General features: G+C 48.2%; 6 protein-coding genes and 3 long non-coding RNA genes across 33 annotated transcripts in view; 5 read left to right on the plus strand and 4 right to left on the minus strand.

The window, feature by feature from the left end:
- Nucleotides 1-3,273: 3,273 nt before the first annotated feature.
- LOC135315529 (uncharacterized) lies at nt 3,274-209,810 on the minus strand. Its single transcript, XR_010375023.1, has 18 exons — nt 209,680-209,810; nt 206,205-206,288; nt 197,418-197,550; nt 155,377-155,551; nt 151,343-151,457; nt 91,403-91,595; nt 79,908-80,096; nt 73,200-79,609; nt 63,014-63,121; nt 62,476-62,560; nt 59,731-60,057; nt 59,133-59,290; nt 37,069-37,333; nt 36,109-36,432; nt 26,026-29,986; nt 16,442-16,583; nt 4,905-4,933; nt 3,274-4,810 (listed from the first exon to the last, which is right to left on the minus strand). It is a non-coding gene; the product is annotated as an uncharacterized LOC135315529 (long non-coding RNA).
- On the minus strand, nt 38,774-49,621 carry LOC135315530 (uncharacterized). The gene is made up of 4 exons (XR_010375024.1): nt 49,559-49,621; nt 48,038-48,204; nt 47,059-47,195; nt 38,774-43,486 (listed from the first exon to the last, which is right to left on the minus strand). It is a non-coding gene; the product is annotated as an uncharacterized LOC135315530 (long non-coding RNA).
- Nucleotides 209,725-239,270, plus strand: PPP2R2D (protein phosphatase 2 regulatory subunit Bdelta). Its single transcript, XM_064464427.1, has 10 exons — nt 209,725-209,858; nt 210,195-210,281; nt 224,052-224,149; nt 227,307-227,472; nt 229,177-229,289; nt 231,976-232,153; nt 233,021-233,185; nt 234,638-234,807; nt 234,897-234,988; nt 237,102-239,270. The coding sequence occupies exons 1-10, from the start codon at nt 209,852-209,854 to the stop codon at nt 237,379-237,381; spliced, it is 1,356 nt and encodes a 451-aa protein (XP_064320497.1). The 5' UTR covers nt 209,725-209,851; the 3' UTR covers nt 237,382-239,270.
- Nucleotides 239,271-244,455: 5,185 nt separating this feature from the next.
- BNIP3 (BCL2 interacting protein 3) lies at nt 244,456-254,074 on the minus strand. The gene is made up of 6 exons (XM_064464428.1): nt 253,907-254,074; nt 251,059-251,242; nt 249,811-249,895; nt 247,367-247,473; nt 247,110-247,259; nt 244,456-245,441 (listed from the first exon to the last, which is right to left on the minus strand). The coding sequence occupies exons 1-6, from the start codon at nt 253,941-253,943 to the stop codon at nt 245,390-245,392; spliced, it is 615 nt and encodes a 204-aa protein (XP_064320498.1). The 5' UTR covers nt 253,944-254,074; the 3' UTR covers nt 244,456-245,389.
- Nucleotides 254,075-254,078: 4 nt separating this feature from the next.
- On the plus strand, nt 254,079-361,205 carry JAKMIP3 (Janus kinase and microtubule interacting protein 3). 20 transcript variants are annotated; one of them, XM_064464408.1, is made up of 28 exons: nt 254,079-254,521; nt 255,527-256,355; nt 260,010-260,064; nt 288,982-289,127; nt 297,927-298,074; nt 300,588-300,829; nt 304,099-304,596; nt 316,000-316,215; nt 317,825-317,944; nt 319,165-319,311; nt 320,169-320,300; nt 320,818-320,853; nt 322,202-322,261; nt 323,764-323,892; nt 325,408-325,536; nt 327,420-327,503; nt 329,966-330,028; nt 330,424-330,522; nt 331,517-331,615; nt 331,705-331,764; nt 334,486-334,551; nt 335,011-335,079; nt 335,183-335,260; nt 338,463-338,666; nt 339,020-339,085; nt 340,055-340,096; nt 340,694-341,938; nt 361,054-361,205. In XM_064464408.1, the coding sequence occupies exons 6-27, from the start codon at nt 300,695-300,697 to the stop codon at nt 340,838-340,840; spliced, it is 2,679 nt and encodes an 892-aa protein (XP_064320478.1). In that variant the 5' UTR covers nt 254,079-254,521; nt 255,527-256,355; nt 260,010-260,064; nt 288,982-289,127; nt 297,927-298,074; nt 300,588-300,694; the 3' UTR covers nt 340,841-341,938; nt 361,054-361,205. The 20 variants fall into 20 exon arrangements, with proteins under 20 accessions (XP_064320478.1, XP_064320475.1, XP_064320480.1 ...); XM_064464405.1 differs by lacking the exon at nt 361,054-361,205 and adding an exon at nt 358,617-360,934; XM_064464410.1 differs by lacking the exon at nt 361,054-361,205 and adding an exon at nt 358,617-360,934 and having other exon boundaries at nt 331,705-331,758.
- Nucleotides 361,206-361,403: 198 nt separating this feature from the next.
- DPYSL4 (dihydropyrimidinase like 4) lies at nt 361,404-381,355 on the plus strand. 2 transcript variants are annotated; one of them, XM_064464429.1, is made up of 14 exons: nt 361,404-361,675; nt 364,016-364,104; nt 364,771-364,955; nt 365,824-365,988; nt 367,383-367,444; nt 367,539-367,619; nt 369,877-369,945; nt 370,046-370,166; nt 370,883-371,039; nt 373,079-373,220; nt 374,310-374,480; nt 375,719-375,898; nt 377,997-378,168; nt 379,083-381,355. In XM_064464429.1, exons 1-14 carry the CDS (start codon nt 361,436-361,438, stop codon nt 379,172-379,174), a joined length of 1,926 nt encoding a protein of 641 aa, XP_064320499.1. In that variant the 5' UTR covers nt 361,404-361,435; the 3' UTR covers nt 379,175-381,355. The 2 variants fall into 2 exon arrangements, with proteins under 2 accessions (XP_064320499.1, XP_064320501.1); XM_064464431.1 differs by lacking the exon at nt 361,404-361,675 and adding an exon at nt 361,803-362,110 and having other exon boundaries at nt 379,083-381,352.
- Nucleotides 381,356-388,771: 7,416 nt separating this feature from the next.
- Nucleotides 388,772-479,828, minus strand: STK32C (serine/threonine kinase 32C). 2 transcript variants are annotated; one of them, XM_064464432.1, is made up of 12 exons: nt 479,465-479,826; nt 427,588-427,643; nt 401,731-401,882; nt 398,439-398,612; nt 397,874-397,911; nt 396,382-396,471; nt 395,695-395,798; nt 395,479-395,595; nt 392,961-393,086; nt 392,663-392,794; nt 390,703-390,770; nt 388,772-389,900 (listed from the first exon to the last, which is right to left on the minus strand). In XM_064464432.1, the coding sequence occupies exons 1-12, from the start codon at nt 479,547-479,549 to the stop codon at nt 389,762-389,764; spliced, it is 1,281 nt and encodes a 426-aa protein (XP_064320502.1). In that variant the 5' UTR covers nt 479,550-479,826; the 3' UTR covers nt 388,772-389,761. The 2 variants fall into 2 exon arrangements, with proteins under 2 accessions (XP_064320502.1, XP_064320503.1); XM_064464433.1 differs by lacking the exon at nt 396,382-396,471 and having other exon boundaries at nt 479,465-479,828.
- Nucleotides 479,829-513,140: 33,312 nt separating this feature from the next.
- LOC135315448 (uncharacterized) lies at nt 513,141-523,507 on the plus strand. The gene is made up of 3 exons (XR_010374907.1): nt 513,141-513,220; nt 519,688-519,814; nt 522,960-523,507. It is a non-coding gene; the product is annotated as an uncharacterized LOC135315448 (long non-coding RNA).
- Nucleotides 523,508-530,849: 7,342 nt separating this feature from the next.
- Nucleotides 530,850-537,253, plus strand: part of PWWP2B (PWWP domain containing 2B) — a 106,531-nt gene continuing 100,127 nt past the window's right edge. For 3 of the 4 annotated variants that reach the window (XR_010375028.1, XM_064464436.1, XM_064464435.1), the window contains exon 1: nt 530,850-531,072. Coding sequence is in view for 3 of the 4 variants with exons in the window: in XM_064464436.1 (XP_064320506.1) it covers nt 530,906-531,072 (167 nt within the window). In the remaining variant the exon portion in view is untranslated. The remainder of the gene's footprint in view (nt 531,073-537,253) is intronic. The other variant, XM_064464434.1, reaches the window with a different exon arrangement.

A 537,253-nucleotide genomic window follows, 5' to 3' on the forward strand; every position in this document is an offset into this window, starting at 1 on the left:
TCGCCCTCTGGACTTCAACCACAGGAGCAGCTTTTCGTAGCGAAGGCTGGGGCGCTCGGGGCGGGCTGGTCCCGCGAAGCCCCTCCACGCAGGTCGAGCGCTGGCTGCTGGAGCGGCGCGTTCCCACGCAGCCGCACCGGGGCGAAGGGCTGCTGAGCCACCCGTCCTCATTCTTCATTCTTTCCCATCACTAACAAGTCAGAAGACAATTTTTGGTTTTGTTTTTGTTTTTTTTTCTCTTTTATGAAATAAAATCAGTAGCTTTCATCTGAATTTTGCACACGAGTAGTAAATCCAATTACTCCCCATTGTTGCAAGCAGGGCTGACACCTTCTCGGTTATTTTCTTTCCTGCCCTCCCCTCTCTTAGTAGCCCCGTGCCTGTGTATTTCTGCAAAATTAGTAATTTGTATAAAAATGCATTTCCTCTAGCAAATACTTTGGCTTTACGGTTTCTGGTTTTGCAATGCAACGAATATCCTCACTGCAGACCTGTTGTTTCCTTTGTAATTCTTAAAAGGGAGGAAAACAGTTAAGTATTTGTAAAGCCTTATCCTTTCTTTTCAGAAGGGGGAAATAAATGAAGTGGGTTTCATTTCGCAAGGTTTTTTTTCAGTTATTCCCCGCGGCAAAATCTTGAAGCAGCAGCAGCAGAGTCAGGTTGTATCAAGCATGAACAGTATCATACATAGCGCTCCCTCTCTCTCTTTTTCTTACGTTTCGACATTTGAAATCATCCCAGCAAAAGTCCTCTTAATTTTATATGTTGCATTAATTTCAAGTCAAACGCCTGCATTATGGCGAGAGTCTGCTGAGTCAGGCGTATGTACATTTTTTTTCTACTTTTATCATTATTCCTTTATGGTTTCACAAAAATTGGGTCTTATTATAATTCAACCGCCCTGACTGATACCGTGCAATTTGGCACCGAGTCCTTCTTTATAGTTCTCTCCAAATTCACCTCTTCGTACAAGTGGGTGTCTTTCATTATGGCTGACATTAATACTGAATGAACTAACAGCTGCTTCTTGCTAATGAGCCAGAGCAAAAAGAAATCTCTCTCGGTGGCTGCAGTTTCAAGCTTGGCAGCTTGCCTGCCGAAATCTCTTAGAAGGAATCTGGCTCACTAGAAGCAGGGGGTCTGAAATGCACTTAGCTTTGTGTCGAGCTGCAGTAACATTCCATGCACCGACAGTACGTTTCCAGGTGGGAAAAGCAGGAATACGTGTTCATTTCGTGTACTTTCTACAGTAGAAGTTAGCTGTAGTACTGCAGCTCTGCGTGGTCACGGCATAAGCATCCCAGTGCCTGAAGGTTCCTAATATTCTCCCCGTATCCTATGTGCGATGTCGTAACACAATCAAGAACCAGCAGATGAAGGAAAAAAATTAATTTACGTATGAAAGAAGACCCTCACCACATGGACCTGAGCAGAAAGACCGGCCGGACAGTGCTGCCGACGGCATCCGTGTGCCTCAGACCAGGGCCAGGTACCCGGGGCAGACCCGGCCCGGGAGTCCATGGGCAGTGTGCCACCGGGGCAAGCGCTGGGGGCTGAATTCTGCCCGCCACCTCGGAGGGGGACCCCATGCAAGCACAGCCCATGGCCAGAGGCACCTGGGGATAACGGTGAGCTGAGGAATTGCACAGGGTAGATTTTAGGCTTCTGTTAAATCCCGCTGAGATCCGTACCAATAGCCCGTGGCCCTCAGGTGAGCACATACTAATTTACACTGACGTCGGCTGACGTATTTAAGTGCGCCATGTCAAAACCCCCTTTGCTCTCCTTGAAATGCCATTTTCAGGAGGGTGAGGGGACACTGAACGTGACGGTAACCCCAGAAGGTCACCGTCAGATCAAAGACGTGGAATTGTTAACCAGCTCAGGATACTCTACCACATATAATGGTAGAGATCAATATAATTAATTAACATAAAAATAGCTAGCAATTACAGCTTTATGTGTGCTTATATATATATGCATACACACAAGGCTTTACTGCGAGTGATATTTTTTCGAGGGTTTGGGGTTTTTGTTCCCAAACAATACATTTGGAAGAGCCCCTAATTTGCAGAGCTTTTATTACAGTTGAACCACCAAAGCATAGACTTCCCCACTTAAATGAAACACGTCTACATCCTTTCCCCATTTTTTGTGCACTTCGCTTTATCTTACCCAAAGTTTGGCCAGCCTTTTTGGGAAACATCACGTGGAATGACCATTTTGAGCTAGAACAGTGACGCGGAGCGAGTCCAGGTGCTGAGGGTAGAGCATGGCCAACCTCCCTTTCCCAGGGGACACAGAGCGATGCCAGGCAAGGGCAGAGCAGGCGGCACTGCAGCTCCCGGGAGCTTTACCTTTACTCTGCCAATCATAAGAAGCTTTCTTGACTGGAGATGGGTAGTTTTTTAATAATTTCACTAAGATAAACTGTGCATGTATTGACGGTCTCTCCAGCCTTTGAAATTCCGATTACCAGCAGCAGCGCGTTCCAATACAGCTCTATATTAGAGGTCAGATTTAACGTTAAGGTTAGAGCTAACCAGGTTTATATGGACAACCGAAACTAAACCCAGATGAAACACCGACTCGGCTATTTTAAATAAATGAACGCGTTGAAAGAGGGTCCCATCCCATAGTTGACAGCGTTCGGCTGAACCCCAGCGATACCATTTGTAGGACATCCAAAATAAAAGCAAGGGGCTGCAGCCCTGAAGCCTGAGGGGACCTGAGCAGCGAGCGGTTGCGAGGCAGGCTCACCACCATGAAATAGCACTTTCTGACATTGATCTGAAAAATATGAGAAAAACCCAGTCAACGCTTTCTTTTTCAAGAGCATAACTGCAAAGTTTCTGACAAGTTCGGTGTTTTTTGCAGCATTACAATTTTCCTTTAACTAGAGAAACATGTCCCCAGGAACATTTTCCTGTCTAAAGCAAACTAAAGATGTCAAGTGAAGCTTAGAATATTCTTCTGGAGCACAGTGGTTTAATTTCTGACTCGTTTTCATGACTTACATTGACTATTCAACAACTAAGAGATACACGGCTTGAGTTTATTGTTGCTTCAAATCAATTTGGTGACATCACTTAATGAGAGATTCCAGCGAGGAGGTTTTTAGGGACAGTGGAAGAGTTTGGTGAAATATTTTTTTCCTACAAAAAATGGAATTATAAATTAGAATGGCTTAGTTACTGTGTCGCAAAGGACCTTTGAAATATTGTTTCTTTTTAAAGCTCAGAAGTTTATAAAATTTGTCAGATAACTTTGAAATGCAAAGTGTAGCAGGTTTTATTTTTCCATTTTGGTGAAATAAAGCATCATGGAATCAGTTTTTCTTATTTAAATACCATGGGGCAATGTGAGCCGGTGCACCCTGAATGCAAAGTGGAGAAACACTTAGAACAATTAGCACAAAAAACATCTGCATCTCTTGTTAACCACAGGGACTGTCTGGCAAACATGATTTTTTTTTTTAAAAAAAAAGTTAATTGGAATTCATTAAAATAACTTTGCCTCAAAGTAAACATAAAAGACATTTCTGAGGTTCCTATTTTCATGTTTACCTAGTCAGAGTCCATCTGGTTTAGGCTATTCTGAGCAATCGCTATTCTGAGTAAGAGGCTGGACTTTTAGAGAAATCCTTGCTGGAAGCCGCCGGCTGTCCGGAAAGGCAGACCTTGCCTGATCCCAGGTCGTTGCTACGATCCAAGGCGACACCGCTGCGTCACATGAGAAATTCCCCATTTTGAGACCACATGAGCACATTTCTTCGGGAAAAAGCACTTCGATGTTCATCCAAATCAGTCACGCATCAAAGATGCTTTTATAATAGGAGGATTATTAATGTTTGAGGCAGCCGATAACCCCCCCACAGAAACGCCTGAATCATTTACAAGTTCGTTTTGGCTGGAGATATTTGAGGTACGTTAATTGTCAATGGGCACGTAAGGAGCAAATGGGCAGAAACGGTGAGTTACAGCGTGTAACGTATTTAGGAAACCCCTTCCAGCTTATTGCAGTGAATCTCTGGCAGCTCTGGCAGACCCTGATGACTTCTTACAGGGACTGGAATTAGTCACCGCATGGAGAACTAGATGGAATCAAACATAGCGCTTAATACTCGATGATCACGGTTACAAAGGCCATTAAGGAGGTACCGCCTATGACTATAAAATAAAAAAATTAATCCCCTTCCTTTAGAGATGTAAGATGAAGAGGTCCCTTCTCCTACGTGGCATTTCAGCGTAACACCTTCCCGGGGGCGACTGCCTTGCCCTCTCCAGGCTTTGGAAAGCACGGAGAATCGCGCACGCGGGAGGATGAGGCTGGAGGAACTGCTGGTGATGTGAACAAGGTATTGCCAGCGAGGCTCCCGCTGAGGGCGCCCGCCCGATGTCCCGGCGGGAAGCTGGGCTGGGGCAGCCAGGGCGGTGCTGGAGCGGTCCCCGAAGCGCGGTGGTTCACCCGTCTCACGTCAGGGCTGCACCGGGACGGGGCCCCGCATTCGCCGCTGCTTCCACCTGGCTGCCCTGGTCTTCGCTGTGCGTCCTTCAAAACCCCAGCGAGGGCCACGCCAACGCACAAATAACGCAGGTGGGATGGCTCCGTCCCAGCGAGCGCTGGCGAATGAGCCCCCCGAGCCTGCTGTTCCCCTGCCTCCGAATGTTAGGACAAAATTAGCCAAAGAGGCCTGCTTTGAGAGGTGAGCCAGCAGCACGGATAGCCAACGTGGAGCCTTGTATTTTAATCGCTCAGTTACAACGTGCTTTGGGAAGGCATACCCGTACAGTAATTCTGAATCCCGCACCTGAAGGATGACAGAGCAAGGGAAAGATAAAAGTATTAAACTTACATTCTGCATCCCTGCGAAAGCATCTTGTCCCCGTGCCCTGAAGAATAACCTCAATGGGGTCACTTGGTCGTCGTGTCCCTGGAAGGGTTAAAAGAAAAGAACAGTGTAAGAAAACATTGAAGCAAAAAAAAATAATTCATAGTTTAATGTCAATGTACCAAAGCCCGGAGTTTACCCTGTGTTGGTACTAATAGCACAGCGCCGCTTCCCCAGGTAACGTCCCGTGGGAGCCGTAGCGAAATGGCCTCATTTCAACGGGTCACGCCGCAGCTCCCGTTTTGCTGCGGGCTTTCCACCCCCCCGGCACGAAGCGGCCCCGCGGCAGTCAGCGCACCCTCCCGGCACGCTCTGCTCCGGCTCTGCCTCCATCCACCGTGCAAAATGCCTCTCACGCCGCCTGCAAGCACCGCGGCTTCCCACCACGCTAACAATGAAGATGCACTTTCGGTAATCGTTTCCCATTATCGTCACTAGGATGCAAGCCTGCAATATTCCTTGGATTGCAATCTCGATAATGGTCAAAATATGCCATCCACAGCTTTCCATCAAGGAGCACAAAGCATTTATGTGGAGCGGTGTTCACAAAAAAAGTGCTGAAAAGTGACAAAATATTAGTTCTAATTCCTTTCAGAATGACACATTATTACAAGGGTATTAGCTGAGGTTTCCAATTTTTCTAGTTCCTCTGATTTAGGAAACCAATGTAAAGATTTCTAGACACTGCATATGAATAATTTAGCAATCGCTCAATTCGTCTTTGAAAGACTTCCCGTCTTCACCAGGACCGAGCAAACGCGGCGGCCACCTTGACACATCACACCACAAAAAGTAAATGAGTAAATTTATAGTTAAAAGACAGATTAATGCCCAATAAATCTCAGACTATGGATTGGTAGGTCTCGGAGCTGCAAACCCCGAGTATGTATGAGATGCAAACTTTTCATGACTGATAGGTGGAAAGACTATATTACAGGGTTGGGAGGCTTCCTATTACTGCTGATTTAGGCTGCGAATCCAATGGAAACTGCTTAACACCGGGCACTTTAAAAATCAGAAGATGTCATTATGAGTTTAAATAAAGATTTAGAGCCCACATTTACTTTCTTATCTCCGCAAGTGTTGACATTTATGAATAAGAATTTTGAAATGAAAGTGTATCATTTGGAAAAGGGCGTATCAAGGGAGGACCTCGCAGCCAAGAAGCCATAAAGTCAAGAGCAAGACCGGGGTGAATGGAGACATTCGTTCACATGGAAGCATTTTAAGAGACACTTTCTCATGAGAAATGAGGATAGGAAGGGAGCGGGAAGGGAATTCACACGCAAGCAGGCTGGCGGCATTCATCCTGAGCCATATTCGCTGGTAGCAATGGGATCACTGACATTCAGAGAGGCAAATCTGAGCCGGTAAATCAACTTTTTTGTTCCAGCAAAACTTTTCTGGTGTGATGATTCAACACTTCCCAGTGAAACTCTGTTCACTAGAAGCCTTTGGAATAGATTTAGTACCGTGTCATTAGAGGGCTCTAATTCAGTGGAAGAGGATACGTTTGAAACATCACCTTGGATTTGCACCTGGTTGTTATTGCCTGAACTCAGAGGTAGCCAAGGTTCTCAGAAAATCTGCCTCGGGAGAGGTCTGGGAATGCAGCTGTGTCTGTAAACAAGCGAACCCAGACACTTCCCCAATGCGGAGAGAGTAACAGCCCTTTAAATTCACCAGTGCATCTTACCTGTTATTAATTTTACAATAGGAGGAAATGTAGAAGTAAAACCCTTGCTTTAAGATTAATGCTTGTGAGCTCGGTGCTAAGTATTATTTACCCATAAATAAAATTATACTGTAGTCATTGAGTCTACAATGGCTAGACATTACTGCTTTCCCTGCAGCCAAAATGTAATTCTGCAGAAGCACTCCCACAAGCAGGATGGCTGTCTGCTCCTACCAAATGCTCCCTGGGAAGCGACTAGAGATATTTCACTGAAAGAACTCTGCAGAATTAGTTTTGACTTGTTACCGCGAAGAAAACCATATAAACTTTTTTTTCCTTTTTTAAGAGATGGGTGTCCTGTCAATTCTGCTCCCATCCCCAGGTGAAAGGCAGACCTGCACCCCTGCATCACCTCCCGACTTGTCCAACCTTCGTGCTTTGGCACAGCAACGCCGACTGTTCCCAGGCATCCTCCGCGCGTGCACCTTCGCCTCCCCCTGAATCCTTTGCATCCTTAATCCTCACATCTCCTCCAGGTAGCCAGAGCCTCCATGCTTTGAGATGCCCTACGGGTCTGCACCCACTTACACACTCTTGCATTATAAACCGTACTCCTGTCACGATGCAGGTATTTTTCACGCTTATCTTCTCGCTCTCGCGCTCTGCACGTGGCTCCAGCCCTAAGCAGCCTTTGAGCTTGGCTTGGGGAAGCCAGATCTCTTACCCCGTGAATTTGCATCACAATTTCTCTTCCAGTTCATGACTTTTCGTGCAGCTGTTCGGCTACGGCTGTGCTGGGCGCTTGATGCCAAGTCCAGAATGGCACAACAAAGGGAGATGTGCCTTCGGGAGCCTGTGCCCAAAGCAGTACCGCCGCATGCTTACAGGTGCTCTCCCTGCCATCACCACCTGCTTGGAAGCTCTTGCTTATCAGTCTGCTAGGGGACAAGAGGGCAAACAGCCATCCTTACTCCGCTGGACTCTGCAACATCTGCCATCAGTGCTTTTAGGGCTTGGGGGGGCAGAAGAGGCCCCTCACCTGGGATGGTGCCTCTTTCCTTCCATTGCTTTTGCCACCGCAGCAGGACCCTCGCCCCGCGCATTGTCGCCGGATGATCGACCCAGAGCCACATCATGCCAGCCAAGGAGCCTGGGACGTTGCCTCCAGCCCTGGTCCAAAGCGGGCGGCGGCCACGGCATCGGGTGCCCCGGACGGACTCCCTGCCCCAAAGAGAGAAGCCCCCAGACGTAGAGATGTCTCCAGAGACCAAGCACCACCATCGGCCAAACCACCTCTGCTCCAACTGGAAAACGCATTTCTTTGGTGTTGCCATCTTTGCTCTTAATATCCAGCTACTCGCCTATATTTTTTTCATTTTCAAATCTTAACATTCCGCACAGGCCCCAGGCTCACTCCTGCCAGGAAAAGGCATGAGGCAACTATTTGTTCTGACTTCCTTACTCATAGAGGAAAAAGCTGGGGCAGGGGGCAAGTCTCTTTTACTGACTGTCACAGACCAAGAGTTACATCAGCAAGATCCACCCGTGGTCTGGCTTCCCCCGTTAGGAACGCTGAAAACATGGATTCTTTGAATTTAAACACATATACCTTTATCCTTTGGTCTCTCGAAGCCACTTACGCAAGGCTTCTCATCCCATACAGTCCCTCCGGAGAGCTGAGTCTTCTCTGTTCGGTCGGCTGTTAACACTCACCTTTGATTTTAACGGGAGAAGGTGGGATGCATCAAAGCCTCTCCAGGAAAGGCAAGGGCAGACATCAGGATGTCAGCATCTGCTCAGGATGGCAGCACCTCAAGGTGCTTATCGCTTTCTGCGCGCTCCATGCAGACACCTCTCACGAGAGCGCGCTTGCCCGGCTCCGCTTCCCTGCGGCGCGCCAGGGTCCCGCTCCAGGCGGGTCCGAGACGCCCCTCGCTGCCTTCGCCCGTCGGGGCAGCGCAGCCCAGCCAGCAGGTTGCCCTCTCCCTGCCACCCCCGCAGCAGCCTTTGGTGTGAACCTTGCACAAAAGGAGTTTATCAAGAAAAATGCTCTCTTGTCCCTGGGAACTGGGGGATGCGCTCGGGGGCCTGACAGCCACTCCCTAAACGAAACAGCTGTAATTTTAACTTTGTATTTAAACTGCTTTAATTGAGTCTTTTGCAAGTCTAAAATTTGTTTTTAAATAAAACGTTGAATACATCCGCAGCTGAGAATATTTGGCTGCCAATGGTTACACAGACTATTGAAGGAAGGTTTTTTTAAAAATAACAGCTTTTTCGGATTTCAACAGCAAAAGTAAACATATGCTTTTAACCGTGTTCACCTGCAGTGACACCTGCTTGCAGCAGATTAAAACTCTCAACCATATATTTGAAATAAAATCCAACGTGGCAAAGAGAATTACCCCTCCTGCTGAAACCAAGCGCCGTAAAACCAGTTTTAAAGACACGAGCGCAGAGGTCTGGGGCTGGAAAAGGCAGCGGCGGGAGGAGAGCAGGCAGGTGCCAAAGGAGACACGGGCAGAGCCACCACCAAGGGCTTCTGGAAGAGGATCGGTGACCAAACGCGAGGCACGGCCGCGACGCTCCCTCCGCAGGACCCCAGTCCCAGTAAAGGCATATGTGAGCTGGAAGAGGCTGCGACGGAACCGCCTGCCTTGTGCTGTGACTTAGTTGTGCGACAACCCGACGACGAGAGGAAAACTCCTCCCGTTATATTACAATAGTTCAGAGCAGAGACGCAGCAACAAGGATAAACACATATTCGGTAAGAAAAAAATAGAACATCCGTTTCCTTATCATTTTAAAAAGTGGCTGCTAAAACAAAAACGCCCCTTACAGGAAGCACGGACCTTTCCTTCTTAAAAACCTTGCGCCGTTAAAAAACTGATTGGACAACGAAGGGAGAGCAATGGACAGAGAAACCGTAAATGTTTGTTTTTCCCATTTGCTCATTTGGAGAAACAAAACAGGTGGATGCAGAACGCTCTTCCCAGGCCGGTCCAAAGCTCTGCTCACCCTCTCAGCAGGGAACGCGGCTATCAGTAACGCACCTTGCCGTTGCGGGGAAGGGAAAGAGGCTCGTCCTTCCTAACAGGCCTGGGAACGTTAAGAATGTGCATTTTCAGGGAATTTGTAGAGAATGTCTTCATTTCTTTCTTTCCTCTGAAAAGTTCAAAGGTTTCAGCCAACTCCTGCTGTGTTTTTGTTGGCTGTAACATTTTCGTACTGACAGCAGCGCAGACTGCAGACGTTGACAAACCTCCTCCTTCATTATTTTGTACAAATGTCTTAACGTAGCACAAGGCGTTTTAAAATCTACTTAGAGGAAACTCCTGAGAAAGCCATTGCTTCGCCATAAATCTCTAATTGCAGGTTTCCTTCCCCTCCAGATGGAAGACAGCAAAGCCCAAGATCTTGAGAAGATCAAGCTTTGCGTTGTGTTTAATCTGGTCACCTCTCGGACCTGCTTCTTTTGAAAGAGGCTGAATGTGGCATATTCAAAGATAATATTTAAGATTTTTCAGGACTACCACTTCATGGTCAGGAGCTCCCATAATGCATCCTTGCCATCTGGAGTTGTTATTAGTTAGTTACTAGCAGTGTCACTCTAATGATATATTATTCGGTAATGAAAGCCCAGCTGGCTGCACACGTTTTGAAGAGTCAGGCTCTGCAAAACAGTGCTGAGAAATTGTCCCTACAGAGAGTAAGGATGGAGCGAGATGGATTCCCACAGGGGACTGGGGCGGTCATCAGCAGTGAGAGGAGGGAAGATCTCTTTTCGGTACCCGGGGACCAGCCTGCCTGAGCATCGCCGTTCCAGTCACGAGAGGTGTTGGGCTGGACCCCAGGGGCCACGCGGTGCCCTCCAGTCACTCACAGGGTTCGGTGCACAGCGGCAGGCTAGAGCTAGTCCGAAGCATCTTTCCCTCCCTCTCAGAAATCCCTCCTGTTGTTCTTTGGAAGATCCATAAGCAAATCTCTGCATTCTCAAAGCCTCCCCTTATACAATCTTTGTCCAGAGAGGATTCGCTGTCATGGTGGAAGCCACAGGCAGCCCTTTGGGGTGGGGTCGGACAACGAGAGGACTGTAAAGGGTGCGTTTGGTCCAGACCAACGAGGCACAGACGACACAAACGGCTTTTCCTGCCTCAGCCAGGCGTCCTGGCATTTACCTCCAACTCTTCACACCAAATTCTCACATGCTGAGACGAAAAACGGACAATGTTTAGGAGGATGGACAAGAGAAGCTACTTGGTGCTGCAGCTGTACAGAGAAGAGATACTCCGTAGGCCAGACCTGCTCTGCATGTGCTTTCCTGCCCCCTCCCCATCTGTTAACGATTTTCTTCCTCACAGCACTTGATTTTAATTTTTGTCTAGGAGTTCTGCTTGGCCCATAAGCAAAACTCAGATCCATGACACGGGAAGACAGATTTACCCCCAAGCCATGCTGAGACAAATGGTGACTCTCTTTTAACTCTGCGTCTGCTTGCCCTGTTGTTCCTGTGGCGTTCGGGTAGAGAGAGCAGTAAATCTACTTTAGCAGTGACTTGCTACATCTATGGAGTTTATAAATCACCAGAGGAACAGCCCTGCCCTGCATTATTAAAGATATGTTATTATACTTTATTTCTGAGCCACAGATAAACTCCAGCACGCAGCCAGGAGCCATACGTCTTATTTGCCCGATGTAAGAGTTTCTGGTAAGAAAAAGTTGTATTAAAATATCCTCTTAAGAAATTTTATGTAATATGAAGATGCAGTAGCAGCTAACACAACAGACTATGAAAGGTTTTCTCCATATGACCTTTGGAAGCAACAGATGAAGATGCTGAGAGGTGAATCCCACCCTCTCTTTGCCTCTTCTCCCTTTAAAGTCACAGGAGAGGTTCATGGAGGAGGAATCACAGCACTGCAAAGCATCTTCAGCAGAAATCTTGCAAGCTCATTGGTGCAGTATTGCCATAAAATTAACAGAAGTCAGAGGGAAAAAACTCTGTACCTCCTTAAGCACCCTGGTCTTTACAGCAGAATGAATGGTCCCCTTCGGGAACGGAGGGCTGAGATGTGTCAGGCCACTCGCTTGGGATTTAGGGAGCAAAAGAGACCCACCAGAAGGCTGCCACCAGCCACGTCACGGAGGAGGACCAGCTTCCCGCCCGGGAGGAAGCACAACCCTTCGCAGCAGCGGGGTTCGCCTTGCCTTGCCTGCCTGCAGCAGCGACGCCTGTGTCTGCGGCGGCCGCTGCCCCGTGCACCTGCTGGGCAGCGCGACGGGACCTCCCGGCGCCTCCTCGGGGTGGGTGACCCACTCCTAGCAGAGCTGCTGCTCTCTGGCAGCGCCACGGGGAGCCCAAATGAGGAGCTAAAGCGCCAAGCCTGCCGCGTAGACCCCTGCGACCAGTAACTCCGTAAGCGGTCTGTCTCCATTTGCTGCTGAAGGCACACATCTGAACAAGCGCCTCCGTTTGTTTTGCAAACACCAGCTCTTGTTATCCTGACAAGAACTGCAGAGCAGAGGAGAAAAAAAATATCTGTTTCCACTGTGTGCTTTCAATACCATTTTGTGTAGCATCATGTTTCCTCTTTGTACTCGTTCACTTCGTTTCCCCAGCGCGGGTAATACAGCAAAAGGGGGAAAACACTTTTAACTGTCAGCACGTGCTCATAAAGCTGTGAAAATTGGCAGTGGGACAAAGGGCCAAGTTTAATGCTTTAAATTAACATCAGCTCATTTTTAAAGCGTGACTAGAATGGCAGGCACTCTGCCAACCTTCCCTTGGAGATGGGCTTACCGAGGGCAAGCGTGCAACTGCAGGACGGGGGGCTGCCGGCACTGCCCTGCCTGCCCCGCTGCAGGGAAACCCACCCCCCTGCAAACCCATCCGCTGCAAACCCACCTCCCTGCAAACCCACCCCCCCGCAAACCCACCCCCCCCCGCAAACCCATCCGCTGCAAACCCATCCGCTGCAAACCCACCTCCCTGCAAACCCACCTCCCTGCAAACCCACCCCCCCGCAAACCCACCCCCCCCGCAAACCCATCCGCTGCAAACCCACCTCCCTGCAAACCCATCCGCTGCAAACCCACTGCCCCTGCAAACCCACCCCCACTGCAGGGAGACCCACCCCCCCACAAAGGCCGCGCACCGAAGGCTGGAAATCCTCTGCCACCACGAGTCACAGCGATAAACTTGCAACCAGAAGGGAAAAAAGCGCTCAGAGTTCCTAGATTTCCAACGGCCGTGTAAGCATCCGTTGGTTAGAAAATTTGAAAATTTACGGTTTTCTTCTGTTATGGTGTTTAACAAGCCTCGGCGATGGGGTTTGCTCACACTCAGACTCAGAATTTATGCTGGGATTTTAAATACGTTGCACGGCATACAATTTAAAGTAGTTACTTCATTTATTCTGTGTTACCTTAAGGCTTTATCACTGTTGGCCCATTTTTTCATCCCATCTCTCATTTGCCAGTGACAGCAGATAGAATCATTAAATCTGCAATATGCAAGGATGGCTTCCAGCGGCAGCACTTAGCAGCTCTGTCTTTGCCCATATGCCCAAAGACTTGTTCAAAACCAGAATTTTTGAGTAATTTATGACTGTTCTTACCGTGATACAGATGGCTTATTGATCCGTTTAATCTAAGTACCTGTGGTTTTGCAGAAGAAAATACTACCCTTTTTTTATACTGCTTATTTATGTACTCTTTTTCTAGAACGAGAATGCGCTGCCTATTATCTTAATTGACTGATTTTTTAACAAGTTTTGGTCTAGTTAGAACAAAACCAATTTCAGAAAGCTTGATCGGCTTGAAGTTTGCTCATCCTCCTCATCTCAGGACATCTGTTGCATCTTCCCTCCCTCGCCTAGAGGTGGCCCAGAAAGCCACCCAGAAGGCCATCTCCTATGACACTCAGCTATTTGAATTTCAGGCAATGAAAAGTGCCGACACTTGCACGAGGTACTCTCTGCTTCCAGCAAAAGTCACAATATTTAGATGTAAGTTGCCAGTCTCGTTATCTCAGAGAATTTTTTTCTCCTGCCGCTGGAGCCAGTTGCGGTGCTACCGCTGCCGAGGAGAGAGCAAAGTCCAAAGGAGACAGTCATATGTCTTTTAATCTTCTTTTTTTTTTTTTTCCTAATTATGATGAATCAAAATGAACCCACAGCTTTGCTGTTCCGCAAAGGAGTGCCTAGTATGCATTCTCAAAAAAGCTCTTTCTCTGTAATGAGGAGCAGAGAATAACCAGCCATTTCCATGAACAGAATCAACCCGCATTAAAAACGAAAAGAAGAAGTGAAGACTGTATTATTCTTCAGAAAGAATTCACAGCTTTCACCCATAAAGCATCGCGACTGGTGCATCAGGGTAGTCAGGCACCAGCAGCCAAAGGAAATCAAAAGTTACATGGGAATCTGCTTGGATAAAGCAAACTGCACTAGATCCTACATCCACCCCTTCAGCTGTGCCTCAGAGCTCTCGGCATTTCAGTTAACGTACGCTACAGGTACCACAGGGCCTTTATGGCCTTGGTAGCACTCAAGACCTCTCGGGAGGTCTTCTTGGAGGAGCGTTTATTTTATATCACATCTTCATCACCTGTGTCCCTTTTCTCTCAGAGCTTGTTTCGGCCAGACAACAGGAGGACGCTCCCCGCAGGTCCCCGCATTCCCTAAATTCTCTAGGAGCTAGAAAATACCTCTCCGCAGGGTGAGGCCCCTGCTGCAGGGACCCTGCTTGGTGCCCAGGGAGAGGCACTTCTTGCACAGCCTGGGAGCGCAGGGACAGGAGGTGGGTGTCCCATGGGCACCCCAGGGGCTCTGGGACCCCCAGGGTGACCCGCACATGGGGGTGCACCAGCTATTTTCTTGAAGTCAGAGCCCACAGGCTGCGTTCAGGGTAATAGAGTTCACACAGAGGAGAGAAGAAAGTTTCAATCATTTCTTTTAGAAAACAGCAGCACAATCACAATGCTAGGACTGAAAAAAACAACCAGAGCTGTTATTTCCCACTCGATGAGTGTGTTCTTCTGCAGCTGCTACATATAATAAAGAAACTGGTGCTATTCCTACTTTAATCTAACTTTTCCTGCATCTGCAATTATTCTGCTTCTTTTTTTTTTTTTATGTTCTAACGCATGTATTTTTAGATTTACACAGCGGCCTGGCTAGCTCTTGGACAAGGCTGTGGGTGCACCTTGCCCCACACCTCCCGGGGCGGCGGGAGCAGCCAGGCTGGCACAAAGGCCCTGCTCCCGACTGACCCCCTCGGTCCCTTTTTTGGGGGCTGTGAGGAACGCGCACCCATAACTTCATCTTTGCGGTGAACCCAACGCCTTCCCCAGTGTCGTGGTTCAGCCCCAGTCGGCAACTAAACACCCGGCAGCCGCTCGCTCGCTGCCCCCACCGCTGTGGGACAGGGAAGAGACTCGGAAGGGCAAAAGCAAAAGGAAAAAACTTGTGGGTTGAGATAAGAACAGTTTAATTTAATTATTAAAATAAAACAATAAAATAAATAATTATCTTGGTATTATAAAATAATAAAATAAAACAATTATAATAATAATGATTATAAGAACAATAATGATAATATAATAAAAAGGAAAAGGGAAAAAGGGGAAAAACCCAGAAACACAAGCGACACAGCCGCTCACCACCCGCCGACCGACGCTGCCCGTCCCCGAGCCGCGATCGCTGCCTCCCTCCCCCCGCCAGCCCCTCCCAGTAACACACTGGGCATGACGTGACATGATATGGAATATCCCTCTGGCCAGTGTGAACCCGCTCTCCTGGCCGTGCCCCCTCCCCTCCCGGCTCCTCGTGCCCCCGGCGGCGCCTGGGGAGCTGGGAAAGCCCTAACCAGTACCAGCGCTGCCCAGCAGCGGCCAAACCTCGGTGTGGTATCGGCGTTGTGTTCCTACTCAGCCCCGAGCCCGGCACCGGGCCCGCTGCGGGGAAGGACATTCACTCTGCCCCAGCTAACACCATGGCACCCAGCTAGCGGCACTCAGGGAACATCATCCTCAGTAGCTCCCAAGAGTGGGCCAGGCTTTCCTTGATTTGCTCCTGATTTATATCAGCATCAGGAAGGGATCACACCTGGAGCCTTTACATCACTAGAAGATTTTTTTTTTCCCCAAATAAGCATACTTTAGGGAAGGTTTTGTCTGCTCTCAGGAGCGATTACCCTTCCTTTAGAATCATGTGTCTCAAAAATAGCAATCTCAGCGTCAGCTTTAGCATCGAATGAAGTGAGAACAAAACCTCATGGAAAGACAGAAATGCACCAGCGGGGAAAGAGCCCCCCCGAGACAGATACTGAACATTTTCTTAGCAAAATCTTGACCAACTTGCCTGAGCTGGTACCTGGCAGTTCTTTACAGACACACACTTAGGCGTCGTTATTTCAGAGTCAATGGCCTAACAAGCCAGCCCCCAGACAGGTTTTCTGTATGAGGAAAAATTATCCACAGTTGCTACATATAAAGTGAGACTAATTTACTTTCCCTTAATTAATCATCTTCATTTCCTCCCTCTTTAGCCTTATCCAATGAGGTGTAAATTGCAGGGGCAGATGTACTTTTCTGGGCTGAATTCCAAACTAAATGTTCTTCAAAAAGTGAGGAGGCACTTAGCAAAGTATTTTAGTGCTTCACTGTCATTAGGCACGTTATAGTCACCTCATTCTGAAGGCTTTGGCTACGTTATTTAACCCGCGTTCTTTCTGGTCTGGTTATGGCTGATTTTGCACCCTGAGAGCAAAGACCCGAGCTCAGCAAAGAACGAACCTTGTTCTGTCAGAGCATCAGTGGGTCGGGAAAGCGAACCGAGGTAGCCTGGTGTCTCCCCGCGCCTTCTGCTACACACCTTTCGGAGGGGGCTTGCTCTGAGGTTCCTTTATGCCCCAAACTTCACTACTTCCAGGACATCCAGGCAGGTCCGGTTCTTGGTGGCTTCCTCGGCACCGAGGAGCTCAGTGAGGTCCTCAGACAGACACCAAACTTGGTTCCTATCCAAAAAAACCACACCACCGTCATTTTGAGATCTTATTTTTGGTATTTGCCAGATTATTGCAGCGACTAACGTACGACCAAGCCGTTGATGTATTACCAGCGTGATAAGCGAAAGAAAACGGTAAGGAGCGTTTGAATTTCCATGATACAGCGTTTGCTTGATTCCCGACACCACCACAAAAGCTCAGTTTGGATTTCCCTCGTGCTCTGCGTGCCAGTGCGCTCTCCTGCACTGCAGGCATAACTCGCAGCGCCAGGATAAAGGTATTTTTGGTTTTCATTCCCTGAATGTCGACAAGCCAGAGCCCTCGTTTACAGAGCTGGACTATGGGCAAACACACTCTAATTTCTGAGACTCCATTTGTAACCACGCTCTCCGGGCGTGCGAGTCTGCACGTTTTCCCACATCATTACTACGGCAGCGTTCGATCATACAGAGAAGCTCTAGGTACGTAAAAACTTCGGCGCAAGGCTGAAAAAGTAGTCCTGTAGGGATCCTTCCGTGGTGCGTAACAGCTTCATCACAGACTCTGGCTTCCAATTAGCAAACCTCGCACTGAGAACGTTCATATATTTTCATTAATTGCAAAATATGCTTACCGTGAAAGGCACAGAGCCGGGTAAATATTTGGAGCCCGAGGATTTAAGAGAGGCCCATCTTGCTGGAAACACCGGTATATCAGCGCTACCAAAATCAATGCCATATATTTGAATTAAACATATATTAATCCATCTATAAAGGACTGGAGCTATCCAGTCAATTTTCTGATTGTAAATATAGCTTTTGCTAATATAGTAAAAATAAACCATTTCTCTTTCAACCGTAACTCTGGTGATGAAACCTGTTACAAGCACAGCTACCGTACCGTAATTATTCATCAAACTGACAGAATAAAGACCCATTTTATCCATCTTACATTTCATCTGAAAACATTTAGGCGGTTTGCAAGCAACAGGCTCACATACAGACTCGGGACATTGCTCATAATATTGGCAATAAATAAATACTGGCAATTCTGGAGGTGAAGACAGCGTCTTCTGCTTGCGCTGTACATTATCCACTACCCCCGGTTATGGGGCGGGGTCTGCGTGTTAATATTAACTAATTCATCTTTTAAACGTATACCCCAGCCTTACAGATTAGGCGGGCGAGAAGCTCAAACTCTGCCATGTTTTAGTTTTACAAAGCTCCCTCCAACTGAGAGTTTTACTCCCTCAAGTGAGTTTTCAAGTGCCGCGCAGGGGTGTAACCAGCCCGGCCTCGGCGTGATGGGGAGCTGGGGGTTGCCCACGGGGGCAAGACGTCTGCTGCCCCAAGGGGCACTGGGTCGAGCCAAAAATGAGCTGTAGCTGCACGAAGGGGAATATCACAGCAGAGAAATAAGGGATTGCGCCTACGGGCACATCTTTTGGCTTGTTTGCAACTTAGGAACCTAAATCATTCCGTGGGAATCTTAGTTCTGACGTTAGGCAGCAGGGCTGTGCTTTCCCTGCGGGTGAGGGCCGTAGCCTGGCTTTGATTCCCTGATCTGCTGGAAATCAGCAATCTGTTAAAAGTGTAATGTACAGCTGTAGTTTCTCTTTTATACGCCTGCCATAGCGCTCTGCATACAGGCAGGCAACTATCCCCTGAGATCACACACCTTTCCTAAGCTAGATGTGACGCCACCGATAACTTTCCTGTACGAGTGGCATGGCGGGGAATTCCTGCACCCTTCACTTAAAGAGAAACCCTGAGGACAAGCAGGTTAATCGTTACGGAACGGTCACGCACAATCACGACGGGCTCCAACTCAAAATACTTCGCATGTGACAAGGCCACACGGCAACTTTGGCTTCCGAATTGCACGGACCGACAAGGCTCGAGGCGTCTTTGCTGAGCGCAGGGAAGCCGAGCCCAGTACAGCAAGAAGGAGCGGTTTGGCTCCCTGTCATTCTGGTACCTGCAGGAACGAAGAGCCAAGAGGTTTTGCAGGGAATGGCTGTGACGGCTGGTGCCCCAGGAAACCAGCAAGCTACATCGCTCCGCATCTATCTGCAGAGTTCACCCCATGGGTCCTTTAGGCCAACCCTTCCGTTATAAAATCATCCTTCTCAGTAACTGCAAAAGCCATTAAAAACAAGCGGAGGCCGCCACTTAACGCAAGCCTTATTTTTATTTGCATCATATTATAAAGGCAATTTTCATTTATATTCCTTTGAATTGTAATGGTACGGGCTTGGGTGGTCTGCAGGCAGATGACATGCTTTTCGTGGCTATACGTTATAATCATTGCAGTTTGTATTCAGGAAACGGCTGATGAACTTGAAGCATTTGGACGTAAGGAGGCTGGGACGGACACTCAGCCCGTGGTCACATTTTCCTCATTCGTTTTGTACGATCCGCGGCAGCCAGCGTCCCTCCCCTGTGCAGTTAGCACAGATGCATTAGGTGACAGGTTTTGCCTTTTACTAAAGCCGAGTCCTGTGGTTTCCTGAGGTATCTGTCGTTTTTAGAAGCAGCTGCAAATCCGCTCTGCGCGACAGCGTTTCTGTTCTGTGATTTACCCACGCCTGAACAAACTTTTACTAATATTATCAACTTGCGTATACTATTAAAATTGTAACACAGAGGCTTCCTATAAGAACTAATCATTATTTCCCCAAACTTTATGTATTTTAAGGGGTATCCGACACCATGGTGATCCCTGCCCTGACTGTCAATTGGCTACAGTAGCAGCAAATGCTGTTCACGTAAAATTGGTGCCAGAAATCTCCTGAAGACACCCTGAGTTATTCCACACATATATCACAGAACAAAATAATGGAAGAGCATTTTCAGAATCGCTATAGTAGGGTTTTAATATTGTAGTGGAAATCCAGATATATTGCTATTAGACCGACTTTAAATGTCAGTCCTAAAACAAGCACAAAAATTCTGTGAGACCACGCAGCAAAGCTGTCTGATAACTTGTAGAGCCATATGTTTTATAGCAGCTTTTTGTCAGATCACCTGGGCTGGCAATAGTCTGGAAGGTAAGTTCTCCTTCAGCTTCGTGGCTTTTACAGACCTAGAGATTTACAAAGCGTCACTTCTTGAATTTATCACTGTGCGGAATTGAATATTTCCTTTATGTAATTCAGAGCAAGGGAAAAAAAAATTCGTATTTCAGACAACAGTAGAGGACGTTTTTCTGTTTAAACATTTCTAACCCATTTTCAAATTTAACCGTTCATCTCAGCGCAATCATTTCTTTAGCAGAGAATTTAGTTTTTGGAGCTCTTTCCGAAGCCTCCCCAGGCTCACACCCCGGCGCGGTTCGTCCTGTGCGTCGACGGGCCCAGGTCGTACCCGGGCTTTCCCCAGTGGGAAACTCCGTGGCGTGGGTGGGGAGCGGGGCGGGACGAAGGGTTAGGGCGCGACTGCACGGCACGCGCGTCCTTGGGCAAAACTCCCCGCGCACGCGTGTGCGTGTGAGTGCACACGTGAGGATGCGTGCCCGCGCCCGCGGGGAGCGCCCGCGCTGTATCCCCTGCGTTGCAGCTGCTTCGGTCTGACGCTGTCGGGAGACTGACCCAAGGATCCGGGGTTTCCAGTACACATTAATACCCGGGACCGCAGGTAACAGTAATGATAATAATAATATCAAGTTAAAAGCAACGCTCTGGAGAGCTGCGCTCCTGAAAATATTATGTAGCTTAACCCTAAGACTAATCCCTGTGCAAAACTGCACTGCTGATTTGCACCTGAGCGTGTAACACGTCCTCGGGTTTCTGTAAGGAAATGTTAAAATCTCCCTATACACAGGCATTACGGTATCGATCCCTGCAGCCAGAAGTGGGTGGATATAAAATCAAAGCCACCCAGAGTATTGAGCTCTGTCTTTATGAGGCACATAAAGAAACCGCGGCAGTGTTATCCCTCCATCAGATAACTCTGATGCGGCTGCGAGGGGCTCCAGAGCTCCCGGCCCTGCCCAGCCCCACGAAACCCCATTAGGCGGAAAGGGGACGGGGCCGCCGAGCGGCTCGCTGGGCTGGCCCTGCCTGCTCGGCCGCTGCCTCTGCCGCCGTGGCAGACGCCCGGCTGACGCGCCGGGGCGCGGGAGCGAGAACCGGAGGCTGGCGCGCGCCCTGCCCGCCGCAGGACACCTCGGCGGCGCGTGCGCGGGGGCTCCCCGCAGCTCCCGCCGCAGGGCGGGCACCCCTCCGCGGCAGCGCTTCGAGGGGAAGCAGCGGCGGCGGCAGCGCGCGGGGGTTTAGCTGGGCATTTACACAGTTATGAACACGTTTGCCACTCCTTTGCTTGATCCCAGGTGTGAAGTCGCTTGCATTTGACATTTCCAACCATAACCGCAGTATATACCCTTATAGTTCACTTTTTTTTTTTAAAAAAAATAAATATCCACACACCTGTTACACCTGAATTTGTCCAGACCTGGCAGGTGCAGGGAGTAAAGCAATCGTCCATCTGCTGAGGCTTCGCGGGGAGAGCTGAAGGAGAAGTAAGTGGGCACAGCCGGAGGGAATCAGTGTTTTACAGCCTGTCATCGCTTCCCACGCTCCCTGCTTCTCAGTGCCGCCGTGAAAAAGAAAACAGCGAGAAGAGAGGAGTCCTCTGTCGCTCGAGTCCTCTGGAAGACCTTTCCGAACACACCATCATTGCAAAAACAGTTTTCACATCATCAAGTATATTTCCAGAAAGAGCGTTTCTTAAATCTGCACACGGACATATTTTCTACGGTTCCACATACGGTAAATAGGCAGATACACTTGAGGCAACACCCTTAAAAATAATTTCAAAAGTAGATTTATGCATATGCATTCCAGATTTTGAAACAAATCAGTCCTGGGGTGCTGAGCATGAGGCCCTGGGGTTCAGAGGGAAGAGAGTCGTTCTGATCCCCGAGGTACCGGCGCTGTCCCTGCCTGCCTCGGGCATTCATCCGTGGAGTCAGTTTTTTTCCCAGGTAACTGACCCAGCCCAAACCAGCTGAAATGCACGGGAGGGTGAGGAAAGCAAGGGGTTAGATTAGAAACAAAATAGAAACAAAATGCAAAAGAAGGTTTTCACATTTACCAAGGTGTAATAAAGCACACAAGCAAATACAAATGTGCCTTACGGCAGTAAGTAGGAATAAGTTTAAGATAAGCAGAGTGCAGAGGGTGCCCAGGCACTCTGCGTAAGCCCTGGTGCGCCCCTCTCCACATCAGCACAGGACCCTGTCTTAATCTGTTAAAGAACTAATTCCATGTTATCACTTTTTTTTGTTTTAGGGTGAAGATTTTCCGTGACCCTTGCTCCGTCCGCAAGGCCTGCGCGCAGGCTTTACAAAGCCCCACCAGATTCAGTGTCTCCCGAGCACCCGCCCCGTCCCCAGGGCGCACCGCGCGCAGCCCCAGCTTCCAGCACGCCGGGAAAACACGGGCTGAGCATCTTTCGCTCACGTTGCGCCTGTCCCACCTCAGGCCGACACTAACGGCTGCCTTTCACCCAGATTCCATGAGCGACATCTGTACCAGACAGCTGGAGAACTTAAACAGATAATTACCTCAGCATGCATCACGGTGCATTTGTTACTAAGGTATTGATTAATTATATTTAAAGGATACCAAATGACATTGAAAACTTCAACGGCTTTGCTACCAACACGGACAAAAAATAAACTATAACCCAACCAAACCACCTACGTGCCTGTTCTTAGCATGCATTGTAGAGTTTAGACTGTAAAAATGGCATTTTTTTAAAAAAAAGTGTTGTTTTAATGTTATTTGAAATACTGAATTAGAGGCGCTGGAATAAGATTTTCATTTGCTGAATTGCAGCACTACTACGGTAAGTGATTTGTTTACAAAATAAGGACTTCCTGAGGCTTTGATTTCTCCTGTTGCGTGGAGAACGTGGAGCCGAGCCGCCGCTGATGGCGAAAAATACTGCCCCAGCACATCGCGAGTCCCTGCTAATGTGACCACGAACGCCTCCAGACCCGCGTTCTTGCTCCGCAGAGGCTGTCCCTTCACCGCAGGCACAGCCCAGGACACAAACACAAATACAGTTAGTTGGCATAACTGTACTTCCCAGCAATATTCCAAACTTCCATTGCCCGCATCGGATTTGAAACCCGAGGTTTTTCACCCCGGCCTTGCTATTTCCCTTATCAGCCCTCTCACCCTTCCGAGGATTCCATTCTCCGCGTGCTCACGGGGGGCACTGTTTAAATGCATTGCAATCCTTACCCGACGGCCGTCAGCTCTCCCTGTCTCCTGCCACATGCGGACAACAGCCGAAGGAGGAAGGAAAGCGGGCTCTCACCAACCTGGGCTTGCAGCTGAACCCGCTCCTACGGGACAATCACGGTTATCCAGTGAGTAACCTTTCCCTGGTCGCCTCTGAAGAGAAGTTAAGAACTACACGGCAATGAAAGTGCCTTCGGATGAATGCTCCGTCACCTCCCTCTGCTCCGGTAACTCCCGCGCCGAGCAGATTACCATTCCTGGCTCCGAATTCCCGGCGGCAGCTCTTTAGCGGCATTGCGCCAAAGCCAGTTCGAGCCACTCCGCTGACCTCGGCGCTGATTTATAGCAAAACCACCATAACCTGTCACTGCAGGCCTGCGCTTTGCCGGGGCGAAGAGGAACGGGCACAGGGACGATCTCAGCAGCCTGAGGAGAAGGGGAAGGCGAGGCGTCGCTTTGACTCACTTGCTGAGAAGGGCAGCCGGTAACAGGCTGGGTACAAAACATCGAGCTCTCGGGGCTTTTCAAAGTATTGTGGGTTTGAGAGTATTACTGCGCCTGCGCTGAGCTCTCAAAAGAAATGCTCCGCTCGGGGAGACCCCTCAGTGCGCTCTTCCAGGAATTACGTTGTTTTCGAGACCCAAAACTAGTCGTTTAGACGCGGTCGCTTAAGGCACGAGAGTTTAAAGATGCTGGCAGGCGTTTTGCTTGACGGCCCACTGAATGCCACCTCGGCCCGTCCCACCCATATCCCTCTGCCCACTGTCGGTACCTCCGTCTCAAACTTCGCAGGGTGAGCACGTTGAAATTTTTTTCCAAGGAGCCACGACAAGCAGAGACTTTAGTTTAATCTCAGGTGGAAGCTGTTGGCAGAACGCGCTGGGTCGTTTCTCTCCTTCCTCTGTTGAGGAACGTGTTGTTTACCAAGGGCAGCAGAGGCGCCAGGCGCGCCAGCCCACCCGCACGCCGTCCAGCCTGGCCAGCCGCTCGTCTTGGCTGCTGTTGAAGCTCAGCGTTGTCACCACCGACAATATCACCCGAGATGTGACCCGACGCTACAGCGCATCGCTCCGATAACGGCTCCAGCACCCGCTCAGCAGCGGCTGTTCCTCAGCAGAGGGGCAGCTCCCAGCGACACCTGCTAAGGCCGCGTAACACCAGAGATACGCGCCTGCAGTAAGAATCAGAATATCATCTTTTCTGGTTTGCTTTGCTTCCCCGCCCTCCCCTTTACCATTTGATGTTGTTATTAGTACACCAGCAGGAATAACTCATTATAGATGCAGGGCCTCGGGGACTGTTATGAATATCAAACATCTAAAACAAAGTGAATGAGTCCTTCAGAGCTCGTCTCCAAATCGGCATAACGTCATTAATAATTAAAATGCACTGTGACCTATATAAATCATAAGATCATACTTCCTTTAAATACTACTTGTCACATACCAGGCTCGTCTGATACTCTATAGGGTTTGAGCGCTCAGCCGGCCCGCAGCGGTCTTTCAGGTGTGATTAAATCTGAACGTCATTAAAGAAGAAACATCCTCGAGCAACCCGAGCATCCCCGTCGCTCGGGCCAGCGTGGTTCACACCGCCACTAGACCTGACCGCTGGTCAGATCTGGCGTTGTTTTTCTATGACTCTGTTTGGCCAGGAGATGAAAACCAAATGATTTTCAATAAACCTTTTATGCTTATTGGGAGGTGGCCGGACCACGGTGTGTTCGGGCTTTGGTAATAAACATAATAGCTGTGCTTTCTTTCACCAGCGCTCGGGCTCGGCCGAGCGGCTCAGGGCACTTGAGGGCTACACCTCAAGCGTCTCTTTTCAGCAACCACAGCTAGAACCGCAGTGAAGTGCGTCTTTGCTGACACAAGCCAGATGTTGCTTGTCTTATATCAGAATTGGAAAATGTATATAGTAATGACTCGAAACGCACGAGCCCCACAGCGAGAGGAGGAGGAGGAGGAGGGCAAACCGGCCCCCGCCACGGCTGGGCGGTGCACGGACAGGCAGGCAGTGCCAAAGGCAGCGCACGTGGGAAACCAGAGCAATTGCACAGCCTGGCATCGGCGGCTGGAGACAAATTGGTTAGGATTAAAACACATTTTAGGTCTCTCTTCTCCGCAGCGCCCATCGCTTGGCCCTGTGCGGGGAGACGCTGTCGAACGCAATACAGAGCGGCAACAGAAGTGAGGCAAGTTCCTGAAATCAACAAGAGAGGCTGTTCTCATAGCGATTTGCCATCAGGAGAGAAAGCATGAAATAGCAGAAAATCACGAGGCAGACTGTTCTCATACAATCTGCAGCTCAAGGGGTTCAGAGCATGTGGATAACCACACGAGCTTTTTGGGTCCTGTATGAAAAACAAATCAAAGCTCGGAGAAGCAGCCGGCTGAAGTGTTATCGCAAAGCCTTTCCCTATTGAAACGTGTTTGTTTTCGAGTTCCTGACGCTCACTGGGAGTCGGCAGGGATGGGCTGCACTGAGCCCCGATCAGAGGCTCGCCTCCGCTGCCGAGCTCCCACGAGCTGCCCCGACGCCTACGAGCAGCTCTGCCCACGCGCGGCTTATCCTACGCAGGGATCCGCCTTGATGTTATCAGTTCGGGAGACTTTGAGGAGGAATTCCTCGTTCAAAATAGGAGGTTAATTTCAGAGAATTGAAAAGGAACTTTCATTGATTAAAAACAAGAGGAAAGGAACGCGAAGTGTAATTAACATCGCAGCTGAGAGCTGGGGATGGCTCTGCCCAGGCTGGGAGCAGTGGGGAAGGAGAAGGCGTGTCAGAGCTTTCCACGTGAAGCCACGGGCTTGTACTTTTGACTACAGAAGTCTTATAAATCTTATTACCTCTGAAAACGGATGACCCTTGCAGGCACCGATGGCACGAGGAGGAGCCTGGTGGCCTCTCCCGCCAGCGCCGGCCGTACCCGCGGCGCGGGCGGGCAGCGGCTGCTGCCGACTCTGCCCGAGGCGCCGCCAGTGGCAGCAGCCAGGGCTCCTCGCCCTCCCCGTCCGCGTGTTTCCCAGCAAAAACCCACAGCCTCTTGCAGGACACTCTGCTGGGGTGGGGGAGCTCTGCTAGCAAGGCATCACTGCAAAACCTCCCCCGAAAGATCCCGAATTTTTAAAGGCAAGAAAGAAATAGACACAAAAGTGGATAAAGTTTAAAAAAATCATTAGATTTCATACACTCTGGCACGGTTCTGATTGAGCGTACCTTAAGTGGGGTTAAATCCTCAGCTTCTGCAGCAGGTTAATTATCCAAGGCAGAATATTTTCCTCTCCCAGGATGAATAACCCATATGGACTGAATCAGTAACCGAATTTTTTTTAAAATTCCTCATGTTTTCCAGAGTAAAAGCAACATTTTCTTCCATGTTCTTCTAGTCTTTCTATGGGATTGCTGAAAATTAAATTTAGTAGGAATATAGTCAGGATCTGTCAAGGTATTTATGCACCTAACACTTCTTTAATTAACTGGATTCAAGCACAGAGAGGTCTAACTTCACAGTTAAGTGACGTGTTTATTAGCAAAGGAAAAAAAACCCCTGTTATTCCTGTGCCTTCTCCTACGTGTGGTTTTCCAGCACTCCGCGTACAGGGATTGGGGATGTCTGTTATGTTTAGGTAAGCTTCTAAATCTAAGTTATTACCCTTACCAGAACTGGGGCAACGTTTGAAAATTTAACCAGAAGTATTTGTTTGCGTAAGAACCCGCTCTGACTTCAGGGAAGTCCTGTGCTTTGTACATCCACTTTCTGTGCATCCTTTAGTCAGTGAGTTTCCTCCTGGATATTTGAAGAAGCAAATCCCTGTGGCGTATTTTTAGGAATATATTTCAGAGGAGATACTAAAACAGAAGAGTTTTTGCAACGAAACTTCACTGTAAGACCGACAATGCAACTATTCATTGGAAGCCTGGAACAACTCAGCCCGTGCCACAGAATAATTCAACAAACTGCTTAATCCAAGGCACAGGCAGAGGAAACCCCTCCCCGTGCTCACAAGCACAAGAGATCCCTTTCGTTTGATGTAACCCGCGCTGAGGCGTGGGGCTACCTGTGCGACCGAGCCCTCCTCCTCCCCCGGGACAAGGAGCAGAGCCAAAACGGGCAGCAAATTCTCCTTAAAACCAAGAACGTACCTTGCTTATCGCCGCGGGAATGTGACAGGGTCCTACGTCTGCTAGAAAGAAATGCTGCTTTTTCTGAAGTACGCAGGCTGACTCACCTAAAAAGTTCATTTTCCTTTCAGGTATAACTTATTTTTAGAGGAATTACCCAGTTGAAGCGTTGGTGATATGTACGACACCGATAATTCTTTTAAGTTCAGAACAAAGTATTTTGGAATTCTCGCCACAAATATTATATTTTACTACTTTTAAGATAATAGTCTGAAAATCATGCTTAAAAACTGTAAGCAAAATTGAAGATTAGAAGAATTAAAAGCTACTTGCAATGCAACGTTAGCAAAATCTGCTAACACGAAGCATAGCTTCCTTCATAATTTCCAGGCTATAAAAATGGTCTAAGGAAATGTGGCTCTAAAGACCAGTTTTAAGGCCTCCTGTCCTCCCACTCCCCCTGATGGCTATGATCACTCACGTGTTATATTCTCCTCTTTAGGTGCGGCATCTGCATCTTCTGTTACAGGCGGTGTTAGATATATCTAATTTACATCCTTTAGAGAAAGCCAGGGAGCGCCTAAGTGGTAGTCTCACACCTCTGATTGATGTAGCTATTGCTTCTTTGGTGATGAGACATCGTATAATCCTCTAAACTGACTGAATTTCTCCTGAAACACTCTAAAAAATGCATTACTCGAGTCTAGCTCTCCAGGAAAAAGCGATTATTAGAAAAGCGCACGCCTGCGGAGCGCAATACCCATTGAGGTGCTCCCCAGTAAAGAGACCTTGCTCTAACTTGCTTGTTGGTTTAGGCCCTGCGTTAAGCTCGGGCTCTGTGCCGGGTGCTGGAGGCGTGCGGGGGAACAGCCTGCTCTCCTGCGCGCGTTCCCGTCGGCGTTAGCAGGAGCCCGCGCCCGCGGCGGCAGAACGCACCCGTGAGCAGGGGCTGGCGGCAGGTGCTGAGTCCTGGGGAAGAGGAATATTGTTCAATAAATAATTTAGCACCAGGAGGGCTTACCTAGATGAAGTTATACACATCGCCACATCTGCTCCCCGTCGGCAGCAGGCGCACCTTCCCGGAGCCCTTGTCCCGGCGCACGTCTCCCAGGCCCGCGGCAAGCGGCTTGGGACGCAGACCCGACTTTTCGTTTCCAAGCGAGAAACCCGTCAGCCGAAGAGGCGGCGGCAGGGCCGGCGGCGCAGCCTCGCGGGGCGCGGGAGCCCCAGCCTGGCGGTCGCGCCCCGGCGGGCCGCGGGCACCCGCAGCTCGACCTGCTCAGCAAACGACAACTGCATTTGATGAGGTGTTCGGCAGCTGAAGGTTGCTTGGTTTTTTCTCCTCTTCTTTCTCGCGCTTCTTTGAGCATCCGACAGACTGAAATGCACAAATGATCTAACTTCAAAGTAAGAAGGGAAGAAAAAAAGAGAGGAGAAACCCAAAGCTTTGCGCGGTCTTTGCGCGAGTCTCTGCAGGTGAGGAGCAATGTCCAGGAACAGTCAGGCATGGAAGCCTGGGATCCAATGACTTAAAATCAATGTCTTCTTAGAATGATATTAAACATTTTTACCAATAATAACCTAGGGAGGAATTAGCAAATTACCACCGCTCAAGTTTGGCGACGACACCGAGGCTGAAGCGAAGCAAGCCCGGCTCTTCCCTGAGGCTGAGCACAAACCGCGCGTTCCACCGCGCCCGGTTACGCACGACGCGCGTGTTAACGACTACTAAAGATGGCACCGACAGGATGGAGAGTTTCGGATGGAGAAACAAGCCCCAGGTTGGGACAAGTTCCTGCTCCGGGGCTGCATAAGGACGGGAGGGGTGGGGTTGAAAAAGAAAAGAAACTGCAGAAGAGAGCGGGAGTTTTGCTGTACGGTGCTGTGCTCTGAGCGTGGCCCGTGCAGCTGACTCGGTTAATGCACTTGCAGTGAAAAGCCTCCGTACATCCCCCGCCTGTGTTACGTTTCCTATTAATAGTATCTGAGGCCTCGCTTTGACTTTCAAACATTTCAGACGCAAATAATAGAAAAATTCCAATTAAAAAGGATAATCTCCTGTCAGAAGGAGAACAGTAAGCACAGTGAATAATTTAAAAGCTTTGGGGATATAAAGACTTATTATATTTCCCAACAAGCCAGAGCTTTGATTAACGGTTAAAAATAGAAAATAGGGATGGAATTAAGTTGTAAAAGATCCCCCCCAAATAATCATTTTTATACTGTTAATATAGTTTGAAATGTTTATTGTATGAAACAACCTGCTTGTCTCATTTTTCCTATTAAAATAGATTGATCGTAATTCATTTCTGAATAAACTCATTTGGAATTAATTTCGAAATTCAGGACAAAAATTGCAAAACCAGCAGGGTTTTGTGATATTAAATACCGCACTTCAAAATCTTAAAAATTAGAAATGGAAGTTTTCTGGTCATAAAAATGTCTCGTAGACTTGGCCTGGCGACGTTGCCCACCACAGCACTGAGCGGAAGCGCATCGGCTCGGCGGGCACCGTGATGCGGGCGCGCGCAGAGCTGCTCCCCACAGCACAGCAAATACCTTCGTATATAGCGACCTGCGCTCCTTGACTTGTAAGTAAAAGCAAAATCGGCAAAAACCAAAATCACAGCCTTTATTTTAATCTCCTGAGCGGCCAAAGGCATCCGTAGAACTCGGCAGTCCCTTCGTCAGAGCTGCCATACCGTGGTCTACCCATTTGGCGCCAACGCCGCGGTATTTTCAAAATGAAGATAATGCCTTAGCGCTTCTGCGGGGTCTCGCCTTAGCAATGCCCTGTTTATACCTAACATCGTTCTTCGGTAGCGGGTGACCCCGCACCCGTTAGGCTACGCACGCTGCACCCCGGGGCGGGGCGGGGCGGGGGGTGCTGCGTATCTGAGTTGACACAGCTTACCAGCGCGGCGGTACTCGGCTCGTGTTCTGGCGGAAAGTCCGTCCTGGGCGGGTCAGGAGACTCATCGGCTCAGGGGCGCCGAGCGAAAGGCAAGCTCTTCTCACCTAAGGCGTTCTCGCTTCTAACACGCCCTTAAGGGTGCTGTGACAGAATATACAAAAAACCTCTTTGTTTAAAGATAATTTCACATTTGTTGCTATTTGTGGGATGTGATTAGGAATTAGATCTGAGGGTGCTGGGAAAAAAAATACCCTGTTGACAAGCGACCTCAGGTTTTGTTAGAAAGTTAGAAAACGGCCAACCTGCAAAATCCCAGCAAGTATTGCCTAAAACCGGCCGGAAAATTAAATGTGGCAAAAAGGGTGAGGGCAGCAAGAGACCAACAGAGATTTGTGAAAAAACGATGCTTGAGAGAGCTGTGGGAGGAAGCAACCCTCCTCCTCCTCCTCGCTTCGTGCGTGCCAGCACCGAGCCCTGCTCCACCCACGTCCCACCAGCAGGACCCGGGGAGCAGCTGCGCCCACGTCCCCAGCGCTCCTCCCTCCGGCTCGAGGGGCCAGGGGGGAGATGCTGCGATGAAGATTATTCCTTCTGCAGCAAGGGTGGCCTTCCTCCCGCCCGGCCCGGGCCTCGCGCCGCTGCCCTGCCACCAGCAGCCGCGCTTCTCACGCACGAGCACTGCAAGGCTTCCACCGCCGCGGCACGGTGGGCTTTCGGTGTCCCTTCGGAGTTCGGAGAAGGCAAATGGAAGAAGGATGCACCTGAAGAGGGTTTTGCTAGAAACTGCTGGGTATTGGAAACTTTTTGTTGTCATAAGCAGCAGTTGGTGCACAAAGCGCTTCATCCGGAACAACTTTTGGGCACCAAGATTGATTTTTCCAGAAAAATCAGCTGCCCGCATCACTTCTTCAGCATCACATGGGAAACACCAAGAGACTCAGCTCGCAGACTCGCTGCGTCCCGCTCGCCGTGCCGCCGGCTCTGAAAGGCGTAACCAGCCCTCCAGGAGGGACTGCCTCCAGCAGCAACATCCCCTCGCACGGCAGATCCCACGGGCACATCCCAGCAAAGCCGTGTCTGCCGTGCGGGGAGCTCTGGCCGTGCCCCAGGCGGCGAGACGGGCCATGCCCGCTGCCAGCCCCCTCCGCCTTTGCGGAGGTCCCCGTGCGCAGCAGCCCTGCAGGGCTCCTCCGTGCCGCGGCACCGAGCCCGCACGCACAGCGCATCGCTCCCTCCACGGACGGCACCTCCTCGTCCCAGACAACTAAATCTTACAGATCTTGCAATCGAGGCTGGCACCGTGTCGGCCCACACGAGCAGCACAGTGCCTAGAGGGAGCTGCCGGCGCTCTCCAACCATTACACCAGCCTTCCACAGCAGCCTTTCAACATACCCATTACCGGCATCGCTTCTACAAAGCTCTGTGAACCCCCGCGCTGGCACCGCTTTGTTTTCAGGTTATTCGATGACTTACAAGGGACGCCTCAGGAGGTGGGTGAGTGCCTGGCAGAGCTTACGGCAGGAGACAAGCAGCGAAGGGCCCCAGCTGCTCCCCCCAAGGGCGAGCGCCGAGCCGCCCCGCAGCAGCAGCCCCTGGGGAGCAGACGTGCGCCCCGGCCGCTCGGGGCCGTCAGGATGCAGCACTGCCGCTCCAGGAGGGATTCAGGTTGCCCTTGGCTTTGCTGAGGCCATCCTCCCCTCGGAGTACACGCAGGTATCTTCATTTAGATGCTTTAAGCTCTCAACATCTTCTGCCCTTAACAAAGAGATGGTGGAGAGGCTTTTGTTGGCTTCCCCCCCACCTCTGGAATAAGGGTTGCAGGGAGGCTATTCGCCAGAGAAAGGTCCTGTTTTCCTGGAAAGCGAAGTCCATCCCCAGGTGCCATTTAATTAGGGCAGCCAAAGTACAACAGGCATACCTGGGCGAGATGATGTATGGAGCTCTTCCAGTTTTGGGAGTAATGCTACAAGCGTAGCGCTTCCATTTTCACAATATTTTCTACACATATTTTTCATTAGTGCTGGCTAGACGCCAGTTCCCAAGGATTTGCAGTTTTGCAATAATTGGGTATGTGATTCTGGAAGTGATAAGACTTAAAATTCATAGGCCTTGCCTAAACACATACATACATCGATTGTGCTATCTATTTGGGTTTAATCAAATGAGATAATACCGCTATTCAGTAAGAAAATTGTGTGTGTTATCTTACTGTAGCATGTAGTTTTGTTGCAATGCCATACTTAAACAACAGTGTTAAAGAAACGGAGAAAACTTAATACAGCTGAACTTGCACATCACAAGATAAAATGGGTGTCTTTTTGTCAGCGACCCAGAAGGCATCACACCTTCTCCCAGCTGCGTTCCCTTCCCCCTCTTCTCATCGCTGGTTTCCTCTGCGCTCAGCGGCTGCATTTTCAGGCTGCTGAGGAGTCCCACGCCACGCGGACGCTGCTCCACGTTTGCCCAGCGCCTCGCAGCCCGGGAGCTGGAAGCTGCTGTAGGTCACGCGATTGCAGGGCAAATGCCCCGACGCGGAGACGCTGCCGCAGGTCTGCTGTGGCCCTCTGTGCTTCGCCCTGCCCCGCACGCTGCTCTCGGGAAGCGGAGGTGCGCTGCCAGCTCTCTGAAGTCCTACTGCTGTGCCAGGCTGGGTGAGTCGTACAGGTAGGAATAGGCATCCCTGCGCCGTGACGGCTAGGCTGAAGCTCTAAATCTTTTGAGATTCGTCTAGCGTTAGTCATCTCTTATTCATAAAAATAAAAAATGTATTGCAGCGTCAGCGCCGCGCCTCTGCCCTCTCCCCTGGGCGCCTGCGAAGGCAGCGCGGGCACCGCTGCCCCTTCCATCGGCACCATGGGTCACCGGCCAGTAACCGTGGCACACCCCACAGCCCCTCGGGTTTTGGTTGTATTTCGGTGCCCCACCTATTGATTCGCATCCGTTGCAAAACTGCTGTCGGAAAGTCTCAGGCTGTGGGAACGTCGCTCCTCCCTCTGTCCCCACAGACCAGAGCGGGGCTGGCCTCACCCCACCGCAGCAGAGGAAAAGCCTGCGGTTCGAGCAGCTGTAACCCGCTTCGAACGAAGCCCGCGACAAAGCACCGATCCGCCCCGGGAGCGCGCGGCTGCGTTCGCTGACAGCCGGCGTGCAGAGGCGGGATGCCAGCCCGAGCTCCAGAGGCGACCCCAGGCAGCACCTCTCTGCTCCGCGTCCAGACACCGGCGCGTGGCTCGGTGCACGACACGCGCCCGAGGTGCAAATCTGTCTTCCTTAAAGCTAACGGCAAAAAGGCTGCCGGTTTCGTCCCTCGCTACACCAAAGGTCTGATCAGAATTAAGCCATGCAAAGCGTAACTGACCGCTCACTGGAAAAAACGTTATTGCAAAGTCCTGCTTTATTCAGCTGGTAACTTCTTGTTCTTTTAAATGCATAGTAGCGTTTAACGCTCGCGCTGTGCTTTCCTTCCCTCCCGTTCCTTGTGAATGGGGTGACAAGTGACACGGAGCCGCCCCGAGCCGGGAGCCTGGCTTGTTTGCTGCTTTTCAAGAGCTTTGTTTTCATGAATCCACCCTTGTGGAAAGATTCCGGTTTCAACATTCAGAACACACTCATAAGAGCTGCAAAGTATTATTTGTGATTAATCTTTGTATACTCTAATAGATGAATTTCGCTTCATCATACCTCTCTATGTCCCCTATTATATCCTGTGTCACCGCGGCGTCGCGGTGCTTCCCGGTGGTGTACAAATCATGGTGTTAAGTCCTTGAGCAAAGACCCAGAGGTCACACGGAAAATAGCTTCACACCGTGTAATAGGTTTGTTTTTCCAGGCGCTGCCGGCGGGCTGCGCTGCGAAAGGCGGGCGGGTGGGTGGGCGCTCCTCCGCTCGGAAAGGGGTCTCGGCGACGGGGGCCACGCTTGTGATGAATCAGCGCTCTCAGCCGCAAATCCCCACACTGCAAAAGGGATGGCTTTTTCAAACTGCCACGTTCCTTTGCTAAGGGCAGAGCCGCACCTGGTGTGTTGAACAAGCCTCTGCCGGAGCCTCGTGCCAAGCTGGGCTGTCCCTTTAGCAAAAGCCTCAAACTCAGAGCCGTGGAGGACCAAAGCCTGCCCGAAACTAGAGCAGTTCATTGTTGGTTAAACGTGAACGATGGAACGCTATACTCCTGCCTGAGGACGGTCATAAACTTCCTCTTCACAGCCTGATTACTATGGTATTACAGGTGCAACTAATTTTTCACTGCCTGAGCTGCTGCGAATCCAAAATTTATATTCACGTATTCAAAGATTTTATGGGCAAGAAAGCTTTTTTAATTCTTCTCCTCCTTCCCCCAGCCCCCCTTGGGAATTGCCTTGCTCTGCACAGCAACAAATAAGCATATTCAGGATGCATTTTTCACGTGAAGGTCCCCAAGCAGGTGTGCTCAGGCCCCGTGTGTTCCAGCGGCAGAGCCGTTACCGGCGAGGCCATCGGCACGGGGGGAGGAGGGGGTCACGCTCCCAGGGAATCTGCCTGCCCTGCCTTTTCTTAAAGGTCTGGGGGACTTAAGCGGATACTCAAAATCTCGTGTGCAACCAGACATCTTAAAGAAAGGCAGTTATTGTGCACGTCCCTCAGCATCCGTACACGTGCGCCTTTATCTGTGATCCACGCAGCTGCTGAATGCACGGGGAGAAAATCTGCGGGCGGCCTCTCAGGGCAGCATCAGGGTGCGACGCTGGTGCTACGTCCAGGGGATGTACGGAGGACCACACGTCCGTCTGCTATCAGAGAACATTGCTCGGAAAAGCTGCTAACACAGCCTGTTTTCTGCTCAAGCGAGCAAAATATCCTCCTAGGAGAAGTTTGTGAGCTTGAAAATAGCAAATTTTTATGCATGATGTAATTCACTTGAAGCTTCACTGAGCTGAAATTGCCTGACCTTTTGATCTTCTGCAAACAAACGAACAGCCCCAAGGAACCTTGAAAGCGCTGCACCCTCAGTGGAGGAGGACAGGCCTCCTGAAGGAACTGAGGAATTAAAGATATTTTTTTTTTTTTTTTCATTTTAAGGGACCAAGACTTGGCAAAATTAGGTAGTAGCATATATTTTAAAAGTTGATTAAAAAAAAACCCCAAAATATATTTGTACAAAGGCTCAAAGAGTTGTTATCTTTGCAAACACTGCCTACCACGGCACTGCCGCTGGGGCTTGCTCAGCTCCTCCCAAGGCCTGCATCATTGTCACCCAGAATGCTGTTTCTGCAAAACGTTGAGGATGTATTTCAAGCCCCAAGAGGGAGCCAAGTCTTGATGGATAGGCTTTGAAAAGTCATTAAGGTAAGGTATAGAAAGATAGAGCTATTCTGAACCAAAAAGTACATGAGTGGCGTGGTCACTGATCCAACTGTCAGGGCAGTGACAGAGAGCCCGGTGGGCTTTCCGACGGAGTAGCTACAGCAGCGCACGCTGAACGACTGCGTGAAGTGCTATAATTGGTTGGATATGTCCCAAATGGCAAACCCCCTCCGTTCCGCGAGGCAGCAACGCGTATGAACTTTGTTCAGCTATTAATCAAGATGTGAGGGGGTTTTTTTTTTTGTTCTTTGCCTTCACATGCACTTTCATAAGCCATCTAACACAACATAATTCTGCTTCCAGAGTGATGATGTGAGAGGATCTCTCTTCTTCCCAGGGGATTTCTTTGAAGAAGTAGCTGTTGTGCAAGTGCCCTACCTCTCCTCCAGAGTGAGGAGGATTTTGTAGAATTCTTGAGATTAAAGTTGTGGGGCCTTTTCACCAAGCTTCTCATTTATCTCCAGAAAGTGCTAAAATTTGGATAGTGCAAAGGTTCTTCCCAAATCAAAATACGGGATAGGGTTGTCAGTCATTAGCAGGGGTCAGGCTCTTTGAGAACCAGTGGTTTCCACCTTCTGCTACGAATTTCAGAAAATTACGGAATTGTGAAATAGTATTAATAGCCTAATTGTTTAAAAGGTAAATTGGAGAACAACAGCTACGCATAAAACCATGACCGGGGGAAACCAGACCTCCGGCCCCGAGTAAGCCAAGCCAGACAACAACGAAGCAGCACCTGCACAGCTTCTTGCCTTTGGTTCCTGACGGTGAAAGCAGATGGGCTTTGCCCCAGCAACGCTTCTCACCAAACCCCCAGTGCTGCAGTTACTGGGACTGGGTAGGGGAATGACCCTGCAAAGGAGCTGACTTCCCTCCTTCCCTCGAAATGCACTCATGTATTCAAACCAGGGACGGCTCTTACCTCGCGATGACGGTCCGTCCCCGCCAGATCATTACAGCTCTCGGAAGAACCATGTGGGTCTCCTCCTCTCGCTCCACGCCGGCATCCCCACCCGCCGGAGGGGTGCACCCCGCCGGGACCCCGCGTCGGCACCCCTGCCGGTGCAGGCACGCTGCGGGATCCCTGAGCCTTCGTGATTCAGGCGCCGCTGTGATTTCTCACGCATTCCCCAAACACAGATTGCTGCAGCAGTCGGTTGTGAACGTACTTGCTAATGAAACACTGACATCCACACCAGGAGGGTCAGCTGTCAAAGTCACGTTGGCTTCGTGGCCCAGGTGGAGACTGCATGAAAATAAACAGAACAGCAAAATCAGTGCTTTTTAAATATTAGAACACCCTGGTTCCAATTTCTCCCCATGACGAATACCCCTGCCAGCCCTGCCCAGTGCTCCCAGCGAGGCGGGGGGTGCAGCCACCACTGCGCCATCTCCTTTCCAATAGCATTAAGCAAAGGCACCCCCGGAGAGCAAACCCCGTAGGCCAATTCGCCTGACCCGTTCCCCATACCTCCCTCAGGGCCTTCCGGCAGGGGCTTCCAAGGCACACATAAGCATCTCCACCCTCTCATGACGCGCAACCGGGATCAGGCCCGAGCACCTGCTGGAAGCGTCGGCCGCCTCGCTCCGCGTGGCCAGGACCTGCAGGGCCACGCAGAGCAGAGCGGCGTGCCCGTGCGCCGGGGCCTGCCCCCAGCCCCGAAGAGCCGCCCCACAGCCCCCGGGAGCCCCCGAGCCCCCCAGCCGCCCTTCGCCGCTCGCTTCGGCACCGAGCCCTTCGCGAAAGCTGTTCCGCTCTTGGTTCAGGGGCGGCAGCGCGGCGTGGCACGGCACGATGGAGCCCAGCCCGCGGGGCTCCCCGGTCCTCGCTCCTCCCACGCTCACCCAGTGCGGACCGGGTCAGGATACACTCGGCACCTACCCGCAGCCCTGCACCCCCGGTGCTGCCCGGCACAGCGGGGGCCACTCCGCGGGACGTCAAGGAGGAGAAATATTTAAGCTGCTTGGCTTTGGCAGGATGTTCTTCTTGGTTTATCTCCCAGCGAGACCCAGAGCTGGGGAGGGAGAAAGTAGAAAACTCCCACTGGAGCTGTGTCAGGCTCTGCTCTTCCCAGGAGAGGATTTAACCTTTGCAAGTCCAGCGTGGATTTGTGTTTGCAGGGCAGAATAAGTATTTGATTTTTCAGCTGTATTTAACATATAAATAAAACATAACATATAAAGAGAATAAGTACACTCAGTAAAATATCTCTCAGGACTGTAGCACTGTACTGTGCTCATCAGCTATAATCCTGCTGGGAACCGGGGCACGGGGGGAGTCCGTGCCTCAGTAACGCATTTATGAGTCAAAAAAGGAAAAAAAAATCCAGAGTCAGTGAAAGAATACAAGTTCTTTTTAAACAAACACTCCATTTCAGTCAGAATGCAGCTTTTTGTTCTTCCGAGTTCATGTGCTGCTGTAAATCACACGCTCCTTCCTTTCAGCATCCCCAACGTTAATTATCAGCAAAAGAAGCGGGAATGCTTGTGTCAGGCAACGCAGGAGATCACCTTCTTCTAATACCGTTATCCACAGCAACGTATAAATGTTCTTTTTGGACACGCGAAGGCACTTTATGCTGTTTTACGGCCTCCCAGGAGGAGGGCAGAGGGGGGCCGGGGGCTGCTGAGGACCCCCTGCCGCAGGGCTGGGCACGGCTGGAAACGGCCCCGGGCGCCCGCGTCCCGCCGCTGCTCCGGCTCCTGCCCTGCGGCACCCCCCGCCCGCACGGCTCCGCACTTTATTACTACCATAGAAACTTAAATTTCTCTTTCTACGCAGAGCAGCTTGTGTAAAACCTACGCGGAAGAGCTATGGCTGTACAACACAAAGGTAGGCAAAAGTTTTTATAGATGTTATCTGTTCTAATAGAAATACATCCTTTCCCTCCTGAAGCTTTTTTCCCATCCCTTCTTTCCCCCAGACACAACAGGCTTAAACAAAGAGTCAATCCAAGCAGCTGGATGACAGGCCTGAAAACTCAAATAAATGATATTTTTTTTCCCTTATTTAATAAAACAGGCTGTTTTGGATGGAGGTAAAATTTGCTAAAGTCTCAGGTAAACAATTCAGAGACCAGCACACAGAAGCTGAAGGGGAAACAACACGACTTACAGATCTGTTTAACCAATTCTGAATAAAGTGCCCTTTGAAAAACACTCTGAGAATTGTCAATAAAGCTTTTGAAAGTATTTCTGACTTAACTCTCAACTGCAGAGAGTTACGATTGTTGCACCTGCTGGTGACTTTCCCCTCCGTGATGAGGTTTACAAGAAACATCTCCAATATTACAATAACGGTTTGAAAAAGTTTCACCTGACGGGAGAGAGGGGGAAGGCGCTTTCTGAAATAATTCTATTTGTTGCAGCTAAATTCCGTGTCCCACGGCACGGTTGGTTTAGGATTGGCCTCCCCAAAAAAAAGCGTCTGCACATTTAGCATAACAAATGCAGGCGTTTATCACAGCAGTTCTTTCTTCCCATGCCACACTGAATTACTGTTGCTGCTCAGTAGCAGAGGCACGCAGAGAATCAAAAGAAGTCGGAGGCGGCAGATGGAGAAGGAGCCACCAGGCTGCACCCCAGCGGGTACCGGCACCCGCAGCCACCGCCGCGCGTTTGGGCTCTGCTGGGCAATGCCCGCACAGAGTCCCCAGCCCTGCTCCCCTCCAGCGCCCCTGACTTTGTGCCAATTATTCACCTTTCTTGCTTCTGTTTTTCTCTCTATGAAGCAGACTCGGAACAACTCCCCTGCTTTGTTTGCAGCACCGCGTCAAGGACCGGCTCCTGCCTGGGAGGCGTTCTCAGGTGACGGGAATAATATAGGGCGACTCATTTCTCATCAAAACCAGGGCTTTGTCCTGATTATCATAAGTATTTATTTTTGTTCTTTACATAAAACATTTATCAAACCTTTTGCTGTCCCACTGGGTTGTGCTTACTGGGTCCTTTTCTCTTCCCTAAGCTCCCCCGATGTCTGCCAGGCGAGGGGCACTGCTCACCCTTACAGATGTCGGCTGGTTGAAGGCATCAGCTTGAGCTTTTCCAAGGAGTTAAGCTGCTCCCTGCCCTCGATGAGCTCCTCGCTTCCCTTCCTTGGGGGGATGCAGGGGGCACCCGCAGGCACCCGATCCGCAGCAGCATTCGCTCTTTCCAGAGGTGCGCGCTGCACGTCCCCGCCTCAGCCACCCCACGTCGCATTTCTAGCCGGGCAACTTATCAGAGGATTAAAACCCCGCTCTGTTAATTTTAATGCAGTTCTACTTTTTATAAAGTCATTTCATGAAAATAAAACAAACACCTTCATTCCCATTCAGAAGCATAGCTGTGCTGCACAGCTTAACTCCATCTCATCCACAGGCTGTGCACTCCCAGAAGAAAAATCAAGCCATGTAGTCATCGCGCAGTGTTTTGAGTATTTCAGTACTTAGATCACAATTAAAAGTTATATCGTAGAGGCACTGAGATCAAATGATGTCTAGAAGTCTTTGCCATAAGGGTATTGGTGTGACCAGGAGCAGCATCGTCCTAATGCTCCTCCCAACGCATTTACCCACCCAGGTACCGACCCCGCCTGGTCCCACCACCCCGTGCATGCAAACAAGGGGACACGTTACACCCAGGAGTCTCAGGAATGTTTGTGACTGGTGTCAGCAAATCACTTGACAACCTCTAAAGGGGTGGTATTTCCTATTCTCAGGCGATGGGTTTGCTGGGAGGGAACAGCCAGGGTCTCCCTGAAGCCCGGGTGGGTGGTTGGCTGCGCGTGCTGCCGCTGCTTGGGTCGCGCACGCACCTGAACAGGATGTTTCTGTAATGGAGAAGAGGGGTAACAAACAGCAACTGGACTTAAATGTAGTTTCATGACCCCTTAAGGTAATGAGGGATCAGCATCCCGTGGATTCGTTTGGGAAAACACCACAGAATCGTGCCCGCTGCCAGCTTTGCCGCTGCGGTTAATCACTGGGTAAGAGCCTGCTTGTGCTGGCAAATATATAGCTCCGGACCTGACCTCGCCCACTGACTTCAGTGAAAATTTAGCACTGTTAGACAGATGCATTTGCTACTTAAGCATACTTTTGCTTTTAAAAACACAGCGTTCCTACAACACACAGCGACAGTACTTTTACAGTCAGCAGCCCGGCCTCACCTGGGAACTCAAAGAACCACGTTGGGTTACCCACGAAACGTGAGGAACTGAAGCGGGACTGGGAAGCTGTGAGATGTTTCTATTTTTATCCTTCAAACCTTTCTCACCCCTTTATGGTACTCACAAATGGCTGAGAAAGGCAGAAAAACAGCTGGCCTACATAGCTGCAGGGGAACGATGGAGGTTATGCGTGCCTGCTCCCGAAAACCTATTTCAAGTTTCTTATCTGATATCTAAACCTTATCGGTGCCTTTTTTCCTTCTTTGAAGGTATTCCAGATATAAAAGGAAATGGAAATGAAATTGAAAAAATTACAGGTTTGTCTAGTCAGAACTAGGAAGTACTTGAAGTGCAATTCTGGTTGTTTCTGCAAGATCCGGTTTCGTATTTTGAAATGGAAAGTGTTGGGAAAGCTGGCTGTTAACCTGCGCCCGCATTCCGGCCATCGGGATCACCCAGCACTTCCTTTAAATTGAAACTGGCAAACAGAGTAAAGCTTAAACTACATAAAAGGAATTAATGCCTTTCAAAAACGTCCAGGAAGCAGCTCCCCACCTCCGAGAGCAGCAACGAACCTCGCAGCTTCCCTCCCATCCGACAGCAGCTACTGGGATAGCGGGAACGCCAAGACTCTTCCAACCCAGGGGCAGCCAGACTCCCCCAAGAGAAACCTTCAGGTCCAAACACCCATCTTCATCTTTATCAAAATAACTGATGAAATCTCTGTTAGTGCTGGTTACGGAGTCTGGCTCTTCTCCTCATTAAAGTCATTGATTAAAAAACACACAAAAAAAGAGCATTTCTAAAATGAAGACAAATAGACCCAGCCCCCACATGTTTTCAGGCATGGAGGAATGAGAACAAAATTCATTTCCAGTTCTTAGGTACCTGAAACAAACCAAACCCCATCACACACTGGAGAAATCTGATGGTTAATTCCTGCCTGATGGCTCCCAGCGTGCAGGGCCTGGCCCTTGCCCGCGTGTGCTCAGCCGCAGACCTGCTGCAGCCGGGACCTACCCACGTGTGCCAGGCTGCGACCGCTTCGACCACAGGGCACGAGTTAGCTGTGTTATCCATTGCCTCTTCTTCATCGTGATCCCACGTGCTCAAGGATGAGCCTTGGACTACATCAGCCCGTGCTCAAAGCTGAGAAATAGATGTAAGGCTGCTGCCACCCAAGATTTTGGGGCTTCATACCAGAAGTTCACACTAATCATAAAAAATGGGGTCCTAACTAAGGCTTAGTGGAACAAAACTGCCCCAGAACAAACGAAATGGCCCCAACCAGTCACGGCACGAAGCAGAGCACGACGCACAACAGCTTCTCCAGGCAAGCAGTATGGAAGGGACGGGTCCAGCACCGTTTCTGGAGAACATCGGGCAATCCCATCAGGGCTAGTCCATCCCAAAGCAGGACTGGTTCAAAGAAAAAGCAAGTCATCTAGACACCCAGAGCTGTTTTACCACAACACACTCTCTTAAAAAGGAAAAGCAAAATAGGAATGTTAAATCAGTGTTTTGCGAATGCCGCTCTCCTACCGTTGCCTCTGGCATGTCAGACCCGTAGAGGAAATTTCCTCATTCTACCTGGATGGACCAAGAGGGAGGAGAGCTGGAGAGAGCGAGCAAAACTGGTCTGAAACCATAAGAGAAGAAATCACAGGGAAAGCAAATACACAGACAATTTTTCCCTCCTCCTTACAATCGTTCTCCTTTCCCCACACCCTGCCAAAGGAACATGTACACAGAGCTTCTAAAAATTAGCCAAGACATTTTGGTGCTTATTACTGGATTCTCCTCACAGTCATTTAAATTATAAACAGCACTATTGATGCTGAACCTGAAGTGCTAAAATTATTACAAGCAATACATGCCCAGCTCTGAAATGCTGAAGTTTATTTAAATCATTGCTTTTAGAAATAGGACGCCTTGTCCTAATAGATCTATACTGGCCACATTGTGAAGAGAGTTACAGATATTTTTGTACATTTTATGTGCAGGTAAACTAAAATTATCATTATACCGATTCCGTAGCAACCGCTCTACTAAGGACCAGTAAACCAAGAAGTCTACAAACGAGAATGGGAGAAACAAAAAATGACAATTCGGATGTTATCTGCCATCTCCTATTGTCCTATTTTAACTTGCTAAACTTCTTTTTAAACAGGAGGAATCAGTAACACGTTTATTTTCCAGTCACCAAAGCATTAAGCAACATATTGCCAGCCCTGCTTTGGCGACCGGCCACGGAGATGCAGCATCACACCCCCCGCAGGGCTTGGGCCTTGGCGCGGTGTCAAGGCTCGCTCTTCCATTCCAGAAAGCGCTCTGCTGGGCTTCACCCTGCCCTCCGCTAATGCTTCCCTCTCACAGCTCCAGGACAGATTTCCCCTCAAGTACCTGGACAACGAAGCAGTTCAGCTCTGATCTATAAATATTTAATATTTTATTTCAGAGCTGGGCTTTCTCCAAAGCAGCATCTGCTGTCTTTGGGGGTTTGCAGCTAGTGCATATGCATACACGGGGATGTCAACCCTCACATTTCTACAGAACTGAAGGTAAAGAAAAAAACAAATGTTCACGGATTTTTATACGTGAGATTAGCATTTCTCTGAGCTTTAAACCCTGCACACTTTAATGAATGCCAGAGCTGAGAATTACCCAGCAAAGTCTCTCTTCTGGGCTTCCTTCACACGTGCAGTTCTGTATTTGTGCTTCCACAGTGCACAGACCTATGGCTACGGCCTCGTTTCTCTCCCGTTACACAGAAATAGGTGTTAGTCTTTGCCTTGGCACCAGGTCTTGCGCCTCAGGCCCAGCAGAATCTGAGCAAGCTTTTCAGGGGCTGGCAAGGGGCTTTGCAGGGCTCTCCGGGAGCGGGCGAAAGCGGGGTGGGGAGAGAGCTAGGCTCACTTCAACAGCCAGAGATGAAGAGGGGGTGACGTTTCCCAGGGCTAATACGCTCCTGGAATAAATGGAGTGGCTTAGCAGAGCTGATCACGCACGTTAACCCCACCGCTAGCTAACAGGGTAGCTAGTCCAGAGAGTAAAAGATAAGGTGCTCCTACCTGAGGTTGCATCCAGGACTATTTCACTCCAGAGGTTCAGCTTCCAGTGACAGTCACAGAAATGCCATACGAGAGATCTCCTGTTACATCAAGCAGTTTTGTCTTTTTTTTTTTTTTTTTTTTAAAAAAAAGACATTATTCAGTTTAACGCATTGTGAAATAACGTCCCTGGTTCACACATACCCGTTAGTGCCTGAGCAGCTGCAAGGCATACCGGCCCCACAGGCAACGCAGAGGGGAAGCGAGAACATGACACTTAAGATATTATTTTTAAAAGTCATTTTCTAATTCTTCAGTAGAACTCGCCCCAGTTTGGGTCCTCTGTGTGCCAGGCAGGAGGCTTTTATAACCTGTATTGCTAGAAGACCAAAGTAGGAGCATAACACATTGGGTAACGGTGGAAAGCGACATATTCAACCTAGAGAACTTTATTTTGAGTTCTATTAATTTACCCAATATGATAGTTTTAAGGACTAAATTAAAACTTACCTTTAACCAACAAATCTAACCACGCTAATGCTCTTTAAGACGGCCCTGGCTACACGAAAGCTGAGCTACCTGGGAAAACAGACACAATTGCTGCAACCTGCAAAAAGCTGTTTTTTTTCATGCTGCTGCATCTTCCCTTTTTCAGCCTTATTTCTATGCTTAATTACGCAACCTCGAGAGTTATCCAGAAATAGAAAAAGGATCAGATGAATTTAGAGACACTAAGGTTTTTTTTTTTCATAGTGTCCTGCTTTTTGCCTCACAACCGTATTCAGATGCGGAAAAAGTAAATAATGGAATATTTTTTTAATTCTACACATGCCACACAGTCAACTGCAACTACAAAGCTTCAAACTGCATTTGTTATCTGCTTTTAAGTCTTCTCTGGCAATGATTTTGTTGAAATAGTTTGATTTTACTATATTATACCAATACTAGACTGGTAGAAATTTCAAACTTCTTGCACAGAAAGAGCTACAAATACACTAACAACAAGCATAAGGGAATTTAAACTCAACGTCTACGCTATTTTTCTGTGGTGTTTTTTTTTAAAAAAAACATCTATTAACAGCCTGATGCTGCCTCTTTAATGCACAGTTTGCATTTTACGTGGAACACAGCTGAACGTTTCGAGAGAAGAGGGGAACACTAGGGCGAGCAGCTCGCAGGCGCTGCCCTCCCACGCTGTACGTGCCGATGGCCGACCCACGCGCCCAGACACGGGAGACGCCGGGCGAGCGGCCGCCCACGCCGCGGCTGGATGGATCCGGGGGCTGCCCCCCGGTCGGGCTCCCGGCAGGCTTTCGAGCGGCTTTGTCCACCCAAACGCCCTTTTCCCTTGACTCCGTCCCCCGGCAGAGCCCGTGCCCGCTCGCTGTGACGGGGGGCTGCGTGCGCAGTGCGGGGACGCGGGGAGCCGCCGCTCGCTGCGGGGCTCTGCTCCCGGAGCCCAGCCCGGGGGCGCACAGGAACGGCAGAGACCTGCAGCACACGGTGTCACCCTAACTCGGCACATTAGTCAGCAATGAATTCCGCTTCACCGCTTTCCCAAAGATAAGTTAGAAAAAATTCAATAAGACTTGCGTTAAGCTAATTCCACGTTGCAGTACAAACAAAGTCTGGAACAGCCTAATCCTCTTACACCAGGGAACGGGCTCCTAAAGTAGTTATTTAATACGATTAAATACCGCAGGTCATAAAAATTAATTTATAAAACTGTCATGGTTTAATAAACGACGTATCTACAGAGCGGGCCAAATTTCCTCTCTGTGGAGGGGGCAGAGCCGAGTCCAAACCCTGCCCCAGCACATGATGTGCGGTGCTCGTGCAGCACAAGCCTGATCTCGACTCAGGAAAGCCACTTGCGTGGGTAACTGTGTAAATCACATTTCAACTGCTCATGTTGGACAATTTCCCAGACACTTGAACTTACAGGACTTTAACGTGAACCGCAGCGTTCGTTCCTACAGTGCTTATAAATCCCTCCTTCAGCGGAGCAGGGGGAAACTCCGTAGGGAAACCTGCTCGGGAGGCATCCCCCTGCTCAGAGAGCACAGGTCTGCTTATTCTGCAAGGGAAAGGCAACCAGCTCCCTGATTTTAAGTGCAAAACAGGAGTCTGATAGCTCTGCATACTTGCACAGTTGCAGCGATAAAGACAGTGTCTTAACTACCCTCGCTTAACGGTCCTCCCGTACTGTATCCTAGAGGGACCTGCCATTGGCACCCGCAGTTACAAATTCAGAGCAGGTGCTATAAATACCTCTTTCCCTCCACACCAGAGTAAGATAAACTAGAAGAAAAAAGGTTTCATCTGGAAAAATGCAGGGCACACAGGAAGGTCAAGGCCTGCTAGAAGCTAGGGGAAAAAAAAACTATCACATTTTTGCTCATGTGATATGCAGAGGTATTAAGAATAAAAACTTTTATAGCTCAGGAAGTGGTGGGAAAGGGCAAAGCAGTGCGTTAAGGGCTGGCATAAGGCTGGGAGGAAGCAACAGAAGGAAACCGGGAAGGAAAACAGGGCTATTTGGGGGGAGAGCAAGACAGAAATAAGCCGTGTAGAGGTTGAGGCACAGCACACTGGATTTCCTCTCCCAGGGAATTAAGATTAAAAATAAAATAAAAAAAAAATAAATCTATCGGAAGGGAGAAACTGAGACTTGCAGACGTGTTTAAGGAAAGAAAAAAAACAGAACAAAAAATTCAGAACAAAATCCGCATTGGGTCACAGAGGTCAGTAATTTAGCAAGTTAATAAACTCAGCTAGAATGGGGAAGATCCAGTTTTACGTCTCTGCTCTGAAGCAAGAAGAGTCACGGCTGTTTTGCACCCCTCAACCAGTAATCACAGATCCTAATTTTGATCAGAAACTCTATTCTGAAACGCCGGGGCTGTAACGCAGTCGGTGTTGCCCCACAGCCAGCGTGCTGCCCGGAGACGCCGCGGCGTGGGCGTGCGAGTATTCTGTCTGTGCACACACGGACCAGGAAACAACCTGCTCCTGGGAAAGCTCCAAACCAGGTTTCATACCAAGGCAGAAAAAAAAAGGACAAAAAAAGCCGTCTGTGCTTGCCGTCTGCTGCACAGACGAGCAGGGCGGGTGGTGAAACGTGCTGGGGAGGCATCGCAGCACAAAACCTTTGAAGTTACCAACTCCCAGCTACCCTAAGGGACCGGGGCAGGGAGGGAGAGGGATTAGATGACAGAGAAATTAGTGATTAGCGGAGGACTTGCGATCAGTGCAGCGATGCGTGGGGGGCGCTGGGAGGGGGTGGAGGCGCGGCGTCCCGCCGGTGCCTCCCGGGGGTGAGGAGGAGGCTCGCCACTGCTCCAGGATGAGGACGTGCGGGTTCCCCATCTGCTCGCTGAGATCCCTACGGCTCCAACGCTCCCCTGTCGCGCGGAGAGACCACTGGGAAGCTATTCTGGGTCTACGGGAGCGGGCACAGCGCTGAGACCTCTCCTTTTCATGCGAAACATGCGATTAAAATTGTTTAAAATATTATTTTAAAAATTCTTTTTCGGTGTGCGCTTCCTGAACTTGCTTCCATTCCAGTTTGTTCCATCAAGAAGTAGGAAATGGAAACCTTGGACTTCATGAGGCTTTTTCTGTTCCTTTCCCAAGCCCTGCTTAAACCTGTCATTGCCTTTCCCCGACTCACCAGATTTTGCTCCTGAATGCTGAGAGAGATCAGTACCGGGAAAGAGAGGATGAGGACACACTTCAGCGCTCTTCTCCCTTGTGAAAACTTCAGACACTTCATTGAACTCTCTGGATTCAGAAAGAATAAAGCTGTTTCTTAGGTTAAAAAAAAAAAAAAAAAGGAAGAAATACAAAAAGGATTTAAAAAAAACACCATTAAAAAAAAAGCCATGCCAATAATAATGCTGTGTGTATTTGGAGATGCAGGGATTTCTCTGAATAGCCTGAGACGCCTTCCCCACCTGCGGCTACCGAGCGCCGTTGGCGGGGGGAACCGGCAGCCGCCCAGCCAGCAGCGCTCTGGGTGCGGGTTTGTCCCATTTCTTACCACTGACATTTTTTTAAAGCAATATTTCAACAAGAGAAAAAATACTTATATCACCTCAGGGAAAAGCAAGCCTGCAGTGAAATAAATATCTCTTTTGTATCAAAGCGATTCACAATTCCTTTGATAAATCTTATCGCTGCGGAGTTTTTCTGCATTGAAACAACCCCATGAAGGGCTGAAAGAATCATCTAAATGCATCTCAACAATTCTGTTTATTTTGTATTCAATGGTGCATCGCACAAGCCAGCGTAGCATTTCCATTAGTCTTTAAAAATAGTATTAAAGGACGTTTCAGTCTATTTAAATTATGTCTATTTTCATTTAAATTAGTTGCTAAATAACAAGTTCCATACCATCGTTATGCTGTAGTGCGTAACTGCTAGAAATACGTTTCAAACAAAACAAATTAAGGAACCTGGAAATTGCTACAGCAGAGCAAGGACATATTTTTAGGCAAAAATAAACCGAGAACAATGGCAAGTCATCAAAAATACGATAATAAACCCGCTCATATTTAGTGTGCAAAAGGAATGGTTCATACGGAATACCTCATTTTACTCTTATGAGGTTTTTATTTATAAAACAATGCATAAAATTTCAGTTTCCTTACTTAACTGGAAAAGGACTAATTGCCTTTTCGGTGGCCTATTTTATCACACCCAGCAGTTCTCGGGGTTTCGAGCCGTCTCGGAGCGAGACAGCTGGAGCACATTCCGCAGCACCATCCATCACCCTGGCGCGGCTGCCGTTCCCCGCAGAAACCAGGGCTTCGCCCACCTGCAAAACCAGGACTCAAATTAACACAACGGTGGGTTTTATCCAGAGTTTCAAGGACAGGACGGACAGCTCTTCCAGCGGGCACGTCATCATTCGGGGCAACCACGAAGGTGTCGGATTTTCAGCAGCCCGAGTGGAATAAAATGCCGATTTGCTGCTGAACGGTGTTATTCCTCAAGGAAGACACTGAAACAGCGTGAGCGCGCCAGGAGCCCGCGGGAAGCAAACTCTGGGCACTTAATAACAGCGAGACCACCTAACGGAGCGCTCACCTAGGGCTGTCTTCCCAGAGGTGGCACGGGCCGACGACGGGAGGTTTGGGGTCTCTTCCCAAAGGCGCTGGGCAGCACCGGGCTCCCCGCCGCAGGCTGGCACCGGCGGGGCAGCGCGGGGAGCCAGACCCGGCTGGGAGGGCTCAGAGCGGCCGCCTCCTGCCCCCTGCGCCCCCCCGGCTGAGCAAGGGGGGCTGTAACAGATGCAGAACACGTGCGTCGAGCCCGGCACTGACGGCGTTTATCCACTGTACTGCCTCCGCACGCTCCTCCCCAGCGAACACAAGCGCTAGGGTTGACCCCCATAAGAGTAAGCGCTCGGAGGAAGAAAACGTGACTCTGTCGACTTATCAAAGTCTTCCTTAAACTAAAAACAATCCTTGTATTACACATTATGAAATTATACGTTATCAAACTACATCGAAACACTATTAGAGAAGAAACGCCTTGTGTAAGATACAGCGAACCAAATAACCGGACCGAAAAACGCATGTGCAAGTGTGTCCGGAGTTTCACAGGTTTGCAGCGCGAGCTGGGCGCCTCCTCTCCCAGCGCTGCCATAAGCCCATTACGATATTGGCTACTACAACGTTTTGATTTTTAATCACTGCCAAAATAATTTAGCTCCCCATAGTTTGCAGCAAGTTACGGCTAGGTCTTAATTAGCTGCGTGCTACGCGTTGCTTGGATATGGATTATTATTTCCCAAACAGGATCTGGAATATTTTATTTTTGTACCTACCGGTCTTGATCATACACAACCATTTGCATTCTCAGAAAGCCAAACCGCCCTGCCTTCTAACTCATATAAACCCAGAAAAAGCATCCCCCTACTCCCTCTGTCTTAGGAACTGAATTTTCGCTAAATATCTCCCGATTAGCGCTTTTTTCCTTTTTTTTCAATAGAATTCCATTTTAGCGCGCCAAAGCACGTTAGTAAAGACAAAGAAGAAAAGTCAGAGTAACACTGAATGTAAAAGCATCCGCATACTGTCACAGTAAGTACAAAATACATGAAACGGGAACAGGAATCAAAGCGCACGCGCGTATTTTGACTTGACAATTAATAAAAACCAACTCACATGCTTCGCTCTTGAGTGACTGTAAAGCAGCCCGTCCCCTGCGGCACTGCCTCCCCTTCCCGCGGGCGGCTGTTCCACCCCGGCCCGCAGCCTGGGGATGCCAGCTCCGAGGCCCGCGTGGCGGAGGGCTGGCCCGTGCCCCACGGCAGCGCGAACGCGCTCACGCTGCCACTCCTTGCAAGCAATATGAAGAAACTCCTCGTTAAATAGAAAAAATGTAACCCTAAGTTTGGAATGTTTTCTAAAACCAGAAAGATTTTTGTGTTTTCACTGATATGTTTCCAAAGGAATAAATACATCTTCTGTAAATGGAAAATCTACAAAGTTTTCTCAATATAGGAAATTTGCATGTATAAATTTACCCTCTAGAAGATTCCTAGCTTCAACTACATGTAAGGGAATAATTTAGTGTATACATTTGCTACTCAGGCCACGCAACAAACCCCATGCATTGAATTCAACAGTGCTATATAAAAAAAAAAAAAACAAACTACTGAGTAATCAAGAACGTACTTAACCTTTCTCTAAGCCACACAGGAAAAAGTTAGCGTGAAATATGTGACAATCCCCTAAAAACATAACTAAAGGGCAAGTGGCGAGGTGTGCTGTAAAAACACACTCAGCACTGAGAAAACAAAAAACTGACAAACCAAAAGAAAAATCTAGAGTCACGCTCCGTAACGGCTGACGTACGCTCGCAATAAAACGCGATGTACAATGCAAACCTCCCTGGAAATAAAAGGCAACGTAATTTCAACAATACACAGGCACAGCGGGCCTGAGAGCCAGAAAACTCCTGTGAGCTGAAGAAAAAAATACATAAAGATTTTTTTAAACCTAAAATCAAACAAAAACTCAAAATTAATACTGAGATATCTTCCGTTACATTTATGCAACTGCAAACAGGGAAAGGAAAAAACCAAGACGATTCAGTTCTTTGGATTTGCTTTCACTTGACATTAAAAATTGACCGAAGTAGCTGGGAAGCATGCAGTCATCCAGGGCACGCTGCGGAGGGGAAAGGCAACTCGTGACTCGAATCGGGGGGCAAGTACCAATGCTTCTGAGGAGTGGGGAACCTGTGTTATCATGTCGGTTCCTTTAAAATATAAAATTATCACGCTTATCTTTCTCTTTCTGAAAAGGCAGCTCAGCTCTAAGCCTTGGAAAGAGCAGGCTGGTTACAAAAGAATCAGCTCAGCATCTCGGGACAACAGGGAAGCAGTTGAAATGGAACGGTGCGCTGCGTGACACGGTATTGCAGGGGACTGCAAACCTGCTGGCGGCTCAGCACCTAACCAACACCCTGGGTGACCCAAGAATCGGATCAATTCGCACAGTTCTTTAGCCAGAGCAGCCACCGGCGTGGGACCAGCTTGGACCGTATCCCAAAGAAGGGGAAGAGCCGCCCACGTGCCGGGCACCAGCTGAAGGCGGCGGCTGGGCTGGAGCCAGCAGGGCAAGGCCTGATGGAGAGGAAGGGCAGCTCTTTCCAGCCTTACGCTGCTCCGACTACGGGCGGCGGGTGGCTTCCTTGTGTTGGATAAAATAATCTTCCCCATCTTCACTTCAACGCAGAGATGAACATCAGCTTAAATCCTTGACTCCAGTCAAGCCACCGAGTTATTGATAGGGTTTCAGGGAAAGAATAATTGGGAGCGGGAGCGTGGCAGAAGACGCCCTGAAGGTAGAAAGTTGTGAGAAACAGCTGCCTGCTGCAGAAGCAGCAAAGATCTCGTTACCTGCTCAGTCTGCAGCAAACAGAGCCTGCGAGCTCGCGCCGCAGAGACGAGGGTCTGCCGGAGAGCGCGCGATCCTCATTGCCATGCGCGGGCACGGCCCGGGAGCTCCTCTTTCTCTGAAAAAGGAGCCTCTACTGCTTCCCAAATATCAGAGAATAAAAAGTTAATGTCATCTGAGAACGCACAAAGGTTTCTTAGCTGTAAGAGGTATTCTGCTAAAGAGAGCCCCCCGTACGCAGGTACCTGCTGCGGCCACCCACTGCCACCGACTCTGGCCTCGGCTGGCAGCCCGAGCTTCGTCGTCTGCTGAAGCATGAGGCTGAGCTGAATCAGGCTTGGGAGGATTTTTTTTTGTGCAGATCTGAACTTAGCTTGATGAGTTATGGAAGCTTAGATAGAAACATATATGTATGTACCGGGATTCTTGCAGAAACCTCAGAAGTTTTAGTTTCTCAAAGACAACCTGGAGCCAAGTGCAGGTTTTCCCCACACAAAGTCCTGAAGGCTTTTGCCAGCAATTTGGTGCTATCCTTGCATGAAGTTGTAAATAAAAAAAAAAAAGTAGTAATATTCAGAATTTAAACTCCTAAAAATCAGACTTTGAATCTACATTTAGAAAATTAAATAGTTTGTCTGAGCTTCAGAAGTCCCAAATGGTGAATAATTTCTGTCAACTTCTGTGCGTCTTTTGAGGAAGGGGAGAACTAAAACATTCATATATATTTGCAAAATGAAATACAGATTTACTTCAAAGGATCCATGCTACAGCATGGTTTGAGGTGGGCACTTCAATCTAATTATTGCTTTTGCTTCTACAATGAGCCAGCAAGCTCAGGGATCTCGTGTATTTAAAGCCTGAGCTGGTACGTTTCATCCATTAAAACTGCCCCGCAGTCAGGGCTGCGCAGCTTCTGGACTCCTCTCCGGCAGACCCGGAGGGTCAGTGGGGCCGCCGGGCTCCGCGCTCCCCGCTGCCGGGGACCGGAGCCCGGCGCTGCAGCAAGCGTGACCGAGCAGGAGCCTACAAAGCTCAGGGACCACACGGACATCGTCCCGCGAGGCCGTGCCGGCAAGCTGGCCGCACAATTAACAGAAGGTCCTACAACGTCAAGGCCTTTTATAAAAGATGGTGAAAACAACGTGAAGAAATGAGACCTGTATTTGGTTCAAAAGGGCAGCTCTCTTTAGTTTTGCATCAACAGCCCTGGGGGGCTCCGAGGGGGTCATTTCCATCGGAAAACTGCCACGAAAAGGTCACACACGTTACCAGTTTCCAGCTTTGCAGGCACTCCCCGAGCATAAATACAGACCCTGCCAGGGCAAATAAATAAGTTAATAACGTGGCTGGGTATCACTGGGTCAAACGCTAACAGCAGCATTGCCTTTTCCCTCCTCCGTTATCACCAGCCCAAAATACTGTGTTACCAGGAGAACTCGCTGGCGAAGTGAGGGGCTTTACAGAACAGCCCAGCAAACACTTTTGTGCCTCAAACAGCACAGGGAGGGTTTCTGGGGTTTCTCCCAACAGCCAGGAACCTGGAGTCTTGATCCACGACAGAGCTATCAGGGGCTTTGATACAATTAAATAAGGCTTTGGGCTCTGAGCATTTAAATAGCACATCCCATTTCTGAGAAACCAGAACATACAGAGTAAGTTATACAGAGTTTGGAAACGGGATTTGAAAGTTAAAGTTTGAGCTATTGATTGTTGGCATGGCAGTGAAATAATATGACTGCAGCAATACAGGAATATTTGCATTAGAATGCAAATTACATACACAGATGCAAGGATATGCTCCAAATTAAAAAGGAAAAAAAAAGCCAGGAAGAAATGTAACCTCTCACTCCTCACATTTCCAGGCCAAAAGGTATCAAAATACCCAAAATGTAGCTCTGCTGCCCAAGGTTACGTATTTAGTCCTCCGTGCTCCCACAAACCACTATCTGGAACTGGGTGGGGAGCTGGTCTTTCCCCACATTTTCTGTGTTCCATCATTTCACATACCTGACCCCACTTCTCCTCCTGATTCCCCAGGAGCTGCTGACGCTCCTGATTGCTCAGGCTGTTCTACATCTCCGCCAAAACGGCAAGCGTGGCCTGCTGCCGCGTGCGGAGGTGTGATGCGAATCACGGTTTTCTTTAAACGTAAAGCATCTGCAGTTTGTCCTTTACTCGTAAGTTAAAATTCTCAGGCAGACACAAACTTCAGCACGTGGATCCAGTATCCTTGTTTAGATCCTTGTCTCTTCTTAACTTAGTGTCTTGTGCTTTTAGTCCATTTATAGGTGAAGAAATCAGGCGATTCAACAAGTGTTTTAACAGTTCTGCCACGTTTAACTGTACTTTGTGATATTTAAGCAAACTATGAGAGAGGTACGAAAAGCAATAGAATCCACAGATGAAAACTGTCAGGAATTCTACTGCTTAAACAAAAAAAGGACAATAATTCTACGCCTATGGCATAATTTCAATTACAGTAAAACACGGTGACTATAAAACCAAAAGCCAGCGGTGTTACTGCACTTAGTTGTATATCAACCATCATAAAAAACGCTGCCCGCTCCCAGTGCAGCGCTGGAGCGGAGTTAGCGTTCAAACGCTAACCTCCCAACCCTATCGCTGGGAAGAAATTTAATAGAAAACTTGAATCTCTAAAAGTATTAACATTGTGACACAAAAAGGCAGGAAATTTAAAGTCGGCGCTCACTGAGCTGCTAAATTACTACTCATTCTTTCATGGAAAAGACCACCAATGTCTCATCTTACTTAAGCAACACTGAAGTCAGCAGCAATCCCTCACACCTTGATTGAGTCAAATATTCGAGCATACGCTTGTTTACTCCAGGTAAAAAAAAACAACTTACTTTCTTCTTGTGTTATTTAGTGAATCAGAGCCTCTGTGTTTGCTTGGAACTGGCTTGATTCTGATAAGAATCTTCCTTATCTTTGCAGCACAAATTTTGCAAGGCTCTTCAAGGAGTATCATGGGAGTATGCTAAGGCTGAAAAGCAAATCATTACAAGAAAGGTCAGTTTGAGCAGATCACCAGTAAGCAAGAACACAAGCATCAAAAACTTTGGGGTTTGATTGCTGGCGTTGCTGTTTGACTGCATTTTCTACCTTTGCCGGCTTTCTTGTACATTCACGTAAAATTCAAGACAGGTGCATTCCCTTTAAATGATTGGATGTAGATGCAAACTTATTTGCACAGAGATCCCTAATTCCAGTTATTCTTTATTATTTTCTGCATTTGGGAGGCGGGGACACAGCACCAGACCACGCTGCACCGACGCGGCGCGCCCGCTTTCCAGAGCAACACAGCTTAACATCGTCACGTTTTTGCTGGTCGTTTCCTTCAATATCACCTGATTTTTGTGTTGAGAGAATGCGATCCCCGTTTTCCAAACCAAAGCGATGGCCTCGGCGATGGGAGATGAGCAGAGCTGGTTTCGTGATGGTAACTCTGGCAAGCCCAAGCAATCAGTGACCCTTTACGCCCTGATCTTTTCACTCATCTCTAGCAGAAATCCCTTAAAAAATGTGCCAGCTCTGCGTCAGCCACAGTGACCCGAATAAGCAGAGCGCCGACGGCGCCAGTCTGCCCACGCGCATGCAAAACCTACGTGCTCCACTTACCTTCTAACGACTGGTTAAGAAAAACCTCTGCAAAATAAGGGAAGGTACAAAAGCTCAAAGAATTCCTCTTAATGAGAAAGGCGTATAAAATTAAGTCAATATAAGGGAGATAAATAGTTTGTAAGATGGAAGATAATTCCAAGCGCTACTATAACATTCCACAGGGCAACCTCGGAGTAACTCCGGGTGCGAGTACTGCTACACAGTAATAAAATACACACCGTATAATCCCTTGGAGACTTGCAAAGACCCAACAAGAAAAAGGAAAACGGTAAGATTAGATCTTTCCCTAAAGCAGTTCAACCGATATGAAAACCAAAACTGAATAGCCTAGGCAAAGAATGGAAACACACAGCAGAAATCAGGAAAATAAACGCCAAAACTGATCAGCTTGTTGTTAATAACCACAGAAAACGAGCAAACTCCTTTGGAAATTCCATCTGCCACTGAGTGTCTGTCCGTACACACTGGACTCGCAGGCAGGAAGGAAATATTCTGGCACACGTTGAGGGAAGCGGCATTTCCTAGCGCTGCCAGAGCATTCCGCTCTTTGTCAGGATTTTTCTAAGCGGTGGATTTTTCTAACGGCTCTTCTTCGCAGCCCAGTGAGCCGGTCGGGAGAGGCAGCTGGGGATGAAGTCTCAGTCCGCCTGAACAATTAAAATAAATACGGTCTTCACCTTCATTCCTTGCAGCATTTGAATGGCGTCACCTCCTAGGGCAAACCCGGCACACACCAAATTGCATCTCACAAAAATCCTTTTTTTTTTTTTTTGTAATAAGAAAAGGCTTTAGAGACAAACAGCAGAGGAAAAAATACCAAGATAGGGGTCAAATCTCCATCTGGCCTAAATCTGTGTGACTATTTTGATTTCATCTGATCCATGTGGATTTGGGCCAGCTGAGGATCCGACCTTTCAACCACAAGCCGCCAACCGACTTCCTACGTGAAAGGGCATTTCATCGCGGGGTCTCCGGAGGCAGCGGTCAGCACAGACCTCCGAGCCCCGGACCTCCTCGGGGTAACGGCATAAAAATTATTCTTATTCTAAGCTACTTCAGTTTACATTGACACACACTAAAAGGTTTAAACTAGAACAGTCTGTACAATGACAAAGAAATAGGTGGGTTTTTTTAAAAAAAAAATCAAAGTCTGGTATTTGCATGTCCACTTTGAGGTACTTCTCTTCTGATAAGCCTTTTAATTTCTCAGCCTTTCAAATTTTATCTCTACAGATTTCTTCCAAACCTTGAAAAGCAACAATTAAAATTCACTCATTAAAATCAACATTAACTATGAAAACAAACAGAAAAGGTCAGGGACGGAATTTGGGCAGACTGTCGAGAGAGCAGGTGAGGAGACGCCTTGAGAGGAGACTTCACTTTAGCTAGATAATGCATCCAGTTCTTGAGTTTGGTATAAATGGAACCACGTTGAACTCAAAGTCTGGCAATGGGTGGTTTGGGTTTTTTTTTTTTATTAAGTAGTTGTCCCTTTATACAATCCTTTTCATTTCTTTCCTGTTAAAAGGCAGATTTAGGCTGGTTTGCTGCCATGCCAGCACTGCATGGGAGAAGCACAGAAAACCAGAAAGGAAAACCCAGAAAAAGTCACCAGTAAAACCAGCACTGACCTCCTGCGCTAGTGGCCGTTTCTGGTCTGCTCTCCCTGGGCATCATTTGGGGATGAAACTCTCTGAGCAGAGCAGAGGCGCACACAGCTGGCCTATCATCAGAGCCAGTGCTGCACCGTCACCTTCCTCACCACAAACGCCACGTCACAGCGTCGGTACCCCGGTGGCGCCGGCCGGGCCAAGCTCCGTGGCAGACAGGTGCGCGCCCTCCCATGAACGCGCTCCGGCAGCGGCAGCGGAAAGAGCCCAGAGGCTGGCGGGACGAAAACACAGACCTCAGCCTTCAGCCTCTGTCGCCTTTCGCCTGGGAAACACCACTCCGTTAGTATTTCTTACTTAAAAAGGGGATCTAGTGGCTCTTGATTACAAGCCTTTCCTAGTCTAAACTATTTCCTTTGCAAGCGCCAAACAAAATCCTGAGCGGAGCAGCGGCTGAAGGAGCCGGTCTCAGCAGGGCGCTGGGCTCCGAGACCCGCCGCCGCACGAACTGGCCTTTCAGTAGGCAAGGGTTAAGCATCTGCTGCCCTTCCTGAAGCAACATACAACAAATGCACATGTTCGTGCTGAAATAAGCGATGTTGCCTTCGCAGTTATACTTCCAGGAGAGGCATAACATGTAATATTTTGCCACAGCTATTGCGACCCAGAAAACTACTCATAAATCACGGCATCTGAAATCAGCACATGAAAACAGTGGCTCAGTGGACAGGTATACGGCAAATCTACTTCTTAGAGCAAGGTTAAAATAAATCCAGTATTTTCCAGTGATGCGATACATTATACTGACAAGATAGCTGAAAATACCATAAATAAAATGGATTTTATCATCTCCTATCAGTCTCTTGTGGATAATATAGTTTATTTCAGGAATACCTCCTCCAGCATCAAATATAATTCAGCAGTAAAATGGACTTTAGTTGCTCACAGCAAGCAACACGGCAAGGAGATGCTACGCTGCACTTGTACTAATGAATTACTCGATCTATAGGCTCTCTGTGCATTAAGGAAGGGCAGCTCACAGCCCAGTCCCCATCTCAGTCCCCCGTATAATAAACTGCGACAGCAGAACAACAGAAGCTATTTCTTTAATGCGTGCAGCCATTCATTTTCAAAGATGACTAAAAAGAAATAATCTTGTTTATCTTTTCAACAGAAATTACTCATTTTCTAATTCCAGAAACCTGAATATTCATTGCTATTGTTTGCATAGGGGGTTATCCTCAACTACATTGCAATTTATAAAATAAAATTTAAACTTCTGCTAACTTGCAGGCTCGAATGGATACTTTGCTTTTAATTACTTTCAAAACCGTTAAATATCTGACAATAAGGGACGCATTCTTCAGCTGTGCGATACATTTATTTACTCCGCTGTGCTTTTGGAACTCGCTGAATATTTATAATTAGGTTGTGTAACCATGCGAGCCTTCAGCTGGTGTTTGCTGTTTTTAAAGCAGTTTTGTTCTGCATTTTGAAAGAAGGAAAAGCTACAATGCACCATGAAAATTATGCAGTAGTCTTTAATCTATACTTCCAGTGTAGAAAAAAAAGCCCACTTAAAAATTGTAATTGTGATATTTTAAATGCTTCTTAGGTGCAGAGCAGAGTGATGCTTCCCGTTACAATGCAAATGCAGGCAGCGACATTGAGCCGCTTCCAAAGCCATCGCCGGAGGTTTCCTGCCCCGGTCCCCCGCCCACACCAGCTTCCACGGGTGGCACGTCCAAGCGGGAAGTTCTGCTCCGAGACGCGAGCTCACGCGTTTCCACGCGGCGGGGACGGCCTGAACTGGGCGTGCATCTCCGGGCGCTTTGGCGACAGCGACATTGCGTTAATTAATTACGCTCGCGCGCGCCTCCCCCAAAAGCACCTGACCGCGCAGGTGCCCGACAGCCTTTGCGCCTCCTGGAGCCGGTGGCGGGGGAAAGTCTTCCCTTGGGGACATGAGCAGGACCAAAACCTCCCACAGCGGAATCTTCCCACGTCGCCTTCCTTGCGGGTGGAGCCTGGGTGACGGCAGCGGTGGCTGGCGATGGCAACGCGCCAGCCCCAAGTCCTGCATCACAGCACAGCGACGAGGCTGCCCCTGATCCCCCGTTGAGGTCCACCAGGTAAAGCCCATCTCAGCCACCTCATAAACCTCTGCTGCTTTCCGAGCCCTGAAGGACAAAGTGCTTTCAAACACGAAGGTATCTCTCGGCTGGTGCCACGCTCAGCAGTGGCATTAACGTTTGCTACGGAGGCAGCCCTTGGGGATCAACCTAACATCAGCTTTTCTGGAGTTCCTCAAGTCACAGTATTTTAAAATAGACAATTTCTTTTCAATTAGGTGATTTATAATCCCAAATTAAGGTTTTTTTTTTCATTATTTCATGAAAAGACAATTTAAAAATTGTTCTTGGTGCTTTCTGCAGCGAACAGCAAAAGAAATTAACATTTGGTATCAGGTTGAACCATCTGTTAACACACATGTGATTTCAAAATTCTCCCTCATGCCATCCACAAACAGACTCCACCCCATACGCGATTAAGTTATCTCCACCACACAAATGTTCACATACCTCTTTCCAACTCAGCAACTCTCTGTACAGATGTCCTGGTAAGCACTGAGAAGCTGGACGGAGTTTCCCTTAGAACGACGACCAAAATTCAACGTAGGCCATATGATATGTAAATGCTGAAGCTTTGCCATCTCCTCGTGCTTCTGCCGCAGTCGTAGCTAAAAAGAGTTATGCAAATGCATGAGTTTTCTGTTCAGGAGCTCAAAAATAATAATGGAATATCAGCTTCACTACGAATCAATTTTCCTTTGGCTTATTTTCTTCCCTAAGCCACCTCACAAACTTCTGTTTTCTTTCCCTTTAGAAGTTTTCACTCAAAACCAAATCAACATAAAACGCAGACTATGCATTGGTATCCTTCACAAACAGGGGAGCAGGAGGCGGGCAACGATGCGGGTCCCTCCATCCCACCACCACCAACCCTCCGGTCAGGAAGAATCTTTATTTTGCCTGAGGAAGCAGGTTTGCACCTCTTGCCTCCTTTAATGGAGTCATTGCATTCAACATCACCATGTGAATGCCATGGCCAAAGAGCTACATATCAAATCTAACCTAAAGCGCAAGCTGTGGAAATCGTCGGCACCTACCCATCGCCCACCTGGCAGCAGACGGAGGAGAGCCCACACGGAGCCCAGTTAACTCTGGGAACATCTCTGGGAAGAGAGGCTTGGCTCCACAGAGCTCCCTGCACAGAAACAGTGGCGTTCAGAGGTGGCGTGGAAAGTCCGCTGCCCTGTGACGGCCCAGCCTGTCCTGATGCTGCGAAAAGTTACGGCACCAGCCCAAGTCAGAAGCAGTTTTTGCAAGCCTGTGTGTTCCTCAGGAGGCGACGTACTATCGCGCAGATTTTCTGTATTTCCTTCTGAGATTTAAATAGGCCAGGTGCCTCACTCAGCGTCAGGCGGGAAAGGGTACGTTTCCACAACTGCATTTCAGAATGGATAATCAGCCCGTTCAGGTATTAGCATTACAGAAATGACAGCAAAATACAGATTGGTAAGTACCCCAGCTTACCCACACACACTTACACGTTAATGCCTGTAAGTTATTCCAATATTCAGCCCTTTGCTTTATATCACTGCATTTCAAACATACAGAACGGAAAATGGATTAAATAATGTGCTGAAGAGAACGCTTTGCCACCGCGCAGCGGGCGCTATGCTTGGCAGCGTACGGGACGCACGTCTCTAGATGAATTACAAAGCTCAGGAGTCAAAGTATTCAGGCATGATGGGAGAAAATACGACACACTGATGGCTTTCCAATGTCTCTAATAAAAAAGCAGCGATTCTAGCAAAGCACAAAGTAGCAGCATATTCCCTTAACAAAAATGGGTTAGAGAAGCGAAGGAAGTAGATGGTAGAAAGAAGCCAAAATATATCCACAAGTCACTTGGTCTAGGACAATGATACACTACTTAAATTTTGCATCTGTACCCTCCATCCAAATAAGTTGCTAATCTGTCACAGACTGTAAGTCTGGTAGAAAAGATTGGAAAATTATGTTAATGCAACTCAAGCTGAGAATACTAAACCCAAACAAAGAAACCCAAAGGCAGAACTTTGTCACGACAGAGGCTGTCGTGCATGGAAATAGCAATATACTGCCAAATAAAAGGAACGACACGTTCACTGCTGAACTGCGTGGGAAAGTCCAGCCCGCAGCCATGCGAAGGTGGGAAATGGCCCTCCTGGGCTGCTCAGGAGCATCCCCCAGGGAAGCTCGCAACGCTTTGCCTCTAGGGTGAAAATCAGAGTAGGTGTCCTTATCTGCTTAGGTGAACTGGCACCGGCAAAAGACATCATGAAGTAAAAAGAGCGTCTGGGTGAATGCATATGCCAGAGGTTTCATGGTGTCATACAAGTTACCAACTACAAAGTTAAAAGTGGCGCTTGTGGTTTAGACTCCAGTTAATACCCACCTGATTCAGGGCAACATACTGTACACGTAGCTATAGAGAATAAATTTGCTTTATTTTGAGATATTTTTATAAACAAATTTTAAAAAGAACCACTGAAAACCAACAAACAGAACCCCACGAACCACCCTCCACCCGCACAAAACCTTTCAATAACGCCCTGACCCACCCCAAGCACCCCAGAGCCCCCTCCATCAAACGGTGCCTGAGGTGCCATTTCCCAGTTTGGAGGATACAGGGAGTTGCAGTATTGCCCTTCAGGAGGCTGGGCCATCGTCCCCCCCGCCAGGGCCAGGAGCAACACCATGCACCAACATCCTTCCCTTCCACCCGGGCACGGCACAGGGTGCGAGCACCCACTGCCTCGGCACCCGCTGCCAGGGGCACCGGCGGCCCCAGGGCGTTCTACCGAAAACTGGTGGGAATCAACCAATACATACCTTATTTCACTTCAAAAGTTCATCTTTAAGGGAAGCTGAAGAGGATAAGCAGGGTAGCAAACCCAACCTGTGATCTGCTTTCATGGACCCAAGAGGGGTACCCAGACAAACGTCAGTCCTGAAAGGACCAAGGCCAGAAGGAGATGTCCAGCCCCGTGGCACGCAGAGAAAACACCAGGCTGGGGAGAGCTGAGCTTGGAGCCGGCTGCACCCTCACCAAGCAGGAGGATGCAAACACGTCTCAGGTCATCTTCCTTCATATTTTCAGGGCCCAGCACATGCGGCTGCCACGTGAAAGCTTTGATATGGAAGGCACGTTCCAGGAGGATGAATCAATGAGGAACGCTCCAGCGTGCTTTCCCTTCGGGCAGTTCACCCAGCTCCAGCGGGCTGCAGCCACTGCGCTGCCAAACCTTGACCCTTACTGACTGCAACGGAAGCCGGAGGAAGCCACAAGACATTTTGAAGCGGCAGGGCTGGCTGGGCTGGGCTCAGCCGCCCGGGCAGCAGAACCCGCAACGTCCAGTTCCCATTCCCGGAGCCCCAGGCACAGCTCCTGCTACACTGGGGACATCTGGATGGACGGACATTGTCTGCAGGAGTTGGTTTGGGTGTTGAGGTTCAACCGCATCTACCAATAACGCGGCGCTAGTGAACTTTTCATTTATCCTCATTTCTTCAAAATAAATTAATTTTCTTTTTGTAAATCTTTTTCTCCCAGTGTTCATGGCAAGCCTACAGTATACCCTGTGCTCTACAGCTCTGAGAGCGCTGCCCTCCTCTTCCACTTTTGCCTCCTTGGCGCTTAACAGATGTACATGAAATCTCAGTAAGCTGTGAAATGAATTGTCATTCAACAAAGCTAAGCTTTGAATAATGTGTGCCTACTAATACATATTGCTATCGGCTTCTAAAAAGCAAAATCCTCATCAAAATCAGTAGGTCCTTCTGAAAATTTAATTGTAGAACAGATTTTTAAACTTACAGATTTAATTTTGCCACTCCTTGCCAAAGAGGGGTATCCGTAAGTGCAGAAGTCAAATCCCTTCCGCTGATCCTAATGGCAAACGCTAAGAAGAAGAAAATGAGAACGTTAAACCCTACTCAAAGTATGCAGATGACTTACCATGCTACAGTTTTTATTATTGAATGATATTTTTCCTGACTGAATAAAATTAGGATGCTTAAGTGCTGCATACCAGTGATCCTGATTAGTTGTATGTCCTGAGGGATGTCTGAAGGATTCAGATAACCAGCGCTTGGGATTCCGTTTAATTTCTATATGACTTTTGGATTCAGGGGAAACATATGAATTTCAGATTATCCAAAACCTGGATAACAAGGTTTCATGCATTCGAGGCTTGCCTACGTTAAGGAGTTGCCCAAGAGCTATTCTGTATTTTGTGTGTAACACATCGACGAATGAAAGCTTTAGAAAGAAGCAGTGTTGGAAAGTAAGCAAAAGAGCACCTGTAATGAAGTACATTCTGCATGTAATTCAGGAATAAGAGAAGCGCGTTAACCTGCTGGGTGGAAGTGCTTCGCAATTCCTGTCTAATTGGATCCAGACTAGAAACACTCCAGCCTTTTTGCGTCAGCAGGGATTTCAGTCCACAGGTAAAGCAGCTCACCTGGAAAACATGGCAGTGAGGAGACTTAATGGGGAAGATGCTGTAGCTGAATCTTATTTCTTGCACGTTCACACATGCAGTGAGACTTTCAGGAGGACCTAAATGGCCATAAAGGCTCTGCCGTGTTCAGGGCTTTTGCGAATACTACCAGTGATACCCGTACGGCCCGTGCAACCTTCGGACAGCGTTTCACGGGAAGATGCCCCAAAATCTATTACAAGCACTACTAATACGTGGGAAACTTCAAAGAGCAGCTAGTGAAAGCAGGTGTTTTCTGATTTCTGAAATATTGACACTGTATTAAAAATAACATTAGATAGCAGACCACAGAGGAACTTAAAAATATAAAACAATTTAAATGTGGAGCCACAAGACAAGCACTAGACCAGCAGCAGCAGCAGGCGAGTTCATGCAAACACTACAGTTGTACCCCAAAGGTGATGCTGGGGCTGCCACCAGCAGCGCCTGGGCAGAGGGGGGTGTGACCCAGCCAGGACCCCCATCCCGCCGGCTGGGGCAGAGCTGCTCGGGAGAGTTTCCTAAACTCAGTGTGACAGCCTTTATAGCAGTTTATTTGATCTGAGATAAAACCAGTCCGGATGCAAGTAAAGACAGCTGTCATTTGAGCTGGCCAAATGCCCCTTGAGCTGCTATATTATTTCTTTTAAGAGAAGGAAAAATTCCAAGAAAGCAAGCCAGCCCTGACTTCAGACCAATATTGGTAAAAAGTGTTGGCTTCCCATAAACTTGGAAAATTCCCACACACGCCCCCAAAATTTGTCAAACTTCAGACAGTTTCCAAGGCATACTGAGATCATGCACCTCCGTGCCTTTGAAACAGCTTTTGATCTTTTTGTCTCTGTATTAGATGCTCTCCATTGAGCAAACACGGCATCTCCAACACAGTCGTTTCATCTCACCAGAGCAACGATCCTGCGGGCCAAATAAAATACCGCTTTACACTGTTAAAAAGCCTTGGGCCGCGAGCAGTGCTGTAATCCACACCTGACTGTCAGTGCTCGTGCCGGAGAGCCTGCGATGCCTGCGCTTTCTTAACCAGCAGAAAAAAAGAAAAGGTGATTTTAAATAGGATGAAATTAATTTCTCATTAAGAAAATAGATGGGCTGTTTAAAAACTAGAGTAATTGCAGTTATACAGGATGGAGGCTGAGCTCGACTGACTGAAAAATTGACCACAGTAAGAGCCGAAGCCCCAGACACCTGGCTGCTCTGCTGACAGCTGTGCTGCCCCAGGGTCAGCGAGCAGGACGGGAAGGCGCAGATGCCAAAGCGCTGACGTAACCTCGTAAGTAGGCAATGGGGAAAACACAAAGGAAAAGAAGGTTGTCAATATTAATGGAACGTCAAAACTTCCAGGAACATCGACACCAGGTGATCAAAACAAACAACCAAACAAAATCCAGTGGAGAAGCCGCAATAAATGTGAGAGCAGCAGGAGTTATTGATTTCAGCCCCGGCTGCCTGGGGAGGCAGGCTGGGATGGCACAGGCTACCGCCGTATTCGAAGCCATAGAAGTAACTCAGTGCATGTTCTCCTGAGACCCAGGGAACCACAGAAGTCCCTACACACAGCTGTGCCCAGCGTCACGTCCCAGTGACAGTCCCCTCGCCGCTTCATCCAAGCGGGGACAGACACAGCTCATTGCATTGACTATAACGTCATTGCTTTTTAAAAGATGCTTTGCCACATATTTACTCTTATTTCAATGAAACGGTGATGGCGTAAGCACACAACATGAAAATTATCTGAGTTTCACCAATTGGTTACTACCGGAAGGCAGCAAGTTTATGGGAGAAATATAGTGGGTGGCTTTTTATTTCTAACTGTGTGAAAAAACGCAAATAAAAACTCAAAGTTTGATCCCATTCTTGCAAGCAGCCAGGGAAAAAAAATAAATTTGTGAAGTTATAGCAACAAGTTGAATTTTGTCAGGCAGGTGGAGAGTACAAGGTGCCTGCGCACCGCAGCCTCCGCTCCGCACCCAGGAGCCGGGGGACGGGGCCACGCAAGCCCTGGTCCGCCACCCTTCCCTGCAGCCTCAGGCACACCTCCTCTCCTGCTTGAGGGGTCTACATAAAAAGATTTTGGTTTGGACTGGGTTATCTCAGGCATGACTTATTTGGTGAGTCCAGCTGGAAATACTTTATCCAAAAAATTATCATCTTTACTCCCTATAAATGCAAGCTGCTGCTGTTCTGGTGACAGCTGCCACATCAACATCTCACCGATGAACCAAAGCCAACAAGTGCCCAAAGACTTGTCTAGAGGGACTAAACTACCAGCAGGATTAGTTGCAAGGAGAAGAGGGACCTCCTCTTTGCCTGGCCAGCCCAGCTCTTCGGCCCCACTCGGAGCGGGGCAATGCTTCGCGGGCGTGGGAGCCAAAGACCAAGAATACGAGGGTGGTCTGCCACCCCGTGCGGGCACGTAAACACAGTCCGGGGGAAAAACCAAATGGGTTTTCTTCCAAGGAGAAAAAATAAGTTCTGGGGTTCTTATTTAGAAACCAAAATGAGAAGATTGCCTAAGAGTAGTTTGATGAAATAATTAAAAATGACCACACCATCCCAACGCCATAACGTCATTAGCTGTGTCACGCCAGCAGAGCCCCCGGAGTCTGAGGGTGCTCCTGCGCTGTTTGGTACCGCCTCATTTTAATAGATCTAGCCTCTTTTTCGTTCCTTTAAGGTAAGGTAAAAGCAGGCATAGACTTACAGACATAGGTGGTGAGAAACAAAAAGTTATATTTATATAACATCAGTGCTGCACCTGGCTGAAATAAAGGCCTGCTACTGTTTACACCAAATGCCCTTCTGACAAAGTAAAAAGCAAATGCCCGCAAGGGGCGGTTAAAACCCTGTCCCACAGCGCCACAAGACTACAAGCTGTTATTACCCACCGAGTTAGTCAACACTGCAAAAAAAGAAACTTAAGCAAAAGAAATACTACCATGAAACTGAAGAACACAGAGAAAGAAAGAGAGGCTTGTAAAGAAGCTGCCTTGAGATATGCTAACTGGCAGTGAAAGCACCTCGAACCCTCATTTTTAAATCCTTTCTTCCTCTAAAGACTTGAGTTTCACGGTGGGAATCCCCGTCTGCCCTGTTATCTCTAGCCACCTCACAGAGACGCAGCAAGGGCACAGCTACACCAGCAGTACTCACCAGGCTGCCAGGTACCTACTGGTCCAGAGCAGGCTCAGCCCTATCTGTGAACCCAGCTGAGACCTGGGGCAGACACCTCTGTTTTGTAGACAAATGAAAATCCTGAACTATCCTTGGCACCCATATGCCTTGCATAAAGACGTTAGCATCTGCTAGATTACTGTATAAAAGAAAAGAAGAACAAAATCAACTCCCACTAGATTAATTTGGGACAAAAAATCTCTGTATCTCCCTTGATATGAAATACGGGAAGTAGTATGTCCTGTCAAAAGCAGTCAGTGTTTCCTTCACAGCAACTGTATGCATTGCACATCATTGCTCTTTGCAAGACCCACCCCTCAGACAGCCTCCAGGCTCTAGGGGTTTCCAGCTGGACCCCAGTCTTACCCTGCTGCTGAAGCACGAGGATAATTCCAGCGCAGATTGCATTATATAAAAGAGCTGAGATAATACACTGCTTCTGGGAAGGAAGCTCATAAATGTATTTTAACATTATTTAGGTAGCAAAAAGGAATGAACAGAGCAAATTCACAGAGAGGCATAATTAATACAAAAATTGCTCATGAGTCAGCTTCGTTTACCAGCTTTTCCAATGTCAAGTGCACTGAGCGCTGTGTCACACTATGGCATGCAGCAAGCCGTAGATCTTCCGCTATTTTAAGAGCCAGAGGAATATTTGATGTAGCCCTTTACTACACGGTCAGGCTCAAGCAACCTAAAGCAGAGCAATCCCTCTGCTGTCAGTTAAGGAGCGCAGGCCTGGAGAAGAGAGACGTGGCCTTGGTTTCCCGGGCTGTACAACGCCGAAACACGGACTGGAGCCAAGAAACTCTTCTTGCATTCATCACAAGTTTCTGTAGTCCCAGTCAAAGAAAGCCTCCACAAGAAAAGGTAATTTAGGTCAGCCAGATGAATGTATATTAAAAACACAGAGATAGGTTTCAGAAGTCTGGATTCAAAAGCCAAAGCGTAAATGAAATGCTTGAGGAAATATTATTTACATGTTGTGCTTTCAGTGAGCAGCAAAACATTGTTCTAAAATGATGTTTCTACCCTCTTTTGATAAACTGCGTATACAAAGAATAAATTTAAAGTTAGACCTGTGAAGGCTGTCAAAAGCTACAGCATTTATTTACGGGAAAGAGGAACAATATTTTGACTTCTCATGAGCAACCTTTCAGGAAGGGGACCTTTTTGCGACTTAAAAGTACAAAGAAATGCCACATTAGTCAAAGGTCTATTTCCCCACTACAACAGGAGCATTACTTCACAATGACCTCCAAAAGGCCTCTATTTTTCGGCGTGGGGTCGATCAAGTGTAAAGTTAAAGCTGCTGCCAGCCTTAGCTGGTCACGTCTAAGCAGCATTTCAAAGGTGCTTTTTTCCTTTTGAGAAGTTATACGAACCACCGTCTGGTACCCTGCAATTACAGATTTACCTACTTTAGGACGGCACAAAACACCTCATGTGAAATGGAATGATTTTCTTTCACAAAAATCAGTTAAGGAGATCATCATACAGAAACCAAAGCAAGGCACATCCACTGTAGCCAATGGCATTATTATACAAACAATTTAAAGAACAAAGTCTTCAAAGACCACAAGGGCCACTCCCGTTGAACAGGTCAAACCCACGCTTTAGAGAGCACCTGCCACACGAAGCTCTCAAATTAATAGAGGCACTTTTACCACCTCAATGTTTAAGTCTTCCTTAATCAGACTAAAGCGTCACTGAGGGCCTTGCTCAGAAATCACACACTAGTAAGAGAAATAAACAGCAGAGAGCACCTGCCTGGGGAAAGACACTTCATTCGGACACGTCCTGGCCAGCTTCGCCGGTCCTGCCGAAGGGACCGGACAGTTTTAGCCTGATGCTCCCCAGAAGCACCTCCACGAAGCAGCGCCGACCCACACAACCCTGGCAGCTCCCATTCCCGCTCCCCGGGAGGCAGCCACAGAGGAAAAGGCGACAAGCCCATCGGCAGCTGGGTCAGACCCGACGCCTTTCAGACCTGCCCAGCAAAGGCAATCCGCCCGCACCTTGCAGCTCATCGCAGGGCCACGATTTTGAAGGACTCCTGCAGCTATTATGGCTATTTTTCCTGCTTCTTTACTTTTCGAGGATATTGATGCATTTGTTATGATACTAAACCTGATTTATTTTTTTTTTTACAGATCCTGAGGGGTTAATTTTAGTGGCACATTGTTATCTTGTTTGCTAGATTTCATTTTTCAGACAAGACCTGAGATACCTCGGTTTTATTTTCTCTTCTGCGTTGAACAGGCTTCACATGGGCGTGCAGCAGGACTACAAACAGCATTGATTTCCATCCCCAGTCCATCACTGCCACATTCTTTAAAGCCCTTTCCTCCAACTCCTTTTTATGACTGTAATCGTGCGATAACTATACGGTGTATTGCTGCTGCATTTCAGTGAGAGATTGTAGACCTATTTCTTGCCTGAAGCACACATCCACGCACAGGCATAACTTACTTGGTTTTCTCTTCCAGAAGAATAAGTCCTATCATACCTGAAAAGCATGAACCTTTCTCTTTCCTTTTTTCATTTTTCACTTAAACAATTACCTCAAGTCATCCAGCTGAAGTTAATCTAGATCAAATGGGGGCGACCATGCTGCAAAACCGCTGTCCCAGAGTGATGCGATCAGCAGTACCGGATGGTTGAATTAGCATCTGATGAGCTGTGCTAACATGAATTACAGCATGTATCTGTATCCCAGCGCATCCCTATTTCAGGCTCAGCAGGACTCCAGCGTCAGCCTCCGTTCCCCAGTGGGTGGGTTGACTCAAGTTTCAAGCACCGCTTAGCTCGAGGTTTTCATCTGTAGGCAGGAGTTCAGCAGCAGCCACACTGAGATTGTTTTGAATGAAGGATTCAATGAAAACATGCTTCTACTCTTCCTTCTTACCCCAGATTTAAAATATATTCATTTTGTAGCCAGAGACACTTTAACCACAACTACTTGGAGCCAATTAGTCAAAGGTTGAATCTGATTTTAAACTCATAGTTTCAGCATACAGAAATACTGTAACTGGGGAAATAGAGATGCTGAGGAGCTCGTCTGGGGACTGCTCCTGCCATAAATTCTAAAAAGTTGATTTAGAAAAAGGAAAACCTTTAGAATTATATTCTTTATAACTTAAAAGTTATAAATTTGGTTAGAATTTGGAAAGCCTTTAATTTTACCTTTCAGATGTTTACTGAGAAAATGCCCCTATGATTCAGGAGCCTTAGCACTTACCAGTGGAGCTTGATAATTTATCTTCAGTAACGGTCCACCCCACTGTTCTAGTTTCTGCTTGGGTAATATGTTCATTGCAGCTTGCGGAGTGCTTTGATTTATTTATGTTATGACCCTAGTACTAATAGATATGAATGAATGGGAACCAGAGCAACACACTGAAGTGATCTCCTAAACAGCCCCGTCTACAGCCATCCTTCACATTCGGATGCTATAGAGAGTTCAGCAGCTGCAATGCCATTATTTTGAAAACAGTGTTTTTCTGAGCTCTTCCCACCCCTTGGAATTTACTGTAAAGTGAGTTTGTAATTCACTCCTGCAAACTCAGACTTCTAAACAACCCCTCCTTGGGTGCTGGTTGTGAAGGCGCAACATCCCTGAAGGGATACTGGCAGACGTGACATCTTTGGGAGGGGCAGGTGTGAAGGGAGCCCATACTAGTTTATCCTCCAATAGTTGTCAGAACTCAGAAAATCTGTTGGGTGAGAAATTATTGCTGTCAGACAAGACCTGTAGAGTTGCTCTTCTCACTGTCCTCAACAGTGAGAAAAGATTGTGTCATCATACATCTATAAAAAGAAGGAAAGATACAGAGGTTTGAACTGAACAGCAGATGCTTTGGCATGTGAAAGCCTCTATAATGCCCTTAATGGAAAGAGTAGATCTTACTGGGAGCATTCAGAAGACTGGCTATTTATGGCACTTGGATTGTGAAGGAGGCAGGTACATGGCTCCACTACACCTGAACGCTGCTTTTCCTGCTTTAGAAGTAGGACTTAGACCCACATTTCAGACACAGGAGCCGAGTGCCCGGTCTCCAGTCTGGTTTACAGTCTCGCTTTACTTTCTTCCACTTCTCCGATTTCACAAATACATGCTTGAAATGTCACTTTCATTCCAAATTAGAAGCTGCCCCCACCAAAAAATATCTCAAAACCTTTTTTTTTTGTTCTGCAGATAAGAACCATTGCTGAATCAGAGGTCGAAACTGTGTGCGCTGCTGAGCACGGCCAGCATACCATCAGTTAGCAGAAACACAATAAACGGCCTGCACTTTCCGGGACGGAGCTGTACAGAATCATTGACAATAATTTTGGGGAGTGCCATTTGCAAGTCAACGGCTTTCCCATTGCAGCAACCCCATACCTGCCTGCAAAAAACACGGCAACACCAGAAAGGTGCCGTGAGATGCCAGCGACCGCCCTGGAACTGGGCATAGCTTAGCAGAAAATGGTAGTGCTGCAGCTCTGCCTGGGAAACCCAGTTTGAGTCTTGGCTACCCAAGTACTGGATAATTGACAGGGGAGGAAACTTTGTTAACAGAGTGTGACTTCATCAGGTGATGGTACAAAATAATTCAGGCTCTTCCCTGGCCTCTTGACATTTGATTTTGTACTACATGGCACATTCTGCTCTTCACATGCAACCTCTCAACACTGGCAAAAGTAAAATAAGACTGATGTAGAACGTAAATCAGTATAAACTAATCCCAAACAAATGTTCAGAATAAGAATATTTGCCATCTTTTTATGTCATGATTTATAGGTTTTACTGCTATTGCTACTCTTATTGTGCAATATGCTCAAGCTTAAAAACTACTAAGAGGGCTATGTGCTCTCCAGTGCAAGGACAGTAAGTAATGAACTTGAAATTTTCAACAGACTTGCAACATCTAAACTCGTGGGGGTTATACAAGCTGCAAAACATTTGGCTCCACTTCAGTGAAGACTTATTTTACAGCCTTTAGTAGTAAAACTCGTGAGCAAGAAATAAGCTCAATTCCCACTCCAGTTAAATATCCAGGAAAGCTGAGAAACGGCTCAAGCCTGCAGCCCAGAGGACGCCCCAATAAAGCTTCACAGGACGCTTTATTGCCACACACTCCAGCTCAGGACTGGCCAGGACACAGGGGTCTGCTGCTCCTGCAGGCGTGCAAGTTTATAGTTGTTAGAGAATGTAAAACTCATGGCAGAAGCTAAGAGAGGTACAAGGAATAAGGTCATTCTTTGTACAGGGAACACAGAGGTTTTCCTCCTGTCTTCCCATATCACAGTCGGAATATTTTATTTCAGCAGAAGGTCCAGGGAGACCACGTTTAAGCAGGAAAGGGCAGACTAACCTTTTGGGGACAGATTTCTTAAGTATACTTAGGTGCCAGAAAATGGAATTCTCACCCATTAAGAGCTACCTTTATACATACTCCACCAGACCGAGCGAAGCACTTAACCTTTTTTTTCAGGACTGTTAATCTATTTGACATGTAAATGGAGCAGAACCCCCAAACTCCCTGTGCTGTGCCCCACCGCAGTAATATTTCCTCCTGTGGCTTCTCCTTAGCCCAAGGGACTATGCAGCCTTTCCCTCAACAGGGTGGGGTCCCTTTCCCAGCAATCAGAGGTTAGTAAATCAGGCAGCTCCCAAGAGAGTGAGAGGTGGTCTAGTTGAAACTACTCAGCTAGAAGAAATATAGTCGGTTCTTCCATATTCTATTTCACCAATTTACGACCAAACTATTCTGCAATGAGGAGGATGAACTGAAGGAAAATAAGCAACACATCCTCCAGAGGGGTCACCTTTTCCAAGCCTGTTCTTGCAGGTTTTGGTGGAATATGTTTTGAGAATAGTTAATGGTCAAGCCTGTTGGGTAAGGACCTCAGCGCCGGGTCCCTCTGTTCAAAGTACAGCTCAGAAGCTTGGAGAAGAAAGAAAGAGCAATAGAGAGATGTCTGCAGTTCAGTGCAGCTGGTTCTATGTACCAGCTAAGCAGATGTTTTCAGAATATGTGTGTGCGTGTGTGCTCAGCCATAGGTGCTCACGTGCGAGGTCACTCTCACAGGCGTGCTGTTAGCCTTGACTTCTTTGCAAAGCACGAGTTCCCCTTGGAGCGTAGCTGCAGTGGTCTGCGATGGAGGTACTTGTCTGCTAAGCCCCGGTTCCCAGGAGCATTCATGAGTCAGTTCAGCTTTATGAAAATTATGATCAGCATAGACTGTATAGCTACTTGAAGGTTAGAAATTAATCTTTTCAGGGGCTGCCATTTCAACCAGCAACAGGAAGGCACTTGCCAGACACCAGCCCTTTCGGCAGCCACTCGGACCTTCCCCGCCTTCCCCCAGGCAGCCTCTACCACAGTTTGCACAGAGCTGTGAACACAGCACCTTAACACAACTTTGTATTGAAAGAGTAAAAATGGAGCACAGCGCAAGACCGTACGTCACCAGCAAAAGAAAAGATAGTTTTCCTGTAAGTGCTATCGTAAAGATCCAAAGAAGCACTGACCATCCTTTTTTCTCATCTGTTCCCATCTCTTACAGCTTCTTTTTGTTGGCAATTCTGTACTTTCCACACTTACTATTGACCTCTTTCCACCACCTCGTTGCAATATGGGCTGTCAGTAACAAGGGTATTACAAACTTTCAGCTGATGAAGCGCTGCAGGAGTCACCATTATGCAAAACCCATTACCTGAAGCGACGTGAAATGAAATATAAGCTTTGAACTTCAAGCGCAAGCAGATGATCCACAACCACTGGGGTTGCTGGGGCAGGGAGAGACGCAACCAGGGACATCACAAATGATTGCATCCCACCCGACACCGAACGTCACAAAATTAGAAGTTGTGTATTATTACCTCTTTCTTTTCTTTACGCCTTCCACCGCAGCAGCCACCCAGCCAGTCCTCAGTACAGTGGCTCAGGTACTGAAGCAAAGCGGGCTGCAATGTCCGCTGTGCCAGAATAACGGCTGCAGGATGCAGCCCAGAGCTGACAGCCTGCTCCGGGAGCGAGCGAACCCTCAGCACCCGGCACTGCCTCGCTGCAAAGAGACACCAAGTGAAGAAATGAGAGGCTGGGAAGTGACTTCCCTCAGGGGTGTGGGGAAAGATGGACAAGGCAAGGTAGGCATTTCCTCCTTGACAGACACTTTGAAAGCACCTTTTGCCTCATCACCTAACAAATTGCTGATTTTCCTGATCCTGACAGCACCTCTCATGAGGATTAGCTGTCCCTTTAGAAGAAAGGCACATTTTTAATAGCAACATCTCTGTTCTTACCTCTAATAAGCTCTTTCTTATCCTCTGCATTGCAATAAAATTAAAAGGCAAGCCCCTATTTTCCTCCTTCAATGTCTTTTTGCTCAATGCCATGACAGGTACACTAGATTTTTTCCATGTACATCATTAGGTACCCAGAGATCTGCCAAAGCTGGGAAAAGTCTAATACCGCAACACCTCACCACTTACACTTCTGCTTCTTTCAGTTCAAAATTTTGTGGGTTGCTTTTTGGTTGGTTATTGGCGGGGGTGGGTGGGGGGGTAATACGTTATTTCACACCTTTACTTTTCCTACTCACTGTCAGGGCCCTGAGGGCACTAATAAAACCCAAATGTTCCCAAACAGTATTGCCAGGGTCCCCTCCCACCCTGCCCGTGGGCCAGGGCTATTTCAGCCCAGCCTGGAGCCATAGGATGCCAGTCCCCGGCCCCACCACTGCCCTGGTTCCCCTCATCGAGCCGTATCAAACCTCCAAAATTCAGCACATGGAGCTGCATATGCTGTGGCAAACATGGTTTGATATTTGAAGCAGCATGGAGAGATGTAGAGCACAGACTTAGCAAGAACTGGTTACCAGCAGCATGCACAGCTGGGCAAAATATTGTTTCAGCCGCCCTGTTAATTGGAGTAGTAAGAGAAAAGGATAAACTGCTACTGTAAGAATACATGCAATCAGACATGGGATACAAGTTTTAACAAAGGTTTTGTATCACTGAAGGCTTAAAGAGGAACAGCAGGACCTCACGTGTCCTGGTTGTCCTTGGACAAGCTCAGAGCAGTTTTTAGTACAGTCTTTCTGGAGCAGCCACGCTGGAGAGCAATGGTTTGTCCATCAAGTGCATGAACAGATTAGCCCTCACACAGCAGAGCTGGAGTCTGTGCCTACCCTACAGCTCTAAGAAGTGCCGTACTTTCATGCCTTTCCAGACAGCATCAGCCCATCGCAAGCCATTTCACACAGATAGAGAAGGTCTTATAACCTCCTGCAGGGTTTCTCTCTCCATTTGCAGGCAGAGGGGCTGTTTCCTCAGCTCCTGAAGCAAACTCGCTACCAGTGTGGGGAGGCTCACACCTGCTACCACATCCCACCAGCCACGCGCGCGTGGGAAGCGTGCACATTTTATAGCAAGTAATAATTAGGTAGATCAGAAATAATCCCAATGGCAGACACCAGAGCCAGAATTTCTGTCCTAAAGCTACAGCTGTAAACGCACCCCTCAACACAGGCTCCCTCATCCACCTTTACCTCCACAGAACAGGTTCTCCAGGCCCAGCAGAAGGTTGTGCTGGAGTCCCAGAGGATGCAGGAGCTCTTTAATCCTGATTACAAGGGGCTTTCTTGGAAATTAGGAATTTCTTGGAAGGGCCGTGGATTTAGGCAGAAAGAATTACAGGCACATCGGGAATTTTCTGTCTAAACAGAAGATTAGCAAGCTTTATGTACTACCAGTGTTAGGCAAGCACAGAGAAGGGAGCTATCAAACCATGGGTTTGAGTTTGCACAGCAGCTGCGTACTTACACCTACATCCTCACTGCATCAGGTCTGGAACCAGCCTATCACCTCCTTTTGAAAAATCTACTGCTCTCCAGGAACGGGCATCACAAAACCTGAGTAGATCAGTAAGTGGGCAAAGGGAAACATGCAATTTGTATATATTTGCCATATTATTTAAATTAATTAGTGCTTTACCTTTGTGACTATTCCAAATTTTTCCACCATCTCTAGGTACTTTAATAACCTTTTCACAGATAAATTAGTCTCCTCATACACCAGTTAATGTCAAAACAAGGTGCTTGCAAATCTAGGCTTGTTGCCTGTTGAACGCGGTAACAGATGTCCTTTCTGATCATTATTTGTTGCACATATGAACCAGCTACTGAGAGGTTCTAACTCACAGATGCGTTTGTTTGATGCTTCCATTTCATTTGGAAATACTTCTATTGGCCAACTGCAGCAAGAATTGATTTTGCAAAACAGATGGAGATTATTCTGCTGATCACTGGTTCTTAGTCATAGTTCAGAATATTTTCTGTGCTGTTCCTCTAAAGTATATTCATGCAAAACCACCACATTAAAAACCCTCCTACATTAAAATGCAGTAAAAGTTTGATGTTAACCCTTAAGAGCTCCCAAGGAATTCACAGATAAAGCCGGTTTTAGCTCTTACTTCTCCGGTTTGATGTTGCAGTTGAAGTGACGTGAAGAGGTGCATACTTACTCCAGGATCAATGCTCGTAGTGGAGAGAAGGCACAGCTCATGCGGAGCATCAGGCAGACAGGGGTTTGCCCATGCTCCTTTATTAGCTGTGAGCACAGAGAACCAAGAGAGATTTTGGTTGTAGGAAAGCGTGGGCTCACCACAGGCTACAGATGTAACATCAAGCACGTGCCTCTAGCTCTGCCCTGCCAGGACCTGCTCTTGAGATCACCCACTTCAATGCCCAAAGCCCTCATGAGGACTAGGGCCACCTGAGCATATGTGGAAAAAAACCCCTGAAATTTTGCCCTGAAAAGCCGAGATAAAACAGAGCAATCAGCCTAGGAAACAGAAGTGGGGGAAACACTAGGATTAATAGGCAGGAATAATAAGACTGCAGTGTTGCGCAGACCTACAGTCCACAAAATGCAGTTCTAGCGAATCCACATTATGTTCATTTTCAAAAAAACATCTGTATGCAAAATGATGGTGCCCCAGGAAAAAGCTGCCAACTAGTAGAAAACAATAAATGACTAGTAGTAGGAAAAAATGTGTTCTTGATAATTACACCTTTGCATTTTACTGCAGAATGAGGCACAAAAAACATAGCTGTTGCCTAGACAAATACGATATGCATAAATAAGTATCAGCAGGAGACTCTCAGCACCCGGGGAGAGTGGCTGGAGAAGACACTTCCTGTGCATGGCAATGTTTTTTGGAAGAGTAGCTGGAACATGTTTTATGTTGATTCATAAATGTGTCATTTTTGGAGGGAGGCTAGAAAAATATGTGAGTGAAGATGGCACTGGAATGAATGCTGAGAGTGTGGGAGACAGAAGCATGAAGAGCAGAGGAGAATAATAGAGATAAAAGTTCAGAGGAAGAAGATACAGGCTGAGGAGTGACAGAGGAGAAAGACATTACACCTTAGAGAGAAACAGATGAAGTAAAACCAGAGGAAGAGGAGGGGATATGTAGCACTGGCATGGGGCAGAAGGGAGTGCTTTGAAACAGAAAAACTAAACATCTAACAGCTGTTTTTAAAAATTTGCTTAACAAGATGTACGTGAAATTATCCCTCAGTCTATGACTGTGAAATTAGAAGGAAGGCTGAAGTTAAGGGGGACAGGAGAAACAAGAACAGAGCAGCTCTGGCTATACTGCCTCTTCTCCAGCCACAGGCAGTCCACGCTGCACGACGTTCACCTCTGCTCCTGTTTTGTCCTGTGCTCTGCAACCTGCTTGAAGCCCTACTTGAAATTCTGCTCTGAAATCTGCTTGTATTGGCCCCGCAGTCTTTTGAAACTTGAATACAAATTAAATCATTTGCATGGAGGAGACAAATGCCACTCTTTTCCAAGAGAAGCTCCCGCATGACTACAAACTTGGGCTGCTGCTCTGTAAAATAGTGGTTGCCCAAGCAATTGAATTTTCCTGATGGCCCAGGCTCAGATATATAGCCAAAAATCTCTGTTGAAGTCCTGCAAAGGGGACGAGCACAATGAGCTTCTTGGAAGGAGAGCAAGGCATCCCCTGGACAGGGATTCTGGCTAGGCAAGGCTGAGCAGTCCAGCATGGACAGCTGCTCAGCTGAGCTTCAGACTTGGACCATGCCATGGCAAGGATCCCTGCCCAGGTAGCTTCCCAGGAGGCTATGGAAGTTCATGCTTAGGAGAGGGATGGGTGCTATAACAAAGTCTGCAAGCTCTCCTGCTCTACATCTGGTTGATTTTTGACAAACTCGTATAAGAGAACAATAAATCAGACCAGGAGGAACTGTCAAAATTATATCAGTTTGAAAGACAACTAAAATATGGCAAAGTTTGGTTGTGCAGTAGATCTCTAATTTCAGCACTACAAAGAAAACTCTGGGTATTGCTTTGTACCCAGCTTTCCAACAGAAAGGAGTCTACCATAAAGCTTACAGAGCACAGCCTGATAGTATTAGACTTCTAACAATTTTGGGCATTTCAGAAGATGTCTTTTACACCAGCTTGTCTGTTTCCCTAGAAACAGGAATCAGCACCCACTATTGAAGGAGATGGAACTTGTGTTAATTTTAGCTGCTGTTGTTTGTTCCAACTTCATTTCCATTTTCAAAGAAACAGACGCAGAAGTACTGTCGAATTTCACACTGCCATTTTGCAGGCCACATGGATTTACTATTCACACAGTTTCACTCATTAAGCCCTGGGTTTATATAGAAACACAGAATGGTTTGGGTTGGGAGGGACCTTAAAGATCATCTAGTCCAACCCCCCCCACCCTGGGCAGGGACACCTTCCACTAGGCCAGGCTGCTCAAAGCCCCATCCAACCTGGCCTTGAGCACTGCCAGGGATGGGGCAGCCACAGCTTCTCTGGGCAGCCTCTGCCGGTGCCTCACCACCCTCAGAGCAAAGAACTTCAAGCCATTGTAATCACGAGGTGGTCCAGATTTGGTCCTAGCTGAACCCAAGCCCATACAAGCCTCGAACAGTCCTGGCTGGGTTTTCAAACCAACAACGAAATCCAGGAGGAGAATGCAGGCTGGTATTTCGTCCGTACAGAGCTGCGCAGGGCTTCGCATTGGGCAAAACTTGCTTCAGACACATCCAAATTCAAAACATTGTACACGATCTATCTCCTATGTAGCTTGATCACACTGGCAGAATTCAACAGCTGGTTTCCAAGCTGAAAGGGCAGCAGAGTCTGAGCAATGCCTGGCTGGTTTTTCACATTCTATACAATTTTAAGAAAACTATGGATATATTCCCTGAGGAATAGACCTGGATGACTTTTAATCAAGATTTTTTGAAGGCTAGTGATGAGCTGCCTTTCAAAGCTTTGTATGCAACACCTCAAAGCATGTGTCCACCTGAAATTATATCTCCCCAGTAGCTTTGCAACTGTTCTGGTGGAGAACTAGCATTCTCGGGGAACTGAGTTTAATTAAGCATGCAAAACTTCATTGTTTTGACTCTAATCAGCTTTCATTCAGATGATGGTTTTGTACTAGTTACTAGCTCAGCACATCCCAGTTAGTGATGCTTTAATCATGTCCCGGCTTATCTTGCCTTTATTGCTTTCTGTTTGTTTCATGTCCGGTTTAAGCCCACTGTCACGTTACTAGCAGGTAGAGCCTGAACCTTCAATGTGTATTATCAGCTCTTTGCTCCATCATGCTACATCTCCTTATTGCCCTTATCACTGCATATTTAGAGCTGGAGCTGCATAGTGTATGACCCATTTTGATTTTTACAGGCTTACCCCTTTTCTTTTGCTTTATTGCTACCATCCATGCTAGCTCATGCTTTCTGTTGCTTCTGCTGTAGGAACTGAAAGCAAAATGGGATCTCAGGTCAGAGGAACACAACCTGACCAGAGACCCCTTCCCTTCCAGAGATCTCAAATCAGTGGTATGTAACTGACTCAGCTGATGAAGAGCACTTAATTCCCCAAAACAGCATCTTCTAATCAACTTTACCTACCATCTCATCTCAGGTAAGGTGTTTGTTCTGGAGGGTATGAGTGGTTTATGGTGCTATTACCAGAGAGCAAGGACAACCCCACAATGTGGGCAATGCCAGAAATCTCAGATCTATTGTGTGGGATGTATTGTACAAGAAATAGCCAGTTGAAGTACCCAGGAGCTGTGGACTGCACTCAACCCCAAACACACAATTATGCTGCATTACTCACCGTGGCAGTCTGGCACGTAAGCAGAAGTTTCAGGGCTTCAGCAGTGAGGTCCTGGGCTGAACCCCCCGGATCACCAGAGAATCTCTCACAGTGATTTAATTGAAACACTTCAAGCACACAGAATAATCATTTTAAGACTGTTTCCTCTAGTAGTTTTCTAGCTCACTCTAGTCAGTAGATTAAAATTTATTCTAAATGTCTTTTCATGTTCTGGCAGAATGAGGAATTTCTACCAAAATTTCATACTTATCATAGGCTCACAGTTCAGGTCAGGAGGGACCTTGGGGATTTCTAGTCCAACATGCCGCTCAAACTGGCATCAAAGGTGACCTCAGACAAGGTTGGTCACGAACACATCCAAAAATTTAACATTTTAAAGTGTTTCATTGGGTTGTTAAATCTTACCTTTTTTATGGGGGGAAAAAGGTCTGTCTAAAAATGAAAGCACGGCCATTTGTACTTAAGTTTTCCACAAAGGGTCTTCATGTGCTGAAGAATTTATTAAGTGCAGAGTTTGAGTGCATGGATCCTGTGAAACATTCAGCCAAAGGTTCCCTGCAGCGTAGGCAGAATGTTGTGAAGAACAACAAGATACTGAAAAGAAAAGGAGATGGGAGTAAAGGTTATAACAGGAGCCATTAAGAGGTAGGCTTAAGATGTAGGCTTAACTTGAGTGCAATCAAGTTTTTTAAATAGCTGAGGAATTTGGAAGTACTCTGGGTTAGGATTCAAGAGATCTTCTGGAAATAAGTGCAATATAGTATGAGGTGCACTATGTACATCAAGTGCTCTATTTTCTTGTGTAAAAGGCCAAAAAATGGAAATGCACTCACATTATTAGCATTTCATTGTGCTCCATCTTTTCTACCTCACCACATACTCTAAAAATATATGCCAAAACATTTTGAGGACAACTGGAAATAGTTTTGTTATGTTACATTTTGACTATAGAGAGGAAAACCAGAAAGCAAATACTACTGAGGTGACACTTCTCACCCCATTTCCTCCAAAAAAGCCTATCTACAGTAGTCTTGCACCTTGTTTCTCACACAGATTGGAAGCAATGAACATGCAGACTGAAAACACTGCTCCACAGCAGACCAAATGTTTTCTGGGCATCAGCTAAATAAAAACAGTCTGACCAGGCTACAGTAAAAAAGAAAAACAGAGGTAGAAGAGATACACATGAGCGTAATGAGATTGGCCAGAAAAGCGGATATAGCTCACCAACATAAAAACCATAAACCCTAAAACTAGTTTGCAAGGCAAGATTGTAATCTCAGACAAAGCTGCATGACAGTCAGCAGCATATAATTTAATGTTAAAATCCCAGAAATATTAATTTCTAATAATAGTCAGGTAAAGAGGGAAAGTAAAGCAGAGTGGAAGTACCTGCCGTTTTTTTATGCAACATTAATGTGTCATGTTTTTACAGGGAATTGCAGTGCTAAATAAGAACTCAGAAATCAGGCTTCAGATGTACAAGGTTGTTACACGGTCTTTTTTGTGTGCCTTGGAGACCTGGCCACTTTGCAAGAAGAAAATTGAGTTGACTTTCCTTTGAACAGCAATGGATTGTTGAGCCTATGGAGTCATTTTAAATTTACAGAAACGTAAGCAAGAAAAACACGGACCCAAGAAGTTTGCCTGACAGAAGTGAACTGCATAATAAGTGCAGTGCTCTTAACTAGAAAGGTTACAGTGACCTACTTGGTTGGTTGGGAAGGAAGGAAAGATACTTTTGCCGAGCTGGAGCACTGAGTGTTTGCTAGGACGCTTTCAGGGAGAGTACAAGGGGTAATGACATAAGCATAGTCATAAGCTAATAAATGGCTATGTAAACAATAGGAACAGTCAATACCCTTGTGTTTGAGTAATACGATGAAGAAAAACAATATGGACAATGGCTAGAATAAGTTATAAAAAGCAACTGTAGGGGGAGGGGGAACTCAGAAGCTTTCTCCAGCACAGCATTTCCAGTTCGCTCATGTGAAGCCACATTAATGCAAGTAAAAAAACTGGTTTGATTTTAAAATTTAAAAAAATGAACATTCTTAATTGTGGATTTTTCTTTTAGTATGTAGCTTCGCAGCATAATTTTGGAGTAGCTGGTCAAATGTCAATTAACAGTAAAATAAGGAGCTGTTACCTTGGCCATTGACTAATTTTAGTTTAGGCAGACAATCAGCAAGAAAATCCCACTCGGGGGTAAAAGAAGGTCTGACAATAAACCATAGGAGAGAGAAAAGGTATAAAGAAAAATAAATGCAAACTAACAGCGAGGACTTCAGTGGTCAGGGCACATGCTCAGGATGGCAGGAGACAGACAACACGAGCAGCCCGTGGCAGGTGACTGGCCAGCTGATCAATAGGAGGAGGTAACACTCCAAAACCCATTCATGCAGTTAACTAAGTTACATGGTCTGTCCAGGCTACAGTAAAATAACCGTGGGCAAACGGCAGTAACAGGTAGAATACCAAGCACATGTGCAGCATGGGAGGAACAGCAGGGAAATACCTTATTATGGGCAGAAAGTGCAAGCCATCACCTCTGGCTGCATGCTCATATGTGGCCCTGCCATGGGTCAGCCTCAGTCGGCACCTAACACCCAGCAGCCGCTCGCTCGCTGCCCCCACCGCTGTGGGAGGGGGGAAGGAATCAGAAGAGCAAAAGCACAAAATAATTGTAGGTTGAGATAAGAACAGTTTCATAATTACAATAAGATAGTTATAATAATGATTATGATAATAAGAACAATAATGATAATAATATAAAATGGAAAAGGAAAAAAGGAAAAGAAAAAACCAAACGCACAAGCGACACAGCCGCTCACCACCCGCCGACCGACGCTGCCCGTCCCCGAGCCGCGATCGCTGCCTCCCTCCCCCCGCCAGCCCCTCCCAGTAACACACTGGGCATGACATGACATGATATGGAATATCCCTCTGGCCAGTGTGAACCCGCTCTCCTGGCCGTGCCCCCTCCCCTCCCGGCTCCTCGTGCCCCCGGCGGCGCCTGGGGAGCTGGAAAAGCCCTGACCAGTACCAGCGCTGCCCAGCAGCGGCCAAACCTCGGTGTGTTATCGGCGTTGTGTTCCTACTCAGCCCCGAGCCCGGCACCGGGCCCGCTGCGGGGAAGGACATTCACCCTACCCCAGCTAACACCACGACAGCCCTCAGCACTGAGCGATCACTTGTGGCAGCACTCTATATCCTTCACCATCTTCTGCCATTCTGTGCCTTTGTTTTCTGTCATCCTGTGAAACAGACTACCCTTGTTTAAAGCACAGACTGCATCAAGAAGTACTGCCTCCCTCTGCTCACAGCTTTCACAGAATCACAGACTGGTGGGGGTTGGAAGGGCCCTCTGGAGCTCACCCCGTCCCACCCCTGCGTGAGCAGGCACCCCCAGAGCAGGGGCACAGGGCCGCGTCCAGGCGGGGGGTGAATGTCTCCAGGGAAGGGACCCCACAGCCCCTCTGGGCAGCCTGTGCCCCTGCTCTGGCACCCGCACAGGGAAGGGGTTTGGCCTCATGTTCAGGGGGAACCTCCCGTGTTCCAACTTGTGCCCGTGGCCCCTTGGCCTGGCGTTGGGCACCGCTGGAAAGAGCCCGGCCCCATCCCCCTGACACCCACCCTTCAGATATTTATAGGCATTGATGAGATCCCCCCTCAGCCTTCTCTTCTCCAGGCTGAACAGACCCAGGTCTCTCAGCCTTTCCTCACAAGGGAGATGCTCCAGCCCCTGATCCCCTTGGCAGCTCTGCGCTGGCCTTGCTCCAGCAGTTCCCTGCCCTTCTTGAACTGGGGGGCCCAGAACTGGACGCAGCCCCCCAGATGTGGCCTCACTGGGGCAGAGCAGAGGGGGAGGAGAACCTCCCTCACCCTGCTGGCCACACTCCTTTCCATGCCCCCCAGGGCACCGCTGGCCCCCTTGGCCCCAAGGGCCCGGTGCTGGCTCAGGGTCACCTCGCTGCCCCCCAGCACTCCCTGTGTGCACCTCACCGTGTTGCTTTTCCAGCCAATATCAGGGTGGTTGAGACCCCCTTGAGAACCAGGGCTTGTGACTGTGAGGCTACTGCCAGCTGCCTGTAGAAGGCCTCACTGATTTCCTCATCAGGTGGCCTGCAGCAAACACCCATAACAGCATCACCCATATTTGCCTGCCCCTTGATTTTTGCCAGGCTCTCAACTCCTTCTTCCTCCACTCCAAGGCAGAGCTTGGTGCATTCCGGTTGCTCCCTCACATAAAGAGCAACTCCCCCACCTCGCCTCGCTGGCCTGTCTTTACTAAAAAGCCTGTGGCCACCCATGACCGCATCCAGCCCGTCTCTGTGACTGCACCGAGATCGTGGCCCTGCGACCACACACAGACCTCTAGTTCCCCCGGTGTATTCCCCACACAACATTTCAGAGAGGTAACCGAGCACACAGGTGTCCCTGGAGGGGTGCACGAGGACCCCCTGTAGCCATGCACACCCTTGAGGTGGTTGCTCTCCTGGTTGTCATCCTGTGAGGCCGCTAAGGCACCTTTGTCACTGCTCTGGTCAGCCTGGTTGATTCCCTGATGGGATGGCATTGGCATTGCCACTGTGGCCCCCGCCCCCCAGTCCCTCAGATTCAAATCAAACAATCTCAGTGGGTTTCCCCCCCCCCCTTATTCAGCCCAGTTTTCCACATCACATGCCTTTTTCCCAAGCCTTAGAAGTGCTGTAAACAATCCCCAGCGCTTGTGAAATACAGCTCCGGCATCTCAGATCAAGCCGATATTCACAGGCACTCTCACAGAGAGGTCATTTTCCCTCAGCTACAGCCTCTTTTCTACCCTATTCATTTGAGTCACAGAGCTGCTTTTTGAAAGGTTTTCAAGGTTTTCATACACAAGAAAGCAGTTGGCTTACCCGCTTGTCAAACTGTTTTCTTTTAAATTATCAGGCAGATTGTTTTAGTATATAGAAACCTACCCATCCCCGCCAGCCGCGCCTTGGCCCACCCAGCACAAGCCACAGCAGCGCCCAGCACACCAGCCAACAAGGCAGGCCTCCTCCCTCGGCGTTTCTGCCATTCGGCAGAGCCGCGCACAGGGCACCGAGCCCAGGAGAGACAGGAGCGCCTCCCTTAATGACCACAACCCATAAAGCAGGGCTGGGAAGCGTGGGCAGGAGGAGGACTCACCAGAGACTGCATCCCTGCAGAGACCACATCCCTGGTGCTGGGGGGAGGAAGGAGACTAAGCTTGCTCTGTGCCTTTTAAATAATGACCTTAACTCTGTATTTCCTCCAGCTGGTTCTTCCCTGATCCACTAAATATTCCCAGCTGTGGTTCACAAGCTAGGGCAGGCATTGGGTCTTGGGTTATTTTGCTGCAAGAGCTCATGAAAGAAATGGTGAAGACAGAACTTGGTTACTGAAGCAGGGGCTTTCCCATTAAAAAAGTAGGAGAAAAAGTTATGAAAGGATTTTGTCCCTTAAGTTAAATGTGTATGAAAAGCTGTGCTGCTGTATGCTTCTGCCACTTGTAGCACGAAAAGGAACTAGAGCTACTCAAAATAAACACGTTCTGCTGTCTAAAGTATCCCCCCTGCAGCACCCTTGGCATGAGGAGGTTTTTGTAGAAAACATGTTTTGGGATGGAATCACAATACAGGAAACATTTGTGTGCCAATTCAAATAAAGTTACAATGAGATCTTTGAAGCCAAAATCTGTTAAAACAAGTCCTCATAAATTGTATTGAACACTTTTGTTTACAATGTTGACATGCAATGATGCACTGATTAAAAAAATAATGTTTTAATAGAAGAAAATAACAAATGAAGATAGTTTAGGAATAATTTGCACTCAAAGTTTCCTCTAATCTCCAAATCGTACGTACTAACTTCAAAATCTCTGTAGCCATAGGAACCTTGAAGTACTAACACTATAGCTATAGAAAAATCTATTCAGTTTATTAGCCCCTCCAAGAAGTTAAAAAAGGGTAAAATCATACCCTTTTTTTTTCCTATAAATTTTCAGTTTTCTAAAAGGTATAAAAATATTTTCTTCTTCGGAAATTGATAAATTACTTCATAGAATTTTGTAAGGTTGACTTCAGGAAAGATAAAATAGATTTGAAAAATGGTTTCTATTTACCGCATCTACATCTTCCCTGAGAAGTTCTTCCTCTCTAAATCCATAGAAACTGGAACTTCATGATGGCTACGAAAGAATGTGGATAAACGAGACGGGAATTAGAGATTGATGCAAACTTTACGGCTCCTTCTGGCTTAGTAAGTGAACTTCCCACAATTCTCCAACATTTGAAGTCTACTGCAAATGCCAATTATTTTCTTAAGTGAAAGGAAAATATAATCTTATTTTACTTTCTTTGGGCTTAGTTATGAAAACATTATGTTTCTATTAAGAAAGCAAGCAGTTGGTGTTTATCTTCCATCACTTATCACAAATGCGATTTGAGCAACAAAGCCATTATCCAGCTGTTTGCTGGTTTTTATATTTTACCCTTGATGCCGAACTGTTTGATCTGCTACACGAAGCGCAAGGCGCGTCACACACCAGCCGACCCCAGGGGTTAAGGCAGGTCCCCCAGCTCCCAGCACGGAGGCGGGCAGTGGCCCGTGGACGTGGCGAGGGTGTGCAGCAGAGGGGCGCTGCCGGAGCCCCCCGCCCTCGCGACACATCACCGTAACCTGCGGAAACCGTAAGTGCTACAGCAGAGCAGGTCAGGCTCCTGGCGTGGATTGGTTTCCGGAGAGGGTGTTAACAAGAAGAAAAAGCTCCACCACTTTTATTTAGACGATGCGATGCTTTTGAGTGAGCTCCTTCCTACAGACCTTGGAAACCTTTTGAAGCAAGGACCGGCAATTCGATAACCGCAGCCTTCAAAGTCCTTCTAAGGGTGCGTTTGCTCCCCCTCCTCTCCAGGGCACCTCCCCAGGCAGCTAGCCTGAGAGCCTTGATAAGAATATTAAAATACAAAAGAAGTGCAGAAAAATTCAAACTTATTCAACAAGGAGATTTTTAAAGTATTTTTTTTTCAGCTCTTTTTTCAAAGCATGCAGGCTTTGCGCAGAGAAGCTACGACGAGCGCGGCAAAGGCAAGCCGTGCCTTCCAGCCAGCGATAGCCCGCGCAGAGCTGTCTCCCTGGGGACGAGGCGGGCTCGGAGCGTCTCTGCATTCGCGAGGCTGTGACCTGATCCAGTGTCACGGGGTGTAGCTGCCTCCACCGCCCAGCAAGCGCAGAGGCTGCTGAGCGGGCCGGCATCTGTCCCCAGCTGGTGCTCAGCCTCAGGGGCGGGTGCAGATATTGACCCCCTCCCAGGTGCTGATCCTGAAAGTGCCAGCTCCGCAAAAACCAGATTTTTTAGGAGAAGCCGGGGCAGAAAGAGAGCACTCGGGTAGCGCAAATACCTGAATATATTGAACAGAACTTGTAGATGTTATATTTTATTATTTCTGCAGCCTTTAGCAGGAATATAGGCCAAAATACACCTATTTCAATCTTTAGATGTCAGAATATGAGTTGCATGTAGAGTTAAATAGAATTTCTTTGTAAAATGATCAACTTGGCATCGTTTCATTACACCCACTGTTTGCACTGAGATTTCATTTCAGTCTCCAGACAGTTCCCAAAGCTGTGAGCTTGGCTGTTTCGGACACCTGGGTCAGCTCTTGCCTTCGTTCACGCCGTGAGGTTAACGGGTGAGACGGACACACGGCGCGGCTGCGGCACCGCCACGATGGACACAACACAGCATCTTCCCTGCCCCGGCTTTCCTCCGAGCCACGGCGCGCAGGGAGGCGCGGGCAATGGGAATGGGACCCACCAAAGCCGGGGGCATCAGGTAAATCAGCTCCCCAGGAGCCAGGAAGAAATTCGGGGGCGGGGGGGGGAACCCCACAACGGTGGCTCTGAAGAGGGTTCTGAGAATCTTCAGGTGGGTTCCAATGCAGACAGCTTCCCAACTCTGTGCTACACCTTGTCACCTCCCAGTTTTTACTATGTGGTCTGTGTTAAGCACCATTAGGGTTAGAAATAATAACCTGTTACTCAGTTTAGCACACTGTCCTTGATACACATCCATTAAGTCGACTCAATTTGTACCACGGGATTTTTAAGGGATGTTACAGTGAGGAAATAAAAAAAAATCCTCTCTACTGGTGTTAATTTAAAGCATACCTATTGTTTGCTCTGACAACAGCTCTCTTCTATCAGTTTGAATTTACTTTTTAATTATGTATATTGCTTTTTTTTCATGTGAAGCTCCAGACTAGAAATATGTATCTCATTATATTTTACGTTATTCAATTGACCTAAACACAAAGGCATTTTTCTTGAATACTGAGTGCTCATGTACCTTTTTAATTAAAGCTTAAAAAGCTTTTAATTAAAACAATAAATCACAGGCAGCGGGGTCTATCCAAATTGTCTTCTGGCCTGGGTATATTTTTCCTTTTGTGATCGGATTGACCCGAAAGGTAACAAAACAGGTGAAAATGGCTTTCACAATTAATTGCTACAGTAGAAATTACTCTACTGTTCCACATGACAAGCCAAGGAGCACATTTGAAATAGCACTGCTGTGACCTGCTTGGGATCGCTTCAGACCATCTATATCCTTTTTCCCACGGTCTCCCCTAAATACGTACCTGTGGCAGCAATTAAGCCTCGCCTAGCCAGTAACTCTTCCCACGCTCTGTCTGCCACGCCAGCCCAAACCTCCCCTGCTCCAGTGTAGAGACTAAATTTAACTTTCTGGTGTAATTTTATCGTCTCTCCTCTGCAGAGATGAGGTTTTCCAGAACTGAGTGGTCTTTACACCACGAGGATGTTGCTGTTGCCTCCCGGGCTGTATCCCCCTGCCCAGCCTGTGCATACCCAACCTCTTGGCTGCAGGGGGATCGAGGCACAAGGACGTGGAGCTTCTCAGCAGTATCAAAACCGCATACGTGCCCAGAAACAGAAACCTAGGAACCTCCGGGAGCTGCTCTTCTGAATTAGGGCAGACGATCTGTGAATTTGTGAATCTGTGCCAGTTTGGGTAACAAACTAGGACAGATAGAAAGGAAACTGCTTCAGAAAGCAGCGAGCAGAGAGGGGGGTCGGAGAGGGCATTCCCTTTCGTCTTCTTCCCAGTCTTAGTGGTAATAGGCAATAGTAAGATGCATAATATACATAACACGTCCAGCTCTCCTGCTTAGCGTGTCCTGCCCTGTAAGCTTCCCAGTTCTGGAAATCTCATTCAATCCAAGGACAAAAGAAAAGCAAAACTGGAAGAACAAAAAAAAAGAAAACAGAAATCTGGGTGATTTCAAGGAGAAACAGAATCTCCCAATAAAGCCAACAGTAAACTCAAACTACTTCCCTAAAACTATCAAGCAGTAAAGCACAAAACACTGGGCTCGTGCTGCCGTGCAGTTCTGCTGCCCGGAGGTCAAGTGGATGAAGCCCCGCACCGGAGGCAGCGGTGGCGAATCCCTTCCCGCGGGCTCCTCGTAACGCCTGCAGCACAGACAGGAGCCTGCAGCTGCCCGCAGTTCTTCCTTCCCCAAAACATCACTACTTGGCCCACAACGGTGCCTAGCGAGGACCTGCTCTTGGCCGCCACCGCAGGCAGAGCGGGTCCTGCGGGACGCTGCGAGCGGAGCGGTGCCGAGGTGCCGCGCTGAGGTGGGCGCACGGCACGGAGCACCCAGCGGCGCCCCGCCGGCGGGCTGGCAGCAGGCCCGGCCTGGGGCACGCCTGCCTCTGCCCACAGGCGCAGGCAGATCGAACAAAGCCAGCGTGCCTCCGCCAGCGCCTCCACTTTCTGCGCAGTGCAGGTTGACAGGGCTGCTCCTCCCTTCCAAAATTAGAAAAGATCCCGTCCCTCAGCGTTATCCCACTTTGAGCCTTTTTTCCCCTGTCTTTTTTGGATCTCAGTCTTTAGCTCATCTCCTTTGGCTTTCTTTACCCATCTCTGTTTACTTTTCTATTAACTAGTTTGGAGGAGGCAAAGCCTCCTGCTTCTCTTCTCGTAGCTGCGCGTTAAACCCCTCATTAGCAGCGAAGGAAGATGCTCGCAAGACCTGCGCGCAGGCAAGGCGACGGGAGGCTGGAGGAGCGCGGGTGCTCCTAAGGAGGGAGCTACATCAAATTATTATTAACCCAGTTGTCTAGTGCCGGTGCGCTTCCCAGCTCATCCTCTTTCTGCGGCGCGGAGAGCTGGCAGCATATGCTGCGTGCAATGAGACATTCCCAGAGAGATCGCGGGGTCACACCCGGAAAAGAGGCAGAAACTCTCAAGAACATGCTGAAAAAGAAAAATAAGCCAAACACAATTTCACCTTCTATAGCTGAGGGGACTTTGGGCCTTTATAGTCTTTCTGAACGAGAGAACAAAGACAATACTTTTAAGTGTTTTCAGTTTGGGGAGAATTGTTTCATCCGAGACCTGAGGGATAGAGAGACTTTGTCAGACCGCAGGCTTTAATTAAGTTTGCCACGCTCAGCTCATGAGCTTTCAAACCCTTCCCGAGAAGAAAGAGAAAGGGAGATGGAGAGCAGTTGTCAAGAGCAATCTCGAAGTTTCCGCAGCCGTGCCGGATGTACGGTACAAAGGTGGTTTATGAAACACTGTGATTCCTCACATGTGAGCATCATCAACCTGATTATGAATTCTAAACAGTTCCAGGCATGGAGGGATTATGGAAGACATCCACGATGGCGCGGGCCTCCAGAAACTCTGCAAATGCATAATACGGGCATGACACGCAGGGGTTTCCAGGCCGGCCTCTGGGCGGCCCGGTGGGCGGCCCTCTCTGCTGAGGTCTGCGAGACCCTCTGCCAGTGGACTTGGAGCCAAGACCTGACTGGGGGCCCCCGCCAGAGCGCAGAGGAAAAGCTCCTCATGACGCCGAGCTGCTCGGCTGTGAGCTAGCATGGAGCAAAGATGATATGTATTTATGGCGTAAGGCTAGGCTGCCTGTGGCAGGGCGCTCAGTGGTTTGTAGTGCGTGCTCTGGAAAAGTATTTTGGTGATAGCTGGAGTGTATATATTCATCTCATTCCCACTGATTTTTAGGATATGGCTTTGCTCTAGAAGCAATGTGACCCGTGCCCAGGGGCTGTCCCCCATCTCACTCCTGCCCAGGCGAGAAGCTGCCCGGTGGCACTTCCCAACAGCTTGAGCCGGGGTGGCTGCGCTTGGGGCTTAAAGCCCGAGACCCTCCTCACTTACCCTGGCAGCCCAGCCCCTTACAGCGCGGAGGCGAGGTAGGTGCTAAAATGATGGCATGCCCAGAATAACCAGCTGTGCCTCCCTCAATTAACTGCCGAGCTGTAACAGCATTCCTGCTGGCAGCACAGCACACCGAGCCCGGAGATATCATCCCCCGCCGCCCAGGAGTGCTCGGGGGGGGACGGTCATTCCCAGAGACGAGCCATCAAATCTTCCCATTTCCTCCACTTTTATTCTTGTGTTTCCTACCTGAGCTAGGGCGAACTGCAGGTGCCCGGAGAACAGTACATTTCACAGCCAGCCGCAGCGGCGGTCGCCCGGGTGATGTGCATCAGTGACATTTTTCATGAGAATAACTAGTAAATGCTGATGATCATTTCTTCTAATTACATATTCACAAGCTATTTGCACTCATTGCCAGCTTTCGCGTTTGTGACTAGATGAGGCATATTTAAATGCAATGGTGCATATAAAGCATGAGAAACTTCCCACAGGCTGCCAGTGGTTTTTTCTTCATGCGACCAAAGCAAAACTCATTGGACCATGAATTGTGATTTGCAGAAAAGGGTTTAATGGGCTGAGAGAAGCTGAATTGGTGCAACGACCCGACCCCATGTGCCTTCCTTGGGGCAGACGCTTGTCCCTGTGTAGTCCTCTCCCACCCACCCCCAGAAACACTCACTCGGTGTTGATGGTGCTACAACGCTAATCGAGCTCGGTAAACTCTTACTGTCGAACGGGCTGTGCAGCTCTAAGTCGGGCGTTAGGGTGAGGAGTGGCAGAAGGCTCTCCCTTGGCGGACGCTGGCTGCAGATGTTGGCACCTCGCAACCCGGAAAGCCCAAGGAGCTGCTTGGGTTCAGGACAGGCCTTCATCTGGAGGACAGACAAAAGAGATACAAGTTAAAAATACATCAAAGTGGTGGTCTAAAACAACGCCTTCGGAGTTTGTTGCTGTTGGTAATGGGACAGGGAACGTGCTGAGTGGGCAGGGCAGGGCCAACACCACAGATCCCTACAGGCAGGGTTTGGTGGTTGGTAGAAACCTGCTTGGCAGGACCAGCGTAAGCAACGCCATCAGTGTTTTGCCATAACGACTCTCTGTCCGCTCAGTTTTCCTGACAGTTTGGGTTAACTGCCATGTTTAAACACAAAAGACAAGCCCAAGGTCTGAGTTCAAATCAGCGGCTTCTGTGCAACCTCTTACTTTCACCTTCTGCAGATGAAACACGTCCCCTCATGGAAGGCAAACACAGTTTTGCAGGCTGTGCTCCCAGATACCATTTGTCCTGGGAAAATTGCGCAGGACTCCCAGGATGCTCAGGAAGAGGACCACGGCTGTTGCTCAGTGACCGTGCCTGCAACAAACAGAGCTCGGGGTGGCCCTGGGCAGATGCTCGATGCTCGTCTATCCCTTTCCCCCACGTCACTGAATCCAGGGGGCTGCGCAGAAGTGCATTGCCTCTCACTGGGACAGACCGCGTGCAGGGCGATGTAGGGGTCTTAAGAACAATTTGATTTTTCTGGTTGAACTAACCAGGGTTCCTCAGCCTGATTCAAAACTCACGGTCATTAATTGCATTATTTCCTCTGATTTCTGCACTGTAGGAGATGAAACCTCACCAGAGAGTAGCCTTTTGCAGGAAATTTCTAGTGATCTTATAGTGCTTCTCATGCAGGAACCAGTCTCCACGGGGCAAACCCTCCACTCCAATTCAAAATACGCCTGTGTTATTTTTCCAAGAACCCTTTCCCATCTTTAGTGAGAATAACAACCACATTACTATAATTGCACATTTGTTTAAGAAATCAGTGCACAACGGCTACGCATAGCACCAGAATATTCCTGAAATTAATGAAATATGCCTCGTATCCACTTCTGATTAAAAAAAAAAATGGCAGCATTTCAATCTCTGTAAAGAAAAAAAAAATTATACCTCTCAACTAAGAAGAGAGGTGAATACCTCAATCAGAGCGGAGTAATAAATCAATTGGAGGTCATTAATGAAATGGTCCTCATCAGTCTTTATTTACTGTGGAGGAACCTGGAAGGTTTCCTCTTGCAGAAACAGCGACGGCTGGTTTAGTGACGGAGCACCGGTGAGGAGCGAGGATACGCCGGTCTGTTGGTTGGAAGGAGTTTCCAGCACGGAGCTAGTTTGCTTTTCCAGCCTATTCGAGCCCTTTGCCTGTGCTGCACCCCAAGCTGGGGCAGTGCCGGGGGGCAGCGCCCGCGGGGGCTGGGCAGAGCCTTCCCCGGCTCCGTCTGCTGCCCCAGGACGCTCCCCGGGTGACCCCCCCGGGCTGCAGGCTGCTGTCATCGAGAGCGCTCCCGCTGACACCCCCGTCCCCAGGCCACGGCCGATTTCCACTTTGCGGCAGAAGGGCAGAGGCAGAGGCGGTAGCGGCTGGAAATGTTATCCCAGGGCGACAAAGGAGAGGGAAAAGGCGAGGCCAAAGTATTTTACAATGTATTTTGCAATTCCGTCTGCTTTTGCGTACCTCTCACCATTCCAATTTATACTACGTGGTCTACAAAACACAGAAACCGAAAGCGAAGCCTGCAGACACTTTCAGAAGCTGAGTCATCTGTCAGTTATCGGCATTATCCATATTGCCATCAGCCCTTCTGCTCAGAAAGATCTATCAGGATTCTTTGTCTTAAACCAGCTATTTATTTGCTCTCTTTTTAGTGTTTACAGATGGCTCTTTCCCTTTTGCATACGTTCCCTGCAAAGTAACAGTTGTAACAGTATTCCTCAGAATAATCTGTGAGAATAAAAAAAAATCAGTGTTTAGTTGTTTGGTAAAAAATTAGGCGGGGAATATGTTTTGCAACAAGAGCTATTTCATCCAAAGCACAAAAATCACAAAAGAAAGAAAATGACCGGATCGCGTCTAAAAACGTAAATGGCAAGCAAAAGAGGATTTCTGTTGGAAATAAAAAAAAAAATTGGTGGGTAGCTAATTTTTAGTCAGTGTCTTGAACTGAGAAGATGTAAAAGCTTTTAAGGAATTCACGGACAATTTCTTTATAGGGATCTGATAACTAAGAAGTACAGCCACCTCGTGTTGAGGCACAAACTTCCATTACCCTAATTCAATCCAAGGCATTTAGCTCCTGAAGTTAATCTCACCCAACTGTGTTCATCATGCCCGCAGAAGACTGTCTATTATTTTTGCTTTTAACGTTCAGTACACTTTTTAACGTACCAAACATATGGAAAATTTATTTCTTCGAGAGCACGAGAGACAAATAGTATTTCTGCAGCAAATAAATGTCATTCAGCTGCTGCAGACTATCTCTGGTCGGAGATGGTAGGAGGCAGACTCAGACAACGTACATACATTTCACCCATTCCCTTAAAAAGGATAATGAAAGAAAATCTGCAAAGTGCCAATAGCACGGCTAAATGTATTTTTAACTATGCAATTGTCTTTTACAGGGATTTAAATTTCATTTCCACCTGTTACTGAGCAGCTAATAGCTTTCCTCTGAGTGAAACTGAAGTGCTCAGGATTTGTTTCTGCCTAAGTTGCTGGGGCAGTAACTCTTCTTATCACGTCGCTGGTTTCTAAAAGGGCATCAGATCCGCTCCGCTGCATCAACACGATTTTCGTTGCTCGCCTGCAAGGGAAGGAGGCAGGATCCATGCCCTCAAACCCGCTCCGCCGTCCACAGGAGAGGCGGCTTCAGGCTACCGGGGCGACCTGCCTTTGCACGACCTCTCCCCCCTCGCTAAATCGCCGGGTGCCGGGAGTCCCGGTGCTCGACGGGCTCCCCCGCGTGCCTCAACGCCTGCGAAAACGTACCTCTAACAGACGCAGGCTGAGGGACCGCATAAAAGCATGTGAAATTTTACTCTCCTTCACGACACGAAGCGAAACGCCCAGCCGCGATCACTCCTCGCTCTCTGCGAGGCATCGCTCCGCGGCTGCAGCTGTGCCAGGCCTCAGCATAAACCCTATTGAACTTTCCACTTTGCTATTTCTGGCAGCAAGTTTAGTTCCAGGACGGCTGACTGCATCACTGACTCGTGCAGTTTTTATTCAAAAAGCTTTTGACAAATTGTAACCGGAGAAAATAAAGCGTGTGCAACCGCTCTGGGTGAGTCGAGCTGGCAAATGGAGCCCCACGGCTCTGCCACGCACGAGAACTGCTGATGGACCTTTAAAGGGCTGTTGTATAATTCACTGCGCTGCAAGATGTGGTTAAGCAGCACTTTTAGATGCCTTCCGCTTTCAATCTTCCTTTGCTCCCTTGTATTTATGTTTCTGAGAATAACGAAATGTGAACAGGATAAATTTATGGAAAAAATACGTAGCTTTATATATACAATGAATAAACAAGCATTTTAAACCACCATTTTTCTGCTATATTGTAAAAGCGGTGCTACCTGCCTCGTGTTTGCCTGTTTTCTACTTGGGTGAATTCTTCGTTCTGTTCCTGGAAACAGCAGGTTCGCTGCAGGCAGGGAGCCATAAATATTGCAATCATATATATTTTTTTTTTCCTAATTGCTTTTCCAGCGTGTTGAATGCCCACAAAAAGCAGGACGGTACTTCATACCTCAGCCTGTTTATTCCCAAGGGGTTCCCTGCTCCAGGTCAGACAGTAACCCCAAACCGGCGTCTGCACCCGACGCCAAGCCGAGACCCTCCCAGACCCTCGCAGCTGCTCCTCCCGCGGCACACATGCCTGATCCCTGTGCCGAGGGACGAAGATCACTTTTCATTCAGGCTTTTCGTAAATGAAAAAAATACTGGTTTTACCGATCTCTTCGCATCTGAATTCCCACCTCACTGGCATTTAAACGTCCTTGAACAGCATCTGCTTGAGAAAACGCCAGCAAAAATGGTTCAGCTGTTTCCGTAACCAGAGCTGACACTTGTATCATTTAAACATATTCGCACACAATATTTAGTCTTTGCCATGGAAGTAAAAACCTTATCTTCTGATGCCACGTTCTTTGAAATACTATAAATGCAATGAAAATTCAGTTGTAAGTAATGGCAAAATGTTCTTAACCTATAGAAGGCAGGTTATAACATCCTATCGCCGTAATGACAGGCACTAAAACTCCGTTGTAAAATCTTTCACTAGCTTCACACCACCTCTTTTGCAGCATTAAAAATGTATTAAGACAGAGTTGTTACCGCCTTGTAATACTTGCTCGTGCTGTCAGCCCTGGTCTTTGTGATCACAGGATCAAAGAAAATCGTCAGGAAGCAGAGGGTATCAGATTTGCAAAACGCTCCTAAAACCAGCCTACCGACGCCGGGGCAGGCGGAAGCTGCCGCGGTAAAATGCCATGTGTGCCACGACTGATGCCTTTGTTCCGAAAATATCTTTTAAAGTTAGCTTAACTAGATTTGAACAAAAATCATTAGGATTTTTTTAATCAACGCTTTCCATTTAACTCTATTCTCGGTTTAATTGCGCAACAATGACATTTTCCTTTCCAATCTCTAACTGGATTTCACAGAAATCCCCCAGCAACTTTCGACCACTTTTCATTTTGCAATTGTTTTGCTTTATTGACAACTAGATTAATTCGTCCTCCCCATTTAAAACAGCCTGTTTGCAAGGAAGCCCCTGTTGGCCTGTGCACTCCCAAAGGCGCGCTCGCTATCCACACTGATCCCTCATTGCCTTTCTATCGTGGACGTTATTAAAGATGTCTTTCAGTTAAAGAGCGGATTCCTATTTATTTTACCTTTGTCTTTGGATTCTCAGTGTCACCTTGGCATTGCTGGTTTGGTTTTATTTTAGGCAAACAGTACTTTAGTACAACGGGCAACACATCGCTAATAACCATGGGAAGGATTGAAAACGTAAATACAGCACTAAAAATCGCTAGACCGAAGATGGACAAAAGTTTTGCGACTTACTGTGGATCTCCCACAAATATTTTATCTGCTCAGGAGCAGGAAATTTGTTACGAATCTTTGCAGTTGGATGGATGTGTTGGATACCTCCGTTACCTGACTGGGAAGTAGGCCCAGTATCACGTCTTTTCAATATTAACACAAAAAGGGAACGAAGGAAGACAAATCATGTTTATCAGGAGATAACATATAGGGCATTTCATCTAAACAGCGTGAGCACTCACCAAATTTAAACTGAAATTTAAAATAACACAGAAATATCCGTTTTAAACTGGATATGCTCAATGGCCTCTCAGGCAACTCTGAGTCAGAAAAAATTACTCAATGCCTGATTACTTGGCTATTCCCCAGAGAGATGATGGTGAACAGTAACTCTAATATTTGGTTCCTTTCTCCTTCAAAGAATATATCTACTGCCACAGGTGAGCCTCCCCGCCCTGATTTGCAGAACTCCTTTGAAACACCTTCAGCATCACAGCTCTGAAAACCCGTCTCCATCAGCATCGCTCCGCCTGGCACAAACGCCTTTCGTGAACTCAGAGGGGCCTCCGTGAATATCCATATCCATAAATGCTTCGTAATGACCTGTCTGATCAGGAGGAGATGCTTTAGGTATTGTCATTTACTCTGGTTAGTAATAAAGCTCCAAAAAAGCCCGCGTGTTTACGCCGTTGCTGCTAACATGTTAAAACCAAACCCATAAACGAGCCGTCCTGATGCTTGTGACGCAGCATCATAAAGCAAAGACTGGGCACTTGTTATTCTACATTTATATGTATTTGAACTGGGATCACTTAAGAGTTTGGGACAACATAGAAGAAGATTGGAAGGTTTCTTCATCTCTTTTCATTCGTTTACATCAGAAAATCTGCATATAAATGGCAAACAGATCTGAACATGTGTTTTCTGGAGAGACATTATTAAAGTATACTTCTTAATGCTAATCGCTACCATTGACATCAATTTTTGATTGCCTGTTTCTTTACTAGACCAAGTAAATTATCTACAGCTCCAGTTTCTCTACGGTGTCACGTGCAGATGCGTACAAAACATGGCTTTCTTTGAGAAAATTCATTTCTCCAAACCGCTACTGGTACAATTGTCACTGTTAAAAAAACTCTTTAGCAAGAAACGAGAAGAAAAGCGTGCCTGTAAAGGGCTGTTTCTTTTATTGGCAGGGGACAGGCTCCTAGAAGGACAAAATATTAGATCACCAGGCGAAAATACCATATCTTATGAGTAGACGTTTTCTTTTTTGTACTTCAGATTACGTAACGCCCATGCGCTTAGCCGTAAGGTGTAGAAAACCAGGGCCAGGGAGCTATTGTTTTTCTAATGATTAGTGCTCACCAGCAGTTTCTCATTGCCCCTGACTCTTTCAGATACATCTCATAATTAACAGCCTACCGTAAGGAAAAAAACCTTTCAGTCAGTTTGGATGTGCACTTATCACAGCTTCACAGGCAACACAAATATATATATTAAAATAATTGAAATAGTATTTATGCCTTTACGTTAGCACAAAAGAGGCAACAAACCTTTGACTGTTAATCTGCTTTTCCCTTCCCCTAAACAAAGGCTGAGATAAAGTGCGTGGTTCTGCTTAATTTAGTATGCAAAATCGTCTATTTTCCTTTCTTACAATAAAAAATAGTATATTTTATTGTCTCAAATAAATTAGCAAGACTTCTGAGGAACAAAGCGAATGAGGCACAATCTCTAGTTTTCCTCAGAAAGACTTCAGAGGGAAGGTCTCCCCAGCACAAGTGGCCAAGCCCCCACCCCACAGCTGGAGCCAGCAGCCGTTTGCCCCCCGATGCTTTCTTCTGGTGCCCTCACCTTTAGGAAGCGAGACGTCTCTTCATTGTCATATCTCAGTTTTAAACGTAGACTCAGTGCAGCAGGCACATCTCCTCTGAGACTGCCCCACCTTCCCGGGTGCCTTTGCATGACACAATGCAGGCCACCGCCGAGTGCTGGAAGACGAGCCGGCGGGGAAGACGACTGGCCTGGCTGATCAGAGAGCTTTGCACGGAACTCGGGGCGGGGGGAAAGGAGATTATGACCTTTGGAAGAAGGGGCAGGCAACTCAGGAGGTCTACAAGGATGTCGTGAGGTTATGTATGCTGGGGGAAAATCAGAAGGGCCAAAGCCCAGCTAGAGCTTAATCTGGCTACTGCCATAAAAGACAATAAAAAATGTTTCTATAAATACATTAGCAGCAAAAGGAGGGCTGAGGAGAATCTCCAGCCTTTATTGGGTGCTGGGGGAAACACAGTGACAAAGGCTGAGGAAAAGGCTGAGGTACTTGATGCCTTCTTTGCCTCAGACAGTCAGACCAGTTGTTCTCTGGGTACCCAGCCCCTGGGCTGGAAGGCAGGGACGGGGAGCAGAGTGGAGCCCCCGTAACCCAGGGGGAAATGGTTAGCGACCTGCTACAGCACCTGGACAGACACAGGTCTGCGGGGCCAGACTGGATCCACCCGCGGGTGCTGAAGGATCGGGGGAGAAGTGGTGGAGAAGACACGCAGATGCGGTGCTGGGGAGGTGGTTAGTGGTGGGCTTGGCAGCGCTGGGTTAACGGATGGACTTAATGATCTTAAAGGTCTTCTCCAACCTAAATGATTCTATGACTCTATGGTTCCTTAACTAAGCTGTTCATCAGTACACCACGGCTCACGCCTCACTGGTACACAGGATTTCGATGTCCTGCATTAGCTTCTCGTCAGCCATCAGTCCAAAACAATACACTTGGTGACTAGCAAAATTTAGAAGACGTTAAAAAAGCTCTGACAGGCCTAAAGCGTATGGCATAACAACAACCGCAAGTCCAGTGGCCGTGAGTGAAAACTATCCCACAAACCACATGAAAAAGGAAGCTACTTTATCAGTTAGAATTTACTTCCCTGAAAGAAAAATAGTGCCATAATCATTAGTGAGAATGGTGCTAGAATGTAAAACGGATTTGCATAGATCCTGCATTTCCCTCAGCGCAGATTTTACTTCTTGCATTCACTTCAGAGAACTTTAAAGAACCTTTGCAGATGGATGAGCTATTTATTAGCAATACAGCCATCGTGCAGTTCTGCAATAACTCGGCTTTAAGATGCAAAAACCACAACATCACAAAAATCCACCAAACACCGCTATGAAAAGATCTTTTTAAAAGTATTTTCTGAGCGGTGTTTGAAATGAAGACATAGCAAAGACGAAACGATATTCTAAATTTTAATATGAGAACTTACTGCCTCTGTTACCTGCCTTCCTGAGACATGAAGCCATCGCTCAGGGCACGAAGTGCTCCTCGCGGTGGCAGGGTTCGGTGCTGCCTGCCTGCACCCACCGTGCCCGGGCGATGAAGTGCCCCCCTCTGTTTAGTCTTTCCAAACGCTATTTACCTGGAACGAGCCTGCTGGCGTGCAGCTGCGTCCTGCGGGGCGGGGGCGCACGGGGGGCTGGTGGAAGGTCGTTGGAAGTACGGGCTACGTCTGTGAAACAGGCAAAGAGAGCAACGTGGCGCTTTTCCTGTTGCTGACACATGGCACAACGCCTTTTTCGCTGTACAGAATAATTAAAGAAGGCACCCGCCAAAAAAGGGAAGTTTCAGTGCTGTTGGAAGGGAATATTCCCAATATTCCTTAGACCTTTAACAATAACAATTATTCTCATAAAAATACCCGATTAGTCCCTATGGATACTGAAACAAACAAACAAAAACCAACCCTGCAGAATACTTTTATCCATACATGCAGTTTTCGTCTACCCGTTTCTGTGTATGAATTTTATTCATTACGTAACTCTGAGTTTGATAATCCAATTTCCAAAAAACTTTGGAAAAGTAGGAGCCCTTCCTCTTCTGGCCCTCTCCTGCAGCTGGCTTCATGGCTTTTCCTGGAAAAAAAGTACCTTTCAAAATGGGAATAACTGTGTGGCGTCTTCCGCCACGCGCAAGGGATGCCCGTGTAAGGATGCGGAAGGGAAATCTTTTCTACCGCAGTTTGCTCTTCATAAAGCCCAGGGAATTATACGATTAAAATTTGTGACATTAAAAAAATGCATGTTACTAAAGGAAAGCTCTTAAAAAATGAGGCGGTGCCAGAACCGATCTTGCTTGGAGCACGAATGTTACGGCACGGTCTTGCACTTCCCCACCAGACGCTCGCCCTCTCTCCCTGCCCCTCCAGCAGCTCCCTCAAGCAGGGAACTCACTCGCTCAAATCCACCCTTTTATTACCCCAATATTTCACATTTTCAGACACCCAATTTGAGGCACTGAGATCCAACTTGCAGATGCGCTGGGTTGCGACTGGAGTCAATAGTTGCTTCCTATCGAGTGGAAATAGCATAAGTAGAGTCAATTCATCAAGGCCAAGCACAAAGTGTTGCACCTACAGAAGTATAACAAATTCCATCAACAGACCTGATATTGTTACAAATAAATTACTCTTTAAAATATTATTCTCCAGGAAAGGCTCTGGAGACCGCAGCGGATGACCAAGTGAAGACAGAAACCCAAGCATCCACTGGAAAGCACGTGTGAAGATAAAGGCAACTTGAGAGCGCGGCCTGTTGGGCGCGGTGCGTTGCAGGAGGACGTGTTGCACCCTGAGAGCACCCAAAGGAAGCACCGAAACCAGCCAGAGCTGGGGAAAGCATTGCCTACTAGGAAAGATGAAGCAGCTGGCTGGTTTATCTGGGGGAAAAAATTAAAAGAGGTATAACAGTCTTCATATATGCAAAGGAGTGATGCAAATAAAATTGAAATAAGCTGGTTTTCTTGCTCCCCAGGGATGGAGCAAAACATAATGGGTTTAAATTGAAGCAAGGAACGTGGAAGTCAGGCATTACAAAAATCTTTCAAAGTACAAGGGGTAGTTAAGCACTCGAATAGATCAGCTAGAAATGTTGTAAAATCTCCATGATTAAGGGTTAGGCATTTATCCCACCTGCATATCCTAGAATTTATCCTACCCAGGGCAAGGGGATTTACTGCACGACTTGATATCCCTTCCAGTACTATATTTTGCAATTTCTATGATTAAATAGGAAAGTAATTAATAGTGCCAGGTTGTCTGAAAAAACAGCTGCAGGGCATGTCAGATTTGGCCAAACTAATAGATACTTTTGACCTTAATCTCTCCGTACCTTAATTTTCTATTTACAAAATGCAGATAATGCCCACTCCTCTCACAGGAGTGTCAGGAAGAAAATTAATTAACTTTCTGAAGCATTCCAGCATGAGCAGGAACAGCACCACAGGAGATGCTGCGAAGAGATTCATCGTTGTGGCGAGGCAGGAGAGTGCAAGCAGCGGCATACGGGGAGCGCGGGTCAGGCGGGGAGGAGCAGCGAGGAACGCGGGCACCGTATCGTCGCCAGTTAAAGGGTAAATCGTCACAAGCACAGAAAGGTGCTAAATCAGGAATGCACTTCCCGAACCTCAAGGACTTGATTTTCCAGCCTTAGCAATATCTCTTTGTAATATTACGTGTGCGTCACGAGGAATGCGCCCACCGTGTGTCCAGCACTGTTCATTTTGTTTGACTCCAGAGCTCGCAGAGACATCAAAACCTTCCCCGGGTCCCTGCCCGCAGGGGTAACCAAGCCCAAAGGCTCCGAAATCACGCAGCACCTCGCGACACAAGGCAGGCAGAGGGTTGGACCGTTTCTGGTCAGTTTGGGCTTCACACAGACAAATAAAAAACGTTTCGGGGCACAGCCCTGTTGCATACGGAGCGAAGTGCTATGGCCAAAGCCATCACACGTTGATTACGGGGAGGCGAGTTCTGCTGTTAGAGGTCTGGAACCGAGCCGTGAGCAGCAGGGCAGATTTCGAGGGACACTGTCTTAAGTAACCTCATCAGCTAAATTAGCTTTATCGCCTATATGCACACTGCACACGCGCATGCAAACGCACGTACGTACGTATCGTACATATTCTTCTTTACAACTACCTGTCAAAATGTTTTCCTGTTATTTTAGCGAAGACATTTTCATACACAACCCAAAGCAAAGACAAAGGCAATTGTTTCTAGAGATTTTGTGTTTTCATCTTCCTCCGCCGAGCGCTGCCCCATCCCCGGGAGCGCGGGAAGCTCCCGGTGCAGCTCAGCAACCAGAAATCACCAGAAGCCACCAGGGACAGAAGTCACACGCTTCCACCTGCAAGCGTGGTTTTATTCAGCTATTTTATTGTAGCAATGGTCAAAGCTTTGCATTTTAATGCTTTCCTTCACAGATAGGCACATTCCAGCAATTATTGCAGATCTAGTAATGATTTAAGTATTTATACTATAGAAATTAGAAGAATCACCTAATCTTCTATTAATACATATCCTGGGGTCCTCTATACTTAAGTTTTTCTACAGACATCAAGCTTCCTATATTGATCCTTTGGAAAAAATTTCCTTCCTGTATGCAAAACAAGAAAGATACCAACGAAAAGTGCAAATTCAGCTTGCCCTGCCCGTGCTGTTTAATACTAATTTCTCTTCCACAAAAGCTTAATTTGCCCAGAAGCGTGAGAGCTTCTGTCAATGCGAGCACCACAAGAGAAAGCCTCCCTCCTTACAACCCCGAGGTGTGATGCCAAGCGGGCCTCTCAGACTCAATTTACTCTGAACCAAATCATTCATTTCTTACCACAAATGGAATTGGAATGGAGTTATTTATATTTGGCCAACGTTAAAAACAGATACGGCAAAATGCCAGCTCAGCTGCCAGAAGAGCTCGGACCCATCACGGCTGCCGTCCGGGAGAGGCGCGCTGTCGCCGCGGTGCCCCCGCGGAGGCAGGCAGAGCAACGCACTCCTGACTTGACTTTAATAAATCCTAAAAATCCGAATTCCATTTCGTGCTCAGCATCCCGATGGCAAACACCCATCGCTATCGCCGAGCAGAGATCAGACGTGGTCCTTCTGGATAACAGCACCTTGGCTTCGCTTGCCGTTACGGGACACTGTGCGTCAAAATCATCAACGCTAATAATAATAATTTCATCTTAAATGCAATTTTTCATTCAAAGATAACAAGCTGGTGTTCATAAACTTCAGCTAGGCCTCAAAACACAACAGCACAGCTCAGCACAACCAGGGATGCCCAGATTTACTGATTCACTTTCTTTCTTGTAAAATTTACTGATTCACTTTCTTTCTTGTAAAATTTATTTTCTTTCTTCCAAGATGTCACAGGTTAAGAACGCCGAACAAATAGGAGCTATTTTGAGAGAGCCTTGTGATCCGCACTACAGCCAGGAGAAGTCCTGCTCCAGGCTATTGCGCACCCACACCTCTACTCCTGAGCAAACGGGCAAAGCAAACACCCCCCCGCGGCCTTTCCAGACGGCAGAGAAAAACCTCCTTCACCTCCTACGTACGGCAGCGATCGCTGCACTCACGCAATGGGCAGCCAGGGAAGGCAACCTGCCCAGGGGATCAAAGCTATACGTCTTATTACCTTTTCTCACGAAAAAAATATTATTTAATAAGTGCAAATTACTAAAAAAGCCAGGAAATTTTCAAAGGAAAGAGCAATGAAGACCTCCACGCCACCCTCCACCTTCATTTGGGCCAAGAATATCACACCTGCTCATACTGCAGCTTTCATTTTTCTGACCCCATAGGCAACGCCTCCCTCCTTCAGGACAGGACGTCAGAATACGTTACCCTTTTCAGACCGTTTCGCAGCACTGGGAGCGGAGCACCGTGCCCGGGGGGGCTCGCAGCAGCCGCTTGCTCGGCCCCACGCCACCCAAGGGCTGCTCTCGCAGCCCCCGCGCCGGGGACAGGCGGCGCGGGGCTTTCCCTGCAAAAAAAGGTAACTCTTCAGGTGTATTCTGGGGGAAACTCTCAGTACCGGTGCAAAATTTCCTGAGATTTTTCCCAAAAGAAAGATCTCACAAATAGATTTTCCGATGCTACTGGCGGCGGGAGAGATTTTGAGCGGAGGAATTAGTGGAGGTACAGCGCACCAGAAGGATAAATGGATAAGCAATGATTTAGGGCCATTCTGGATCTGTTGATGTTTACTGAGTCTGTGCGCACGGGAGATCACTGGGGACAGCCTAAGCTAGTACCGGCAGCGAGATACACACCTCCCTCCTTCATCAAATATCACCTACAAGATTAAACATTGAGCGAGATCAACTGAACACAAATTTAACATGCAGGAGGCAACATTTTTTTTAAAAAAATAGGAGTCCCTGAACATTTAGATTTTCTCTCCTCGTCTTCAGACAGTAAACAACATGAAGTAGGAATAACCCCGCATGAACTTTAACTGATAGGCCCTTAGCAGGACGCAGAAACAGTCCCCCTTTGCTGTGCGATACAGAAATAACTCGTCTCGCTCTCCTCAGCCGTGCATTTCAGGTATGTCATTTCGGTTGCAGTATGACAATTACTGTTCCTAGAAAGCAGCTTAATTTTTACGATGTATTTCAAAAATTTACCTCAATTCTATTTCCTTTTAGCATTTTACTGGTAATAGAGGTGTTTGCTAAGCCGGCATTCAGACGGGCTGTCCTGTTCGAGACAGCAGCTCTCTCTGTCCTTCTGTCTGTCATGTCCTTCGGAGAGCAAATCTCTTCCGTTGTACATTTTTAGGTGCCCAGCAGAGGGGTGTCAGCCTGGGCAAGTTCGGGCTTGTGGGTTCTGCTAAAGGTGGTTTGCTGTGTTGCGACTGCTCCACAATTGGTAGCAAATGGGAAGAGCTGATGCGCGAGAGGTGCAAGTATGAAATTCCTCCTTAGTTAAGCGAACACGCATTTTTGCTTCGGCTCCCTGCATTATCTTTTTACATGCAGGACATGAAAACTGCTTTAAATCTCAATAAATGACTTAAAATGAAATTAATTAACAAGTAAACAAGAGGTTCCTGTAAGTCTTGAATGTGTGATTTTGCACAGCTGTCACGAAATAGCGGAGGGGAGCGGAGCACACGAAGCTGAATTGTGGAAACTATATATAGGAGCAGGGTGAGGCTTTAGCGTTTGATCCGCTCAGCACGTGGAGCCCAGCACGACAACTGGGGAAACTGAAAAACAACTCTCTCTCTGAGTCAGCTCCTCGGCTGTGCCACACAGCGACGTTAGAAACCCTTTGCCATCCACACAGAGGCTACAAACTTCTTAGGGGCTGGCGTTGTTTCGGTTGTTGCAGCAAAATTGAGACTCTGTGAAAGCATAGAGATGTGTTTATTTGAAGGAGAAAAAAATATGTGACTTGCTGAGCCTGTGGCTTGTTTGGGTGGAATCAGCAATGAAAAATGAAGTTGGGTTTTAGATTGGGTTTATTTCTTTCAAGTTCGTTAACTTTCCTGGAGAAGGACTTTCCTAAGGAAGACGGATTTGTTGATTTACTTTTATTGATTCCATTTCCCGCTATGCTACAGAAAGAAAATCCAAAATTGCTACACAAAGACAAAAAGTCCCAGGGAAATGGTGTTTCCCACCCCTGGGCGGCTGCCAAGCCCCTGAGCCTGGCGGCCGCCTGGGCCGAGCGGTCCCACGATGGGGGCACTCCTCGGCGAAGGTCACAGCGTGCTCCCCGCACAGGGCGCGGCGGAGCATCAGCGTATTTTGAATGAATCACAGGAGGAACAAGACCTTCCCAGCACTGCAGAGGATTGCCCACTGCCCAGCTGGCGAGGGCACTTGGTGGGGCGTGGGACCTGCGGTTCAGCCCCTGCTTAATTCCCAAGAGAGGCTTGGGGCTGAAAATCCCATTGCCGCATGGAAAACCTCACTTTTATCTGTAGTCACACCAACATGGATTCCAGCTGCCTCCTACTTTGCGTGCAAGTACTCCAGTACACCAGCAAGCAGAGAGAGACCTGCTCCCTGGGGTCAGGGCAGACCATGTGCCAGGCCTGGCTGTCCTGTAGCCAACTCACTGCCTAACGGCCCGGCTTCTCTTCCATGGGCAAAAAAGAAAGAAGGGGAAAAAAAAAATAAGTTAAAGTTCAATATTTAAAGCTAGTTTGAACATTAATATCAAGCTTTATTTCATTCTAATGCCGCTCAGACCAGAAGCCAAGAAATCTGTTTTGATGCTTGGCTGGGGTGACCAGCACCGCGTTTCATCTGTCCCGGCCCCCCCCCGCGCACAGGCTGCGATCCCTTCGCTGTTTATGTACTGGACTAAAGGAAGGGGGGTCACGTAGGTTATCGAATCTGGCCAGTCACACGAAACAGACTCTCCCAGTGATTCCGAAACTCTGTGGCAGAAAGAGAAGAAATTAAATCACATAACACAGTTTGTACCACACAACTGCCCCCCTCCCGTGGAAACCCCTGCGCAGGGTCCTTTTCGCCCTTCTTATAGAAGTGAAAGTTATTTTACTTGCTTAATATTTGATACAGGCTTGTTCCATAGAAAGATTTTATAAAAACATTTGTTCTCGTTCTATGGATTCAGCGAAAATACAAAGGCTACTACCTGTCACAATATTCAGAAATTTGGGAAGACGTTTAGACAGGAGGAAAACTTCCACGGCAAGAAAAAAACTTCGTAAATAAAGCCAGTTAAAGTTGAGGATCCAGTATCTTCTACTGCTCTCCTTCCTTCACTTCACTGTCTTTTCTTTGTACTTTTAGGACTCTGTTAACAAAGTCTGAAAATTATACGCTGGAAATTGAGGTTGCATGATTCGCTTCAGACGATCACCTCCAAAAGGCAAATCCCGTCTGACACCCACACCCTGCGGAACACCCCAGCTTTCCAGCGCGGCCGCCTCGCTCCAGACCGCTGCGCTCCCATCCCGCCGGCGCTTTCTGAAGCCGCTCGCGTGAGCCGTTCCTGCCCCGCAGCCCGGCCGCCTCCCCGCAGGCACCGGCAGCGCCGCGGACGGGACCCTCCGCCCTCGCGGCGCCTCTCGGTCCCCCTGGGGAGCAAACGGCCGGCTGCGCCCCCCAGACTTCGTCGGAAGCTGCGGCTCACCGCCTGCGTTGCAAATAAACTGTAGGGCACGGTAAAGCGTTCCCCAAAGGATGTCACCACAAGTGGTTGGTTTCTGTAGGAGCACTGCAGAGCATCGCGTAGTAAATTGTGTTGGTTTAAGTCACCCGAAGGCAAGAGAAACCACAGCGGTACTCTGCAACTTTTAGAGAAAAATATATAACTTCAAAATACGCAGACCTTTCAAAAAACACGGCTTAAAGCTCAAATTTGAGGCGAGGTCACACTTGCAGCGCTCTCATTACCCAGACAGACAGGCAGCCTCTCTGGCACAAGCCACGGCACACGTGCCGGGCATACAGCGAAAGCTCAGCCTATTTTGGTCATCTAAGGACAGGCTTTTGGTTTTTCCTAAAGCGAGATCCAGAACTGAACACTGACAATTCACTGCAGATCACTACCTTGGTATTCACTGCCGTATTATAAGGGTGAATTCATAAATCCATCAGAAAACCTTTGGGAAAACTAAGCAGGGTATTAAATGCCAACTTGGCTAGGGTTTCAGCTTATTTCCTCACATCCATCTCAAACCGAGCTCTTGCTGCGTTGGAGAAGACAGTCAAGCGTCTTCCAAGGGCACTTTGCCTCTGATTTATACCCTCGCAAAACCTTATGCCAAAACGCCGGTACCTGAAAGCGCACGTTGGCTTCTGGAATGACTGCGGAGGAGCATAAATCAGGCAGCGAGACCCAAAAGCATGGACAAAGCTTTTGGAAACTGCTTATATTGAACTACACAACTATAACAAAGCCAGGTGGCCAAACTCCTCTTCCACACCAGAAAGGCACCAAACCCAGAACACAGCAGCCAAGTTTCCCCAAGCCAGCAAAACTCGGCCCGTTCACGGCTGCGGAGGAAACTGCCCGTTCAGGCAGGGAAGGGCAAGAGCAGCGCTCGCAGCCTGGGCTGGGAGCTGCGGTGTCGCTGCCCTCGAGCGCTGCCGCCAGCACAGGTGCCGTGCAGAAGGTCCCGGCAACGACCAAGAGACCAGCCTGCATTCACCGAATAAAGCTCGTGTTCGAAGCGGGGGGTTTGCGGGGGAGGTGAGGGGAGTGAAGGAAGGAGAAGAAAACTCTCTCTGCAGCACTCAGGAAGGTAGTTATCTTCTGTCCGTACTCCCAAAGTTCAAAGGAAATATTTCCCAGATTAATTTCAGGAGTAGGACTGCGGTTTATACGCTTACGTGGAAACACTGAAATATTGTGCGAGGCGAAGGTGACAGGAATACAGCCGGGCTGAGCTCTGACACCGATACGATTTGGGCAAACAACGGCAGCGCAGGGAGCAAACTTAGACAAACTCTTTCACGCCCACACGCTGTGTTTCCCAAGGCAGGCACCGCCGCTGAGCCTGCTCTTCCCCTGGCCCTTGCTTAACCAGTCCCGGCTCCTCCGGCACGCTCTGGAAATGAGAGGAGAACAGGAGGAATTGGTGAAGGCGGCTGAGAGCGGCCGTGGGCAGGACGGGGAGCAGGGGCAGCGCTGCCAGGCACCCCCGGCTCCAGCGCCGCCTCCCCGAGCCAGCCCCTCCGCACAAGCTGCTCGGCACCTCCGTTTCCCACCCGAAGAGCATGGCCTGCCCTTAACGTCAGGAGAGAAGGGCTTTGGTGGAAGCGAATTGCCGGAAATGGTGATGCTCTGCACGTGCTGGGGGGTATTGTGGAGGCTCAGATGATCCCTTAGACAAATGCTAAACAGTTTTAAAGAGTGATAGGTGCGGTGAGGAGCTAGCATTATGTTTTATTAAAGCCTGCTGAAAAGTTTATGGGCTCGCTTCTGAATGAGGCTTTTTTCCCCTCTAAGTACATCTCATTACTTCTCCTGCACGCAGCCTGTCACTTATATAATATCTGCAGATAGAATGGCTGTTTTATAGGTCATCTGATTTGTTTTAACATAAGCACAACAGAATAGTGCAAATGACTTAATGCACTCACGCAGCCGAACAATAAGGAATCCCGAAAGCATCTCTAATTAAATAGGAATTTCTTAAGAGATTTAAGTGTTGGGGTTTTGTTTATCGTTTATTAGAGAAGCTCTTGTTGGAAGGCAAGTAATGCCCGAAAATAAAGTGGCTCCATATTTCAGTGGAGGATTTTTAAGCTGAGGCTTCTAATGGAAAATTTTCATCATGCTTATGGATAGGAACAAAAACATTTGGCACCGAAGTGTGCAAATCAAACACCCTGAGCTCCTGCCTTCACCCTCAGCAGCGCAGGAAAAGCTTTCCTGGACAAAGCTGGGCTTAAAACCCCGGGCAGGGGGTGCCGCCCTCCAGCAGCGTTTGCAGGCTCCAGCCCCCCTCGCCTCGCTGCCGGGCAGGGCAGCTCCAAGCCGCTGCCTGGGCTCTACACACAAACCGCTTTCCGGACGCCCTCCCGCAGCCTGCAAGCCCAAGCTGTTCAAACAACCGAGAGCTGAATCGAGCAGCGCAGAGCGAAAGCTGTTTGCTGCATTGTGCAGCGCAGTAAACAGGACTATTCTGGGGCCTCCAGCTGGATCCCGTGCTATCTTTGAGAGCCCAAGATTTCTGCAACCTCAGATTTCCAAAGTTGTTATGTTTTCCCTAATCCTCTTATCTCTGGCTGGGAAGCCGTCTCTGCTTCTGCAGCTGCCGTAGCGTTTGCCCCTTCTGCAGCGTCGCGCATCCCTGGCTGTGTAACACCGCACAGCATTTCCCCAAACCCTCCGGAGCAGGTCAGTATTTACGTGTGAGTCTGACTTCCCCTGGATGTGCATGTGTCCTTCAGCCAGCGTCTTATACAGGAGAACCCTTGTGGTAAACAAAGATAGAAAGTCATTGAAATGCAATAACCAACTTTCAAGAACCATTTGACTAATTCCACGATTCAGGAACTCTCGGGCAGCCACCACAGCAGACGGAGGGAATAAATAGCATGGACTCTCAGCAGCCAGAGCCGCTTAGCTTCCCTCCGGAGTGCCGGCTTCGCTTTGAACTTCTGCTTGTTTTGCTCCTTCCTTCCATTTACTCTCGAGGTGTTCACTGCTAGGAAACCGAGAATACGTCCAGACAAGGTTATCTCTAACGGACTCCAGGGGGAAGGGGAAGCAGAATGAAGTAGCCCTAAAGCAGAAATAGCTTTGAAACAATAATATTTACGACGGGAATATATCATATCATTTTACTGGGATCACCACAGGCAGAAAAGGAAAGGTTTTTGTCTGCATTTGCCTATTCTGAGTTGAAGACAGTCACCCACTTGTCGCAGGAGAGGTATTTTCTGCTCTGCTTTTTTGCAGGAGCGCTCTGTACTTTGCTGGTCGGGAACGCAGCAGCAGCGCGCTCCCCTTGCTCCGGCCAGCTCCGACGCGAACCCCAAGGCGCCCCTTTTAATGTTAAACACGAAGACCAGGGGCCAGATTTCAGCTGTTTGGCTTTAAGGTAAATGAAACATCTACGTGTTGTACAATTATGTCTTAAGCGTTCAATTTTATGGCTGGCACGCGGCTTACGGTAGCACTGATTGGGTTTTTCTAATCAAAATGTGCAATCATTAAGTGGGATTTGATTTAATGCGAGGACCGTCATTCCGCTTTCCTCTCCCAGAAGGCGAGTCGGTGATCCTGGTCTCACACCCATCAAAAAACAGGAGGAATTTAAATTGGTTTGCTGAGCAGATGCCACCACGTTGCAGTCCTCGGGGACTGGTTATTTCTCGGGATTAATACACTCACCTTAATGCAATGGTGGTTTTGCCTCCAGGGTGAGACTTTCATCGCAGGCCGGAGTGATGTGACAAAAAGGTTAAAAATCCTTAAGCCCTAACTCATGACTATAAACGAGCTTCGATGGGGAACAGTTTTTCTCCACATAACAGAGATCTGGTTGGAAAACATTCTTCAGTAAAATGATTCTGTTTTATTAACACTCCCCCCACCACACACAGATTTAAGCCGCCACCATCCTCTACTCCTGCCCGTGCACACTGCGCGGCTTTGCTATGCTCACGACAAAGATTGTTTTAAAATTTTGCTGATGCTCCTCTAAAAAGCAGAGCGGCCTCAATCTGCGTCCCCTCAGGAACCCCCTTGGCCACAGCCAGAGCCATCGATGGGACCCAGGCGGCACCGCGTGACTCCGCCGGGACCACAAAACCGCCTCCTTCCCTCCAAATCCTGCGCCGGGCAGAAAAGTGGAGCCCAGGAAAGAGCATTTCACACCCGGAGGGGAAATGGGCGGGTGGGGGGGGTCCTCTGGCCCCCACACACCCACACACCCCCATTTAGGGTTTTTTAGGGTGTTTTAATAGCATGGCCGTTAGCAAAGATAGAGCAAACCTCACTCCACAGAGGCTCAGGTATACATCCTCATTTGCATATGCCATGGCTTGTGACATTATACATTGCTCAGCTCTCAATTAAATCACAAATGGGTTAAATTTTCTTTTTTATCTTTGAAAATGTCATGTACTGTTTCAGAGGAACAGCTGAACATTGACAACGGAGACCAACTGCTAGGAACGGGAGCTCTACGGGAGGAATTCAGTAACACGGCAAAGTATTTCCCATCAAGAATTTTCCCACAAAGTGCTTTTTCCATCAGAAAAAGCTCATTTATCAAAGTAAAAAATGTTCATGGAGACACATCAGCTCAGTGAAGCTTTTGCTGGAAAACGGTTCTCAAACCCAAGGTAGGATTTCTGACCACGCAAACCAAAACTACTCCTCCATCATTTTCCAGGTGGCATAAAAAGGTCCGGGGTTTAACCCTCACCAGAACGAGATATTTCTTGAAACCTTCAATTTTTGGCACCACAGAAAACCACTTCTAATCGTATTCTAAAGGGAAAAGGAAACAGACCGAGCTGGGTAGGGTTTTCACCCAGGTGCACCAGTGACTCGGTCAAGATCACTCACTTTTACAAAGGGCTTCAGTCTCCTGTCACAGCAGTTTTATGTCCTTGCAATTCCCTTAACATCAGTGAAATACCCTGTGAATGCGTGAACTGAGAGTGAACCTAGAATCAGTCACAACGTGGGCCGTTCAAAGTTCCTCAACGCCTGCATCATACTCTTCAAATGCTTTAAATTATTACTCTTCCAGCAAAAACTCGGACCGGCGTAAAGTCCAAAAAGTGCACACTCCCCTTGCAGCACACTCGCACGCGAGTCTGGCTTTAGAGCAATTCCTATGTTCAGCACAGCGCAGTGCCCATACCGGGAATTAAATGTTATCGCATGAGGAAAAGGCTCTCTGAGGCTGCTTTCTCGTGCACATCGTAACCCCTCCCCGGGGGCGCACGGAGAGCCCCGCAGCAAACCGTGCCAGAACGCTCTCGCAAACCTCTTGGCTTGACTGCCTTCAACAGAACAAGCGTGTGGATAAAGCAAACGTTATTCAAGGAACAGCATCTGTCATCTCTAATTTTGAGGGGGAAAACGACAATGAAGCACTGCGCAGAGTGCCTCCGTGCACGCGCACAGCGGCAGCGTTTCAAGGGTATCTCTTTTGGTGCGCTGTAATGACTATTTCGGGTTTATTTCAGCCCTGATGGAGCTCAGGACAGCCTCTTCTCTATAAGCTCTAGCTTTGAGTTAGAGGCACCCGAAAGCGTGTACGTGAATCTTCAGAAGGTGATTTGTTTGCTTTAAAGATCAGCATCATCTCCATCGCATCCCGCTGAGCGCTGCCTCTCTCTGCACTAGCATGGTGCTTTCTGTCTGTAGAAAAACTAAAGAATCCTAATGGATCCAACCCAGACCAAGCGTGTAGCGAGGAAGAAAATGCTCTTCTTCCACGGCAAGTTGTGCAAGTGGAACCGAACCAACCATCAGGTTGGTGAAATCCAGATGCTCCAGGCGTGGCACCGCATGCCTCTTTCCTGAATATACAGGATGAAAAGAAAACCTGAGCTTGCTGATTCTCAAGGATGGAAATGGAAAAATCCCTGGTTTTTTATAAGGAAAATTCCACAGAGCTCAGGAAAACACAGACATGTCTGTGCACGTAACCCACCACCCCCTGGCTCTGCACCACGGAGTGGGGGGCAAAGTGCCTCTACCGCATGGGCTCACTTTTGCATAGGGAAAAATCCAGGCGAGCTTTGACTGATTTGAGCTATTATCATTGAAGATGTGTACTTGAATATTTGCTGGGGAAGGAAATGGAGGGTCCCATCCTTGCCTAGGTGCCGTAACAAGCCCCCCGCGCTCTCTGTGGCAGCCACCAAGTTCCCAACAAACTCCCCCTTTTTGGGGACGCACACGGAGGATGCAGAAGAAATGCATTCACGTACCTCAGGCGGAGGAAACATTTGAACCCAGATACAAAAAGGTTAAGGGTCAACAACTGATTAACAAACAGATTAATAAGAAATAAGCATAGGAAAGCTGCAGGGGTTTTGTTGTTGGTTTTTTTAAATGGTTCTTGAGTTTAGAATTTCCCTTTCATTGATTTGCCTCTTGTCTTAAAACGCTGCAAAAGAGAAAAATAATACAAGTTTTGTTGTTTTGTGTCTGCAAGAAAATGAAACAGATTTCATGTTGAGCCAGTCTAAACCATGACATAATTTCACTGTTTTTATATCTGGAGAGCAAAGCAGGAACAGTGAAGGCATCCCTTGGCTCCAGGTGGGGCACTTGCATCGCTCAGGATGCTTCCAGGTCCACCACAGTTCGCTCCTGTCCCTGAGGGCTGAGCTCTGTTTCCACCTGTGCAGAAGGACCCACTCAGAAAGGGGATTAATGACCTGCCAGATTTTATATAAATGCTGAAATCAGTACAAACAAAGTATGACTGTGAAACAAGGGAGCGCTGACATACTTTGGGAATTCAAGATCCACACCTTGCAACAACAATTCATTACTTGAACCTTTTTGTTATCCAAGTACCAGCTGTATTTATTTTCATTAAATTGACTTACATTTTTAATAAAACATTGATCATTAATTACATAAAATGCTGGATGTCTATTGGGGACCTACCCTCTTTTCCTTGAAGTCAATGAATTCATAGGATCATAGAATCATCTAGGTTGGAAAAGACCTCTAAGCCCATCAAGTCCATCCGTTAACCTAACGCTGCCAAGTCCACCACTAAACCATGTCCCCAAGTGCCACATCTACACGTTTTTTGAACCCCTCCAGAGATGGTGACTCAACTACTGCCCTGGGCAGCCTGTTCCAGAGCTTGAAAACTCTTTTGGTGAAGAAATTGTTCCTAATGTTCAACCTAAACCTCCCCTGACACAGCCTGAGGCCGTTCCCTCTCGTCCTGTCACTGGTGCCTTGGGAGCAGAGACCAGCCCCCCCCTCACTCCAGCCCCTCTCAGGCAGCTGCAGAGAGCGAGAAGGGCTCCCCTCAGCCTCCCCTTCTCCAGGCTAAACCCCCCCAGCCCCCTCAGCCGCCCCCCAGCACACTTGTGCTCCAGACCCTGCCCCAGCCCCGCTGCCCTTCTCTGGACACGCTCCAGCCCCTCAAGGCCCTTCTTGTCCCCAGGGGCCCAAAACTGCCCTGCTCCTGCTGGCCACACTATTTCTGATCAATACCAATATCAGCCTGAAGCTCTGGGAAAGAACAACCAAGTTTTAAACATCCCGTAAGCCCAAATCTTAAAGCACACTCTCAGCTTTTCAATACGCCTTACTTTTGGCTGGATTAATTTCTTACTTTTTCCTAACTGAAAACAAGAGCTGCTTTCCAATCAAATAGTCAATATTATCAAGGGAAAGTAGCAGCTGCTGTGACGATTAAAATTTAGATGCCTTACTCTCCAGAAAAGCAGGGGTAGTTAGCGCATCTGTGTCTGTGTGCGTACCTGCACGTGTGTGTCTACAACTCCATTCCCGATCCATCTTCAGCAGGAGATAAGCCCTTCCTCACCCCACTCTTCCAATTTAACTGTGCTCTTCAGCTGTCATAACTTGGCTCCTTTAGGGTGATACATTCAGCTTCTTATTAAATCTATTCATCTATTCCAACTTTCAATAGCATAATATGCAAAGCAGCTATCAAGTATATAGAAGATGTCTTTTTGTCATAAATCTATAATATGAGAATAATGTAGTCTCAAAAAGGGAAAGGACGTACACTTAAATGTCAGGCGTGAGAGATTTAAAATTCAGAGCCTAAGTTAGATAACATACTTCACATTTGCATCTGTAAGATAAATAACGAATTTAATCTTATTTAAGCTGTGTGCTCCTAGCCTCCGAAAATCCAGTGAGTGAAAGCGTCTCCATTAGTGAACTTCATGAGACTCGGTTGGTCTGATCCTGAGTTAGGACCAAAGCCAAAGCTGGTATTCCCCGGGTGAAGGCTGAGGAGGCAGCAGCCCAGCTCACCCCGAGGACGCCGGCAAGGTCAGTCCTCCGGCCGGCAACAATAACGGGCATCAGGCTTTACTCCTCACACTTTCTCTCTGCTCTGAGTGCTGTGGAAAGTCGAGGTCCTAACAAGGCTTTCAGAAAGAGAAGAGCACGGAAAAATGAGATATTGTGTAAATTTGTGAAAAGATAGCCATTATAACTCCAGGTAGGTTTTTTCACATGTAGCTCTGACGATAACGGTACTAAGCCTTGTCCTTACGTCTGCTGGAAGCTGCAGCTCTGGAGAACCTGCTTTTCATCTGGTTTTCCATTCACATGTGACCACAAAAGCTGCAGCCTTATCCCAGATGGGATGCTCTCCTCCAAGCTAACGTTCGGTCCTCTGAGCTTCCAGTCCTGTCCTGACCCTGCCCACAGCTGAGGGCTGAGAAAACCTGCTAGGTGGGAAGGGGCTTCGGTCAGGCTGCTCTTACGTGTGTCAACGTGCCGTATTTAAACAGTAATGAAAAACAACCCCAAATAAACCCTCTTTTCTTACTGGTGCTTTGTTCCTGCTGCCACCCCGGCATCTACCTCCTGATATTGCCATACGAAGAAGCATAAGCAGGACTTGACTGCTGACCCTAAAAGCACCATCCTTAAACCCACAGTTTCTCAGACGGATTTGTAGGTTTATCACCTCACTGAAATCAACAGGCTGATTCTGGATAATTAACCTGTTCTGGGTAATGAATGAATGCCAATGAGCCGGAAGCAGGCCATTTGTTCAGGATAAATACGGGGGAATTAAATGCCTGTTCGTATATCGATGGGCAAGCCAATAAAGGCTGCTGGTCAGACGGCGGCTTGCGTGGACGGGCAGAGCCGGGCTGTGGAGCAGGAGCCAAGCGCTTCCCCAGAGCGCGGTGCAGCAGGCAGGGGTCAAGGGCTCTGACCGCTGCCCTCGCCCGCAGGCGGCTCCCACTGCGCTCCTGTGCATCGGCCTCGCAAAACAAAACCGAAGGAAACAGCAAAGAGCTGGGCAAAAGAGAGAAATACCGAGCTGGGCGAAGCACCAGGAGCGCGGCTCGTGCAGCGCAGGCGGCGCTGTGGGACGCAGCAGTTACTGGAAGGGGTCGTGAGTTATAAGGCAAAACTTTTTGGGTTTGATTCCCACTATTGATACGGAAAAGAAAGCGCAGGTTTTCTGAAAGCAGTTGAGTTGCCGTCACAACCTCCTAACACCATGAAAGCTTTACCTTGTACCAACATCAGCCAAGAAAGCCCTGATTTCCCTTCCATTTATCTTTTTCTCAGTTTCTATATTAGACTTGACTTTACAAACTGACAGCTGAAGACTGTTCTTATATTGTCCCAGTTCTAGAAAACAGCAGAGAAAAACAAACAAAAATAGTCCAAAGTAGGAGATTCCTCTCCCTTTTTCACCTGTAAATCTATGCATTTTAAATCAAGTTTTGTTTCTGTCCATTATAGACATTCAATAAATGTTTGATCTGTACAACAAAATGTATTGTGGTATAAAAACATCCGTTTGATTAACAACTGCCTTACTTCTGATTTCACTGAGGTGTTTCACGTGTATATGCTTGATCTGGCTGAGAGGTACAAAAGGGGGAAAAATGACTTTTATAAAGCATTTTTTTAAGTAGATGAATGCTTCCAGATTCCAGAGGTTGGTTTATACATCACAGTGGTCTCCTAACATAAGGGTTGGTCCCGGGGACCACCCCGGCCAGCTGGGGGAGCTGGGACACCAGCGGGGCTGATGCTCATGCCCGCTTTGCACCGAGGGCCTGCGCCTCCCCTGCGAACACCTGGACCACCAAGAGTAACTGCCAAGAGAGGAAAAAGAGAGAAAAAGAGAGTTTTTGTACCGCAACCTTATGTTACTGAACTCCACTCCTGCTTAGGGGAATCATTAGAGGATTATCTGTCTTTTTTTTTTAAAAAAAATAATAATCAACCCTTTTGCATACTCTTGAATTAAGATCCAATTTTTATGGATATTCACTGTAAATACCATGCTGAAATACGCCTGTGCTCAGAAGCCTTTTGTTCACAAAGTCCTGACAATTAAATGTGCTAATGACATGCAGATTACTACAACCTTATCATGCTGATTTTATGTTGATGAAAGTTTAAATATACACTGAACTATCAACCAGAGACAAGGGAGGGAGATGCTCATACATTGTGACACCGCGGTAACTGCGGCGGGCTTCTGATTTTCTGACATGCCTCCAGCAGAAGTCAAAGTACCCCTGAATAGCAAGCGCTTGTCCGAAGGAAAGCACGTTACAAAGTCAATATGTTTTATTAAAAGACAAGAGAGGGGCAAAACCAAAACAAAGACTAATTTCAGAAGATAGCTAAAGCTGCAGAGGGATTCTGCATTTGCAGTTCTCCTTATTCCCCACGTCTCTACTAAAGGTTCAAACATATTTTAAAAAATAAGAACAAAAGTTGACGCATGAGTTCTCCCAGCTTTGGGACTTACAAGACCATATGTTGCATTGATAATGGGTGGGTTTACTTATTAGCTCCTTCTAAAATAACTGGCATTCAGAGACAGTTCTGACTGTAAGGCACGAGAAGGAAATTTCAAGGGTAAACTTTGAAAAATAATTCATTACCGGGTCATCGGCAGGCACTATTTGATCATTTCAAGTCATACACTTGCCTCTGGAAATGAACAAATTCAATTGAAAAGCATCTTCTGGGGCTAACGGAGTGGGTTCCGAGCCCAGAAACCAAGAACCGCCTCGCTGGGAGCTACGGGCACACAGCTCCACCTGTAACGTTTAAGGACGGCGTTCAGGACGAAGAAGAGGTAGATAGCGGCAGAGGCATAAATCTGGGAGAATCGGGAATGGGTGGGCTGGTGCTCACGAGCCGGTCCCCGGCCCTTTCTGATAGGTGCCCTGGGACCGAAGGCTCAGAAATGACCTGCCAAATCCTGGAATCAGCCCCTTCAGAGAAGAGGCTTGATACCAGCAGAGCTCCCTCTGTCATGTCTAACACATAAATGAAAAGCTCGTAGTGTGCGTATAAAAACACTGAGAATTTTGCACAGACATCAACAAACTTAGCTCCATTTTATTCTTATTAATATGCTTTTTTTTCAACAGGTTTTTATCACCCTTGCACTTTTTATATGTAATTTCCTGAGGGACTTTTCACAAATTTGCGTTCTTTCAAAACGGAAGCCAAAACTCTCATTACAAACCCCTACTTACCTCAGCGAAGATGGATGAGCTTTAAACAGACAGATTTCAAACACTAAGTGCAACTTGAGTATTATAACACAAGCACAGCTTTAATTTTAAAAGGTAGACACAGCAAGATACGGCGTACGTGGGTGTGATTCATACATATTAATGCCCTAAGTGTGTCATTTGTCTTTACTTGATGTAAATTGCATTTGTCTGTTAGGGCAGAAACTCAGCCTACCGTAGGTTTAACTATTAGCAGCTCTGTATTAGGGAGCTTTGCAAGGAAGGGCGCAAATTAGGAACACGTCAGTTGTTGCTCCATTACACCACTGGCACGGGGTGCGGGCGAGCATTCGCTGCTCGGCTCACGCTGGCAAACCTCCCGGGACGCGCAACTCTCCCCAGCAAATACACCAAATCTCCGGGCTGAAATGCGTCTCTAACTATTAATAGCACTACATGTTCTTCATACTTGCAATTTTTCAACTTCTAAATTACGGCACTTATACTCTTGAAGAAATCATCTCATTTGTAAAATGTTATCCAGCCCTCGCGTACTGCAGTATGATAAAACAGCTGAACAGATTACCCCCAGGCGAGACTGCGTGTACCCTGTTGGTGTGCATTTTATCTCTGTTCTGATCCTTTTCCTAGTCGGAAATTAGATCAACCGTACCAGAAATGGTAATTTTCCTCCTGTCATTTTTTTTCTGCCTAAGAAATTCTTTTTTTCCCTTTCCTGTAGGCAAGGATGGATCAGAAACAGCAACAGCTGATTTCAAACACTTTCCTACTTAGAGGAATAACTCTTTACACTGCAGAAGCTCTCCTCTGATGCTGCCCAAACCACTTACAGGCCACCCGTTCAGACCCTCACCACGGATCCCGCGTCTCCGATTCCCCCATACCATCAATTAAATGCACAGCAGCCACTCTATCCGTGCGGCTGAGAACAACCTGGCGTGAAAACCTCTACGGGGAACCCTGCGGAGCGGTACGGGAATCTGGCCGTCCCACTCCCTCCCTTGCACACACCTCACCCATCACCCTCCATAAGGATAAACCCAAGACTACGTGCCTTCTAATTTGCAAGTTTTACCCCGCTTTGCACCACCTCTATGCCCCTCACTGCTCCAGGGTGACTTTGACACAACGCCTCCTCCCCGTTTAGCTGCTGGCGAGCAGGCAGGCGAGCCCTTTAGGGGAAAACCTTTCCTTAACCAAAACCCTCTCCTTTTACAGATAGGACTCTTCTCGGTGGGAAATCCAGCCGTGCTGCTTTTTGCCATTCAAGGTCCCTACAGAGCCTAGAAGGGAGAGACAGCGAGATGCAGGAAAGGGCAAGCGGCCGCTGCGGCGCGTACCCGATTGCGACGGCCACGCACAGCCTACCCGGCAAGGGAGGGACCGCGAGCGGTGCTGCCCGTCTGCCCCCCTCGAGGAAGGGGACACCACGCGCACACCGCCTCTGGGAAAGGCCTGTGGGGGTGACTCCACCGCCGCCGGAGCCCCGGTGCCCGGGCGCCGCCAGCCTGCCGAGCCACGCTCCGCCCCAGCCTCCGCTCCCGGCCGAGCAAGGGCCTTGCCTGCTCCATAGTAGCTTGGACTTAACACCTGCGGTCACTATATACTTCTCTCTAGACTTCTAACTCACGAGGCTGCCAATCGCTATGTTAATCTTCACCGCCTGTAAAATACACAACCCACACCCTTCAACGAGAACTGATATTCCAAAATAAATCCTCAGCAAACCTGCGCAACGATGAGTCAGAGCAGAGGAGGATGAACCGGGGGAGGAGCCTGGGGGCTTTGTCTACAACTGGTATCAGAGCTCAAACAACTTCATCCCTTTCTAGAGAGCGCCCAGGAAATAAAGTCTTACACAAGGTGGGAGCGGGAATAAGTGAAAAATTCACATGCTTCAGTATGTGATGGCAAAAAAAAAAATTACTTTGAAAACTACTTGCAGTTGAACTGATTAAGAAGCAATTTGTTTCCCTAATAATTTGTAAATAATAAATGGCTAAATACCTCGTTTTATAATAAAGCAGCTAATTCTCAGAGTTCTTTGCTTGATTTGTAGATTAACAGATTTGTCTGAAGTCGCGCGTCAATGTTTTACTCTCGGTAAGTAATTTTACACGCACTGTCTCCCTCAAAGGACCGTGCTGACGTACGCCGCGTTCCCAGGTGCTCGCGGGATACGGCTGTCCGAATCTCACCCCGAGGAGGAGGATCCAAATTCATCAAGAGGAGAAGCAGCCAACAAAGCCGCAGGAAGCCACCTCCCGAGCAGGCGCGGATCAATGCAGCTCACGAGGGACAATGGATCTACACGGGCCACGACCTGACGTCTCCCTCCTCCTTTTGTGTTACACCGTATTTCTCACTGGTTGCTGTGCTCTCACCACCCAGATCGAGCAGTTGTTCCACACGGTCCGACACAGAGAATCGTGCTCTGAAACAGACCCGGGCCCCGCTGCCTCCGGGTGATGCTGGCCTGAGCCTGCGGCCCTCGATGCCCCCAAAGGGCTGACACCCCCAGGGCATCCCCCGCGCCCCCAGGGACCGGACGGGGGCGGGGAGCTGCTGCTTCTCCCCAGGCTGCAAGGTGCGACGCTGGATCCAGACGGAGGGTTGGTGCAACGTGGTGAGATGATGGTCAGAGGAAGTTGCTTCAAGCAGAAATCCCTCTATAGCAACGATACACTGAGATTTCATGGATGTAAGAAATTTCCCTCAACTGCGGCCCTACAGTTTACATGCTACGATCTCCCCATTAAATCTCCTTGACAGGAGGGTTCGGTCATGGGATTTGGAAAAGGAAAGGGAAGCTGCACCCTGATTCTTGGGCTTACTCTTGCCCAAAGATGATGGACAGGAGTAAGAATGGTTTTGCAGGGTCTGAGATGCTGGTGAATTATAAAGCTTATTTTCAGTTATTGCTAAAAATACTTATCTCTAAGTCCATACCAAAGAGAGAGCAAAAGTACAACAACATTTGATATTTTTCAGAAGCACTGACCAGAAGACGTTGCAGGGGTCAGGCGTCACTCTGTGATAACTCGGAGAGGCATCACAGGGAGGAGAGGTCTAAAAACGTATGATATAGAATGAAAATTGAGGAAGGATATCCAAGCACGCGTCCCAGAGGAACCAAATGTGAACTGTTTTCTAACTCAGACACTTAATTTGAGCAATATTGTCTAGAAAAGAGTCCGTATTACAAGAAATATCTGATTTACTTCTAGATTTACTAGAAAGCGATCTTTGAAAAGCCCTAATTTTGGCAGATATGTTCCTTGTTTGCTACCAGTCATTTTGATAGTTGCAAGCCTGCAGTAGGGTCACATAAAGCTTTCTGATCGGAAAACAAGAGATTGAGTCATACCTGCAGTCTATAAAGCAAGTAATACACCCACAGAGGTACCAGAATGCCTAACGTGCATTTATGTTCTCAAAGTAAGCAGTTCCCTATTTACTTTTAAATTGACAGGATTACAGTTACATTTGAAAACTTGAAACCTTTATTTAAGAGCATATTTTGCTCATCAGGAAAAAAGCGCTGTGCCTCTGCGCTAGGAACGAAACGCATGTTGGGTTGAGCACCGGTTTTGAAAGGTCAGATCAAACCCAACCAAAACAGAAGGTTTAACTCTGAATGGTGAGTCTGATTCACTCATTTTAAATTACACGCTAAGCCAGCCTTTTACTGCATGTGAGATAATGGCGACCCACTCACCCCTATTACCAGAAGAACCTGCTTCCTGGTTGGCTTCTGATATCAATATTACTTGTGGCACCTTCCACACTAACGCAAAACTGCGTATAAATTTTAACACTTGGGGAGAAGAAAATAAAAAATAGACTTATGTGGAATTCCGCTTCCCTACCAGAACCTGTTTCAATTGGTAGCATGCAAATTTAATGAGGTTTTTTGCGCTAGTTGGAAGCTTGGCGCTCCAAGCAAGCTCGAATTTTAATTTTTAGTTATTCAACAAAAGAGCCAGGCACACATTAACAAAAAAGCAATTACTCCTGACATCTCAGCACTTACGCCAAGTCACTTCAGAACAGAGATGTGAGATGAACGGGGACTTCAAGTTACAGCATGCGGCCTGAGGAAAGTCAAAGTGCTGTTTTTCACTCCAAAAAGGCGGATTCGAGGTTTCAAAGCACGGGAGATACACGGACAGTTAATGTTAAGCACAGTTTAGGCTCCCACCTTTCCCATCGGTGAATTTTGTGAAGCCGCAGAAATAATGACAAACTAGCTGGGACAGAGGCCCGCGGAAACCTCGGCCGTGTGAAGTAACGGGTCCTTTTCTTGCTGTGCCTTTGTGCACAGAAAGAAGAAAAAAAGGTTGAGCAGGGCGTGGGAGCGGGGCTGGAACAGGGCCGCGAGGCCGCCGTGCCGGGGAGCGCTCGGCCCCCACCGTCCGCTCCAGCGCCCAAAAATTCAGGGAACGGCCCGTACGAGTCGCATCAATGGGACGGATTAAAGGGATTTTCCTCTGGTCTGTCACGGGGACGGGCTGAACTGCAAGAAGCACCCGATTACAGGTGCATTCCTGGAAGCTTCAAAGGTCCTACTTCTGAAACGGGAAGATTTGCCCATTTCCAGGGCAGATCTTCAGAGAAGGAGCAACCGTTTCCAGTGGCGTCTCGCATTTTGCGAGTTCCCCAAGATAAACCTCCAGAGGAGTGCTTCTATATTTAGACCTGCTATCTGTATGTATGTATAATTAAGTGGCTTACTACATTATTCAAAGAAATATGCAAAGTAGATTTAGGTGCAGTGCATTTTTTAAGCTTTAATTTGAAAAATATGTTTGGGAAAATCCATAGTGGGCCACAGCTGTTCTAGGATGAAAATTAGCCAACCTCTAAGCTGGAACAAACTGTACAAAAATAATTCTTCAGGAATTATTACAGCCTCTGTATTTGCATACAGCTTGAAGTGAAAGGATACCAGATGCAGAGGCTATAACTAGCACGTTATTCACGGTCTTAATATTACTTAAAAGTTTATTCTCCTAGTATTGGCTTGGCTTAGCACAAGAATCAGCTAATTGTCCGATAAGTACATGCAAAATTACTTCAGGCGGCTCCTGCGTCCTATGCAAATTTAGCCTGTTAGTGGCTTTTCGGGGATACATTCAAAATAATTATATTTGTTCCTGACAGAAACATCCGCAGAACATTATTGGACAAAATGGGCCTCTCTGAAAAAAAGCAAACAAAAAACTCTGTGTTTTCTTCCGCGTTCAATATGCATAGAAACACCTGCAGGAATGCTCTGCTGAAAATCCGCCGCGCAGCCGCGCAAAGCCCGCGCTCGCTGACAACTGCACCGTGACGCGCTGATCCAACAGTGGCGCGGTTTTTCCTTCAGGTGTTTGAGGAATTGCATTTTACAGCTCACGATTGGAAAAATGCATATTCCGTTTTTTTCCTTCTATTTTCCCTTCATAGCAAGCGAGAAAGCCATTCCAATTCATTATAAAGCTCATTTGTCACATTCCTTTTCAATTACCTTTGCCCCTTTGTTTTCCATATTTAATCCACTTCTGAAAGGTATTGCTTTCTATTAACTCGAAATCTATGCCCACCTGCTGGAGAAAGGGGCTAATCCCGACCCCCCGGCGCCACATACGGTAAAGCAAAGAGCAAAATGCCCCTCGTCCATCCTCCCCCGTTCTCCGCTCCGTAGCTTTGCGTTGGGACAGCGCGGCGCGGGGCACCACGGCCGCCGAGCCCACCTGCGCAGACGCCTCCCGCTCCCCTCGCGGCTCCGAGCCGGCGGGGACGCGCATTTATTAACGCCGGGGGCAGGAGGTGTCGCTAAGGCGCAGGTTTGGCAAAAGCTGGTGCAACGCTCCCGGCGCAGCGCCCGAGCCGGCCGCTCGGTCTCGTTTGGCACAGACCGCGGTGGCTCGCGCTGGTTTTAGCTCACACACGTTATATTGCACCAACAGAATGACAGAAAAGGTGAAAAAAAACCCCAGGAAGCAGCCCCCTCACTGCAGAGGAGCAGTTTCCTGCTGAAAGCACGGGGAGGGGGGGTTCTTCTTGCAAGCACCAGCACAAACTAAAGGTGATTACAAGAGCTAACAGAGTAACAGGCTGACAATAACGTGTTGTGGGGCTGTTAAGACTATCGTAACTCAAGAGGGAAAGATAATGACCTGTGATTTATTTTGAGTGAGGACCTGTGGAACAGCTGTACATGTATTCCCTTCACTGCATGTTGTCCGTACTGAACGTCATTCCTTCGCCGCAGTTAGCGTAAGGACTGGTGCGAGAGTATCTGTGTTACCCGAGAGCGCAAAATTACCTTTTGATTTCGTGTTTGGGCATCCAAAGGCAATAGCAGTTTAGCCCGTGGGCTGGGGGACCCCGCGGGGGAGGCAGCGGTGGCAGCGGGAAGCGGAGCCCTCCGTGCGATGGACGGACGCTGCTCCGCAGCTCCCATCTCCGCCTGCCCTGTGCGCCCCGGGAACCACAGCCACAAACTCAGAGGAGAGAGAGGAGGATGTGCTAAATGGTTTCATATCCCACAGACTGGCTAATTTTAAGCCTAGTATTAGAATTTGGAAACCAGTTTCACATAAAAACAAGGTTTCTCCCCTTTTCACCGGTCCTTAATTCATAAAAAGCTAATTATTGACCTAAAATAGACTTTTTTTTTTTAAACTTACCCCAGGTCCTCTTTAATAGAGTGTGTGGTTTCTTATTCTTTGGGGTGTCTGTTGGCCAGAATTACCCAGTCCGAACAAGGTCTCCTCACCTTTGAGGATTTCTGGCCGCAGACAGGCACGTCACGGATGTACGTTGCAGCCGTCTCGGTAATTAGAACTTTTATTTTTTAACGCTAGTAGAAACTGGCATTGTACATTCCTTCTCTCTGTTGATCTTATGCAGAAAATGTTAAAGTTTCATTTGAGCGCTTCCAAATAGTTGATAGTGTTGAACGGAGAATGTCTTTTGCATACAAAGCGTCGTAATTAACACATGAAATCATTTAGCGTATCTATAGTTTGTTCAAAGGAAAACAACATCAACAGGAAGCTATAAATAATTCTTGGTATCTCCTAGCTGTTAAACGATGGCATTTATAAAACAAGCTTAGGCTTTTGGGTAGCTTTAGGGCTAAGCAAAGAGGTCTCACCTCCATGTTTTAGGGTTTTTTTTTAATAATTCTTATTTCTTCTCTCCATTTCCATGCCTCTTCTTCATCCACCTTACTGCAGACTAGCCACGTTAAGACTTAACCAGGAAAAAATTTGTCTCTCCATGTGTGTTTGCATGATACTGCCTGTGAGATCAATCGAACAAGGAACAGTTGTGTGCTCCTCTTTACAGCAGCCACAGGTGGAAGTAGAATACTATGGTTATTGGACCACTCAGAAATGTAGGCTGAAACCTGGACCAGAAAATATTTTGTTCACGTTTTTCCAGGATTTTTTCCCCAAAAAGCTGTTTATGGAAATTAATTCTAATAACCTCACGGAACCTACTATGCAAGCTATAATACTTCACGTTACACAAATCTTGCCACAAAGGAGGTAACAGGCATGCGATATATTGGATTTACAAGATAAAAGTTCTTATCTGTGCCTCTACATTACTTCACTGGGCCTGAAATGACAAGTCAGTTATTAAAACCACGGCAAATTGCCTGTGATTAGCAAGGAAACCAATACATTATCCTAATATAATTATCTTCTCTATCTGAAGCCCATGACAATCATTACAACCATCCTCAGAAAAAAACGCTTTGCGAACCAGTTATTCACAGTTCTGTGGAGAACATGTTACGCCATTAATGAAATTATCCTGTAATTAAAGTACACCCTGTACGGCACCTCTCCGCAGCTGGATGCGCCCCGCTGCGGCAGGCTCGCGGGGCGGAGGAGGAGGTTCCAGCTCGCTCCTGAACAGAAACGGTTTATTCACCAGGGAGGGACCCAGGGTGAAGCAGCAGGGAGTTTTCAGTGAGTATCTATAAATATTGAGAAATCCCGGATTTTGTAAAACACCGATAAACACTCAGAATAGAAAATTAAATGGTTTTTTTCTAAGTAGGATATTTTGTAATCACCAGGCATTTATGAGCCGTTTTCCAACACACACAAACGATCTCTGAATTTGTTAGCCATCGCCTCGCCTCCTCGCACCGTATCTCCATAGACCAAACGGATGAAAAAAAGGCTTCACCTGTGCCTCTACAGTCCATGGCAGACCGGGGTTGAACTCAAGCAAGCCGGCCAGCGATGAACCAGATCGAACCACAAGTTCTGGGGCCGTGTTAGAGCCAAGCCCAGGCACTCTTGGGGGCTAGTTATCGCCGCGGCGTGGGCTTTTGCAGTTCTTGGGTAGAGGCAGGCTCACCCCAGCCTGGCCCGGGCAAGTCGGACGTGCCTACAAGCCGCTCCACGGCCACGCTGGTCGTTCGGAGCAGCGCTCGGGGAACACCAGCACAAACTCTCCTCCTAGGAGCATCCTCCATCTGAACCAGCAAAAGCGCCCTCCCAGCCCGTTAGCACAGCGGGGTTCGGATGCTCAGGTAACAAAATCAATTCAAAAATATCTGTTTAGAAAGTGCCTATGAAGTATGATCATCCTTTACTTTGGTTATGGTTTAAAAATGAACTCAAAATTCAGATCTTGTTCTTCCACCCTCAGGAAGACAAGCCCTGCCAAGGCAAGCGACCTGGGACGCTCCCCAGGAGGGTCCCCTAGGATGGGGAGGTGGTGCTCGCGCGCGACTGCTCCAGACTGCCCTTGTGTTTAGCAGGTACTCCACAAGGATGGCTTCAGCTTCGAAAGCTAAAACCAAAATTATGTTATTACTTTGAGGAACAGATGCTGCCTACAACCAGGCCTTTTGAGGGATATTACGAGCAGCGATAAAAGTATTTGTTTTACAGAAGCACTGGAAGTATTTTGGAGATGCTTCTCCGGGTGGGAATCCAGCTTCTCTTGGCACCAAACACATAACAAAGAGTATTTTCCTAATAATCTCGGGGATCAAAGCTGGAAACGGAGGCTGCGGAGAGGCGAAAGGCGTGCAGCCCCGAAGGCAGCATGGGCAGCTCAGGGGCTGGGGAGCGGGCAGGAGCCGCTGCCCACCCGCTCTCAGCGGAGGATGCGTAAAGCACGCTTGTTCTCAGCTCTGCCGCTGTGCAATGAAAGGTGGACAGGCCATAAATAAAGAAAATGAAAGCTTGAGCCAGCTGGTTTTTTGGAGAACGTTGGTTCAGAAGTCAGAGTGGGAAGCAAGACCTCACCACCCCGCTTCGCTGCAGCGTTAGGGCACCTTTACAGCCCCGGTACGTGCCGCAGGTTGAGCCGTTTGCGATTCCGGTGCCATAATTATATCAGTATAACCAAAGCTCTGGCAGAAAACTTTTTATTCTGACAGATTCAGCTTTCCTGAAGTCAAGCCACCCTAAAAAAACCAGTCTCTGCGTTCCTTTAATGAGGCATCTTTTAATATTTAGACCAAAATACTACGATTGCAGTTATTAATTAGGCATTCCCTAGGTACAGCTTATCTTTGTATTTGACTAATTTCCTGAAATTATCTTCATAAAAGCACCTGACAATATGACTCAAGAAATTACACGCAAAACAAATCTGCATTTTCTAGCCACACACCCTGTCTTCTGTTCTGAATAATTACAACTTAAATCAATCATCAAAAAATCCATAGCTTACTCTAGTACATCAACATTACATTAATATGGAAATCGATGTTTGCACATGCAAATCAATGGCTAAGTGGTCGGTGGCCATTTGTATTCAGAACCAGCAGATTTCAACCAACAGCTGTGCCTCGACGCCAGGACCGAAGGTTTCCCGTCTCAGCACTAGTCACTAAAGAACAAACAAGACGGAAATCCAGCAAAAAAAGCCAACCAGCCAACAAAACCGCAGAGTCGCTGGAGAAGGGGGTAAGACTGTATCTAATTTATGCCCTGTAAGTGCCATCCACCAGTGCGCAGCAGAGCCAAAGCGGCAAGTAACCTTTGCGTTCAAAGTAGCGGTGTTTAAGAAGAATAAATGATCCAAAGGACAGATCCAAGATTAATTAAAAAAAAATTCTAAGCGTATGTTTTTATTCCTTTATTTCTGTGTCTTGCTACCGAAGCAGCTCCATTGGGTTTCTGACTACCTGGCACCTATGGCTTAACTGCACAAAAACACTCCTCTGACAACAGAAGCATAAAACGGTGAGTTGTTATAATTGTTTGGATCACCCACAAGAGGGGTTATGACACCGTGTCACATATGACAATTAACCGTTTTTGCAGCCTTAGACCACGAGGCTTAGCGCGAAGCTTTCTGGGCGTTAAGCAGGCGGGTTGCCGAGGCACAGTGGAGTCACACCGGAGGATACGGGCGTGAGAACCAGGGAGGCAGGTGTATCTGTGTACGCACGGTTCTCGGATATGCTACAGCAAAAGCACCTGGGAAGAGCCCTGCTGCGTCATCAGATTAACTTCCCTGCGCCTCCCTGAGCACGCTGGCATATGTTTAAGGTCTGTTGACAAAGCTTGACCCCTCTTTAGCTCTCGGGAAGGCTGGGCTGGGACCGCAGCGTCCCAGCGGCAGCGGACCGTGGGCGGCAAGGAGCCGCAGGTCACCCCTGCTCCAGCCGGGTCCTCCCAGCAGCCGGGCGAAGGGGCACGGCGCGGTGGGCGGCCAGGCAGCCCCTGCACGTGCTCCGCTGGGACAGAGCGATGAACTGGAGGCAGAGCCACCAGAGCTCTCCACCTTGCAAGCATATCAAGTAAAAATGAGACTGTATCAGACCTCAGAAAGAGCACGTAACACGCGCTTAGCTGGGGAAACTGGGGAGGAAAAACAGATTACCTGACATCTAAATTTACAAGTCATTTATTATATGTGAACTGTACTCAGAAAGAAAGCTTAATTGCACAAACGATTTTATCTTTTCTCCAGAATTTGGTTTTGTTGGCTTCGTTTGTCTACCTCCATACCCCGAATTCGTAACACGCTTGGAAACTTCAAATGAACTTGCGAACGGAGTGAAGACAATGAACTCCACCACGTTCTCAGAAGAGGGGAGGAAAGGTCAGCTGGACCTTGGACTAAAGGGAATACCCTGAGAATACCATGTATTACTCCCAATATGCCTGGCATAAAAAAAAAGTCCCAAAGAATTCAAGGTGATACGTGAAGGTCTTTAAAACATTGTATTTATATCGGATCTATCAGCCGCCCATCTTCTAGTCAACAATTCAAATACAAGTTTACTGAAATTCATTTGTTCTAGCAAATCCAAGCACCACGCACGCTGCGAAGCTTTTTGTTTTGTTGTGCGAACCTGAGGTCAGTCCGTGGAGTTTGGTCTTTGAGCTGTTTTTGGGTACCGACTAACACTGAAGCTCACGCTCGCCGCTAGCACAAGCGGCAGAGCAGCTAATCCACACTGCTCTATTTTCTCTTTCGTTAACCAAAACCACTAGTCCCCTGCTCCATGGGAATGAGCGGTCACGAAGTTCTTCAGCCACACTAACATGGTCTTTTTATTGTTGTAGATTTTGTGCACATGTTTGGGGGCGGGAATTCTTAGTTTTAGAGAAAATTATATTGTGCAAAAAAGGAAAAGGAACGTTACAGAAGCGCGATCTATTATGGTGTTGTCGCTGTTTTTCAACAACAGCTTCTAGCAAGGCACAAAGGGAAGGTTCATATATTCAAAGTATTATTTCAGTTCCATGTACGGCTCGGTTTCTACCTAAGCTGTTATCAGATTGGATGCGACCTCTGCCATGGACATCTGACGTGGTCATCCAACCCTTCAGTGTTTGAAGAAAATGGGTATTAGAATAAGCGGCGGTATTTTAAAATTCCCATTTCGGCTTAGAACTGCTAATCTGGAGGCAAAAGGACATCCTCACAAACAGGCTGGGGTACAAACTGAGGCAGTATCATTTGAAAGGTAAGCAGAAGACCTGCTGGATTAAACTAATGTCACCGTTTCGGCAGCATTAAGCTCTGCAAGAGGACAGCTCTTATTTAAAAAGGGGCATTTTTCCAGAGCTCTGACAATGCGTTTTCCAATCCTGCCTCCACAGCACCAAAGACACAGGATTTTGGCGCTCGCTGATGTCCCAGACCCAAAGCTGTTCCCCATCGCAGCCGAAGCTGAGGAGCTCTGCACAGACGCCTCCCAGGGCAGGACGGGTCCCGCCGCCTGTTAAATGGTGCTCCCCGGCGGCAGCGGCACGTCGCTAGTGATGTCCTCCAGAAACAAGCATCGCATCAGCAAAAACAAAACCAGTGCTGTGAAACGGGGATGGCTGGGAATTCCTCGCAGCCTTCGCCAATCCTCCCGTTTCCATGGAAACGGACCAGAAACGCAGCCAGAAGCAAATGAAATAAAGGGTCTTTTTTGGTCCAAAGTGTGGTCTTGATTATTTTTCTAATGATGTAAAACATGTATTCGTATAGCCCTTCAAGGGAAGGGAGGCATGGGGAAGAGCAGCGGTGATGCCTACATTAGGAGGCGGCACAGCAGGGCAGGAGGGGCTCTGCCGAGCCAACGAGGGGCACCAGTGTCCCACCACACACCTTTCCAGCTCTGACCTGCTCCCCGCATCAGGACCCGTTAGCACTGGGAGAGGATCTTCTGGGTGAGCTTCGCCCACAGGGCACCCAGCTTAAGCCCTCCAACACTGTCCTGCAAGATGAACCCTACTCTGCAAAGCGAGCCACAGGAGGAACGGGATTTGCTTCAAACACAGTCACGCACCGTGCCCATCAGGAACGGCACGCACCCCCCAGTGAACACCAGTGAGGCTACTGGTGCTACCACCACCATCCTGGCCACAGCAACGGCATGTGCCCTTACATGTGCTTAAATTGCGGGATTCCTTTTGCAAAAATAAAGCGGGATCTGGAGAGGGAAGGGAGGAGATGAAAAGCCTGAGTCAATCTGGACTCAAAATTAGACAAGAGAAAATGAAAATCATAGCACCAATGAAAGGCTAATGGTAAATTTTGTATTAGCGCCTCATCTGTGCCCAACGTTTCTGCCTTAAGCTAGGGTGTCTTCTGAATTTTGGTTTTATTCACAGTGTTATCTCCTTTTTTGAGAAATTGCTTTCTCTCTGAACCAAGATAAAAACAATTAAACCTTTGGTTTTAAGCACCTAGTCTGATAAAAACCTGATTTCGCATTTGCAATGTGACCATTTTCCTACACATAAGGCAACTCAACGGAGCAGAGGTTAGGCAGCGAGCGCGCTTCACCTGCCCTTCAACCAGCCCGGAGGGTTTCGCTCATGGCAGGCTGCCTGAGCACAGCCCCCCGGGCGCGAGCTGAAGCAGAGATCTACTTAAAGGCTGAACTACTTTCTGAAGTGTCCTCTCTTGCTTTCGACAGCCTTCTACCGGCAGCACATCACCTGGCACTAACGCTGCAAGGGCTACAAATTCTCAGTCCTGTGTGGTCGGGTGCTCCTTTATCCAATGCTATAAAGTCTGTCCCTGCAGGCTTTTTTCTGCTCCGGCAGCAGAAAGGGTCTGAATCCTGCAGCAAAGCAGACAACAGCAATGCCTGTAGTGGAGGAAACAGCCTTTTGCCCCTTCAGCATCCAGGGCCTCTGCAGAGGACGCGGGGACATGTCACTTCTCCAAGGCATGACATGCCCTGCGGTTGTCCCTGCTGAGCAGAGCAGCCTGTAGCTGTTGCAGCACAAGCTACCGCCAGGGAAGGCCAACGCTTCACCTTGGAAACACAAAAATAACTCCTCCTGCCCCTTAAGAGTTTAACTCAATTTTCATGAATACTTATCTTCCGATTTATCAGCCAAACCTCCTTATTATGGCCTATTATGGTCTTAGCTTCTTATGATCAGAAGGTTTTTTGTACAGTTCTGTATCTTTTTCACTCAGCTCGGATAAAGGCTTATTTCCCTCAAGCAAAAGGGAAACCTCACTGGGCAGAAGTACCCGGTCCCCATGGTCCCCGTCGCCCCAGCATCAGTACTCACAGCCTCAGTTTCCCAGCCCAGGTAACTCTGGCTGATGCAAGTGCAAAACAAAACAAAACAAACAAACAAAAAAAGAGTATTACCTCCGTCTGGAGCCTCTATGTCTCGATTTCCCCTCATCTCCAGTCTGTTCAGTGTCTCCATGTACTCCTCAGTACAAGCTCCATCTCCTCTCAGACCTGCTCCGTCCTCTCAGGTGTTTTTTTATTTGTTTCTCCCCAGAGCGATGCAATCAACCTTTCGACTCCTTCTCAAACCTTCCACCTTTTCCCCCTTTTTCTTTACCTACATCCACGTAACCCACACCGCGTGCTGCAAAAAGCAGTGGTTTTAGCACCAACAAGCCGTGCTAACCTTGCAGACCCGAACACCCCGCCGAGGCCGCGCCGTGCTGCACGCACCACCCTCCATCTCCACCCAGGAAGGATCGCTTTGGCCCTGAACGTCTGTTTAGGACTCCCACCGGCCTCAGAATCCTCCGGCACTAAAGCAAGAGCAACTTCTGCTCCCATTTGCACGTCTGTCAGCGATGGAAGCCCTCTGAACATTGTGAGGCGGCTGGGCCCTAATCCTACCTCGTCAAATTAGTTCCATTTGTTAAACGATGCTTTGGTTTTTGTGCTGGTAATTCTTCAGGCTCTCTAAAATCGGCTACCTGTACGAGTTTGGGCTTTGGTTTTGCTTTTTTGTTTTGTTCTTCAGAAAACCACATCTCTAACTCCCAGTATTTCCTGCGCCACTTTGTTCATCTCCCCTCCACGTTGTTTTTTTTTTAAGTGGCATAACAGATCGATCAGATCTTGGCTTATTCTGCAGTCTGAGTTCCTGTATTTTTAAGAACTTGTACAAATGCCTAAGATCGGATTGTGCTTAGGTACAAAGCACACAACTTACCTGTAAGAAAACCTGTAAAAGTCGTAGTTCACACAAGTAAAACAAACATAGCACGGCTAGACCAAGGTTAGAATCGGTACTTAAGGTAAACCTAGAAAAATATGAGATTTAGATGGATTTTGAAAAGGGCACATTTTGAAACGGCAGTCAGCACGGTGGAGTGAGGAAATTGTTGTTATCACTGCAAGTGTCACCTTCCAAAGGCAAAGAGTGAAATTCCACTTTTTTTAAAAAAAACAAGGGAATCTTTTCCTCCATTCAGCACTTTATGAAAGATTAAGAGTCAGGTTTTCTGTAAGTTGTTACTGAAAAGAGGGCAATCGGTATCAAAGCGTGTTTGGTGTTGTCTCTGGATACAGATGTGATGACGTTTAGAGAACAGAAACACAACCAAGCTGGCCACAGGTTTTCTGCGAACGCAGGTCAGTACCGCACCTCCTGCCTCCTGCGTGCTCGTGAGCGGTGCCGTCAGTGGAGACGCGTCCCCGCCAAGGAAGCTTGCAGGGAGCCGGAGTCCCGCATTTCTCCCAGGGCTGCGACTCGCGGCGTGCCTGCAGCTCCATCGCTCCCTCTTCTTGGCTTTGCTCAGCGCACGAGAGGGGCCACAGATTCAGGCCTCCAGCATACGCTCAGGTTATGGCAGCTCAGAGGCATCAGGTGCCGAGAGGAGTAAGCGCTGGCTAGAGCAGCACTAAGTACCCAAAAGCACCCCACCTTCTAGATATAAGCCTACAGCAACACACCGGATCCCCGAGCTCCCAGGCGTGGGGTCAGGCTGCCTCCCACGGGGCTGCAGCACGAGCCAACCGTGGACACCAAAACGAAGCCTCAGGCAGAGGCTCTTGCTGCCCAGCAGCGGTCATTGCCACCAAGTGACCTAGCAGAGCTGCTCTCCAGCCGCTCCCGCCACTGCTGACCTCAGCAGTGCCAATGGTACCTCACTAAGAGACGGGTCCAGAGCTGGGCAATACATCCTTTACAGCCTTCGAGGACAGCCTTCAGCTGCGCCGGCCTCCAGCAAGTTAGCAGGCAATGATTAATTAATAGCAGTCGTGGCCCAGACCTGCCAGGTTCAGTGTTGTCGGCTTCATCTTACTTGCTATAAACACAACTCTACTCCTTCCCGCCTCTTTCGACCTTCATAATTATTCATCTGATTTTAGCATTCCAAAGCAGCCAGTTTCAGTGAATGCTGGTGCGCCTGCCCCCTCAGCAGCGCGCCTCGTACCACACGCTGCACCGCCTGCAGATTAACCGGGGAGGTCACGAACCTGGGAGATGGGACGGCAGGACCCGCCCCGGCTTTCAGGCAGGAGATCTTGGTGATCTTCACCCTTCATCACACGTGCCCCTAACGAGGGTCTTGGTAGGGGGAAAAAGAGTAGAAAGATGTCATAAATTAATGTACTGTGATGAATATAAAGCAGATCCCTAATAAAGAGCTACAGGGGAAGGCAATACTTTGTGCCGAGATGGAGCAAGCTGGGAAGACCACGCGCACCGTATGCTCTCATCTGGAATACAAATACACATCCTGCAAAAGTCAGTGTACTGCAACCGCCGACCGAACTGAAAATTGATTTCAAGAATTAAAATATGGAAAGTGAACTCATTTCCATTCAAAACGTACATAATCACACACGATCCCCTCCAAACACAGAGGGGAGGATTTTTAGGTTGCTTTGAGAAAACAGACAATTGGCATGAGCCTCTCAGGCATTTTTTTTGCCTCCCATCACTTCCTCAGATTCAGAGTATTCCATATCGTGAAACAAAACCGACAAATCGTGTTCCTTTGGAGACACCTACTATGCAGAAAAAATTAAATCCTGTAATAATCTCTACTGACACCTCCCTAATGCAGGAGCCAAACAAGCTTAATTAAACACACACAAAAAAAGATGTGCATCAGGTCTAAAGTCTCCCTTTCCTCCTTGCTGATTAACATGGCTGCGTAAGCATAACCGCCAGCATTTCTGTGACAGAGACGGGGAACTGAGGCTCTTGGAAAGAGGTTGCAAAAGCGCAATCTTTGCCTCCTGTCTTTCATGTTTTCTCCACATAACTAAAGGAATTTTCCCTTCAGAAAACACGGCAAGGCGCGCCTGCCATCATTTAGCGCTAGGAGTCCGTGCTCAAAGTCAGAGGATAACTTGGAATATCCCTATTAGAAAAACAGTTTAAAGTGCGCTTATGTAGTTTCCTAAGCATGAGTTTCCTCGTAATGCTGCCAACAGCCGATACCCCCATTAAGGACGTTTGTAGCTTTGGGCTGTTTATAGCTGACTATCCATTTCACTGTTTTTTCTTTTATTGCGCACAAACGTACCCAAAGAACGACCGCCGTTCAGCAAGTCCATGACGGCCAGAGACAGGTTCATCCGGAAGCGACGCTCCGTCGCCACGCTCGCCAGCCAGGAGGCGAAGGCCAGACCCGGAGAGTGAAGCACCACTCAATACAAAGCCGTATTCCAATATTTTTTTCTGAGAACAATTTCTATTTTCTCCTTGGTGTTTTAATGACTAGGTCCCTCTTTTCCTGCTAATGGAATTGGGGAAGGGGTGCTTACCTCCATTCATTTGCATTTCACTGGGAGATCTTAATATTTAGATACACCCAGGTTAGAGCCGTTAAACTCGAACAGTGAATCTCTACCTTGGTGTAGCGTGGCATAAACTGATATCTTCACAGTTTTCACAGTTGCACTTATCTGCGACTACCACACAAGATTAGGAATGTTCTAATAAAATTAGTAGGGGAAGGCATCCTTCCCCAGGGCACGTGGCATGTCCTGAGCCCCCGCACAGTGCCCCACCGGTAAAAACCTAGACGAGGAGCTGTGGGTAAACCAGGGTGCCATAGCAGGGTGAGGGGAACAGGAGGAAGCTCTGGCAGCATCATAGGCCTGTTCTCACGCCTATAAAATCGCATTATTTACAGTAGGAGTATGAAGGACAAGTAGCAAAGCTCGAAGGCACGCCTTAGAAGTCGCAGAAAGAGCGTTCGCTAATAACATTCATTCCTACAATCAATTTCCTATTTGGAAGCTGAAAGAGGCTTCATTTGAGACTTGTCTTATGCCATTCCCTCCTTAAAAGGATGTATTGCTTTTCTTGGGTCTGCAGAGGAATATCAGATGCAAGTAACGGAGGCACTGATCACTTGTAACTGAAACCAGTAAGACCTGCAGAGTCACGGACTGGCTGAGGTTGGCAGGGACCTCTGGGGTCCATGTGGTCCCACGCCTGCCCCGGCAGGGGCAGCCCGCTCTGGTGTACCTGTACACAGCCTGGGCCGCCCAGAAGGAGGTTCCTGGTGTTCAGACAGGCTGTACTCCAGGTGTGGAGTTCCACCCTTCTGTCTCCATCAACAAATATTCCTGAAATTCCTTAAGGATGAATTCTTGAAGGTTATTGGAAATTCCACTAATTCTACCTCTGCCTGACCCAGTGCTGGCTGCATATTTAACCAATACGCTTTTTTCACGTGCTCAGAACTACATCAGTTAAACAAGCTCCGCATTTTATTCCACAATTGAAATTGTTTGATAGGATCAGCTTTATTGGTTTATCTTTGCTATTTCAAAATTAGATTTGTTTTCCAAATACTTTCTGGTCCTCGGAGTTTGCTCTGAAGCATATTAAGTTAAATCTTTAAAGAGACTTTCTTTGTGTAACTCTTCTGTTAACTCTTGTTGCTTTGGTCTGTTTGGGTACTTTTAACCCATAAAAGAAGTATCTTAACTCAAGAATTCTAACTTTTCCTTAAATCAATCCGGTAATCTAGCATGAAGGTAAGGGCACCAAGTTTCTATGTCACCCTGGAAATCAATCCTCCTGTTAGGCAGAAATCCATTTTTAGAAGCCATACAAAGAGTCCAAGGCTGTCTCTCATTTCATCTCCCATCCTTATCCACAGATAACAGCTGCCTCCGTAGCTATTATAGTACTCCTGACAGCTTTTTCCGCTTATTTTTCACTGTGCAAAGCTGAAGTTTCGGTTCTAGATCTCTTTTAATGAATCAATGATCTTTACTAATATCTCTCTGCAAGTTATTTTTGCTGCAAGTTTAAAGACATCTTCATTTTTTTTAATGTCTCTGCAATTCTCAATATGTTCACTGGCATTTAAACTACAAAAAGCCAGTGGGAAAATTAGATGTCCTTTAAATTAGGCAGCACTCGCTATCTGGTTTTGGGGTGGTTTTTTTGTTTTTTAAACAGCAGCCACATCATCTCCAGGGGGTTCAATAACTGCTCAGAGCCAAGAGCTCCATCAGTTGTGCTCCCTTCAGTGTCTGGGTTCTGCACAACCTGTAAGCAGATATCCTATGATATTCTCTTTCTATGATATAACTAGGCAATTTAAGATAAATACAGTTTTAAACAAGTGATACAGCCCTGCTTAGGGCAACTCTTACCCAAGCTGTGGCCCCTGGGTATTCTTCATTCACACGAGCAAGGAAGCTTCCTCAATGTGCTTGGACAAGGTGGGCTTCTTCAGTGTCCCTCCCTACACGTGTGTTATTTTCATAATACACCTGTGGTGGTTTTGGTGGGCGTTTTGGTTGCATTTTTCTGTTTGGGGCTTTTTCCGCCCCCTTCCAAGAAGTGAATCCCTACTGACCTGAAGAATCTCCAGGGCCAGTGCCTTAGTCAGGCAGGAGTCTAAATTACAACAGATCTTTGCTTTTTTTGTGCGTGTGTGTGTGTAAATTAACACCATCCCTTTCTTCATTCTTCAGACTGAACAGTCCGAACATACAGTACAGTTGTAGCTGATTCGGATGTTGCTCACATGACAACCATAAAAGATGAATTTTTGAAGAAATAGTTGTGAATCAACTCTACTGACATCTGAAAGAGAGTTTGACAGAAACAGGGCAGCTAGTGGAGCTCTAGAAACATGCCAAGTTGGAAAAATAAGGAAATTGCAGGGAAAAAGGTTAAACCACCCTCAACAGGTTATTAACTTGCATCAATTTTACTCGTACTGCTACAAATCCAGATCCGCAAGAATACCTGAGATATCAAAGCAGATGAAGTCCTATTATGTTGCAGCACTGAGAGATGCAAGATTTGTCAGCTCAGTGAACCGTTAGCTCTTAAAATAAATGAGCAGTTTATTGACCTTTCAGTGATTAAGACAAAACTAAAAGCCAAAAATACTCCGGCAGTGGGCAGGCAACATGGGTGATCACTCAGAAGTTTCTAGCTCACACTGGGAGTGCAGCCCTGAAGGTCACCGTGGTGCTTCACTGCGGCGTAACAAGGATCGCATTGATTTGCTGAGGACTTCTGCTAAGTAACCCAAAGGTTTTGCCTTTATGCTCACTTAACTCCTTACTCACTTTTTGTTATGACCACATATATCTGCTCCTTTAGCTTCGCTGCCAGGACTGCCATAATTTGGGCAAAAAAGAAAAATAGGGCCATCATCTTCCCATCCTGAGAGTATTTCCCTGAGAGTGTTTTCACACATGCTGATTTTTTCTTCTCAAGCTGTGCCGTTTCAAGGGGAATAGTCATAAGTTAGCCACGTTCAGGCTCAGAGCTTTAGAAGGTGCCTAAAACACAGAGCAAGGAAAACTCTAGGAGACGGCACCTTTGGCATTTCTGCAAGTCCGATGATTTAATAAGACAAATGAGAAATAACTGCTTCAAAATAGCCCATTTCTCTGAAATACAGCTGGTATCAGGCCGCTGCCTGTAAGACCAGCAGGAGTTTTGGCAGCAGGTACCAGACCCGGCCAGACCCCGGGGCCAGAGCATCCCCCTCCCGAGGGAAACCGCCCGGCTGACTCACCGCCCCTCTGGGAAGGAGGCTAGGGGCAGCAAGCGCGGGCTGTCCTTCGCGGAGCGTGTTCGCACTACCTATTCACTCCAGGGAGCAGAGTTTAAGCCTCTTCCTGCAAAAGGCTAGCACATGGCCGGCTCAACGGGCGTGCCCTGTGTGGAAGGCTTTCTCAAGGGGAGCTCAGGACCTGTTCATTTTACAGGCAGCTGCAGTCCTGTAGGCATTTCATAGGTTGTGGTCTGCAATCCTGGTATGCTGGATTCATTTAGCAGCTAAACATATGTAATGTGTGAATACATATATTAATATATATGCACACATACACACGGAATTTAAGACTGATTTAGAAAGCTGGACCAAGAAAACACCTGCCTTTTCTTTGGCTTTCACCGAGGGGGGAAGAGAAGAAAGCTGGTATTCCTTGTTAGCATCTAGCGCCTGGCAGGGTAAAAACCTTGGTTTGTTTTAGTGTATTAGCTCTACAGAAAACTTTAAAACCAGTGGTATCAACTCTACTTGAAGTTGTTCCACTCCACGTGATGCATTCATTGTGTCCACAACAAAAGCGCTGGACTCCATGTCCCGGGGTCAAGATGGTCTCGACTCCTTGGGCCCACATTCTCACTCCCCAAAGACCAGCTCACTTTTAAATTTATCATGTGTTTGTTGGGTTTTTTTGGCTCAGGATCCTTATTTCCCACCAGCTGAGTCACCCAAGCTTGAAGAGGCAGTATCACACAGTCTCTCCCTTTGCCCCAGGGGGTATTTAATAAGGCTTCATAACACAAAAGGGCTTCTGCAGGAGGTGTCTGAATCATCTCCCTGCAAAACACAGCCCCGAGGTTATTGCATTTCTGTAGGTCCTTCCTCCAAAACACAGCCCCGAGGTTATTGCATTTCTGTAGGTCCTTCCTCAAGTAAAAGCTACTGTGGATCTAAGTTTCCCCACATGATGAGCAAGACCTTCCAGCACCCATCATCTTCCTCAGGCCCTTTGCCTGAGAAATGCCCGAGGTAGGCCAGCTTAATGAGACCAGAATTAATTTCCTTTGGAAGAAAAACCCTATATGCTTGTAGTCCAGACACAGTTGCCTGCCATTTTATGAAAAATAGTATTTCATACTTTCTCCCTGCCCTCAGGACACTGAGTTCTGCGCTCCAGCGACAGCCAGCTCCTCCTCTGCACCATGCAAGGCTTTGGCACTGGCAGGTTGCTCTGCTCACTGTCCAGGGTTGCGATTCCCAAGTCCATTTTGTGGACCTGGGTAACATTTCATGGGGGAAAGGGGGATGCTATACAACTGCTGCATGCAAACGTTGAAACAAACAACAGCCATTTGTATCTGACGAATAAAAACAGAGAGGCAAATGCCTAATTTGTAAATTAGAAATTGAAATAAGGGGGAAGCTTAAGGAAAATACTTAAATATGCTTCATAAAAGTAGCACAGCAACAAAGGTGCAATAAAAAGCCTGATTTGCATTTGGGAATATGTAGCACTAATCCTGTGATATAAGTATATTAAAACCTGTTTTCTTGCTACAGGCATGATCTTGCCCTTACCCATAGTTCGGGACTTCTAACACCTATCCTTACCCATGCTCAGGTAACTCGGGCTTTGCCGGACAGACGGAAATCTGTATCCTCCTCTCACCATGGAAAATGGACCCGAGGATTTGGGTAACAGCTGACATCGTGACTCATATCTGCATGCTGGCCTGTGCCACTGATCCAAGCTTAAGCACTGATCTACTGCTAGCGAGAGCAGGGCATAAATTCTGGTTTTCCAGAGTAAGAGAGAGTTTAATTACGAGTTACAGCCCTCTTCACCTGCCAGTTCCTCCGGGCACAAATCACACAAGGACATGTTACTGGTGCCTCTCGACAGCCACAAGCCAGCACCGTTTTCCCCAGTGGTTTGAAGAGTGATGAGTTGGAGAAATCATTCTGCGTGGTTTTGAGAGGCCAGTGAAGAGAGGCAGGGATCTCCCAGCAGAAGAGGCCATTCTATTTAATGTCTTATACTGCCACCATCTGAAAACTTATTCATTAAGAAACTCAACTAATGGCTGTCATACACTGTCCATCCCTTCCCCACGGCACTGAAGAAATTTAGGCTGAGGCAATACAGAGGCAAATACAGAAGGAAATAAAAGCAAAGGAGAAGTAGAAGGGACGTCTTAAATAGGAGCTGCCAAATACAATTTCTGCCTCCTCAATGTCATTCATTACACAAGTTATTAGAAACAGACAGAGGTTTATATGCACTTTATTGACTAGAATGTGGCTGTAAAGGTAATTCCTGTTAAATGCCCATTAAACACACCAACGTTCACCCCCAAAATCTCATTCACGGAACTCAGAAACCTCTCTGTGCAAATGAAACAGTAATGCTGGCTGCTACGCAGCTTGTGTGGGTGTTTATACATAATTTAGCGCAGGTTCCCCTAAGAACAGGAATTACAGGATAGCATGTGGTAGGGTATAAAAATCTGAACCACTCAACAAAAAAATTATCCCTGACAGAGACAGCTGAGTAACTGCAAAAAAAGGGGAAATGATGCAGTCGCTGCTCTCTTCAGACTGATAGGAGCTGACTCAGTCTTTTCAAGAAACAGGGATGCTATTACCTTTGTCTCTCATTTCAGTCTTGGAAAACATTCAACCACCTCCTGCAGCAAGTACAACAAAACAGTTTCTCTCACAGTTTGAGGCTTGGTGTTAAACAGCCTTCCTTCTCCCACCATAGCCTCAGCTAAACCAAATAATATGGGACATTACAGAGCACAAAACCAAGCAAGGATTGAATTTAAAATTCAGACTCTGCTCAAAACTAGCTAGTACTAGAAATAACTGACGATATCAGGCAGCAGCACTTGGGAGTCTCCAGTTGGAAGAGGTGCAGAAGCACATCAGCACTGCGTTGAGCAGGGCAGCATGGTGCCGGCGGGCTTCGCCGCGGGGCTGCAGGGACGCGCCCGCCTGGCTCGGCCCCCCTGCACCCAGGCGATGGGCGCTGCTCCCAGCCCCTGGGGCCGGCCGGCCTCGTGACACGCACGACTCTTCCCAGGGACTGAGGAAGGGAGGGCCTGAACCAAAAAGGCCACTTAGTCTAAGCGTCACTGCGTTGAACTGAGGATCGCCCGCCCTTGTGTGGACGCCGGAGCCGTAAACACAAAGGGGAAGTACAGCGGAGGAAATGTCTCTTCCCAATTGCTCAAAAAACCCGCAGATTTTAGATATTCGCCTGCTTTGTGAAACCGCTCGTCTCTTTGGTAATATTGGAAAAAGTCCAGGAGCTACGGACGTGTGGCAAAAGGAGCCTTAACGGCACCTACAGGGTAAATCAGTGTAAAGGAACTCATCGCAAGGGTACGCAACTCGAGCCGTCACCTCCACGCTTCCTTCGGCCACGTGAGGATAGCTGTGGCCTGGGAAGGAGCGCGTCTCCGGGTAGCATCACAGTCCAGAAATCCCAGAATTTTACACCAGTGCGAAGGCCTACTTTGATCTTTGAACATGATTTTTGCAAAAAACAACCCTGGAGTCTGCTTTATCACCCACCACATGTACCGTCAGGCATAAACAAACCCTAGTAACCCCCCATGCAGAGGGAGCAGATGCCCCAGCACTGGCAGGACTGATCCGAGGCTGCGTGAATGGGTTCCTTCTGGGTGTGTTTTATAAGGACATGGTTTTCTTTGCAACTGTCAGCTTTATGATTGACTTTGACATTTTAATATCCTATTTAAAAGAGTTAATGAATAGGCTGTCTTCAGGGCTTCAGCAAATTGCATCAAAGAGAGGATTTACAAATGAAATCAGGATACAGAAGGAATTCAGCACTTCTAACCTCACAGCTCATGGGTCTGAGGCGAGTCACAATTCGTGTCGGTACGGTAAATGAATTTTACACCCTCTCTTTACTGTAGGATTTTACATCCCCTCTTTACTACCTTCTGTAGTCTGTTTTAGTGCCCTTGACAACAGGACCATCAGCATCACCTCATGATACAGCATTAACAAAAAAAACCCCAAATCCCAAAAAATAAACTTCTCCACAATCATTTGTTCTGGGGAGGAACAGTTGAAAATTTTCCTAGAGGAGAGGTAAAGAAGAGATCTGGAAGTTCCCCATAGCTTGGGGTTTTCTTTTTTTCTGCTGAAGAAGAATGAGATTCAAGAGGGGAGAGTTTGTAAAGAAGCCTTCATTCCTACAGAAAGAGATCTGACTCCAAACATTTGCTTTCATCCACTTTCTTCGCTATCTCAATGTTCAAGTGTATTTATTTGGGAGAGCTGAGACAGACACATTATAAGATTTGGCAGATGCTTCACATACCTTTCAGCTAAGACTATTTTCAGCATGACCCAGATAGGCGACGCAGGAGACAGTGGGAAAAGCATTATTCAGAGGTCTGTGTTAGCTGTTACAATAACCATCTCATTCAAGGTGTGATTGACCATCTGGCACTGAATTCAGGGACTTTTATTGAAACATTTTGAAATACTCAATTATTTCAGAGTTTCAGCTTAGAAGACCACATTTGGGAGAGAAGCATCAAGCACCCTGGTATTTCATTTCTCAGCACCAGGCACCACCCTCCTCCCTGCTCTCAGCTGTTCAGCAGAGCAGCCATGAACGTGGGTATAATAAAGCCCTGTCCTCACTGGGAAGGCTTCCCCGCTTTCCAGCTCCAGGGGTACCCAGCTCTGCAAGAAATCCCAACAGCCACGTGCTCAATCGTTTATTGCTGCAGAAGAAGCAGTGATGAGAGGACAGTAATAGTGTTGTGCTGAGCAGTTAAGAAGCACCGGCACATGAGGAAAAGAGAAAAAACATGACTGAGAAACACCTTTGAGCTTGAACTGAACAGCAATTTAGGTTTAGTTAGTTTAGGAAAAACACCTTTAATGAACATCACTGGAAATGACTGATTAGCAAGATTCTCTCGAGCTGAGATAACCCACACCAACGCTAGCATTAATAAAAGCAGAAATCAAAACTTCGTCCCCACCAAGGGAGTGGGACACTTGGCAACCTGACACTCGTATTTTCGGCACAGAAACACTGTACCAAAGCTCCTGGTTTTGTCCCCAGCACCTGACACTGTTCATAAGGGAGTCACTGCTTTAATTACCAAAGTCACCTTAATTTCTATTTTTATAAAGCAAACCTCTCTTGCTCCTAGATATTTCAAGATTGCCTTCAACAAATATGAATGCAAGTTTATTCATTCAGATTCATTAGCTCTTCATGGAGACTCACTTTCTCTTCATGGAGAAGAGAAGGCTGCGGGGAGACCTCACAGCAGCCTCCCAGTACCTGACAGGGGCCACAAGGGAGCTGGAGAGGGACTTCTTACAAGGGCATTCAGTGACAGAACAGGGGGGATGGCTTTAGACTGAAAGAGGGCAGCTTTAGACTAGATCTAAGGAAGCCATTCTTCGCTCTGAGGCGCCGGCAGAGGCTGCCCAGAGAAGCTGTGGCTGCCCCATCCCTGGCAGTGCTCAAGGCCAGGTTGGACGGGGCTTTGAGCAGCCTGGCCTAGTGGAAGGTGTCCCTGCCCAGGGCAGGGGGGGTTGGACTAGATGATCTTAGGGTCCCTTCCAACCCAAACTGTTCTAGGATTCTATTATTTGTCATTCACTGCATTACCACTGCTATGGAAAATAGAGATCTACAAATGTCTTGTTAGATATTTCTTCACCAAAGACAGCTACTTGATCTTCCAGTATACTTTTTTGGCTTTTATAAAATACATGAAAGAAAATACTATTCAGACTTATTTTATGCTTAGTGGGAAGACATCCATACTCTGGGAAGGTATGAGCTACCAACCTGCCTCCTTAGTCTAAAAGGAGGAATTAAACCTTCATTCCTAGCAATCCCTTAAAAGTTGCTTTTCAGAGTATTTGCAGACAGCAGAAGTCCTAAGGAGCCTTTCCACCACGCAGGGACATCCTCAGAAGGCCCTCAAAGGCCACCAGGTCTAGAGGCTCGCTTATTCTAGCAAATCCCAGCTCACTGCCTTTTAAACCCCGCTGCTTCAAACCATGCCCTTGGAGGAGGCTCTTAACCCGCAGGGGAAGGATGTGCCGTTCCAACAGCCAGGTGAGCTACCCTGATTTAATAGGTTTTTTCACCATCCAAACGCTTCTTAAAGTATGCATGTACCCAAACCGGGCCAGGTGGCCACAGCCTTAGGTGGCATTACGTACTGGACCGATTCATCCAAGTTTTTCGCAAATACTGGGAAATATAAGGAGTTTTATTATAAAACTGTAGCAAAATTGTAAAGGAAGCATCCAGGATAATGCTGAAATTCAGAATAATACTGAGGTGTCACATATGCTTATATTAAACAGAAGCTTTGAAAATAACCTACTTTTTCTAAGGGGCTAGAGAAGATTTGAATTTTGGATGGAGACGGGAATGAGGAAACCCCAAGAAGAATGGCACACTTCTGCACTGAAACCCTCCTGAATATTAATGAAGCCATCACAAAAGAAGCTACAGCATTAATATGACTAGCATGATAAAATATTACTTCAGCTTATGACATGTTCAATCGCTCATTTAATTTTTATAGGGGTTGATTAAGATGCTTTCGCTTGAATTTTATACTGTTTACTATAAAACATTACCCTTTTCTTCAAAATCTATAGAGACAGACAAACCACATATTTGCCAAGCCGTTAAATAAATAGTATTAAATCAACAATACCCAGGGTCCCAAAATGCAAGTCATTTCCATGTATATTGATTTTATTTCCATTTGCTGCAATAAAAGTTTTGTCTCTAAGCAAAAAACCAGCTATTTTATCAAACCATTTTGCTTTTAATTCTTGAAATAATGTAGTTCTGCAGTCACTACGCAGGGCAAACTTGCCCTAAGTGCTTTCAAATAGATGTGCCTCAAAGAGCTGAGTCAACTTAGTTACGTACAAAACAAGGCTTTGAGTGGATACCTGCCCGGGAGAGAGCGGACAAGGAAGGGGGGAGCCACCGCGAGCAGCAAAGCGGCACCACTGAGCCGTCGCTCTGGGCGCTCACAGGCAGGCAGGGCGATTCCCTAAGTACACCAAGGCTTCGAGAAGGCGGGGGGCCCCGAACGGGTCTGCCCATCGCTCCTCACCAGCGGCTCCAGGGGAGCAAGCTGCCAGTCCTCACCCGCTCCTAACCTCGCTGCGTGCAGCGTCACCCACCTTGCATGCCACGACCCCAAAGAGCGTGCGTTGCCAGCAGACAAGCTTCATTCCTCAACTAGCAAAGGCAGGAGGGGAGCTGGCTTCGCAGCAAGCAGCTGCGGGTCAGCGGGCGTCAGAGCCAGAGGACTTGGGCGTCCATCCAGGCAAGTCACGCTTTATCTTAGCAGCATTTTGCCCAGTTTTGCGGCAAAGACACTCAAACTGCCTTTTTCTTTAACTCTGCGGATCAAATTTGTCCAGTCTCCCACTGATCCTCTCCACAAAAGTCTGCCTCAGTTTCTCACATTTCTATTCACTGCTCTTGATGCTTTTCTCTTAATTTTTTCATAATGAAATTTTCTTAAGTGCTTGGAAGTGTTGCAACTGTCTTAAGAGCCTTCGTTAATACGACTATGTATTATAGTTCTCGTTGCTTCAATCTGGTGCTCTGTCTTCAACAAGGAAGAAGTAAATTTCAGGCTAAACTAGTTATAAATATTCTTCCTCTGGCTTTGCACTGCTGAGTGACTACAGACCATTTAATTTCCCAATACCTGGAAGCACTACCTTGAGAATGAGGTAGAAACTACAGCATTACGGAGAATACAGAACGATGAAGAGGTGACACTTTTGCCACGCCTTGCACAGCCATAAAGAGAGCCCCGAGATGAACACCTTCGTCCTTGCAAAACCCAAACAAGGACAACAGGTTTGTCCTTCCAAATCGCCTAAGAGGAGTCACCTCGTTAATACACATCCTGAATTCACATTTGCCCATCACCACTTACAATTCAAAAGTTATTTGTTGGCTAGTAATTCCAATTCAGGTGACCTTGGATGAAAACTATTTAAAAGTGCCTTTTGTGAGTGTTTGGATTAGTCTTTCTCCTTTTGGTAGCACTATAAAAGACTGCTCCCTTTTCCAATCTATAATAATCATTTTTGGTTCAGCTACACTGAGCTAAACTCCAATTGTTATACAGCATAACCCGGTCCACAGAATCTATATTATTTTATATTTTCCAGAAGTTTTGCATAATTTAACCCATCTGTTTTCTTCTTCCAAGTTTTACAAGCTGATAGTTCATACTTACTTCATTGTGGTAAGAACAAGAACCAAAGGAGGTTACACGGCCGCGGCTTTAGAGCGCCGTCAGATGCTCCAGCATCCAACGAACACTAAACGCGCAGTAAAGCCACCGGCCAGGTCCCAGCCCCAGCGGTGCTGCTGCCTGACCTGCTGCTGCAGTTTGCACATTACACTTCACAGTTTTGATCCATCCAAAAGTTCCCCTCGCACAAACCTCGTGAGCACAAGGGAGGAAGAAGGGATGCTGTAGGGACGGGCTTAGAGGCCTCTTGTCCTTGGCAACAGCCTCATCTTCACAAGGCTTCTCCTTCAAGCACAAATGAGACCATTTCTGCAGAAAAGGCCACAGTTTTAGCTCCCGGGGAGACGCTGGGTGCTCCTCCCTGTTACCGAAGGAAGAAAGGCATCAAGGGGACTGGCAAGGCCAAGGTGCTTCTGGAGGATCAAACTAAAATAAGCCTCGGTCATTCAGGTCAGCCTAAGGACAGCTGAGCCCCTTTGCCGTGGAAGGGCTGAATGGGGGTACTCTATTTACATTTGAACTGCCATCTGAAAAGCTAAACAAATTTGTTCTACAGGACAACATTTCCAATGCAGTGTTCAAACAGCACCCAGAGGTGCTACTGCTGATTCAGCCTCTACCTCCTACAACTGCTGAAGCAAACTGCAGTACTGCTACGGATGAAAACAGAGCTTTTCAGGAAAAAAAACTGCCTGAGGAGTAGATGGGCAATAACAGAACACTGCTGTGCTCCTCAGTAACTGGAGTATTTGCTGTACACTGATAAATGCCAGAACTTTTGAGATTGCCTGACTTTACAGGGTGATCATTTATCTGCCCAAGACAAAAATAAATCAATTAATGGATGAACAGACTGAAAATTAAAGCTCTTTTTTTGAAAGCATCCACAGAAGCAGGGCACTGAATCCCTGGCTGAGTCAGTACAGCCTCACCGACAATCTCAGACTTGCCTGAGAAACTGGTCTCTAAAGCTTATTTCTCTGCGTGTAAAATGCCTCATTTCAAGGATTACCTTCAGTTTTGTTAAACAACGTTATTGTCCTCACTTCAATCTTTTAATCAGCACTGACACTGAGCAAACCTTGCACTTCATGTTGTCTACATCAGCATAAGCTTCTAGTCGGAGCAAGCAGAGAGGGATGCCTTCAGGCTTCCCGGAGGGAAAGCGATGTCAGCTGGGTGTACCTGCTCCTTGCATGGCTCTAGATTTTGATGCTGTTAATTACAGCACTTACATGAGAATTGTGGGGTTTCTCCTTTCATTCCATAACTACAGTTGGTATTGGTGACAGAGTTCAGACAAATCTGTCTAGCCCTTCCTCTTCACCCCCAAGAAGAAAGCTAACACATTGAGAGATCGCCGCGGCGGGAATTTCTCAGTTGACTTCATTGGGCCTTAGCAGCAAGGAGCTCTGTACAACAGTGGAGTGGATTTAAATTGCTGGAAGATTCACATGTTTTTCAAAGCAAACACAGAACAAAATTCCCCATCATCTAAAATGCATTACTTGCAAAGGATAACAATCAATAGCAATGTCTTGCTGAAATCCAGCCTGTTCAAATTAACATTGTTTGAACTTCAGTCTCAGATATCTGTGGGATAAGGGTTAGATCAGCACTCTGCACTTAGCACTTAAGCTGCCAATATTAAAATAACCCATCATAGGGAGAAGAAGGAAAAAGAATAATTTTTCAAAAGTTTTCCTTTAGATTCCTTACAACGGCTCAGGTTTTTCATTAGGTACAAGTGCATTAAATACATACCAGCTTCTTGTTTTGTGATTTAATCGGGCTTGAAGATGAGATAAGTGCAAGCCCTTAAATACAGCTGAAAAATAGGACTTTTGCTCCGAAGCTTAAAGTATCCTCGCTGAACAACTGAACAGCTTCCTCGCCCACCACAGCCTGCGTAGACCTTGTACCAGTTCTCCTGGCAGGGAGCAGAGAATCCATAAAGCACAAAGTCTGAGTATCCTGAGTATCCCTTGTAAAAGAAGTTCCCCAGCAGAAATCGCCGCTCGAGAAGCAGACAGGTATTGCAAGTATTTTGCACATTGTGCTGCACCACTGCTGTCTCATGGTGACATCTCGTACTCCAAATTTTAGCAGTTTAATCCTGGCATAACATATTTGAAGCACACTTTACAAGAGGCAAGCAAGTGTAATTCGGTACAGTAGAAAGCATCAAAGCTGTGAAAGAGGAATGAAAGCACAAGTACTGAAGGGTAAACCAAGGAGCAGCTGCTGAGGCCAAGGAGCGTGTAAGCGGCAGGTGGAACAAGCTGCACCGTGCCCATAACTAACTACAGCAGTTGCTCAAACAAAGGCAGAGGAATTTGCTTGTTGGGAAAGCAACATACAAAAAATCAGATTCAAACACAAAGTCTTTGCCTCCATTCCAAGTACAAAAAAGTTATGGAGAAAAGTATTTATTCTGACATTTTTCTGTCTCCAAAAGCCAAGTTTTCAAAAAACCTTTGTCTAGGAAAGAAACAAAATACCTACCTTCAGATTTATACAGAATAAGATTTCTGCTAACTCCACGCATGGTTAAGGAAGACACGCATATTTGTACCAATGGATGGTATTCACATAAACAACCACACTAGAAGTTTAGCTACGTTAGTTACTAGTTTTAAATAATGCTCTATAAGAGTATCCTGGGTCATGTAGGTCACATAAATGACAACCCACCTACTGCTGCCTCCCTAAGCCCTCTCAAGCTCTATTTAATAGAAAGATCTCAATCTAATTACATAAAAGCATCCTCTAGTGCAGCTCAGAGGGCCATTTGCTCGGCTCAGCAAGGGCTGCTCTCAAGGCCCAGCAAGTACTAGCCATAGGAGGGGGAAGCGAGGCAGAGCCTTTCACTGCCTTCTCATTTACAAGGTACATATCGAGCTGATGCATCACATTTTCCAGCAGCCGCCAATCTTGCAATGAGGTAAAAGACTGCAATTTCAGTGCAAGGCTTACTGGACAGGTTCTCTTTAAATAAGTTAAAGCTCTCTGGTGTTTTTAGACCCTTGTGTACTGCTGTGATACACGAACGCTGTAGAACACTAAAAAGGAAGAGGGTTTTAGAGAAACTAAGCTTGCCTTGTTAAAAATCTGCTCCCTAGAGAGGCTTCCGTACCTCCACATTCATCATCTCATTAAGCTCAGACAGTTTGGAAGCCATTGGTCAAGAAACAAAAGAGAACAGTAGCCCAGACTCCTTGTTTTCAGAAGCTAAAACTGGCGTAGGTACTTACAGCATCCAGTGAGGCTCCCAGTGACAAGGAGATGCTCGAGGGCTCTTGCCAGGCTGCTCCGTCTCCGCCAGCTGCCCCGTCACTGCCGCTCAGAGCTCCCATACACCGAGCACCGCTGAAAGAGCAAACAGGCTTCAGCTCCATCTAACTCAAAACTTCATCCAAAATGACTACGGCTGCTCTCTGTCAAACTCACCCCACGTTATTGCATCAAGCCTAACCCCAACCTGATAGTCCTGACTTAAGTGCAACCCTCGCTGCTTTCTAGACTGCGACCCAAACCTCAGGCATTATTAAAGCCCACCTGTGTGCAGTCAAGTCTCCCTACAGCCTAACCACATCTCTGCCCTCCCTCCTTAAATTTTGCTCCAAATAGCATTCTGCTGGAGCAAGGTATTTAGCCTGAGGATTTTACAGGCCTTGAATATATCTCATATTAGAATATGTGGATTTATAACATGATTGACAGCATATCAGGAGCACAGACAATGCATATGCTAAGAAATGTTTCATTTCTTACCTGTTCAAAGACCTATACCAAAAAAAGTAAGCTAAATCTGGAGATAGACCGATAGTAATCAGTGGTAGCACGCCTCAGTAAACAAGAGAGCATCTGATAAGAACTTCAAAATTAGCAAAGCAAGTCTGTAACCTGTCCTGTGTCACGCTCCACACCTGGCCGAGCGTGACAGTGGCCGCAGATCGAGCCCGAGGGACCGGCGCGTCCCCTCCGCCCGTCACACCGGCCGCACCCGAGAGAAGCCCAGCAGCGCCGACCAATTCCTTCTAACTGTAAGCAAACCCTCTCTAAACCCAGGTGAGAAAATACTGCCTCACCTGAACCTGGCAATGCCTCTAGATGCCTCTTCTATGGCATATGTAAGCGAATTGCTAATATTTTCCATACCAGCTATTTGTTTCCCACTTGTTTTCACACCATGGCGCTGTGCGCTATGATTTCAAATTTCTAGGAATAGCCTGATTTTAAAAGATGCCAGAAAGTTCCCCATTTCTCACTGTGTGACAGCGCCTGGATGCTTTACAAGCCTGTTCTCCTTAGCTCTGTTTCACAGATTGTCAAAGGAGGATCTTATAAATCTGAGGTGGAGCAGAAAAGCAGCTTCTGACCAGGCACTAAGGGACAACCCTAAAACGCACCATGCCAGCGGCCCTAAAACTGCATGACTTTCCCCAAAGCTTTTGTGGGGAGGGTTTGGAGTGGGCAGGTGTCTGTGTGCGCAAGAAAGAGGGAAAGGAAGCGAAAACTGAGCTCCGGAGGGGCGGCAATATCATTAGTCCTGTACCTGTTAAAGTAATGCCAGCAATGAATCATGATTCACAATGCTGTCAGCAAGAAGTGGAAGAGCTATATTTAAAATCATGGGGGGGAAAAAGCCTTAGCCAGAAAGCGGAAAAGTCTAAAATAGCAGGAGGTTCACAAGGTGCGAGCTGTGGGACGACTCTGCCCCCGACGGCTTGCGCGAGGGGCGGCGGCGAGCCCAGGCTGCGCTGAACTGCAAACCCCTGCTCATCCCGGCGCCGAGCGGAGGGTTCCTACCCTCGACTTCTCCTGCTGGTAAAGAGCATCATCAAGCTCCGCTGGATGCTCGTGCTTAACTTCGTTTCCAAGTCGCATTTCTCTGATCCTCCCTCACCCCAAATCTAGAGAGTACCAGGTGGGATGTGCGGGGTATGAGAGGTGAGGGAAACAGCATTTTTTTCTCTACCTACAAGTAACAAAACTCATATGCAGCTTTTCAGGAAAAAAAACAGGATAGGGATAATGAGGTTTTAAGTAGGTACCATAGTTTATTACAAATTTATCTTTATTCATAAAATTTCCCACTAGTAATATTCCTGTCTGAAGCAGGGAATGAAATATCAAATTAAGATCCAAATACCTCAGCACAGACAACGACTTCAGCACAGCCTAACCATTTTGACAAAGTGATCTGATATAATTAATTCTTATTTTAATAAAATAAAATTAATCTTCCAATACCATTGGATCATCACATCACACGTGTTAGAGATTTTAGAGGTGCTGTGGCAGGTTATGACTTTGATGTGTGCCACTACTATAATTTTGCTTTTATTCCATAAAGTGTGTGGATTGATCTCTAGTGTCACTGATGGGCAGGTCAGGGGAGGCAAGGGGCGGGGAAACGCGCCCAAATGGCCTGTTCGGGCCTTTGTACTTGGGTACAGAAACACAAGATTAACTGAGCAGAGGTCCCAGTAACCCACGTTTATCTCCCAATGCCATGTCCCTCGTGATATCAAGGTCTCAGTGGGATCTCAGAGATAATTCTACACAACTATGAGCTAATTCTCAAGCTGTATATTCAATTTGGAGCCAATGAATGTATGATGACACATGAAAAAGGGCTCTTTGGGGACGAGCCACCGGGTGCAGCTCAAAACAGCTGCAGCCTTTTTCGTAACCAGGTCTCCGCTGCACTAACCAAAGGCTTTTATGAGTTTAGTTAAAGCAGTTTCTGCATAAACTGGGCTACGCACATTCCCTCCGTTGTGATCTGTGATTGCTAGAGCAGGTCCAATCAACCCACTGAATTCGGCAGTTTTAAAGGTTGTTTAGATGTAGGCGTGCCAACTGCTTCCTTTTGTCTTGCTTCCTTTGCTCAGGGTATGAAAGAGGCCATCCAATTGTTTGGTACAGACCAGGAGAAAACGGCTGCACGCTGAGGGGTCCGGGAAGGAGGCAAGCCAAGCTTCTTTGTCTTGTACCACCACCTGCTTCTTTCCTGGAGCTCGTGGGAGGAGCTGCAGGCAGGCCAGCCCCTGCTCCAGACTCCCAGTACAGACTCAAGATTTGTTTTCAAATGAGAAAAAAAAAAGAATTACTGGAGGAAAAGGCTAACATCTGTGCAGGAGAGAGAGATCACCGAGCTACCGGGCGGCCGTGGAGTCTCTCCCAGCTGGGAGTTTCTTGTGGCAGAGTTGAGCCCTTAAGGTCAAACAGTGAATGAATGGTTTTCTTTTTCCTTCAGAAAAAGATGGAGAGCAACGACACCTCTGGGAAAGCACAATTTTCCAGTGCTCCCCTTCTCTCCTTGGCTGATGTTCAAGGTGCCGGGGCAGGAGGAGTTCCCAGGCACTGAGGCGTGGGCAGCTGCCCCACCAGGGCGTCTAATGGGAGAAGAGCCGCAGGCACCGTTCCCAGAGGATGGACTATGGATCACATCGGCACTGCCAGGGCCAGGAACGGTGCGGGAGGCTGCCCAGCGGGCGGCAACCACGGCCCCGAAATGCCCAGTCCCCGTCTCCAAGAGACAAGGGCATTCAGGCAGGGCACGGCCGTGACGAACGCGGTGGCTCCGGGCAAGGGATTAAAAGAAATCCTGGTTTAAGGTATTGATTTGAATTTATAGTGCAGGGAAAGATCGGTGTAATTTTCAAAACCTTTGCAGAGGCATGCGGCGTAGCTGAAACGCAAATGGTTGTAACTTGCACGCCTGCTAACACAGCTTGCTGCGGTTGTTGCCATTCGAAGGCAGACCTGCTTCGGTGCGTTTCCATTAAACGGTGACAGTGATGTCACCTCCTTTCTTTACTGATTAACCTTTAACCTGGAAGCAAGACGACAGCCTAGAGCTATAACAGAGAACGTGATAACAGAGCCTGTAAGAAGAATGGACTACCATTTTCCTTGGCCCCGATACAACCCCTGTGCATTGCACAGGCTAAACTGTTCAGATCAGTCGATGAGCCAGGTAATAAGTTCACATGCAAGGCCAAAAAAGAAGCAAAACTTGTTCTTTTCCAGTTGGGGAAAACATGAACGTGTTTTTTGTGAAAAGAGAGGGAGGATTCTTGGGAATACTTAACAGCGTGCCTTCTGACCTGCATCATTTCCATGTTTATGTATTTACGTAGCTCTGGTCTTCCAAGAATCTAAAATTTGCTGAAGCACATGGGATATATTGTCTTTGCATGACAGGTATGTTGCTAATCTCCCTCTCCCGCAAGTGGAAACTTAGGTATAAAGAGGTAAAGAGCATTCAATTACTTACCAACAGCTTTGTATGTGGAGAATGAATTGTGATTCAGCATTTGCCAGCACTTGTCAGATATGACATCTCCTCATGACTCTTTTTTTCCCCCTCCTTTGTGAACAACATCCTGAGTTGGGGACCTAAATACCTCCAGCCGTCCCGGAGGGAAGCCCGGTGCAGTCAGCTCTGCTCCCTGGAGAGGAAGGGGTGGTGAAATTCTTTATTACACCATTTACTTCACAGATATCAGAAGTAATTGCCTGGAGGGACACGGCAATCTCATTAGTCACTTGACTTTCTCTTTATTTGCCCACTCAACAATTTCCCTGGTTTATTTTCTCATTTATAATAATTGGTGAGGAGTGTAATACGGCCCTTTCATCCATCCTGGCACTCACCAGCATCCACTAATGCCTCTTGTGAGACCGTTCAAAGGCAACAAGGTTTCATTCAGGTTCTGTAAATGCTCCTGTAAGACGTGCCAGTAGCTCCTTTCCATGCTGGGTGGCACCTTATTCATCCTATCATGACACCAGCTGAATGCGCTATGACTCCTTTCGGGGAGACCCTGCAGGAGTCCCAAAGCACTAACAAAGAGCAGCCGCGTTGGCAGCCTTTTGCTGGAAAGCCTGTGATCCATCGCTCCGTGAACGCTGCTGATGGCTGAAGAAGAGCATCCCCCTGCCCTGCGCAGCCATAAAATCAATTACTGACAAGTGCTAATAATGGCTCTGGAGTTTCTTAATGCTGGGTTGCAAATACACGTATGGGTAGAGGGGGTAATCTGAGAGCATCGATGGTCACAGTTCAGTTTTAATAGTTCATAATGCTTGAGATAAAAAATAATCACCTGTCCCATCAGATATTTTGATAACAAATGGCCAAACCGTTCCCATCTCCCGCAGAGCCTGAATGTCACTGTCCCAGAGGCTTCGACGGCAGCCTAACGGCGGAGCCCTCAGCCTCCCTGCTCAACTCGGCCACCACACGCAGCCAAGGCTCTTGCTGCCTCCGCCCTGGGATTTTCAATGGTTTGTTCAAATGCATCAAGAATGTTTTGCCGCTGATACGACAGACCTGCCTGCGGATCTGAGAACTCAGCAGTTTCCCCCGAAGAATTTTCTTCTCTCTTTACCTGTTGATGTCACTATTTGAATTTCTGAATTTGCCTGACTCCAAACTGGAACATGAGAGACTGGGAATGCGCTGCCATTTCATCTCCCAGCCCATGTTGTGCTTTTCCCTTCTGAAATAGCGTATTTGTAAAAACTGCAGATTTATTTTTCTATTCTTTCCATTTACTTTTCAAGTCCATTCCCTCCAACAGCTAGCTAAAGCATACCAAAATTATTTCTTCCCCTCTAAGAAGTTCTCCAGCTACATTAACCGTGATTCTGCTCTACTGAGCTTCCAAAGCAAGCCGTCGATGATAAGCCTTGTGCACTGATGTCTTTTACTGTTGGTTTTCCACTCCCTTACTCACAGCTCTGCTGGAAACTGTAAGAAATCGGGCACTTGAAGTGACGGCCATTTAGCATCAGCTGAGGAAATCACTGTATCATGAAAAGTGGAAGAGAGACGTTATGAAGAATGAACAGACAGTTTTGCTTAGTTGGCTTTTCAACCAGGGGCTGGACAAATTAGAAATAAGAAGCGTGGAGCAAAGTGGTGAGAGCCCCGATGCCTTCAGAGCTCAGCCACTCCACAACCTGCAAATTGCTTTGTCTGGGATTTGGGGGTTTAGACCCAAATGCTCCATTTGCTTTTAATTAGCCAGGAAATTTTTATAAGCTATATTTATAAGAGCTGTTTTCTCAATTCAGGTGTGGTGGAAGAACATTTTCCAGCTGTGGAACCTGGAAACAGCACCGGAGATGGGATCTGGCACAGACCCCCTTTCAGGGATGTAGAAACGTAACGCTGGAGCTTCCCCGTGGAGATGGAGGGATTACGTCCTCAAAGCAGTTTTGCGAGATGTCGTTCCTTATCTTTGATTCATAAAATTATGTGAAGATGGCAGACAGGGGAAGGAAGCGACCCTCTTGCTCAGACACCGAGGATTCATCAGGCCTCCAGGACGGGCACCGGGGATGCGTCCCTGCACGAACACGAACCACCCGCTGCAGAGCTGAACCGTCGTCGGAAAACTCTGCCTGGTCACCTTTGGGAGCAAGTTACGTCTACAGAGGTCAACAGGCACTTGCTATGGCTGAATGGTGTTATTTCAGTACCTAATGCCCTCACCATATTTTTAAGATTCGGGGCTTAAATCTTACCGTTTTAGCTATACACCAAATACAAGCAAGTGCTTTACTAAGAGGACTGAACCACCACATAGAGTAACCCAAGCTGACTTCAGTGTTGAAAGAACTGATAAACACTGAAACGGAGCTTAAAGCTCTGTGCACATACCCTTGGTGTAGGTCTCCTGAAGGTGAGGAAGCTGGGGGATAGGGGTTGGATGGAAGGCCAATGGACAATGAAAAATTAGTCTTAATTTGATTGAAACAAGGCATTTTTCAACATAATTCCCTTCATAGTGTTTTTTTATTGCTCTTATTTTATGTGTGGCAAAAGACTTCTGAGGCAGTTGTTCCCAGGGAGGTATAAAACACTGATTTACCTCATGGGAATACTTTCAAGAAAGAAGGCAACTCAGTGAAAAAGATGAGTTAAAGCCAAGAGGATGTATACCAAACCAATATCTGGAAAAGTTAGTATTTTATTACTGTCGCTGATAGGCTGTTAGCATGTCTGAAATGCATACAAATTTTCCAAGACACAAAAAGATCACACTTGAAAGGATGCCCCGCTAAGAACAGGAATACTGCCTTTTTCTGCTCTTTTCATTAGTTTCTTCCTTTTGCTATGTTTCACGGGAAATTATGCGTTGCTTCCCTACGTGCTCAGCCTCACCCTTCCCACCAGATCCATTTACTCCTTTGCTTCAGAGATCAGCTGCAAAATGGGAATAGTGGCCTCACAGGATTGCCCTGAATCTTCATTAATTAATACTAACATGACCTAAGGATCATTTATTCTCAGGTCACATTTAATTACTAAACATATAACTTAAATATAAGAGAAATAAGTCAGATATTAGCAGGACAAGGGACTGAAAGGGACTCAAAACCCTTTAAATCACCCCACACTCTCAGTGGGATCATACAGACCGGAACCGTTCCCCACAGATGTTTCCCAGCCTCCTCTCCGAGCAAGGATGCAGACCCACAGCCGCCGTAGGCAGGCTGTTCCAGTGCCCCGGTCCTCTTAAACATGGCAGAAAGCACTTATTAATAACTAAAGAATCCTCCTTCGCTGTAATTTAAGACTATCCATTTTTGCTCTGCCCTGAGTGGACATGGATAACAGCTTAATGCTTTGTTCTTCGCAATATGCTTTTACATAATTAAAGACTTCTCATGTCTCTCCTTGGGATTCTTGCCTCTAGCCTGAACAACGCTGGTGCTTGCTTTTTCTCCTCATTAGCATGTACAAGCATTTTCTTGGGAACTGTCTAGAATAATCCTACTCTTCTGCATCACTGCCTGGGTTATTAAGGAAAGTGTGAAAAGGAGAATTATCCTCACAGTATTCCACAAGTTCTTGCAGGGTTAAGCCCTCCCCAGGGTAAACGGTCTTATGAGATGCAGAGTAAATACTACGAGGATTAGTCTCAAAATGCTTCTGAACTTCGAAAACTAACATTAGTCCAAATCAGTCATAACCATGCTTGGCTTGGTTAAGTCTCTGGGTTTAAACACATACTTTCTCATAGGAAATGATTTCCAGGAAGGAGGTTTTGTCCAAATGTTCCTTGCTTAGGAGAGGGACGAGCTTAGAATTAGAATAAACAGACTTGGTCCCTCTTAAGTATAAGGCTGTGAGGTGCTGTTACATACCCGAGAGACAGTGACTCGGGGAGCGGCTGGGGAAATTATTTAAGTAAAGGAGGAGGAGAAATGAGGAGTTTTCTTCCTCTGCAGTCATTGTTTAAGTTAGTGCTTATTTTCATCATTAGATAGATTCTAATCCTTACATCTCTTCATTAGGAATTCTACTTTTCTAAGTCTTACTTCTCTTCATTAGGTGGGAAACCCATATCGGTAAATACAGAGATTATTAAAGCTGTCAAGCTTCCAAAAGAGAACCACGATATAACTTTTAAATTTAAAATTTAAACGTTCATTTTAAAACTTTTGTTCAAAACTCCATGTCTCTTCTCTGTTCACAAACACCCAGAAGTTGACAGTCCCAAAATCTGAACAAGTGCCACCAAGGTATAAATGAATATTATTAATGACTGGCTTCTACACGTGGACTGTTCAGAGGAAGCAGAGTCATCTGCAAAGCTTTCTGGAGACCTGGGGGTTTTTTATCTGCTGTAAAGTAGTCGGGTCTCTTTTAAAGCCATGTCTTTATTCTGAAAAATGTCCATGTGTGTATGGGGAGATCTAAGAACAGGAATAATGGGGCTTACCTGGTTCATGACCCTAAATTCCTGACATTTATAAACTTACTTGGTTTCTCTTTAGTTTTTCAAATGCATGGGACTTAAATTGATAGCAACCTAAGGACATGAAACACTGAACAATAAGCAAGCAGCAACAAAAACACTTGACTTTTAGAGCAGAGATTAATGTCTATTTGCCGTAGCTGGAAATTGCCCTTCTGACAAATTTTCTATGACTATTTTTTCACTGCTATATTGTCTTTTTCTGAGGATGTAAGAGTCTTTCCTCATTATTCTAAGAATTCTTATAATGTATTGATCTGGACCCACTAGGAATAAAAGCTTACTTGAATGAATGTCTGCTCCCTGGGACAGCAGCAAAGAGAGGGTTTTGTCATATAACAAATTAGAGAATAAAGACGATTTTAAAAATTCTGATTTAGCACATCTTGCTAGAAGGGCGCTCAGCGTTATCTTCTTTCTACAGAGTCTTCATTTTCTTTCGAAATATTTAGTTTTAGAATATAAAAAAATGAAAAATTGAACATATGCAAAAGGAAATGGCATTAAGTTAAACATAGATACTACGCATTTATTTTAATAATTATTATATTGTGTAGTAAAATGTCTAACCAATGGAACTTCTCTAAATAAAAGGGCAAAACCATCTCTACAAACATCATAAAAGAAGGCAGCACTGAACCCAGTTCCACTAGAGAGGTGTTTTTTTCTAACCGGTTGAAATTTAACATTTCTTCAAATTTTCCAAGCTCTCCTGGTTTCAGCTGGGTTAGAGTTAATTTTCTTCCTAGGAGCAGTAGAGCGCTGTGGTTTGCACTTAGGCTGACAGTGATGCGGATAACACGGATGTTTCAGTTGTTGCTGAGCAGGGCTTACACTAGTCAAGGCCTTTTCCGCTCCTCGCCCCACCAGCGAGGGGCTGGGGGGCACGAGGCGCTGGGAGGGGACACGGCCGGGACAGTGACCCCAGCCGACCCCAGGGATATTCCGGAGCACACAATGTCACGCTCAGCCCGTAAACTAGGGGAGAAGGGGAGAAGCTGGCCGGGGGCTGCTGCTCGGGGACAGGCTGGGCATCGGTCGCTTGCTGGCGAGCAACGGGTTTTCATTTACGTCGCGCGTCTTTCTTGGGTTTTCTTTCTCTTTTTGTTGTTTTCCTTTCCATTACTACTACTACTATTATTATTATTATGGTTGTTATTATTATTTCAATTATCAAACTGTTCCTGTCTAACCCACACGTGTTCTCACGTCCACTCCGCTGAGTCTCGCCCCCATCCCACCGCAGGGCAGGGCGGCGAAAGGCTGAGCGGTGTTCAGTTGCCGCTGGGGTTAAACCACGACACAAGCACGCTTTAAAATTCCTCCACCCTTTTCCTTTGGAGGGATTCAACTCGCTGCGCCACGGGACCTGCACCTACACTCCACAGCAGGCGTCAGAGGGTATCAATACAGAAAATGACTCTTCTGACTACTTCCAACGTGAAACAAACGGCGTGTTATTCTGGATCACCGTTGCCCGCAGACCACAGCTGCTTTCCATCTTCTGGGTGTTTTGGCTTCTCCACTGCAACCACCTGCCCAGGACCTTCCTTTTTATCGTCTCAGCAAGACCTTCACGTACATGAGTAGTGAGCTCATGCAACTGGAGGAACTTCTACCTTTCAAATCCTTCTCAAGGTTGAAATTTCTTACTATTTTTCAGAAGATGTACTTGAAATAGAAAACCGCGAAGGAATTAACAGTAAAAGAAAAGAGTTTTTAAACAGACACCTCCTGAACACCCAGAAGGATTGCTCCAGCAGGTTGCCAGGGCTACAGCCACTTGACCCCGATTCAAGAATTACGCTGGCTGTCCAGCAGACTGAGAGAAAAACCCCTCTGAAGTTCACACTGCTATAGCAGAAAGAAATTTCTTCCAGCCTGCAGATCCAGCAGCCAGCTGAACCCACGTGTGCTGGCCCGAAAGCCCGAGGCATAAGAATTCCACTTCTGCTCTGAGACGTAAATGATGGATGAAGCTTTTCTGTTCTGATAAAACTACACATTTTCAAAAATTTGACAGCATTTCTTCATCATAACACACTTTTTCCAGCTTTCCAGTTAAGCCATTTAATTATTTTTGCTAGTCCCCTGATTGAAACTTGCAATTCTCCTCAAAACAAGTCACCTAAGGGACCTGATTATATCATTTAACACTGAACTGACACCATCATTAAAGCCGAGTGTGAAGGTCCGCACTGTAATATTGCCCTAACACCAATGCTTTACCGTCCTATAGGACTGAGTCTTGTAGGATGTTGTCCCATAGGTGCAAATGCGATCTGTTTCCCTCCTCCCCAGGAACCGTGAAGACCAACAATTCCTGTTGTACGTTATAAAATGTTAACAGCATCACAGTTTGCTGTAAGAAAATAACTCATCTGAAGCCACTGACCGCACACACGCACAAGACAGAGGTCTCGTACCCACATGAGCAGAAAGGGCACGTCTCCTCCTGCTAAGTTTGGGGTGAAACCAGACACACTCGTAAGGTACCAAGGTGGGAACGCGCAAGCCAAGAGGAGACCAAGGGGAAGGTGCCAAATGATCTGTAAAGCACTTGTGCATCTGCACATCTAAGGCTGCAGATACCAGAAACTGCATTTCTGATGAGGCTGGGCGTCTCTTCTAACCTAACCTGCCTCCAGCAAGACTAATACCAGGTGTTCTGGAGGAATGTGCAGGTACAGATGGAGAATAATTTTGAGAAGAAAACCTCAAAAATCTTTACGATCCTGTTATCCAGACATGGGTTTCTCACTTGAGACACAGATTTTTCAATTTATTTGGAAAGTCTTGGACTTTATTTTTTTTTATTACTTTATTCCTAATGTCTCTGTGACTGAACATTTTACTGCCCATGTAAACGTCCATCCCATTACTGAAAAATGCTGAGGTCTGACCTGTGATATGCTGGGGCCGGGGCTTAAATGAACAGGTTCTTTCAGCTTCGCACAGGTTTGCCTGAGTTCCCAGTGCTACTTTTCACCATTCACTTTTCATTCTGCAAAAAGACCTATTGCTTATTAAGCAATACCTTCCTTCTGGGTTTTTTTTTTTTGTTTACTTTCATGAAAAAAGACCCCAAAAAATGCCAGATTGGTCCAAATCTATTAAAAACTGCCGAAACAGTAATAGCGCGTATGTGTATCAGTCTCCAATCTACACCCAGCTGATGCAGTCCCAGGGTGGCCCAAGGCTCTGACAGTACGCCAGGCATGTTGTCAGGTTCAAAGCCTCGCTCTGAACCGAGCTGATTTTCAGCCACCTGGTTCCCATTTAGATGCAACCGGAGTCGAAAGACCATCTGCATCGCAAGATGCTGGAAATGAGAAGTAGAGATAGCTAATATGACAGCAAATCTGTACCAGTTTTTACAATGGACCATCAAGCGCTGGATTATTTTAGGATCAGTTTAACTGAGGCTCCCCAGCCACCGCGCTGACCAGGGAGGTGCGCTGATTTGGGATCAGGCCCCAGATTTCATTTTTAATGTCAGCATTGTAACTATGGAGCGGTTTTGGCCAGCTGTGTTAGCACAGGGAAACGTCCTACTCCCACCAAACGAAGGGGCTACATGCTGAGGAAGGCACCGCTCAGCACGGCATGAATTAAATACAGGAAAGTCTGTCGGAAGACAATAAACCACCTTTTTGCTGCGAGGATGGTCGGACGCTGGGGCAGGCTGCCCGGGGAGGCGGCGGGGCTCCGTCCCTGGAGATGCTCAAACCCTCCTGGCCGCGTCCCTGAGTGACCGGCTGCGGGGCCCTGCCGGGAGCGGGCTGGGACAGAGACCCCCAGCCCCCGCCAGCCCCCGGGGTCTGTGACTCTGGGAGCAGTGACATTGGGTCTTACATGGCTTGGGGTCCCCGTTTTAAGATAAACGTGTGTAACACTGGAAGTTCAGTATTTTGGAAGAAAAGAAACAAAATTACAGAGGGACTGAGATGAAGGAAATATTCACATTTTAATTAACCAAAAAAATAGGGCAGTCACACTCCCACTGACGCTCTTTTTTCAGATCTTTTATCAACCAGAGTTAGTCAGCTATTTTTATCATCAGGATGCACACGCAACACTGGAGGTGCAAAGCGGATGGGCAAGGATGTATAATTTATACAAACAGCACGAAAAAAAAAAGAGTGAGTGCTCAAACCAAGGGGAGAAATAAGCTGTGTTCCTCTCACAATTACCTTTTTCACTTTCCTCCCCATGTGCCAGAGGTCTCTGCATCTTCTGTAATAAAGAGAAGATGGGGAAAGAGAAAGATGGAGCTGTCATTTCAGCTGCACTGCTGAACTGGGGATTGCAGCGGGAGGAGAAGGCTCTGCACTGAGAGAGATAAAGTCAAAATGAAGTACAGCCTGGCATCGAGCTGAGACATTTTCTTTGTTTAGCCTGGAAAAAAGATCAGGCAGGAAAGGATAAACTGAAAGTCTTGTGATTTTTTTTGTTAAGCTGATGGAAGAGGTGACAAAAATATTTGTGTGATGTTAAAAACAGGAACCCTGGCAAGCTGGCCGTGACTGACAGCAGATTTCGAGATATCTCGAAATGTTGAAATATGACAACATTAGTGCTTCACAACGGTGCTATGTTACATTTTTGATTTGTACCTGCAGCGTTTCGGTCATGGGCCAGAGGGCTGTTTGTCCGTCTCCTCGGCAGTTCGGAACCTCTCTGGGGCCCGGGGCTAACGGCACATTGTATTGCGCTTGCAACACGAGGAAACGCCGTTTCAGCTCCTCGGGCGCTTCAGAGGCAGCGTGAGACAGCCCTCTCACTGCACCGTGTCCCTTACACCGCTCAGTGATCGCCGCCGAGCCCTGCGCGCTCCGGCTTCTGCAAGCACAGGCAGGGGAACGGAGAGGAAAGGCTGAGGTTCTGCAGAAGGGCTTTAGCCCGGGTGTCCGGCCCGAGCCAAAAGCCCCACGGTTAACCCCAGAGCTCAGGGTCAAGCATTTCGACACTTCTCTGGATATTTCTGTCAGTCGGTCAGGCTTGGCAGAGTTAACTCAGCAGGCACCTGAGACACTCGCCGCCTGAGCTGCCCTTCCCGGTTTTCAAGTGTCCAAGGAGAGAGGGATGATGAACAGCGGCATCTCGCAGCTGATCCGCTGACACGCACCTGCTTTTAATCAGCCTGATGATGGTACACGGGAAGCGGGAGAGGAGAGGGCATGCCAGGGAAGCAGCCTTCTACCTGCTGAGAGACGTCTGGTTGTAAGGGACTGTCAGCAGGGGACGGGTGAAGGTCCCCCGGCGTGGTGCAAGCCCCAGCAGTGCCTCGCGGAAGACGGACTTGAACAGTGTTAATGACCATGAACCAGGTTCTGGTCAGGAACCTGCACCACCTTTGCAGCACCGTAAATCCCCTTATTTCAGCTCTGTGATACGTCTATCTGTGATTCCCCTCTCTGGCCCTGGGAGGTGTCTCACCCCCAGCCTGCGCCCGTCGCCTACCGCTGTCCTACCAATGCTCGGATCAGCCAGGTGACGGTCAGGGACGAACTCGGCTGGGGCTGGACTGGACCCCGTGGGTGCCACCCAGTATCACAGAATCATAGAATCGTTAGGGTTGGAAAAGACCCTTAAGATCATCGAGTCCAACCGCCGACCTACCACTGCCAAACTATCGCTGCGGACTTTGCTTATTTGCTTCAGATTAAGGCTCTTTCAAACTTCATCTGTTTACCTGTTTTCTCTAAGTTCAAACTGGACCATGATTTAAATTAATGATTGAGATTAGGAACCCAAAGATATTTCCTGCAGGTGTAGTACTATCATCGCTGTTTATTTTTAATATATTCTGCCTCGTAACCGGTGCCCTCGCAAAGCTATTCCTCTTTGAGTTTGCCGAAGCTTTCTCTGTGGATCACAGAAAAACTCCACAATCCCTCAGAAAAGACAGTTACTAATTACTATATGGTTTACCTATGACTCACTTTCAGAGTCTCATACCTAAGACTAAAATACTAAACATGAAAGACCCGTAGCTGAAATTGATTTTTTAAGAAGTTATAAATTACACAAAACATGGTTTTTAATTGGATGTGCAAGAGAACATTTGCAACAACAACTGAAATAAATGGTGTTTAAAAATAACTTTCCTATACGGGGTAATTCCTTTGAAGCAAATAGTCTGAAGGTAATAGCATGAACTTAGCATTTATATATTTATTTCTTTATTTGTGTCACTTTCGAACGTGGAAAAAGCTATCATTTTACTTTGGATCTCATAAAATACAGGCATAGGGAGGTTATATGACTCGCTCTGTATCACACAAAGTTAATAGCAGCCTAGAACTGAGCAGAGCTGCATTTTTCCCACCTACACAACTTGTCCTTGCCCTACCATTAGGCTTCGGCTATTGAAATCACAGCCCTGCCTTAGTCAATGGAAAGTTGTTACCAAATTAATGAAGCCTGCCTCTGGTTCCTGAGGAGAACACAAGCCCCAGGTTTCGGATACCACTTTGCAGAAGGTCACAGCAAAGGCTAAAAACAATAATTCAGAAAGTAAAAGAGCAGATGGCACTGAGTGAATGTGAAAAGAAGGTACGTTATCATTAACAAGATGGGAAAAAAGGCCAACAGATATGAAAGTACCCCAGAGAGGTGGGAATTCCTGTATTCGCTGTGAAAATAGCTCTGAAGGCACCTGATCCCCGCTTCTCCCAGAATGCTGGCTAAATAACCCAGCAGGTGCCGGGTGGTGGGCAGCGCTGGCTGCACCCGGGCGGGTGGTGGGTGCTCTCGGGTGGGTGAGCAGCAGCCGCGGGACCGTTCGCTGCACTGAAATACAGTTGTGGCTCAACGCCGTGTCGGGGCACACAGCACGGAAGGCATGGGCTTTGGAGTAACAGCTGTGAAAGAATAAAACCATCTTTTCACAACTAAAACAATTAACAGTTGTTAATTAACCATTAAAACTATCCATCTTAAAGATCTGTAAGGTTAAATGCGATCAATATTTATTTGATTACACTGAACAGGGTCAGGAGCCTCAGTCACCTGCGTATTTGAGGAATTATCTTAGAAAGAAGAAATGGTAAATCCCACTCACTTTGAAACTACGTTCAGAAATCTGCATGATGGGGAAGGGCACTGGAAAGGTGCAGGGAAGACGAGTGAAATGGTAACTGCAACCAAATGTGGGTTTTAGAAAAGAAGAGAGAAGAAGATAGGAAGAGAAAGAGAGAAAGCAAGGAAGCAAGCAAGAAAAAGAAATTAAAATAAAAAAGAAAGAAATAGAAAGAAAGGGGCTTAGAAAAGAAGTTCAGCTTTCAGGCTTACGTCCACCATCTTTCAACAGTCCTGAGCTGTCATCCTCCACCCGACAACCCTGGGCATAGCTTTTAATCTCAGCCACTCCTCAGTCCTCTGCTCATTTATTCCTCATATCTATTACATGTGCCAGAAATAAAGCTTTGCCAATATATAAACTTTTTTCTTGACTTCCTCAGCTTTAGCTAGTCCCCTTTAATTTTGAATGTTTCTTTACTACCTTATGGCGACTTTTTTCCTTCAAAACCGAGCAGGCAAATACCCATCCTACCACAGAGCGCTCTTGCCATGGCTGCTGGGTGCTGCTGCACCCTGCCGTGTGCCAGGCTCACTGCACACCCCACCGCCGGCTCCGACCGGCTCTGGCTGGGATTCAGCTGGAGGGGCGACCCACACCTTCCCTCTGTGCAGCTTTAATCCCCCAGCTGCGGGCTACGCTCACCCGTACCCCTGGCTAACAGCTACAGAACTATACGGGCTGTACGTCCACGGGTACCGCGCTCCGCTCTGGTCTAGTTAGGGGCAGAGGGACACCTCTGGAAGTAAAGATGTGACCGGCTCCCACCTCCTCCTACCAAGTTGTAAAGCTACGGTACTGCTCAGCACCCTTAACACAGACGTAACAAACGGCCGGGCTCCGCGACAGCTCCACGCCTTTGGCTTGTGTTCCCCTCTCCAGGGATACAAACACACTCGGGCAGGTTTCCCCAGACGGCCCCACGGGCCCCGTGTAAGGCGGCAGGACGTCGCCGGCGGGGACGTACCCAAACTGGCTGCGCCCCGCTCTCACGGCCACGTCTTTGTGTCTGGCACAGCAACCCTCTGGAGCTGCCACGTCCACCCGTGTCACAGCCAACCCGTCTTTCACACTCATTATTAATGCTTTTTTAAATTATTAATTAATGATAATTACATTACTAATGATTAAAGATCCACTGGAGATGCTGATCTTACCAAAATGAGAGTCGTTTTTATTTATCCTCTCTGCAATTTACTTTTCCCACACTTCTGCTGGCACCATTGTTCTTCCTACGGGTGGGCAGCAGTGTTTCCGAAGGCACAGTCGCTCTATGCCAGGCAGTCACCGTGCAACAAGGATTCTCTGTATTTAAAGCAGCCAACCCAAAATGTGAGAGACACACGATGTGGGCAGGTCCCCAGCCCTTCTCTCCCCGCAGAAGGCTCACACAGCATCCCGAGGATGCGCAGGTGAAAAAGGCGGAGGTTTGGCCGGGATTTGCCACTCCTTTTCCACCCCGCACTGTGACGGGGGGACCCGGTGGCTGCACAGCCCAGGGGCAGCCTCGGCACCGACGGCCGCCGTCAGGGCTCGCCCTGGGGAGAACAGCGGGCACCTGGCAGCCGTCGCGCTCCAGCGAGGACGTGCCACCACCTCTGCGCTCTGCTGAAGGCTGTTGGTCGCCAGCGGAAAGTCACCTGCTGCAGAAACCAGGTGTTCACAAAGTACAAGTCTTTAAGACAAACTGGCTTGTGTACTTCAACCCATGACAAATAACCCGTTTCTGAGGCTAATGAGGCAAAGCTCCTCGGAGAAGGAAATTCACATTTCTTCCAATTCTGAACTTTGTTACACAGTGTCATCAGAAAAGCTATAATTAAAGTACTTACATGCTTTCACCCTGGTTGTAAAGCAGCAGAGGTTTCAAATGTCAATCAAAACTCTGCCTGGAGCCGGAGACTGGCCAAGCTGCCCCAGGGTAATTCAAAGGCTGGAAGTGATGGTTAAGTAAAGGACTTCTTGATTTCATGTGTTTCTGTTCATTTCCCACAGTGGTTCCCAGGTTCCTAAAAGGCCTGTGAGGCAATGTCTTGCTGCCAACTGAGAAAATCCAGTGTCTAAAACGTCACTTTGCCCAGACCCCGCGTCCTGCTGCTCTCCATGGAGAAAAGCTCACGTTTGCTGCAGCTCCCCGGCACGGTCCTGCACACTCTGGAGCCGCACAACTGGACCAGTAACACATTTTTACTGAAAGGATCCTGAGTCAGGCCTTGCTACTCGTGGCTAGGCTGCTTACAGCACCTACAGAGCTGGGATAGAGCTCCTCCTGCTAAGTCCCAATGCACGTCAGGCGTGTGTCCATGCCTGAGGACTTCTCAGTGAAGGACAGCAGCCAGACACTCCTATCTACAGCCCTGAGAATGAGCAAACTCAGGTCAGCACCAGGCTGTTTGAGACATTTCTCCTGTTTTTCACAGACTCACAGAACGGTGGGTGTCAGAAGGGCCCTCTGGAGCTCACCCCGTCCCACCCCTGCGTGAGCAGGCACCCCCAGAGCAGGGGCACAGGGCCGCGTCCAGGCGGGGGGTGAATGTCTCCAGGGAAGGGACCCCACAGCCTCTCTGGGCAGCCTGTGCCCCTGCTCTGGCACCCGCACAGGGAAGGGGTTTGTCCTCATGTTCAGGGGGAGCTTCCCGTGTTCCAGCTTGTGCCCGTGGCCCCTTGGCCTGGCGTTGGGCACCGCTGAAAAGAGCCCGGCCCCGTCCTCCTGACACCCGCCCTTCAGGTATTTATAGGCATTGATGAGATCCCCCCTCAGCCTTCTCTTCTCCAGGCTGAACAGACCCAGGTCTCTCAGCCTTTCCTCATAAGGGAGAAGCTCCAGCCCCTGATCCCCTTGGCAGCTCTGCGCTGGCCTTGCTCCAGCAGTTCCCTGCCCTTCTTGAACTGGGGGGCCCAGAACTGGACGCAGCCCCCCAGATGTGGCCTCACTGGGGCAGAGCAGAGGGGGAGGAGAACCTCCCTCGCCCTGCTGGCCGCATGCCTTTTCATGCACCCCAGGACACCGCTGGCCCCCTTGGCCCCAAGGGCCCGGTGCTGGCTCAGGGTCCCCTCGCTGCCCCCCAGCACCCCCAGGGCCTCTCAGCAGAGCCGCTCGCCAGCAGGTCACCACCAGCCGCTGCCCACAAACCGACCTCCTCGAACGACCATGCCAGGAGAGATCAGTCGGTGGCCTGGTCCATCCTCGCGACGCTTTGTCCACTGATTCAGTCCGTATCCGAAATACACACATTTGGGTCATTGATTTCCCGCCCAACACCGCTCCTGTTCACCTGGCGGGATGTCAGCATGGCTCTCTAATCATAGCAGGTTATAAGAGTGCACATTTTTATCCAAAACCATGGCATTTGTACTTTCCTTAATTTTCCGTGACACTACAGGACAAGTTACGCTTTTTCCTCCTTTTGGAAGAGCTTCAAGTGGAGGCCTCTACACAACACTTGGCATCACTGAGACAAAGATTATCTCAGAATCCAAAGGTATGTTACATCTTTAAATTGTGATCACTACATTTAAAAAAAAAAAACAAAAAAACCCAAACCACATATAAGAGAAAAATCTACCTGGATGTAGTTTATACATCATATACCAAGATACTTGTGAATGTTCAGTATCTCTGAGAATAATATAGAGAGGTGGTATTTTCTTCTAAATCAAAACAAACAAAAGAAGCCTTGAAAGGACCTGATCTACCACCCTTTGAAGTCAAAAGAAAACTCTCACTGACTTCAGTGAAGCTGGATCGAGCTCAAAGTGTGCATATTTCTGTTTTCATGAGTCGTGCAAACTCCATCTGTTTTCCAGTCCCTGTGGGGAAATGCCATCTTTCTGTTTTCATTATTCAGCTTGCTCTCTCTGTTGTAGTTTGTACTCAACTCTACCAGTTTTACAAAACACAGTATCTTGTGGCACAGTGCTCAGCTACCTCACGGAGGCCTCGGTTCCTGTGGCATGACTGGCATCAAGCACTTTTTTTAATTAAAAAGAACACATTATTACATCCTAACCACCTCTCCTCTCTTTACTCTGAACTCAAGATCCTGCTCATGGCAGACAGTACAATCTGGAGCTCCTGCAAGTTTTATTTCATGTGTGTGCTACCTCTCCCATTTACGCAGGAGACGGAATGTGCCCAAGACGCTCGTCCCTTCCATCCTCGCCACAGGCTGCGCGCAGGGAGATGTCCCAGGACACGTCCCGATGGAAGCTGTTCCATGCAGGACCTTCGGTGTCCAACTGGTGCCCGTGCCCGTGCCTGTGCCCCCCACCCCTAACCTCAACCGATGCAGGTCCTGGGCTGTCTGAAAGGGCACACAGAGATGGAAAGTCTGTTCTTTACTGTTAAGATGAGAGACTACAGGACGTGCCCCTTTCCAAACAGTCTTCATATACAGAAAAATTAAATATTGCTGTCCACAGTTTTTAGATATTCAAACTGAGATACTGAGAGAAGGAAATGTGACCCCACCAGAAGCAGATTCCTTTACATCCATGTTTACATCACCCCATCCAACAGTACTTCTGTGCACAGCAATGTCTACACGCTGCCATATTAAGGTCAGCCACTGCTAAGGATGGCGACAGAACTCGGGGACTCACTAAACAAACCTACTACATCATGTGAAGGGGTGTTGCTCAAATTGCTCAAACCAGCGTATTTCAGCTCTTTATTCATTTCAGATTACTGAAGTATGCTGAAATACTGTTTTTATAGTATAATGCTTGTTGTAAAGACACATTAGTATACTTTGGCTCTAACAAATACACTAAAACAATGATTTTTGCTTCTCAAAATACTGGAAGTTTTATCATTAAATGAAAGACTGAATTTTCAAGTGAATGAAATTGTGCACATCAGTGCAAAATAATACAGTAAATAAGATGTCAGCAGTCTCCTTCCATTAGGCTTTTTGAGACATGCTGTCAAGTGGTGATCAAATGCAAGCGCCCGCTCCCAATGCTCATTAGAATTACTGACCAGGGCCACCACGGCAGCACCTCCTTCATCACCAGATCTCCTCCACATCCGTGCCCGGGGAAAACAACGTTGGGTTTCCCCTGCTACCTTTGGTAAAGTAGTGACCAGGCACAACAGCCATGATTCAGCCCAGAGCAGACAGGCGTGGAAAGCCTCCAGAGTCTGAAGAACAGTGAAAAAGAAATAATATCGGTGGAACCGCACTTATGTGTGTGAAAGGTCTAGACTAAAACCACACAAAAACCCTCGCAAGCAATTGTCTGCATCAGTTGGTGCTGCCAAAGATTGATGACGATGATAACTATGATGAATTGATGCTGTAATTACGAATATATGAAGTTTTATGAGGAGACAACAAATGTGTCACTATTTATACACAGCTGAAGAAGCACTACCATATTCCTTCAAATTGTCTGCAGCTTCAGGAACGAGTCGAGTCATTAATGCAGCTCTGCCTTTTGATAATGTTCTGCCCAATGTGAATGCTTTTGCACCTGAAGACCATCTAGAACTCCATACTGAAATTAGGTTTAAATAGCCAAACATCATTGAAAAGTACTTAAATCTTTTCCCTTGTTTGGTAGAAGCCACTCTCCAAGAAAAAAAAAAATTATTTTGCAAAACTTTTAAATAGCATTCTGCAAGAGCTACGTATGCTGGGGCTGCGAAGCTGAACAAAAACACAAATGTGAGTGAATTTGATTTTGACTTACTAAACATGTACACAATCGAGTGAGAAATTGCAATGTTGGCTGATATGGGAGCTGGGAACACAGTTTACGTACAAATAAATTCTGGATACTATCAGACAATACTAATGCAGGTGTTTAATCAGCCCTAGAATTAGGAAAGCATATAAATGTGAGCACCACATGGACCGGCAATGACCTGATACTCCTCCACCCCCCAAATTCCACCGAATCTCTGAAAACTCCAGGCCTGCGTGCAGGAGCCCTCGAGCAGGTCCTCCTGCTGCACAAGGCAGGAGAGCGGCCGGCCCCCCCCGGCGCGGCAGGACGCGCCCAACCAGAAGCTACACCCAACCTACACCCTGTCGGGTGACCTACACCCACCGCCCGGCTGGTGCTGGGGACGCGCGGGGACCCAAGAGCCACGGAAGAGCAGCTGAGCCGGGAGGCAACGACGGTCAGTGCAAGGAATTGAACAGGAAGGCTCCTCCGGCGCCGCTCCGCAATTCCGACAGAGAGCTGTCATGGAGGTGGGTGGCTTTGACAGATGTAAAAAGGGACCCTAAAAACAAGTGAGTAAGAAAAGCTCCTTAACGATTTTTGTAAACTAAGTGGCATTTGGCGAGGTGTTTTCAACCAATTTTAATTCCGATGATTAACTTGTTTCGCTCTACGGCTCCGCAGCCCTCTCTGTCGTGCACAGTTGACCCAGAGGGGCCGAAGAGCTCCTCCACCACAGCGGGGACGGCTCTGTCCCCCCGCCGCGGGCACTGCTCCAGGCGTCTCCGGGTTTGCAAATGGTGATGAGCAAAACACCATGTGGACACCTACCAAAACACACCCGAACCTGCAAACAAACGCCTGCTCCGGCATCGAGGTGCCGCTGGAGCCGACGTCAGTCGGGCGTGTGCAGTGTTTCAGGAATCTATCGGAGTATCATCATAAACCAGCACAAATTTCAATCATCATTATAATTATTAATAAAAATAAAGGCACCATTGGCCCGAATGTCTGAAAGACTAGACAGATGATACTTGTGCCTCCAAAACATCACCGTGGCCCATGTGTATTTGATATAAATATCCTGAGGAGCTTTGTATTTATACAATTACTGCCTAAATAGCAAAACTAAAACCACTGACAGTATATGTTGGCCCGCGGGAGATTCATCAGGTTTACGCTTATGGCCAGACCCCTCCGTGAATGCAAGGCTACCTGGGTTTCCTGGTAAAACACCAATACTATGGAAAGCCATTGCTGCACAGAAGTTTCAATGAAACACGGCTGCAGCCTATATGTGATGGAACCAGACCTTCCAGGCACACGTCGGCCGTACCTGTGGCACTGGCATATGCCAGACTCCTACATTTTTAAACTAACATTAGTGTTCACAAGGCTATAATATTTTTTTCACCTCCTATCTTATTCCTAAAAGAGAATTTAATGTACTATTTATGCAGTTGTTTACATAAAGAAAGCACAAGTATCACATTCTCTTGCTTGAAAGTAACAAAAATATTGACCTATATGTATAATACCCCAAACTAACAAAATGTATTAGTAAAATCCGGAAATTTAGTGAAAGCCAGAATATATGTATCCTTCACAACTTATTGTAATCTCTTTATCACCTTACCACGGTGTTATCACTTAAACTTGGCCTACCTTATAGGGAACAGCTTAGGAACCAACACCTTACAGTGTTTGCCTTCATGTTGCCCAATCCTCCAGCGTTTAAAATCAGACCCACCCTATTCTCTCCAGTTAGAGGGAGGAGTGTCAGTTTAGAAACGGTCCCCTGCTGGGAGAACAGACCGGCAAGTCACCCAGTGCGACTCCAGACGCGCCGCTTCTGCCGTGTTGGTCTTTCTTAATGTTTATTACAGTTTACGTACTAATAATTCATTTATAATTTCAGACAGCAAAATGTACCAGAGAGCAGAGGACAACCCGTAATTATGTGCTCTCCTTGTCTTCTAGTTAGCCTTAAGCTTCTACCTTTGCCGACACACATAAGGCCTGAGTCAAGCTCTAGTAAGCCGTTTGATTACGCTGTTTTGTACCTGGTTCACAGCCACAGCTCGCACCACCATCGACCAACAGGTCAGCGGGGACGAGTAGACACCTGTAAGCCAGGCTCTGCCCACGCTCCTCCGGCCACGGGCACAGAGGCAGAGCAGCAGCCTGGTAAATCAAAGGGAAGGTGTCGCAGGAGCGTGCGCTGGCGGGCAGGGGCTCCGTACTGGGAGTCCCCAAGAAGTAGGATAGACTTGGGTTCTTCAACCAGCAGGATGCCAGCAACCCTCGGATCCAGCCTGGATCCTCGAAGTTGAGAGAGAGATGTCTTTTATTCCTGTTTATCAAAAGGATTGATGTATTTCTGCACAATAAAGCAGCTCCTGGAAAGCGCTACTGTTTTTCTTGCCATTTATCAGGAGAGAACAGTTTAATGTTTTGGTAGAAGGCACAAGTGAGTATCTCTTCAGTGATGAAGGAAAATAAGCTTAGTGCTAAGGCAAATAGAAAATATTGATCTATCTTCAGGTACTGCAGCTGAAAATCTTTTGTAAAATGTATCTTCTCCCACCCCTACTGATCAGCGTCCTTTGTCTTTTACCAACTAATTCTCTGTACCAGAAAGTTTAACCTTGAACACAGAGAAGGGAAAAAAGCCAACAACAAAAAACCCTGTACATGCTCATCAACAAAATTGGCCCTAAGAAGTATTCAGGTCCCGCAGACACGCAGCTGGGGTGAGAACCCTCTGTCCCCACCGGCGGCAGGAGCCCCGGCCCCGCAGCGCAGGGGGGCTCCGGGCAGCGCCGGCACCCGGCACGGTGGGAGCCGCAGGGTCCCCTCCTGCGGGCAGGGGTGGGTTTCTGCTGGCTTTCAAGCAAGAGATCACAATTTTTGCACCTGGTTGCGCAAAGCCTCGGATCGCATGAATCCTCCCGATGTTACGAGACTAGGGATTTCAAGCACGCTGGCTGTGCAGATCATACGTTAGATGCTCTTTTTGTTCTCATGCATTTGCTGCCATTTGAGGTAGAGCCTAAGTAATACGAACCTTCAACAGTATTTCCTTCCTTTCCTCATCACTTGCATTCACTGTTACAGGTCAGAAAAAGCAATACTTCGGGTACTTCCCATTCCTGGGACACTGTTTCTTCACATTTACTTTGGGAAATCATGTTTTGAGATTCACTTCTTGGCAAGATGTCTGAGGCAGTATAGAAATAAGGAGAAAAAATTACCTATTAGGTAAAACCAGCAGCTTCATAAATCTGAATCTCTGGGCTCCAGCCTCCTGTTAGTTCGTGTCCCCATCAGAGCTCTTTCCCTGCCCTTTATCACCGTTCAGCCAGCAATATCAGCCCATCAATTTTTACAGAAAACTCCCAGAGGCTTATACAGCCAGAGAGCAGAATAGTCCCCAGCGTTTACACCCGCCTCGCCCCCTGTTTGCAGGCTCACAGGACAGCTCTGGCACCGGAGCACTGCCCCAAGCAGCCCGGCTGTGTTTGCTGACCCGCTGCCCCCATCCATCCCCCCAGCCTCCCGCCCAGCGACCGGCACGAGCCAGGGTGTGTATTAGCTGCAAAACCGACCCCTAAAGGCTTGCTGTCTCCCATCTCACCCTTTCCTCTCCATCATCTGAGACAGACACCCTATCTTCACAAGCAAAGCCACCAGCGGTTTCATATCCTGGGAGAAGCAAAGCGGGAAGCAAGCCTGGCCCTAGGCACACGCGGTTAATTTGTAAAATCAGCAGAAAATGTTACTAATACATAGAACGGATGAAAAAGAGGCATTGCTGATATCTGTTTATATGTAGAAATAATGGAAGCTTCTGACATCCTTCCTAAGAGTGAGGGATGGAAAAAAGCTGAGCTCTCATCCCCACAAGCGGACACGGCTACGCAGGCTGAAAGCAGAGCGTTGGCATCAGACGGCGCGGAGATCTGAAAGGGAGAACCTCCAGAGAGCTGGGGAAGGAGCCTGTCTCGGTGAGACAACGCCGCAAACCTCCAACTCATCTAGAATTAAGCCAAGACTAAAATCAAAGGAAAATGAAAGAATTTGGGATTTGAATAAGCTGTCTGTATCAGCGGCGGCGGCAGCTCCCCGGCAGGCACCAGCGCCTCGCGCTGCGGAGGACGGACGCGGCAGGAGATCTGCAGAGCCACGTGCAGCGCATGCGGGACAGACACCAAAACCAACCCAAAGGCGCACAAACACAGCCCAGTAAATTCAACTCTTATTTAAGCAAATATTCAATCAGTGCCCGAAGCAGGCAATCAATTCCAAATTAAACCAGCACTTGAAAAGCCGCCTGTTTATTGCAGAACTCATGATTTGGGATGGGATTCTCCAGGCCAGCTTGTTTGTATCTCCTCTCTGCTTTTATTAAGAGCAGGCCTGTGCCATAATATTATTTTTCCTACTCTCATACCGCTGACAGCACATCCATCATTCTTCATAATTGCATCTAACAAATATTGATTTTGTCTCCAAAAGAGTAAACAGAAATATTAAAGTGCTTTTGCAGAAGGCAAAAAAAACTAGAGGAAAGCATATTTAAACAGACCGAGAAGGATGAAGCCTGCATCTTGTGGTGGAGCATATGGCTGCAAAAAGGCAGCACCAATTTACACTGGCTTAAAAATGTAGCAAAACAGCGTATCGTGCTGAATTGGGCAACGGAGCTCTGTGCCAAGAAAACGCCGCCAATACTTCAATCCATTCAGTCTCAGACATAAGTGCCTCCAAACATTTTCTCAATCCTCCCTGAATGGGAGGAAGTAACTGAATTTTAGCCTCAGAAAACTATTAAGGCTGATGAAATGCGTTGCTGGGCTGCATTTGCTGTAAAGCCACCGCAGCTCACGGCCCAGGCTGCCGCTGCGGCACCAGGTTGTCGAATACCCCAGCGCTGCTCCCAGCTGCTCCAGGAAAGCGCGTCTTGTCCCAGCAAAGAGGCGGCGCAGGGGGTGCTCGGCACCCCACCAGGCAGCCGCCGCCACCGCCCAGCCGCGACAGCACCGCAACAGCACCGCCACAACACCGCCACAACACCACTTCCCCTCCGTTTCTTCCCTCCCGAGGCATGACACCACTGCACTGTTTCAGCACACCGCTTCTCCCGCTTGGGAGGTTCACCCTGTTTCACCGGCGGTCCCCCGCCCCGCTCCGCTCACCCCGAGACAGGCGGCCAGGCTACAGCAGCAGCACTGGGGACGGCTGAGCAGCGGGGAAGCAGCTTCTGCTGTAATCTGCCCTTTGCTCGGCAATCTCAGGCTCTAAACTCGCACGAGAATTCCAGGTTGCGTGTTTGGCTCACCATCAGGCTATGTATAACCAAGCCCGACCTGCCAAAGAAGAGCCTTTGCCTTCGAGTACAAGAAGTTCCCGCACAACTCCTCCGGCAGCTCCGTTAACGCTTCCACCACCTGCCCGCTCGTAGCGGCGCTGCCCGGCGCAGGAGGCGACGGCTGAGCGGGGAGCGGGGCAGCCCCGGCCGTGACAAACCTCCGCAGCGCCCGCTCTACCGCGCTGCGAGCAAAATTTACTCAACGCGAGAGAGGTTTCCAGAAATGGCCTTCAACGCTGGAGCCGGATCAGCCACAGCTTTGAAAGGTGCTGCACTACAGGCAGAGGAGGAAACATGGCCAGCCAACCATCGAGCCTTAAAAAGCTTTTTAATAAAGAAAACCCAGAAAGCTCTTCATGCACAAGACCAAAAATGGAACGTTTCTGGCAAAACATCCAGGTTCAACACACAGAAAGGGAAAAAAAAATATCTGTAAATAAAGAAAGAAATACAATTATTTGGAAAATGGCAAATTCTACATGGAGAAAAGCACTCTTTGCCTGGTGCATTTTACTTGGTAAATCAGCCCCGGTAAGTGCAAGGTACCAAGTCTCTACTCACTTGAACTGAAAAAATAAACTCATGTATCTAATTCTCTAAGAACTGACATATGGGAAGAAACAGCAGAACACCAGAATGGAAAATAATCTTCAACTGTAAGTTTCTGTGACTTCATGAAAATGAAAAAGCATGAAAAATACGTGAAAATGGAAGAGCCAGTGATACCTTTCTCTCCCTGAACTCTGAGGAGGCCTTCAGAAATACCTGGGTTTGGGGAGGACTGAGGGCTTGTTTGTGGGTTTTGTTGGGTTTTTTAAAGTGAACAAAAATCTTACACTAAAAGGGAAAAAAGCGTTTCTTTGCTACACAGCACTTCTTACAAAATATCGATGTATTAGTTAATTGGTAGTTAATTTGTAATTAATAAATACTGTTTACCCAAATCCCCCAGTAATAAGCACCATCGCTGCAGAGCACTTGTGGCAAATGTTGTGGGACACGAGGCCCTCCGCGCTGTCCCGCTCCCGCCGGCGGCGGCCCGTGCTGTACCCGGGGAACGTAAGGCACGCACGGCGAGACAGCGGAGACAAGCGGCCGTGAGCAACAGCCCCCAGCACGGGCAGCGGTTACAGCATCCCTCTGACAGGTGTCAGCACTGTAATCAACCACAGCGGGGCCGGAACACTCCCCTTTCAGACAGAAAAAGTATTTCAAACTGCAGCTGGATGAGACTCCCTCGTTGACGAGCGCGGCGCTGACGGTGGCCGACACCTGCTGAGGTTCCCCGAGTCACAAAAAGCAACGCAAGTTTCCCTCTGCCCGCCGGTGGGGTTTAAGCAGAGCAGCAGCGCTGGCAGCGTGAAGCCACAGGGCCATTTGCCGACCAGGCAGAAGGTGGGAGGGATGGGATGGAGAAACACGCGTGTCCTGCCCAGACCCAAGCCTAAGTATGGCGCAAGGCATAAACCTGGCTCATTCTTGTCAAGGATGATGTTTAGCTCTACCAGTCCTTAGCTTCAGTCTTTCCCCTGGAGAGCCTCTGGGAAGGCACAAACCAGCCAAAGCGCACAGATCTGTGCACGTGAGAACCCCAGCAGCTGGAGGACAGAGGTAGCGCTAAGGCAAAACCCCTTCAACGGGGCGCGATGAGTTTCTCGTGCGCTGGGCTGGCGCGGGGTGCTCCCGGAGCAGGGACGGCCGCTGGGGGAGCGGCTGGAGGAACGGGCGCATCAGCCCTTTTACCGTCGTCGCCACCCAGCTGGAGCACTGCGGCAGGCAGAGCCCCGGCGCGCGCTACAGGAGACACCTTTCATATGGGCGGCGGTGCCCAAAATTTCACGTAAGGGCCTGGGTCTCAGTCCACAAAAGTAGGATTTTCAATACAAACCGCTGCTGCCCCAGCAGAGGAGAGCAGCTCAGCAGCGTTCGTCAGTGCATGCCCCACAGTACACGGCCACTACGCGTTTTAATAGTTTTCCATTTGTTTTAACGATACTACTTGGTGAAACCGCGCTTGCCAGCACGCCCTCCGGGACAGTTTCAGGTGGCATCGCCCATCGTTGTCAGGCAGGCAAGCATCGCGCTGTTAAATCACCAGGACACTACCACACCTGTGCTGGAGCCTCCTCGAAAACTCAGGCAAGACAAGAACTGATATTCCTGACCTCCCTAAAGGTCAATGTAAATTTTAAAAAAGATAATTCCCAGAAACACTGAGGCTGCCTTGATATATCTTCATTAGGAAGAAATATAGGAAGCAAATTTTCACCTCTTACTTTAGAGTCTCAATAGCTGAATATAAAGCAGCAGCCATGCGTGTCACAGCTATACAACAGTCTCTCGACTCCTGATAGAAAATACAGGTTATGCCTATATGCCTATCCCTCCCTCTCCCCTCTGCTTTCCCAAGGGGCTGAAATTGCCACAGAGCAAAAGATGTTCTAATGAGCCAATGCCTTATTTTCTTGAGGATTTTCCAACAATTTTTCTGGAGAGAGCTTAAATTTTTCTAGGAGCTACTACCTTCAGCAACAACCCTCTGGGCAACACACTCAGATATTTATTTCAGCAGGAGATGCTCCATTTGGAGAAAATTTTAAGAGAGAAAAAATATAAATCTCTAAAATCAAGCAAGCAGTCTAATGGCATGCAATAAACAACCTATTTTTTTAAAAAAAAAGAAATCTTGCTAGAGAAACTTGATTGACTCTCCTGACAGCATTACCGAGTTGGAAGATAAAGAGAAAAATTACACATTTGAGTTGCAGTAAAGTAATGGATGTTGTGTCTCATCGCATCTTGATCGCTAACACGCTTTGAATTGTCGGGTATGAAAAATACCCCATGCTGGAAACGAGGAGAAGCAAGGAAGCAAGGAAGCAAGGACAAGAAGCAATTCACAGCTCGCGGGTTCCCAGCGCGCCTGTGACACCAGCAGCTGGGAGCAGCACCCCCCAAGGCCACCCTGAGCCACCACCTCCAGCATTCACAGAGAATTCAGAGTCTGACCAAGAAATCAAACCCCAACTGCACACACATTTGGTAAAGATGAAGTGCTCGCGCATCGGGAAGACGCTAAAGATTAACACAATAAGTTAAAAACAACTAAATTTAAATGTTAGAATGAAACCCTCAACAGGAAACAAATGAACATCAACACAAGATTAAACAAGACATTCAACAGAAGTCACTCAAGAGCCAGAAAGTTCCTTCTTAGCAAACAGACCATTTAAATAGCTGATCATTATCTGACAGGGCAGCCTCCCCCGTCAGTGAAGGTCACTGGGAGGAAGCCAAAAAGGAGAAGAGGAATATCACATTTCTGAGCACATCCTTTTCCCAGAAAGGCCAGAGCTGCGGTCTGACGAGCACAAGCGGAAAAGCACGAGGCAGCTGCCTGCAAGCCCCCACCAGCCGGCAGCTGCCGCGCTGGGGAGAAGGGGAGGACAGAAGGGCTCTGTGCTGCCTACGGTCCCCACGGTCCCTCGTACCTGGGAGGGCTGGAGAGACAGCAGACACTTTCTTCTCTGTTTTCTGGTACCTATTCCTCCAAAATGGGGGATTAAGTACCCAGGTAAAAGAAATACAGGTATTTCTCAAAAAAGCTCCCTTTTCAACCCAGCCTGATCTCTTCTCTTCCGTAGGGGTGCTGAGCTTGGCAGCCAGTTTGGCTGACATCAGCCCCATCACCTCTGCTGTTCAGATCACTTTGACCGCTTCAGAAGTGTTTATTTGGAAATAAAGAATAGAAAAATATTTTTAAACTTCCCTGGATTAATTAATCTATCGTAATCTATTTTACGGTTAATCAGGCACAAAACCAGCATAATCACAGACTAATACTTGGACCGTACGCGTGTGACGCCGGAGAACCTCTGTGTGCCCGCGCAGTGCTGAGCAGACCAGGAGCACCCGAATCGGCTGCGGACGAGCATGGGGCTGAAGCCCCCCTGGCCTCTGTGGAAAAGGGGGTTTCACAGCAAGAAGCCGCTCCGCAGGGGACAATCCGAGTTTGCTGGGTCACTACAAAGCAACAGCCTGCCAGCTGCCTTCGCCTTCCCCTTGTGTGCTCAGCCTTGAAAGCCAGGAGGACCGGACGCACCAACACCCGCCCGGCGAGCCTCGCCCTGCCAAACTGACACACAAAAAAAGAACAAACCCAACCATTCCCCTTTCACAGCCAAGGCAGAATTAATGGCCCAGATGTGTCAGCAGCAGCTCACCATCCTGCCCGTTACACCCGATGACGACAACCAAGGTACGATGCTCCCACCATCCCCTCCATCCCCATAGCCTGGAGACAGTCGTCGGGGCGGGAGGGGAGACGGTGGGAGGCCCCACCGTCACAAACTGCTGCGACAAGCCCCAAGGGGCTGCGATGGGACAAGGCCAGTGCTGAGGCCGTGTCCCTGCAAGCTGCACCTCATGGAAACCTGCCCGAGGACAACCCCAACCCCGCGGGAAGGCAGCCAGGGAGGCTGGGGGATCTCCACTGTGGACGGAGATCCATCAGTTAAACATGCTGTCCCGCCCCTCAGTCATACCCGCTGAGAGCCAATTATTATAACAGCATGAAACAAAGCAAAAAAGTCTCAGAGAAAGGGTTGTGGTGAAGAAAAAAAGCTCCATCCATCTTTTCTGGCTCAACATTTTATATTTGTTGATATCTGGGTTTAAGTTTGTAGCTTCCAACAAGAAAGCGATTGCACAAATTAGGCAATCATAAATCCTGTTTGTAAATCAGAACAGGTAAGAGGTGCTTACGCTCCTGCTGTCAGAAAGCAACAGCAGAATATCATTATTTGTGCCAAAAATGCCTCCAGGGAACCAACCCACCCAGCTGGAATAGTGGCAGGTTGAAGGAGGCATCCCCCAGACAGCCTTTCCCTGGCCATGCTTTTAGAGGCTGCCACGGATGCAGCAGCTCCAGAAGCCGGGGGTGCCCGGGGCCCTTTTACACTGAGGTCACTGACCTGCCCTTAACAGCTCTGCCTTTATTGACCTTGAGGGTAGGAGGAAAGACGATCTGAGCAGAATTCAACACAGAAGAGGATCGTACAGGTTAAATATACAGCTTATGTTTCTCTTCCAGCGGGACTGCAGCCACAGTAAACACCTAGGTACGGGGTTTTGTTAAGGCTGTGTCACAGAAGATCACCAGAAGCAGTCTTGCTAACGGATTTTTATAGCTTAAAAATATTTATAGTTTTTTGTCGCTGAAGAATATGATTAACTTTCTTAAGTTAATGGCATATGCTCAGGGAAATGCCTTACTTCATCCCTTTCACCTGCACCAGCTCTGATTTCCATCCCCAGGCAACCCCCACGCAGACACTCACACTCTCTCCATTTCGGGGAGATTTTGTTGCTGTGTTGAGGCACCATAACCATGAGATCAGCAGTTTTATGGCTTTGCAGTTACTTGAAAATACACAAACAGGACAGACAACTGGAATAACTCAGCACTTAATTATTTAAAATGCAGGAGAGTCCTGCTGTGTTCTGTGGCTCTGAGATTGGGTGTCACCCATCGCCAACCAAGGGGTGAACTCCAAGGCAAGGGCAGGAGAAGCAAGCTTGGATGCTGGATGCTGGCAGTGGCCCGCTCCACGTCGGAGCGGCAGCGTCTTCCCCTGGCACAGAAGCTACGAAGAAAGTAGTACCTGGAATTTCCAGAAACATTTGAGAGAAATAATTTCTGAAAATTTGGGCCTCTGAATAGCCCAGAAAAACACCAGGAAGATACTGTAAGGACAGAAGTTAGTTTGACAGTAAGTGTTTAAACCTTCAGTAGACAACCTGAACCAGAACACTCCTGACCCATCGCTGCGGGGACTGCGAAAAGCAGCAAATTCAACAGATTTTTAGCACAAGCTTTCTAAAAAGCCTTTGCCACACATTTAAAAACAACCTGTTTCTAAAATCCAGCTCTTCCTGACACTGACAATTATGTTCAAATTAATGAATTGTTATCTAATTTCACTGATTTCAATATCCAAGACATTTAAAACCCTAATACATCATTTCCATGAGAAATATCAATGCATTCAAACACGTAAATATATGCAGAGTATTTTTACAAATACAATGTGTGTCACTGAGATCCATTCTAACAGCTTTTCACAGCATGGAAATGAGAACTGAGTGCTACCGCCACCGCGCTACAAACATCAAAAGACAGAGAGGAAATGAAAATAGGGAGAAGGACAAGAAAATGACAAAAATGAGAACAAGCAATCATGTGTTTCACTGCACGAGGCACAGGGGAACCCTGCTCAGCACCAGTGAGGCAGACGCCAGCGCCCTTGCCCATGCTGAAGCTCTCCTTCGGGTGACGGCATGCCACCGCTCTGGCTGAAGCCCAAAGGAGGTCGTAGCGAGGTGGGGGTTGGTCTCTTCTCCCAAGTCACTAGTGATAGAATGAGAGGAAATGGCTTCAAGCTGCGTCAGGAGAGGTTTAGGTTGGATATTAGGGAAAATTTCCTCACTGCCAGAGCAGTCAGGCCCTGGCACAGGCTGCCCAGAGAGGTGGGGGAGTCGCCATCCCTAGGGGGGTTCAAAACCGTGTAGACGTGGCACTTCAGGGCATGGTTTAGAAGACATGGGGGTGTTGGGTTGGTGGTTGGACTTGATAATCCAAGAGGTCTTTTCCATCCTTAATGATTCTATGATTCTATGTATTTCATAACCAAAGAATAACAGCAACAGCTTTTGAAGAAGCAGTGTTAGAAGTTTAAGGCCAGTGGAGACCACCAGGTTTTCCACCTTGACCTCTTCCATAACACAGACTAAATTTCACCCAGGCGCCCTGTGTTAATCCCACGTACTTTGGGTCAGGCTTCAGGAGCCTGTGTGTCCCCGTGGCCGGGCCAATCCCCCCGCAGCGGCCACAGGAGCGGTGGGTGACACAGCCCTCGGCCACGCGGCCAGCGGGAGACCCCCGGCACCCCTGACACCCTCCCCAGGGAGGGCCACGGCAGCCCCTCCCTCCCTCCTCCTCGACTACAGCCCTGGTACCAGCCACGCTTGGCTCTTTTGCGCTCTGCACAACCCCGGCTCTTTCAGAGACCTAAGGACGCAGTTCGCTGCTGTCAGATCAGTATCATAATCAGCACGTGTTTGAAATCAGAGGTACTGCTCTGGCTTCGTAAATCACAAATAAATTATTAGGCCTGTTCTCACCTGTCTGTAGGTTCAAATTCACCTTGCACGGCTGTGCAGGAGCAGTGGGGAGGGAAGCGTGGCTCTGTACCAAACCCGCGGCGGCACCGGGGTACGCGGGGTGGGCTGCTGGGCAGTCCCCTACAGCCACTGCCCCTACATCAGCAGCCCAGGGCCAGGACCGAGCAAAGCGCCCAGGAGCAGCAGCGCGGCTGGGACGGCAGGCAGCCTGACCTCCCTGCAGAGACGGCTTCAGGGGCATCTCCACACCGCTTCCAAGGAGCGCGACTGAACCGTGCCCGTCTGTGCCTAGCTAAGCTGAGCCCTAGGTGTAGCTGCTAGCAAATTTTTCATCAGTCTTCACAGGTTTTGTTTCAGTACTGAAAAAAATACATTCCTGAAGGAGGAGGAGGACTGGACTCCCACTTTGTTTAGCTGGCGATCCAAAGTCCACATTGACTGAAACCTTTCGGGTCATCGCTGCCTTCTGCACAACACAACTCGCACACACACTCAACTCCTTATCCTGAATGCTGTCGCAAGGACAACTGGATACTTTAGAAGAATCGGGAATGAGAGTAGCAGAAACACAGATTTTGACTAAACCTATGGGTCAAATCCAGAAGTGGTTCCCTGAGTTCCTACCTATATTATTTGAGGGATTCATCACTTTTAAGAGTCTTTATTCCCTTGAGGTATCTCATGATACGTTTTTAAAAGACACTTGTACGTAATGTACACAAGCTAGAGCTATTGTCCAGGTTAACATTCACATTGCTCAAACACCTGCAAAAACATCAATAACAATGACCTTCTAACGTGTACATCTGTACACGCATTAAGCGGTTAACACAACCGTATTTATCACTGACCACAGTAACTAACTGTACATCTGACATTTACTGTAGTAAATGCAATAACTGGAACAGATACGAAAGCAGAACTTTAAATACACAGTCTATTATGGGAAGCGCTATCAATCCTACTTCCCCGCTCGGGGGCTGCACACCTGTAATCTGGCATTTCGTCCTGCTGCTGCGCAGGAAAGTCTCCTCTTCACAGCCCCGTTACGACAGCCGTGCCAAAAGCAGGCCCCGACAGCAGGTCTGTGCTGTGCTGCTCCAGAGCGGGCGAAAGCCTCATCAGTTCAATGGTGACTCCCCAGCTGTAACCCCTTTCCTTCAAATCCCCACCTGTGCCCTGCAGGAACAGTATTTTAAACACAAATATAGAAAAGAGCATCAGAGAGAAAGTAAACAAGCAGGCAAAGAAAAAAAAAACCAAACTCCATTCTGAGGCTCCTTTTTTCTGAAGTCGGACAGTACACCGAAACACGGAGCACCCAGACCCCTTCACTTCTGTTTTCAGGGCATCAGTATCTGACAAGCTTAAGGCTATAGGCAACAGATAACAAAACCCACAGCTGCAGGTGCCCACCTTTCTTTTTTTTTCTTTTGATTGCTGGGAAAGCCTAACGGTTCTGTTTGGTTTCCCTGTCCATCTCAGGGGCAGACTAATTACCGACTAGTCACGGTACAGCACAAACGCAGGCTGTGCGTCGGGCTGCGGCATGCCAGGCACCACCCAAACCCCTGGTCCGGCCGCAGAAGCAGCTCTCCCTGCAAGCTCCGCTGCTGTTATCCTTCCAGTACAGATCCCTTCCAGAAAACTGCGCTATCAGAATCAGTGTTTCTTTCCAATTAGCTTTTACACCTTTAAGAAAATACTAACATAATATGCCTCTCTGGGATTTGCTAACTCATCGCCAGTACTGCTTAATGCTTTATGACCTTAAGTGATAACGAAGAGCTTAAGTGGTAAAGCCAGTGTTAAAACTGTACATGTACATGAACCAAAAGGCTGATTCTCATGCGTTTCTCTGCTAAAAAAAGTCAGGAGTGAATTTATGCATTTTTCTGTCTAGAAGTAGGGTACAAAGTCTTCCTAAATTCATTTTCTTCGTCTGGTGCCCCTGCTTTATCGCACCCAACCTCTCACTCTCTCCTCTGATTTGCCTTTTGCGTTTCCTCTCCTGTTCAGTTCCTAATTCTTCCTTAATTCCTCCTGTAAATAAAGGCTGAAGAACCAGCAGAAAATGGCCACAATGGCAGCAAGTCAGGTTCTCATCTGCTTTTACAGAGGCAGATGAGAACAGTTTCCAGTTCTAATATGTTAAACTGGAAGGAAAAAGCCGTTTTAAAAATCTATATTAAAGCTTTTATCCAATTAATATTTCATTACAGATGCCTGGGAGAGACTAGTCACTCCCTGATCGTTTCATTCTAAAAAGCTAAAACCAGTTTGTTGAGTTTTAAATTCTTACTTTTTAATAAGAAATCTTCGTAAGTTACTAATTAAAAAAATAATTTAAGGAAATGTTTTTTCCTCGATTGGATTGTTCTTCTTATTGCTTTTTGCAGCGTGATGAACTAATATTAAAAACATACTGGCTTCCTGGTGCTTGCTCTAACTGGAGCAGAGCTTTTTAAATGGCAATCTACCCAAGATCATCAAGCAGTTAACAAATTGAAAACAGTCTTTGTTCTTTTATTAAAAATCTGACAAATACATTTTTGATAATGAACCTGGAGGGGGAAGGCGGGGTGCTGATTTCCATCCGCGCTGGAGCACTGCCCTCTGTTGCCTGGTGCCTGTGGGTACCATCGCCCGGAGCCGGGGACGCCCAGCAGCTACCTCGGCACCACGGCCAGGCAAGAGGCAAACCAGGGGTTCACACATCATGGAAAGAGACGCTTTATTGCCTTGCTACATTCCATTTATTAGTTACTTGTTCTCCTGCCATGTCATAAACTGCACTTCCACGTTTACAGGGTGTTTTCCAAAACCCAGCGATGCCGTCCCTGACCTCGCGTTATTGCAGGACCGCAGGAAGCGCGGGGAAACGTCTTCGTCAAAGGCTTTTCCCCAGGAAGGCTTGCTGAGCGAGGGGCAGGGAAGCACCGAACTGTGAGGGGGGCTGCAGAACCACCCCACGCTGGACACGGGGGGGAAAGCGCCCCACGGAGCCCTGCACGACAGTCACACCTGCAGATGAGCCCGTTGCTCATCTGCCGAACTTACACCGACTGCTCGGTTTTCCCTCAGCAAGAAGCAAACTTCCTCTTGAGCAACCACCCCACCGGCCCCGCTCCCCGCACGCTCCGGCTCACCCAGGCACGTTACTTTACCGAGGTCCTTGAAGAAATGAAGAAGCCGTTGAAGGAAAGAGATGGCAAACCAGGAGAGGGAATATCGGCGTGCAGCTGCTGAGCTATGCGGTGATTAGATCTATTACCTACATTTGTAACACCAATGGATTATCCCAGGAACGCTTCTCTACACGCTGTGCCAGGAAGGCTCTACAGCACCTCGGAGTTGGCCAAACACATTTGGGTGAGACGCTCACAGCGAATTGATTCATACGGTCAATATTTAGCGTTGAAGGGTCAATCACCAGCACATGGCCTGTCTCTATTAAGAATAAGCCCAATGCTAAACTCATCATTCAGTTTCTCCAGGAGCAATAAGTCCTCTGTATCTCTGCAGATCAGACACTTCCTATTCAATAGTTAATTATGGCAGCAAGTACCCAATTTAGTCCAGCCAACTTGGAAGAAAAACACTAAACTGATGCAGTTTAAGTAAGATTAACATGAGGCTACCTACAGCTGCCTATGCAGGCATACAGGAGCAAGATGTTCTCCAGTAACGGGCTCAAAAAGGAGAAATCAGTGACTGCCCTCTGCTCTGCCACCCATCCTGTCCTCCAGCAACTCATCCAAACGTCCTCCGCTGCCCGTCCTCTGCTGGGGAAGTGGGGCTGTGCGCACTGACCCATCTCGCCAGCGGGAAGGGGGATTAGGAAAAGCTTGTACAACACATCAAAAGCATAATGCTAAAGGAGAACCCAAGCTTGCTGGGGTTCTTGTTGAGATTATTCCTTGCGGTTCAAGTGATGCTGCTTGTCCCCACACTGGTGCTGAGCGCCAGACCCGGCCACCGTGCTCCGCCACCGCTGCCGATGCGGCGGCAGCACCTGGGGAGCCACAAACACCCTCCTTGTTGCAAGCGGTAAAATAAGCGTTCCCAGTCTTGATCGCAGCCAAAGACCTCCGGTTGCTGAGCACCACAAGGGCCAGCCTAAGGAAAACAAAACCTCCACTCATAAAGCAAATGTGCATCGCCAGGCATGCCAGCCTACTGCCTGTGGACATGTATTGATCGTAAAATTCAATTATAAATTGTAAAGGCGAAGCATGAGTTTATAAAAAATTGTATTTACGGTACGTTAACAAGATCGGCCTGGGCAACCCCAGAGTCCACATGCTCCAGCCTGCCTCCAGCTCCACGGGGAGGTGTGGGAACCAGACCACGCCAGGAAACCTCCCATACGCTGGGAATATTCCTCACACAGATAATTATCAGTCACTATCCAGGCTAAGCTAAAGCTCTCCAGTGTGCCATGAAGTAAGTTTTGCAGTCTTAGTCCCCTCAAGACCTCTGTATTCCTCCACACTCCACTGAAATTCTTCCACAAACATCATTTTACAATTGCTCACACATTGGAAAATGCTTCTCTCGTTTATAAACAAGGAACGCCGCTGATGGATTCAGGATTTTCTCTGTTACCTCTCCGAAGAAACATTCAAGGGCTTGGCGTGGATTGATTTGGGTTTTTTTCTTGGGTAGAGAACAGGGGAATCTAATTTTAAAACATGCTTTCTGAATGGGGCCATCTGACCTTGGGGTGTTGTTTTAAGAGAGGTGCACACTGACCTTCCCTTTGACGGGGTGGCTGATGCCCAGTGCACACCCTCCTCCGAAGACGGGAAGAACTTCGGCACTGCCGCTGGGAACCAAGTCACTCCTTCCCTCTTTCCTCTCCTGCCACCCTTCAACCACTTTACGCTCAACCGCTCAGACCCAAGCCCTCCAAGGCGAGGAGCGAGCGGCGGGAGCGGGGGCTGCCCGTCCCTCTGCCCCACACAGCGCCGAGCCCGGCCGCCCACCGGGTCCCTGCCTGCTCCGGCAGCCAGTGCTCCTGTTCCAGACCGGCACAGCTCTGCCTTTGCTCTTCCCCCAGCCCCATTTTAACATCTTCCAATGACACAAATCCAAATTTGCTCAGCTGTGTAATCCCTGCTAGGTGAAGGCTTAGCCCTGGAGCAATTCGCGCTTAGCCTGTATCATCCTGTTTAGCAGCTCACGTAATCTCAGTCCTCCTTTGCTCTTCTGAATGGAGACAGTAGGACTGCCGAGGCTTGGTTACTATCTTTTACTTCCTAAAATCAAGGAAGAATCAGGTTAACTTGGCTTGGATCAGGCCTCACATAACGTTAGGGAAACGTCACCTCTCAGCTCCTTTTGCAGAAGCCGCCACGCAGACGTGCGGTTCAACAGCCCGACGGTGGACGTGGTGGTCCCAACCCCCTGACTGGGGCGGCTTTGATCAGGGCGAGTTCACTGCAACTGATCCTCAGCTGTTTTCCTTCCAGGTGCAGGAGCTCACAAAGCAGTTTCTATCTTTGCAAAACGCTTCAGGATGATACTGTCCAGCTCATTAAATACTGCTACAGTTCCACAAGACCTTTTGTACCAGCATCCACCTTCTCCTGCCCCTCCACCCCCCTTACTATTTTCCTTGGTCTTGATTAATTTTCCACTTCTTTAACTTCATAATGCCATTTGGGGTTATTATTCTGGGGCATTCTGTGTTAACTTGATTATCATCTAACCTCGGGTCACCTAGTCAGACCACACAGGCGGTGGTCTTGTGTTTTGTCTCTGCTGCCCTTCACTCGTAATTCCAGCACTGGGCGGTCCAAAGGGTCATTTATAAGTTTGTTGGCAAACTTTCCTGATTCCTTTGTGCATCAATTTATTAAAAGTTTGTAATTTACTGAATCCTCCTCTTTTTAGGTATAAATAATCTTGGACCGGATCTTCCCTACAGTAGAAGGAAATTGATGTCTCTCAGTTAATGCCATTATTATTTTTAATTAACTGCCTGACATAGATCAGTTTATTCAGTTGTTCATCAATATCCATACGTATCACCTAATGAACTGTAATGGCAGCAAGCCTCTATATTTCAGAAATAGCTCAAAAATTGTTGTTGCTTTCACTTCACTCAATTTCTAATACTTTGAACCAAAAATATCATTGAAAAATGCCTACCAAAGCAGCAAAGCAACGCCATTTCACTGACCCGATGGTTGTTCTGCAGCAAACCAATGTCCAGTGTATTAACCTCTGCAGCCAAGCACAGGAACATGCTCTGATCTCAGCTATGGCACTTTAAACCTGAGATTAAATGCAGTGATGATCATTTAAGCCAATATCATTGGGAAGACAATAGGGCTCTTTACAGCCTGCAGATAATAAAGTATCTCTGCTTTCATAAATCTCTGTGGTGGGACACTGTGCTAGCAAGACTCAAAATGAGACAAAAAAATCATAGAGGACACAAAACACTGCAGGATTCATTCAGTTATGGTATTATAATCAGGTTTTAGGCAAGAAAGATGCATCAACAGAACAGATATGAAAAGCAATGGATTAACTCTTTTTCCAACTATAGTTGCCTAATTCTTTGCCGTTGAAAATCATTTAAGTCAAAGAAAAGCAAATGAGAAGGGAAGTAACCTAGGGGCTAACGCAAGAGACACCTTCCTGACGAGCTGTGCGAGTTGTTCATACAAAGCTCATGAGGTGTCAAACCACCGGTGCGGAGAGCTGACGTGGGTGATGGGAGCAGCTCTAGCAGCAGATCGAGTCCCGTGCCTGGCTGAAGCCTCCGTGCACGCCACGGAGCACTGGGTGCTGCAGAACCTCAGCAGGCTCTGAGCTGGCTCCCTGACTAAAGCCCAGGTCCAGCCCTCACTTACCCTGGGCACCACATGCCCTCTCCAGATCCCTGCCTTACACAAAGAGACCGAGAGAAACCGCTTCCCAGAGCCGCCCCCGACGCAGACTGTGCCACGGCATGCGGGGCTTGGCTTCTTGCCTTCCGCTGTTTGCACCTGCCTTGCAAATGAAGGACTCCTTGCAAACTGCATGCACCTTCCTTGCAAACCCCATGCAAACTTCCACACGAAGGGATCTTCCGTGAAAACTCTCCTCTTGTATGAAGGATACCATGCTGAACTGTGAGGACAGACTTGGTCTCACTGAGGAGTGACAAAAATTTAATGCTGGAGGTCCAAAAAAATATCTGTAAGTGTTCATCGGTGCATATCCTGTCCTGCTCCTTACATTAAATACTGGAGGATGCCTGCTGCTATAATTATTAATAAAGTATTACCTATTTTAATTTAATTTATACTCGGATATATTTAACAAAAGCATTGTTTGTGAAGGATTTTAAGTCTCAGTGGCTTAGTAACCCAGGAGACTGGCATCTGGCTATAAAACCTTTGGTTTTGTGTCCTCCCCTACCACGTCTCACACACAAAAGCCGCAGAGGAGGAAGGAGAGTGCAGAACTCCGCAAACCCCTCTGCTTGCAGGGGCAGCCCACAGACCGTGCCCCGTGCCCCCGCACGGGCCGCCACCGCCCGCGCAGCCAGGTGCAGCGGTGTGCAAGGGACACCGCGCCGCTGCCCACCCGCCCTCGACGGATGAGATACCGCGGCTGCACTGCACCGTGCCGGAGCAAGAGCAGAAGGTCACCCGTGCTACCAGCATCCCTCCGGCCCAAAACGAGAACCCCTCACTGCTCCCCATCGGCTGATTTTCAAGTCTGACTCATTAACGTGCCCGTCTTTGCTAGAAGCTGCCATGCTTTCCCTTCACGCGCCCAAGAGCCAGCTGAAACGCAAACCAACCACAAAGCCCCCCGGACCAAACGCCTGCACCTTTTCTAGGCATGAAATGAGAGAAAAGAAATCACGGCAGGAAGAACAGCCTTTGTGACAAGACCATTTCAATCACGGGGTATTACCCACAAAACCAGTTACTAGACATAACATTTTAAAGTACCTTTAAATAATGCATTACCTTATCAGTACTTAATGTAAGACGAGATTGCCCTGTAAGAGAAGATTATGACGGGAGTTGCTAAGACCACCCAGCCAACACCACGGGAGCGTATCTGCATCACTGGAAATAACCCTGAAATCTAACAGCAACCATTGAGATGTCTTTCTCCCCAAACTCTGTATCAGCCGCACCATCTAATGCACTGTAGGATTAGTGGAAATACAGTGTTCCAGATTTATAGCCTCTCTGAAATTACTTCTGGCAAATATTAAAATGAAGTTTTCTTACAAAAAAAGTTTTTTTTTTTCCAGGGAAAGCCACATTTCAATAAATACAACTGGGGTAGGGGATGGGGGGCAGCATATGGATTTTCCAGGTTTAATTAAAGACCTGTTTATTTTTCATAGAATTTAAAGAATATTTAAAGCTGAAAACAGGGATTTCCTGAACAGACCTACTCTCAACCCCATGATAACTGCCCTTCTGACACTAGAGTGAAATAAGCCCTCTCCGCGAGGGCCAGCTGAGCAGATAGGGAAGCGGTTTGGGTGAAGGCTCAATGATGCTGCCTGCGCAGACGGGTGCAGATCAAGAAGGGGAAAAAAAATAAAAGATGAGCTCTTCTCCCCTCCTCTGAGCACATGAGGTGGAAGATACGTGTGGGCGCAACCGGTGAGCAGGGAAAAGAAAGAAAAGTGCCTCTGCAGCAGGTCCCTGGCCACAAACACCCTCTGGGGTCCGTTGTGCAGTACAGCTACCGGGCGAGGAGGAGGAGGAGGGATGCAGAGAGGCCAACGCCAGGCACCAGGGCACGGACACCAGGAGCCAGACCAACCTGGTGCAATTCCCTGCTCCACCAAAGGGTCAGACCCGGACCTTGGTTGTCACTTTGCTCCCCTCTACAGCATGAGCCAGAAGCATTTCTTCCATGTTAGGAGCCAGAAGATAAAAACACCGATGATTTGAGGTAGACATGTCAGGGAGAAACAGTGTTTTCAATGTAATGACTCTCAGTGCTTTTATTATTGCTTTAATTTCATATGTACACTGGGAAGGCTTAGGCTTTGAAATGCAACTTCCCAAGACAGCGTTTCAGTATATTGTGGTAATCTTCATTTTAATGTCTCCGCAAGAGAAAACGTCTTCACAACTGGCTGAATATCATTACTCAAAAGTATTGCAAATTACAGTTTGAAGACCAGACGCTTTCCAACGTGCTGCCCAAACTCACATTGTGCCGACGGCTAACGCCACGGCAAGGGCTTGCACTGCCTGCTTTGCCTAACTCCTACCGTACAGCGCAACTTCCAACGCGAGCTGGGGCGAGCCGGGCTCCACCACCTGGAGGCGGCTGCCCGGAGCTGCCGGCTGTAACTGACCCATGCTGCGGGACGTGGGATTGTTCTGGGGAAATGAGCCGCCCTCGTCCAGCGCACACTGCAAAAAGGATGCATAAGAAGTGTTGAGAAGGAAGAAAGGAATGTGAAGGGTAGATGTCCTAGGGAATTATTTTATTTTTAACAAAGCATGCTGTCTGTCTTCTCTGTCATGCCTTTGGTCTTGTAGTTATTAATCCATCACTCATTTTTCTGAATTAGCAGACAGCAATTACGCATTCATTCTTATGGAGTATAAAAATGAATCCTTAACCTTTAACTTGTGATAGAGCATTTCCATACAAAACGCTTTTCCTTTATTAGTATTCTACCCACTGACTCGGAGTGTGTGAATACTTGAAACAGGGTTCAGAGACACTTCCCTGTGTTTTATACATTTTTCACTTTAAAGAAAGATGAAAAACCATGACCTAGAGAGGCCAGTCCATTAAGATAAATCTCCATAATATTGTAGGCATTAAAAAAAAAAATCCTACCTGTTCCTATTTTCATTCATGTGGAGAAACTGTTTCTAAGAGACCCCAAAAGTTTAAATAGTTTTTATTAGAAACTGCAGTTAGTGAGAGTCTGGTATAATAAGGAACAATGGTGCCACCAAGTGGCTGTGCACTGCAGACGGAAGGACCAGCATTAATTCATAGTTTTGATGGAAAGCCATAGAAAAGCAGACGTAGCGATTTCAATGAAAGCCGCTGTATTTACTTTTCCCCATGTCTGTAGGAGGCTATACATCTTACTTGTATTTTTAAGCACTGTAAGGGTGAGAAAAATTGTAAAAATTGAAAACTGCTTGAAAAGCCTTTCCTATTTCAAACATTTTCTCTTTCCACAAGCAGAAAGGCATTGCATACCAAGAATTTACAACCTGAAGAATACGTGTGTTCTAGAACCACTCCTTACTTTCAGAAAAGAGGAAAAAAAAACCAAAACAAACAAACCAAACAAAAAACCAACAACCCACAAAACTAAAAGAAACCTGAAGCACAAGTCACTGGCTTTAGGAACGCTGCACGGCTGTCCCTTGTCGAAGCCGCGACCGCTGAGGGAGACGGAGCCCTTCCGAGCAGCAGGGCACAGCCCGAGGCACCCTGCCGGGGCAGGGGCACCGCACAGGCTGCACGAGGGGTCAGACACCATTTAGCGGGGTGAAGCCTCATGTGTCACTGCTGGGGTTTGCGTGGGGAAGACCTTGAGCTTTCCCAAGTTTGGAAGATAACGGTCAGACCTTAAAGACATCGTCAGGATCACAGGCACGACGTGGAAGTAGCTCAAAATAGTTAAAAAATACAGTGAAACCCAAACCACTGCTTGTTTCCCTCTGGAGCTTTTAACAACAAATGCACTGAAAATAATAAATTCTATGTAAACCACTGAAACAAACTGAGCCATTACTGTCAAGCAACACCTTATTTGGGAGGGCACAATGCCTCACTCCAAGGACAATGTCCTTACTAGCATTTAGCTGGAGGTGTAAAAAACGCAAAAAGAAAACTCTAACCGCAAGTTCTCAGGCTAGAAGCAAAGACCTCTGCGCTTTACCACCAGCAGTGCAGACAATCCTTCCAAGAAAACAAAGTTCACCAAGAAAAACCAAATTCTCATCTGATCTTTGGCTGTGTATAAAAAGGCACCACCTACAGAAAAACAAAAGCAGAAACTCCAAACATTTTTTCAGGCCGACACAGAAAATGAAATCTATGCTTATTCACCCTCTTATCCCTCCATTTAATATGCAACAGCTGCTTTCTACACCACCCTCGAGCCACCTAATCCCTGGAGATCCAGTTTCCTTTTCCACAAAAGCAATGGGGGAAGTGCCTCGGTGGGGTCTGCTTGGCATGGGAACGCTCCCATGTGTGCACAGCAAGGTACGGTGGGACAGGTGATGGACACGCTCACGCGGGCACTGTAGGTGCAACAAGGGTTTATCTGCGAACAAGCACAGGCTCCAAGGGATGTTTTATTCTGGAGCTTTCTTGTTTGATACCCTTGACCTCTGCTCTGACTATTTTAAGATTTGTTTCGTTGATCCTCAGTTCTCTGCTTTTGTGAAAACTAGAGGCAGGTTCTCACCCTGGATTTCAAGTGCTGGTTTAGAGCTGATGAAGTTCCTTTGTCCCTGCTTAATCCTGCGATGAGACAGGATCAAATATCAGTGTCCAGAAATAAAAGCTTATCATAATCCAAGAGAACTTTGTGCCAGAACAGAGACCGCTCTGCTGTGAACGCCCGTGTACCTCCCCAGGGTTGAGGGGAAGGGATGGAGAAAAGGCGCGATTCCCACACACGCAGTCCCCAGACCCCAGGCACGATTGTTGCTGCTCCCAGGCAGGGAAATGTCAGGGAAAAGCCCTTTATATCCCGATATACCCTGTTCTACTCCATGCTCCCTGCCCCCCAACCACAGGAATCTCTTCAGAGCTTTAGTACTTGAAAACCTTCCACTTCCCCAGGACAACGCAACTGTCTTTAGCTACAAGCAGAGGTTGCTACAAACACTGAATGATTTAAGTACATAAAACACTACTGCTTTAGCAGTTAAAATTAAGTGTTTCTACATTATCCACAAACTACCTCAAACTCTAAGGAATATGCTTACTTACTCCTGATTTTTTATTTATAAGGAAATTAAAGCTGTCATCATCCAGATCTAGGTCAAAACCCACACTGTCTCGGATGGTCCCCCTGCCCCAGACTCCCACCCGGGTGCTGGGTGGCCCCAGTGGCAGCGGGTCCCTTGGAGCCCACCCTGGCCTCGCACCCAGCCCTCAGGCAGAGGAAACACCATCCCACCACTCGTGGAGAGACGCGTTACAAGCCAGGAACTAGTCGGAATGCAAAGTTCGTTTTGCATTAAGTTAAACCTACGAATGGCCAGTACCTCAGAGGAGGGTGTGAAACCACCGAGGGAGTACCCAGAACACTCGAGCCTCCGGGATGAGTGGCAAAGGATCAGCCACAGCAGATGACGTTTCCCTGTTGCAGCTGTAACTCCAGGACAGCAGAGAGCACTACTGCACACAGAAAACAATACGAAGATGTTTTGAGTATTGCATACTTGAAAGTAGAAAGTAGATAAGCAGAATAGCAAACATGACAAACCATTCTCTTCTTGTACAGAAAGAGCTAATAACATGTAATAGTTAGCACCAAGAGTTAGCACAGGAGCTTTATTTAGTGGTTAGAATTACCCTAACGTTTGGTTCCAGAGAAGGCAGGAGGAGCTGCTCGGGCACAGGAAGCTTTGCTTTACCAAATGTCCTAACGCTGCTAAGGGAATCCAGGAGATTGCAGCCAAATGGGCAAAGTCAGTAACGTGTATATTAAAGTACAGCACTTCAAAGGAAAATGACATTTTTTAAACACTGCATGAGTTTTAAATTTGCTGGATGGACAACAGCATATTTGCTGAGTTTTTACTTGCAGACTACTAACTAGTTCAAAAGAAATCAAAATTCAATCCTTATAACTTCAAGCAATATTTAAAACTGTATGGTCACAGCTGTAGAAAATACCTTGTGCCAGCTTTCCACATCGAAGGGGTTAGCCGAATTTCCCTTATCAGTGTAAACACGTAACCTGTGAACGACCCATCATCCCCACTGACAACGTTCCTGGCACTGTGTAGTGAAAGACAAGATTGGAGAACACACCATCCATAATTTATTTAGCTTACACAGTACTAAATTGATACGAACTACCCAAACAATGCTCCGAATGAGGAGGAATCTATTAGCATTACATCCTAATTCCCAGCAGCCAGCTTCATTTTCTGTGTGATTGCACAAAAGTGTCGGGATGCAGCATCTATCCATGTTACTGTCAGTTTACATGGCAGTTTGAATATAGTTACCATAGCCTAAATTCTCAAGACAAGGACAGAAATAAATCTCCATAACCCAGTAACGGAAAGAGCCAGGGTGAAAGCTAAGTGCCAGCAGCAGAACGGGTAAGGCACACAGGCAAGGTCATAATGCTGCGCAGACAAGCAGGAATTCCAGATCATCTCAGCCCTCAACAGCAATAATCAGCAAATCTACACTCACACAACCTCCTCCCCGCCCGACGGCCTCTTCCGTCTCACCCCGGTCATTCCAGGTATTTGCTGAATTCTGAACAACCTGGCGTGCCTGGATTCTCACCCCTGGAAATCTCTCGGCTACTTCAAACTGCTGCTGAACCGGCAGCTATTTTGTTCCCCAGCTCTGCCATCTCCCCATCTCAGCACACTTCTGCTGACACTTGAACAAAAAGGCCGTGGGCTGGAGAGGAACGTATAGACAGGAGATACAACCACCTCCGCAGAAGCCTCTAAGCCATTTCCAGGCAGCTAACTTCAGAAAGAGATACCAAACTCATCCAGTACCTCAGAAGCAACCAGCTTCCATCAGCCACGGTGGGAGATGGCGGCCCTTCCAACCCCACCGGTTTGCCTCTCTGGCAGGAACAGTTTTTACTTTTGATTTCACAAGGCAGGAGGAATAGCACTGTAAAAACCTCTCTCATTGCCGTGACTGTTTCTGCGAGCCATCCATACAAGCACCTTCTTCCCTAGGTCAGCACCTATTCTGAAATGCACTATGTGGCTTCGGACTTGAAGATAAGCTTCCCTTCTCTGAATTTTAAGCAGCTCAACTTCCCATAAAAAACGTCTGCCATAAGGAGACTTTGGTGTAGTGGCTTATTAGCAAGCCCAGCTCTCCCTGCTGCTCCCCACATGGTTAGGATCACTGGAGAGAACAACTTTGCTTTAGAGGAAAAACACCTCTCAGTTTCTGTCAGAGTGCCTGAAACCCAAGGCTGAATTTGGGACGGGGACCTGGTACCGGTGCAAGACAAGTCACCGAGAGGTTCATACTGGATGGAGAAAAGCAAAGGCCAACTCCAAACTAAACTGGATTGACTGACATCGCCCAGCAACAATTGCTCAGGGCAATGCTTTCAAGCTCTCAGTGGAAAGGTGTTTTTCCAAGACCTTATAATTGAGATAATTTCACTGGCTGTTTATGACCGCTTCTCCCGACCCCCCGGCCCGGGGAGGCTGAAGGCACAGGGGTCGCAGGCTCCCTCGCTCCCCTGGGGCCATTTGCTGGGCTGGAGCCCTCAAGGCAGGTTTTGGATTTTTTGGGGATGCTTCAAGAATTAATATTTATTACATGCCTAAGATAACAAAAGGTTTTAATATAAAATATTTGTAAAATGGCAAGTACAATGCCCATTTTGATGTGCTGAATGCAGGAGAGCCTGTGAATGAGCTGGTGTGCTTCTATCAGAGCAGTAAACCAAGAGTCAGGGTCAGCAGCAGGACCGTGAATTGTTTTGAACACACGCACAGTGGGATGGGTCACCACCAAGGGGAAGCTCCCATAGCCCGGACATGAGGAGAGGGGAGTTTTGACAAAAACATTGGTATGTAGGTAAAGAAGAAAGGTTAAACCTTGGAAACGCTGCAGAAAAAGCGGTAAAGTTTAACAGCATTACCATACGTGGACTGCAGCACTGGAAGAAGCTGAATATACAGCTAAAATTGTCCGTCTGGGGGGCAGCAAAAGCAAGCCGGCAAAGACAGCTGAACTTGCACCCAGCGACTCCTATCACAGCAAACCTCCCTGAAGGCATCTTCCCAGGTAACCAACCAGCTTGTAACACAACAAAACAAGAACCTTCATCCTTTCTTTTCTTTTTTTTATAGGTATGCCTTTGTTGGTAGCTTTCATGACATTTAAATGTAAATGAATCCATGCAAAAGGCTTCTGTTTGGAACTTTGACTTTATAAAACCGTTCAAAAGTAGAATCAGCTTGCAGTACGCATAAAACTTGTATTCTTATACAGCTAGGATATTCCCTTTCAGTAATCATCAATTGGGAAGTGGCTGTAAACACTTTATAAGCTTGTGGCAAGAATACAGGGTAGTTCAAACAATGGAAACAAATATTTAGCAAATACCTGTGTTCCTTTTCTTCAGGCTGCTGTTTGCCCTGGCTCCCTTCCCAGAGCAAGCCCATGTTTAACAGCTCTGCTGAGGCGCAGCCACAGCTTCACCCGGCACTGGCGGACAGAAGCTAACGGCCCTTGCTTTAGCTGACCAGTTTGAGCAGAAATATGTGGCCAATAATACCAGTAGCCAATGCATAACAGTATCTACTATGGGAACAGCTCTCCAGTTTTGCTCCAGTTTTCTGTGACATTATGTGTTCTGCAGACGAACATTCAAGGGTTTCTGCTGGGCAGCTAAGCACTTGCAAAGAGCTGCAAGTCTCTTGAGCTAGGCTGGTTTTTGGCGGCTGTTCCTCTTCTGACGCCTAGCCCTGCACATGCCTGCAGCTCAGTGACATCGCTATGACACCCGGGAATACGTTCATGGATGTCTCGCAGTGGTTAGAGCCCAGGACCCGTATAAAGGCTTGCAAGGCCATTTCCTGCCACGTTTTATAGGTCAAACTGTAACTATTATAAGCAATAACATTCCTTTTCTATTTTTGATAGAAACTTAAGTTTACCACTCTGGAAGACCTGAAACATGTATGTGAAGTTCACAGCAAACTGGTGCATCACTGGTGCATGTATTTTGAATAATAGGGACTTCTGAGGGTTACACGAGTGTACACAGACGTGACCCAAGCCTCCCCGGCATCAGTGGAGAGCACTGATAACTTCAGCCTGCGCCGAAGCGGCTCGTGCATGGGGACAGCGGCCCTCTGTGGGGCATTAGGCTTGCCCGCTGTTTTCCACAGGCTGGAGCACAAAAGCGCCCTTAATGCGACAGCTCCTGGCATTACACTGAGCTGTGCATTGTTGCGCACAGCCCGCATGTCCAGCGGAAACATCCGTGTCTCTGCTGACATTCCTCAAGTGGCACAGTGGTGCAATAAAACTACCCATAATACACATGGCAGCTTTCACTGGTTTGCAATTTACTCCGCTTCACACATCGCTAACGCTAAAGGATGCACAGGACAGACAGATTTAAGATAGAAGAATTTTACAGACCTTTAAAACTGCACCATTTCGAGCCTGTAGTAAAACACATATTCTGTTCCCAATATCCACCGACATCTCAAGTACTTTTTTTGAGTCTTCCAGCCAGACTTAGCTCTAACATATGTTAGTGCTACTTATTTCAGCACAGGATTTCCTCCATTTTTTCACTATAGCTTAAACACTCTTACATTACTTTCAATATACTTTTAATTCTTACTGGAAAGTCAAACAATTTAAGAGGATGATAGGTCTGGAAGCCAATAAAACTTATCATCCCCCTGTTGGGCAAATAGCAGGCAGTATGTTTGTGTGGCTGTGAAAAGGTTTCAACATTTCATTTAGTCCCATCTCTCTTTTAAAAAAAAAAAACAAAACAAAAAAAAAACCCCACATTGTTAAAGAATTTTACTTAACACCTTTCCTAAACAAAAGCCTCACGGGCAGACCACCCCAAGGGTTTATTACAGCACTGCTGCTAGAACATGTATGTCCTGCCGTAGCTAACAATGAACGCAGAAGGGCTTAAAAATAAACAAGATTAACAAGTCATGAATTTGGTCCATATGGCCTTTTGGTCTTTTGCCCTTCCTGAAATCATACACTGCAATCGGCATGGTACGAGAAGGTAAAAATAGTCTTCATTCAAGCCTTCTTTATCTCAAAATAGAAAAGCTGCATCAAGAAAAAAAATGCTATTTCCTACAGTTACGTATATCACAACACACAGGTCTTAAGTGCTTCTCTTTGCAGCCTGTTCCAGCATTCAGATAAATAGGTGTTTCCCTAACTTGAGTGTTTACAGTAGAATTCAAATATTTTCATTTCAAAGACAAGTGTTTCTTTTTCTTTCCCTCCCCCCCTCAAGCAGCCAGGTTAGTTTTATGCAGGAAGAAATACTTTAGAGCTGAGTAAGTCCTATACCATGCTTAATTTGCCATACTGTTAAAATGTGGGTAACGACTGACTTCTTAAAAGTCAAAGGAGTGGAGTATCTGCAGCCACACCTAGCTAAAGAAGTGACTCATAACTTGGTTGTGACAGGTTTATAACTTTTCTTCCCCAGTGGAAAATGCACAAGTTGCAATTAAAATCTGGGTGAGGCTGGACAAACCCAAAAATGTTTGGAATTATTCTGAAGTTTTAATTGAAGCTGCACAGAATGGAGCAGCTGCGGCTGGGTGGGAATGAGACTTCGACATTTAGCAAAGTGTCACAGAACAGAAATCTTGCTATCACAGATATGACTAATTCACTTCTGTGTCTGACATCCATCTTCTCCAACTTGTGAAATCAAGATAATTTCTACTTCAATCCGACAGAAGCAGAGGGATGAGCAATTCCATTCAAACCAAATAATACAAGTTCCCTTCAAAGGTTAACTTGAAAATGAATATTTTCACAAGATGTTCATGGTTCATCAGCTGCATAGGTCTTTAAAAAGCATAAAGGGTCTTCTCCAGATGGCCAGCACCTCACAGAGAAGTGATGCCAACTACCTCCCAATCCACGTCTGTTTAGGTAAGAGACCACCATGTGTCCAGGGAAGCTAGCTTCTAACCCCTAGTAGAAACCACTGCAAGCAACAAAACAGAGATTCGCTTGTTTTTCATTACACCAACAAGATTGCAAATATTTGGCTTCCATCTTAAACTGAAAGACTATAATGACACACCCAGTTCCTTTTGATAGCTGTTTCAGTTGAGAAGTAGATAGCACCTCTGCAATGCCAAGCGTCTGGAACCGCGATGAATGAGCCCTGAAGCAAAATGGCAGGGACTGGCTCTGGGCAGGACAAAGCAAAGAACCACTTGTGTCAAAGGAAATAACCACCTTAAAGCGTACTGAGATGAATCTAATCTGAAACAAGACAGAATTCCTAACTTTCATGCAAATAAGTCACACAACCCTCAGTAGTGCTGAGTAACAAGGAAAACTGCACGGGAAGGGAGGTCTTTTAAGGACTTACCTGATGGTGGGGAAAGCACACATAGGAAACAACATGTGCAGCGTTGGGCGCTGCAGGACATTGAGGGTATAAAGGTACTGGAGAGTGTCCAGAGGAGGCCACGGGGCTGGGGAAGGGTTAGAGGGGAAGCCATATGAGGAGCGGCTCAAGTCCCTTGGTCTGTTCAGCTGGAGCAGGGGAGGCCGAGGGCAGCCTCATGGCGCTCTGCAGCTCCCTCCCGAGGGCAGGAGGAGTGGCAGGGCTGGTCTCTGCTCTCTGGTGACCAACGCCAGGGCGATGTGCCAGGGGAGGGTCAGGCTGGGCATTAGGGAAAGGCTCTTGCCCCAGAGGGTGGGGGAGCCCTGGCACAGGCTCCCCAGGGCAGCACCACAACACCAAGGCTGGCGATATTCCAGAAGCACTTGGACAAGGCCCTCAGAGACACGGTGTGAATTTGGGGTGTCCTGAGCAGGGACGGGAGTGGGGCTCCATGATCCCTCCGGGTCCCTTCCAGTTCAGGACTTGCTATGATTCTATGATCTAGGGTTTGCTGGCACTTTTTCTACTTGACAGAAGAAAACTGAAATGCAGAAGCAGATTGACATCTTCACAGAACATACTATCTGAACTCAGAACTAAAAATCAAGGGCAGCTCTGATCAAAGTGATTACAACCTCATTACATTCAAACAGAGCATATCCACAGCTATACTTCATGTTCTCTATGCTTTAAAATTATTCATATGAGCCAAATCAACCAGAAGAAAGAGAGCAAACAGATGCAAAACCACACGGAATTGTTGTAAGAATATTTTGCTAAATGTCCAATGATCCACCGCTGAGGAAGTAACCCACCTTCAAGGAGAATCGAAAGCAACTACAACCCATTACCATCAAGCACATCACTTCTGTAAAGGTACTACGGGCAGGAGGCAGGAGAGAGGACCGGGAAGAAGGACTTCATTTTGGAAGAAAAAAGCTGAAAAATACGGCTTCTACAACAGCATTCTCTGAAGGGCCCAGTAACCTGTATGGAGTGATCAGGGCAACAGGCAGAGCTTTGACACCTGCTGACAGTGGTACCTGGAGAAAATGGGTCGTTCAGCTTTCAGATGACAGTTTCAGCTGCCTAGGCATAATCGGAGACAAACAGCAGAAGGCTTCAACGCAGGAGGAGAAACATGCCAGAAAGAGACTAGGGCATGCTGCTGGTGGTGTAGTGCTACAGCAAACACAGAATAAAATTAAATAAAGAAGCCAACTCCCAACCATGAGTACACATGGACTGAAATTACAAGCCAAAATACGAGGCTATAGCACTGATCAAAATTACTGCCTGTCTGCCAGGATGGCAAAGCTGACTGCAGTACGCTATAGCGTACCCGAGAGGAGAAAAGGGCAGGAAAGGCAAAGGTATAGTCACTCAGAATTCTCCCAATCTACGCAGACTAGGCCATAGAGGCCAAACTAATAGATAATCTCCAAACTTAATCTTAGCTACTGCCAACTGCTGTTTTATGAAACAGCGAGTTACTGCACAAAATGAGATGTAATCCCTGGCTTGGTCCGAGTAAAATGCCAAACCATATTCGAACACACACCAATGCAATTTAGGAGAAAACTCTTGTGGCTCCTCAACCACGCACATGAAGCAACTGTTCCCAAGATCCTCTCCAAGTAGCAACATTTTTGACGTCAGTAAAAAAGTGTTTTATATCAAAGTGTTCAGAGTGCTGAGAAACTGCCTGAAGTTTTTGTTTAGCTCAAGATCTTTCCTTATAATGCCAGAGAGCAATTACTGGATCAAAGCATGAAAAACACAATAGAGCAGACATTTTCTTCAGTGAGGAGGTGATTCAGCTATCGAAGAGTTTCTTTTGTTTCTATTTTGGGGAAAAAAATCACTGCTTTCAGATGTCTAAAGCTGATGTTCCCAAGGTATACTCATCGTGACTGTCAGCTGCAGCAAAGGTCTCTGCATCTCTTCCCTTCTCCTCACATTCTTTCCTCTCTAAACAACCATTCGAAAAGCCTGACAATACTACTGGAGCGTAAGCAGGACAAGAAATTGTGACTAACTAGGGCACACTTTGTCTTTGCAGCTGTAAACAGAGCAAAGCAAATGCCATCATCCCTTCCTTTCCTTCATGCAGAAGCTATCCATAACGCACAAATGAAATGCGTGGCAGCAGCCAAACTAGCGCTAGGAAAAAAGGTTGTGCTGCTTCTTCCTGGAAGAGCTCCCCTCGCCAGTGCCGTGAATCAGCTGGGGCCAGGCTGGCAGAGGCGGCTGCAATGCGTCACAGGGATTTCTGCACGGGACACACAGTCTGGTGGCAGTGAGGAAGGCTACGGTGCTGCCTGGAGGACTGGCCTTTTGGGAGAGCAGGAAGCCAGGAGAAGAGCTGAATTGCGAGTTTTAGGACATTAGGCTGGATGTGAACAAAGGGGCTTAATTTACTGAGGAGCTTGGATACAGGGACTCTTTGGTGCAGAAAAAGAGAATCTAAATGACAATATTTCTGCGAGAGCGGGGTCTGTAGCTCCCGGCTTTGGGACAGGGCCGAGAGCAGGCATCCACGTAGGAGGGGGTAAGGGGCAAAGACAACAAGGGCAGCAAACTGCTGTAGTTAAACAAAGACCAGTCTACAGTTGAGGACTGAAGTCCAGAATATGTTTATATACCATATTGATAAACAGCAGTAAAAAATACAGGGGGTAAGAGAAGGCTAATAACTTACCATACCAACTTCTCAACCAGATTTTCTCTGAAGTTTGGAAGACTGACAAAAATTCCATGGGAAAAAATCTGTTGCTCTTCTCACCTAAGAATAATCAGATGGTTTTATGTCAATAAGCATGTGATACGTATCTATTAGTGAGATCTGATTCTGTATGCCAACCAGTTGTATTTCACTCTATGATAAATGCTATTCCTATGGCTTGCACTACATTTTTTTGAAAATACAAATACACTTCCAGAGTGCTTTGTTTTCAAAGCAATAGCAGTAAGAGGCCGCTACCAAACCACCAGCAGAGTTCAGGGCTTTGTTTAATCATAAACAGATAATGGGAAATACGATGAGAAACAACTGCTGATGCGTTGGCAACAACATTTCACACAGCATATGTCAGGGGGCACGAAGCAGCTGGCTGGGCAAGTTACTATTTTGAGAGAACATTTGGAAACATCGCTGTCAGAAGCTTTTCTTGCTAAGTGTGGCAAGAGCAAAGCGTCACTTTCTCCTAGGCACAACTCCTAAATACATGACACCAAACGATTAAACTGGAAACAGCCACCGCAAACGCTGCGTGCTTTAATTCTGAGAATTATACAAAAGCATTACACCCACCCCCACTCCACTGCTTGTGCAGCCTCCCTCTCCCCCTGGGCGCCCCAGCACGTGGGTAGCTGAGCACGGAAAGCTTTCCCAGCAACCCGATACTGGTGACCAACACAAACGCCCAGGTAGAGGCAAGTGAGCGGAGAAGTATTTTAAGAAAGTCCCACACAAGTGTCAGGCAACTGTAAACAGGCTGAGAAACTGCAAACCCCCCAACAGGTCATGGTGGGCTCAATCTTCCGTTAACACATTCCTTGGAATCTGTGTTCCAAGCTTTAGAAAGCTTGTAAAAACTAACTAGTTCCTTCATTTTACTTAACTTATCAAACATAATCAATGAGGTGCATTCTGCATAAAAATTTTAACTTTTTTTAAAAAAAGCCGTTCATACAACACTTTAAAAAAAGACCCTGCTCATAAAATCACATCCATTAGAAAATGAACAAATACATGCACCCATATCCAGAGACTAATTAATAGCTATTTTATCTTCAGTTTTCAAATTAGTAGAATATCCTCAGAACAACTGGCCTAAGTCAACATTTGAATTCTCTCTCAGATTATACATACTCATTAATTTACATGAGTTTATGGCATATAAAAGCATCTAGTTCACTCCAAAATCACACCTCTGCACAAAAAAAAGCAGGGGGAACACTACCCCCGCCCCATACATACAAAAATACTGATGTAAGAATTAAGACTGTATATCGTAAACTTCAACCATTTGGGTTGGGAGGGACCTCCGGAGGTCACCTGGCACTAAGCCCTGCTTAAAGCAGGGGTGCTTTTAAAAGGTGGATGAGGCTGCTCACGACCTCGGCCAGGCGGATCAAGACCCTCCCCAAGGATGGGGCTTTGCCCACGCTGGGGCCGCTGGCTCCGGCGCCAGCCCACCCTCCTGCGAAGGGCCCCTTCCTTACATCTAAGCTGAATTCTCCTTGCTGCAACTTGCATTGACCGACTTTGGCTGTAAACCACTGAGCAGGGCTGTCCTCCACCTTCCCCACAGTCGCTCCCTAGGTGGCTCACGACATCCAAAACACAGACACAAGAGATAGCCAACAGCTGTATTTATTTTTAAAACTTTACCATTACATGTACAGCTCACCATAATGGCAACGTCAACATGACACATGCAAAAAAGCTGGTACGAACACCAAGTACCTGCTGGTTTTTTTTATTTAACTTTGAAATTTATGTTTCTTGTTAAAAAATTCCTAGAAGCTCGGGTCATAGACCTGATTCATGACTAGTAGCTGTCATCACGATTAAAGCAGACTCGGGCCAACAGTGTGACATAAAACCTCCCCTCTCGGTTCAGTAACGGAACGAAGCCAGTGTTTACTTCAAGGTGAAATAAGACTTCAAGGCACAAGGTCGAGTCCGCGGCGGAGCTATACCTATTCTGCTCATAGCATGCATAATTTAATTTTTTTATTTAAATATGTATCTATCTGTTACTAACACAAAGCAATAAAAAAAAACTTAAAAAATAAAACCTTCAAGACTGAGTTCCTTTCAAAATACAATTAATACTGTTTGAATGTCCATTAGCAAAATAATCTTCATTTTCCAATACAGAAGTTTCAGGTATCCATAAAATTATGACATACATATAACATTAATTTTATATATGGATATAGCTGGCTAATCACCACGGGCTAAACGCGCAAGTCAATCAAAAAATAAAATGGGCAACCTTCAACAGACAAGTAGGAGTTTCGCTAAGCACAGAGACCAAATAATAGACTGCAACTAATACCTACCCAGGAGACACACTCAGAAGAGTGAGCTGGAAATTATTTCATTCGTATTTGTAAATACATAATACACTGCATAAGGAATAAACAATACAAATCAAGTCATCAACTCGTAAATGGGCACTGACATCATACCAAGAACTTAAAGAAAACTTAAGTCAAATGCATTTCTACAGCTGAGGTATAGGAAGAGGCTGCAGGCCTCGAGCGTAAATGGCCCCCGAGAGGCACCTGAGGGAGCTGAGGCAAGCGCCAGGCCCGGCCCGACCCCGAGGCACCCGCAGGCTCCACAGGCGGGCACGGCTCGCTGCAGAGCGCCTCGCTTAGCGGTAGCCATCACTGACAAGGCTCTTACTCCTTAAGGAAGAGGTTATACTTCTTTTCTCATCTGCATTCAAGATCGCAACTAACCGTCTCTGTTCAGTAACCACTTTGCTTGTATTTCCCACAAGCAGCACGATTTAGGAAACCTCCCTAACATTTAAGACACGACAACAAAGACCTGTTATCTTCTCAGCACTTCCCTAGAAGCAGTAAGGGTTTTAAAGTTTGCGTTGTAGCACCTTCTGAGGGGCTCATAGGTCAAAAACACAGGAGTTTCGGGAAAACGCTAAATAAATTTTCTTTTTTTTCCGCTCTTTGAGATTTAGGGGCAAAACTTGCATCCTCACAGCTTTCAGCATCCACGCTGATTTACGAAAAGCCCAATCGGCGAACGAGGCCCGAACTGCAGCGAGGATTGGCGGCGCCCCCGCCAGCCGGGCCCAGGGGCTCCGAGGCGCCAGGTGCCCGCGGTTACACCCCATTTACGGGGCACCAGCTGCGGCCCCTGATACCGCCACAGCCCCACCGCCCCGGGCGGGGGAACAGGCCCCCGGCCGTCTGCTTTGCCCTGCCCGCCCGAGGGGGGCTGCCCCGGGGCCCCCGGCCCGGCCCCGCCGCCCGCTACTCCCCGGCCCCGCCGCTGCCCGGCCCCGCCGCCCGCCTCTCCTCAGCCCGGCCCCGCCGCTGCCCGGCCCCGCCGCCCGCCTCTCCTCAGCCCGGCCCCACCGCCCGCTACTCCCCGGCCCCGCCGCTGCCCGGCCCCGCCGCCCGCGCTCGCCGCCTACCGGAGGGGAGCCGGGGCGATGACGTCACCGGATCAGGCCGACCGGCAATGGGCGCCATTTTGAAACCCCGAAGCCTCCCGCGGCGGCAGCTCGGTGCGGCGGCGGCGGCTGCGACCCGCTCCCGGCCGGCGCCTCCCCCCACGGCCCCCCCGCCCCACCGGCACCGTGCGATATGGCAGGTGAGGCCTCGCGGGCCGCGGCCCGGCTCCGCGGCGGCTCCGGCTCGGCTCCGCTCCGCTCCTCCCGCCGGGCGGAGGGCGCCGGGGGAGCCGGTGCGGCGGGCAGGGCCGGGCCGGGCCGCACCGCGGGGATCCGGGGAGCGGGGCGGCGGGCCGAGGCAGTGTGGCCTGGTCTGGCTGGGCCTGGGCCGGGCCGTGCGGCGGTGGAGCGGGCCCCGCCGGGGAAGGGGCTGGGCCGGGTGCGGGGGCGGCGGGGGCCGGCGTGGGCGCTGCCGGGAGCCCCCGGGCCGGGCAGGCGCCCCCTCCCCCCCTCACCGCCTTCTCTTCCCTCCTTAGGGGTGGCAGGAGGCGGCGGCGGCAGCAACGACTTCCAGTGGTGCTTCTCCCAGGTGAAGGGGGCTATCGACGAGGACGTGGCGGAAGGTGAGGGCAAGCCGGGCGCGGCGGGGCAGCGCTGCCGTGCGGGGGCTCCCGGGGCGCCGCGGCTCCGTCCGCCGGACGGCGGGCACCGACGCCCCTTCCCCCCCCGCCATGTGCGCCGCGCCGCGCCGAGGGGGCTGGGGCCGGGGCGGCCGAGCCGCAGCATCGCCGGTCGCTGCCCGGGCTCGGGGGACGGGGCGTGTGTTGCAATGACTAAGCTGGCGCCTGGCCTTCCAGGGCCGTGGGCGCTTTCTTTTTATTTTTTTTTTTTTTTTTCTGGAGAGCATAATAGGGAAGACACGGTGGCTTCCTCCTGTTCTTGAATTCTAATCGCTAGGGAGAAGAGGTAATGACAGTGATAAAACACAAGGAAGAAAAAAAAACCCACCCAAATGGAGTCTGTCAGGCTTGTCAAGTTTCGCTCTGACGCAAAGAGAGCAACAGAGAGTGTGCAGGTCTGTCATTTGTGCTTCATTTAAAAAGTAGGGTTTAAAGGCTTTCTGCAGCTGTGAAGAGATTCTATTCCTACTTGTTAGCGTTTGGAAGGTATAAATAGGGATATTTCAGCAGGGAAAATGGGCACACATTGACATTTCTCTGAAAATTCCTAAGCACAGCATGTTTTGGAAGGAGTAGACAATAAATGTTTTAATTGGAAAAAAAACTTTCTCTGTAGTATGTAGAAATGATGTGAAGTTTTGCTCAACTTTCTCTTCAAAGTTCTTCCCCCCCCCTCCCCCCCCAAAATTCTCTGTGTTCAAACTGCTCAGGCTGGCAGTACTGTTTAGAAAAGAGGGTGTGAAGTATGTGTGTGTGAAACAAAACTCTCTGCTGTTTATTTGATTTCTACTGCGTTGACTGAAATAGCTGTATTTACTGTATTAAGTGAGGTGACTTATGGTGCCAGTGTGTGGTCCTCTTGGGTTTGGGATGTTTTGGGGTTTTTTTTTTGTACTGGATGCAGTAAATATTTTTTCTTACTGTCTACTACAGAGAAATTATGCTGACAATGTTTTTGTTTTCATGCCACTTGTTTGGCATTCCATTTAGAGTAATAGCTATGGGAGGAGCAGACTTGAAAACTGCTCCAGAAACTAGTGCTTGGACCCAGTTGTTGTTGTTCTTCCTTTTTTTATTTTTTCCCCCTAAATACGCTTTGTAACTTGTACTATTGTTCTGAAGTTCCCAGAATTCTTATGAAAATGTGTTTAAGTAGCTTTTATGAGTTTCCCAAACAGTAATTGTTTTTTCTTAGTGACTATCACCAGTGTGACTAAAAGTCAGTTTTCTGTGTTGCAATAAATATGCTGCTATGAGCACCTTACTTCCCAGGCAATTGCTGAGCCCCATGAGTTTGTGTAGAGCTGGAAAGCTGTTCATTTTTGAAACACCAATGTGTCTTAAACCCAGGTAATTATTTGAGCAGGTACCAGGTATGAGAGAAACTTATATTAATGATAATACACATCACCCTGGCAGAGCGCTCTCCAGTTAGAGAGGGAAAGCTCTCTGTTCTGAGTAACTAGGAGTAATAAGGGGAAATAGTGATGATAATGCTTTTGCCCTGGATTTTCCCAGCTGTACCTTATTAACGTGACTTTTCGTGGAGTGAGGGCTTCAGATTGTGTGTGATGCTCCTGCATACGAGGAATTTCATTTTCTTCATAGGGCAATTAATATAAGCAATCATTCAGCACGTGCTTTTGCAGAACTGGTACTAGAGTTTCGTTTTCCTGCTGGGATATGAGAACTACTTACGGTTTTTGTGACTCATTGCCTTTATTTTGGTTTGTGGGCTTCCTCCCCATTAGTTTTTTTTTGCCTTGAAACTGGAATTAATTAATAATTCCAAGGAAATATACAAGGTATTTGCTAATAGTTGGCTGAATTTGATTCAGCAGTATGTGGTAAGAGTTAAATTCCATTGCTAGATTTTTGGCCCCAGTAAAATTTTTTACCCAGTAAATATTTACTAGTTACCATTTTTTTAAACATCTCTTACCAAACTGCACATCTAAACCTATTTGATGGGCCACTGATGCCTTGAAATAGCCTCGATGCAAATATTACATAAAACTACTGTGAATTTCCTGTAAATTTTTGTGATAGTGAAAACTTGCTGTTTCTGTAATCTTTTTTTCCTCTGTTTTGTGAAAAATAGCTTCTGTAGAGGAAATCTGAAAACACCAACATAAAGTACCTGTCAGACATATTAAATGCAGATATTTTTGCTAAATGTTCTTACAGACGGTTCATTCAGTAGTTGAAATTAGGGAGTCTGAGAGTCAGGCAGCTTAACCAAAAAGTCACTTTTTGCATTGCAATTCTAGAATACACTTTATAGGCAACAGCTGTTTCTCATGTGTATTACTTCAATAAAAATATGAACGTGGCTATGACAAGTTGCTATAGGTAGACTGCTAGCTCCAGGATCCCAGGATTTTTTCAAACTAGGTCATTAATATAGTAATTATCTTTTCTGTGTATTCACTTTCGTCAGTGAGTAATCTTTCAAATCTGTACAGTGCTCTCTTTAAGTAACTAGAAGAGCAGTGTTTATATGACCAATCTGGCCATTTCAGAAAAGATCAGAAAAATATACAAGTTATTGAAATATGTAGTTTTCTAAAGCCGAAAAGTGTAGTTGGATTCAAGGAGGATGATTGGAGGATAAAACAGATATTGAATGAAAGAATTAGTATTGAGGATGGCAGCAAGCTTAAGTTAAAAAAAAAAAGTTATTTAAAATTTTGTTGTAGTTCTGTTGTTAGTGTAAAACCATGTAATTACTAAATCATACTGATTGCCTGTGAAACTTGCTGTTCTTGGATTACCTTTTTGGTTGAAAGTAGCTTTCCAAATGCAGGTTGGTTTTTTTTTTTTAATAAAGCTGCCTGAGACTGATGAGTTTTGTGATTTCAGTGTTTAATTTGTTTTGCATGTTCAAAAAGTTCTGTTTTGGGGTTTTGGGGCAAGCAAAATATGAAACAGTTTGTTAAATAATGTACAGATATGCCCAAATTCCCTTGGGCCAGATGTTCTACGTATGATCCATGACCACTTTTGGATGTAATTAACAGCATATATTTTTTTAAATGTGTAGTGGGCACTAAAATACATAACCCTATGTAAGACTAGAAATCTTCATAACGGACTGGTGCTAGTGACAAGTTGGAACTTCTGGGAAGAATCTCACCTTTGCCAGAATGTGATACCTGTGTGCTGTGGAGATCATGGGTTTCCTGTTAGTGACACTGGGATTTCTTCGGGTTTTTCGAAGTAGCCAGTACAGGCGTTTGGCTTGTGAGGAACTGTTCCTTCTGTAAACGCTGTTTTAATTTGGGACCAGTTAGTTACATCTTGCTGTTTCAGATATAAGCAGCTTGAAGGGTATGGTCGCTCCACTAAATGAAAAGGGTACTGCTTTCCTCTTGGACCCTCAACAGCTTAAGTCTTAAAATGATCTAAGTGTTATATTTAAACCTTTTCTGAAGCAGCTGTGTGTAAAGGCTGGTCTTGCACAGAAATGCTGGACATGGTGCCCTTCCATAATAGACAAGAGCTCCTTGGAAGCTCCTGCTCATTAACTTGAGGATGAATCTGTGTAAGGTATTTCACCTGAGCAAAACTTTTGCTCTTCAAAAAAAAAAAGCTGTCATTGACTTTCAGAATGCTTGTCTTGTACTGGAATGTCTACTTGTTAAGAAATTTTGTATCTCTGTTTAGAGATCAAAGAAAAATACTGGGGTTTTTTAATTTTCCAACTATTAATTGGCAGTGACAGCACTAATAAAGATACCTTGTTACCAGTTCAACAAATTCTTTACTTCTCCTTTTAAAGCTTGTTACAGTGCTAAGTAAGTCCGCCTCAGAAGTTTGTCAGAATGCAGTACGCAAGAAGAAAACCATGGTCTAATAAAAATATATTGAACTATAATCCTGTAATTGTTCTCAAGTCCTGATACAAGAGATTTAGAAACACTTTTAGTGTTAAATTGTCTTTACAAATCAGTGGTGTTCTTATGTGTTGGTCAGGAATTTAACTGGCCTATTCTCACTGTTTTTAAAGCAACTTCTGGCATGATTTCTGACTTTTAAAATAATATTCCAAAAGTTACAGCTGTTTGACATCTGGTTAAAATTGCATGGAAGAAATTCCAGAATTGGTTGATATCTTTAAGATTTTTTCCTGTAAGAACTGGAAAATATCATAATAATGGCTCCATTATTAAGCCATATGTATTGTTTCCTTTCATCATAAATAACTGGCTATTCCTGAGGATGTTACTTACTACTGGTGTGGGGCAGAGGGGGGCTTCTGAGCTGTGTTTTGGGGTTTCTCTTTTTTTTTTTCTTCCTTGAAAAACAGCATTTTGCCATAAGCAGGACTTTAGATGCCTGTTCTTTTGCCCTTCCTAAGACATTATGCACTTATCCCTGTTTTTTGGTGACGTGCTTTTGCCTTGATCCTTTGGCAGTTCACCGCATCTCTGCTCCCCAAAGGACTGCTGTGACTATTCTGAAAAGCCACCATTTCTTGCAGGGACCAAAGTTTTTGAAAGTCTCCTTATCTTCCCTGTTTTGTGTGTGCTGTGCGTGGTATTCTGTGCCATACATATGATGGCATAATATCGACTTTGGGAAACGTTTTTGTGTGTTTTGTTTTTTTTAAATGTGGGCAGAAATGATACTTTGCAAACAGTTTTGACCTGAGCACATGTTATATAGTGGTTTTCTGTTGGAGAAAGGAGTCTTAATATTCCTGGTAGACCACTTTAATCTCGAGTCGTCGTACAACCCCAGGACCAACAATTTATCCTCACCCTTTATTTCACAACACTCTCTTCCATAGTTCACCCATAGCTTTTGTATCTAGCATCTTTTTCCTGACAGATACGTAAAAGAAAGTCAGGGAAATCTTGTCAGAAAACTACAGAGGTGTAGGTTTATGGGCATCGAGGGGGAAAAAAAACACCTCTCAATACCAGTGAAAGATGGAAATGGAATATTGAAGAATAGGTAAGAAAAATCCTTTAAAAGACTAAGGAACCACTAGGCTACAAGAAAAGACAAATTACTAGTTGTAGCTGGATGATATCTTGATTAAAACGTGAAGCTGCAGGAGTGCATAACTCATGAATGATAAACAGTTTGGGTGAGCATTGAGTATCAGCTGCAGAGTTGTAAGGTGGGAATACAAAATAAAACATTTAGAGTAGTGGGAATACAGAATTTAATACAAGTCTTTACATCTGTACTGTTCATCTGTGAACAGTGAAAGCCACTGCCATGTGTCTCGGCAGAACTGTGGGCTGTGATGACAGCAGGTTGCACTGCCTAGTGACCCAGGAAAGCTTTGATACCCTTCCCATGCACGCTGTCATTACTCTGCCAGTTGTTGGGTAGTTTAACATCTGGGGGAAAAGCTTAATAAAAAATGACAAAACCCACTTTATTTAAATTTTAAGAGAAAGGAAGGTATGAAAGCTGTAACTGGACGAAAAATTTTATTTGCCCATTGTGTTAAGGCTTTCATTGACTCTTATTAAAGGTGCAATGAAAAGCATGACAATTAACTACTTACAAAAAAAAGAGTAACACAAATTAGTTAAATATACTTCCAGTAGGAGAAAGATCATTGGAATTACTGTTCCAGAGGTTAAAAAAATAATACTGAGGCAATAGATTTCCATACAGAATACTGGATTATGTCCTGAACATTATAAATAGACTCCATAAGTTCTCAATGCTTGTAAGAAAAGGCATGGCAAGCCTTGGCAAGCGTGAAGGTAACATTTATTTCTGTTTTACTGAACTTCAGCTTTACTACTCTCTGTTCCGGCTGCTGCTCTACCCTTTCTTTGTACTAATGCATCCAGAAAACTACTTGCACTTTAAGCTCAATAAAGACAGGTTTTTTTAAATACGATTCAAAGGAGTTGCAGCATCAGGTTATGATCTGGTTCCATTGACAAGAAAATGCAAATTTGAATAAATGAGGGAGTTGCACTGGTTGTCCTTTATGAGATGCAGACTCTCTGGTGACTCTTAAATCAGCTGGACAAGTGTTTGCTTTGGGGGAGTTTGCTGGGCAGCCTGGCCTTTGGAACAGGTCCTGGGAACAGTTTGACACCTTCTGTTGCTGCTTTTCTACCAGTTTGTTGCAGCCCTCCGAATGGAACAGCCCGCACGCTCGCTCCTCAGGGAAGCCAAGTGGCTGAGCTCCAGAGGGGGTCCAGGCCACGGGAGCTGGCAGTCTTTCTGGGAGAAATGCTCTTGTTTGTAGTTTGGCACGGCCTGTCAGTGGTAGTGCTGACTCGGGCCAGCTTCTGCTGCTTCTCGAGCCGTACTGTGCTGGCCAAGCTGCTGTGCTTCTGCTGAAGCAGCTTAGGTGCCCTGTTTGTGCCCTTGGTCGACCTTAAATCTGTTCAAGGATTTAAATTAGTTCAAAAAGCAGAGTTATTTTGGACTAAGTTAAACTCTAGCAGGTACTTAAAGGCAATTCAAATCATTTTGCAACTTGTTTAAGTATTGGGCCATGAAAAATTGTTAGACCTGATGGACACTTGAAGTGGGCCGAGTGCTTAACGCTGTAAGCTGGAAGAAATTTGGACTGAGCAAAACTATACCACCTTTGATTTATTATCCTGACTTTTTGACACATCTCACCTCTGTGTTAACCCTTCAAAGAAATCACAGGAGTGGAAATGTAAAAATTGAGTATATAAAGTGGCATATTGTGAAAAACAGGTGACTTTAACATATATATAGTCAAGTGATTATTGATAGCTTTAAAGTTCAGCTCACCTTTCAGTGCAATTTATAGATAAAATCTCATTTCTATCAACTCTTAATTTAAGAAATATGCTAGGTGAGCTTAGGCATGACAGTAACAGCCATACGAGTCTTAGTCTGTCCTAATTGCACAGCAATACCAATCTTTCATTGGCTATCCTGGCAGCCATAGTATGGAGAATCCGCACTCCCCTGAGAGCAAACCAGGACAAGGTACACAAACAAGGAGAGAGCCTGGGGACTAGAAATCGGTGCTGGAGTCGAACCTGTGGTTAGCCTGCCCCAGCAAGAGGAGGGTGAGGGTGGTGAGAGCAGGGGGCCTGCCTGGGGGCCTGCTCTGGTAACTGTAGCCATCCAAATGTGAGTAATCACCAGAACTCACAGGACTGCTTCCCCCCTCCCAGCCCAGAGGCCTTTCAGGGCCTTCCCTGGTGTCTGGAGAGTGTTCCCTTGCAATTATTGTGGGTCGAGTAGCCAGCAGTTCTGAGGCCCTCTCTGTCTGTAACTGGTTGAGCTCAAATGGGATTTGGATTTTTGTAACATTGTTTTCTATTATTTACTGTTTAACAGGCATTAGGCTCTAAATTGCTTCCTTCGCTTTGGTTGCTCTGTTCCCTCTAACAGGTCTCTGTGTATCTTTTTTCCTTTGCTAATCTTACTTGTTCCTTTAACGTTCTGTTTGACTATTTTTGAGTCTTCGCTTGGTTGCTCTGAAAGGTTCCTGGCCGTTCTCTGTATGGGCCCCAGCTGACCATGCTTCTCCCACCTGGACCTCAGCATGGTGTGTTGTCACCTTCTGTTGCAAAAGAGGTTCTGTTCGTTCTGATGCCATGTCACAGGGAGATCCCAACTTCTGATTCCCAAGTTGATTTAGGAGCACATAACCAGCGCTTATCCCCTTCTACGCTCTCTGCTTCATTCCCATCAAGTGTAGGAGACCATACAATGCCTCCCGCAGCTTTCTCCAGCTGTAGAATAAGACCTTCTGTGGAATAAGAGTGTGTGTCGGAGGGAAAGGTGTGTCACCTTTGATCTCAATTACAGGCACAGAAATGTGCTCTCTGTTTAGTTTCCACTGGCAATCCCTTCAGTTTATGCCAGCCGTCTGGCCTGGGTCCAGATCCAGTCATTTCCTCTCAAAGCATGAGCCTCTTCAGAGTTTCATAGTCCTTAAAGCAGCTCATTCTTTGGATCTGTAGGGCAGGTCATGGAAAAAGGTGCTGTGTATTAAAAACATTTTTAAGGGGAGGGGCAGGAGGCAGCTCTGCTAACACGCATTTTTGTCAGTCTGTGTCCTGAACACGAAGCAGTGTGTTGCTCATTACATATTTGGAAAACTTTAAAATCCCCTAGAAGTTGGAGCAGCACCTTTTTAGATAATGTTCAAAAACTTTTGACTTGTTTGTTAAATGCCTGAGGAGTGAGCTTTTTGCAAAAGTCTTTGAACAGCTTATAAGGATGAGAGAGAAGTTGGTGCTGCTTATGTCTAGTTAGTGTTAGTCCTAAGCATGGGCTACAGCTGCAAATTCATTAATCTACTGGGTGAGCTTTGAAGTAATTATGTTTTTTCAGTTCTTAGATTTTAACCAAAGTAGCAATGTGCAGCCAGCTTAGAGAGGAAAAGTTCACGGTAGCTAATTTTAGGCATTTAATTTAGATGTTCTGGATCTCTGCATTCTCCATTACCTAAACAGACAGCCCAGACGTTGATATCAGTGTCAGTTAGACATAGCTAGTGTGAATCCTTTGTAGGATTAAATTAGTTTGCAGGTATAAGCTTGCTGTCATCTCAGAATCCTAACAAATGCTGGTCTCTGTCATCCCGTTGCTCTTTGCCCCCCAAGATAACTAGCCCAGGTGGCTTTGGAGGTTATAGAACTGTAACAGAATTATGACGGGAGTTTTATGATATAGGGAGGTTAATATTCAGCAGTGATGTTAAAAGGCTTAGAGCATTTGCACTGAATTTTGAAACATCTATCAAGGCTTACAGGACAGTCTCCTGAGTCACTGAGAATGGGTTCCACTGCATTATAATATAGATAGATATTTGTAGCTTTCTAATGTGTTGGGAGGGTGTTTACTACCCATGGAAGTGCTCAGTGCTTTTAAATCTGGCGATTCTACAGAAGCCTGATTTAGTTTCCAGCAATCCTTTTAATATAGTAGCTTTGAAAACAGCTAAGAGTTTCCTACTCTGTGTAGACTGTAAGTTAGAACTCCTTCCCAAAAGTGAGACTAAACATTAGTTTTTCATGTCTGAAAAGAAATATTGCCAGACTAGTATCTTACCATAAAGCCATAGGCCTTGCTTCTCTCCATAGTTTACAGGAGGGAAGTGTAAGCGGGTGCTTTCAGGACAGTGAGTCCTAGCCACGTTCGAGCAAGAGGGGAGGGAAAGGTGGACAATCTGCTCTGTTTCTGGAAAATCCTAATCGTAAAGGTCTCTTGTGGCCAAGAAGAGTGCGTTGGGATGCTGTATGTGAGCAGATATTGTGATAGTTTGTCTTTCCTCACGGTCTTGTATGTGTCACTATGAGTTACTTTGCTAGTGTGGAGAAAAGGGTGAAATATTCCGCTGGGAACCAAGACTGGTGCTTGTACACATAACATATAATAAAAAAGCTTTAAAAATTCCAAAGTTAATGTGATGATTAAGAACCTGCAAAGGCTTGCTTTGTTTTTTTCCTGAAAGTTTTAAGCTACCTTGGAAATAAAGGGTGAATGTAGATGGGTAAGGTGTGTTGAGCAGAACAGTGGTTGGTTTGGAATAGGTTGTGGCTCACCTCTAGCCTCAGATATTTTTTTTTAAATTTATTTTACCTGCTGTGAGATAATATAGTGCTGAGGATACAGGATGGAATTATACTGGGGATCAATATTCTTCAATTAAACATGCCAATAGGGAAAACTGGTTTTACTTCATACCTTTATATATTAAAGGACATGGTGTTGTTTAAAAGAAAAATACAGTTGATTCATCATATTCTAAATTTTCTAACTTACAGAAACTTTTTTCAAGTATTTTCTGGCTTTTGTCCTGATGTGTCCCCTCAGGTACCCATTTCCATATAGCATTTTGGCACGCTGGCGACACACCATTTCAGTGCTGATTTAAAATGTCAAGCTGCTTTTTCCAGTTGGTAGTCAGTCATTAAGGAGAGGCACTCTCTGCTGGCATGATCGTTTTACTGATGCATGTTGTTTACCCTCTTCTCCCTGTACTTCTTGTTTAAAACCATAGAATTTGGGTAGCGACTGTGTTTTAGCATGTTTCCACAGTTCTGGATAGATTCTGTTTGGCTAGATAGCACTGCTAGTAAATCATAGCTGTGTCAAACATGTTGAAGCAAAAACGGTGCACAGTGGATTTTCAGCAAATAAGTCAATAAATGCTTTGATAGTGTACGTGGGAGAAATTAGTAAAATCTTTTTCCCTTTCTGAAACTAAATGTAAAAGTGCCGTTTGTGACTTTGAAATAATTGCTTCTGTTAAGGAGTCATTTATTTTTGCTGGCATGTTTGCTGATGTCTCAAAGGGTTAAAATGATCCATGATAGAATGGCTGTCAGGTTTTTGTGATAGAGGAACATGAGTTTTGCTACTGATTAAGTAGCTCTTGAGTTACAAAGCTTTATGTTTGAGTTGACAGTACTAAAAATGTCATGAAACTACTGTATCAAGTCACTTCACTGATTGCTTACCTCGTTGGTTGGTTTGTTTTCCTTATTTTGCTACTTTCCCATGGTTTCTCTTGAAATGCCTGGGTTTTTTCTGGTGTGTAATTGAGTGATAGTGGGATGTAGGATTTTTTTTTTAATTTTAGCACTATTGTCAGTCTTGGAGTAGAATTTAAGATGCCATCTCCAGCTAGTTCACTAGCTTTCTCATTTTCATACAAAATTCTTCGCTTGTGTCGTGCTGTTTAGTGTTTGTACCTATAAAACCTCTCAGCCAGCCAGCCGTTTGTAATAGCTTATAACTTACGCATTCACACAATGTAGGCACGTATTGGGTACAAACCAAGCATCTAATTGTGACAGTAATTAGCGCGGGTCAGTATTAAAGCCCGACAGCAATATTAGCCACGTACGCAGAGATTTTTCTTGATGTTGAATCTCATTTCTCAAAACTCTTGTTCTCCCCACGATTGTCAGGCAGGAAGAACGAGCTGGGATTTGAAGCATTTTCACAATCCCCATATACATTATTTATAGATTTTATTTATATATATATATATTATAGATTGTTATGAAGGGGCCTTGTTTAAGTTTGTTTTCTTTCTTAAAAAACAAAGTAGTTCCAAATTACAAAAAAGCTTGACGTGAAGCAGCTCATATGCTTCCTGTGTATGTGACAATCCTTTGCCTGTCTGAGGACCTAAGCAGGGTAAGAGACATTGCGTTGGAGAAACGTGACAAGCTTTGGAAAAGTGACATAGCGCATCAGCATTACAGCCTGACGTGTTGTTTTTCTTATCTGTCATAGAAAGTATATTTAAGAAACAGTTAAAATTACTTACAAAGTACTCTGAATGTTCTTTTGACTTGCTTGGGGTAAAAAGTCTGAACAGGATTCACTGGGAAATCAGTGAGCTGGAGACTGGTCTCTTTATGGCCATCCAAAGCACCTGTCCATCATTGCGAGTCCTGTTTACTCATAGTATAGGAAGGACAGGTATTAATATTTATTACCTGATTTTAGTGTATCAATGATCTGAGTTTTCCTTAACCTTGCAAAGAGAGGAACAGAGGTCCCCTTCGCATGCAGGTTGACAGGAATCATGTCATTGTTCAACCTTAGGCATTTTGCTGCGTGTTTTAACGCTGAGGTTGGGGGCAATGTTACCGCTGTGCCAGGGGGCAGGTGTAGTTTGACAAAGTGGGTCTCTATGGTAAGTGGAAATATGTCACCTTTCTATTTATATTTTTGGGTTGAACACATGTAGTGTCACTCTGTAGCATTAAGTTTTTATTACATGTGTACAAAAATACATATTAAAATATATATTTTTAAGGATGTGTATGTATATCTCAATATTTTATCCGAGTTGTGCTATTAAAGCTCATAACTCTAAGGCAGTTTCTAAAGAGATCATTTAGTCTAGTGAAACCTTTATACCGTATGCTCTTTTCTGTAGGTAACTACTTATTGCTGTAAATTAATTTTAGCAGTTTGGAGAGGGGAAGGATTGTTTGGGGGAATTTTGTTTTCAATACTTCCTGCGTAGTCTGTTACAGAGGCAAATGGCCACATACCAGAAATTAGCTACAAAATGTGGAATTGGTGTAAAGAGAATAGGAGGATTCATTTTTATTCTGACACTGCTCAGAGCGAAAAGCCAAAAGTTTGCTCCTCCCTTACTTGGGAAGGGGTCAGCAGTGACGTGTCAGGTTTGCAGCGAGCTTGGTGGTTGATGACTGGAACTTGTGAGGCGGTGGTCGCCGTAGCTGGTGGCACGATGGCAAGCGAGGGTCACTGTGAACGCAGGGGAGACGAGCTAGAGAGACCAGCCAGAAACTAGCAATATGGTTAATTTTCAAAAGTAGGTCAGCCGAGGAAAGATGGGTGTTTGCAGTGTGGAGTACGTGCAGCAAGGGTGTGGGGTTTGTTCTGGTGTGTTGGGTCTGTTGGGGATTTGGGATTAGCCATCATCCTGTTCTTTACCAAAGTAGAATCTTTTCATAACCTTTAAAGAAAGGTGAATATAAAAATAGATGTGTCCAGAAGCAGGTTAGTAATGCCGTTTTGAAGGCTGAGGTAAATCTGTAGAAAGATTTTAAATATATATATTTTTTTTAATCAAAGAAGGTAAATCATGGTCTTAAAACAGTTTTTTCCTAGTCTATAAAGGGCATCTTTTAATAAAAGATGAAATATGGATTATGTATTGGGAAAACTGATTAGACTTCCTAATCACCTTCCTCATAGGAGTGGGGGATTATTGAAAGGAATTTGAAAGATAGCACATCAGAATCAATACAGGAAAGTAGTTTTCCTCTAGTTTCCAATTGCAAACTCTGAAACTAATTGATATCATATACTTCTGTCTTACAATTTTTATACCTGCATAATATAATGACATATTTGCACAGCTAGCAAGCAACAGTATGGGTAAACGCGTACTGACAATTTTATGCCGAGTGGTTTGTTACCATGTGCCTAAAACCTGTGGCAGGCATTTATAGTGCCTTATCTCTCTGCCCCTTGGTTAGAGGTTGTTTAATGGCAATTACTTCTTTATTGCCACCTCCAAAGATTAATTGTGGTGTGCAGGGGTGAATAAATACTGGTTGTTTCCAAGGTTCAGTCCCAAGGGCACTTAAGTCAGTTTAAACTGGAGGTCCTGCAGTCTTTTCCTTTGCTCTCCTATTCCTTCAGCTGCAATCATCCTTGCCTCTTGTTTGTTGTATACATGCTGATGCTTCTCCACGGGGTTGGTTCAGGAAGCTCAACTGGAAGAATTTTCTTTTTCTTTTTTCCCCCCCTTTGGCAGAGAGGGGATGCCCAGTTTGGGTTCCCGAACTGACCACATGAGTACTGAGCTCAGGGGAAGGCAGGTATGCCTCAGCCTTGCTTTGGTCAGCGCGAGCTGCTGTGCTGCTCCAAAGTAATGCCGCAGATGAGCCACTTTTGATATGAGTCTTAACTTTTGGAAGCTCTGTGCAGGCATATCTCCTTTACGTATTGTAGCATCTACTGTCAACAGGCAGAATACACAGTTTGGATTCTTAAAAACGATATGCCTTCTCTTTTAGGATTGAAGGCCCTCAAGCTAAAAAACAGACATGAGGAATTGTTTTAGATTGTAAATAAAATTTGATTATGCTTTGAAATATGACAATTTCTGGATACTGATGATGTAAATCAAGCATTTGTGCTGTTGTGTTAATACAAGTTGTAATTTTGTGTTCAAGTCTCAAAACATCTTGATTTGCTTTACACATTACAGTGCTATTATTTCTGTTTTGTTTACAGCTGATATTATTTCAACAGTTGAATTTAATTACTCTGGTGATCTTCTTGCAACAGGAGACAAAGGTGGCAGAGTGGTTATATTTCAAAGGGAACAAGAGGTCAGTGACTTGAAAAACAAAAGTGCTGTTACTACACTGTTCTTGTGTTGCGCAGTTTAACGTCATCTTTTCATGCCATGAGGCTTAAATGGTTGGACAGTTTTCTCATAAAACCCGAATTTCTAAATACCTGCCTTGTGCTGAACCTGGTATAGGATAGTTTGGTGGTGGTTCCCCTCTCACCGTTAAAAAAAAACAAGTCCCAAAAATACGACGAGTTCTTTATACATGTACCTAGTATGCTCAGTATCATTTTGCATAATTGCCTTTGGACTTTCTCCTAAACTTTGCCCTTGGTCAAGTTGATCTATGACAAATCATAATGCTTTTGAAGATAATGTAAGAAAAGCTTATTTGAAAAAAAGAGATACATATTAAGCTGCAAGGACAACAGGATAAGATGGTTTAAAAATAGAAGAAATAAGCATCCGATGTGTTTTAGGATCCTATGAATCAAAAACAATGGGAACAGCTACTCCTCCAGAAACACTTGAGCATTTTCAGTTCAGAGAGTAGGAAGGCTCTCCAACACAGCTTTTCAGCTGGCTCTTTGCAGTGGTATTCATTTGTGTGATAATGCTGTAACGTATTCTGGCCATTCATCAACACAGATACATCACTGAGTCTTTTACATCCAGAGAAATAGTGTCTATTGGGAAAGTGCACTACATGCTGAAAAATAATTGTCATGCCTTGTGATGTCTGGGAGAAATCTGGAACTGTGTTCTTTAAAGAAGTCAATATTCTCACCTTTTTCCCCCACCACTGAAGAGCATGTTTATCCTTTCCTTTGAAGAGCTGATGAAAATTTGAGCCTTTGGCTGTGAGCCTTCTCGTGGATCAGAAATACCAAAATTGATGGTGGGATTTTAATTCAGCTTGTTTGTGCATGAAGTGTACTAATCTTAGGTGCTGTGGGGGGTGTTTTTCAGCAGAATCCCGCTTCTTTCATTGTGCGGTTCAAATGATGCTCAGTTAACAAACAGCCATCCAATATTTTGCATTTCATCCTCGCTGTGATACTGTCTATAAAACACTTTACCAAAGGTGACCTGTCGGCTGTACTGTGAGGACTTTGAGAGGTAGTGAAATGAAAATACGATTGCTGAAATGTTATACTAGTACACCTAGTCATAGCTCATTTATCATTTAGTCTGGCTTAGGTAAGGAGCAGAGAGATCAAGGTCAAAAGTGTCCACCCGCTCAGGATCTCTGACTTCCCTGGTGCTTATTTAGAGTGGAACTGTTATTGGTTGGCTTTCAGCTGTTAGTGCTCAGTTGTTCTGTAAGCCATAACCCAGCTGTCACGTCATTTCCTCATAGCGTTAAAAAAAAAATCGAAGTCAGACTATCCACACAGGAATATTCAACTGTCTGCTTAGGAGCACATGCAAACTGTAGGGAAGAGTTGGGTATAAGAGTAATTCCTCATGTGCAAAACTGCAGACTTTCTGGAGTGGAGGAGAAAAATCTAAAATAATTATATAATACTGGAACCTTAATAAAATCTTACGGCCAGTATTTTTAAACAGAGTGGATTTTAGACTAGGTTAATAACAGCTTAGGATAGTTACAAAATTTGGGATAGCTACTTTAATTTGGGAAGGCAGGCTGACATGTTGTGCATCGTGCCCCAAACTCGTACAGCATGATCGCAGTTCCAAGCAGCTGATTATTCCAACCAAATGTGTGAGTAAGGAGTGGACCGCTACCTAGCGCCAGACAAGGCAGCTCGCTCAAAATGCGGGCGGCTAGGTAAGTAATGTAGACAACTATACCGAAGAGTGTTAGGTGAGAGGATCCTGTCCAAAATGCTGAAAAGTTAAATGACAAGTAGGGAGTAAAATAATGTGAAGTCTCAGAATTAACTAAAATGCCATACTTGTGAGAGACTGCAGGAAAAAATCCTAGCTGAAAAAACCTTATCCAAGTCGCCAAGCCAAGCGTGGAAACATAAGGAAGTGTCAAACAAAGGTTGCCTTTGCAGCCTTATGTTGGCCTAGCAGTCCTCGATGATGTGAGGCACTATGGCCGTTCCACGGTAACGTACCGCTAGTCACTGGGCTGGCTAAGCTTTTCCTGCACCGACTCTCGCCTGCCTCTGCAAGTGTGTGACTTGCTGCTTCCCGAGAGAGACTCCCAGTGGTGTTTTGGGGAGTTTGTTTTTTCAGAGGTCAGGGCACCGCAGCTCCACACGTGGGGCTGTTCTCCAAATGTGAATCACTCCCTAACACTAACGTATCTGAAAAGCCTGATAACTGGTTGCCTCAAACTTGATGCGGCAAATCTCTTCATACTTGTGACTTTGATCTTTGTTCCTTGCTGTCACATCTACTAGATGAGGGTAGGACAAAGGGGTCTTCTGTGAGTGTTGGTAGTGTATTTGTAATTGTCTTTGGTATGTCATGGTGAGCAATATAGAGTGGCTTAGATGAAAATGTGGTAATTCCAGCCTTCAATTTTTTATAATAAAAAAGGTCAAAGCTTAATTATAGCCTTGGTATAGGCTGGGCACAGCATGTTGTAAAATCAGTACGAGAGGAGCTAGATCTAATGCTCATACTTGATCTTGCTGTCCCTTCAGCAGAACGACTTCATGCAATCGTGGTTTTATAAAAGAACATATTTAATTACTCCATGTCTTCTGTCCTTCAACATCTAGCTTCTAGTCTGGAAACCCCACATTATGACCATACTGTGGTGATTAGAGGAAAGAGCTTCGGAAAAGGAGGGGAATAGAGACTAGATGAAGGGCAGAAACTAATCACATGGAGTTGGTGGTTTAGGATTTAGGATGTAGCAAAATTCTCTGCTCCAATTCTGTTGAAACCACTTGGGAGAGGGAGCGTAGCCTAGAACTCTTCCAAGGAAACGCAGGAACTCCTTTGTGGACAGCGTGCCTCTCTAAAGGGCTATAATATGTTATGTTCTATGAGTACATGCGTGTTTATATATAACAATACATTTTTAAAAAGGAAGTCCGCACTATATTGATGGTAAATGAGCTATGGTATCATAGACTAAAAATGTAAAACTCATCAAGATCTGTGGTAAAAAGCTTACTTTCTAATTGACAATTTCTACTCATCAGTTTGTATGTACAATTTCTAATGAACCAAGTAACATCAGCTTCAAGAAATATTATGTTTCCTTGCAGAATAAAAGCCGTCCTCATTCTAGGGGAGAATATAATGTTTACAGTACCTTTCAGAGTCATGAACCTGAGTTTGACTACTTGAAAAGTCTAGAAATTGAGGAAAAAATTAATAAAATTAGGTGGTTACCACAACAGAATGCTGCTCATTTCCTGCTGTCTACAAATGGTAAGGATGCTTTATTTTTGCATAAAGAACTTTTTATGTCTTTTGAATACTATCTCACCTGTCATGCACTTGCGGGGGTTTTTCTGGAGTGTTTTGGGGTTGTTTTAATGTCTTATCCAATTACGTGCAAAATATGTTTTGATTGTAATACTCTAAATTACTGATTTATTAATGTAAAAATAGGGAAGCAGCAACAGAATAGGTGTAGTTAGAGCTACGCTCTATAGCCGACCACGCTATCAACTTACATTCCTCTTACTCTGCTTTATGGTTTTGGTATAAACAGGTTCCCAGCATGCTGAACTGTAGCAGAAGTCTGAATTTGACTCCCTTATCCCCGTTTTGAAACTGATTTTTTTGTCTAATCCCAGATGAATTTTTAATAAAAGCACTTGAAATTGAAACGCTGTGGTTACAATGCTCTTTTTGCTTTTCCAATACCAAAATATCATGTGTGCTTTGAATAGCAACTGTTTAAAATACAACAGTCACCCTGGGAGGAGTACCTTTATACCGTTTTCACTGCGTACCTTAGAATACATAAAAGCAGTGCATAAATTACAAGTTGGAAATGACAAGTTTTCATGCACTTTGGCTTTTTTAATATTTTTTTTCCAGTATTTTGGTAGGGGCTATTAGGCCTGTATGAGTATTAGCTCTGTTTCATTTTGATGCATCATGGAGCAAGCTGTAAATGTAAATGCAGAACCGTGCGTGGAAAAACTTGCTCTTAGTGTTGGAGGAATGCACTTGTTCCTAACAGGTTTTGGATTGCTTTTTTTGCCTTGTACTTAAATGACTTTAAGGGCTGATCTCCTACCTGCGATGCGAAATTCTAAAAGTGGAGCAACTTCTGTCTACTGGACCTTGAAATTCAAATAATCTTACTTTGATATAAGTCTTACTAAACTTAAAGCAGTCTTTAAACTCTCGCAGTAGTTTGGTGAGGAGGGGTTTGTTTCCAGTTAGCTAAGGATCTCACTCCTGGTGCGTGCTGAGCTTCCTGCGCTTGGAAAGGCTTCCCCTAACAAGCCCTGGGAAGTACTTGCCTTCGGCCACGAACCCAGAAATAACGGGGCAGTCCTGTTCTCGCTTACTGCCTTTGGCTGCCTCTTAGCAGACACCTGGGACACGCTTGGTTTTCCTTAAGATAGTTAGTGTTTATGGGTGTGGGGTTTTGTGGGGATCTCCCCCCCCAGTCATTTATCTGTCAAAATAATTTAGTCGTCCAGGGTTTATGGTAAATTGTGGTAATTGGTGTGTGAAACTTTCCCTGTGAAGGGTCACTTTGGTGAATGGTGCTCATGGGGCCTTATTGGTCAGGCAGAAACTTGCACTTTATTCAGACTGAACATTACATTGGAGTTAAAATGGAAACCATCTTTTTTTTCTCTCCATTTACTGATATTTTCATGCCTTTCCCATCCACATCCTCCAAGTGCATGTCTGGTATATTTTTTTTGTTTGGTTTTCATGTATCAATTCTGCTAAACAATATAGCTGAAGGCAAAGTACTCCCAGTGTAGGTAGGGAGGGCTGCACTCCATATTGCATTGTTGTTTAAAGGGTTCCAGCAGGTCCACTCTGTTGCAAGCAGTGGAAGCCTAGAGAGATAAATAATATCCACTCTACTGACTCCATTATTTACTGATTTTACTTTGAATTTAATTCATTCTCAAGCATGTGAATTTTTGTTGGTTTTAGATAAAACTATTAAGTTATGGAAAATAAGTGAAAGGGATAAAAGAGCCGAAGGTTATAATTTAAAAGATGAAGATGGAAGACTTAGGGATCCTTTCAGAATCACAGCACTACGGGTATGTTCCTGATCTTTGACTTCATGTTTTTGCATGTACTTCTCTACCTTTGTATCACTGAAGTTGTCAACTGAAATGCGTAGATCAAAAATGATGCTTTGGTCAGGGTCGTTGAAAACTTAGAAGAAAAGACACTTCATTATACATATATAATTATTAAATAAGGCTCCTCTGGAAAACTTGAGGCAAGATTTCATTATTATAATATTACATTATTGGCTTTCTGATAGTTTGTTGGGGTTTTTTTCTTGGAACATCTTAGCATATTTAAAATGGATTTTAAATTTAAATTGTTTTGTAAAATTAAAATATTTTGTTAGACAGCCTTCATCCACCTCAGTATATTCAGACTGTAGAAAGAGCTATACTAATTTATTGACAGCAATAAAATAAAACAAAATATTGTTGCTCCAGCCTGAAAAAGCAGAATTTTGGAGTATGTGTGTCTGGGGCTGCACTACTCTGTACTCGGTTCATAGAAAGCATGGACTCCTCCTGCTGTGTTCTTAAAATAGTCTGATGTCTTAGTGCAACCTGAAGTGCAGGGAACAGATTTATTTCAGAGACCCGTAGCATAGTGACTTCTCTTCCCGGCCCCGGCTATTCAGCAGAGGATAGCGCTGACGTGCCTGTGCTGCTCGCTGGCACGGTGCGGTGGGTGCCCGGGTTAGCCCCGGTATCCCCCCCGAGTGCTGCTCTGAGAGTCGGGCAGAGGGGGTCCTGCTGTTTGGCTTACAGCCCGTGCCACGGTGAATTTAGGAAGAACTTGGTTTTGGTTGTATTGATAATAGTTTTTCCCCCCTCAATATTGCTCATATCAAATTTGTTCAGTCTTTTTTCTAAGAACAAGACCCAAATTGAAACGGGGTGCTGGGTATTCTAGGGTTAGGCAGCAGGTGTTTCTGTTAGAGGCAAGTTCTGAGCATTTGGAAAACCTAACATATACTTGAATAACCTTGACATTTTCTCCACTTGCACAGTGATGTAGTGGTAGTGTTAGTGCTCCAGGCTTGGGGTCATTTGATGCAGGAGCTCAGGAAATGAAAACATGTCGGGTTGGGGTTTTCCTTTTTTTTTTTTAATGTTGTTACCACAAATAGGAGTCGAACTGAGGCTCTCACTACTTTCAAAGCCAATGCTGCTCCCGACAGTTGTGGGTTTTTGCCTTGCTTTTGCTTAAATTGAACATTCAACTGAAGCTTTAGGTATATGATGCATAATCACGTTGGGAGAGGATATCCTCTTCCTCTGCAAAGTGTCTTCCTACTCAGCATGTGGGAGCCAAGATCTGACAGAGCATTCTAATGAAAACATCTAAAAACAAGGAAATAAGTTATGATGCAGTGCCTTAGCCCAAAAGTAGGTAGAGGTAGAATTTTGGGCTCTACATCCTTGCTCTTTGGTGGGAGCAGGCTATCCGTCCGGGAACACGGAGAGTCCAGAATGTGGCCTGAGGGTTTTACCCGGTACTGGCTGTATCACCGAAGGAGTGCGCTAGCAGCTACTTTAAACACTAATATGTTTAGGAACCATCGAGCGGAATGAGGGGAAGCAACAGAAAGCAAGAACCTCTCTCTCAAAAGTTAGTTGTATAAATTTGCTGCTTTTCTGGGAAAGGAAGGTTGGGCTGAGCTGCAGCCCTTCCAGGCACTGTGTCTTAGGAAGAGATGATGGAATGAACCAAGTCTGAGCAACGATTGGCAGAAGGGGAAAAAACCTTGCCCAGAGTTACCTCCGTGTGCTGAAATGATCAGGTTTTAGAGATCTAGAGTATATGTACCTTGGGCTTTTATGGGCTTTGTTTGCATATTTCATTACAGAAATATAATCCCCATTTGTTTATAAAGAAGCAGGCATGGAGGAGCAGCAGCACTTCAGAGCTGCATCTTTCGCATTTTCAAGGCTAGGAACACTCACGTGGTGAGATAGGAAAATTGCCTAATAAAAAGCAATGGATTAATCTTAATCATTGCAGTTTGATGTAAACAGACTGTGAGTTGCAAACATGGTGAAAGCAATTACAGAGCTCTTGGATTAATTGGTCTCTTGTTCCAGGAAAACAAGATTATCTTGGACACTGTCATAACTTTTTTCTTGGTTAGATGATGTTAGTGTTCTGTTGAATTGTATGTTCTGGAACAGCATAGGTCGTCCTTGGGCAACCGTAAACTAATCGCTAGCTGGTAGGCGAGAAGGAGCAGGAGGGAAGCTTAATCCACTTGACCCTGACAAACTATGTCAGCCTTCAGATCAGCTAGTTGTGGAAATAGGGTGTCCAGGCATTCCTGAAATCCTAATGACTCTTCAGTGGGGATTTTCTTTGCAAACTGTTCTTACCAATTTTACAAGCACCCCTCCAAGATATGGGGGTCACTTTTAAGCGCTTGTTTCAAATCAACATACTCTTCTAACATCATTATAAACGTACACCGTTTTGTTGTTGGATGGGGTACAAAGCGGCAGTATTTGACAGGTAGCTTCTGCAGAAGTCGGTGCCTGAGGTCTTGTGTTGGTAGTATGCCGAGTCAGCATTCATAGGCTGTTTGGTTACTTTCCTTGCTCACTGAATTTGGGAAGTGTTTAGCCACTAAATCAAAACAGAAATTTGTGGTGTGCAACTAATTAGTATCTTCTGAAGCAGAAATAAATTTTATGCCAAAATTGACTCTTCTTTTTCATGTTTCAGGTGCCAATATTGAAACCTATGGACCTAATGGTAGAAGCGAGTCCCAGAAGGATATTTGCGAATGCACATACTTATCACATAAACTCTATTTCAGTAAATAGTGATCATGAAACATACCTTTCTGCAGATGACCTGAGAATTAACCTATGGCATTTAGAAATCACAGATAGAAGTTTTAGTATCCTTTTTTTTGTTTTCTGTGAACACTGGGGCACATCTAAGTTGTGTATGCTTAAGAGAATCACTTTTATTTTACTCATTATAGTAGGTGTTTGGATCTAGGGATTAAAATACCAGATTTTAAAATCTGGAGGTTTAATACAGTGAAAGCGGGCCTCAGGATGCTCTCATTCATTCCTTTATTCTTGGGCACCAGCATTCTTTCAGTGGAAGACTGCCAGTAGAGGTATCATAGATAGTTCGATTTCTAAATGGAAATTGAGGAATTTTGGGAGCATCCTTTATTTGAGGAGTTCAGTCAATGTAAATAAGAGTTGAAATATTTGAAAAGTAGATTCTTTGTTTTGGTAGATGCTTCTTTCCAAAGTTTAAGGACTCTTAACTGTTGAAGTGACACTTCTCTTGAAGACATTTTATTTTTTTCCATGTCAAATTATATCATTAACAGCAGAAATAATTTTCAAATCTCTTTGCAAGCCTGTGTATCCCAAACCAGCAGTGTGTCCTGCATGGGCAAATCTGCAGGGAAATAAAAGCTGCAGAAATACTAAATATTAAATGGGTCGTACGCAAGTTTTCTAAACCTTTAGGTAAATAGGTGAAGTATGTTCAGTAGGAAGCGTTAAGAAGGAGGCTTGAGAGGAGTCTGAAATTATCGCCAGCATCTGTTAAAGTTGATTTGTAAAATCTAGACTTCATTTATTTTTAAATCTACTCAGGTCGCATTACTTTGTGTAGATTGCACACCGCAGAAATTAAGATCTCACCCTGGTTTTTTGCATTGTATTTTAACTTTTTTTAATAATTATCTTCTAGAAGTGATTTGAATGTGAATTGTTACATGTCTTTACAAAAACCTTCCCAGATATTGTAGATATTAAGCCTGCTAACATGGAGGAGCTGACAGAAGTGATTACTGCCGCAGAGTTCCACCCTCATCACTGTAACGTGTTTGTCTACAGTAGTAGCAAAGGAACTATTCGACTCTGTGACATGCGTTCTTCAGCCCTCTGTGACAGGCATTCGAAGTGTAAGTTAGGATGCGTCTTTGGCTCATGGCCTTCTTGCTCTGTTTTCCTGCAAGATAGAGTGCGTAGGTGTTCTGCTTGTAAATAAACGTACCACGTTCTGCTTATTGGTAAAGAGCATACAAGGTAAGGGGTAGCGGTTTTGTAGAATGGAACATGTTAATTGTCTTGTTCTAGGCCACCAACAAGCAGAAGTGTAGCATGAGACAATTGACGATCTGACTCTGCTCCTGTTTACCCATTTATGCATCATAAACTGATGGGAACAAGTGCTTTTGGCACCAGTGAGACCTGTCTTCTGTCCAGACTCAGTCTTGGTGCTTCTCAAAGGTATCTGCTTATCAAATGCCAGTTCAGGGCAGTTTATTCACCTTTGTGCATTAGAAACTGGGCTGATGCTGCCAGAATCCATTTACTTTGTCACCATTTGCAGCTCCTAGGGTAGAACTAATTCTTAAGAATACATCCTGCGTTAGAAGCGAGCTTGCAGGGGTGAAAGGTGGATGCTCTTTAGTCTGCTGAGCCACGTAAACTTATGTAGGTGAGGAAGGCTTTTCTACTGAAGCCGTGAGGAGAACTGCCTGTGCCCTGCACGCAGCCTCTTGTTCTTGCTCGCTACTGCAATAGTTGTGGCTTCTTAGTAGTGCTAGTCCTGTGGGGTAACCTACCGTACTGATATTTGCAGGTAAGCTTTCTAGAGTGCAGATAAGGTTTTCCTGTTGGAAGGAAGCATTTGTGCCTTGGGCAATGTAGAATGCTAGGCCGCTTCATCTGTTTGACTTAGTGTTGCATTAAATTTCTTAGAAGCACTTTTATTTTTTAACTGCCTGTCACTGAATAACATCCCGTTAAAAGGGGTCTGTTCAAAAATGAAATCAATAGTTCTGGGTAGCTTGTGTCATGAAACGTTGACTTCAGAGATTGACTCTTCAATTTAAATAATGTGTTTCTTTATCTGCCTTCTAAAACCATACAAACTGCATTTCAAGGGTAGATACTAATATTTCAGTGGGTTGTGCTGTACAGCTTTGTTCAGATCTAAGGAAAAGTATGTTGTACAGTAGTCTCAAAAAGCAGGGGTCATGCATTAAGATAGCGTGTTTGGGGTGCTGGTGTTGTCATCTGCTCTCATTCGACGTGATTTGTAGACCAGTTGCAATGTTTTCGGTACCCATGTGCTGGTTTTTTAACTTTTCCTCTGATTCATGCCTAAGACCTGGGGACTGTAGTTTGCTGGTGCTGTGCTCCAGCTGAGACTGTTGGAGAGGCACCTAGCAATCTGATGACTAGGAGCATAGCGTTGTTTAAAAAGAGATTATTTTTAAAAAGCATTTAACAGCAACTTTCTTTCAAAAGAAACTACTATATTGATTTCAAGTTTTCCAAGTACCAAAAAACGTTTGAAACTGTAAAACGTGGTGTTGGTTTCATTTGTAATTGTCTTCTATCTGCAGTTTTTGAAGAACCTGAAGATCCTAGCAGCAGATCATTTTTTTCAGAAATAATATCATCAATATCTGATGTAAAATTCAGTCACAGTGGTCGATACATGATGACAAGAGACTACCTTTCTGTTAAAGTGTGGGACCTCAATATGGAAAACAGGCCTGTAGAGACATATCAAGTATGGTGTTCAAGTTCTCTTAAATATCCCTTCCTTTCCCTTTTCTTCTCTTTCTTTATATCTAATGCAAATTTAAATGTTCCAAAAAGGTTCACGAGTATCTTCGAAGCAAGCTTTGTTCCCTTTACGAAAATGACTGCATCTTTGACAAATTTGAATGCTGCTGGAACGGTTCTGATAGGTAAGCTGGGGGTTCGTTGTGTTAAGGATGTAATTGGTTACATTCAAATCAGCTGGGTTTGGTTGTTTCGGGGTTTTTTTGGCAAGAACACTTCATTCTTCAATCCTCCACCCTCCAGCTGCAGAATTGGAATAAACTTTTGCGTGTCACTTTCCTTCTAATACGAATTATTGTTGAAGTTTTACATAGTCAAGACTGGCCATTTCAAGACATGAAAATGTGGCTCAGTTTCATTCTTGAAGCATGTACAAGAACACGCGTTCATGGCCTTGCAAACCGAACCTCCTTCCCGTGTTTTCTGTAGGCTAAAAAAGATAAACTGTGTTAGATAATTACTCATACTTGTTGCAAACAGTGGAAATGCACGTCTTGCCTGCAAGCTGTGGAAGCGTAATTGGAGAGCAAAGGCACTGTGCTGGCGCACATGGCGTGGGCTGTGGCACTCACCAGCTGTGGTAATATTAGCCACCTGTTAAAATGCTTTCAGAACCCGTGGATAAGATCGTGGCAGATCTGAATCTTCCATCTGGATGCGTTGTGCTGGCTTGCCTCGGGGATTCTCCTTAGTTTTTTGTAGGAGTTTGAGGCGCTCTGAAATACCTACAGCAGTGACTTGCCTGCCACCAATTGCTTGCAAGCTGCTGAGTGAAAAGGTGTCGGTTTTGATTTGACAGTAACAAGACCAGCCTGCGAAACAGGCTTTGGCCTAAATCTTATCAAATATTGGCAAACAGTAGATCCACCACAAGCTTAGATGGAGCAGTGATCAGGGAAGTCAAATCCCGTAAGCTGACAGGAGTCAGCAGAACAAGTGAAACCTGCCTACGTTGCTGTTGCAGCGAGGGTTGAGATGGCACGTGCCGCTGCGTGCCGCTTACCTACTGATGTCGTAAGGAAGCTGGTGCCCAGGCTTGCAAGTGGCTTTGAGTTATAGAGGGGAGAAATCGTACTGTATCATCAGTTTACAAAATAACACACAAAATTGCTAGCAGTGTTTACAATATCTGAAACAAAATATGTAAAATAAGAGGTGTATGGTTTTCCCTAAGTTAAACGCAAGGAGACTGACCTGATTTCTGTGGGGTTTTGTCAAGCAACTCCAGTCAAACTTTTTTGGAGGCGTAAAAAAAAAAAAACACAAACAAAAAAAAAAGTCAAAGCAAGGTAACCTCCCTTTACATAAGAACGTAAGTTGTCAGAAATGGTGATGCTCACCTCCCTTTGAAAAAGAAAAAAAACCTTTCCCTCGGTGCACTCCCTGGCCCAGCCTGAGCGGTAGATGTTGTGGTAGTGGCATCTCAGTCTCCTAGTCGTGGCTTTGTTAATGCCGTGAGGACTATGTGTATCAGCAAATAAAGACGACGAGGCTGAGGTGGTTGCGACTTTGCCCCTCCGTGGGACTTCTGCCCTGTGGGGAATGGCTTTTCCAGTTCCAAGCCGCAGAAATGAGCGTCCAGTATGGAAAATAACGAACGGCTCAGCCTCAATTTCAAGCATATTCTTTTGTGAGAGCTACAAACAAGCTCTTTGTTGGAAGTTAGATATACAAAAGCATTTTCACATGCAAATTTTTTCTACCTCGTTCAAAAGCAAATTTGAGACTCTGCAGGAGCTCGGAATTGTTCCCGCAGGGCTGCATCAGGCACTCACACCACGGGTTTCTTTTACTGATTCAGGATCCATTTTTTTGCAGTAAATCCGTTGGCGTGCTCGCGGTGAACACGTGCCCGGTGCCAGGGAAGGCACTTTGAGTTGTGACAGTCGGCTGAAATTAAGCAGTTCACAGTGGCTTTGCTTCCACCCTGGCGCTCGTCGCCCCGCGATAACACAGCGGGGGAAACGCGCTTTGCTCGCGTTAGGACGTAAAGCATAAGCCCGGTGCTGAGGGCTGGCGGCGGGAGGGGGGCGAGGGGAGGTCCTGGAAGAGGAACCGGTGGCTGAAGTCCAAAACCGGAATGGAGCAAAGGTGCACGTCGGGGGAAGGGAGCGCGATGCCCCGCGCTGGCCGTGCACTTGCGCCGACGGCCGCTCTGGGTGGGGGAGGGAGAAGGTGGGGGAGGAACGCCGTGTCTGGAAACCTAACGAGACCTGCCTTTCTTCCGCTTTCAAACAGCACTATCATGACGGGATCGTACAACAACTTCTTCCGAATGTTTGACCGGAACACACGACGGGATATCACTCTAGAAGCATCCAGGGAGAGCAGCAAACCTCGTGCCATCTTAAAGCCGCGTAAAGTGTGTACAGGCGGAAAAAGAAAGAAGGATGAAATAAGCGTTGACAGTCTGGACTTCAACAAGAAGATTCTTCATACAGCATGGCATCCCATGGAGAACATCATTGCTGTAGCTGCCACCAATAATTTGTATATATTCCAGGACAAAATTAACTAAAGATGACTTACTTGAGGACAGAGTCGTCGTCTTGCATAGTTACGCTCAGTTGTTTATCTGTAAAAGAGAAGGCCTTGTTGTCCTACCAGTGAAGAACATTGATGCACTTACTTCCCTTTAGGTAAAGGAGAGGATCTGGCCTGGGTTTTGAGTTCACGGTGTGGTTCTGCCTTCAGCGGGGGTGGGGAGCGTCAGCTGCAGTTTTCTGGGAGAGACCCTCTAGAGGCAGAACTGATGGACAGTGCTCGATAAGGCCAATACTCAAAACATGTATTTATTTAAGTCTGAGCCTTCCTTTCCAGTTTATAGACCAAAAATTTAACACCCAAGAGGAAAAATTGTCATAGAAACGTAATTTCTATCTCTCGCGCGCTCTCTCTGCTGTAATATTTGGGCCTTTCAAAACATATATTGTGCTTGATGCCTGTAAACATTCCTCCTCTGGCCTGTATCTAGGCTTAGGTGTTTTTACCTTTGAGCACTTAGGTAGGTCTTGAGTTGGGTTCGTAGACAGGTTTCCATGAATATTTACTCACCAACTGTATCTATAACCACACCTTCTGGTGTAAACCACTTAATAAAATAACAAACTATAAAAAGCGGTTTTAAATCTGAGGGTATGTATTCAGTCTTTTTATTTTCTTTTTTATTGCATGTACTGAGATTGTGCAAAATAATTCTGATGGGCAGGTTTCACAACGTTTGCCCCAAAACATGGATTTTTTTGGCAGACTAATATGAACTTTTTTGTGTAGTATTTCAAATTCTAAATCTAGAGTTTCCATGGAATTGTCATTTACTTTCACTTGCACTGTTTTTGTTGGTTTTTTTTTTTAAAATGCTATCTGTGTACCAAGTAGGAGATCGAAAAGGTTAGACTATAGACATCCACAGCCTTAACAGAAAGCGACCACCTTGCGCAGGAGGGAAAACAACATTTAACAAATTTTCTTCTTTGAAGATAAAAATTCAGTTTATCTGATGCCTCTCAATGTTAGACATGCCTTATGTGCATTATGTTTTTTTAACCTTTTTAGTATTTGTCATGAAGATAAAGTTTATTTTAAATATTTGGCATAATATATTGTATTTCACACTGCAGTTCAGGCCAGCAAAAAAGGAACCAACCGAACCTCTCTCTGACGCCAAGCAGCAGCGCGGCGCGGTCCGGCTCCGACACGGGGGCGTCGGGAGACACCGCGGCCGCGAGCCGGCGTTGCCGCCTCGGCTCCAGCGCTGCGCTGGCTGACTTTTGCTTTTTAAGCCTTAGGTACCTGTTCTGTGTGTTCGTTTGTTTTTTCCAAAGAGGCCTAAAATGCATCGACCTTCTCTTCGCCCTCGACTAGCCGGGGCGCGAAGCGGTTCCTGAAGCTGTTGCAGCACGTTTTAGTAGCACCGAGTAGCTCGGCATCGCGCGCCGCGAAATGTGCCTGCAAACGAGAACCTTTCTGAAAAACGAGGTCCCTTGAGCTTCCCAGAGGAAATACAGAGGTGTGGTTTACACTCCGTTGTTCTTAAAATGAAGGTGTATTTTGATTACCGAATCAGATCTGCGTATGCAAGAGCAAAATGTCTCCGTTCTTACCCTCCCGATTGATGTCCATAGAGTGCCACTCTTGTTCACAGTAAGCTAGTGAGTACAACTAACTTTGAGGTTCTACAAATAAAGTTTAAATTAAAAAAAAAAAAAAAAAACACACAAAAAACTTATACTGTATATTGGTTGTGACACTATTTGAAAAATCTTGAAATGTGGAACTTGCGGGTCACTGAAGCATTAGGTTTGACCTTGTTCCTAAACTACGTACTAGAGCTAATACAATGGGATTGTACATATTGTTCAGTTATTTTGACCAAAAAGTTTAATAAATTTTAAATGTTTACCTGGACTCGCGCTGTGTATTTTGGCAACTTCTTCCGTTGGTGAGATGACTGGCCAAGCGAGGCGACCGGGAGATTGTTTGTATTTCCGTTCTGAATGGTTAGTTTTTGAATGGTCATACCTCTAACTCGGAAAGCTGTCTGTTCATATTCAGTGAATATATTAGTGCTGTCTATTTCTGATCTATTTTTTCAGCAAATGTAAGTGGAATATGAGTAAAAAGAAAAAGGAGATGATGAAATCTTCTATTATATAAAATATGATTTGCTTGTACCACTTTCAATTAAATAGTTTTTGATGATTGATGAAATTTTTTATCATTTCGTTGTATCTAAAAACAGATTTTATTGTCGATTTGATAAAATCACTGCTTTTTTCAGATATTTTCCCCAAAGCACCCTTGAGTTGCGGGACCAGTGCGGTGCCCCCAGGGCTTAGCATCGGGGAGGTGGAGGGTCTCACAGGGACGCGTTGGCGGGCGGAGGGCCAGACCCCCGCGCCCGTCCCCCTCCGCGGGGCGACCCCGGGCCTCGCTGCCTGCGGGGGCGGCTGGAGGCGGGCGGGGGGCCTGCCGAAGCTTGCTTTGAACGGTCGCTTATTTTGGTGTGATGAATCCTTAATGCCCAGTTAATCCGGGCTTAAGTGAGCGTCGCGCATCAGCGACGGTGTCAGCGAGCCTGAGAGGGTTCTGCGCTAATCCCCACTTTGTGGGACTCGTGCACGTGTTTGGAAGTGTCGCTGAGCAGAAAGTCAGCGTCTGAGAGACCCGTAATCGCCGGTTACGTGACGGCAGAGCACTGGGAGCGGACGAGCCACCCTCTGAGGTCATGTGCTTCCTCTCGGCGGTGGCTTTGGAAAGGGCAGGAATGGGATTTAAGATTAAACTCTGAATTCCGTTGTCATTTTACATTGGCCACAACCACTCGCGCACAGAGAATCGGGCTTCCTGGCGGAAGGGCCGGCGGCTCCGGGAGAAGCTCCGGTGAGGCGAAGTGAGGAGCGGCGGGGGTGTATAAACACAGCCCTGGGCTGGGGGCTGGGCTGGGGGCTGCGGCGTCGATGCCCAGCGGTTTCTGGCTAGCAGGACCTGGAATTGGTGTCGGGGGATGATCAGCTCCGGCGGCCGTGCTCCTTGGGACGCCGGCCTGCGGGGCGGGGGGTGCGCGGCCCGCGCCCAGCGAGGGGAGGGTGGGGGCAGCTGGAGCACATCTTACAGCCTGAAGAAATAAAACGTGCTTCCGAAGAGTTCAGGCACTTAATCGGTACTTCTAATTTCCCGGGGAAATGAAATGGGCTGGGGCTGAGGAGCGAGGTCGCAGCGGGGAGCGGGTGGGCTCCAGCCCTCGCCCTGGACCCTGCTCTGTGGGGTCTGTGACTTCTCCCGTGCGACGGCCGTCCTTCACACTAACCTGGTGCTTCACCCGTTATGTGCTAGAACGCTATTTTTAGGCTCAAAAGTCAGAGAAATTGTTTCCAGCAAGCGTTTAACGAAAGGCCCTGTGTTGTACCCTGCCCCAAGGCTGTCCCTAGAAATGAAGTAACCTTCCAGGCTCCCTGGCAGGACTTTCCCGTGGAACTGCCCTGTCCTGGAATTACAGGGGCCGGGGAGCGGTGCTCGCCCCTGCATCACCAAATAAAACCTAGTGAGGGTGGGTCAGGTTTTTTCTCTCCCGCAGGGTTTCTGCCTCCTGGCTGTTGGGGCAGCCGCTCTCTGGGGGCCGGGGGCTGGGCTGGGGGTCGATCCCCCGGCCCCACGGGTGGGACCTGGGAAGACGAGCGAGCGTCGCCTCGTGAGCAGGAATTTGTAACCCAGTAGCCGCCGGGTATCCGGCTGGGCCGGTGGCCCGCGGTCAGGAGCAGGAGCCCCGCTTGGCGCTTTGGGTGAACGTTTAAGGGGATCAGAACGCAGCGAGACGGCTGCTGCCGGACCCGCCGTGGGGGGAAGGGAGGGCCGGGCGTCGGGCTCCGCCGCGCGACGCAGGGAAAGCGCTCGGGTGTTTGGCGTCCTGCTCTTTGCATCCGGGGGTTTACACAGGCAGACTAGAGCCCCGTGCTGATCCGGTGGGGTAAGAGGACGCAGCCTGACTCTTCCCTGCTCCGAGTGATGGTTACCTGGCGTCTGAGCCGCTCCGAAGAGCGAGGCGTAACTCGGAGCAAAGGCGGGTGCGGCTCCTCCTCGACGCCCGGCGCTGGGCTGTGCGTGCACACGTGGGTGTCGTGCCCGGGTGCGGAGCGCGGCCCCGCAGGCGAGTGCCGGCCCTTCCCACCCCTGCGGGCTGCCTGGCCGCAGCCAGCGCTGGCCCGCTCAACTCACCTGTGACATAAACACCGAGGTTGATCCCAGCTCCTGTGGTGCGTCCAGAACCGGCGCTAAGAACCTTCGTTAAGCCTTGAAACAGCTGAAGGGCCCCCGTGCTCTGGCTGCGGTGGGGAGGCAGCTCCTGTGCTGCCGAGCAATCCCTGGCCTGGGAGTCTGCGCCACTCCGGGCGGTGTTGGTAAGCGGCTCCTGGAAGTAAATCACCTCCTCGTCCTCCTCGCACAGTGCAGGCTGAGTGGAGTCTGCAGAGAACAGAAACTGGTTTTGCAGCTAGTCCCCTCTGTTGTAGCATCCTTGAAGGCTGCAGTGTTAGAGCTGAGCTTCTCTCTTGACCTTTGCCGGCTCCTTGTACGCTGAGCCTGCCCGGACACTGGCCATCCTCACGGCATCCTCTGCGGTTACAGACAGCATGTGCAACGCGTCCCGTGTGCCCCAGAGCCATCAGCTGGGCCTCTGAGACTGCTCGTTGCTGCTAAGGATTACGTTCCAGTAGTAAAGCAAAGCACACAGAAATGCAAAGCTCTAAACCCAGGTAGGGACTGCAACAAACTGATGGCTGCTCTAGAGCAAGGGCAGGCTTCTGGAGCGTCCCATGAGAGCCTTTGGTGACAGCTTGCACGGGAGGTCGGAGAATGCCTGGATCCATAGCAATCCTTTCCTGACTTCCTTTTAATATTTGGTAAGTTTCTAATGCCACAACTTCACTGAACATATTTCTTGCACAAAAGTACACAAGCTTTCCATCTGCCCTGTGCCGGCCGCTGCTGGCATGAGCCTGCCGAGCCTGAAAGTGCTAAACCGGACCCTGACAAGCTCGGCTTTGAATAGGGCTGGCTGCCTCCCGAAGCCTGTGCTCCAGCTGAAGCTCTGCACCGCCCCAGCAGCATCCATGTGCTTAGGACTTAGTTCACCTTCCAGGCCTCTGTCTCATGTGAACCGTCTTCCCACAGCGCCGTCCCCACTCTGCCCCCTTCCCAGCCCCGTGGCTGCCGGGGTGGCGTGAGCCTGGGCAGCCGCGGTCCCGCCAGCGCCGGCATCGGAGCCGCAGCCAAGCCACGGCCGCGGGGAGCTGGAGAAGCGGCTCTGTGACTGCCCGCGGTGTTGGAGGGTGATGAAGCTTCTCAGCCTCTTAAAGCTCCAGTGAGTCGAGGCGCCAAAAGCCAGGCGCTCCGACGCCTCCTCCCCACGAGGGGTTGTTTTCCCCGTCCCACCCAGGCCGGTTCCCAACAGGCAGCTCCTGTTGCGGCCGAGCATCACGACCTGCCGTGGTGGTGCCCGAGGGGCGATGCCGTGCACGCCCTGTGCCCGGGGCTGGCGTCCTCCCGTCCGTCCTTCGGGCTGCGGCTGCCCGCGGAGGGGTGACCCCGGTGGAAGGGACTCGCTCCAGTCCCCCGCTGAGCCCCTGGCACGGGAACGAGGGTCGTTAAGTCAGTTCTAATCAGTTATACTTGCTCGTCTCTCCTTGGACTGGAAGAGTGCTGTACTTGAAATGTTGCTTATTTATGCTGACTGTGGGGTTTTGGTGGGTTGGTTTGGTTTTTGTTACTTTAAGAAAATAAGTTTAGTTGCAAAATTGACCTGACTTTTCCATTTCCATTGGTATGAATTGCGAGGATCAAAGGGCTTAGAGGCTTCAGTGCAAATTTTGTCACTAGCCAGTGTGTTACGGCAGCTCTAGGCTGTTTCTTCTAGTATTTGTATTTCTCTCTGACTACTTTTCCACTGGTTCCATGGCTTTAGAGAGGCCTGTGCAGTTTAAAGCTGTTTTAAAAAATTGATAACTCTGAAATCTGTGTGAGGCATCTGTTACAGAAATCAATGTGGAAAAGTGGAAAACGCAGAGGCAAAAGGCCAACATTTGACCGTGGAAACCTGATGTTGCTCTGTAGGAGTGCCTTGAGCAACAACGCGGTACTGACGTCAAATATTTTGCCAGTTTAATGGCACCAGGATGAAGAGGTTTGGGGTTTTTTTTTTTTTTAACTTTGCTTCTTTCAATCGCGTTAAAAGTAATTGTTACGTACGCACCGGCTCAGCTTGGCTCAGCGCAGCCCGAGAACGGCTCCAATAAACATAAAGCTCTGAGTCAAGTTGCTGATGAATGTTTAGGGTGGGTCACACATTGTTTTTTCTGACACGGGTAATCCTTGGGCATGTGATGGACATACAGGGGGCGGGGGCTGACGACGAGGTTTTCTGCCTGTTGATCCTAAAAACGTGGGTAAATGGAGCGTTAACGGGTGTCTCATACTTGTGTAAGTCAGCGCTCCCGTAGCGAGTACAGCGTTAGCATCCCCCAGCACGCCTCGCTGCTGCGTTCTTGGTGAGTCACGGTCCAGGCTACCCCCCAAACAAGTATCTGTATTTATTATCTTTGATTTTCTGGAATAAGTGAAAGAAATGGGCAAAATATTTCTGCTTGGTACCTTCAGGAGAAGTAGGCCAGGCTTGCGCATGCGCACCGAAAAGCTCTGGTGAAACGATACTCGTCCACTGCAAGATCAAGGGCGTCGGATCAGATCCTCAGAGATAATTATGCATGTAATGGTAATTAAAATGAATACAAATTAAGAATGACTAAGAGTGACATGTGTAACTGCCTCTAAACCCTCATAAACAGGGGCAAAGATAAAGCAGGAGCACCTTTACTTTTAAACGATGACGACGGTACGAAGCAGAACACGCGTTTCGGGGTGAGTTTCTGTTACCTGAGTGACTCCTACCCCCAGCTGAGCCGTATCCGAGAATGAAGTTGTTTTCTCTAGAAATGCCTCGCGTATTTGTCAGTTATGGAAGTCAGTAACCTGCGTGAAACTCTTGTTGAAAGGCAAAGAACCTTGTCAGCTGCGTTCAAAGGAACGAGGAAACTCTGAATCCACGAGGAACCTTTTTATTTAAATATATAAAACATGGTATTTTGGCAAACATTCATTTTCTTCTCATTAAATAAGGTAAAATCACTGACTGAAAAGGCATTCCATTAGTAAAAACAAATAAGCAAGCAACCCTTTCTTAACTCTATACAAGGATGAGGCAAATGTGAGATGCAAATTTAATATTTTACAGATAAAAAGACTGAGAAGCGACAGTCTGCAAGTAGATACAAGAGAAGGAGCTTCTATCAACTGGGGAGCTGAACAAACGTCTTTGCGAAAGCAGCTATTTATCAGGCACTAAAGTCCACATTTTAATTCAGGCTGCTGTGCGTCGCACTCTGACCTAGCAAAACCCGACGGCAGCTCCGCTCGCACGCGAGCTCCTCCCAGGGGCTCCCAACCTTTCGCATCTCACACAAACGCAAAGGGGAACTAGGCAAAACCTGTGGGAGGAAGAAACGGCCCCGAGCGAGGTATGAATCGGGAACTCCCGTACGTGATACGTAAGGCCACACATCGCTGTGGGCTAATCCCTTAGTGTCGTGATTACAGCAGCAGTGACGGATATTCACATCTATGAAGTATAAAGAAACAGCAGCTTAGAGGAACACCAGCTCAATCACAATCGCTATACTGAAGCTATGATTGTTTTTAAACATCAAGTTGTTTTAATTTTCGAAGGTACTTCACCACAAGGCAATGTAACGGACGTTAATGCACCCGAGACAAGCGCTACGCACTGACCCAGAAGACGACGTGTGGCACGTCGGCTTCAGCGTCCCCTTTCCCATTCTCACTAAAGCGGGAGCACAACGCTGACAACACGCACACACCGAGCAGGCGCTCCTCGCCTGCTCGGACGGTTCTGCTGTTCACCTCCTCCCCTCCCAGATGAGTATCTTCTTTGCTTCGAAGCTAGATTCCAGGTGCCTTTAAAATGTACTGCTTGAAGCCGTGGTCGTAAGGCGTCTTCCGATGTAGATCCTGAGGACCAAGAACACGCGGTCAGCGAGCGTCACGCAAGCAACGTACCGCACAAAGGAACACTATTTCCCCCCCAGGTTACCGGTTACGTCAGCAGGAGCAGCAGCGACAGCTATAACTGAGCGGCAAATCAAGCCACTACTGTGAAACTCAAGTTTTTGGTTGTGCTTTGTGCGCACCCTTGTCTAATAACGCTCCGAGTTCCCAGACCCGGACAATTCTGTGGAAGCTGTTCAGCTTCAGGAGCGGGAGGCAAGCACGGGGCTCGCCAGAACACCCTGCTTCGGGAGGTTTCCCAGTCAGATGTTTTATTACCTTTTTCCTTTTCTTATCTGAAGGTTTTCTATTTGCTCAATACCTCCGAAATTTGTAAACCTTTCATTTTACTGTCACCTTTGTGTACTTCTCACCATTTCCTTGGCCGTTATTTCCCAGCTGGTCACACTTCCACAGCTGCCCTACCTTGTGTCGTCTGTCCACGTACTTCTTGTAGCTTAAAGAAACCCGTATTTTGAAGTGTGACTATTTTACTGACACCACATTAAACGCTTCCTTGAAGATGGGACTTTGTTACTCATTCCGGAACTGGAAAGATGCAAATCTGCAGCAGTGGTGGAAGTGACCAGGTCATCCCCAAACTTGTGTTCATTTTGAACGGAAAATGCCATTATGCTTTTATTCTATCTTGTGCAGTTGCTCATTTTAACTTTGGAAGGAGTTAGATTAGTTTCACGTCACTTTTACAGCATGACGTGGCTGAGATCTTGATTTTGCACAGGAGGACAAGGTGTGCCTTCATCCACCCCAAGCGACGCGTACGGCAGGGGCCACAGCGGATTCGGGCTGTCCCTCCTTCCAGCCCCTGCAGGTGCGCAGAGCCCGGCTCTCGCCCTCAATCTCTCGCTCCCCCTCACTTTCAACTTCCGTGGCCTTGGTAAGGTTCAGGATTCACGCGAGGCAGCGAGCAGAGAAAGGGCAGGGCCAGAGCTAACGACGGCAGGTTCCCCGGCAAGCAGGCGTCGCCGCCCCGGAACATCCCTGCCCGCTCCCCCGGCCCCCCGCGCGGCGCAGCGTGCTCCGGCGCGAGGGCAGCCGGACGTGCCCGGGTCCCCACCGCTCCTCGCTGATACCAAGGGATCTGCCGCGCTCGGGCACAGGCAAACGCTGATCCTGACCAAAAGGCACTTGACCTCTTCCCTTTAGTCTGGGCCCTGTAACTGTTTTCAGAGAAGGATCATCTAATCCCTAAATCATCTAAAGAAAACCAATTCCTCCGTCCCTCCCAGGCGTGAGTGTAATTTTAAAATATATTAAATAGTATCTTTTCCCTTTGCAATTAGCTGTGAGATTAAAAGTATGATCTCCAATGGAACCAAGCATTGCGTAGGTGTGACTATAGTTCATGTACATAACTCCTAATTTCACTGCCCCTTAGTTATTTTGAAAGGTTCTCAACTAGCGGGAAAAGCAGAAAAGGAAGGTTTGGTACATTCAGCAATACCACGAGCAGACAAGTGGGGAGCGCTTCCTGACTAGCTACCTGCCCCCTGCCTACGAGAAAGGCGCGTTACTCATCTTTTAGAGGGAATCGGGAGTCAGGATTAGGCCTCAGAGAAAGCAGGTTAAAAAAAATCTACCTTTTTTTTTTTTTCTTTACTTTAAACTTACCCTAGTCCAATGGCAAGCAAATGAGACAGAAGCAGAGAAGGAAGAAACACCTTCAAAAATTCCGCTGAGAATATCCCCCCTTTCTTCATTACACTGGTGTTTCTCATGCTGAGCGTAGCTGTGCGCCTGGGATGCTTGAAGAGGAATTCCCTAGTTTTGAGGAAGAAAAGGCAGTCACAGCGTTAACAGACACCTATTTTGACGTGTGGAAGTAAAAGCTGCACCCGAGTTCATCCAGAAACACTGGCAGCACTCACTTTGGCGGGATGTTCTCCGGCCTGCTGGACCAGTCCCATATCCAATCCGCATTCTTCTTCAGCAGCCTCTCCACTTCTTTCCTCCTTTCAAGGAAATCTTCTTCAGACTAAAACAAAGAGCCATCACCAACCAGTACTCAGGACTAGGACAGGTAGGAAGTTAGTACTTACTGCAAACCAAAGCTCCTGCTCCGCACCTAAGACCTCAGGCTAGGCTACCCCTGAGGCCCCCTTCTCCCCGCTCTTCCCGCTGAGGCCTCTCCACATCACTTGTATCGAAGTATTTAGATCCCAGGTAAACATGGGGGGAAGAGGGAGATCTGTCTCCAGAGGAGGATTTCAGCGGAAAAGACTGTATCCCATATCCATGTCCTGTCCTCAAGTGAATCACAGCATTAATGCTGAATAAGGATAGAGTTTATCGCTTAATACGTGTGCATTAAATGAAGCCAAGGTCTTGCGCCAAAAATAGTGTTGCCTGATCACAGGATTAAAATAGCTACATGTGCGCACATACACGCTGAAGAACGGAAATAAAATTGTCCCAGCAACTTGAATTCTGATGGTTTTCTAATTTTTGACTATTTATTCTCAAAGTCTAAATAATGATCTTTAAAAGCATGAAGCGTTTTCTGGAAAGATAAAATAAAAATAATTAATTTCCAGCAATGCATTTAGCTAAGCTAAAGGTGGGAATTTGTTCAGCTAGGCTCCTGTAGGAGCTGTAGAGATGAAGGGGAGTTTCAGATAAAGGATGAGGCAATGAGACCAAGCACTTTTCATGTAATTTTGAGAACTGATTTCATCCATGTTATTGATACAGCTGTATAACTTAGCAACTGTATGAAGTTGCAACCCCGCAAGGTTAAATACCGTATAAACAGCGAACACACGGCCTTTGTTTTAAAAAGTTTGCAACACTGGGCAGAAAACGATAATCCATGAGCTAACAGAGGCAGCCAAGGAAATCAGGGAGCCCCCGAGATGGTAATACCCAGCGCACACCCAGCTGCAGGTGATAAACAACAGTAACTGAAAAAGGGAAGAGCTGGAAGAAATCAGGTTTTTTGAAGTAAAATGCGAGGATCCCAAGTTCTTGCTAGAATTAACGGAACGCCACTCCCCGTTGGAGCAGGAGGAACCATCAGGGCTGGCAGCTTTCGCCAGTTTGTCATACATCACTGTTTCTTTTCATGCAGAGGCCCCAAGTGAAATATAATCCTGATTTCTAATCCCTATCTGCTAACCCTGTACGAATTAGTCACAGGCACGGAATATACTTCAATTTAATGAGAAAACAGTATCACTTTGTATGTAAAACAGCGCAGGGAGAGTGATTTACCCAAGATAACAGAGCAAGTCTTTGGAAGAGCAGAGGAACACTGTTGATACTTCACTCCTCAAGATGTTTTGTAAGCAATTTTTTTTCCATATTAAAGCCAGTACCTAATTACAGTGAAGACTTAATATTTTAGCCTGTCATCATGCAGTAAGCTATAAATTGATACAACATGCTTAATATACAGTATCCTTTTCCCCCACTCTTTTCTCAAATGTATTTACTAATTTTCTTTGCAAGTACGTAAACAAACGTACAAAATCAAATGAGAAATAACAGCGAGCTTTTCAAAGCAGCCTGTGGAAATGCTAGTTACTGGTTGTTAAAAAAGAACGGAATCATAAAGCTATGGCAGCGCTTTGAAAGCGTATGTCATTGACTGTCACGTTTAAGTGACTAAAAATTCCTGCTGCTGCCAAATTCACTTTCTCAATTCCCAACGCACCGGTGGTAGCGCATTTAAATAGAATTTCATCGTGGGGGACGCATGAGACGTACCAAGCTGACAGTCAAAGGGGGAAGAGGAAACTTCAGCACCGTAAGGCGTCCAGAGAACGCTGAGGTTCGCCTGTACCGCCACGTACGTGCCCGCCCTATCGATGCGCTTCCTGTACACCTCGTCTCATAATCTGTTCGACTGACAACAATGCCCGCTGCACAGGACAGAGAAACCACGACAGAGGACACATCGCCGGATCACCAGAAGCTGGAGGCCTAGCGAGGTGCTGACTCTGGCTCTCTCGAAGCCTAGAGCAGTGATTATCTTCCGGATTATCTTTTTTCCTAAAAGCTACTTGTAGGATCTGCAGGTTGGCCTTTTCAGCTTGTGGCTAGGAAGGGACATCTGAGAACCCAGCCATTTTAAAAGACAATAGATTAGGGCACTTAAATCCTTCTGAAAAAATCTCACATTAGAGATTAAAAAAAAAAAAAAATCCATGCAAGTCAGATTCAAATACACAAAGCCTGATTCTGCAAAGATTATTCTAAGTTACTAAATTATTTAAGCCTCTGCATTAGCAGCGTCCCCTCTTACCTCCTAATGCTGGTTTTCGAACAACAAGAGGAAGAAATTCTTCCTCCCAAAGCAAGATGAGATTTTTACCTGAAAGCTGTTCTTTTCTCCACTGCTGTGACTCTCTATTTCCAAAGCTCGGTGACTGTCCTGAGGTGTCTGGGAACGAGGAGGGCTTGATAAAAAGAGAAACGCAAGTAAGAAAGAACTCATTAAATTTTTTCATGACATTGTTTATGGTATGAACAAGAAGCTAGCGAATGAGCTTATGCACGCTTCTCCTGAAGAGCTGCAGTGCCCTGGCCCTAACTTAAGACATTAATTTCCCAATGGGTGATATAATGCGGCCATCGTATTCAATTCATCTTTGATTTTCTAACAATCTGCCAAGAAGCTTGCTGCACAGAGCTGTTTTTCAGCAGCGCGGAGATATGCCTGTGAGGCTGTACGATTTGGCCCGCGTTAGTTAGTAAGTAACAATGGGCAGCAAATGATGAATAAAAGCAGGGTTTGGTTTGAATTCAAACTAGCCAGAGAAGGCTGGGAAGTTCTGTAGCCAACTGTCTATTTTGAACCCTGTAGCTCCTTGGTTTTTTTTAAATAAACCTTAGGCTGCAGTCTTCACAGCCCATCAAAAATCAAATAAATGAATTAACAACACTGACTGGCAATTTGCATCAGACATAAGTTGTTTTGTTGTGTTATAATTCTAGAAATCTGTTATGTTTTGTAAACCAGACGTCGGACAACTCCTTAGAAATTACCTTAGAACTACTCACTGCCATACCTCGTCACAAACCACAGGTTGCTTTTTGCCACCGTTCTCTGACGCTCCTGTTCCAGGCAGCAGCCTTAGCGCTACACGCCCTTCGGAGCGGCACCGACACCGCTTGCCCAAGGGCCGATCCTCCGGCGCGACAGCCCCACGCGGCCCCGGCGTGTTTGATTTGCCAGAACGAGGCTGCTGCCGGTACACAAGCAGCACGCCCGTGGGAAGTTCGGCTGCTGCTGCTGGACTTCTGTATCAGGCTACACCAACACCCCAAGATGGCATCTTCATGAGGTGTGAGAACTCTTCGAGAGTCCTCTCCTCTGTTGTAACTTCCTTCTGGTTTCAGGACAGGGTTCTACCCAAGCATTACTCTAGTATTTAAATACCAATCCTTTAAATATGAAATTTTCCTATCTCTTCCTCTCCACATGCGTGTATACGCACGCGCATAAGGATATACACACACGTACGTAAGCATTTCTGCACTTGTCTCTGCCCCTTGGGCAGAAACGTGGCTTCGTGTGACAGCGACCTTTCCTTTGCTCACGATACAGCATCCTGTTTACCTGTCACAATGTGAACTTTCTCTTGAACTGCTTCTTCCAGATTCATGTTGAGCATCGAGGAGTATCTTCTCCATGTCACCGTTGTGAATGGAAATAGAGGCGGGCACTTGTTCTTGGCTCGCCGGAGAAGCAGCAGTTCCGCTGCCATTTCCGTTACTGCTGAAGTGGAGCTCTACCCAGGAACCTGCTTGGCATAAATGAAAACAGAACCAGAGTAAACCAAGTGGTTTTGCGTAAAAGGCATGTAAAACATGAGACTGTTGATCCTCCCCAGCGTGGCATTACAGTACGACACGCAGAAGTACCAGCACTGACACCTCGGCTAATAAACACGCTGAAATGCCAAAACGCGGGGGCGCTTTGTGAGCGAGCTGGGAACTCTCTCAGAACTGGGAAGCTGGTCAGTACAGCGTGTCTCTTTCTGCAGCTGAAGTCCTTTTATTTCAGGATATGTTTAATTTTTATTGTTCAACATAGGTGGTAGCCAAATAAAACAATCTCAAGGACTTTCTCTGCCAGAAGTCTATTTATTCATTTATTGAAAATATTTTAGGCTCAAGACTCCAAGAACTGTTTTGTTTAGTCTTTTTTCAGGGAGCATTTTTAGGTGTTGCTGTTAAGCAACAGAGGATATGTGGCAACGACTAGATCATGTGTTTGCTGCTCGCAGTATATTTAACACGGACAGTCACATGTTGCTTTGTTTTTTTAAGAGTGCACTGAATAACAACTCTCTTCTGGCTAGCAGTAACCAATGCACAAAAGGACCTGTATCTGTTGTCTCATTTATAAGTCAGCTCAAGGGACAGATAATCTTTGAATTACATGAATGCCAGTGGAATTTACCTATGGAACACGTTCACGTGTGTAAACAACATCAGAGCAGACAGATGTATCGTGCCCATCCCCAAAGAGTTTACAAGACATAGAACAGCAAGTGCAGCAGCAGGAGGGCAGGCGGAAGCCCCGAGTTTTGGAGAGTGCAGTGGAAAGGACGCCTAAGCCATAAGCAAGGAACGGCGGTGACACAGAGTGTTTGAAGCATTCCTGCTCTGGGGCAGGAGAGGCTCGGGCAGAGCCCGGGAGTAAACCACGTTCAAGGGAACAGCAGGAGGGACAAAGGAGCTGTTTTAGAGGTATGCAGAAGGGGAGACAGCAAGGCGGAGATCTAGTGCGAAATACAAATGTCAAGTGAAGAAAGATACGCCAGCTGTGAAAAGATTGAACGTTCATAAATAGAATGAAAAGCCGAACTGCTTGGCCTGCATTATTAACATTAATCTCTCTCTTCTGAAAAGCCAGACGACCACCAGATCTTTTGAACAGAAGCACACTAGGTTACCGAGTTTTGAAGCAACGTTTTTCTGGATAGCCTCTTCTGCTTTACAACTGTTCCGTTGTTTTGGTTGGCTTGTGTTCCCTCCCCTCCACGTGACCCTGTGTGGTATGTGTCTGGGTATGTGTTTACACCCAGACAAACCCTTCCCTACTCTTTCCCCCCAGATTTATGAAAGCTCAAGTTGTTACCCAATAATGATCACAACCACTGAAGTTTAAGATGGTGTCCAAAAGGAGCTCTGGCTCCAGCTACCTTGACAGTACCGGCCAGCTCTGAGCGTACGTGCCCTTGCCCCTCCGCACATCCCACCTCGCCTCCCGCTCCTCTGTTTAAAAAAGCAGAACACCTTCACACTGCGCGGGCTGCGCTAGAGCCATCACAGACGTGGCCATAAGCGATTCTCGCCCTGACGATGTGTACTGCTTCGGGCTCGCGCGCGTTGCGACCGCCAGCAGCACCACAGGCAAAGCTAACTGCTTCCTACAGCAAACGACCCTACCTGGGCACAGCGCGGCCAGCGCGCGGTAAAACACGGAGAAGATTAAGGCTATAACAGAAGGACCACAGGACCCGTGTTCTGCACGTTTCCTTTTCTTGCTCTTTTTTCCTTTTAGACACTCCTGAGATTAAGGCTGTGCTACTGCGCTAAGAACGGGTTGCTATATTATCATTTAAAGATAACGAACCTGTATTTTTATGAAGTTGGAAACGTAAACAGGTAAGAGCACGTGTAACAGGGCAATGCAAACCGAACAGACCGAGCTGTGGGGAAGGATTTTTGAAGGCAATGATCTTATATCATGTTCCAACCCAGGGTTAGCATTAAAAAGAGGTACTGGATCAGCTCTGGACATCTTAATTTCTTAATATACGGCTTTCAAACCTGGAAACAAGAAAGCGAAATTCCGCAGAAAGATGAGAACGTCTCCTGAAACTGCTAACGCCACCGTGCAAGCGGCACGCAGCCCTCGCTGCTGAGGCTCGTTTGCTTCCGAGCTCCGCGGAACGCCGGGACGCGCGACGGCCCGGCTCCCCTCGGGCGCCGCGGCCGCGAAGGGGCCGCGCTTACCGCGGCACGAAGCCTCGGGGCCGGCGCAGCCGGGACAGCGCGGCCTTACGGCCCGGCCCGGCCCGGCCGTGCCACCGGGGCTGCGCGCCCCCGCGCCGGCCGGAGCCCTGCGGGCGCTTCGGCGAGCGGCCGCGGCCGGGGCGATGCGCGGCCACGGGGCGGCGGCGGGGAAACCCGGGGCGGAGCGGCCCGGCCCCGGCCCCGGCCCCGGCCGGAGCCCGGCCTCGCCTCAGGCCCGGGGCGGCGGAGGCCCGGCCGCCCGCCTCAGCGCCGCGCGGGGCCCGGGCACCCAGCGACGGAGGGAGAGCGGACACGGACACGGACACGGACACGGACACGGACACGGACACGGACACGGACACGGACACGGACACGGACACGGACACGGACACGGACACGGACACGGACACGGACACGGACACGGACACGGACACCCTCACCTTGCAGGTTCTCCTCCTGCGGGCTGAGCCGCGACATGGCGCGGCTCCGCTGCGCTGCGCTGCTCTGCTCTGCCCGGTCCGGCCCTGCCGCCGCGGCGGAGGGACACGCAGGCCCCGGTGCTGCGCACCCAGACGCAGCAGGACGCGCACTGCCCGCCGCTCGGCGGGACGAGCCGCCGTGACGTCAGCGGGCGCACCGCTCGCATTGGCCGCTGCAGCGGGGCGGGGGTGGAACCGGGCGGGTCGCGCGCTGCCTGAGGCCAGGCGGCGCGGCCCCTCAGGCCGCCATGGTGGGCGGGGCTGCGGGCGGGGGTCCCGCGGGGCTCCGGGGGCCGCGGGGGAGGGGGTCCCCTGCCGGCCTCCGGCCGCGGCCCGGACAGCCCCAGCTGAAGAAGAGGGCGGCTCCCTCAGGGAACTCCTCACCTTCCCGCTCCCCGCCCCGCAGCGTGCCTCCCGCCCGCCCGCCCGCGGGCGCCAAACACTGCTTCTCACACAGAGTCAGCGAACAAGCCTGTCCTCGGGTTTCGAGGGAAGCCGCATCTGACTGCAGAGGCGGGAGGGCTGGCCTCCAAACCAGCCTCGGGCAGCTCCAAACTGACGCACAGGGCCGCGTAGGTAATGGCGAACCCCTTCCCTGTTCCCGCCGATCCGTCGGCCCTGCTGCCACCTGAGCAGGCAGCGAGGGCTCTCCAAACAGAGACCACTTAGAAAAGGCTAGTGGTGCCATTTGAAAGCGGATACTGAGTTACTGCTGGGAATTTATAAAGACTAATACATACAAATTTACTCTGCTTAGCCAGAGGATGGGTAAAGTGTTATTTACTTAATTGGAGGACGCAGGCATTTTCTCTAGGGTGAAACTTTTCATTTGTGCCTTTCTGCAGCCGGCAGCCACGAAGCCCAAGTAAAATAAATCTGGTGATTTTTCAGTGAGTCCACTAACAGCCAAGGGTACTAACCTAAAACCTCCCCAGAAAGACAGGGTCAGGATTTTATTAATACATGCATTATACTCAGTACAGCCAATGGATAAATGGACAAAGCAGAGTAACAGTTTGGCCAGCAAAGACATTTTCGGGGTCAGTTCTCCAGCTTTCAGTCCATCCTTAGCACACCGTTTTTCCATGCCTCAGTCCCAGGCCTCCCAGGACTAACAGAGCTTTAAGTAGGACCTTGTCTGTACTTCGGCTGTAGCCTAACCCACAGCAGCTCCGCGGAGCAGCCCACGCGCCCTGTGCTGCGCACGCAGGCGGAGGTGCAGAGGCTGCCCTGGCAGTTGCGCACCTGGGCACAGCTGGAGCACAGCTGTCCTGCTACGCTCCTCCCAGGCAGGCAGCAGCGAGAGGTGGGACATGGCATGCACACAGCCCCTTCAGAGATCAGCCCTTGCAAGCATGCCGATGCCTAAATTACCTTGTTATGCCTAAATTATCTTGACCACAGGAAATCTGCTGAGAAAGTTGCATTTAATTTGTGTGATTAAAAATCAATTCTGTTCTGCCAAGGAACTTAGGGCAAATTTGCCCTTGGCTGAACAAAATACAATTTTTAATTGAATAACTGTTCAAGAAGCAAGTTCCTTATGTTTATGCGTTTATTTATTATGTCCTCCCGTGCTAGGATAGATTGGCAGAGGCGGCTCTGGAGGCTGGAGGCTGCCCTGGCTTTCGTGCTCATCTCGTAGCTCTCTGCTGCTCTCTGCTGCCCAGCAATGCTCCCGCTGCACCTCGCTCTGAGGAGGAAATCAGGCAGCCCTGAACACGGAAAACAAGAGCAAGTTCATCACTCCAGGAATGTGTTAGTTTTCACCGCGTGAATACTGCACTTGCATGCCTCAGGGGCTGCGGCAGCGCTGAAGGAACAGAAAGCTCAGTGCTGTATTGGCACGAATACGCGATGACTGGCTCAGAAGGCAGGAGGAGGTCACCAAAGCAGCTGCGATCCCGCTGGCACAACCACCTTTTCAGTCTTCTCCCACCACAAAAAAAAAAAACAAACCAGACAAAATTGCATGGGGGATATTTACAGCCATGGGATATCCCCCAATCAACAGGCCCAACAGCTCTTTCCTCCGACCTGGGAACCAGCAGTAACTCCACGATACTCATCACAGGCAGAAAAGTTCTCTGACAATGTCTCCTAGGAGCACAGAAAGCCCTGACAAGTATTTTGTCTTATGGTGCTGTGCATACCCTCTGTGGTGTATTTGCCATGGGCTGTTGCCTGTTTCTGCAGCACAAATATCACATTGTCTCCGAACTGGCTTCCACTGTTACCGGTTTTCAGCAGCAACAGGCTTTTCCCTGGAAGGAATTTGAGAAAACATAGAGCTCTGTAAGGGTTTCCTGATGAATTCGCTCCCCTGTTGCTCTCCTGGAAGAAGAGAGGAGTGACCCCACCTTTTCCCCTCTGCAGGACGCGCTTTGCAATCGGCCAACTGTCTGGGAAGGTAAGAAAGACAAGGCATCGTAGTTTCAAGCTCGCTATTCTTCTGGCACCAGGGAATTGTCTAGCTGGTGTCCAGTGCATTCAAACTGCCTACAGGCCATCAGATTCTTCAGCTGGCCCAGCGTGCTGAAGCACGCTGAAGCAGAAGGGCGAGGTATAAAAGGGAACTCGGAGCAATGCTCTACCTGCTACCATTAACTACCAGAGAGATTTGGGTAAGGGATTTCCAGCAATATTCTGGAAGGAGAACGTGCGGCTTGCAGGGCAACTCTTCTAAAGTAGGGACTTTGTTCATTCATAGTAAAACTGTATTTAATATTTCTACCAATACTTGACAGTACTCCCTGGCGCTCTGCGCCGCTGGAAGGAGTCCTGGCCAGAGCACCGGGGCACGTGCCAGGGCATGGGCAGACTGGGGGGGCACAGCTGGGTTGCTTCCAAGGGCACCCCGCTGAGCGCGCCAGTCAAACTCGCCTGTCTCAAAATGAAATCACTTTCTCCACCTTCTAGGAGAGGAAATTGATTTTGTTTTGAAACAAAAGGAACGGCACTGTTAAAATGTTGCAAAGTTATTTCCCAAAAGGGAAACACCAGGGAAAGTTCGCTATGTTTAACCCCTAAATGCGCATTTGTGATTTTACAGTATTGGTTACCCTAAACATCACAGACAAGGGGTTTGAATTAAAAAAAATTCATTACATTAAGAAGAAAAAAGTCATAAATGGCAGGGAAAGGTATCATTTGGGTAGTAAACACTGAAGTGTTAAAATTAAGTGTTCAGAATTCTTTCTGTCAAACTTCTCCGACTTTGAAAAATAATTAAAGTTGCAAACCATGGGTCAGAGTCTGCTCTGACCTTGGTCATCATAAATTAATGGAAAAAAATTTGCTGCTATAGGTGTAATTACAGGTATAGCAGGTATAATTACATGCGTAGTTATAATAAATATATTTAAGCACCTAAAATGTGATGCCTGTGCTCAAGAGCTGGAATAAACTCTTCAGAGATCCTGCCAGGGCCCAGAGTGCACTGGTGGCTCCCCCAGCAGTCCCCGGACCCCCACCCACCCACCCTCTGCCTGTGGCCCTGTGGCCCGGCGAAGGCCAGCCCTGGGCCTTTGCTCCTGCCCGGAGTGGTGCTGCAGGCGCTGTGCCGGCTCCCAGCCCTGCTCCTGGATTATCTGGATTTTCTGACCTGGTTTGTGGGCTTGCCTGTGCCTGATGATCGCTGGACGGGGTGTGCTGCTTCTCGTCACCAGCCTGCCCTGCTCGCCTGGCGGGGGCGAGGGAAGAGGCGAGAGGGACGGGTCATCCAGTCAAGGAGGATGTGAACAAGCTTGGAAAAGCTTCAGAGCTTGACAAAAAGAAGTAACAGCCCCTTCCTTCAGTCCTAGTCCTCAAAAAGAAAGATTAGAACTCTTTGAAAGTCCTTCAAAGGCAGGCAGCCAAGGGTGCAGCGTGTTGTGCAGATTCCAGGTGCCAGTGCCGCTTGCCAGGGCTCAGCCAGGTCGCCTCTGCACACAGTTTTGTGCTTCTCCTGCCACCCAGCACTGGCACGTCCCCACTGCACAGCGCATCTCTGACACTCACTTTCTCTTTATCCTGTTTTCTGTTGACTGATCTTCCCATCAGGAAATCGATTTTCCCAAAGCCTTTTCTGCTTTAAGGCAGGTGTAAAACAGGGTCAAGTTAATCTTCTTCTATACCAGCAGACAACACAAATCGGCTGTGACAGCTTACCTCTGGGATCTTTCATTAGCAATTGGATGACTGCATTTATTTTCATATAAATCTTTATGGTAAAAGGTTTTTGGTTATTGCCAGGAAAGCACTCTGCTGTGATTATGGAAAATTGTAGATTGTATCAGATGAAAACTTTAAAAGCGTATCAATTTGTTAAGCTGCGATCCTCTTTCAGGCTGGAACCTGCTTTAATTTTGTTTACTTGCATGTCAACAGAACAATCGTGTATCGATTAGTTCCTTTTAAATCAGAGGCAGTGACCCACCTCCTCCATTGACTGAAGAAGACAGTGGTTTAGTTATGAAGTCACGCTTGCTGTCAGACAACTCCCAACTTTGTGTTTAGTTTTGAGCATGTGTTTCTGTAGTGACGTGGCAGCTTGCAACAGTTGTGAGGAACGATTATTTTAGGCATTATGCAAAAACTGTTGGTAATCCCAAACTGATTATAAACGTAAATTAATTTTAAAATGGATAATATTGATTGACGTTGCCTTGGTTTCTTATTGGTATCAACCAAAGTCGTCTGCCCCAGCTCTGTAATGGATACAGTGTAGGGTGCGGGGCAGCCAAAGGCAGCCTCCGGTCTGGTCTGGGAGAGCGTGCCTACGTCACTTCGGATGGTGACACCACTCCGCACAGCACAAGAGATGAAGCTCGCTGCTGGCGTCCTCTCCAGCAGCATGGTACCCCCATCTTGCTCACCTGTGCAAAACACAGGTCCTTAAAAGCTGCTGGAATCTGAGAACTAGCTGGTTTTGTCTGTTTTTTTCAGTGCCAGCAATGGCTTAGTTATTAACCTTCCTGGCTGCCTCTGGAAATCAAACCAGTACATATATTTTTATGGTGTGCATTTCTTGGAACGGTGTTCATCATTAACTACCAAACTGTTCTCAGATACTTGTTTCTGGGCCGTTCACGCTTACCCAGGCCGTTAACAGAAGGAGATCTAACAGACACACGTAGTCTATCAATTTGACTTCTTTATATCTGAGTTTTAAGAATCAAAACAATCTTGACACAGTGAATTCAATGATCTGATTTAATATACAGTCTAAAGAAGGAAAGGAATTAAGGGTTAGGTCTACACATGGTAATCATATCAGTTTAAGCAAACGTATTTCTAAAATTATTTAAATGGGAAGAGTCTTAATGTAGACGATCTTAAATTGTCTTATACTAGCTTAGAAGTGGATAAGACTGATGATCAAACTGTTGGGCACAAGCCGTTGGGTGCTGCCGGCGAGCCCGAGCCTGCGGGCACCACAGGCTCAAAGCCCCTGAGCTGCCTCTGGGGTGGCATGACCTGAGCCAGAGCCTGCCTCTGCACCGCAGCCCTGCTCCCTGCCACCCCTGAAGCCCCCAACAAAATGGCAGCGACAGATGTCACCAGTCCTGACAGCTGCTGGCGAGGATTTTGTGATTTTGTGCATTACTTCTGGCAGCCCTGGAGTTGGCTGAGCTCATGGGATCAGGCAGGGAGGCTGTGAACAGCCTTATAAGATGTATGCATCTTATAAGTAATGAAGGAAGCACAGAGGAGTGAAATAATGTCTCCCCAGTCCATCAGGATTCAGGAGAAACTACACAAGCACAGAAGTTTCCTTTTGTATAATTTTTAATGTTAGGTTTTAAAGGGCATTTGCACTACAGGGGTAGAGGAGAGAGGAAGTGGGATCCTCTTACAGGTAAAAGAAAACCAAGACTTGGGTGCAAAAGAGCCTGAGTCTTCTATTTGGGCCAATCTTGTTACTTTTTTGTGAGATTTGATTTCTTCAAGTTTAATTTATGAGTGCGCATCACTGTTTCTTGCATATGCTTGTCTCTCTTTCTGTGCGTTATTTCTTTCTTACAGCAATTTCTGATGGCCCAATGACAAAAAGCTGATCATTGGTATCATTCATTCCTTACAGAATCGTCATTTGGCTTTGCGGCCTGGACAGGTGCAGGGAACAGGACCCATTGACTGTAAGTAGGACTTCATTAATTTTAGATATTCAAATAGATACTCTACTGTTAGGACTCAGAAATATAATTTTCTTAGGTCTAAAAGTTGCTCATAGAACCAGGTTTGGCATTAGAAACGCGGATCGAAACTTACCTGAAAGACAAGCAAAGAAGGGCTCTCTCAGGACATCCTTTATCTGGCTGTAGCCCCGAGGTGTTGTTATCGTGCTCCAGAGGATGAGGTGCAAAGCAGTCTCCTGCAGAACAGGATCTGGAGTGAACCTGGCCATCTGTTGCTCCTGCCCTCTGCGTATTTTGTAGCAGAGCAGTGCCCCTGCTTATCAAAGCACTGCTTCATGCCCTTCACCTCAAGATCTCATCGTGGTATTTTCTTGGCTGAGAAGGTTTCCTTTTGTTCCATTTGGAGAGAAAAGAAAAAAAAACCAAACAAAAACCAGAGCTGCCTCTGGCATAACTAGTGCAATCCCAGGGCTCTGCTGTGCGCTTTGTGCAGGGACTTCCACGTTTATCTCCAGCAATGACTGAGTGAGAGGCTGAGGAGAGGACTTGTGCCTGGTTTCTGTAGGTAGCTGCGCAGAGTGCTACGTGTAAAATCACCTGGCTGACCTGCTGATCTGTGTTACAGGTAAGTTGTGAACAGTGTGCTGGGACAGCTGAAGAAGGCAGAAATCAGAACGTTTAAAACAAAAACCAGCCTTCTATTGGTTTGCTTTCCAGTCTCTAAAGTGGAAGACATTCTGACAGCTTCTAGTGTGAATCAGAAAAGTGGAGCATAAAAATTTTTTCAGCTCTCATTTACTTGCTAACTCTGGGTTTTTAAAGAACATTAGCATTTCTGTTGGGCGTGATAAAGGACCGAGCAGTGGAGTGCTTTGGACAAGCCTGCAGTGGATCAGCTCAGTAAATGGAAATTGCCAGAAGAATGCAGTTTCCCTAGCACTTGCCAGCTGAAAAACAAAACCCGATTCTTTGAGTGATGTAAACTAACGATGGCCTCTTGCTTTTTATCACTTACAACACTGGGTTCTATGTTATTTGTTTTACTTACAAACTCCCACAAAATGTTGCAATTCAACTCTAAAAATAGAAAATAGTTTTATTTATCCAACGGTTCAAAAGCTATTGTTTGCACAGCAATCATCACAGCCAGAGTCAGCCCTTGCGTCTCGAGGGAGACGGTTCCTGGGTGAAACTAGGGAACCGGCCAGAACACGCGTGACTTGGTGGTCTGCTCACCGTGGAGCGGGCTGAGCTGTAGTGAGGTGATTTCATTTTAAAAAGTATTTGTGTGATAAAGGAGCAAGGAGAAATGCTGAGAATTTGTCAAAGCTGAAGACAGAGATTTCTGCAGTTGGTAGCACGCCTTTGCCTGGGTTTGACACTGAATTGAGTAGCTCTGTGTTTGTCTGTCGAGGCACTGATCCCGCGGTGCCTCTTGCAGCCTGGCGTTGCACTCCCACAGACTTACTGGCTTCAGCGGGATGCCAAAGAGGCAGAATGTTTTGGATAAGCAGCCCAGACTGGGGCTTAGGAAAAACCACCCCTGTAAATGAGGTGTCCATGTCTGTGAGTAATACTGCTGTTTCACACCGTGCAGCCCAGTATGGATGGAGAGAAAAAAAGGAAAATTTTGAGTCTATGACTTTGATACCAAAAAACCAAAGAGATCCTGTTCTTGCAGCTTCCTACCAGTAGAAACTTTGTCATATCTTTGTCTTCCTAGGTGTTTCTATAATGTAAAGAGAAATTTTGCTCTAATGGCTTTCTCAAAGTGCCACTACATGTACCTTTGTCAAAGGATAATTAAACTGCAGAGAAGGGGGAGAGGGCATCAGAAATACAGCAGTGGTTAGGCACAAGAATGGGAACAATTTCTAGGAATCTGGTTAGAAGTCACACACGTTTCTTGGCTTTGCATTCAGGTGCTGCATAGCATCAGCGGCTTTGGACTCAGGGAAAACCAGGTTTTTAAATTGAAAGTTCCAGGTATTTTAGGTGTTGTTTAAGGAGAAAAATACCCCACACCCTCTTTTCTAACAGCTGAGAATATATTTCAGGGTAGGTTTCTGCCTTCCAGTCCTGTGCCTAGATCACTCTGTCATGTCTGTCAGCAGTTCACGGACATTCACTGGGAATGCTTCCCAGCCTTCACTGTCAGGAAGACAGGAAAAACAAATAAATAGGCCCCATATCCTCTTCTAGATAATTTTGCAGTTTGGGGCTGTTGAAAGTATCTTGCAACCAAAGAGATTCATTTTATCTGTATTTGTTATTCAGTTCTAATGTAAAGGGGAGTTTTCCATGTGGTGAGTTTGAATATTGAAAATTAATATTTTTTCATTAATGAAAAGTAGTGAGAGACAGCAAGCTAGGGGTTAAAGACACTCTTTTCATATTTGCAGTGCTTTAATTCTCAAATCATACCTTACAGGAGTTTGTAAAGACACCTGCCTTTTTTCCACCATATTGCCATTTCCAAATAACTTCGGAGTAGGGGGTCCTTCAGTAATGACATTCCTATTAGAGATAGGCTCCAATGCCTGGCCCCACACTTACACATGTCAGGATTTCCATATAACTTGGGTCCATTTCCTTTGCTAGGAGCAAGTGCAAAGGCTGCTAGCTATTTTTAAATCTGAATATCCTTCAAATCTTCTCTGCCCTTTTCAGTAATTTAGCCCCCGCTTCAGGAGGAGTTCAGTTCAGATTCAGTCTGTGCTGGATGCAAATCTTTGGCTTAACAATTAAGCTGGAAATGCAAGCCCTTCTAGCAGCATCCAAGTACAAGGGGACCTCGGGCTGCGTGGAGGTGAGCTGGTTTTATACCAGCATGCTTGACTTAGATTTCTGAAAGGGAGGGCTTTCGGTGTTGAGGGAGCTGGTGTGATGACGTGCCTGCGCTCAGCTGCAAGCTGCAGTGACACTGCAATGGCTGAGGGGCGGCTGCTGGATCTTCGCAATGAGCTCATTCTCCCCGGAGGGAGCAGGATTTACAGTGCATCACCCAGCAACTGCAGCCTCCTTGTGAAATTCGTCTTTAGCTTCTCCTCAGTTAGGCTGGTCTGATTCTTCACTTTGGGGGTGTGTACATGGTGAGCAGATTTTACTGTATGGTTGATTTTTTTCTTTTTTTCCCCTTTTTCTTCTCTGTCCTCTAAATGCTTCCCCGGACTGGTTGATGAATCATTTCTCATTCGATTCCACTATTCAGAGGACAGAGATGGAAAATATAATCTTATGCAGCGGGGTGGATTATTTTTTTTAGCCTTTTGCAGCATGAATCATAAAAATCCTTTTAAATCTGTCTGCTAGGAACAGCCTACAGGTTTTAAAATGAAGTGCACTGCATACAAGGAATGGTACTATCCTCAGGTAAAGCAGACAAGCAGTGTGCATCATGATGGAGCATGCCTGTGAGGTTAGTTCCTATATGTGTTTATGCATATATAAAAATGTACATACTGTGTGTTTTATATATATCGATGTTACACGTGAATCATCTACTTCCTCAAGGCTTTGCATAATCCATTTTCAAATTCTATGCTTGGGATTCCCCCCCCCCCTTAATACCTAGTTTGTTTTTGGTGTGGTTAATAAACATAGCTCTGATTTGCAGCGGCTTTGCTTTAGGATGCCGGCAAACCTATCGAAAATAATGTCTCTGCCTTTCATTGGTTAAGTGGGCTGCACCTTCCTGCTCCATTTATTCGTCAGGGTCTTCACAGAGTCTCTGCCATGTATGATTGACTTGAAATGTCAGGGCCTGTAATTGTTGATAAATGTCCTCTGCAGCTGTGAACACTGGTGTTTCAGGGTAATACAAGTTATGATGGATTACTGTAACAAAGTAATCTGGTTTCTGTGCTCGCTGAGTAACTGATTTGGACATTTCCTATTTTCTGAACTCCAATGCATATACTGCGTTTCTTGACAACTGCTTCCTATTCTGTGCTGTTTAACCCGTTAGATTAAAAAAAGAAAGTTCATTTTCCTTCCAGCTGCTTGCTCCCTTGGTGGTTGTAAATGTCAGTTATCAAGATTTCTTTTCCTGTCCATTAATGTGGCTGCGCCTCTATTGACAGTGTTTAATATGCAGATAGAAATTAGAAAACAAAGGCATTGGAGTCAGACTGACTTTTGTTTGTTATTTCTCACATCATGATACTTCCAGAGAAATGTATGTAGTATGAAAGCATAACTTACTGGCAGGAGGCGCTCACTGCTGTCAGTCTAGGCTCGCAGCTCGCAGCTGACATACCTTAACCTGCCACCTATGCTATGCTTCTGCTCTGCGCTGCGTGTCTAAATGCATGGCAGGTGCTTGAAGTATGCTCAGAAATGGAAAGTTGGGTGTAGGGTCTGTCTTAATACTTCACTTTTGCAGCAGACTTTCTGTCTATTTGGTATTGGCTCTTGTCAGCTTTCTGAGTAATAAATGCCCGTTCTTCACCTGGAAATACCAGACGGGTAGAAAGTGTAGCTTCTGTAGGGGTGAATTAAAAGGTGAAAGATGCTGGTATGAGGATACAAGAACGCCTTGGCTGGAGGAAGCTGCATTTGTCACTAGGACCCTGATGGAAAAAATAGCACCCCGTTTTAAGACGACTTTTAAGAATGGGCTTACGGCCCATTGGTTGTCTTGAAAAATTCTAATCTTGAACATATTTGTGGAACTGTGTGACTATAAATGTTCCCCTTATTATATGCTCTGAAAGTGACAGTTGTCAACACCTCCTACTTGGTGAAGTTTCAGAAAGTTTCCAAGTGCACTGTCAATTTATAGGAAGAATAAAACTTTGCTTCACTTTTTTTTTTTCAGAATGCATCTCTGAAATATTACCTTTCATTGTAGATAGCTCAAATGCAAACTAGTGTCAGCGAATGAATGTGAACAAGCGAAGGCCTTTGAATAATGATCTTTGTTATGAAAACTTTCCTTTAAACATCTGTCTTCTAAGTTTATTACCTTCTCTGGTGCAGCTCTTCATGTATAATGAACAGCAGAGGTTCAGCTTAAATGGAAAAATTAAAAAAAAAGAAGGTTCTAAAATGTTTACACAAACCAATTGACCGGGATGTAGGATTTGAACACAGACCTATTCCACCCAACTACTCTGGTTCTGAGACTCCAACGGGACCGAGTAATTTTAAGACAGATAACAGCATTTTTACTAATATATGTTAGAGTAAAAGCAGCTAAATATTCGCCAATACTTCAGACTTCCAAAAGAAAACATTCCTGAATCCTATCTTTATTTGACCACAACTGGCTAGTAGCATTTAACTGCATGCAAAGGAAAAGGGGAGCTAACTTGTCCCTAGAGCATCGAGTGCTGGCTATTATTGGTGGCAAAATAGTAAGCAATTTCTACCAGTCGTCTAACCTAGAAAGGTAATTCCCTGATTTTCCTTTGGCACTGACAGCTGAGTGCTCTGCAGTCAAATAGACCTGAGATGCCAAAAGATCTCAGGAATTTAATATCATTCTGTAGAAATTAGTCCAATGGAGAATGACATCCTTGTAGATTTTTAAAAAACTCTTCAGTTCTATGAAAATCCACAAATCATTATTTCCAGGAACACGTGATTAGGGATTTATTATTCACTGATGATGCAGAATCAAGGTGTAGGTTCAATAAATTCCATCTGTGCAGCTTCCTAAATCCTCCAGCATTGACCCGCCCTTTTATACTCCATAAAAGCAGAGGCAGTGTCTGAGGAGTAGTTCAGGAAGGCTTGAGAAAATGTCTGGAGAACAAAATTTGTTTCCTCGAACACACAAGTGGGAGGGTGTGGAATGTTGTCTCTCTTTAAGGCCAATAGATACCCTGTCATGCTGCTTTTTCAAGATACTCCACCAGCGCAACTGTCGTTTGTCCTTGACAAGGTCGTGTGCAAACAAGGACCTTATATTTCATGGAGCTCACGTGAAAAGAAGAGTTGGTTGAAGATGCAGAACGTGTATTTTCTATTGTTTTAACTAATGTTTCTCGGTTCTCCTTTTCTCCTGTTGTTGGTTCGAGGCTCAGGTGCCGTTTCGTAGCACAGCTGGGAGGCCTGGCTGTTGGTGGGGCTGGCTGCGGGTCTGGGTTTCGGAGGAGGGCGATGTCCCCTGAGCTTTCCCAAACTAACCGGGATACGGTGTCCCAGGGCTGACTGAAACCTGCATGTGGTCTGGAAAGCTGCTGCCCAAATGATGTTGGATATGGCACGAGGCTGGCTTTGTCATAGTTCATAGCCAGAATTTATTCTGCCGGCAGCAGGCTGGTGTTGATTGCAGAGCAAAGCGTTGGCTGGGCAAGGCTGCTGCGGTGTGAGGCGCTGTTCAGGCTGGCCGCCAGGCTCTGGTGATCCTGGTACCTCTATTGCAACCCTTTGGAAATCCATCTAGATGGAATTGATTCAAGCTGGGCTTTTAATAACAAAAAGACTTCTCATCTTTTTGCTGACTGCTCTGTTTTGTCTTGCATGACCCTTAGTTGCATAATAGATATGTCCCCTGGCATGTACTGTAGGTAAAGGACAGCATTAGTGAACTCCAGATGGCACATACTACGTTTTGCTGGGATGTAAATCTGAAACAAGCTCCGTATTAGTGGGGTTTAATTAAAAAAAAGAAATTGTACACAAAGGGCCTGATTTTGATGCCACCGAGTCAATGTCAGAAATCTTACTGACTTCAGGGACTCAGGATACGCCCAGAGGGAGAACTCTGCTAAATATCCGGGGTGGCTGAAGATTTACTGATTTGCCCTAACTTCTAGGAGGACTCTTACACTAATGGTCCTCCTAAAATGTTTTTGCTGCATTTTGCATTTTAGCTAATTCTATACTAAAATAATTATTTGATTAATCTGATATTGGATTACTTTTCTAGCTGCCTCCATAAGAAATGAATTCTAGCCATGGTTTATAATAAGAATGTGCCTATTTGGATGAGGACAGTGCTTTTACAGCAAATCTCTTGCCAAAACCCCTTTGCACCTTGGTTTACGTGATGGTATGGTCTCAGCATCCACAACCTGCGTTCCTTTTGGGTAAAAGTAAATCAGAAGGTGGTTTCCAGCCAGTGACTGGTGCTCACACTACAAGATAACACTAGATTTTGAAGTTCCATCAAAATGTTCCATAATGTTGGCTTTTTATAGATACAGTGTTTATTCTTATACATCATATTTTCTTGCTCTATCTGAAAAGAAGTATTGGCAAAGAAAGTTAATGAGAAGCTCAAAGGCATAGTAGAAATCTAATATAACCATCCAAAGCATGGATTTTTCTTTACCTCAGAGACTAAGGTTCAGATTTTTGCATAATTAGGAAAAAAAGTTCCCTAAATATAGTTGATGTGGTCATGTTTGTGTGTTGAAGTAGACAGTAATTTATAGCCACAGCCTTTGTCACTCTGGAGAATTCCAGAGATTTGTGTACCACGCTGTGATACCGGAATTTTGCCCTGGTTCAAAGACCGGGGCTAGCAAATAGCAAGTATTGGCTCCACAGCAGTAAATACCCACGGTGATTTGTGAGATGCTTGTCGGCATTTTTATCTTTGCAGGTTGCTTGTGTTGTTAGCAAAATAAAATGATTAATCACAAATTATTTTTTCATTGTTGTCTAATTACTTCTTGCACGCTAGGAAAGGGCAGATTATCCCGACAGTATTTCCTGGGAAACGCTTTTTGTGGTGGATGGGCAGATTATACGTATGCTTCGGCTCAACAGAAGACAGTCGGAGTACCCCTTAATGTCTGAGGGAGCGCAGGCGGAGCGCGCGGTACCCGGCTGTGAACACGCAGGTGCCGGGAGCGCAGGCGACCTCGCTCGTTGCTCAGCTCTTCCACCCACTTTCCACAAAGCCTTTCCCCGTCTGGAAAATGGGGGTGGTGCACTGAGCACGCTGAAGCTTGCTGGCAGTTATCCGAGAGTGAGTCAGGTCTTGCCGCTGCGACTTGTGTGATGATCGCTGGAAGTGTCAAGATCTCTAGTTTGCATGCAAAGCGAAGTCAGAGGAAGCTACAGGCAAAGGAAATATTTGCATGGAGCTAGCAAAGAAAAAATGAAAAGGGTCTTAAAGGAAAATGTATTAGCTTGATATGTAGTAATAATAAGTAAAAGGAAAACACGCTGACTTAACAATCAATATCAATCCCTTTTATCTCAGATGATGCTTGCAGTTGTTAAAAACCTTTTCCCTCCAAAGAAAGCAGTTTTGGGATTTCTAGTGTTTTCAATGGCTCCTTAAGAACGAACTTTACTGGTGGATTACAACTTTTCACTGCATAAGCTATCTATTTTACCAGTTGTCCTTGAAAGAAGCATTATGGGTTTTGTTTGTGTAAAAAAAATCTGATATTTCCACCAGGCCCTCGGCTCGCGATGGCCCTAACTCAGAGTGCTGCCGGAAGCCACGGGAGACTTCCCTTTGCTCCGTGGGTGCCTGCAGGTTCTGGACCTGGAGGGCTGAGGCAGTCTTGTCACGCCAGGGTGAATGATTTATTATTTATGTTGCTTGCAGAAGGATTCATTATACATTTTGACGCTTCCACCTTTTACTTGTGTCTTCCTTTTTCTCAGTATTTTATGCCGGGCTTTATCAGGTGCTGTTGGGGTTTGCCCACAGAGGTTGCGAAGCGGGCAGGGAGAGGCTTGCTGCACTTACTACCCCGTCAGACATTGGGCTGTTCTGCTTCTGTCCTTTTCACCTCCTGGCTTATTTTTTTCCTGCTCCGTAATAGAGACTGTAAATTCATTTGGCATTCATTGTTGAACAGCTCAAATAACCACAGGTTAGGCATTGAGAAAGACTAGTTCACTTGAAAATCATAGTAAAGGCTGATTTTTATCTCCAGAGATCACAGACAGCAACATTTAGTGGCACAGTTAGAGAAAAGTCAAAACAACATTTTGAAACAAAGGGACGTATTTTGGTTTAGTTGTCTCTCCTTTTCCCAAGCTTTCCTGAACATGTGGCTGGTTCCTGGACTTGCACATGCAGAAATTCCAGTGCCACACATTGCTCATACCTGTTTATGCCATTTATAGGGACAAAACCATCACTGCCAAAGCTTTGGACTTTGCTGGTTTGCAAGCTCATAGCAGAAAGGAAATCTCATTATGCTTAACTGCCCCCAGGATACAGTCAAGCTTAGCAGGAGTTAAAAAACTAGTTGTTTTCTCACAGGTGTCCCTCATTACACTGTCAATTAGCCCAGCAGGCTGAGAAGAGCTGACCTGGTTTTAGGCAGAGCCTGGCAGGGGTGTCTGGGGGAGTTTTGCCAGGTAGTTCTTCCTAAACAGAAGCAATTTGGTTGTTTTCTTTGGTTTGGGTTTTCCACCTCACTTTCCCTCTTACTAAATTATCTGTGTGTCTTTTAAGACTGGCTTACAGTTTTGGCCTAATAAGATTTTATAGTCCCAAATTAAGCAAAAACATAGTGGAGAAGCAAGCAACCTGGAAAGTGGGAGTACCACAGATATGAAGAGGAGTGGAAAAGAGAGGAATGCTTGATACGTTCCTGCAGCTCTCCCGTGTGAAGTAAGCGGTGGGTGAGGATGTCTGGTCTGGCTGGGACAGGCAAAGCAGGCGGCGCAGAGGACAGGGAGAGTAGCTTTGTGTGTCAGGCTCACTGTCAAGAGTAGGAGCAGAAAAATGTAACTATGCTCTTTTTCCCTCAAAGTTTGTTATGGGGTTTTTTAATAATTATTTTGTTTGTTGAAAGGGAAAATCTGAAATAGGGGAGTGTGTGAAATGACTTTCTTCAGCAGTGCCAGGTAATCAGGATGGCAGTAGGTGGCCAGATTCAATTTGGTATTGACAGAGATGGCAGGTCCAAAGCCACAGGAGAGTGGGAAGATCAACAAAACCCTCAGAACACCTGCAGGCAGCTGGAGTGAGCTCTGCTGCTCTGTAATATGCTGCTTGGTAAAGGACTTGTAAAAAAATTGGGGAAAAAGCTCTTAGCATAAAATTTCTTTCCTTCCTTCACCTGTAAAATACATACCATTCTGAGAAATACAATGTGAGGCACTGTTTTTTCTGCCATGAGTTAAGCTGAGCTGCCTTTCTATTATGGCCTGCGCTGCAAATGCTCCCAAAGGAACGCCTTGGGGGTGGCAGAATGGGTTGATGCTGTACCTGGTGCCCCAGTCCATGGGGCGGTGAGCAGCTATTGCTGGGCTGGTGTCCTCTTTGGGTAGAGCCTATGTCATTGACAGCCTGGGAGGGCTGGGACTCCATAATCTCAGTGGAGAGTCTGGATTTTGCTTGTGGGAAGGAAACTGTAGGTGTTGTACTGTTTTTCTGGTTTTCACTCCATTATCACCATCTCTCTCTGTCACCAGAGAGAGGCATGTGTGTCAGGGGAATGAAGTAGGCCTTGGGGACAGGGCTGGCCTGACAGCATGGCTTGTATTTGCTCTCCACTGTCTCCAGCTCTCATGAAGAACATCATGAGTGGAGAGCAAGTGATCTTCATGGCCCACGATGCATTCCCTTTCCTAGATAAGAAGTTGGGCATTTTCTGTGTGTACAGAGTTCATGTGGAAGAAACAGATGTAAGAAAATTCTTCCATCAGATAAAGCTAGGGGCTGGATGGCCGGGGTACTCACCAGGAGCAGACTTACACCAGCGCTGCATGCTTTTGAAAAATCTGGAATGGCTCCCAACACACAAGATGCTTATTCATTGGCATTGGCCTTTTTACTGGTATTGGCAAGGGGCTGGGCATCAGTTACAGGTCTGTTTTAGTGGTCCATTTCAACATAGGCATTCCTTTGCACCCCCCTGATGGTGTCAGAAATGTTTGGATGTGTTTTATTGTAAGGGCAGTAACAGTTATGTGAAGGAGGAAAAGTTGCTGATTAACTCGGTGTTATGAATAAACATGTGAAACTAAAGAAAAATAGGTGCTTCTGGTAAAAATATCATTACTGTCATTTAAAAATAAGCCACTCAAGAACTACATTTGACACTGAATAATATTATACAGGCATGAATATTTTTCTTCTGCTTATATGTCTATGTCAATCAACAAACAGTGGTATCAAGTAGTGTTAGTCAGCGCAAGAGTAGACATACCTCCTGGGAAGGAATGTCTACATGGAAATGGCTGTACACGTGTATCTCCAAATCCCGAGTGAAAGGTAGGGAGGAAAAGATGAGAGGATTTGTTAAAGCAACAGACGCACCTTTGGAACAGAGTTTGAAGATATTACTGTGTACCAGTGCTAAGTGAAACTAGGTAGTTTAGTTACTAATAAAAACTGTCCTGGAAACTGCAAAATACATTGCTCCTGCCTCCAGCCAGCCCTCGGGCTTAACGCCTCATCCTGTCGTTTGCCTTAGCGTCCATTATCTCTCTATCACTTCTTCAAATACCACTGTTTCTAGGAATGTACATAGTAACTCTGGGTGTGATTTAGGAGCATTGGAAGTCTCTTCTCTCTGTTTGTCATCGTTTTAACCCCCGTGTTGCCGTCTCCATGTCTACTCCCAGCTCGAGGCACAGCGTGTCACGTATGGATGTAACGGTCTAGAGGTGAGGCGGGTGTTTTCAGTAGCGCGTTCCTGGATAGCTCAGGACGTGCAGGCATGTGCCGACACGGCCGGCTCTGCGTACCCAGACGGGTAACTCCAGCCGCCCCCAGTGCCGGGCTTTGCCTGTTTCAGTGGCGGCACGAACGTGCTGGCTGACTTTGCGCTGAAGGTGCCGATGGCCTCTTGGCTCTCGTTGATCGCCCCTTACCGTTAGTGCCCCGCAGCGCGAGGCCCGCTGCCGTGCCTCTGAGCGTGCGCCTGCGCTGCGTGTTTAACACAGTTACCCGCAGGACGAGCCGCCGGCCGGTCGTTGGGCGGTGTGGGCCGGACTGTCTCAGGCTTGCCTTGGTGCTGCGGCCGCCCAAAGCTGGCCTTTGCGCTGCGTGCGCTGAGCATGTTACCGATCGATTAAAGAGTTAGTTTTGGACAAAGCAGCTGAATATTTAAAATTGTGGATCAGAACCCACTTCTAGGTGCATAAATAAATGTAGCCTCAAGGCATAATTCCCTGAGGTACCTTGGAAGATTTTGCCCTTTGAGTTTCTTGTAAAAATAACATTTAGTGCTTGCATAATATGCTGCGGTGTTTAGAACTGGGTATGACCTGTATGTTTCAGATTGCTGTGATTGATTCATGTTAATATATTTGTGTATGTATATGCATACACACACATGTAGATACATATGACTTTATATCTATATTAGTGCTCTATAAAGAGCATAAGCCTTTTAGGAAAAGGGAAGTCAAATTGTACAAAAGAGAAACTAATTTATTCTCACAAAGATTCCCCCCCCCCCCCCCCCCCACTATGATTAACACCAAGGACCAGAAGTGTTTTATCTTGTTAAGAGCAATAATTACCATTTTCCCCAAAGGACCTAGACGTACACATTGGTTACATTCGCTGGTGTCAACCCAGGCATTTCCTTACACGGGAAATCGGCAACAGACCCCTTTCCCCAGGTGAGCGCTTCCGGAGCGATAGGTGATGGTGTGCAGAACCTTGGATGCTACTTTAAAAAAGGCAACTTTTTTTATCAGTGACTTCTCATAACACTTAGCTTTGGTTTGGAAGCTCAAGGCTGTGATTATGAACATCATTTCATGCGTGCGTACTTCATATTAATGTGACTTTAAAGCAACGTAAGTGCAAGCTTAGGTCCCTCAGGTTTCCTTGGAGTTTTGGATTCCAAGCACTAGCTTGACTCACTTTGAGTTAAAATTTTGAGACATGATTTCATGTTATTTACAGCCAAAATCATTTTTATTACATCTAAATTTAGGCCGTCGGTCACGCAGGTGGGATTAGAAGCAGTTATTTCTCACAAAGATACAGTTACCTCATTACTGTTGTGTTTTCATATGGAAGTTCAAACCAGTTTCAGGGTTTGGGCTGTGTCCTGCCTGCCGCCTGCCTATAAAGTCTGTGTAAAACATCAGAAATGTGAAGGAAGGGGAAACCTGAATGGCCCCAACTTACCCCTGCGTATTAGGATATTGTTTCATTTCCTCTACGGCTCAAAACAGCTTTAAGTCATTGTTTTCCAAAGGCGCCTTTGTGCAGTAAATCATAAGCACTTTATGTTAGGCTGCTTTTCAGAAATGTGTGACTGTCTTAAGGGCGGCTTCATTCATGAGAAGAGGACTAGAAAGGAGCTTATAGAGCCAAAGCTGTAGGTAAAATACCACATTTGGCAGGCTTACAGTACCTCTTCAGAAAGTTTAATTTGGATTCTGAAATATTTGTAATATTCTTTCTGGGATGTAGGTTTTGGGGTGGGTTTGGTTTTTTTTTTAAGCATTGTGTCACATCTACTTTGAAGGTGAAGCTTGAAAATCCAACTGGTCTTGCAGACTTGCTGGGCTCTGGTTGGATTGTTGTCTAGATTCCTCTGGGATTCTGGTTTTCCGCAGAGGGATAGCCCGTACTAGCACATGACAGTGAAAAGTGTTGCCTTAGTTTGTGCACTAGCCCAGCTGAAACATCTCAGATATGTTTTTCCTTATTGGGAAACTTCCTTTCCCCTTCTTTCCCCCTATTCCTCTCCCAGAGAGAATAAAACCTTATCACCTGACACAAACACATTCTTCTTGGAAGACAGTGTTTTAAAATAGGGCTTTTAAACTCTTGTTTTTGATTACGTGTGAGGAATTCTAAAAATTCAAATGTCATTCTAAAACATTTTAGTTTCATTTTTGACATCATCACATTTTTTTAATCTTAATATTTTTACTAAAATGGTTGAGAAATAAATCCATCAGAAAAACTCTTCAGCCAGCAAAGTTCATCACAGTAGCAGTGGGCTGCAGGTATTGCCTTTTGCCTACAGCCCTTCGAGATCTTATTGTAAATACAACTTACTGATCTGCAGCAGAGTCATTGCCCTTCTGGGGTTTTTTTTCCTGGTTGGTTGGTTGGTTTAGGGGTTTTTTTGCTTTGTTGTTGTTTAGTTTTGTGTTTTGAAAAAGAGAGAATATGAAGAGAGGAAGCAGAGGGCAGGGATGCAGTCAGTCTGCCACACGGCAGGCAGAAGATGGTCTGGAATAAAGCGAAGCACATCAAGGGCACGGCTGTGCCAACAGCCCGGCTCCATAGCAACTGCAGCTGCTCCCATCAGGAGGGATTGAAGTGTTCTGCTGGGCTTGAGGTTTTTTAAAGCTGCTGCGTGGGTAAGTTGTTCCTGAGTGTGTATTTGTTTTCCAAATCTTGTTGGCTACAAGCCCATTTGCCAGCAAAGAAACTAATCCTTTCTTTAAATCCAGTTAGCAAGAGCGATGATATTGCTGCAAATGGATTGAGCAAGTCCTGCTCAGCCCTCGCAGATCACACCAGCTGAGCTGCGTCTTCCAAATAATCTCGCCGGGAAGGAACACGGCGCGCACAGCGGCTTCTCGTCTGGCACGGAAGGATGGGGCCCATTTGCATCTTGGGATCTGAAGTATGAGGTGGGGAAAGAAGGAAGTGAAATTCCCAACCGGCCATTAGGCACAAGTACTTGTGTCTTCACAGGCCTGTGATAAAACTTGTTTTCTTTTTCCCTTCATGTGGCTGTATGCTAGAAGTTGCCAAAGCGTGGGTCAAACGAAGGTGTGGGGTTTTGGTTTTTTTTTTTTGCCTTAACCTGTGCTATAAAGAGAAGCAGGAAGGGAAGGGTGAGAAAAGGCAAACTTTGGTCACAGAAAATGTCTCCTTAGCTCAAGACAAGGCATTTTATTTCAATTTTACAGTCATTATAACAAAACAAAGCAGCAGAAATCAGGAGCCAGACTGCATACCAAGGCAATGGGGAAGAAAGAGAGATGCATAGAAATAGAGTGTTTCCCCCCATCTTTCTGCCCCCGTTCAGAGACATTACTGTAGTTCGTGCGTAATTAGGGTGAGCCTGGTGGGATTCCCTCCTCGGGGGAGGATTTGGGCTGGTGCCTGCCACCACTGTGCAGGAGGGCTGGTGACTGACCAGCTGCGAGCAGAAACTTTTGCAGTGGGAGGAGGGCTGGGGAGGGCAGAGCAGGCTGCTCAGAGAGCTTGAGCGGTGTCCTTGGTGGTTTCAAGTCTTGCTATTTTAAATTGTGATTCTGTAGTGCCTCAGGCTGATATTGATTTATGTATTTATTTTTAAAATTTTTTATGCAAGTATTCACCTTATGGTCTCCTGAATGCCCTGAAAATTTTATTCTTCTGTTTTCTTACTCATTCACCCATTTAATCCATTCTAAAGCTCTCAGCTATACCTTTTATTTCTCATTTTACACCGGTGACTGCATCAGCTCCGGGCCAGTGTTTCTACCTGCACAGTTGTTTAGATGTACAGGTGCTGGTGACAGAACCAGTAGAAGATTTATTGTGGCTTTAGGTAGGTGTGTCACGCGCTGAAGGCAGCGGGTGACGCTGCCCACCCGAGCAGCACCGGGTGCATGGCACAGGCTCTGCCGCACAGCGCTCCCAGCCACCACTTCCCCTCCCAGTAAGGTCCTGTCATCACCAACAGGCACCTCTTGGTTTTCTCGTTGCAAAATGACACTCGTAAGTACGAGACCTGTATGGCTGCACGTGGTTTTTGGTGATCTCCACGACAGCGTGCTGGTGGGACAGGTGCTCCTCAGAGGCTCCCTGCTACCCGCCTGGTCCATCTGCGTGCCCCGTGGTGCTGGCGTGTCCTCTCTGACACAGCATTGGGTGCGGGTCCCGGGACAAGGTGCCAACCTCGGAAATACCCCCTCCCGGTGGTGGGCAGGGCCCAGCCCCAGGGCAGCAGAAGGCTTTTGGACATCCATGGGGCTGGGTGGGGGGTGCTGCGAAGTTTTCCTTGTTGCTGCCTTTTAGCCCACATCCCTCAACCGTGGGCTCTCCCATGGTACGTACAGAGTCAAGGCCCTTTATTAGAAGAAATATTTGAAGTTCTCACTGGTAAAGACCTGTCAAACTATAGCTGATGATCTTTAATATTTTAATGGTTTAAACAGATTTATGGCTGTGGATAGATGTAAAAATTGTATACTTTTCTACACCAATTTTTGACTGCTGCTGGAGTACCCTGTATCTCAAAAGCCTGATGGTCAGAAGTTTTGTAACCCCGAGGACTTTATTAAATCCATGCCCGGTGTGATTGAGATTCAGTTGTACTAGCAGTGGAAGAAAAACAAGAAAATCCTTGTATATAAATGACATCCACATTCTTGCTTCTAACTGAAAAATTGAAGGGAAAGACTTTATGTAATTAAAGTACATGTTTGCTAATTTGTCACAGGCTGAACTCTCAAGCACTTCTTGGTTAGATGCTTCTGGAAGTAAACTTTCAGCTTTCGTTCTCCACAGTAAGAGGCTAATCATTCATCTGAACAATTACACTTACTCATGGTTTAAGATTCTTTAGGTATTTAAATTCTGAGGTCAGGTCTCAGGGAGCGGACAGGGACAGGGCTTCTCCTGGTAGCAGTGGAAGCAGGGCTCGGGCTGCAGGCACCCCTGCCCCATGGGCACATCCCAATCGCCCGTGAAACCTGGCCGTGATTCCCTGCCTGCAGCACCCAGAGCTGAACAGGGCTGGACCTGAGGTCTTTGCTTTCTCTCTTGCGCTTGCTTTTGTGAGTTATTAGCAACTAGAGTTCATAGCGGCAGTGACAACATCTTTCTTATCTTTGTTTTAAAATGAGATAGTAAAAAAAAAATTGTAAAATAACCCTGGGGAAGGAAAAAAGTCAGTTCTCTCTTATCTGGCTGGAGAGCAGCTCTGTGGAAAGGGACCTGGGGGTCCTGGTGGGGGGAAGCTCAACATGAGCCAATAGTGGCTGCTGCGGCCAAGAAGGCCAACAGGATGCTGGGCTGCATCAAACAGGGCATCGCCAGCAGAGAGAAAGGAGTCATCATCCCGCTCTACTCAGCGCTGGTCAGGCCACCCCTGGAGCACTGTGCACAGTTCTGGTCCCCGCTGTACAAAAAGGATGTGGACGGGCTGGAAGGGGCCCAGAGAAGGGCCGCCAGGATGATCCAAGGACTGGGAAGCTGCTGTACGAGGACAGGCTGGGAGAGCTGGGTTTGTTCAGCCTTGAGAAAAGGAGGCTCAGAGGGGGTCTCGTCACCATGTACCAGTACTTAAGGGGCAGCTACAAAGAAGATGGAGACTCCCTTTCTACACGGAGTCCCATGGAGAGGACAAGGGGGATGGACACAAATTGCTCTTGGGGAGACTCCGATTGGACACAAGAGGAAAATTTTTCAGTGAGGACAGTCACCGTTGGAATAATCTCCCCAGGGAAGGGGTTGACTCAGCCATGTTGGACACCTTTAAGAGTCATCTGGACAGGGTGCTGGGTCATCTTGTTTAGACTCTCCTCTTCCCAGAAAGGGTGGACTAGATGATCCCTGAGGTCCCTTCCAACCTGGGATTCTGTGATCTGGTGTAACGGGGAACTTGGGACATCTTAGATAAGGGAAATAATCTTGTAGGATCAATACAGTGGCATGGGGAAAACCCCAAATCCTGCCATGGGGGTTGCTGGGGCTCAGGGCAGCCCTATGCATCCCATGCAGCAGCATCCTCTTGGCGGGACCATAGGGGGAGAGGAAAGCCAATATGAGATGGGTGGTTATCGTGTTTGTGTCTCAGGCCTGACAAACAGCTGGTGCTGGAGCTGGCCTGGAGCTGTGGATGGTCAGCATTTCTGGAGACAGTTCATCGTGCCTGAATGCACGTTGCCATGTGTTGCCTCATGACGAGCTAGGCTGCTTAGGTTAGTGCAAGAGATGGGATTTTACACTGGAATAGGCTTGGGATTTTAAAACATTGATTAGCTTTTTGTCCCTGAGTTGTTGGAGTTCACAGTTTCTTAACGGCAAGAGCCGCAGGTTGCACAGCGGGAAGTACACCTGTACCTGCAGCGCCGCCGAGGTACTGCTGCCTTATGTGGGCTCAGCCTAACAGAGAGCGATCGCAGGCTGCACAGCTCACCTGAAATCCTACGCAGAGATTTCCGCGCGCAGTTTCTCCGTGGTTTCGGCAGTGCAGAGCAGAGGGAGGCAGCGGGGTCTGGCCCATGAGCAGGGGCTGAAGTTGGGGTCAAGAGCTCTTTTCCCACACACCCCGTTGCCCCAGCGTGTGCCAGGGCTTGTGCCCAGCCTGCCTGTGGGGTACGAGGTGACCACCGACCCTCCAGCTGATCTATCTGTGGAGGGGCCAGAGGGATGCTGTCAGAGGGCAGAGATGAGGTGACAGGGCAGGAATGGAGACAGCTGCCTCGCTCCCGGGGCACTCCCCGCCTCTGCCAGCCTGCCTGGGGCTTCTCGAGCAGGAGGCTGTTCTTCTGCCGAGCTGCAGGTGCATCGCAGATGGTTGCAGATCTAAGGATGTCTGACTAGGAGCAGCACAACTCCTAGGCTAATAATAAGACGCCACCTTTTCTTTTAAATACAGTGTAGATAGAGGTTGGGAATTTTTTCTTTCTTGCTCAGCCTAGTTCCCATGCAGGCCTGCATTTGATTTTTCCCCAAAGAAATTGTTTCCTGTTGTCATAACATAACCAGATGGGGAGGGTTCAGTGGAAATATCTCAGGAGAGACCGGCGGAGAAGTGGATCCAGGAAGCAGATCCTCCCCGTAATATTGGCACGGTTTGGTAAGTTCCATCTGAAAAATAAAAAGCTGCTCCCTTTGCTGAGTCACAGCCCCCTCGGAGCTGGAGCTGTGACAAGCCGGGAGATGCTGCGCTGCTGGAGTTGAAGCAAAGGTGAGGAAAGGCTGTCCAGAATCCTTCTCGAGTGCATTTCTTGTCTGAAATTATTTTTAAATCTCATTAAAGTGTATTGTAAGCTTAATTCAGTCTGTAGTGTACAGTGTACAGTTACGTTCCTGTCTTGCAGGGCTCGGGGTTGCATGGCTGGTCTAAGGCAAATGCTGGGCAGCTCACGGTGGTAGCCCCTTCCCTCTCTGAAGCCCTGCATCGGAAACAGGCTGTGGCTGTCGCTGCCATCGCAGGGGCTTGCTCGGGATGCAGCGCTGCATCTTCCCGGATCCCCTGGCACGGGCGATAGCACCGCAGGCCAGGGAAGCCCGTACCTGCCAGGGCAGGGAACTGGAGGGGCAGTGGCAGGCGGAGCAGATCTGCTGGGAAGGAGGTGGCCAGCATGACAGGAAAGCTTTCTTCTTGATGGAAAGGGAAATTGGGTTTGTTTTCCTCTTGCAGATTAAACGGTGAGGTGGTGGGTAGCCAGATGCGTTGCTTCCTCCAGTGCTTGTATATGCACACGCAGTAAAGCAGCTAATGATCTTCTGTTCGAGCAGCCCCTCTTAGTGTCCCGAGTCTATTCTGCTTTCCTCGTGGTTACAAATATCTCCGTCGCTAAGGCCTGGTACTTTTCCAGGCTTTGCACTGTTGTTTATTTGCTGGAGTTGTAACAGCTTTATTTATACTTGCTTCTATATCGTGTTTCAGTGGTGCAGATGCACAATCAAAGATTGTTTGCTTTCTGAAGCCTTTTCATCTTCTTAAGCCTACAGAACCGGGTGTCAAATCCAGAGGACAAGTCTATGTGGGGAGGAGGGAGTTACGGTTGTTGGAGGAAAGCCAGCTAGGTTTCCTTACGGCTGCAGGTAGTACAGGGACACAGGAGCATTCATCAATCACCTTTAAAATGTAGCATTTGACACTTGAAAGTAACTCTGGTTTCATTGAAATGCTGCTAAGGTATGCATTATCTAGACAGAAAAATAACCTTTGGCTATTATTTCAAATATATATGTGGACATTTAATTTAGGGTCACTTTTCTTGTGAATTCCAGATTTGTATTTTAAGAATAAGAAAATTTCAAAAGCAAATGTTGAACTTAAGATGCTACGAGTGAATATATGTTTTCCATATGCCTTTTAACAGGTTTTTAAAAAGTGAACAAAAAGCTCAGCGATGTCTTTAGGGGCTGTGATTTTGCCGCCGCACAGGTAAGCGGCCCAGCTCAAACTTCCTATCCGCGGCGCTGGACGCTGTGGGGTGAGCTGACGTCCCCCGAGGGCAGGAGCAGAACGTGCCATCCTGCGTGTGCATCAGCGCAGGGGGTGGCCGAGGCGTGTTGGGCTCCTGCATTTTGCAGGCAGAAGAGCGGCGAGGCGGCGGGGCTGTAACCCGTCCGGGCCCACAGTGAGTGAGTGGAAAAGTGAGCAAACTTTGCTACAGTTGCTGCAGCACAGAAACCTGCACCTCTACTGTCTTCTGTGTAATCTGCAGTTTTGTCTTGCCAGCTTCGTTTGTATTCCCCAGCCAGGTCTCTGCCTGGCCTTCGAAATCAGCCTGGATGGGATGCAGCGCATCTCGCCCGGCTACTCCTCCTGGCCTGCGCCGAGCTGGTGCTGCCCCACTGCTGGCGCCCCTTTCCCTCCCCCCCGAGCCGTGGGCTCCTTTTCTGCTCCTCCTGGCCCTGGTGGTCCACTCCCAGGCTGTCTTACCAGGACGTCTGTCCTGTCCCCCTGGCTTTTACACAGAGCAAGCTGAAAGAAGAAACTGTGTGATTTCAGTACAGAAATAATAATAATAATAATAAAAAGTAAACTATTCTCACTAAATGGAAGGGCCAAGATGCCTCGTTTCAGTCCTAATGCCCGGCCTCGCCCTGCCTGAAGCAGTTTGTGCAAGGACAGTCTGAATCTGAACAGAGTACGGTGCTGCTGCGCGGGGCAGAGGCCGCACACCACTTTGTACCGGGAGCCACCGCCGCCTCTGAAGGATTTTCCTAGCCTTAATTACTATTTTTTTTAAACAGCTGATCAATTTTAGCAAAAGCGAATGCAGAGCGGTGCATCAGGACTGACCTGAGGCTGCCCACTGCCAGCGGCGGAGAATGGTGCCTTGGAAAGGGCGCGGGAGCCGGGGCTGGACGGGTCGGCACGGCCTGACAGCGTCTGTGTTGCAGGGGCGCGCTCCCCTTCCCATTCCGTGGGGCTGTAACGTTCGCAGTATGACGTTATTTATTGTGCCCACTGACGGGGGATTTTGTCGCTGACTTCAGTAGGAACAGAATCATAATTTTAATTATACTGTTATAGCAAACACTTGTCGAGGAAAAAAAAATATTGTCTTGGACATAGTGTACGTATCTTTATGGCCATGTAAGTCTTTTAATTCTTTGCTAATTATATCCTGATGCAGGGCAGTGTTGAGGTCAACTTCGGACCCTGATTCTGTGTACACAGTGCTCCTCTCTGTCCGCCTGTCAAAAAAAATGAGCTTAAAATACATGGAAATGTGTTCATATTGACATTCTCCCCTTAGTCATGGAGCTCCACAGCCCAAAAGTGAGATGCGCATCCACCCTGTGCTTGGGTCCAACCTTTGAGATTTTAGTACAAACGTTAAAATGCTGCACTGAATGTCGATACTTGTTTGAATCTGGACGGGGACTCTGAGTGACGTGGTGCTAGTTGGAGGGCAGAAAAGCAGCCCATCCAACCTGACTGCAGTGGGATGCTCCTGTGCTGCTGGGCAACACAAAGAAGATGTAACATAGCAGTTTTTTTCTGTTGCGTGATTTAACTAAATACAAGTTTAAAAACGGATGTAGAGACATATTAGCTCTGTAACGCACACTTGATGCGAGCTGGGATTAAGGTGAAGCATTACAGAAATGAGGACAATCTCGCTGTACTCCTTGTCGCACCATGGCTGGACTGTGAGGCTCCACAGGCCTATTTATAGGCTGTAGCAAAGCAGAATATTACCCTGCACAGGCTCCACAGCGTGACAGTCAGCTTGGGTCAGAGGGGCAGTCGTCCATCCATGCACATAGGAGCTGCAGGGGGGTGGTTGTGCTTCGTCCCTGGTGGATGAGAAGTAGAATTAAGAGCCAGATGATAATCCTGGTTGAAACAATGGGGCAGGCTGCAGGTGAAGCACCTTGACGAGCTTTGTGTTCAGAGTTTCTGGAGAATTCTTGATTTCATAGGAAGAATGCTTTAAGGAAGTGAAGCAGGGTGGAAGTTTAATTATATGTCCAGAACTCTGTAAAAATGATAGCTAGCTACGAGAAATGAAGCTGGATTTTACTAATTATATGCGGCTGAAAATAAAAATGACTGCAGTTTCAGTTTACTACAGGCCTCTTAAAAAACCCACCACCGCCAAACCCTGTGCGCTATGAAGACAGGCTGTATAATTTTAATGATAATTCTTTTATCTCTTTTAGCATCCTTCCAGAGTCGGAGTATGTAAAAGCCGGAACAGACTGGGGAAGCAAGGATCTCTTAACAGGTTGCCTTCTAGGGCTGATGTAGGTGCTCTACCTGCAAATTGAAACACTCGTCTCTTCCATATTCTGCTTTACTGTTTCCAGCAGGTCGCCTCGGCGAGTTTGGGTTGCAGGATGTTTTGTGCTCAGTGTGTGAACCGTGTGCCAGCCTGGGGAACGCTCTGGTTCCTTGTTGGTAAAGGATTTATGCGCTGTATATTCAAAGCAAGGGTTTCAGAGCAATGTGGTTCTGCTCTCGACAACACTTGGGAGGCGTTTGCAGCAAAACCTGTTGTGCTGCTCATTAGTTACTGAAACTGAGCCCAAGGAAAATCATCCCAGCAGAGTTGCCAACGTACCTTTTCTGAGCGCTGTCACAGGTTGCGTCGGGGCTGGATGCTGCCAGCTCTGCTGCTGTCGCCAACACCTTGTGACCCAGCACGGCAGCGTTTCTCTCCCCTGTTGTATTTGGCTTGTGGTGGTCTGACCCCGGGAGCTGCAGAATGACGTAGAGCTGCTGCCGGCATCTGTGGTGTGTGATACAAAATGGAAGATTCATCTTTCCACTGGGGAAGTCATGTAACTACCTCCGGCCAATGTCCCATAGGGTGGCTTGTTCTTGCTTTAGGGTGGAAAAAGTAAATGAAACATCCTTTCCCCCTACATAACATCAGTCATTTTATAACTGCCTTTTCAATGTCTCTTCAAAAAATTCACAGATCCTGATTCTTTTATTACCTGGTTGTACCTATTACATTCCTTTAAGATGAATGCGAGTGTAATAATGAGTACCTACCACTTACCTTTCTGCAACATTATAATGCTTTTCATCTTATTTCCCATCTCCTACTATTACAATCTAATATCTCATTTACCTAGCTGCGTACACAGCAGATGTCCTCAGTGATGACTTGATCTTTCCTTCTTATTCTCTGTGTGCAGGATATGTCAAATTGTGTTTTTAAATAGAGATTATCTTGTACTTTCCCATATTGAATTTCATGTTGCCTAGTTACCTAATTTTCTAGTTTGAGGTTATTGCTTTATTTTTTCTTCCTTTTTTCTTGCTTTGTATTCCCCTCTCATCTTGATTGACCTAAATAATCCTCTGTTATCAGCAGATTTTGATATCCTACCCTTTACTCTTTTTTACAGGTCGCTAGCAGAATAGCAAACGCTGCCAGCCCTATCTCTGGTCCTTGGAGCTCGCAGCTGTAAATCTCCCCACGTTAGCAGTAATTCCTCTGTCTCTGTCCCCCATCCGTGACTAGAGTTTCTTACACATCGCGGTACTAAATCTTCTTAAGCAGTTAATTACATAAGCGTCCAACCCTTAAGTGTACACTGTGAAGCTGAGTCTCAGGTTTACATTCTCGCATCCTTTTCACGTTCACGTGCAAGGTTTCGTAGAGGTCGTGTCTGCTAGCCCAAACGCAGCTCACACCTCAGGTGGCGAAACCCTTTTGCCTGCTGGCGAGTAGCTATCTGTGCAGGTGGTCCCAGGAGCTTCAGCGCGTCTGCTTGCGCACAGAATTCTCTTATGGCTTTAATAATCTATGTGTATTTGCACAGTTCTTATATACTTTTTGTCAAAACTTCAACAAACTCAGGTTACCCTGGAGCAGAGCGGCCACAGCAATTGCTGTATGTGATGTTGCGCATCTTTTCTCCCAGAGCTTTGCAGATGCGTAGTTCCACCCTCTGCTGCTGCTGGAGGACTTGCCTGGCTGTGATGGCAGCCACTGGCGGGGACACAGACCCCAGCGGGCAGCGCTTCTTGTGCCCTTGGGCATCCAGACTGGCTCCCTGCAGGCAGAATCTGCTCCCAGTGCCACCTGCTCCCCGCTGTTAAGAGCAATGGTCAGCTAGAAAGTCAGAAGCCAGATGGACACATCTTCTCAGCTAAAGATCAGTGCAGACCAACCCATGCAAGAAGCAACTTTCTCTGAAGCAGTAAGTGCAGAAGGCTAAAAGATTGGAGAATCCTGAATTCAAACCCCAGGTTACCCAGGTGCCACACTAAACAAACAGCTAGGGAAGAGCTCCTCTGTAGCTGTTTCCTGACTGTAAATGGAGGTGTTTGTGGGGATCTTTTCCCAGTTCTTTTATATAGCACTTTTCACAATGAGAAGCAAGGCTAGCACTTTTCCAAATCATCTGAACAAGTCTGAGGGGGAGGTACCTGCACAGGAGGAAGGTCTCCCGAGGTAAGACACCCACAGGCACTGCTGTCAGAAGGTGCCACTCCGGGATGAGTGACTTGGCCACAGAAGTGAACTCCAGCAAGTAGGTCTTAGTGACACAATAGAGAGCACGAGCAGAAGCAGCTCCTGAGGTTCCCTTTTTCCCTTTTTTTTTTTTTTTTTCCTTCCCCCCGATATAGAAATAAGAGACTTTTCCGTACTTTTACGTATCCTGAGATTTCCCCAGTGTTGTTCCTTAGCAGAACCAGGAAGCTGACCCGAACTTCAGCTCTGCAGGTGCCAGCTGATGTTGGTGCCAGCGTGCTGCCCCGGCGTGCCTTGTCCTTCATAATCTCACAGCTGGTGAGCAGCAAAGGTACGGAGAGCTTTCAGAGTTGCTGTTCAGTTTTAGTCTGTCACAGGAAAATCTTACAACAGCAGTTATGCAGCTGCTGTTGTGGTAGGGTTTTTTGTGGTTTTTTAAAAATAATTTGTATATTGGTCGCTGGATGTCGTTTGTAGGTAGGTGGAGGCCGCGTGGTGCTGGTGGAGGTGTAATCCTCTGCGTCCATGTTTCATCCTTGGTCTTGGTAGCAGGAGGCTCTATAACATGGTGTAATTTCTGTTAACTTTCTCATCACATGCACACACGCTTGGTTTGGACCATCCGCCTTCTGTGAGTTGCTCATTCCAGTTATTTTTACATTAAAAAAAAATCCAGTTATATTTATATTCAAGGTAATTCTTACTACATTTAGTATAGCATTAGAGGGATCAATTTAGGTTGTGCTTGTTACTAACTGAAATTATATCTTGGGTGTGATAAGGTATACAAACTGTGGTTTTCTGTGAAACTCAGCCTGTCTTCTAGTTGTTAGTCTTGGTTAAAAAAAATATAGAGCTCTTGTGTTGAAAATAAGATTTTCCCAGAGGAATGGTTCATTTGACTTCAAAAGTTAAAGTTAGGTTGAAACAACCCTTAACCTTTTATCCCCGTTGAAATGCTGAAATATTTGAGAATGCCTCTGGTTTTGCCATGCTGAAAGGAAGTCTTAAACCTCTTACTGATCTGTTCCCTGACACTACGGAGAAATGGATACCTGCGTGCCAAGCAAATTGACTGGAAAGGTTGATGCATCTCAGATCAAATCAGCTTTAAAAAATCAGATTATAGCTTAAAAATTCTCAGCCACGTACATCTGGTCAATGCAGAGGCACCTACTCACAGAAATCACCTTGACAAGGTCGGTGGTGGTGGAACACCACTGCATCTGCGCATCCCAGCGTGGCAGTGACCCTGTTACCAGCCTCACGGACAAGAGGGTTTGCTTCATGTCACACCCAGTATTTCTTGCTCTTCAGTTTGTTTTTTCCTACGTGCCTTCAGCATTTTCCTTCCTACTTGTTGCTTTGCCTCTCTGTGAGAAAGATGAGCTTTGTTACTGCGAGGTTCTCCAGTATTTGTTTCATGATCTGGGAGGGCATTTTGCCCTTAGCATTTTATTCAGTAATCTTCCATGGGCTGGGTTGGGCTTTTTTGTTTGTTTTGCCTTTAAAATCTTTTTAAAAGTGGTTCTTTTCTTTATAGTTGGAAATATGTTCTTATCCAGATAAAATTGGAGTACTTCTCCCTTTCTATGTAAATACTGAGTATTTAGATACTTGTCATGGGTTGTAGGACCTGTGGGTTCTTGCCTTAGAGTTTGCTTCATAGCACAAGTGTCAATAGGGTCCTCCTCTGCGCACCTCAGCGCCTGGCTCAGACTGTCATTTACAGGAGTGTGTCTGAGTTCCACCCTCCAAGCTGACAGTTTATTTGCCAAAAAATGGTTAATCAGAACGGGCCCCATACATACAAACAGCAAATACAAAAAACATTGTCAGTGGGAGGTTAACTTACTCATATTTGGCACAGCCATGGCTAAATATGAATTTGCTTTCACGTGTAAAATTCTTCCAAGGTGGCAATATTTTTCATGGCCACCTAAAAAAAAAAACTCATTCGGTGTTACAAGGATTGAGTATTCTGCTTAAAACTTTGTATCGTGCTTTTTTTCAGAGCACTCAGCCAGCTCTGCTGTCCTCATTCTGCTTGATTTCTTTTCTGGTTTTTCCTAACATTTCAGCCTCACTTGCCCTGGCGGTGCATGGGCAAAGGCGACTGACTTGTGCCCGGGTGCGGCTCAAGGGTGTCATCCCTCTGCCCCTACAAACTGGAAGGCATCCTTAGGAAAAAAGCAGCGACCTCGGGATGTCTGACTCCAGTGAATCATCCTTTCCAGCTCTGAGGAGAAATAATAACTTGTCTATTTTCTAGGGTTTATCCTGACACAGCAGTCTCTTGTTCCTTTCCCTCTCTGTGGCACAAGGAGAGCACAGGTACGGAGGAGGACCAGCAAGTGTTCCCCCCGGGAGCTGGCCGGGTACTGTCACTGTCCAGCCTCCCGCCAAGACCGCTTCTCCCCTTGCCTGGCCAGGGCCCTGCTGCCGCCCTACCCTGCCCGGAGGATTGCTGCCGGGGACGGTCCCGCTCCTGCGCTGGGCTCCGCACGGCGGCCATCGCCTCCCGGGCTCCTGTGCCTCACCGGCACCTCCTCCTCCCCAGCGCTTTACGCCACTGAGCGTGTGGTCCATCTCTGAAGAGAGAATCTTTTGCTTTTAAATTGAAGCTCTGGAGAAGTGGCTTTTAGGCACTTATTTTTGACTTCTGAGTATATTAATGACTGGATCATTACAGTGGATGGAAAGTTTCCTGCTGACTTAAGTGGAACTTGGCTCAAGAGCCTCGTTTGTAACCCAGTGGAGCAGATGGGAAGAGCCTGGTTTCAAGGGGCCGTGGGTGAGGCTGCGAGGGGATACAGCTGCTCCCGAGAGCACCGCTCTTCCCTGGCACCCTTATTCCTCGCAGAGATGCATTCTTTCTAAAGATGTACGGGGGCTCTTCTCTGAAGTTGGCTAATGGTATTTTTTCCTTTTCTTTTCAAATCCTTCTTTGCTTGCTCAATATCACTACATTTCCTCTTTACGTGGATCTTATTCCGTGCATAACATGAAATGTGCAGTATCAATGAGCTGGGTATTTTGACTTCTTGTTTCTTCATAATGTTTATTAGCTGTGAAAAGACACTGCTCACATGCTGATTATTGGGTGAATCATGAAATAGGTGAAAACTTACAAAATCATTAGATATACAGCAGTTCATATCAACCAGTGATCTGGTGTCCCTAAGGGTACTAGTGGTAAATTCAATAGCTTTTCTGAAGTTGTGGGTTTTTTTTTTTTAAATAATCTGTTATTTTGTAGCCAAGTATATAAGCTAAACATGGCAGTTCCAATCCTAGCAAGATTTACAAATAAAGGAACGTTTGCTTTGTTTCTTTTTCTTAGTGTCTCTGATAGTAATTTTTAACAGAGGATTTGCCCAGAGCACACGGGCGAGACGCAGAGGTGCTGTGGAGGGAAGCCGGGTCTGGCTGGGCTGCTGGCCTCTGGCTGGGATGCTCCGGAGGTGCTTCTAGCTGTCATCAGCCCTCTGCCTGACTTCAGGGGTGACCCCTGGCCCCTCACATGCCGCAGATAACCTTCCGTGGGACCCAAGCTATGCATATCACTTTACAGTCAGTAAATCCTGCTGTAGCTGCCCCAGGGCAGTGGGAAGTCGCGGTTCTACAGGAGAACAATGATGACTTGCTGTTGCTGAAGTTAGTGCTACTCCAGCTTAGAACTGCTCCGCTGACTTGTGAAAACCTTGGCTTTTTGACTAAAACTGACAGTAGTAACACTCTTGTCTTTTGTACCTTTGTATATAACTTAGACCTCTTACGTGTGTGTCTCTGCAGCTCTTTCCTTTAAGAAGACAAAATCTTACATTGTTGCCTTGTCTCCCAATTTGTTGTGGGAGCTTGTACAAGTACATGGATGAACACCAATAATTAAAAAGCACTGCTCCTGCTGAATCCTGCAGAGCTTTGATGCATTGAATTGCCAGCTTCCTTCAGGAAGGAATATAAGTCTGAGTTGTTAACCCCCAGGGTACATAATAATTTCCAGAACTGTTTTTTATTTCCCTTCCGCATGCTATGACGTTATCACGTGATAGAAATCCATGCACCTAAAATAATCCAGCTAATTGTGTGACAATCCGTATAAATGACTGTTATGTTCATTACAGTTTTCCCACCCTGTTTCCAGTTCTCACACCGAGTATTCATTTAGTGCTGCCCACTTCAAATGTTAAGAAGCCCCGTTGTGTGATACTCGGCAGCAAATCTTAAGGGATGGTTAATGTGCTATTTGAACAGTTTCTCTTTTCTGAACTCGTTTGTCACATCTAAACTGGATATCTCTCTTGGCTTTATCTTCTCTAGCAATGCTCTTGCCAGAAGCGTGCCCGGTGTGAAAAGCAGCACGTTGTCTCTTCGGTCACTATAATGCAAAGGATCTCCCCTTCACCAGAACTTACCTAAAGCTCTCTTGGTCTTTCCCAGGGACCACCTTCCCATCTGAGATCATGCTGCAGGGCTCACACTTGATTCCATGAGATTTTGGACCTCCAGCCCCCACCAGGACTGCCCTCGTCAAGCAGATGTTGGTGGGAGAGGAATGGTGTTAATCCCCAGCGCTGTCGCCTTCGGTGGGTACTGCAGCGCACCCCCCTAAAGCGTCGCCACAATGAATCTCCAACAAGTCTGTTAGTTTGATCATGTGTTTGCTTTCTTTCTAAATCAGCTTATGGGCCAAGGGACCTGCTCCCTGTTAAATAAATGGGCAGAGCTGGGCTGAAATTAGGGAGGGGAGTCTCAGCAACTGTAAGGAAAGGTTATTTAAACTAAGATATTTAGTAATGAAAAACCAGATTTTAAATAATCTGATCCTCAGTTTTTTTCAGGCTGAAAGAGCAGCTTTTCATAAGTACTTGATGGACTTCTAGCAGCTTGCAGCTGTTTTCATTGGGGAGCTTAATCGACCTTCCATACATATTCTTGTCTGTTGCTGTTAAATATAAATTTTTATCTTAGTTTGGAACTGGACACGCATCTACTGAGAAATAGAACTCACTGTCAGATAGGAATATCTTTTTTGGCTAACTACGGTCAGCCTAAAGAAAAGTTCCTCCTCCTGTCAGCGTCCTTCCACACTGCCCAGTTCCTCAAAGCTGAGTTTGATGAGGATGAGTAATTCTGGAAATTAGTCTTAATTCTGAAATCTGAAATGCAATGTTTTTGTTGCCACAGTAGAGTCTGTTATTTTCAAGCTCATTTATAAATTGAATAAATCCAAGAACTGCAAATCTTTTATAACAGTGTTGCGGTTAAATACTGCCTTTTCCACTCTCAAATCCAGCTGTGTTGTGTGTTCATGCAGAAGAGGGCTGGAGAGGTAGCGTTAAATAGTTATTTAGGGATGTTAATAGCATGCTTAAAATGTTTCCATAAAGTGCTTTTGGATCATACGATGCCATCTGTGTCACAGTTGATTGTAGTTAATTATACAGGCATTAATTCCTTGGGAAAATGGATGGCATTACTCGTACAGTTTGTTTGTGATCGAGATAATGGAATGACACAATATTAAACTGACGGAGTTAAGTCTGAAATGCATTCCTCACTAATAATCCTCCACAAATCAGTGGAATTATTCTGAGTTGCTCCAGTTTAACGGAGAATTTGGATGGGTGTGCTGTTGTAATATTATTGCAGTAACTCCAGCGTATTTTTGTACCTCAAGTGTTGTGGGGTATCCAAGAAAAAAGAAAAGTTAGTTTCCTACATAATAGCCACTGTTTCTAATTAATTATTTCACTTTCTGCAATGTAGCCATAAAAGATGTAAAAGTTAAGCCGGTGGTGTGCTCAGGTGATGTAAACTTGTGGTGTTACAAAATACATGTTGAGATTTAATAGCAATTATGTCTTCCGGTACTTAAATTCTATTAATCTCTTCTGTTTTACTATAAGCCATTGACTAGTCACATAACTGACACCCAGCTATGTTTTGTGTTTTAAAAAAATACAACAAACTGTGTAAAACTTAACATGAAAAATCAGTGAATATGATTTAGATAGGGGTGTGTGTGATGCAAACAGGTACCTGTACAGACACGTGGGAAGCCTCCACATAGGAATCTGTATGAACTACATGGGTATGGCTTACGAGGCGCAGGATTTTGCCTGGGTTTTGTAAACATGGTCCACCCATCAAGGAGTTAAAGCTAACTATGATTGAAGGATTAATCTTTGTGGAAAAATTCAGGTCAGTCAGGATTTGACACGTGTCTGTTAAAGCTGTTGTTGGAATTGATCTAATCCTAAGCAAAACTTTGGCTAGACTTCCATCTGTAGAGACTCATTGCTGTATGGGGGGGTTGGGGAGAGGGGGTGTTCATTATTTTTAATTTAAATCAGCTATGATTTCATCAAAGTTCCAGAACTTAGTTCACACTAGGAAACGTTGGTTGGCTGGTTGGTTTTTTTCCCTTATGGAAACTGAGATTTGCTCTAAACCAGGCAACTGTTGGTGGAGGCGTGCATTCACTTTGCTATGTGGGTAGCCTGCGAGGGATTTGCTAGCACATGGTAGTGCGCGGTAGTTCTGCTGGGAGGGGAAATCTTCAAGACAAGACCCTATTTCCCAGTGAGCGTGGCGCTGGATTAAAAGCAGGGCCCTGACCGCAAGTCTCTCACATTCTGAATGAGTGTCCTGTGTGCTCGGGCTTTGCCTATGCTGGTGTCTTCTGCTAGTTTTGATGAGAAACTTCTCTCTTTGAGAGCAGAAACTCTCTCACCAAAAGCCTGGTCAAGACAGGTATGCTCCTTTGGAAGTTTGGGTTGAGATACCCACATTTGGTTGTATTTAAAAAAAAATGGCTTTATCAAACTAGTCTCAATTTACTTGTTATCTAAACAGCACAGAGAAGAAAAATCCTCATGGGATGTATACAGGAAACATGCAACACAACCATATGTACACGACAGTGCCTGTCTTGGCAATTATTTCTTGATCTCAGGGCTTTCAAGACTTGACACCTGCTTACTCTATTTTTCCATGTAATTTCCAACAGATTTTCTTTTCCTTATGTTGCAGCTGAGTGAATAACATACTATTTGTGACAAATGCTTGTACAGAAAAAAAAAAACCACCTCAAACCATAGAACCAGCACATGATGTGATTACATTGGCAGAGCATTTCGGCTTAGCATGAAATACCTTCCAGAGCAAAACTCATTTTCTTGCCTTCAGATCTATAGACTGCTAAAATCCTACATGAAAAATTAAGATTACTTAAGAAGGGCTTCCTCACAGGAGGAAGTGGGAACTCAGAAAATTCTATTATAACAGAAAGAGAATATTACATTTTCTTTCTATTATAATATTTTGAGATGCACCAGAGACCCAAAAGGGTCTGTCTAAACTAATTAATTATAACAATTTGTCAAAAGAAGAAAGCAACAGTGTTCACAGGGCTCATCAGACATTTGACATTTTCAGCATTTGTAAGAATAGGGTTTTGCTTAAGTTATGCTTTGCTTAAAGTATTGGTACGCTGGGTAGGGATTTATTCATTGATTTTTAAGTGCAGTGAAACATTGATTTCAGAAACTACTCTCTAGAAAACACATTTTCCAATTAGCCTTGATGTCTGAATTGCAAGTCAGGAGGCAAGAAGAGTGAGCTTCTGCTAAAGGCAGCTTATGATGCATTATTAATGCTATTTTCAATATCAATTGAAATTTTGCCAGGAATCATATGCATAATGCATTCTTCCAGAATCAAAAATATGAAGAGCTTTCTGTTCTAGTGAGGTGATGTGTCTTAGAGGTGTCCCCTTCTACAAAACTCATTGAAAAAAAAAAAAAAAGGAAAAAAAGGAAAAATCCAAAGGCACCGCAACTGGCTTTATAGGCAACGGCTTCTCTGCCCACGACTGGCCAGCCCTCCGACGCCGGCGTCCCACTGAGCTGGTCCTTAGCCGTGGGGGCCTGGGCGCTGCAGGGACCTCCGGTCGGTTTTGGCTGCGGGGCGTTGGCCTCCGGGGCTCAGCGCCCGTTAGCGTGCTGCCCGAGCAGGGCGCCGAGCAACGGGGAGCGGCGGCTTTGCACTCCCGCGCCGTTGCAGGTCGTCTCTGCCCGCGTTCTGCATCAGCACAATGATGTTGGCTTGGGAACATTTTCTGTGGAAAGTTTTTTCTCCCAGTATTTGGGAGAAATGTTCTTTTAAGACTGGCATTTGTCACCAGTCCCCAGATGGCTTTTCTGTGCACAGGCATGCACCAGCAGACACTGCTGCCTCTGTATTACAAGACCGGCACTTTTATTAATAACAAATAACTACTTTCATAGTTCCCAACAATGATGCTTCTCCCATGGCGTACACAGAAGCTCGTGGTTGTCACTAGGAAGCTGTCTTACTCTGCCCAGTCTGATTTCCCATTACTATCCCTGGGAATAACAACCCAGCGTACGTCAAGTAGACCGGCGACTCCAAACTGCAACTCCCTTTATGGTCTGCAGGACAATGAATACGGGAGGGGGCCTCTGTGCGCATCGCCAGTTCTTGAAAAGAAAACCATTGCTTTTGGGTTTTCCCCTTCAATTTGTACAGCGGCCTGGCCACCTGGTCGGGAGTCCTGGCCCAAAACGATTCCGCAGTTGCCTCCCCATGCGTCTGCTGCAGCCCGTGGCGGTGTGACGGCTACCTGCAGCCAGAGGTGCGTCTGTGGCTGGGAGAAGGGAGCTGGGATTCCCTTCTCTCTGCTTTGTGCCCATTCTTGGCAGTGTTTTCATCCTCCGTGATGCCCAGCTCTGCGAGGTGTGCCATTTAAGGGTGAGGAAGCCGCGGCCTTGGGGCTGTGCAGGAGTGCTGGGGGAGAAAGGGCTCCTGTGCCCCCGTGTCCCCTTGCACCCATCCCGCTGCTTCCTGCACCGCTGTCTTGGCCCCAAACCAGACAGGTGCTGCCTGGGGGGAGCTGGGCAGGAGGGGAGGGGGAGCGCTCGGTGCAGAGGGCCGAGGGAAGGCAGAGCAGCAGGGGAGTGATCTCACCAGAAGGAGTCTGCTCCCGGGGAGTAACTGCAGGTCGCGTGTCAGCCTGCGAGTGGGTGAGTACCTGTCTGCTACCTGCTTTTCTTCTCTTTATCCTTTCTGCGGATTTCTTCAGTGTGGAGAAAACAGCAATGAGTGAACAGTGCGTGTAACGCGTTTATTGAAGCTTTCATGCTCTGACAACAAGTCTCTGACAACAATACCAATAGCAGTTGCTTTTTGCTGGTTTTGCCTTCAAACTAACTGTCCTTGCGGGTGAACAGCAAATCTGATTATATTTCTTGGTTTACCAAGAGATAAATCAACCTGGTCAATACCAATAGGTACTGCTTACACTGCGTTTTAGTCTTTCCATACTTAGAAGTTCAAGAGCCTGTAGGTTTCATTAGTTTAGATTTTCATAATGTCTTTGAAACCAATGGAGTTTCATGAATGTAAATTATCCAGGGATCTTTGTATTGTTACTAGTCATTCATTAATTTGCATAGAATGAAGTAGAATTACAGGTAAACCGTTGAAGCGAGCATTAGGTAACACTGAAGCTCCAGTCCTAAGCTGACTTTGCTTCCCCCTCATCCCGCAGAGCGGACAGAGCCGGGTCTGTAAGCACAGAGGCGTTTGGTTCCTGCCTTGCTGGGAGGGGAAGGGGGAGCCTCCCGGGCCTCAGCTGGGACCCCAGCGAGGGCAAGGGCACCTCCTTCTCTGTCATTCTCAAGCGTGTGCCTTTTCCGCTTGCAGAGGGATGTGCAGAGCATTCTGCCAGCTGGGGCAGCTGCCAGCAGGGCCTGAGCTTTGACACATCCAGGAACAAACCCATCTGTAGCATCGCGGATGGGCGCTGCCGCTTCTTGACCAGCACTTCCATCCCCACTGGTTTCTACGTGCATGTGGAAAGGCTACCACGGCCACCACCTCCGCAGGCTCCTTCCCACTCCGCATGAGCAAACCTACAACTAACATAGCCTGGCTTTGCCTTGAGAAAGGGGAAATGCACTCCTCAGAGGAAGGCCTGCAAGAAAGAAGCCTTCCCTGCCTCCCCCACGGGTTTCTGGAAATGCGGCGTGCAGAGCAGTTTTCCGTTGTTCTGCAGATCTCTTCGCTGTTGGTACATTTGTGCAGACAGACCGCTACCAAAGCTGATCAAACTCCTACAGTCTGGATCTCTTAATCCTTGGATGTTATTCTTGGCTACATTCAAGTTTTATCATTATGTCCCTTTTCATCCTTAAAGATTTAATTGAAATAGTCCTCAGCTAATTTCTGTGTAGTTCTTTTTGAAGCAGTCTTATTACTTTAAGTACTGGCAAGGGAACTGATTTTTTGCTGGGAAAATCTCATTCAGGGTTCAGCATTCCAGTCTAGAAGGTATTTCCAATGTTGGCCCCTTCGCCCGCACTGCGCTGGTGGGAGCCTGTAGGATCTGTAAATCAGCTCTGTCCCCTTTCCTTTGCCACCTCAGGCTTACCATGGGCCATAGACATGAGCCACAGCTGAGTCTCCTGGCACTGATGGCTGGGGGAGGGACGCCAGATACAGGCAGTGCCTTTGGCTGGTGAAGCCTTAGCAAAGCTTGGCTGAGGGTGGGCAACTGCAGTCCCTGGCAGGTGTTCAGCTTACTGCGCTTGGGCTGCTTTTATGGGGCAGCAGGGAACACCTTGCTGATAATATTTCAGATTATCTTTAAAGGTTTTGCAGAGCTGTCCTGAGCACACGTTGCGATCCAAGCCTTTCTTTCTTGAAATAAGCTAACCAATTTAACATTCTATTTTTCAGTGGAGAAAAGTCAGGTTTAGGCAGTTGCTTGGCATGATGTGTGTCAACTCATACAATCAAACCTTGACAACGCTTTAAACAAAATTTAAAAGCTTAAGCACTGAAAGCATGAGGACACATAGTGCTACAAATCGCCCTCAGACAGAATACCCACCATGAAACTTGGTGGTGCTTAGAAACCCCCAGGCCCCAGCTCTGCGGGGAGGCGCCAGGGCGGTGTGCTCCTCGGCGTGGTGCTCCTGAGGGGCTCTCTGAGACCCCGCCAGCACGTCCCAGCGAAATGGTTGATCTTCTGCTAGGTGGATGCACTGGGGCGCCTGGGGCGTGGGTGCGCAGGGTGTCCGACTGCTGACTGTCCGACTCGCACGCTGTTACCAGGTGCTGTCTCCCAGCAAACCAGCTGCTGGGCTCGGGCTCCTCCTGGCATGCCTCTAATAACGTTTTTGCCTTTCAGTTTACTTGTATCAGTTCCTTAGATTTATTTTCTGTAAGCAAACAAAAAAAATTTCATATAGCTCTCATCCATCAAAAATAATCCTTCTGATTTAAATTATTTTCACAAATCCCTTTATTGTTCAAGTTATTATTTGTCTGACATTCAAATGTAAGCAGTTAAAAGTTTGTATTATACAGGACTAGGGAAGCGATTGTCCCCTTTGTCATTGTTTAAGCCCAGCCAGCAGCCCAGCCCCCCAGCAGCTCTTCACTCCCCACCGGTTGGATGGGGGAGAGAATCAGAAGAGTAAAAGTGAGGAAACTCATGGGCTGAGATAAAGACAGAGTAACAGGGAAAGCAAAAGCTGCGCACGCAAGCAAAGCAAAGCAAGGAATCCCTTCACCCCTCCCCACGGGCAGGCGGGGCTCAGCCACCCCCGGGACAGCAGGGCTCCGTCGCGCCTAACGGTGCCTGGGGAAGGCAAACGCCACCACTCCCGACGTGCCCCCTTCCCCCTCCTCCCCCAGCTCCATGTGCTGAGTATGACGCCATGGGGTGTGGGACAGCCCTGGGGTCAGCTGGGGTCGCTGTCCCGGCCATGTCCCCTCCCAAACCCTTGTGCCCCCCCCGGCCCCTCGCTGGTGGGGTGGGGTGAGGGGCAGGAAAGGCCTTGGCTCTGTGCAAGCCCTGCTCGGCAGGAATGGAAACATCGCAGGGTTACCAGCACTGTTTCCAGCACAAATCCAAACCACAGCCCCGACCAGCTACTGTGAAGAAGATTAACTCTATCCCAGCCAAAACCAGCACACCCCTGTGCTCGGCACTGGTGAGGCCCCACCTCGAGTGCTGGGCTCAGGTTTGGGCCCCTCGGGACAAGAAGGGCCTGGAGGGGCTGGAGCGTGTCCAGAGAAGGGCAGCGGGGCTGGGGCAGGGTCTGGAGCACAAGTGTGCTGGGGGGCGGCTGGGGGGGCTGGGGGGGTTTAGCCTGGAGAAGGGGGGCTGAGGGGAGCTCTTCTCGCTCTCTGCAGCTGCCTGAGAGGGGCTGGGGTGAGAGGGGGGTTGGTCTCTGCTCCCAAGTCACCAGTGACAGGACGAGAGGGAACGGCCCCAAGCTGCGTCAGGGGAGGCTTAGATTGGATATGAGGAAGAATTTCTTCTCCAAAAGAGTGGTCGGGCATTGGAACAGGCTGCCCAGGGCACTGGTGGAGTTGCCATCCCTGGCACTGTTTAAGACATTTGCAGATGTGGTGCTGGGGGACATGGTTTAGTGGTGGGCTTGGCAGTGCTGGGTTTACGGGTGGACTTGATCTTAAAGGTCATTGCCGACCTAAAGGATTCTATGACTCTCATTTCCTCAGGTTGTGAAATAACCTGACTCCACCTACTGCATCTGTCATTATAATGTATCATTTAAGAAAATAACTGTAATATGCACAAATGCTTCATTCATCAGAGCAGGTAGAATTCAGTGCCTGTGGTTATAGACTGCCCCATTTTTTTGTCTGTAAAGAAAGAGGGGTTTTTTAAGACCTCCAGTCTAGAACACTGTATTGCATCTTCTTACACAAAGAAGCAAGAGTCTTAAGTGCTAAGACCATCTACTCCTGCTTATACGTTTTTCAGGCAATACCTGTAAAATTTTATTTATTTTCATTTCCTTGACCAACCAAACACATTTTTTTCATAGAAACATCAAGGCTATGAAGTCAAGCCCGACTGAGAAACAACGGAATTGGGACTTTTGTACTGCCTTGGTTTGGTCAACTCATACCAGAAATTTTATTTTTTTTCCCCCACTTTTTTCTCTAAGTCTCAGCCTCCCCACTCTTGCCCTGACCCAGTGTAGATTTGTAGCGACTGCTTCTCCTGCTTGATTTCTTTGCCTCTCAGCAGCTTTGCCCAGTTACTCCCAAACTCCAGCCACTTCTCCCGGATGCTGTCAGCCCTCTCCCAGCTTCATATCCCATTTATTTATCCCTCAGGGCAGCTGCTTCCCTCTGTTCTTTTCTCCCTAATGGATACAGGGTTTTGCTTTTAGAATTCAAATCAGGCTGTTCTATAATAATAATAATAATAATAATAATAAATAATATTATTATCACCATCATCATCTATTACTATTTACTATTATTATTATTATATTGATATTTTGCTGTTATTATTTATTGTTATTTTATTCTTACAGCTGCCCGGAACTGTTAAGCCTGTTGGACAGTTGCCCTGCTTGGACAGGGACTGGTGCCGCTCTGTTGTGGTTTTGACTGAGAGTCAGGATGAATAAACCAATGCATTGAAGGTCATCGTCCGGAAAGATTGTAATCCTCATTAATAAGGTTAGTATTAACAAGGTTGGAAATATTTTCCAAAATTTGAGCTTTCTTGTGTATTTTTTTCAGTATAACTTAAACAAATCTTTAAAACAAGGATCCCTTCAAACTCGAAATATAGTGACAGTTAAAAATTAATTCCAGTAAGCTTTTGAACTGTGAAATACATGTAATCCGTTCAGGATATAGTTTTATCTAAGCAAGTCAAAGTTTTCCAGTGAAACATTTTTCATTAGATTTTACATCCTTCTGTAAATTTACATGTTGTTGTAAAATTCCCGAACCGGTCTGCTGTTTGCTCTGAAACACCGAAACCGCGATGTCCTCGCGCCTGGGCGAGAAGCTGGCCCAAGTCTTGTCTGAGGTCTTTGTTGAAAATACCTTTACACCACTGGACTTCACACCTCATCTCCCACTACAGTCTTTGGGATCATCTAGTTCTCTGAATGTCATTTTGATCCTTCTCTTTGCTGACGGTGTGTCCCCATCTTGCATTACCCTGAGTGTGTATCTGTTGTGTGAGCTTGCTAGCTGCTCCTCGAGCAGTTTCATTCATTATTTCACTCCTGTTAGTTTTTTTCATAGACAACATTAAAATAGGCTTTGATAGTGCGTCAGCTTTGTCTAGAGAAGCAGAGGCAACGGCTTCTTTGCCTGTGTTGCTGTTTATCCTTTAAATAGGAATGAACGGGGTTTTCGCAGCCTCAGTCTTTATCCACAGATTGAAAAATTGCACAGGATAGTTACCAAGGAGCTCGTGTGGTAGCGTGGAGGTTTTCCTTCCATGGGGCTTCGACAAAGTAATGTCGTTATAAGAGAAGATCCTTCAGAAAGTATACAAAGTGTGGCAGAAACCTTGGGGAAACATCGTGTGTCGGGATAGAGCAGACAGTACCTATGTTCCATGGCTCTGGAGCTAAACAAAGCCCCCAGGACACAGAGTTTTGCCCAGAATTTCTTGCTATCCTCAGGTTTCTGTTAAATGAAACCTGTTCATGCTACTGATGAGCACAGAGCTAAATACTGGTCAGCGGAAGGATTGGCGGCAACCCGAGCGCCCTCCTACTGACTTGTCAGCACAGAGTGATCAGGTGTGTAACACTAATGGACAGCCTGTCTGCAGCAACAGCTCCAAGGAATGAATCCAATGAAGTCAGGACAAACCGTGATACCTTCAGTCAAGATCACCTCTGTGCAGACAACGCACAGCTCACAGGCATTTAATTTGATTTGACGAGTCGATTAATTATTTATTTTTACATAGAACGCTGATAGAGTTTTCTGAACCGTGGGACGGATGCAGCATAAAAATGGCATTAACAGATAAAAAAATACCATCTTTCTCCCTACTTTAATCTGTCTTTGTCTCAGATTGCAAACTCATCAAGTGAGTTTGTGTCTTGCTCTTAGGCTCCCTGTGCCTGACAGTTACACTAAGCTAGAATATGTTTTTTGCAAGGATATGAGCTTTCAATAACTCTTATACTCTTTCCTTAATCGGTTGATTATGAAGGAGCTTTGAGTTTCATTGATAATGTGATGTTCTAAATTTGGCACGGTCTCCACAGACTTTAATAACGCTTACCCATTCCCAAATGCTGCTGTTTATTCTTTGTTCTCTGTTGGAGAACCTTGAAATAAAAATGCAGAAATGCATGTAGCTTTTAGCACTGTACTTGATACTATATGTGCTGTTGACAAATCTGAAGTTACAACTATAAATTGTGTATGTTGTATAGTTTATGAATGTGTTGGGATTAATGGGTAGACACTGAGTGCAGACTCTATTAATACAGTAATTCTGTGAAGTCGGGTCCACTTTTGCCCAGTTCTCCACTGTTTAATAGAATGAATTTGCTTGTCTCAGTTTTGTTTGCTTAGATTTGACTCAAAACCTCTTAGTGCAAATAAAACTCCTACCCTGTTACCAGACTTAGATAAACCTACATAGATCTTAATTGCTGCGCTGCTGATAGGCCGCATGCTCCTGTACAGAAAGCTTCGGTTGCCTTTGGGTAATCTCTGCTTGCGTCTGCAGCCTCTCACTTTTCTTCATTTTACTTTTATTATTTACATTACGAATATCTGAAAAGTATTTGTAGGAAACCAAACATTATTTTCTTAATAGTTTTTTTTTAAAGAACATAAAAGTATCCTGCCTATACTGCAAATGGTTTTCCCGTCTCCAAGCCGCAATGGTGCCAGGGGATGGCGCTTGGATGTCCCTCCTGAACACCCGCATCCTGTGCGCTGTGTGAATTCCAGCGCAAATGAAGTGACAGAGAACGTTTATAGTTTGTGATTTAAATGTTTTGCTCTATACAGGTGTAATACAAAACACTATTACACCTGACAATGTGTCTAGCTCTTACTTAATCCAGGGAAGAGCCCTTTCACTGGCTGATGTGTACCTCGTGCTTTCTAGAAATGTCTGTGTCTCACGGTGTGTTTGGAGGGTGTCGCATCCCCTACCCACCTCTGGTGCTCTGACAGTGGCTGTGTGATTTCCCTCCTTCCAGGAAAGTAAGAAAATGTAGTGGGACGGAGGCAAGGACGAGAAGCCCCGAGCGAGCGCTGGGACGAGGGCCTCCGGGCAGGACGCCCCTCCCTGCCGCGCGGCCTCACCATGTCCAAGAAGGGTGCCAGCAGCCGAGCTAGGGGGGAGAAGCCGGACGCCTTGGCCGCCTTGCAGGCAGCCAATGAAGAGCTCAGGGCCAAGCTCACCGACATCCAGATAGAGCTCCAGCAAGAAAAGAGTAAGGTGTGCAGCTTTTCCTTTTCTTCCACCGTTAATTAAAATAGTCTGTTGTTTCTGACTGCTGACCACTCTTTGCCCCGCTTGTCCATGACTTTGACAGTAAATCATCAGCGTGTGTGCACCAGGAATTAGCCTTCCATGGGAAATAAGAGGGAACCACTTCACTGCAGATTTTTTAATTGTTCTCCTTGTATTTACAATGTGCACATGGGACAAAAGATCTCTGAAAGCGAGGGTGCGTCGGCAGTATAGCTCTCGGTGGGAAAGCCGAGCAGTGAGGACGGCCAGTCCCTGCGCAGGCAGGGCTCGGCCGCGGGCAGCACGCTTGCTCCCACCAGCCAGGAAGAAATGAAGTTGAAAAATCGCGTAGCAAAATGCCAGCAAAAGATCTGGAAAACCAAACATCTGCTCAAAACAGATGGCATACTCGTAGTGGTGGGCTGAAAGCTCTCCTCGTCCTTTGTTTCTCTTGCTGGAACTTTTTCTAGTAAATATTTACCTATTTACAAGGATGTCTGCATTAAGGGTTTTGAATGCAATTTTGTGTTATTCAGAAATTGTCTTTGCTTATTACTCTCACATTTACACTCATTTAATTTGGATTTTGTGCTCAAAATCCTTCAAACTGGCTACATACAACTTTCAGATGTGCGGTAGTAGGCCTCTGCTCTGCCCCCCTTTCTGATTGCCAAAGTTCAAGGAGCCACAGTTTCACCCGGAGCCGTGGAGGGAGCGGCAGCCGATGCAGCTTGAGCCTCAGCTTTAAGAGCTTTTAGCCGTAGCCTTCAGACCACTTCTCAGTGAGGGCATGAAACATTCATTTGCTTTTCCATAATCCCCCAAATTAGTTTCCACTGATAAACTTTGGGGTTTTTTGGTTCCGGAATGCTAATAGAGACATGCATTATCATGCCAGGGACAGAATAATAGCCTGCATTTTTCCATTCATTTGCATCATTATCAGGCATTGTAGACTATGAATCTCAGTTTTAAGGAAGCTTCTAAGGGGAGATATATATATATTTAAATCGAACACCTATTAATCCTTTTGTTGTGAAGCATCATTTGCAGTTTTAAGACTGCAGACCCTGTTTTCCTTCCCCCTCCCTCCCCAGCCCTTTTGATACAATGCTTCTCATCATGGCTCCTTGATTTCATGATACGGTTTTAAACTGAAATATCATTTGACCCTCCAGTGGTCAGATACAGTTAGTTATCTGTAATGCATAATTCATTGCTGAAAAAGCATCTGATAAAGTGCAATTGTTTGGGGCTCCACAGTAGCTTGCGCAGAGCTTTTTGTGTCTTGCATACGCAGGTGCGCCCGGCGCGGTTTGGATCAGCGTGCCAAAATATTGGCTTCGCATCTGGTTTCTCACGTTTTCTTTCAGGGACGTAGTGTGGCAGCTTCTGCGGATATCCAGCTGAAAACGAAGTATGGACTCAGACTTACTCCACAAGCTGTTGGCTAATTCCTAAATGCGTGTTATCTTAAACATTAGTTTGTTAGCACCAGCTGTCACACACACGTTAGGCTAGTCCCCGAGCATACGCTTCGGTAGTGCTGCAGTGCTTGGATATTGACGGCTAGTTCAGCTGCGGTTTGTGCTTCTTGCATAACTCTGTGATATTTATAGTGTGTTAACTCATGCTTTTTAGGGCACTGGATTGGGCATAATAAAGAATCAATAAGATTGGACAGCATTATTATTTAATTGTAAAAATAGAATATGATGCTACAATCAGCATTGGTGCGGAGACTTATCCTCAGTCTCAATAATTCGCAAAATTACGATGACACACTTTTGTTTCTCTTTTTCTAAATATGCAGATATTTCCACTTATGCTGATCTCCAGTGAAAGAAAAGTCTTTTCTACAAATTTGTCAGTGTTCTTTTTCTTATTTTCACAAATGACTTTGTCCTTAGAAGTCTTCTCAGAGTTCTTTGTAATGTCACAACTTTTTCTTTACAACTGCACGGTTTGGTTCTGCAGTGTTCTCACCCGTGAGGCAGGCTTAGGCATATTCTTCGCAAGGAAACCTTATTGTGTCAACCGGGAAAGAAAAATGCATCTTTACTGAAGAGAATTGACCCGAACATTTTTTCCCAAAAAACACCTCGGTAATTAATTATGATGTAGTCAATACCCACTTCTTATTTTTAGCATTTCAATATGTGCACAGGCTGTTCTGATAAACATTACAGGACAGAAAAGACAGAGCAAACTTTCTGAGGCAGGGAGTGCACACCTAAACCTGCCCAAAGGAGAGGGTCAGCTGTGCAAACGCTGCAAATGCTGCTGCAGATACACGCTGGGAATATCTTCTAGTGCAATACCTGCCGTTACGCAGCAACCACTTCAATGCAAAGCTGAGGTGGGTCATATTTTCCCCTAAGACACATGATTCTCGTTTGTACCCCAGCAAATCACGGATGCCCCAGCTGTCGGCTCTTCTGGTGTGCCTGCACAAGTGCGGCCTCCCGGGCAGGGGCGTGTAGTCACTAGTGCAACGGACAGAACCGGCGGCGGCGCCCAAGTGCAGTGGCTCTTAGCCACAGCCACCCGGAGGACAGGCTGTACCTTAAGGGCTTTCATCACTGTCACTGCTGGTTTGGGTTCTGTGGAGCTGCCGTGGCTGCATCAATGACAAGTGAACTCTCACGGGGGCTCTGGAGAGAGGATGGGTCTGTCAGGCTAAGGCAGAGTTGTGCCGAGTGTCTGTGGTAGATTTAGAATCCCATTTACGACCCCGAGTCCTCGTGGCTGCGTTGCAAGACGGGCTGCGTTACTAAAGATCCCCAGAGGTACCTGGCGAACCTCGACTCCAATGACGGCTGTGACCGTGCGTTGAAAATGTTTGCCATAGATTGTAGAAAACCTTCTCCCTGTGAAAATGTTTTACAGGGGTTTGTAATGTGTATTTTCTTAGCACAAAATGCGTCAAGAGAGGAAATCGCTCTTCCGTAAGTCTGCAGCGTGAAGGCTGTGAGGCAGAGCTCAGTGACCCTAGTTTTACCTGGAACCTCCTTAAAAAAGGGGTGTTTGATATATAATAAAGTATCAGATCGTAAAGAATGAAAAAAATGCCAAATGTGTGGGCCTGCACGTGGTAATACTAACTCACCAGGTTGGGCTTTCGTTCTAAGGCATAGACATACAGCCTTAAGGTCTAATACTATAAAGTGATCCATACCATTTTTAGATAATATCATCATTTGCATTAATGATTGTTGATTAAAAATACTTTTTTTTTTTTATTTTCCTTGTAGGTCAGCAAGTTGGAAAGAGAGAAAAATCAGGAAGTTAAGCAGATCAAAGAGCACGAACAGCATAAAAGTACAGTGGTGGTAACAGAGCTCAAAGTCAAACTTCATGAAGAGAAAATGAAGGAGCTCCAAGCTGTTCGAGAAGCACTTTTGAGACAGCACGAAGCTGAACTACTTAGGGTAATAAAAATTAAAGATAATGAAATCCAGAGACTACAGACCCTTCTCAATGCTGTACGCGATGGGGCTCCTGACAAGGTGAAAACGGTGCTGCTCACGGAGGCGAAGGAGGAGGCCAAGAAGGGGTTTGAGGTTGAGAAAATAAAAATGCAGCAAGAAATTTCAGAGCTGAAGGGGGCTAAGAAACAAGTGGAAGAGGCTTTAACGATGGTCATCCAAGCTGACAAAATTAAAGCAGCGGAGATAAGGAGCGTGTATCACCTGCACCAAGAGGAAATCAGCAGAATTAAGAGGGAGTGTGAGAGAGAAATTCGTAGACTGGTACGTGTTGCTATCTGCATCTATGTTTTTACTAACACTTAATGTCATTGATAGTGAATGAAAGTTCAGTGCTGGACTCAGATGCATGGATAAGGACGGGCATTCAAACTTCTTCAATCTTGCTTCAAATCTGTTTTACATTTACTAGTAGAGATGTCAAAATATTTTTAAAAAATTATTTGGAAGCATTGTGAGGAACTTATTTATCCTTGTCAGTGCCTATTAACGTTGTTGACATTTTAGATATGGGTTACTAGCTGGTATGGGGAATTCTACAAAACAGTTACGTTTCTTGGCCCATGCCTCTATTTCCCCACCATTTGTTCCCTGCTGATCCACCTTGGTCCCTCCCTTTCCCTGCCTTTGCGAGTTCCCGTAAGCAACACATAATGAGCCCTACGCAATCCCAAAATGTTCTTTCCTCTCCATCCCATGGTGAGTCCTACAGCCTGCAGGCAATGACCCCCTTCTCTCTGCAAGGCGTTCGGGAAGGGGTTCTTCTCTGTGACCCAACTTGGTGGCTTCCCCCCAGGACAGGCACCATGCTCCTCCTTTGGTGGCCCTGCGAGCAGCGACTCAGCAGGCTCCCGACCTCAGCAGGTTACTGGGGTTCCCCTCCCACCATTGCTTACCTGGTCCTCACTGGGTCTTTGTGCATGCTGATCAGCCTTCAGCACCTAATCGAACCATCCGAGTCTTGGGTGCGGCAGTGTGACTCTCAAAGGCAATGGCTACATGCTTACGGCTTCCAAGTATTCCTCCAGTGTGTTTGGAAACTCATTGGAGAGATTAAATTGGAACATGTTGCTTGGAAAAGGGGAGGACTCCCTATGGGAGGGAGCTCCCTCCAAGAGAGAAGCCGTTGCGTGAGAGCCTGGCCGGCCACCGATGCTGTCTGTGTTTTGGGATGATTTCTTCCCCGCTGCCATCTCAGACACTTGCCTGACGATTCACAGTCTTGTGTGTGCACAGCTGATTGGCAGGACCGTATCCCTTCACTGTTGCTGCCGTTCCCAAGGACGTGAGAACAAATATAACACCCATAACTCTCGTGATGCGTATTTTGGGTCTTGCCTCAGTATTTATTTGGAGTTACCGTCTTTTTTGTTTGCCATGCTTTTTTATAGAATTCAGTGTCTCAGTATCAACTCATCCGTGTCTCTTCTAAGTCATTATCCCTTGACTATTATCCAAATCCTAAAAAAAAGTTTTAAAATGCAGAACCAGCTGGCAGACGGGCTCGAAGTGGAAGCACGGCAGCGTAGCCGTGCCTCAGCGAATGCCCTGCAGACCCTACCCACCACAGAGGTGGTGCAGCACTGGCTGTGCCCTAACGAACGCAAGTGGCTGACAGCGGCTGGTCACCGTGCGCTGCTCCGTGAGCCACTGGAGCATACGTACCCTTTATTAACCCACCCGTTCTCTCAGACTTTAGGCCGTTAAGTTTTTCCCCTCATAGATTATTTTATTTTTATGAAGAGGATTTTAAAATAATTTATAAACGACTGATCTATTGACACTGTTCAAATATCCTGCAGCGTAAGTACTTTCTTCTCTAAACATCCATTACCAGATGCATTGATTTAATACACCAGAATGAAAGGATGGCTAATGAACATCCTAAATAAACTTGCTGCGTTACATGAAAAGTCCACGCTAATGGCCTCTAATGTAGAAGCTATAAAATAAATACGTTCTTAGTTATAAGGAATAGAGTGGTTTGAGGTTATGTTTTCTAAATTGCCTTTGAAAATCAACCTTTTTTTTAAATTCCTGCTTGAAAGAATCAGATTATCTACCTGTGCTAATTAAATTACTTGATGCCATCGTTTTACCAAGCCCTGAGTGCTTCCTGAATGACTTTAAGTACTCTCAGCTCCATTGACTCGACTGTAATTGATTTCAATGGGAGCTGTTGGCTGCCGGCACCTTGCAGGGGAGGGCCCTGCCGTTTCAGGGGGAAAGGCTGGTGCCACGCCATATGATAAGAGCTCTCCTCTCTGTGAAAATGAGGCAATTCTCAAAACACTTAAACTGTTACTGAAAACCAGTGCTTTTTTCCCGCTTTAAGACAGGGGCCAGCTATAAAGCACACCCACTGAGCCTGATGACAGAGAGAGAAACGCAGAATAGCCCGACGTGAGCGGGTCCGTCCTCCAGCAGGGCGGTGGGGTTGCACCTTCTTGGAACGGCTGTGGCAGACAGCCAGCCCTGAATTGTTAATGGATTCACATCAGGATTTCAAAAGCTCAATGATGCATGTACAATGCATTATTTAGCCATTTTAACCAAGGGGGGAAGTAACCTTTGAGCAAATTATAGTTTCCCGCCTAGAAAAATACTGCTTTTTCTGTTTAGTCAGAACAGAGGAAGAGGTTGTACTCGTTCATGTTTAGCTTCGTAATGATGTGACGTCCTTTAACATAAAGTAATTTTTTGAAGTTATTTATCTCTGATATGTACAGTTTTCCATTTCCAAGTCAGATATACCTATGCAGGCTTGGCTTACAGAAAATACTTCCATACATAGTCAGACAAAGAGTGTTTTAAAAAGGTGGGTTAGTACTACAACATCATTCTCCTTTTGAATTGAAACAAGGGTTTTTTCTTCGTTGGAGAGAGAGGAATACATTTGTTGATGTCTCACTTTAGACTTGGAAAAATGTTAGGTGGCCTTTGGAGTAACAGATGTGGTAGGAAGATACAGCATTATGCGAAAAGGACCTGTACTGCCGTCAAAGTACTTCAAGAATATTGGAATTTTTTTTGGTCATCAGCATCGCCCTGCTTTGCCAAGGGAGATGCAGGGTATATACGCTCAGGCTTTCAAAACAACCAGCTCTAATATGAACCCTTCTGTTTCGCTGACTTACTACAACTTGGAGAGCAATTGAATTGTTGCACTGAGACAAACCCAGAGCCAGTGAAAGAACTCTGTCCTCACCAGCTTTCTGAGCCGTCTTCCAGAAGAGCTCTTGGAGAAGGCACAGCTGCACTGCAGCCTGTCAAACCAGCTGTGCCTGCCTGCGTGCTGTGCTCATCTCCAGCAGCAAAACTAAACCCAAAACACTCTTGTGGTCAAAAGGAGACTTCCAAATGGGACTGCAAGCTGGCTCCTCCCCAGCTTGCGCCCTCGTGCCAGGACGTGTTTTCAGCAGAGCCTACAGATGCAGCAATCGGGCTGTTGCAGAAGAGGGGCGATGTTTGCAGGTGATAGTTTTGTGCTACAGGCACACAGAGGATGCAGATTGTAGCAGCTGACAAGGTGTAGTCTCTCTTCAGAAGCAGTTCCCACTTGGTATTTACCAAATAAAAATTCTAGCTATTTATTCTAGTTATTTTTCAGGTGCCAAGGTAACTATTACTCATTGATGCCGATGGCTTTGGGCTAATCCCCTACAGCAGAGCTGAGCGTCAGCATAGGAAAGGAAATAACGTGTTTTGCAAAAGCGTCTGTTCAAATTATTCTGGCCTCGTGGTTTCTGTCTGCACGTATGGCTTGTGCCGTTTGTGCCTGCGAAGTGTGAGCGTGACGCTCTCCAGAGAAGTACAACTAACCCAGTTAAGCTATCCCTGGCTCAGAAGCTTAAGAAATGTTGATGTAAAAGATGAAAGACCCTTGCAGATGGTAACATGTTTTGGCAATATTTTGGCAATGAACTTCTTTCTAAAGAATTTCTAATTTTAGTAAACTTTTTTTAAAATTTTAATTTGTACATTTTAAAACAGCTTAAAATACTACACAAATGTATTTGGTTACATTTGTACGGTCCCTCACTAATAACAGCACACCCTGTGTTAGTGTGTGCACGTCCAGGGAAACCAGCCCTTCGGTCAGGAGAATTCCCTGAGATTGACAGACCTCGAATTTTGCTTAATGGGCACTAAAATTCAAGGTGGTAAAGAGCGTTTAAATCTTACCTCAATGAGGACTGGTCAGAAAGGAGAAGTGCTGAACAGCAGTGGCCACTGCAGCCTCCCTTCCTCCTGTCTCGTTTATAAGGGGACTAAAACAGAAATCTGGAAAACTGAAGAAATGAGATTTGTTAAAGACTGGAAAGTGTTTATTTTCAATTTAAGAAGCTGTAGTTGATGATGACTACCAAAGGGTTTAATAACCTGCTCTGACAGCTCATGTGAGACCACGGAAGATCGAGACCTTCACGGCTTCCTTATGGTAATCCAACAGCACGGACAAAGAGGAGAGCAATCTTTTCAGCATCTCTCTGAACCTCTATGTTTACAGGCACTTCCCTGAGGCTTCTCTGTTAGGCAGTGATAAATTAGTGAAGACGTGTAATTTAAAGGACGATATCAGATGAAAAGTGTAGGAAGTTGACTTTTTAAATATTAATTTCATGGATCATTGATGTAGTCTTTATCTTCCCCTTTCTATTCTCTTATACGGTGAAAAGTTGCCATATTTGGTATCATAAAGGCATCTCAACAGTCAGCCTATACTGAAAGGTAGACAAATTATTCAAGGTGAATAATTCCTTCTTGCAAATGCGGATTTTTTCCACCGTTTGTTGTTTGAGCCTCATTTACAACAGTATTTCTTTCAACTAAACCTGGACTACTAGAGGACTTTGCTGTCTATTAAAAGCTATACAACGTCACTCCTATATTTTGGAGGGTCAATAAACCTCCTACCTCTGAGTTGTTCCTTTTGTGTCTTACAGCCCAGTTTTTACAAACATTTTTCTCCACGGTCCCAAACAAGAAGCGTACTCTCCCCTGCGCTGTAGCCGCGCTCTGTTGTGCTACAGCACACCTAACGCGGGGCCTGGGGCTCCCCTACGTCCGGAAGCGCTTTGAAACCGCTGGCCGTGGGTGTGAGGTTTCTGCTTTCCGCAGTGTCGGTCTGAGACAGCACACGCCTCATCTCATGGCATTTAGCAGGGGCAGAGGGCAGTTACACTGTCCTGAGCACGTCCTGAGTGAAGTATGTCCTGTACGTATGTGTCCTGAGGGAAGGAGGGTGAACGTTTGAGGGTAGAGCAAAAGGGGAATGCAAAACAGGGCTAGTGTGGGAAAAATCTTTGAATCTTTCTTTATGCACGGTTATTTCTCCCATCCAATGTACTTTACTCTTCAAATTAGTCTTACATCTAATTCTGCTAGAATTCTTGTTACAAACTGTGCAAGTTATTATTCATTCCAAAATCTACTTTGGTCAGAAATTTTTTCAATATATCTTAATATAAATCCAGAATGTAACAATTTGATGTGAGTAGCTTTACAAATAACACTACCAATGCTGTGTACTGCAATTCTCACCTCACACTCCAAAAGGAAACAGTTTTCAGAAACAAAAGCCTTTAATCCCTTAGCAAAGGATTTTTTTTTTTGTTATTTATAGCCTGATGGGGCAGCAAATTAGGATTTCGCCTGCACCACTTAACCTCTCTATGCTTAAGAGTTTAACGCTGCATCTCTCTCAATGTTGGTCCGGTGATTTCAGTGGAATTATGGTGATGTGCAGGATGGCGATAAGGGTCCAAACCCTGCCCGTCGGTGTCAGTCGTTTCAGCCGGTGAAGCTGCCGGCGAGGCAGCCGCAGCGCTCGGGTTCGAGAACCTGTTCCCGGGGAGGCGTCGGGAGCCCGTGCGATCCCAGGGAGCCGCGCCGTCGGCCCTGTGCCATGGGCGGCTCTGCTAGAGGAGCGGTTTGCTGCGTCACCAGGTCCCAGGCAGCACATGGCTGCGTGTAACAGCCGCTGTAGTGTGCTAACCATCTGGGAACGGGCATGTTACATTTACTGGGCGTTATAAACATTTTCTGTGTGGTTAAGTATAACTGGGATTTAATCAGTCGGAAATAGAATCATTCTTTGGCCAAAGTTGTAACAAAATCACATGGCAGAATGAGGTTTTTGGTAATACATATCACATGTGTCCTCGTATCATGGTTTAAGCCCAGATGACAATGCAGCCCCCACCAGCTGCTCAGTCACTCCCCACTGCTGGGATGGGGGAGAGAATCAGAAGAGTAAAAGTGAGGAAACTCATGGGCTGAGATAAAGACAGAGTAACAGGGAAAGCAAAAGCTGCGCACGCAAGCAAAGCAAAGCAAGGAATCCCTTCACCCCTCCCCACGGGCAGGCGGGGCTCAGCCACCCCCGGGACAGCAGGGCTCCGTCGCGCCTAACGGTGCCTGGGGAAGGCAAACGCCACCACTCCCGACGTGCCCCCTTCCCCCTCCTCCCCCAGCTCCATGTGCTGAGTATGACGCCATGGGGTGTGGGACAGCCCTGGGGTCAGCTGGGGTCGCTGTCCCGGCCATGTCCCCTCCCAAACCCTTGTGCCCCCCCCGGCCCCTCGCTGGTGGGGTGGGGTGAGGGGCAGGAAAGGCCTTGGCTCTGTGCAAGCCCTGCTCGGCAGGAATGGAAACATCGCGGGGTTACCAGCACTGTTTCCAGCACAAATCCAAACCACAGCCCCGACCAGCTACTGTGAAGAAGATTAACTCTATCCCAGCCAAAACCAGCACAGCTTGCTTAACTGAAAACAGATGACATATTGTCTCCTCTCACATCTGATGATCTGGCAAGGTTACTGGAACAATGGCCATGGACTGCTGACAGCGATCACCTTTTTATGAGGGTTAATTCTGGAAGGAGATGTGAGAGGAGAGGTTTCCTGGGTGACCCCGGCAGCACTGCACGGCTGATGAACCACAGCTACTGCTGTCCTGCGGGACAGGGCTGCTAGGGCTGCACCCGACGGCTTCCAGGCGCCGGTGATGGCAGCCAGCCTGTAGGGGATGCTTACCTGCTTCAGGAGAAGCAGTGGGATAGCCACAGGTTTTTTTCTAATGTCATCTAATGATGACTCTTAAAAACCCATGCAACCTGTGAGATTCAGGAAAATCAGGCTGGAGAGTGTATTTTCACCTTACAGCTGAGCCGAGCTGAGCACACGCGGCTACCAAAGCCCCGAGCCACGCTCCCTGCAACGCCGCCTCTCCTGCACTGGGCCAAGGATGCACAGAGCGAGCCAGCCTGGGGAGCTGCCTCGGCAGAAAATGAACCATGGAAGTGGAAAAGAACAACGTTCCCATGGATCGATCTGATGAGCCAACTTCTCCGATCGTATGGCCTAGCACTGATGTAGGATTTTGGAGGGAGAGGCAGGGTGTGGGACCACCTCTTCTGGTGGGGGTTTGCTCTTGTGTCACAGCTTCACTGCAATCAGAAATTATCCTCTTGCGGAGCTGCGCTCACTGCAATGCCTCTAAGCAGCAACGTCGGCATGAAACGCGCTCAGGTTCATCTCCTCCGTCAGCCGTGAGGGAGGTGCGTCGGTTCTGGCCCCGCTCCTCCAAGAGCACCAGTAAAACAGCCTGGGGTGTTCCTGGGGGCCACGGCGTGGGTGTGGGAATGCAGAAGTGGCTGCAAGGAGCACTTTACTCTTTTAAAAATACATCATGTACTTTGCAATATGCAGCTTATTTTTGCAATATACATTGCAATGTACATCGTAACAAGGTGTTACAGCAGCGTGAGAGGTGATTGCACTTTGTGTTTTGTTCTTCATCTGAACTGAAATAGGGAGAATTTTCCTTGGTCAAAAAAAAGAAGAAATCTCAGCTTGCCCTGTATCGTACCGGCTGTGTTCCCATCGTCTGCGGTGCTGGGAGCCAGTGCGGGTCTAGTGCTGCAGCAGTGTGCGACAGCCTGGCGTGGACAAGGGAGCGTGTTAGCGGAGTTCAAATGCCTGGAGCCAGGAACATTAACAAGTCAGCAGGATCACCCTGCAGGTACGCTACCGCCAACCCCCCCAGCCTTTCTGTAAAACACAGATCATCATAGGGGATGAAAACGTGCGGTATCAGAACACCAGCTTGACTTGTTTGAGTACTTGGCAAAAAACGTTTGACTTAATCTAGCTGGCTCTTGCTGGTGAGTGCCATATATCCCCCGGGCAAGGGCCAGTTGCATTTATTTCTTTGAAAGCCTTAAGGAGAACATTAGGAAAATGGAGAGGGAAGGTGAATGTGAGCACCGCTGCACAGGGGGCATCCATCCCCTGCCAGCCTGTACATGTGAACCCCGTCTCTCGTGGGGGAGACCACGCCAGAGGGTGACCCCGTCTCCTTCCCTCTGGGCCTCCTGTTGCCAGCCGGGGTGGCAGGGGCTTGGCAGGAGCAGAGGGCCGAGGCCGGGGCAGGTCTCCTCGCACGTCCTAATTGCTGGCTTTCCCCACCCTGCCCGTGGGGAAATGCATGTGTCATGCAGCAGCTCCACCTGGCAGGGGGCTTCTCGTTCGCATTTGAAACCGCTGCTGACGAACGCGCGGCTTTTATCCACCAGGCGCTGGTGGCTTCAAAGGCGGATTTCTGGGGCGCGTGGCCATGCTCCTGGTGGCGTCTGTGAATCTGCAGAGCGGCAAAGGCCCCGGCAACATCGCAACGAGAGATTTCCCAACCAGGGAACCTACATGTTGATTTTACAACCATGATGGAAATAACACGCTTAAAGAGAGTCACACGGCTTAAAACCCGCTGCACATCAGAGCGTGACAGGCATTGCGCTGGGTAGCACAAGGAGGGAATAACAACTTTAAGTTTGCATGGGATTATGTTTGCATAATTGGCATCAGCTGTGCTCACGGGCTGGTTGCTAATTAGCGCTCCCACATAAATATTCATCCCGAGCCGAGGCAGCCTGCTGGAGCCGGAGCGGGAATATCCACAGCGCGGCACGGGGCATCCTCTCGGGTGGCTGGATGCTGCGCTCCGACGCGCGCTGACGCCCTTCCGCGAGCGCTGCCGGTGTCTGAAGCCACCAGGCACACGGCGGGAGGAGGAGCCCCGCCGGTCCCGCACCCCGCGCAGAATGAGGCCGGCGTGGGCGACAGCCGGGTGGGGCGCGCGCCTGGGGACCGGCGCCTCTTCCAGTGAGTCCCAAGTTGTTTCTTGTCTTTACGTCTTCTTATTGTTACTAAGGCTAGGAAGAAACGTGCTAATATTTTTCAGTGAAATGCTTCCTTCAATTTGTAATATTTCTACAATGTTGCTATATAATAATGGGCTGCAAACATCAAATTGTTATGCCTATTTCATGAATGTGAATTTAATCATATGAGGGGGAATGTGAATGCTGATGTCTCCTTTGTTGTTTATGACAATTATGTTTAGGGTTTTTTTTCTGGAAAACAAACCATTAGTGAAATACCGTGAAATCTTTTGTATTTTCTCCAGTTTCTTTGTTCCTCCTAATTTAATGTGTTGCCTGTGTTGTAACATATGTTTGTTTTAATGTAAATTTGGATCAGCTACCCAATATTCTGCTTATTTTAAACAAATAACCATTTGATGATGTCTTACCTTTTCATCTATATATCCATTTAGATTTCCACTCCATTAGGTATCTAGCAGAAGGACCTCGGGGGGCATCTCTTTGTTTCATTCAAAGTTAGTAGACCATCGCTTGAATGGAAATTGTTGAAAGCACCTTTAATAAAATGGCACCCGAAGTACATTTGATTTGCTCCATTTTACTAAAAGAATCTAAATTTTGCATACCCTTGAATCACAGTTTCCACGCAGGTATTTATGAGTTGTCCTATGTTGTCTTTTGGCAAAGGCTGGCTCTTCCCCCGGGGCCGGTGCGGGATCTCTCCGCTTTGCAGCCTCCGTCCTTCCTTCCCGCAGCCCCCAAAGGGCTGTGCCGCCCCGGCAGCGCGGCCCCTCGGGGGGTGCCTTGGCTCCCGCCTACGGCCGGAGCTGGGGCCGCGGAGCTTCCCCGGAGCGAGAGGGCGATGGGAGATGGAGCACCTCGCCTGGCCTGGGGCCGGGCGCAGCCTCCGTGCCATGCAACAGAGGGGCATCGTGCCCCCAGCCCCTCTGTCCTCTCCCGCGTAATTGATTTCACAGCTGTAAGCTGCAATCAACCCCTCCACCCGAAAGCACCTGATGGAAGTAGTTTCCCGATGCCATCGCTGGGTGTGTGCAAACTGCCCCCACTTGCTTTTTTCCCTGGGTTGGCCATTTTTGCAGTTATTGGAAACAAAGTGCTTTGAGTGATCTGTTAATTTACAATGTCATTTCTTTCCAGGTTTACAGACAAAGCTAGCGAGGATAAAAGTATCAAACGCGGTTCTCACAAGGCAAAATGTGCTTATTTCAAGCAGACCACGTTTTTAAAACTGATCATTTAAATTAAATGTGTAAAGTCTCAAAAACTCATGCCAAAAATCTTATGTATCTACGGTGTCTGAAACCAGATCAACAGACATTTTAGAGGATTTATCTGCTTGCTTTCTTTCCGTAGAATCATTATCTGTAAGCACCTTTGGCAGCCCTGTGGCGTGTGAGCGTAATTAATGCTTTATATTCATGTATAATGTATATGTATGCGATCAGCTGGGAAGAGCCTGAGGTTCTGTCGCAGCGTCGCACAGCCTCGCAGACACAGAAGATTTCGGGCTGTGCTCAGTCATTTTTCGTTTTCAGGCAGGGCACGGGCCGTCCGTGTCTGTAGGTCTCTGAACAGGCTGCGAGGGTCCGATCCCCGGCCGTCAGCGGCGGCGCGGCGGCGAGAGCCACCCCTCTGGCCCCGGCTCGCCGCCGAGCGCAGCTCGCTCCGCGCGGGGGAACGGGGCTCGGCTCCGTACAGGGGGAGGCTTTAATTCCACGTGAGCATTCGGAAAAAAACATCCAGAACATATTCCTGGAGCACCTGCAGATTCAGCGTGCCCGACGGAGCGGCGATGAGCGTGGCTCCCTGAACTCAGTGCAGGCGAATAGGAAAGAGGACAGTTAGAGATAGCGGGACATTTGGCATTGAAGCACTTAATGATTTTGCATGTTTATGATGCACAAGCAAAACCTTTCATGGGAAGGGGGTAATTAAACAAACTGCTCACGTGGGAGACTTCTGGAAAAAGAATTTTAAAAATTCACATTCCTTGTATACTTTGAAAACTAAAAGGATATTCAGGTTTAAATATTTTTCTTTTAAAATAATGAATCCAAATTTTCACAAGGTGATGTCCAAGCAGAATGCTGCAAAATCATTGACGTGTTGAGTGAACCAATCCAAACTGTGATATGAATATCAGGTTGTAATTTTTTTTTAAGATATTCTGAAATGCTCCTAAGAATATGGGTTATTTCCCAATCATTTTAACGCAAAAATTCCTGCTGAAAAGAGAGATTTTATTCTGGGGGGCCTGCAAAAGAAGAGTAATAATCATGAGTTGGCTAAGCGATTCCGTTGATATGTTCGCTGTCAAATATTCGTTGCTGTTCTGTTTCCAGGAGAGCGTTGTTGCATTTTCCATGTTGAGGGGTGTCGGCTCCGTGCAAGTGTTCTCTGGCTGCGTTTGGGGTCATAAGATGCTCTGTTGTTGTCAAGCCGCTGCCTGCCTGTGTGATTGTGTTCTGTTCTCCTTGTAGATGGAGGAGATTAAATTTAAAGACAGAGCAGTCTACGTGCTGGAGAGAGAGTTAGGGGTTCAAGCCGGGCATGCTCAGAGACTGCAGCTCCAAAAGGAGGCTTTAGATGAACAACTTTCCCAGATCAAAGAGTCTGATCGGCATCTGAGCAGCCCCAAGCGGGAACTTCCTTATGCAAGTGGTGCAGGAGACGCTTCAGATCATTCGGGAAGCCCCGTAAGCACTTTCACGTGGTTTCACCTACACAAACGAGCAGACAGTGACAAAACGGCACAAAGTGACAGAATCTTGATGAGTGCACCCTCGAGCAACAGCTTTCCCATAGCCGCCAAGGGGAAGCCCCGAGGCACTGATTTCTTGCTCTCGCTCGTTAGCCAAGCCTTTCAGATTTAAAATCAAACCTGGTTATGGGAGAGCTTTTGCTTTTTCGTTGTTTTGTTTTCGGTTTGTTTGGTTTGGTTTTGTTAGCAGGGTGAAATTTTTCTGTTCTCTTTCTCTTCCTTTCCTCACTGTACCATACTTCTGCCACCTGCCTTAACGTGACACTTTGACACAGTTTTGCCAACAAATGATGCAAATGCATTTCTAACCAAGTGATGTATGTGTGCTAGCTTTCGGACTGCTAACAGTGGGGTTTGTGAGGAGATGTACAAGGCCAGTTTACAAAGGGAAACGGGGAAGGTAGTCGGTGCATGAAAGTGTGGGAAGTCCCGGAACCCCGCTGCTAGCTCGGGTTTTTGTGCTGCTAAGTGCTCTCGCTTTCAGTGGACCAGAAAGTGAATCAAACGCCTGTTAACCTCTTCTCTCCTATTCCTTTTCTGCAATGCAATATCCAGAACATTAAATTTCAGTCACCCCTCCACAGTGGCTTTTTTAATGTAACTATGGCACGTTTCTGCTTTGGCCTTAATTTGCTAATACGACAAAACCCTCAGTTAACTGACCTCATATACCTGACGTATGCAAATTTTCTTCATTGCTGATTCTCATCAAGATTTCTTTTGCAACAGCCTTAATTTTCTCAGTAGAAGTGTAAACACTTGTACATGAGCAACCCGATCTATTTTATTCTTTGTCCCAAGCCTCTCCTGCACCTGTTGAATGAGGAACCCTAGACCTCCCAAAGTGCCACCAGCACTATGGACGCTAATTTGCCTGTTTCGATTTGTACTCAACTTCTGCCAAACACCAGAACGAGACCTAGAGAAGGGGAAAAAGTCTGTCACGTTTGTAAATAGATGTAACTTCTCTCTGATTCTGGACGAGAACGTGTCTACCTATATTTCTATTCATTTATAATCTGATTTAAGCATTTTCACTCAGATAGAGTGCTACCCCTTTGGCTTCACGAGTGACCCTTTAGAACCCAATAAGGGCCACAGCTTTATGGAAGAGGAGCTTATGCTATGGCATAATTGCATGGATTTTCCCCAGTTGTACTTCAGTATTTTTAATATCATTTTCTTATAACAAAGTCCTTGGAGTGGGTGATATGTCTGAAGCACTCAGTTCAACAGTGGCATACATTGGAAACATCGCCTTAATTTTCGATATTTTCTTTTCTATTTCCAAGTTTACCATTTGTGACTCTGTATTTGCATATACATACTTCTGCATTTGCATACTTTGTTACTTTTTCACTCCTGACTTTCTGTTGGTCTCATCCTGCAGCTTTCTGTGGTCAGTTAGGTTACGCAGGCTACACTCTGCCATATAATGTTTTGAAATGTTTGCATTTGGGATAAGAAAAAGTTTGAGCTTTGAAAAAATACTGATAGTGCGCGTACACTTATGAACAGTTATTTGCAGTTAATCTTTGTTTTAGGAACAGCAGTTGGATGAAAAGGATGCCCGGCGTTTCCAACTTAAAATCGCTGAGCTGAGTGCCATCATCAGGAAGCTGGAGGACCGGAACGCGCTGCTGTCGGAGGAGAGGAATGAGCTGGTGAGTGCAGCGGCCACGTGCGGCGATGACGGCTTGTGAATGCGCTGCCAGGCCCACACCTTACCCCCAGAACAGAATCACAGACTGGTGGGGGCTGGAAGGGCCCTCTGGAGCTCACCCCGTCCCACCCCTGCTGGAGCAGGCACCCCCAGAGCAGGGGCACAGGGCCGCGTCCAGGCGGGGGGTGAATGTCTCCAGGGAAGGGACCCCACAGCCTCTCTGGGCAGCCTGTGCCCCTGCTCTGGCACCCGCACAGGGAAGGGGTTTGGCCTCATGTTCAGGGGGAGCTTCCCGTGTTCCAGCTTGTGCCCGTGGCCCCTCGGCCTGGCGTTGGGCACCGCTGAAAAGAGCCCGGCCCCATCCCCCTGACACCCACCCTTCAGATATTTATAGGCATTGATGAGATCCCCCCTCAGCCTTCTCTTCTCCAGGCTGAACAAACCCAGGTCTCTCAGCCTTTCCTCCCAAGGGAGATGCTCCAGCCCCTGATCCCCTTGGCAGCTCTGCGCTGGGCTTGCTCCAGCAGTTCCCTGCCCTTCTTGAACTGGGGGGCCCAGAACTGGACGCAGCCCCCGAGATGTGGCCTCACTGGGGCAGAGCAGAGGGGGAGGATAACCTCCCTCGCCCTGCTGGCCACGCTCCTTTCCATGCACCCCAGGACACCGCTGGCCCCCTTGGCCCCAAGGGCCCGGTGCTGGCTCAGGGTCACCTCGCTGCCCCCCAGCACCCCCAGGGCCTCTCAGCAGAGCCGCTCTCCAGCAGGTCCCCCCCAGCCTGTGCTGGTGCGGGGGGCTGTTCCTCCCCAGGGGCAGGGCCTTGCACTGGCTTATTTATTGTTTATTTAGCTTTATTTTCCCCTGTGCCATTTTGAAATCGTTGCAGGAGGACCTGGCTCCTCCTTACGCTCTGGGTTTGGCGGTATGCCACATTACACTCATCTTTGCTTACACAACAGTGGTTTCTTAGGATGGCATTAGCTGGAATTATTTTTATTTATTTTTATAATAAATACATTCCCCTCGTGGTATGCTTGTTGCACAGACCGAATACCTCATGAAGAAGAAAATATCTGCTTCCCAGTGGAAAATACCAAGAATTTTTTATCAGTTCTGCTTTGCATTAGGAGAAAATACTGCTAGTGTGGTAGTTAAAGAAAATTGTTAATGTATTTGATGAAAAATAACTGCTCCGGAGGTGTTAATTGTCTCTTTATCTTTCAGTTAAAACGTCTTAGAGAAGCTGAAAGTCAGTATAAGCCCATTTTGGACAAAAATAAACGCCTTAGTAGGAAGAATGAAGAATTGTCACATGCCTTACGTCGAATGGAAAATAAATTAAAATTTGTAACACAAGAAAATATAGCAATGGTAAGCCTCTGAATGCTCCAGAAAGAACATGTAATTTAGTACTCCCGGGGCTGAAGAATTCAGGCATCGTCCCAAGCCTGCAAGTTCGATAGGAAGCTTTCCCCCCTCTGGTGCTTGCTGAGGTGTTCTGCAGAGCACTGCTGAGTGGTCTGTGGCTTGAACATGTTTTGTTTTACATAAAATGTTTTATTTTAGCTTTAAAAGCAACCAGTTCTGAAGTAACTGAGGGAGCTTTGCACGTTTTGATCAGACCGCTCGGTCTCTGGCTACTCAGCTTCCACGCGAGCACAAACCACCGCACTGCTCCTTTGACTTTTGTGTCAGAATCACCTCATAATTCCTAGGAAATCAGCGCCTGTGACTCTTTTCCAGGTTTTTTAGTTGAATATTATTAGTGGGCGACCGCCGGTAGGAAGTAGCTGTGGCACTGCATGGCTGTAGGAGGGCTGGGGTCATCCCTGGGGCTGCTGCAGATCAAAAATAATGAGAGGAACCCGGAGAGAAGCGACATTGGCCCCAGCTCTCCAAATTCCTTCTCCACCCAGAGGAAGCCACACAGCCCTTGGCAGAACCAAAGAGCAGGTGCAGCTGAGTTGCTGCTAGCCCCTCTCTTTGGTGCCATGGCCCCCTGCCCGCTGGCCTCCCCGGTGACCACGAGCGTCACGCCTCAGTCTGAGGAGCAGGAGCACCCGCTGTGTTTGCACGCTAGCTGTGTCGCCCAGCCAAAGGGGAGCAGGACAGCGGCCAGAACAGCCATTAGATCGGCTGCATCGCTAGCTGTAAAGGGAAGGGTTGTGTACCGTCCCTTGGCAAAGCCTCCTGATCCTTTCCTCTTCCTCCCTGCGGGTTTCTTTTAGAGGCAAAGAGCTGGCACAATAAGGAGACCGAGCTCTTTAAATGACCTTGACCACAGCCAGGAAGAAAGAGAAGTTGATTTCCTGAGACTACAAGTTATTGAACAGCAAAATATCATCGACGAACTCTCCAAGGTAAGAGGTAATTCTGCCGCTCTCACACGAGGTTGCCTAAGGCCACAGAGAAGAACAGGAAGCCTAAGCAAGGGGTGCCTGGGGTTGGGTGAGCTGGCTGGCATGGCTCGCACCAGGGGAACACGGCAGCACTTCTATGATTACTAGTAACTGAAATGAATATAAGTTATCTGGGGCATAGTATTTGGAAAAATCCTTTCAACCTACATTGCGCTTGCGTGACAGAACCATTGCAGGACATCCAGCAGATATGCTGACGGCCGGGTCCCGCGCCTGCGAGAGAGGAGGTCAGGGCTCCTTTAGCTGGAGACAGCATCAGAGCTAAAGATCGCTGCCTACAAGGGGGGGATCCTGCACTCTTGTGTTTGGGGTTTTGCTTCTTTTTTAACATGTTCTCAGTCTTTGGAAAGAGAAAATACTGAAATCATAATACTCCTCAAGAAAACACCTTTTTTTTTTTTTTTTTTTTTTTTAAAGTCTGCACACTTACTGACATTATTTCACTCTTTTTCATTAGACACTGGAAACTGCTGGCTATGTGAAGAGTGTCATGGTAAGAATGACATTAACTTCATCCCCACCTTTGTATGCTTTAAATTGCTGTTCACAAAGAGCACGCAGGGTATAACAGTATATATTATCACTTACATCTCCATTCAGGCAGCAAGCTAACACAGTGTTTTTCTCAGCGTAGATGTTGTCAAAGGCCGAATCAGCAGAAGCTGTTCACCAGATAAAAAACTAGTGATAGTGGAGAGGAAAGCTCTGGTGAGAGGAAAGCTTTCTTTTCCACCACTAGAAAGACCTCAGAGGCAAAGGCCAGCGTGGTCCCCCTGGCCTGATGGCCGATAGCAAGTGTTCCCCATCTCTGGGACAGCTCTGCTGTCGTGGAATTGCATTTTTTTTAGTGTCTGATTACCACTAGCTTTGTCTCATCCATACCAGCATGTTCTCAGTCACTGCCCTTGCCCGACTCATCACTTTGTTCTTATCGGTAAATTTTTGTGAAGTTAAGCCACTAATATGTGTTGATAAAGTGTCTGCTGTTTGTTCTTCACTGCTGAGTGTGTTGTCAAGCAAAACAAGTGCTCCGTTTTCTTCTGTCACTGCTGTTAGGATCTGCCACTGGGCTGCGGGTAGTGGCACATTACTGAAGTCCCACAATGTCATCGCACCCTTATACCAGAGGGTTGAATTGAAAGATTACAGGGGTTTTCCCGTTACAACTTTACTCTGCAATCCTAAGGTTTGCCTTATATGCAGTCCAGAATAAAGGATTTTTTTTCAGTACTATAAAAAATTGACATGACTCTGTGAAGCGGGTCATAATTTCCACGGAACGGACAAACTTGCTGGCAGCAATAAACGCTCCAACCCTTTTTCAGAAGCACTGGGAACCTGCAGATCCTTAGAGAAATCCACTGAGGCTGAAAGTGCTGAGTTCAAACAGCCTCCGAATTTCACGCCGCTGGGCTGTTAGGTGTGTGCACCCTCCGGAGGGCCCTGACAGCCGCGGCACCGAGAGCCGAGGCGGGAGTCGGTCTTTGCTTCGCGCCCGTCGGCCAGAGCGGAGCCAGAGCGCGGGCTTGAATGCGCGCGCTCGCTCACGGGGCAGCTCCCAAGCGCGGCCTAAGCCGTCGCTGTGTCGTGCTGGTTGTAACCGGCTTTCTTTTGCTGTTTTGGTTTTCATCAACATAAAGAGCTACTTGTACACGGCAAACTTGGGGGATGTTGGGGTAAAGCTAACGTTTGACTGATGAAGGCACCGTTATCTGATGTTGAGGCGGTGGCCAGCGCTGACGTCGCTATTTCTTGGCTGCCTAATGACTACTAGTACCGACATAGTTGATTTAAGTAACGGCTCTCTGAAAACAGCTAACGTATGTATCTGATTCTTTCAGGAACGTGATAAGCTGTTGAGGTATAGGAAGCAAAGGAAAAAAATGACAAGAATTCCTAAGGTAAAAGGAAAGCTTGTACCGTGACATGCGGGTGGGCGTGCTGGCTCCCGGGGTGCTCCGAGCGCCTTGGAGCCGCGCAGGGGGAAGTCCTCCCCAAGGGTCTAGGAATGGGTCCTAATCTTAAATTTGGGTCCGAGGGCGTTCACAGGCAGCATTAGGATAATTCAGACAAGGTCTGGTAGGGGTAGGGGAACCGTTCGCGTTGCGCGTTACAGGCGTTGGCGCGCTCTGCAGTTTGTGTCCCGTGGGACTCCCGTGGTACGTGAGTGTCTTAAGACAAGACAGATTTTCTGAATTAACACGTCGCAGAATGATCTTTTGATAGCACTGCCTGAAAACATATGTAGGTTGTAAATAATTCATTATGGAGTTTAGTAACATGCAAAAATTGCTGATTACAAGGAGCAACGGTTAATGCTCAGGGAAAAAGAAAATGTTAGTTAATGAAGACTCAGCAGGGTGTTAATACAAATACTAACACTGTAATGACATCGTAAGGTATAATGTCGGTGACCTGAGAGCAAGCTGTGCTCTACATAGCAAGAATTTAGGCGGTGATGGAGCTAATGAATCTGTAAACAAGGAATTGCGGTCAATGTGAGAGAACTCCTTAACTCCTGTCATCCCGCAAATGGCAACCGGGCCTTTGGAGGAGAGTTACGTTTTGTCTCCTTCAAAAGTTATCAACTGCAAATACAAAAAAAAAAAAAAAACCAAAATCTAGAAATGTTTTTTGTAAATCAATGGTTTAAAATGTCCTTAAATCTGTGTTTGAAATGTCGCCTTTGACTTTCAAGCATGTAACAGTAAATCTTTTTTTACCAGCACTACCCTCATTCTTTTAAACAGAAACTAGATTTGAGTGGGAAGATCTGTTTCTTCAAACTGTAAAAACATTGCTGTGGTGATTAACTTCAAATTTGCAAGTAGAACATTTCTTGAAAAATCTAATTTTTCATGCTTCTTTGTGGTAATGACAGGCGGGACATCGTGGTGATGACGATGGATTAACACAGACGTTTCAGTGCACAACTCCCACCTCACACTGAGCTGAACACACAAAGTAAAAAGGGCGATCTGCCTTGGCTGGAGAAATCAGGACGTATTTTAAATGTATATAAAATACATTTTAAAATTTATTTTTTAAAATACATTTAAAAAAAGGCAGGGCTTTGAGGTTGCACCCATCATACCTAGTAACAAATACAGCAATTACATGGTTTGAATAGTTTTAGCTATCGTTAGAGCACTCCCATTGGGGCGAGAAAGCTTGACAGGATACATGTGAAGAGCCGGGTGGTTTTCAAAAACCGATAGAGAGAAAATTGCCAATAATCTGGAATTTAGGTTCCTCCGAAGGCACGTATGTTCAAATCCTACAGAGGCGCAGGGTTCAGCCAAGCGCCCAGAGCTGCGGCTCCCCCCGGTGCCGTGGGGCGGCGCAGCCCACGGCGCTGCTGCGGCGCGGCACGCCTGCGCCGGTGACGCCTTGTCTCTGTCAGAAGCCGGTTGTGGAGACGTTTTTTGGCTACGATGAAGAAGCTTCCTTGGAGTCTGATGGTTCCTCTATCTCGTACCAAACTGACCGGACAGATCAAACCCCTTGCACTCCTGAAGATGACTTGGAGGAGGTATTCATCAAAAATATGTGTTATTTTGTTTTGAAACCTCATTACTAATTTTAAATGAAACTCCTGGTCTGCTGTATCATTCATTAGTCACCTCTGACCATAAAATTCAACATTTATGTTAAATTTAATACTGTGCGTGTTGGTTAATATCTCTGGATCTCAAGCCTTCATTAATTTCACAACTTTTAGTCAAGCTGGAAATATTAAATCCTAAGAATATTAGATTTATAATGGGTTCGTAAGTTAGAGGCATAAAAAGGCTGAGGCATTGGATGACCTTAGGCAGATCTGTTCACGCGGAGAGTTACTGCAGGTTTGTGTACGTGTAGTTTGGCTCATCTCCTTCTATTTGTCCTTCTGACCTCAGCACAGAGTGCAGCCTTAAGCGATAAGGTTTGTGTTTCTGGAAGGAGAAGTAAGCAGCCACGTAAAACACCAGTCTCCAGAGGAGAGGCTGTCTCCTCGCCAGTATATCGAGGTTGTGACTTTTCGGGAGGCTCTGAATGCAGAGGGGCACAAAGTCAGCTGGTAAAACAAATAAAAGTGATTATTCCTGGTGTTTTGCAGGGCTTCCCTACAAACGCATTCCCGAGCATGTGTCAGATCACTGTAGCGTTACGTGTTTCTGGGTTTAACAAGAATCTTGTAATAAGCAAAAAATTGCTAACAATGACTTGCAGCCTTTTTGTGCTGCGCTGGCTGCATTCTTCATCTGCCATTTCACCTGTTTCATGAGTTGTAAATAGACCTGTTAAAAGGGAACCTGAAGGATTCCTATCTCCATCATACAAGGTACAGGACTGGTTACCAGGTGTGTGCTGCACTGCAGGGAATCTGCATGTATTTTTATATGTATAAGCCTATTTATTTTTCATTCCTGTATTGACTTTTTTTTCCCTGTTCAGATAGCACGAGGTTTATGCATGCAACCAGCAGTATCATTTCATTTCATGTCAAATGAAATATTCCGGTCAACCTGGCATGAAAGCAGTCAATGCTGGATATTGTAAGGAGAGTGAAGAAGATGAAGGGCTCTTTTCATGTTGATGTCACCATTTCTACAAGTATTAACTCTAGATTAGTGTTTTAATAATTAAGTGAGACCGTCAGGCTTAGCTTATTCTCCAGACTGGAAACCTTTTGTTGTTTCAAGATGGTTCTATTTTCACCTTTAAGCGCGATGACTTTGCCTGTTACAGTAATAAAGGGCGATTCGGTTGTTAGTGTGTCAGGTGGCAAGTTTTTGCCTTTCCAAGGCGGGGGGTATTATCTTTTTTTTCTATATTGCATTTTCTTGAAGTAAGCGTATGCAAGAGATGTTTAAGGGACAAAAGAGAAACAGTCTGAGGGCACATAAACAAGGTCCTTAGTATTGTGCTTCCCAAATTGCATTCTGAAACTAATAATTTTGGCACTTTTTAGGGGAAACAAACATAATCCACTCTTATAGTATTTCTTACTTTCAGTGCAGGAAAAAAGGGAACAGGTACAATGCATATTTGTTTTTAATTCCAGGGCATGGCCAAGGAAGAGACAGAACTGCGGTTTCGGCAGCTGACGATGGAGTACCAGGCTCTGCAACGAGCATACGCCCTATTGCAAGAACAGGTCGGAGGAACATTGGATGCAGAACGAGAAGTTAAGGTCTAAATGGCTTATATTACATGAAAATAAAGGACTGTGATTGTATGGGGGTTTCCAATTGTACTTGCTCAGGTTGTTTTCAAGCTACACCAGGGTCAGCCAGCCCCTCCAACATGCTGCTGGCCGGGAGTGCAGGGCAGGGGACCCAGCTGGGCTGGCTAAGGTGGGCTCTAACTCCAGCCAGCTTGTTCGGCATCCCCCACGAGGTGCTGCTTGGCTGGAGGAACCACCATTACCGTGGTTTAGTCTTTTCACCTCTGATCAGTTTAGGAGAAATTCAGAGAGAATTTATATGAGAAATACTTAAAATTAAGCTCTTTCTCTATAAAAATCTAGGACAGATAGCCTTAAATATATAAGACTTGGTATTTAATTCCTTCTGGATTCTGTGAGATTATGTGATTCCTCATAAAATGTTTAGATGGTTTATAGCCGAGATTCTTGTTCTTAATTAAATTGCAAAGTGTCCTATGCTATTCTGCCTGCCTCACACAGCCCACGTGGCTTCAAACATCTGGCATAAAGTGCTACATTTATCATGGGTATGTTGTATATTACAAGGAGCTGGCAGGACTCACCATGCACAGAATGTGAGGGTGACAAATTCTGTTCTGAGCTAACAGTTTGGAGTTTAATAGGAGCATTGTAACTGCAAAGTCTGTTGTATGAATGTGTGTGAGCCACACTTACAGTAGTTCAAGGTAAGGATGACAACGCTGGGAGATGATACCCTCATCCTCCAACCTGGTGCCTGCGGTGGGGACACCTCCGGCAGCTGGGGCACAGCACCACGTACCACCACGCTCTGACTGTCCCGACCGCGGGCACTTCCCTGGCCCCAGTTAGGCATAAAACAAACAGCCAAATCCCTCTAGCTGAAGTCCATCGTTACGATAATATTTTGGCTTTCCAAACTATACAACTAGTCTGTTTTTCTCCCACTGAATAGTGCCAAGAATTAACTTCTCATTTCACCACTGCCCCCACTGGTGCGTACCTCTCAGCCACGCAGATTTTGCAGCAGCCCGTGTCTCCCAGCCACCTCCCCGTTTGGCAATCGCAGACCATCTCGCTCTTGCTGAATGCTCAAACTCCATTAAAACCACCGTTCCCAGAAGCGCGCGCTCGGCTCTGAAGTGTTAGGGGTTGCACATGTAAAGAAAATTGTAATGAAACGAGACATGCCCAACTTGAAAGGTGACTTGATTTTTACTTTTTCCATAGTGAGACAAAAAGGGAGAACAGTGCAGGTAACGCAGACAAATAAGATCATTTTTGTTATAAATAACAAGATAAATAGCAGATAAATGGTTCGAGGAAATAAAATGTTCTGTAAAACAGTATTTAATTAATAAAACAGCTAATAATAGTTACATTCATTCTCCAGAAAACACATGTTGGAAGGTGGTGTATATTTAAATGAGCATAAAACTACAAGTATGGTAAAAAATTACCCACAATACAGGAAGACCATAGGAGCGGGTACTAAATGCATAAGGAGGAGCACAGTTTGCCAGGTGGTAACATAACGTACGTAGGGTTGGTTCTGAGCTTTTTAGCTCGTCAAAACTTTAAAGGAATCAGGTGTGCCCAGGATTGTGGCATAATCATTTTCATTTGTCTCCATGGAGAAACGAACGCTTGCATTACGCTGGCTTTTTTAAACACCTTGTTCTAGAACAGGGCAGGCTGCTCGCTGCAGGCTGTCCTGACCAGCTGTCAAAGGCCACTGATATTGTGCTGTCCTACTGTCTGCCTCGTGGGGTGCTGTTTATTTGTTAAAACTATTTCATGTTTCAAGTATTTTCTGTACCTGTGTTAGCTTTTGTCTTTTTCAGAAAGTTTGATTTATTGTTTTTTTCCTTTTCCCTCATATCCTACAGACACGTGAGCAGCTCCAAGCAGAAATACACCGATCTCAGGCTCAGATAGAAGACCTGGAGAAGGCCCTCGCTGAGCAGGGGCAGGTAACGCATGCGGCCAAACACCGGCCCTTTCGCCAGCCTTCGTGCTGGGGGCGGGAGGGGGCTCTAGGAACGTGCCCGTTCGTGTTACCACATAATACCGCGGATGCTAGTGCGTGTGTATGTACGTATAGAATGATCCTGACGCGACTTTTCAGTAGCTGTTTCATTTCATACAAAGCAGACGTTGCAGGGGAGCAATGACGGTCCCTGTTGACGTGTGCTGTAGTGACCTACCCTGCACGACCCCCATCACCACTGCACCCCTGATTCAGGAGACGTTAATGCAACCCTGCCAAGTACTATTTCAATAAATGCGTCAATTTATTGAAAAGAAAGCACTTGAAACTGGCTAGACCACGTGTATTAAGGGGAGTCAGGCATGCAAGGGCTATTGAAAACCCCACTCTCCCCATCTGCATGCATTAATACCTCAAACATCAGTCCCCAAAGCCCTGCATCCCCGTCAGTGCCTACATGCCAACTCCTGAAATCAGCACCCATTAAAGCCCCAGGTACCATTGCTGATCTCAGCCTTAATGCCTCCCTGGAGGGAACAGCAGGCGATGCCGGCGTGAAAGGGTGTGTGATGCGCAGAGGTTACAGCAAGGGAAAGCAAAGGTCAGCTGCTGAAGCAGTGCCTGGATCCTGTACGTGTCCAGCTGTGAAGTCAAACCGGGTGCGGTATATCTGCAGGACACTGAGAATGGCTCTGCGCAGCGGAGAGGAAATGAATTCCCGTGCTCATTGGCACTGCCTGACGTCCCAAAGCACAGGCTCTGCTTGGCATCCAGCTGCCAGCCGCGCCTGTTAGTGCTCCTCTATCCCTCTGCTGTCCCTAGCCTGGAATTGCCTGTTATTTTATTCTGCATCTCCTGAAAATTCAGTGAATCACTAAGTGACAGGTCAGCTCCCTTATCAATTTGAAGATGCCTATAAATGCTGAGAAAGTATGATGATAGAGAGAGGGAACAGTTGTGTTAGGCAAGAAGTTGGTCTACTTTAAAATCTCACAGATTTTACCAGTATTTTTGATACCTGGGAGAAAATGGGGAAAGTAAAATAAAAGAATAATACTTATTTTCTAACTAAATGTTTGCTTAGTGAATGTAAAAGTAAGCCTTCCCTGCCAGCAGCTTTCCTTGTAGCTCCACAAGATGCTACGTGTGAGAAAAGGGAGCAAAGCAGGTGTTAAATTAGAAAGTGATTAAACATTTCAAGGGAAGGAAGAAGTGCACGGCACAGGCCGTGTATTTTTGGCAAACACAAAGTGGTTCTCATCATGTGAAAACCTTTGCTGTGGATGCTGTCTTTACATTCAGACTAAACTTGTGTATCAGGGGTATTTGAAGCAGTTCGTGTAGTTCACTGTGCAGCCTGTTCATGCACTAGGTTGTCGAATCATCTCAGTCATTCTTTCAAAAAGGATTAAGCTGAAATACAATTGAATAATCTAAGAAACTACACCCTAGGAAATTTAGTCTAACTGATTAACATGAAGCACATCACATTCAACCAAACATCTGTCGAGCTCTGCCTTTTTCATCCCATCAGGCATTACTAAGATGCCTTATTTTTGATGTGTTAAAGGCTCGCACTTGGTAATTTTCATTTCTGAATTCACTGCAAGGCGCCTGCTTTTGCTCAACTGGCTCATTCCAGGCTGCCTCAGCAGTCTGTTACCTCGGCCTGACCTGGAGATCTCACTCTGCAAAGCCAGCCCCACTCGAGATCTTGCCACCGCGGCTTTCGGTGGGTGACGTTCAGCCCCTGGCACAGAGCGCGTTGTGCCCCTGGCTGCGGCGCGCCCTTTGGATCGCAGCCCTGAGGTCCACGTAAACACCATTCGCACACATTCGCCTCGCTACTGTTAGAAGATGCTCCCCCGTGATGTTCCCCAAACAGAAAAGGCATCACGGTGCTGGGAGTTTCTGCTTCCCTGCCTGCAGACCGCGCTCAGGAACATAAAATGTTTTTTGAGAACTTGAAAATAATACTGTCACTTCATCGTTACCTTTCCAGTCTAACCTCTTATTATTGTGAACCGTACTGATAAATAATGTTCTGGGCTTTGCGGCTTTTGTACATCCATTAAACTAAGAAATTAGTTTCAAAATAAGGTTTATTTTTCCTAGCCTTCAGAATTATGTCATTTATATTCAGGATAACTGAAATGTAATAGTAACTGTATAGCTAGAAATATCCCTTTTAATGCAAACCAATCTTCTATCTGAAAGCGGTTTTGTAATCATTGGAGTGTTTCTGTTCCATTTGTATACCACAGACTGTTAAAATAAGACAGAAGGGTGAGGTTTTGTGTCATAGGAAATAATGGAATTATAATTTCATATGCGATATTATTCTGTCCCTCTTCTCTAGATGTGTGGTTTAATGAAATACTTGCTACTGTGTTTGTGCTAACCATTGCCAGCTTCACCTACAATATTGGTCACTTCTTTTTCAAGGACATGAAGTGGATTGAGGAGAAGCAAGCATTGTATAGAAGAAATCAAGAACTGGTAGAAAAGGTGTTCAATGTTTCTATCTCTATTATTCAAATAATATTTGTAGCTTAAGGAATGCAGAAGGTACAATATTTTGATCTCTATCACACAGCTCTACTGGAAATGATTAATATATAGTAACAAAATCCTTACAGTCCTGCCAGAAAAAGTAGTTTTCTGGCGTGCCTTATTGCCCAAAAAAACATCCGGCTGTGAGGTTGTGTGAAGACGTGGTTGTGGGGAAAAGCCCCGCGCTCCCCCGGCGCTGGTGCTGTGGTCCCTGCTCGTGCGGACCCCGGGGGTGGGCTCAGGCCCTCGGCGTTCGCACCGACCCCGGCACTTCCCCGGCGTGGCCGAAGCGCGGCGGATCTCGGGAGATGCTGCAAACAGGGCTAACACGTGTTGCTTTGTTTTTGCAGATAAAGCAAATGGAAGCCGAGGAAGCTCGCTTAAAACATGATGTCCAGGATGTTAAGGATCAAAACGAGCTCCTGGAGTTCAGGATCTTGGAGCTTGAAGTGAGCACGTGTTGCAGCCGTGGTCCTGCCTGCCTGCCCACCCTGGGCCGTGCGAGCCATGGCCGGCACCGCGGCTTTGGGAGCTCACCCACGTTTACCCTAAAGAGCTGCATTGCACTGAAAGAGACCCAAGGGTTTGGTACAAAATGCTTATAAAAGAGAAAAAAAAAACCCGGACACCCAGAGATCAATGCTGGTATTCTTGAGAGGTTGTTCTGGCAGTCTTACTACTTCAGTAATTTTAAGATCCAGAAGACTGGCTCATGATGTAGATACACATTTTACTATACTCCATCTGTTCTGAAAGTACAGAGAGACAAAACCAGAACAGATCGTATGTGGGAAAGAAAAAGGAACTTTTTTGCACTGCCAAAAATTATTGCAGTGTTTCACCTCTTGGTAAACCTGCAGAGGAGGCATCACATGGCTTAGATGGCTCTGTTTACTCCACTGAGCCTTCTGTTTTCAATGTCATTGCCTGTATAAACAGAATCTATACTCTAATCTTGGAAACTGTTTTCCAAATTCTCCAAAGAGAGCTTAACAAAACAGCCACTTGAAATAAAAATTTAAATGCTGTTTATATTATACTAGGTATAAACGTACGGTTTTGTTCAAATGTATTATGCGGTCGAAATAGTAGGTAAGTGGTCATGTGAAGAAGCATGGTGGGAAGATACTGGTGCTGTTAATATGTACGTCTGCCCTGCTTTGCTATGAGGTGGAGGTCTTCCCTGTCAGCCCTGAGCACCCTCGCAAAAGCACATGGTCTGGCCGGAGGAATGGTTCTTGCTCCTGGCTGCTAGCGTCCATAGCTCAGGGTGCGGGAGGAAGGGCTGCTGCGCACCCAAAATAAAGCCGCGCTGCCGTAGCGTTGCTTTGCAATGTGGTCCGTTAGAGAGGGCCTCTTTCGAACTGTATTTATCAAGTTCCTGGTGAAGCTGCCGTTTGTGACATACTGTAGTAAGTAACCAAGCAATTATTGTCGTTTCAGGAGAGAGAAAGACGATCGCCTGCCATCAACTTCCATCACGGTCCTTTTACAGAGGGGAAAAGCCCTCTCCAAGTGTACTGCGAGGCAGAAGGTGTAACAGTAAGGGATTCTCGTTTCGTACTTTCCTTTCCCCAAACAAAGTCAGAGGCTCTGTTCTGACTCCTGGTTTTCCATTTCTCTCTTCTTAGGACATAGTAGTAGCAGAGCTGATGAAAAAATTGGACATTTTAGGGGATAACGCCGTAAGTGTATGTTCCTTTAATAAATTGTGCATGCTTTGGTAAATATTTGTCCTCACGTTAAGCTAGCAAAGCCTTCTTGGTTTGCTACTGCACAACCTGTCCTCCCTGTTGTCAAAGTGCCGGGCTACGAGCTAAGCATTTTCTGGCTTTTTAAGATTTTGTTAATAGCCTTCTGACCAGTGCTGCGTGGGATCTTGGTGTCACAACATTGCTGTTAAATTTCCAATGATTTGGAAAATATTTTGAAACTTTGGGGCGGGGTGGGGGGCGGAGGTCGGTTCTGGCCACTGTTCACACACGGTTTGTTTATTTGCTTACTCTGCATTTGCTTTGCTTTTGCATTTTAGCAGCTGTGTGTATTAATTCTGTCTGATAACCCACAAACCTTTGACAGTAATCAGGCTATTAAGCAAAAAGTTACAACAACAGCATGAAAAGAAGAAACAAATAATAATTCCTCCTTTATCAGATGGAAGTGATTAATTATGCCTATAGTTATGTTTACAGAAGATATATATGCCCTTGTGTGTCTTTCTCCTGTACTCCCATCTACCAGCGGAGCCCCAGAGCTCCCGTGGCTGCGAGGGGCAGAGGAGAGCAGAGGGTCTCGCAGAGCCCTCCTCCCTGGAGAACCCCGCTGCAGACATCGGGTCTGCAGAAAGGTCCCCCACCCTCACGGCTCCTCAGCGGAGCTGCCCCGGCTCTCCCCTGTGCCTCGCACAGCTCGGGTACGGGCGAGAACGCCGCCCCCCGGGCCGTGGGGCAGCCTGGAAGTACCTCCTGTCCACCCCTCGGTTAGGCCTGCTGGGTCGTCACATCTCCACCGTCCCCAGCCTCTGACATCTGCGTGCTCTGCCCCACAAAATCAAGCCAGGAGTTAGTGGAGGAGCTGAAACACATTGAAGCAATTAATAAGCTTCACCACTGCTGCAGTTAATGCTATGCGCAGTGGCAGAAATACAAAGAATCCTAAAATCTTCTGTGTGCAAAGAATTAAAAAAAGATACATATAAGCCTAATCACCAATGAGCTAAGACTGACCCTACTGATGTGTAGAAAAGCAATACCTATTAATCTGCTAATGCCTGTGCTAATGTTGGCTTCAGTGGCATTGTTAATGTCAGGTTAGTCCCGTGCAGCGTCCCGAACAGGCAACTTGGAGGCAAACAGGAACAGAAAAGTGATACCTTTTCTCACATTTTCTATTCCCTTTCTTGGCTTCTTTACTTATATTAATGATCCTTAGTCTATAATGTCATTTTCTCCTGGTTTTTTTTTTTTCCTATTACGTACAACCAGGTAATTCCAGGTGCAACACAAGGGGCAGTTCTCAGTTCTCACCTCAGATAGCTTTAAGATAACTGTAGACTGTTATCACTCAGTTTTTTCTTGTTTTCACATTTAACACCGCAGACTCAGCCACCGATGGCAGACCCTCCCCCGTGGGTGCATGTCGTCATGTCTGGCTGTTAGGGAGCGTGGGAAAGTGAACCCAAGTCCTGCCTGTGTGCCGGTGACTCCATCCTTTACTGCACATTTTCTCACTTGCATTTCAGTAAAGCCTGCTGGCAGCTTCTAGCTGCTTCCTGCTGAACTGTCACGAGTCAAATACTGCTCTGAGGGAGGCAGACCCAGAGACAGCACCGTAGGAGCAGGGCAGAAGCACAGGTCAGAGGGGTGCAGCCCATCCCTGCAGCCTACGGGGTCGCTGGGGACGGGCGCAGAGAGAGGGGGCTGAGGAGCACAGATGCTCTCCTCTTCCCACCAACAGGGGAATCAGGTCAGGGGATAACCCACAGAACAGGAAAGGACACCGTTAATATTCTGGGTGGATGGTTTCGTTTTTAATATAACATAACTTGTTTTAAAAAATTACTTACATTTATGGAAGAGACAATTTTCAGGGCCCCTCAGGACAGGTCTCCTCCCATCCCTGACAGAGAGCACTTCCCCTCTCCCCAGCCACGTGCATTAGATTCAAGTGCACCGTAGTCACCCCTCTTACCAACTTCCTAATTACCCCGTGGGAATGGTAACACACGGAGACTGGCCCGTCCTCCTGCTCCTGGAGGCAGCGTGTCAGACTCGGCTCTCTGGATCTGAGCAAACACGGGCCACAAACTAGAAGGATGCGCTTCTGCTACTGGAGACGTGGCCAGAGACAGGCTGAGGTTTGGGATGAGGTGAAAACGTGGTTTCAGTGCTTTCATTGAAAAAAACAAATCAAAACAAAAAACCCAAAACCACAAAGCAACAAAAACTCCCAAAACATGAAAACCTAACATCTTAACAGGCGTTTTCCAGAACCACGACTTCTGGCTGTGCAGGATAGGGATTGTGTATTAACCTACTGTGCATATAATGGAACAGAGAGGACTTCAGATTGCATCTCTTCACTTAATGGCACGTTGTGCTAAGCTTGGTTTTGTCTTGTGTAACTGTGTGTTTATTCCCTGTTGGGAAAAAATCGATCCAGTGTCAACACCTTTTTTTTGGTAAATGTGGGAATTTTAGAAGAATTAACTCTATGTGTGATAACAATTCAGCATGAACAGTTACAGTCGTTTTTACGACAGTGTTGCATTGCAATACTAATTTTTTTTGCCTTAGCTTATTGTTCCTCGAACGTATTTAATTTCATATTTATTTAACACAGCAGTAGCCCAGGTAGTGGATTAATAACAAGACACTGGGATTTGTTGTAATTGTATTCTGCTTTTGGCGCAGAATCTGACCAACGAAGAGCAAGTAGTTGTCATACAAGCAAGGACAGTTCTCACATTGGCTGAAAAGGTAATTGCAACTGCATCACTCGTCAGTAAACGCGTGTCCTGAAAGCACCTGACCCTCTCAGAATAGCTCACTTCAAGTCACTGGTGATGTCAATGACAGCTGCATCACAAAAGGCCCTGATTCTTTATGTGGAATCCCGCTTACGCTCGTTTTTGTCAAAATAAAGGTAACGTTCAGGCAGTGCACACAGACATCGCTTATTGTAAAATGTCACTTAATTAGCAAAAGGATGTTAGAAGGTAAACGGCTGGGCTTTGAAATAATGCTCTTTCCACCACCAGTATACATAAAAGAAAAGATGTAATAATAAAGTTAATTTTCCCTCTTTTATTTAGTGAATTTAAATAAGTACTTGCAGCGTGTGCTGACACACCCTAAGGTCGCAGTGAAAGCTGAATACGCAGGCACGCTGCCGCTGCTCTTTAGGCTTACGCACCGGGTCTCTGTTTTTGTGCACAGTGGCTACAGCAGATAGAGGTGACGGAGTCTGCGCTGCAGCAGAAGATGCTGGATCTAGAGAATGAAAAGGTACCGCGAGGCGCGGGGAGCGGACCGGCGGGAGAGGCAGCAGGAAGGGCCGCCGCGTCAGGCGGCAGCCGTTGCTCTCACTGCCTCCTCCTTGTGTCCCCAGGAGCAGTTCAGCAAGCAGAAGGGCTACCTGGATGATGAGCTCGACTTCAGGAAACAGTCCTTGGACCAAGCTCACAAGGTGAGGAAAGCCAGTCTTGACTGAAATATGCCATCTTGATTACCTTACCTTGTGTGATGCACGTTCTCTGTAGAAAAACTTTCTGCTCCTGGAGCGACCCGAGGACTAAATAGGCTGAATTTTAAACAAACCATCTATGCCCTGAGCTAACAGTGGGTTCCTTACAAGCCAAGTTCCTTGTGTTCGCGTGGTCCGTGCAAGATTAGCACCTAAATACTGATTTATTAAACACAAATTGGAATTTAGCCGAGGTTTTGGTAAATGACTGATAAGAAAATGGTGTTTTGAGTAATTTCTCTTTTCCTTCCAAAATAGAGATTTTGACCTAGACATTTCCTTAGATCTTAGATTACAGCCTCTGTAGCCAAAGCAGCAGGAGGAATTATGTGATTCTGAAAATGTGAAATGAAACTGCTTTTAGGTCACGTTCAGCATTAGCTGCTCCTGACCCATTTCAACCATCTCTTCAGTCATCAGCTGTCGTGTTTCCTTCAGGTAGAGAAAAGTTCAGTATATACTGATGAAAGACATAAATGCATAGATTTTCATATCAATTTATCTCATTCTTTCAGTTCCATTTAAATCCTGAGCACAGTTACACTTTCTGAGAAGCAATAAGTATTTGTGCCTCTTTTCCTGGATACCTATTACCTACTTGTATCTCAAACCATTTGGGGGAGCTTTTGCTCAGTACACTTTCTGTTCCTGTACGGATGATATTTAAGACTGATTTTGCCAAATGCTGCGCTATATCTGGAACCAATGTCTATGCACAGTGGAAACCCTGGAAAGTACACAAGCCCCTCTCACCTGCGGTCCCAGCCCTAATGCCAGCTCATCTCCTGCAGCCTTGAGCTGTTCTGAGAAGCAGTTTGGTGCAGCCAAAGGCTGAGCCTATAGGATTAATCTTCAGAGATAAGCCCTGAGAGACATGATCCTCTAGGTCTTGGCCAAGTTCTGAAACAGACACATAAATCTGAGTATGCGGAAACTTGCAACAGCAGCAGAGTGGGAAAAATTGTGTGGCATCACTTAACCCCTGGTAACATCAATGACTCTGCGGGAGAGCTCCGCCGTGGAGCCGTGGCTGTCTATCAGGGCGTTACTCGGCAGCCCTGCGGCTCATGGCCAGCTCACTCTCCATCTATGAGATGGATCTCCAGTTCCAGGATCCCGAGTTTACCACAGGGTCCAACAACTACATGCTCCTTGGCTCTGCTGATTGTGGAGAAGGAACAAGCGTAATGGATGTGTTCCAGCCCGTGCAGAAGTAGCTGAGGGTTATTTGCATCTCCTGTATTCTTTGAATGCATCATGCGAGTGTCCCCAGGCAAAGCGATGGGCTTTACTCCCAGGCACAAATGCAGCCTGAAAGCAGAAGAAAGCTTTGTTCTGCCCTGAAATCCGAGTGGCAAAAGCTCTTTTGATTTCTATAATTTGTTTCACTTCCATGTTTCCTTTGTGCCCCCTGAGATGAGGAGCCGCTAATCTTCCCCCGCTAACTACAGCCAACAAGATTACCAGCTGTAACTGCTAAGCTTCTGCACGGTTTTCACTCCCTTTGGTTGCTGGCGGGAGGTTTTGCTCCGAGAAGGACTTGCCTCCCACAGAGACTCCTGGCACTGCTGCTGGGCTCGAGACCGTGAATTTCCCCACGCTCCTCTTTCTTCACAAGTCAGTGTAATCAGAGAGGGATAACGGTTGTATAATGAGGTTTGGGGCCCAAGAGAAATCCCTGTTTCAGATAACAGCGTGTTGTTGAGACAGTTATGGTTAGCAAGGGTGTTGGCATTATTTTTAAAAGTGAAAGCAGATTCTTCAGAGATCTGATCTGATCTTCCCCACAGAGATATCATGGTTGTTGTCTTTCAGTTACCATCAGTACCCGTAACCCCTGCCACGACGCTATTATTCTTGTAAAGGCTTGTATTCTTCTGCCCTGACTCTGCTAAGACATAGTAAGGAAACACCACCAGCAGCCTCAGGGGGAAAAACTTGTTGATTTTGAATTGAGCTGAATTATCACAACAGACGTCTATGGCATTTGCAAACGGCCCGTGTCGAGGTTCAAGCCGCGCTGTTGTGGCTGTCCCGTTCTGAAGCCGCGGAGAGCTCCGCAAGGTTCAAACCCCACTGTTGCAGTCACGTTCTCCAGAGGCCAGAGAGCGCTGCGAGACACCACCAGCCTCGGAGAGGCTGCGCAAAGGTGCATCCTATCCTTGCCTGCTTTGTCTCTTGCTCTGTATCAAACTTGCTGGAAAAGATTTTGTCTTGTTTTTGGCTTGCATGAAGAAATAGCATTCATCTTGGACGTTGAAGCAGAAGACATTATCTGGCAAGGTCACCTGCCCTAGGAGGGTACCAGGCTCCGCGGCCCTGCAGAAGGGTCACCAGTGTTTTTCCTGCACACCTGTATCTCAGTAAATCTGGAGGGTTCATCCATCTTTGTGCAAGAGACGTTTTCTGATGCAGTGACGGAAAGGCTCTGCAGCCCGAGACTGCAGGAACAGAGCCCAGCTACCAGATATATCTTTCTTGAGCATAAAGCCTCTTGGATCTGACAGCTCTGCCAGAGGAAGTGCTGGAAACACCTTCACCTTCATTTTAAGCTAGTTGGGACAAAATGCCACAAGCACACACAGGGAGTCATTCCTTTCTGGCAGGAGTATGAACCGGTGCTGCCGTATCCTCTGCTGCTGCGAACAGAATAGCTGGGAAAGGTGAATTGAGAGAATGAACATTACATTTTAAAAATACCTGTAACTCACAAAATTAGGTTTTTTTGAACCTCTTTCCTTCTTCCCTCTTCCCTCTTCCCTTGTCCCTCATCCTTCATCCCTCGTTCCTCGTCCCTCTTCCCTTTCCTTTTCTTCCTTTTTTCCTTTTGCCTCTGCTCCCCACAGCCATCTCCCCATCTCCAGAAAGGAGAAGCTGACACCCATCTATTTTTTGAGCGGCAGACTAGGCTGGGCCCAGGGGCCGTCCCAGTTCCAGCAGTGCTGCTCAGAGCCCCACAGGATAAAAGCAGCCTGAAGTATTTTCCCCCTGGCCTGAGCTTTCTGCACTGTCCTGTGTGGGAGGCTCAGCACAGCCCCCCTCCTCCTCCCATTGCCTCACCGGGGTAGGATTTTCAGTTCCTCACAAAATCCTCATCCGACCAGAGACAAGGTCAAGCTGACAGCCTTATATTGTTTTTGATTAGCAAATTCTGGAATTAGAAGCCATGCTCTATGATGCCCTGCAGCAAGAAGCTGGAGCCAAAATTTCCGAACTTCTTTCAGAAGAGGAGAAAGAGAAACTGAAGAGTGCCGTAGAGCAATGGAAGCGGCAGGTGATGAGCGAGCTCCGGGAGAGGGACGCCCAAATCCTGCGAGAAAGGATGGAGCTCATTCAACACGCGCAGCAGGTAGGTGCCGGTGCACGGGCGTGCTGAGCCTTCGGGTGGGGCGGTCCCTCAGACGGAAACGTAATGAACTTGTGAGCACCGGCCTCTCCTCATAGAGCTGTACCAGAAGTGGCTGGTCCTGGGGCCAGATTTCGATCTGCCTTGGATAATCCCTGCAAACTGGGCATTTTCATTTTCGTGAATTTGGCACGCGTAGTGATGTTCACGGAGGACTCATCTACAGCTTAAACCCCAATTTATTTTTTTTTTTAGAAGCACAGCACATACAATTTATAACTCCAGAAATAATGCATCTTCTGGGTACATCTGTATTTGGTTGGTTAATAAATATTTTTTTATTTGAAATCTGACAGAGAATTAAAGAGCTAGAAGAAAGAATTGAAGGCCAAAAAAGACAAATAAAAGAGTTAGAGGAAAAGGTAAGGTAATGCAGATGAAACAGTTATTGTATGTGCACATGACCGTATATTCATTTCACCTTGGCTAAGAAAGCAACCTTATAAAAAGTTTGTGTTCGTTAGTGCAGTGAGCTGATGTGGGAGCGCTCCAGGAAACCATTTTGCATTTGCATTAGTCCCTCTGAGAAGGAAAGGCTACCAGCTTAAAGTGACTCCTTCCTTCTGTTAATCCCTCAGTAAAGTCTGAAGCACAGGACTTGGCAAGGATGGAGGGGTCCATCTGCCCTGGGAAGGGAGTGATGGAGAGCTGCTTGATGGCAGAAGGCTGAGGTCTCGCAGGTGCTCCGGGGCAGGAGCCAGGGATCTTTTCTCCCTCCCATCTCCAGCATTTGCATGTGCAGCTGCTCTGACCCGCCTTCCCAGAGGGAACAAGGAGGCTCCCCCTCCTCTCCGTACCTGCAGCCGCAGCAGTCACTGTCATCGAGCTATCTCCAGTCAAGCCATAACTGTTGCATTTTACCCCAAAATTACCCTTCATCTGAAACCACCTACTTCTAGTGAAGTTGCCATGGGAGAACTTGTTCAGCTACAACAGGGACTGAGCTGGACTTTCATCTGAAAATAAACTCAAACCTTAGCAGTGTGGGTTTGGGTTTTTTTTGAGGTATCAGAAGAATTCAGCTAATTTTTTTCCTGCCCGTTTTTCCTGAGCCCTTGGCTGTCACTGGGCTGGGCTCCGCTGGGGCAGGAGATGACGCTCATCAGCCCGAGAGTTGCCGGGCTCTGGCTGAGCTGAGCCCTGAGCCCTCAGAGCTTACTTCACACCTTATATTTCTTTTCAACTGAGAGTTTTGTTGCACTCTGTCTGTAACCACAGCTTATTTCTCAGCTAAACACACTGTAAACTCTTATTCTCTTTCTTCTCTTCCATTTTTTCCTCTCCTCCCTCCCCTTTTCAGTTTTTATTTTTGTTTTTATTTTTCTCTTTAGCTTTCATTCTTTGGTCATAGTCCTTCAGGCCACACACAAAAGGTAAGCCCTTGGATCACCTCTGGTCTCCCCTCTTCTTCTTGTAAAGCACCAGAGCCTTGTCCTTGCTGCTCCAGCTTCAGCAGTATTGGGGTGGGAAGGGGGGTCTCCTGGGCGCCCCAGGTAACCCGAAAATGGAAATCTCTAACGCCACTGCTCCTCCTCCCTGCTCAGCTGGGCCGTCCGATGTGCTCACAGCTGGATTAAACCCCTTGCATTAGCTTGTCCTGCCTTCAGGCTAAAAAACCAGAATGGTTTGCGGGTTACATGTCATTTATAAACGTGCGTTTCTCCCAGCATCGTGCCGTAGGGCCCTCGATATTGCCCAACCCCGCCATTTTCCCCCATGTAAATAGGAGACAAAATGCCAATCTGTGCTTCCAGAGATGGCAGGAATCACCACGTCATGGGTGGCACTGAGGGGAGCGTTCCCTATTAGTCATCAAAGTCAATGGAGCACGACACAAATCCTTCTTCATCAGTTGTACAGTTCGAACAGATAGTTACATATATAAACCTTACAGAAATGTCATGCTTGTTATTTTTGTCCAGATATACTTTTTGTTTGATCCATGTTTTTATATCTTTTTCTTGTTTCAGCCTACTGAGGAAGCTCGAATCGCTTCTACTGTTATTAACAGGAAGACAGCACTGAATACCAAGACAGAAATAGAGACATTGCCATTTCGAAAACCCCAGATATCTCTCATATTTTGCTACTGGCAATGGAAGGTGCAATCTTTCTGACCCTTTCAGACTGAAGCTGAACTAGGGTATGTGGAAATTTCTGCACAGGCGGCACCTGGACCACTGAAACCTCAGACTGAACATTTTGAAAAGCTAGAACTAAGTCAACAAAGAAGAAAGCCAAAAACCCCCTCCCTCTCCTACAGCCACAGGCTCCTTCCCGGAGTCCTGGCTCTGCTGCTTGAACTGACTTTCAGTGGAAGTCCTGGCTCTGCTGCTTGAAATAGCTCTCAGCTTTATGTAAGGAGCAGTATTCTAATTCAGATAAACTGAATGCATTTTCATTCCCTGCTAAGCAGGTAGTAAATTGCTTCTCTGTAGAAGTGACCGTGTCCGGTTTTATATGTCACGCATTTATATTTGTTATTCATAGTCATTTAAAAATCTGTCTGAAAGAAGATTTTAGGAAGAGATCCAGAGGAGTAACTCTCGAAAAGATTAAATGTGAATGAAAATGAAGTGTTTTGTTCCAAGGTATTTCTTCATAACACAGCGTGTGTCCAGTGGTTGGTTGAATATCCTGCAAGCCCAGTTTTAGGGAAAAACGTGAAGCTATGTTTGAACCCTTCGAGAAATCAAGTTGTAATTTTGGGGGGAGTTTTTGGTAGACCATGGCCCACAGCACGGTGAGAAAAGTGGCACAAAAATTTATCATTTGCTGTCCCTAAATGATGACAAAAGACTTAACATTGTCCCAACAAAACGTTCAACCTGGAAGAGTGAATGGCAAACATGTTGTCCCTGATCTGCACTCTGGGCTGGGGGAGGCGGCAAAAGGCAACAGAAGATTTTATCACCTTGAGGCAAGGGAGCCCGAGCCCAGGAGGCCGGCACAGGAGCCGGGAAGGGAAAATGCATCCTCTAGAAAAACAGGTGAAGGAGGGGAAATGCAGAAGAAATCCCACCAGTGTGAGTCGCCAAGTGGGAACTGCAGACGAGTGCACAAGCCTGGGCTGTGGAGGAAGGGCCAGAACAAGCTCCCGTCTGCAGCTCCCCACAGCTGCAGCATCACGAAGGTCCCCGAGGCGCAGGATGCGGGTGGGACCTGCCCGTCCCTTGGAAGCATGGGGCAGGAAGCAAACCCAGAGCTCCTGACAGGTAAGGCTGGTTAACTGGAAACCAATTTATTATATCATTATATGTACTGTGTAACTTCCTTTACATGTTAGTCCCTCTTGCTCAGGTTGAATTGTTTGTGATGATAATGCAGAGGAACTTTTGTAATTACCAAATGTAAACATTATCTATCTATCGGTCTGTCTGTCTATCTAGCTATCTGTCTATCTATCTATCTATCTATCTATCTATCTATCTATCTATCTATCTATCTATCTGTCTGTCTGTCTGTCTGTCTGTCTGTCTGTCTATCTCCATATCTCTCTCTCTCTCTCTCTATCTACCTACCTACCTATCTGTATCTATATCTATCTATATCTCTACCTATCTACCTACCTACCTATCTGTATCTATATCTATATCTATATCTATATCTATATCTATATCTATATCTATATCTATATCTATATCTATATCTATATCTATATCTATATCTATATCTAGATATCTCTATATCTATCTCTATATCTATATCTATATATCTATATATCTATATATCTATACCTATATCTATATCTATATCTATATCTGTATCTATATCTATCTATCAATCTCGATCTCTATCTCTCTATCTCTATATATCTCTATCTCTCTATCGATCTCTATCTCTATCTATCTCTATCTCTACCCATCTATCTCTACCTCTGTCTCTATCTCTCTAGCTATCTCTCTATCTCTTTCTCTCTCTCTCTCTCTATCTCTACCTCTCTCTCTCTTCTCTCCCTCTCCCTCTTTCTTTTACTTTACTAATTTAGGTATCAAATTTCTGTATGATATAATCACAAATCCTAACTTTATTTCTTTAAATCAGTGGTCACTCTTAACAAAAAAGTACTAGGTAGGTAATGAAATGCACTGTCACATTTGTATGAACAGCAAGCAGTCGTGCTACTTTAAAAATGCACATATTAAATGCAATAGATGAAAATTTCATTTTGGATTGAAAAGACAAATAGTATTCAGAAAAGTATTTTAATTCACGATTTCACTTACTTTTTTTCTAATTTACGCTGGTAATGAGTTACTTGGCTGGTAGACATGACGGGGACAGCAGCAGTTACCCTAGCACTGCCTGAGGCTGTCTTTTTTCAAGAATATTTAAGAGTACAGGGTCGTTAAACGGGGCACCAGAACCCAGCTAGACGGTTGACAGGAAATTGCTGCTACCACAGCCTGGGGAGTTTGTCCTGCCCAGAAAAACTACTGCTCGCGGGTCCCCCTTATCTCTCTCCCCAAATGAGGGGAAAGCCCTCAAATCTCCAAAAAATAACGACCTGGAATAGAACTGTTGTTTTCCAGTCACTCCTGTGGATAATGCTCCGGCTAACTCAGTCAACAGGCAAACCAACAGGCAAATCGGAGCCTCTGTAGTGCTTGGAGGCCGTTCCTTTTCTCGGCTTTGTTGGGGCCGTCCCAGTACTTGCTGACGTTGCACTTGTTGCACTAGAAGTGCTTCTCACAGGAACTTGTCTGCTGTAAAGGAGGAATTGTCTCTCTGTACTTCATCCCATCAGTTTTCTTTTTTCCCAAATAGTTTTTCTAAGCAGAATGTTGATCAAATCTGAGTTTTAACATCTTAAGGTGTTTGACTGCAGGCAATTGATTTGCTGCTCTAGATAGGATTGCTGCTTTTAAAATCAGTCAGTCGGACCTAGGCTGTCTACATACAGAGGGAAGCACATGGGGAGCGTTAGGAATTATTTGTCTTGCATGGCGCTCACCGAGGTAACCTGCGCCCAGGGTTAGGTTCAACAACGCCTGCTCTTCTTCAAAACCTGCAGTTGTACATCTCAGCCCTGCCAGCTTTTAGAGAGGGGCCCAAATCCTGCGTGTCCGTCAGCGTCACGCCAGTCTCCAAGGGGCTGGTGTTTCCCAGGCAGTAAGATCAATGAGGTCTATGTGTTTAGTAACCCAAAAAAGAACCTTAATGGAGTCAAAGGAGGGAAATAATTTAAATCAGGAAATGGTTGAGATAAGTATATGACAATGGGAGGGCTTTTTAAAACCAAGAGCAGATTTACAAAGATGGCAAACTTTGTTTTGTAGAAGAAAGACTTACCCAAGTCTGACTTTCACGCGAAGCGTGTCGTGAGGCTTTCCAGGAGCGTTGGCAGGAGGGTGGTTAACCTCCGGGTCTCAGACTGCTCCGCCTTGCTACGTGGAGGCATTTCAGGTACTTGCCAAAGCAAAAATTAAGCGCACGCACATGGGGCTGGCAAGCCTATAGACTCCGAGTCGATATAACTCAATGCATGCATGCTTTCAGGATCATACCGTTCTTACACCCTTAGCACACCTGCGTGTCCGTGTTTCAGCAGCGCTCGCGCGCAGCGGGCATCGCACCGTGGCACCACCTCCCACCTATGGCGAAGGGCTGAAGCGGTGGGTGGGAGCTGGTGCGGCAGGGGCTGCGGGGGCTGCGCCCAGCCCTTCCCAGCGCGGGGCTCGGTGCAGCCCGGGACATGCTGGGACGTGCTCCGGCGAGATGGGAAAGGAAGGGAGGAGTATTGAATAGGGACCACGGGCTGCGAGCGGCACAGGGTGCTGGGGGCAACGCAGGACAGCGGCGTCAGAGACGGCACCGGCACAGGAGGCCAGTCACGGTCCGACGAGTGGGGTTTTTCTGGCTTTTCTTAGTTTATGACTGCTTAACTTCTCAGCATACTTCTAATAACATTTTGATATGAATCTGTGTTTGTATACATGCATATCTATGTGCAGGCACAGAGGAAGTTGCAGTTTCAAGTATTTTATACAAGTATTATTTATGCACCACGTTTATGTGTTAATTATGCACCAAATTTAAATTTCACTGCAAGACTAAGCGCTCCTGTTGGGTTGAACTTGACGGCGGCCAGAGCGCGGCTCACCCGCACCCGGCCGGACCGGGTGTGGGGCAGCAGGGCTGGGCAGAGCGGGGGGATCCCGGGGGGGGTCCCAGTTGTAGAGAAACCCATCGGCTGGATCAGCCACCGGAGGGTGCTGCAGGCAAAAGGAAGCTGGAAACAGGTTGTACTGTAGGGAAATGAACTGCTGCTTTATGGGCTGTTCTGTTGTTTCGAGCAGTTTTAGGAAGTTGCTTTAGGCCGTTACCTATCTCGGTTATTTTTCAGTATATGTTTAAGTCATACGGGAGATCGGAGGCTCCTGGGGATAGGTAGCCCTCGCGTCTTTCCAGATAAATAAGTTGTCAGTTAAGCTAAGAGAAATTCTTCCTGATATAAGGGCTTGAGCATCCCAAGATTTTTTTTTCCCAATTACCTTAGTTTAATTTTAAAAAAACAACATTTATTATAACTCTAGTTGATATTTGTTTATTCAAAAGAAATAACATCTGAAACATGCTGAAGCCCAGACTTTCATAAGGGAAATCCACACTTGATGCACAAGCTTGTACTTGAAAGCATGTACTTCAGGAATTTAGCGGCACGTGTCTAAGCATATATTCGGTCAAATCCTAAATGAATGCTGGGAGTTACACCCCAGCATTAGACCCATATTTCATATATCTGGCCCAAAGGATTTTTGGTTGCAGGGGAAAACCCCTAAGACCCTGCATATTATCAGATGGAAACCTGTCCCTCGGGTTGGAGTTGCTCAGGCCATGATGCTCTTGGGTTTGGAAGATGATTTTCCCTGTTCCCTATTTTTTTTTCTGCCTACAAGTGTCCTGTACTCCCTGCCTCGCCCTCACAAGGTGTGCACGCCCCTCCGGTCTGCGGCCCCATCCACCACCCCGCAGGAGGTGGCCACTGACTGTGCCGTTCCCCCAGTCTCTTGGGGGAACCCCTGTGGTCCCAAAGGCTTCGGGGGCCACCGGTGCGGCAGGAGGTGGGACCCCAAGGACCCGAACAGCATGGGAGGTCAATGGGGATGTGTCCCACTTCCCCAGTCTGGCGAAGAGGACCTTTCAGTCCTTCCTTACCCCTCCCACATTGCCTTTCCTTCCAGAGGATGGACAGACAAACAGACGCAAAGTTAGGTTCGCCCCCAGGCCCTGACTGGGACTTAAATAAATACGAAGGAAGAGCTCCAGCACGACGCTGTTGCCCGCAGCCAGCTCTGCCAAGAGGAGGGTGGTCACAGACCGAAGTTCTCCGTGGTCGGGGTGGGCAGAGCTTTGTAGCAGAAATTATGGGGGTTTGTACCGTGTGGGCTATAATCGCCACTGCTCGTGTGGCAATATCTGATTGAGTAAGGAAAATTGTCCTCAACACAGAGTAGGCTCTGTGAGTAGGTTGTGGTTTCCAGTGAATTGATGCAATTAGTCCCTCTGTAGCGAAAAAGTTATATCTCGTATCGTATGCTTTGTGTGTGCGTACGGGTATGTAAGATGGAGAGCTGCGAGACCCGTCCTTGGAGGAGCCCATAAACGTGTGCGTCTGAGGAAAAGGGGTAGTTGGCCATCACTACTGCACAATATCTTTCGTAAATGAATTCCTTCTGATAAATACATTTGAGGCATTACGTCACGTTAACCTGGACTGAAGACTGGCACAGATAAAACTGGAATGACAAAAATAGGTCTTGTGCTCCCCCTTACAAAGGGATATTCCCATGTGCAGAAGGATCACATCTGGGGGGTGATCCAGTTTGATTCATGACTGTAAGGTTTCCTGTTGGTAACAGAAGATAGTACTGTAATTACAATCTTAATTATTTTAATCTTAATTAAAACATTGGAAATATTAGTATTAAAGGAAGATTATTTACATTTTTTCAGTGACAGGAGGATGGAGAGAAGACCTCAGCTGAAAAGAGGGTTGCGATGTTTAACTGGCACCTGTGGAACACAAGTGCTCCAGGAGCGTGGGGAGAGGCCTCCCCCCAGACTGTCAGCGATGTCGGCCAGCAGCGGGCCAGCTTTACGCTCATCGTGGACAGTAACCCATGTATTTACAGATCCTCTCGCCCTTGTGGTTCTTACATCAGTATAAATTCTTTCTAGAAGTGCTCTTAACGTTTTTAAGAAAGAATATACAATGTGTTTCCGACGGTAGGCAGCAATTAGAAATACCAACTTCAAATCTTCAGAATCTGGTCTTTTTATTTAGCTGTGGGTAGCGCGTGCAAGCGTGCGCGGCAGAGGGGCGGGTGGCATTTCTCCCAGCGAACGCCGGCAGAGCTCCCGCTGGGGTCACCTTCTTCTGCACCAGTGCTGGATCTGTCCATGTGAGCCCGTTTGGTTCGCAGATAATTACTTTTCTTTAAATTTATGCATTGATCCCAGAACCAAATTGCTTTTTATTGGTGTGCTTTAATTGTCAGGAGGCATTGGGTTTTTTTAAGGTCAGCAGCACATTTTCCAGAAACAATCCACAGGGGAGATGACGAGCTACTGGAGCTTAAATTTTCCTGTAAATTCTATCAGCTGCCTTCTTATATATATATTTTTTCATGCATTTTGAAAGGGGCTGTAAATGGCTTTCTTCACAGGGGTACGGAGGTGAGGCTAATGAGCTACATTATTAGAAGTCTAATTGGCAAGTCTTTGCTGTGCGGGATGACCCAAAACGTTTTTGATTAAAGTGAACTGTGTAGGGAAATTCAAGCCACCAAGACGACCCCAGTCGAGCAACTGGCATTCACGGGAAGGTGCAGAGGAAATGACCGAACGGCTGCTCATTTTTACTGCACTGTAAATCTTGTGTAACTTTCTTGATCTCAGTAAAAACCAGAATTTGGCTCAGTAATCATGAAGTGATTTCCGGCAGATTAATAATTGTCAATTTATATAAGAGCTTAGGGTGTCTCATTGCACAGTATTTCTGCTTTAATGTTTCAGGGTTGTTGCAAACTGAAATGCATAGAAATGACAATGTCAGTCTGAATTTGCAGATGAGATGAGATGGAGGGCCTCAGGCAGGAGCAGCGACATCGCTGGTGCTGAAGCGATGGATAGCTTCAGCACGGTGCAGATTTGAGGTGAATCAGGGAAAGCTCTTTGACCATGGAGAGTTTATAAAGAGGCTATTTACTGCTTTGCTAACTCCCACAGGAAAACAATTTGAAGCAGACCTGCTGAGGTTTTCCTTCTCTGCAGAACATCTGTTCTATTATGGCAGTAACTTTTCTTTGTGTTTCCTGGCCAGGCTAAGAAAGGGCAGTACCTGGGACAATTCTTTACGTTGTCCTCTCTACGATCAAGCAGCCCACATCCCTGTTCTGTGGTAGGGGTATCTGATATACAGTGTAATTCATACGGGTGCTCTTGTATCTGTGAGAAGTAGTGAAGAGCTTTCTTGGAGGGTAAACATCCTGTAATTTGTGCACAGCAGCAGCAATTCTGCATCGTGCCTGTCCCCCCCAGAACCTCAGGAGCTTCCATCCCAAATCCTTCTCTCAAATAGAAAATTGCAGACATGCTCCCGACAGAGCCCGGAGTTTGGAACAAATCCCCACAGAGACATTTCTACATAAACTGACCGTTTCCTGGCATGCCTCACGGTCTAGACATGCTCCGCAGAGACTCGTTGTTTCCCATCAGCAATGTGAACGTTTCACTACCAGCAGTGCAGGGTTTTTGTTAGGGAAAAACAACAAATCAGTAATTATAATCGAACTACACATTCAGCATAATTCAGTACAGAACTGAGATTTGCATTGTAAAAGCCTGGTCCATGGAGCTGTTTTTAAAGATAATAATTCTTTTTCCAAAGTACTCCCAGGCAGAGCAGATGCAGTTGTCATTAAGTCTGAAGTGTTCTTCCCCTTAATTTTATTATTGCTGAGTTCTTGTAAATAACAAGGATGCAGATTTTTATAATGTACTGAATTCAGATTAGTCTGAAGAATTAATTAGCTGGAAAACCTATTATAAAGTGAACTTCTTTTAAAAATGCATTATATTTGTAAATTAGTATGTCTGTGTATACACTCCCCTACATCTATACATAGCTACATTTGTATATGCATAGCACTAGTTTGCAAGGCTTCACCTTTGGTGAAGTTGTCATATTGCTACGTAACAGCACAGGAAGAAAAAACAATATTTTTGAGCATAGAATCATAGTTTGGGTTGGAAGGGACCTTTAGAGGTCATCTCATCCAGCCCCTGCAGTGAGCAGGGACATCCCCAACCAGAGCAGGTTGCTCAGAGCCCCGTCCAGCCTGGCCTTGGATGTTCCCAGGGATGGGGCACTGACCACCTCTCGGGGCAACCTTAGCCAGGGTTCCACCACCCTCCTTGTAAAGCATTTCTTCCTTATATCTAACCTAAACCTGCCCTCTTTCAGTTTAAAGCCATCACCCCTTGTCCTATCACTACATGCCCTTGCAAAAAAGTCCCTCTCCAGCTTTCAGCTTTCTCATAGGCCCCCTTCAGGTACTGACAGGCCGCAATAAGGTCTCCCCGCAGCCTTCCCTTCTTCAGGCTGAACAACCCCAACTCTCTCAGCCTTTCTTCGCAGCAGAGGGGCTCCAGCCCTCGGATCATCTTCATGGTCCTCCTCTGGCCCCCCTCCAGCAGCCCCGTGTCTGTCCCGTGCTGAGGAGCCCCGAGCTGGAGGCGGTGCTGCGGGGGGGTCTCACAGAGCGGGGCAGGGGGGCAGGACCCCCTCCCTCGGCCGGCTGCCCGCGCTGCTGGGGATGCAGCCCAGGGCAGGGTTGTCTTCTGGGCTGTGAGCGCACATTGTTGGCTCATGTCCAGCTTTTCATCCCCCAGCACCCCCAAGTCCTTCTCCGCAGGGCTGCTCCCCATCCCTCCATCCCCCAGCGTGTGTGGATACCGGGGGTGGCCCCGACCCAGGCGCAGGACCTTGCACTTGGCCTTCTTGAACCTCATGAGGTTCAAGATCCTCAAGCTTGTCCAGGTCCCTCTGGATGACATCCCACCCCTCAGGCACGTCAGCTGCACTGCTCAGCCTGGTGTCATTGGCAAACCTGCTGAGGGGGCACTCGATCCCACTGCCTATGTCATTGATGAAGGTATTAAAGAGCTCTGGTCCCAGTACGGACCCCTGAGGGACGCCACTTGTCCCTCATCTCCATCTGGACATTGAGCCATTGACCACTACCCCTGGGATGCGACCATCCAACCAATTCCTCATCCACCGAACAGTCCACCCATCAAATCCATATCTCTCCAATTTAGAGAGAAGGATGCTCTGGGGACAGTGTCAAAGGCCTTACAGAAGTCCAGCTACATGACAGCCATAGCTCTCCCCTTACCCATTGATGCAGTCACTCCATCACAGAAGGCCACTCGGTTGGTCAGGCAGGACTTGCCCTTGGTGAAGCCGTGCTGGCTGGCTTGAATCACCTCCCTGTCCTCCCTGTGCCTTAGCACAGCTTCTAGGAGGATCTGTTCCATGATCTTCCCAGGCACAGAGGCGAGGCTGGCAGGTCGGTTGTTCCCTGGCGCCTCCTTTCTACCCTTTTTAAAGGGCATCATACCCTACTCTAGCATAAATTAGCAGGAACCTTCTCCTGGGTCCTGTCAGGATCCTCATCCTTTCGCTTCTGATAAAGGGCCAAGACGCACAACAAAACACTTAAATATTATCTGGAGAATCAAATTTTAAACACAAATGCAAATTAGCTGGATTAAACTTAATTTTTTACAACTAGTTCACAGTGCTGTTAGGCACAACTTTTTGTGAATTCATGCTCTTTATTCACAAAGATTTCACATAATAGGCCTGAAAAAGTGGTAAAACTGTTTGATAGTATCATGGACTTTATGTATCCCTTCCAAGGCTATTATTATATGCATATATAGAAACATAAAAATGTTGGTTTGAGATGTATTGGGAAGAGTTACAATTCTGAGGATTTTTGGTTAGATAATTAAGTGAGAGTAATGAATATTTGACTTACTGTTTAGCATTGTTAGCTATTAGGATGCTCTGTTATCGAGCCTTAAGCTTCTAGTTTTCTGGTTTTCTAAAGACACAGAAACGTTGTGTGTCTGCCTGCCCGGCTGATCCCGCTGCATGCACACCTGGGGGTGCCGGATGGCGGCAGAGAGAGGACAGCCTGGCCGGGGGTGGATCGGACGCGGGACGGCTCCAGACTGTGCCAGAGGGGTTAATGTAAGCGCGGCTGCGTGTACGTGGGATGGTGCTGTTTCCTCCGTGACACTCTGCTGCTTACAGGGTTTGGGTGTTACTGGGCTCCACTAAAATCAAAGAGAGCAGGATGTCTCCTTGCACCTCTCCTCCGCTCCACAGTGGCACAAATGGGGGGGCTTCCCCCATACGTGTGCCGCGGCCAGCCCCAGCCTGCCCACCCGCCTGCCTCCGGCCCCGCACGCCCCCAGCCCACCACTTCGCTGCACGCGTGCAGGTGGCCTTCAGCACACGTACGCGGTGGGGCTGATACGCGGAGTGGCCGTGTCTGCGCTTCTGGGTCGTTAGAAGCGCCACATAAACCTCCCCCAGGAAGGGAGAACATGTCCAGAAAAGGAAGACCTGTAACAGCCTTACGCAGATCTGTAGAGGCAGACGCAGGGAATTTTGTTCTGTCAATGGCTTTTCTAAAGACAGATTGCCCCAATGGCCAGTTTCCTTCTTCTTATAAACAAGAACATGCCCCAGGGAGACAGCAAATTGATGAAATGAGTGTCAGAACGGCTGTCAAGGAGATACCAGCATGCGTTAGCAGTGCTGTGATGGTCACGAAGGTAAGAGGAGTGTAAAATATTCACACATCACCAAATCAAAGCAACCTTTTCAACCTACGCTAATTGCCCCGAGAGAGCGACTGTGGAATCCTAAAGGCTGTAAATTTATAACCTAACAGGTTTCTGAGAGTGTTAATTGTAGCTGTGTTTCCTAAAAACTGCCATGAAAAGGTCATCTAGGGAAGAGAGCTATGCTTCAGTAAGATTAAGCAGCTGCCTTCAACCCGGAGGACCCAGGGATCCTCGTCAGGGCTGGGACCGGGGCTGACGTCTTGCCCTGAACGCTCGCCCTTGGGCTGCCTTTCCCCCAGGAGCAGCCCGGGTTCCAGCCGGGGCGCCAGCCTGCGTCTGCTGCATTAGCTCCGCATTTACGCCTTGGCTAGGTTCCCCACCGCTTTGAAACCCTCCCTTCCGCAATGGCGTGTATTAATGCTGCAGCTGGTCTCCTATCTGTGACCTGGTGATCTAGAATAAGAAATAATGCTTGCGAGCAACCAGGTTCTTGACAGATGGACATGCTTTTATTATTTTTCCGTCTTTCAGAGCTGCTTCAATGACTTGTTTCCATTGCCCTTCAGAGCCGATGTAGTACAGAATAGGTGAACCAGGGGGATGTTTTTATTCCCTGCTGTGGTGTGTAGTTATGCTTTTCAAGGATTACGAACGCCTTGGCCATAAATTTAGCCGCGGGGCACGTGTCCCCCTAACGCGGCGGAAGGGGCCTGTGCCATACCTGCTTGAGAGCGGGTCTGGGCAGGGACGATGCTGAGCTCAGCCCCAGGCCCGGGCAGAGGCGGGTGCCAACCTGCCCGCCCCAGCTGCCGAGGCGGGCGCCCCCAGCTCGGCGCTGCCGCCGCTGCCGTCAAAAGGCTCCGTTTTCTGCAGATTACTTTTGAAAATACAAAAAATCCGTTACTATTTGGCTAGGCTGAGTGGAGCTGAATGGATTCTCTGTCTGCAGTTTTCACAGGAGTGCCCCAAATATGAAATTCCTGATCCCCGGCTGCCCGCGATGATGCTCCCAGCTAACGGCTTTATTTCTCGTGGGCTTCTTCAGCCCTTCCAGCTGCGGCAGCAGATGGGTGCCTGTGCTACCCAAGGGATTCCAGCCATAAAGTTACTGCTTCTCCATGACAAATAGAGATTTCTATAAGCGTTAAATGCTAATACGGTTTTAAAATCCACATTATTGCAAATGTAGAAGACAAATATTTTAAATTCTTTAGTTGGAAAACAAATTAATGCTATTTATGTTTTCTGGGTATGTAACAAATAGTGATATTATCTCATATTTGATATATAACACAACAAGTATCATAGCAAGTCCTGAGCCGGGAGGGACCCGCAGGGATCGTCAACTTCAACTCCTGTCCCTGCACAGGACACCCCAAATTCACACCATGTCTCTGAGGGAATACGTAAATATACTTTAAAGCTATTGTACTATATTTTCTAAAACCTTAATGATTGTCTTCTAATAGATTTGTCTTTTTAAAGAGCATTCTAATATCATTTACCAATTACGTGAAAAGTGTATGTAAATGCATTACAAATTCACTCATAAGCACCATTTACCCAAATTAAATACCCCAAATAATTAGGGGGTGATACCAGCAATTAACATAAGCCAGGTTTCAGTGCAGAACCAGCCATTATTCTAAAAACAATGCGTGATGACACAGAAAAATTTAACCTGTTCTGGTGGGAGTGCAAGAACCGGGGCTGTGCCGTCACGTGCTGCTTTTAGGAGGGTATAGGAGCCATCAAATAGTTTTAAATACAGATCTCGTTCTCCGTTACACGCTGCTTCAAAATCCAACTTGAAAAGAAAATGCGATAGACAACTTCTGTGCACATATATATTATATACGCATATGTGTGTGTGAAATGAATAGTATTCTGCTTATTTCCAGAAGATTTTATCACAAATAAATAATTTGTAATGGGAGGAAACAGCTTTTAAAAACCCTGCTTTTAAGCATCAAAGGATCAACACTATTTTATCCCGTAGCAGAAGCAGTTTATCATGTATCTGTGTCAGATTTTCTCCTATCTCCATTAAAGAAAGATGGGTAAGCCTAATTGTGCTGCAAGAGCCCCGGCATTCTGCGCTTCATGAGTGCGATGCTGGTGCCCGGAGCCCAGCTTTGCCCTACATGTGGGTCTGTTCGCAGCATAAAATCATGACCAAAAACGAACAGAAACGGTTAAAAATCAGACGTCCTAGTTGTTGCCCGTGTTAGCCACAACCTCAGCAGAGCCCCAGCGATGGGAGGCGGAGGGCGGCGGCTCCGATCTAGGTCAGGGCTTGGCGCGGGCAGCTCGCATTAGGGAGGCGATGCCTGAAATCCCCAACCCGCCCTGACGGCAGCGCCGGCTCCAGGCTCGCCCCAGCCCCGTGAAGATGCTGAAAAGGTTCACTGAATCCCAGACTGGTGGGGGCTGGAAGGGCCCCCTGGAGCTCATCCCCTCCCACCCCCTGCGTGAGCAGGCACCCCCAGAGCAGGGGCACAGGGCCGCGTCCAGGCGGGGGGTGACTGTCTCGTTCAATTCAGGGGGACCCGGGGCCCCAGGAGCAGCGTTTCAGATTCCAGTCCTATAAATATTTATGAAGTGAAATGCTTTCATGCTCATGAATAGTTCTTTTGCATAGCATATGTTCACAACGTTTATCAACATAAATGGATGATGTCGGGTAATTTTCCTTCAGTTGGTATATTTTACTATTTTAGGGGGGAAAACCCCAGAATTTTCCGAATCGGTATGGTCAGGAACAAAATGCACCATAGATATATTCACTGGGATGTCTTGCAAACAAGTGCTCTTAATTCTTAAATGCCAAAATCAAAGTAAAAATTAAGAATTTGGGAACAAATTAAGTGGACAGTAGAAGACTGCTGACGAGTGAGGCTCGCAGAGCTGGTAACCAACACTCACGCCACAAAAGCCACTTGGACGTGGCCTTAAATGCAGTCAGCCCTGCTGCCTGGTGTTTGCTGCTGGCCGGGCAGCCGGCGGGCGCGCCAGCGGCCGGGGAAGGCAGGGCAGGGCCGCGGGCAGCCGGCGCGAGCGCGGCGGGTGGGGATCGGGCTCACGCCCGCGCCGCGGGAACGGGCAGCATCAGGGCAAGCCTTCACGTAAAGGGAGACGGTGGAAGTTGGCTGCGAGCGCTGCTTTCTCACGGGAGCTGCTGCGCTCGCAGCTGAACAGCGTGGGCAAAAGGCGCGACGAAATTTTCAGTCAAACTAGCTTTGCCACAGCCCTTTTGTGTTTTTTTTTTAAGCTCCAGGCAGGATGATGCTCCTGTAGAAGCCTCTGAATTTCTGCAGACTTCTTTTCTTTGCTCAGTAGAGAATTAAACTAGGGAAATTGCATGAGTGGTCTTCAGCCACTCATCTGGCTCACACAGTCAGGTATTAGCAAAAAATTACATCTTAAAAAATAAGGTGCGCTAGTTCCAAGCTGTTGTTGCAGCTGTAATTTGTGTAAGTACTGAAGGATCCATAAATATTATTAGCCTGATCTTTAGCTACTGTAAATCACGAAAACTTCATTGCAACTAGCAGAATTTCCTCTTTCTCACCAAAAAAAAAAAAAAAAAGAAAAGGAAAAAAAAAGGAAAAGGAAAAGAAAAAAGAGAGGTTGTCCCCTCTTCCTCACCAGGGACCTGCCCCATCGCCTTCCCTGACATAAAACCTTCACCATTCTGTGGAACCTGTTTGAACTAAATGGCCACTTTTTTTTTTTTTCCCCATTTGAAATGATTAAATAAACCCCCTCCATATTTCATTCTGCTCATTATTTCTTCCTGTTTTCTATGACCTCCTCCCTCCTGTGCAGTAGATACCAATGGGTTATCTGCATTTACAAGAGGAGGGGTCGAATATGCTGTAAATTTACTCATGTATGAGGATCTAGAGGGAGAGGAAGGGGATAATAAGGAGGAAGCCATGCCTGGCCCATCTTTCTTAACATGTAAATGAAATTCCACCTTTTTATTCCCAGCATGGACGGTAAGTGGGAAGACAGGAGAGACTTTGCATTCACAGGTCCGAGTGACAAAGCCTGTGGTCCCCAGGGGAGGGTGGGATCCAGCCCCGCGCCCGCAGGGTTTGTGCGAGGGCTCTCACAGCCTGTGATAAGGGTCCCGGGAGCCTCATTCTTTGGCCCCCCCACCTCTCGCAGAGGGCAGCTGGGTTCCAGCCGCGTTCAAGGTTTGCGGATGATAAAGCCCCTCGGGCTCTCCGTGGGGGGAGAGGGGTGACCCGCTTTAGAAACGCCCGCGGCATCTCTGGCCCGGTGCAGTGCCCAGGGTGCCGGGAGGAGCGGCCGCAATGCCGCCGCGCGGCACCGGGCTGGGGCAGGCACTGCTACGAGCCTGGGCTCCCAAAAGGCCGTCAGCCGACGGTGCTCGGGACTGAAGCCACCGACTGAGGTTCGTCCTTCTAACTCCTGGCAACTCAGCCCTAAGCAGAACGCCTCCAGGCTAGAAATGGCTGGTTTAGCCCCCAAATTCACCGTGTCTCTGACCTTTTCGTCAAGACAGCCCCCGAGGTTACCGCTGTGACGGGGCACACCACGAAGCACGACCTCCCAGCGACATTCAGCGCACATCGCTAGCGTGCTCAAGCAAGTATTATGTCACATTTTCAGCCAATTTCAACTTGCACCCCTGTTTCAACTGATTATTAACTCTGGTTAATGGAAGCAGTGTAAGATAGGTAAAGCATTAACTTAGGGAGCTGAGTTACTGCCTGTGCGTTTTAGCTGCCGTTCTGTTTTTCCCTGAGCACCTCTCGTATTTCCCCCAGGAACTGCGAGAGGCGCAGGCCCAGCGCTAACGCTGTCTGCCCCTCTCAGCCGTACGGCCGCTGGGGCTGCTAGCGCGGGGCAGCGGGGCCGCCAGGGCGGGCGGCCCATCTGCCCAGCCTCCCTGGGGACCGCCTCGTCCACCACCGGCGGCCTCCTCGCTTCCGAGCCTGGCGTACGACGGGCAAGATCCTGCGAAATGGGATTTACAGCTCAGGGTGGTGTCTTCAAACAAACCGCAGCAAATCCCCTTAGTGCCATTTATAGATAAAGAAACGTATATTTGTGTGTATATAGACCTCCTTCCGCTGCAGCCTTGGTAAGAGGCTGTGCCTAGTAATAACAGGCAAATTAAGGCAATAATTCCTTTTCCATATGAAATTTTAGCCATAATCTTTGATGAATTGCATTTCTGAATGGCTCCATTTCAGGGAAGCTGCAGTTTTTCACAAGCAGTGAACGCTCCGGTGCACAAATGTGAGAGCTCCATCCATTACCATTTTTGAAATGCTTCTTTTGTCCCATTTTTACAGCTTTCTGGAGAAAAAAAAAAAAAAGCTCCCTTCTTTGGCAGAAGATTGCATGGTGTGAGAATGATAACTGAGTTCCTTTTGAAGTAAGCAAACATCAGCCCTCCAGACAGGGCCCCAGACAGCATTTAAGTGACATCTGAAATGGCAGCGGACGTGATCGTGAGTGAGGGCGCAGCACCGTGGTCACGACTCGTCGTGACGTCCTTACCCTGCCCGGCGCTGCCGACCTGGCTGCTGTTTAGAGTGACACAGCCATGCATAAATCAAAGTGGCAGCTTTAAAATTCCACGTTATTTACTCTTGCTTTCTCTAGGTTCTGTGCCCTTTTAGGAGCTGCTGATTGAAATTCTTGGGTTTTTATTTTCCACACAGGAGCAGCGCAGCCCTGTCGCGAGGCTGCCAGGGAGCTGCGGGCTGGGCGGCTGGGCCGAGCTAGTGCCGGGGAGGGGGATCCAGTGATCCTACTGGTGGGGGGGTGCGGGGGAGACGGGGCGGGGAACGGGGGTTTCTCTTCCTTTCTAGTCGTTGGCTGAACTACCCCGCTTTCCGTGTGTTTGCCCTAGAAATTGCCCCTCTGTCTGCTGTTGGTCTCGTAGCTAAGTGTAGATAGACACCGAGGAAGAGCGGTCCAAGAGCGGAGCAGACGAAGGGATGGGGCAGCGCGGAGGCAGCCACCCTTCCCACCCAAGGGCGTGATCTCCTTTCGTGCCATCCCTCCTCACCTGAGGAGGCCAAACGCGGCTCTGCAGGTTATTAACTCGCGCTCTCCATGACACGACTCCTTTCTCTGTCCATTATCCCTATGTAAAACTATCAGTAGGAATCAACTGTCTCTGCAGTGGCTTACGCTGCTGCGTGTCTCTCTGAGGGCCCCGGTGCCTGGCGGTAGGATTGAGCATCTGCTGCTATCCCGGCGACACATCCTGGCGACACAGGGAGGTGTGTGTCCGTGCGGGATGGCCACTGAACCCTGGGTTTGGCAGGGGAGGGCGGGAATCGCTCCCGCTCGGAGGGCGCGTTCTGCCGCCGCGTTGGGCAGCCTCTGCCAGCTCCTTGCCAGCTCCGAGGTTTAGCTGGATTGTCTCAGCCTCTCTCACCTTTCCTTTCTGAGAGCAGGAGAATCCGTACCCCTCCTTGTAAACGACAACTATCAGACGAATCGCCTGGGTGCTCGTTACCGACTGTAACGCAGAAGTGGCCGCGCCGCAGCGCGTTGCAGGTCGCTGCTCACGCGCTCGCTCTCTCGCGGGGTCCCGATCCGCAGCGCTCCCCGCGGCCCCGGGATTCACCTGCACCAGCGGATGCGCCGAAGGGGGGATGTGGGCGCTGCGGCGGGTGGCGTCAGGCAAGGCGGCCCCAGAAGCTGCGTGAGGACAAACGGGGCAAATTTTAAATTCATTATTTACTATTGTCATCGGTATGTTCTGAGTGTTACCTGAAACCTGGTAGGGGAGTATTGCTTAAGAGAATTGAGTAACATAACATATGGCACAGCCTGTAGAAAATAGCGCGTTTAACGTTTAATAGATTTATTTTTTCAGAGAACAACCAGCGGTCGGATAAGCCTGCTCCAACTGTAGGCTCAGCTGAGAGCTACTTAACGCAGTCCAGCCAACCCCATGAAAGGGAAATGTTGTAGTGCTCGGGACTGAAACTCCCAGCTGTAGTTAATCCTTGTATTTATTTTATTCTGTAGGTACCTGCACCGCTCCCAAAACTTGTGTCGAGTTTATAAAGCTACGAAGAAAATCCCTCGATACTGAAATTCTAAAAATTCTCCAGATACTTGTACATCAATGGTCTGTTTTAAACCAGGCAGCGTAAACAGCAAAGGGAGCTAAACCACCAAAACGTAAGAAAATGAATTGTTCAGAAAAGTGGCATATTTGTAGCGAAGTAGTATGACCTTGTAAGCCAAAGGTTACGGATTTTGGTATCAGCATATGATTATATTACAAAAGCAATTTAACAAACTCCAATTCTACCAGATGCAAATACCAATATCGGGATTACATTGATGAGCTACATTTTCACTTCTGCATTTCGTGCTTAAAACATGTGTCCGTTCTGAGTTCTACTTAAATATTTAAGGTCTTAAAGTGTATTATTTACCTGGAAGAACTGCAAACAATAGTTGAGGCGACCGCCTGCAGTCCAAGGCACTGCCGAACTCTCGCCGGACGCCTGCAGGACGCCCCGTGCTGGCACCTCTCCCAGCGCCTGAAGGGAAAGGCCCGAGGACGCAGCCCCGGGGCACGGGAATGCGGGAGCCGCTGGGGGCGAACGTGGGGGTCCCGGGCGCTGCCGGGGCCTGGGCACGGGGCCGGCCAGCGCGTTTGGAAGCGGCGTGGATGCCTTTCGCCGCTGTTCGCTCACTCAGGCCATGCTTTTGCACGGTGTGTGCATGCGTCTAGAATTTCGGTTCCGTTTTCCCATTAATTAGGCTTTCTTAATCACGGCGGGTTTTTTTTAATTACAAAGGTAACTGTACAGGACAGGTACACGTGTAAATAAGGGATTATGCTTATGTATATGTCAATATTTGTATGTAAAAAGATGTGTACATAGGAAAGAAAAAAATGGCTCAAAGAATGTTTTCAAAACTGTTTCTTTCTTACAAATGCACAAATGGGAAATTTATGTAAATGTGCTCCTTGATTTCAGCGTAAGGGTTTTTGCTCAATTTTCAGTCACTTTGAGTTTGATCCAGCTGGGATTTTGTACGTCGGTTTGTACGAGTCCCTGACCGTGGCACGGAGCCATTCTGGAGACGGTGCCACCCTTCGCCCACGGACGAGCTGTGTCAGATCCCGTTTGCCGTCTCCTCACCTCTGGGTCTTGCGCGTCTTTTAAAAGCACGGTCTCAAAGCCACAGGACTGCGGCATGGGGGGCACTACCCTAATCTGGGGCTCTGTCCTGCAGCCCCTCCGTCCCTCGGCGCAGGTGTGAAGCAGCAGAGGAAGGTGGGGTTTCCACCCGGGGAGGGACCCCAGCCATTCCCGGGCTGGCGAGCGCCCGCTCCTCGGGGAAGCAGCGCAAGGCAGGGGCTGCCAGCGCCTCCCGTTCCTCACCTGAATTTTTTAGAAATAGAAAAAAAAAATCTTTTAGAAATTCCCCAGATTTCCTTCAAATAGCGACACGACGGGGGGCGGATAAACCAAGCGCATGACGGGGTGCGTGGCTGACAGAGCTCGGCCGCTGCCCTTCGCCACGGGGGCCGGCGCAGCGGGTGCAGACGCGCTCCCTCGGAGCAGCGCAGGGGTGCGAGAGGGTCCCTGCCCGGGCGGGCACGGGCCGGCTGCCGCCTCCGCGCCGCGGCGCGTCTGAACTGGCACCCGCTGGCATTGCAGCTCCCTCTGCCAACAGCCGAGCGTTGTGCGTTTCGGGCCTGTACTTCTTGTTCAAGCTGTCGGAGGACTGTGGCTATTATTTAAAGTGTTCTGCCCTAGTAATATCTGTAGCCTTCAGCGTACCCTCGAGTGCCTTACACAGCGTGTGAACAAAGCTCCTGACCGTGAGGAGAGAGGGCACCGCCAGTCCCTCGGGGGGGACCGATGCCAAAGCCCTTCGCATCCCGGACGCCTCCACCCGCGGCGGGCAGCGTGCGTTAGCACAGGCATGGGTTTAGTTTAGACTCAGGAAATCGTATTGTGAATATGTGTATTAACCCTGTACTTACCTATTGTACATTTTATAAAAAGGAACTATTGTAAACTTATGCAAAAGGTAAACCAGAGAAAATGTTTGGTTTTCTTTTTTTTCCCAATGGCCGGTGTGCCGTGACTTGTGTTCTGATATAATCTCCTAATAACCGTATCCTAAATGCGTAACGTTTGGTTCAGTGCTGAAACAGTGATTGACAGGCCTAAAATAGGGCTGGATTGGTCAATTACAGAATTTTACACATATTTTTGTATTGTGATTCATATGCTATATATCAAGAGACTTTCTATTCATTTGTAAAATACATAAAGTATTGGAAACTTTTAATAAAAAGACCTGTTTTAAACCTTCGAACTAGAAAAACCGGCTTGGTTCTTCTCCCAGGTTGCACAACGGAAGCCTTTGATTAGTTATAGTAACTTTGCTGATTTTTCTTTTATAACACAATAATTTTGAACCCCTTTTTAAGTTCTGCGATGAAGTCGTGAATTAAAAGGATGCCAGCCGAGCCTCAGCGATGCGGCGGGCCTCCTGCTGAGCCCGGTTCGACTTTCCTCAAGTTCCCCTCGCTCGACGGCCGCTGGGGGTGAAGCCCCCCGGCAACCCCCCGAGGTGAGCGGGCGGCCGGGGCCGGGGGGGGGCGCGGGGGGGGAGCGGCCGGCCCGGTGCCCTGCTGAGCTCGGCCCGGTGCCCGGCTCTGCCCGCCCGGTGCCCCGCCGTGCCACGCGTGGGTGGTCGCGGGCGGGGCGGGCGGGGGGCGGCCGCTCCCTGGGCTGCTCTTAACGCGCCCGGCTCCCGGCGGCGGGGCGAGGCGCGGCGGGAGCCGCCACGGGGGGCGGCGGGGGCGGCCCATGGCGGGGCGGCGGGAGGAGGCGCTGCCCGCCTGCTTTGCGGGGCTGGGCGCGGGCAGCCCGCGGCCGCGGCAGAAGCGCGGCGGGATGTTCTGCAGCGTCGTGGACGCCTTCGAAAACAAGACGCTGGATTTCGCCTCGCTCGGCGCCCCCGGTCCCGGGACCCCCCCCGGCGGGCACGGCCGCGACCCCGGGCCCGGCCCCGGCGCCCCGGCGGCGCCGCCCGACGGCTGCCCGCAGGTAAGCGCGGCTGCGCCGGGGCAGGGGCTGCGCCCGCCTCGCCCCCTCCCCTCCCGCCGGCGAGCGGGGGCCCCGTCCCGTCCGTCCCGTCCGTCCCGTCCGTCCCGTCCGTCCCGGAGCCGCTGCTTGCAGGGGACGACCCGAAGTGCGGCGAGCGACCCCTCCTCCTTCGGGCCCGGGGGAGTCGGGGCTGCGGGCCGGGCGCGGGCGGCCCCGCTCCTTCCCCCGCCGGGAGACGGAGCCGCTTTGTCTGCGGCGCCGGGAGCGCGGCCCCGGGCCGGCGGCAGCGGCGGGGGGCGCGCACGCACGCGGGGGCGTGCAGGCACCGGCACACGGGCCCGCACACGGACACACGCACACGCACACACGCACACGCGGGCGGAGCGCGGCGGGAAGATGTCGAACCAGGGCAAGAAGAGCGTCCCCCGCATCACGGTGAGGAGGTCCCCCGCGGGGGCGGCGGGACCCCCGGGGCTGGCGGGTCCCTCGCAGCCGGCGGGGATGGAGCGGGCCGGTCCCGCCGCCCGTGGGGCCGCACACGCGGGAAGCGCCGCTGGGCTTCACCCCGGGCGGGGGCCGGGGGCCCGGCGGTGCCGCGGTCCGCGCATCCCGCCCCCCTCCCCCGCCCCAGCCCCGCCGCTCCCTTTGTTGGCGGCGGCCCGGCCCGAGCCCGCCGGCCCCGGCGCTTTGTCCCGCAAAGCCCGCCCGGCTGCGGGGCCGCCCGCGGGGGACAAAGGCGGGCGCGACCCTCACCGCGGCTGCGGGGCCGCCCCGCCGCCTCCCCAACTTTCCTTCGGGCCGTGGGGCTTCGGGAGCGCTTTTTCATGGGGTGGGCTTGGCGGGGGCGGGGGGGGACACACCTGCCTGCCCTGTTCCCGGCCCCCAGCCCAGGCCGGTGCAGGGGACGCGGCCCGAGCCGGGCTTTGCTGGCGCCGGGCTTTGCTGGCGCCCGCTCGCCGCTCCCCGGGGTTGCGGTGCCGCTCCGGAGCAGCGAGCGCTCCCCGCCGCCGGCTGGTGCGGGGGGGTTCCCTGCTCCTGGTGCCTGGGCTCTCGGCACGAGTGAGGAAGGATCTCCGGACAGCGATGCTGTTTTTTCCCCCCTCGTTTTGCCGGCTCACGGCTGAGCTCCCCTGAAAACACGCCGGGGGCTGCCTGGCGCGGCGGAGCCGGCCGAGCTGCGCTACCCGCTGCGGGAGCAGCTCCGGGCGTGCGGGGCTGGAGCTGGTGTGGCTCAGCTGGGCGGCGATGGGGTCGGGGATGGGGTCGGGGTGAGGAGGGGCCCCGCATGGGGAGGGGCAGTAGGGCTCTCCCGTGGGGCAGCCAACACTGAGGCTTCTTTTGATTGATTTTACAGGATGAGGGAAAACAAGAAAGATGCGATAAAAGCCGTGATATTTTAAAAAACACAGTGCAATTATTTAATAAGTTTTTAAAAATATGCCAGCGATGTCCGTCAGAACAAGACCCCAAAATGTTTTCCAGGCTGTTTCCCATCAGCACACGTTGCTGTGTCGTGAGTTATCTCCTGGGCCGTATTGCCACGCGCTCTCGCATCCCTCCATTGTGTTTGTGCTGAGGCCGTGCTCTTTGTGGTGCCCATTTTAGCCTCGGTGGTAGTTTTTCTAGCAACACCAGCGAGTGGGAAAGGAATCCTCTTAAATTAGGCTGCGGTTGCACATTTACATAAATGCAGCTGCTTTCTAATCTTTCTGATTAAAGATTCTGTAAATCTGACAACCGTGCGGCTGCTTGCTTTGAAGTGAGGAAAGCCCTTGAGGCATTATCTGCCTCGCAAGAGTGTGAAAACATCAACAAATTACCAGGTTAATAAGATGCACTTACGAGTCTCTGTAACCGGAGCTGACGGAGGAGGCTGAGCTGCAGGTTGTTACCTTGCAAACCGTGCAGAACCGCTGAGAACTTCGGTCCGTCTCTGAACCTGCTCCGAAGGGGGTCTTGGTGGGCCCCGGGGTGGTGGGGTGCTCGTGGGGGTGTGCAGCGGGGGCTGCAGCGCGCTCCCGTTGGCCGGCCCCACTCAGAGATGTGCGGCTCCGGCCTCTGCAGCGGGGGGACGTTCTGGTACCCGGCGCTGTCGGGCTCGGCTGTGCTGCCTGTACACCCCCGGGCTGGTGCCGCGCTCCGTAGGAGAGCGTGCCTGCCTCTGAAATGGCAATTTTGTGTGCTTTCCTTTGCAAAATACAGATGGGCTTTGGTGCACCGTAGTTTGGATATTCAGACTATGGGCAAACATTAAGTCCTGGGCGTAATGAAAGCTCAGAATTAGTAAAGCAGCGTCTAAATAAAGTAATCTTAAAAAAGTGTTGGTGTTTTTTCCATTAGAGCGACCGGCTTCTAATCAAAGGAGGAAAAATTGTCAACGATGATCAGTCATTTTATGCAGACATTTATGTGGAAGACAGCTTAATAAAGTAAGTTAAAAATTTCTATTTTATAAAGTAATTTCCAAGCATGCCACAGTGCCGTGGAATTTGAACAAGGTCCCTTTCCATCATTTTTCTCTTGGAAATACATTCCCTTTTTGAAAAACAAGGACAGATTTTTAGAATATCGTCAAGACAGAACCACATTAGTGTCCCTCTGTGGCCGGAAAGGCGAATAAAGCGCTGACAGCTGGGGCTGTGTCGTATGTTGTGCGGCAGACGAGCGAGGAGCCAGGATGAGCTCCGCAGAGGAGCAGGTCAGCAGTAGGGTGCAGAGTCTGGCACTGGGGCCTCAGCGGCTCCTCTGTGCTGAGCGGGTCCCTCCGGCACCGATGGTCCGGGCGCTGCCCAGCCGGAGCCGGAGCCGGAGCTGGAGCCGGAGGGGTGGGGTGGGGTGGGGTGGGGTGGGGTGGGTGCCGCGGGGCCGGCGGGCTGCGACCCGCCGCATTCCCCGGCAGACCCCGGCGCCGCTGCCGCCCCGGCCGAGCACGCCGCACGCCCTCGTGCAGCTTCGCCTCCCGGGGAGAAGCCGGCGCCGCGGGGCGAGGAGGCCTGGGCAGTGCCGGCGTGTGTGCCGCGGGCAGTACTGGAAGTCAGTTTTGCATCTTCACTTAGAAGTTGTTGCCATTTAACAGAGCTTAATATCTTTTTCAGACAAATTGGAGAAAACCTGATTGTTCCTGGCGGTGTAAAGACAATTGACGCCTACAGCCAGCTGGTGATGCCGGGGGGGATAGACGTCCACACCAGGCTGCGGACGCCGGTCATGGGGATGACCTCGGCTGACGACTTCGCCCAAGGCACGAAAGCAGCCCTGGCGGGAGGAACAACAATGATCAGTAAGATGGAGCAGCACTCGAACCGACTTCTAAGTAGAACGTTGTTTAGCAGAAGGTGTTGGGCCTTTTATCATTGCAGAGGTTATTTGCCCTTATAGCGGAGAAATGTTAATTTTTGCTGTAGAAATCAATGCATTACACAGCTAATTAAAATGCATTATGTGCCTCTCAGAACCTCCTTCTGTTGCTACACACATATATTAAAAATATATGGTTGCTCCTGCTTCACCTCATAAGAGAATAAAATAGAGGGGAAACTTTAAAGACCTTTTAATATGTTTTCAATAGCTTTGCAAGTGTGGTTTTGTAAGAGTTTTTCAGCTCTGTGAGCGTGGGTTCCATTTTTTGTGTTAATGATAAATAATTTTGATGTCTGTTTTGTTCTCGTGCTGGTCCCAAGGCCCGCTGCCGTATGTGAGCGAAGGACCAGGCTCAACAAGTCCTGGCGTAGCTCTGTGCCGATCTCAGAGCCAAACTGCAGGGAATAGGAGCAGAGACAAGGGAAGTGCAGAAACTGATGGGCTGTGGGTGGCTGCACGTGGAAAATGCCCGAGGGAGCTGTGCAAACGTGTGCAGGGCCGTGCTTTGGTCACCGGCCTCTCTCAGATGCTGTGCTACGTAGGATGTGTGAGAAAGGCACAGCAATAGCCTTAATCTGGGGTTCATTTGTTCCATTTGTTTCACTTTGTCTGGGACATTCAGTATCCTTCATCTTTAATCAATGCTATAAAAATGAATTAGTATTAAAACGTCTCCGTTTCACAGCAGTAGAGTCTTGCACAAGGCTACCGGTGGCGGCTGCACCCCGCAGGTATTTCTCTAGCCCTTTCCCCGGCACGCGTGCTAACGCTGTGCAGTGTCTCCTCAGTTGACCACGTCTGCCCGGACGCTGGGACGAGCCTCCTGGCTGCCTACGAGCAGTGGCGCGAGAGCGCCGACAGCCAGGCCTGCTGCGATTACTCGCTGCACGTCGACATCCCCCGCTGGCACGAAAGCCTGAAGGAGGAGCTGGAAGCCCTGGTGAAGGACAAGGGTAAGGGCAGAAAGCGCCGTGTTCTGGCAATAACCCCACAACCCCCTCCCCCCATCCCAATTATTGCAGTACAGGCGCATACGCCGGTCGCCGTAGGGGAGGCTGCGGTCGGTGCCGCTGCTCTGCCGTGCTCCTCTTACCCGGGGGTGAAAGGGGTACGGGAGGGACCGCGCGCCTTCGCTCCCGAGGCGTGAGCGCCCGTCCTTTGCCATCTAGGAGAGGGGTGTGCACGGGGGTATCGGCACCGGGCTCGCACCGCACCGTCGTGGTCGTGTGTCCTCACCCGAGGGCAACTCGCAGCCCGGTCACGAAAACCGAAGCCAAAGGCATGGGATCGGGCGCCCTGATTCAGGCTGCCTGGTGTACAGAAAAGTACTTAAATAAAAACGTTCAAGAATAAAACTAAGCTTTAGGCTTTGCATAGAGATTTCCTTCGTGCCTATAACTCCTGCACATCCTGAAGCATCCGCTGGACATGGCTTACTGGAAAGCAGGCCATGCAGCAGGAATTCATGCATTTCATTAACACTAATTTCCATGTTCGGAACTACATTTTGCTTTCAGATATGCTAATGTGGAGCTAAATGACTTCAGTGTAATTTTCAGTCTTGCAGGCAAGGGCTTAATTGGTCAATTAACATAGAAATTTGCAGTGGAATTCCTATTAAAATGCAGAGTGGCTGAAGTAATGTAGCTATTCCGAGCTTATACCGGGTATTTTTCATATGTACGTTCACGTGAAATACAGTTTATTTGTCATCTGATTGTAGTTCGGTATTAGTTGTTGCCTCTATCCATATAAAATACGGTAGCAATTCTCTGGCTTTAACTCAGTGTTTCATGAATCATCCTTTTTGGTAGATAAAAATGATAGAAATTAGCATTGTGTGCAAAGTACTGCCCATCTATTTCTCTGCTTAAGTAATAGTGCGCTAAATAACAGGGCTCTAATATCAGAGAGTCCCATCTGCTGCTGTAATTTAGTCTTAGCACTAAATCACTAATTCAAAGACAAGTCTCAGACAGAAGTTGAGGATAAGCCGTGGATTGGACCCGCCACTGGAGGGAAAGCGCAGCCTGGGAGCAGCGTGTTCGGTTCTGTGCATTCGGCCCAGCTGCAGAGAGTGCCTGACATGGAAATGGGCCGCGGGTTGGGGTTTTCTGGTTCAGGTGCATCCAAAGACGGGTGTGTTGTCTTTCATGGCTCCCAGGCTTTGGGGTTCAGTTCCCGTGGGGACAGTTCCCGCTTCAGCCCTTATTCCTACTTTGCTTTCAGTCCAACCCCAGCCAGCACAGACCCCCCCGCCGGGTTCAAACGCCCCCTGCTCAGCCCGTAACCGGTCAGCGAGTTCTCAGCCATGGCAATAAAACACGTGCCATTTTCTTTTCTCAAGGTGTGAACTCCTTCCTGGTTTTTATGGCCTACAAAGACAAACTTCAGTGCAGCGATGCCCAGGTAACAGCCCGGCAGCGGCCGGTGAACGTCATCACCCACCCTGAGAGTGACCTGTGACTTGCCTGATGTTGGGCAACCCACTGTCTCTTGGCAGATGTATGAAATATTCTGCATTGTTCGAGACCTGGGGGCCATCGCCCAAGTGCATGCTGAAAACGGAGACATCATCGATGAGGTACAGTACTTCTGTTCGTTTAAATTCAAGGTTGACCAGAGTACCTCGATTTAAGGCAAAGTGCTGACTTTAGTGCCTAGAGGAGGGCAGAGCAGTGCCAGCGTGCTTTTAGCCTTCCGTTGGTGCTGCAAATTCAGTAGGGGTCGGTCCGGATGGGAGAAGGAGGAGCAGCCTGCCGTGACGCCCCGTTGCTCTGGGGAGAGGCCCAGCGAGCACTTTCCAGTGCCTGCTCCCAGCAGGGCGTCACCCCGGGCGCTCGCCTCTCAGATCGCCGGCAAAAGCTGAGCTGAGCTCGTGGCCCTGGCAGCAGAGCAGCCCTGGTCAGGCCGTGCGTGCGGGCACCGAGCCTTGCAGCAGCCAGGGGAGTGGAGGAGCGGTGCCCCTGCGTCCTGCCCCGCGCCCCCAGCCCCGCGCTGGTGGGGGCCCGCTCTGCGGTGCGGGCTGATCGCCCGCGCCTCGGAGGCAAGGGGCCGACAGGAGGCCCTGTGGTGGCAGCACGTGCGGGCAGAAGAAGGGGCAGGAGGATCGGGGGCACCTGCTAAAATCAGCAGCATCCTCCCAGTTTGTTGCACGCGGTTGGGTGTCGCCACGGAAATCTTTGCAAGGACTGTTCTGTGGTTCCCAGCAAGTACATTTTGGGGCTTCTTAAAGGATGACTGACCGCCTTAAGTGATGCTTTATCACATTATCTATCTTCTTTAGAAGTCCTGAGTGCTTGAGAAAATAAAGAGGTTCGGATCTTATGAAATAATGAACATTACACTTGGCAATATTTATTTCCAAAAACGGTACTCGGGAACTTCCTTGGTATTGCAGACTTGGCGCCTGTTCATTATTTTTCCTTTTTACCTTTAAAAAGAAGATCTTGGATACATACTGCAATGAGGTGGTACCAGGTAGACCTAGACTTGCAGTTCCTCTTAGCTTATGGTCCCGCAAGTGCTCAGTCTGCTGTGGGAGGAGGGTTTAGAATGAAAGCAGGATCCCAATTCTTCAAATGGGCTTATTTGAACAAACAGGATAAAGGCTAATTATCACCTCCCCAGGGTTTCATCAAAGAAGTCTTTCCTTCATCTAGTGGTGAAACGTAATGTGATCCGAAGCAGTTCAGTATCTTCAGAAGTATTTTTTTAAGCTGCCAGAGTGATGACACTCGAGCCCTGGGGAGAAACTGGAGGATCTCTGCAATAGGAGTACAGCGGATGGAAAAATAACCATCCTCTATGAGCAGGATCCTTTAAAGCCCGTGAGATCCGATCCGCAGTGCTGAGTAATGTCCTCGCATCTGCCGCCAGCTAAGCGGGCGCGTTGCATGGTACAGAACATGGCAGGAACCTGGGTGAGCTGCGTGCTGGGCATCGGCTTTCACAGACGACGGCAGTAGCCTGGGCGCAGCCCGGTGTTCATTCCAGCTTGTCGCCCTGGGGTCCCACCTAACACGGGCTCCCTGGCGGGGGCTTGATTCGCGCCCAGGGTGGGGGAGGCTGTGGCAGTGGGGACTGAGTGCGTCGCTCTTCGGGCGCCGCTGCTGCCGGCGCAGCGGAGCCGGGTGGGAGAGGAGGTGGGCGCAGCCAGGTGGGGCTGCTCGGCTTCATCCCACGTGCTGGGGCACACGGCTGTGCCTGTGGCTGTGCAAAACCTCCCCTCCCGCCGCTGCCTCCCCCCAAAACTGCGAGGGGGCGAGCGGCAGCGGCCTTTCGTCTGAGCCGCGTCCCCGCTGCTGCGTGGCGAAGCGCAGCGGGGACGGGGAATGCACGTGGCCGTGGCTGTGAGACTTACCGGGAGAAGCTCTGCAGGGGCGGCACCTGCTGCACCCCGCTGACAGGCTCACGTGCCTCGCACCCACCTCTGCTTCCTCGGTGGGCTTCTCGGAGCAGCCTCGGGTCTGGGGGAAACACCTGCTCCTCTCCTGTAGCCGAGCATCGGACCTAGCACAGCCTTAGAGTAAGAGGTGACAGGTTTAAAATCCCACGTCCTCCAGAAACACAGCTGGGTGTGAAGAGCGGGGAAGGTCCAACGGTACCGCTGGGACACGGCACTTCCCAGTCCAGGAATGCTTCCGCAGCTGAGGTGGGTCTACTAGGAAGTAGCTGCAGCGGTTTATGGAGTGTCACAGGTGTAAGTGGTATCGCCTAGTCGTATTCAGGAATCTCCATCATCCTTCAGGTGCTTTTGAAAAGGTGTTTTGTGTCCTGCATTGCTTCGGACAGGCTGTTCCTATCGCTGACTGCTCTCCTGTTCATCTTTGTCCATCTAGGAGCAGAAGAGGCTGCTGGAACTTGGGATTACGGGGCCAGAAGGGCACGTCCTCAGCCGCCCCGAGGAGGTAACGTCTCCAGTCCTTCAGCAGAACTACCCAGGGGTTTAGAACAGCCGCTGCGGCTGTAGCAGAGGTGTCCTGAGACGTTTTCTGCCTGTGTCCGCAGGTGGAAGCGGAGGCGGTGTACCGTGCAATTACCATCGCGAAACAAGCCAACTGCCCCCTGTACATCACCAAAATAATGAGCAGAGGTGCAGCAGATGTGCTGGCTCAAGCAAAGAGAAAAGGTGAGGCGTTGTTTCATATTTGCACGCGAATTGGGCCTATTTAAATGTGTCCAGGAATATCGTTCTAGCTGCAAGGTTTAAGAGCTCGTTATCACCCAAGTTGTCTCACATTTTAAGGGTGCTAAACCTTGGTGTTGGCTTTTCTTCGCAGAGTGAGCCAGGGCTAATTGCTCTGAGCTCATGTGCTTAAAATCTGAGCTGATGTGCTCAAAACTTTGACACCTCAGTCTCAGTAGACACAAGTGAAAAAAAGGAGGTAATTCACTTGCAATCATTTATCATGAACTAAATGAAAAATGGTTCTGGAGCAAGCTCCACATTCAAACTGGGGGTAGAGTGGGAAGAGCTGGACACTGTCCTGCGGGGAGCAAGGCAGCCGGCCATGCCCAGGGACAGGCGGGGGTCCACAGCCACCTCTGCCCCCGGCCAGGAGACTCTGCCAGAGACTCCCTTTGATCTAGAGGAAGGTGCAATGGTTTGTAGATACGAATGTGTGGTTGGTCTAAGGAGAAAATAGATGAGTTCAAAACTTGTTTTGACAGCATTTCCCAGTCGTGTGAGATAATCTGAGGGATTAACATGAATTTAAAAAGCTGAAATGCAGAGAACACTGAAGATAAGTGAAACTGTCTCGTTAACCACAGTATGTCTGTACTCTGTGAAAGGAGGCTGCGGGATATGCGGCGCGTTTGCAGCCATTAACTGATTGCTCTTAGGCACGGTTGTGTATGGCGAGCCCATTACTGCCAGCCTGGGCACCGATGGGTCGCACTACTGGAGTAAAAACTGGGCCAAAGCTGCAGCCTTTGTCACGTCTCCCCCCATCAGCCCGGACCCCACCACGCCGGATCATCTCACCTCCCTCTTGTCCTGGTGAGTGCTGTGTCGGCGTGGGTGCCTGCGTGCATCTGGCGTGTTTGCATCCCACCTGCATCTCTTCGCGTGCCATTTGCAGTAACAGCGTCGCCTGCAGAGCGGGGCTGGCGGGGGGTCGCAGCCCCTCACCTCCCTGGCGTGGCCCCCCCCACCTTCCACCGGTGGGTAACAGCCTCCCTGTTCCTGGGGGCACCCCCACTCTCCTCCCATACCTGGGCACTGTGGGGTGCAGCAGCACGGCAAAGCCTAGAGTGCAGTTCAGCCTTCCCCTTGATATTATAATCAGAGTAAGAAAAACAATCTATCACTGCTTGCACTTTTCCATATCAAAAGAATAAATCTTTAGGTTTTTTTTGAGCAGGGAGCCAGGTGACTCTTTCAAAGAGTCTAAATTATGCCTTGATGAAGCCAGGCAAGAGTTACCAGATTTTTTTGTGCAAAAGTCAGGCTCGCGCTGCCCGGCTCCTCCCCCAGAACTGGAGCGGGGAAAGCGCGGCGTCCCGCCGGACAGCCAGGACACCCCAGCACAGGAGGCACAGCGGTGCTGCTGCTCTGCCTTGCTGTGTCCTGGGGAAAGCCTCCTGCGCTGCTTTAGCACGGAAGCAGAAAGAAGGATTTTATCGGAAGCAGTGTTGGGCATTTGCAAGATTTTAAGATGTGTGAAACATAAGCTTTTAGGGCACGTCACTGTGCGGAGTTGTTTCGAGGTATCTGGTTATGCAGCAAAGCCCCAGGGGCTGGCAGGAGCATCTCCGGAGCCGTGCACGGGCCGGGCAGGTGCTGGCAGCCCAGACGGGCAGGGAAGTGCAAACACGCACGTGCTGGGGCTGTATCCAGGGACGCAGCCGCCGAGCTGTTAATCACAGCTGGAGCTTTGCCATGGACCAGGCTTTCCCATTCCACAGCACATACGCACCAAATTTGTCACTGCCGCCTTGCAGAAGGCAATCCGTAGAAGCAGGGGTTCATTCCCAGCGGAGGGTTTGCATTCAGGTGCCTGCAGCTCGGCCCCAGCATCTTCACAGCCCACCGAGTGGCACCAGTCAGTAAAGCCCTCTGCGTTAGCTGGGGTTTGGTATGGGTGGAGTTAGAAAAATCGGGTCCAGAAGTAATGCATGAAGAATTTTTGAAAAGGGATGAGAGATGTTTATGGATCCAGATAACTGTAGAAGAGTCGCGTTCAATATATATTTTAAAGAAGAAATAAACATTTCTTAGAATTCCGTGAAATGTGATTTTTCCCCCCCGCAGGATAACCATTTGCTAACAAGAGAGGGGGGTTTCAGACTAGTATATCTATGTAGTATATAAAGATATCCCAATGCATTTAATATCTTCGTAGAAGAGGCAGTAACATACAAGCGTAGCTCGGTCTAGCACAGCTTTGACGTAAGTCTGGAGGCACGCTCCCAGGCTCGTCAAGCTACGCACGCCCGGCTCTCCTCGTGCCCTGCCGAGCCCTGCCTGCCAGCGTGGATCCAGTTCCTCCCACTGCAGTGTGTGATAGTCCATAGTATTTGGGTTTGTTCCGGATCTTGTTTTATTTAGCCTTATCCTTGCTTTAAAAGAACCTTCCTTGGAGAACCATTTCCTAAAATAATCTGAGGTTCAAAAGGAAGGTACAAAGATTAAACTGTTGGCTTAAATAGTAAAAATAATGGCCAGTTTAGGAGAGAATATAAATCGTGCTGATGAGGCTGCTGTTTACATCTTTTAGGTGATTCCAGTGCTTAATTTCTGTATAAATTAGTAGAGTGAGATGCCCGTAAGAATTGCCTTTTAACTTGACTTCCCTTGGGATTTATGGATCATAAGTTGCCTGCCATAACTGTCTTTGTCGGTGAAACCAGCCTGTACCGAACAGCCCGAGCACGGGGCCCACAGGCCGTTAGTGCCACACGCGGTGTTCCAGGCGAGGGTGGCCTTCGCCCGCCGAGAGGAGCGGCGTCGCAGGGCCGGGGAGCTGGTGTTAGTGCCGGGGGGCCGCTTGCGCCGGCGGGTGCCTCCTCTGACCTCCTCCGCTGTGCTTTGCCTAGCGGGGACCTGCAGGTCGCCGGCAGCGCTCACTGCACCTTCACCACCGCGCAGAAGGCAGTGGGGAAGGACAACTTCACCCTCATCCCCGAGGGGACCAACGGCATCGAAGAGCGGATGTCGATAATTTGGGAAAAGTGTGTGGTAGGTACTAAAATAAGGCCGGTTCCCTGGGAAGCCGTGGGCGCGAGAGCACGTGAGCAGCGCTTGTGCTAGGTGATGCCAGCGTCCTCGTTAATTCCAGCGAGGCAGGAGGTGTGACATTGTCTAGACTGCTGCGTCAGAGGAGCTTGCTAATCAGAGGAAATGTGACAGTCGAATGCCTTCAAAGTGCCTTCAAAGGCTTCGGTGTGGGGATGATCCACCCCGCTCCCACTTGCAGTCGCAAGAGAAAGTCTCTCCAACACATTTTCCTGAGGATAAGACGTGACGTTCCTCTTCCCTGGTGCTTGCGGGAGGCTGGGGGAGGCGGATGGCGATGGGCATCTCTCCCTTGGGGGCCGTGGCCGTGGCCGTGCCTGCCAGCTGCCCCAGGCCCCACCGGTGGGGACGGGTTCCCACGGCGCCTCCGAGTCTGCCGGGCAGAGATGCTCTGCTGCCGAGGAGAGCTGTGGTGCAGGAGCATCGGGCTGGTGGGACCGAGTCCTGTGTCCCTGCCCTCCCAAGGAGCATCCCTGGGAGGCTCTAGCCTGCATCCCACGGAGCAGATGTCTCTGGGTCGACTTCCAGGAGCTTGGGAACCAAGCCACCCTGAAGTCTCATCTTAGCTAGGTTTTGAACAAAGGTAAACGGAATTTATCATAAGATAATAAAGAAAGATGACAAATGGCACTAGTTGTGTTCGGTTCCACTCTTTATTGAAATAGCCTTAATCATCTTTAGTGACCGTGAGAGGCCTGTGCAGGGAGTTGGAGTCTACCAGTGAAAGTTTTGTTTTTCAGAGATCTTAAATTTCACGGAGTCCAGGAGAAATAAACCCCATCTATTGTATTATTTAGCCCCAGCGACAAGGCTCAGCCGCCCACATCCCCCTTGTCCCCAGAACTGCAGCCCCGTCGCAGTGTGGGTCCTCGCACCGCACGGTCACGCCGCTCGATCCTGCGGTTTCTCCTCCCGGTGCCTTGTTCCTGCTGGTGGGAGAGCGCGGGTCCGGCCGCGGGGACGGGGCTGCTGCCGGCTGCTGGGAGCAGGGCACGTCTGCGGTGACGGTCCGTCCGTCCTTCTCTTTCCCAGGTCTCCGGGAAGATGGACGAGAACGATTTTGTAGCAGTGACCAGTACCAACGCTGCCAAGATCTTCAACTGCTACCCCAGGAAGGGGCGCGTCGCTGTGGGCGCTGACGCAGACTTCGTTTTGTGGAACCCCAAGGCCACTAAAACCATCTCAGCAAAAACCCACAATCTGGTAAAATATTTTTTAAATTGTTTTGTTGAACTGGTTTGAAAGACAGAAGAGAGCAGTAAAGCAATATATTTCTTCAGATGAGAAAGATCAGATCATTCAGCAAGGGAGGAGCGGTTTATGTGGATAAAGTGATGACGGACCTTGAATTTCCTTTTTAAAATGCAAGTGAAAATAGGCTTTGGTTACTGTAAAGCCGGAGAACTGGGAGGGGGAAGGATTGTAATGGAGTCGCAGGGCGGCTGCTCTGAGACAGTCTGCCTCGTACACACATTTTAATATCAACGTGCTCGTGTGGACTAGAGAAATGTACGTGCTGGACTTGGTTTAAGAATTAAACTATTAATACGGTTTAATAAATCAGCATCCCTCCCGAAGACCCCCTCCTGCTGTGCTCCCGTCCTCCGCGGGCGCTGCCCCTCCGCAGGGGTGGCTCGTTCCGCAGAGGATCGCGTGCACCGCGATGGCATTTTAGCCACGCTTTTCCGTGGGCGGCCCCAAACGCCTTCCAGCGGCAGCCTCGGGCAGAGAGCTGCAGCTGGGAGAGCGAGGGGGCGAGGTGTTGCGAGCACTGTTGGCGACAGAGCTGGTTGAAGTTAACGTAGAAACGTTTTGACGTGGGGTTTTTTCGCCAAAATGTTTTTTATTGAAGAAAATTATCATTGTGATTGAAATATTCAGGTCTTGTCTTTAAAAAAGAGGAGCAGGTTATTTTTTCATCCAGAAAATTCACCTTTGCTTTTTTATAATGCCACGTTTTTTCACTGTAAAGTTTATTTTTTGGATAGTTTGTTAGTGATAGTAATGGGAGCATTTGAAGAAAGTGGCATGATTTTGCATTTCTCACAAAACAGACCTGACTGTCCACCCTGGTTTGGTGGAAGACTTGCAGTGACTTGGAAGAAGCGACAAGACCGTCTGTCCCCACGTGCAGAACTTAAGCAGAGCTCTCCCGGGGCTTAGCGAGAGTTAGTTGTTGGCGTACAGTAAGAGCCTGGTTTGCTCCAGGAGTGCTGCGTGTCTCCTGGGCAAGTAGCGAGTGCTCTGAGGGCGTAGTTTCTCCACTCCTGTTTGCTTTAGTTCATGCAACTAGAAGAACCTTATTTGAAATGTAAAGGGTTAGTTCAGTACGACTGACTGGGCCTGAGGGGCAACGCACAGACGCGGGGGGGCTGTCGATGGCCAGGCTGTCACCTTCTCTTCTTCAGCCTTAAACGAATTGAATATCTTGTTCTTTCCAGAACGTGGAGTACAACATATTCGAAGGCACAGAGTGCCACGGGGTCCCTACCGTGGTCATAAGTCGAGGAAGAGTTGTTCTTGAAGATGGAAACCTGTTTGTCACCCCGGGGTCAGGTCGCTTCATTCCTAGAAAGACGTTCCCTGATTTTGTTTATAAAAGGATAAAGGCAAGAAACAGGGTAAGGAGAAATTTATTTGCAATAATCCCATATTTTCATTGCAATCTCTCTGCATTGTTGTATTGCAGTCGCTGTTACAGTAAGCTTCCTGACAGAATAGGCAATGGAAACAATATTATTAATATTATTTCTTCTTAGGCCTCGGAAATTTGTACTGTCAGGTAACTGCTTTGGTGTGTGGCTCAGCTCATTAATCAGTAATGCCTATTTTAGTATTATAACTAGTAATACTAGTATTAGTATAATATGCCTATTATGAAGTTATAAAGCAAAAAATATGACTTCTAGCAATCTGGTTTTGTTTGTTTTGCATTGAGATAGACGGGAGGAATTCCCCTCCTACCTGTATCGGAAAAGTTTATGTTACTGTATTACCAGTATCTGCTTTGCATCTGTCAGAGACTAATGGACGTAGCGTTTGGTAGTTACTGGAAATACAATAAGATAAATCCTTCAGTGTGCTGGCACGGCTTTTCTAGGAGACACAAAGACGTGCAAATACATAAAAAGCTTCTTAACAGCTCTGCCCTCCTTTTTTCCATGTGTTATTTTAGACATTTTCATTGTGCGTTGTAGATGAAGGTAGAGCAGAAATCATTAACCCCAAATTACCTGCAGAGGCACCAGCCTGTGGGGTGCCTCTGGGTGCCTGGGGGTGCCTGGGGGTGCCTGGGGGTGCCTCCAGGGGTGCCTCTGGGTGCCTGGGGGTGCCTGGGGGTGCCTGGGGGTGCCTCCGGGGGTGCCTCTGGGTGCCTGGGGGTGCCTCCGGGGGTGCCTCTGGGTGCCTGGGGGTGCCTGGGGGTGCCTGGGGGTGCCTCCAGGGGTGCCTCCAGGGGTGCCTCTGGGTGCCTGGAGGTGCCTGGGGGTGCCTCCAGGGGTGCCTCTGGGTGCCTGGGGGTGCCTCCGGGGGTGCCTCTGGAGTCAGGGCGGGCCGGGGCCGGGAGCTGGCGGGTCCCTGCGGGATGGGGATGGATGGGAGCCTGCCGGCGCGCTGTGGGCGCTGCCGGGCGGGGGGCAGCCCTCTCCGCTCCGTGCCGCGCCCCGCTCCGCGCACAGGGGAGCGGTGGGGCGGGCTGGCCGCCCCGCTCGGCTGGGGCAGAGGGTCGCTGGGCTCCTGTTCGCGGTCAGGCTGCAGCTCCGTCCGCTGTGGAAGCAGACGCTCCGCCCCGCATTTTGTATCGTAAAGGACGGAGTTTGCCAAACACAAACCTTGACCCAGAGTGAGCTGAGCTGCTCTGGCGGGACGGTAACGGGGCGGCGAGGGGGTGGTTGGTTCAGTTAATGCTTTCGGGCAGGCGCCTTCGGCACTTTGCAAACAGCCCGGAGGCCTGCCCGTGCCGATCTCCAGCCTTGACTTAACCAGAGCTTGTGACAAAAGCCACGGTCAAGAAGAGCACTGGGAAACACTGAGCAGGGTATATTCTTTGCCAGATATTCAGCATGGTGAAGGCAAAGGTCATGTAAGAGAAACGTTGCTACAGAAAATACTATATACTTATTGATAACCTATCGTCCGTGCCTTTTTAATATGAAACCCAGCACTTTTACTCTTCAAAACCAAGTCCCTTCTGACCGGTGGTTGTCAAAGGGCTGTCGCTCTCGCCTAGGGTGAGAAACAGCCTTAAGGAAACCTGTGATGACACACTGGTAACGACGTTGTTCCGGCTTTGCCCCCCGCCCCCGGCAGCCGTGTGCGCCCAGGGCTGGGCTCATCCTCCCTGCGGGAGGACGTGGCGGTCGCACCGGGTGACCCCGGCTGGGGCACGGTGCCCTCCGGGGAGCTCGGCCCCTCCCGTGGCAGGCACCCCCCCCGGCCACTGCTCCGAGCCCCGTTTCCCAGGGGGGGACAGGACCTCTGCCCCCGCGGGGTCCGGGCAGCCTCCTCCGCTTGGCTTTGAGGGTGGGAAGCGCCGCCGGCTGCCCCGTCCTGCCTGGGCCGCCCTCTCCCTGGGGGGCATCTGGTCTGCTCCGCGTGGGGGTGCCGTCTCCCCAGAAGCCCTCAGTAAGGGGTTAAGCACAGAGAGAAGAACCCATATGTTGGGCCTGGGTCTTGTTCACCTGAGCTTAAATACGCGCCTTCCGTGTCCCCGCCCCGTAGCTGGCCGAAGTCCACGGCGTCCCCAGAGGGCTGTACGACGGACCGGTCCACGACGTCCTCGCGAGCGCCAAAGCCGTGGCCCCCACGCCGGCGTCCAGGATCGCGCCCTGCGCGGGCAAAGCCCAGGCTCCTCCCGTGCGCAACCTCCACCAGTCGGGGTTCAGCTTGTCTGGTAGGGCCCGGGGCCCCCCGAAAGGCGGGGGCTGGGGCGGGGGGGGGGCCTGGTTCGCGTGGGGGGGTCACAAAGTCCCGGGCTCGTGTGAGCGGCAGGGCGAAACTGAGGCATAGAACCTTCGTTTTTGCTCAGTAAAAAGCAATTGTTACTGTCGCAGCAGGCTAGGGACTAAATGCAGCACAGAAATCTCTAGAACGTTTCACAGCGTCTCTGTAAATGCACTGACGAGTGTGTTGTGCAAAGCCCGGCGGAGGCTGCGAGGCTGTGAGTAGAGGCTCCGCGGAGGGGGGAGGCTGCGGCCGCGGGGAGCAGGAGGATGAGGCTGGCGGCCCGTGGCCCTGCCCGGGTCAGCGGGGACGCTGCCGTGGCTGTCGGGGGGTCGGGACTCCAGCCCTGGCTGCGTCCCCTGCGAGTCGCGGGTTAGAAGTGGTTGGGTTTGTAGAGATAACTTCATTTTCAGGAACCCAACCGATAATTGCTTCAGGGTTTCTGTGTAAGCAGGCAGCGGGTCAGCATCGCTCAGCTCAGCGTCCTGCAGAAATATGCTCGGCAGCTTTAGGGACCTTGGAAAGCCAATGCTCTGCCATAAAATGGCTTTCATAACTTTGTTTTCTTAGCTGGTTGAAATCAGATGGATCACATGTTGCTTAGTTTTGTAGAAGGTGTCACATTTTAGTCTATAGAAACTTTATTTAGAGGAAAGCCACTTGGAATGTGTTCCGGAAAGAAGCAATAAAACATAAACACGTTCAGGCAAATAAAGCCATTCCAAACCGTACTATGATAATACAGTGTCCGAAATTGTATGTAATGCAAACCCTAGCATTTCCCACGAAGGGAGCATTTCATGATTTGTGCATTTAAGGCAGCGGGACTCCCACGCCACAGCCCATGCCTGTCCTCTTCCCTAGGGTCGCAGGCGGACGATCACATCGCCAGGCGCACGGCTCAGAAGATCATCGCCCCGCCGGGTGGACGGTCCAACATCACCTCGCTGTCCTGATGGGCAGCCCGGGGGCTGCGCCCTCCGCCCGCGCCGCCGCTCCCGCCGCAGCGTGCTGGGGTCCTGCCGGGGCCGGGCCCAGCCGGGAAGGGGCGGTGGGTCGCCCTCAAGCTCAGGATGAAAATCGAGCATTTGTCAGCTGCCCCAACCCCTTTTTTCTCATAGGTAGAGAATAGAGTAACCCTCCCGAGAGGTAGCGCTCCCATCTCGATTTCTCCCAGTCTGTGTTTCTTCACTAGCTGCTCGGAAAGCCCTTCCCTTGTGCATGCGGGCACCGAGACGTACACTTGGCAGCGTGCGCAGCTGCGCTGCTGGCCGGCTTGTGGCCAGGACGAAACCGAAGGTGCATTTTGGCTGGAATACGCGCCTTTCTAGTAGCAAGGACTGCCCTTTCTAGTCGAAGGACTTTTACCTGATAAGCACTTCCGAATCTGTATGGTTTTAATAGGGTGAGTTTGCGGCGTCCCCGAGCAGAGCTCTGCGCCGCCACACTGCGCAGCCCCGGCCGTGCGCCGGCAGCCGCCGTCACTGCGCCCGTGAGCGGCCGCGCAGGACGGCAGCGCGTCCGTCTGTCCCGGCACCGGGCCCGGCGGCAGTGGGGCGGGGGCGGGTGCCCCGCGTCGCGGCGCAGGGTGGGCGCTGGGTGCTCCTGGCACCCCGAGCTGTGGCGGCCGTGCCAGCGGGCTGTAGTCCTTCTGTTAGGCTTGTTTTTTAAAGATGATTATTTATACAGTTTTTCAAGAACCAAGTGTAAGTCTTATAACCAATAACGAGGCTCATTTAAAGGCCAGTTGCATACGACGAACTCTTTTATAAAGGTTATTATAGCCCGTTGATTTTATTTAAAGGTATGTACAGTAAAGGTGAACCTCTATGCCACAAAGCTATGCATGTACCTCTAACAGAATGGCTCGCCATTCCTTACCTGTTCCTTGCTCTGAATAAAGTTTGTTGGAAATCATAAAATTATAGAAGTGGTTCATCCAGCATAGTCACTTTTGTAGCTTCAGTTCACAACTCGCAGATTCCGTACTTGCTTTTGACAACAAAAACAGGCTTATTATTAGCTGCGTAGGAATAAAGGGGAATCCCACCCTTCTCCTTAGACCTGGCACGCCTGCCAAGAGCTGCTCGATGAGATTTGGTGTCACACAGCTCAGATTTGGTGTCACACAGCTGCCTGCCCGCTGAAAGCCTTTGGTTTGCAGATAAAGCTAAAATACCATGAGGGTGGTCTGATTTGTCCCATTAGGTCAATAACGCGTCCGGTGCCTGTGAGACACAGGTGCACTAAGAGATGCTCTAATGTGTCTGAGAGACGCAGAGTCTCCTCAGGCAGTGTTATTCTGTGATTTCCAGCCCTGGCTGAAAGCAGGGAGCAAGAAAGGGAACAAAAGAGTTGTGGAAACACGAGCAAGCATCTGCTCCATAAGTGAAAGGTGAAATCATACCATTCTGCAGCTCTGGATACATAACGATGCTGAAAATAAATGTCTGGCACGTGCCCAAGATGCCTGTAAGGGTTATAACCCTGTTTTCTGGTGGGGCTGCGGCAGCCCAGAGGCAGGCAGGTAATACCGGTGAGGGACAGGGACGGGGGGCAGCTGCAGAAAGCGCCGGGCCGTCGGGGTGCGGTGGGACGGGCCGTCCGGCGGCCCTTGGGGTGGGAGGTGGTGGTGGGGACCCACCGCCCGCCCAGCGCCGCGTCCCGCAGCAGGGACTTGAGTGGGGCTGATCGGAGGCAGCCCAAGCCTGATGGGCGTGAAACCTTGGTACAGGTGTTGCATGCGGCCCACAAGTTAAATATGAATGAATGCATTGTTCTCTGAATTCACACGTTCAAACCAGGAACGGAGTCGTCTTTGTTTGGGTGGGGGTTTTTTTTGTTTTTTTTTTTTTAAATTATCTGATCTGACCTACATCTCTCAGCTTACTGCAATGACCTGTAGTAATTCCTGCATCAAACATATCTGGAAATGCATTTGTTAATGTATTTTATATTTAATTTTAAACTAATTATTTAATTTCATTTGTTGGTTTTCTCCTTTTTCCCTGCAATTGCGCCGACTATTGAACATCTATTTATTTTCTTTCTAAATAGAGTTTTAAAGTGATGGCAGTGGAAACTGCATGAGGAACGGGAAAGGTAAAAGTTACAGTGTGCTGGCAGTGCCCCCTCCCAACGGCCCAGACATCCATGGGGTGACAGGGATGCCCCCAGCTTGGTAGCACTTAGCAAGGGGAGTTCTGTGATCTCTGCCCTGGAACTATCCCTGCCTCCAACAGCCAGGCTCCCTACTGAAAGGGACCTTGGGACCCCACAGGAGCTGGAAACCCTGTTCCCTCTCCCAGCATCACCCTGCAGAAGCGGTTTGGGCTGGTCCCTCCATTAACCTCCCCAGCTGAGAGCTGAAATCCAGCCACCCCTTCCCCTTTGAAGGGAGGGTTTATACTTATCTCCTCCATCAGGGAGACGATTCCCAAAGCGGGGACCCCCCAGGAGGCGCGGAGCCGGCACCGCTACGTGGCTGTCCAAGCCTCCTGATGCACGGACCGGCGCTGAGCCCGTTTCTGCAGCTCTCCCGGTGCCCGGCGGCGCTGAGCAGCGTCCCAGCAGAGCCAGCCGCCTGCTAACGCGGCCAGAGCCTCTGGGAAACAGAACCACCTGGGGCACAAACACGGTCGCTGTGTGGCCTTAATTTCTTTGGACAGCTTTCCTGCAGGCTGTGGGTCAGGGACACGCAGGCGAAGGGGCCCGTGGCGATGCTTCGTGCCCTTGACCGAGGGCCCGTGCCTGGCTCTGCAGCAGCGAGGCACCGCAGCCGCACTGGAGGAGTCCTGCGCCCCGCCAGTCCCACGTTTGGCGTGCGGATGAGCCTCCCAGTTCCCAGCAAAACAGCAGTACTATTTTAAAAAAAAATCAGTAAATTCAAAGACAACAATTGCACAGATAAAAACGAAACAGAATATGCAATACAGCATGCACAGTTACAGGCAGCAGAAAATCACGCGGTGCCAAAATCAAGCAAGGACACCCCGCAGCCGAGCAGCCTGGCCGAGGGCTGCGGGGACACGGCTGCCCCGGCATCCCCCTCTCACCAGCCGCAGCAGAGGAAAGCGGGGAGAGGGATGCTGCAGGGCTCACACCTGCTGCGTGGAAACAGTCCCGGCACTTCCCGAAGTGTGCAAATCGGCTGGCAGACAGACACAGAATTATCGCTGTGGGTCCATGCTCTTTGCTGCTTTTTCCCCAGCTTGTGGCAAACCTCTGACCTGCTCCGCTGGGTAACTGGGCACCAGCAGATCACGCCAGAGACCTCAAACGGGCGTCCAGGCACAGCCCCGCTGAGATGGGGCACGGGGCTGCCAACCGCCAGCAAAGGGCTCTGCAGAGAGCCAAGTTAATGTCCATATATTGATTTGTCTCATTCCTTTATCACTTCTTTTGAAGTGAGGAAGAGCCTTTGGGGATGCTTTCTACGCTGAGACAAAGCCAGCACGTTGTCCCGAGAACCATAATAAATAATTCCAAGTTCTGATGAGGGATGAAAGAGGAAAACGGGAGACCTCCTCAAGCTCCCCAAGGCCGTTTTTATTGAGTTTAAGATACAAAATCCAGGGCCGTGCAGTGAAATACTAAAAACACGTGAGCCATCGATGTCGGCGCCTTGGCGGTGGGCGCTGGGCACCGGGCCCGTGCCCCGGCCCCTGCGCGGGCGCGCTCCTGCCCGCTCTCCCGGCGCGCTCCCAGCACCACCCCAGCACGAGCCCGTTACGGACCGAGAGCCCCAGAGCCGTGCAGTGCGGGTCCCCGCGCAGGGGCTGGGGGGGCAGAGGCGATCCAGGCCGGTGGCTGTGCCCAGGGTGCTGCTCCTCCTCACCGAGACCCCACACCCGCCATCGAAAGGGCCCTGTAAAGATAAACTCTCCCGGGGGGGTTATAAACACCTTCCGACACCGGAAAGTGGGACACCGCAAAATGTCTGGATTCAGCCGTTCCCCTTTTAACGCCTGTTTTAAGGAGTCTGACGGCCACGTTCCTGCAGCCCTCGTCCCCCCCAGGCTCTGCGCTAGCAGCGACCGTCCCCCCGGCTCTGGGCTTCAAAAAACTTCCAGCATTTCGATGCTTTTGTGGTTCATGCCTTCCCGCGGCCTCACAACCATCAGCTGCAACCGCCCGGCTCTGCCAGGCATCGCGCCGCGCCACGCAATTTGCAGCAGATTAAAAAATACCTGGCATATTGACCCCCTGGCTGTAAAGGACAGGGGGCTGCTGCCAGGCGCGGGCAGCACAGGCAGCGCGGGCAGCACAGGCAGCACAGGCAGCACGGGCAGCACAGGCAGCACAGGCAGCGCAGGCAGCGCGGGCAGCACAGGCAGCACGGGCAGCACAGGCAGCGCGGGCAGCGCGGGCAGCGCGGGCAGCGCGGGCAGCGCAGGCAGCGCGGGCAGCACAGGCAGCACGGGCAGCGCGGGCAGCGCGGGCAGCGCGGGCAGCGCAGGCAGCGCGGGCAGCACAGGCAGCACGGGCAGCACAGGCAGCGTGGGCAGCACAGGCAGCGCGGGCAGCGCGGGCAGCGCGGGCAGCGCGGGCAGCACGGGCAGCGCGGGCAGCACGGGCAGCACAGGCAGCGCGGGCAGCACGGGCAGCGCGGGCAGCGCGGGCAGCGCGGGCAGCACAGGCAGCACGGGCAGCGCGGGCAGCGCAGGCAGCGCGGGCAGCGCGGGCAGCACAGGCAGCGCGGGCAGCACGGGCAGCACGGGCAGCGCGGGCAGCACGGGCAGCACAGGCAGCGCGGGCAGCACAGGCAGCGCGGGCAGCACGGGCAGCGCGGGCAGCACGGGCAGCACAGGCAGCACAGGCAGCGCGGGCAGCGCGGGCAGCACGGGCAGCGCGGGCAGCACAGGCAGCGCGGGCAGCGCGGGCAGCGCGGGCAGCACGGGCAGCACGGGCAGCGCGGGCAGCACAGGCAGCGCGGGCAGCACGGGCAGCGCAGGCAGCGCGGGCAGCACAGGCAGCGCGGGCAGCACGGGCAGCACGGGCAGCGCGGGCAGCACGGGCAGCACAGGCAGCGCGGGCAGCACGGGCAGCACGGGCAGCACGGGCAGCGTGGGCAGCACAGGCAGCGCGGGCAGCACGGGCAGCACGGGCAGCACGGGCAGCACGGGCAGCGCGGGCAGCACAGGCAGCACAGGCAGCACGGGCAGCGCGGGCAGCACGGGCAGCACGGGCAGCACGGGCAGCACGGGCAGCACGGGCAGCACAGGCAGCGCGGGCAGCACAGGCAGCACGGGCAGCGCGGGCAGCGCGGGCAGCACGGGCAGCACGGGCAGCACGGGCAGCACGGGCAGCACAGGCAGCGCGGGCAGCACAGGCAGCGCGGGCAGCACGGGCAGCACGGGCAGCGCGGGCAGCACAGGCAGCGCGGGCAGCACAGGCAGCGCGGGCAGCACGGGCAGCACGGGCAGCGCGGGCAGCACAGGCAGCGCGGGCAGCACGGGCAGCACGGGCAGCACGGGCAGCACGGGCAGCACAGGCAGCGCGGGCAGCACGGGCAGCACGGGCAGCACGGGCAGCACAGGCAGCGCGGGCAGCACAGGCAGCGCGGGCAGCACGGGCAGCACGGGCAGCGCGGGCAGCACAGGCAGCACAGGCAGCACGGGCAGCGCGGGCAGCACGGGCAGCACGGGCAGCACGGGCAGCACGGGCAGCACGGGCAGCACAGGCAGCGCGGGCAGCACGGGCAGCACGGGCAGCGCGGGCAGCGCGGGCAGCACGGGCAGCACGGGCAGCACGGGCAGCACGGGCAGCACAGGCAGCGCGGGCAGCACAGGCAGCGCGGGCAGCACGGGCAGCACGGGCAGCGCGGGCAGCACAGGCAGCGCGGGCAGCACGGGCAGCACAGGCAGCGCGGGCAGCACGGGCAGCGTGGGCAGCGCGGGCAGCACGGGCAGCGCAGGCTGGTGGCACGCTCTGCCTGTTGCACCGACTGGCGTAGGCTGGGCGCTAAACAGCTCCAGTCTGTGATGCGTGAACAAGAAATGTAATTACAACATCCACTTTTTCTAAGATTCAGCGGGGTTGTTTTTTACAGATCGATAACCGGGAAAGGACGACAAATTCTTGGCCATGTTAAAAATACACATTTATTACTGCACATATGCAATGGCTTCTCGCAGTATCTGCAAAAACACAAACTTGTCATAACTTAAATATTCTGTGACGTGGTAGAATTTTCATGCAATAAAATTACAGAAATGTATTAACATAAAATACAAAGATATACTTTACATAGATTTCCACTGAAATAATTAAAAAAAAAAATACCCTACCAAGGCATCAGGTTTTCAGCACTGTCCAGTGTCAAGGTCATACTATCGGCCCTTTTGCTATTATTTTATTACTCTTATTCTCTTTTTGGCAAGGTATAGAGTAATAAAGAATTGGCATCAGGACCTGATCTGGCATTTGTTTTCTACGCAAAATTCCCAGTGAAGTCTGCGGAATTCAATGGAAACACTTAAAAATATGCAACTTTGCAAAACTTCATAATACGACAGAGATAAGAAAAGAATCTTATGGCAAGGAATTTAAGGAGAATAATTTATAGGCGATGTAGACTTTTCACAGTGAATAATGGCACACCCTGTATAAATCTGTCATACAAAAAATACATGTATTTAAATATTAACATACAGAAAATTATTGTATTCTGGTTGTAGTGGAGATGTAAACCAGAGCTGCTATTGACGGCTTTCAAGCTCTGCATGACGGGGTTCGGTACCAGGAGTAGTTCACGGCCTCGCTGCGAGTTTTGCTCACGTATGGTGCTGCAACAGGCTCTGACACAACCGAGACCAACAGGAGAGGAGCGGCTCAGGGGACTGGAGAGGAGCCAGCCCTTCTGCGGAGAACAGCCCTTCGCCCGGCCCGGCGTCCTCGGCGCACGCCCGCGCCCGGCCCCGCCGGCTCGCCGCTCGCTGCGGAGGCCGGCGGCACGGCTGGCAGATGCCGGTCCTCGTGCCGGCCCCGGTGAGCTGCCCCCCAACGCCGCCCTCCACGCGGTCACACCGACGGCGCCGACGGCTGCAGGGCGGCGTTGGCGGGTAACCCCGCCGCAGCCCCGGAGGCGAACTCCCACCCGCTGGAGCGGCGCGGCGCGGCGAGGGAGGCACTCCGCGGCCCGCAGGAGCTGGGCGCAGGCGGGGTTGGCTTTACGTGGCACGACCCTGGAAGGAGCCGCGGGTTCGTGCGGTGCTGACGGGGCCGGGCTCGGCCGGCTCAACCAGCGCAGGCTCCTTACGGGGACACAGAGGTGGTGACGTGACACAAACGGGGCCCCGAGAGCAACGGTACCGCGGGGACAGAGGGCCCCCTGTGTATTGAAACCCACCGCGGGGACTTGGACAATGAAGCAACTGCTTATCTGTTTTTTACTATTTTTCCATCTTTTTCCTGTACTTTCTTCTCCAGGGACTAGGCATAAACAGGCGTCAGCAAAACCCAGTCCCCAGTGGGCACTAGTGAGGTTGCGCCCGTGCATTACTTAAGCTCGATAATGAGTACTGCAGTTCCACCGCGCTCACGGGGTCTCTACTACGCAGCGCAGTGGTCCCAGAGGTCTGTGCCCTGGCACTTCTCTCAGCTATTAAGGTTTGGAAATAGATGGAGGTGAGGCAGAAAGCAGAGCTTCCCCTGGCGCGTCCCTGGGAGATGCGTTGCTGGATTTCAGCGGGGCTTCCCAGGCAGCCAGAATCTGCTCCGAATTATTTCACCTGGGAAGGAGCAATGACCTGGTGCCTCCCCAGAAGCCCTCCCCGTGTGCTGAGTGCTGCTGAGGAGCTTTTGCACAGTTTATCCAGGAACAGCAGTGCTGAAAAGGGACCATAAATGACCAACACAGAGAGGGTTTGGGGTGAGAAACATCAGTTTCATGAGTGAGCCAGCTCCTCCCCACACTCACCAACCGCGACCTCAAGGGCCGTTTTTCACTTGTCCTGAAGAAAGCGATGAAAACGTCTGATTAGACGCGTCCCACCAAACTGCCAACATCTGTCCTGGCCCAAGAGCTTTGGGTTGAATTGGATGTATCTGCATCTCTCACTTACAGGACAGTTTGGTCCAAAAACAAGTTATGCTCCTTGTTGTTCTGATAGTCCGAAGTTTATAATTATTTACAGAAAGATGGTAAATAGTGCAATGGACTTAGCTGAAGAAACCTACCCATAGTGATGGAGTAAATCATCTGTAATTTATGACTCCTGAATAAATACTTGGTTTTGAGCCTCATTCTGCTTCTCTCGCCCTCACGTGAGGCCACACGGTGGGTTTCTGGCCCCTCGCGGCAGCAGGGTTATCACACCGCTCTGATCACAAGCAAATCAGAGCTCATCTTGATGTGGTTTTGTGACTTGAGATTAAAGCGTTACTACCACATTGCAAAGCGCCCCGGTCACCGGCAAAGGCTGCTGCCAACAGGCGCGGTCCCGCGCGGTGGGAGCCGAGCCCGCCGAGGCGCGGCGCGGGCAGCCAGCGCTCACCGCAGCGGCGCCGGGACAGACCCGGGCTGCTCCGGCTGGGCGACGGGGAAAACGAGCCGCACGCAGCGAGCACGGGGTGAGGACCAGGCTGCCCACGCCGCGAGCAGGGGCTGCTCACCAGGGGCCAGGGCACGCGCCCGTCCGGACGCACACAGGCGTGCAGGAGAAGGTGAGTAGGGTATTGAGGTTACCCTGGTACCCAGTAATCAGAGTGGGGCAGAGAGGGCAGGTCCCCCCCCCAGCACAACCCTGGGTCAGAGCCGAGGTGTAGGTGCCCTCCTGTAGCTGGGGAAAAGACCCGGAGGAAAGCATTTATTTCAGACCTCGCTCACTGAACGGCTGCAGCTCCCCTTCAGCCCGTCATTAACGCAGCGCCTAACGAGGCGCAGCCCTGCCCGCGCCCAGCCAGCGTCGGTCGCCTGCAAGGGGGAACCCGCGGCGCAGCCCTGCTCCCCCGGCGGGCACGGCCGAGGGGCTGGGTGCTCACCACCCCGGCGAGAGCTGCCGCGCCTGACCGCGCTTTCCTGGCTCTGTCCTGGAAATAGCTGTGCGACAGGCATCAAAGCTCTGGCTTCCCTCCCCGGCCCCGCACAAGTCGTGCCTGCACACCTGAACACCTCTGTTAAAGACTTCTGTGACAATTTGGTTCTGCACAATATTAGCCATGCAGTAATTTCCACATAAAACTGTGGAAAATAAATGCGTCGTGTCATTTTTCATATAAAATCGTTTCGTACCAGTTACGGCTTTCTGTTATATTTGCAGAAACTAAAAAAGCAGCAAAATTTGTCCTGAGGGAGTCGGCATCTGTTGAAAACATTTTCTATCCATTTTTGTGTTAGGAATATACAGTAAGGATGCAACCCTGCAACCTCTCACTGTCTGGCAGCAAACAGATGTTGACAGCTGGAAAGTGAACGCAGTTCTAACAAACCCCCTGTGTGTCACAACCCGTGGCTCATTTTTAGCGACGGTAACCAAAAGCCACTCTACAGTAGATGAAGCAACTAATATAGTGAAGGCTTCTGAAACAAGAAGAAAGGCAATATCCACAGCTGGAACAAGGTAAGGAGATCTCCCGTCTTATTAAGAAGTTAAAACAGGTATTGGTAAATTATATACAGTACTTTTCCTTTACACTGAAAATAAAGTAAGTTGAAGGGTGAAACAAGATATTCCCCTCTTTCATAACTAAGCAGCACTGAAGGCCACCCACTTTATCTCCAGTAAAATCTGAACCTGTGATAAACTGCGCCCTCCGCACCTGGACCAACAGAACCAACCCCTCCAATCGTTCACACGGCGCCTCGCTGCTCGCAGCAGCTAAGTGAAGAGAGCAAAGATTTCAAATGCATTCTGCATCTCAGTTCCATGGTTAATCATTACACAGCCCTGGAAGAATCCACGGAGTGCACAAAAAACACTTATTTGCCCCGCGTCGGGAAAGAAACTCTGACAGGTGATGAGAGGGCAAGGATGTGCCTGGGATGTCCTTACGCCGGCAGGACCCAAACAGCTCGAGGCTCCGAGGAGGCCGGTGCCGCCTGCCGCGGCCCGGAGAGGCGCCGGGTCTGCTCCGATTTACACGGGGATCGCTTGTCCCTACAACAGCCTTTACAAACAGGGAACGCCAAAGTAAAATTTCAACCACCTCTTCAGCCTTCCTCCCGCTCCACACCTGCTCGGTGTCTTCCCTTGTTGCGCCCAAGGACGTAACTTCTTTTCTTGCCATCTAACTGTATTAAAAACATGTGCAGATCAGCAATCTGACATTAAAAAAGAACAAGTAAAGAAGTTGATCTACCTCCTCCAACACGTTGCATAGCAAGAATCTTTACCCACGACAGGCAACCAGCGTGCCGAACTGGCGTTCCGATAAATCCGGGAATGCAGTTCTGTAAGAACTCTCTCTTTTGCTACAGCTTTGCAAGACTAGTTGTCGGTGCTCTCCGGTGGTATCGGAGGACAGCCGTGGTGCTCAGCGCAACCTGAGAACGGGGTTATCAGCGCGGCGTGGGCCGGCGACCCTCGCCCGGCGGCTGCAGCCTAGCTGCTGCCTGCAGAGGAGCAGACGGAGCTGCACATGTTCAAGTTGGAGGTCTCAGACTCGGCCTCCGTCTCGGCTTCGTCGGTGGTCTCGGGGGGGGACACAGACTCACTCGTCTGCTCTTGGCTCTTCTTTAGCCTGTGAGGAGCAGAGGAACCAGGCGTTACAGTCGTCCCCAGACCAAATGCCCCGCAGGAGTGGTGTGAAGGTGGTCTCCAGCAGCCAGCGTGCCCTGGGGCTGCCCACGCACCACTCCTCGTGGGGTGCCTACAGCAGACCCGAGGTAAATGAGAGGAGTCTTTCCAGAGCACATAAAAAGGTCACGACAGGGACCGACATATCAGCAAAACACACCAAAACTCTCCGCAGTGACCTGCAAGGCTTCAGCTCTCGGGAGCCCACCCAGACCTCGGCCACAAGCACCCTGTGCCGCGGCCAGGGCTGCAGCCTCCCCGCCACGCGCCTCCTCCCCGACGGAGGCTGTCTCCTGTTTTCACTTACAAACCAAACGTTCCCGTGTCAGCGTGCTCAAACGTGGGGGAAAGGAGCTGCTTTAAGTCCAGCACCTTCACTGCCCTCCCACGCCCTGCAGAGATTTTAGCGTGTTCCAAAACATCATCCTCTAAAAGCAGGATGGATGAGAAGAGGCAATGGGGGAACTGAAGCAGTGTCACATACGTATGTTAAATCCCAGAAGTCCCTCTGCAGCATATTTTATTTAATGGCAGTGATTAATAATCCCTGATCTTGCCTCCCTTTTTGGTGAGAACTGCTTTTCATGCAGAGGCAGCACCTGAGCTCCTCGGCTGACGTCAGTCACCCAGGGCTAAGCCCGCAGTGAGACACTCCTGGCCAGCAGGCACTGGCACGCGGATTCCTAAGGGCAGACAGGAAAAAAGGCCATTTTTTCTTTCAAAAGAAATTACCCCCGCACACTCACTTCTCTCTGTTAAAGATGACAAAGTCTTGCTGGATAGCTTCAAGGCATTCTTGGAGATAGTCATTTTCCTGTTGAAGAAAAGCAATACATGCATAAGCAGTCCCATTTGCATCTCATTGCTGCCTACAGCATCGCGGCGCTTCCAGCTGTACGCACAGAGCCTCCCAGCCACCAGGAACTTCAGCTGAAACAGATGATGGGAGCAGCACAGCCGACTGCCTTCATGGCTTTCACCGGTGGGTTAGTTCATCTGCGGCGAGCACAGTTTTCCATAAAACACAGAATGCACGCAGTCTTCCAGATCAACACAACACGTTTATCTGTGTATTCTGTTTTTGGCAGTGCTACCTGTCCAAAGGAAGGACAGCCAGCGCCGGGGAGGGCTCGGCACAAAGCCTCTGCCTATGAGCCCCTGCAAGAACAAGGCACGACCTTGCTGCCTTGTCCCACAGACTCCCCCGCGGCCGGCGGCTGCGCAGGCACGTGGGCTGCCTGCATGCGGGAAGCTGGCAGCACCCGCGGGGCCGGAGGGCGACGCAGGTGTGCAGACAGCCCACGCTTCCCGATTTCTGCCTTTATTTTACCTCCTGCATCACTTCTGTCTAGGTGCAGAGACCTTGTCTGAAGCCAGATGCTGGTGCTCCACTCCACCTCCAACAGAAGCCGGGACGCCCGCCTCTGGCCCAGGCAAAGTCTTGCTCGGCCCCCACGCCGCCCGCCCGTGCACCCCCAGCCACGGGCCACGGCGAGGGACGGGCTCCTGCGCGGGCGGCCGGCCATCAGCCGTGGCTCCTGGCAGGCAAAGTGCCCTTAATCCCCTTGGCAGCAAAGCTTTGGAGAGGTATTTGCAAATTTGCTTATTCTGTTTTTTCCTCCCTCGCTTCCCGATTTATTCTTCAGCTTTTACGGTAAGTCTCATTGATCGCAGCATGAACTCCTGCCGAAGAGGGAAGGGACCCATTGCAGTTAACTGGCGCAGACAAGGAGCCAGGCAAAACCCTGCCCGGCGCTCCCTGCTGCTCCCAGGCAGCGGGTGGTCCTGACCTCGCTGTGGGGAGGCAGCGTTGGCTCCCTCAGCCTGGGATTTGCGCGGCTCGGGGGCTCTGCGCAGGGCAAGTGGGACAGCGGGTGGCGCGTGAGCTCGCGCAGGCCTCCCCGGCACACCACCCCAGCTGCAAACACCCCCTGCAACACCCTGGCTTCTGCAGGACCAACTACCTGCTCTGCTGCGTGAGGAGCTGGTTTTACTCCCGGGACGTCTGCTCTGTAGAACCGAGATTCTTGTATTTATCTCCCCAGCGATATAAAAGCACCGTGACCCCCACAGTGGCGAGAAGAAACAAATGCATCTCATCTCCAGCTTAATTGCCTGGCTAACGGATCGCGCTCTGCAGAAAGCCCTCGCGGGCGCGCTGGCACACCTCTCCCAGGCTCACGTGCCGGCCTCCCCAGCGGCACAGCCAGAGCTCGGCCCGGCACGTGAGCCCGGCCGCCCCACGGGGCTTGCCCAGCCACACAGCTCACGCGACGTGAGAACACGTGGGACAGTTACCCCAAAATGGGACTGACCGGCCAGATGTTTCTGCGTGGCCATCATCAGCGCTTGGATGTATTACCGTGTAACCCCACCGACAGCTGTCACAGTCACTGGGCAGCGCCCCTCGGAAAGGTGAAGATCGTATGGCCACGTATTTATTTTTTCAGTTTTGTAGTTTTTCTCTTGACTGGTGTGCCCAGACCTCTGTTTTTAATTTAATTTTCCAAAGTACAGATTACTGTGAAAGAGTTTTATCAAACTTATGTAAGAGGAACATATGGTGGTTGGGAAGACTCCATGAGGCAAATTTTTTAATCAAAATAAATGTGCAGTTACTGCTTTGTCTCAGTTACTGCTGCTCTACATCCCCAAATTCAGTAGCTCAGCCTTTTTTCCCAGCTGGCTACCCCAGAAAGCACTTACAGACTGCGAGCTGTCTTTGCTGTTGTCCCTCGACTTGTTCTTTGCAAGCCTCTTCTTCTTCTTGTGCAAGGGCCTCGACTCCAGAATCATCTCCTCCAGCTCGAAGGTGGGGTCGCAGTGCAGGCGGCCCTTCTGCCGGGACACACGACACGACACCACGCACGTTAGGCACAGCAGAGACCCTCTTGCAGCAACTACACTCAGAAACTACTTCTCTGTCCAAAAGCCTCTGCTGAACGCAGTGGTTCCTCTAACGATGAGAACCGACCCTGCTCGGGGCCAGGTTGCTCCTACTCACGTTGGGGACGAAGCCCGGCTCCACCCGCTTCTCACAGACGTCGCTCCAGACCACGCCGGACAAGTACGCCGAGGCCTGAACATCGGCCAGGCAGGAGAAGCGATGCTCAGGGTTCACCGTCAGCAGCTGGGGAGAGAAAAGCGTTCCCGTCAGAGGAGAAGGAAAAGGAGCCCAGCACCATCCTGCCTTTTGGATGCACTCGGATGGTTCAGCCACGCAGCAACCTGTCTGTCGTGGGCAACATGTAACAGTATAGAAAAAAAATACATTAGAAGAATGTTCTGGAGGTTGTGAAACTAGACGGACAAAAATTCGGCACCGTGAGCCCTCGGACCAGCGCGGGTTTGCTCCTCCCGTGGCCCCCGACGATGCACGACCCTTCAGCACGGCACCCGGGCGCTGCCGCCCCGGCGCACTGCTCCCCGTGCCAGGGACAGACCTTGCTCCCTTGCAAAGACGTTGATTCCCCCAGAGGCTCATCGTTTCGGTTTCGACCTTCATGTGTCCTGTTTTCACACCACTTCTGTGACACCAGGAGACACTACTCCGTCTATCACATGCACAGATTACTAAGCATGGAGAAAAAAAGCTTTGATTGCTTGATGCACTGAGACACCAGTCTAAGAATAGACCTGATTTTTCAAAGAATTCAGCACTGCGTACGATGCTGTATGCTCAGCTGAAATGAGTTTCAGCTTCCAGGGCTGCTGGAGGTATGCCTAATGGGGAGACCGGTCTGCCGTAGAGCTATGTCTAATAGGGAGGTGTGTCTAACGTGCAGGTACATCTAACGTGGGGGTACGTGGAACGTGGGATCTGGGTAGGGCTTCCAGAAAATTCTGCGCCTGGTTTCTCCCTGTGAAAACCTTCACAGAGGTTCGGTTGATGCCACCTTTGCAGTGCATCCTCAGAGCCCTGTGCGCGCCCCTCCTCTCCCAAGTGCAGGATGCTCGTGGTGGGCGAGTCGTGCCTACCCTCGCCCGGGTGCAGGAGCTGCCCCCCGCCTGCCCGAGCTGCTGCCACCGCCGCCGGAGCCGCACCCCACCTCCGGACCAGTTCTTGCCATTTTTCCAGATCACTTAGAATTTGAGTCCTGACCTCCAGCCGCCCCAGCTCGGTTTTGGGCGCCCGCAAACTGACCGCGTACGATCTCCTGACTGAGGGACAGCTATGGCAGGACCCCTGCAAAATCCCCATCTAGGACTGTTTCCTTCAAAAAACCGCAGCATAATTCTAGGCACACTAATTATAGGTGGCTACAGCCTTTTTGCACGAAATAAAGTCAGCACTGAGTATTTTTCCAGTGCCAAAGGTAGCTATGCAGGAAGCAGGTAACGGTGACCGTACTTGTAGCCCGCCAAGCACCCAAGCACGAGGTGCTCGTGAAGGGCACAAGGCAAAAGACCGTCTCGACCAGCAGCTGGTGCCTGGGGAACTTCTGAGGCACTTTTTCACGGCATAAAATTATCATCATCTTTAAAATGAAAAGGGAGGAATTCCCAATTCCCGAGTAAGGCTCAGCGGGACGGAGATGGGGGGCACCCACGCCAGGAGCAGAGAGCGGGCAGGTGGGTAACGCAGCGCCCGACATCGCCCCTGGGCACCAGCAGAGCCCCCGGCGTCGCCCCAGCGGTCAGGACTGCAGCCAGGGCGCCCCGAGCACAGAAACCCCAGGGCTTTGGGGGGACGCAGGGGGTCCCTCCAGGCTGAGGTGGCTGCTGGCATTTTCCTGGTGAGACAGTTAATTCCCGCCCGGTTTCTGGAAGCCCAACTGCCGGCAGCCCAGCAGATGGCAATGTGAACTTGTGGAATGCTCCGCTGCAGTCATAACTAACAGCGCTGCTTCTCATTAAAACAAAATCTAATTATGTAAATTGTCCGCCTGACATTAACTTACATTGGAGTCACTTATTTCCTGTCAGCACGGTGTATATCTCTTTTATAGCACACACATCAGCTACTTTTCTGAGCTGTCAAGCAAGCAGAAGCTAAAACTACAGCCTCCACACCAGATCAACAACGTTCTCATGCAGCAGCACTGGAAAGCAGCAGATCGTCCCACAGATAGGGAAACCTCCCCGGCAGCTCTCGCAGCTGAGCACACCGAACCAGACCCTTCGGCCCGGCAGAACTGGCGAGAGGGAGCAGCTAACGCAGCAGGGGCAGCGCAGGCTCCTCCACCTCACACGGCGGCTCAGCCACGACCGCTGCCTTTTTAGGGTCCAGCAATCACGCAGGGGGATGCTGGAAGGGAACCGCTCTGGCCCAGGTAGGAATGTCACTGTCACACCAAACCCAGACTTTTTCCTTCCCTGGCTATCAGAAATAATGCCTCTTATTACAGGGATAATAAACAAACAAAACACAAGATTAATCCGAGCTTAAGCCTGAACAAAGTAATAAAAATTCATCGAATTTAAATTTTATGTTATTTATTAATATACTGAAAATTTTCCAGCTAGCCTCGCGCGCACTGCAGCTAACGTACAATGATAACCATGCCAGCAGGACTATTTACCTTTCTTAACAGAGCAACCATTTCTTTTGACCACGCAGATGAGTACTGAACGCTGACAGTACTGAAGAGCTGAACTAAAGACTCCACAGGGTTGTTGGAGTGGATGTCATATGGTCTCTGGGGGAAAAAAGCAGAAAGATGAGAAGAAAGTCCCTCTCCTATTTGCAGTTATTCAGAAAATGTGTTCTTAGACCTCGGACCATCCGGCAGCCCTACCCAGCCCCGCAGCAGTTCGTAAGCCATGATTCCCAGCGACCACCAATCAACCTCGAAGGAGTAGCCCGTCCCGCCGTTCAGGAAGGAATGGAAAATCTCCGGGGCTGAACAGAAAGGGCAAAACGTGACAGGTTATCCACTGACTTCAGTACGTTTATATTTCAGTATTTCATGTAAGTCAGCATGTAAACCTTATGGTTATTTTTATGCAGCACTGCCCGAGGGGAGGCTTTGCAAGCCAGGGGCCGCGGCGGCAGCGGCAGCAGCGGCGGCAGCAGCAGCGGCGGCAGCAGCGGCGGCAGCAGCAGCAGTGGCGGCAGCAGCAGCGGCAGCAGCAGCAGGCCTGCCCTCGCTGGGCAGTGGGTTATCTGGCGCACGCGGGAAGAGCCCTCCCAGCCAAGTGAGCGGGGGACGGCAGAAACCCGGTGCCCGCCGGGACGCACCACGTCCCAGGCCGGGGCCAGCGGGGAGGGCAGGGCGGGATGGGGAGTGTGTGCTGACAGCGATTCGCTCGCTCTGGGAGTTTCGCTTTTCAAATGATCAGGCTGCGCTGAATGACTTGGGCCCATGCATTAATGTGCTAAATTAATTCAGTGCCTTTGTCGCAGACAGGGACTGTCAGGCGGCATGCGGTGAGCGCTCTTGAAATGTAAAATACAGACTTAAGGAACAGCTATTATTGCTTACCCATGTATGGCTTTGTTCCAGCTAATGCAGTTGCTCTTTCACCGTCCCTAATTATTGTTGCAATATTAAAATCTGTTAAATGTGCATGACCTTAAATAAAGACACATTTTAAGAAGGAATTAATCGCAGAGCAGAACAGTGGCAATGCAGAATCAAAATACATTTGTTCCATAAGCTTCTGCCCCCCGACACAGTAGCACAGGCACAGGCAGGCCAGGGTTAGACCCCACCAAATGGCCATAACAGATCCTGAAGCTTTCCCAGGATCTCAGTCTGGCTAGGTGGTTAAATGGTAGCTGGCTTTGGGTGTCGACTTTTACATCGCGCTTGGCGTGGACTAGTAACCTACACGGGCTCCAGCACTTGGTCAAATTGCTCTATCCAGGACCTACGGTCAGTGAGAGGACAACAGGGAATCGCTACACTGAGATATTGCCTTGGTCGCATTGATTAAAACCCTAGAACTGTTTGGGATAAAAACACTGAACCACAATGAGCCGCAACTACCCTGAAGTCCCAGAGCTAAAACACTCCACTGCCACTCTGCCCAGACCACAGCAAATTTGGACACGCCTGCTCAATGAAATCGTAACAGTACTTCCCAAACCCTAAGCCTGTATGAAGAAATCATTAAGACATTACAAAAAGTGCTGGAACACCTTCTCTCCGTTCCTACTTTCTCTGTCACCAGGACTGAAACTTAAAATTCAGAAAATGTCATTATTTTCAAGCCCGCCTGGCATACAGAAAACCCACCCACTTCCCCTTCTGGAGGCTACTTTCTGCTGTCTACAAGGCAGCTGTGAAAGTGGTGTGTAAATCACCGACTGCCGTGTCCTGTGAAGTCTTCCCTTACACCCCCTTCTTCCCATTGGTGTTGGGCTTTATACCCTGGGCTGTCTTTTAATGAATGTCCACACAAGTGTAAGCTTTGGTTTTTATGAGGCTTTATGATAAAACTCTGATGGTTTGGAGCCTGAGAGATTGTGTTTTCATTTTATAAGATCTACTACTGGAATAGAGGTCCTTGTAAGATCCCCTGTGGTGCTTCTCCTGTGTAGGCCACTGAGACAATATTACCAATAGATGCTCTCATAAGGGTTCCTGAGCTCACTCCACCTGACTCAGCCCAGCTCTGTCCCCCCAGGAAGACATAAAACTCACTCTAAAACTCAGCAAAGGCAGGTCTTGTGCCCTCCCACGCTGCCAGGTACCGCAGCTCTGGCACGGGAGACCCGCGCACTGGGGCACCAGCGAGAACGGAGGCGGAGTGTGGGCGAAGCGAGGCGGGGGTAACGAGGAGAGGGGCTGCCCTTGGCGGACCTTCCCTGGCACTACAATGCACAGGTACGTCCGACCAAACGCCGACCCATTAGAAGGAGCGGTGCCTTTTTCACACTTTCCCGCATAGAAAGATGCAGGGTATTCAAGACCGTAAGGAATCTGTCCCTCAAATGAAGGAGGCAGACAAGGCAAGGCAGAGAGATCCTACCTTGCTCATCGAGGAGGATGTTGTCTGGTTTTACATCTCTGGGAAAAGAAGCAAGGTTACAGCAAGATGAAATCTCAGCCAGATCAAGGATGCAATTCAACAACAAAAAACCTGCAACTTTGTTATATATCAAAAATTAGAACCAAATAAAACAAAAATACCCTAACATGAGATGAGTCCCTTTATGATGGACTAGAAATCAGCTTTCCCTGGGCAGTCGGGCAAAAAAGCGGGAGCATCATTTCTTAGGAGAATTAATAACACAAGACTGGGCCTATTTCTGTGAGATTGCTTTGAAACCGGCCCTGGAAGGCACTTCCAGCCCCCCGGCGAAGCGTGAGGCTTCCTCTGAGCGACAGGGAGCAGGGCCGGCCGCCGGAGGGTGCTCGGGACCGGCACTGCTGGTGCGGCTTAGTGCTGGCACTTCCCCGCCTTGGGCTGCCCGTGGGGTCAAGGGCCTCACTGCAGCAGAGACAGCGTCGCCCACCCCAAACCAGCCACGGGCAGCGCGGTGGCACAGGCAGCTCCCGCTGGTACCGACGGCGAGGAAGAGGCTGCGTGTTACCTGTGGATGATATGCTGACTTCGCAGGTAGTCAAGAGCCAGCGCCATCTCACAGATGTAGAGTTTGACCGTTTCTTCCGTAAACTGAACATTTTGCTGCAGATGATAGCGCAGGTCGCCACCGAGAAGCAAGTCCACCACCATGAACATGTCCTCCTCGTCCTGGAAGGAGTACCTGCGGGACCGGCGGTGCGTGAGCGAGCAGGCTGAGTCTCACAGGAGCCACAGATCCAAGTCAGGCTTTTCCCCTCTCCTAATTACACAAACCGCACACAGTCCCACTACGAACATATGCCCGCTTTGGTGTTTTTCGCCCTGCTAATTAAGCACAACTCAAGATGCTGTCTTGTTTTTTAACCTATTGCTCCACAGAGCAACGCTTCCTTTGAAGAGGTAGGGATCCCAGCTAACTGCCCCCCGCCCGCCCTGCCACCGTCACCCCCCGAGCCGTGCTGTGCAACCCCGCCAGCAGGCAGAGCTCGGGGCTTCGCTAGCCAGGCGCTTCGGAGGCACGTCACCTTCCCAATTGTGAATAATCTGATAAACCTATGCTTAAAATATCGCTGTCTGTCCTGAAAAAGGAACTGGAAAACACAAGTGCTAATTTAACCATAAAAACCAGAAAAAGAGATTTATATTTACTGTAGAGTAAAACACCTCTCTAAATCTGCAGTGGATCCCGCAGGAGACTGACAGCAGTGAGGATACGCTACAAAACAACATTCAATTGTTATATTTGGTGACACTATTTCTAAGGAAAGAGCATGTGGGACTGTATAATACTTATGAATCACACGCTTCTGCTCGCATCTTAAACGTAGGCTTATTCTAAAAGTACGAGCTGAAAGGGAAAAATTTGCTAAGAGAGCCAGTTTTCTTAAGAATTTCATTACTTGTTGGAAAAAAATATCTGCAACTGCTAGAATGCTGAAAAACCAAATATTAACTTATGTGGCTATTCTGGAGGATCGGGTCAACAAAAAGAACGTAAAGTATTATCAACTTTCACGACTTTGGGTATAAAGCTACCTGAATTTTCAAAAATCCGCCCGCCCACCAGCCCGCCGCGCGTCCGACACGGCCAGAGAGGGAGGGGATGCCCGCGGCCGGCGCCTGCCCAGGGCTCAGCCTGCCCGGCCGTCCGCGGAGAGCAGCTCCCCGGGGAAACTGCCGCTTCTGCCCCTCTTCTGTCGCTGTGAAATCAGGCAGCCAGCGACGGAGCACTGATTCTAGCCTTAAAAACACACGTTGACAGCAACATAACCCTTGCAATCTCTGAAGATTACACTGTGCACCGTGCTTTGCAGATGCACTTCCCTGCATTTTTTTACGTAATATATCATTTTTGCTTACCAATTATTTTCCGAGTAAGCATGGCCTTTATTTTACCTTTACTGTTTTCTCCTTGTGGTTCTGCCTGCACAAATTTTTAGGCAATCTCAAAAACCGCTGGGTTGGAAATACTGCCTACCTGCCTTGACGACACTCTAAGCCACAGCTGCCTTTACAGCAGGCCATGCTAGCGTTTGAAAGGAGGCATTTCAAACCACGCCAAGGGTGTGCAAGACACTTGGGAATAAATCTTAGGAAAAATTTTGAGCAATCCAGGTCACTTATACAGTACGGGAAGGGACCACCCTTCTTTTCCCTTCTCAGTCTGTCATCCTGCACTCAATGGGATGTCAAAGGTTTTCCATCACCTCTCATAAACGTCACTCTTCTTGCGGTCTGCGAATATAAGCCATGAACGCCGTATTTCTGTCACCCTGCAACGTGTCCTGTATTTGCCCTGGCCCCAGCTCCCTCCTCGCCGCGATCGGAGACGCTTGCTGGCACAGGAGCACTTCGCGGCGTGCTGGGGGACCGTGGGCGAAGATGAAGGTTCTTCGAATCCCTGCCCCGCGGCGGGCGCTCCTTCGCAGGGCAGGGGAGGCAGAGGGGGGACGGACCCCCCCCAGCAGGATCTAGGAGAGGGTCGGGATGCTGACTGCTAAGGACTCGTCCCAAACCAACCAACGATCTTAGGATATAATGCACTGTTTTCTGAAACGTGTAAATTAATTTTTCGTGAAAAATTTTCTAATGATATATCTGTGCTCTCAAGGGATATATTTTATTTGGCCAGTGAATGTGTTGCAACGCACTTTTTGCCCTTAGTCAGTCTCCAGCAAAAGGCCACGCATCTGATACTTTGAAGAGATCTCACAACTTTTTTTCAGCAACAGATCACTAAAACTAGTTACATTTCAAACTGCTCAATACTAACTTGATTATGTGTGCACTGGCAAAAACTGTCCTTGCTGCTGAGCAACATTTTAGGGTGCAATTTTAAAAACACTCCTCAGATCGAGCTGAAATCTAACAAAGAGCTTTAGTTGGTAATGCTTTTGAAATGCATCCTGTCCAGTTGGTCATAGTGAAAAAAGACATGCAGCATATCTCCTTGGCTTCCCTACAACCACAATCATCCCCCCACCCACCAGCATCCCTTGGTGCACGCCTACGGAGCCGCCTTTGCAGTGCCTGCGCAGACCCAAACACGGTCAGGTCAGCTTTAAACCCCCGCTAGAACCTCCTGAGTTAGGGCCTATCTCAGTAACCAGTGAACCCACTGGCTACGGCCGAGAGCAGTCCTGTTTATTTAAATTATTAGCCAAACTCCACAAGACCGAGTCCTTTAGAGGGAATAAGTACTGTGTAAAACACAACGTATGTTGTACAATTTTTGTATTAATAAAATCTATAAATCATCATCTCTAAAAATGCCAGCTTCTTTGACTTTTCAAGCTGTTACTTGCTACAGAGATTGGCCCCACGCGGTACCCGATTCACCCCAGACTGTCACAGTTCTCAGTGTCTCCATGCGCATGAGATGGACTATTTTTTTAACAGCAGTCACTGGGAGCATTGTATGGCCCCAGGACACCTCAGTCAAACTGCACACCAACACACCATGGTACACAATATTTTAGGCTGGAACTGGCAGGGGGCCCTTAGGAGGGACCTGGCAGTGGTACGTGCAAGAAGGCTTGTGAAAAACACCCAACAAACACAAAAAGTTTTTTGACGGAAAAAGGGAAGCTAAGCTGTTTTAAAGTGTTTGATGCCGTAACATCTGGATATCTTCTGTGCTACGTTCCCTAAATGCATTTCACATTATCACAGGCCTCCATTGTAACATCTCCCTGGGATGCTCCCACGGACGTCCCTGGCCCCAGGAGGACGGGAGCGCGCGGCTCTGCGAGCACCTGCGGGCAGGCGGCCCCAGATGGCAGAGGGGAGGAGACGCTCACCAGAGATTCACCAGGAACACGTGTTCGATCTCCTGCAGGATTTCCAGCTCTCTGAACACGTTGCGAACCTCATCTCTTTCGATGCACTGCTGTTTGTTCATGTACTTCATGGCATACATCTTCTCCGTGTCTCTCTTCTGCACAATGCACACCTGAGGTACCGCAAAAGGGGAAGGAAAAAAGAGATTTAGTAAAATGTCCCACATCCTCATTGGCTGCTTTACCGGGCTGAGACCCACACCGCTCAGCACTTCTACCCCGCTGTCGAATAGCCCCGATCCCTGGGCTGTGACTCGGGATCTAGAGGTACAAGCACCCCTGCTCCAAGTGCAGTGCCCGTGCACTCCCGTTCCGGGCGCTGCACCTCCCCACCCCAGCTGCCTTTAACTGAGCAGCCACACAAGAGCCTCCCTTGGATGTGATGGCCAGCTCCGGGGAGAGCTTTCCAGCAGGGAAGGGTGTCTGGGAGCTGTGGGAGAGAGCTTTGTGCTCACTGCCTCCGGATGGAGACCGGCTTCGGGCAGTCGCGGGGCTTTGCTCCCAGCCTTGACTCCGTTCTGCTCACATCTGCCGGCTGCCAACCTCCAGCAGATTGGTTTTAATCTATTGCGTGCATAGCTGTGCTCTGAAATGTCAAAAATAATCCAATTTGTTCTAGCAGAAAGCAATTAAAAAGTAAATTTGTTAAAAACCACAACAAACGCCGTGCCCCTAGAACGCGGCAGTGCCCTCTCCTTGCAAGACGCGGACCCCCCCCCGCTCGGGGTTTCGCGCCCTGCGCAGGCTCCCAGCCACTGCCAGCGGGGACGCGTCCTTCCCCGGGCGCAGGCCACGCCGCGGACCAAGCTCCCCGCCGCGCGGGCGCCCACCGCCCGTTCTCAGGTCAGCGCGAGCGGGGGGCCACGGGGGGTCCCCGCCGTGAAACACGAGCTTCCCGGCGGCCGCTGGCAGCCGCCCCGCTCCCGGCACGCAGAGCCGGGCCGCCCGGCCGCCAGCACGACGCCCGCGGGGCTGGCGCGCCTTTCCGACCCGTGCTGCCTCGGGGGGCCTTCCTCGGCTCTTCCGAGCGACGACGACACCTTAACTACCAAGGCAACTCTATTTAAAAGAGCTAATTAGTTATCAAGGTAGCTATCTTCAAATGAACTAATGGCATTTCTACCTCCGGTATAATTACATCTGTCCTCTTAATTACCAGACATGCCCGTGACTACTGCGTGCTGGATGTAGTTTCTATGAAAAAGAAACGATTTGGCATTTGGGTCACGCAGCCTTCATCGGCGGAGGGAGGCTGACCTGGGGGTGGCTGCAGGCAGCTCGTTACAGAGTGGGTCACGCTTGCACAGCATGGGAGCAAGGAAAGGCAGTATCTGCGGACGGCAGAAAACATCGCAGACAGACGGGAGCCGCCAAACGCTTCCGCGCTTCTAAAATACCGCCATTAATAACCATTTGCGAGCGCTAATGACACGCGATATAGTATCATCAAGGACACATTACAGCAAGAAGGTGACAAAATAATAGGTGGTTATCGTTAGCCTGATAAAAACATCCCAATTAGCAATGCACACGGAAATTACAGGGACTATTTTGCAGACATCATTACAATTACGGTAAGGATGGAAAATTATGTATTGAAATAACTGCAGGCACACCTCAGACCTCACATTAAAGGCTCACTTCTCAGGCAGCTTGACCTGAGCAGTTTTCCCTGGGTCAAACTCGCCCTTTGCCCAGAGGCAGGCGCGGCTGGCAGCGCCCACCGCGGCTGGCGCGGGAGCGGGCTCGGCCGGCACGGCGGGCAGCCCGGCCCTGCGGCAATGCAAAGCACCAGCAGGATCCAACCCTTGCCCAAAGCAGAATAAACTGGCCGCACATTTAATAAACCAGGCAAAAATAACTTTATATTTTATAAATCCTTTGAGCAGAAAAGACCTAACCAATATTCCTTTCAAACACGGTCATTGCTACATAACTTCTCTAAAAACAAGCCTTTGAATAACAGCCATCCAGGCACTGAACAACATTCTTTCCTGATGTCTGTTTATTTCACATTATGGCGAGAAGCTCATTAATTTCTAATTTTTTTTAATTTTTTTTTTTTAGATTGTGATGTGCAATATCTTAACAGGTATTGCATTTTATATTTATGCCGTTTGGTTCTTGTTTCTCTGCAGGGAAATTGGAATCCTAGTATAATAAATGAGAAAATGATGAAAACTTCTTGTACTCTGTAATCATAATAAATAGTCTGCTGAAAAGAAACAGCATCACTTACATACAAAGCAATGCCAGTTTCAGGCGCTCTGGAAATTTTTGTTCTCTGTTTTCTGGAACAAACCAGAACGTGGGCGCCGATGGCAACGTCCTCCTTCCAGCCGAGCCTCCCAAACCGCCAGGGTGGCGGGAGCAGCCGGGCGGGACGGGCGGGAGGCGGCCGCCCTGCGCCCGCGGGCAGCGCGGGGTGGCCCGGGGCGCGTGGCCGCCGCCGCTGCACGGCCCTCGCCGCGGTGCCGGCCGACGGCACGGCTCCCGGGCACGCACCCCACGGCCGACGGCCGGCCGGGGCGAGAGGGCCCTCCCCCCGTATCCCAGGCATGCTCTGTACCGCTGTAATTACCACAGCCATTAATAGTTAATGACCACGTTGACGCAGCTCTTGGCAGGGATCTAGTGTGAGCAGAACCAACGCCATGACCGGCGTCGGTGCTGCCCCGGCCAGGCTCGCCTGCTTAGGCCCTCTGCCACGGGCAGGAATCCTTTCTGAAATGCCCCTGGTTAGAGAAACGCCCTCCCCGCCCCCGAAACGTCAGTGCCCCAACACGTATCGTTTATTTCTTGTGCCTCTCCATTCGTGCAGCTGTTCCTGGGGAAGGAATAACAAGTCAGAGTGGTTTTTTAAATTAATCTCAATCCATTTTCAAGCAGATCTACAATGCGAAGCAACGCAAGAAAGCAGAAAGAAGAGACTACTTTGTCCTCATTCTGCACAATGCGGTCCCTCGCCGCACAAAGGAAATTTTCAGTGGTTAAATACAGCCATTAGAAAAAATTGTACGTAATGCTGCCAGATTTGCGGAGCAGAAGGCAGGCATCAGCTGGTAGTATATTGCTCAAGACATGGCACATAAAAGATTTAATAGAGTCCCAGATACCCTGAACATTCAGCTGCTGCCAAATGGTTTGTATACAGCTGCCTTTGCTTTTATTGCATTAAAGGCACAAAGGGTTTGGGGCCTGCATTTGCGATTCGGGACATGAGATGCGCATTTAACATCTCCCGGTTTGATCTCACTTTATGGGGCCCCAGACAATGATGTCGCCTGTATTGTCACCATAGCTGGCAGCTTCTTCTCATCTGAATCTGGGACAATCCCGGCCTTCACTCAGCAGCCCCGGATCTCTCATTCATTTAGAGGAGACTAACGAGGACCATTGACCTAGGTGATATTAAAAAAGTAGCAGGCGGGGAAAACTGACTCCTGGCTTTGAAATGCTCACCTTTCTTTAAGGTAAGAATTATCACTAAAACACACCGTACATGAACAGAAGGGCTCAGAGCTGCCTCTCCGCTTTGTGCACGAAGCTTGCTTCTATCAGCAAAAGCAGTCAAGGAGTTACCCTGACTTCTCTTGACTTTCATGAGCGCCCAGGAGATTCTCGCCGCTGCCTCTCCCGCGGGCAGACACGCGGCGCGGCTCCCTGCCTCCACTGCTGTCACGCAGCACCACCCGGACAGTGTCCCCAACCCCGTTCACTCCAAAGCCATCCCTGCGGCTTCCCAGTGCCCGAACGCCTCACCCTCTCTGAGCTGACAGTAAATCCGCCCATTTAAACCGTCCCGACGATCGACGAGAGAGAGAGAGGCACAAGGACAGCTAAAAATGCAAGGGATGGGAAGCCAAGAGGAATCCCCGCGGCAGGGGCTGGGCACCCGGCGGGGCGCTGGGCTGCACCCTCCGCCACGGCGGCGCCGGGTGCCGGGAGGACTCGTCCGTGCCGCGCCGTGCCGCGCTGAGCTGTGGCAACGCTCCCGCAGGGCAAACGGACACCACGCGGAAACACGGCACAGCACCCAAAGCTCACCTGATTTTCCCAGAGCGTCTGAAAATCAAAGCGGGGGGACAAAGGGACCAGGTTTAATTTGAGAAGGGGAAAGAAGAGCAGCCTCTGGAGCAGCAACAGCTGGCACGGCTCGGAACCCACCGTCCTGGAGTCAGCCTGGTGGAGGCTGCTTTCACCAGCTTCCAAGTGATCCAGGGAAAACATTAAGAATTTCAAATATCAGACCACAATTTAAGGTTTAGAAACAAGTAAAAACAAACAAAAATTAATGCTGGGACTAAATAAGTGGAACGTATCTGAGGCACTTACCCTTTTGACCGGTTTGTCTTCTACTACCACCCACACGATGACGGTAATTTGCAGGGACGAACCTTGCTCTTTCAGCAGGAAGCATACGCACCATTTACACTCACACAAACCTGACTTTAGGATAAGGCCTCAGGATAAATCTTATCCTGTAGGTTCAGAGCACTCTCCACCACACCGTGGACTAAGCGCCAAAGCAGACACAAAGTCCATAACCTGACAGGAATCATTTGGCTTCTTATTCCCCTGCATCACTCATTGAGCTGTTGCTTATATTATTTCTATTTTCCACCCAACCGTGGTGTAAGTTGGCACGGAAATAAAGAGCTGGGATCTGGGTGTTTTCTGGTGTCCAGAGGACTCAGACGTTATGTCCCTTTTAGAAGTTGTTGTTGTTGTTGTTCTTTTTAATTTAGGATACTTTCTCCAATCATCTAAATTTTTGCTGCTTTCCACATTTTTCAGTCCAACTTGCTCTCTCAGGCAGGCTTTGCCTTTTCTCCTTTAGAAATCAGTACCTTTTCCCCTGCTGATTCGGAACGAATCCAACGGGCTGAAATCCCCACTCCGATGCAAGGTCATCTAATCATTTAATAGCGTGTCCTGACTTATCTCAAACTAATTACGAAGGGGCAGCACAATTTGTCTGGGCTCAAACAAAAGCAAGTACTTTGCATTCTGGGCAGGATCTGTGGAGTTGATAAATACTTGAGATTGCTTGATCTCAGCTGCACAAAGATTATTTTCCTCCTTCTGCAAATGCAGATGTCATCTTAAATGAAGGCACCCGCGATCCCGTCCTCTGCGTCGGCTGCAAAAACCCACAGATGGGTTCGAGAGATCTTCCTTTTGCTTCCGAACTGTGAGCAGCAGGTTTTCTTCCCAAATCTCTCAGTGGCTTCTGCCTTTGAAAGACGAGACAAATGCACTGTAATCCCTACATACACAGACACTATTGACTTCAGCTGAGAGCCATCGGGAAGCTTCGGAGTACAAAGCTGGATTTCACTTGTTTTTAGAGTAGAGCCCAGGCTTAGCATTAGCAAGCACTACGCACCAACATCAAACACCTTAATCCTACACATTAGTGAACCACAGCTGAACACTGCTCTAGCTTATAAAAACGCTGATTTGGAGTGGTCGCCCCTTGCCCACATATATTGATTTCTCCTCCAGCTTCTGCTGACTTCCCTCGGGTATTTATGTCTGGACTCCCAATGTGGATAACCTACAAAACACCGGTTAGATATTGAAATGGTTAAAAAAGTCTCCATATTTCTCATTCTCCAGGGATGAAAAGCACCGCGGTTGTAAGAGGTTCATCTCCTTCAGACAGGCTTTCCTCGAACAGCCCACCTGCTCAACCCAGACCATAAACCGCTCACTTGTCTCAGCGGTTTCATTCTTTGGGAAGGGGAGGGAAATCCCTGCCACACAGCCTTTAAAGACAAGCTGGAGAGGACTTCATTTGGCAATTAATGCAGCAACGGGCAGAGCGATGCCCGCGTGGGAGGGGAGCGGGCAGAGCCGCGGCGCCGGCAGCGGGCAGGATGGGCTGCGTCCCCACGGACCCCGCTGCTGCCCCGGGACCTCCAGGGACTGGGGCCTCTGGGACCCTCTGCCTCGCCGTTTGAGAGCGGTTCTACATCATGAGCTGCAGGAAGAATCTTGCCAATTATACAAAAAAAATTCAAACCAGTTCTCAGCTGCTGTCAGGAAAGTAACACGCAGGGATCATGTGCTTCTGAAGAGAAACAGAAGGCGTTTGACACGGCCATGGTATCACGGTTGCACAGGACCCAGTATCAGTTACCCTGTCATTTAAAAGCAATCTTCGTATCCATTTTGTATTATGATGGCACTGATGGTAATTGAAATACAATCCTTGCCTGGTAATTAACATATGCGTAACACTTGCGATTAAAAAGATAATATTAACTTGTTCTACAGCTCTCATAAACATTAAGAATAAAAACAGCTAATAATTCTCTTTTGTTTTGGGCATGGCCAAGATAGCAAAGCTTAAAGCTGCCTCCTAGGTGTATTTGCAGTGATATAATTAAAGTGTCAGGGACTCATTAAGCACACGAACCATGGCGAGCGGCCGGATGAAGCTCTGCTGGATGCATCTACCTCCTTTCCACGGGCCTGTCCATGACTGCGTGTCTAACCAGGAGGGGTCCCAGGACCAAGGCCATCCCCCGCAGCACTCCACACGAGCCCAGGCGTGGGTGGGCACGCGGGGGATGGTGACCGTGCCAGGGCTGTGGCCACAATCTGCCGGCACGGCCCCACGCTGCCTGGCTCGGGCTGCCCCAGCTGCTCTCGCACTGCTGCCGGGTACCGGCCGCCGGTGTGGTGGAGGGGCTCAGCTCGGTCTGCGAACGATGGGTCCCACCTGGAACCAGGAAGGGTCTCTTCCCAAGTCCTCCCTGTCCGGCCAGGGCCATAACCATGCGACTGGAAGTGGCCTGTGCCAAAAGTGCCTTCTGCCTTCCCTTGGGGATACTCCCTTCGTTAAAAACTCCTTTGATTCCCCGCCATCACCGTGCTGGCTCCCAGCTACTGCCTTGTGACAACCCACAGAAAACAGCACCTCCTACAAAGCCACAGAAGCACGTGAGTTACTGGTAGTATCAGGTGTGAACCGCTGACAACCTCCACCGAAAATCACCTCAAATTTATCAAATCAGATTTGTCTAATCAAAGCATTCTCAAAAAGGCAACAGTCGTGTTGACTCTGACAAAAGCAATGACCTGGCAGCTGGGTCCTGGGCATCTGACAACACTGCCAGATGTTCTCCTCTCCCAACACCCAGAAATGAGCAAACGAGGAAGGACAGACAGACGTGCTCTGTCGAGCACAGCTGGAGGTGCAGCCATGGGCAGCACAAAGCTGTGTGCCCTCGGCAGGATGAACTGTGAACAAAAAGTAAATTGATAATTACACAGGACAGTAAAGTTAGCTGATCTGAGCGGAAAGGGCTGGGGCTGAAGCCCACGGGTACCCCCACCCAGGAGCAGCTCCCCTACAAGAACAGGCCCAGAAGAGACACCCAGCATCTCAAGGACGCTGGTCCCTCGAAGGTGTTCCCCCTCTGCGGTTGCTGGCCCAGAACTTGGCTCAATGAGCACAAGAGGCTGGAAACGCTAAAGGCAGCCGGCACCCCAGGCGTCTGCAGCCCCTCCCCGCCCCGTCAGGGCTGCTCCTGCTGCAGGGGGTTCTGGGCAAGGCGGCAGATTTCAGCCCTGTCCCTAGAAGAGCTCCTCTGACGATGCCGGTGGCCCAGTGGGCGATGGCTCTGGTGCAGTTCAGAGGGACCTCGCGGCACGCTGCTGTGACCCGTGGCCGTGGTGAGAGCCCCGCAGCCAAGACGCCCCGGGGAGGCTGCGCCACCGCGGCCGGAGGCAAAGTCCCGGGAGCAGGACGGCAGAGTTACACACAACTCACCCGTGACGCTTCCCCCACGCTCGGCGGGGACACGTTACTATAATACTGTCTGATCCTGAATAAAAACATACTTTGAAACCATCAAAAACCTTCATTGCTTGATTATGCAGCTTATTTAACCAGCACTTTGCTCTGGGAACAGTTCTGACAGCGGTGTCCCTGGCAGTGCCCTGCCCAGCTATTATCTCCAGCGCACAAAGGCCCGTTTAAAAGAATGGGACATCTGCAGCTCTGGTCCCAGCGCCAATCTGCACAGCCACCTTCCCTGTTATGCCATGCTGACGAACCAGGCTCGGTGACACGAACAGGCTGCTGCCGTGATGACATCGCTCCTCCGCCTTCCCGTGTCTCTGTAGCTTTTGGCCGTGCCTCTGGACTGGATCAGGCCAAATGGGCCCCCCCTCCACCCGGGTGCTCCTGGGTGGGGGTACCTGTGGTCTTCAGCCCCAGCCCTTTCCCCTTAGATCAGTCGGTTGTGGTCCTCAAAACAACGGACGCTTCCAGCTGTAACGCTCACATCGCTGCTCCTACCCGCTCCCACACCCGCTCCAGGTGGGATGCTGACGCTCACAGCCTGGGGGAAGGCATGGTGCGAGCGGGTACCCACTGCTGCTACTCTGCTGTCTTCTGCAAATACCCCCACACCTTTGGGCTCCTGAGGGGCACCGCGGCGGGCACACCGCCGCCGCACAGCTGATCCCCAGCCGTCACGGAGGAGTCCGCGCTGCGCACACCCACTGGGCTGCCCCCAGGCACGGGCACCGGGCCTCCAGAGACACCTGCTGCTGCAGCAGCGTTTCTGCAATTAACGGTTTCAGCCAGTTGGGACCACTTTATAGCTACATCTCTAAGAATAACAGTCAGTAATTTAATAACACAGTCGCTCCTTCAGGTGCAAAGGTCAAAACTAGAACCTACCTACTCAGGTATAAAGCAAATTAAAAGGTGTAAAGTTGCAGTGAATAGAAAATGACTGCAATCCTCAGGAGCCATGCTGAGGTTACCAGCTCAACAAATCTGCCTTCACGTCTTCAGGAGATCATTTTGTTTTCTATTCCAAACACCTCACCACATTTCACTCCTGAAGATATTTTTCATGCAGTCTTACAACTTCACTTTTTCCCTGCTGAAAAGTTATGCTTTATCACAAGCTCGATGAAGGACTGGTTTGTCAGAACACCATAAATCATTAAAATCTCTTTAATTCAGTACTGCTGTACAGCAGCTGATAAAACTTTTATTCATAGCAAGCCTGTTGGTGTTTTCAGGTCATGTCAATGCTTCCCTTAAAAATCCCTTTCTCAGTTGCTCATGCTAGAGACGAACACCTCCTCTGACCTAAAATAAAACCCGCTGTTCGAGATCGCACCTCGGCATGCCATACATCAGCAATTTCAACTCTGTAGCCTCAAGAATGTGTTCGTGTTCTCACCTCGTGCACACCTGCAGACCTCCTTGAAGCTCAACAGACCCGTACAGATTTACATCATCTATGAACACGGCCAGCCCTCTGTGTACTGGGAAAATAAAACCCATCGCATAGGTATAGCCGGGACTGTGCTCAAAACATATCCAAAATCAGGCTTGCACATTTGTTTTTTTCAGAAAGAACCTCATTTCTGTCTTGCTGTTGACATAAATGGCGCACAACCAGCACGCCCAGACTATGTCAGGAAAAGCTCTCACTGGCACCCGCACACAGCAAGCGGGGAGCCGAGTTCTTCTCTTTGGCATCTATCATGGAGTATTTCCCAATTTTCCTGCAAGAATTTGTGAGACGGGGATGCAGAATGTTATCTACATGCTCTGAATCCTATGATTTAAAGCAATTTTAGGTGGTTCAGATTAAGCACTTCCTTTTAATGTCATGCTGAGAAAATAACATCTCGTCAGACATTAAGCAGATGTTCCTATAATCGAGTTTTAGATATGGGTGATTATTTGACTTGCAGCTCAAAAAAACATGTAAACTTCTTTGCCCCTGGAGAGACACTAATCCAAATAAACAAGGAAAACCTAAAGAAGTGACAGCACATAAACCTAAGAAGCGAAAAGGAAAAGGAGCATTTTTCTTTATGTTTGTCCTCGTTCCCCACCCTCTCCCCTCTTGCACGCCAGCTATGTAGTTTCACTGTTTGATAGAAATTATACAGCCAAATATCTCAAAACCTGATGTCTTTACTGATTATAAAAAAAAATGTAGGCATCTCGGATCATCCTCTGGTCACAGTCTTGAGCAAGTATCCTCGACGTGCAATGGCCCGGATTTGCTGACCTTCGGGACACTGAGCAGCAGACCCTCACTGGGGAGGTTTCGAAGTGGACGGGACGGTGTTTCCCACGGCACGGACGGCTCTGCCGAGAGCGGGGAGGAGGACAAACAGGGAGATGTGTTCTGGAGCTTTCACGCTTCCTACAGAAAGGCTGTTAGGCATCTAGATTTTTGTGTAGCTTTAATCACGTGCTCGTATCTCTGCTGGGCTTTTCTGGCTTTAATGTTATTTAAAGGACGATGAGAAATCAGACCAACCTGCAGAAATCCCTGCAGACACCATGACCCATCTCTTTTCTGCCTTTTGGATGGATCCAAGCCTGGATCCACCATTTACTCCAGCTCAGCAGCACTCCACAGATCTAGACAAGGATCTGGGCCCCTGTGTACAACTGCAGCTAACAAATCTTTTCTGAATAAAATGTGGAAAGTACATCTTCCTACGGCTGACACACATTTTGAGTTAAGTCTTGTATTTGGAGTCATCTTTCATTACGGCCATGATTATGTTGCGTCTGTCCCTGCTCGTGGCAGAGGGGCTGGACTAGATGACCTTTAAAGGTCCCTTCCAACCCAAACCATTCTATTATTCTATGATTCCGTGATACATCTGTGATGTTTTATACGCTGGTGGAAGAGGCAGATGAATCATTTTTTTAGTTATGTATTTGATAAAACTTGGGAACAGAGAGAAATCTACTTATTTCCAATGAAGAATGGAAGGCTTTATTTAATCTCTGAACATAAATTAATGTCGAAGCTTTTCCTGATCCCAAGGCAAGAACACTCGCTGTGCTATCTCGAAAAACCTCATCGCTCATCTTGAAATGGCGCTGCCAGGCGATGGCATTGAGAGTGATGTGGACTAACATCTTCGTTTCTGCGCTGCTGCCACAATGGGTCTCCCAGGCACCAAAGTTTCCATTCCGGGCTGAAGTAAATAAATATAGGTATAACTTTTCACCTAAGAAAGAAGGGGATACCCATGTTTCGCACAGTGCAAACCTTTGAAAGGAATTAATGCCACCTGCAGCCAAATGCTTAATTTTTCATTGGCAGAAGCTTGCTTGATTGCACTGTTGCGTTTACCACCAAATTGCTACAAAGGGATCTGCCCTGGGAGACATCTCCTCTCGTGAGGGTCCTCTGCACTGGAAGATCTTTTTTTCAGCACCAGGCCCAAGGCATTGCAAAATAACTGTAAGAGCTATTACACCACAGACGCTTGTACATAAGATGCCAGCAAATTGTGAAGTGACTCCCAGCATAAAGGTGAGCAAAGCTCACTTCAGTTCATTAGAAACAGCTAATACGAGAGCTATGAAAACCTCCCAAACTTTAATATCAGCTGTCAGGTCTGCCAACTGGCAGTCGGAAATCAGAATAACCGTAAGCAATTCTTACTTGACAGCAAATACCTCCGTGCACGTACTGTGCACGTTGCATTAATGCACAGTGCATTAATTCCTCCGTCAACCCCAGCACCCCTCTCCAGGCCTACAGTCTGTAACTTGGCTGGATGGAAGTTTGGCCGCATTCAAGTCCCATCTGTTCAGATTTGTTTTAAAATATTGCATTAAAATCGGTAGTATCTTTCCCTTGGGAAAAGGACAGTTCAAACCTAGACCCTGTAGGACCTGACCAAACATACCTTTATTTTCCCTTTGTCCTACACGCCCAACACTCAACAGAAAGCATTTGGAGGGCTACCGACAGAGAGCATACTAAAGAACTATCAAAGTGTACAAACAGCGAAAGTATCAATGAGAAAACATCATCTTGGAAGTGAGGGGATTAATGATAATTTCTGGTTAAGACCAGCTTAGCATGCCTAGCACAACTCAATCAACTACTGATGAATTTCAGTGCGATCACTGTTGACCCTTCCTTTAGAAAAAGCAAGAAAGTGAATGTTCCGGCAGTGCCAGCATCTGCCTCCGCACATGTAGGAACTCATTACACAAAATATACCGAGTCCCTTCTCCATGAGGAATCTCGTGCAATTCTGTCACAGCTGGCCGGAGAGAGCCACGTCTCCTGGCAGAGGCAGCTGTAGGGGCCGGGGAGACAGAGGTGCCCTTCCAGATGGGGGCACAGGGGCTGCGCGCGAGCCTGGACACGGACGAACGCCGCGCTCCGCCTGGGTGCTCTCCTTCCTCCATCGCTGCGGCCGCCCCACCGCTGAGCCGAGCAGACGGGCTCTCCGTCACCAGCAGGCAAGGGGCTGCCTCCAGCCTGTCCCCAGGGAGCCACAGCTTCACTTTACGAGCCTTTCTATCAAACCTACAAACTAGTACTTACATATACCGTATCACCAAAATGAAGAAATATGCTTCATGCATTCAACAGCAGAGAAGAGGATCTTCCTACTGCGGCTCACCCGTTAGGCATCTGTGGAGCTTTTATGCTTCCACTCCTTAACGCAGCGGAGTTATTCGAGTGGCCCACCATCATGCATGTCTCCATGAACATCAGACAGCACTTACCGAGCCGAGCCATGGCTCTGACGGCAGCCTGGCCGCCCAGCGAGCCAGCAGCCACCCAGTCCAGCCCTGCCTGCTCAACGGCAAGCGCATTGATTTCGTAGCAAACTCTGCTCGCTGGATTAGTGGCACGGGGCATCGGGAAGGGGCAGATCAATACCCGAGCTCATTGCTGCCACCAAGCAGCAGTGTTTGACCACGGCTTAAGTTCTGCCTCGATCCTGGAAGCATCGCCCAGAAGAGGAGCTGCTGCTGAGAAAGGTCTCCACTTGGAGCACTCTGCCCAGGAACAACCCTGCGTATTTTATTCTCTCTGATAGCCAAAAGATGATAGCAGGGGGCTAAAACCTAGTTTTCTCACCTTATGCAAGCGTTCTCCTGTGAGTTTGCATTTGAATATATTTCCCTACCGAGGAAATAAGGTAGAGCAGAGCGGAGGTGAGAGCCTCGGGATGCAGCACAATGCACGGACCTCTGCAACAGGCACACGTAGGGCACTGTTTCGTAACGAGATGAGTGGCGGCCAAACAAAGCTCCTACATCCTTGCTAAATGGCACTTGTCAAAACGGCAGCCGTGAAGAAAGGGCTGGTTCTTATTTAATCTTCAGTGTGGTTTGGTTTAACTGCACCATTTGCTGAATACGAACAGTTATATATTTTATACTGCACTGCCCTTTATTTAGAGGAATTTTTAGCACTTACTTTTAAAAAGAATTTCTAGATCAAAAGTAATAATATAGCACAACAACCTTACTGCAACTCTGTGAGTGAACAACATTAACAGAAGGATTCTTGATGGATTTTGTACATAAATAGTAACTAAATGGGAGGTGAGAGTGGAAAGCAGAGACACAAAAGACTTCTCTCTAATAAATACTGTTACTTTCCTTAAAAAAAAAAAATCCCCTGTGTTTACAGGCCAGAGTTTTCCTGAGGGAGGCAGCATTCCTGATCATACAGAAAAAGTATAGTCCACTGCAGCTGTGATGGGTCAATGAGAATAAAAAAAGTATAAAATGTTAGAAAAGCATTTCTGCAATTGTCAAAGCGATACCGTAGCTAAGGTTTTATTTCAGAGAACAAAATCCCCAGTTTGTGTGAAAATGGAAAGCACTAAATTTAGAATTCATCAATGTTTTCATTCCTAATCTTTTTATCTTTGTGCAACTGTTGAAACGGCTAGCATTTTTGCTATCCACATGACATAAACAAACATGCCTAGAACTTTTCAGCAGGTGACCCTCGCTAGGTTGTGGCTGACGGCCCCTCGCTGCCCCGAGAGCTCCTGCACCGCCGCAGAGGGGTCGTATCGCACCTTGGGGACGGCCAACAGCATCATTAATGGAAAGGCAGATGGAGGAAAGCAGCACTCAGGGACTCATAACCACCAAAAATCACATCCTATTGCTATGCTGCTCACAAAACTTGTTCTTTATTTCATGGCCATTGTCTCAGAAGCTTTTCGCTTGTGACAGGCTGAGCAGCTTGACCTTTCCCTCTGGTGGTTCTTTGCTTCCCCATTTCCCCAATGCCGAAAGCAGTTTTAGCAGAAAGATATAGCAATAGAGACAGAGAGAGAACCGGTACCTAAATGACAGGACAGAACACAGCCTAGGCATGAGAATTAGTTATTTCTGCCTCTTCCCCCTACAGCCCATCAGCCTTGCGCAGAGAACGAAACGAGAAGTAGAGAAGTCCCAGTGCACAACTTCTGACAGTGTGCTTGGACACGTTAGGAAGGTTTTCTGCCCCTGAAGAGCGGCAGGGTCTCCAGGACGCGGGGCAGCACCTGCCCTGCTCCGCTCCGAAACCAGGCACGCTCGCACGCGTGGCCGAGCCCCGCACTCGCGCGCTCTGGGTGCTCCGCGCGAGAGACCCAGCCAGCGCATCCGCCGCAACACGGCGAGGTTTTCTGTCTGTACAAACATTTGTACCACACCGGGCTGAATTAATTAATTGTCAGAGAGCAGCCAGACAAGTATCAAGCTCCTGAGAAACCGGAGAGAGCAGCAGCTCTTCGCCGCTTGCTCTTGGTAAAATGTCACCCTTTGTGCAACAAATACGCATTCCTGTTCCCTTAAATGTTTCCTAATGAAGTAGGTATTCTATACAATGTAGGTCCATTTTTCAGCAAGCTTTTCCAGGCAGAAAGAGAATGAAAATACTCATGAAAATATCCAATGTGTTGCACTTTGACAATTCCAGCTCCTTTCTGACCACTGCGCGTGGGCCTCGGACGTCACGGTGTTCACGCACCATCCGGCTGAACAAGCAGCAGCGCTGCACCAATGCAAAGCTGGGTAGCACGCTCGGACATGGGCATGAATAGGAAAGGTGTATCAGAAATGCATTTACCTCTATTTACACCAAATGAGTCCAGGATCCCTAGATTTTGTAAGGAATATGGTCACACTAACGATTTTAAGCAACACTATAAATAACCATAACTGAGGCTAACCTGGCTGCGTTCATCAGGCAAATTGTGTAGCTTTTACACTACAATTAGGTAGCGAAACTATAAGGCTAAAAAGTTATAAATAAAGCCTGTCTAGAGAACCACAGACCTTTTGCAAAAGGACATCTTACGTCAGCAACATGCCCTGCCCCTTTTGAAGGACAGACACCCGTACAAGTGGACCCGGCCTATTACATGGCTTAAGAAATAGCTTGTAGTTCAAATCCATGGTGTTGGTGCTTCCTCCCTCGGGGGCTAATGACCCACAAGAGGAAGGCAGCACCTAGCAACCATCATAAGCTCCGTGTGTTTGTGTAGGTACGTGTGTATATACATACGCACGTATCTACCTACCTACCTATCCTCACTGCTCTCCCAGTAGAACCCAGTTCCACAAGTCAGAGCAACACAATGGAAAATCCTGTTTTACTTTTCACATTCAGTTCCACAGCAGTAAAGCAGCACCTCTTGACTGCATCACTACTGAGTTACCGCTTGGGACGTGCTCGCCAGCCTGGGGACAGGGACCGAGGGCCAAGGTGCACAGGAACACGGGAAAAGGTGCTCAGAGGCTGATGCAGGGGTCACCAAACTCTGAAGCCATGCAAAATAGAAATGGCACATAAATAGAAATGAATTAGAAATGGTACGTAAAACCAACAGAGAGGTCTCTGCAGACTCAGCTGGCTGGCGTGCAGCTCGGGGCGGCCAAATGCCGGGCAATACGGCGGTGGTGGGAGGGAGGAGACTCCATCCCAAGCAGAAGTAACAAGAAATGCACTCTCGTGGTCTCCCCAACCTTGTCATGTGAAATGCCCATCCCTCCACACAGCCTTTATGATCCATCTCTAAAGGTCTATTCCACGACAGCTTTTTCCACATCCTCTTTTTGCCTGTCTCCAGAATCCATCACCATGGTTCATCTGGGAAACAAGGCAAAGCACTACCGAACCCTTGAAAGACTGGAGAAGAGGCTGTTTCAAAGGAGAAAGGCAGGCAGGGAAATGGGGAGGAACAGAAGCATGTCATGTGCTCATCAACGGGAAAGACACTTCCAAGTAAGTCTGGCTCATGAGCAGGGGCAGGTCTAGCCTAGGAGCTGCAGCCGACTCGGGGTGCACAACACGGGAGAGAAGCCTCTCTGACGGCGGCAGAATTATATCAAATCTACCGTTACAACAACAGTTTCTACTGTTAATTGCATACCAGCTGCATCAGCTTCTGTTTGTACTTCTCAGGTTCCACTTTTTCTTCAGTGCTGAGACTCAGAAAATCTCAGTTGCCTGTCGCTGGCCTGTGGGCAGCTCCTGTATTCACCATAGAAAAACCAGGAGGACAGAACCGTACCCAGCACAGATTCTCTGGATTTGTGCCTGTACAATCACTATGTGATACAGATTTGTTTTTAAGCAGTGCACAGACACTTAAATAGGAAGTTACGAACTCCAGACCCCTTTGAATGCTGATCCAACCCACAAGAAATATATCATGTGAAGAAAAGCAGAAAGTCTCCTTCCGCAAACATCATTGAATTATGGTGCTGCCGAGGGTAACAAAACAGGTACACCCCGTAATGCTCTGGGTAAACCCAGATGATATTTCCTTCTACAATCTATTATAAAAGTGCTTAGGGAACATTTGCTGTATCATGCTGATGTAGTCATAATTTCATAAGAGCAGAGGATGTTGTTCCTTATCATTTATGACATTAAGTGCTCTATAATTGGATTATCCAACCACAAGCATTAATAGAACATCCCAAACTCATAAGTTGCAGCTTCTAAGGACCTGTAGATGATTTTGATGTCCAATGTAGCTTCAATTCTCTTGTCGCCAAATCCTGCATCTGATGTAAAACATCCCATGCTCTTGGTTCAACTGTCCAGCTTGTGGGGGTGTGCTGCCCGATGGCTTGTCAGAACAGAAGAAAGATCCAAATGCTGGTCATATTTAAGCCACTGAGAGGCTGATACTTGACATTAGCAAAGCAGGGCACATCTCTAACCTTTAAAAATAAGGCTTTTTTGTATCAGCCGTGTTAGACCATCAGCCTGCACGTTGGCTGCACGGCTGGCACAGAGGGCAGGCAAAGACACCGCTGCCACCAAAGAGGAGGCACAGCCCCTCGGGTAGCTTGCAGCTGAGCACAGCTGAACTGGTGTTGCTCTTTAGAGTAATGCTAGAAGAACACGATTTCCAGAGTTTTCACTCTTCTGTGTCTGCTGCCATCAGTGCGATGGGCAGCATGGGTGATCATAGAATCATCAGATCATTAAGGTTGGAAAAGGCCTCAAGGATCATCAAGTCCAACCCTCAACCCAACACCACCATGTCTCCTAAACCATGCCCTGAAGTGCCACGTCTACACATCTTTTAAATACCTCCAGGAACGGCTCAGAACTACCACATCACAGCTCTGTGCCTCGCATCCACGCATCCCAGAAGTTTGAATAAATAAATGGATGGATGCTGCGCTGGAGTGAGAGCGCAGGACTACGAGCACGCACAGGCTGCTGCTGGCGAGACGGCCCGCTCCAGTGGTACGTGCCACGCAGAGGGCTGGGGCTGCAGGAGACCCCCTGCACCAGTTACCCTCCTCCTTCCCCAGTGCAACAAAGAATGAAGACACGCAGAGGGAGAAGCGCAGCCAGAGCAGCGCGTGGCGCCGGGACATCACCGCAGCCAGAGCAGCGCGTGGCGCCGGGACGTCACCGCAGCCAGAGCAGCGCGTGGCGCCAGGACGTCACCGCAGCCAGAGCAGCGCGTGGCGCCAGGATGTCACCGCAGCCAGAGCAGCACGTGGCGCCGGGACGTCACCGCAGCCAGAGCAGCGCGTGGCGCTGGGACGTCACCGCAGCCAGAGCAGCGCGTGGCGCCAGGACATCACCGCAGCCAGAGCAGCGCGTGGCACCGGGACGTCACCGCAGCCAGAGCAGCGCGTGGCGCCGGGACGTCACCGCAGCCAGAGCAGCGCGTGGCGCCGGGACGTCACCGCAGCCGGAGCAGCGCGTGGCGCCGGGACATCACCGCAGCCAGAGCAGCGCGTGGCGCCGGGACGTCACCGCAGCCGGAGCAGCGCGTGGCGCCGGGACGTCACCGCAGCCGGAGCAGCGCGTGGCGCCGGGATGTCACCGCAGCCAGAGCAGCACGTGGCGCCAGGACGTCACCGCAGCCGGAGCAGCGCGTGGCGCCAGGACATCACCGCAGCCAGAGCAGCGCGTGGCGCCAGGATGTCACCGCAGCCAGAGCAGCGCGTGGCGCCAGGACATCACCGCAGCCGGAGCAGCGCGTGGCGCCAGGATGTCACCGCAGCCGGAGCAGCGCGTGGCGCCGGGACGTCACCGCAGCCGGAGCAGCGCGTGGCGCCGGGACGTCACCGCAGCCGGAGCAGCGCGTGGCGCCAGGACGTCACCGCAGCCGGAGCAGCGCGTGGCGCCGGGATGTCACCGCAGCCAGAGCAGCGCGTGGCACCGGGACGTCACCGCAGCCAGAGCAGTACATGGCCATGGGATGTGCCAGCTGCTAACTCTTAGACTACAGACATCAGGTTTAATATTGCACTTACAAACACAGACATCCTTTTTCCTTTTCATGTCATGCTAGCTTTTCAAAAAAATAAAATAAATGAAAAAAAATATAAAACTTTAAAACATTTTCTATTTCCTGTCTCCTTTTTTCTTCCATTTGTACAGTTCAGAGGCAGTAGGGGAAGGAAAAAACACAGAAAAAACCCCAGAAACCAGCTCTGAGGTGGATACCAGAAGCAGGCACTAGTGACACCCCTGGGGCCAACAACATTAAAGAATGAGAGCGAGGTAAGAATGAGGAAACTGTGGGGATGGGATCATTCAGCACCCTTTGTTCTTCCCTTTTCCATCACTTAACACCGTTACAATTGCTAGTGACAGTTTATCGCGCCGCCAACACACGACACACAAACAGCGCTGGCGCACCGGCACCAGCACTTCCCGAGGCGTCACCACCAGCACTCCGACATTTTACATCAGTGCGTCCTACAGGGAAATCGGGACCGGCGTCCCCACAGCGGCAGCCTGCCCCACCGCCCGCCCCACCTGCCCCAGCGGAGGCGGAAGGGGGACGCCGCAGCGCCACACCTGGGCCCGCTCCTCCCGGCAGCCCAGGGCTCTGGTTCTCCCAAAGAGGAGCTCCACCGCATTATAATGCAGGCTCACGCCAGGAGGGATCCAGTCTGCTGGACTTGCTTACGGCTTCATGAATTAAACATTTATGTCGGCTTTCCTAGGAAAATGAGGTTATAGGCTTTTTTTTTCACCCTCACTCCTACCGACTTTTAGGACTGTTGGCCAGTTTCAGCCAGACTTCACAGACGAACAGACATCTCAAAGATGTAGAAGTTTCTCTCAGCTTTGTGAAAACCAATCAGACAACACAAAAGACAGAGATCCAGGAGGAGGGACAGGGTCCATCGTTAATTAAACCACATTATTAGACACCAGGGAATCCTCATGAATTCATCACACCAAATCAGGCTTTGCTGCTATGCATGAGTTAGAAGAAACAAGCTTTGTTTTGGCAACATGGCACTAGAACCTCTCGGTTTTGGTGCACTTTGATGGCAAAAGACAACTTGACAAGAGAAAATGACAAAACTTCAGGCGAGGAGTAAAGAGGCACTTTCCCCAACAGCTCCGCTAGCACGAGGCGGAGCGCGTCCTCCAAGTGTGGGGGAGCAAACCAAAGGAGAACGTCTTCTGGGTTGTTTCGTAGTGGATAGAGAGAGATCGGCTCACGCGCAGGTTTTATTCTTGGTTGCACGTAAGACCTGCAGTGCATTTCTCAGCTCCCAACATGCAGCTAGCACAACCAGCGTGCTCTGCCTGTCCCCCACAGCCCAGGAAGGGAAGCGTAAGAGGAAGGAACTGCGTGAGCAGCTTGTGCATAAGGAGAGGGTGTCACACACTGCACCAGAAAAGCCGTCCTTACCCTGTGAAGGGGCTTCAGCAAAATACACAGGAGACTTCCCCTTACACAAGATGCAATGGATCAGAGGACAGACTAGAGCAAGCTCAGGGTTAGCACCCGTCTGATTATAAGCATCCCATTCAAATGCCACGATTTGCACCAGCATCCCACTTTCCTCCAAGCCTCCTGATGCCTAGGAGCCAGCAGGTTTCAGGCCGTGGGAGGGCCAGAGGCTGTCTGAGCTGCACGCTGAGAAACTGTAGGGGCAAGGGGCAAGCCTGGCACACGAAGCAAAGCCATCCTGCTCAACAGCCAGCTCCTGGGAGCTGCCACTCGTGCATGTCTCTCTGCAGGGGACCATACACCTCCCTGCGCACTCATGCAAAGGGACAGCCCGAGACAGGGGATGCAGCAGCGGTGCAGCCCCAGGGGAGGCGATGCCACCCCACCACGGTGCTCTGCTCTGGGGCAAGTCCCGACCCACGTGTGCAAACATCAGCAGGTTTTTGGGTGGAGGAGGGTGCTTCCACCCTCTGCTCTCTTATGCTGCTTTCCTGTCCACGGCCTCCCAGCTGTCGGCGCGCGCATCGGTCCCACCTCCCGTCCCACCTCCGGTCCCACGCCAGGGTGACTCATCCACAGGGAACGACGGGGGCTGAAATAAACCCCAGGCAGTTTGTAATGCAAATGATAATAAGGCACTGGGTATATAATAATAACAAAAGTGGGCAGCTTTTACTATAAATCACTGTCTTATGAAGTCTGATCCTTCAGAAACCCCAAACACGTCCCCGGTGGGGGTGAGCAGCATCATGTCCCAGGCCTCCTTTCAGCTGAAGTCACAGCTCACTCCGACACTTGAGATCATTTGGCAGCATTTTCTGCTCTGTAATCATACTGCTGCTGCCGCCCCTGCAACCCGAGATCTGGACAGTAAGGTAGTGTTGGACCACATCGTCACTTCAGCTTTTCCCTCTTTACCATTCTCTCTCCCGAGCCTTTCACTGATGACACACAGCTTAGCAACACCCAAGAAAGAAAAAAAAAAACAGTAAATCACTAAACAGTATCTAGGACGTTGCATCAGAGGATCACCCTCCGTGTGCTCCGTGCTTTCTCATATACCCACTCGTGGTCACTGCCAGAGGAGGGCAGATGTGACCCCCGGCCAGGGGAGCTGCTCCTGTGCCGGACGTTACGGTGAAGCACGTCCTTCACACCATTACTCCTGCAGCTGGGCATCTCCTGCCTGGAGGACCTGCGACGTCCCACACGACGCCCTCTGCAGCTCTGGCGTCCAAGCGGGACGGTGCCTGAGCGGCGCGGGGGCAGCAAGCAGGGGCCCTCCCCCCGGCAGGGCTGGGGCCAGCGGAGCCTCGCCCAGGCAGGGCTGGGTGGTCAAACAGCAGAGGCTCGAGGTGCCCCCGGGCCTCACGGACACCCCTCGCCTGGCTGCCCCGTCCCGGCTAACCACGCTGCCCTTTTCAAAAGCAAAGGCATCTTCACCTCCGGAGCCTCCGGACAAGGCGGCGGGCCCTCCCGGCACCCTCCGCCGCCTGCGAACGAGCGGCAGCGCCGACGCCGGCCGGGACGCGCGTCCTGGGGCCCTGCGGTGGCTCTGACGAACCCTCGGCCCCTCGCGACCTCCAGCACAGCAAAGCAAAAAACAAGGGCAAAAAAATATCCGTGGTATTTTAATACCAAAGGATTGTGTTTGTAGCCTTTCTTCTGGGGGAAGAACACCGAACAGTTATAAAGCCGGAATACAAAGATCAAGGATCAAAGTTGTGTTGGTATCAAAGAGGGATTCAGCTGAGAATAGATTTTAAGGGAATTTTATTTATGGTGTATCTACTGGCTGGGCTTTTTTGACCTTTAGAAAATGGATTAAAGCTTTTCTATACCCAGCTTCAGGCTGTGTGAATTATTAAAGCAACAAAATAATGAATTTAAAGGACTTTTGCAAAGCAAACCACGTCACAAGCCAGCTTTCTCTGGGCGGGTGGGCGAGGAGCCCCCAGGGAGCAGGGCCCACTCAGCAGGCTCCTGAGCAGCGAGGCCACCCCGCGCGGGGAAGGCGGCCACCTCCGCCCGCCGCCGCCATGCCCCGAGGACGCCGTCCCCGCCATGGGGCCTGCGCGACCCCCACCCGCCGCCGCGTGCACCGCTAGGCCGGGGGGCTGCCTGGGGCAGGTCCCAATCAACCCTCATCATTTACTCAAAATAAAGAAGAAAAAGAAGACAAATGAAAGCAACACCCCCAGGCCCCTGCGGGCTGCCTGCACCGGCCCATCTGCCCCGAGACATAGTTGTTCTCTCTGGAAAATTTCCTTTCATGTTGCTGCTTATTCCAGCCTCCATCCCCTGGTTTAATCCCTTAAGTCCAACAGCAGACAAAGACATTAATCTGTGCTGAAGAACTTTGTTTTTAATTCTTCATGGCAGTAAAGTGAAAATAATGAATTCCCATAACCCTACCCTGTTCTTTATCCCTTGGAAAAGGCCGCGGTGGCTGATTCGAGGGAGAATCAAGAGGGAGGCCAAGGTGGGAGGAAAGATACAGGGGCAAACACTCCCTTGGCTGCCTCCCGGTTCGAACAGACAAAGACTTGAGCCAGGAGAGGTCAATTTTTAAGAAGGGAGACATCAGGATACCTGCAATGCAACCAACGCTGCCTGGGATTTCCAGGTCTCACCATGTCTCTCATGAAGCGTAAGGAAACTCGCAGGGTGTTTCCCATTACAACGGGGGTCACAAATTGCATCACGTTCTGGAAATCCTCTGCTGGCTGCTGCTCCTTGGGTACGGCAACAGACCAGCTAAAACCTGAGCAACGCTGCTGCTTGCGGAAGGAGGCTGTGCTACAGCAGAAACATAACGCTCCCATTAAAATACTGAAAATCAAAAATTATTACCTCTGATATGTATGGAAAATATTACCGATTTGCTAATTTGAGCGAACGTGGAATTCAGCATGACCTTCACTTGATTAATAGTATCTTAAAGATGATTAAACCCATCTCTAGGAAACAGCAATCGGCCGGGTTTTGCAGGAATGCCAGAGCCACAGCTCAGGGCTCTCCAAAGCCTATTGGCTTTCCAAATCCAAAACCCATTTCTGAATTCCTCTCTCCTTCCCTTGGTACGGTCCCTGTACGAAGGACCACGCAGTCTGTCCTGAGAGGTGCGCAGAACGAGAGTGGAAAGCAAATACGTTGCCCCAGGCTACCCAGTGGGTTGCTGCCTCCTGGGTCCCGTCCCTACGAGATCACACGGTGTCACAGATTTCACAGGTCGCTCATTGCACACTGAGGGTCCGCATGCCCATTTTGAGATGGACGGGACACCGGCTCCTAAATATCTTCCTGAATTTGGGCAGCTTAAATCAACAAAAGCAACTAAGTCACTCATAAATTTCAAATAAGAGTTTTCAGGTAGGTAGTTCTACATTTTCTATAATTAAATGCAAGTTGTAAATGACTTTGTAAATGTAAAAAGCTTTTCTCAGTATCAAAGGAAATTTAGCATATGGACATAATTATCCAGAAAGATGACAGATGAATCCTTTCAGAGTTTTGTTGAAAGTGTATATACAATTCTGATGCCTGATAGACTGCTACGTGCTAGACTTAACCTTTCTTTAACATAAACAGAAAAGGAAGCAGCCATGAGAAGCAGCTCACTTCAGAGCCAGAAAGGTCCTGCCCTGGGACAAGAATATGTCTTTCTTCTTTTCAGGTTCTGAGCAGAATTAATTTTCCAGCACCAAGTGCTGCTGTTCAACAGAATAAAACCTCTTTTCTCTGGGAGGTTTACATTTGGAAGCACCACTCTTCTGTGAGCTTGAAAAAAATGTTAGCTGCTATTTTTTAGTAAGATTTTGAGTTAGGTTTTGTGTTTGACAATGAGCAGCAGTCACAGGACCGTGAAAGTTCCCGTTCTCACCTCAGCATCTGAGGAGACTTGCCTCTGCTGTTTGCTTTACCTTTACAGCACTACCCTAAGGCAGGACCTGAGCTTGTATTTAATCATTCTCCATCATTCAATATAACCTCAGGAATCTGACATAGCTCTGCTGCCAGCTCTCACCGCCTCTTGCTCGAGGGACATGGCTGCAAATATGGGTGCCTACTTAAAACCACCTCTCCCCGACTTGCCCACTACTCAGCGTTGCATTTTCATTCCTGCTGATCCCATGTGGACTTACAGCAAAGCCAGGCGGGAATTCGCGTGGGTAGACTGTGCCCCGAGCACGGCAGAACAGTGCAATAGATACCTCAGCGTTCGTCAGTTAACTGAGGCTGCGACAAAATCTCTTCGTTAGCAAGCAGTGCTAATGACAGCACCGTGACTCATAGTGTCCGTCCTCTTGACTCCAGGAAGAGCTGGACTCTACCACATCGAGACTGCGGTTGACTTTGTACTGCTACTGTTTCTCAAGACTGAAGCTGCTTAATACCTTTTCAGTATTTAAAATAAGTTTTTCAGTAATCAGTAAAAATTTGGGCTCTTCTGGCCAAACAGGTCTCAGATCTCCTGAGAAATTTCTGCTTTTGCAAAGTTTCCAAGCATCCGAACAAAGTTCCCGAGCACCGAATGCAGCAGGTCAGGCTGCTCACATGGCCATCGCCCGGTGTCACCCTGCCTCGGTAGGGCTGTAACGGGCAGAGCGAGAACGCAAAGGACAGTGCGGTTCATCTCCTGGGCCAGAGTCAGATTTTCTTCCCCTCACAGTATGAGCTTTTAATCAAAGTAAGATGGGAGAAACCAGTCAAGACGACCAGACCAGAAATGAACAAGAGAGGATACAGCTTTCCCCTGATCTCTCAGCTTGTCTTCAGTCTATGTCAGCAGCGTGTGGAGACACGGAGGCGCTTGTGCTGTCCTCTGAACTAGTCCGTGCTATTTCACAAGTTCAGTATCGCACATTTTGCACAGTTTCAAAGGCCCATTTCCTTGCCCCAACACCCAGTCCTGGCACAAAGCCCTGCACCACACAGCCGTCACATGAGGAGATTATGACAACAAAATTCAGCAATTTTCACGAATCATCGGCAGGGTTATCACTCCTACAGCTCCCATCCATCGGTGCCAGCCTCTCGGCTAAACGGAGGGGCACAACTACTCTTGGGGCACAGTAAAATGCAGGCGACAAAATAACTACAGAACAGTACCAATGCAATCGAGCCTTGTGCTTGTGCAAGGACCTACACACTGAACTTCATGCTTACAGTGCAAACAAATCACGTAAAATGCCACAACAGAAGCAGCGAAGAGTTATCTACACAGAGACTGAGTGAGAGTCAGTGGAAAAGGGAATGAAAAAGGAATAAAACTAGGAAATCAACCAGTAACTGATCTCCAGAGTTATCCAGCTTTTTGATCATCACCTCCCACCTTCTCCCACATGCTTGGCAAAAAACACGCTTGTTAAAAATAAACAACAAAAACTCTTCAGCATAACTCATTTCTGAGTGGGAAAACAGCCTGGGGCTTCAGAGAGCCCTCTTGACCGCATTGTGCCAGCTCAATCACCCCAGGCGACTTCCAACACCTTCCTGACTTACTGTCCCCGTCTCACAACCTATAAACCCTCTCAGCAAACAAAGAACATAATGAATATTTGCCATGAAATGGTCACAAGTGTGCTGGCAGTTTAAGATACACCTGTTCCACCCAGATGCCAAGAACTAAAGCAATGCCAAATGGCAACAAGGTATTTTCCTGAACGCATTTTTCCTGTGTTTACTTAGGAGCCATCATCCGACAATAAAAACAGCCTATTTCAGCACCATTACTTTTCAGTAAAGCGTAGGTACATAAAAGCAGGCACCTGATAAAACATACAAGCGAACTCAAGACCGAGGGTTCAAGCCTACCTTGCCAAAGCTTCCCTTGCCAATCGCCCGGAGAATCTGGAAGTGGTCAAAGTTCACTACAAGGTAAAGAAAAAAGAATTTAAATTTGTAAATGCTTTACTGCAACGATCTTATATTTAAAAAGAAGACAAGGAGACAACTAAAGAGTATTGGTCAAGCTTTTATTAAAAGTCACCACCTCCCGGGGAAGATGCAGGACAGCAGTTGTTTTTCCTTCAACAGTCTGTTTTTACCTGCTTGAAGTAGCTAGCGAAGAGGTTGAGTTAGGTTACTAAATAAGTGGTTTAGCACCAGCTAAAGCACAGCTCCGACCTGCGTCGGGACAGGAGGAGTCTCACAGAGATGCCGCGAGCGCGTGGGCAGAGAACGCCGGGCAGCCGCACGTCCCACGCCGCGGGCGGCCGCTGCTCTCCACGCGCCCGGCTCCGTACTCCTGTGCACGTTCGACAGCCAGTTGGCCTGGTATGTGTGCTTTCCAAAGGACAACATTCAGCGGACGGCGACGGACTTCTGCTCTTCATGGGCAAACTAGATCTTCACGTGTACCAGATCTGTTCTTATTTTCAGAGCTATGGTGAGGAGTAATGACAAGAAAGGACAGTGCAGCTATAACACTAAAGCTACTGCCTTGATCAGCAGCGCCTGCAAACAAAATTATTTTTACTAAATTATTGCTGTGAACTAATCGAATATCAGTCTTAAATAAATAAAAAAGATAGATCTGTTTATACCAATAATGAGATAAACCCTATTGCATATAGTTAGAGTGCCTCGCAGGCAAACTAATAAATAAATACTGTCACAAAAGCCAATGTAAAGGATACAGCATTACTCCCATTTCACAAATTGCCTCTTTATAACTCAGTTCCTTAATGCCCTCACGGCTCAGTAAGCTGCAGGGCTGAACCGAAGCCCGTGGTGCACCCACAGGCTGCTGCACAGGCACACGCTTTAGCTTTCGGTCAGCCCTAAAGAGGTCAGGCAGTTGGACTAGGCAAGGAGGTCCCTTCCAACTGAACTATTCTGTTCTATTCCAAGCCCAGTGTGCTCTCAAAGTGGCTGGATGGGTTTAGGAGGAGCTCGCCGGTGGTCTGAGCTGCACCCTGCTCAGCTCCACCAGTCAGTCCTTAACATTTCTACCACGAGACCCTGAGTGTGCAAGGGGACCCTCAGCATTTTATCCCCAGAAGGCTCTGAAGGCTGGACAAAGAAATCCTTGGTATGGCCTTGGGGATTTGCAGCGTGAATGATGCGTGACACGGTCAACAGAGAGCACTGAACCTGTGTTTGCCTGACAGTGGAGACCAAAATCACACAGGAAGAGTGGGAGCATGGAATACACCATAAATATTCTGAGTCCCACTCCCAGATTTTAAATAAATGCACATCTGTCATCTCTGAGCATGAATCAAAGGCCCACGCATGCCCATGGAGTTCCTATTACCCTTTTGTGCTAGGCTTATATCCAAAATATTGTTATTGTCACTTTTGTGGGACATTTGCTGCAGGAGAACTCGGAAAACTTTGCCAAATGGAATTGAAAACAGAGTCTGGGCCAGCTCCTACCACGTATCTCCCCCCGCTCCATAAGCAACGCCGAGGGGCAGATGCACTGCCTCCTCCCCAGGGATGCTCCAGGAGACTCCATGAAAGCCCACGCAGGGAAACCAGTGCTGCCGCATCCGTCTGACGGCCTCCGGGGAAAAGGCTCAGCTACATGGGTGGTGTGTCATCTCCTTACCACCCCCCGTCTCCATGGGTGGACAGCTTTCTTTTAGCACGACTTGACGGGTCTTGGGCCGAGAAGCCATGAGATATTGGCAAGGGCGTGGGTAACACCTGGATCCAGTGGCCGGCTCGTCTAGGATGCTGCAAACTGGTTGCTGGTTCCCTCCGCCTAATAAAACCCAGCCCTGGAAGGAGTAATCTGCAGCCACAGGCAGCTTTTTATTGAGGTTTTTCCTACCGCCCCTATCAGAGAGACTGTAGCGAGTGATGTGTAACCGCAGCTACATCTTGCTCATAAATATTCTTTCTGAAATCCAGAACATTAGCACACACGATGCTGAAGCACTTGGGGAAATGGATCCAATTTTTTTTCAATGCAAGCAAATCCATTAACTGAACTTTGGTCACTAAGAAATACTGAAAGAGGAAACCCAGCTACAGCGAGCACCTTCAGAGCACAGCATTTTCTTGGCAACTGAACCATGTGCAAGTGCTCGTGACCTGCGATCGCTGCAGGAGGAGTTTTTAACAATTCTATATTATAATGTTTGGAATATTGTGTAAAAAATCATTGCTGCTGAGAAAACAAAACCAAAAGTGTCATTTCCATGTATCCATGACTACAACCGATCTAGAAAGCATGCGCTAGTCAGCAGTCAAGAAACAAATTTAGATATGAATATTCACCAGGCCCTTGAACCTATCAGCAAAGATGTCGCTTCTAATAAATTAAATACACGGTTCTGCAGATTTGAAGTTCAGATGATGTTAGACGAACAGGCACTGACTGTTTTTTTTCAGACTCATTACTTTTTTCAGGAATTAGTGTGCAATCCCAGTAAACAAAAAGCAAATCTCAACATTTGAGGAAGAAAATCATAGTAGCAGCATGTTGCTTTTTGTGTGCAGCACACTGGATTTCTAAAAATGACAACATATCACTATAAAATATGTGATTATCCCTAAAATAGAAATCCTGAACCTGCCTGGAACAATTACGTATGCTCCAGAGACTCCACTTTCCGTGAGCTGACAAGAGAAAGCTGCCTTTCACCCACAGCTAGAAGAGCTGATTATTTGGGGGTGACTGGTACGAGCCTGAGTCAGAGATGCCAGCGGAGGATTTCATGACACACGCTCGCAGCCAGCGGGAGATGACAGCTGTTGCCTGTTCACAGGACCATGCTCACCCACTACTTTGACTTCAGCATGGCACAGTTTTGACAGTCACAATCTGTAAGAACAGAAATGGTTTTGGCTTGAGGATGAACCGGAGGAACCCGAGAGAGGGGGAAAGGGACCTGAAAACCTGGGATGCTTTAGGAAGCATCTCTGTACCGAGAGGGGGTTCAAACCCTGGATGAGGCTTCCTGGAGAGGTGGTCGGTGCCCCAAGCCTCTCAGGGCTTAGTGTGCATTTGGGCAATGCCCTTAATAACATGCTTTAGCTTTTGTTCGGTCCCGAAGTGGCCAGGCGGCTGGGCTAGATGATTGCTGTAGGTCCCTTCCAACTGAAATAGTCCTGTCCTATTCTATTCTATTCTATTCTATTCTATTCTATTCTATTCTATTCTATTCTATTCTATTCTATTCTATTCTATTCTATTGCCATCTGCCACATGCAAATGCAAGGGAGCGCAGCACCATGGCACAAGGACGCCGACTTGTTGGTCGCACCACTGTCCAATGCCATCTGTTGTGTTGAAATGCCTCAATGGGTATTTTGTTAGCTCCTCATGAAAAAAATACACTAATTATTCCCATTGACTCCTCTAACAGCTCGTTATCAATATAGCACCTTCTCAGGCAAGTGGAACTGCTGGACACAAGACGTTGCTATTTGCCACAAGAGACACGTGCCTCTTCCCGACTCTCCCCGGCATCAGGTGAAAAAACCCTGAATCACGCACAAAGATAAATACCATGGCCTGGATTTGCTTAGTTTGGCGTGGTGGTTTTGTTCCCAGTCTCCAGTAACGCATGAAAAGCAGGATGGCAGGGTTTCACGCGCCTGTTGGACCTCACCAAACCTCACGCAGCCCAGCCCAGCCCACTTCACAAGAGGGTGCCAGGTGCTGCACTGACATCTCTATAATTAAGATTTCATTGTAGTCACAAAATGTACTGTGTGATAAAGCAGCCTGGATGCACGGCTTCTATTTTCCACTGAAATAAAGAGAATGAAGAATATGTTTCTCTGCAAAAATTCTTTATACAGAAGGATGAGTATGCCTCAGTGTAAGATGCAATTTTTTTTCTTTACTACTTTTTCTTTACATTATGAATGCTTTTGTTAGTTTTGCCATTTATTCTGCAGTTATTTACAAGATATCTAAAAGTAAAGCAAGATAAAACTACCATAAAACTTCAGATACACGGTGAACACCCAGTGAGGGTTCACCATCAGGACCTGGTATTAATGTCCAATAGTAGGAAAACAATGGATGCAGTTAGCGAACCTGTTATCCAATATCCTCAAATCTGGGAAAAACAGAAAATTAAAAATCACATTTTAAGGATCGAGTGGACCTTTCATTATTTTCTGCATGCTTTCCAGCTTCATCAATAAAAACAGGGAAGTTTTAACTCCAAGAACGACTCTCTACAACAGCAAAGACATAACAAATTCTTTTTTGAGTCTTGTAACCGCAGATTTGTAGGGCTAGTGTGGCATTCCCGCTCGTTCCGATGCAACGTTCCCTCTCCATCGATGTATTTCTATATGCTGGCATAATTAATAGCATTTGTCTACCTATTATATTACTGCAATCTAGCTCTGGAAGAAAGCACCACGGTAATTGATACAGAAACATTAATACGTGGCCACAGTAACCACGGGCTTGCTGCCACCAAACGCCAAGAGCCTCAGCCCACGGAAGAGAGTCACAGCGTAGGCTCGAAGCCGTCGCACCCATCGATCCCGGCCGGAAAGGAAAGGCCGCTCCCGCAAACCACGAGGAGTGGGCGGACAAGGAGGGCAGCCAGGCAGGCCATGCCGGGGGGTCAGGCGGCGGGGACGGCGGCACAGGGGCGCTGCGGCGGGGGGCAGCGGTCGTGAACGTCGGAGGATGACGGGACGGAACCACAGCAGCACCAACAGGTGTCAGGGATAGGAGCAGCTTTTAGAGCGGTGGGGAGGGCCTGAGCCAGGGGGTCGGGCAGGCCAGGGAGGTGCTGCAAAGAGCCTGTAAGGGAAACGCAGGCATCGCTGCAACCAGAAACCTCAGAAAATTTCAAAAAAAGCGGTAGGCCTGCTAAAACCAGTGGGAGAGAGAGAGGCAGGACAACAGGAGGGACAGGGAGGACTCGGTTTGAAAAGCTTTTGAATTGGAGGATGAGCCCAAGCGAACTGGGAAGACCAGGGAGATCAAAAGTGAGATTTGTGATTCAAGGTAAAGCGATTTGGAGGAAAAAGCAGAGGTATTTGATGGAGAGAGGGAGCAAAGGTCCATGGGGAATGCCATCAGCAGCCTGAAACCCTTTCAATGCAAAGCATCCATTTTTTTCTCTAACTGGAAGGCTCCATACAGCAGAAGAAGCCACCGCTTCCCTTTCTATCACTGGAAAAAGCGCACAAGCAATGTGTTCACTCTCCAACATCTCCGGCTGATCTGTTTTGCCTATTCATATCCACAGAGAAGATTACATGGATGAGAAAAATGGAAATACAGTATAATGTGACTGACAGGAAACTCAAGTGAGAATTAACTACCCAGGAATTCAGGGAATGCTGGTAGATAATGAAAGAAATTAACGGTATAATACAAGCCCAGTGCTATAAATGAACCCCTTTAGAAACTAAGGATTCAAACATACTATTAGGAAGCAACTCTGAAGTCGTGTAAAACAGCGAGTTACTGTATGATTAAAAATGAATCTCTGTGACTCCATAAGGAATCAAATACACCACGCGAAGCTACAGCAAAGTCATTTTAGGAAGTCTGGGTTATTGCTGCTGAGTACAATAACGTTTGCATTGTCCAGAAACCATTCCTAATTAGCGCAAAAATACTGCTCGCCTTGGCCACGAACCCTTCCAAATGAGTGCAAGCGTATGACATTCATCCGCTTCCCCACCAACGAGCTCAGGAGGCACTAGAGATGGCAGAGAAAAACACCGCACCTTGTCCGTTGTGTTCTGTATGCTTTACAAACGCTATTTCTGTTAGAAAAAACTACGTTACTTTGTAATAACAACCCAGGGAGGCAAACGGGGTATTCATTAACCACCCAGCCTCGCTCTCCGTAGGTGCAGATTAGTGACGACTGAATGCGTTCACGGTGGTCTTGAGCAAAAGCACATGGGACAAGCACGTGCTTCACACACGCAGGCGGATGGGCCGATCATGCTGTTTAGGCACGCCGCGCCGCGCCGCGCAGCCAGCCTCCCCTCGCTCCGGGGCGAGGCGTGCTGTCGGAGGCTGGCTGCAGAGGGGCAGCACGCACGTAGCGCTCGCCAGAGCCCGCCGGACCACCCGCAACGGCACCAGTAATCGCCCCGAGGCCAATGCTGAAGACGGTTTTGTTCCTCTGTGCTGCCACGTCTCTGGCTACTATTTCTAGAAGGGTACTGCCTCTCGGCAAAACTCTCTGGTAAATGGCCCGTTTTATGCAGGTATCGCTTGTTAAACAGCTTCCAAGCAAACTGCAGAGCCGTGGTACTGAGAAAGCAAACGCGACACGGGGGTTCGCCCCACTACCCATGCAAACGCTCCGGGCAGAGCACCGGGGCTCGGTCGGCCTCGGAGCCATCCCCACGCAGGACAAAGCACACGGGCCACCGCATCCCCCTCCCACGGCCGCTCGGATGAGGGGGGTAGGCGGGTGCTGTGCTGGCAGGCGGCAGAGACACCCACCAGGAGCAAACCTTCCCACACCACGGGCTCTGCCTGCAGAAAAGCTCGAGGAGCTGCTGCCGGGAGCACAGGCAGCCACGCTGCACCGCGGACACAAATTCGTCTGTTCCCATGACCAGCGACTGCAGGCGTCCTGGGGCAGAACCATCACGTTAAATTTGTAAGGGAAAACTTTATATGCAGATGGAATAAAACCTCCCTGACAAATAATCAAACTCTTCCAGCGCACAAAGTCTAAAGTAGAGCAGAGCTGAAGCTGTTTGATCACAGTATCGTCTTATCTGGGCTGAAAGGGCTGCTAATTAGAGCCCTACGAGGAACGACAGCAACATACCATTTTTATCCCAGTTCCTTGGATGTGTCAGTGTTGCAAACCCAAGACCTGTTTCCCGGGGCAGACGCATGGTTCAGAAGCCAGCGCTGAGGTGCAGGTGTTGATGCAGGAGGACCCTGCAAGCAAAGGCTGATGTGGCAACGAAAACAAGTCTCTGCTCCCGCAGCAGCCAGCCGGGTGCCTCTCCCGCCTGCCAGGCAAAAACTCCTCCCTGGGGGAAGAGTGAGGAAGGACCGGTGCTCTCGGAGGGACCCCTCACTGCCCACCCTCGGCCCTCGGCCCAGGCCATGCGCGCGGACGAGCTGAGAGCTCTGGTGGGGATTTGAGCATTACTGACAGCCTAGGTTAGCTTTGCTGATTATAGAGCAAAGGGAAATTGGGATTTTTTCCAATTTTCATACTTTCTATTACTATTTTTGACCATGAATGGAAAAAAAAAAACACATGGGGGAAAAAGCAATCCTGGCTGGGGGAAGAGTAAAGGTGATACACAAACTTTTTAGGAACGGCATATAAATTAATTGAGTGCTAAATATGACATTAAATCCATGAGGCCGTGATGATCCGAGCACTGCCCCTCCGGATACGAGAGCAGGGTGTCCCCTGCCAGCCCCCAGCACTCCCCGTCTTCACACCAGCCCGACCCCAGCTCCACCTCTCCACGTACCGGCAGAGACGGCTTCACGGGCACAGCAAAAGGCGCCAAGCTAATTTTCCATGCCAAATAATTTAAGCTTAGCCTAAAGCACCTACGATCACACATGCCAGCACTACACAAGGGTAAGCTCATCCATGGCATTTCCCCCGACTTGCCCGGCCTCTGGGGGTACACGGGACGGAGCAAACAGGACCTGCAGGAACAGGACCCCACTCGGATCAATTCCACTGGGGCCCCCACCAGCACTGCCGCTCGCCGTGGAAACGAACAGAGGTCATGCTGGTGGTGAAAGAGGAAAAACAGAGGAGGACTGGGCTGGACAGGGCTGAGCTACAGCTCTGCGGCACTTCTTCCCTCGCTGCCTCTGCCAGCTCAGGCTGCCCAGCTGGTGTTACATGATAATCACTGGTTCTTGCACCACAGCACTAGTAATTATTTTTCTTCATCTCTCCCTGCTCTTCATCCCAGAATAGAACAAGAGGATCAGGAAGGTCATTTGAGCCATTTAATTCTGGTACGGTTCCATCAAAATGACAAAGTTTGATTTTTCCAGTGGCATGGGAAAAAAAAGAAGGAACCAAACCTCCCTCCAGCCACCTCCTCGCTTCCCAGGGCCAGCTCCCCTCCACACCGCCCACCACCAGCTTTCCTCCTGAGCCCAGGCTAGCCGCTAGGCCGGGCTTACCCGCTGGGCTTTCACAGGCCAGGAATCAGGGACATCCACTCCACTGGTAGGAATGAAGGGCACGGTGCTGCTCGGCTGTACTCCGCAGCGGAGCAGGATCACGCCTGGAGAACGACGCTCCCGACAGCTGCACTAACTAATGGACTTTGTATTTTCAACATAAAATGCCTGCAGAAAAGGCTTCTATAGAAGTGTATATACACACACCTCAAATACACACATACATATATACATGTGTGTATATACGTCTGAAAGGACTGATCAGGCAGGAGGCAGAAAGACTCCTTGTGGTTCATCTTTCCCCTTTCTTCTCTTTAACGGAGAACAGAGTGTGATCTCAACGCTGAAGACAGGCTGGGCCACGTCCAGGGGCACAAGCGACCTGCAAAATAAGCTGGGGCTGGAGGAGGAGACGCTTCTCTGAAGGAAGCCCAGCTCCCGGCCACCGGGCGCTGCAGCCGCGCACAGCGTCGGGGGTCAGCTACGGCAGCAGCCCTCGCCGCAGGCTGCCCCGGGCTTCGTCCCCGAGGAGCGCCCACGCGCCACGCTCGCCTTCCCCACGCCGCCGGCGCAGCCCCGGCCAAGGGCTTCCCCGCACGGAGCTCCGGGGAGGGGAGGAGACGGCCGAGCCCGGAGCAAAGCCACCTGAAGGGCAGCGGGAGCGTGGGGCGCGCCGGCAGCGTGGGAGAGGCGCGGGTGGCCCCGGGGACGGCCGAGGCGCCAGCGGTGCCGGCAGAAAGCTCAGGCAAGGCGTCCTGCTTTTCAGTGCCTGCCCTCCTCGCTAGGAATCCAAAGCCAGACCACCGGTGTCTAATGAGCCAAGCAGGTAAACATTTTACCCAGATGGTGAAAATCACCATTAAAATGTACTACAGCGTTCCTTCCTTGAAGACATGGCATTTTGCATTAGAAAATAGATATAATTAAATACCAAATTCAGCTTTCATCTTTTATCAAGCTGTCAGACTGGATGTGTACTCTAGCCTTTAGTTGTTCTGTTGCTTTTTTTTTTTCCTCCGACTTCTACAGCTTAGAAAATATTATTTCAAGTAACTAAAATTGATTTACAAAAAAAAAAAGTATAGCACATGTTCAGTGTAGCATAACATTAGCAGTAAACATCTGCTAAACGTTACTTAATGTTTTTGCAACATATGTCGTACTTGATAAATGGATGACTTCAGGTGCCTTATAAAATATTTAGGGCGTATTGTGTTGAGGGCGAGGCCGTGACAGCTAAAAACCCTAAAGGGAACAGTTTTAGACAAATTTATTCCAAAAAAATTGTAAAGCTGGCTATACAAAAACATTCAACTCATTTCCTCAGTTTAATTTCATTAAATTCATTTCATTAATTTCATTTTAATTTCATTAATTTCATTCACGTAGGGAGGTGGGAAAGTCTCTCTTCTGCTGGAATGTTTTAAAAACTGACCTTGTCAATACTTTTCTGTACAACAAGACCTCCTTTGCATTTTAATTCTAAAAAGTGAAAAGAATAAATAATTACACAAAATGACGTGTTTGACCCAAAATGAAGTTTTGCTTTCTCCGCTGAAAAAGGTGGATTTCAGGTAAAATGCCCCAAATGGGTATTTTACTCCGAGACGCTGCTGAACCTGCAGCCCCCGTTCTCTCCACTCGCGGCAGAGCCCCACGCCCCGCGCACGCGCGGGGAGAGCCCCCGGCCCCGGTCAGCGCGCCGGGCTGCGGCCCCTCCGCGTGCCAGAGCGGCGCGGCCGTGACTCCCCGGGACACGAGGCACCCCGACCCGCGGCCGGCTCCGCCACGCTGCCCGGCGGCCTTCCCTTCGGCGCCCCAGGCCGGGCGGCGGCTCCGCAGCGCTCCCCCACCCCTCGCACGCGAAGGCGCGCTGGGTGCTTGCACCCCTGGGCCTGTCCGCAGAGTGGGCCCCCCAGAGCCCCCGCAGCGCTGCGGAGGCAACGCTTTGCTGGTCACTACAGCTCAGGGACAGCTGTCTGTCGAAACTGGCTTTGATAGAAAACATTATTATTAAAAAAAAAAAAATCTTAAAAAATGTTTCAAGTTTTCTCAAAACTAGGCTGAAAACAAAGCTTGGTGCAACTTTGCCACTTCCATTTCAGACTGAAAGCTGACGGTCTATTTTGCTCAGCACAGCAGAAAAGTTTGGGTTTTGTCAGCTTCAGTTCACTTCCATCCGCGGGAAAAACGTTAATGTTTTATGTACGTGCCATATGTTTTGGCTCTGCAGTGGCAAGGTTTGCTGAGCAATGCCAGTTTAAATACAATTAAGAAATTCCCATAGGAGGATGCAGGAACCTTTAGTAATCAGAAATAAAATTGAGCCATTAAAGAGATACACTGTTTTCAGGCAGAAACTTATTACTACTCCAGTAATCCAGCTCCAAACCTCCAAGTTTTATGAGAAGGCAGCTACTAACTTCAGATGAACCAGAAGTCCCCAAGGCACTCTCGTGACGAAGCAGAAAGCATGAGGAAGAAGAAGGAAATGTTTAAGAAGTTTGTAATAAAATTGGGGATGTAGAAACTCAAGAACAATCTCCAAACTTAAATGAAAAGATATATGAAAGAGATGGATCTTTGAAAAGTCTAAGAAAGTTACTTAATCAGGAATTCCTTTGATGCAGGATTTTTCTTCCCCTTTATGGGGTTGCGTGCCTGGCCTCACGGGACCCCAGTTCATCATTTCATGTCATAGAATCATCGAATCGTGGAATCTTAAAGGTTGGAAAAGACCTCTAAGATGACCAAGCCCAACCATCAACCCAACACTACCAAGTTTCCTAAACCACGTCCTGAAGTGCCACGTCTACACATTTTTTGAACACCTCCAGGGACGATGACTCCACCACCTGTCCTTAAAATATGTCCTTAAACCTGTCTCCAGATAAATGCTTTTTATGCAGCCAGCAAGAGAGTTTTTATGTTACAGCAGCCCGTTCGGAGAAATCCCCCCTTACCTATTTTCTTCTAAAAGTCACCTCAGTTACAGCAGCCCACACCAGCCGCCCATCTTAAACTTTACACCAGCACGTCAGGACGCTGCTGCCCGGGACCCCAGCAGAAAATCAAACCCGGGGGGCCGGGGCTGCGACTGGGGGCTCCCCGCCGCCGGGAGCGCCGCTGGCCGGAGCAGCACGGGCCAGGGCGAGGGCAGCCGCCGAGAGCCTGGCCTCAGCGCGCCGCACTGCTTGCGGCTCATTTAAAAAAATCAAAACACGCAGTCCCTATCAAAACAGAGCACCACAATACAAGAATCACCCCTATTTCATACCAGACCTATTGAGCATATGCAAGAGAAAGTATCAAAATAGGACGAAAGAATTGCTCTGAATGAAGACACGTTCCCGTCAAAAAGCTTTTGGAAGGGTTTCGAGTGCCGCACGCACTGGTCGCGTGCCACCTTCCCCAAACTGTCCTCGCAGGGACAGAGTCCTCATACGGGCTATTAAAGAAAGGAAACTTAGAATTAAAAATACACTAATCCAATACACAATCCAATACACAATCCAATACACAAAAATACACTAATGCAAGGGCGTCTTTGTATTTTAATATTAGCCGTAACACCAGGAACACATAACACGTGGAAATGAAAAATGCCTCGGCTTTTCCCCTCCCCGAAGGGCCGGGGTGCTGAGCCGCGCAGAGGAGGGGGGCTCTCCGCAGGCGGCGGCAGCGGTGCAGCAGGGCTCGCCGCGCTCTGCGGGACCTCTCACCTGCTGCAGGCGTTGAAACGGCCCTGTGGTTTGCCGCTTCGTTACAGCCTTCCTCACCAGACCCGCCACCTCGTAAAAAATGGATATCGCAGCACTCCTCAGCCTCCACACTTGCAAAGAAAACCTGCACTGCACCCTCAAGCTCCATCTGAACTGTAAAATATTTAAGCCCATCCAGCGATGCTTGATGAATTCTGAAAACATGGGAGTGCCGGTAGGGTTTGCAGCTAAGCCTAAGCAAAACTGTATTTAAGTGGAAGGAGGATGTGTTTTGAGACCTGCCGGAGAGAGGTGTCTGCCGTGAGTTCTGTCCTGAGGGTTCCACCGATGCCCTCTCCCAGCTGACACGTGAGAGAGGTCCTGCCAAACAGTAGGAGCAGAACCAGTTGTTCTTCGGGCAATCGCTTCGACAGAAATTTTCCTGTCCGTTTCTTGTCTTGGCAGCCACTCCAGCACGGCCTGGGATGGATAAGGCTCCCAGAGAGACGGGGAAAGACCAGATCACACAGCCCATGGTGCATGGGCTAGAGTTATCACAGGGACCTGCAAGCTAGTGTGTTTTACCTTACTCCTGGGTATATATAGCAGGAAGCTTTTCTGGGGTTCTTTATGAAGACAACTGGGAAATAATTAATGCTAGTTTTTACTGCTCTTTGGGGAAGAAATTCTGACAGCCAAACTTAATTGCCTTATTTGAAATTTCTGGAAAGCATGGCAGCCAGAGAGCGCGATGCCGGCCCCTTGGCCTGCACTGAACTGTTAGGCTCAGCGTTGCGTGAGTGCAGTTAAAGCTTCGCTCTGTGTGTGCCAATAAAACGTACATGAAATAGGTTAAGAGCAGGATGAGCTGTGGCCTTCTGGCACAGTTTCTAAAGCATTAACCATTTTTCAGCCCTGTCTAATGTAATAAGGATATAATTTTTTCACATCTGTGCCACTGTATTTAGTGTCCCGAACTTGAAGCGTAATAAACACGTTTTATATGAGAAACAGTCTGCTTATTTTCATGAACTTAGCTCACACTGTGGTTCTGACTGTACACGGGAAATCATGAGAAGAGCAGTTAATTCTTTATATCATTTCAAACCGTAATTGGAGCAAAAGTTGAACAGCAACAAAGCCACCTTTGAGGGTCTGACACTACAAACTGCTTCAGATCCTCAGGTCTTGAATTCACCTTTATCCTGAGGATAAGCACAAGCCTAAATCTCGTACCTTCTTTCAACAGGAACTTTCTTTGAGCGAATTCGCAGAATTTAAAGGGAGCAAAGGACTTATGCTGCCCGCCTGCACCAGAACGTATTTTGTTCAGAAAGCACGCTACCTTTCATGCTACAGCTTCTTCTCTATGTTAATCACTCTAAAGTTGCTAAATTATTCACCGTTCAGAAAATGCATTTTCATTGCCTGGAGTTGGCAATCGAAAATGACTTACAGAAATAGGTCATCCTCATCCCGTAGAATTAACACACACTTCATGTGCTTCCCCCCCCTCCCCAGTTTCCATTTTTAAGCTCTGCTCCATGTGAGGACGGGCCAAATTTAAACCGTCTGCGTTTTTCATGCTGCTCCATCACGCTAAACCCACAGTCTTCACAATGTGCCCTGACTTTGCATTTTTAATAAACTGCACCCAGCAACAAAATTAATAGGCAGACTTTTGCCTGATATTCCCACAGACTGTGAGCAAAGCTTTAACGATAACGGCAAAGGACGTGACCCGTGTTTCCCAACGCCGCTACCCCCGCTTGAGAAAGCTCCCTTCCGCCTGGAGCCCAACCATCCCACCCTCGGCCACGAGGTGGGTGGGGGGCAGGTTGTGGTTTTCTTTCTTTTCTTTTTTTTTGCCTACATACCTCCAAAATAAACAGATTGTAACATGACATTTGAAAAAAAAAAAATTGCTGGCACATTTAATTTGCTGTTTTTACACATTTCCAAATTAAATGCAATTTGCTAAGGACTGTTCCCCAGCAAGCTGTTAGCCATAATATGCTCGGGCTGCTGTCTATTGGGTCCACATCAATTTTCCCTCGCTGGAAGCCACAGAACAAGGGCTCCGATCGAGCTTTCTGTTCCTTCCATGCTTTGCACAGGCTGAGGTGGCGCTTGCCAGCATTTGATTACATGGAAATCCTACTGATATCTCCAGCCTCCGGGAAAAGGGATTCAACTAAGAGGAATCAAACGGCACATGAAACCGAAGTACAAAGCAAGAAATCTTTAACGTACCATCACCAGAATTGATGACAAAGCAAAACTGAGATCTAAGCCGCAGCACGCAGTCAGGGGAGCAAAGGAAACCTAGTTTGGCAGGTGCAGAGAAGGATGGAGGGGGACCACAGCACCACGCAGGTGTTACTGAGGACACCGCCAGCCCCGTGCTCTGTTCCTGGCTCCGTCCCTGATCCAAAGTGAATTGAACTGACTCTCTTTGTGTTCCCTGTTGAAAAGCCTATTCTGCAGCGCAAAGCATGCCTTGCACTGTGTCGTACGCACAGGAGCTAGCACAGAGGGGTCTTATTCTCAACAGAAGCTGTGCAAAGATGTCCGAGCAGAGGAACACACAGACTGGGCAGCTCGCTGCTTGCAGCTCCCAGACGGATGAAGAGCAGAAATAACGAGAAGAGGTGCAGGAACCGTTGTTTGGGAATTCTAAGGTCCAAATTCAATTCTACTCACAGGGGCAGTGGGGAGCTCAGGGGTGATATTTTGGCCCAGCAGCATCGACAGGAGGCTTTCCAAATGGATTTAATGAGACAACAGTTTTCCTGGTGAAGCTCTGGCAGGTGCCCATCTCACCGCCTCAGAAAACACAAGCCGTGTGCTCAGTTTTGCTAAGCGCCAGGCGTGTGCCTTAGGCCAGGCTCCCAGTTACACAGCTTAACACTGGCCACTTTCGGCGGGGTCCGCAGACACCAGGCTGGCAGAGGATCCACAGCAAACCAGGTCCCTTCAGGCGTAACGCTTTGCCATGGGATCCTATTTGTTTGTGATTCATACCAAGTAGGAGAGATGCTGATCACGGAATAAAACCTGCCCTGCCATATGCAGTGGATTAATTACCGCATCGTTTTGTTCCCATGGCAGGTCGAAGCGATCATTACCTACTCAGGGAAACGAGTGCTAATAATAGTATTGCTCACAATCTTATTCCAGCATTCAATTCCAGCCAATTGTTCAGCTCAATAGCAAACGGCTTACGCTAATTCCTACTAACTTTTAATACTTGTGTATTGAGAAATACAGAGTTCACACCGAAATGGCACAAATTCGAATACACAGCAGGATTAACTCTTCATGCTTTAAACTTAATTATGTGCAGTCAGGTGGCACTTGATATTCCTTCTTCCTTAGCTAAACCAAACAACACACGTTTAATGATTTCGGCGCCCATATGCTGATGGAGCTAATTAGGACTCCTGTAGGGCTGAGCTCAACTTTTCCAGTGTTGTCTAAACTGAAAACAAAATGTTCTAGAAGGCATACTGCGCGGCACAGACTCTGTGCAGACAACTTGCTCCTGTGAATCTACAACAACCCAATAATGTTTGCTGGGAGAAATGAAAATATCTCAGAAGCTAAATAACGAACACTCCATTTCCTGGGCTTCTGAAGTGTTCCACCATTGACGCTGGTTTCAGGAGGATCAAACCGGGATCCAAATCGAAACCTCACTTTTACACTCTGAAATGGACTACGCTGAAGGTTAAATAAAATAAAAGCTTAATTTAAAAACACAAGCCATAAAAAAAAATACATTCGTCCATAGGTGACTTGGTATGGAACGTGAGAAGGGCACACTGCTCCATCAGGTTAGACCTCAGCTGATCTATCATTAACCTCATCATACTGTATCTCACCACACCGTTGAAAGCCAAGAAGATAAGTTTTGGTGCGTGTTAGCTGGCCGTGCTATGGTTTAGGCTTTCTAATATAAGCCGAGGGAACAGAAGCCAGCCAAGGGAGAACAGCAGGCCAGCACCTAAGACAAAAGTCCCTGCCGAGGCACGCCTGGTCATCTAGGCCACTTGTCTGCGACCTCCCCAGGGCCACCCATGCACGCACGGCATCTACCAGCAGCCCCACGCAGAGGGCGGCCGGCAGCCACGCTGGCTCCTGGCCGCGGCCGGGAACTGCCTGTCAGCAAGGCAGGAGGACTGACTCGCCTCCCAGATGGTGACTTCAGGCTGCTGACCTGGAGCAAGCTCCGTGGCGCCGGTCGTGCGCTGACACATGGAAGGGAAAACTCCAGCTCATGGTTTTCCTGGCACAGAGGTGGGATTACAGGAATGAAACTTCTGTCCCATTCCTGTTGGCACTGTCTGTGCCCTCAAGGTGGGAGAGGGGACCCGGGAGAAAGGCTGAACCACATCTTACTCTGGAGGCTGTGGTCCTACATACCCTTTTCTAGCAGCACCATGGGTGTCAAGTTGCCACCTGCTCATTTCCCTCCACTTCTTCGCAGGCAGGTATTTTTCACCCGATCAGTTCCCTGAACCAGCTCAGACAGCTTCCCTGCAAGTTCCACGGGCTGCCCAGGGAGGTGATGGAGTCTCCATCCTTGGGGTTATTCAAAATCCATCTGGACGTGTCCTGGGCAACTGGCTGTAGGCAACTTTGCTTGAGCAGGGGGTCGGACCAGATGACCTCTGGAGGTCCCTTCCAACCTCAGCCAGCCCATGATTCTGTGGTCACCAACACAGAAAGGTAATGGGGAAAGTACAGCGGGAATCGCCACACAGATGAAGTCTTTGGACATGGGTTTAAGGACTCAGAGACTGCAACAACCAGCCCACCGACCAGCTCCTGCGTCCACCACATCCCTACACAATTACTCCACGGTGCCCCAGCACGCTCCTGTGCCAGCTGCTTAAGACCCCGATCCAGAAGAGTGCTGCTCCGCTCCCTGCTGATGTTAGCGCTGCACACAGTGTCTCCACGGACACTTAGACCTCACGTGGGCTCTTCTGCCCCCGCAGCGGATGCAGGGGCGTGCACGGAGCACCCTGCGCCGGTGTGCGCGGGCGGGCTGCCGGCGCGCTCACGGCTCGGTCCCGCGCGGGCACGTGGGGCCGCAGGGGAGCGGACGGCAGACGCGCGCCGGCCGTGCGGGCGCGGGCAGGAGCTGCAGCACCTGCAGAGCCAGCTTCGCTCCTGGAAGCTCACCCAGCGCTTCGGCACAAGCTGGTGGGCCTGCCTGAGCGAGGACCTGCGGCTCACGTGAACAAACACCTGCAAGACTGACGCCGCTCAGAAAAGCAAAGCAGAATATTTGCATATTCTCAAGAGCCGGTGAAGTTATTCGTTACAACATTGGGCTGTATGATTATGGGCTGAAAATGCACATCTGGGAACGATGTTAGGGAATCCTGCTGTCTGAGAAACTGCTGACCTGTATTAAGACTGTGAAAAGAAATACTGCAAACCACTACGTTTCCATCAAGATGTTACTGGTTAAGGATATGAATCCAAACTCAGGGTTTCCTTCTGGCATTTCCAAAAAGAGTGACAATATTTAGCGACACATTACAAATGCTTTTCTGTATTTTTTTTTAAATCACATAAACTTATTTAATAACACCTTTGTTCAGTCTGCTCATTACGGGTATTTTAGTACTATCTGACTTCTGAGAGCCAGAAAAGAACCTGGAAGAGAATTGCTAGTATCAGAAAAGCCCAAGTTTCAGCGTATTTCCCTTCAAACAGGACAACGTTTTTATGCCCCCACCATCCACTCTTCACTTAGAAAGGCTTGGTGAAGAGCCACACGAGGGCCGGTCATCCAGCCCTGAGTTAGAGTGCCATTTTCCAAGCTTTTACGAACAACTGCGAGCCTAACAGAAGCTGACGCGCGAGCAGCCCTGGGGAGAGGGCCCACCATTTACAGCACTGCTGCACGCACGCAGCGAGCGGTGCTGTATTCGAGGCCCACGGCTGCGGCACAACGGTGACGGGAGAACCAGCAAGGCGCTTCCCAGCAGGAAACCCGCAGCTCCGTTTCTCACGAGCTTTGCGGCGCGCAGTGCAGACGGGCACGCGCGGATCACCCACCGCCACGACAAAGCCCGGCGATGAATCGCAGGCATGCGGCGCCGGCGAGGAGGCTCTCAGGGCAGCTGCGTGGCCCAAGGAGCCCGCGGGGATGCCTGCGTGGGCTGAGATGGATGTGCAGGAGGAGCAGAGGGACCCCTCGCCCTGCTCCCGCTGACGGAGGTGAGAGTTTCGGCACAGGCGCGGAGCGCGCAGGGACTGCGCAGCGTCACCCGGATCCTGGCCATGCCCCGGCTCCCTGCTGCTTGTGCAGCCGTGGGAAGAGCAGCAGACCCCTGTGCTGTTCTGCAGCCAGCCATGCCTGCTTCTCCTTCTGGCAGCTGACCCGCTTTCTAGCACTTGTGCCAACAGGATTTTATTTTTTCCCCCAAATTTTATCACTTACAAAAAAAAAATTCTTTTGATAGCACTTAAGAGAAAGGAAAAAAACCCTCCTATTAACACGGCCTCTAACCCTGAAGTATAAATCTCAGAAGCCCTCCTAAGAGCTGGTTTGAACATCTCAGCAGGGCCAGACCTCGTCGAGATCACACATACCTGTTCAAGGCCGGCGTGCCCCACAGACTCAAGGGCGTACGTGTGCGTGCGTGCACGCACGCCCTCAAAGTGGGACAGCAGCAGATTGTCTTGAGGTCAGAGTGTAAAGGGTTTATTGCTAAAATTCCAATTTTTGTAAATCTTGGCTGGTCTTCTCTTCAGCAGAGGTTCGGGAACTGGGGATACATATTGTTTTGGAATCATTGGAAACGTTTGGAAACGTCCAGCTGGAAGCTCTGCCCAGCACAGAGAAACCCTCTCGCAGAGGTCCTCTACCTTCTGAACGGGTCTGTCCGTCCCCTCTGCTCCTCCCCAGCACAGAGCTACTTGCGAAGGAGCAGGCGGACACGACCAGCAGAAAGCATTTTGCTGCCTACCAGCCAGGCCACCTCCCTCTCCCTCCCCATGGCGGGGCATGAGCATCCCCACAGCCCCAACGCTGCAGGAGGGACGGGGACCTGTGGGGCTGGAAACCCCGGGCCGGGCGATAGCGCTACCCCGCTCACGTCCGATGGAGATCCTCTCCGTTCAGAAAACACAGCCGCTATTTTTGGATCTCCAGACTCCCACTTCACATGTCAGCAAATCCACATCTCAAAAATACATCCACCCCTTCCCTCGCACGCACCGAGTGTTCTGGGCAGCTGGGAAGGCATTTGTGCTTACTCACTGCAGCGCTCAGCTAGCAGACTGCTAATGGCTCGGTTTTAACTCGCGCACAGGCTCCGCAAGCGCCGGTGCCTGGGGCGAGCGCCGGGGACACCCGGCACCTCCCCAGAAGTAGGTCACCGCAGACCTCCTTCTGCCCCGCTGCCGGCACCGAGTCTCGCGGCTGCCTTCTGCTCCAGCTAAAGGCTTCGCTGCCGGGATGACAGCGAGCCTTCCACCGAGCGGTGAACGTGACTCAGGTTCCCCAAAAGACGGTGCCTCCTGCCAGTACGGAGGCATTTCCATCATCTCCCACGCAGGCACAAAAAGAGCTTCCAACCCAAATCCTTTTAACAAGCAACTAATCTGTAATTATTTCTACGTAATTGTTAAAAGACTGACTGCAAATCCTCCAGGTCAGCCTCATTATGTATTGCCCAGAACACGACGCCAGACTGCAGAAGTTCATGCCTGTTAAGACGACACCGGCCTTCTCTTTCTGGAAAACCTAAATTCTGTGTTTTTGTCATTTCTCAAAGCAGAGAATTCACACCATGTGAAATCATCAGACGATGAGACCGCAGAATTATACCCAAAAGGAAAATATAGGCTTAGCCAGATCCCGATGTTAAACTGTCCTCTCTCGTCTTCCCCATTCCCCTGCCTGTACTTTATCGCCCCTTTCTTGTTTTATTTCACTTACAAATTCACATTTCTTTCCTCCCACTCAAACACTGTAACAAACCAGCACTCGGCTCCTGCTGGAAGCACAGTGATTAAGATGCATTAATTCATGTAAAATCCTTTCCACTTTTCTACACCAGCGTGAGAAAGTTGGAAAAGATCATTTTGAAGTTTGAGATAAGTAACTACGCCGTTCTTACAGAAACGGCTCTCTCTCACAGTAGGCGACACTTATTTCCAACATTGCTGCAAGGAGAGCTAGTCACACTATTCATTATTAAATTAGCCTCTTTCTTGTCTAATAATCATTTCACACTCACTCCTCCTTACCACAACGGTACCCCCCGCTCGCGATGGCTGGCCTGAGAGCTGAACGTGCCCAGAGCTGCCGCCAGCAAAGCTCGGTGAGTTTGCAGGAGACAAAAGCAGACCCTGGACAGAAGAACAACACCTTTTTCCTGGAGAACAACGTCTCGGTGTGGGTACTTCACGACAGAGACCTGCTCCACATGGCAGGTACCACTCCATCTCATCACAGCACATCAACCCATGAGCCACCCCACACATTTTAAGACCTACAGAGCAATGCAGAGCTACAGCGGTGCCAACCAGCCTCGAGTCTGTGTCCGGACTGGGCTCAGGCAGACTCAAAGGCCATGGCACGTCTGCTCCCCTGCGCAGTGCCTACTAGCGAGAGCCGGAGAGCCGTCACCGCTATTTGTTACAGGTACAACCAAGTCTGGGGTATCTGAGCAGCTCAGAACAAGTCTAGTGCAATGAAACGTCCTGCGAATACCAATCAACTGGAAATACTGATGCTTTTAATGGTCAAAATGTAGAGGTGAATATATATTATTACCTAATATAGATACAAATATTAACATGAAATTATCGCTGGTTATTTTGAAAATTGCTCCAGTAAGTGTAAGGATACCCGCTACATCTGACACATACCTCACACAGTAGAATCACAAAATCCCAGTATTCAATTCAGCTTTTCAGCCAAAGAAATACTGGTGCAATGATGATGGAACATTTCTGAGGCCTGAGGAAATGTACCTGTCTACCAGCGGACATCCGTATATGCTCGATTAAAATTAATCCAACAAATGATAGTAAATAGAGTTTTGCAATTTTTTTTTTCCCCACGGGAAAAAAGAACAAAGTGCTTCTATTGCAGACCAAAGTGACCTTCTAACCAAGAACATGAGGCGTACGGCAGCTTTGCATATGAGTGCAGAAAGGCAACAGCTTTGTAACTCCTGTCTGGCAACAGCCTTACGCAGGAGAGATCGTGAACCGCAGAGGCTCCCTGGGCCACTCTACGCTGCTCTTCAAGGACGCATAAGGACGACTCTGCCCACACAGATCACCCCTGCAACACACTTCTCTCAGAGGGTGTCTACAGGGTTTCCGACTGCAAGTTTTTAACAGAGGTCATCCCACTCATGCATTTCATATGAACTCTCAATAATTCGAGAACACTAGAAGGACTCTTCAAAGCGTAATTAATTTTGTACCGCGTGGCTGGTAGTTATGATTTTTCTCTACTTTCGCTCTTTAACACGGCAGCACAATCCCTTAGGGGTAGAAGAAGTCATTACTGCAAAGCATCACCAAGTTCCCCCTGCGCCTCTGCACCGGCTCTGCCCTCCTGCGAGGCTGGGAAGGGGAGCGGGGACGTGTCTGTCCCCGCACAGCCTGTACGGGGATGACCGAGTCCCCATCTCCGGGTGCCCACGGTCCCTGGTCCCAGGAGCACCTTTAAATGGAAAAGGGAACAGAAGCACAGATGGGGTCTCGTCCGCTCATCCCCAGCCCTTGGGAAGGGCTGTCCTTCGCAGGGCGGTTCACACACGACGTCCCACTCCTGTCCTCGCTGCCTGCAGTTGACTTCAGCAGCTCCTTGACAGAAACGCACCCACGTCGAGGCGCTCCCATCCCCTCCCTGCCCTCTCTGCACATCTTGTCACTTAACCAAGAGGTTTTCAGCCAACGCTCCCCGTTCCCCATTCGGAAGGCGACTCACCACCATCCACGGTGGGGGAAACCGAAATCCTCAGGGTCCAGTGAATGCTGCCCCGTGCGCCGGGAAGAGGTAAGACCCCTGCTGATGAGAGATTAGGCCGGCAAAAGGGGAGCACACCTCTCCCTTCTGGAGCTGAAAACAAGCCCATTCCCCACATGGGGAGATCCCCCTCGCCCCCCGCCTAGCCCAGCCCTCCCGCCATGCCCTGGGCGCCCGCGTGGAGTAAAGGCAAGTAAAATTAAGATGTATGAGGACAAAAACACCATCAGCTTAACGATGACAAACAAGAGAAAATCTGGAGCTGATGGGCTTCACGGATATAAGCCACCACGATTTGTCTTCCAGATAATCTATCTGCTGATGCACCAGATTTAAAGCAATTTCTCCTTAAATTAGGATGCTGTTCTCTTGTGGCAGCTACACGCTAACAGCCTGTACATTTTGATTTAAAAATACAAGGAACACGCAAGCACGGGAGAGGTAAGCCTTACAACTGCGGATTGCTCAGGGCTGTGCTTCGGTAGCCGAAGTCCCTTTTCTGGAGCAGGCTGTCCGACTCTCACCATGAGCAAATCGGACTGATTAAGAACAGCAATACTGCAAACCCACGGATTCTCGCCGCCACCCCAGCAGCCCGCTCAGCCCGTGTCACGGGGGGCAGGAGCACTCTTTGCCTGCCGGGAGAGCGCACAGCGCAGCCGCGCCGAGAATCGCACCTGGCAACGTGCAAAAACCCAAACCCAGCTTATAACAGACGCCAACAGCACCCAAGTAAATATATGAAGGAAGAATCCCCTGTGAAGCGCCTGAAACATGACCTTGAAATACACAGTCAAAGCGCCAATGAAGTCCTGCCTTTGCTGAAACTAGTGCAAATTCCCCCCAAGGAAAAGGGGGTACGTTTCATCCCTACAAAAGACAAGCTGAGCAAGCAGGCGGGGACAAGGCTGCGGGCTGTTCCTACCATCAGAACCCCCTCCACCGAGGGGAGGCGACGCACCGCCAGGTCCTCCCCACCTGCTCGTTCCACGGCCACAAGCCCTCCTCCACCTCCTTGTGCCCCGTCCTGTTTGCCTGCGGCTGGACCACGCCTTCTGCTGCGCGTCGCATGCAAACACTGCGCTATGAACAGCACTGACGCAGGTTCTTCCTTGATTACCAAATTTAAAAAAAAAATCTGATAAATGATACAGTCGATTGAAGAGAGTCACAGCCTCTCCCTTCTCTCAGCCTCCGTTTTCATACCTGACACCTTGAGCACTTTCCAGTTAGATTTAATGAGCAGAAAGCGTTCTCTCCTTACTCCCTAAAGACAAATACTACTTTCCTACCTCCTGGGAAAAAAATATTGCTCAAAATCTGCTTCCTTTCGATTAAGAAATAGAGAGAAAGAGTAAATGTTTCCTAAATTAGCTTAATAGTACCCAGAAATATTCAAAAAGCCATTAAAACGGATACATATACCCCCATACAATGAAGAGTATGCTGTGGTACTGTTTGACAGACCCTACACGTACACGCCGTTATGGAAAAGCTGCGAGAATACAACCTGGTTCGTCCCTTCCAGCTTTAAAATCGTTGTCTTACCACAGAGCACTAAAGATACCCACGGGGCCATGGAGGAAATAAAGGTGGAAAAAAAGGGTCTGCATTTCCAAAAATTCCAGACTTTTTCTTGCCTTTTACCTCCTTTTAATGTGCTGCTTTTCCATGAGGTATTTTAAGACGTTAGCTCTGGAGCTAGTGCCGCACTTATCCAGGCACAGAATGAAACCTGTCACGCGACGTGCGCTGGTAATCACAACAGACCACGAAGTCTGAATGAATCGTGCTTTTCCCCTGCCCTCCATCGCTCGCTACGCTTCGCCATTCACGACCCATCTGCACAATTAAAAATTTCAAAAAAGTGAGAAGAGATTCTAAAAGAAACAGAAACATTACATTAAAACGGATTTCGGTCTCAGCATTCCTCCAAGCATGGAGAAAGTTATTGCCATGAATGTTTTCTGCCCTTTTATGACACGGCAAAACTCTCTGCACGTAAATGCCCAGCCTATCTGGCAATGCTGGAACTGCACACGTTTGCTCTTGACTGCACATCTGCCCAGCAGAAGGGCTGTCTCATCCAGACGGGGGAAGTACCGGGCCACCCAGCACCCCAGCAAAGCAACATTTCAGCCTGTTTTTTAAACACTATGGATGTCTTAGCTACCTGCTTGGAATTTATCGCGTCTCTAAGGGTAACAGGACTAAGTGCTGACACTGAATCGTCTCCAGACAGGAAACTCCCCAAAAAGGCAGTTCCCAGCCACTTCAAGTAAGCGAAGGCTAAACTTTGCATGTACGTAGGCATTTCTTTTTTCTTTTTAAGACTGCCGTGTTAATTGCTGGCTGACTTCACTGAGCTCCCATAAGAGGCGGGGGCCGAGACACGGCTGCTCTCGCATCCCCCTGGAGCAGGAGGATGCACTGGTCCAGCCGGCGCCGCGGGGAGGGGGCAGCACCCACCTAACGCCCACCAGCCGCCTCTCCTCGGTGTGCCCCCACCCGCAGATTCAGTGCAGACCTGCTCACTTTGAACTTCCCTGTAGAGAAGGGTTATCAGCAGACTCTACACCCACATGTCCATCCAAAGGCCCAAGCGCTCTCCAAGTTCCTGGGGACTCGGGTTTAGAAGCTTTATGCACCTCTCTATTTCCCTGTTTTATTTTTTTTAATAAGTATATAATTTACAATATTGAACAAAATATGGAATAAATACCACTTGTCACTATCCAATGCTACAACTTCCCTTAAGCCTGTAATTACTTACAAAAGCCTTTTACTACTGTACAGATCTCCCACAGATCTCTCCCTAAGTTCAGCCTGAATCTCAAGACTGTCATCTGAGAACATGTGAAATTATTTCAACCTATTTATCCCTCCAGTTTGATCCATCCCAAGGACGAGGAGAAGAAATACACGCTCCATATGCTTATTGAAAGTCCTCACTAAGTTCGCAACAAGGCTCTGCGTGGCTGAGCAGGTCTCAGCTCCGCGCTGCTCGCCGATGCCTCGCCAACACGCATGGTCCCCTCCGGCAGCGCGCACTGGAGGAGATGCCGGCAGCTAACGCAGGAGCGGGGGATGAGGAGGGTATGGCTACTTTGGGCTCATCTCCCTGTGGAGCAGCACATGTGAAAAATGGGGAATGGTGCCTGAGCCAGGCGCGAGCCCCCGGCATGCCCCGGCCCGAGCCCTGGATGCCCGTGGAGCCCCGTCCTGCCCAGCCCCCGGGGAGCCTGTCCTCCAGAGTCCCCCAGGGTCCTCCAGGGTCCCCCAGGATCCTCAGCCAAACGCGCCCCACTGCGTGCAGCAATCTCCTCTGTGGTGGTCCACACAATGTTTGGCTAACTATGCAATACGCATATTTCAAGACTACTGTCCCACGAGGTTTGCAAAGCACAGGGGTTTGCAACACTCCTCTAGCTGGGCAAACCTACGGCCTGCGTGCTAACAACACAGAGCCGTGGGGATGTGATGTCCACAGGCGCAACGCCAGCTCTGCCTACTTCTTGTACCAGGTCTGAGTTTCTATCTTTAAGCATAAGGTATTTCTTCACGTCTTTCGGGCAAGCAGTACTCAAAATCCATTAATGTCTTGCTCTATTAACAAAGAAACTATGGCAACACATACATAGTTGCCAAGAGAATTACTGAAACAAGGTTTAATAGTTAATAAGCAGCCAGATGATGTCAGACTCATCTATTAAGACCAGTTTATATCTGCCTATTAGAACTTAATGTCCCAGAAAGTTGCGTTGGCTGGGATTGAATAGTCTTCCTTTTAGCCCAATTACCAGTAATAAAACCAATTTTCTAAAGAATAGGGTAGAGTTATCCAAAATGTGGCCAGACCATGCCTGTATTTCATAGCACAACTATTACTCTCCTTTTGTTAAGGAGCAATTTTCTCGATGACAGAGATGTGAATCAAAATTTAATGTAATGTGTGTGTTATAAAAATGGAAATTGCAGAAGTTGCTCACAGAACACCCTGACTGCCAGGCAGCCTGCATCACGCGTGGAGGAAGTCAAAGACTCTGCTAAATTCATATCTGGGCCAATGCATTTCTGAAGTGTGCTGAAATTACTTTTTTTTTCTTTTCTTTTCTTTTAACTGAGGTGATCAAGAATTCTTAAGAAATAATTTTCAGTGAAAATTAGTTTCTAAAATGCAACAATAATTATTTTAGGGAAAAGCATTAAGTTGGCAGGCACACTCGCAGAGTGGTCTGTTGTCCCAGCTGGGCACGTCTGCCACGAGGGGACCCGTGATCCTCATGGCTCTCACGGCAGGTAGGGGGGACCACATCCAGCAACGCTGTTAATTGCAAATCAGGAGTCGTTAGGGAATGCCTCCCGAGTCCAAAGGGAAACACGCTGCCATAGCAAGTCTGCGATCCAACACTACGGAAGACCTGGAGACGTGAAGCAACATACCTCTCACCATCAACCTAATCCAACGGCTTTGGCCAGCGTCACCTCAAAAACAGTAAAGAAAGATAATGTTTGCATGGAAGGAATGAGATATACTTTAAACACTAAATAACTGAAAAAATACTAAGATCGCCAGTCAATGCAAGCACAAAAAATGCCATAAATCTGTGTCTGGGAGTCACTGACTCTCAACTACTGGGCTACCAAAATAACGATTATTGGAGTTTCAAAATCAGACAAGGTTTCTACTAAGCTAAGAGTTTTGCAAATACAGTAAGGGATGACCCTCGGACTGCAATAGCTGAGCTTCTGATTAGGCAGGGTACAAAAACATCCCGCAAAACGGAGCGACGCTGTGCCGAACCGCCCTCGGCAGCGCCGCTCCCTGCGCCTGAGAAGCCGCAGCATCCCGGGAAGCCTGCCCCGTGGAGCCGGCTCTCCACGCCGTCGGGAAGCGTTCCACAGCATCCAACCACTCTTTCCTTCCTGTTTATTAAATCCGCTATTGCTTGTTCTGCTGACAACAGAGATGGAGAAAAAGGCATCCCCTCCCTCCCTCTGGCGCTGTCCTCCTGTCCCAGACCAAAGGGCGAGTGCCTTGTCCGTTCTTCGTGGGTCGGAGGGCCTGGCCACTGGCAGCGGCCCCCTCCCGCCCCTCCCCAGGCTCCCCCAATGCCCTGGGGAGTGGGGCTGAGCACACCCAGCCAAGGCTTCCCTATTGATCAAGCCCCTGCCAGTTCCAGGCACAACTTTTTTTTTGCAGAGCTGCTCTCTAACCAATTTTTTCCAAATCACTCATCAGTCGGCTGCTGCTGTCATCACCGGAGACACCGCATCTGCACGAGCATCCCGCCAGGCTACCTGACACTTCACTTTGTCTCTGGCGTGCTCTATTCTTAGCAACTCTCAGCTCACTGATCCTTTAAATCATCTCATTTTTGACCTACCGCATCTTCCACAACTTACTTTCACTTCAGTCTCCAGTGCTGCTTCCCTTGAAATCAATCATAAAACTCTTAATACTTTCAAAGGGAAAGACGGGACGTTACCTCTGGACTATTTCTAGCTCTGTCTTGATCACATCTGACTCCACTCTCCTTACGTTCAATGCAAAATTCAAGTCCTCTGGCAACAAACTCCTCCTCCACTTCTTAAAGCTTTTTGTACCGTCCACCTAGAGAGATCTTGTCGCAAGCCAGAAGCCCCCGTTCAGCACCCAAACTTCAGCGCAGCCGACAGCAGCCGCAAAGTGCACGGCACGGTCAGCCGAGGAGACGCCGGGGGAACAAGCGCTGGTTTCCCCAACGCCCCCCGGGATCAGCCATCGCCCTCCCGGGCAGCCGATGGGAGCGGAGCCGGCACCCATGAGCAGCCGCCTCCCACAACGCCCGCCCCGAGCCCAGCCGGCACAACAAGATGGCTTTGCCTGATTTTGCCCCGTTTCAATGCATCTGGCAACCTCGCGCTCAACGCTGGTAGCCAGAAAGGAGAGGGATAAACTGGTGCCTCCCGCCGGAGGTGGCCGATCCGTGGGCATGCAGGGGAGGTCACCGTGAGCCGTGACGATGCACAGCACGGACACACACACTGCTACGCATGAGACCAGGCCAGGCTCCATCACCACTGGCACGCGTTGGCAGCCCCGGTGTTTCGGGAACATGAAGCGCATGATTTTGTGGAATTTCTCATGTGCTAGCATTCACTCCGTAAATAAAAACATTAAACAGCTTTAAAAAACTCAGCTCGTCACGTGAACACCAGGAGAGATATGGAAACATTCTCTTCTCTATGAAGTGAACAGCTTAATAACATGTAACAGATGGACCACATTTGGATCCATCTATCATAAATATAATATTCACCATTTGGAATAAAACGAGCAGTGCAGCTGTCCAGTGTCCCCACTTGGAGGGGTTTTGTTCATTAAATAAGCAGAAACCAAGTGCCTGTGGAAGGAGAGCAGAAGATCCTATGATTCTGTGACGATGACGGCACATCTTGCTGATGACACCAGAGTGGGGAAGCGGACAGTTCAGAAAGGAGAGCCGCCCCGCAGGAAGACCTGGACAGGCTGGAAGAGTGGGCTAACGAGAACCTTAGGAAGTTCGATGAGGACAAATGTAAGGTCTCGCACATGGGAAAACACAGTCAGGAGTGCAGCAGAGGCTGGGATGTACCCGGCTGGGGAGCAGCTCTGTGGAAAGGGATCTGGGGGTCCTGGTGGGGAATAAGCTCAATACGAGCGAACAGTGTGCCGCTGTGGCCAGGGAAGTCAACGGGATGCTGGGTTGCATCAACAAGGGCATCACCAGCAGAGATAAAGAAGTCATTATCCCGCTCTACTCAGCGCTGGTCAGGCCACACCTGGAGTCCTGTGTGCAGTTCTGGTCCCCGCTATGCAAAAAAGATGTGGACAGGCTGGAGAAGGTCCAGAGAAGGGCCACCAAGATGGATGATGCAAGGACCTGAAAGTCTGCCATACGAGGAAAGGCTGAGAGAACTGGGTTTGTTCAGCCTTGAGAAAAGAAGGCTTAGAGGGGATCTCATCCCCATGTACCAGCATTTAAAGGGTGGCTACAGAGAAGATGGAGACTCCTTTTTCGCAAGGAGTCACATGGAGAAGACGAGGGATAATGGGTACAAGTTACTCCTGGGGAGATTCCAAATGGACACCAGAGGAAACTTTTTCACGATGAGAACAATCGGCCATTGGGATAATCTCCCCCAGGAAGCGGTGGATTCCCCAGCACTGGACTCCTTTAAGATCCAGCTGGACAGGGTGCTGGGCCCCCTCCTCTAGACTGTGCTTTTGCCAAGAAAGGTTGGAACTGATGATCCTTGAGGTCCCTTCCAGCCTGGTGTTCTACAACTCCATGATCTTACCCAACGGCAGGGTGACTCTCCTAACACTCTGCAAGGGGCTCATGCACGTGGAAATCAAAACATGGTCCTGCAAACCCTCTGGAGCAAAGACATTTTCTGCTGTGGGCAGCACCACTGGAAGGAGTGACTGTTCACCTAATTCACTGCTCAAAAAAAGGGCTCTAATTTAGTGAAGGGTTGCTTTTCCTGTATGTATTTTGCTACACAAACCCCACAACAGCTACACAAATAAGCGGTAATTAAATTGCAACCTTATCTGTTGTCCTTATTTATGATAAATTATCAATTACTCTATTATGGACACTCATTAAATTCAGAAGGCTGCTAAATAAAATATATCAGTGTTCATAACTCCCCGATCCAATGCCCACATAATTTAATAATAACACCCTTGCATGACTTCAGCGAGGCCAGCAGCAGGCTGTACTTGGTGGATTCAGGCCCTGTTGGGAGTAGGCGCAGAAAGGAGTATAAATCTAAACTAGGGATGAGATGACTCAGACAAGACCGTTAGAATGAGGCAGACGATAAAAATACCCAAAAGACGTAAGGCAAATCTCAAAAACACTAATTTGGTTCTAAACCAGCAAGGTTGGGCCCATTTTTTTCTTGCTTGTTGCCTACCAAACTCCACAACGAGATGTAAATAAGGCTAGGGGTGAGCCGTGGAGCGTCTGGCAGGGACTCAGACCCGCACGGCTCCCCGAGCTCGGGGGGCTCTTCACACCAGCCCCCCCCGCAAGGGCCTGCTGCAAGGCCGCGGGAGGGACAGAGGCAGCCCCGCGGCTGTGCCCCCTCCTCGGCTCTGCACCCTCTCACCACCGCCCTCACCTCACCCCCTTGGCGACACGGCTTGCTTCACGGCTGACAGGAAAACGTGGGGAGATATTCGGAACGGCGGTGGGGGGGGGGGAAGAGCAGCCCCACAGACGGGCCTGGTGCGTTGGTACCCCCAGAAAGCACAGACTGATGAATCAGCTTCGCACCCAGCTGGGAACGAGCCGCTACGGCTCGCTCTGCGGCTCCGACTTCCTCCACGGAAATGTGCGCAGAAAGCCAATGCGAACATTTTTCACTTTCCAAATTAAATCCCTCCAAGGACATACATTAATTTCTTTTAAGCTTCAGTTCTGGAACAGAATTAGCTATTTTTATCTTATTATTTTAAAAAGCAAATTTTTGTTAGGAAACTGGAGATTTGCCTCTTTCAGAAGTAAGGATTTTCTATCCATAGTTGCCGTTAAGTAACGGACACTCATTTAATTAAAGACTGTCTGTAATTTGACAAGAATCTCTAGAAATAATTTCTCCCTTGAATTACCTCCTTGAGAGGTTTTCTGACAAGACGTAATTGAGAGAGCGACCTTCACCGGGAATGGGGGAAGTTCACAGAGCCGGGAGCCCCAGGGGATAAGGGCTGCTCCTCTCAGTGCCGACCGGGGGGTATCTGAAACACGGCCGGTGGGCTGTTACACCCCCCTTAATCACCCTGGGGTCCCAAAGTATTTTCCAGAAAGAAATTCAAACACTTGGCTTAATTTGTCCTCATCTCTGTCAACGGCGCAACCGAGCAAGGGGAAACTGTTGCCCGAGAGCTTCTGAAAATCCTGTTCTTAATTAACAGCGTGTCAAACGTGTGCTGCACATTTCAATGATATTTTGAAAGACGCTTACATTGTAAGTGATTCCTCGTTAACTGATTATGAAATGCGAAGTCATTGCCAATTTACCATCGCAAGACAATGTTACAGCTGCTTTCATAGCGACACAATAGGCTCAGACTTCAAAACAGATCCTTCAAAGGCAGTAAGTGATTAGCAGGAAAATCAGGCCCTTTTCATGGTAAGTGACAATTGAAGATACCCACTGTTTTGAACAGAGAACTCACTCCAAGACTTAAATATTGTATTTCTGCTGTAATATCTGAAGCTGCTAACGCAAAATAAATGAAGACACAGAAGTGTGTTTCTCTCTTGTGTTTTTTCCTTATTTTTCAGTCTCCCTAGCTCATTTCCCCAGGGTTCACCCAGTCGCTCTCGGTGACGTCTCTGTGCAGCATCTGCTGCTTCTTTGCACGCAGGCTGCAAAAAACGAGCATGAAAATACACACACTGGAAGTTCAGCTCCAACTCCGGTTTCAGTGACTAGGCTTCAGCGTGACAGTGTATCTTTAATAACCATATCTCACATTAGCAGAACATCTTTGTTTACGCCAAACATACCACATAACATTCAGCAGTATAGGAGGAAGAAGGATCGTAATTAAATCTGTACTGTAATTGTCAAAACAAACAAGCAACCTCTATTTTGCTCATTTGCGGATATAGATTCGCAGCGGAAACAGAAAAATGAACGCGGTGGAAGGCGGACGGGAGACGAGGTGGCGGGGCCGGGCGATGCGCGAGGGACAGACGGCAGGACGCAGGCAGCCGTCGGCAGAGGCGCGGGCAGGGGACCCCGCTCGCCCGTGGAAGCGCCACTTCCAAGGCGTCTGAGATGGAAGAGCCCCGGCGCCGAGCTGCGTGTGGTTCCAACTGGAAAACGCAGGGAAAGCGGGGTGAGCTACCCCACGCCCTTGCTCAAGTCCCTGAAAGCTTTCCTCTTACTTGCTTTTTAATTAACCGCCAGTAATTACCATCACCCAACCAGCCTCAGCAGAGTGCCTCTTAACGGCTCTTCGCCACCCTCCAAATGCAGTGCGCTTTAATTACAGACTGATCCTGGCGCGTCTGCACATCTCCGGCACCAAACGCGCCGCGGCGGCGCTGACCCGCCGGCGGGACACAGGCGTGCGGCTCCCAGCCGCCGCGGGGCTGCGGGACGTGGAGCCACAGGCGGGTGCCGCCAGGCAGCACGGCCGCCGGCACACCGAGCGGGGAAGGAGGGTTTGCGTGCCGCCCGACCCGGGGCGTACCGGTCCCCGTAACGCCGCCTAAGGCAACGCAGACTGGAAAGGCTGGATGCAAACAGGCTGCGGGTTTGGCGCCTGGCGGACAACCACCGCGTTGCACTGGGGAGAGCGCCTCGGAGTCAGAGGGGCTAAAAGAGAGGGACGAGTTTAAAACACATGGTAAGTCTTAAAGAAACAGAAGCTCCAGACAGCAGAAGAATTAGGCATCATTTTCCCATTCCTTCCCCTATTTCATTTCTCCAGTTTCTCAGTACACCAGCTGCCCAGTCCCGCCACGCACCCACGATGACGCCCCTTTGTGCTCCCGGTGCCAAGTGTGGGGAGCACGAGCCCAGCGCGGGGGCAAAGCCCGGCCTGGGAGGTCCAAGGCACATTCAGCAGGTGCTTCCTGCACAGTCTAACAGGTCACTTCTTCATGGACCCCATCACACTGGCCGACTGTAACGCCCGGACACTCGCACACCTACGGAGAGGGAAGCTTTGTGGCCCAAAGGGGCACTCGTGGCCAAGGGCAAAGCGACACGGCTTAAACAAGGGGCTCAGCCTGCAGAGCACCGCTGCAGGACGGCTGGGATGCAGGTGCTGCTCTCACCTGGGCAAACGTTTATGTGTGATCAGAGGCAACAAAAATAATTATCTGTGGGTAGGTGCGTCCCTGCATCCCGGCGTATCCAACACCAGCTCTCTGAAACACTTGTAGGGAGGAATCTCTATATGTGGGACACATATTTGAAAATACTGTAAAGGCTTTACTTGAGCTCAAAGCCTACCCAACACCATTGTATCAAGACCTACTTTTGCAATAAACCTTACGCAAAATTTGCGACATGTCAGTACAGAAGAACTTGCAAGCACCGGGGCTTTCCAGAAAGGTTAAAAGAACAAACTGGGGGAACGGAGCTTCCACTTAACGCTAGACATGGGAAATCTGATCTTGGATCTATCAGAACAGCCCCAACTGCACTCCCGACAGCGGGTCCGTACGAGGAACACCGGAGTAAGACAAGCTGAGGGATACCTGAGGGCCAGACAGAGAAGCTGTGCAGATAGGTTACATTCATATCCTAGCGGGAATAAAAATGTGCCTATATTTATGTCAACATAAGTAACTTCTTACGTTTAATGATTATTCTCGACTGCAGCTACAGATTTGATCGTTTCCCTGTCCAGCGAGAAGGTTATTGCTGGCGGCAGAGACGAGGCAAGAGCACTCTGACGGTGCTGGTCAGAGATGACCCTGGGCAGCACGATGCCTCTATTCGGATTTTGCTGAGGTTTGCAAACCGCTTACATGAGGTTGACGATGCTAATGAAACCCCAGCCCCCGGCTCCTACCCCAGCTCCCGTCCCCCCGTGCCCTCTCCTCGGCGCATGCCGGCACTGCTCCCTTCCGACCGTGGAAAGGCGACCGTCCTGCAACCGACTGCGACCTCAGCGTGCCGCTTCGCTCCCCTATTTGCTTCCTTAAAAATTTTGACGACGTCTGGATTTCACTTAAAATCAGAGTCAACTGCACAGCGCGCAGAAGAGTAATGGCTGGAGTGCAAAAAGCCGCATATGCGGATGACTTTCCAGGCTTGAGTCAGTGGATGGAAAGAGGAACAGACAATCAAAGAGCGCCCAGCCAGAGGAGTACGGCCAGAACCGGCCTGTTCCCTGCATCACTCCCTGCCATAAATGTCAATTTGTTCTTGCTATTTTTTTATTTATGCTCTGTGACATTAACAGAGCAAATTTAGAAACAACAGACTATTTCTATATATAGCAACAGTCAACCTGTGGAAAGCAGGGCCCCGAGACTGCAGGAGAACAGATTCTCCGGTTATGGGTTTTTTTTAAGGGTTGTCAGGTCATATTACCACTAAGAGGCTGACAAGCTGAGAGCAATAGGGACGCCGACACTTCTTTGTCAAGACGTACGCTGAAGGCAGGAGATATTCCTGCCCAGCTGCACCAGGCTGCCTGGTGCGACCACGCGCGGAGATGGGGTGTCTGCACGGCCCAGAGGTCTGATTCGGAGGAGGAGCTGTACAGAAGGTTAAGGAATGATGCTATCTGGTTAAGAAAAATGAGAAAAAAAACACGTTTCAGTAGCTTTTTACCAGATGGGAAGAGTTCTGAAGGCGCTTGCTGAATGGAGAGACAAAGCCCTGCTCACAGCGCTGAGCGGCACGATACCCGACCAGCGAGGGCTGAACCGGCACAGGGGATCCTGCCTTCGGCTCCTGTGCTTCTCCAGCACCACGCGCAGCAGCCGTGGGGCCATGACCAGACCTTCCAGTTGCTATGGAAATACAGATAGTCATGAACAGCAAGAGTAATTGTAGAGATGCACCAGTTGCTAGCATGAAATCCAGTGCACTTTATCATGCTGTAACAATACCCCAACTCCTGATGTGCAATCACACAAATGCATCTTAGAGAGGTGGAGCCATTTTGGAGAACAAAAAAAACCCCGATGCTTTGTATCGATCAGGGAAATGGCTTACAAGAATATTCCAAATAGACAGACCATCACTAATCTTTGTACTGTATCACTTGGAAAGACCCTGACACCATATTTGGAAGATTTAAAACATTAATTAATAGGAAATCAGCGATATTAATAATTAACAATGCTTTTCCAAGAAAGAGCGAGCCACATTAAATCCAGTAACCGTGGGTAATTGAAGCCCTCGGACTTGGCATATTTTTTCTGTGTACCTAAAGAAAGCAACAAAGGCTGCTCAAACCAGAAAAGAAAAGGAGCTACCTACTTCTTGTTTAACTTCATGTTTTATGCAGAAACAAACACTGAGGTATTGTGAAAAAATTACTAGGCTCGCAGCGGCAACCGGTGTGTGATTGATCATACGTGAGCAGGAAAAGCCCCCTGTATTTTTAGGACAAAAAGCCCTACAGCTGTTTGTACCGTGGGAGTTGATCCTCCCTGGAAGCCCTGTGCTATGCGCACACCAGGCCAGGCAAAGAGCAGAAAAACCCCCGGCTCCCTGCGGAGCACCCAGGGCTTCGCACTCCAAGGAGTGCTGGTCCAGCCCCTGCCCGCCGACGCCTGCCGAGCCTCCGGCCGCGCTGCTGAGCCGCAGCGGCACCGCGGGCTGCCCTCTCCAGCCCTCTGCTGATACCCGTCGTGCCCACCGATTTCGCCCAAACAGCGCCTCTCTCTCCCGCTCCCTCACGTCTGTTTAGCCGTAACTTCTGCCCTGCAGCAACCGTCTCTGCACAGTCCTCTCCCACTGAAGGCTTCCATGGCATCACCGTACCACAACCACGTCAGTGAAGGTGCGTCGGTGGCTCTTCAGTCACCCTGCAGGCCTTTCATCCGACGCTCCCTCGCTTGCCCACCCTTTGTTACGCTCCTGATGAGAGCACAGAGCATTCAGGTCTCAAGTGAGAACTTAAAAACGGCTGAGAACAAGACAGAATTCAGCATTACATTTCTTTTTAATTACAAGAGAGCCTTTAAGAGGTCTGAAACAGAAAAAATGGGTCTTTTGGGGAACGACTGTCATTATTCTATTCAATATCAATATGGTCTATCATTTATTCTGTGCTTCCTTATTATCATTGCTTTTTCCAACTAAATCCAGAAACGTTAGTTTCCTGCAGACTCAGTGCGTAACGCCCTGAGACAAGAACTCTTTGTAACAAAGAGTCTCCAAGAATATTTCCTACGATCAGCTGCTTCTGGTTTTTAATCAAAAGAGGCTTTTACCACTTGCCACACCAGCAAATTCATTGTGGGACATGAAAGACTGTCTTGTTCCTCCTGCTAGTTCCCTGTGGCTGGTAACGACTATCAGAACATCAGGAAAGTAAACCAAAAATACTCGTTAATACACTGGCCAGATCAGTCTGCCTATTTCTGTATTGCAGTAGTGAATCTGTAGGATGAAGAGCACAAACCATTTGGCTTTTACATGAAGGTGAGCAGGTACTAACTCAGCAGTAGCTCAGTTAACAGATACACTTCCACCGTTGCTTATCGTGTGTGGGTGCCTAAGAAGCATTTCATCAGCAAAAGCTGCAATGAAGGATACGCTTAAAAATTAAATGCCGTTTTCTTGCTTTTCAACACATATATACTGTAACTCTAGTACTGCTGCACATACCGCAATTACGGCGTTTAAGAGCGGTCTCTGCTACAGCATCTCATTCCACTTGAGTACCATAAAGAAAATTGAAAAGAAAAAAAAAAATCTCATGAGAAAGGGCTGGAGTTGTCAGCTATATTCCTTTCTTGGCAACTGGGTGGATTAGCACCATGGAAATACAGTTGATGTCTGGTTTGGGGGTTGTTTGGTGTTTTTTTTTTCCTAAACATACGCATATTAATGAATGCACTGGCATCAACCATGAATTTCTCCGCGGCTCAGGAGCAGACCGGCGGTGCCCTGCTTCACAGGAGGCCACCTCGGCGTGGCACCGCTTGCTGCCGCAGCGGCGGGCACGGCGCAGCTCCGAGCGGTGTCTGCTGCCGTTCGGAGCACGTCACCGCTGCGACGCCCTCACGGCATGGGGGTCCGAAGGGGCTCACTCGACGGGCAGCTTGAGAGGATAATACACACCGAACTACAACAATAAAAAGGTTTTCCTTCTCCTGCAGGCAGGCAATTACGTATATATTTAAAAGCTAACGAGTCCTGTATTTACTTAGATTGCAACGCGAGCAGCGTGCAATATCTGCATGTGTGTACATCGTACTTGGAGATCATTTATACATTCCCAGTTGAAATCGCTTTCCCCATGACAGCCCTGTCAACACAGCGATGATGACTTGAAAAGAAACTCTGGATTTTCTTCCCAAGAGCAGCCACCGGTGGGGTTTGCACCGCACGCCTGGCCCCAGGGCACTATTTTAGGCGCACAGTCCTATCTTTGTCCCAGAGGCTTGTGAGCAGCAGACGTGCTCCCAAAATACCTTCCGCTGGGATCAATGGATGCGCTGCTCGTCAGAGCCGCTCCAGCATTTTAATCCCTGTGAGAAACGCTGCTACTCAACTGACCCACACTGTTTTGACAAACACAGTTGAAGGGAGGATACGCACCGTGGGTCAGCAGCGCCGGCGGCTCACCGAGGGTTTGGAAGGGAACCAAAGCACCCCAAACCGGCTGCTGCACCAGTGCCGCGAGGAGCCGGGCAGCAGCGCGCAGCGCCGCGAGCCGGCGGCTCTGAGGCCGGCACACGCCAACACCAGGGCAGCACAAAGGGCGCCCCTGAGGCTGCGGGGCTCCGGCTCCCCCGCGACGGCCCATCTTCCCCCGTGCGGTTCTGTGCTCTGCCACACAGCAAGTCAGGCGAGGTATTTCACACAGCTCTGGCGATGGAAGGGGTTCTTTTCTGCAAAGAAGGAAAAATTTAGGACCAAGACAGTATAAATGAGTGGCTCTTAGTCACACATGCTTGCGATGTAGATAAATCTGGAAAGGAAAAGAGCCACAAGAGATTCATGAACACTTGAAGATATTTTTGCTGGGGTAGGCTTAACCACAAGTAGGAGCAGTGATCCCCTTCGGCGCTCCCTGAAGTCAACAACAAATCTGTTCTTTGCTTTGGAGGTGTCAGAACAGATTCCCTGAGTGGACAGACCACGCTGACGCAGCCGAGCGTGCCAAGCACGGCGGGGACTGAGCCTGCCCACCCAGTACCTGCGGGAGCGCGGGATGGATGACCATAACTGCTTGGGATTCATTTCAACTCAACAACCAGACAGTAGGGTCTTTCAATTCACAGACGGTAGGGTGTTTAACTTCTCCAGGGAAAGCAGACATCCTATTTCTGTGATATGAAATTCTCCTGAACACGGTTATGTACCCACTCACTCTGGAAAGGCAACATCTCCTGAAAAAGAGACTAAACACACGAAAGAGGGAAACCTTGTCTCTACCGCAGCGGCACGCAGAGCCGAGAGTATCGCCCCCTCCTCCGGCTGCGGCAGTCACCGCCGCGGGGTGCAGCCCTCACGCCGCTACAGACTGCGGCAGTGCGGGCGTGGGGAGCGGAGACGACCCTCGGAGAGCCCCCCTCCTCGCACGGCACGGCAGCTGGGGGCCACAGTACCCGAGCACGGATGGCTTGGGGGGCCTGAGCACATCCCACAGGGCTCTGCAATCGCTCAGTACCCCGCTGCCAACGTCCAACGCCGCCGGGCTCCGGGGCCGCCCATCTGCCTGCTTTCCACCCACGCTGGCTTACCCCTAGGAATAAACCCCTGTGCAGCCTGGGTGAGAGAGCAGGAGAAGAGCCGGCAATGGAAAACTCCCACGTCACCACAGAGAGGGGGAGGACAGAGCCCTCCCGGAGAGAGGAGGGGGCGAGGCGGGGGTAACTTTGGACATGCTGAACTAAGTGCACAGAAAAATCCAAACCAACACCGGAGGAAACACTAACTAAAATAATTTCCAAAGTAGCACTGAGGGGCAATCAGCGATTGAATTGTTTGTTGCTGTTACTCAACATTTTCATAAACAGAAGCAATTTGTTCTAGTTAAAAGAACCCTGTTATTTTTTAAATAATTTCACACATTGATCTTTATATTGGAAAGCCATGTAGAAAAAAATATACCGCATGCTGAAAATATTCATTAATCAATCCCTAAGTTCGCCTTGTCACAACTGTGCTTGTTTTGACACCTGCTTGCAGTTCTCCTGCTGTGGCATTTAATGTGCAATAAAAACCAATTGAACAAATCGAACAGGAATTGCAGGAGCCCCAGCACCGTGTACTCGCCCTGTACTGCACATACCACACCAGAGCTCACGACACAGCTTTATTGCTGTCACTGGTTTTTAAGGAGTTACCGAGGGACCACCAAAACCCCCCCGACACATTAGGGTCCTACCAGTAACCGACAACTTAAGGCAGCTTCTGGATTGCCAGTGGGTCTAAGTCATGAGTTAGCCGGAGCCGAAGTCGGGGCTGTGCCCAGCCGGGGTGTCCGAGCAGAGCCGCACCGTCGCCAGCACCCCGACGTGAACCCCACCAGCTCCACCCAGAACACCTGCCTGTGTCATCTGTACAGCTGTGCCTAAGCCTCACGACTCTCAAGTTACTCCAAAAATCCCAGTATCAAGCCGAAAGGCAGTACTTGTGTTGGAGGGGTAAACCCAGCACACCCGCGTGCTGGGGAAAAAACCCAAGCCAACCGCCTGCTCCCCAGCTCCCCGTCACTGCCCACCGCGCGCTGCTTTATCTGCATCTCTTCCCACAACGCGGGTTCATTTCTCGAACAGGCATCATTTGCCATTTGGGGAACTCGAAGCATTATGCTGAGCTCATAGCAGCAGCTCAAACCCACGCTGACTTTCCTGGTAGTGTTTATTACTGGTTAAAGGTGCAATGATGTATGAAAGCAAATGAAAACATGTCAAGGTCAGACCCAGGAGGTACCTGAGTCACCGAGCTCTGGACACTGTTGGAGCAACTGGCGAGTCCGCCCCAGCGGGGGCAATGGGGAAGGCTCCCAGCCCTTACGGAGACACACAGCCGGCACCGGCTGGACAGGTTATCATGTCACCCCTGCACCTAAGGTCCTGCCAAGCTGCTTTCTGTACCCGAGGAGCCACTAATCAATAGCAGTTCAGAGTTTTGAGCAAATCTAGAATCAGGCTTGAATATGAAATTATGGGGACTGCTTGAATGTGTATGAATTATTCATGTGATTACCACATGCAGCATCGAGCCTTTAAACTGCAAATTATTTGGGACCAAGCTTTAGCCTTATTTTCTGTAAAGCATAAAAGCACATTTTCCAACAGTGCAAACAACCAAAGTCTAAAGAATATTAATTTCTGTGTTTGCTACTTTCTGGTCTTGCCTGCCAGTTTCCATTAAGACTGGGGAACCTGCGAAACATAAAGCGAATGTGCAGCATATAGCTTTCCAGTGGATTACATGACATTGGTTTTACAAGGTAATTTAGCATGCTACATACCACAGTTTAAAAAAAGGTCTTCCACAAGGGATGTAATATCCTTCTGACAGCAAAAACGCTCTGAGTCACGGAGGAAATGCTGTGTCCAGCCAACATTAGCGATGTTCTGACTCAGGAAGCGGCTGAGCCTCTGAGCCACACCGCCGTGGACGCACAGACAGCCGCACCGCCGCCGAGCCGCACCGCCGTGGGTGCAGACAGCCACACCACCCTGGACGCACAGACAGCCGCACCGCCGCCGAGCCGCACCGCCGTGGGTGCAGACAGCCGCACCGCCATGGACGCACAGACAGCCGCACCGCCGCCGAGCCGCACCGCCGTGGGTGCAGACAGCCACACCACCCTGGACGCACAGACAGCCGCACCCACCCGCTGCACGGCACAGCCCAGCCGTGCTGCCACGACGCACTCGGGCAGGTTCCACTTCAGTGCAGCTGCCCTGGCTGTGGGTGTCTGCAACGTGTGCTGCTGGGGAGCATCAGACCCGGCAGCACGCTTGCCATCCAGTGCTCCAAAAGCATTTTTCCTATACCTGAAATAGCACAGAAAAGGTAGTAGCAATAAAAGGCTATTTGCAAGGAAAATAAAAATGTGTTTCACCCAACATCCAAAGCCTCCTGATCTGTGTACGTCTACTGTGCTTCTCGTGCGGTCAGTGGAAAACAGAGTTGGGAGGATCTTGACTGACCCTGATGGTCCTGGATTATTAACTGACATCTAATGCAGGGGGCTTTCCAACTATAATTTACTCCATTTTTTGGATAATTGCAATTAGCATTCATTGCAGCCCACACCTCCCTCAGTGTTTTACCTAATCCTCGCAGAGGCTTGCTCAGAGGAGGAACCTGAGCTTCCGTCCAAGCCCCATCCTTCTGACCTTTGTCAGTATACTCAGGTGCTAGAATTCAAAACACATGGGAATTCTTCAGGTGACCATAAAAGGGAACCTAAGTAAGTACTTCTCCACGCGCCCTTATACTGAATATCCTGCCTATACGTCAATCACATTGAAGTCCAGTGCTAGGAAGGGTCTTGGCTGTTAAGCTCCCAAATACTGCAATAGTTTCTTTTCAATGGATGCTTCTTCCCAGTTACTACCCAGTTTCCCTGTTCCCTTCTTTTCCCCCACATATCTGAAATATATGTATGATGGCCTTTTGTTGCCACCAGGTAATCCCTCTGAATTCACAGGACATAAATCATATGTCTGTATTTTAAGCAGCGATGCCAACTTTTGTTTAGTCATGGATTTTCCTTGGCTTGTTTGTTTGTTGGAGGGTGTGGGGGTGTGTTTTTGGTCAGGGAGTTAACCCAAAATGAAGAAAGGAAGAAAAATATTTTTTTTCTGAGCAAAGACAGCTTTATTTTCCCTTGTACAGACCACGCAGAAGTGGGACCCAAAGCAATGCACCGGTATCTACCGTGCCATGCTTTTACATCTTCACTCTTATCCTCACTGCTTTGCTTCAGAGCTACGCAGTGCACTTTCCCCAGTGCCCTAATAAGCTGTAACCAGCATATTACCCAAATAAATATAAAAGATCACTTAGATCTTTGGCTGGCTAGGCTGTAACAGAACTAAAACCTTGGACAATAAGATATCTTTCTATGCTAGAACAACCTTCTGCAGGTTAAGCTGAAAGCTACTTGGAGCACCATCAGCCTCAGAAGCCCACCAGCTCTCTGCCGATGCCACTAGAACCAAATAAGTGTATTTTTTGGAATAATAAATTAAAATTATCAGCTTCCAGAACTGTCAGCTGAGCTGTAAATACACGACATTGCTGTTTAATTTAATTACACAGCACAGCTAACCATCAGCCTGTACGGTTTCGGTGTGCCCAGTCACATCAGCAAGCCGGTGAACTCAGAACATCGTTCCGTGCCTGCATCTCTTCACTAGTCCCAGGTATCGGAAAAGACCCTGAACAACAAGACCAGGTGTAAATTAGCACATCAACAGTCACACACTGTCATATCTCATTGCGTAGCAGCATTCAGAGCCGTCTGTTACCACACATCCTAAGCACTTTTAAGTTTCCATAACTGCCACCTAAAGCAATTTAATTCCTAGAGAACAGTGGGAAAGAGGACACTGGCATTTATCTTCCGCGAGCTATCCCACCCTCTTCACTCAGGGGGATAAATGCCAATACAGAGCGTAGCCATCGCAGCTCTTCTCCCTGCTCGCACGCCTACCGACACACCGGCACACACAGCATCGGACTCCCGCGGCATCCACCGCCCCTCCGCTACTGCCTCCTCGCCCTGTGTTACTTCTCTACAACTTTTAGCCACATCACAGAACAGGAGGCTGTTACTCGTGATTAAGGAGGGTGCCTTGTTACAGGACCCTAGGATAAGGCGGTAGAAACCGCACGTTAACACAAACGCAGCTGAGGAACGTCTCACAGCCTCTGCTGAGTGACAAAGCGTTTGGAACTGCAGCTGGAGAGCAGGTCCCTGGAAAGGAACGCGAAAAGTCGTACCTGCTTTTACATCTCCCAGGCTGACGGTGAACGACAGGGTCAGCAACCTCCCCTGCCCACGTCCAGATGGGGCACACACACTCAGTCGTGCCCACGGTGAGCAGAAAGCCCAAGTCCTCACCCCAGGGCAAAGGAACACTGCTGCAAGCGAGCATCTTTGCTCCACACAAACGCTTCCCACCACACTCAATTTCAGGCGTTCCCAGAGAAATGAACGGCTATTTGAAAGGAAATACACGTATCCCCCATCTCCACGGGCCCGTGAGCATGCACCACGCAACGCGCTCCTCCTCGAGCCAGTGTGCTGCATGGGACCCCCCGTCAGGCGAGAACCGAGCCAGCTGTAGGCGTTTTAACCTGCTTACCACTTCAGAACCCGACTTTCATAAAAGTACCAAACCACAAAAAGAGCAACTTCTTTCATTTCCAGGAAGGTTTTACTTGCCGAATGGCACACGCTGACATTCTGCCAGCCACGGCATGAGATGACCTTGCGAGTGCCCTCACCGCCGGGCGCTGACGGCGCAGGCTCTCCTGGCCAGCAGCTGCCAGCGCCGGTGCCTACGAGCGGCCTGGCACCATCAGCTCCACCTCGCTGCACCCCCGGAAAGCTGCAGGCATCGGCGGGAGCGCCAGCGGAGCTGGGAAGCTCACCACACCAGCGCCGGGAACGTGGTCAGTAAGGCGCTCAGATCCCTAGCGGCGTGCTCCTGCGTGTTATTCTGAATTCACAGAAGGCCCGTTTCAAGCTGATTGTGAGGACTGTGGCCCTTACAGAACAGACCAAGTATTAATTTGGTCCAACAACTCACCTGAACTGTATTTCCAATCACTTTTTATTGACTGCCCTCTTCCCTCCCTGTCAGTCAAGTGTCCTGTGAACTGCTGTTGGGTTTGTTAATTTTTTCTTACTTAGCTTCATGCAAAGAGCATCAGCTGCCCTCAGGGTTCGTTTTACCCCAACCTGCTCTTTAGACCTCCCATAGACACATGAGCCCCTTGAGGCCTCGCAGGACCTTTCTTCCCCCACCTTCAGAAGATGCCTGGGCTCTTGCTACAGGAGGGAGGGCACGGCATCCCAATCCAGCACCACTCAGCACCAAGGGCAGGCTGTGCCCAGGGGTCCTGCGGGGCAGGGCGTCCCCCTCCAGCTGCGTGCCGGGCGAGCCAGACTCAAGTGTTCACAGTCTGGAGGCCAGGGAGGAGGAGGAGGGTCCCACCAACCTGGTGTCGAGAGCAAACGAGCACCCAAAGGGAGCCGGCTCTGCACTGAGCTGCCGCGGCCCTCGCCTCCCTTCTGCCTCCCAGCAGCGCCGCCGCACGCTGCTGGGACCAGTGGGCAGGCTGAGAGATGGAACCTCTGCAGGCAGAAATCAGGCAGAAATCAGGCAGAAAGCCGGCAGGCTCAGCATGGGCACGCTGCATGCATCAGTCCCTCGTGGGCACCCCATGAAGGGTGCAGTGACACCAACGGTGCTCAGACACCCAGCCCTTGGGAACCCCCGCCTGAGAGCATCACCAGCTTCTCCCAGCCAGAGGAGGAGGACCCCGCAGCCCCGCTCCCCAAGGCACAGTGCCCACTTGGATGCTGGATTCAGATTCGGAGAAGCAGCACTTGCAGCTGTCTTGGCCAGGTCTGTTGCATATGCTGGACCTCCACGACATGCAAAAGTAGGAAAATCTGCACTTTGCTTACCCTATCGCTGCGTCGACCGGCAGAGATCACCTCAACGTGCGCACGGGGGAACGTTCAGGAGCTTCCCAGGTGGGAGGAGGCCAAGGGAGAGGAGGAGCGGGGGCATGCACGGCCCCGCGGTTCAGCCACAGACCCCATCTGCACCGCTGTTACCAGTGAAATTGTAAAACGGGAAACGGCACAGGAAACGTGAAAACGCTACAAAGATTTGGAAGAACAAAATACATAACAAAACGCAGTAAACATTAAGTTTCCAGTCTCTCTGCATACCGCATTCTCCCCATGAAAGGCAGTTTAGTTTTGTAAACAGTTGCCAGTTAGAAGATTTTAAAAATATATATATGCTTTAAGCCAACACAAGTGAGCGATAACGCGTGGACTTAGGTGAGCAATGGCAACGGTTTTCCTTAACTGCAATTTCCAGTGTTCAAAGGGAGACATTTTGTCCACTTTCAGCAGTGCAAATCCAGAACGCGTTTTCTTCAGATTTCTGTCAGCACTATTGAGAACGGACCATGGGCCTTCAGTGAGGAGAGTGACGGCAAAGTTATTATTTCTGAAGGAGAAAGAGAGCCAGTAACCCAAATGGTGTGCTTACTGCCACACACTCGCGTGACTTGCAGTTACCAAGTTCCCTAGATTTAACCTATTTCTGCACTACACGACACACTGAAAGGCTTCACGCACGGAAGGGTTTTCAATCCTTAGACTGAAAAAGCATCATCGGCTCTGCTGGGGAGGCTGGGGCCAGCGAGCGTGTGGCAAGAGCTTGTCTCTGGGCAAAGCTCACACAAAAAGCCTTGGATCCGGGGGATGCAAGATTTAAGGCAAAAACAAAGCACTGCTGACAATACTAAACACAGCTTTTCTGACACCTCCTTGTAATTCCCACTCCCTCCTCCCCCCACTTACTTACTTAGCTGCCACTTTGATAGTACATAAAGGCTTTTTTTTCTTGTTTTTAAATAACAGGGAAAGGCATCTGTGCTCCCAACCCACAGCCACATAAGAGTCAGGCTATGAAAATAAGTTTGCCTTGCAATTTGATCAGTGATTACTTATTAAAGTAATTTGCAGAGCACGGAAGCTTAACATATCTGTATCTGACCCTAAATAAACAGGATTGGGATTTCATAACCACCTTACTGGGCATTAGTCCATAGTTTTCCAATCAAAATGGCAATGCTTCCTCCCGAGGGCTTGAAATCCCTGCCCAGATGAGATGACGGAGCCGGGTGGGAGAACCAGCGCCCCAGGCTGCTCCGCCCTGCCGCGAGCCCACTGCAGCAGGAGGAGCACGGCCACCGGCGGCTGGAGCGGGGACGACGCTGCGGGGCAGCCCCAGCCCCCAGGGATGGAGGGGCCTGGCCGGGCCATGCTGGCCACCCTGTGGGAGGGGGCCAGAAGAGCGGCACGTGCGTTTTGGTACTTCTGACCTTAAGAGAGGGTGAGAAACTTCTCCTGGCCCCTGGGTCAGGGCTGGGGCTGTCTGGTCTCCCAGGGTCCCTTCTCCTGGCAGCGCAATGGGATGCCCCCAGACCTGGGGCAAACCCGGCAGGAGGGGTCTGGGTCACCGCAGAGGCAGGGGAAGCATGGCGAGGCCAGGCTTCGCTCCCCACTTCTCTGTCACTCTGACACCCCAACAGTCTCACAGCACACCCCTGTTTCGCTGAAGGCCCCGACCCCTGGAACAAACAATTATGGGGGAGAATCCCGACCTGAAGAACCATGGCCTAGCACTGTGGAGAGCACTGGACCCCTTGCTCCCCGTGGGTCAGAAAATAGGAGGTAAAAGGAGGAATGTAAACAGCTCACGAACCTGCAACAACTGAACCCTTGACTTCAAAGTGATTTGACGATGACATGTGGATCTGGGAGTTGCCCCCAAAGGTGCAGCTGGAGGCAGCCAGCACCCAGCAGCACCCAGCAGCACCATGACAGGTCGGAGCAAGAGGCAGGCTCGGCACCAGCACACACCATCCATTCCCTGTACATCAAACAGCTCCACAACCAAGCACTGCAGCCTTCCATCCCCAGATCACCAGGGTGAGGCAGGAGGGATGCGTACTCTGGTGTGTGTGTATCCCTACAGCCTGCCAACACATGGTTTGAAATTAAAATGGGGATTATTTTAAGCACGTTCCCCCAGGTTTTGCAGCTTCTCGCCCGTTTCCATGGGGATGGGTGCCGTGCCGCGCAGCTGCTGAGGCTCTCTGGCCTCCTGTGGTCCCCACGAGGATGAGGGTGGCGGGGAGGCAGAGCAGGGACTGTCTCAAGCGCTGCTCGGGCTTCAAGAGCCCCCCACACCCAGCACGTCCCTAAAGCTGGAGCACTTCAGCAAACTGAGTGGCTGGGAAACAGCTTCAAGACGCGTAACAGTTTTCTTGTTTTACCACAGAAACGCATTTTTACAGAATAGTATTTCTCAGCTTGGAAACCCGCAGCACGCATTCGCAGAGCGGCTCTGCTGTAAGTTTTGGACCTACGTCTACCAACACGCACAGGCCACGGGGGAGACCAGGGCCACGGGCATCACTGGCCTGCGCCCAGGACGGAGCCCCACGGCCGGCAGAAGCCAGCCCGGAGCTGCGGAGGCAGCCCGGCCCCGAGCGAGGAGGGGACATCCACCCACCCCGCGGCCCCAGAACCCCACGCCCTCCCAGGACGCGGCTTCCCCTCCTCCCCAGCGCCCCTCGCCATGCACGTCCCCCTGAACACTGCCCGCTGCTCTTGCGGTTGGGCTTTTCGTCCTCCCCCAAACTCCAGTCTGGTGCCTCCTCCCAGCACTACCTGAGCCAGAGTGTGAAATTGAAACAGAGATTGTTCCCTGAGAGGGGAAACAAAACCCACAACCATTTCACCTGACCCAAAGGCTAACCCTGAGCACACGCTTCTTTGAGTCTGACTGGTTTACTGGAAGAGCCATACTTGTGGGCTCTAAAACTGGGAACTTGCTCTAAAAAGTTGGTTTTGACGCGAGTAAGATAAACCCAGGAGACGGCACTTACGAAAAGCCATCTGCACGCCAGTATGGAGGGTCAAATAAGGGACGGGTGAATGAGTGATTCAAACAAAATCATGATGAAAACAACTGGGCTGCAGCATTAAAACCTTGCAGATCAGGTGGAAACCTAATTCAGTGTCAGGAAACAGGCAGGAAGCCCTCGGACCACTCACCTCGGCATAAGCAAGGGAAGAAATCACTCAGCAGAAAGCACCAGATAGCTTTACATATTCTCCTGTGTATTTACATATACATACACTTTTTTAGTAAGCCACTTTGATTCAGAAGCCACAACCCAAACGCACTCTTGAAATTCCTCTTTAGATATAGCTGCATATAAAGATCCATCATGCTGTGTTTCTTCCCCCCTCTCACGTAACACAACTCTGGGCAACGCTAATAGCACTTAGCGTCAGAGTGCCTTGTACTTCCTACTGCTCAGTCCTGTTTCCCAAGTCCCAGCAACTCGCTAAATGCCTTTTTTCAATGTTTGGGTAGAAACATTCCTGTTGGCTTCACGATGATGGGTTCTTGCCATTTAGTATAAAAAAATAAATAAGTAAATACAGGGGGGGTGTCAATAAAACTTGCTTGGCCATTTCCCAGAATGACAACAGAAAATGCTTTCTGTCTACATGAAAACAAGCCTCGTCACGGTGGGCTGAGACGTCCCAGAGACCCGTCCCCTGCCACGGGCACCCATGGCTCACAACAGGCAGAGGGGCAGCTGGCACCCCGACAGGGCCTTCTCTGGTGCCAGCACACAAATTCACTGACCAAGTAAGAAGCTTTTAAAAGATTCTTATGAGTATAAATAAGAAACTAAAAAGCCCTTACAGACAAAGGCTTATTTTTTCCTAACGGAGAACGGACTGGGCGATTCACTGCAGCTTACCGAGGCCACCTCATGCCACCAGCCATCATTCTGAGAGCACTCACCCTTGCAGCCCTGCTATTCTTTTGCCTTATAGTCTTCTTCCTGCCCTTTTTATACTCTTTTTCCCTCCCCCCTCTGCCTCATTCATTAACTTTCTCTGTTCAGAAACAGGGTACAACATACCTCACCAAAAACCAGCTGTCTAAAAGGCATCACTAGGCAGCATCTCTAGCTTGCGCCCAACCGACGGGTACGCAGCAGCTCCTGAAAATGCCAAGTTTTCTGTATAAATAGAACCAGCTGAAGCCGAGGGGAACCGATCCCTCACGTACCAGTGCCTTCTGGAAGCACACACCAGACACGCGGACACTCTCCTTTCAAAGTCAGCTGTTCTATCTGTTGAATCCCTACTCCAAAATGCTCAAATATTTCAACAGTTGTACGCACAAACACGAAACAGCAGAACGTGCACGCCGCAGCCAAGCACCCTACCAAAAGCGTGTCAGAAAGATGCAGGTGCGCTGCCCTCCCCGCTGCAGCTCAGATGAAATCACAAAGGACGGGTCACACTTGGCTTGCACCCGGCTTCACAGTCAAGAGACGTTACCTGAACCAGGGGGAAAACTGGGGGGAAAGGGACAACCCAGCACCCAGGAAGGGAAGCGAGGAGGGAGCAGGATAGTCGTCACTTGGGCACGACTCTCCAGAGCACAGCTCCGCACCGCCCTGTCCATGGATGGACGACGAGCCAGCGCTGCACACAGGCTGCCGCAGCGCCAACCCGCCCCGGGCTCGATCCCTGCCGAAGCAACGGGTTAAGTCCCAGCATTAACAAAAGTTACACTGAAAAAAAAACCGGAGAGGGTTGAGAGGAGATCCACAGGACAGACTGAGGAATATGAAGTTTACCCTCAGAGTCACGGACTCAGCTCAGCCCACGCACCCCACCGCCGAGGACACCGGGCGGCCGTGATCCCAGCCTGCCGCTGCACCGAAACAGGGGCACGACAGCAGAAGCTCCTCCAGTTTATCAAGGTGAGATCCAAGAGCAGGGAGCTGAGGTTGGACAGATGCAGACTGGAGAGAAAGAATGATTTCTAACAGTGAGTTTAAGAGCAGATAATTCCCCAGGGCCAGGCTTTCTACACTGAGACCGAGCACATTACTGCCCACCCCCAGGAAACCCCACCACGCTCTGGCTTAGCCGCACCGGTTTGACTTGAGGCAGTAATTCAGTAAGTCTTGAAACCAGTCCCAAAGAAGTCAGGCAAGAGGACTGTAAGGGTTTTCTTGCCTGAAAAGTCTGTGCATTTGGAGTTTGATTCATCTGACAGTAAATTCTGGGCCTTGTGTTGCTACTCACTAGAATAAATGTTAACCTTCTATTTACATACAACCTATAATTAAAAGGGATTAACCATTGGATTTAGACAGTCAGGCTTGTTTTTGTATATCCATCATTGGGAACCACCTATGGGTAAAATTTCATATACTAACCGATATTTTTCCTTCTTTTTTCCTAATTTATTCACTTTAAATTGTCATCACTAGTAATTTTTCCACATTATGTCAGACACAAAACCAAAGTATTAATTGGCTTCTTTATGTAAGGAAGTTATTGGAATGTCTTAAGAGATCTCCATAGCAACCATGCCGTGCCAGTAAATATGAGTTCTCCAGAACAACACTGTAATTGCTCTGAGCACACGCTAACAAGCAGTGGTGAAAAAGCAGGCAATATTATGAAAGTAACATCCTAGTAAGTCTCCACTGTTACAAAAGCTCTGCTTGAAAATGCCTTATGAGGTGTTATCAGGTTTTTGTCAACGGCCATTCACCTGCAAAGCTCGGTTTCCCTATATTGGCTGTATACAAGCGCAGTTCGGAATGAAACACTTCTTGAATTATGTAGCAAAGCCTCCAACTCAAGCGTTTTTACTCAGCTCGCTCTCTGTTCCTGCCGACCCGCCCCATCCACGAGGAAACGCATTTTCCGCTTCAAGCACAAAATCCCGGCAAAGCCCCCCGGAGCTGCAGACCCCCAGCAGACACAGCGACCCGATCTCACGCGCGCCGTTGGCATAAAGGGACAGGGGGGTTGGATGGATTCTGCGGTTTTCCTTCCAGCAGCAATTCTGTTGTGCATTTCAGTCGCACCACGGCGCGGCCCGTGGGCAGCGAGGTGTCATTCTAACAGATGTTTTCTCTACACCTCTGTAGTAAGAGATGCAAGGGTTAACAATTCAACAGCATGCTCTGAACTGCTAATAAATACGTGTTGTCGATATCCACTAGCTACTTCTCCAGTAAAAGTTTACCTGATTTAACATCCCTTCAGCTGTCAGAAGCAGCACAGACAGCCTCAGGTTTGATCGCCCTCGCCCAGGGGATGCCAGCAGACGCAGTGCTCGTGTAACCTAGAACATCACCGTGCCTTGAAGACTCAGAGTAACATCTATATTTAACTGCAAGTTTATCTAGTGCGCGAGTCGAGTGCCCCTGAGCACCCGGGGATTCCTGCCAGCGCTCGGTTGGTGTCCTAGGGCCAATGCAGCGTTGTGCGTGTGTCGGCAGAGCCACCAGCCACCCAGCACCCCATCTGCTGGCCCAACACCTCTCCTGAGTCTTCCCTTCCCCACAGGGGATGGTTTTTCTTCCTTTTGTTGTCTGAGATTTCACCCTGAATCTGTGAAATGCAACTGTGGTATTTCATGGTATATCTCTACAAAAGAATTGTATTTTGGGAAAAAGAACCCCAAAGCAACCTTCTTGCAATGACAGGAAGTTTTTAGAAGTTCGGTGGCCAGCTGCCCTTGATCTTTACCGGTTAAAAGCAGAGATTTCCTTGCACAGATTGAAACTTCATTGCTAAACTGCCCTCTCCCTGCCCGCTTCCAAAGCACCCCCTATTTTAACGACAGTCACCTGGTTTCCGCAGGGCTGCCTGCCGGGGGCTCCACGACCCCCGCGCCCCCGGGGGGGGCAACCCAGGGGCTCGGCCCCGCTGCCCGCGGGTGGGCGGCCCCGCCGGGGCGGGACGGGCCAGGACCCGCTGTGCCGAGCGGAGCGGGCTCCACAGGTGCAGGGCCGGGCAGAGCCAGACATCCCCGGGGCTCGGCATCCCCGGTGCGGGCAGGGCTGGGCATCCCCGGGGCCCGGCATCCCCGGTGCGGGCAGGGCTGGGCATCCCCGGGGCCGGCCAGGGCTGGACATCGCATCCCCGGGGCTCGGCATCCCCGGGGCCGGCCAGGGCTGGACATCGCATTCCTGGGGCTCGGCATCCCCGGTGCGGGCAGGGCTGGGCATCCCCGGGGCTCGGCATCACCGCCGGGGCGGGCAGGGCTCGGCATCCCCGTGGCCGGGCAGGGCTGGACACCGCATCCCCGGGGCTCGGCATCCCTGCCGGGGCGGGCAGGGCTGGGCATCCCCGGGGCTCGGCATCCCTGCCGGGGCGGGCAGGGCTCGGCATCCCCGGGGCTCGGCATCCCCGGTGCGGGCAGGGCTGGGCATCCCCGGGGCTCGGCATCCCTGCCGGGGCGGGCAGGGCTGGGCATCCCCGGGGCTCGGCATCCCTGCCGGGGCGGGCAGGGCTCGGCATCCCCGGGGCTCGGCATCCCCGCCGGGGCGGGCAGGGCTCGGCATCCCCGGGACACGCCGGACCGCACTCACCGTCCTCCCGCTCGTCGAAGACGGGTCTCTTGGAGGAGGAGGCGCTCGCTCCCATCCTCTTCTTCCACTTGCCCCAGTGAAACATCGGGGCGAGGCGGATGGCATGCCCTGCGCGCCGCTCCCCGCCGGCCCGGCGGCTCCCGCGGGCGGGACCGGGCGCTACGAGCCGCCACCAGCCCCCGCCGGCGCCACCGCCCTCACCCGCCCCGCGCCCCGGCGCCGCCCGCCCGCATGGCAGCGCCCGGCGCCGCCGCCTCCCGCCCTCCCTGCCCGCGGCGGCTGCGGCGGAGCGGAGCGGAGCGGGGCCGGGAGGGGAGCGGAGCCGCGCCGGGCGGGGCGGGGCGGGGAGCCGGGGGAGCGGGGCCGAGCCGAGCCGGGCGGGGCGGGGAGCCGGAGGAGCGGCCGGGCGGGGAGCGGGGCCGGGCGGCTGCAGCGGCGGGAGGCGGGAGGCGGGAGCGGAGCGGCGGCGGGGCGGGGCGGGGCGGGCCGCCCCCAGCGCAGCGCCCCCGGCGGCGGCGGGCGGGCAGCGGCGCCACCCGCAGGTGCGGCCGGGCTGGGCCGGGGCCCGGGGCCCGGGGCCCGCCTCCTTCTCCTCCCGCTCCTCCTCCCGAGCCGTGCCGCCCGGCCCAGGGGCCCCGGCGCGGGGCGTCCCCCGGGGCCCGCTCCCCTCAGGCAGGGGCCTCCCGCCGGGCGGTGCCACAGGGCGGGCGGGACCCCGGCCCGGCCCGGGGCTCGGGTGCCCCCCGGGCCCCTCCCCGCCGGCAGCCGCCCCGCACAGTTCGGTTATTTTTAAACTCATCCATAAACATCGCGGCCGCCGTGAAGGGCGGTCGGACCGTGCCACGGCCGAGCCTTTACCGGCGCTCGGTGTTATTCGTGGCAGCGCGAACAGCTCGTCTCAGATTAGTCACTAGAGCTCGCGGCTGATTTTTAACGTTATTAATGTGCAGACGGCCGCATTGATTTTTTATTCAGCTATTGTCATAAGGACTTGACTTAAACAAGTGGATAGCTTGGAAAATCAATGGTTTTCTCATATAGAGCCTCCACAGCGCCTCAGAGGCTCCCTGGCCGTTGAGATCGTTATCGCGCTCCCTCTGAAGACGTTATATGGGGAGTTTTGATACAGAGAAGAAAAACGAGCCTGAGGCTGGTGGTTTAGGCCTGAACTGATGGTTCTCACTGATCACCGCAACAGGCGCAACAGCAACGAAAGTTACAAAAATAAGCTGCCGAGGCTTGCTCCAGAGCTTTGAAACAGGCAGCGACTCGGATGCCTTGTTTGCCCAGGTCTCTGTTCCCCTCCGTCAACTCCCGGGCCTGCGGCTTTGCTTTCGAGTAGTCAGGAGGAGAGCGTGGCCCACAGCCGCTGCCACAGTCTGCCGACACGCGACTAGCGAAGGAGGCAACTGTTCATTCTGCTGCGTGAACTGGTAGCGCATATGGAGGGCGAGCTCTGATGAGGAGCCTTATGCTGCGTTTTTGTTCTGTGCAGCACGACGTGACGGAAAAGCTGCGTTGCCCAAATAATCAGTGTTTGTATCTCGCTCGCTGTAGAGAGTGCCTGCTCTTTTGTCGGTGGTAAAACCCGGGATTGCTGCAGCGCTCCTCAGCAGAATTCATCCGAAGTCATTACAGACGCGGCACAACGCTGAGCTGTAACGTGCTTGTGACGCCATTTTTTATGTCTTGTCGAACTGGAATGTCTCATGGAATGTCTAATTAAATGCATTTCTCAGGAATAACTTGTAGCATCAACGGCCCGCATCAGGAATGTCGTGGCGAGCGACGGCTCTTTAGCCATTAGATTTTATCTGTTACACCATCAGTAAGGACTTTCATAATTTCTGAGAGGCTGCTTCCTAACTTTTCATTTAAAATTTATGCTGTTTTCTTTCATAAGATGTTTTGAAATGGATATGTTAGTTATTGTACTCTTTACAGAAAATTCGCTGGGAGTTAGTCATTATTTAAAAGAGCCTGAAAGTTGCAAAAGGATTACAGTTGAAAGGTGTAATTTAAGAACAGTTTTCCAAAGGCAAAGAATAGTTCTTGGAGAATATTTCTTTGAGAAATCAGAAAGAATCGCTCTCAAATGAAAAGATAGAACGCTTTTATACAAGACTGTAATTTTTGCTTTGTTTAGGGATAGGTTTGCTTTTAAATATAGTGCAAATCTCTGAGCGATCAGCCTTCACTCCTCCTTTTCTCTTTCCTTTACATTCTGTAGGAAAAGTATGAAAGATGCCGTTCAGCGGCTTCAGTCTGTCTGCCATTCAGTTGTCATTTCTCTCTCATTCTCCACTAATATTTGGACAATCAAATCCATAGCATAGAATCATAGTCTTTTTCCAAGAAGTTTGCAAGATGTTGTGTAGGAAAAAAGAGTGGAAAAGAGGGATGCGATGGTCCTGATACAGGAGAAGGGTTTCATTCTGCCACGTCTCGATTCCTTTCCCTGCAAAATGGAAGAAGGTGCAGCATGAGGCTTTATTTAATTTTTGCTTCATTAGAGTTGTAATAAGTAGTTTTACCTGCACAAAGTCAAATAGGAGAGAAAAAGGCCTTGTAAGTTGGTTGTTTGGGGTTTTCAGTGCTATTCAGAGCGCTGCTGACTAAGTGCTGCTCAAAATTCTTGATAGTAATACAGGCTAATTAAAACTAGGGCCTCTCGTTCACTCCTGCTTTCTGGGAGGTCAGCCATAGGCATACATACATGTCCTAACAAACCCCAAGAGAATGATCATCTTGTTGTCATTCCCATGATGAGGTCTGCCCGTTCATGAGGCCTGTCTATGGCATAGCTGAGACAGTCAGCATTTTAGTCTTGTTCTGTGGCACGGCAAAGGTCTGGGCCACTAACAACGCTGTTTGCCTGTATTTAGCCCTTGGAAATTATGTTTTGATTATCCAAATTGTTTGTGATGTCACGGTATGAAAAACGGTATTTTTGCTTGTCATCTTAAGTCATATCTGACAACATCTGAATGGCAAAAAGGAGAATGTGTCGGAGGGGACATGAGAGAGATATGAACAGACTTTGGAGAGTGCGTGGAAGGAAAAGGGGAGAAAAACAACACTGTTGTTAAACATGGCGTTTCTTATACAGGCTCTAAATCATGTAGTGGCGGTCTTTCCTTCGGGCCAAACTGCCACAGCTGCTCACTTCATTAGGAAAAGTTAAACTTGTATTTAATTTGCAAATATTTACCACAAATGGTGTTATATAAGCATTTCCACTTTCAGTATTTTAACACCATTACAAATAAATTCCAACTTGTTTAAAATTCTAACTCTCCATCTACTCTCGAGTAATTCAGACGGAGCGCTCTTGCTGTCTCCTCCTCTGTACCAACAGAAACTGAGAGAAGGATGGACTGCTCACCGTCTCGGATCAGTTTGTGGAGCAGAGGATGCTGGGTCACGGTTGTCCGTGCACAGTCATTTACAATGGTACAAAATAGTGCCAAAAATACTCAGCGTAGCCCTCCTGTTTTCTCTCAGACAACAGCATTTGCTCTCACTGACAGTGCAAGTGTTGGATATTAGGAAAAACTTCACCAACAGGCACTGGCACAGGCTGCCCAGGGAGGTGGTAGAGTCTCCATCCCTGGAGGTATTTAAAAGAAGGGTAGACGTGGTGCTTGAGGATATGGTTTAGTGCTGGGCTTGGCAGTGATGGGTTAGCGGTTGGACCCAAAGGATCTTAAGGGTCTTTTCCAACCTTAACGATTCTATGATTCTATGATTCTAAGTGTGCTGGACGTTCAGGCAGGCAGGTCTGCGCTATTTCTGTAGCAGAATCGTATGCATTTTCTATTTCTAAAACTCAGAGGGTTCCCTTTCTGTTCAGTGGGCACTCGTGTCTGGTAACACTATCCCAAAGCAGTGTAGTAACATGCAGTGAACGGTCTCGATCCCCTCGTGAACAGCTGCACGTCAAGAGCATCAGCGCAGATCACCCACCACAGCGATGGCAACTATAGTCATCTTAATAAAACGTCCACTCACTAATTGCTACTAATCCTGTAGGAGAAAAAGTGAGATACCTAAACTGCTCTATAGTGGTCCAGCACAGAAAAGGGAAATGGAGAGAAAATTCTGCCCTCTTACGTACCCTGGTCTCCAGGGAAACAGAGACCCACTTTGGTTTTGAAGTGAGGAAGTTTAATTAAAAGCTGACTTTTACGATAATATATTCTTCAAGATATCTTTGAATGTAAATTTAACTACATCTCTAAGGGGGAAATGCGCAAGCTGGCTGACCGGAGAGGTTACCGGGAACAGACCGTTCTTGAAACCACTAAGAATTTGTTACTCCTTTTTTTTTTTATTTTTTCCTCCTCTATTTTCCGTTCTTCTCTTTGTGTTTTCTATTTTACTAAGAGACAATTAGGCATTTTCACAGAATCAGAGAACCACATTTTACTAGTGGAAGTCTTGGGGATACTATACGCATGTCTGTTTGTCCCTGGAAACTGGTAATATACAACAGATCTGATGATTTTCTTAAATTAGAAAAGAAAGAAAAGCAGCAAGAAGGTTCTATTCTTTCTGGGGAAAGCAGGAGAAAAGCCGTAGGCAAACCAGAACGGTTGTGGTCAGCAGCGCGTGCCAAGCCCACCTCGTCCGCCGTCCTGCCAGGCGATAGCTAGCTAACGCCAGCTGCTGCAGGGAGGGGTGGTACAACACCTGCAAGGCAGGCAGAGATACGGTCACCTGCCCTCCAAACGGGCCGTCATCCTGGTCTCGTATCGTGGAAGTGGATCCAAGCCTGGAGCACATCCACACATACTGCTCTTCAAGGCGTATGATGGTGGAAAATCAGCTGCTCAAAGCATCTGTGGCTACTGACTGGAGCGTAGGTAAGGTGCTACGTAAGAGCCCTGTCGCAGCCTCAGAAAGATGAGGCTTGCGTGACTGTGGGTGTACCTGGGTGTATGCAGAGACCTGCGAAAGGCAAGGGGAGACCTGCGAAAGGCAGAGCAACCACTCTCGTGTTTGGAAGAGTTTGTCTTCTCCCATCTGTGTTTACTTCTGCATATTCTCTCTTTTCTCACGGATTTGAAGAGACTGGAGTTTGCTTTCATTTCGCCAGCCATGAAATCATCTCTAACTTTACAGAATTACATATGCTGAACCAAACTCATCGGGTTTTGTATAGTCAGTACCGCCTATGGTTGTGTCTGATCAAACTCTCACTGACGTGTGATGCCTGTTCTAATCTAGGACAGGCAAAGAAATTCTTTGTGAAAATCCAGGATTATTCTTTTAATCAACGGATTTGTATCAGGAATTGTTTCAGCCAATTGTTCTCAGATGCCTCAGTTCTGCAAGTGAATGAGTATCCTTTGAGGAATGACTGATCATTCTCATTCCCAAGCATCGTGAGCTGTGTATTTTATATTATGTCAAAATTAGTATGAGGGAAACTGAAGATAATATTTCAATTTTTGTGTCTTAATCTCACACTTCAATTAAGCAGTGTGGATCCTGCAGTTTACCTCTTTGCGTTACCCTCTACTGGTAGCGGTTACCTATGGTTCCCTTTCTGTCTTTTTACCCGTTGCATGGAATGGTGACTGCTTTCTTCTTTCATCAGTGGAAATCGGGATCAAGTTCCCTGGTATCAGTGAATAAAACCAGTACAAATAAAAATAGAACTGCCTGAAGTAGCATTACATTGTTTATCGCTATCTGCTCTTAGTGAGCTGATGAAACTGGTTTCTAAACAAAAATGCTACCAATTATCATAAAACTGCAAAGGAGGCAAATAATATGAGACACTTAATTTAGGCATAGAAACAAGGGGGGCAATATACCATGATACCACATTCTTATTAAAAGCCCTTTACTGAATATAATGGCTATAATTGCAACATGTTTGAGATGATGAAAGGAATATTACTGCGATTCTTAAAATGCACATGCGTTCTTCATCAAGAAAAAAGCCTACATTTATTTTTAAAAGTTCCTCTAAAAGAACACATAATTCTTCCAATAAACATTACATATGGGGGGAAATTTCACACATTTTCCTATCATTAGGGTTTCTGTAAATAGTGCCAATTCTATATTTAGAGATGCTAATAGTAATCACTCTGATCCAGCTGTTTCAAAGTCTTTTAACACCACCACAGTTAACTAATAACGTTCTCCTATCGGCATCACCTGCAGCGGCCCGCAGTAAGCATGAGCGGCAGAACAGCTGTCATGCAACCTAAAAACCAAAACCTCGTCTAGACTGGTGGGGGAAGGGTTGCACCTTTCATTGCAGTGCAGGGCTCCTGCTGGCTCCGCAGGTGCCAGCTGTGGTGCGGATGGATTACACGCCTTTTCCCAGCAGGTGCTCGAAACTACAGAGTGGCATAAGTGCCTCCTGCCCTCCCTCCCTCCCAGACGTCTTCCTCTTAAGCTCTTGAGGTAAGCGCGTACTCACTCAGTGGCTTGTTTTGGTTTGGCCTTTTACTGCGCAAAATACGTATCCTGCTTGATTTTCTGTATGCTGCAGTGCTTTCTCTTGCTTAATCCTGTGAAAGATTGATTTTACTTATTTGAGCAATTCAGCCCTTTAAACTCTTCTTTTAACTTCTGCCTCCTTTTGTTTTCTTGTGTTTCCTTTCATTTGTCCATCTGTTCACTTTTCTGCTTATGCTATCTATTTTTTTAGGTTAACCAAATGTTCCATTAAGAAATTAAGAACATATGTTACCATATTTTAATAAGACTTATTCTTAGAATTCACTCATCTAGTTCTTTCACTTATGGGAGTATTAAAAAAACTAAAGCTATAGAAAGTAGTTTTATATAGAAAGCAATGACTTTTCCTGTATTATTCAATGTCTCTTACTTTAGAAAGATGAGAAGAAAACTTTACTTCCTAACTTGTCTGATGTCAAATGCAAGTAAAATGTGTGCAAAATAAGTGCCTACCAATCTGAGCAAGTAGCTGGGCAGAAAAGCTGAACGCTTCTCTCTGAAGCTTGGGCATCACTTGCAACTTCGTAAGGTGATGCGCTACGCTTAAAGTCCCCAACCGCACAATTCCTCTGTGCGAGAATCTCTCTGGCGCCATTCATTGTCACCCACATCAATCTGTGACACCGTAGAGAAGTGCCGGTGGTATCAACACACACAATAGTCAACGGTGACAAAGCACTGTGAAGACCTCAGTTTTGCTTCAGGGTGGCCCGGGGAGGCCCTAAGGCAGGTGAAGAGGAGCCCACCCTGACTATTGCTGAGTCGTAGGAGACAACCGGCTGCTAGGCTTTAGTGCCGGGCAATGTGTGATGATGCGCGGGGGCAGCTGCCCTCTCTTCCGTGGGTGCTGGTGCGTTCGAAGTGCAGCGTCTTGGAAACCAGGACTAGGGAGGAAGGAGGGCTGTTGGTTCAGTGTCCACTCCAAAATGTTTGATTCTGAGCCCTCTGTATGAAGACCCAACAGCTTAGGTCCTGACAGGAGATCGCTGCCCAGGCTTGGTCTTCTCAGAGATTGGCATCCTTTAAAAGAAGCAAAAAAACTCCAACGGCTCTTGTGATTCAGTTAAATGAAACACATGACGCTTCCTTTCTTGCCTAGCAAAACAGCTGAGTCTGAACGTGGCGACTTGCACATCTTTGGACATAATCTGGCAATCGCTTTGGTTCATTATAAGTTACGTTAGTGTCATTGCAGCTGAAGGATTAAAAAACACACCCTGACACCTATGGGAAATTCTTTCAATGCCCAAACAGGTTCTGTTTGTCAAGACACAAATGCAGGTCCTCAGTGATCCCATCCGAGCTCTTGGCCATCACTGTTCCTCCTTGCTCTGACATCGCTCTCGGTGACATGCTATTACGAGGATGACTGTTTCGGATGGAGACCTGACTGCATTTCAACATGCTGGGTCAAGATCCCCCCAGGTGTGGACGAGGCTTCTACCACAGCCTGCCCTTGGGATAGTTCTGTCTGCACAGCAATTGCATGGTTTTTGCTTTGCACGTTCAATCCCTGCGTGGATTTTGCTTCTAGGAGGGAACTCCCAATAAAAAAAGCTGAAACCCTCAGTTTTCCCCCAATATCAAAAATAATCTACACAGAATGTCCAAACTTTAATGATATTTTTGTTGTTGTGATGATTGTATTTATAAAGGAGTTTCTCGGGTATTGAAACTGGATGGCCCAAAGACTCAGGAGAGTAAGGCTTCAATGTAAAACTCACAACCTGAGTTGCTTTAATGTAAAGCTCAGCAACCTGAAAGTGCAGCGACCAACCTGACGGTGATTTGTGCAGTGAAATATGCATACTCGCTGTTGCTTTGCAACCGAAGCTTGTAACTCTGGCTTGCTAAAAGTAAAATGAACCTGCTGAGGGATATAGTGATTGATTTTTGATCTGTTATTTCTTTTTGCTTTCTCGTTGGGATAGAATCTTCCTAGATGCTGTCATGTTAAAGAAATGGTATTCTGTTACTGTGCTGATACTGCATAGAGAACTCAAGTGGGGAGGCCAAACTGAACAGCTAGATTTGAAAAAGGGACATTGAAAGTCCGGTTTTAAGACGACTTCCTAAGCTGGGCATCTTTCTGGACTCACCTTCTCTGCCTGAAACAGCCATGAAAATGTTTCTCCGCTACTATTGCGTTACAGAATTGTAGACAGAATGCTGAGATCAAAACTACCTGAAACGATCTCTGCTGTAATTAATGGAATGGTGTCATTGGTTTCAACCCTAATGTTTTTCTTATGTCATCTTAAATGAAATTATCCTAAAATATTTTTGGTTTTTCATAAACAAATGCAAAGCAATTCTTCTTTCAGTACAGCTTTGCCATTGATCCATTTTTAATTTTCGGAAATTTTGCCCCCGGTTTATAAATATTGCTCATAATTAGGATTTAATCACCAAAGCAGCCTCAGAGAAAAACTATGCCAGGAAAACATAATGAAATTACTAGTCATATCTCCTTTTTCTTAAAATCATCATTAATAACCTAATTAGTAGAATCTGGATTTTCAAAGTGGAGATGCATTCAAGCTGAGGAACAGGTGCTTTGTCTTATTCAGCCCAGGTAATGGCGTATTTTTCAGAAGTTTGTGGCCCTGTAACAAAACAAACTTAAAGATTTAGGCCGATTTAATTATGCATTTAAGCCAACTGCTTCCATGAAAACGGCAGTATTGCAGGACAAGATTTTTTTTCTTTCAGAATTCAGAGATTTCCTATAAATGGAAGTTTTCAAGGTTCAACATGTTCTACCACAAAACAGGCTCCTGTCTGGGTAGTCTCTGGAGGTCAGAAGTTCCTAAACAAGGGATTGTTCAAGTGATCTAAAGTAAGACAATTCTAAATTAATGGAATCAAAGCTTTGCACTAATGCAGTGTCTCTGGCAGTTTGAGACGTTCCAGTCTCCAGCTGTACTTACTGCAAAAGACACTGTATATGCATGGGACAAAACAAGAAGTTTACCCCTTTGCCTCAGAATATTATTGCCAGGGCTCTGTATTTTGCCACATGATGTTCTTACAGTTGGCGAGATACCCTTTCCTACTGAGCGCGATATGCAGCTGAGGTTACAGACTGTAATAACGTGTGTCAGGTTCTCTTCTACAAATTAAAAAAAAAAAGCTTCTGTAAGGAAATAGCTTCTAAAGGAATCCCATTAAGCTAAATGGGAAAACAAAGCTATTTTAATAAGCACAGTATAAGTCAGGAAAAAAAAATCATGTATCTAAACTCTGAAATTAATTTCCTGTATTTTAAACCTTACTAGTGCTACTGATCAAACTCGGTCAGGTCACTGGGAACATAATTATCTGGATTTGTAAGATTAAGTGCTCTTCATGTCCCAGTAATGGATTTCTACCATCATGCTAATTAAGAACATATTTTATTTCAGACCAGTGCAACCCCTGGGTAATCTTTGTGTTGTTCATCCCACTGTGCGCGGATACCACTGCTGAAACAACAGCTGTGACTGCCCTGATGGGGCTGCGTTACTGGGAGGGCTTTCCTGGGGCGCTGGGGGGTCTCTCCATGGCACATGCCTTTACTCCAGATGCACCCACCCAGGGACTTCCCCAAAGAGGGAGGCCTGCAAACAGAAGTGCTTAATTGGGGTGAGGGGTACGGTGGGCATGGGCCCTGGAAGGCAAACAAGTAAGTAGTAACAATGCTTTAAAAGCAACCCGTAGAGAAGCGGAGGAATGCTGTAGTTGTGAGGCTGACCCAGCCATGGGCACCCTCTAGCAGCGAGGAGGTGACCCCCAACACCAAACACGGCTAACAACGCGCATGGGTGCTGGGGAGCGCAGCGTGAGGAGCCTGGAAGGCTTGGGCAGGTGCCTGCAGAATAAGGTATTCCTGTTTAGTCACTGAGAGATGACTCTGTGTGTTGTTTGTTGGGACTGGAGATACTTCACAGCCCTTTTGGGTAGCGTGAGAGTTTTCATTCGAGTGAGTGGAAACGAAGGCCCTCTCCAGAGCGGGGGGTGCCCTGGACTCCTCCGAGCCCACCATGTTAACACGTTCCCCTGACAGCCCCGGTGACCCCCCCGGCACACCCCGCTGGCTGGGGTAGCTGGGGTCACCCTCAGATGGGTGTGGGGGTGCTGGAAAACTGCCCGTACCCCACACACCCACGGCCTGCCCTGAGGAGCCGGTGGCGGCCCTCGTGATGGTGGGCAAGCGGCGATGCGGAGCCAGCCATGGCGGGCTGTGAGGGGGCCGGGGCGATGCCGGCGGTGCGGTGGCTGTGGCAGGGCATCACGGGGATGTGGAAAACCCACAGGCGTTTGCCCTTGCCTGCAGGAGCTGCCTCCGCAGGGCTGCCACAGCCGGGGTGTCCCCCACTGCTGCCGGGGCACCCCTGGGCCTCAGGGCACGTGGTGTTCCCGCCTCACGTCTGGAGAGCCGAAGCACAGGGAGCCCGCGGGCATGGCTCACCGGAGCGGCGTGTGTTGGGCCGGCAGAGCCCAGGCCTGGAGGTAAAAAGGAGTACAGCTAAGCACCTTATCAGGACCCTAGCACCCGCTAAAATAAGTAGAAATTAGAAAGACTGCAACAAAGAGAATGTTTTCGTCTTTGCGTTGGTTTGTAGCATGGCTAGGGCCGCGTGCCGGTGCTTGGGTCGCGAGCGCCAGGGAGACCCTCCCGGGAGCGCAGGCGGGTGCGTGTCGAGGAGCTGTAGGTTTGCCGTTCCCTGGAGAACGGGGCGGCAGTCGTCCCCCGTGAGCCAGTGCCGCCTGCCAGCAGCTCTGTGCCGGGCTCCGGGGAAAGGAGCGCTGCGGTGCCCGGGGGTCTGCGCCTCGGTGCCGGCAAACAGCTGAGGTCCTTACGGCACCCGAGTCCTTTGAAATGAGCTGGGAAAGCCTCACTACGCTCCGTACCTCCAACGAGGTGGTGAAGGGTCTGGAGCACAAGTGTGCTGGGGGGCGGCTGGGGGGGCTGGGGGGGTTTAGCCTGGAGAAGGGGAGGCTGAGGGGAGCCCTTCTCGCTCTCTGCAGCTGCCCGAGAGGGGCTGGAGTGAGGGGGGGGCTGGTCTCTGCTCCCAAGTCACCAGTGACAGGGCGAGAGGGAACGGCCCCAGGCTGCGTCAGGGCAGGTTTAGGTTGGGTGTGAGGGAAAATGCCTTCCCTGCCAGAGCAGTCAGGCCCTGGCACAGGCTGCCCAGAGAGGTGGGGGAGTCACCGTCCCTGGGGGGGTTCAAAAAATGCGTAGACATGGCATTTCAGGGCTTGGTTTATGAGGCCTGGGGGTGTTGGGTTGGCGGTTGGATTTCATGATCCTAGGGTTCTTTTCCATGAGGTGCTGCAGTGAGGTGTATAACACCTAGTAGAAATGGGGGAAGGAGATATTGATGAGATGAGACCAAGGAGGCAGCCAGGACACCTGGCAGGACAGTATGCTGTCAGAAGGGAGATTATTTATTGCAGATATGTAGGCTTGGCACAAACGCTGACACTACATATGACATGGTTTGGGGGGAAAATAGCCACAAGGGCTAACTGGTGATTTTTCTTATTTACTATATCTTTAAATATGTATTATGATACATTCTGTCACTATTATAAGTGTGTGTGTGTATATATATATATATAAAAAAAGAACAAATTGACTGTTTTGTAATATACTAGGAACACATGGCACTGGGGATAATCTGCAAATCATTAATACAAAAGAAACCCCTTGCTTTGTGTATGTTCTCTTTCCAAAATACATTGTTGTTTTTCTCAGCTCGTGACTTGCCTTCAGCGATCAGTTTGAATTACTGAGTTGGATTCCAGGCTTGCTGGTGAATGGATGACAACTGCTCTAAAGAGTTTAATGGCAGTAGCGATAATCTGGGAGACTAACATCTCAAAAAGAGAAATTCGTCTGGTTCTAATTCATTAAAAGAGATCAGGAAAGCTGTTGAAGAGTGTCTGTTGTCGTCTTCAAGTGTTCTTGATGTCAGTAGAAAAAATATTAAGCATCTTACTGAGGAAATGTATAGACTGCCCAGCATAAAGGTGAGTAAATTGGTATGAGTACTTCTGATACCCTTGGCCTGAGTATAGCACAGAGCAGCTAAGGGCTTGTTGCTTTGTCAGATGAGTGGAAAAGCTACAGATTCTTAGCTATGATCTTTAATCCCTGGTTCTTTTTTTAAGAAAAAGTCCTTAAATAAATCACTTGCATGTGCAATTTATGGAGCTGCATATCCTTTAATCCCCTTTAGCAGTGTTCTTTCCATAAAAGCGTAGAGCAGTTTCCTCATTCGACATTTTGCGTGCCAAGGAATGGCCCCTCTCTTTCTGGATTTAAAACATGTTTATGTTTTTCTGTGGCAGTACCTTCATCTGGAAGGGAATGTCATATCAAAGATTCCCAAGGATTTGTTTCAAAAGCTGCCACATCTTGTTTGCCTGGATCTCTGGTATAATAAGATTAGAGCTCTTCCCCCTGGAATTGGTTACCACAGGTAAGATCATTGGTCATGCACATAATTTAATAAAAATTGTATTTGTCTTCTATTTGCTTTACTGTAATTTCATTGTAACAGTCAGACTTTTATATGCTTTTGTTTGGCATTGCCCTCAGTGCAGGAGAGCCGTAAATACGCTTAATTTTGTTTACTAAAACTCAGATGAACTGAAAGGTCCCATTAATATTGCATAGTGAATTTCTAAACTCTTAACTCTAGGAAATGTAAGACCTGTTAGTCTTTTCATATATTTTTTACACCATTTTCATTTTATTGACCGTAGGTGACATTTTATGGTGTTGTAGGTGAGGTGAAAACGGGGACCCACAGTTACAAACCTTGTATCACTCCTAAGTGATAACGAAGGACACTTTAGTCAAAGAATATTACCCATTAATCTGGTTTTGATGGTTGTCTGACAAGGCATTAACTGTAGGAAGGATTAATTGGCTGTCACTGATTCAGACGGAGCGTGTGAGGAGGAAAACACACTGTATGGCTGCGACCCTGAAAGGTGCGCTTGCTCTCACGTTGCCGTGATCACCAAAACTAATTTATCACCAGTTGTTTTTTTAATGCCCTTGGACAATTCCTTGCTTCTCACTCCAGAAGTGGAAGACCACAAATCACAGTGCATGCCAATTAACAGGAACAAAGAAACGGTTTTGTTACTGGAAGGAAAAAAAAGACCACCACAGGACAGTTTGCTTGTGGTTGTGGTTCTAAAAGAAACCTTCCTGCAAAGAGTGAGCAAGGAGGAAAAGGAGGCAACCCTTGACCAGTATATGCTACAGAATTAAAAAAAAAAAAATTTCATGGCATCCTGTGATTGAAACAAGGTGCTTAAAGGTATTTTAAGATCACTTGTTTGTGAATCGTTTATATATTCAACTTGTGATTAGAAAAATACAGTAAATGAAGGTTGTGTCTCTAAAAATAGCTGAAAAATGTCAAGTTTAATGATGTTTTCAAATCTTCTAAATACAGCTTTCATAAATTACTTTAACATTGGACAGGACTGATATTGTTTTAATATGCTTTGTAGACTATGTGATCATCCTTGTGCAAGTGGTTGAAATCCTTTTGAGATTAAGACATTCTCTGTGTGCATCTTCCTCGAAAATAACGTGTCGGTCATGAGTCCCTACATGTATTATGCTTTATCTTGTTTGTGTTTTTCCACTGACTTCAAACAGCTTTTAGAAAATGCCCATCAGAAACATTCACTGAATATTACTTAGCTTTCCCAATGTTATTATAGTTTCCTTTTATCTTTGTTACATCTTGGAGCATAAGATCTATTTTAAGATGTTTGGAAGGTCTCTGGGTATCCTTTTCTAGAAGCAGCCGAAAGTGTTGTTTTCGTCAAAAGAACAATTGAAACATTTTGCCAGTTTGGGCCCCGACCTATTGGCCGTTCAAGTTGTTAGTGAATCTTTCCACTAATTTTAATAGACATTCTGATCAGAATTTCTCCAGGTCAAACAAAAACTTCACCTCAGTTATGGAAAAGGCTTCTAGCCCGGTGTGCAGGGAGGGAAAGTACCACTCTAACACTTTTCTCTCTAGAAGTCTCTGAGATCTGGATGCGTGGCTGGGCAGGGGGCAGCCAAGGGCACGTTCCACACCGTCATCGCGGCAGAGGTTGCGTTCAGGCAGGAGCTGGGCATTTGCCGTGGCGCAGGGCCTCAGCTCCCCGTGCCCAGGGTCACGAACCCCGAGGGGTTCTGAGGCAGCGGGATCTCCCCGGCGTACCGTGGCGCCTCCAGATGCGGAGGAATTCGGGTTTCAGAGCCTGGAATCTCCCGTTGCTTTCACTTCGTTTTTTGCTTTAAATGGAATTCAGTACTCGGCTTCAAAAGTGCGAACATGAATATGGTGCTTTTGGTTTTTGACTGCATTGAAATGTCTTTAAATATTGCCACAAATGTTAATCCAGTGTTGAGCAGCTGCCAAAATGTTTGTTTGTTTTTCTTTCCTAGAGGTAAGGAAATATTATGACAGAAAATACCAATCCTTCTTCTTGTTTGTTTTGTTGAATTTTAACAGTAAACAAGTAAAACTGCAACACTACTAAATAAAAACCCATTAACTTCTCTGTTAGGATGATACTCCATTTATGGTGTGGACAGCACCTTGTCTATAGAATATAATTTGATCTGATATATTGCTGGATAGGAAAAGCTATTTAAAAGAATGCTATTAAAGTGGCAAAAATGAAGCAGTCAAAAATTAGGCAATAAGTAAAGTAGGGTTTCTGTATAGTTTCCATTTCAGAGCTGCCGGGGCGTCAGCAGCTGTGCACTGCAAGGGGAAAAAGAGACAACCTCCCTGCATTCGGATGAAGTGTCCCTGTATCCTAAACACGCAGGAGCCCAGAGGTTCCCACCGGAGAAGCTCCAAACAGTGTTTACAGCAACTCTGCCCATTTTACTTGCTAAACAATACCAATTGTTTTCTGAGCACAGTCATACTGACGTTTTTTTCAGAAGCTTAGGATTTGTCTAAATGTTAGCAGATTTGCAGATATGTAAGAAAATTGTCTTATGTGACATAAATATTGTACGTGACCCATACCAAGCTTTTGGTCTGCTTCCAAGAATAGGAGCACTAGAGCTTCTTAAAAAAAAAAGTTGATGAAATTAAATACAAATAAGGCGTATTTCTTTCTAATCTCATTATCAAAAACGGCTGAGCAATTTTAGCTCAAATTTAGCCTGGGGAATGCACTCACCCAAACAGTTGAAGCTCAGCAAAATCATAAACAACTAAAAATGATGTGTTTATAATTGGAACAGTCAGTATCAGACTTAAAAGTGATAAGCAGGCTTTGCAAAGGAAGATCAAATACTAAATGCTGGAGTAGTATGTAATAAATGGGCATAAATGCAAACTTCAGATCGTCATACCAGAAAGCTTTGGGGCACGTTATTTTCCGGCACTGATGTTAGTGACAGAGAAGTGTGGATTTGCCTTGTGGAGTCCTTCTGTAATAGGAAACAAAAGGAAGAAAAAAAATTAAGGAGGAAAAAATATTACTGTGTTTTGATTTAATTAGAAGAACTTTGCTCTTATAGTTGCTACTATTTTCTGTTTTATTGAAAACTCTGCATTTAGAAAGGAATCCTATAAAAGAGCTGCCCACAGAGCTTGGTAAGCACTCACTTCTTTTTTTTGAAGACATTATAGACATTTTTTGGCTCTTAGCGTTTAATTCCATGGTTAGACTTTAAAATATCTGATCTAAAGAATGGTTTCAATTTACCACAAGGATGTGCTATGAGAGGGGGAAAAATTACTTATGTTATTTATAATGATTGTCTTTATTGATAAGAGGGGAAAATTTTATTAAAATGTCTCTAGTGTTCTAGTCAGAAATGTTCAATATTGTTTCTCTGACTAAGGCTAAAGTAAAAAACATGCCTCAGACATAAGACATCTCAGGCATCTGCTTAATAATAGGACAAATAACTGAATGTGATTAGAGCTGAGAACTTCTACAGCAGTTTCTTATGCCAAGGGTATCTTTACAGATTGTAACTTCATTTTACTATCTGTTTTTGCGTTAGCAGTTACTACTTTGGAATAACAAACACTTTCCAAATCAAATGCTCCTAAGGAAAATGGAGCAGGTTGCATGGATTCCTGCGGGGGTCCAGCTGGGACTCCTTGGGCTCTCAGAGTCCTCACAGCGTAAGTGTTGGGCTTGGTTTTGGATTTATTTTTTTTTTTTAATCCGTGTTTGATGTTGCCTGAGCTGTAAGGCTCCTTGCCTTAGTACTGGCAGACTAACCTCCGAAGCAGCATCTGGAGTCTGGGCTTGTGCCACTGAAACAAATGGCTTGAACTGAAGCTGGCCGCAGTTAGGCCGCGCTTCCTTCTGCTCCCATAGCTGAGGTTCAGACTGCGCTTAGGCATACGTTTGTGCAGCTGCTTATGGTAAACAGCGCTGGCTCCTGGGCTTCATACGCCTTCATTGCATTTGTTTTCACTTTCCGGTACTCTCTCCATAAAGTATCTTGCCTCCCTCTGTCCCTGAGATGATATCTCTGCTAGTAAATAAAATGTGCCCGGGAATATCCCCAAGTACTGAGGCCAGCTGGCACAAAATGACCCATTCCTAGACAATTACTGTCTCGTCCCCAGACAGGGTGGCAGCATGCAGAACCCCCCGGGGAGGGGGTCTGGAGCATCTTAGGTGCCTGGCCACACCTAGGAATGGCCTGCGAGAGGCCTGGCTGGTGCAGGCAGGCGTGTACACAGGACCGGTCCTACCCTTGGGTGATACAGACAGTCGTAGTCTGAGGCCCAAGCGTGTCCCCAAGCACTATTAAGTTTTCTGTTATTTTAACAAAGCTTTTTTATTATTTGCTGATCTAAGCATCCTTGCGTTTCTCAGAGTAGAATGGGCTGCTGCGACGCTGGCCTTTCTACAGCAAAACTTGTTTTATGCAATGCTGTTTTCTGGACAGATCCTAGGTCAGGACTCTCTTCTGCTGTAACACTTTGATCGTTACAGGTTTCCCAGATTGGTACTGAGATGAGGGAATTCCTACCGTATGTGACACTTATCTATTTCCCCTGGCTCTGTGGACGAGAGGTACCAGAGAAAGGATGCCAGCATTCCTGCTGTGTTGGAGGTTTTGTTCAAGCCACAGCAATTGAAAAAGCGCTGCAGGATTTTCAGGGCAGGTTTTGTTGGGCAGCGGTGCAGTGATGGCGATGGCTGGAGGCCTTTGTAGGGGCTGGCTGCAGCCAGACTTCCCAAAGCTGCGTGTGCGCTCATTAGCGAGTGGTGCAGTGATGCTCTGAGAAGGGGTGGCCCAAGCCAGTCCGCTCTGCTCTGCCAGCTCTGCTAGCAGGGCTTTCAGCATCATTTGCCTTAATCACTTGCACGCATCCACTGCGGTATTTTTAACACTCGCAAGGATCCAGGATAAGGCTGGCAGGATTGTTGTGCTGGGGCGATGCTGTCCTACCATACGCCTGTACTTTGGATGATCTGTTCCCTTGGCAGAGCCTGTATGTCCGTGGCATTGCTGCCGAGCAGTCATATATACCCTAATTGCCACCATGGAATATATACAGATACGTGTCCGTGTATGTGTATATATACACGCCTGATTTGCAGAACCGTGCCTCCCTCTGCCCCGCAGCAGCTGAGCTGCTTCAGACTTGCCTCCTTTTGTAGTGGACAATGTGAGACTTGGACCTGCACGGTGACTTGAACCTTAGCTAGAGGAGGGTAGACATAATGCAAGGATTTGCCTTATTCCGAGTTACTAAAGGCTCCTCGTTCCCCTGCGCTGGAGCTGTGCTTGTCAGGACTTGCAAGTCCCCTGCACGTCCCAGGCAGCCTGCATCGCAGGCTCCTCCGGGCACGGGGACCTGAGGAGATTACCGCGCAGTCCACCTGTTAAGCTGGGAGAACACCTGGGAATTGTGCCTGTGATGTAGTGAGGGGTTGTCAAAATCTACTGTATTTTTACAAAACATTCATGTTTAACAAGACAGCTTTTTCTGACAAAATCATGTTTCATGAGCTAATTCCCAGCCCGCTCTTCTTCCTACCTTTCCCTGTTGCTCTCTTGTCTGTACACTTGCCATCAGAACCATCTCTGTCAAGAAATGCAGTAGGAGCTAATGCTGGCAGTGTCAGGACTAACTTAAACTGGAGCTACTGTCCTGCAGTGGCCGGTCTGTGTGTCTTTGTCTTCGCTTTTTATAGTAAGTAGGACACCAGTTTGATCATGCTGGTATCAGCAATACCAAACAAAAAGATTGTAATGTAAACTGACATGAGTTTAGAGGATGATCCAGGATAACTCTGTTTCAGCTGTTCGTCTTCATTTCTTGGGTGTGTTTTTCATCTAGATCTGGAATGAATTTGCAATGTTTGGCTTCATTCACTGAATATTTCTTTTTGGTTGGTTGGGGATTTTTGTTGTGGTTTGGTGTTGGTTTTGCTTTGGTTTTGTTTTTTTTTTTCTTTTGGTTGGTTGGTTTTCTGTTTGTTTGGTTTGGTTTGGTGGGTTTTGTTTGGTTTGTGGGTGTTTTTTTGTTGTTGGGGTTTTTTTTTGTTTTGTTTTGTTTTGTTAAAAGCTACCTGTTCCGTGAATGAAAAATCTTTGGGAGGGGAGCAGAAGTCTGAATGGTAACAACACAGTTCTGTTACTCACCTGTAGCTGTTCCTAGAGCACTTACACTGGTTCACCTGATTTGCATAGACTTATGTGTTCTGAATTTAATTAGCAAAGATGCAAAACAGATTGCCAGCCAACATGCTTCAAAAAATTATCTCAAACTCCAGCGTACTGTGCGCTAGGTGGGCAGTGCTGTGGGGAACTTGGGATACATGCCTTCTGTTTCCAAGACTACCAGTGGCTTGCTGGAGAAGTCAAGAGACTTACCTGGCTTTGGGTAAGTCACTGGACTGCCCACGCCTCAGCTTCCTCTGCTGTAAAATGGGGACAACAATACTGTTATAAAACTCTTTAAGCCTACTGAAGAAAGCATTGCACAGGAGCTAGCAAATAACTAACACATCTACCTAAGTGTTCTTTAGAATGATTTAGGAACAATTCTAAATCGTGAAGGATCTCACTAGGTGATGCAGTTTAAAATTAAAGTAAATGATTTTGAAAAGGGTGCTGAAAGGTGTAGTGCCAATTTGCCACCTTCCCAGGCATGCAGGTGAAGTCAGTGCACGCTGCGGCATCGTGCAGCATGAGCTGTAGCTGCATGTCCTGTCTAACTCCCCCACTACATTGTCATGTTCAAACGTGAGTGGTTTTCAGCAAGATAAAAAAGAGTTTTCATTTTTCCAGTACTGAAGTCATCTGTGTGATTCATTTTGATCATTTCTGTTTAAAATAGATTCAGTTTCTTCATACTAAACTATTTTAAATCTAATTATTTTCCCAGATAGTTCCTCATAAGGTGCGTTTTCAAAGCCACTTCTTCTGTTGTTAATGTAGCTCTTCCATTTCTGCGTTTGTATTTTATGATTATTTGAAGTAATTTTCTAATTTGTGAATCATGACTGTATGAAAGGGCATTGTGGTAATTTTAGCTCACTTAGCAAACTTTGGGGTTTAGATTGTTAGAATACAGTGAATTTAATACACCCCCAAACCTCAGCATTTCTTATCATCAATGCCATATTGACAACAATCAATACGATTGTTCGGAGCATTGGGAATGCTTGCTCGTTTGGCAGAGATACACTTGTGTTTGAGCTCTGTGGATGTGTTTCTTCACAGAACCAACAGCAATAATTACCCAACAGCACATTTAGTCTCTGTGCAATAAACACGCCTTTTCAATCTTATGCACTCTGTAACATAATTATGCAAACAGCCCTGCTGCTCTGTTGTATTTTTAGTTTGTAATCAAGTAATTCTTCCTTTCTGTGCTTTTTAAAATTTATTTTTAGCGTGGCCAGTCTGTCTGCCTGGGGGATTTCCCCTCATCTGCGGTGCCAGGTAATTCCTCTTTTCTGACCTCTCCTCAGAACTCTTCTCCTTCCACAAGACGCTGGCAGGCTGATTCTGCCCTGTTCCCTCATAAATTTAACTTACACTAAAACAACAACATGCCTGTTTTGCAGCCAGCACGTGGTACACAGGTGGTGCGGTTAAATTTTCATCTAAGTGCCTCCCCAGGGATTTCAACAAAGGGTTTTTTCAGTCCCATTCCTGTTCAGTTTCTCTAAATCACCCCAGCTGCAATTTAAATGCAATTTCAGAATAATGATTCAGGCAGTTCTGGTTTTCATTGGTTCTCAGTTAAGCTCAACTTTAGCAGACTTCAGAATAACAGTTTTGAGTAAAACTTGAGAGTTTTAGTTCTAGCTAGGGTCTGTGGGGAAAAAAATAATGTTTGAATGGGTTTGAGATTTGAGCTGAGTTTTCCTTAACTCTCAAGTAAGTAACTTTGTTGGTGTCGGGATGGCAAAACTCAATTCTTATACAACTGATGAGCTGCCAGTCAGCTCTGACCCTGTGGCTGATCAAAAAACAGATAAACAGTGAAAAACTGGAATGGAGTTGAAAAGTTGAAAAGAAATAAGGTTTAGGTGCATTTGTTCTCAATTTCAGTGAAATTGGAACCAATCTGCATTCCATGGTGGTAACAGGGTGTCGCAGTAAGTTCCCTCGGTAGCTGTGGTGTGGCTTCACACGTCGCAGGTTGTACATACTGTCTCCTTGATGTAAGGAGTCCATTTGCTCTTGGGTTTCAAGTCTCTCTTCCAAGAGAACGGACCCAGAAGCATCCAGCAATTGTCTGCATCGTGGTGCTTGGAAGAACTCCTCTGCACTCCCCAGCTTCCCGGAGAGCCCCAGTACCTCCTTCAGGTGCTCCTTGCCTCCAGTTGCTCTCGTGCTGGTTTTTAGTTTTCCTTTTTAAGCGTACTTTGTCAATATTGCTGTAGTTGACATTTCTAGAGTAGTAACGTCAAACGGAGTTCTTAATCACATTGTAAAAGTTGTTTTGTAACGTTCTTCTCAGCTTTGGTTACTGGTAATTTAAAATCAAATAGCTGTGCTATTAGTAATGCGTTTGTCATTTCTGCAAGTTAGGTTTTACAAAAATGTTTTAAAGGAGCAAATACTCTATTTTATACTATAACGAGTAAAGCAGAACTTTAAGCAGTCACCCTGTAGAAAGTGAGGCAGATTAGACTCTACAGTCAAGCTGTGAATAGATTTAAAGTGTGACTCCAATAATACAATATGAAAAATACATTCTGACTAGATTGAGATTGTGTTGCTTTTAATGCTGCGCTTCCTAAATACGTTGTTATTATAAACCGTATGTCAATCTAAAATAAATGTCAGGACAAAATACAATAGTACCTTCCTTTCAGAGGCTTGGTACACTTGAAATCTGTTAAATCTTTCAAAACTTAACTGTTATGGTTTGATTTGGATCAAAACTGACTGGATGTAGTATTTAATTCTGCAAATCCAGTTAGGAATGCAAAATGGCAAATTTTATTTTACTTCTAGGAAACATAATTTTTGAATATATAAAGCATAAATCTGATTTCTGAAATCGATTGTGCATATTTTGCCCTTTGTTCCCATTTCACCAGACAGTGAGCAGAACGTGACGGATGGCTTCCACGCTGCTAGTCACCTTCTCCTTACGTGTGCAACCTGCGCTGCGTGTACCTTTGCTTATGAGATGAGTAGGAGGTGGCGGCGGGCCTGCGAGACACGTGAGCTCCCTAGCCCTTGGGAGGCGAAGGATTTATGTCACACTGTGCTTGTTGTGGAGGGGTGGTGGCCCTGTGTTTCCTTGGGCAAGAATAGCTAACAGTGAGGCTAGGAGCGAGAAGCAATATAGACCCAATGATTTCAGAAGCAGAAAATCAGAACGATGCACTAGAAAGAAAACAAGGAAAACTTTAATTAAACTCTTTAATTCCTTTCCTTTCATATAAAAAAATTACATTGGGTAAAAAACCTGATTTATCAACACCGCAAATTCCATTCATTTATGAGTAAAAGCATAAGATCAGCAGCTGGGGGATTGTACTGGTTAGTTAATAATGTAATAACGGTAATTACCCTAGAAATCATAAACACAGTAAATGCCAGTCATTCACTTTGACTCGACTACTATATATGTATCTGAAAACCCACCCATCTTTCAAAATGTTGAAATGTTGGGCCTGATGGCCTTTCAAATCCCTTCCAACCCGGGCGGTTCTATGATTTTGTGTTTGCTAAATTATATCGTTTTCACAGGAAACTTAACTTCATTGACATCCTTGAATGTGAGACACTGTCCCCTTGAGTTTCCACCTAAAGATGTCATACAAAAGGGATTAAAATACATCCTGTGTTTTCTTCAGGATTCTGGGAATGGAAAACTACTCTGCATGGAGCCAGCCACCCCAGGTATGTTGGAGGTGTATTTGTGTGCATTTACTGTGATGAGTTTTGAAAAAGGTGTGCACCAAGGGATGGTTTTCTTGTGGGCTTTTCCACTAATGGGTGTCATCAGCTCCCCATCTGAAAGGGGTGTTGCGGGCTAGGATGGATGATGGAAGAAGAAATGCTTCAATGTTGTGATTAAAAAATGAAACTGTGAATCTTAAACCTGTAAGTGAAGAAGAAGAGGTTGTATTTGTATAAGAGAAAGTCTTAATTACATGTGATGTGGTTAGAAAAACACAAGATGACATTTCAGCAGAGGCGGTTTTTTAGAATCAACAGAGAAGAAGCATGAACAGAAGTTTGGGCCATTTGACTAAGATGAAAAATGGCCAGTGTACGTGCCAGGATAAGTATACAGGTAGATGACGTTTTACAGGGGATATAGGGGAAATGGAGATATTAGGGAAATGAAAGAGGACACTTAATTAGCGGAAGGCTGTGGGGAAAAAAATGGAAATACAGTACCTGGCTTACATGAAAAAGGTGGAGCTGATAAAATTACAGGTGGGTCAGCGTAGCTTCTGTTTCAGGACATGGACTCGTCCAGATACTCAGACTGCTGCAGCCACTAAGGAGGTCGGTGACTGCCTCCCATGGATGGCAAACCCCAAAAGCCATGCTAATCCACTGCCTCCAGTGACACTGCCAGAGGCCTGGTGGGTCAAGGAGAAATGGCTGGCGCTGCTGCAGCGGGGCCCAGAGGGCCATTGCAGGCGCTGGAGGCTGCCGAAGGCTGGCAGATAATGGCCTCCTCTTAGCGTGGTAGCGCCAAGATGCACGTACCCAGAGTCTGCAGGTAGGAGGTCTGCGGTGACGAGGCAGATTGCAGAATCAGCTCTCTGCTTACTCTGTGTCACCACTCGAGGCAAGAGGAAAATGAAAATGTGTATTGAAGAAATTCCTTCTGTCTGCCTACGTGTCACAAGGAGGGTGGGGACATACGTATCAAGTCTGTGTGCAATCTGAAGGACAGACCTACTTCTCCTTAAAAATTTAGTGCACTATAAATACACCATAACTAATTTTTACGACCTGCTTAATATTGTTCATCCACATACCAGACGCTGGATAGTGTTTTCACATTATGTTTGAGCTCACATTCTTCAAAGACAAGCGCAATTTGCTCTTTATCCCACTTTCTCCTTTTTTTCCACAGTACAAGTTTACATTAAGAGGGTGTCCGGGTTTCAGCTGGGACAGAGTTACTTTTCTTCCTAGTCACTGGTGTAGTGCTGTGTTTTGGATTTAGCAAGAGAATGATGTTGATAACATACCGATGTTTTAGTTGTTGCTAAGCAGTGCTTACACTAGTCGGGGACTTTTCCAGCCTCGCATCCTCTGCCGGGCGCGCAGGGAGCTGGGAGGAGACGCAGCCACGACAGCTGATCCAAACTGGCCCAAGGGATGTTCCATACTACGTGATGTCATGCCCAGTATATAAACCGGGGGGAGGTGGCTGGGGGGGTGGCGACCGCTGCTCAGGGACTGGCTGGGCGTTGGTCGGCGGGTGGTGAGCAATTGTATTGTGCATCACTTATTTTGTATATTATTTGATCATTATTATTATCGTTATTTTATATCTTTTTTCTGTCCTATTAAACGGTGTTTATCTCAACCCACAAATTTCACATTTTTTTCCCCCGATTCTCTCGCCCATCCCACTGGGGGCAGGGGAGCGAGCGAGCGGCTGTGAGCTGTTTAGCTGCCTGCCAGGTTAAACCACTACGGTCCTTTTTGGTGCCCAAGGTGGGGCACAAAGGGTTGGCATAACGACAGGTCTGACCAGAGCGTGTTAAGGCCAATTCGTTATAACATTCTTATTGGTTTAATAGTTGCTGGTCACAGTGTTGATTTATTTGCTCTCAGATTTGTCGTGCTTGCTCTGAGTTGTGTTATGTAATGCCTTACTTACTGTATATGCTCCCTTTTGTGCTGTTTATCTCCTTTGGGAGCTGGATCAAGGTTTTCATTTTGCTGCACTGTGTAACACTGGCTTATGTTATGATAAAATTATTGGTCGTGAGACTAATCTGGTATTTGTACTCGGCATTGCTGTCATCTCTGCACTTCAGGAGCCACCCCTTGGACGCTATTAATAAATACACTCTTTACCTTTTCTCCTTGGAGAACCAATGTGTGGGGGAGACAGGAGGGACAATTTCCCCAGCTCCTTCACCTTCCCTTTCTCCTTCAGCCTAATTACAACAGCTCTTGAGAATTCTTAATATTCTTGGGATGTTCAAACCAGCACGTTCCTATGGCTACACCTCCTGAATGTGGTTCAGGTCTTGTTTAGGGTTAAACAACTATTTAGGAATACCATCCAGAGATCTACCCTTGTGACAGGCACTGTGGCTACCCGCCTCACGACAGGCGCTGCAGCTGAACCAGAGAACCAACCCCGGCCGGTATCAGTCGCCCCTATACACAGGGAGAAATACACAATATGATTTTCTCGTGTTGTAAGGGATGAAGATGAACTAAGGCCCTCATGAGAACAGGAGGAGGAAGAGACCCATAAATAAGGTGGTAACCAGCCAATGCCTACGCCTGAATGATCCCTGAATGAGCTGCGAAATGTGCCAAAAGATTTCAGTCGTCGTCCAGGCGAGCACATGGGCATCTGGCTGCTCCAATGCTGGGATAACAGGGCCAGTAGCCTGGAACTGGAGGGTAGGGACGCCAAGCAGCTGGGATCCCTTTCTGGGAGAGGGGGCATTGACAAAGCGATTGGAAAAGGGACACAAGCCCTCAGCCTCTGGAGGCAACTCCTGTCAGTCATGAAGGAGAGGTATCCCTTCAAGGAAGACGTTATATGTCACCCAGAGAAGTGGACCACCATGGAGAAGAGGTATCTAGTGCCTGAGGGAATTAGCCGTGCTGGAGGTGACTTATGGCGACCTGGATGACAAGCAGTTATCCAAGGATCCAGATGAACTCAGGTGCACATGACCGATGTGGCGGAAGTTTGGTCGGAGCGCACCGTTATCACATGCAGACTCGTTGGCAGTAATGGCCTAGAAAGATGGAGGGGAACCAACGGTGGATGAATTGGCTGGCCAACGCTAGCAATATGAAGTGCCTCTTTCTCCCTGTGTCTTGGTTGTGGAAAAACTGTCCGAAAAACTGTCCCAGGAGTTCCAGCAACTCAAAGAAAGTATGTCCTAGTCCCCACCAGTATGGACCAGTATTTTTCAGAGATCGCGTTCTATATTCAGCCGTAGCAATTTAGAATTAATTACAGCTGATCGCTTTTCATGTTAGTACGTGAAGTGAGGGTTTTGTCTGGAAATTAGCAGAGTAGTTTCAGACAATAGTGTGGGATTTGTGTTGTAAAGTGGACCATCACAGCTGGTTTTCCAAGTTCCCTTAAGCGTTTGTTGTACGCTTCCTTCCAAACTAAGTACATAATATACTTGAAACACTCCAGTTATTTATTCTGTTTTTTTATCTCCTCTTCAGTGGTACACAATCTTGAAAATTTTGAGGATTTTGTTATTTTTGTTCATAATAGCAAATCAAAGCATTTTTTCTGCTGATTTTTGTCTGCATAAGAATTGCATTCTGTTCTACTTAATTCAAACACAATAGATGAGAATGACAAAGCAATTATAAATTATGCTCTGGAACAGCACTGTAACTTAATTATGTTATCATGTTTCATGTTAGTTTAGATAGTGGTATATTTAAAGAAAAACAATCCCATGGACTTTGATATTTAGAACCTGTGGGCATGCACATGAAGTTTGGGAGCCTTCTGTAATATGCAAGAGTGTTTTGCTCCCTCCCACGTGGCCCATCTGTTCGTGTTGGATGAGAGCAGTGTGTAAGAAGTAGTATATACATACTTCATGCAGAGAGGATAACAGAATGTACCTTGGAATAACGCTGCTTCTCTAAAATGTGAGAAGAGGAGGGAGATGAAATCCAGCGTGTTTGTTTCTTCTCTAGGATTCAGGGAACCTCCTAAGTCTATAGTTTGCATAGAACCGAAGCATTGTGTTTCTTATGATCCCTCAACACCGCGGTCAAAGGTGAGCTGCGATATATTTAGCTATTGTGGTTACTCTTTGGGCAGCAGAAGGTCTAGGGTACAGACCTACCCAAAAAACTGGATGAATTCTGTGGTGGTCAACTACTGCTGAGCTGGGCGCTTCTTGGTAAGTGTGGTTTGTGTGCTGAAGTGTCACACTTTGGAGCGCAGCACAGACATACCCTAGAATTAATCGTTGTCATGTAAATGTGAAAGTTCAGTTGTGTGTGAAGATTAATACCTGCAGAGGCGTAATTTGAGATAATGCTAAATTTGTTTGACCTGAGATGCCAGTTTGGATGAAATGCAAGGTGTGCTAAAGCTTTTCTCAGTGCTTTGGTTTTTGTAATTACGTTGCATCTTTAAATTGATTATGTTTAAATATCTTTCCTGTTTTGACTCACAGATTGCATTTGGGCACTTGTAGTATGTTAATGATCATTGTATCTGTTTGCTTTGCCTTTTTACTTCCTCTGATACATGGAACATATTTTTAACTCCTATTCATCATGCAGAGAACTCTATCTTTAATTCAGTCATACACCGTTCATGTAATACTTATTTATACCCAAATCTACATTGCCAGGCTATAAATGCTGCAGAAAAATGAAGTGAGAGAAAAAGTTAAGATTATATAGAGCCTTAACTCAATCCTTATATGTACATGCATTATGTAAGTCTCAATTTCCACGCTAGTTTTTCCTCAAAGTAGAGATGCCAGTATAAAGCTGGGATTTTCCACTTTCACGTCCTCCCCTGTTTCAGGAATCACTGTCACTGACACAGTATATTTGAGACAGCCGTATTTACACCTTGCTGACGTCTGTGGTAGACTCGCCGTGGCACGGGTCCCGTGTCAGCCCTGAAGGAGGCAGGGGCTCTGGTGGTGATATGGAGCCGTGCTCTTGGGGTCACACGTGCCCACGTAAAGGCAACAAGGGACCTTCAGCGAGTAAGACTATGGACACTACTCTGAGAACTTGATTCCTGCAGGGTGGCGAGGACACGTGGCTCTTAAACCTGTGTAAATCAGAGGTATTGAGCGCTGCACAAAAATTATTGTAACTTTGCATCAGCTTCTGCATGGTGGAATTGCTAAAAAGCTGGGTGAAGAGTTTACCAAACTGTGAGACACCTTAAATTATTGATCAAAAGGAAGCCCCTGTTCTGCTCACATTCATCAATAGGTTGTTGCTTTCTTCCAGAACACAGATTGCTTTAAACTTGTGAAAAATCTTTGAGACTAAAATATGTATTAAAAGGAAAAGACCAACAATCCCACTTCTGTTAGATTGACTGACGCTGTCTAACTGCTACGTTTTGCTTAGAAAAAAAAGTCACTTAATTTAATTGATACCTAGGATTACAGTAATCTCCCTTTAATTCCAACAGAAACGCCACCTGTTGAAAAGCTAAACTTAGGTGAACTGTTGCAGTCCATTCTGGATTTGTCAGAGGAGTGGCCTAATGAAGAAGAAAAGCTAAGATTTCAGAAGCTGAAAGAAGAAATTATAATAGGTGAAAAAGAAGATTTTCTTGCTGATGAACGTGTAGGTGCAATCCATGATTTTACTGAAGTGGGGAAAAAACGCAGAAAGAACGAACAGCTCTGCTCAGAGTCAGCTAGTCTCTGCAGGTGACTAAGCTTCACGCAATGCTATATGATAAGGATCTTGCAAGTGCTGGAAAACTTTCTACTGGAAAATATAAAAGCAGCTTAACATGCATCGCTGTACTCCTTGTCAAATACGTACTTGATGAACAAATCTTGACATAAGTCAAAACACCCTTTTGCGTTCACCCCTCTCCATTTCTCTGAGGTCACTCCCAGGAAAGATAAAATACTGTAAGTCAGCAGCAAAAAGCCATGTGCCCAATGAGCCGGGAAGGGAAGGGGGCAGGTCTCCAGGAATCGGATTATTGTGGTTGGTGTGGGAGGTCGCTGGCTTGCCTGTGCTTCTGTGGTCACCGTTCGGCTGCGGCTCTTCTTGGGTTGCGAGACCCTGGAGGCGGCCGCCTGTCCTCGCTGGGCGCCGCCGCGCCAGCTCTCAGACCTTGCATTGCCCGACTTCCCACCGTTCGCTACGGTTTGTGGTGTAGGTTTTACATGCTGTTTGGTGTTGATACTCATGTTTTAGGGGTTTTTTGGGTTTGAAGTATCAACAGTATGGAAAGTCTTGCAGAATTTCTTTTCCTCACAATACCTCCTTGGGCTTACAGTGGGTTTTGTGAAGTAATTCATTTGGTAAATCACTTAAACATGTTTTTTACTTGAAATATTTTAATGGCTATATTGAAATAAAACGGACTGCTTATACGCAGGATCGCTAGTAGATACAAAATGCAGTTTTTTATCACCATTGTTAAATGTGCTTGGTTTTCTATGTAGAATTTAATTAACAATATGTCTGTTTTAAAAGGAGGATGTCCATACAGAAATAAACTTACTGAGTTTCTATCTTATGACAGGACAATTCAGGCAAAACAAGCTGAAACGTGCACATTGGTAGCAGAAAAGGAGCTGAAAGAGGAACAAGCTTTGTTTGAACAAAGGAAAAAGCAAGTATTGCAATGTCGCTGTCTTTTAAAAGTTGTTACTTAGCTTTTTAATAGATTGCCTAGTTGATTATTTATAAGGAAAGATGTAATTTCAAATATTTTGCACTACAAATGGAAATATAAAAAGTGCTTTTCTTTACAAAATATGGTGCCCCAAGGCAACAAGAAAGGTGACTTACCAATCTTCCTGCCAACTCCGCCATGGAACCCCATGAATTCCCCTTCCAGTTGAGCAGAAAATAAATCCATTTCAGTTAATTCATGTGTTACGTTCCATGGAAACTTAAATTTATCTTTGCTGACAGAAGGCTACAGCTAGAGGGCAAACTCTGCACATGACATAAAAATGTGCTATATCTAGGGTGCAGAAAAAGTATACGTATTGAACAGATTTCGCTAAAAGAACTTGTTTACATCCCTGCATATTTTCCCGCTACATGCGTACATTTGGACTGCTGTTCAGAGATCACTCCCATATTACAGACTGGACCCAAGAAATGAGGCAGTTAGTCCTAACTTTTATCATCTTAATACCTGTTTTCTGTTCTCACCAGAGTTGTAGAAGTCATGTTACAGAGCAAACGCCTCTCTGCGGCGCCTCTGGAAGCACCAGCTGGCTGTGTTATGACAGGGCAATGCCCTGGATTTGGGGGGTGCACAAGGCCGAGCTCTGTGTTCTGGTGTTTTGGATTAAATCTGGTGTGCTTTGGCACTCCCCGGGCGTCCCTGCACCCGGAGAGAGGGGAAAACCAGGAGGGGAGGAGCAGGGCCAGGGAATTCTTGTCTCCCCTTCCCTTCCCTTCAGGCAGGGAACGCTGTCAGTTGAGCAGGATCCCCCGCTCCTAGGAAACACTCCTAGGTGCTCGTGGCTGGGCAGTCGGCAATCGTTTGGGCCAGTACTAGTGAAAATGAGCCCGCTTCTTTCGTGAGTTATTGAAGCAGTTGAGTGCACAGCGGTAGAGCGACCACTGGGAGCAAAAGCTGAGCTTTCACGGGCCGTGACCTGCCCTACCTTTGAATCGTCAATGTCTTTTTTACTGAGGTGAGATGCTGACACAAAGGAGCCGTTCGTTTAGCTTCTTGTTGGACTTCAGTGTCAGCATTCCTTGGCTTTCTGAAGAGTTATAGACAGAATATAGAGGTCAAGAGGAGAACACTGGGAAGACTTTAGGAAAGTATCCATAACGAGACTGGGGACAATGTTGTTTATTAAACTATTAATTTATTAGGCACTGCTATAGCTGACAAGGATTTTTAAGGAGACAGTGGAAATGAAGAGGATAACTCTGTTCATGTACCAGACAACGGGAGTACAAGAAGTCACCTGAAACTCAGGACTGAAAGAAAGAAGAGCTGGAGAATTGCTGCGGACATTCAGAATCAGAGTAGATATCATATTAATGAGATCTTTATTGATGAATCTTAAAAATGTGATGTGTCAGAGTACATCACCCAGTAGAACCTTTTCTGGTACAACTGTCTGCTTCTTTATGTTCACCCAAATTTACTCTGTATCTAAATTTACCATATTTAAACTATAGTCCAGAGATGAACCATGCAGCTTGTTACCAGTCCTCTGAGCAATTTCATCTCTCCGCCTGGCTTCTCTGTGTACCTGTGTCCTGCTCCTTGCTGCTGTGTTCCTCCATTGAACTGGGAAGCAAGGGTGGGTCTTTGCAGCTCTCCTCTTCCTTTGGTTAATGTTTCATGAAGAAGTTCTTGGTATTTTTTTCTCTTTGTTAGGAATCGGTATATTGTTCAGCTGTAAGTGGCTAAGCATGTGAACAAGAGTAGTAACCATCACATCTTAAATGATGACTGTGAAAGTTTGATATAAATTAACTTTTTCAGCAATAAAGTAACGCTTCAGGAATGGCGCAGCCAAGCGAAGCTGATGAAAGAAAAAAAAGTTTATATCTTCATCCTCAAATGCAGATACTGTATGTAACAGAAAATAGCAGGGTAGGACACTGGAAAAAACAACCCATTAATGATACTCTTTGATTTATTTTCTTTATAGCCCATATATTTAAATTTCAAACTTAAAAAGAGAAAACCAGGACTTTAAATGCCGGCACTTTGGCAATGGCTTTGCAGACCCTCTCTCAAATATCTGTGGACTGTGGCTCCTGCGTGAAGTGCTGCAGCCCCACGTGCAGTGTAGGAGTTGCCAGATCCTTCAAACTGCTATTCAAAATCTGTAGTGGCTCCAATAATCAGGCTACTTGGAGGCGTTAAAACAGAAGTGTGTATGTTGAAATATGGTTTTTTTAATTATTGAACGCCTCCAATATGAGATGTTGCCTCTGCCAAACTGAATTTGAAGCCGGCTGGATTTTCTGGTTCCTCCAGGAATTTGTAAACACTGGCATATGAAAGGAGGGGACCTCACTTCTGGTTCTTTCTGAGTGTATAGAAAAGGCCTGGAAAGTTTTTTCTCCCCAAAGTAACAAACATTAAACAAAAAAATCTCAAAAAAATTATCCCGTTAGTTTTGCCATTAGATTCTCGTTCCTTATAATACAATATTGCAAAAAATGGGATGCTGGAAATGAATACACGATTTTTCCAGTGCTCTGGTGTGAAAATGAACTGTAACGTAGATGCTGAGTAAGGCAGTTCGAGCCGATCACTGAAGGAACTTGAAATGCTGTGAGAGTCTTTCTCTTGCTGCAACAAATTCTTTCATCTCAGATTCGTGACCGCTGGGCATACTGCTTCGAACCTTGGAACTGTTGAAATACACCCAAATCTTTCTGAAATGTCAGTAGGTTTTAAATTAAAATGAATTACATCCCTCAGTGATAAAAGGGGATTTGTACAGGTTTAGTTGCATTTTACTGATGCCTGCTTAGCAATACCAATTACTCAAACAATAAAAAAGGACCCTTGCATAACAGATTACAACTTTTCCAGAAATGTAGGAAAATTTACAATTCAACATCTGACACAACCAAACAGTTTTTTGTATATATGTTAAGAGTAAAAACAAAGCAGCCACACTTCCAGCTCACTAGGGTTTTTTTACTGTTTTCTTTTTGTTTTTTAAACTCAGATTTTTGAAACTAACCCAAATTATGTTACTAAATGCATCGGTGCTTGGAAAAAGTCTTTCTGACCTGCAGTGCATCAAATAGGAGATTCCACAGATTTACCATCTAACTACAGGCATCTGACCCAGGTGCCCGCGCTGGGAGCCCCGGCTCCCAGGACGTGGGTAACGCAGGTCCCCAGTGTCAGCGATCCGAGTCGTCTTCCGTTGCCACTGGCTCGGCAGGAACCTGGGCTTCTGACTCGGGCAGTTTATTCATGTTAATACAATGCTTTTTCACTTTTCTACTCACCCATAGTGTGGCATTTTCCACCAATTAAGCAGTATTTCTTAATCCTGGCAGCAGAACTTTGCTTAACCTGCAGAGCCTTGGGAATGTGTCAGAGAACGCCCGCTGGCAAGGCGCAGCGTATCCACAGTCCCTGTTTCTCTCACCGAGCGGCAGCGCTAAAGATCATGTCTAGTTACTTTAGCAAAACACAAATTTGATTTAAACGGATTTTTTTCTATACAACACTATATAAGATACAATACTAGAACACTTTGGAACTGATGGCTGGAAAAGTGATACGAGCAGGCTGTTATTCCACTCCATGCATCTTCAACGGAGTTGTGACCTAAGTTGCAGTTATCAGACATTTTAACCTGATTTTCTTAGGCTGTGATTATTCATTGCTGCCTTTTATTGTTCTGGAAGTTAAATACATACATAACTGTAACGCTTCTATGTAGGATAATGTCTTTGGCCAGGCTTGCCACAGAAACACAGCAAAGCCAAGCAGGTTTGCTGTGGTGCCAAAAGGAGTTTGCGGGAGAGTTTTATGTGCGCAGGCGAAGCGGTTGCAGAGCAAGGGCAGCTGCACGTCCCGAAGGGTCATCTTGCGGCGGGGTCGCCACGAGGCAAAGGGCAGCACTTCCCCAGGGGCGTTACTGGCACCAGCAGCTCATTCGAATTACTGGGTAGGATTCATAGTATTTACTTGTGCTTAACTGCTTTTACACAGACTTTCCTTTTGTGTATCTGGATCAAACCAACGTGGGTGACTTACTTCCCGCCTTCTCTGCACTTTAGGCTGATGATGTGAGTGTGACAGTTCCGGAAACTGTTCTGTTGTGTAGCAATATCCGACACCAAGGGTAATTTCACAATGCTCAAAGCAGGAGCAGGAGCAGAAGCAGGTGGTGTGAGAAAAATGCATCTTTCTGCCATGAACGGTAGGGGTCGGATCGGAACATGCAGATGGTTTTTTATGGAAAACTTACTAGAGGAATTCCTGCTGAGGCCCCGAGCACTTTCCTGATGGATAACAGCCCCCGGGGGTTCCGCTGATCTTGTTGAAGCTGTGCAGTCTGCTTTCTCTAGGTACAAAGGTCTTTGTTCTGGCCAGCCTGACGATTGTTTTTAGGACTACAGAAATTCAGTTAGCGTAGAATAGAATGGAAGTTTGAATGACAAGAGAAAGAATAAGTATATTGTTACGAGATCCATTTAAATATTCCTCATTTTTCTCTTCCATGGTCCCACATAAATAAATGGGGAGAGTAACATGTTCACTCACAGAAAACATTTCTTTAATTTCTCCTGTAAAAGTTTTTCTTCTTTAAAAAAACCAAAGCAAAACGAACATATTTAGGTACTGGCAATGACATAATGATACACGTGCACAATGATAACAAACGGTGAATTTAAAGTGGCATAAACGGTACAGGACCTAAAGGCCGCACGAACTGAAGAGCTCTCGAAGGCAGGTCCGTGCGTGTGCAGGTGTGCGACGGGAGATGGCACCGCAGGACCACGTACCGACTGTGCGCTCGCTGCTGCGCTCCCCTTACTGTAGTTTGCATCAATACCCAGGAAATACTGACATTAGTAAGAGCGTTGCAACACGTTCTCATATTTTTATATTAACAGTCATTAATTTCTGCTTTCCTGTTTAGTGTATTTCTTTGTTCTTTGATAATCTTGTTAGAAGCAGTTTTCATATTCCTTGAGTGTTACAGAGAATATTCCTTTATTTAACCCTAAAGATTTTGGTTTTCAAATTGTTCTTGTTGGAGGGGGGGGGCGGGGGTGGGGGAACACAAGGTAGCTGTCCTTACGTAATAAAACTTAAAATATGTTTCCTGAAATCATGGGATTGTCTTGGATTTAGGGTCCTAGTTTTGAGTAATGATGATAAAGGCAGGGAGAGGCAAGTACTGGTCGCTTGCAGTTGCCACTGCATACCTTGACTTTCCCAAAAGTAAACACTCTTTCTGCGCGTATGTGTGTCGTGGTTCAGCCTCGGTCGGCAACTAAACACCCCGCAGCCGCTCGCTGCCCCCACGGCTGTGGGGCGGGGGAGAGACTCGGAAGAGCAAAAGCACAAAAAAACCCCTTAGGAGTTGAGATAAGAACAGTTTAATAATTACAATAAAATAATAATAATAATGATTATCATAATAACAATAATGATAATATAATAAAAAGGAAAAGGAAAAAATGGAAAAGAAAAAACCAAACCCACAAGCGGCACAGCCGCTCACCACCCGCCGACCGACGCTGCCCGTCCCCGAGCCGCGATCGCTGCCTCCCTCCCCCCGCCAGCCCCTCCCAGTAACACACTGGGCATGACGTGACATGATATGGAATATCCCTCTGGCCAGTGTGAACCCGCTCTCCTGGCCGTGCCCCCTCCCCTCCCGGCTCCTCGTGCCCCCGGCGGCGCCTGGGGAGCTGGAAAAGCCCTGACCAGTACAAGCGCTGCCCAGCAGCGGCCAAACCTCGGTGTGTTATCGGCGTTGTGTTCCTACTCAGCCCCGAGCCCGGCACCGGGCCCGCTGCGGGGAAGGACATTCACTCTGCCCCAGCTAACACCATGACAATGTGTCAAGTCAACGTGAGCGCGCCGTGTCATTTCTGCTCTGTCCTCTCCTTAATTGCTAATGTCAGCAGGGATAGTTCTGGAAATGGATTTGTTCTATAGCGTTCTCCTCCTGTTAGTTGATTGACTTTCTTTGCAGCAGGGTGGTTACAAAGCAATGCTATTAAAATATAATTGGCAGTTTTATTGTCAGCCAGTTTGGAGGTAAGCTTTTGTACTGAGAAAAATGAAGTGCCTATAAAATATTTCAAATCTACAGCAGTAATTTTTCTCAGTGCAAAACCTTGGGAATTTATTAACGTGAAGTATAGGTAAGGTGGTTTGTCTGGGAAATAATTTGGCTTCACGGAATAGTTTTGAGTTTTTAAAGACATTCAACTCGGCAGAACAAAACCAAAATTTTTTGTAGCTTTATCAGGAAAATGCTGAGGGAAGGGCCTGACCCTACAACCACGGGCGAAGGAGCAGGTTTCTGGGAACGTGAGAAGTTGAATGTGGAGGTAGGGCTGTGACTTAGCTCTTCCGCAAGCGACTCCACAAGGCTGCTGGGCTGTATTCTGTAAATAACCGAATATCCTCTGAGGTAAGAGACAGAGGCTGTGCAGCCCAGTGGTCAGAACACCTGGCAGAAGTCTGTACGGGCAGGGTGCCAGCTGCCTTTTCACTGGGGCACAGGAGGACATTGAAGCTGCCCTTCTCCTGTAACGAAAATACAAGGTGCCGGCTCTTCTGAGCCTCTTCCTGCCCTCTCTCCTGGAACTACTGTTTTCCTACCAAATGGCCCTATTGTCCTACCTACTATTGCTCCCCAGATTTGGCTAACGTAATTAGAAAACCCGCACTTGGCCTCCCTTTTCCCCGGTTCTGGCACTATGTTACTTGCACTGAGACAAGGGTCGGACTTGCAGGGTGCTGCCGCTACGTGTACACAGGCGGTATGTGAGAAAATGCATTAAGTATGCTTTTTCAGTAATGCGTTTTTAAGACTGATACTTTGCCACAAAATTGATTTTATATTTCAGTTAAATGAAAAATATATTGCTATATTGCCAAAACATCTTCAGTTGTTTTTACTTATCGGCTCAGGTAATCCCCAAGGGCCGTGATGCCGCGTTGGTGAAGGTTTTGGGTTAGCAGTCCCGGAATGGGATGATGGTGGTTTTATGAACTTGACCACCACAAGGTACTTTTTAACGTCTTTGAAAACTTGGGATGCAATTCTATGCCACTGAGCCATGTTCTCAAAGCTCAGGTGTCATTACGACTCAGAGCTCCATGTGCCGTTAGGATAGCTGTCTCCCGTGGGCTCCTAAACATGCGATGCTGAAGTTACAGGTGAGAGTCATTTTCCCAATCTTCAGTAACAGGAGATCAAGCAAATACCTCTTTCAGCTACAATTAAAGGTAAATGCAAATCTACCTGGAAGAAAGTAAGATAGGACAGAATTTGAAAGATAGAATATGTTGCCAATTACAATTACCGTTAGTACAATGTCCTAGGTTTGAAAATATATCTATAAATTTCCCAATTTTCCCCCCTTATTTTTGGCCCTAAACTTAGCGTGCTGCCACGCCTGCCACCACCTTGATCTCCTTAGACCTGAGTGCCTTTTGTAAGATTATTCTATGCTTCTACTAGGGATGAAAGTCACGTATTCTTCCTAACGATTACTGAACTAGCTAATTATATGTAATATACCAACAAGGAAACTCAGTTTGCTATGAGCAAATCTTCTGGCCAGACGCCGCTGCTGGCACGTCTTGCTTTGCGCCTAGGTCTAGTCCTCGCTGTGAACGCCTTCTCTAAAACACCAATGGGTTTTAAAACTGTTTCAGAGAAAACAGTCTTAAGGTGGTATAAGCCAAGCAGTGTAAAACATCATGGCACCCTAAGGCTGTCCACTAAACTGAACGGCACAGGTACGTGCTTAATTTAGCTAGAATGGATTTGTAAAAGTCTGGGAGAAGAACGAGCCGTGCAGACCAAAGTTGGGAGTTTCTGGAGGACTGTTGGTGCAGCAAGTTTTAAGAGATCTTGGGAGCTTAAGATGTAACTGAACGGCACCGTTACCGAGCCCTGGCAGGAGGGTGGACGCGGCTTTGGTCTGTGGGGTTTGTTCTCAAGTCATTAAGCAGTATTTTTAAGTTTTCTACTTTATGGTAGAAGTTTATGTAAAGCATCAGCATTACCCTGACTTTAAATAACTTAAACAGATTTGTTTTATCTGTCTGGTTCCCCCCCCCCCCCCCCAGATCTTGGGGAAATAATACTCTTCTAAGTAAATATGAAATAAATATCACATTTCCTCTGTGAATGTTACAGCTCAATTGGAGGCAATAAAAACATAGGAGCACAAGATGCGGAATTCAGTTACAGGACTCTGACTGCAGCCATTGTAGCCTTAGCAGAACTCATGAGCGTAGTCATTTTGTAACTCCCATGGCCTCCACGGTATCATTATCATTTTACTAAAAAACCAAAAGTATTTAAGCCAAGCCTTCTCACAGCTTTGATTTCTGATTTACTGGACTCTGTATTAAACCCTCTTACAGAAATAGAAGCATGTTCTTGCTGTGTGACGAGTGGGAAAACATGGAAAGTGTCTTCCTAAGAGCACGTCCCCAGAGCATTTCACAGCGGCGCGCGGTGCTCGCTGTGAGCTGCTGCTGGCTGCCCCAGGCGCCCCGGCCCGCAGCCCGCGGGGAGGGTCAGCAGCCGAACGCCCGACACAGCATTTCCCCAACAGTCACTGCCCACTGACCGTGGCTTCAATGAGTGACAGCCTTTACGGCATTTTTAATTTCAGTAAGAAACCAGTTTTCAATTGATATCGTTAATTTCCTTATAGTGTGTTAGCATTGCGTTTTGCTGTAGGTACCAAAAAATGCACCATATGCTACTAATAACATCGGTTATTACTCTGTGAAAGAGGGAGCTGAGAAACAGGATCGGACACCTGAAATAACGGAAGAAAGGTTGCTGAAAGTAAAAGATGAAGCTACAAGGCGAGTGCTAAAAAGATACGATTATAAACTCTTCCTATGTAACACTATTGATGACTTCCATTTGATTTTGTTACTATGAAAGTATTCATTTCTTTTTTGCTATCCTGTCAGGTAAAAAAATCTTGCACCCTAATCAACAAACACTGTGGCTAAAAGAGAAATAAAAATTAAGTTAATTCCAGGTTTACTTGAAAAAAAATATGTTAAAAGATAATCACTAGCGCTTCGAGACTTGCACCTGAGCTGTATGCATTTGCTCCTTCACGTACAATGCGATATCAAGACGAGAAGCATGCTGTTACAGCAATTCTTATTTTATTATAGTAATAATTTATTTTAATAATAAACCAACTATTTTATAGTATCTCTATATCATCTTAATACAGCAAATGTGAGCCAGAGGGCTGATGAGAAGCTGAGTGTCTCTGGTCCTTTTTGCAAAATGAGCTAAACAAATCTCAGCTGATTGATGGCCTCACCTTGACAGGCTCGCCCTGCAGTATAAATGAACATACTTGTCTCGGTTGTTCTAGTCTGTCAGCCGGGCTGGAAAATACTTGAAATCATTCTTCTTTATGAGAGTTTAAAAAAAAAGAAAAGAAAAGAAAAAAAGAGCCGGGAGAAGTTTGAACCTGCCTCAAATGTTTAAGAGCCTGTAAAACGTCTGATGCTATTTTTAGAAAATATTCAAATTAAGTTTCAGGCTTTTTTTCTATTTGGCTTTAACATATATGGGGGAAGCTTGAAATGTTCTGTTTGGTTTTCTGATTACAAGGTGTGTTGGTTTGCTCCATTTTGCACTTCTAAAGATGAGTGTATCTTTTTACATGAGGCTGTAACCGGACTAACTGTATAAGCATGTTCTAGCTGATAATCTCAGGACATAACTACTGAAAATCAACTACTGTAAATCAAGGATAGCTTTAAGGAAAAATGCAGTATATTATACTGTCTCATAGTATGGAAGAAATGTGGTTACAGACACCACGGCTATGGCCAGGCAGGTCTGATGAGCACAAAAAGTAAAGCAGAGTAAATACATTTATTTAGCTGTCAATGATATTTCAGTCCTGTTCTTGTAGCGGCTTTCATACCTGCATGAATATCCCTCGTGCATTGGAAAGGGCTGTTCTGTAGTACTCTTTTTTGCATTTCTGCTGCCCAACATGATTTTAATTTACAGGCAAGACAGTCAAGAAGTCGTTTGCATGCGCTGTAGATGGCTCAGCCGCCTGCCCTGGGTACAGCTCAGCTGCGCCTTCAAGTTCTTGTTTTGTTAGCACGCTTTCTGCAGCATTTCGTTTAGGTTCAGCTACTGCTTGTGCTGAACTCCCCATTGGTGTTTCCTCCCATGAATTCCAGGACCTCATTCAGCTTCCTGGACTGCACATCTCTGCTTTTCCCCTTTTTTGTCCCACTGCCTCGTTCACTGGAAGCCTTCCAGCTTCTAGAGCAGCTGTGCAAAGGGCCCACCAGAAGCAGCCTGCTGCACCACCAGGCTCTGACCTACCCGCGGAGCACCATCGAGCTTATGCGCTGAGCGAGGCAAGGCGTTGATTTACATAAATAACTAAATACACGAACAGACCCCTGCAAGAGTAAGAGCCGATGTAGGATACAGCAGCACAAGGCCACCACGTGGTGCCACACCACCAAGTTCGTATTAGCAAAGGCAAAGCCCCAGCATTTGCTCCCCTTGCTGCCTGTGTTTTTATATTTTTGGCAGAAGTGTGTTAAAATACTTGAAACTGGAAACAGAAGGGTCAATGAATATAAAGCAACAGAAATTATAATTTTACCGTGTTTACTTAGATCCCTCAGAGAAAAGAAACTGGAACAGCGCGTCAAACAGCATACACAGATGATGAAAGCTAGAGGAGAAAAATTAAACGGAACATCCCAAGTGGAAACGAAGAAAGCAAAACAAGACATCAAGGCAGTGAGTATCTTCTCTTTTTCTGGAAGACCAGTAAACACAGTGCCCTGCGCTGGTGAACAGTTGTTAACTTGACATTTCGTTACTTTCACAAAAATCTCAGGTACCATATATTTTACAGTTAAAATTGTTAAACATGAAACACTGTCTTTTTGCTCATGCTAAAGTCGTGTGTATGTATTTGTACGTGTACACAACGTGTACGTATATAAACAGACCTAAACATCTGTAGCGCTTTGAGTCTTTCAAAAGCAAAGCCAAAATTCTAGGATAGAAGACAAAAACCAAGAAAAGCATAAAAGATGGCCAAAGATTATTATAGAACTCAGTAGGCATGATGATTTTTATCATGTGTTGTACAAGCCATTCAATGCAAGTAGTTAATACAGCAAAAAGGTGAAATGCAAGATTATCCATTTACGGTTGGAAAGGGGTCATAAATCTATACCTTGAGACACCAAAAAGTGTCCTGATTAGGAAAAGAAATTGAGAGCTGTCATTAAAGTTGGCATAGCTGTAAAATATATTCGCTTATTGCAACATTATTAGGAACTGTTTGTCTTGACTGAAAGTATTACTTGAGTTTTCCAAACCGCATAGCTAGTCGAAATGAAGTTATATATCTTTCAATAAAATGAGTCAGTTTGCTGTGCATAACCAAGGCGCTCAGCTCAAAACCAGTTTTGCTTCAGAAGCCCTAACTGGCTTTTGATTCCCATGGGTATGAGATTGCTGCTGACGCTGACTGGCTTCCGCAGGCTGGGATGGCGACGGCCGGGCAGCCGTGCCGGAGCGCTCTCCCCAGGGACCCGCACGCCGGCAGCGGGGCCTCTCACTCCTCTGTCCCCTCTCCTTTCTCTTCTGCCTGCCGGGTCATTCCCTGGGTAATGTGCTCGACTGATGATTTTGTCAGATTCGAAAAAGCAAACTGTCTTAGAAATACACTTCCTGAGGGCAGAGCAAGTACAAATGCTCTATATGGTTCTTCGAATGCCGTGGCGCATTGTGTACGTACCGTGCATTCTAATCAAGCAAGAAATCACTTTCATTAACATGCAGAGGTATACCGGTGGTACTAAATATGGCAAAGCCTTTTCCCAGTAAAGAATTATACTTCAGTAATAAGCAAAACCCTTTTATAATGCAGAAGGAATATGAAACAGCTCCAAAACTGTTTACGTACTCCAAAGAGGAGCAGCAGTCCATCAAAAGACTGTTCCATTGCAGCTTCTTCTCACGCGGTGGTGAGAACTTGTGCCTGCTGGGAGTCACCCACGTGCGAACCTTGCGCTTAGGTGGGGGCGTCCAGGTCCGGCGGAGTCCTAGCAGTCACTGTGTCTCACTCAGCTGTCACTCAGCACTCAGCTGTCGCCGAGTGAACCGATCACCTAAAGGCCGTGGATTTCATAGCCTCATTTTTTGCAGTGTTTGCACCACTTTACAGGACATGTACTTCTGGAAGAAAGAAATTCTGATTTTATTCAACGCATCTTTTGGCCTCACAACCAAAGCGATCTAACACACTGAAAGCACAGCTGTACGTAACAGGGCAACCAAGCCGTACGTAGCGCAAAGCATCTGTCCCTACGCCAGGAAATCGTGACGCTGTTCTAAAATTACCCGCATCCCTCCCATTCCACAACATCGCGCACAGCACAACATGAGCTGCGCCCTCCCAAAATGGAGCTCGTCCCTCGAGGTAGGTATGCTTCGCGTATGACGTTACCCTGGCATTTAGGAGTGGACTCCCCACGGTCCCATACCATGGGCTCCTGGTGCTCTGGGAGGGTCTCTCTGCTCCCGCAGGTGGCATGCAGCTGCAGTTCAGGATGGGTTGGGTTGCCTTTACTGTTTCCATGAGCAATCTGCTCTTTGGTTTCCCAAAAACACATCTGAGAGTCTTGGCGTTACTTAGGAGATCCATTCCTTAATCAGTACCCGCAGGTGCCCAGCAGCGTGGTGGCTGGCTTGCAAGAGGTCTCTGGTTAGCTGCAGTGTCAGGTACGTCTACGCAAACTGCTGTGTGCTCACCGTTACCAGGGGAACTCTGCTGTCTGTAATGGTCTGCTAATATTTTAATAGTGGATAATTACCACCCAAAAAGGAATGCATCGCTGGATGGCAGTTGGGGAACTGCGGGATTTGAGGAGCTCAAGTTCATTCACCAAAACTGAGTGACTTCCAGCTTCACAATATGCCATTAATACGTGGTGCCTCGTGTGTTTTGCAGTGCAGGCTTCAAACAGTGGAAAGATGTAATTCTATTAGCTTAATTGATTTCATTTTTGTTAAAGTTGTTTTTTAAAAGATACGTGGAATGGACTGTCAGGAGCCAAAGCCTGCAGAGATCCACTTCACTGTGAGCTTCTGTGTATGCAATGTGCATAAACCTGGGCATGATGATCTTAACTTATTTTGGAACCCCCAAGGTTACTGTGTTTTGAATATGACTGTACTGTATTCTGTAGCATTCATAGCATACTGAATAGCAAAAGAAATAATGTTTTAAAATCTCTGGTTGTATTTCTAAAAAGCAGAATATTTTCATGAAGACTTGTCAGAGCTTTACTAAATTTCCATCAACTTTCAAGGTTATTACAATTTTGTGAAATATCTAAGTGAATGAATATGACTCTTAATATGGTAAAAAGTATTTACGTAGCAATATTGAGTTGAGACTAATAACAAATCTATTTATTAGTAATCAGTTTAGTAGTACATGTAGTTACTCTTTATTACTTTCAAAATCTGTTGAGCTTGAATGCTTCCAGCCCTTTTATAATCGATAGCTTCTTCATTCCTATAAACTGACCTATGCATGTATTTGCACTAATGGGGTTAAAAAACCCTGTTTGCATTTCAGCTATTTTAAAACATATACGTATTTAAATGTTAGCATGTGCATGGGACTGGAGACGTAAATCCCAGGACATTCTTATGCTTTCACAGTTAACATGGATGGCCAAGTCAATTTAAGTGGGTACAACTTAAGCTGTTATATGTGTACAGCTTTAGGTGCATGCAAATGGAGGCTGCAGAAGGAGCAGGTAAAACTCTGGCCCATTAGACATATGCCATACTTTCTGTTTTTAATTATTCATAATTACATATCCACTCTCTTTTTTGTTGTTTTTGTTTTAAATCCAAGGTTGAAGATCTACAGACCAAGCTTGCAACACCAGAGGAGGACTCCCTCTCCAGGAGTATCATCTCACGGCCTTCACAGGGGAGTTTCCACCTGCCTCACCAAGAATGCAAACTCAAAAGATCCTTTCCAGTAGCAAATTCCGATCGCCTGGAATTGTTAAAGTATGAAATGTTTACTTCATAAGAATGAGAATTACAAAACCCTTCCCTTCTCACTTAGTCTTCCTGACTGCATTTGACAATTTTAAACGTATAATGATAATCCATCTGCTCCGACTGTAAAATCTGTCTCACTTAGAATATTTGCGGTACGGTGTTGTAAAGGGTTTTCTTCAGCCTCTCCGCATGTTCTGCTCAAGCACGCTTCTATAGGCTTACAAAAATCCTATGAAAATAAAATTCAAAAATTATCTTTAAGGTTTGGAGCAGCCATTTGCAATTTTACTAAATATGAGGAAACGTGTACTCTCAGTTAACTAATTTCATGAAAAACACATCTCTGGCCTTGCACTGTATGTCCTGCTCATATCGCACCAGTCTGGGCTTTCATCACAAACGCTGTGTTTAATGTTAGATCATAATGTTGCATTTAAAGCTACTCTTCAAATGTAGAATAACCTTATTTGCACTTTACTGTCATGAAGGCCGCGTCCTTCTCCTGGACAAAAGGCAGCAGGCAGGAGCACTTCTCAGGGTGTCTGTGCTTTGGTTCGGAGCCCTGCTGGTGTTTGGGAGCAGCAGAGCTGCCCCGTCTGCCCCTGGGAGCCTTTGGTGGGGCCCCTCGGATGCCGGCTGCAGTGAGAGCGGGGGATCAGAGAGGCAAGCAAGATGCGATAACAACTGAGCCTGAATCCCAGCAGTGTCGCTCCTTTGAGACTCATGGAACTACGCAATGCTAAGACTGGAGTGACCAGGATGGGATATCGGGAGCTTTTCCCTTCTACTACCCCGAAACCACAGCAATGCTTTGGAGAGCGCTTTACCACAAAAGTGCAGTACAGGAGCCGAACCAGTGCCAGTGACCTCCCAGTACCACAGGAGCCCCAGGAAGGGGGTCACGGTACCGAATTTAACAGATGGCAGAGGTCTTCCCCCCTCCCATGCTGTCTGTGTTCTCCCTCTGTCCCCACTATCTCCCTCTTCCCCTGCCGTGGTCCTGTCATTCGTCCTCCTTGGGCAGCAGAGGTACCTCAGGTGGGTCTTGCCTCCGCTTGCTGCTCAGTCTACACGCCTTAAAATGTTGGTAATTTTAGTCATGGGAATAAACAGTAACACCACCAACCCTCCCTGCGGGGACAGAATTGGCAGTGTATGGCAGGGAAAGACAAGCCCACAGAAGGTGAACATTTTTCTTAAGGAAAAACGTGGCGCAAGCCCACCCGATCCTGCGGAGCACGGGGTCTTTAATGGCAAAGAAGCATTAGAGCTGGCAGGGCTGGTGGCACTGCTGTCAGACCTGTCCCTGGGCTTCCCGCGCTCCATGCCACCTCGCTGGAGGCTCTGCCACCCACGAGTGCGTGGCTTCGTGCCTCCTCATCTCCTACAGGTAATTAACGGGGCTCACTCAGCCGATTCTGCTGCCACACAGATGGAAAGCTCAGAGCAACTCCTTTGGGTTTGGTGCACTTTTTTGGAACAGATACTCTTTAGCGTGATGTTAATTTGATCAACTTTTGACAAGGTTTCCTTTGAATGTCCGTAATAGGTGCGTTTATGCAGTCTGTCCGCTGTTTCCACACACTATGAATTGATTTATTCTGTATATTCCAAAATGGTCTCCATCTGGCCCAAGCTACGCTTGGAGTCACTGGATTTAATGAGTGACAGTCAAACCTGCCTTAATAAGTTCTGAACAGTTTTGGAGATAGATTTCCTGTAAAAGTGTATCACCATGTTTTGGAGAATGCTTAAAAAAATCCTTTTCCGTCTGAAATTAGTACAGGTTTCTCTGTCCTTGATGACATTGGAACTTTCCTCTATGCTTGCACGTTGCGCTCACATATTTTCAAGGTTCTGCAGAAAGTCAAGGCTGCCTCAGAACGACCGCTTGTCTTGTCCTCTAGATACTGCAATTGCAACATTTAAAAGTTTCCATAATAAATAATGCCAAATACCAATTCAGTTGAGGGTTTTTGTTTTATTTTGCTGTTTAGATTAATAGAGAAAATAGCACGTAGTACTGTTCATGTGAGCAAACATTTATTAGCCCTTTTTGGCAAGTCTCTACTTGAAACCTGCATTAAGCTCCAACAGTTCACGTTTTGGTCTCGGACCTCTGTGTGCAATGAGAGCTCAGCTTTAGTCAACAGCAGGGACGCTTCATTAATTCCATATGAATCTAGTACTTGAGTCTGTTCGCCAGTTCAGGTAGAGCTGTGACCCTTCCATAGAAGGTTAGTAAAAATATACATGTTACTTGTAAAGGATGGTTATAAAAGTGAGTTAGTGGCTGTGACTCATCAAAATGTATAATTTCAAAAAAACCTGGGGATGAGTGTGACCGTTCTCTGAAAGAACTGCACCGAGCGCAGAGCTGAGCAGGCGTGGGCTCACGTGCATGTGGAACGGAGTAGGGGTGAGGGTTTAGAACATGTCTTGTTCCTGATTCTAGCTCATATCGTCTGTAGTTACCAGTAAAAGCATTAATTTGTGTACAGCAACACCGTTTGGCCTATGTATAAACCTGAAGGAAACCCTGAAGAAAATATGACTAGCAGTTGTTACAGACCTACATTGTTTAAGTAATTAGCAAATGCCAGGTTAAAAAAAGGATTTTCTCTGCTTTTTTTTTTTTTTTTCCTTCCCTAAAAGTCACATTTAAGAAGGACTTGACTTTTGTTCTTTGCGGTTTTGACCTTCATGTCTCTGCAGTCCTAAGCAGAAATAATCCATGAAGGCTGAACTGGTGGATCCCAGGGATCTGCTGTATTTGTAGGTTTGTGGTCATTCCTAACGCATCTTTCTTGCTTTTTGTGTGAGGTGTCGCTGAACACGCTTCCAGAGGTATCAGAGAGAGATTTGTTTTGCATGCGTCTGGATCAACAACTGATGAATGAGGCGCAGTGACTGAACAGAGTATTCCAATTAATTTTGTACAAATACAAATGCGATGATCGATTTCCGTGCTGGGTTTTTTTGTACTTTCTCATGGAAAACTGGGAACGGATGCCTCCACTCCAACAGGAGGGCTGAAATCGATTCATGCTTGTTTGTTCTATTTTCAGGAATACCAGAGCTCGGAGAGGAGAGGAAAAGAGGGAGAACCACCAAATACAAAACCCAACTGCTTTATCCTTTTGTTTTGGCATGCTTTACAGGCAGAGCACAGCAGGTCTGGCAGTGACAGTGCCCAGCACGGGTGCAGTTTGGCTGTACCAATAACCTTTCTGCCTCTGATTCAGTCCTACAAATAATGTTAATTTGTGCAGATATCCATAAGGATTTAACAAGCCAGATCACACGTAGATCCGCAGCTGAATGTCACTTTGAGACTGTAGGTGAATCAGCTGCTCCTGGGTGTTTGTTAAGGCCCAGGGCTTGGAGCTCATCCCAACCAGTTTCAGTTCTGTGGTCTCACTGCCACTTTTGTATGGCTTTCAGGTGCTGCGGGGACTTTCACCGGTTAAAATCTCGGTGTCTGGGTGGAAGAAAAGGTTTAAAGCACTAAAATTTCTGAGTCGAGCTTTCCCAGTTAAGAGCCACTCTGCTCTCTTGTGTGCGTGCCACGGGTGGCGGCCGCCCTCGGCGCCGGGTGACGCGCAGCAGCTGCTGGTGGCCGGGGTCATGGCGTGGCGGTGGAAAGGCCCGGCTGCCATCGCTCGGTCGGAGCCCTGCGAGGGGTGGCAGAGGCCAGGCGCTGCCGGTGGGATGCAGATGGTTGGGGGGCTGCAGAGGGGCGAGTGCCAGGGCTGCGCCTGCGTCAGCGTCGCGGCTGGCGGCACGTGGGTTTGCTGCGCTGCGGCTGCACCGACGAGCGGCCCTGGCACCACGCGCTCCACAGGGAGCAGCGCGGACATACCCAGAGGGGTTTTCAGTGCCCAGCCTGGGCCTCCCACGTTAGCCCAGTGCCAGCCCGGCTGAGTTCAGGCTGCCGTGTGCAGCCCCCACCCCGGGAGGCATTTCTGCCTCGCCGCCAGTAACGGGAGCGCAGCACACAACACCCCAGTGCACGCACTTGCGGCTGCGCCGGCTTGGGCTCCGCCGGCCCAGGCTCTGTGCTACCTGCGAGGAGCTCGGCCCTCTCCAAGCGCCGTGCGGGCCTGGAAGCAGCGTGGCAGGGCTGGCTCCGCACCACGCCTGCACCCCCCCACCCAGACCTGCACCCCGTCCTGGTTCATCTACAGCCCAGACAAACCAGCCCTGCAGAGTGAGCCTCGCCGTGCCACGCCTGCCGCAGGAGCGTTACTGCTTCTGGAGCCCTTAGTCCAGATTTCCCTGTGTCTTTTCCGTACTGTGAACGGCTCCAGCTCACTCTCCAAAGTCCATGTGGGAAATCAGGTGTTTTGGTTTCAAAGAAACCAGTTTCTGTGATGCTACCGAGACATCATCAAAAGGTTCGACAGATGTCTCTGTGCTAGGGAGGGATAACAACATCCCCGTTCGGCAAACGGCTTACTGGGGCAGAGAGAGAGTTAAGCCAAAACTAATGAAGTAATTTATTCTTGGGGACGTCAAACCAATGCAACCAAGACCAATGTCCTTGAAGCAAACGGCCAGAAAGAAAAAAAAAATCAGCACAGACCACTACATTAGGCAAAGTTAACAGAAAGGCGGCTTACACTGGCAAGCGTTGCATGAGCCTCATTTTCAAGGATTTCAAAGCCACACCACAAGGTAGGAAAATGCGACTACATTTTGTATCCAAAGGAACAGAGACATCATCTGAACCTGCTACGCAGCCTCACAAAACATGCTTAAATGTTTCCTTTATGAATGGCGAAAAGTATGCAGAAATCAAGTGTTAGGAGAAATGGTTTCTCTACTCCCTCATATTTCAAAAGCAATGAAAGTGGTATTTCAGTGCTTGACTTTTGATTATTTCTCAGAGGATGTGCAAGCTTGTTGCATGGTCATTGCAGTGAATAAGCGGCAGGGAATCTACCCAGACACAAAAGTGGAATCAATTGAATTACTTCACAGCAGTGAAGTGACAGAAGTAATATCAGAGGCAGGTGAAGTAAATAAGACTTAAGTTGCTATCTAACCTTAAAATCTGAAGGATGCTTTAGTACCTTGGGAGAAGTGTATTACAGATCTTACCTGACTCTGCTGAAGTCACCTGAAGTTTCCTCAATGATTTGAAGCGGACAGGATTTCTCCCCATATTTCCATATTCCACAGAACAGTTGTATCTTAGGGCCATTGTAGTGTTTCTGACGTGTGCAAACAAGCTGGGAAAAAATACCGTGAGTTGGCACAGAAGATCACCAGAGTATTTTGCGCGTCGCTGGCATACTCGTGATACACGTACTTGCTTTGGACTGCCGGCCAGCAGGCGCAAAGGCCAGTTCAGTACTTCCAGTTCCTGAGGTCTGTTTGTTGGCGATGCAACTCTGAGCAGATATCGACAGAGGAACAACTCTGAGCTACCTCCGAGACGGGAGCGTGAACGTAGCTCAGAGCAGTTGTTGCCTTCGCATCATTCGCATCCAAAACGTACCACAGCTGAGCCAGGCCTGAGGATTTCAGCTTTTGTTCGTACTGTAGTATGTCTCGGAAAGTAAAAAGGCTGTTTCAGATGTATCTGGCGTTAGCAGGCGTTTGGCAGAGGAGGCCCTCCCGGTGCTCTGGTAGTGCTGGGTTAGCACTCGCACAAACTGAGGTGTGAGTAGCAGCCAGTCGCGGGGTGAATCGCAGGAGCTGGGGAAGGTGGGCTCCCCTGCTGGGAAGTCTGGCCGCAGAGAGGGCAGATTCCCACCGGTAACAGCGGCCGAGTGCTGGCATCCTTTGGCACCTGTAAGGCCCACGACTGACGTGTCTGCGCTCTCTGCGTGGAGATTGCGAGAGCCCGGAGCGGGGGGCAGCAGGAACCCAACGTCATTTCCGTAGCTCACTTTCCTCAACACGGGTTGTCATAACCTGTGGGTGTTTCTTGTGATTGTGTTTTGATTTCTATTCTAAAACACAAAAATGCAGTGCCACGTAGCTCGATGCGCAGTCCATTTTGACAGAGGCCACTTGTTTTTCTGTTAGTAGTGTCAGTAAAAGGCCCTGCAGGCTCTCAGAATCGGACCCCTAAAGCAATAAAAATCCACCTAAGAGATGCCTTAATACATACGTCTTAGATTTTTCAGACTTTCTATGAGCTTTTAAATTCATGTGCAAGCATTTTCTTAGAGGCGTGAGAAGCTGCATAGGACCTGGCCTCCCGAGGACCGTCGCACCTGGGATTCCCCTGTCCTTCAAAGGCGGTGACGCCCACCGTTGCCATCCGGACAAGCAGTTCGGGGTTTCCAGAGGGAACTGTGATGCCACCTCTGGACCATGAACCTCAGCTCCACTGCTTCCCCACAGGTTGCTGTGTAATGCTCCGTTTGGGGCCATTCTCCCCAAAAATGTGCATTCTTGTAGGCGTTGTTAGTTACAGATAACTGTACCCTTAATCTGTAACGTGTGCAAGTATTTCCAGCGTGAGCAAACATCCTTGATTTTGTGTATTCTAAACAAACTGTGATCGAGTTTAAGCGGCATAGCCAAGGATCAGCTGGTGCTGGAAAAGCCCCTCTGCAGCGGTGCTGCTCTGCTCCGGAGGACTTTGCTTGGAAATTTTACTTCTTGTTGCGTCGATTCAGTCAACAGTGACACAGCACCGGCACAGCAGCGTTGCACCTGGAGGGCCGTGCATGCGCTCTGGGCGTCCTGGTGCTGCCTCATGCTTGGTAGCGCGGCCTTCAAGGCGTGGGGCATGAGCCGGGCCCGGTGTGGTGCCGGCTGTCGAGGCCAGCCCTCCACCCTTCCCTTCCTCAAGCCCTGCATCGCAGCCGGGTGAGGGGGGGGACTGTCCCGCTCTGCCCCGCGCTGGGGCGGCCTCACCCCGAGCGCTGTGGGCAGCGTTGGGCGCCGCAGGACATTGAGGGTATAAAGGTACTGGAGAGTGTCCAGAGGAGGCCACGGGGCTGGGGAAGGGTTAGAGGGGAAGCCATATGAGGAGCGGCTGGAGTCCCTGGGTTTGTTCAGCTGGAGCAGGGGAGGCCGAGGGCAGCCTCATGGCGCTCTGCAGCCCCCTCCCGAGGGCAGGAGGAGGGGCAGGGCTGGTCTCTGCTCTCTGGTGACCAACGCCAGGGCGATGTGCCAGGGGAGGGTCAGGCTGGGCATTAGGGAAAGGCTCTTGCCCCAGAGGGTGGGGGAGCCCTGGCACAGGCTCCCCAGGGCGGCACCACGGCACCAGCCTGGCGATATTCCAGAAGCACTTGGACAAGGCCCTCAGAGACACGGTGTGAATTTGGGGTGTCCTGAGCAGGGACGGGAGTGGGGCTCCATGATCCCCGCGGGTCCCTTCCACCTCAGGACCTCTGCGCCGGCCCGAGCTGCCCTGCGTGACGACGCACCCCACCAGAGCGTCATCACGTCATTCTGACGGCAAATTACGAGCGCGGGTTACCGATTTGTCACGGGGGCTCCGGGCGGGCGAAGGGCGCAGCCGGGGCCAACGAGGCCGCGGCAGGAGCGCGGCGCGGCCGCCAGGGGGCAGCCGCCAGGAGGAGGGCGGGGTCGCCCCGCCCCGCCCCGCCCCTCGCGCGCGGCAGCCCCGCCCGGCGGAGCAGGGGGCGCTGGGCCGCCCGCAGCGCGGGGGCGGCGCCCTGACGTCACGGCCCTACGGCAGCGGCGGCCCGGGGCGCCCGCACCGTGAGGTCATCGCGCGGCGCGGCGCGGCCCGGCCCGGCCCCAGCGGCCGCCGCCGGCGGGGGAGGGGCGCGGCGGGGCGGCGGCGGCGGCGGCGGCGGCAGCATGGCCGAGGCGGCGGCGGCGGCGGCGGAGGAGGCGGGGGCGCCGTCGCCGCGGGTGGGCGCGTGGCTGCCGGTGCTGGTGGAGCAGATGGTGAACGACACGCTGGTGGTCACGCTGAGCTGCGGGGAGCGCCGCTTCACCGGCGTCCTGCTCGACTGCACCAAGAAGTACGGGCGGGCGGGCGGGGGGCGGGGGGAGGGGGTGCCACGGGGCGCTGCGGCCCGGCCCGGCTGGGGTCGGGGGCCTCGCGCTGCGCCCCCGGCGCTCGCCCTTTGTTCACCCGGGGCGACCCGACCCGACCCGCCCCGGCCCGGCCCGAGGGAACAAAGCGGGCCGGGGCCGTGCGGGCGGCCGCGGAGCCCCGCGTGGGAGGCCGGGCCGCCCGAGGGGCCCTTCCGTGGGGAGCGTCGGGGGGGGGGGGGGGGGGGGGGGGGGGGGGGGGCCTCCGTGGGGCCGCGGCGGGGCCGGGCCGCTGCCCCCGCGCACGGCCCGGGGGGGCGCTCCCGGCCCGGCCGCCCCCCGAGCCCGGCGGCAGCCCCGGCCCGCGGGAGGGGCGCCAGCGTGGCCGGTTTTGCCCCTTTTCTCCCCCATTCTCCCCGCCGTCCCGCCCTGGAGCCCCTGTGACCGGCCTCCTGCCCCGCCGCGGCCGCCCTGCGCCCGGCCCGCCGCGGCGGTCCCCCCCGGGACCTTCCCTCCGGCGCCCGGCTCCCGCCGCGGCCTGGCTGCGCAGCTCCGGCCCCGGCGAGGCCGAGGCCCCCCTAACACCGAGAGGGCATCTCTGTAAGGAAGGGCATGAAAGGCCCGCTCTTCTGAAGGGCAGGGAAGACGTTCACGCAGCGGGCACTTTATTTCAAAACTATGCTAACTTTTAAAGCGTCTGGAAACGCGGCGATGGCGGGTGCAGCTGTGCCGAGGACCAGCGCACCCCGGCCGGCTGCCTCGTCTCTCCGCGGTGTTGAAGTTGAGAAGCCCTCTTCTTAGCTTTAAGGCCTTCACTTTAAGGCTTGCTTTCTGGCTGCTCAATGAATGACTTGTCAGACTGGTGCTGGGTGGGAGTACAGCCAGCTTCACCTCTGCAGTTCTTCTTAGATGTATGAAGCAAGACTTCTGAACTTAATTTTCATAGTTTATTTGGTTTCACATGGCTATCCCAGAAAATTGGAGCCAGATTTTCAAAAGTATTCAGGCATCTCGCTTGGGTAAGAGTCTATAAACCCTGCTTGGTGTCTGTTCCAGCCCAAACAGTGAGGGGTAGGCATCTCTTCAGTCAGTTCAAAAAGCCAGCTCTTTCTATCTTTTCACATTCCCATTGTCTTCCTCATTAGTGACAACATAACCTTTTTTTACCTGGGTTTTTTTCCCTAACCGGTCTCTGTGATTTTTTTCTTCTTTCTGCCCTCAGTGGATCCAAGAAACAGCCAGATGGGTGTTTCCCACCAGGTTTAAGGTGCTTCTGGAGCCCATCGCTGCCCCAGCCCTGCTGCTAGTGACGCTGGTCTCTGCTGGGGCGGTGGGCGGCCCACCGTCACCTGCGTGGCAGAGTTGTCTCCGAGGGTTGGTGCTCATTCTGCTGCCACTCTGTTGGCCGGGAGACCTGCGGCTGGGCCAGGGGCTGCCTGCATCTGCAGCAGGGATACTGAGCCAGCGCCCTCCTTTCTGACTTGAAGTGGAATGGGGAGAGCAGAAAGAAGGCATTTTGTTGACATGTTTTAACTCGTGAGTAGGATAGCTGCCCCCATCTCTGCCCTCCCACTCCAGTAATTATCGTCTCTAATGATTGGACTCGACTGTGGCGAAAGGTGAGCCTTGGGATGGGCCCACCTGCCCCTGAGGTTACGCAGGGCTGGGTTTGCTGCTCCCTCTTGTTGCCTTAAAAGAGGCTAAAATCTTGGAGCGGGCCAGTGTTGTGGCCCGTTGGTACAGTAGTGCTGCTTCAGGTAGAGAAGTGGGAGGAAAAGCAGTCTGGCTTCTGGGTCCCGCCTGGCACTGCATTTTAATTGTCTCTTTAGGGCTGCAGTGGAGTGGGAGCACGTCCTGCCTGTCTCTCCAGGAGCCCTGGGTAGAGATCTCAGGTTCCACAAGCCTCCTGCAGCGCTGGGAGCCTCTCCCCATGGGGCCTGGGGCCCAGGTGGAGGGCCAGGAGGTCTCCCCGCTTCAGGTGTTGCACAAGAACTTGAACACAGAGCAACTGCTGGGGCCGCATCCCATCTGTGGTGGTTCTGAGCGCTACCTGGCCTCTGATGACCACAGTAAGCCTGTGACATGGTGGCCAATGTGTGGCTGGAGAGCCATGGGCTCTGATCGTGCCTGCTGTGAGGCGGCGAGTGCCTGGCTTCTGGTGGGCCTTAGTGACTCTGGGTGAGCATGAGGAATAGGCTGAGAGCACCTCTGCTGCAGCGACCCTGGATTTGGGATGTGGAGGGAAGAAGAGGTCTTGCCCATCGTGTTAACAGCAGAGTACAGGAGTCAGTCTGCTGGTGGTTGGAACATAAAGGTCGAGATGTGTCCCAAAGGCAGTAGGAATTTGCCAGCTTAGTGCTGAACTTCGAAGGCCCCAAAAGTAGTGCGAACCAGAGACATGGCAAAAGTGTTTTCCCTCCTCCTCCCTGCTGCTGTGCTGATGGAGAGAGGTGCCTCGCTGGCCTGCACAGCAGTTGATGCTGCCCGGCTGGAGCAGGTGGCCGTGCAGGATGGTGGGACGGGACTGGCAGGAGATGAGCAACCAGAGTGGGTTGTTTTACCCTGCAGAGAGGGGAGAACCCCAAAAGGAAGAGAGGGAGAGCCTTTATGGTGGCTCCTTGGCTTTCTTTCATGTTTTAAACTGGTGTTAGTATTGCATAGAAGATGAATCTCTCTTATTTCTCCTGAAATGTAATGGGTGACATGGGGAGCTGAGCAGGAGGCAGGCCTGCGGCCCCAGGCAGCCGGGAGATCCCTCTCCATCCAGGTCCCACCGTTGGACTCCCGTTATTTTAGCGGCAAAGAAGCAGGCGCAGGTCTGAACCCGAAGCCGCCTGCCCGGGTTTGCGGGGGTTGGCCTGCAGGCAGCGTGCGTGGGAAGCAGGCTTGCTCCTGCCTGCAGCCTGCCTTCTCCCCTCTGCCTCTGGGAACAGTGGGATGTAGTTAAAAATACACGCCTGACTTTTCCAATAGCTGTGGAATTAATTGAAGAAAAAACGGTTCTTGCCTTCCTACAGGCATTCCTCTTTGACCACAGCCTAGATAGCGCGTGCAGCAAGTACTAGTACTTATTACCGAGTGACTGGTGGTTACTTTGTTCTAATTAATTCACTCCTCTGGACAGTAAGCTACGTAGCATCCATGCTCATGAGATTTAAATGCATTTTGATTGCAGCTAGTGTTTTTGATGATAAGACTTGGCGCTTTTGTTGCTACTGAACTCATAATTAGTTATTTTTTAATTATGCACGAGTATAAATTGGAGGACGATGTCTTCTGTTCCAAGCAGAGGTTGGACTGAAATAACTTAGTCCTTTTGGCTACGTCTGGCCCGGGGGGGTTATTATAGACAGGGTGAAGTCACATTCTGCAGTATTTTCTGATGCTTGTGATACCTGCACATGCAGTCACGCCCCTAACCCACCTTCATCTTACTTGGTTTAGATATGCAGAATCAATAGTGACAGTAAGTGGATAGAAATATATTAACTACACACTGATTTGTGCAAAAAAACTCTGGGTGATATGGGAAAAGCCAGTGGTATTTCTCCATGTGGTAGAAGCGAGCTTCTCCTGGAAAGTGAATTGTGTCAGATGAAATGTTTCTTGTTCTGCAGCAGGTGGAGAGACACCAGATCTAAATCCTCTTACAAGGAGCTGTGCCTGCGCAGAAGGCGGCTTCAGGCTGGGTGAGGGGGGCAGCGGCAGCGGGGGGAGCGCTGGGGGCTGTGGGCACGGCCCCTGGCGAGGGCGCTCCAAGGGTGGGACGTAATCGCTTTTAGTTGGTCTTCCCGTGGCTGAAGGAGCTCGGTCTTCCAGTGCATCCCCATCAGGAGAACGTAGTGTGGAGGGGCAGGGAAACCGAAAGCAGCCTTGGGTGACAGCGGTTGTTCGGTCGTGCCAAATGGGCGCCTGGCGATGCGGTGACAGATATGAGATATCTGTGTGTAGCCTCTCTGGAGCTGTTTTCCTTCCCCTGAGCCTGGGAAGTAGGGATGGGGTGCACATCGCCACACAGTGGGGCAGGCAGGCGGCTGGGCAAGGCGGCAGGACTCCTCTTGCCTCTGCCCAGAACTGATGTGGCAGGCAGGTGGGAAGAGGGATGATTCCTCAGCAAAACTGATTTCTCAGCCTTTGGAGATGCTTCCAGTATGAATGAAAAGAACTAGAGGCCCCTTGGGAACAAGCACATCCATCGTGTGTGTCCTGTGGCACGTGTCGGGGCACCTGTGTGGTCACCCCATGGCAGGCAGCACCGGGTTTCTGGTGTCCTGGCTGGAGCCAGAGGTGCTGCTGGAGGAGCTGCAGGGGCTGTGATTTACCACGGCTGCCCGTGCTCTCTGCCCATAAGAGCACCCAGTCCAGGGAGCACGGCTGCCGTGGGAGGCGCTCCCTGAGGTGGGAACACTTGTGAGCACCATCAGGGAGAGGAGGGAGCCTCTCCCTGCCTGGTTGTAAAGAACCTGGTTGTAAAGGTACATCATGTGGATGCTTATGTCCCCAAGAGCCGGGCCACTGAAGAACATCGCAACAACCAGCAGGTGGATCAGGCTGCCAAGATTGAAGTGGCTGAGGTGGATCTGGACTGGCAACATAAGGGTGAACTATTTCTAGCTCAGTGGGCCCATGACACCTCGGGCCATCAAGGGAGAGATGCAGCATACAGATGGGCTTGTGATCAAGGGGTGGATACTGTCATGGTTTTAGCTGGGATAGAGTTAATTTTCTTCCCTGCAGCTGGCCCAGTGCTGTGCTTTGGACTTAGTATGAAAACAATGTTGATAACACACCATGTTTTGGTTGTTGCTGGGCAGTGCTTGTACTAGTCAAGGACTTTTCTGGCTTCCCATGCTCTGCCAGGTGCACAAGAAGCCGGGAGGGGATGGGGCACAGCTAAGAGAGCGGATTCAAACTGGCCAAAGGGATATTCCATATCATGTAACGTCATGCCCAGTGTGTTACTGGGAGGGGCTGGCAGGGGGAGGGAGGCAGTGATCGCGGCTCAGGGATGGGCAGTGTCGGTCAGCGGGTGGTAACCTCTGCCATGCCACCTCTGTGCCATGGGAGTTTCAGTACAGGAAGGCATGTCAGGCAGGCAGTTGAGGTCCCAAGCCCGGAACAGGGCAGGAAGGACTTAGCCACTTAGCGCACCAACCTGCGTATTTTACAATTCCCCTCACCCCGTGCTGAGGCCGTGCAGATCGCGGCCCTCCCCGGTGCTGTTGGGTGCCGTGGCGGGGTGCAGGATGCAGTGGTGGGCTGCCGCGCTAGCGTAGGAGCGCTCCTGCCGCACCGTTGTGCCGCAGCAGGATTTGCAGAGCTCATCTGCCCCTGCCCGACCGTGGCCTTCCCTGCCGGAGCTGCTGCCTGGGCACACGGAAGCTGCTGCAGTTGCAAATTAATCTTAAGCTGCTTTGTTCAGCCTGGCAGTTCATGTAATCCCTCAGACAAGGCAGGTGGTATATTTTCTCTCAGACCGGCTGGTGTTACTGCGTCTTTGGGCAGAAAAGGTGCTGAAGACAACGCCTGGCACGGGGCGGTGACTTGACTGTGGGCGAGGAGCCCCTGCCGTGGGGCTCTTCCTGATTATTTGGGCTTTTTTCTTTGTATTTTTGTAGCAAGCCTAAAATAACAGGACCCTGGCCTATAAGGCTTCTGGTTAAAACAGCTTAACAGCCACCGTGCTCTTCCGAAGCGCTTGTCACGAGCTGCCGCGCAGCACAGGCGTGCGCCCTGGCGTCCCCGCCGGAGCGGGAGGGCTGTCGAGGGCCCGCGGCCGACCCTGGCCGCGCTGCGGTCAGAGTTAGCCCCAGCCCTAGTCGAGGGCCGTGCGATGGCAGCAGGGCTCAGGTGCCTGAGCACAGGCACGCTCGCTTCTTAGCCCCCGCTGCGCTCCCTGGGCCGGGCACTGACCCTCGTGCTGCCGTCAGGCTGGGGCTGAGGCAGCGCGTTGCTGCGGCAAGGTGGCCGGTTTCAAACCTGGCAGGGTTACAGTGCGCTAATACGTTAACTTCACAAGCGTAAATCATCCCGTGAAGTTAACAGTTGAGTGCTTTGCTTTGCTGAGGGAGAAACTTGGTGCTATGCCGGATCCTCGGAAGGATTTGTGGATTTGATGGACAGCTGCTGACGTTTGCCTGCTCGGAGCCAGACTGTGGAAAGCAGATG

Source organism: Phalacrocorax carbo, chromosome 12 (assembly GCF_963921805.1).
Source record: "Phalacrocorax carbo chromosome 12, bPhaCar2.1, whole genome shotgun sequence".
NCBI lineage: Eukaryota > Metazoa > Chordata > Aves > Suliformes > Phalacrocoracidae > Phalacrocorax > Phalacrocorax carbo.

Coding starts and splice junctions, on each gene's coding strand:
- PPP2R2D (XM_064464427.1), top strand. Junction 232,154..233,020: donor AATCACAGATAGAAGTTTTA/GTATCCTTTTTT, acceptor AAACCTTCCCAG/ATATTGTAGATATTAAGCCT. Junction 234,808..234,896: donor GGCCTGTAGAGACATATCAA/GTATGGTGTTCA, acceptor TGTTCCAAAAAG/GTTCACGAGTATCTTCGAAG.
- BNIP3 (XM_064464428.1), bottom strand. CDS start 253,943: ATGTCGCGGCTCAGCCCGCAGGAGGAGAACCTGCAAG. Junction 251,243..253,906: donor GCAGGAGGAGAACCTGCAAG/GTGAGGGTGTCC, acceptor TATGCCAAGCAG/GTTCCTGGGTAGAGCTCCAC. Junction 247,260..247,366: donor CCGGAGAACATCCCGCCAAA/GTGAGTGCTGCC, acceptor CCTCAAAACTAG/GGAATTCCTCTTCAAGCATC.
- JAKMIP3 (XM_064464408.1), top strand. CDS start 300,695: ATGTCCAAGAAGGGTGCCAGCAGCCGAGCTAGGGGGGAGAAGCCGGAC. Junction 325,537..327,419: donor ATGCAGAACGAGAAGTTAAG/GTCTAAATGGCT, acceptor CATATCCTACAG/ACACGTGAGCAGCTCCAAGC. Junction 338,667..339,019: donor TCATTCAACACGCGCAGCAG/GTAGGTGCCGGT, acceptor GAAATCTGACAG/AGAATTAAAGAGCTAGAAGA.
- DPYSL4 (XM_064464429.1), top strand. CDS start 361,436: ATGGCGGGGCGGCGGGAGGAGGCGCTGCCCGCCTGCTTTGCGGGGCTG. Junction 374,481..375,718: donor CAGCAAAAACCCACAATCTG/GTAAAATATTTT, acceptor TGTTCTTTCCAG/AACGTGGAGTACAACATATT. Junction 378,169..379,082: donor GTCGGGGTTCAGCTTGTCTG/GTAGGGCCCGGG, acceptor CCTCTTCCCTAG/GGTCGCAGGCGGACGATCAC.
- STK32C (XM_064464432.1), bottom strand. CDS start 479,549: ATGTTTCACTGGGGCAAGTGGAAGAAGAGGATGGGAGCGAGCGCCTCC. Junction 401,883..427,587: donor GCAAGGGAAGCTTTGGCAAG/GTAGGCTTGAAC, acceptor GCGGTACCTCAG/GTGTGCATTGTGCAGAAGAG. Junction 395,596..395,694: donor ACGAACTGCTGCGGGGCTGG/GTAGGGCTGCCG, acceptor TTTTTCCCCCAG/AGACCATATGACATCCACTC.